General features: G+C 42.2%; 5 protein-coding genes across 15 annotated transcripts; 2 read left to right on the top strand and 3 right to left on the bottom strand.

Annotated features, from left to right (window-relative positions):
• Window positions 1–5,287: 5,287 nt before the first annotated feature.
• CTH (cystathionine gamma-lyase) lies at window positions 5,288–56,595 on the bottom strand. Of its 5 annotated transcripts, none has more exons than XM_077825422.1 (14): window positions 56,287–56,595; window positions 52,089–52,171; window positions 47,249–47,465; window positions 42,775–42,856; window positions 42,223–42,318; window positions 33,344–33,453; window positions 32,496–32,627; window positions 30,252–30,309; window positions 28,527–28,604; window positions 25,736–25,888; window positions 25,356–25,477; window positions 23,490–23,542; window positions 13,322–13,460; window positions 5,288–6,299 (listed from the first exon to the last, which is right to left on the bottom strand). In XM_077825422.1, the coding sequence occupies exons 3-14, from the start codon at window positions 47,414–47,416 to the stop codon at window positions 6,273–6,275; spliced, it is 1,218 nt and encodes a 405-aa protein (XP_077681548.1). In that variant the 5' UTR covers window positions 47,417–47,465; window positions 52,089–52,171; window positions 56,287–56,595; the 3' UTR covers window positions 5,288–6,272. The 5 variants fall into 5 exon arrangements, with proteins under 5 accessions (XP_077681548.1, XP_077681547.1, XP_077681546.1 ...); XM_077825421.1 differs by having other exon boundaries at window positions 56,231–56,595; XM_077825420.1 differs by having other exon boundaries at window positions 56,193–56,595.
• A 90-nt stretch (window positions 56,596–56,685) lies between these two features.
• ANKRD13C (ankyrin repeat domain 13C) lies at window positions 56,686–106,258 on the top strand. The gene is made up of 13 exons (XM_077825418.1): window positions 56,686–57,274; window positions 69,170–69,211; window positions 72,620–72,724; window positions 74,594–74,679; window positions 80,530–80,575; window positions 81,596–81,662; window positions 85,600–85,744; window positions 87,724–87,855; window positions 90,244–90,405; window positions 97,584–97,663; window positions 99,256–99,354; window positions 100,303–100,403; window positions 101,931–106,258. Exons 1-13 carry the CDS (start codon window positions 56,908–56,910, stop codon window positions 102,059–102,061), a joined length of 1,563 nt encoding a protein of 520 aa, XP_077681544.1. The 5' UTR covers window positions 56,686–56,907; the 3' UTR covers window positions 102,062–106,258.
• An 8,977-nt stretch (window positions 106,259–115,235) lies between these two features.
• Window positions 115,236–157,316, bottom strand: SRSF11 (serine and arginine rich splicing factor 11). 5 transcript variants are annotated; one of them, XM_077825199.1, is made up of 12 exons: window positions 156,974–157,316; window positions 136,974–137,107; window positions 132,866–132,975; window positions 131,247–131,339; window positions 130,415–130,464; window positions 128,741–128,868; window positions 127,277–127,358; window positions 119,278–119,409; window positions 118,532–118,621; window positions 117,373–117,468; window positions 116,713–116,851; window positions 115,236–116,602 (listed from the first exon to the last, which is right to left on the bottom strand). In XM_077825199.1, exons 1-12 carry the CDS (start codon window positions 157,099–157,101, stop codon window positions 116,408–116,410), a joined length of 1,377 nt encoding a protein of 458 aa, XP_077681325.1. In that variant the 5' UTR covers window positions 157,102–157,316; the 3' UTR covers window positions 115,236–116,407. The 5 variants fall into 5 exon arrangements, with proteins under 5 accessions (XP_077681325.1, XP_077681324.1, XP_077681330.1 ...); XM_077825198.1 differs by having other exon boundaries at window positions 115,236–116,605; XM_077825204.1 differs by lacking the exons at window positions 136,974–137,107; window positions 156,974–157,316 and adding exons at window positions 133,271–133,387; window positions 134,012–136,947 and having other exon boundaries at window positions 115,236–116,605.
• A 3,480-nt stretch (window positions 157,317–160,796) lies between these two features.
• LRRC40 (leucine rich repeat containing 40) lies at window positions 160,797–200,218 on the top strand. Its single transcript, XM_077824977.1, has 15 exons — window positions 160,797–160,947; window positions 162,061–162,242; window positions 165,098–165,171; window positions 167,074–167,203; window positions 167,881–168,004; window positions 168,861–169,003; window positions 170,421–170,593; window positions 170,947–171,037; window positions 183,874–183,919; window positions 186,056–186,164; window positions 187,826–187,933; window positions 190,655–190,765; window positions 193,476–193,553; window positions 196,433–196,618; window positions 199,444–200,218. Exons 1-15 carry the CDS (start codon window positions 160,797–160,799, stop codon window positions 199,547–199,549), a joined length of 1,812 nt encoding a protein of 603 aa, XP_077681103.1. The 3' UTR covers window positions 199,550–200,218.
• A 9,678-nt stretch (window positions 200,219–209,896) lies between these two features.
• Window positions 209,897–460,717, bottom strand: LRRC7 (leucine rich repeat containing 7). 3 transcript variants are annotated; one of them, XM_077823904.1, is made up of 24 exons: window positions 460,520–460,717; window positions 443,102–443,219; window positions 433,183–433,261; window positions 420,568–420,657; window positions 417,133–417,189; window positions 360,484–360,547; window positions 356,973–357,047; window positions 342,932–343,076; window positions 340,042–340,114; window positions 327,510–327,639; window positions 326,442–326,557; window positions 288,688–288,757; window positions 284,795–284,894; window positions 283,816–283,940; window positions 263,729–263,929; window positions 257,703–257,814; window positions 257,278–257,458; window positions 254,463–256,140; window positions 248,621–248,770; window positions 242,260–242,379; window positions 236,627–236,845; window positions 234,628–234,720; window positions 228,805–228,879; window positions 209,897–210,004 (listed from the first exon to the last, which is right to left on the bottom strand). In XM_077823904.1, exons 1-24 carry the CDS (start codon window positions 460,706–460,708, stop codon window positions 209,897–209,899), a joined length of 4,368 nt encoding a protein of 1,455 aa, XP_077680030.1. In that variant the 5' UTR covers window positions 460,709–460,717. The 3 variants fall into 3 exon arrangements, with proteins under 3 accessions (XP_077680030.1, XP_077680032.1, XP_077680033.1); XM_077823906.1 differs by lacking the exon at window positions 248,621–248,770; XM_077823907.1 differs by lacking the exons at window positions 242,260–242,379; window positions 248,621–248,770 and having other exon boundaries at window positions 257,278–257,398.
• Window positions 460,718–576,716: the final 115,999 nt, after the last annotated feature.

The raw sequence follows: 576,716 nt of genomic DNA on the forward strand, positions 1-576,716 counted from the left end.
CTCAGAGAGTGACAGGGAGGGACCACAACACGCCCCCTGGTGGGCCAAACCAGGAGAACCACATCTGCCCCGCCAGAAGCAGAAGGGCGGGACAGGAAGGGGAAGTACAAAAGGAGGGACCTACAACTCAGCTGTGGTGGTGTCGTTACAGGAGATGGATACATTCTACTTATAGAGGAGTTGTTGGGGCTACTTCTTGAGGCCTGACTAGAGCTCCCAGGACTGCTGGTTGACCAAGATGCTGAGGAGTTGCTGGGGCTGATGACTGGCTGGGTCTCCCTAGGCTACTGGCTGACTGAGAAGCTGCTGCCTGTGGACTGGTCAGAGCTCCCTGAGATGACAGATGCGGGTACACCTGAAGGAGAGAGTAGGAAGCACCTCAGGGAAACCAGGAACAGTCTGGTTGGGAGCTGACCTGATACAAAGTCAGTGTGTTGTGGGTGAATCCCTGCTAACTCAGTGGCAGACCACTCTGCCACTGGGCTGGGGCATGGTGGAGTTGGGTGGGCCCATATTCCCCCTGCCACTCCACCCCTGGGATGGCAGTATCCCTCTCCTTAGGCCAGGGAGCCTGTGCTCCTCTGACCGTACCTGAGCCCCGTACACTGCTTAGCTGCTCTGCCATGATTGTGGGCCAGGGCCCACTCATTGCTTTGCTGCCCTGCCTGGAACTCATAGACTGCCATACTGTTCTGCTTTCAGAGTAACAGCCGTGTTAGTCTGTATTCGCAAAAAGAAAAGGAGTACTTGTGGCACCTTAGAGACTAACCAATTTACTGTTCTGCCTGGCTGGAGGATCGGAGCACTAGATGAAGCTAATTCTTCTTTTTGAGCTCCCCTTTACAGGTATGTGATAGTGAGGTCGCATGGCCTCTCTGAGTGACAGGGAGAGACAGCCATGTAGCATACAAGGTCAATTTGTCTTCATATGCCCCAAAGTAACTTTAATAATGTCCACAGTATTACGTAAAATGTACGCAAGCTGATCTGCAATCTCCATACAGTGGACTAGTTTGACCCATAGTTCTTGGATGGTATTTTAGAAGTTAGGTTTCTAAAGGTTTTTTTTTTTTCTTTAATACACTTCTAAGGTCAAGAGTGAGGCTGTTAGTCCTAGTTGTGCCTTCTTCAAGTTGCCATTTAAATGGTGAATCCTTTTCCAAACAGATTATTTTTGTAGACACCATACTGAGGCTGAAACTTAAATCCATAAATGGTCTAGTGTCCAGATAACTCAAACATTTACTGTTGTGATAAAAGATTGAGTTGTATTTATATGCTAGCAGCAGAAAGCACTCAGTCTCAGCCATATGGCTTGGAGGATCTTTAGAGAATTTACTAGATGCTTTGCTATAAAACACCTGGCATAAATTCTCACTGTTTGTACACATTCCCCATACTTCAATACTGTATATTCTAGAAACAAGTATTTTATTATGTTATGAAGACTTGTTAAACAACTTGCTTTACTGCAGCACTAGAAGCTTATAAATCAAGTCATTTAATTTTAAAGGTTCCCAGTACATTGATTGCTAAACAAACAGCAGGATGTTTAAGCCTTTGCTGCCTTTGCATCCCAGTGTGCTGCAAAACATTTCACACACTCCCTTTGCTACGCAGCCCTTGTTATTTCAAACCTGTTGTCTTTGTCCCCCCTGCCCCTACAAAGAGCATCTTAGAACTTGCCTTCTCTCCAGTTGTAGATGGGGCTCAGGTGTGCTCTAGGTACACTGATGATTTAACACCATTTCAGGTACCTCCCTACAGAAGCTGGATTTCAACAACCACTTGCCTGAAGGATAGAGGTTTCCAGAATTTCTAGTGCACATCAGCTGAAAACATGTTAAGTGTTTTCTTCCAGGCTCTGTTTAAATGGGATACTTTAGTGGAGGAAAACAGGATGCTTTGTATTCTTATATAGACTTACTTAGGCTCCAATTCTACAAATGTTTGTGCACATGCTTAACTACTGTGAGTAGTTGCATTGAGATCAATGAAACAACTCATGGTAAAACTGAACATGTGTGTAAGAGTTTGTAGGATTGGGGTATTGGATTGCAAGCTTCTTCTATGTTTGTATGTATATTGCCTAGCACAGTGGGGGCATACTCCATGATTGGATAGACAATGCAATAATTTGTATTATAGTTTGTCATAGTTGCTCATGACCTAAACACAGTCTCCTAACAGAATGCAGGAAACCACTATGCTATACGCCTATTAAGAATGAAAATGCATACTATAGAGCTTAAGCTAGGAGGGACCATTAAATCCTCTAGATTGACCTCCTGTGTATCAGAGTCCCTTAAATTTCACCCAGTTACTCCTGTATTCAGTCCAATAATTTGTGATTGACTAAAACATTTCTTCCAAAAAGGCATCCAGTCTTGATCTGAAGAAATGAAAAAATAGAGAATCCACCACTTCTGTTGGTGGTTTCTTCCAATGGTTCATCACCTTCACTGGGGTACTTTTTTTCCTCATTTTCAATTTGAGTTTCTCTGGCTTCAGCTTCCAGCCATTGGTTCTTATGCCTTTCTCCACTAGATTAAAGAGTCTGTTCATACCCAGGAAGTTCTTGCTATGAAGGTATAATCAAAACACCTCTCAATCTTCTTTTTCATAAGATAAACATATTGAGCTCTTTAAGTATCTCACTGTAAAACGTCTTCTCCGGCCCTTGAATAATTTTTGTGGCTCAACATGGAGCAGGTGAAGACCAAATCCAGCTTAATTTCTGCTGTAAATGCTTCACTCTTATGATTCTAAACCTCCTCACATGCCATTTATTCTCTTGCAGTGGCAGAGTATATTACTCAGCCCCTGCAATTCATTCTGCATGGATGGACCCTGCATAGAATTTCATGGCACCACGTGTAGGCACATGAGCCTACGATAGTAATTGCATTAATTTATGTATCCTGTGCTTAGATGCTATACTGCTACTATGAAAACATATGAAATTATGGACATATATAGGAAGTAAAACTTTTGTCTAGGGAAAGGGGCAGTTAGTTTTTAGACACATTGAATTAACAAGGTGTATCGAGGCATTGCTTATGTTGATTCCCTTCCCCCTAATTTTCGTATCTGTCTTTAAAGACTGTAAGTTCTTGTACGTCTGTAGTGTCTGGCACATGTTAGGTGTTACTGTTACTCCTGGGGGAATTCTGCATGTGCACAGAATTTATATTCCCTACTGATTCATTTGCCTGCAGAAAAATGACTTCTGGCAGGGAAGCCACAAAAGCAGTCATGCAGCTCTCCCCAGCAGTATGTTTCAGGTGCCCAGGGCAGCTAGCAGAGAGGTAAATCACTGTGGGGCACAGGTGGGATTGGGGAAGACCTGGCTGGTGGCTCCTACCCTGCACCAGGCTCAGCTTCTAGTCCCTGCTGGGCTTGGGGGAGACAGAACTTCCTCTTTCCACTGCATACCATTTGACACTGGGTCAGACCCACCCCCAGATTTCTCCCCTGCTTGCAGGAAGCTCTGCAAACTCCTCCCCCATCCCCATGTGCTTCCTGCACCCATTGCTCCTCAGCTGCAGGGAGAGATCCCTCTACAGGGAGCTACTCCCCCATCTGTGCATCCAGCCGCTCCTGCACCTTGATTTTTTTTCCAATGAGCCCCACTCCTCCTGGACCACCCCCACAAGCTGACCACATCTGGATTTTCCCACTCCAACCAGTTGCACCTGGATCCCAACTTCATTGAGCCCCATTCCCCCAGCATCTGGGCCCCAACCACTTTCACCTAGGCCCCCCTGCAGAGTCCCATTATCATTGCACCCAGAACCTCACAAGCCCCTGTCCATCTGGATTCCCCCCACTGAGCTACCCTCACCCAGATTGCCCCACACAGAACCTACTCAACTCACATCTGGATTCCCTCCACACTTGGCTCCTGCTTTGCAGGCACCTAGTACAGAGGGACAGAGCTCTGTGGTGTCTTTAGGGCAGGCCCAGTTCTTGCACTGTGTCAGGGTTGCATGCAGCCTCACCACTGAGTTTACATCCCAGGATAGAGGAGCTGCACAGTGATCTCCCACCTCTGTGGAGCCAGTGGCCTGTGTTTTCACAGTGCTATGCTGGAGACACTTTTTTTTTTTTGACCAATAAAATTTGCAGAATTTTAAAATATTTGGCACAGAATGCCCTCAAGAGTAAAATTAGCAGAACAATAACTTTTACTGGCAAGGACCTGCTAGGTTCCTTATACAAGTCCAGAGGAGATGTATGCAGGAAGGACATAATTTATCTAAATGCTACAGTAACAGGCACCCTCAAATACTCTGATTGTGAAAGGTGAGTGAACAGAAAGGAGAGATGGCTTGTACTATTTCTAGCAGATCAGCTGAAGGGCATGATGACCAAAGGATGAGGATGCTCTGAGGAAAGGACAGCAACAATGAGAACCCTGTTAGTAGGACCAAAGTTTCCTCCCTTTCTGCACAGAATGTAGTGCAGCCTCTGACAGGCCATGCTTTCTATCTCTGAAAGTAATGGTTTTCACTTTTGATGTCATCCAGCTTGCAACGTACTTTAGAGATTCAGACATGGTTTAAAAAGTATAGCAAATGCAGGGAATCGCTTTTAGAGTTCCAGTACCTGAAGGGAAACTGGCTTTTTCCTTAGCAATTGCAGCTGTGCTGCCAAAATGTGCAATTCTCATCTGTTGGAGTTGATAATCAAAAACCAATACAAGCATTACTTAACCATCTTCATCTCTACACTCCACAACCATTACCCTACCTTATGTAAGTGCAGCAACTGTTCATACAAATCAGTTAGTTATTCTCATTAGGGGTGTGTGAGAAATGTTTCCCTCTTTCATCGCTCCCCAGAGAACATTCTTCCCACCCCCCACGTACCTCAAGGAAACTCTGGGAATAACCCACCCATATTTGTAATATCTCAAAAGGTCAAGAAAATATAGGCCACATCAGTGGATTATTTAGCAGGGATACTGCAAAAGAAATGATGCCAGTAAATATACTTGGCAATTTCAAAACCTTTTTTCTTAAACTATTTAGCTGCTTTCTGCTAAAGGTAAGCTTTTATTTGGAAAAAACCTAGCTACCTTCTAAAAGGTAAATGTTAATCTACTCACAATATGGGAATGCATCAGAATAAACCCTTCTCCATCCTAACTTCCAACATCTTGTCACTCCATAGTGAGGACTCAGGTGTGAGATTTCAATAAAAATATTAAATGACAACCTAGTAAAATCAGTAAGAGCTTACCTCTACAAAAAGGCTGCACTGATCAAAACATTAGCTTTGTGCCATTCATTTTATTCACTAATGTTTCACTTACAATTCATACAGAACATTTTAAACAATTTAAGAATGTTAAATAGTGGGTTTTAAAAGGCCAGAGAACCAGTATGTGATCTAATAGGTTTTTCTTTTTAAAAAGTCTAAATTTCATTTGATTTGTGAAAACTGTTTAATGTTTTTAAAATTATTGTAGTCTGTCTGACAAATGATCCATTTAATTTCCCCTTTCATTAAATTATCCACTTTAGAAATTAAAGCACACAGAAACAAATTCTATCTTGATAAGACAGGAGTTAAGACTGAAATTGTTCTCAAATATAACCCATTCCGTTAAAAATTTAAGACTAAATTCTGCTTATCTTGCCTATCAATCTTCAGAAAATTACAGTATCAGATAGGACTTTTAAATTTTCAGTGTTGCACAATATAAAACCAGATTTGATATTCTCATTCAAAAAGTCTGTTTGATCCTACACCATTCAAAATCTACCTTCAGTTAGATATGTGATTTTTTTTTAAAAAAAAAAAACCTACAGTATGGATGATGGAAAAAACAGGCTGTACCCACATAACTGCAGCATGTACTCACCACTGTACAGCATAACACCCTATTTTTAATATTTATTGAGATCTGGATGTAATACTCTTGCATGTACATCACAGCTGCTCTCAGATCAACAAGCTTTTCTCAGAAAGAGTGATGTTTCAAGTCATAAGAGCAGGAAGAACAAGATGATGACACCTCTGAAAGCATAAGTTTTGTGATAAGTTTGACCCATGTTGAGTCACTGGAGAGTGAAGCTAAAAAAGATTGCTTAGGTATCTAAAGTTTGATTGAATATAAGTTTAGGGTGTGGTTTTTTTTTTTTCTGAAGCCCTTCACTTTCAAAGGCAAATCTGAAGAAACTTATCAGTGGTTTAGCTTTTCATTTAATCTTCTTTGGGTGTCTTAGCTGTGTAGTGATCAGCTTCCAATTTCAGGTCTTAGATTCTTAGTTGCGAACCATATGCTCTGGGACCTGCAGTAACAGAAGACAAGCATGATATAATTATATTGTAGTGTTCTCTAGTATTGCAGAGCTCTTTATTTTAGCACAAAGAGAAGCTGGCCATATATTAGCAATAGATATATTCATGCTCCTAGAAGGCCTTTGCAGATAAGTTTGGCTACGTGCCTGTTGCAAAAAATGCTCAGAAAACTTCAATTCTGGCTAGTTTCTCAAATCTGCAACTATAGCATATGTTTTACAGAGACTATTTTCAGTTGTATAGTGCAGTAATTCATGCTATTTTAAATCTGTTACAATTATTGCAGAGTTTATATCTGTCATCAAACCATGTCATGTTGCACACATGGAAAAGTGATCCTCTCTCTACCCCAAGTTTCTTGGTTGTTTTTATGCACTTTTTACTACACCAATAGCATGGTGCTGTGGGTGAGGAGCAGAGAAGCAAGACAGTGCATGGGTCTAGTCCTTGTTTTGCCAGTGTCTTGCTGTATTGAGGCAAGTAACTTCTCCATTGGCCTGCTCCGAAGACCAGGCTCAAGGTCTTCCACAAGCACCTCCCTGTGGCTCCACCCCCCAGACTGACTACACTCTGCTCTTTTACGAGGCCCAGTTGTCCATTAAACTATCCTCTGATACCCAGAGTTACACTTCCTCAGGCTGAGAAGCAGCTAATTAATTATGGTGCAGTGGGGCTGGCTCATCTCCCCTTAAAAGGGCCAGCCACCTAATGACAACAGGTTTCAATTATTTGCTGAATGGGGGCCTGAGTCCACAAGCTCAGTTAGGAGCACATCTGTCTCCTTCCACTCCTCTACCCACAACAGACAGGAGGAGACAGACATCCTCCAGAATATATGAATGTTCTGAGGCTCAGAAGGAGGTAGACCAGTTTAAAGTTTGAGTAAAGATAAAGCGAGGGTGGGTGTGGAAGGCCAATAACATGGTACTATGGACTATCAAATCAGGAAGAGGAGGTGAATGAGGCATTTCTAGTTCAAAAAATCCAGAACACAAGACCTGGTTCTAACAGAGGACCCAGATATCTGTTGGAAAAGTACTACAGTAAAATGCAAAAAATTCCAATATGATCTTGGAGTGTGTTGGGGACAACTTATTATTTCCTCCACTGTCTGAAATAAGGAGTGGTAGCCAGATAAGACTGGCTTTTGACTAACAGAACAATTAGTTGTGAAACTGAAGATGGAATGCAATTTGGGTAAAAGAAGGGGTGAGAGCGGCAGAATAAAGTTAATGGTGTGTGGTGTTTATCTGTTTTTAAAAAAACAAACAAAAAAACCCCCCTGAGAATTAGTAGGTAAGTTTTCTGGGGGGAAGAAGAGATCTAAGGGGAAAAAGGGAGTTCAGGAGAACTGGCAGTTTCTCAAAGAGACAAGTTAAAGTCACAACAGCAAACTATCCCAATATAAGGGAAAGAACTGCCCGAGACCAATGTGGCTGCATCAGGAGCACTTGAATTACACTGAGGAGTAGCCAGGATTCCAGATCACAGGAGATGCAGGGGCCCAGGTACTTGTGGACACCCCAGAGAGATTGCAGTCGCTGCCTGAGGAGCCCAGAGACTCCCAAGACACCATGACTTCAACTGCAAGAGTCATGGTAGGAAGTAGCCCAGGGAGGGACTAGCCAGTATCCTGGCAGCAGTCTGCATGTTGCGGGCCAATTCCCCGCTGACTTAACTACAACATTAAGTGAGGAGTTACTGTATTTGCTCTTGTTGTGGGGCCAGTACACCACATCCCCCTGGAGGTGGGGAAAGGGCAGGGTATGCCTGTGGTTAAAGCTAATAGACTCCCCTGGATTGCAGGGAAGCTTGGCCCAACAGCCAAAGTCAGTAGGACTCCCTTAGGCTGCAGAGACACATGGCCTAATGGCTAAAGTCAGTAGGGTTCCCCTTGGCTGTGGGGAAATGCAGCCTAATGGCTAGTTAATGGGAGCTGGTTTGGTGGGCCACCCCCCCAAAGGGGGCAGCCAGGTAAGGGGACCCAGGCCCTCCCTGCTCCACCAGGTCCCAGCTCAGGGCCCTGGTAATGGTGAACGGAAACGAGACTTTAAGCAAATCTAATTTCCCCATAAGAATTAATATAAATGGGGGGAAGGGGACTAGGTTCCAGGGAAAAATTTTCTTGCTAGACAAAAGACACATGCAGTATAAGTTTTAAACAAACAATTTAATACAGACACAGCAATGATGATTGTGAAGCTTGGTTGAGGTGGTGGAATCAGAGGGTGGAATATTTCCCAGGGAATGCCTTACTAGTAAATGATCTAGCAATTGCCTGAAACCTCAAGGGTTAACTCGTTGTTGTAGCCTCACACTCTACAAGGTAGCAGGAATGGAAGGAAGGGAGACTGCATGGCAGAAGAGAGACTCACTCTGTGTGTGAGAGAGAAAGATGTGTATTTTCCCCTTTAAGTACGCTTACACCACTCTTAAGTACACTACCTCCTTAAAAGAAAAGGAGTACTTGTGGCACTTTAGAGACTAACATTTATTTGAGCATAAGCTTTCATGGGCTAAAACCCACTTCACTTTAGTCTCTAAGGTGCCACCAGTACTCCTTTTCTTTTTGTGGATACAGACTAACACGGCTGCTACTCTGAAACTACCTTGTTAATCAGCAAGCTCAGACCACTGCAGCTGCTGCCAGAGACTCCCTCTGTCCTGAGCCCTGTTGTGTGGTCCCCCGATCTATGGAGGAGAGGTAAGCGGGGTCCAGGGGGAGGGGGACGCCCTGACTTAAGATGCCCTCCCCCCCCCGCACCCAGCAGGCTCTGGAAAGCAGCTCCAAGGCAGAGGGCAAGAGCAGCACATGGCAGTGGGGGGAGGGACAGCTGAACTGATGGCAACTGATTGCCTGCTGGGTGGCTGCCGCACAGGGAACTTAGGGGAGTGGGGAGCTGATGGGGGGAGGGTGGGGCTGCCGGTCCACCCTGGTTCCAAGCCCCCACCAGCTAGCTGCAACATGCTGCTCTTCCTGCAAGCAGTGGACAAAGCAGGCAGCTGCTAAATGACACTATAAGGGAGCATTGCACAACTTTAAACGAGCATGTTCCCTAATTGATCAGCAAAGTAACAATGAAACAAGGTTAACTGGGACTACTTTAAGTGAGGCGTTACTGTATTGTACCTATCTTTTTTTAAAAAAAACAAAAAAACCCAAGGCCATTATAGAGCAGTCATCCTAACTTTGAAATCTGGAAAGATATTTGAACAAATCAATTTGTAAGTACCTAGGGGATAACAGGGTTTAAGTAATAGCCAACATAACTTGTCAAAGACAAATCATGCCAAACCAACCTCATTGACAGGGTTGCTAGCCGTAATGGCTAGGAGGGGAAGTAGTAGGTGGGACATTTTGATTTTTAGTAAGGTTTCTGACCCAGTCCCACAAAAACTAGGGAATGTGGTTTAGATTAAATTACTATAAACTGGGTGCATAACTGGTTGAAAGACCATACTCAGAGTAGCTACCAATGGTTCTCTGTCAAACAGGGAGGATGTATCTACTGGGGTTCTGCAGGGGTCAGTCCTGGGTCTGGTACTAATCAACTTTTTCATTAATTACTTGGATAAGAGTGGAGAGCATTCTTACAATTTGCAGGTGACACCAAGCTGGGATGGGTTGCGACCACTATGGTGGACAGGATTAGAATTCAAGACAAGCTTGACAAATTGGACAACTGGTATGAAATGAAGAAGAAATTCAATGAAGGCAAGTGCATAGCATTACACTTAGGAAGGAAAAATCAAATGCATAACTACAAAATGGGGAATAACTGTCTAGGCAGCAGTAGTAGTAATGCAGTAAAAGATCTGGGAGCTATAGTGGATTTCAAAGACCCAGCAATGTGATTCAGTTGCAAAAAGGCTAATATTCTGGGGTGTATTAACAGGAAATCCTATATGTAAGACACAGGATGGAACTGTTCCGTTCTATTCCACACTGGAGAGGTCTCAGCTGGAGTAGTGTTCAGTTCTGGATGCCATACTTTAAAAAAAGATATGGATACACAAGAGAGAGTCCAGAGGAGAGCAACAAAGACGTTACAAGGTTTAGGAAAACCTTTCCTCATAGATCAGGTTAAGCTGGATATGTCTAGTCTTGAGAAGATTGAGGGTAGGGTGACCAGATGTCCTATTTTTACAAGCACAGTCCCGTTTTGGGACTCTCTTATAGGCACCTATTACATCCCACCCCTTGTCCCATTTTTTCCACCGTTGCTATCTGGTCACCCTGGACCTGATAAGACACCAAATATGATAAGGGAACTTATGAAGAGGATGGTGGTCAATGGTCCTACTTTCAGTAAACATGGAGAACAGGTAGTAGTTGGGTTAATCTGCATCAAGGGAGATTTAAGTTTTCCATTAGGGAAAAAACTAAGTACAGGATATTCAAGCACTGGAACAGGCTTCCAAGGGAGGTTGTTAGGACCCTAGTCATTAGAGGTTTTTATGAATAGATTAGACCAGAAGTTCTCAAACTGTGGGTTGTGACTCTGTTTTGATGTGTTTCAGAGTAGCAGCCACGTTAGTCTGTATCCGCAAAAAGGAAAAGGAGTACTTGTGGCACCTTAGAGACTAACAAATTTATTTGAGCATAACCTTTCGTGAGCTACAGCTCACTTCATCGGATGCATGCAGTGGAAAATTTTATATACACAACATGAAACAATGGGTGTTACCATACACACTGTAACAAGAGTGATCAAGTAAGGTGAGCTATTACCAGCAGGAAAGAAGAAAAACCTTTTGTAGTGATAATCAAGGTGGGCCATTTCCAGCAGTAGACAAGAACGTGTGAGGAGCACTAGGGGGGAAAAAAACATGGGGAAATAGTTTTTACTTTGTATAAAGACACATCCACTCCCAGTCTTTATTGAAGCCTAATTTAATAGTGTCCAGTTTGCAAATTAATTCCAATTCAGCAGTCTCTTGTTGGAGTCTGTTTTTTGAAGGTGTGGTGTTGTTATGATGTTGTGACTTTTAGGTCTGTAATCAAGTGACCAGAGAGATTGAAGTGTTCTCCGACTGGTTTTTGAATGTTGTTCTTTATGTCTGATTTGTGTCCATTCTTTTATGTAGAGACTATCCGGTTTGGCCAATGTACATGGCAGAGCGGTATTGCTGGCACACGATGGCATATCACATTGGTAGATGTGCAGGTGAACAAGCCTCTGATAGTATGGCTGATGTGATTAGGCCCTATGATGGTGTCCCCTGAATAGATATGTGGATAGAGTTGGCAACGGACTTGTTGCAAGGATAGGTGTGTGGTTGCTGGTGAGCATTTGCTTCAGGTTGGGGGGCTGTCTGTAAGCAAGGACTGGCCTGTCTCCCGAGATCTGTGAGAGAGTGATGGGTCATTCTTCAGGATAGGTTGTAGATCCCTGATGATGTGCTGGAGAGGCTTTAGTTGGGGGCTGAAGGTGATCGGTAGTGGCATTCTGTTACTTTCTTTGTTGGGCCTGTCCTGTGGTAGGTAACTTCTGGGTACTCTTCTGGCTCTGTCCATGTGTTTCCTCACTTCAGCAGGTGGGTAGTGTAAGAATGCTTGATAGAGATCTTGTAGGTGCTTGTCTCTGTCTGAGGGGTTGGAGTAAATGCAGTTGTATCGTAGAGGTTGGCTGTAGACAATGGATCGTGTGGTCTGGATGAAAGCTGGAGGCATGTAGGTAAGTACAGTGTGTATGGCGACACCCATTGTTTCATGTTCTCTGTATATAAAATCTTCCTACTGTATTTTCCACTGCACGCATCCGATGAAGTGAGCTGTAGCTCACTAAAGTTTATGCTCAAATTAGTTAGTCTCTAAGGTGCCACAAGTACTCCTTTTCTGTTTTGATGTGGTCAGCAGGGCTGAAAGTAGGGGGTCACTTTTTTCCTACTAAGGGGGGTCATGATTTTTCCTAAGTCCAAATGGGGTCACCAGCACAAAGTTTGATAAACACTGGACTAGACAAACACCTGTCAGGGATGGTCTACGTCTCCTTCATCCTGCTTCAGCACAGGGAACTGGACTAGATGACCTTCTGAGGTCCCTTCCAGCCCCACACTTCTATGATTTGCTACTCCATAGGATAGGAGCGTAAAGGTGTCAGGGCATGCCATCCTAAGAGCTGTGTGTTTCCTATGTTGTAGCAATGTGAGACAAAACAGACCAGCTGAGTTCCGCCCCTGCACCATAACACTAAAATGCAATATTAGGACTTCATGCCGCAATTTTTTTAATTATGCACCTCCAGATTGGTTCTCTAACTCAAAGATAAGTGTCTCTGCTTTAGATTAGGCAGTTATGCCTGGTCTATTCTATTAGGAGAGCTTGCAGAGAACTCTATTTGTTGAGAGCAGGTGTCATTCACCATGCCAACCATGCTTTGGAGAGTACAATTTTGTGCAAGTTCATAGAAGTAAGACAGATTTATCAATTGCTGTTGCCTTTTTTCCTTCTGTGTGTTTTCAGAGGACCTATGCTGAAGGAATGCATATGGCATGATATTGCAAAAAAAAAAAAATTCTTAAATTTCTTTAAAAGACCTCTAGGGGTATGTAAGGTTTCAACTTTTCATAGATCTTAATTTTCAAGAGTTAAGAATAAATTCACTATCTTAAACAAAAAAAAAAAAGTTACCAGCCAAGTATTTCCTGCATTAGATTACTTTGCAGGGAGAAGCCATTGTCCTTATTAGAAGTGCATAAACTTGTTAACCACTTCTTTGCCTAAGAGTTACCAATCATAAGTCATTTCTATTCCTGCCAGCTTCTAAGTATCATACACATTAATCTATCTATAAATTTTTTTAACAGGATGTTGCAGAGGATATGTAAACAGGATACTAATCATGGAAATTCAAAAACCCAAAATGCAGTCAGATTTAAAATACTAAACTAAGAAGTAAGATGATAAATGGTGAATGATCCCATACACCATTAGTTTGAAAAGCAATAAGTAAAATGCAAGGGGAAAATCACTTATTAACAAGAAGCACTAAAGTATTAGATGACTTACTGCTACTTTCAAAGCTTGCTCCACATCGTCCAGTATATCTTGTGCATCCTCCAAACCAATTGACAGGCGAATCAAAGTATCATTGATCCCAAGAACCTCTCTCTCTTCTTCAGGAACTGAAGCGTGAGTCATAATGGCCCTGAAAGAAAAGAAAAATAATCTCTGCAGACCCATTAGGGGTTTTATTAAATAACTAATTTAGCTGGCCTTTACCGGTCAGCTCTGTAGGAGTGGTGACTATTTTCTGAACAGTAGTTTTGTGATATTCTCTACTTAATCTACACGTCAAAAGCCCAGATCCTCAGATTGTGCAAACTAGCATAGCTCCAATTAAGACAATGGGGCATCAGATAGAGTAAATCTACGTAGTTCCATTGACTTCACTGATTTGTATTAGCTGAGAATCTGGTACAAGATTGCCTGACTATAATTGCTACAGAAAAACAGTGGGTACTTTGGACACTGTAGCTCTAAGTTTTCATCTGGAAAAGGGAGCAAAATCCTATACTACTTTCTTTCAACCTTTCTATTGTATTTATATTTTTCTAAACATGTGATTCTAAAAGTTTTCCTGGTGGAACTGGATATCTGTGTTTAAAGACTATGTTTCAGCAAAGAAAACTGAGGTTATACAAGTAAGGAAGGTAGAAGAACTATTGAGTGAAGTTTCAGGAGAGAAGCTGAATCGGAAAGGTATACTTAGTCCAGTGGAGACAGATCTGGAAAACTGAACATAAAAACCCAATGCTCATTGGTGGCAGGAGTATTGTGAGACCAACAATTAAGTTACAAACTGAGAAGAAAAAGTATATGCTGCATGTGTCAGTCCTTGCCTGATCTATGGTTTGGAAATTGTGCATCTTACAGAGAAGGAAGAAAAGATACAAGTAGTAGAAAATGATATACTGAGGAGAATGGAAGGCTAGAGGAGGGTAGACAGAGTAAAGCATGGAAGAAATTAGGAGGAAGATGAACTTGGGACTCTCAATGAACAGCTGGAGAGTGCAAGTTTGAGGTGGGCTGGACATATAAATAAGCATGGAAGGAAAAATGACCAGCAAAGAGAGAATGGCAGGAACAGGTCAGCAAGAAAGGAGGTAAAGATCAAGGATATGATGGAAAGACTATTGTGACACATTGCTAGACAGGATTAAGAATCCTGCAGGATAATGACCCAAATTCAACCTTTAGGGCAGAGGTGGGCAAACTTTTTGGCCAAAGGGCCACATCAGGCTTCCAAAACTGTATGGAGGGCCGGGTAGGGAAGGCTGTGCCTCACCAAACAGCCTGGTCCTCACCCCCATCCACTCTCTCCCACTTCCCACCCCCTGACTAACCCCTCAGAACCTCGGACCCATCCAACCCCCCCCCCCCCCGCCCCATTCCTGAACTGCCCCTGGGATCTCCTGCTCCTTATCCAACCCCCCTGACTCCCCACCCCCTTACCATACTGCTCAGAGCAGCAGGACTGACAGCTGTGCTGCCCAGCAGGAGCTCGCAGCCCTGCCACCCAGAGTGCTGGTGGTACAGCAAGCTGAGGCTGCAGGGGAGGGCGGATAGCAGGGGATGGGCCGGGGCTACTCTCCCTGGCCAGGAGCTCAAGGGCTGGGCAGGATGGTCCGTAGTTTACCCACCTCTGCTTTAGGGACATATTCGTAGACTGTATTTTTGTGTTCACATATATTGTTAAAGGTTAATGTAACCAAACAGTTCCTGTCTATGCTGTATTCTATTAATTCAGAGATCAAAGGGTGAGCCTACATTTACGTGAACTGTAAATATAGTGATATCACTGTATTGCTCTCTTTGAAGAATATAGCAAATCACCTGCAAATGGTGGAAAACAGGCACTTGCCTTATGTTAATCCATGTAACTAATTACCGGTGATGCTTAGGAAATAGGTCTACTTCAGTCTCAATTACCTATTGTTCACCTAACAATTCTGAGCTGTCAAGAGAAGGCCTGGAACTGTAGTTAAACAAATGAAAAGGATCAGGACCCAAGGGTGGTTTGTTTGGGGAGGGAGGGGCGGTGGCTTTAAATCTCTGATCCGCTTGATGCGTTATGCAGGGGAAGCTTGAGTCATGGAACTGGAGATCTGTCTTACCCCGATCACCCTGAATATGAATATTGGACTATAGCCTATGGACTAATTGATAGAACTCTTTGCAACTACAGTACTCACCATCTCTAGTATACCTACGTCTGTATGTATACTGATCTTTTAACCAATACTTTAAAAAACAAAAACTACTTTAGTTAAGAATTGGCCATAAGCATGTATTTGGGTAAGATCTGAAATATTCATTAACCTGGGAGGTAATGCTTCCGATCCTTTCGGATTGGTAGAATGTTAAGATTCTTTCAGTAATCCTCATCATATTTGACTTGGGTGACTGGGTAGAAGCCCAAGGCTGGGTTGCCAAAAGGGAACGGTGTTTTGGCTTCTAGGTAACTAGTAAGGTATTACAGAAATTGTTTTGTGCTGGCTTGGTAAATCTAAGTTTTGGAATGTTCACCAGTTTTGGGGATTATCTGCCCTGTCATAAATATAAAGGGAAGGGTAAACCCCTTTGAAATTCCTCCTGGCCAGGGGAAAGCTCCTCTCACCTGTAAAGGGTTAAGAAGCTAAAGGTAACCTCGCTGGCACCTGACCAAAATGACCAATGAGGAGACAAGATACTTTCAAAAGCTGGGAGGAGGGAGAGAAACAAAGGGTCTGTGTCTGTCTATATGCTGGTTTCTGTGGGGGATAGACCAGGAATGGAGTCTTAGAACTTTTAGTAAGTAATCTAGCTAGGTATGTGTTAGATTACGATTTCTTTAAATGGCTGAGAAAAGAATTGTTCTGAATAGAATAACTACTTCTGTCTGTGTATCTTTTTTGTAACTTAAGGTTTTGCCTAGAGGGGTTCTCTATGTTTTTGAATCTAATTACCCTGTAAGATATCTACCATCCTGATTTTACAGGGGGGATTTCTTCATTCCTATTTACTTCTATTTTTATTAAAAGTCTTCTTGTAAGAAACTGAATGCTTTTTCATTGTTCTCAGATCCAAGGGTTTGGGTCTGTGGTCACCTATGCAAATTGGTGAGGCTTTTTATCCAACATTTCCCAGGAAAGGGGGGGGTGCAAGTGTTGGGAGGATTGTTCATTGTTCTTAAGATCCAAGGGTCTGGGTCTGTAGTCACCTAGGCAAATTGGTGAGGCTTTTTACCAAACCTTGTCTAGGAAGTGGGGTCCAAGGTTTTGGGAAGTATTTTCGGGGGAAGGACGCGTCCAAACAGCTCTTCCCCAGTAACCAATATTAGTTTGGTGGTGGTAGCGGTCAGTCCAAGGACAACGGGTGGAATATTTTGTACCTTGGGGAAGTTTTGACCTAAGCTGGTAAAGATAAGCTTAGGAGGTTTTTCATGCAGGTCCCCACATCTGTACCCTAGAGTTCAGAGTGGGGGAGGAACCTTGACATGCCCTAACGGAACAAACACAGTAGGGTTCCCCTGGGACCCACAACTGTCAAGAGGTTTGAAGAGAAAAAGGATTGGAACTCCAAGGCCTACAAACTTGTGCCATGGACCAGGAGGAGTGATAAAGAATTGTGGGCAACTCCGATCCCATGTAAACTAGAAAAGGAGTCAAGAAGCGAAGTGAATTCAACAAACTTTCCTAGATATTCAAAAGTGGGTCACATAGGAAATAGTTCATGAGGGCTTCTCTTCAAGCAACTAATCAGCAAGTTTCTTCTACCTTAAGGCTAGAGCTTTACAGACTCAGTATTGCCTTTATGTACAGAGTGATATCTCCAATTGACTTAAGTGGGAGCTCATCCCAGATGCAAGGGGCAGAAGACGACAAGGGTATACACATGCAGAGAATGGCCAATTTTTCCTTTGTATTCTCCTCACCCCTAACTGACTGACAGACCATATTACATTCTTTTCACTACTGGCTGCAGTGGCTATGGCATTAGCAGAGAAGCACAGGTCGTGAAAGACTCAATAGCCATTTTATCTTTAAAGTCTTCAGATAAGCCCAGAATGATCTAGTGCCATGTAATGAAGTGTTTACAATCCCTCTGTTAAAATACAAAGTTTACTGGGTATGAAAAACAGGTGCACTTAATTTTGTGTGCCGAGTATGCCCTCTTGTGTAAGCAGTTAGAATAGCAGACATTTTTTACACTAGTAAAACTGAAGGACAAGTGCAGTAGAACCTCAAAGATAGAAACACAAGTTATGCACTGACCAGTCAAAGGGACACCCTGTGAAACTGGCAATAACCAATCTACTGCTGCGCTTTGGTTATTTCCCCTCAAAAAAAGAAAACAAAACAAAACAAAAAACAAACAAACCAAACCAACCCCAACCAAGTACTGTGCCTGTACTGTATCTTAAAGGTAGGCATCTCAGGGCTGCCTGTCGCCATATGTGGGGCAGCCACTTACAGCTACAAAGTGAAGATGCTGGGGCTCCCACCCCAAGCAGCCAGAGCCAGAAGACCAGGAGCGTGCAGGCATCTGTGCTGCTTTCACCCCCCTCTTCCCTGGCCAGGAGGGGGAACTTGCTGTTTTTACCTCCCCTCCCCCACCCAGAAGGGTGACAAGCTTGCCAATTCAGTTTGCCCCTGAAAAAGAATCTGCCTGCAAGGAAGCTGCCATCACTGAGGAGGGAGCTCAGAAGCTACTGGAGCCTGGCCTGCAGCGTGAGCTGCTGGAGCCCAAACTACACTTTGTTCAGAGTAACAAACAGCTTCCATTCCAAGGTGTCTGTAACCCTGAGGTTCTGCTGTACATGATGTGGATTTAGTGAATCCATTGTCCATACTTTCATTTGTGGCTCAGACTCCCACTTTGAAGAAGGCAGGCCAAAGAACAATAGTGGGCTGCAAAAAAGCCAATGATGATGCTGTGGAAGAAACTGAAGGATATTCCTTGGATTTATGGTGGCTGACGAGGCAGTTCTTCAGTTTCAGTTGATCCAAATGCCAGTAACATAACCATCTTCAGCCCATGACACAATAAAATGTACTATTTTTGAGAGAGGAATTTTGTTTTCACTTCACTCACTATTTTACTAATGCTGCTAGTTTCTAAAGTTAAGAATAGGAGGCAGAGATTAAATACTCTCTAGGTGAGATTCGGGGAGGCAAAGGTGATTTTGTGCCCTTCCAAGCCCTTGAGGCCTGTGTAAGTTACACCAGCTTTCCAGGGCTACCCTGCGGGTCACAGCACCACCCAGAATCTCCACAGTGCTGTGTGCACTGCAGCTCATTATGCCCTGTGGTGGATTTAGAGCTGCCTGTAATAGTTCATGTATGTGGTATTTTGAACTGATATCTGTTGCATGCAGATAGTGTGAATCAGAGTTTTGTCAAGAAATGTACCCAGAAAGAGGAGGTGTGGTTCTTGATACTCACATCTTTCCGCAAAGATTTGGACAATGCAGAGCAATTTACTTCGAAGCCTTGGCTCAGCCCCCACTTACTGGGCCTGCCAGACCACTTCCACCAGGAGGGACTCAGCCCCTTTGAGAGGACAGGGGTCAAACAGCCTCAAAGGGTTTAACCACACAGGTACTCCTTTGAGGGAATCTGACAGTTAAGGGGGAGGCTGACCCAGACATTGCTGGGGAGCTAATTGACCCTTGGGCTCCGGGGTCAGGGCTCTCTCTACCTTTAGGTAAGATAGATATGTACATAGATTGTTTTTAAAAAATCCCCTCTCATATCCTATGCTGCATTCCTACTGTTAAGATTAAATAATACTTTGTTTTATGAAGGCTGTGTGGGGTCACTATATTCACCATTGATCACATCTCATGAAGGGAAGAACAGCAGGTCGCCAAAACCCAGTTGGATCTACTGATTAGTCATGCAGGGCTAGTGCAACCACTAGGCAAATTAGGTGACCGCCTAGGGCGCCAAGTGGTTGGGGGCAGACAAAATCGCGCTCCGGGGAGGCGGAGGTGCGCGGGGAGGGCTGCCTGCAGCAAGTAACAGTGAGGGGGGCATGAAGTGGAACTGCTCCCTGCCTCTGCTCTGCCTCCTCCCCAAGTATGCCACCCTGCTTTGCTTCTCTACCTCCCAACCTTGTGGGGCTGGGAGGGGAGACAACTGCCACAGGGCTGCTGCGGAGAGGGGGAGGGGGGAGGAGAGGAGGAGCAGCAGGTGCAAGGCGGAAGTTTTGCCTAGGGTGTGAAACATCCTTGCACCAGCCCTGCAGTCATGTCTGGTACCCAGGGCACTGAGAGTAGAAGAATTAGGGAATTCCACCACACAAAGGTTAAAGACTTGAGACCTAAGATATGGAGGGTGTGCACTAAGAAGCCCAAAAGAGGGAACAGATATAAAGCTAGCTCTGAACTGTGACTCCCCTCCTGCTCCATGCCCCACCCTGCCACCTACAGCAGGACTTAGGCAGGAATGCTTGGAAGCAGGAGGGCAGTACCCCATACCTGCAAGAGATTTCTAGCAGGCTGGGGTGGCTTGGGTGGGCAGCAAGGCTGCACTCTGCTCCTTTGCAGCTAAGGAGGGCATTCATTCAGGTGCCTTTAACAGCACAATATGTATGCTAAACTTAAAGGCTTTGTTTAAGTTTGTTATCATATGTATTGCTGTTTTACATTGGTCATGAGTCCTCGAGAGGGGAGGATGGAATGTGTTTTATTTAAACAGCGTTTTTGATTCTTTTTCTCCTCATTGGTCTGAATTATTCATGCCATTAATACTGTATCACATCAAGTCCAGATCATTAGAGGACTGCCTCTGCTTTGTACTGGCCAGAGGATGTTTGGATTCTGACGTCAGCCTAGTTCTACAGCCTGACAGGAATCAGTGGTGTTAGCTCCAGTGTAATTAAACAGAATTCTTCTTTGCAGCCAAATTTGTCTAACAAGCAGCAAACCAAAGAAAACAAATGCCTCATTTTCCAGCTTTGTGGATGAGAGAACTACAAGGGAAGATTATAATGCTGACACTGACAGCCTTAAACCAGCTGCCTCAGGAATCTGCCAAAAAGTTTGCTGAAAATATATTCCTCATCTTAGCAATGGTGCTAAGACTTATCACACATCTGTCCACCTTTATTCAAATGAAGCTCCTAATCTCACAGCTCAGGCATTGTCCATTTTATCGGGAACAATTTACAAACTTGGAACCTAATCCTGTAAACCAGAGGTGGGCAAACTACAGCCTGCAGGACCATCCTGCCTGGCCCTTGAGCTCCTGGCCAAGGAGGCTAGGCCCCAGCCCCTCCCCTGCTGTCCTCCCTCCCCTGCAGCCTCACCTCACTGCACTGCGTGTGGCTGGCTCCAGCTGGGCTCTGCAGCTGCAAGCTTCTGCTGCTCAGAGCGGCATGGGGGGGGAGAGCAGGGGGGTTGGATAGGCATGGGAGTCCTGGGGGGGCGGTTCCAGGGGATGGTTGGATGGGTCAGGAGTTTTGAGGGGGGCAGGCAGGAGGCAGGAAGTGGGCCAGGCTGTTTGGGGAGGCACAGCCTTCCCTAGGCCCCCCCCCCCCAATACAGTTTCACAACCCCAGTGTGGCCCTCAGGCCAAAAAGTTTGCCCACCCCTGCTGTAAGCCCTTAATCATTTGATCAATCCCATTAAAAACAATGGGACTATTTGCATGACTATAGACCACTTCTGTGATAAGTTTCAGGAGTCTGTTCCTATAAAGGAAGTTGAATTCCCCTCCTCCCCCTTTGAAATACGTTTGGGTACAATAGCATAATGCAGTTTAGGATACATTCTACTTAAAATTTGTCTTTTAAATAAATCATACATACGCTGAAATGGCTCCTCACCCAACGCCCATATAAACAGACTGACTACCACATATTTGGGGGAAAAAGTGAGGAGTTAAGCATGTTGATGTCTGTATATACACAACACCCCTTTCATCACTGCCCTGGAAAGATACAGTTGAACTTAAACTTTCTTCAAATTCCATAGAAAATTAACAGCCCCAATTGTTTTGTGTTAATCAGTGTGGACCTGAAAAAAATTACAGGCCTTTTAAGAGAAAAGAATCAGGCCACACTTACTTAAGGATAAAAAAAATCCTTGCAACTGGTTCAGAAGAGTGCTACAAGACACACACATAATCTCATGAGCAAAGGGTGGAGAGGATAATGTGGGAGGGTGTGACCAGCAAAATAATAATAAAGTCTCAAAGAGGCAGAGATTCACAGATTTGCAAAGCTAAAAAACCTTGTGCTTTAAACCACCTCATCGCATAACTCTTTAAATGTTCATAAACCTGGTAACTGCAAAGGAACAGTGAAGCTCATTAACCTGAATATGTGCCAGTATGCCATCACTGACGAGGCTCAGTCACACCTGAACAGCTAAAAATTAACCTTTCCCTTTGAGGCTAAACAGACATATCACTGGCTCCATCTCTGTTACATAAGAGAACAAAACTCCAGTGGGGCATGGCGCTGGCACATAGGGTCTCAGGTACGTGATGTGATTTTTCAGAATCTCTTTTGGGAATAGTCATGTACATGAAATAGCTGGTACTTACGATTATGCTATTTCTGTGCATGTATATTCAGCTTGGTATCTGAAGTTATGAATATTAGCTATGTTTACTACATGTTTGCTCTTGTGGTAATGCCCATAAGGTATTTAGCCAGCATGTGAAGGGACAAGTCAAGTTGAATGGCCCATTAAGGAATACTTAGCTCACAATGGACCCTGGAAAATGCCTGTCTACACTTAATGGACTTTTCCTGTGAACATTCTAACTACACAATGGATGGGGGTGATGGACATGTAACTTGCCCATGCGATTCCAAATACCACCTTTCACAGTGAGAACAAATTTCCCTTCACTTTTCAGAAGCTAAAAGACCCTGGAAACATCTCCATTTTGCTTCTTTCCTGCTCCAGCCTCTGCTCCCATTAGTATATGTTCATTGTCCATTCTAACCAAGAATACTGAGGACTTTAGAGTAATCTGGAGCCTGGATATTCCTTGATCCTTTGCAGATGGACTTATGAGTTGGATATGGTATAGAGACTGTTCTAGCCTCATTGATTGCTGGTTTCTCCCTTGCACTGGACAAATATCAGATGTCTGCTGACTTTCGCACATGAGTCAGCAGCCTTTGATACCTATGGCATAAGCAACATAGCCCTTGCTTGCGTGGTTTTGTTCTTTCCTCTCCAACTGTCAAAGCCTGTTCCCATTGAACTCAATAGCAAAACTCCTTTTGATTTCAATGGGAACAGGATTTGGCCCCAAGAGATCAGAGAATGTGATTTTGATTAGTTGCTTATCTGTCCAGAAATATTTCTCACGCATGTTCTGCCAGGCTGATTCTGATTGCCCCTCCTGTATGTCATGTGGAGGAAAATAATAAAACAATCTGGGCTGTAGTTCTATTAAGATACAAATGACACACAGTTCTATGCCTCTTTTCCATCAAACCCAGATGGCGCAGCTTCTTTGTTGCCCTAGTGCCTGGCGGAGAGCAATACTTAGATACAGGCAAGCTGGCAGAATCTTAGTTTGGACATAAGGGAGGCACTGATAGTGTGTTAAGGGAAAGTAGGGTGATTATCCCTCTCTCATTTAAGAAGCTTTCAATCTGTTTAACAGTTGTAAAATTTTAGATAGGTAAGGGGGGTGTTGGAGGGGATTGGGAGAGTGTGGGGGCCCTGGGCTGGGCAAGGAGGAGTCACAGAGGGCCATGTGGGAAGGTCACGTCCCCCCTCTCGCGTCCCTCCCATGAGTGCAGTACTGGCAAGAAATGATTTCTACTTACACTACTGCTTAGAAGGCAGCCTTATGGCCATCTTCCACAATGCCTAAAATAGGGGAAATCTCCAACAGCCAGAATCAGGGCTTTTAGGGGCACTTTATGCTAGGTGAAGAGATCATGGGAAGGTCTTGGAGACAGTGTACTCTACCATTCAAAGCAAGAGTCTTCCATTGTTTAAATTTCTAAAATAAGATCACATCACTGCTCATTTCCTGACCAGCCATAAAATGCTCATGATATAAAAATTAGCTCTATAGTGCTTTATCACAAAGTGAAACATTCAAATTTTAAACACTACGCAGTTTCAAGATGGCCACAAAATCCAGTGGAAGCTTTTCTTCCACAGTATGTGCAATTTAAGAATATTTCATCTTCAATCTCTCCTGGAAGACTGACTTACGGATGTTCTGCTAGGCTTTCATATCCTCCCAGACTCTCAGCCAGCGCAAAAAGCTATAGTGGGAAATACAAAAGTTCACTTTGAAACAAAGAGGATTTAAAATAGCTACATTGTAGAGAAAAAGGCAATTACGTCTTAGAATTTACTTAATTTTGAAGTGGAATTCACTGAACTAGAAAACCACAAAAATAAACCCAAACTTTCATACCATGGAAAAAATACTGGATGCAACAATTGGTATGTAGTTTACTAGGAAAAAGTTACTGGGTCTGAAAACATTTCCTTCTCTTCTTTAGGCAAGTTAAGGCTAGAGAAAGTAAGCAACTTAAGGCAGAATTTTTTGTCAGGGCTAACCAGGGTGCACCCCTGACCTTTAAGTATAGTCAGAGTGGGGATAGGGTGAATCTCTAGAAAAAAAAAATAAGAACAGAACTAAAAACTTTAAATTGAAATTACTCCCTCCTCTCTCTTTACCCTATCCCTCTCCTGTCCTATTAATTCTTCTAGTTTCACACACCCCTATACTTTCTGGGCCCAATCAAGGGCAGAACTGATGGAACACTGTTTCAGAGGTATTTTACTTGTGTTTGCAGTCTTACTAGAAACAGAAAAGTCATGAGATTCTTTTCTCACAAGATTACTCATATGATTTTGCAAACCCAGAAATTTGGAGGAGAATCCAAACTGCTGGGCACTTAACAGAATTCAGTTGTTGATCCTTGGAGGAATGGATTCCTCCACACATTAAAGGTCTTCACTAATCACTGCTCTTTAATCATACATATGTTCTTGCACTAGATGACAAAAGGCTCTCCACATACTCTGCTGCATTCAGAAACTAGATGTGTGTCTACTGAGGGTGCAGCAGCTGCTGTCAGGATCAGCATGCCTGCTATTGTTTCTCTTTCGCATTTAGGAGTAATCCACTCCTTGTATATCCAGACAGTCTATTTTAGAAAACACCTCTTTCCTTAAGCATCAGCCCAACAACTGATTAGCCAGGACACTGAGGGGCTGGAGGTGAAAACACTCAGAAGGAGGTGAATCCTCGATTCTGGAATTTGCTTCCCCCTATTATACCTACAGAGGCAGAGAGGACTGACCTTCCAGGACAGGATGAAAGGCTCATTTTTGTACTCAAACCTTTGTTTGTGGGATGTTATCTGATTATGTGAAATTTCAGTTGTGATTTTATTTGGGCAGTGAGGACCAGTGGTGTTGGGATGGTATGGGAGGAAGAGAAATCCTTAATCTGACTATCAATTTAGATACCAATTGGTTCCATTTTAAAAAATTTACCCAAACATGTCCAGAGAACAATAGCCATGAAAAAGTTAAAAGATAAAGTTTAAGAAAAAGGGAGCTAAACAATGCTCATGTTAAGAGAACACCTGTCAGGTGATCTGCCTGAAAGAGGCAGCACTACCTTTTGGAAAGTGGATCATGAAGAAGTCTCAAAATGCATTTTCTATTGTCAAGTATTTTAAAACGTTCTAGCATTGTTACATCAGCAACAGCTCTTCTGCTTTTAAATTGCATTAACAGTTGTCGAAAGATATGCAAATACTTTTAGTAGCAACACATGGTTTAAACTAGCTATATAAGCCCCAGCTATAATTGTAAACACTTCAAATGGGCTGATACTTCCTTTTCTTCCTTCTCATTAGTGTCCCATCTCATAATTATCCATTATTTAGATTGTGGTACCACCCAAATATATTAGAAGCTTTCCAAACTCATAGGAAGATAGTCCTTGCTTTGAAGGTAACCACTTCCTCTTTCACCACACTACCAGAACCCTAACTAACTCAGTCACAATCAGGTTCTCTTACAGAATTAGTTTACATTCATTTGAAGGGAAATTACCTTTAAATTCTTGAGAAAGATTTCAGCATGTTCAAGGTTTCCTTTAATGTAAAAGGTGACCATCCCAGGACAGCCAGTGGATTGACGCTTCATTAGCTTATGCTGAGGATGCGACGGCAGTCCTGAAATTAGTCACATACTGTATAAGCTGTTTTATTCAGACTGTTAAAATTGCATTAAAGAGCAAGCCACATTAAGGCACATAAAAAGCAACCCTCAAGTGCTAAGCAGCATAGAATCAGCTGCAAGATAAATGCCTATGCCAGAGTAACTTACATCCATAGAATTTGATTTGTATCAGCAACACTTAGGAATGCAGTATCCTATATCAAACAGAGCCAGAACAAAAATTTCTTCTCTTCAGAAATCCTGCAACTTACCAGGATAAATGACTTTTTCTACCCGGGGATTTGATTCAAGGTACTGAGCAACAGCCAGTGCATTGTGGAAATGCTGCTTCATCCGGATCTGCAGTGTCTTTAAACCCCGATTGCAAAGGTAACAGTCAAAAGGAGATGGAACTGCTCCAAGGGCTATGAAATAACGCAATATTACCAATATTAAAAAACAAAACAAAACCTCTTCTGCCTTATTGCATAAGTTCTTAGTTTAGAAACTGACCCCTGATGTTAACAGATGCAATTCCCATTGATTTCTATGGGAACTTTTCCTGTTTATACCAGGGTGGAATTTGGTCCTATATCTGGAAATTCAAACATATTACTTAGACTATTTTTAGTGTGGTATCAAACTCTAAAAGAAGATAAGGGAGAGAGAGAGAAAAAAAAATACATGTGTTTGTATATTCTTCCCCTCCGCCCAAGATAGAAGAGTCAGGCAGGAGCTAGGACACTGAAGACTCAGGGATGAATCTTATCAGACATAAGGCACTCCCTCAGATTACTTTACTTACATGAGGCAGGGCGAATACAAAAAGTGTTCTTTATTCAATGGATAAAAATGAATTCATAAAAATACACAGATGACAGAAAATATGCAGCTGCCAAAACATAAAAGATTTCTAATTTACCATACAAAAATCAGATGGGTGCACGCTGAGTGATATGGTCAAGGGTCTAAAGGAAAACTAATTAAAAAATGAACACCAGCTACAGAGTTTATTAATTATATGCCTCCTTTTACACACACACACACGTAAGAAGAAACTAATCCCATTACAACATGTAAGGAGATATTTTGCAGGGTACTAAGGAGGAGAAAACTAATATTTAAATAAGTTTAGAAAGGTACCATCCTGGCAGCCCTGCAGCCACAAGTCCTCTGTTTACCCATAGAACAGATACTGCTTCAATCCTGATCTGAAAGGACTACCTCCAACAGATGAGGGCAGTTATTAATGGTTTGTAGTACAGTGGGGCTAGAGGCTCAATTCTGTTGGCACTGTACAAACACACACTAAGAGACAGTTCCTGCCTGATAAAGCTTGCTATCTAGGGCCCTGATCCTGCAAAGGACTTATACACATACCTATTTTTATATGCTGAGTACTCCCATTGACGTCAGTGGGACTACTCACAGAGCCTAAAAGTTAAGCACGTATGCAAGTCTTTCCAGGATCTGAATCTCATTTTAGGCATTTCTATATTCAGTCCTTGGTCATGGCTGAACTGGTCCCCATTAAAAAGGTAATTATGATGGGTCAAAAAAACAAAAAAAAACAAATCCAAACCACAAACATCTTTGTGTGACAGACTAACAATATCCTGGACAAACCTTAAGGAATTAAGATAAATTTTAAAGTAAAAGCTTATTGAATTGGGGTTAATACCATTAGGGTCCATTGTATTAAATATGTAATTGTGTCTCTGTTGTTATGGAAGTGTATCTACAGTAAGGGATTGCAAATGTGATTCCTCCACTATCAGCCCTTTGAGGCCACTCCCCTGGCAAGGTGCACATATATACTCACTCAAACGGATTCTCCAAGACCAACAGACAAAGAAAGGGTTTTTGGATAAATAGCCTGCTTTCAAATTGGCTCAAGGCCTTCTTTCTGATCCAGCAAATGGACAGGGCCCTAATCCTTAGGGAAGGATTGGAAGGACTTGGCCTACTGAGGCACCATTAGACTGGGTGTCTGTTCTGAGCTGAAGCTGTGATTAACTTGAAACATCAAGAAACCCCTTGGGTGGAGTATTGAAGATCCTGTATTAGGGCTGGGATGATCACTGGTAAGCTTAGTAGTATGCGTTTTTATTGTTTTTAATATGTTTTGTCTGCAGTGCTTTTACCTTAAGAATAAAATAGGCTGTGCAGAAAGAGCTGTGTGATAAGTTATGACTGATCAGTCTCTGTAGAGAATGCAAGCAAGAGTGCAAGGGCAACCTCTCTCTGCTAGGGATAACACAGTGAAGGCAGGAAACAGTGCAGCCTGGAAATATGCCAGTAAGAAGTGGGTGAGACATGGGTGTCTACAAAAGAAAGGCAATGGCTAGGGAGCTGGAAGCCTGAGAGTAGTTGCCCTTGCTGGATCACACGTGCAATTGCCCTGAGCTGTGACACCTGGCAATAAACTGACACTATCAACTCATTTCATATAGGCCAATAGATGACTCGGGATGAATTTAAACACATGAGGTGAAGTCCTGGACCCATTGAACTCAATGGAAGTTGTCATTGATTTCAATGGAGGTTCTCACCCCTGGTCTAAGGAACAGAGGCTTGTATAGAAGCCTTTACTAATCTCCTGGGACATCCAGACCCTCATAATTAAAAGGACAATTAACCACTCTCTTTGCTTCCTGTTCTGACACTTGAAAATAATAGTATGAAAATCTTTCCATGTATAAGCAGTACAAATAGTGAATTAAACAGAGCTTTTCATCAGCATATTTCAAAGCACTTTACAAAGGCGGTCAGTATCATTTATCCCCATTTTACTGCTTGGGAAACCGAGGCACACAGAAGCAACATGACTTCGCCACCAGCCTCCTGGGTAGACTTGTAGGAGACAGGAATAGAACCCAAATCTGAGTGCTAATGCAGTGATATGGACACTAGGCCACAGTCCATCCCATTTAAACTCTTGGGTCATATTTGTAGCCTAAATACATGGATTTCATATATGTAAATACACCAAATGCTTTCTGCTGTGTACAAGCATACCTGGATCCAATAAGTTTTAAAGAATTTCCTGTATTGGCTACTTACCATTTTGTAAGAATTTGAGCCTTTCATAGAGATCATCACCATTTACTGAAACCAATCCCATTACAACATCACTGTGCCCTGAAGATGAAAGAAGAGCAATAAACTGTTAACTTGTTTGTATACAGGAAGCTTTCAATATATAAAGAGTTAGGGGGGGTGTTTTCTTGGTGCTGCTACTACACATTTCCTTTTCTGTATTTGCAGTTCAAGACATCGGATATTTCTCCTCACTGCTTCCGTCATCTATGCACTGACATTCAGGCCAAGATCCAGATTATCCTCCTCCAAGATCATGGTTACTGCTATGCTCTGTAGCTGCTGGCAGGGCCTGCTTGTACAGTGGAGCAGTTGGTATCTTCCATCTTCTCAGAATACCTGACATTTGTGACACCCCTGCTCTCTACTTGCCAGAAAACAGGTAAAAACACCAGCACCTAACACTTCCATCTAGCAGCTCATGTGTTGCTATGGAGCAGACACAACAGTAGATACTGCTCTTAGTCAGTTTTAGTGGCAGTGGCCACTACACGTTAGTGGCTTCTGTTCACTTTAACAAAGCTTGATTTTTTTTCATAACCAGTGTTTATAGAGCATTGTAACCAGAAGTCCAGCTGCATGACCCTACATGCATCTGAATGACAGGCTGTCGGTCTTGTAAGGAAGTACAGAGCTATTTTTCTGACTCATCCTGGAAATCAGATCATTAGCTCCATTCAGGAATATAAAGGACCCTTTGCTGTACTACTGATTGATCTCTTTAGCTCAGAGAAGCCCTTGAAATTGCCAGAATACACTTTCTGCGGTGAGAGAAACAAACAAACAATCTCTCACCTCCAGTAATATCCCCTGGTAGCTGAGGGGTTGTCTACCAGCTTTGTACCAGCTACTGCAGCTCCAGCCAGCAATCCATCTGAGAGTCACTGACTGATGCACTCACTTTACTGAGCTGCCTGCAGTTGCTGGCTGGGGAGTGGCCCAACCAGAGTGTGGGTAGGGGGACACTGCTGAAGGACATAGTGGGTGTGATGCATAGCTGGAGGACCTACAGAGCAGAAGAGGGTTTGTAAATGAGGGGTGGGGATTTAGAAGGGGATATCCATGATCTAAACGGATACACTGGCTGAGGGAGCTGTCAGAGCTAAGAGCTATCAAGGAAGACAGCAGTCAGAGTTCACACTATCTGTTGTAAAAGTGTTTTCCACCCACAGCAGCACCCAGTTTATTAAGCTTCCACTGATTATTTACCCCTACACATTTCAGGAACTAATGCCAGTCACTTGTGGCGTTCCACTCAGCATTTCTGCAAATGACATAAGGTGCTTTTCAATCAGTTGAGGGTCATTACAACCAACGGCTCTCGGTAACACAGACAAGAGAGAAAAAGGCAGAAGGTCCTGGAGGGAGAAATCCTAGTCACCTTGCTCAGGAAAGAGCTTAGGTTTGAAAGTATAGTCCTGTTTTAGGGCTTTGCTATTTTAACTAAATAAAGGCAAATCAGTTGGAGAATATCTGTTGGGTATGCGCTGTGGTCAGGAACTGGGTAGAGAAACCACCCATTTATAGGTTTCCTCATAGCAAGGATTTCCAAGAGCTCTTTAGACAGATATGGAGAACAAAGAGCATCAAGCAGCAATAGAAAATGATATTTTATGACAGTTATTATTGGTTTTAAACAAAACCAAACCACAAGAGAGCATTTGAGCTATATAATATTCAGACGCTTACCATTCATGTATTTGGTTGCTGAATACATACAAATATCTGCCCCAAGAGACAAAGGACGCTGAAACAGAATAAAAATAGAAGATTTGATTTAACATTCTTTCACCATTTTCAAATCACAAACTACTCTCACCTCATCCCACAGAAAGCAGAAGACTCAGGTAACAGGACACATGGGCTGGGAGTTTCAAAAGCACTGTCTATCTCCTATTGACTTCAGTGGGAGAAGAGCTAAGGCAATGCAATGCAGAGCACTTCTCAAAATCCTACCCCTAGTTTTTAAAATTTTATTTCCATTTACAGAATGCACCTACCAGACAGCTTGTAGGCACATACAGAATAGTAACCACTTCAACATTCTTACAACCTAATCAATGTTAACTGCACATACAAAATAACTTCCCCTGCCACTCAAAACCCTGAGCCTCTTCAAAGAAAACCCAGGTAACCAGGCCAATTTGTTCATTGCATTTTTTTTTTACATTCGTGTCTGGATTTGTCTTTCATCTTTATGACACTGCCTCAGGAAAATTGAAGAGTTTAGAGCAGGAGCAACTGAAACAGAATTCTTCACATTTGCGTAAGTTTTCAAATTGCTCTTCCAAGGAAAGAGTAATTGGAAATGACAAGACAAACAGCTGCTTTCTCTAACAAATTATCTGATTTTACATCAGTCACTAAATTACAGACTGCAAATTATTACTCTTTAACCTTTATACTGTGTTTGTTCAGTGTGTTAAAAGGCCAATGTAGTTAATAGATTCAGAACAAAAGGAGGGAGAAAAGCTTGCTGTCAGACTATGTACGGAAGTTTGGATGGTCTTGCTGTCATCTCTGACTAGTGGAATAGTAATGAAAGCACTAGTGCTTTCTTCTACATGCAACATATTGAAGTAATAATAAATTCATGGGGATAGTTATCCTGTTAGCATACTGTCCCAGTAGCAAAACTTCAAGTGTTTAATATATTACCTTTTAATATTTGTCAGACAATCCTACAGAGTTAATAATTGAAACAGATTTTCTCTTGTGATCAAGTTAACAGACATACTAGCTAGACAAGTTATTGCATACATTGCTCCTTCAACACATTTCCATACCAAGTCTTGCAGAAGCAACTCGGAGCCAAATTAGAAAAAAAGATCACTAAACTTTTTTCAAACTAGGGCCCCAACTCAAAAGCACACACTTAAACCTTAAGTACTTGCTTATATTCTTTGATGAACTAGTGCCTTTAAGGAAGAATATGAGGTATTACCTTGACAATGCCAAATCTTACAGCTTTGTATTTGTGCAGATCTACTTTAATCACATACAAATCTTTTATTTTGTAGCACCTCCTAAATTTATGAAGAAAGTAAAAAGCAAACCAAACATGACAATTCCGGTTCCCCAAATGCAGTAAATTAATCTAATTTTCATTAAATCCGATAAGTGCATGTGTGTGGCTTTGGCATGAACTGGAAACTATACCTCAGGATTTTTTAACTTGAAAAATTATTTCCTGCTGCATATGTTTCTACTGCACACATGGAAAAAATAGGGGAGCTTTCTGTGGCCAAAATAATAAGCACCAAAATTACCACAAATAATAACTAAAGACTGTGTAGCTGAGAGGCTAAACGGTTTTTTCTATATTTTCAAGATACTGTGTTCAAATACATTGAGGTTATAGTGTTAAAATATTTTGTTAACTTGTTCTCCAAAATCAAATGAGATTAAAGATTTACATTTTTTAAAAGAAAACAATTAAAAACACAGTGTAAGGCCCAGAAAGGTGTCCTAGATTAAAAAACAAACAAGACAGGAGAAGAATTCAGTCTTATAAAGAGGAGTTAACTATAAAAGCAACCAAATCAGAAAATCCATTTAAAGGTCATGTTAAGTCACAGTTAAAGAAGGTAGAAAATTAGCTTCACCACTGTGCTAGTGCCTTAGATAATTGTTTTGATTTAGTGCAACCATTAACTAATTTGCCTCTGTTTTAATAGATCTCACATCTTTATATGGCTAGCTGGTTCTTTTTCCAATTCATTCTTTAAATGGTGTAAAGTGCTTTGGATGAGATCTGTATTAGTTAAAGAGCCAATTGTGCATCCTCTTTTCAGCGTGAAAGCTTTAAAACAAACCGGAGGCCAAGAGCACTTCTTCACTGGTCATCCCTTCTGCCATTAGAAGTCATTAAAAAAGATAAATAAATCACTGTGTACCAACATTCCCATGATTTCAGACACCCAGTCAGCTTACCTGGAAATATGCTGACATAAAAGTGTTGTCTACTACTAAAATAATGTCTTTATGTTTATGGATGACATCTGCACAGCCTTGAATATCAATTATCTTCAGGGTGGGATTTGTGGGAGTTTCAAGCCAAACAAGCTGTAATTTTTCAATGAACAGAAATCATTAGTTTTAGATACATTGTGTATTTTACAGGTACCATCACCTATAACTTTTTTTAAAAGGACACTTTTTCCTTTTCTTCTTTTGCATATATTCTGAAGAGAGCACCAGAATGACAGCCTCACATTCTTAGATCTGGGCCTGATGCTATGGATCTCACTCACACACACACTCCTTTCTTAGAATTCCTTTAGCAACAACTTTACCAATATAATAGTGAATTTTTCTTCATATTTTGAAGAAAAGCTCTTAAAAATCATTAGCTGTATTTAATATTAGTTTGCCAAATGCCATGTTCCCATCCAGCTGTGAAAAGTGTCATTACTAAAAAAAAACAAAAACAAAAACAAAAAACCCATGAAAAAGCAGCCTTTAACTATTAACAGAGTCAACAGCAAAACCTTCCCTCCTCAACTCAGAAGCCCCTTTACAACATTCACCTCTGAACAAACATTTATTACTAGCCCAGTAAAAAAATATCCCTCTCTGCATGGCCCCTGAAGTGTTCCGAATTTGCCATCCAAATGCAGAGTGTTCCCAAGAAGAGACTTCAGAACTTTTAAGATCTGTGTTTATGTTTTCTGCCATAAATAAAAACCTGTCCTAAGAACTGCTACACAGTTTGTAAAAGGAACAAAATAAAATCATTCAAGACACACTGCAAATGGAATTCAGGAGTATTCTTCCATTACCTTTGTATCTGGTGTGATTGCAGACTCCAGGCATTCCAATTTGCTACAGTCAACAAAAGTAATCTTCAGACCCATTTTGGAGGCTACCTTCCTGAAATATCTGTTTGTACCTAAGACAGGAGGAACATTGTACTATGAAAGATATGCTTCTGCTTTACACTTATAAGAGGGGAGAAATTTTTCATGAACACTAGAGCACACTAACTTATTTTCATTTTATGGGTAAGAAAGGCTTGGGAGGGTGGGAGGAAGACAAGGCAGGATGCTTTACGCAAAAGTTAGACTAGTAATTTGTATTTTTAAAGTATGTTTTAGTGACTGGATGGGCTATTCCCTTCCTGTATGCAATTCAAGCTGCCATTTCCCCCTTTTCTCTTGACTTGCCATCAGATGATTTGTGCCAAAGCTGCGTAAAAACTTGTAGAAAAAAATAGTTAACAATAATTCCAATGCCAACCAAGTAACTATGTACAGAAGACCTTGATTATATGATAACTTATCCAAAGCACGTGTTGACCCTTGACTGACACGCCATCCAGGGTGGGCAGAATTGTGGGAGACTGTGCTAGCAGAAAGGAAATCATTGGGTAAGAAATTTTCTGTTCTGCAGCCCACTGTCTCCCACAGTTCTGCTATGCATGCAAAGCAGTGACCAGGACCAGAAAGGGATAACAGAACACACAACAGGAAACAAAAAGACCTCTGCCTTTTACAAGATTGCTCAAACAACATGTTTATTACTGGACCACCACCTTTAAGACCTTCCTGCCAAAGGAGCATTCTGCAGAAGACAAAGTCCACTCTGTAGCATCTGACAAAGGTTTTAGTCAATGATCATATTGCTGCTTTGCAGATCTCTGTGGTGCAAGTACATGCTCTTTTGGCCCATGAGGTCACCATAGATGTTGTGGAGAGCTCCTTGATTCCTTCTGGTACAGAACATTGGCTGCATTGTATACCTCAACAATACATAATCTGATCCATCTAGCAAGGGAGAGCTTGGAGACTCTGAGTCCTAGAGTTTAGCTGGAAGGAGACAAACAGGATGCCTGACTCCTCATGGACTCCGTATGCTTGATGTGAATCTTTTGTGCTCTTCTAACATCCAAAGTGTGCCACAGCTTCACAGTGAGGTGCTGTGGCTTTCGACAGAATCATAGAATATCAGGGTTGGAAGGGACCTCAGGAGGTCATCTAGTCCAACCCCCTGCTCAAAGTAGGGCCAATCCCCAATTTTTGCCCCAGATCCCTAAATGGCCCCCTCAAGGATTGAACTCACAACCCTGGGTTTAGCAGGCCAATGCTCAAACCACTGAGCTGAAGGGAGGGCAATCTTCCGCGAGGCATGGAAAGGAAAGTTCACCTTTGGCAAGAAAATATCTGGAGTTTTTAGCACCACCTTGTCATTGTGAAACATGCAGTAAGGTTTCTGCATAGATAAAGCTGCCAGTTCTGAAACTCATAGGGCAGATGTGATGGCCACCAGAAAACAGGTTTTGATGGAAAGATAGTATGAGGATGCAGAAGTCAGGGGTTCAACAAGGATGAGTGGTTAGGGCTTTCAACACCAGTGGTGGATCCCATTTAGGGAAGGTCAGTCCGACCGCCAGTCGGACTGCTCTGAGAAGCTTGGAAACCTGAAGGTTCTCAGCCAGGGAACCTGAAGATTCTGGGAACAGTACACTACCGAGGGCTAATTCCTTATCCACCCCTTGAAGAAGTCTAGAATAACTGCAATCCCCTGATCTTTTGGGTCTGCTCTGTGCTCAACATCAAAGGCTGAATTTAGTCCAAATTAGGCTTTTGGAATGCAAGCTCTCCTAGAGGAGAGCTAAGTCTCCTATCTCTTCTGAAGATAGGCCGAGCACAGCTAACACTTCCCTTTCAGTAGCCAGGCTGCTAGATGAAGACAGTCTGGGTCCAGATGAAGGAATGGTCCTTCATAAAGTATGTTGGGCCTCAATGGTAGGTGCAATAGTGGTTCCAGCTGTAATTCTATCAGGTCAGAGAACCAGAGTCTCCTTGGTCAGTGTGGAGTTAACACTTATCACTTTCTTCTTCTTGCTTTATCTTATGGATCACTTTCCTTAGGAGAGGAAAGGGTGGAAAGTGTATAGCAGGCCTTAAAGCCATCTGTGTGACAAAGCATCTATCCCCATAGCCTTGGGATCTGCTTCCCTGGTGAAGTATTTCAGCCACATTGCATTCTTGTGATTGGCAAACAAGTCAGCTGGAGGAAGACTGAATTGTGAGAGGAGGTTTAAGATTTTCTGGCTTACGCAACATTTCGAGTTGCTAATAATGGGCCTGCTGAGCGAGTCTACCTTTTGGTTCAGTTCCCTCTTATGTGATTTGCCTTGAAGAAAAGAGAGTTGCTTCTGCCCACTCCATTTTCTCTATCACTTGCACTTGTAAAGCATTGCATCTGGTTCCTCCTTGGTTCTTAATGCATGCATTCATGGTCATATTGTTGGACTGGATCAGGATGTGATTTCCTTCTGAGATTCCAGAGCTACCAAGAAGAGCTAATTTGATTGCCCTGAGTTCCAAGAGACTGATCTGTGGTTTTTTTCCCCGTAGAGCTCCAGATGTCCTTTACTGTTCTGGGTCCTAGATGTGATCCCCATTCCGCTATGCAGGCATTGGTGGTGAGGATCTGAGGGTTTGAAAAGCACATGGAATGACTCCAGCTGATATTTTCCCAGACTGTCCTCCGCTTCTAGACGTCGATGACATGTACCTCAAGTTGAATGCACTCTGAGGAGTGGTTCCATCCTTTCAGAAGAAAAGCCTGAAGACAGTAGATATGTGATCTCACCCATTGGGGTGATCCCTATGCATGTGACCAGGAGGCCCAGTGGCTGAAGGCACTGAGCAATAGTTGGGCACCTGCACTTGACCAGTGTGGATATCAGATTCTGATGAGATACCAAATGGAAATGTTTGACACTGGTTGTGACCTGTGCCATAAGCAAATCTCAGAAGCCTGGAATGGGCACACTAGAACGCGGAGGTATGAGTCTGCCAAATCCACTGAGGTTTGGAAGTTCCCTTGAGACAGACGTCATTATCAAAGCTAGGCTCTCCATCTGAAACTTTGTTTTCTTCATCCATTTGTTGAGCCTTTTGAAGTCAAGGATGGCTCTAATTCTTCCTGTGCCCTTCTGAACAGTGACGAAAACAGAGTAAAACCCGAAAAGCATTCATATGGGGAAATCCTATCACTCCCATGTTCATAGGTAGAAGATCTCATTCTGGAACAACCTGCGCTTGACAGGATCCAAGGTGACTGGAAACTAGAGGAAGGGGTGTGGTGGAGCCCTTACCTCAAGAGAGTAACTCTGGCATGTTCTCTCTCAAATCCACTTGTTTACAGTTGAACTAATCCATTGGTCTTGAAAATAGTACATCCTGTCTCCAAAGCTCAGGTCTGGGCCAAGGTACATTTGCTCATTGTGATACCAAAGATGGAGGTTTTCCCCTCACTCTTCAGTTCCAATGTTTTTTCCTTACATATCTGTTGTCTTTTCTCTGGAACCTCCATAAAGAAAATGGATGAAAGGAGTGTCTGTCTCCATGTGAGTTTGTAGTCCCTTCTTAAGAGCATTAAGTGGAGAAGGAAGGGATTGATTGATTTTACCTGCATTTTCAGCCACTATCTTATCCAACTTTTCTCCAATGAAAAGAGATCCTGTGAATTTAGAGAAGCAAAGGGCTTGTTTGAAGAGAGTAATTACTTTATAGGGATAAAGCCATGCCTCCTGGCCACAGAGCTAGATGCCATGGCACAAAACTGCATAGCATCAATTGACACAAATGCTGTTGCTATGGAGATTTTCATAAGTATAGAATTAAAGCTGGTTTGGTTTCTGCCCTTAAGAGCTTTACATTATTCCAGCCATGACACTGTGGCTCGAGCAAAGCAAGTGGCTGCCAGAGATGCTCCTAGGGTGTCTGAGGAAGCACTGAAGTCCCTTCTGAGGGTGGCTTCCACCTTCCTATCCATTGGATCTTTGGGAAAGAAGTCTTCTTTGCTTGGAATAACAATATCCCTTGCTAGAGATGTTACTGCAGCATTGACGTTAGGCATGTCAGTGATGGCATTTTTTGACTCCTGGAGCTTGTAGAATCTGAGCATGTACTTGTTTAAGTGATTATCCTTTTCAGGAGCTTCCCACTCCTTCCTCATTATTTCCTCAAGGATACATACAGAAGAATAGAGAGGATTTAGCAGGCAGTATTTGCTCTGAAGCTTTGTCCTCATGGGCCTGCTTAGGTTGGATCTGTATAGTGGAGACAACTTTTTCCACGTCTTCAAAACTTCCCGGGGATGGGGGGGGATGGACAACACACAAAAACCCCCACACTTTTGTTGCATTTTATCAGTATCTTGCTCAGAAACAAAGTCTGATAGTTCTCTTTCCTTGGTAGAGAAGGAGGACAAAATACTTTTGGGGCTCTCTTATCCTTTTTGTTCTTTACTTTTTCAAGAGATGGGAGGGAAGAAGAGCAGTGGGGCACGTGCTTTTCAGGCTTGACCAGCCAGCTATGCCCTGGGCAGAGTCTTTTGCGGCTAGCCTTGCATAGGCTCTTGACAGTGCTGGAAACTTCTCCCTTGGGAGTCCTCCCCCACAGGCTCCCACTCCCCCACGTTGGGGGATGGGGACTCATTGCCAGAGTTTCCTGACTCAAGCTGAAAGGAAGGGGGCTGAATTGTGAGCCCAGATTCTTTCCCCAGAGTATTCTGGACCCATTTCAGGACTGAGGTGGGGGGGTGGGGTGGGCAACGGTAGCCCCGCTACAGACTTATTCTCATGATTTTGAATTGCCCCAGGATTTACCCCACTGGGCTGGCTGAATGAAGTCCTCCTGGTCCTTAGAGCCTCTCCCAGTTCTGCTCTAGGTCGCCTCATAAGGCTTTTCTGTGGTACAGTCATGGCTTCCTGGGGAGATCAGGTCCCAACATGTCTGGCTGGCTAAATGCTCCGTGCCCTCAGCTGGCTGACCCTTGCACTGGTAGATTAGGCAGCACATAATTCACCCTCCATGGAGTCTGCTAAAGTTGCCTCCCAGATGGAGCAACATCTGGACTTAGCACTGTATTTGCATGGCTGCTCTGCCATCTCTGAAAGGGGGCAGAAGAGCTCTGCAGGGAGACACCGAAGCTGAGACTCTGTGCAGCTTTGCTGTTGCACTGCTGAATACCTGGTCCAAGAGAAGGAGAAGAAAAACAAAGAAGGCTGTTCACTGCTACCTGAAAATGAAGAAAATAAAAAGGCAGAGGAAAGGCAGGAGAAAAGAGAACCACAACCGACTGCTACCAGGGAAGCAGAAAATCTGGTGGCAGCCAGAGAATGGGGGTGGGGGGGGGGGAAGTGCTGCAGCTTTGAACGGCCTCTGGAACTGCACACAGGAGGTGACTAGCTCATGCACAGCAAAATTATGGGAGATGCTGGGCTGCAGAGTGTTGTATTTTCAAACAGTGCTCTAGACGTAATGGGAGACCATTAGGGCTATTGTTTCATATAAATTTCTTAAGTACTTTTTATTTTGTAATATTACATTGGTCTCTCCTAAAGGAAGATGAAAGTCAGGATTGAAAGTAAATCTTTATACTGGTCCCAACGTGCACACCCATAGTGGTTTCCAACTTGAGACCTGAAGAGAGGAGGGGAAAAAAAAAAAAACCAGAAGGCTAGAATACCACTCTCTCCCCCCACATACACAACACACTCCCTGTCACACTCTACCCCACCCCCATTTGAAAAGCACGTTGAGCCACTTGCTTGCTGCGATAGCTTCCACAATGCACTGCTCTCTGTGGCGGTTGCAAGAGCAGCTAATGTGGCCATGCCAGTGTGGACAGATTGCAGCACTTTCCCTACTGCGCTCTACGAAGGCTGGTTTAACTCAAAGCACTCTACATCTGCAAGTGTAGCCATGCCCTGAGTTTGCCTGTTTCCTCCCTTCCCTACAGCCCCTGGCAGTTCTACTCTCCACATCATCTTTCCATACCCCCACCTGTCCTAATTCTCCTCACAGTCATGTGTTTCTACCATGCAGCCTCAGAGTGGCCACCCGTTTCAGAGTCTATTTAGTAGGCTTAACTAAGAATTTAGGAGGGAAAGGAAGAAGCAGGAAGAGAGATTACAATTATTATATTTCTTGTCTATTCCATTAGTCGGTGGTGACAAAAGCAAGGAGACGGATATTCCCCTAAGCTTCTTCCTTTGGTATGTTTCAGTTAAGCTCTTCTATAATTCTTTCACAGGAAATGTTGAGAGAGAACAGAAAACAAAAGTAACTATGTTATCCTTACAACATGCATCTGAAAACACCAAGCCATGATAATCTACTGTCTGAATTAAAAATAAATGCATGGATAACCGTATGGATCTCATTCCCTTGAAGCACTAACTTATTTAGCCACCAACAGCATGAAAGAGGCACACTCAGTTTGAAATCTAGTTTTTGTTTTGTTTTTCTTTAAATCACGTAAAAGGACATTACAGATACTGCACCTGGCCCTGAATCCCCAGTGGGGACAATTTTTGATTATATTTATCTGATCATTTATCTGTTTTTCAAAAAACATTTTTCTTTTCCCATTGCTGTGCAAAAGGCACATACAGAGTGCAGTCCAATGCACAGAGAAAAACTGAAAACAGAGAAATTACTTTTCTGAACTTTCTTGAGGTAATCTTAGGCATCCCTTGTAATAACAGTGGGGTTTAAAAAAAAAATCTGACAAATGCCATTTTTACATTGATGCCTCTCTTTAAGAAAGCTGCATCAGTACAAAAAGGTTTATGGCCTGATACTCAAAGGCGCTGCATGCAAACAATTTCCACTAAAGTGCATTGCAGCTGAGCACTTCCTAAAAAAAGGCCTAGATTTTCTTCCAGAGTGACCCCACCAAATTTTTATTCTAGTCTACTATTCTACCTTAATTAGGGTTCATTTACCAGTGTATGAGCTCATTAACTCGGAGGTTTAGCCACAAAGCCTACAGCGATGACCAAGTGCTGTTGGCATATCCAGTGTAATTTTTTATTTAATTTTTTTAAACACTGGAAATAACCAATTTAAAGAGAGATGTCAATCTCACAAAGGCAATTTTGATGTCCATGTAGAGAATGGGTTTTCTGAGTCAACTTGGGATCACATAAGCATCTGACATTTAACTCTTGGATTCCTTGTGGCTCGATACACATAAATAGACTCTCTTTAGATCTTATTTCTGGGTTGGGAATGTGAGGATCATACCCTTGTCATGCTATCGTTATGTTTTTCAAGTGGAGATCAAGGCTCATTTTTGTTCTCATCAGGGTAGAAGACTTTTTTCCATTTATTCTGTCTGGGAAAGTAATGGACCAGGTTGGATTGTATACTTCTGTGGAGAAATACTCTACAGCCAGCAGCCTACTTTACTGATGGCCGGTTAGGACATTATGATGATTTATCACCTTCTGACACACTGGTTCCTTAGTAACCCCCCCTTTTTAAGCTATTCCCACAGGTCATCCTGGTATATGGATGACCCATTTGTAACAGCAGCCAATAGAGGCTAAATGGCAGGGGTCAGTATCCCCAGTCTCCAGTGGTCACTGTTGAAAGGCTAGAGCCTGAAAGATGGTAGTGTGGAGCATTTAAGTCTCGGGCAATGCTGGTTTTGGTAGTGGAGAAGTAAATGCCACCACTTCCTCTGTAAATTTAAGTCAGCAACACTGTTTCATGTACTGGCCAGCCAGGTAAATCTAAGTGGCTTGGAAAATAAGTCAACATTTTTTTTTACTACGAGAAACTGCTTTGTGGATAATGGAGGGCAAGGTGCTGAATTCCTTCAAACATACTGTCCAGCTCTTGCTCAAGAAAACATCTTAACAAATATTGCCAGTGGTTGGCCTTTCCCTAACCTTTCCTTTGCTGAAGAGGTAGCTAATCAACTCTGGTGGCATCTGGACTCCTCTGCTTTTTTTCAATTTAGTTCAAGACCTGTATATGATCTGGAGGCTATATTAGCTAGATTGATTATCTCCTTGTAGTGATGAACAACCAAAGGTCAGCTGTTGACCATGCTGATTATTCTAGCTCTCTCTGCAGACCAAGAAACAGGAATCTTGAGGTAGTATTTACTTTCTCAAAGACTCTGGCAGAAGTGTACAAGGTCACACTTCCATTAATACATTCTTTCCTCTAAAAGTTCCCAGAGTAATATGAACAATTCTCTACCATATGGAGGCTCAATAAGGTTATGTCACCCCTCCCCCATGTAAGGCTCCATAAGGATGCATCATCACTCCTGTTCACATTTGTGAGGCCTCTAGAGAAGATCACAAGAGAACATGGGCTGCAATGTTATCAATATATGGAGATCTCACAGCTCAGACTCAGACAAGGCTTCCACAGTCCCTGGTAAAGATAATAGTTTGGAATGAGAGTTGTCTGAAACTCAATCCAGACAGGATTGAGGTGATGCTGGTGAGTAGAACAGGTAATCTAGAGGAAATGACAGAGATGATGTTTTTTTGTTTTGTTTTTTGGAACACTGGCAATCTGGGGCCATTTTGGATCTTTAGCAGCTACTGGATTCCTAAGTAGAATCAACATTTATCTGTGCACAGCTAGGAGGCTGGGACTTTTCCTCTCAGAAGCAGACATCACCAGTTAGCCACACCTTTTGAGTTCTCCAGCTTAAATGAGTGCAACCATTCTACAAACATTCACATCTCCACCTTTGGCCAATGAAGTCACAAAACAGTGGTCTGTTATCACAGAAGACTTTTCATTGCATGAAGTATTCTTTCCAATTATTTAATATATTTAAGAGGTGTACAGCTAACACAGTTAAGACCTAACATATATTGGTGCTAACTTACCTCCATAAACATCATCCATACAGATAACAGTGTCTCCCACCTTTAACAAATGTGTAATATTCACAGTAGCTGCTAAACCTGAAGCATAAGCTAAACCTAGAACAGAAAAAAGAATCACTGTGGCAGAGAACAAAGACACATTTATATTTTAGAGAGAGATGTCTTTACATCATGTTATGAACATAAAATTTCTGTCACCCCCATTTTCCTGTTTAGTGTCAATGTTTTATAAAGGGCCAGACTCTTACTTAAACTGAATAGTTACTGCGTGAGTAGGTCCACTGAACTGCAGAGTGGAGTTGATATTTATGTACTAACCATTGTTAGCACTTTTGATTAAAGAATATTAATTCAGGTATATTCTAAGAAAAAAGATCACACCAGTGAAGAAGCTGACACTTGAAGTAAATGCTGACAGCAAAAGCTGAGTTAAATGATTTACTGTTAGTGGTCAAACTCCAGTGCTCCAACCCTCTTAGGATACTTTTATTGTATTCCACTCCGAAGATACACATGCTGACATATTTCTTAATGAAAATGCTGAGAGCTTACAGTACTTGGCTCCATCCAGTGCTGCTACAGCCTTTTCCAGGCAATTCCGAGTAGGATTTCCACTACGGCTATATTCGAAACCCTGTGATGAAAATAAGATACAAAAACAACAGTAAGTGCTGGGGATTTTGGAGGAGGTGCTGTACAATAATATAGTTAGCTAAACTTGTACTGACAATCACCTGTCTTAAAATTTGGTAAAATCCTAGACCATCCAAGAGATCCATATTCCTAACACTAAGTTATGCATCCAAAAAAATAGCCACCTGCTATCACAAGTTGTTGTAGACCCCCCCACACACAGGGATCCAATACCTGTTGCTTGTCAGAACAGAAGACAACCTATTTGCAGTCAAACTAAGCACTCTCATACGCTCTAGTAAGTCTTTTCTCTGAGTCATAACCTAAATTTCGCTGGTAAGGTTTTAATATGTCCTGTTATATTTTGTTGATAATTAGTCTCACATTGAAAGACTACTTTTACTAAAAGGGGCTTCTATAGTTCAATTCCAAGCATTAACATTTATCTCTCCATTTTGGGAACTGAAGCTAGAGCTTCAGCTGTGTAAATTTGTACAGCTCCACAGATTTCATGTAGCTATGCTAATTTACATCAACTAAGAATCTAGCCTGTACGTCTAAGTCACATACAACTTTTAAAACTTAAGGGTTAGTATGGGAAATCTGGATGCAGTGTGTGCTCATTTAAAGTACAGGCTGTATTATAATGAAGATAAAATTTTACAATAAATTAATTTGCTACTATTTTAAAAATAACTCCATTTTTGGCACCAGCTGATTTTAATCATCTTATTCTAGCAATAATTTTATGAGACTCCCTCATGGACATTCAAATAGGATATAATAATCTCTCTGGTACTTTGCAAAGTGTCCATGCACTTTGCCTCCCATTGAGGTCAACTGGAGTTAATCAGTATTTCAGGCCCAGGCTCAAATATTGCGTAATTGGGGCTTGATCCTGCATCCATTGAAGTTAACGGTAAAGATCCTACTGGCTTCAAATGGTGAAAGACCAGGTCCTGAATCCTGTTCCACAATTCTGGAATGCAGTGTTGTCTCAAGTCTTCAGCAATGCACGAGTGTCACACAGGGATGCCAAAATGTATAATTGGTAGTCACATGAGCTGCCTCAGAACAAATGTTTACCTATCTGCAATAATAAACTGAACTGAATCCAAAACCTCCAGGGTTAATCAAAGGGAAAGATGAGCTTCCCTTTTAACACACACAACACTCTGCCAGTTGCAAGGCAGTTGCTGCAGAAAGCTTGTCAGTAGATTTTGAAAGCCACCAAGTCAGTCTGAAAAATTATGATCCTCAGAAGAACAAGTATTTTCTTGGCACAAGTCATCCTAAATTCCAACTGGCATGTTGGGAAGACCTTCACTGGTGCAATAAGCCCAACAGCCCTGAAAGGGGCATTGGAGCTCTGTCTAAAGAAACTCAACAGGGAAAAGGAAAAAAAAAAAAAAGAAGAAGAAGAAGAAGAAGTGGGGGTGGGGGAGAGTCTGGCTAAGTATTCTGATGTCTTTCTAGTTTCAGAATCCCTGTATAAAGAGATTCTTCATCCTGTTCTGGATTCTGATACAAGCTCACACAAGGTAAAGAAGTTATCTTTGAACTTGCAGTAAGAATGTGGCTCAGAAAGTTGGATAAAAAGTATATTCCATTAGCTCTCCTGTATTTCTCTTCTCCAACTGACTGTAAACAGCTTGTGATTATTTCCTATTTTAACTCAAATTTGGCAAATAATTATTGGTCTGTCACTCATTCACAAGTATTTGATATTTAAATTTAAATTCTGTCAGGAGGACAGTGAGAGGACACACTGATCACATGGTACGTTTCCATTCCTTAGTTAAATAAGGGTAATGCTTAGAATCAGGGTTTTGGTGGGGAGTGGCAGGGAGAATATCACATTTATGAATTCAAAAGTTTATTTTTCACAATTATTGCCCAAAGTCTGCTTAATTCTTAGTTTCCACAAAAATTTCTGCCAGTATTCTCTATTATATTTATGGAAAGCGAGCAGCAAATGTTTGCCAACATTGTTGGAAGACAGGATACTGGGCTAGATGGACCTGTGGTCTGACCCAGTAGGGCCATTCTTATATTCTAATTGAAACAAATTAATTTAACAATACTGAGGAGGTTTTTCTGTGGTTGTTGTTTATTACAGTATGGACCCAGATTACATTCTGCTATCAAATTTCAGCTGAAGTAGTATTCTGCTTGCCCACAGACCACGTGATAAATGACAGAACATTCATCTGGCTTTCAGTTTCCTGATGTCAAAAGCACTTCATGGAATCTACACCAACGTATCAACAGAGAGTCAAAGGCAAAAAGAGGAGGAGTTAGGTACTCAACTCCAAATGACTTTTAGTTTGTCTTGGAAAATTTCCCTCAGAGGCTGTATGTTTTTTCAGATCATGGGGAAATCTCTACATGAAGGGAAAAGATTGATGTTGCTGGCTTCATTTGTTTACTTAAGTTAGTACTAGGGAGGGATAGTAATATTTGGACCTGCACACATGGGTCATTTTTTTAAAATGACTATTGATTTAGGGTGCTTAATTTGAGACATATTAGAGGGCTCTGATTTTCAGGGGGCAGGTACTCAGCACTTGTTTAAAGTCAGGCCCCTTCAATGTGTCTCAAGCTGGGCATCCAAAACATCACTAATCAGGTAAAGATCTTGGATCCTAATCAATGGCATTTCAGTCTCTGAACTCTGCCAGCAAGCATTGTTTCCTTTCAGCCTATAGTACAACCCGTTCTCTAGCATAATTTGTAGTTTATGGCGTATTGCATTGCTTTTTGCTCTGCTCTGCAGTATGACCACTTTTTAGTAGTATTACAGTTAAGAGAAACTGTAAGGACCATAGAGACTAACAAATTTATTTGAGCATAAGCTTTCGTGAGCTTCAGCTCACTTCGTCGGATGCATCCGACGAAGTGAGCTGTAGCTCACGAAAGCTTATGCTCAAATAAATGTTAGTCTCTAAGGTGCCACAAGTACTCCTTTTCTTTTTGCGAATACAGACTAACACGGCTGCTACTCTGAAACTTGTAAGGACCATATATCCATGCCTACAAACTATCAAGGAACTTTTTTTATTACTATTCTCCCATACTAATACTACTGGAAAATCAGACTGAAGGCAGAAATACAGTCTAATGACCTGATTCTGATCCACATTTAGCTAATTGTGGGAGAAATTAAGGCTCCAAGCTGACTAGTCTCAGAGGAAAACAAGTTTGCCTTCTCTTGACTCATGCTACAATTCTGCGCTAACGAAGCAGAAACAAGGGAGGGAATTATGTTTTTCTTCCAGCCTGTTTTGCATTTTTACTTAGGGCTTCTCTACACAGGGAGAAAGTCTAAAGTAGCCGTTGTGCACTAGCTATTCTGCGTTAACCCCACCCCCCCAAGTGGATACCCTTACTGAGCACTGAAAGTGCCCCTGTGCCTATTAACATACTTCCAATCTGAATTAAGTTAAGCTAAACTACCTAAGGGTACACTTAATGCACAGTAAGGGTGTCCACACAGAGAGATAGGGTAAGAATGTAGAGTACACTACCTACTCTACCTCCCTCGGGCAGCCAAGCCCCTTCTTTCATCATTCTGACATTGCTAGACTTTCATGCATTAAACGGTTAAAGAGTTAAAAACTTTATTAAACATTATAAATGTTGATTTTTAAATGCATAACATGTCTCTGCACTGAGTATTTAATGATGGATATACTGCTTTGGACAGGTGCTATTTGGGCAGCTGCCACCTGGTTTATGAAACTTCCAAGCTGTGTTTTATATAAAGTGCAGTGACAAAGGATTTCTGTTCTGTGATATCCCCTGGAATCTCTAGAGTTAAAAATGAGTCTGCATTTCCACCCTCAACCTTTTTGTGATAGAGAGGAGGATTTTTTACACCAATCATAAAGAATTTTTGTTTTTGGCTGAAACTTGGCATACTGGAAAGCGCCTTCTCCAGGGAAAATAAGTTTGTTTTGCAAAATAGAAAATTGTTGGGACTTTTTAAAAACTCTTCAGCTGTCAATAGTTTGCTGCTTTACATCCTTTTTGTGCCCCGAAACTGGATTTTAAAAAAAACACACCACTATTTCCAGTCTGAATGGACAGGAAACAAACTGGTTTCCCTTACAAATGTGCGTGTGTTTACATGTGCATAATTTGTGTAAGGGTCAGAGCTGGACCTACAGGGACGCACGTTTCTGCTTTAGAGGGGAGTAAACCTTCTACCCCACCTCATTTCCGTACAGGTGAAGAGAGCCTTTGAAACCATCTGTTCCATTCCTCTCATCTAAAACAAAGCATCCGTGACCCGCTTGCTCCTGCCCGCCGCGCTTTCTCTCGCTCACTCCCCACGTTTCCCTTCGCTCCGCATCACCCCTTCCACTCCTCCTTCGCAGGAGTCCCCACTCACGCAGTGCTGGCCGGGCGCCTGCTGCTTGAAGGTGGTGGAGAGAGAAATGGGGGGCACCACGGCCATGGAGGTCCATTGCTCCGGCTCCTGCCCAACGTGGATGGCCTGAGTGGCGAAGTGCTCGAAGGGCGGCAGGAAGCCCTGGGACCCGTCCTCAGCCTTCTCCATGGGGAGCTGTGGCGGCAGGAGGACCGAGGAAAGCGGCTGGTGTTGGCGTCTGCGAGGATAGGAAGCAGGGCTGGCTCAGCGGTAGGTACAGCCGGCCGCTGTAATATACCGTGCCAGCAGCCGCGAGTGCCTGCAAGCCAGCAACCCCGCCTTGCATTGCACAAAGCGGCTGGGGGAGGAGACCAGGCCGGGCGCCGCCGCCTGAGCCTTGTCCCTCATTGGCGCAGGATGGAGGGCGTTGTGGCGTACCCCCGCCCCGGCTGCTGACCCTGGGAGGCCCCGGCCTCCAGGGAGCCGGGCGGGGACCGGCGGGAGTTGACGTGGCTCTAAAGCTGCCCAAAGAAGCATTGCTGCTCCACTGGCATTCGCGGCCCATGAACAGGCGTTTGCATGCATAAAACGAGAACTTGCCAGGGAGACAGCAGTGTAGGCCCAGGGCACAGACACTCCCTGGGGATAACACAGTAATAGTCGCTTTCGGGTCCATTGCACCCTCTTACTGTTCCATACCACTTGAGGGATCCCAAAGCACCTTACCCACACTATAACCGGGGTAGAAAGGGGAGTGGAGTGCAGAACTCCCCTGGCTCTGCTAATGCACAAAGTCCGCACCTGGCCCTGGTTTGATGAAGCAGAACGCTCCTTCCTCCTGGCTTGGTGCTCTCAGAGTTTGCCCTCCTCTTTCGGTTTATTTTAACCACTCTGTATCTACAGCACCCTTGAAGTGCAGCTGGCTCTGGGGCAGAAGGCGGCCATCCAGCTGACCATAGCAATCCTCAACACGTTTCTTTCTGCACAACATCTCTAATACACAGTCTTTCCTATCCATAGCTAAAATTCTTGGCCAGATTCTCATCATCTTGTGTGGTTATCGCTACAGCAGCCTTTTCTCTAGCCTTGACAAATGCAGTGTTGCCCCACTTGTATCCAGTCAGCATGCTGCTGCTGCAAAGAGCATTCTGCAGACTTGCTGCTTTGAATATATCACCCCTCTCTTTGCATCTGTCCACTAGCTCCCCCTCCTCCGTGTGTCAAACAGAACTACTTGTCTTCACCTTCAGTGCCCTTCACAGCCTCTCTCTCCTTCACCACTGAGATGGCAACTCCTTGCCTCCAACTGGCCAATGATGCCAGCCTCCATCACCCACCAGTTACATTTTCACACAAGCACCTTTGTGCTTCTTCCCATGCTGCTACACTTAAGAGAACTTCCCATGAATATCCATAAAGCTTCCTCATTGTCCTCTTCTAAATCCCTCCTTAAAATGTGCCTTTTCCGTGGTGCCTACAAACAAACGTTATAGCAGTTCGGCTGTTGGCTTGCTGACCCAATTGCCAGTCATGCTGACTAATACTGTTCTATTGTTTCCTTGTACTTTCCCATCTGTTTTTATCCACCAGTTGTCTCGTCTTATATTTAGATTGTAAGCTTTTTGGGGTAGGGACTCTGCTTCCGTTCCATGTTTGTACAGTGCCTAGCACATTGGGATCTTGGTCCATGAGTAGGGGTTATGGGCACCATGATCATATAAATAATAATTGGGGAGGATTGTGGCCAAAGACACCAGGGTAAAATACTGTGCTTAGGAAAAAGCATGTGATCTTTTTGGTGACTATGCAGAACAGACCCTATTTATTCATAGTGTCTCATTTAAAAAAAAATAAATAAAAGCCCTGATCTCTTGTAAGAAATCTAACCCCACCCTTTGCATTCACACAGCATGCAACGCAATGTAACTATTGCAGGAGAAGGAAGGGATGAATAAGTCCTTCTGTAATTTGAACCTATGATTCTAGATGGTAGTTGTTTCTCACTGAGCATTGACAATATACTTTGTACAAAAGGAGTACTTGTGGCACCTTAGAGACTAACCAATTTATTTGAGCATAAGCTTTCATGAGCTACATCAGAGTATGCATCCGATGAAGTGAGCTGTAGCTCCCGAAAGCTTATGCTCAAATAAATTGGTTAGTCTCTAAGGTGCCACAAGTAATCCTTTTATTTTTGCGAATACAGACTAACACGGCTGTTACTCTGAAACCTGTCATACTTTGTACAGTTCCAGTGTTTCTACTGGGATCTGAAAATCTTCCTTCCTCATCATTTAGCCTCCACTCTATTTTTCCTGCTTTTTAGGTTTCCTTGCACCTTTAGCAAGTAGACATCTTTTAATCAGTATTTATTAATTCCACAGCATCAAAGATGTACGTAATGATTTATATAACATGTAACTTAGATATGGGATTGACTTAAAGAGTTTACAGTCTAAACTGGGTACCTGCAATATAAACAATAAAAGAAAGAGATACAGCAATGAGGATATAGAATCATAGTCAGGAAAAAGGCAAAACTTGAGAGTGGGGGATGGGACAAATGGAATATTAATATCCCTTTGTATCATTTAATTCACACACACACACAGAGCGCAAAAGGTACTTTTACCAGTAAGAATATATTACTGCTTGTTTTCATTGTATCCATTTCCCTAAATATCTTTTTTATCCTTGAAAGGGGTTTGTCACCAAACTTTTAACCTAGTTACAAAACATGGCTCTGGGCCAATCTAAAGTGCAAATGAGGACCATTGTCTTGATTCTCCTCTCACTTACACTGGAGTAAATCCATGGTGTAGAACAAATGCAAGAGGAAATTCTGGCTTGTGTTTTTAACAAGGTTGGGGGAAATGAGCGGACTTTTCTCTGACATTAATAGTCATGACCTTATTTCTGTGAATAGGGGTTCTTAGAGAAAAAACTCACTCAGCTAGTTTGTACAGTAATGTGCAGGATGGTTTTGCCGCTGAACTGTAAAAAAAGATGCAGTAGAGCTCTGCATTGGTAGAGTTGCTGTTTATTGTCATGGCTGACAATTCTGAGTAGCATTACCCTTTTAAATACTGGGCCCTTTCCAGCTAAAATGAGGTTGAACGACTACTGTGAAGGAAGAATGTGTACCTTTCTAGCCCAAGCCACATCCCCAGGTTCAGCCTGTGATGCCCCCTAATCCTATCATTGTATATGGCAATCTGGCCCCTAGGATGACACTGAAGTCCTCCCCAAACATGTTCAGTGAGCCCCCTAATGTCCTACTGTGAGACTATGCTTTCCTTCACTGACTGAATATCAGTTATTTGAGGAAGAAATTTGAAGGAGCCATGACCAAACTTATTGGGCACTTCCTGCTTGAAAGCTAGCAGTTCAGTTTCACAGGTTAGCAAGGGAGAGGAAGAAAGATGCTTAGGTGGTCTGAAGTGTATCTCTCTGCTCCACTCCAAAGGTAAGCAGGGTGCCCAATGACTTCCCCTCCCCAACAGATAGTACATCTTCCACATAGCATGGTACAATATAGAAGATAAACTATACAAGTGCACTGGGAATATGCCTCATTAATGCGGGAGGATATGAGATCCTACCAAACACAGAGTTCCTAGGAAGTGGTTTCATATTATTTTAATATTCTAGGTCCATAAACCAAGCATAGGCCCATACATACACAAATGCTCTACAACTGCAGAAGAATGAGCTTACGAACCAAGTAAAATATGAAGCATTCATTTGTGTGAGCTTCTCTTTCCCAGGCTGCTATGCAACTCACTGCCAGAGCTTAGAAGGAGGCTGTTTTTGTTTTATGGCATTAGCAGCTGGCTCACCTTTCTAACGAATGCCTCAGCTTGCTACAGAGTCAGTCTTCTTCTCTTTGTGTGACTCAGAAAAATGAAACTATTTCATACTGCAGCTGATCTATTATTATAGGTGGATCACATCAGAACTTTTATATTGAAGGTTACACAAGGGTTTCTATTCCAAGACCCTTTTCGAGTACTTAGAACTTTCTCCAGTTTTTATTTTTCACAATGAATTTTCAATCTTTGGTCTCAATATTTCTTGGTGAAGTTTGAAAAGAGTGGGAGACAACTGCCGCCACACATTTGTCATTATAAACATTTCCTTCTCACCCCCGCCCACCTCAGCAGCAGATGGTAGGAACTTGAGATGTAGGAAGGACTTAGGTAGTACCTAGGTCACAAATATGTTTTTCAGTGGTCAGCAGAAAATCTTTTTACATTTTGTCAAAATCTAAGAGTTAAAAAAACACGCTTTGCATGGTTACTTTTATGAATAGGACACCAGAAGAAGCAATCGATTCCACATTTCTTGAACATGCGAAACTCCTACTAATTTCATTAGATCATAGGCAGACCTTTCATTTGTTCCTTTACGGTCACTCTTATATTGTGAGAGGCCTGGGTGGGTAGACTGAGGTCAAGGAGAAAATAAAATTCCATTTCTTCCATGTAGAATCTCGTTCCCTACCTCCAGTTTGACACATAACCATATCACATTATTTTGTTTCTGTTCTTGAAGGGATTCCGTAGGGCTTTCTCGAAATATACAGGATCACCTTTAGTGTGGTAACTCCTTTCAGACTCCAATAACCTAATATTTGGTTCTCAACATTTTTCATTCTATGGTACACCAGAAGAGGCTCTGTCCTGGTTCCATGGACTACAGTTTGAGCAACCTCAGAACAAGGAGAATTCTTAGCAAATACAAATATTTATAAACAAACAGCTTCAGAAACAGTGACAGCCCCAAAGGAAAGGAGAGAGTTATATAACACTTCCTATTAAGAAGGATCCTGGAGTTTTGTCAGTTCTAATTTCTTTATTACCTGATTTTGCTCAAGCTTAATTTTCTCCAGCTGTTATTCTTTCTCCTCTTGAGAAATATGTCTCATCTGTATCAAGTCAATCACTGTGAACATTAAGACAAAATATAATTAAATTTTTTAGATCAGGCTGGTCTAGCTAGTTCCATTTACTATCCTCAGGGGGTTAGTTTTGTGTTTTTCTGTGCCTGGGAGGAAGCAGGTGGGAGGGTAGCATATCTCTTTACATATTTTCAGATAAGGAGGCTTCCAATATTTCAGTAGTAAGGTTTTATTTTTGAGCGTAAATATTATTATTAATTGGATTGGTAATAAAAAGAAATCCAGATACACTAATGAAATAATTTAGTTGTTCTTCTCTTGCTTTGGATTTTGTGCAATTTTTCTTTTACCTCTTTATTCTTGCCTGCCTTTCACTTCCTACCTTGTTTTGGTGCATTTCCCCAGATCTCTTCAATTATTTTCACATTTCCCTACTGGCTCTTACTTTCAAACTTTTCTACCATCTCCCCCATCCAGCATTTTGGCCAGAGAGACGGTTGCTGTGATACAGAGTACCTTACAAAATTCCATATCGTCTTACTTTCTTCCTCCATCTTATGGGCCTTGCATTATCACTACCATCCTACCAGTCAAAAAGAGCTGGATGCTACTCCTTGAGTCAGCTAGAGGAGCTCTTTAAGAAAGCCACGAGGTACTCTCTCCCTTACGGCTTGGTGTACTGTCCCTTTAGAGCTTGGTCCCAAATGAATATGCAAAAACACTGATGACCAGTGCAGCTCCCTGTCCTTTTGTCAGTCTTCTCTCTGTAGTCTAATTGTGTGTCTCTCTCCTCACCTTACCCCCTTGTTTAGTTTATCTTCCTCAGTCTGATTTTAGCCATGATAGATTAGCCATTGGGCCAATGGGGCCCATGCCCAGGGGCCCCAGCCAATTGGGGAACCCCAGTGCATCGCGCTCCTGCCAAGGTGCATGGTCGGGGCACAGGGGCTTCCCCCGCTCTCCCCAACCCCACCCGCAGCAGGAGTGCCAGGCAGGCCGGGGAAGTCCCTGTGCCCCAACCCCACTCCCCAGCAGGAGTGCCAAGCATGAGGGTGGGGCAAGCCCCTGTGCCCTGATGCCATTTCCCCAGCAGGAGTGCCAGAGAGAGGTGTGGGAGGGGACTGCAGGCGCAAGAGGTGGGGAGGGGCCCCCACTTGCTGTGGCCCAGGGCCCCACAAGCCCCTAATCCACCTTTGTATTTTAGGATTTATTATTGCTGCTGCTCCTGTTGGGAACTCTGGTTGGGAAGCACTGTTTTAAAAATAAATGCAATTGTTGAAGGGAGGTGGGGGCTCTGACATATAGGAAAACGTGTGACTGATAAATTTAAATTCCTGCTTAGGGTGTGTCACAGGTTGACAGTGGCCCTTTTAGAGGGAAGAAGCCAGTGCACCTATGACTGGTCACTTGAACCTCAATTAGGCTTAACAGATGGCACTTGGGCCCCAAAGGAAAGGCTAGTGGAGAACTGTCTGAAGGAGAACAGTAACTATGAGCTGCTAGTGAGGAGCTTAGAGAAAAGCTGTTGTGAGAACTGACCAAAGCTAGGTCCCCTCAAGAAGTGGCCCACTAGGAAAAGGGAAAGATCCAGCTTGGTCTTGGCAAGACTCACCCCTGTCAGTCATCCTGGGAATTAGCTTTTCTCACCTGGAGTGCCCTCTGCAGGCTAGTGCCTCGCTGCTGCTGGCCCCCATGTCCCTCCTGGACCCATGCCCCTTGTCCTCAGGCGCTGCCCCCTGGCAGTACACCTGCTCTCAGGGTCTCCCCACCCAGTGGAACCCCCACCCACTATCCCCATCTTGCCTCACTGACTACTGCCAGTCACCATCTAGCCCCCTTTCACTGGAGCCAACTGCAGTCTGTATAAGCTAATCATCACAGGCAAGGGGGGTTTCGACTGGCTGCCTCTGCCTACCCTGGGCTGCACCCTTGCACCTTTCTGGCCTTTGACAAGGCTACAACCTGGGGCTTTTCCTCAGGTACTCTGTTCAGCTTCCCAACAGCCAAGCCCTTTGACAGAGACTGTCTGCTCCTGGTCCACTGCCCTCTTTTAAGGGCCAGCTGGGCCCTGCTTGGGCTGCGGCCACAGCTGAGGCTGCTTCTCCATTCAGCCTTCCCCAGCCACAGCCCTCCCCCGAAGGCTGCTTTTAACCGCTCACGGCAGGAGCGGGGTAATTACCCCGCTACAGTCAGGAAAAGCTGAGCCTAGAAGCAAGATTATTGTTGCAGGAGGTTTCAGAGTAACAGCCGTGTTAGTCTGTATTCGCAAAAAGAAAAGGAGTACTTGTGGCACCTTAGAGACTAACCAATTTATTTGAGCATGAGCTTTCGTGAGCTACAGCTCACTTCATCGGATGCATCCGATGAAGTGAGCTGTAGCTCACGAAAGCTCATGCTCAAATAAATTGGTTAGTCTCTAAGGTGCCACAAGTACTCCTTTTCTTTTTGTTGCAGGAGGGTGGATTCCCAGGCAGGGAGGGCTGGAGGAATGTCACACTGCAGCAGGGGGAGCCCTCTGGGTGCAGACCTGAGTGAAGGGCTGCAGGAAAAGTGAGAGGACAGAGAGACCTAGATACTGGGTCCCTGGATCAGGGACAAAAGAAACTGGGACCAAAGTGCTTTTATTGACTCTCAAGTGGATGACCTACAGAAGGGACAGAAAAAGACAACTGTTGTATCTTTGAATATTTGTTGTGGAAATTAGAAAATGGTTTTATTACAAGGTCTTTGGGTAATTTTTGCACTGGTATATATAAATAATGTCCTTAGATGGGCTTTGTAACAGGCACTATGGGAAACTATGTTCTTTTCATTGGCAAACAGCAGAGGAAACTGAGGCAGACACATCTGCTATTGTCTAGCCTACTGCTGAAGAGCACCCCAGTGGTGGCTGCTTTTCCCTGGGTGCATGTGGTTTATGTTTTTTATAAACTTGCTCTAGGGACTTCCATAGGTCAGCTTATAATTATGCATTTATGCACATACTAAATTTATCTCTATCTAAGTTGTAAAACAAGTTTTACCAGATTTTTTTTTTATAAAAGAACGGATCTGATAATTAAAAAGAAGAGGAAAAACCTTAAAGGGAAAAAACGTAATTTAGCATAGCTTCCAATCACTGGCTCTAAATCAGCCCCAAACCAGTGGTGTGGTTGTTGAAGTGGAACACAGTGTGCCCCCCTCTCTTGGCTGAGGGGAATGTGGACAGTTATGTTCTGCAAATGTCAAGTATAAGGGGGTAGCCGTGTTAGTCTATATCCACAAAAGACAACAGATTAGTCTTTAAGGTGCCACCAGACTCCTTGTTGTTCTGCAAATGTAGCAAGAAAAAGGGAGCCAAACCAAGGTTTTTCAGAAGAGGTTAGACAAACACCTCTCAGGAGCACTGTTCCCTTTAAGCTGTGCACATATGTGCACGCACACAGATCCTAAACCCCACACACAGAAAGAAACACCGCACGCACAAAAAATGAAATACTACATCGGAGCCAGGCTGAAATATCATTTACGGGTGACTTTTGAGATTGTTCGCCCGCCATCTATCAATACAGCCAGATTCTACTACCTGGCAAGAGGGGGAAAGGGAAAGGAAGTTAAATTTCCTTTTTCAAAGTATTTAAAAATGACATAAAATAACATGGTGTAAAACTATTATCACAAATTGCAAATCAAAACTTTTTAAATGTATAAGCATTTTACTTGCTTGGGTGCATTTGTCCCATGGCGCACAAATTTGAACTCTGCTTCAAAAATTTGCATAGAAGAAATTTTTTGCACACATGGCCTGTCAAAAATTAGAGGGAACACTGCTCAGGAGGGACTATGTATAAGTAGATCAGGCCTTGCTGAGTGCAGGAAACTGGACCGGCTGACGTACTGAGGTCCCTTACAGTCCTACACTTCTATTTCTCTCCCCACAGGTCATGCCTAGAGGAGGGAGAAGCTGTATTAATAAGTGTGTTAAACTCCTACTGTAGGCAAAGTAGGTTACCAGGCCTAACTACGAGGTAGGACCTTTTTTTTAGTAGGAGTGTGACCAGTTAGGTTACCACAGCAGGGACTGACCTGGCAACAGCCTGGACTAAGAGCATCAGCGGCTTTACCTAAGGAGCCGGTGGCCGTGTGGAGCGGGCACGGGGCTCCCTGGATCACCCCTTACCAGGGCCTTGCGAGCTGTCTCGGGTCTGAGCCCCGCAGCGATCCCAAGGCCGACGGAGTCCCACTGCCCGCGGGGCCTCCCGGACTGAAGCCGGGACAGCCGGAGCTGCGGAAGGCTGGCGCTGTAACAACGCTGACCGCGGGGGCGCCACCCAGGGTTACAAGGGCCATGGCCGCTCGGCTGAGCCGTGACTACCGTAGCCATGACGGGGGCGGCAGCCGGCAGCGTGCGTCCTGCCTATCTCCACAGGAGCCCCCATACCGCTCAACGCCCCGCCCAACCCGCTCCCTGCGGCGGCGCCGACGACTCAGCCGCCCCTCGCCGGCTGCCGCTGCTCCTCCTTTCACGCCAACTTCTCCGCGCCCAGCCGGGCCGCGGGGCTCTCGCGAGATCGCTTCGACAAGATGGCGGCGCGGTCGAGCCGCTGAGCGGAGCGGCCGGAGGGGGAGGGGGTAGGCAGACTGTCGGCTCCCCTGAGCCTGCTGCGTCCGGGCTGTTTCCCGTAGGGGATGCTGACGGGACGGGACTCGCCGCCGCGGCTCTGAGTGCCTCGTCCCCCCAGCAGCGCCTCCGGCGAGTCTCCCCGGCGGGGTCCCCCGGTCCCCGGGGCCGCCGCTGGCGATGACCGGAGAGAAGCTGCGCTCGCTGCGCAGGGACCACAAGCCCAGCAAGGAGGACGGGGACCTGCTGGAGCCTGGCGAGGAGGAGGCGGCGCCCGCGCCCGGAGGCGTCTTCACGGGGGGCCGTGGGAGCAGCGGCAAGGGCGGCCGCGCGGGGGGCCACCGCATCTTCAGCAGCCACCACCACCGGCTGCAGCTGAAGGGGGCCCCGGCCCCCGCCCCCGCCACCCCGGGGGGAGTCAGCCCCGCCGCGGAGCCCGACAAGTGCCCGGGACACTTCCCGGTTCACGAGTGCGTCTTCAAGGGGGACGTGAGGCGGCTCTCGGCACTGATCCGCACGCAGGGCATCGGCCAGAAGGACAGTCACGGTGAGTGTTGCCCCGACCCGCGCCTGCGGACAGCAGCCAGGGCCTCGCAGAGACTTCTCCTCACCCTCCGCTCCCAGGAGAGAGCCCACCGCCGCCGTCCCTGTGCTCCGCCCTCGAGCTGCCAGAAGGACAGGCTGGCTGACCACTTTCTTTGGGAATTCCCCGCTAGCCCAGTGGGTGCACCCTCCCGAACCGACCCATCTGTCATCTACAGCCAGGGCATCTCCCAGAAAGATGGCCATGAGCAGTGTGCCATAGGTTGCTTCCCAAGTTACTTTCAGGAACCCCCTCATCCAGACCCCAGACATTTGGTCAGAAGGACAGCCACGTTTCCCATTTCTTGGGGTTGCACCTCAGAAAAGCAATCATAGTGGGTGGTTCTTCTTTGAAGCTCCCCCAAACGGTGGTCCACAGCTGGGAGCATAGTGCAGAATGATAACCACAGTGCCAGGGAGAGACATTTCCCTTCCATTTTCTCCCCTGCCCAACTACCAGTACTTTCTAGGAGGAAATTTTCCACAGTGATCTGCACCCAGGGCAAAGGTTTATATGATAAACCCTGGTAAGGTCTTGGGAAGGTTCCCCACTATCCCATTCTCCATTGGATGAGGCTCTCAGCATTGATCTGCATCCATGGGATGCATCAGATGGATTGGTGGGGAGATATTTCCACCCCACTCTGCTTATAGAGAGACCCCCCCCATTCCTTCCCATTTACCTATGTGATACATTATCTTGGCTTCCGTTCCCCTCTCTGGGGGAAAAAACCTTCCCATATATGAAACTACAGAATCAGTCAGAAAGATGACAGTGAGTTTCTTAATTTTCTTCCCCATATACTCTGGGGGGGGAGACTCTTTATTCAGACACCCTGTGACATTACATTACAATCTGGACTGATGAACAGCTGTCCCCTCTCAGTTGTCTAACTTGCCTTTTACACTGCTTTGCTGTGAGAGCTACCAGTCCTGGTCTGGTCATACTAAGGGTTTGTCTACACTGCACGCATTTTAGCGACATGGCTGTGCCGCTACAGCTGTGTTGCTAAAAGGCATGCAGTGTAGCCACTGTTGGCAAGAGAGCTCTCCTTCAGACAGAAAACTTCCACCCCCAACAAGCGGTGGTAGTTTTGACAAACCACTTCAAAGCTTTTCGTCGGCAAAACTTTTCTCTTTCAGGTGGGTGGCTTTTTTCACACCCCGAACAATAAATGTCTTTATTATTCAGTCCAGTGTTGACAAAGCCACAGTCTCCCTCATTAAATTATACTGCAAGAGGGCTACAGCCAGTAACCCTTGCATCACACTGCAGAGCAACACCAGCAAATTCCCAGCCCCAGACTTTCCCCCAGAAATGTACCTCTTGTACTGCCCAGCACTGTTCTGGATAATACAAGCTCATATAAAGTCCATCATTTTATTAATAGAAAACGATGTGCACAAATCCTGTTATCCCAAATGGAGCTTCCCAAACACTTCAATCCAAACACACTTGTCTCGATAAAACAATAAAACGAGTTCATTAACTAGAGAAAGATAGATTTTAAGTGATTATAAGTAACGAAATATAAAAGTCAGAATTGGTTAAAAGAAAATAAAAGTAAATCTCAACTAATGCCTAACTTAACAAGCTAGAGTGAAATCAAAGCAAAGGTCTCTCTCACCACATGTTTTAGCATTCTTACTGGCTGAACCTTTCATTCAGGATCCCTCCCCAAGTCCAAAGCTGTTTCCTTTATTCTTTAGGTGTTTTGGATGCCGTGGGTAGAGAGAAAGGAGAAATAATTTGGTTCATCTCCTCTCTCTAGCTCTTTCTCTTGTTTGCGAATCATCTCCTGCTGTGGTTCAGGAGACAGCCTATGTGGATTGGAACCCCCAGCTGTTCGTTTGTCAAGATGTAGATTTTCACCCACATCCTCTTTCCTGCCAAAGTATTGCCACTTAACCAGATGATGGTCCATTTGGTTTTGATGATACCTGGCTGAGGCACTGGATAGCCTTTTGTCTCTGGGGAACTGGTTTTGGGTGCTCCCCCCAGACTTGGAACATGTCGAGTAATAGCATACAGAGGACTCCTGTAACTTTACATGCAAAGTTGCCACACATACTTTACCTGGACAATAATGATCAGCAAGTTATGAGTTTTCAAATGATACCTCACAAGGCATACTTTGCACCAAATTTATTATAATCCTGTAAAAGAGGTGAACATAGGAGTACAGCTACTGCATGCCCACTTTAAGGACTGGTGGGATTGGGACAGTTCAGAATTTGGAGGAGAATCCTGGGGATATTGCTTCCCTAGGAGGCCGTCCTCTCATCCAGAAGCACTGGATTAGCCAGAAGCCATGGGGTTGAGTAGAAGAATAATTACGGCCAGTTCTTCTTACTGAACCAATCTCCCTTCCACTGTGGTGAGGCCCTCATCATCTTGCCACCCCCTTTATAGTGAATTCCTTTCAAGCTTTCCTATTACGGTTTGTCAGGATAGATCCTTTGGGGCCAGATTCTTTCCTACTTCTTATCCAAGTGGATTCCCTGACACTATTCTTCTGCTATCTCTATTTGTGGTAGTCTTGTGTGGAACCTGGCAGTTAGCGATAGACTTGCTTACTATGATTTTTCTATCTCTTTGCAAAAGTAGAATTCATTCTCTCCCTCCTTCTGCCCCACAACAGCAGAGATTGAAGCCTTTCATCCTGAAACTATTGATGTAAACACAGGTTAGTGAGCTGCATTGTAGTGTAAGGCTGTAAAAGCTTCCAATATGTAACATCTTTTCACATGCTCATAACTTGCCGACGATCTATGTTTGTGCAAATTCACCTCTGGACATTCATCAGTTTTGGCTGGGGAAAAACTTTAAAATAGTCAGAAGTGATTGAAAAATCACTTCCACGCATGCTCTAAGACTTGAGTGGAAGGATTTGAGCAGAGTTTTTTCCCAGCTGAAGGACACTCTGGATGAGTGATTGTAATGTAAACTCTTGCAAACAAAAATCCTCCAAAAAGATTCTGTAAAGTTGTGGATAGGAAAAAATAGGATATGTGGGGGGAAATATGAGGATTTCTTTTTTAATGCAAGTGTAGGGCCTGTAACTTGTGATGTACACTTTGCAAATTCTTCATTTTGTTTTTAAATAAAAAATCTTTCCTTTGCTATGATACAGCTATCATAATGTAAACAAATGTACTACTGCCCTACTGATGTAGTCTAATAGAATACAGTTTCTAGATGTACAAGAGCAATGGCAAAGACTTGCCTCCTTCCCTAATTCATAAGGTTTGGACTTTCAAAGCCTGATCAAGGTCCCTAAAATACCAGTATTATCTTAAACCTGAAGTTTTCCGATTAAACAAATAGAGGATAAATCTGGAAAAATGGCAGGGAAGAAGGGGAAGGGATCTGCCTGCATTTACAAGATCTGCACGTGCCTCTAGGGAGGATGACTCTATATATACAAATTTTAATCTACAACTTTATTCAGCCTTACAGACTCTAAGTAACTTTCTTTCTGGTTCCTTGGATAGTTGTGTAAGATAGGTTTTACTATACCAAAAGAGCTTCATTTGTTGTCAGAAGCTTGTTGTCCACACTCGCTTTATGGCTGTTTGTATATGCATTGTGGCATCATGTTAAGGGAAAAGTTGGATTTTTGTACTAACTGTTCCATGAAAACCATTAATTTGGTTTTTAGACTCCATCATCTTCATAATAGTGAATCAAAAGTGTACAAACACTTGCAGCTAGAGCCTTTGAATCTCTGCTTGTACAGGTGCTGGATTTTGCATATGTGCTTATAAAAATGTTTTGTGCATGTAAACCCTGGAACCTAAAACACGTTTAAAACATGCATGTGCACTAGTGCTAGCTTGGATGAGCCCCCAGTGAAAGTCTGATCCTAAATGTGCAAAAACTCAATATCTAGTGAACTTCAGTCTCTTAATCTGGTCTGTCATCAATTGTTTTATGGTGACAGGTTGCAAACTAATTTGATTTTCTCTCTTTCCAAACTCTTGCACTAATACACACAACAGCCACTTGACGTTTTCATAATCATTTAAATAGCTGTTAGTACAAATTGACTTCTTATGCATGTCAGACCCTTAATAGTTGCAAAACTATAATGATCCAGTGGCTTATTTTCCAAAGCTGGCAACATTAATTAGAACTTGTGGCATCAGATGCATGGTATACATGACAGTTTTTAGGACAAACTAAGGTGGTGGCTGCAAAAGTGAAGTGTGGAATGAGAATGAACCTGATCATTGATAGTCTGTATTTTCCATAAGTAACTGACCCTGAAGAAGAGCTCTGTAAGCTTAAAAGCTTGTTTGACTCACCAACAGAAGTTGGTCCAATAAAAGATATTACCTCACCCACCTTTCTCTCTAATATTGTGGTATCAATACAGTTACAACAATACTGCATACTATGACGTTGTCACGGGTTTGGTATTTCATTCTCTTCCAAACATACCTCCTGCTTCTTCTAAATTGCATCAAGTCCAAGGATGTTGCATGAGGCTCCTCCTTCTTTATTTATATATACTACATTGTACTACTTTCATTTCCTCTTTTTGTATTACTCCAGTAATAGGCTGCTTAATCTCTGTCCTTTCGTGTATGTGATATCAATCACTGTAAAAAGCAAGGTCTTACAGCCTTTTACAGTAACTTCCTATTTCATAAGTGACTTGCGTGGTGCTTCTGTTGTAGAATGGATTCTATTATAAAAGGGGTTCTCTTATAACACAGATTTTACAATAGTGTTGCATATGTTAGTGCTCTAATAGCATTAAATCAAAATTTCTTACAGTAAAGTATCATAAAAAGCTGGTTTTAGTCGTGTCATAATTTACGGTGTACAAAAAGTAAGAGTAAGAAAAGTTAATCTTACTACATGGCTGTTACAGATGGTTTCTGATTGCTACTAATTTTGCATTAGAATTTCTAAAAATGGGTAAAATTTTAGACTTTTAGTTGTCAACTGTAGTTGTAATTTAATTTAGTTGTAATTAGATTGTAGCAATCCTAACACTATTTTTTTAAAAATCTATATTATAGCTTCCCTAGACATAATATTTGATAATACTCTTGAGAAGCCTTATTTTCAGTGCCATAATTAATAAGCCTAAGGTGACTCGCACATTTAATATGGAATTCAATAAGACTGTTGTATGCTAGGATTGCTGACAAGCCAAAGTCAGGCCCTGTAGGTTTCTTAGATTAGGCTAAACTGGCTAGTGGAGGTGCTCTGCAAAAAGTTGTGCCATGATTGGTTTTCAGTGATAATCTGTTACAAACTAGTCACTCATAGTTCGTATTGAAATAGTTATTCTCCTTTTTTAGGGCGGAGGGAATATTTGTTAGACGCCCTTCCGTTAAAACATTGTTGTAAGTGTGTATTGTCACTGGGTGCAAGTTTCTATCTTGAACTTTACTTTCTTTAGTTCTTCTATGGGTTGTTACTACAATCAAGGATTTTTGTATCATCTTTCCATTGTTCATGCGAAATCAAACCGAATTCTTAGTTTCTTTCAGGTCATTGGTCACACCTTGTTCTGTTTCGATCAGGTCATAATTTACATGTGTTCACTCTTTTTGATACAGAGCTGAAGTATTTTAGTTTCTGGGACTCAAAACTTGCTTCTTGCTTTTTTTTTCATTCCCTAGTGGGAAACTTATCTCATCTGTATCTGCTGAGTCTTAGGATCCATTGATTGCTGAGTTATCCTCTGCTTCTAATTTTGTTTTCAGATCCTTTAGGCTTAAGTTTACTTAAGAAATCCATATTTGGGGTAAGGGAGGGAGAAACAGGATCTCTTGGGTTAATTAAGCTCTTTGGGGCAGGGACAGTCACTTTTGTGTTTGTACAGTGTCGTGTAAAATAGGGCCAAACCTAGCTGTGGCCTTCAGGTGCTACCACAATATAAATGTTTTAATCATGTTGTTGGTTGACATCTCCTTTCAACAGTAGGTGAGGTCTTTCCAGGTCAGAACACTGACTGGGAAGCATGGGAAAAGTTTGCCATTTCCTGTACTGAACTTGTGTTGTGGTGAACAAAATAGAAGACTTCAGCTCTTAGGACTACCACCCAGAACCTTGCATGAACACTTACATTCAGGCAATAACAAGTGAACAATTTTACACACCTTCTTGCTGTTATGTAAAGCATTTTTCTAAGTAAAACCTTACAACATGCATGAGCTTTTGTTTTATTTTTGGTCTTCAGTGCTCTCTTGGCTGTTTCTACAATGTAGCTTATTCAGGACCCATGACTCAATTTTAATAAGTCAGTTTGTTTTTCATATCATTCCATTAGTCATATGATTGAACTTGCATTTGAAATGGCAAACGAGTATAAAAATTTCTTGCTATCTTTTCAAGCTGTCTCAACCTCAGTGCCCCTACTGGCGTAATCCGGTCCAGGGCCAGCCATGTCTTTTTTGATATTATATTCTTGAAATACTACTCTACTCCACAGCCTCTTCCCTTGTGCCCTCTTCAGACCGATTCATCACCACAGCCCCTTTTGAGAGTGTCTTATCCTGTGATAATTGTGTAGAAGATGCTTCAGTATTTTTAACATTTAAAAAAGCACTTTTGTCTGATTTAATTCATTTACTAGTGCTGTGTGCATAATATAGTATTATGAATGTTTAATTCCAAACTAAAGCATTTTTCAAGTAAATATTCCTTGCACTTTTAAGCAGTATGTTCACATTCTTAAATAAGTTTAGGAAACTAACAATCTAACTTAATGGGCTTGATTTAAAAAATAAAAGATGGGAGGGTGAGTTAAGGCCCTCAATATTTGGCCATATATCAACATACTTTTGAATGTTAAGGTGTTAGTACCATGGCTTTTAAAAACAAATTCTCAACTGTTGTTCAGTGTGGAAGATTCCTGTGCCAGCAGACTCCTATCCCATCTTCGAGCAACCCCTTTTCACTTTACAGTAGTAAAATAATGTCCTGTTTGTGCACTTCATCTAATGTTCTACATTGTTAGGTATCGATATAATTTTTTTACAATGTAACCTGCATTTCTTGCTTTTATACTACCTTTCCATTTGCTTTCACTCTTCTCATAATAGATCACAATGTTTCTTCATTACCTTCTGTGTCTTCCTATGTTGTGCTTTGTACTGTTTCCCCATTTTCCCTTTACTTCTCTCCTTCATAACTCTCCCCCTCTACCAAACTTTTTCTAACTTATCCCATTAGTGTTCTCTCCCTCCATGCTCCTCTACTCACAGAAACATAGGCCAGGCAGCTAATGGAAAGAAGACTAAGGACCAATGTGAAAGAATGGTGGCCTTATTGTTCAAAGGCAATGCCCAGGTGAGAAGCAAAGATATTTTTCTGAACAAATTGCTGTCAAAGGTGAGGGTGCTGGGATTCCTATTAGAGTACTGTTCCTGGATTTTGCTTAAGGAACTTCAGCCTCTGTCTGATAAATTGGCTGCTGGGGAAAAAGGAGAACTTTCTCTTTTCTTACCCCAGACTTTCCTCACACTAGAACCTTCTGACTTTTGTAATGACCGTTGAGAATCTGTTACTTTACCACTCCTCTAGCTTCCTGGCTAATGTAATGTGTATATCTCATTTTTTCCTTGTTGTCCCTCATCTGTCCTATCAACCTGTTCTGTTGTCTTATAGTTGGTCTGCAAGAGCTTTGGGGCAGGGACCCCACTTGTTATGTTCTTGTACAGTGCCTAGCACAATCCTGGTCCCTGACTGAGGCTCTACTCTACTCTTCCATGATCTTTTAATTTATTTTTTAAGTCCATTTCCCTGCTGACTATGTCCAGTGACTGCATCTGTTGCTGAGAGCTTTCTCAGTCACGGATAGAATGAAATTGGTCAGAGTTCTGAATAGCACTTATGTAAAGTAGTAAGACTCTGGTTAGTTTTCATTTTGTTATAGCTTGGCAAAGTGCTGAGACCTACTGGCACTAAAATGTGTATAGCAAAAAGAAAAATAGGGAAGTATTTTTTTCTTGGTCTCCCTTTCTAGTTCTTATGCACTAACAAAGTGCGATATTTGGGTAGCAAACACTGTTGGAGGACATTAAATTTCAATGAAAAAAGGTGTTGACTTCGAATTAGTGGAAAATTTCTATTATTATTAAGTTTTATAAACTACTTAGAATCTACATTTGAGACCTGAACTATTGTTGCATCCCTTTTTTTAATAGGCATTTTGCTGGCACTCATTGGTGTAATCATCTTGATCATTCTGCAAAGCTTTATAAATACTATTCAGCTATTTGAGATTCCAGGAGCCTGTTAGATCAACACAGTGTATTTAGAGTATTGGTTATACAGCTTCATAGGTGAGTGTGATACTTGACAGCCCCCCCCCCCCCCCCAAAAAAAAAAATAGTTGTGAGGCACCTACCCAGAGGATACTACAATCCGAATTAGCTATAGTAGAGCTAGGGTGATGGAGTATGGGAGGTTAAGGGTGTGACAGGATCTCCGGGGTGCAGCCTGGGACTGTGAGAGCGCTGTGACCCCTTAACTCTCCAGCCTGGGTTGTCTCTCTCAATGCTTTGCTAGTAACAAGCACAAACCCATCCAGGTGCGGTTACTGTTCAGTACAACTGCATGTGGAGCCCCACACCCAGCTAGATTGAATGAATGCTCCCAGAGTCACTCATGAATCTCAGAGAGAGTCACCAGCCAAATTCTCCCAGCCTTGTACCCTAGGAATATACCGTCTTGCGCTGCTCAAGACCCTTTCTTGAGCAGATAGTATAATTCTACTCTCACTAAAATGTGTATAGCAATAAGAAAAATAGGGAAGTATTTTCATTCTCGAGCAATGCAAGTTTATTAATTGGCTTACCACTTCATCAATGGAAAGTGGATATACACCAGCTTTTGAAAACCTGAGCAGATTTACCAAGCACTTCAGACAAACTCGCCGTTAAAGATAAAGAGTTAATCAAGTTTATTGATTACAAAAGATAGGTTTTAAGTGATTATAAGTGATAGGCAAAAAGTCAGAGTGGTTACCAAAATAAAATATAAGCACATAGTCTAAACCAGGGTCTCAAACTCAAATGACCACATGAAGACTAGTGCATTGGCCCGAGGGCTGCATTACTGACACCCTCCCCTTGCTGCCTCCGGCCCCGCCCCCACCCCTTCCATGCCCCCACTCCAACCCCTTCCCCGAAGTTCCCACCTGAACTCCGCCCTCTCCCTACCCCCAGGGAGGGGTGTGGAGTGCAGCAGGGGGTTGGGGTGCAGGAGAGGTGTGGGATGTGGGAGGGGGCTCAGGACAGGGAGTTGGGGCCTGCCCTGGCCCCGCTCCACTCTGCTCCACTCCAGGAAGCAGCCAGAACCACGTCCCTGCTGCTCCGGCGGGGGGGCGCGGAAAGGGCTCCGTATGCTGCTCCTCCAGGTACCTCCCCCGAAGCTTCCATTGGCTGCGGTTCCCTGTTCCCGGCCAATGGGAGCTGCAGGGGGCAGTGCCTGGAAGCAACGCATGGAGCCCTCTGTGTGCCCCTCCCCCTGCCCCGCCCCGTACGGACATGGTGCTGGGAGCAGTGCGGGGCTTGCGGCGCCGGGGGGGCAATCTTGGCCCGCGGGCTGCAGTTTGCCCACCCCAGCCCGGAGGTAGGTGGGGGGCGGGGAGCTTGGTGGCCTGAAGGAAATAGCCCCGCAGTCCACGTGTTTGAGACCCCTCGTCTAAACTCTCAACCCTATGAGACTGGGCAACATCTAGATTAAGCGGGTTTTTTTCAGCCCACTGGATATTGCAGTTCATATTTCAGACCTGGGCTAGTGTCCTCTGTTGGAGTCTTTAGTCTTCTGAGAGTCCTTGTTGCTTGCAGCATAGGTCGGGGGAGGAAAAAAGGCCAAGCATGAGGCCCCTGTGTTCTGTTTTATACCCTTACTACATGTGCTTGGAGAACACAAATCCAGGCATGTCTGGTGGGCATTACTGAGTCACCACTAGGCAAGGTTGAGTGATTCTCCTGGTGTGGCCTTGTGCAAGTGACTCATTGCATTGTAGCTGCCTTGGTGGATAATGGCTGTTGAACACCTGTCCAGTCATTGGTTATCCCCCTAGTTTTGTCTTTGGGGAGCTAGTATCTGGGCGCTTTGCAGACCCACAGCATATTTTAGTGAGAACCATACAACACAATCTCATAACTTCATATGCATTAATGATGTACATATTTAGATGGAACAGTGGGTTTCAGCAGATTGTAACTTTTCCCGTGATACCTTACAAGGCATGCTTTATATGCAATATCACAGTTATATACAAATGATGAATTTGGGGGTTACGGGGCATTCCCTTGGGGTGTAGAGTGTCTCAAAGGGTTATAAAGATCATTGCCTTTCTAGAAGGTAAACATTTCCAGTGCCTGCACTTAGAATCTACACTCTGCAACATAGTAGGGGAAATTTTGTATGCATAATAATGTATATAGTGGCATATTTAGAGGCACTCAAGGTAATGTATCTTCCTTACCCTGGTATTTTTCAATACTTAAGAAATCCCTGTCAAAGTGTAAATTTAGAACTGGGAATTTTTAATACTTAAAATTACAATTGTGTTTATTTTGTTGTTGGAACTGTCCAGAGGTCTAATTACAGTTCTCTCTTCCCTTTTTCTTTGGAAATGTTGTACTTGCTATTCCAGTTCTTTAGTAGCAGTTTATTCTTATGCTTTCTTGTAAAGTATCTAGTGACGAGTCTATTTTAAGCCTTTTAAGTAACCTGAAGGATTGACTGCCTTTAGCAATACTGTCTCCCCTGCCCTCCCCTCCCCTCATCCCAAAGTAGGAAGTTATGTGGATTTGAGACTTATCAAGTGTTGTTGATGGTCTAACTGTTTGTTTGACCACAGAGACTTTTTTTGTTACATGTTAAAGGAGGTTTAATATATATAATTTAAAAATAACAGATATTGCTCTAACCCAGTGGTCCCAAAGCTTTTTACCTCGCCCCCCCGCCATTATCCTGTCGTGTCCCTCCCCCCACCGAGGCTCAGGGAGGGGAGGGGACGTGGTAAGAGGGCCAGGGCAGCTAAGACTCCAGGCACAGACCAGGAGTGGAGCTGGGTGGTGCTCCCTCCTCGCACACCCCAAATGTTTCTCTGTGCCCACATGGGGGTGTGCCCCGTAGTTTGGGGACCTCTGCTCTAACCAGTCGCATGGCCTTTATACTGAAGGGTGGAGTATTACATTTCACTAGCTGTCTAATTCCATACTAGTAAAACTGGTTTAGTATTGCTTCCTACAAGCATTTCATAAAGTCTAAACACATTCTTATAAACTTAACGTCTATTGTAACAGTACTAACACACAGGTGAACCAGACTGATTTCCAGCTATGCATTTGTCAGCGTTCAGGGAGGCCTAGGGGCTTTAGCATGATCTGGCACCTTGTTTGGCAGCATCACACATACTCTTTAAAATTTTATCAGAATAACTTTGTGTAGTTGTTGCCCTAGATCTGCTATTCTTGATAAGATTTGAGACTTTTCAACAAATAAGTTTGGGCTATAGTTCTTTGGTTTGGGCTATAGTTCTTACTTTCCTAAAAATAGAATCAGACTTTTTTTTCCTGTTTGAATTGCTAGAAGTAAATTTCAAGGTGTAAATGATACAGAAAACTCTCTTCTTGAAACACTTTTGATGTTGATGTATATTAACACCTTACAGTTTTTGTATCAAAGGAATCATTCATTAAAAAAGAATAACCTTATAACTTTTATATATTTATGGTATCATAGGTTACATTTTCACATTGTTAAAATTAAGTTACTTATGAGCCTTCCTTGAGACACAAGAGCCAACTCCTGAAGAAAGTCTCTCATGGATTCTCGTACTGTGAATCTAATGATTTCCATTTTTTTCCACTGCAGGAAACACTCCGTTACATCTTGCTGTGATGTTGGGACATAAAGGTTGGTAAAACTACTTTAAGTATCATATGTTCTCAGATTTCTCTCAAGATTTTAGGGAAGAGAAATGGTTCAAAAAGTTGACGTAAAAAAACTATTTTAATTGAATGTGTTCAGTTACAAGTTGAGGAGGCTTTTCAGGAAAAAAAGAGGATACATCAGAATAGAAAAAAACTTGAGAGACTGGGGGTAAAGATGCCGAAACCACGGTTGTAGGAGGGAGCAGAGGGATGAATGGGAGCAGGTTGGAGGTCTTTGGAAACAGGAAAATGAGCTATAATAGGTGGGCATTCACTGGGCACTCTTCTGAGAGTCTAGTTAGAGAATAGGTGGAGAAGGCTTTCCTCTTCTTACAGAGCTATCAGAAAACAGTGAGACTTGGAGGGTCATAGAATTAGAAAGGTGAGAGGAAAAAAGGCATGACCAGAGGTGCTTTTCCATCTTCACCCTGAACTAAGACAGGAAGTAGTCCTCCTAGCAGGTGGGAAAAGGTGCTGCCATTTCTTCTTGCATAGTTAAACCTCTCCAGGGGAACAGGAAGAGGAAGGACTGTTGAAACAGGTGGGCTGCTTCACATGAGTTAGCTAAGCAACAGACGCCAGGGTGTTTTTCCCAGCTGTCTTCTTGTATATCAGAAATCAGGAGAGGGGAAACTCTTGTTTAAAAAAAAAACAAAACAAAACTAGGGGAAAAAATCAAGGACCAGCTGAGATTAATGCTTTTGATCATTTTTAGGTAGGTTGGGTGAAATTAACCTTTTAGTTGCTTTAAAATCCCATTATACATGTGTACTAATTGTTGATACCAACATCTGAAGATGTTGTATGTGACAGGTAGCCCAAAATTTCTTAGGGAAGCTTTTTATCAAAGTTTCCCCCATAAATAGTACACTGTATACTAAGATAATCTCAGTGGGATAAATGGGTGTTAACCCAGCCTGTTTCTAGATAGTTATGTCCTCTACCATTATTTGAGTAAATATCAGTGCAGTTTGGCAATTTTAAAATTAAATCAATTTCTAAAGTTTGATCTGGTTATGTCTTTAAAGAAGAATTTTTTTGGTAGTTGAACACTGGGTTGCATTGTTAATAATCAATGCTCCATGAATGTTGACTCATCCTCACAAGATCCCTGTGTAGGTAGGTATTGTCACCGTTTTAAAGTTTGTGACTTGCCCTGGGCCACATAGCAAATCATAGCATGAATTAAACTCAAGAATGCTTTGCTCATAGCCTTGTGCTCTGTCCATTAGATCATGATTTCTAGGCTCTCATATACCAGGTGACTGCATAACTTTAATCTTCTTTGTTTGGTGTTTGTATAACACATCATAATTGCACCTGTTTGTGGTATTTAATCATTTAAGCACATGGAATGCTAATGGGAGAGAAGCCTCAAACATAGGTTTGAGTAAATAATGAAAGCAAAATTAAGGGTAGAAAGTAGAAGGAGGAGGCTGTATGAACTGTGTGACTATGCTATTGAAGTGTGAATGCTTTTAAAAATATTTTTTCAGCTTCTGAAAACCAAGGGCAAAATTAGTTTCTCAATTTCATTTTTATATATGTGTCTAGTAGCTCTTCTCAATATATATACTGCCTGTAAATGACCCCAAAGTGTCTGTTGTAAATAATGAGAAATGGCAAACATAACACAATTAGCCTTTGTCCATTTTAAAGTATATATTGCATGATAGCTATCATAGTTCCAACCAAAGTGAAACCAGACCCATTTTAAGAGCATTTCTGCTTCCCTTTTATTTTGGACAGTAGGGGCATTGTAGTAGAACTGGAAAGAATTCCTTTTCAGGATGCTCCTTTTGGAGCATAAGACTAAGAATATGGTTCAAATGACGTTAGCATTGTGCTGTCACTAAGACACCCTGGAAATTTTCCATTGAAACATTTATCATAGTTATTTTGGCAGGCTTTTGCTGGTGTACCAGTTAAACTGGAAGCTTATATGTAAGAGGTGGGTACCTGTGATTCTTATCTCCTAAGACTGCTTTTAAGGCAAGAGGATGTGCTCAACACATCAGCTAAGTGAACTCAGAGAAATCTCTATCATCCAGAAGTGACAGATGTCTTTAGAAGCATAACCATCAAGAACATGATAGTATGCCCATTGGGAATCTGGGTTTTAGATCAATAGACATTAGAGGCACAATGCAGTTAATCTTTCTGTTTGTGTACAGTCTCTGCATCTTGAGTAAATGTAAAATGATGGTTTGAACAATATCAGTTTGAAGAAACTAGCTGTTTTGGTTTTAAATTAAATTGGGTATGCTCTCAATCATGAGATGTGATTTCAAATCTCTATAGCTAGACAGGGTTGAGCCTGGTCAGTACTTGAATGGGACAAAGAAAACCTCAGGGGTCTAGAGAAAGTGGTCTGGGTAATTCAGTAGATTGCAAAGTTCTCTCTTAACCAATGCCCTTTTTATAGCTTTTGAGGCGAGAGAAAGCTATAGTCTTGACAATTCCTGGTCATCAAGAGTGACACACTATTTTTGTGAAACTGATGCATTGGAAACTAGATCTGATTTGTGAACAAAATTAGCGATTGGCTGTTTCACCCATTGCTCCTACTTGCAGATGGGGAGAGGAGGTTGAACTGAAAGGAGTGATCTGTACCATTATGGCTGCCACCCTCACCATCTCCTGGTACCCTGGGATGCACTTTGACACCATTAGGTCTCAGTCAGCCTAATTCTGAGATGATCTGATCAGATCTGATCAGAGAGAGAAAGGGGGACTTAGATGACATTCACCTCCAGTGGCTCTGTCTGCATTCTGAACACCACCTGGAATATGAGACTTTGGTTCCCGCTGTCACCCCACACTCTCATGTCATTTTTCTTTCCCACCTTTTCTTTTCTATTCTATTTTGTGCCTTCTGTTTAATAAAAGTTTTAGCTGGCCAAGTCTGTCTGTTTCTCAGCACTGCAGTGAGCCTGTGACTAGGGGGCAGTTAACAGCAATGTTTTAAACAGCCAGCCTGACACTAGTACAAGTTTGCCAAGTCTCAGAGTAGCTGATAAGATCGGTGCTGTGCCCATGTTTCTCTAGCAGTGAGATTGCAAATAAGAAACATTTACGAGTCATCACCAGAGACAGAAGCTGCATTTTCTGTCCTTGCTGTTATTTTGTGTGTGTGCGCTTGCGAGAGAGAGAAGGGGGGGGGGGAAATCTGGATCAGACTTTAACAGCAACAGTTCCAGCCCATCTCAACTGCTTTTCTCCGGAAAGGACGATTAATTATTACCATCTAAAGACTGTCACAAGCTTTTTTCCCTATAAAACCTGACAGCTGAAGGGAAGAGGAATAAGGGTTATTTTTGATGACCCCTTACAGAATAGTTAAAGAAAACTATAGTGTTTGCTCTAAATAAATAAACTTGTTCTGTTACAGAATGTGCACACTTACTTTTGGCCCACAATGCTCCAGTAAAGGTGAAAAATGCTCAGGGATGGAGTCCTCTTGCAGAAGCCATCAGCTATGGAGACAGACAAATGAGTAAGAAACCTTAGCTGATTACTTGGTTGATGTAAACAAAGGTCTTACTTAGCCTAAAAGAAAAGGAGTACTTGTGGCACCTTAGAGACTAACCAATTTATTTGAGCATAAGCTTTCGTGAGCTACAGCTCACTTCATCAAATTGGTTACTCTCTAAGGTGCCACAAGTACTCCTTTTCTTTTTGCGAATACAGACTAACATTGCTGTTACTCTGAAACCTTACTTAGCCTAGGAAATGAAGTCTGTTTAGCTGTCATGAAGTGTATTACTTGGCACCTCCTGTAGACAAAGACAGTGTTAATTGGTTGTTAAGGCTCCCTCTAAGGTTGACTGCAACTAGTTAACATTTATTTAAAATGCTACTGCCTTTGTCTACCCTGGACACTGTGGTGTTTTAAAATGCATTTTCTGTCCTTTCTGTTTGATTATTAAAAGCCCTGTTAATTAATATCTCTGCTAAACAGTTTTCCTAGTCCTGATAGCACCAGAATGGTAGTAAGATAAACTGTATTGAAATGAAGACCGAAATTAAGTATGTTTAAGACCTTGTTTTTCAGTGAATGTGAAAACCACAAACTGACCTTTTCTAAATAAGAGTGAAATCATAAACCAAGGTAGCAATGTGATTCACTCACATTCTGCTATTCCTTCATTGTGGACCATTGGGACATTTTAATGCCTCTTAAAAGTTAATAATCAACCAGCTATGTGTTAAATACATCAAGTGCAGTTTCTAGTTGTGATTAATGGGGGGGAATGTGTGTGCAGATAACATGTAACCACTGGCAGTGGGATACTACTTTTGTCATTGGTTCTCTGCTGACCCGGGGTGGGGGGGGGAGGACGACGACACACTAAGGGCTTGTCTACACTGGCAACGTTAAAGTGCTGTTTAATCGCGGCACAGCGCTGGGAGAGAGACAAATGAGTAAGAAACCTTAGCTGATTACTTGGTTGATATAGCGCTCTCAAAAAACCACCTCCATGAGGGGCCTAGCTACCAGCGCTGGTGCCCTGTCTACACTGGTGCTTTTCAGTGCTGAAATTTGCTGCGCTCACGGGGTGTTTTTTCACACCCCAAAGGGAGAAAGTTGCAGCGCTGTAAAGTGCCAGTGTAGACAAGTTCTAAGTCACAAACTGTGTTGAGTGAGTTACTTATCCATTCTGCTCTCAAGTGAAGCAGTAAGGGTCAAAATTAGCCCATTGCCACCTGTTAGTAGATAGCAGTTAAGTACTGCACTATTTGCTTTTTTTACTGCTTCTCATAGCACACAACTTAAGGCTTGGCTATACTTCCATTTTATAGCGCTCTAACTTGCTGGCTCAGGGGGGTGAAAAATCACCAGGATTACCAGGAGCGGTGGGAGAGCTGTCTCCCAGCGCTCACACGCGACCACACTCGCACTTCAAACACGGGAGCGCTCCCGTGACAGTGCTTTGAAGTTTCCAGTGTAACCATGCCCTTAATGTTTTGCTGCTTGTTTGTAAATACTACCAGCATTTTAAACACAAGGCATTCCTCTGTGCTGAGGGAGTCTCCCCACAGAAGTAAATGTTAATGTCTTCCACTGACACATGTCCAGTAGCGTGCCAGCAAAAATGGGATGCAGCTAGAAATGTTACCATGAATTTACAGATACCGATTTTGTTGCAAAGCAGTATTACTGAGGCTTTCTTGCTGTTGTGATTCAAATAATATATATATATATATATATATATATATATATAAATGAGATATTTAAAATGTCTGATGAAACAGACACTTGCTTACATTTTTCAGTATTTGAAAAGCTCTGGAAGATGAGTCCCTGCCCTGAGGGGTTCACAATCTGAGCAAAATATTTGATTTACGGTACACTTCTGTTTAGTTACAGCACTCCTAAGGAAGCTGAAGCAGCAGTCCAGGGAAAGTGTTGAAGAAAAGCGACCTCGATTATTAAAAGCCCTCAAAGAGGTAAGCTTAAGGAAACTATTGATAAATGACAATTATTCTTTTATGATGTTGACACTGAGCCACACTATCATGTCCCTGCCACTCTGCAGCAGAGCCCATTTCAAACCACGTAACCCGGTACAGAAGGTGGTCCACCACCTGATGCCGTGGCTGCCAAATTCACCACAGAGCCTGCGCCTAGCTGGGAGCCCCCTTCTCCCCCCTTAATCCTCAAATCTGCTCGGGAGGTGCCACCTTTCAGCTGCTTGCCTCCTGAAGCCCAGAACCTCGCCTCTGCCCCCGCCCCCACCCCTGTCCCTGCCCTATCCACCTCCTCCTGCAATGCTATTGCTGCCCCTGGGGTTATTTCTTTCCCTGTTTTTGCGGATTCCCCCCAAGGAGCAGCCTTTGCATTTTCCTGCCGCAATCCATTAGGAGCTGCAATCTTCCCTCCGCTGTCCCCTTCTACCCCAAGGCTTGAGATGGACCTAATATCTTTAGCCTGTCAGACGCCCCATCGGTGGTCCGCACTCTGCCTGCCCGCCTCAGTGGACCACGAGGCTGTACCAAGAGCCCCACCAGGGAATAACCGGGAAATCGCAACCCCACCCCCCATGAGCTACGAAAAGCATTGTGGGAGTTTTTAGAAGACATCCATGGCTCCCGCAACAGGGTACAGCTAGCTCTCCAGTTATGGGGGGACTTTGATCAAATCCTCCAGGCCACAAGGGGCCTTATAAAGGAGGGTAGAGGGAAAGGAAGGCACGGTGCCGCGGCCTACGGGCAGGCCTGCAGCTTCCATGATGATTTACTCACTTACGGGATGGGTCATGGATTGTTGCGCGACCCGCTGGGGGCCGCGAACACCCCCGCCAACAAGGAACCCCCAGCCCTCCGCATGACGCCTCTCATTATCGCAACTTTGAACACTAGGGGCTGTAGGATGGCTCTCCGCAGGTCCCAGGTGCTCTCTTACCTTCGGGAGGGGGGGGTACTCTGTGGTTTTCCTGCAGGAGACCCATACGGATCCAACCGCCGAGGACAGCTGGGGGGACGGGGTCTACTTTAGCCACTTCGCAATTTGACAAGCTGGAGTGGCAACCCTGTTCTCCCCCAACCTACGGCCTGAGGTGCTAGGGGTCACTGAGGCCATGCCGGGCCACCTGCTGCATCTCCGAGTCCGTATGGAGGGGCTCGTGGTCAACCTCGTTAACATCTGTGCCCCGACGATGAGCCCGAAGCGGCCGCAATTCTATCAGCAGGTGTCCAGCTTCCTCGGCACCCTAGATTCTCACAAGTGCCTAGTCCCGGGAGGGGACTTTAACACCACCCTCCAGGAGCAGGACCGCTCAGGGGCCGAGCTGAACATTCTCCAAGGAATAGTTGAACATCACTCCCTAGTGGACGTCTGGCGTGACCACCACCCAGATGACACTTCCACATTCACCTTTGTCCAGGTGGAGGCCCATCGGTCACACTACTCTCGGTTGGACCGTATTTATTTATCCCGTTTCCATCTTTCACAAGCCCGCTCCTCCAACATTCGGCTGGCCCCTTTTTCCGACCACCATCTAGCCACCATAACAGCCTCCCTCCGTGCAGAGAGGCCGGGGGCGGCCTATTGGCACTTTAACAACAGCCTGTTGGAGGATGAGGGCTTCGTGACGTCCTTCCGGGAGTTCTGGCTGGCCTGGCGAGAGCAGCGGCGTGCCTTTTCCTCGGCGTGGCGATGGTGGGATCTAGGGAAGGTGTGCGCCAAGCTCTTCTGCCGTGACTACACCTGGGGCACCAGCCGACGGAGAAATGCGGCAATAGAGCAGTTGGAACGGGAGGTCTTAGAGATGGAGAGGCGTTGGGCCGCCAGCCCCGAGGACCCGTTCCTCTGCGGAGCATGCCGGGAGAAGCGGGAGGAGCTCCGGGCCCTCGAGGACCATCGGGCCCGAGGTGCCTTTGTTCGATCCCGCATCCTCCTCCTTCGAGAGATGGATCGCGGCTCCCGTTTCTTCTACGCCCTGGAGAAAACAAGGGGGGCCAAGAAACACGTCACCTGCCTTCTAGCAGAAGATGGCACCCCCCTCACGGATCTGGTGGAGATGTGTGGGAGGGCCTGTGACTTCTACACAAGCCTTTTCTCCCCGGATCCGACCGATCCTGGCACTTGCAGGGTGCTCTGGGAGGAACTCCCCACGGTCAGCGTGGGCATCCGAGACCGACTAGAGCTGCCTCTCACCCTGGCCGAGTTCTCGGAAGCCCTCCGTCGCATGCCCACCAATAAATCTCCGGGCATGGACGGGCTGACCGTGGAGTTCTACCACGCGTTCTGGGACATCCTTGGCCCAGACCTAGCCACTGTCTGGGCCGAGTCTTTGCAGGGCGGGGTCCTCCCTCTTTCGTGCAGGCGAGCGGTGCTCGCCTTGTTGCCGAAGAAGGGGGACCTCTGCAATTTACGAAACTGACGTCCCGTCTTGCTCCTAAGCATGGACTACAAAATCGTAGCGAAAGCAATCTTGCTGCGGCTAGGGTCCGTGATGGCGGACGTGATCCACCCAGACCAGACCTACGCTGTCCTGGGCCGCAGCATTTTTGACAACCTATTTCTAGTCCGAGACCTTTTGGAACTCAGGCATAGAGACGGTCTGTCGTTCGCCCTCCTGTCTCTTGATCAGGAAAAGGCGTTCGATAGAGTGGACCATGGGTACCTCCTGGGCACTCTGCAGGCGTTTGGATTCGGACCTCAGTTTGTGAGTTTTCTCCGGGTGCTGTATGCTTCCGCGGAGTGTCTGGTTAGACTCAACTGGACCCTGACCGAACCGGTCAGCTTCGGGCAAGGAGTACGGCAGGGGTGCCCCCTCTCGGGCCAGCTGTACACTCTGGCGATCGAGCCCTTCCTCTGTCTCCTCCGAAGGAGGTTGACAGGGTTGGTGCTGCGGGAGCCGAAGCTGCGGCTGGTCCTGTCGGCGTACGCCGATGACGTGCTCCTCATGGTCCAAGACCCGGGCGACTTGGCGCGGGTGGAGGCTTGCCAGGCCATCTATTCGGCAGCCTCCTCCATCCGAGTCAGCTGGGTTAAGAGCTCTGGCTTGGCGGTGGGGGACTGGCAGCGGGTGAACTCCCTCCCGCCCGCGCTTCAGACCATCCGGTGGAGCGCGGGTCCACTGCTCTACCTAGGCGTTTACCTTTCTGCCACGCACCCTTCTCTGCCAGAGAACTGGCAAAATTTAGAAGGCGGGGTGATAGAGCGGCTCCGGAATGGGACGAGGCTACTCCAATGTCTCTCCCTCCGAGGGAGAGCATTGGTGCTTAACTAACTAGTCCTCTCCACGCTCTGGTACCGGCTCAACACCCTGGTCCCAGCCCCGGGTTTCCTGACCAACCTCCGGACATCGATTCTAGAGTTCTTTTGGTCAGGAATGCACTGGGCCCCTGTTGGAGTTCTTCATTTACCCCTGAAGGAAGGAGGGCAGGGCCTGAAGTGTCTGTACACTCAGGTCTGTGTCTTCCGCCTCCAGGCCCTGCAGAGGCTCCTTTATAGTGCAAGTAGTTCGACGTGGAGCATACTGGCGCACGCCTTCCTGCGCCGCTTCCAAGGGCTCCGATACGACCGGCAGCTCTTTTATCTCTGTCCGAGAGGTTTTCAGCAAGACCTCTCCAGGCTGCCGGTCTTCTACCAGGACCTCCTCCGGACCTGGAAACTGTTTTCAGCGACCTGGTCCGTGGCGGCCACCGTGGGAGCAGATCTCCTCGCGGAGCCCCTGCTATACAACACCCAGCTTCGTCTGCAGGTGGCGGAGTCCCACTCGATGTGCCAGAGTTTGGACCTGGCAGAAGTCACAAGAGTCTGAGACCTCCTGGACTACGACCGGGGAGACTGGCTGGATCCCTTGACGCTTGCTCGGCGCATGGGGCTCTCCAGACCTTGTACCCCCCGGCGCATACTTCAGGAGGTGAAGGCCGCCTTGACGCCCGCTGCTCGGGCTTATCTCAATCGAGCCGGGCGCGAGGGCGCACCCCGCCCACCCTCTACCCCAGGCCCGCTGGAGCTTTCAATTGGGCCCCTACCCCGTAGATCCCAACAAACCCCTCACCCTTTCACTGCGAGCCGGCTGCATGAACTGCAGCTGGTCAGCTTCCAAATCGTGCCACGGAAACATCTATACACACTCACGCATCACACCCTTCACGCCCACACCCTGGTGTGCAGCCCCGATACAAAGTGGAGGGACCTCCTGCCACCTTTGGAGGGTGAGCAGCCCCGGTGGGCCAGCCTCTATTCCACCTTGGTCCTGAGGCCCATCGGGGACATTAGTTGGCGGCTCCTTCACAGAGCTGTGAGCACAGGCGTGTTTTTGACGCGGTTCACCCCCATCCCGGATACTTGCCCTTTTTGCAACGTGAGGGAAATCCTGGCACATGTATATTTAGAATGTGCCAGGCTGCAGCTCCTTTTCTGGCTCCTCATGAATATTTTATTACGCTTTTGGCTACACTTTTCCCCTCACCTTTTTATTTACACACTCCCCATCCGTGGTCCCCACCAAGTCGCAGGATCTCCTGGTTAACCTCCTCCTAGCCCTAGCTAAAACAGCCATTTATAAAACCAGAGAGGGGAGGCTGGCCAATGAAGTGTCCTGTGACTGTAGGGCCATTTTCCAATCCTCAGTACATTCACGTATCGGGCAGCGTCCACTGACTCCCTTGACGCCTTCGAGGAGCGGTGGGCGCTGTCCGAGGTTCTTTGCTCGGTGATCCCGTCCGGTTCCCTCCATCTGACCCTTTGATTGAGGGGAAGAGCGAGAGACCCGAGACCCCAGCCCCAGCCGTTGCCGCTGTGGATACCATCATCACTGTCACCTAGGAGGGGTCCTATCACACGTGGGTGTACGTCTCCCCACCCCGCAGCCATGCCCATCTTGTTAGGCACTCTCAGGAGAGGAATAATTGGTGACACTGGGCGTGGCACTAGGTAACTCAGGTGGATGGAAGACCATGAGTGTCGAGGAAGCCCCCCCACTCTGGGCCCAGGCTAGCCTGAACACTTCTCCCTCCTGAAGGCTGCTGTGTCATACCTTGCATTTGCTTTTGTTTTGTTGCATAGTTTTGCTTTATCCCTTTTGGTGATTTTTTGTAAGTGTTACACAAATAAAATTCTTTTCTGCTTTAAAAAAAAAAAAATTACTCTCCTGTAGCCATCCGGCCCAACCCTGTCACATGGGGTATTCCTCTTTCACACTAAAACAAGATCATTTTTCTAATCTCCATGTTGAGATTAGAAATGGATGAATACCTCAAGTTGTTGTTTAAAAAAAAATGCTTGAAAAAGTACTTTACTCCTATACCTTTTTGTTTTTGCTTTCTGCAACTATTCTGATGCAGAAATTTGAAGAAAGCACAATTTTGAACTTGTAAATATGAATGTTTGTAATAGAGTTATATTTCTCACCATAATAGAGTTGTACTTCCCTAATTATAGGACAAGCAGTGCTTCCTGACTGGGGTGTTCAATCAAAGTAGCTGACATAGCCTGAATTTTTAATATTGGATATTTACAACAAATTGCTTGTCCCCAGGCCAAGAAAAGCTTGAATGATTGCAAATAAAGAAATTCAGAAATAAAGGTACTAATGGGCAGTTTAGCCTCTCAATTTGTAACTTCATCATATTCACTCTGCTCTAGTTGGAATTAAAAAATGTTAATTTAATTGTTTTTCAAATGATAACATTGAAGGAACGAACGCTAGATTTTTTTTTTTATTCACTGATACCGTCTTCGTTTTATCTAGCCTTTCCCAAGATGAAATTTGCATTTTGCGTGTCTTCCCAGAAATGTTAAACAGCTGTCAAGCTAATGATACATTCATATTTTTTTCACAGCTAGGTGACTTCTATCTAGAACTTCACTGGGATTTTCAAAGTTGGGGTAAGAGCTATACTACCTATCTTTATGTTCTGGTAGGTGCACAGAAAGGGAATCTGTAGTATCCCCCTAAAATTAGACTTCAGCATTGTTGAAAGAAAAAAATTAAACCCCACGGAGACCCCTCCTTCCTTTTAGATGTTGTGTGCAGAATTTCAAAGCCAATTTGGAATTGAAGCATGGAAAAATAAGCATCTGCTGAGGTACGAAAATTTGTTGAGCAGATGTACATGTAGCAACAACTTGGTATGTTACAAAGTAAATTGTGCTCTGTCTGTCGAGCTGGCACTGCACCTTTCTGTATAGGTGTGCAGTATCAGAAAGGGCCAGACAGGGAGGGAACTGGGCCTTCTTGGTGTGGTGATGCAGGCCTCACAATGCCTTGATATGGTAGTCAGCCTCTGCCAGGGAAAATAGGAACCAGGAGTATAGCAAGAACTGTATTGTGGTTCCACCACCAATCTCCGACAATGGTGAGCAGCACAGCCTTGAGTGGAGTGCATCCTCTAATGGCTTTCCCTAAACCATCCCATTCTGTTGATCTATAGTTGAGTCCTCTTTGTGTAAATCCAGTTTCAGAAGAAGAACATCCTGGACAGTGCATTTCAGAGCAATTATTCCTCTTCTCAGTAGGTTCAATTGACTCTGCAATTTGTTTTGTGCCTTTATAACACCACTCAGAACATTCTGGGGCATTTTTAACCATAAACTTTTTTACTGCTGTAAAACAAATGATGCTTTTAAAAATGCAGTCAGTTGTGTTATATCTGTCTTCTCACATATTAATATTATAAGACTGTCCTGATGCCCAGTTTCACTGCTGGTTTAATGTTCACTTGAGGTTTTAGCTATAAGTGTAACTAATGGGCATAGTTCTATACTTAAAATACAGCAGTATCTGAAGATGGGTGAAATTTGCAGTGTTTTATTAAATGTATATTGCTGAGAGACGGTTGCACAAAAGTACTTAGTTATATTTCTTATGTCTTGTTCAGTATTAATACTTTTCTTTTATACATATAGTGCCTTTACTTTCCCGAATTCTGCCTTCCGATGCGTGTAAAATATACAAACAAGGTATAAATATCAGGTAAGTAATATCAGTACTGGTTTGTACTATTGTAAACTTAAGTTATAAAACTAAGTGTTTATTACAGAACTCCAGCAGTGCAACTGAAATATCACTTTTGGTAGCGGTTTGAAGGCTATAATGGCTCCAGCCTGTAGAGCTTTCCGAAACAGTGTTATGCTTGCATGATTTTGTTTAAAAGGGTGTGGGAGGTGGAAGGAGTTTAAGTTGCACATTGTCCTTTTTAAAAACAAAAAAACCCCTGTTGTTTATTTAACAGAATAGAACTGCCTTGCAAATAACTGAGATCTGCATTCTGAGCTAGTTGTAAAGGTTTAGTTCTGTTTAAATTAAAAATTTCTTTCTGTAATGGTTAGGTTTCGGGGGTCTGTATGGAAGTGAATCAAACAAGCATTATAATTATTCGAATATCAAACAGGAGTGGGCTATTATTGTTGACTGTACTTAACTCTATCTTAGGGGTATAATTAGGAGTAATAGGGTAAAATTAAGGGAAGAAATTTAGTCAAGGAAAATCTGTAAATAGAGAGACCTGTTGTATAACAGTGTTTTGTAGGATGTGGGTGAAGCGCATTATAACTTATCCAGTTTCAAGTGACCAAGCATCAAAGAACACTCTAATGAAAAAAATCTCTTTTGACACAGATATCTGAATAAATCGTCTCCATTTATTGCCTTTTAGATTCTTTGGGGCCAAATCTAAATTCTTATTTGATTCAATTCTGTAAATACTTCCAAAGGCAGCTTAGGGTATGTCTACATTACGAAATTAGGTCGAATTTATAGAAGTCAGTTTTTTAGAAATCGGTTTTATATTTTCGAGTGTGTGTGTCCCCACAGAAAATGCTCTAAGTTCATTAAGTGCATTAACTCGGCAGAGTGCTTGTACAGTACCGAGGCTAGAGTCGACTTCTGGAGCATTGCACTATGGGTAGCTATCCCACAGTTCCCGCAGTCTCCGCTGCCCATTGGAATTCTGGGTTGAGATCCCAATGCCTGATGGGGCTAAAATATTGTCGTGGGTGGTTCTGGGTACATATTGTCAGGCCCCCATTCCCTCCCTCCCTCCGTGAAAGCAAGGGCAGACAATCATTTCGCGCCTTTTTTCCTGAGTTACCTATGCAGATGCCATACCACGGCAAGCATGGAGCCCGCTCAGCTCACTGTCACCGTATGTCTCCTGGGTGCTGGCAGACGCGGTACTGCATTGCTACATAGCAGCAGCAACCCATTGCCTTGTGGCAGTAGATGGTGCAATAGGACTGGTAGCCGTCATTGTCATGTCCGAGGTGCTCCTGGTCGCCTGTGTGAGGTCGATCAGGAGCGCCTGGGCAGACATGGGTGCAGGGACTAAATTTGGAGTGACTTGATCAAGTCATTCTCTTTAGTCCTGCAGTCAGTCCTATTGAACCATCTTATGGTGAGCGGGCAGGTGATACGGATTGCTAGCAGTCCTATTGCATCATCTTCTGCCGGGCAGGCAAGAGATGAGGATGGCTAGCAGTCCTATTGTACCGTCTTCTGCCGAGCAGCCATGAGATGTGGCTGGCATGCAGTCCTTCTGCACCGTCTGCTGCCAGCCAAAGATGTAAAAGATAGATGGAGTGTATCAAAACACACATGAGATTTGTTTTGTACTCATTTTGCAAACACACACACACACACACCCATCTAGGGGACTCATTCCTCTAGGTCACACTGCAATCACTCACAGAAAAGGTGCAGCGAGGTAAATCTAGCCATGTATCAATCAGAGGCCAGACTAACCTCCTTGTTCCAATAAGAACAATAACTTAGGTGCACCATTTCTTATTGGAACCCTCTGTGAAGTCGTGCCTGAAATACTCCTTGATGTAAAGCCACCTCCTTTGTTGATTTTAGCTCCCTGTAAGCCAACCCTGTAAGCTGCGTCGTCAGTCGCCCCTCCCTGCGTCAGAGCAACGGCAAACAATCGTGCATCTGAGTTGAGAGTGTTGTCCAGAGCAGTCACAATGGAGCACTCTGGGATAGCTCCCGGAGGCCAATACCGTCGAATTGTGTCCACAGTACCCCAAATTCAACCCGGCAAGGCCGATTTAAGCGCTAATCCACTTGTCGGGGTGGACTAAAGAAATCGATTTTAAGAGCCCTTTAAGTCAAAATAAAGGGTTTCATCGTGTGGACAGGTGCAGGTTTACATTGATTTAACGCTGCTAATTTCGACCTAAAGTCCTAGTGTAGACCAGGGCATAGTGTGTTTTTAAAATCTTTGGAATAAGTGTTTTCTGATATTCTTGTCCATTGGAATGCAGCTTTCTGCTCTCCTAGGTGTTAAAGTTGGTTTTCTTAGAAGTCAGCTCAGATGATGCTCTTGACTAACATGTGTTGTAATTACTGAAGTGCTTCTAAAACTTAACTAGACAGTGATAACTATAACTTAAATTCAAATGGTTGGAGAATGAATTTTGGTTAATTTCTTACTGAGTCAGTTCCAGGAACAAATAGTTCAATTGTACCCAACTATTTGTCATGTAACAAATTCATGTCTCAGTGAGTTAAATATATTTTTAAACATTATTTGAATTAAAGCAGATTTCAGATATTCAAAAAGTGACTGCTCTATAAAACATCAGTGGCAAACATTACTATAATTTCAGAGAACAAATATTCAAATCCTGAGAGGCAAGAGTTATAAACCATTTTGTTTCTACAACTTTTCCAGGACAGCTCTTTAATTAGCTGTAGTATTCTTTGTTGGATTCAAGTGTCTCTTCCTTTTAAGCTCCAAAATAAAAAAAATCAGAATAATAAATTATTCAGAGAAACTGCTGCTTTCTTTAAAGCTTTTAACACAGAAATATGTTCTGCCTTTTTAGGTCAGATCTCTCTGAGACCGGCCTAAGTCTCGTCTCTTTGCGCAGATTCTAATTGCATTAATGGTAATGGGAGCTGAGAGTGAATCTACACGAGAATACCCTATATTGTCTTGACTTAAAAAGATGAATAAATGGCATAACTGAGTTTAAAAATATAACTTAAGATCTAGTGGCTGTTAGACCAAACAAATCTGGTGGCATTAGCTGTCTATAAAAACATGTATTTTGGAGGCAGCCCTCAGGACTTATATCAGGAAACACTTCATGCTCCACTCAACTCTTAATTTGACAGGTCAGTAGAAGTATTCCCTATGCCTATGCTGCTGAAAGTACAAAAAAAAAATTAAAAGGTTAGAAATAGTCTAGCTAAATATGACAAAAACAAGACAGTGCAAAGTTCACGCTGGTCCTTTTCTCAATTTGGGCCAGATCCTGATTCCATTACTTGCAACCTTGCTGCAATCAGTGAACTGTTCAGTAATCCTCACTCATATTGAGTAACACGTATCAGAATGTGGCCACTTGTGTTTAGGGAAATTCCTCTCCGTGTATTTGCCAGGTAAAATCAGTCAGTATCCTGATACAATGCAGTTTTGAGGGCAAAAGGATGCAGTGGCAGCTTTTCTTAAAATGTTTTCCATTTGTAATTCTATTGTATTCCTACAATATGAAGGGAAAGCATTATCTTTTGCCATAAAAGTAACACAAATATCCTCTGAACCATATTTGTAATGTAGGACTAAGTCACATTGAATTCTGTACATTTCACCACATTCATATAATTGAATGCTATAGATTTTCCTATGCATTTGTGCCACAACCTGTTAGTTTGCATTTATACAGATATCTTTACTACATTGGAATTTATTGTATAAGCAAAAAGTAGTAGTTTGTTGCCTATTTGTAGAAGTGAAATTTGCAATAATAACTATATTAAAACACAATGAAAATGTAGATTTTACTATACCACTTTGGGGGGAAAAAGCAATGCTTTTGGATGTTAATAGAACTCATTTGTATATTTGAACATTTCTGGATAATTCCTTTTGCAAAGGTGCTTTACCATGGGTATATTTCCACAGGCTTGACACAACTCTCATAGACTTTACTGACATGAAGTGCCAACGAGGGGATTTAAGCTTCATTTTCAATGGTGATGCAGCACCCTCTGAATCTTTTGTAGTTTTAGACAACGAACAAAAAGTTTACCAGCGAATACATCATGAGGTGAGCAACTGCATATATAGATGACGTTAAACATGTTACCTTATACCTATGTGTTTTCAGCACTCATAAAATACTTATATTAAATGGGTATTCTCCTAAAAAGTCAGGGTCTGTACCCAACTAGGGTTTAAGTAATACTTAGCAATGAGGTAAGCGTTCTACAAGGAAATCTTGCTGATGACACAATGGTTGGGGGGATGGTAAATAATCAAGAGGACAGGTCACTGACAGAGTGAGCTGCATTGCTTGGGAAGCTGGCCCAAGCAAACAATGCATTTTTAATATAGCCAAATGTAAGGTCATACATGCAGGAACAAAGAATATAGGCCATGCTTACAGGATGGGGACATGCTATCTTGGGAAGCCTTAACTCTGAAAGATATGAGGATTGTGGTGAATAATCAGCCAGACATGCCATGAGCTCTCAATGTGACACTGGTCAAAAGAGTGAGTGGGATCCTTAGAAATATAAACAGGGGACTCTCAAGTGGGAATAGAGGTTATATTGCCTCTGTTTTTGGCACAGGTGCAACTGCTGCTGGAATACTGTGTCCGGTTCTGGTGTTCCCAGTTCAAGAAGGATGTTGATAAATTGAAGAGGGTTTGGAGAAGGGCCACGAGAATGATTAAAGAATTAGAAAACATGCCTTATAATTATAGACTCAAAGCACTCAATCTGTTTAGCTAAACAAATGGAAGGTTAAAGGGTGACTTGAGCGGTCTATAAGTATCTACATGGGGAACCAAGATATGATAATGGGACTCATAAGTCTAGCAGACAAACAAGATACAATGGCTGGAAGTTGAAACTAGAAAAAATCAGAGTAGAAATAAGGGATAGATTTTTAAAAGTGAATGTAATTTAACTGTTGGAACAATTTACCAAGATGGTGGATCTCCATCATTACACTGTCCTTTTTAAATCAAGACTGGATGTTTTTTTCTAAAATACATGCTTTTATTTAAATTGGAATTAATTCAGGAAGTCCTATGGCTTGTGTTATGCAGGCAGTCATGTGCCCAACTAGGTAGATCAGTGGTTCTCAAAGTTTTATACCCCTTAAGTTTTGACCCCTTTCACATAGCAAGCCTCTGAGTGTGACCCCCCCCTTATAAATTAAAAACACTTTTAAATATATTTAATATCATTATAAATGCTGGAGGCAAAGTGGGGTTTGGGTCGGAGGCTGACAGTTCGTGACCCCCCCCCCCAATGTAATAACGTGATCCCCTGAGGGGTCCCAAGCCCCAGTTTGAGAACCCCTGGACTAGATGATCACAATGGTATCTTCTGGCCTTTATAACCTATGAACCTGTTTAGGCACTGTATGTAGCAAACAATCTGCATCAGCACAAAGTATGCAAAATACTGGATACTTTTAAGCCTCTTGAAGCAAAGACTTTAAGCTACTGTTTACATGGATAGTGATTGAAAATCAACAAAATGGGGCAAGGTGCTTTCAAATAATAACTTTAAAGCTTCTTAACTGATTTTAGACAGCTATCTGTCCCTTTCCACAGAAACAGGGAAAAATTGGAGCAGAGTTGTAAACGTATCGCAACATCAACCACTGAAGTTAGGGACTAGTGATGCTGTTTGGGGTTCCCCCCCCCCCCCCCCAGTACCAGATAAACTGTGTTCGAATCTGTTTTTCCATTGGTGGTATAGTAATGTTAAACTAGTTGAGACTGTACACGTACACTGAATTATTAGTACATTTGGCTGGCACAGTTTTAGACCATGTGCCTCCTTCCGTAATACTAGTTGTATAAGGTACTACAATGCCAATGTTATAAGACATTTTTTGAATTATTCTAATAAGATAACTAGTTCTTGAAGCATCCGTAATTTTCTGGGGGAGAAAAATTTGTCCAATTAAAGTATAAGGCTTATTCATGTACAGTCTGCTTGTAAAAATGAGAAAGTTTAAAATAATCAGTAAGTACTGTTCAGTATTTTAGGATTTCTTTTGTTCCAGGAATCTGAGATGGAAACGGAGGAGGAAGTTGACATTTTAATGAGCAGTGATATTTATTCAGCAACATTATCAACCAAATCAATTACCTTCACGCGTGCCCAAACAGGATGGCTTTTCAGAGAAGACAAAACAGTAAGTCTGAACAGAGCCTCTCTGTCTTATCCAGCCCTTTCTTTGATACTGTGCTCAAAATAGCACTGGCAGACGGTGTTAATGCAAAAGAGGAGATGTTTATTTGTCTTCAACATTTTTATCATGTTAAATCTCACCTCTCTTTGAGTTGTAAGCCAGGGAGGAAGAGGGTTTTTTACGTTCGTGGTTGAAGCAGAGTCTATGCCAGACAGTGCAGGCAGTGTAAGAAACGTAGTAAAAGGATCTTGGACTCATTGTGAAGAGACAGGAAAGGAGACAGAAAAGTGCAGTATTCCACAGTAGAAGTAGGGAGTGAACAAGAGATTATGAAGACCTGAAGTCGGAAGTAGAGGAGTAGGCAAATTCAAGATGTTGTAATGAAGACTTGAGAATGAAGATGTTTAAACATGTTGCTATAGCTTGGACAGAATCAGTTTATAGATGCCACAGTAATAGTTGACATATTAAAACATTAGATAGAAACCAAAACAATGGCAGAAAGTATATTAATTCCTTTTCAGAGGATGGGATGAAGAGAAGTCATAGTGGTTATTGTTCAGGCACTCCTTTTATTATCTGTGGCTAATGAAACACTTCAACTTAAAAACTCCCAAGGGCCATTTCTGATAGCTGACAGCATTTGCTAGGTCCCTTGTCAAACCACTCCCCTCTTGCCAGGATGCAGTTTTCAGCCAGTCTTTGCTTCATCTAGTTCTCCTACCCAGCTCCCCATTCAGGGCAGGCAAGATGAAAGGTGAGGCAATAATCAGCTGACCTAGGTGCTCTGCCCATGCCTCTGACATTCCAGATCCCAGATAGCAAAGGCAGATACAAAGATTATGCAAGAATAGAACTTCATTAAATTTTTTTTAAAGCATACAGTGTAAAAATCCCATGGGATTCACCTGCAAAATGCAACAGTTAAAAGTCAGCTTAGTTAGTAGGCACTTCAGACACCCAGTGCTCTTTGGTGCACCAACTTTAACTGTGCTCTGGTTGATCATTTTTGAAGAAACACCTGCTAATTTGGAACTCTGGGTAGAAATTGAGCTCAATACACTTTATGCCCCTGTGTCTTCTGATTCCACCAAAATCTACACTAGACTGCACCATTGTCAGGTACAAACACAAAATACAGCTCACTGTATTTGCACTTTGCCAAGATACATTTAGAGCTTGCAGAAATCTACATTAATTTGAATTAACCAGGGGGAAAAACCCCAAACTCTCTACAATTGTTATTGCTCTTACAGCTGTAGACCCTGTGAAAATACAGAATGCCAGTACCTTATACTTGTTCAGGTTTGGTCATCTCCAAGAGGATAAAGCAGAGATAGAATAGGCCCACAAAATATCAACAGTGGTCAGAGAGATGGGGTTGGGGATTTACCTGTGATATTGGAGATGACCTACTCTAGGATTATTTAGTGCAGAAAGGCAGTTTGGGAGGGATGAGGCTAAAATATGGGAAATAAGGCCCTGATTCTACAAGCTGCTTTATGTTCCATTGAACACAGGAGGTGGTACTTAGCATTTCCTAAGATCAGGCCCTGAGGAATTATAAACAATTAAAGGAGTTAACAAAAATTGTGTGGGGCTACTATTTCTTATCTCATTCTATAAGAGTAGAGACATTCAAAGCTGTAAAGTAGAAAGTAATGCCATTTATAATTTTAAATTACTAAGCTGTATACAGTAATACCAAGAGTAATGGCAAATAATTTAGCAGTGGTTTTTTAAAGGATTAAATAAACTAACACTTCCTGCTATTCAACCTAGACACATGGAGAATCCAACCTGTCTGTGAGGTACTAGCGCTCACTTGTAAGGGAATGAAAGGAATGTTTTTCCTCCTTAGGTATAGATATACTGCCAGTTGTCTTCCTGTGTGGGGTAAGATTTTTGCCTTCTTTTGAAGCATTAGGTGATGTCACTCAAAAGTTAGCTCATATCAGAACACGTTCTTATAACTTACTTTTTCCATTTTATATGCAAAAAATAAGTTCTGTATAAAATATCAATTGACACAGTCAGCTGTTCTAGAACGTACCAGGCACAGAAGAAAAACCATGTTTCCCCTTGCCATCTTCAGATTTGCTCTTTGGGAAATGCTGACATAAATAGATGTTTCTTGCTAACGTAAGTTTTTATCCCCAAAGAAATCCTTGCAAGGGCAACCAGTGTTTCTGCTGCACTTGCATTTACATTGTTGGAGATATTCAGTGTTAATGCAAGTCCTCTGTCAGTACAGGTGACTTAAAGAATAACATTCAATCTTATGTACTTACGTTTATTTCCTTTCATGTATTACTCATTTTAGTCTTTGAATATTCCTGATTTAAGTTATCATAGCTTTTGAGTTCATTAATTCAAATATCTATCTTACAGGAAAGAGTAGGAAACTTCTTGGCAGACTTCTACTTGGTCAATGGACTTGTTTTAGAATCTAGGAAAAGAAGAGAACATCTCAGTGAGGAGGATATTCTTCGAAATAAGGCCATCATGGAAAGCCTGAGTAAAGGTGGTAACTTGATGGAACAAAATTTTGAGGTATAGTTAGCTTGTTATCTGTATAAATCTTAGTTTAAAACATCTGAACTGGTTTATAACTCTAATCAGTATGGTCTTTCCCCTGTAAAATTCCTTCTGATTATACTGAATATTTCAGTGAGTGATCCCTTGATCTTTCATGATGGCTTTTACAATAAGGTAGAGGTCTTTTTAGCTGACTGAATCAGAATATTTTCATTTTCTATTTGGCAGGATTTTTCGGTTCTAGTTTAGAATGTTGCTTTGAAGGTCATCTTTTTGTTAGTGCTGTTCCCCTCTAGAGCACTTTATAGAGGTGGGAGGCAGATTTTATCCAAGACCTGGTTTCTGGATGGTTCCTTTTTTAAGTACCTTATCAGGCCAATTGGTTAGAGCTTTGGGCCGGATTAGCCTTAAAATGTAGGTTTCAGAGTAACAGCCGTGTTAGTCTCTTTGCAAAAAGAAAAGGAGTGCTTGTGGCACCTTAGAGACTAACCAGTTTATTTGAGCATGAGCTTTCGTGAGCTACAGCTCACTTCATCGGATGTAGTTTTCCTCTTTCCTTCATGAACTGGGAAATGATTCACCAAATAGTTAGAACCACTGACTTACTGTCTTTGCACTATCCTAAATGTTTGAATGTACTTTTTTGTTTTTAGTCTTTGTCTCATAATTTTCAGGTAAACTTTATGCATTCCAACTTTTGTGGCCTACACTCTTTGGTAAAATGTGGTAATATAAGGAAGGCATGGATATCACTTTACTATCTTTGAGTTAATTGTGGTTACTTTCAATAGATAGCAAATATTTCAGTGATCATAATGTAAAGAAAGCAAACTACTACATGAAGTCAAAGCATGAGGAGTTCAACTATGTGGTGAATTGATTTAATATTTTCTCTTTGTCGAGTTTTTTGTGTGTTAAAATCATCCAGCATAAAATGACTGCAGGGATGTTATGCTTGTGGGGAGGCAGTGGAGGTAGGGGAGCATTGGAATTACTCGATGTTACTAATGTGTAACTCGTCACAGTGGACTTGCTGCTTGGGGGATTTATTAGAGCAGCCAAGCAACTTACTATTTTTACACGGATAGTGAGTTCAATCTTAGTAAGGAAGGACTGTGCAGTTGTGCCAGGTTGTGTAATTATATGGGTGTCTTTCTGGACCACAGTGTTTCAGAGAATAGGATGCTACTACATTTTGACTTGTGTGCTAAGAATATAGAGCCAGGATTTTTTTTTTTTTTTTTAAATGTTTAACATCGGACACCTGTTTCTGAAAATCTTGCCAGTACATATATAAATACTGGGTTTTGAGAATTTACTACCAATTTTAAAACCTTTCCCTAACTTACTAATTGTACATTCAGTTTCTGAATACATATGGTAATGGAGAGTAGCATCCCTCCACCATCATCCTGGAACAGGGATCCACAAGCAATGTTTTAGCAAGCTTCAGGCATGTCCAGTTTCCATTGGAAGAGATTAACTTCAGTAGATAGAAAGCTCTCAAATCCTACAATAAATGTGGTAATTTATTTATTTGGAATTAATGACACTTTTACATTTTCACTAGTTTTCTATTGCTTTAACAGGCACTTACATTGGTGAGAATAGGTGATTTTTAAAACATAAACACAGTGAACAGAACTGATCTCGGAATAGATTTACCTTCTAAAATCAGCCAGCCAGTAATCCATCTAAAGCAAACTACGGCCCGGGGGCCACATCCGGCCTATGGGATTGTCCTGCCCGGCCCCTGAGCTCCTGGCCCTGGAAGGTCGCCCCCGGCCCCTCCCCCGCAGCCTCACCTCGCCACGCTGCCGGTGCAACGCTCTGGGCAGCAGGAGGGGCGAGCTCCTGGGGCAGCACAGCTGCAGAGCCTGGCCTGACCCGGTGCTCTGTGCTGCATGGCGCAGCTGCTCCTCCTGGTGCAGCTGTGCTGCCAGCCACCGGTGCTCGGGCGGGGGTTGGATAGAGGGCAGGGGTGTGGATAGATGTTGGCGTGGTCGGAGGGCGGGGAACGGGGGGGTTGAATGGGGGCAGGGGTCCGGGGTGGCAGCAGTCAGGAAGGAGAGGAGGGGTTGGGGATGGGGGGCGGTCAGGGGACAGGGAGTGGGGGGTGGATGGGGCAGGGGTCGGAGGGGGCAGTCAGGAAGGAAGAGGGGGTTGGATGGGGTGGTGGGGGGCAGTTAGGGGTAGAGGGTCCGGGGGTGGTCAGGGGACCGAGAGCTGGGGGTGGGGGGGCGTGGATGGGGCAGGGGTCCCGGGGGGGCCATCAGTGAACAGGGAGGGGGGTTGGATGGGGCAGGAGTCCCAGGGGGCGAGAAGCAGGGAGGTCGATAGGGGGTGGGGGCTGGGCCATGCCTGGCTGTTTGGGGAGGCACAGCCTTCCCTAACCAGCCCTCCATACAATTTCAGAAGCCCAATGCGGCTCTCAGGCCAAAAAGTTTGCCCGCCCCTGATGTAACCTGACACTTGAGTGCTACCATAAAACATTGGGCAAGCATTCTGGATTCCTAATTTAAGTCCTAGTGTGGTGTGTGTAATGATGTTTCATGGTATTAAATAGACACTTTCTTTTTGCTAATGGAAATGACCTAGTTTGGTAATGTTATCTGCTTCGGTCTACTAAGTAAGTGCCCCTTGCAAGCCAAGCTTGAAGTTCATTTGCAGGACAGTGTTGAACGCTGATCTTGAAATATGCTTGGATGAGTAGAGAAAATGGTTACTCACCTTCTCATAATTGTTGTTCTTCGAGATGTGTTGTTCACGTCCATTCCAATAAGGTGTGTGCGTGCCATGTGTACAGTCATCGAAAAGTTTTCCCTTAACAGCTCCGTCGGGTCGGCTGTGGAGCCCCCTGGAGTGGCGTCTTCATGGCACTCAATAAATGACCCTGCCGACCTGACCCCCCTTCGGTTCCTTCTTGCCGGCTACTCCGACAGAGGGGAAGGAGGGTGGGTATTGGAATAGACGTGAACGACACATTTAGAAGAACAACAGTTACAAGAAGGTGAGTAACCGTTTTTCTTCTTTGAGTGCTTGTTCACGTTGATTCCAATCAGGTGACTCCCAAGCGCTACCCTGGAGGTGGGGTCGGAGTGAAGGAATAAATAGTTGATTGGAGCACCGTCCTGCTGAATGCTGCATCGTCTCTGTCATGCTGGGTGATAGCATAGTGAGAAGTAAACATATGCACCAATGACCAAGTTGCTGCCCTGCAGATCTCTTGTATCGGGACCTGGGCCAGGAACACAGCTGATGAAGCTTGTGAACCTTGTGGAATGTGCCGTAAGAGTAGGGACTGGGACCTTGGCTAACTCGTAACATGTGCGGATGCAGGATGTGATCCAGGAAGATAGTCTTTGAGATGAGACCGGGAGTCCTTTCATCTGGTCTGCTACCGTCATGAACAGTTGGTTCAACTTCCTGAATGGTTTCGTGTGCTTGATATAAAATGCTAGCGCTTGCCGAACATCCAGTGACTGCAGCCTCTGCTCTTGGGTACTGGTGTGAGGCTTAGGATAGAAGACAGTTAGAAAAATGTCTTGACCAGTGTGGAATTGTGACACTACTTTGGGGAGGAAGGCTGGGTGAGGCCTGAGCTACACCATGTCCTTGTGAAAGACCAAGTAGGGTGAGCCGGAGGTCAGAGCCTTTAATTGGGACACCTGCCTGGCTGATGTGATGGCGACCAGGCAGGCCACCTTCCACAACAAATAGAGCAGGAAGCAAGTTGCCAGCAGTTCAAAAAGGGGCCCCATGAGCCAGGATAAGGTCCCACGCAGGAAGCGGTCCCTTAATCTGTGGATATACGTGTGCCAAGCCCTTAAGGAAATGTCCTATTATGGGGTTGGCGAACATGGAGCATCCAGACATTCCTGGGTGGAAGGCTGAGATGGCAGCAAGGTGCACCTTGACGGATGCTGCAGGTAGGTTCCAATGTTTGGGACCAAGCACGGTGGAAGTGGGATAGACCATTCAGAAAACATGGGTAAGGGTCCGGTGGTGTGGCACGTGCGCCGTCCTCAGGCGCATCTTCAAAAGGCCTGTTTAGAGCCTGATGAAGGCTTAGACTGGCCATGACCTTGCCCCAAAGGGGGGTTGGAAGGTTTCCGCCTGCCATTCCTGCCATTCCTGCCCCTTCATCTATAAAAATCCTGCCTTGGCCAAGGAGGGTATGAGTGTTGTTGTTTTGGTTGGTTCTTAAAGTGTTTGCATTGGGTTGCCAGCGTATGCATTCCCAATGACTTCATGGTCGCCCTGGAGTCTTTCAGGCTGTGCAGCTTACAGTCTGTCTGCTCAGAAAGGAGCCCCACGCCCTCGAAGGAAAGGTCCTGCAGTGTTTGCTGCACTTCTGGGGGTAGCCCAGATGCTTGAAGGCATGATGTTCTCCTCATGGCTGTGGTGGAGGAGAGGATACGGGTGGCTGAATCCGAGTCTAGGGAAGCCTGCAGAGAGGTCCACGCTACCGCCTTCCCTTCCTCCTATGATGGCGGAGAATTCAGCCCTAGAATCCGCAGGGATCAGTTCTTTGAACTTCAACATGGAGGACCATGAATTGAAGTTATACCTACTGAGGATAGCTTGCTGGTTAGCTATCCTCAGCTGGAGGCCCACAGTGGCGTAGACCTTTCTACCAAATAGGTCCATCCTTTTTGCCTCCTTAGATTTGGGGGCTGGTCCTTGCTCTCCCTGACGCTCTTTCTCATTAACCGCTGACACAACCAGAGAGCATGGCTGCAGGTGTGAGAATAAGTATTCATAGCCCTGAGGTGACAAAGTATTTGTGCTCCACACTTTTGGCAGTCAGTGGAATTTAGGCCGGGGTCTGCCATAGGGTCTTTATATTGTTTTGAGCAGTTTTGATCAAAGGCAGAGCTACCCGTGATGGACGTTCGGGAGTGAGAGTATCCATGTCAAGGTTCCTCCCCCACTCTAAACTCTAGGGTACAGATGTGGGGACCTGCATGAAAAACCTCCTAAGCTTATCTTTACCAGCTTAGGTCAAAACTTCCCCAAGGTACAAAATATTCCACCCGTCGTCCTTGGATTGGCCTCTACCACCACCAAACTAATACTGGTTACTGGGGAAGAGCTGTTTGGACGCATCTTTCCCCCCAAAATACTTCCCAAAACCTTGCACCCCACTTCCTGGACAAGGTTTGGTAAAAAGCCTCACCAATTTGCCTAGGTGACTACAGACCCAGACCCTTGGATCTTAAGAACAATGAACAATCCTCCCAACACTTGCACCCCCCCTTTCCTGGGAAATGTTGGATAAAAAGCCTCACCAATTTGCATAGGTGACCACAGACCCAAACCCTTGGATCTGAGAACAATGAAAAAGCATTCAGTTTTCTTACAAGAAGACTTTTTTAATAAAAATAGAAGTAAATAGAAATAAAGAAATCCCCCCTGTAAAATCAGGATGGTAGATATCTTACAGGGTAATTAGATTCAAAAACATAGAGAACCCCTCTAGGCAAAACCTTAAGTTACAAAAAAGATCCACAGACAGAAATAGTTATTCTATTCAGCACAATTCTTTTCTCAGCCATTTAAAGAAATCATAATCTAACACATACCTAGCTAGATTACTTACTAAAAGTTCTAAGACTCCATTCCTGGTCTATCCCCGGCAGAAAACCAGCATATAGACAGACACACAGACCCTTTGTTTCTCTCCCTCCTCCCAGCTTTTGAAAGTATCTTGTCTCCTCATTGGTCATTTTGGACAGGTGCCAGCGAGGTTACCTTTAGCTTCTTAACCCTTTACAGGTGAGAGGAGCTTTCCCCTGGCCAGGAGGGATTTCAAAGGGGTTTACCCTTCCCTTTATATTTATGACAATCCACCATGGGGTCCTCAGCCTCGACCACCTCCTCTGTTTGCAACCCCAAGTTGCAGGCAGTCGACCTAAGAAGATCCTAATGTGCCCTATGGTCAATCGGAGGAGGGCCCGAAGCTTATGCCCCTGCCACAGCTTCATCAGGGGAAGATGATGAGGTGGCCAGAGGGGGTACTGGGTCTTCCTGCTCCTTTGGGTCCCTGACCTCCTCTTGGTCGGTGCAAGCCCCTGTGACGATTACAGCCTGGGACGCTGTAGCCTGACTCTGTGGCTGGTTCCGTGTTGGGGTCGCCTCTGCCAGGACTGGAGTCTGAAGGGATGGTTGGGACAGAATGGCCTCGGATCCCTGAGGCATAGGCCTGTCCCTAGGAGTGTCGAGTGGCCGGTGTTCCGATGCTACTGATCTTGACCCCCTTTAAAAGGTACCCTGGGCCTGATGGTAAGCCCAGGGGGCCACTGTGGCTGCCAGGCCGGTGGTTCCCTCCTTCATTGCCTCTCGGACCTATGTCGAATGCGCCTCGAGTAGTACAAGTCGGCATCAGACTCAGAGGAAGCAGATCCCAATTGTGAGGACCACGGCAGTGCAGAGAGCCCATGCACCGACGGCTGGTGCCGTGACAAGGTGGGGGACTGGTGCTGGGACAATCTCACTGGGGACCTGTGCCTGGGATCAGGCAATGGGGACCGGTAGTGGGTATCTGGTGCCGGTTATTGAGGATGAAGGCCTGGTGCCACGGGTCAGTGCTGGTCCTCTGCTAGCGCCAGGGATCAGTGCCGGGAGGGGGAACGTATCTCCTTGTTTTACCAGCTCTTGGAATCCCAAACAATTCTTTATGCAGTATATTCTTGACGTACAGGAGTCTCTCCTCAATGTCGTTTTTTAAAGTTAAAGTCTTTGGATTATTTTTAAGAATATCCTATGATAGCATTGTCCAAACATCTAGTTTAAAGAGTACTTTTTATTTTAAAGAGGAAAAGGTGTATTATGAGAACAATCAGCATAAAGATTTTATTTGTAGTATACATTAGCCATAATTTCCATCAGTCTCTTCTTTCCTGTCACTTGTCATCCTGATGTTCGTGATTATTGCAGCACTAAAATAGCAGACTTCTGTGTGAATTAGTGCTTGGAGCCAAGTGTCCACATGCAAAGTTAAAAATCATGGGAGAGAAGACCAGGAGGTGGAGATATTAGGTGAAACGGTTAAACTTGGCTAGCTTCATACTGGATGGGGTGAAGTGATGCGTTTTATAGACTGAAAAGTGAAATTTTATCTTTTGAGCAATATAGTACCATGCAGTAACTTAATATTTTACAGCTAGTGACCACTTGTTTTTCCTTAACAGCCTGTCAGACGACAGTCCCTTACTCCACCTCCACCCAACACAATTACATGGGAAGAATACATATCTGCTGAAAACGGAAAGTAAGTATATCAGTTTCTTTTAAAGACAAGGAGTCTTTAGCTGTAGATACTTTCCTTCTTTAGCTTATGTTTTTACAGCTCCATAGCATCTGTATTTTTCTTGCCTTGGCCTGTAAAACACACTTTTCACAAGGCTGGCGTGAGTAAAAAAGGGGTTATGTAGCAGTAAAGATATAAATAATTTGACAATATAATCTTGCACTGCAATTAACTGAAAATACAGCAATATTTTGTAAGATTGTGGTCTACTTGATATCTGAAGCCTAAACTTTAAACACTTAAAAGATTAAGCTCTGTGTTTAACACATTTTAGTAAAGCTTTCTATGTACAACAATCCTATTTATGCTAAGGTAGTATCAAATTAATTGCTAGCACCAATTAATAGACCTCAGTTTTGACTTCAGGCAAGATGTAATAAATAGCTTATGACCAAACGCATTATTTACATCCAGAAGCACACATTTTCTGAAACAATGTGTGAAACTGCTCAGTAGCAGCCATGTTTTGTGTAAAATGCAGTCCTCATCTAACACCATAGTTAGCTACTTGTTGCCTCTTATACTAGTTAACTGTAGTTTGGATTGTGTAAATTCAGCAGCTGAGTAAAAATTGTTTTTCCTAGGATTAGACTTTCTGTAATTTGATGTTTGAGCACCCAAAAGTGTCCTAGTTGCTTCACAAAAACCAGTAAAGATACAGACCTTGTTCCAAAGAGTTCACAATACATATTCAGATGTTAGAAGAAGAACAGTAAGGGTGACATACAGAGCAAGGTTTACAATATGTGATTATTCAATAAGACATGAACATCTTGATTTTGTTTAGGTATTAACTACATATAGAGGTGTAGCAGAAGTAAGTATATAAGGAAGGATGTGAATAATTGCGCACACACACTTATCTATTAATATGGGGAAAGAAAATGATTAAACGTTAGATTTTTTTTTGCGTATTCCAAACATAAATCGTGTTCAAAAGTACAAACGTGAGAAGATATGAATGTCTAATCTGTATTTCCAATGAATATAAATTAAAGATAGAAAAGGCCAGTACAAAATTGTGTTCTATGTTGTGTTCTCCAGTGTTTTATCCATTCTGTTTTTAAACGACTACCGCAAAAGAACTTCCATGGCTTCTGTTGTGAGCCCATTGTACTGTCTGATGGATCTCGTAGCAGGAATCTTATATTCTATCTAAACTCTTCCTGTCCAAGTTCATTATGGCATTTCTTGTTTATACTCCCATGGACAACCCTAAACACTTTCCCATACGATCTTGGCTGGTTTTCATGTCTTCCCCCATAGTTCTCATTTAGCACAACCTATCCGTATTCAGCTATTTTAATTTTTTTTTCATGTCAGCTACTTAATTGTTTTTGTTGCTTTTCTGTGAATTCCCCAGAACTTATGGTAAGCTAAATTAAGATGCTGTCCTTTTCTCTCCTAGGTGCAGCTCTTATTTCATATTAATTCTCTTAAACATAAATAATGTTTTTCACATCTTAACTCTTTTTAAGGTCTGACTTATTTATTTCATAAAAACAAACATCCCATTGACAAGTGTTTTTAACTATTTGTTTATTTGTTTAAAGAGCTCCTCACTTGGGTAGAGAGCTGGTGTGCAAAGAAAGCAAGAAAACATTTAAAGCCACAATAGCCATGAGCCAGGAATTTCCCTTGGGAATTGAATCGTAAGTCAAAGTTGTCTGTAAACATTCATATGTGGTGGAATTAAACAGTTACGTTACTTGTACTGCAACTGTTTTTTGAGATGTGGATGCAGACATGTATTCCACTCAGGTGTATGCATGTTTATTTTTCTGATTCTTTCCCCCTTAACGTCATTGACTTCTTGTACTGCCTCTTGGACAAGAAAACAGGAATGGTTTATGCTATCAACAGCAGTTTGACTCATTCTCTCAAACTTTTGCTCAGAAATCCACAGTGGAGTGAGTTAGCTCTTCTAAAACGACAGATATTTGTACAAAGCAATGATCAGTGAATATGGAAAAATATTAATGGGATGAAACCCAATCTGTAAATAGCCTTTACCTTTTCCAGATTGGTCCATACTGCCCACACGCCGCCCCTCACTTCTCCCCACTTTCTGCAGCTTCAGGTTTTTTTAGCAGCTGATATTGAATACAGGTAGTGAGTGAGACAGTAATGGGTGAAAGCTAAGGATTTAAGCTTTGTGATAGTTTAAAGCTTAGGTTCCTAGTTCTAGGTCTCCATATAAATGATGCCAGATTAATGTTAGAATTCAACTTTTGAAGTGTTGGGAGAAGGGAAGAATAGTAATTGGCAACATGATTTTAAGATCCAATTTCTCATGATTCACCAAGGCTAGAAACAAAAGCTTTCATACCCACTTTATTACATGCCATATGTTAAGATGTGGATTACTAGAAATTGGACTTTAAAACTGTCACTAAGACTAAGTCAAAGCACCAATGCTCTGTCATCACAGGAGTGATGGGTGTGTGGTGCGTGTGTATATATAACAGAACTTAGAGCACTAATTTTCAGTCCCTTAACTTTTAGTTACTTATCCATTGCATCAGTTTAAATTTTCTTGGAACAAAAATGAAGCTGGCAAAAGTGAAGAGCTTCTAATAAAAATGCACTTTCTTTTTCAGATTACTGAATGTTTTAGAAGTAATTGCACCCTTCAAGCACTTTAACAAACTTAGAGAATTCGTTCAGATGAAGCTTCCACCAGGCTTTCCTGTAAAGCTAGGTAAGGTGACTTTCAGCTTCTATTAAGATCCTCCATTCCCAAGAAGTGGAGGTGTTTAATTGAAATGACTAAATTTGTGTAAAACCGTTGATTTTTGGTTATATAAAGGAAACTTAATTCTCTGCTACAATAGGCTGCCACAGCGTTTAGAGGAGTATAGTCTAGTCCTTGGTGAATGGAAGAAACAGAATCCTATTAGATTAGTGAAAGACTGAGGAATATTTATAGCTGGGATTAGAAGAGTCAACAACAAAGAAGTCACTTGCTTTACTAGTCACTAAAGGGCTTGATCAAACAGTGGAAGCTTCAGATTATAAAAAATTACCCTTTCCTAGTGCTGGGGCTCATTCTGAAGTGAAGACTGCATGGTGTGGTGCTCCCAGGGAAGCTGCAGATCACTTGAATTGAGGGATGACCTTGTCCTTGAGTAAAGGAATACACTTTTGTTCATGTACAAATTCTGTGAAAATTCTGATTCTAATCAGGACTGTTGCCAGGACCCCTAACCCTACATCCTCATATGGCTGATTTTTTTTTCTCTTCAAGGATTGTTCAGAATATATTCCACATTTACTATTTCTTGCACCCCGTGATTGCTGTAAATCAGCTATGAGAAACTACATGCAGGTTTCCAGTTTCTGGCAACAGAGGGATAAAACATATTTGCTAATTTGCATGGACAGATAACCACAGCAAAACCTTAGGCCATAAAGAAGCAAACCCACCCACACAAATAGCAGCAAAGATCCAAGAATAAACGGTCTCTGGTGCTCTAGGGTTATTTGTTATAAACCCGGGTGGTGGTGTATTTGAACTTTTTTTTTTAATACACCAAATCCTACCTTCTGTTACACATCACAGCCCCACAGTATTCATTGGGAACTGCTTGTGCCAATTTGTCCATAGCTTTTAATACTATTTAGGTTTTTTTTTGTTTTAATCCAGACTGATTTGCCCACCTCTAAGACTTAGTTTAAATTTTGGGCAGAGTCATCTTGATGTTTGAAATTTTATTTAACCATTCTGGCACCTGTGCACTCATTTTGTCCACCTGAGACCAGAACCTGAATATTGCAAGAGCCTCTTATTGAGATTTCCAGCACAATTTTGCTCATCTAATAAATTCAGATGTTTATTCAAAGCACTGGGAATTTGGTTGTCATCTGAACCAAACCTCTAGAGCTTTGCAAGTCATTCAGGGCTTTTCTACACAAGGAGTGGCTATTCCTGATTGACTCCATGTGTGGGATGTTCTTATTCTGCAGTAAGAGTGCAATATTTCAGATTAATCTACTCTATTTTATCAGGAATAGTTAATCTGCTTTCAATTCACACTCTGCCTTATTCTGGATTAATTTTCATTAGACAAGCCAGTAATGTGTTTGAAATATTTAATAAATTCAGAAACATAAAACTAGATTCCCTAATCACAAGAATATGATACACTTTATTAAACCAGTTGATAATGTAATAACTGTGTAACCCTTTGTCTCTTTGCTCTTTACTGTGCCACTCTGCTCTCTCCAGATATACCTGTGTTTCCCACCATCACGGCCACTGTGACGTTTCAGGAGTTTCGCTATGATGAGTTTGACGAATCCATCTTCACTATTCCTGATGACTATAAGGAGGACCCCAGCCGTTTTCCTGATCTCTGATTTACTGGAAAGTTAATAACAATACCAGCATACCCCAGAGAAAGCAAGTGTATGCAAATAGCCCACAGATATAGAAATGGGTCAAAATGGAAGAGAGAAACTTTTTTTAAATGATCCAGAAGAAAAGGGAACACACGTATGACTGATGTACTGAAATTGACTATAATGGTCATCTAATCTAGTATCTGAATTACAGCAAGTCTCCTGATGTGTCATTTACACTTTTATACATAAAGTGCTGCAAGTGAAATAGTTTGACACCTCAGTGACTCTAAGGATACTTTAACAGCTGTGAGGACTGTCACTTGTTTATAAATTTTTTACATTTGTTCTTGGTGATACAAAAAGCACTCTTGGACCATTAGCGCAAAAACTGAAATGTCTTAGCTGGATATTAGCCCTTTAAACATCCCATTTTATACAAGGTGACCTTATAATATTCTTTCAAGCTGTTTCCATAAATTGTAAACTATGTAACATTATGTATAGTTCAGTAATTTGAATGTTAGTTGAACGTATATTAGAAGGAATGCATTTTCTGTAGATGAATGAACCAAATGGTAACCGTTACACAATTGCATTTACACATTGCAATACACTTCAGAAATAGCATTCACTCTGCAGGGAATAAGGTACCTCCTTTAGCACCTTAGTGCAATCCATTGTGGTGCTATTTGTGTTTTTATCTGAACTGTTAATTTTTTCACTGCAAGTTGTTTACTAATTTTCCTTTCAAAGAATTTGCAAATACTCCCTCCCTCTCACCCCTCTGCTGGTTTAAAAATCGTTGCTGTGTTCATGGGTATGGTGTTGATTAGCATTCTTGGAGATTCTTTATCTACCTAGAAATTGCATCACTTGCATTATTTTACTCTTGGTTAGGAGACTTGCTCCATAATACGCTGGTTGATGTGCAGCTATCTTATATTGATGTGGAGCAGCACACTGGAACATATTGGATGCATTAAGACACAATCTCAGACGTTAGAGAGGTTAAGTGAAATAAAACTTATTTCTTGAAAACCTAGTGTAATTGTAGGGCACATTTAATAGGACTCACAATGGAAAAATTTAAAACGTGCACTTTTTCACTACTAAGGGTGTAACTTCCCTTGCCATATAATGGAGTATGTTTGTTTATTTTTTAAAATAGGCTTTAAAATCAGGAATTGTTTTGGCTTCTTTAACGTATTTCATTCCACTGTCCTAAATTTGAAAGTAATCTAGCTTTATTTTGCTAGAAAGAATGTGTGCAGCTGGCTGTTTGTTTGTATGAGATTTAGCCTCAAGTGCTGTGGTGCAAGTGTACAGAAATGTAAATTTTCAAAATTGTTTTGTGCACCTGAGCTAAACTACTTTTAGTAGAAATCAATACAGTAAATGTTAAACTTTAATATCTATAATGAACCGTCAGTGCTTAGTAAAGGTAACCAATCTTACTAATCAGGTGGATGATGAAATAAGATAGCTAAATCATGATACAGTAAAAGCAGACTTGTCAGCCACATTGATTTTATTGGGAAATGGTTAAAGTAGAATTCTTCAAAGGGCATTGGCCCCTGTCTATATAAAATCCAAAGAGGCTGCCCTAGGGAATTACAATATCCACAGTTTATCCATCGTCTCACCCTCAATAGCAGTTGCCTAAATGGACTGACAGGAGGAAAGAAGGATGGTTGCTTCATTCCAGTAGTGTTTTAAACCTGTAAAAGGTTAACACTTCCCTATCTACATTGCAGATTGGTGACCGATACACTAGAGAGAAATCGATCAGTTCTGAATGAAAATAAAAAGCACTAGTGAATTGTAAAATTGTTGTAGTTATTCCCAAAGTACCTAACCAGTCACAGCTGTTGAACATTTAGTAGGAGTGAATTGTTCTTCCAGCTAATTATGAGTCCCTCAGGTTTGACATTGATTACATGAATTGGTACCCACCTTGCATCCTCCCTTGGCATCAGCTGAAATCCTTAGCAGTGAGAGAGACACAATTATGTAGATGGAGACAGAATTATCTTGTCAGTGCTGTAGGTCAAGGTTAAGCTTCCATAGGGCCTACTGTAGGAACTTACACTGCTACCCTAGCTATAACTGTTCTAAGGATAAATGGTGAGAGGGCTTCAGTATCCAGTACTGTCAGTCCAGCATGGGTGACAAATCCTAAACCTGTTCCTACAATATTTGTATTTCTGAAACTAATGGATACACCTCAGAACTTAACTGTGTGGCAATTTCTGCAAAGACAAATTGGGATATTTCTCAATGACAGACATCAATAGTTGATCAAATCTTTCTTAGTATTACAAGAAAGGAATTAGTACTTTGATGTAAAAAACCAAACCAATGCACAAACCTGTATCATAAAAGCTGCTGGAAGAGATGCTGGAAGCTGAGTTTTACATTAAAGGCAATATAATTGGATTATTTGGGGTGGATGCGGGGGCATTAAATAAGCCTTGAGACAAAATAGAGGGTACAATCCACCTGTGGTGAGATCAGTAGTGGGCCTGAAGAGAGGACTACCTTTTCCTCTAATGAACTGTTTGATTTAAAACTCACTGCGGTCTATGGAAACATGATATCAATGCGCTTTGGATCAAGCCTTACATTCATTAATATGTTTCCTGATATACAATTAGGAATCATTTGACTGTAACCAGCTTTTGTTTCAGACCAGTTGCTATTAGATTCCAGTGACAGCCTCAATCAAATTTTAAGTAAGAATTAGCAGAGTTGCTTGCATCTCAAATCCTTTGGGGTTACTATAATCTGTCTCAACATTCCCAGTGATGAATTTCAAAACGCAGCTAGTGAAATGTGCACTTTGAAGAGTGGCTTCCTAAACAATACACAGGCATAAGTCTTAGCAAATGAGGGATGATGTGTGAGTACAGGAGATCGGTGTTGTAGACCAGCATCTATGGTGTAGCAGGAGTAAACAGGCATAGCTTTCTTTCGTTTCCTTCCTGCTATGTAAAGGATAATTTTGTCCCCTCTTGAGTATGCAGCCACAATACTTTTACAGAACGCATACAGCACAGCTTGCTTCCGCAGCATAACAATGAACATGTCATGTAATAGTTTGAAAACTTTACATATGCATGTAAAGGGATTTGTTACAAAAAGATACACTGGAATGTAAAAGGCCGTTACCTGATTGTTTGTTTGAAAAAGCATGACATTTCTGGAAGTATGCTATTTGTATAATATCAACTAGAGCTTAATACTGCTGGGAAAACAACAAAAATGTTCATCTTCCACTATCATGGACATTCTAAAACACACAAGATTTAGAGATGCAAGTTATGAATAATTCCATGTCCATTTGAAAGTCAAGCTTTTAAATTTTCAAGATTCCTCACTGCGTGGGGAGGAGGAATCTCACAGCAAGACTGAAGAAAGCCTAAATGTTAGGTACTTTTTAAAAATTAGCAGTTGGATCTGGATCTGGATTGAAATGTTTGATTCAGAATATTAAAAAAAAGCCATTAAGTCTCAAACTGAAACAGAATGTTTGCAAAGTCCTAGAACTGTTCCTTAACCAAACTCAGTTTTACTGGTCTTCCAAAACACCACTTTAATTTGTGGTAAAAGGGAATGCATTTTATTTTATTTTTAAGTAGCTGCTGTTCCAGTCACTCTATTCACTTTTATAGCTGCAGTTCTTGATATATGTACTTATCAACAGATGGTTACAAAACTTGATATTTTCCTGGAAACCCTCCTTAAGTTTGGTAATATATTCAAAGCAACTGTCAATTTTTAAATGTACTTGTTCTTGATTTTTTAATTCATGCAAGGATAATTACATTATTTAAACTTTATTAACAAATCTCCTGTAATGCTGCAGAGTCATTTATTTTCTTTAGATATTTGTAATTATCATGGAAACTTAAGGTCACTTTTTTGCATTTTACTATTTGTGTGGTCTGTGTTCTTAACTCACCTTCACTAATAGTAATTTTTAGGTTGTATCATCTGTTAGAATAAAGACCAAAAGATGCTGTTTGATTCTGAAACTGAACATGTGAAAACTTTAACTATAACTCTGTACAGTACTTTACATAATATGTACATTGTAGGCACTTTGTACATGTTTGAGCAAGGATTGAGTTGAAAAGCTGGAGTGCTTCAGCTCATTCTGTAAGGATGTTTTATTGGTCAGTTTTTAAATAAAATATGAAGTTTTCAATATAACCCTGTTCCTTCCCATCTCTCATGTGGAATTTTGTTGCTATACTGTATTCAGAATAAAAGTTACCTTCACAAGTAAGGTTCAGATCCTGAAAACACCTGTATTAGTTTGAGCAGATATAATTCCACTCGAAGTCAGTTTGTTTGTAGGATCTGCGTCCAACCCACTGCACTTAAGTAACAGTAGGTGAATGGAAAGTGAAGTCTAATACGTGAAACCCTGGCCTCCCATTATTTTTTCAGATTTTTTTTTCAGAGCCTGATTAGGTGTATGCAATTGTGTCGCCCCCACAAATGACTGGAAGCATGTCATTTAAAATGGATCTGGATGAAAGAGAACATGGACTTGTATCCCCCCTCACCTCTCCTTTGATTTTTTGCCTTCAAGACGTGAAGCCTATAAATGGGTCTTTTCAAAACCCACATTAAAAATGTAGAGCTTAACCCTAGAATGTCGAGGGGAAACCATTTTATTGCAAGACGAGAGCGACAGTGCCGGAGGAGGAAAAATGATTTTTAGTCACACTGCTTAAAACTTTATAGATGTAAATTTCAACACCACTTTGGAGAAAGGCTATCTGATTCCTTAACATCTTAAAGGAGCCAGAGGCGTTACCTCACACACATACAGAGCAGGCAATTTACAAGCTTTACATTAAAGTAGCAAAAGCAGGGACCAAGATGATCCTTTGCAGGCCAAACACTACGGTAAAATGCTGGAATGTTTAGGGTTACCATATTTGAACATTCAAAAAAGAGGACACTCCATGGGGGCGGGGGGGTATTTGCTCATGCCCTGCCCCCATTCCAACCCCTTCCCCAAAGTCCCTGCCCCATTGGACCCCTTCCCCCAAATCCCCACCTCCTCCCCTGAGCGTGCTGCGATCCTGCTCCCTCCCAGCCATGCGAAACAACTGTTTTGTGGCACGAACGCTGGGAGCTAGGGGGAAAAAGCGGGCACTCTCTTGAGTGATCAACATTCACTCTTTCTTGAATGATCAACTCTTCTTTGGGGAAAAATAATAATGGCAAAATCCCGGACGCTTTTAGATATTTAAAAATTCCTCCCAGATGGCAGTTTAAGACCCAAAAAGCCAGACATGTCTGGGAAAATACGGACGTATGGTAACCCTAGGTATGTTAATTATGAGAAGTATTTTTTAAAATAGCAGTGAAAAGTGCAACTATAACTATCCTGAAATGCTTAAAGTTGGACCTTAATCTGAATATTTTACTAGTTAGTGCAAGGTTAGTAAATAGCTCCCTTGCATGTTGGCTATCTGTAATATGCATTTTTATTAACTAGTGAATCCATTTACAATTTTTCAGCACAGCACTGAATAAAAAGAGTTGATTATTGGGAGGGGCAAGGCGGAACAAGTTGGAGATACTCTTACCTTAATGAGAATGTGGGAAATGTTAGTTACACATCAGTTCCTGGTGGTGAATTATATTTAATTCAGAATTAGAGCTGTGCAAGAACTATTTCGGATTCAAAACAAAGCCAAATGTGAGTGGAAACAATTTCCCACAAAACCAAGTGTTTCATTTCAAAATTTTTTAACATTTGGATTGGCTAATGCTTCCCACCCTCCCTCCCCGAACAAAACTGCTGAAATCAAAGCGTTCCAAGTTTTGTTTTCAATGAAATGGCATTTTCTTACAGATGTTCTAATGGAAAATTCAATCAGTGCTATTCAGAATGTCTCAGGTATGCACAGAACAAGTTGATTGTATTAAATATAAGTTAAGGATGTTATTACTGCAATTTTTATATCACTAAGTATATACACTTGAGGTCAAGAAATAATCACTTTACACCATTTTCTTATACTGAGGTGCATCCAATTTAATTGCAAGCAGCAATTCCGAAATATAATCTCCATGCTATCCAGATAAAGATTGCAAAGGTGTCAAAGTGACATGAAGGCCTGCCTTTAATCTAACTCTTTATTACAACTGGAGCATTTTGCAGAGCTACTGAGAGGAATCACTGCACACACTTATGTATACTTTATGCTTTCTTTTAAGCAGAAGACAGCTCTTTACTCAATGCAATGGCACATGACTTTTGGCACCACAAAGAATACATCTCTTCTTCAGTCCTCATTTGTGGACAGGAATAGAAGGGATTTAGGGAGAAGGGAAGGAGAGGTTACTTACTTTTAAAGTAACAGTTTGTTGAGATTTTTGTCCCTATATGGGTGCTCTGCAGTAGGCTATATGTGCACCCAGGCACACTCAACCAGAGAATGCAAAGCAGTGTCCACAGGCTTGCACATTTGCAGAGCAGCACTTTGTGCCTCCAAACAAGGGCATATAAGGAGGCACAGACCTGCTTCCACTCAGTTTCTTCACTACTGCAAAGCAGAGCCTCCAGAGCTAAAAGGGAAAGAGGGCAGGAGGAGGAGGAGGACACATTTCAAAGAACTCAAGTTATTGTATGTAATTCTCCTCTGAGTATATGTCCCTGTGGCTGCTTTACCACAGAAGATACCCAAGCAGTATCTTGCTGAGGTGGTAAGTCCAAGACAGTTTGGAGGACTGCATCACCAAAGATGGTAGTATCCCTGGACGCAGGTAAGATCATGTAATTCTTAGCAAAGGTAAAAATGGGAAACCAAGTTGCAGGCCTACAAATTTAAGTTATGGAAACACCTTCAGGAGAGAGAGAGATGTGGACTGAGCTAGAGTGGAACGTGCTGTCACTCTGTGAGGGAGGTCTGTATCCCAGTTGATTCATAGCAGGTTAAGATGCAACCTGAAATCCAATTTGACAATCTGAGTGGAAATAGGTTAACCCTTCATCCTTCCCCGCAACAACACAAATAGCACAGGAGGTGCCTGTCAGGTCTTAGTCCTGTCAAGGTAGAAGGCAATGGCCCTTCTGGCATCTATTTTATGTAGGCTGGTCTCCTCTCTAGAGGACTGAGGTTTTGGGTAGAACGCTGGCAGATGAATCTCTTTATCTATGTGGGATTCTGAAGAGAACTTTGAGAGCAAATGAGGATGGGGATGCAGTGTAACCATGTCTTTATAAAAAGTGATATATGGCAGCTCAGCCCTAAGAGCACTGAGCTCTTTCTTCTAGCTATCACTTCAGCTAGAAGGAAGAGCTCAGTGCTCTTAGGGCTGAGCTGCCATATAGGAGAGGCAGGAAAGAGAACAGGTAGCCATTGGTTAAAATGGAGATTTCCTCAGGGCATTGAGAACCAAACTGAGGTCCCATGGGAGGTGCTGCTTTCTGTTCAGGAGGCAAACTGTAGGAATCTAGCTGTAATAGGATGGGCAAAGACTGAAGCCTTTAATGGGGGAGAAGAAAGCTGTTATAGCAGCCAGATGTGCTCTGGGCTCATGGATTTAAAGACAAGGCTTATCTAAGAGGTAGTCCAGGATTTTGGAAAGCAGAACCATTAAGGCTTCAGAAGAGTGAATGGAAGACCAGTCGTAGAAGCATTTCCTCTTTTGAATGTAAGTTTTGCAAGTGCTAGGTTTCCCGCTAGATAGGATAATTGACTGAACTCCGAACAGGTTAGTTCCATGCTCTCAGATTTAAAGAGAATGTTGGGATGGATCATGGTCCCTGAGTTCTGTGACAGGAGATCCTTCCGGAGAAGAAGTCTGAGCTGGAGGTTCAAGTCTTGGACAGGATGATGCTACGAGGATAAACCCTTGCTCTTTCCTGATGCAATCTGAGTAAGATCTTCAGGTGAGTATGTACTAGGATACAGGGGTGTGGGCAGTGTTGAGGGTATCTTCCAATGAGTTGCAGACATTTTCCCTTGGAGCAGGACAGAATTTCATGTTGTTTAGGTGGCAGAGGTCTGCTTCTGGGGACCCCCAAGTCTGGCAGATGCTAAGGAAGACAACATTGTTGAGCTCCCATTTGTGGTCCTGAAGGAAGCATCTAGTCAGAATGTGTATTCTGGCATCCTGGAAGATAGAAATCTCAACTGGCTATCTAAACAGAACATGCACCAATTTCAAAGCTTAAGCAATGCTGCACATAAAGACTGGGATCTTGCTCTGACCTTACGTCATATCTGAAGGCACCTGAGGGGCAGTCTTGCATGAGGCATGACAAATGTGGAGGCATACAAGTTGTAGGCAGGTTCTTGCCGTTGTTTGCAAGCTATGTTGTATTGGCAAGATTAAACCTGATAGAGTATCTCTCTTTGGCAAGAGGCACTGGCAGTTAAGGAGCCTAGCATGGCTCCAATAAAGTCTAGTCTCCAGGTGTCAGTGTAGAATTCTTTTTATTGATGCTGAGGCCTAGAGATTGAAAGAGGGAGTCCTGGAGGTTGCAGACTGGATCTCTACAGCTGATCAACCCCTAAGGAGCCAAGCATCCAGGTGAGGATTTCTATGCCCCACTGATGTAGATGGGCCGCACTGCTGAAAGCTTTGTAAAGACCATAGATGCTGTGAAGAGCCTGAAAGAAAGGACTTGCTACTGGTAAGTCTTTTAAACCTAAATTGAACCGTAGGAACTGTTTGTGGGATGGGTGGATAGCTACACAAAAGCAGGCATCACAGAGGTTGACGGTGACCAACAAGTCTCCTGAATCTAGGAACAGGATTATAGTGCCTAGCGTCACCATCCTGAAGTGCTGGGAAAGGAGGTTCAGGTTTCTTAGGTTGAGGATTAGTCTCCATCCTCCACCCCTTTTGAGAACTAGGAAATAGTTGGAATAGAACGTTCTTCTGATAAACTCTGGGGCAACTGGCTCAATCATCCCCAACCGTGAGACTGGACCTCTTGTTTCAAGAGATCTTTGTGAGAGGAGTTCCTGAAGAGGAATACGGATGAAGGGACAGTGTGGATGGAGTATCCCACATTGATCACCTCCAAAATCCATCTGTCTGAGGTACTTTGTGCTCAGGCAGGGAGGAAGTGGGATAGCTGATCTCAGGGGGAGCGAAGGGGAGATGAATGGACTCATTCAACACAGGATCCAGGTAGGTACATTTGGTTGAGGCCCTCAACTGAGACATCAAAATTATTTCTTAGAGGGAGGTGCAGGTATTGCTGTAGAAAGTGGTAGTCCCCTATTCTGAGGAACAGATCTCCTCCTTTGAAAGTAGGAAGGTCTCAGAAAGCCTGTTGCTTGGTGTACTGGAATGGCCTAAATGGCTGTTATATTTATAGTTACCAAACCATCTTTTTGTTGCAGTAACTGCAGTCAGATATCCACTGCAGTCAGATATCCAGTGACTGTAAGGTAGCTCTCAAATCCTTCAGTATGTGTAGGGAGGCATCCATGTCAGAGTTGAAGAGCTGGGCTCTTCGAAGGGGAGAGGGGGAGAAGAGGACCTTCAACTATAATCTGCACCTCTTGGGAGACCAGACAATAGGATGCTCTCCACAGTGCTGTGGCTAAGGATCTAGAAGCTGTCTGGGATATCTACAGCAGCTTGGAGGGAGTTTCTGGCTATAACTGGCCCTTTGAAATCATGGCCTGAAATTGTTCCATCTGGTCCTCTGGCAGATGTCAAATAAAAGGAGAATGTGTTGAAGTCATTTTGCCAACAGGGCCTGGTAGTTTGCAACACAAAATAGGAGAGCTTCTGAGGAGTACCTTGTCCTACCCTGGAAGCCTAAACTTTTGGACTCCTTATAAGGAGAGGGTCTGGAATAGACCTGCCTCTACCCTTTATTAGCCACATCCACCCGCCAGTGAATTAGAAGTAGGGTGGGAAAATAAATGCTCCCTTTTCTTGGCTGGAATGTAGTACTTTTAATCTGCCCACAGCTAGGGCTTGGACCATGGCACTTGTTTACTAGTCTCTGTGAGCAGGTGAGAGTCCTAGACTTCCTCTAATAGGATCCGGAGGGATTCTGTCAGATGTTTTATGAGGTCTTGGAAAGCCCCAGAGTCATTGGTGCAAGAAAGTTGTGGAGGCATTACTGCCTCATCCAGGGATGAAAACAATTTAGCTGATGGGGGTGAGTTTCCCTCCTTTGGAGGGGGGAGAACTGCTCCTGGGTGTCTCCTAGTGCTGAGGTGCATAAGGTACTGGAGTACCAAATGGTGATCCTGGGGTACCCAAGGTCTATCAGTCAATGCCTGTGAAAGATATGGTACCAGCTAGTACTGGGGATCTCTTTCTGGTGGGAACCCTTATAAAATTGTTCCCTAAGGTGACCCAGGAATTCTAGTAAACCCACTGAGGGGATAGAGAGGGGAAGGGTCCCCACGGATAGTCATAAGCTGTCTCCAGGATGTCTGGGGGGGGATCTGAATTAGGCTCGTTAGGGTGTAGTAGCAAGGTGATGAAAAAGAGCCCTCTATGGAGGCCTTCAGACTCTGAGAAGTATCATCCCCTGGGCTGAAGGAGGGAGCATCAGACATGGGTAAGGCTGGAGGTCTGGCCAACGTTCAATCTAAGCAGTACCAGGGAAGGGGTCATGGTAAAGGACCATAGCAGGAGAGATTCTGGTACCACTGGTATAAACAAGTCCCCTGGGAAAAGAAATCTGGAGGCCTATGATGTCCAGAAGACTGAGTTGGTGCTGGGACCTGGCCTTACAAAGATGGTGAGCACAGTACTGGTGAGGCTTGTAGAAGAGCTTCTCTGATCTTAAAGCCCTGATGTAAGGGACATAACTCTCCTGTGTCATGTAGAGGAGGCCTGTGCCTGATCTTAGTGCCTGGAAATGTCAGTACCATGCTGCTTCTTGTGCAATACTAGGGGCTTGGTACCCAGGCTCAGATGGAGCCTTAGTTGCACCCTTTGGGGGATATGAGGTCTTAGAGGGGGCTTTATGAGGTGACCTCTCCCTCTTGGATACTCTGGAAGGAGAAAGTAGTCTTCTTAGACATTCTAGCCTTTGAAGGTGCTGCTGCCATGGGGTAGTGCAGGAATTTAATGTTGATGTACACAAGTGGAAAGTAGAGCCCTCCTGAGGCTAGTGAGCACTCTATTAGAAGATGCTTCAGTCTAGCCTCTTTCTGAGACCCATCTTTAAACTCCATACATACATTAGTTGCAGATGGGATATGGGTGCCTCTGAGGCAGGGGAGAGCTTGAATTCCCATCACTACAAGGCAAGCTTGAATTCCCATCACTCTGGGCAGGTCTGTCAGGGCTTGAACCCTGGGTCTTTGGCATAAACCAGAGTGGTAGAGGACTGAAGGGAAGATGGGGGTGGGGATGGGAGTAACCCTTTCTCAACACAACCATATAACATTAAAGAAATAAGGACAAAAATCAGAATACAAAGCAAGGCAGGAAGTTGAGAAGCACTAGACAAGCAATTGCTTCATCTCAAGTCACAGGCAGTAAAGGAGGAACTGAGTGGTGGTGGGTCCATGCCTCATTTGAAGGCTTGAGGTGCTGCTCTGCACAGGCCTGAGAAAGCATGGATGCCTGTCCATCCTACATTGGAACACTCATATAGACATATACTTGAAGAATGTATGTTTTCTGATTAACATAAGCACAGTTAGTGATTTTGGTAAAATGCTGAATGTTAGCATTTCTCAGGCTTCAAAGCTGACACTCCATCAAGAGGAGTGGGGGCAATTTACATGTGGCAGAGCTACCAGTGAAGGCTCAGGAGTAGCTGCCACCAATCATAGACCTAGTGTACCTGAATGCATGGGGACATTAAAAGCTTGCAAGGCCACATCTCATTTATATTTGGCCCCAGCTGATGAAGGGGTATCCACCACACACTAAGATATGATCTAAGCTAATTTCAAAGTATTCTACATTTAAAAGCGAACATTTGCCAAAATGATCCCAAAGTTGTCTGCTAGAGAAAAAATGAATTTAGCACATGCTGATTTCTGAATGGCAACTAGGGTATTTGTGTTCAATTTTATAACAGGTAGAAGGATTCACTCATTGCACTGGTGAATGAACGTGAATTAGTAAATGGTAGTTTGTAAACCTTTGTTACTTCCACTATGTCTTCAGGCACTTGCACTTGAGTTATATTACACAAACCAATTCTAACACACAATGCTCCTATTTCAAAAAAACAGTGTAAACTTAATTTGTGTAGTGTTTTTCCAAGTTTGTACCCGCCACATTTGTTGGTTATCTGAGGACAGGATCCTCCTCATTGGTCAATGCTTATGCAATAGTGTTAATAATCCACAAATGTTTTAATAAAAGCAGGAGGGCTTTTTTTTTGTTCTGTACTTGCTAGCAAGATAAGGTAAATTTAATTCAAACATGAAGGAAATGTAACTTAATTAGAAGATGCAATATGCATGTCTTTTTTTCTTGATTAATGGGGATTATCAGCTTGTTTCACTCAACTAAAAAGAAAAGGCTAGGAGAACTCTTTGTATTGACATATACCTCTGTGTATTGACAAAATACTCAACAGTTTTTTAAAAGTTACATTTCTACAAATTCTAAAAATGACACTGCATGTCTAAATGGCAAGTTTCATTTTAAAATGTCTGTGGAAAAGTGAATTTTAAAAACCAGACTCAAAAATTGCAAGCACTTGTGCTAATTTTAGTTTGACTCCAATACCTACTCATTTAAACCAGTGAATTGTTCTGTCATTTCAGGACCTTCTTTTATAGGTTAGCTTTTAGAGATGTATAGCTGATGCACACCCTTGCATTTCATTATCCTGTTCCTGCTAATCTTCCATCACCATTCTAGAGAAGATAAAAGGTGCAAGTGTTTACATTTCAATGAAAATACATACTTAACAATGAGAAAAATATATCTGAAAAGTACTTAACACTTTAAGTTCATTCAGGTCTATTACTTTTTATCCCCAGTTAAGGTAAAATACATACTATACTGAGGGGGAAAAGGCTTAACTCAGAGCTGAAAGAGACTGGCTTAACAGTTTTCTTCACTACATTTACTAGTAAAAGAAATGGAATTAAACTGTGATACTGTTAAAGGAGGTGGTGAGGGGGGGAAAGTCAACTCTAAATGAATGAGGTAATTTCATACATTCAATAGTGTAAATAAATACAAGTACAGTTTTACAGAAACATGAGCATAAATTTAAGGGTTTTATTATCAAAGTCTTGTAAAACAATTTCAGAAACTGTACATCAACATGGCACAGACTGTAGCCCACTTTTGTTTTTACCTGCACAAAAGTAAAAGCTCTGAAACGTCTTTAACTAAGAAAACAGCTCATCTAACTACTTTGCATAACATGGAATCACTGTGTGCATAAGATTACTATTGCAGTGACAGTAAACACAAATTTATTAGTTTATACAACTTGAGATCAAGTAAAAAGTACATTATCAAGTAGACTTGCTTTTAAAAGCATACAAAGGTCAATTTTAAAATGCACTACCTCTTTTTGCAACATTTAGCTCATGAACAAATACAATAAAAATAAAAAACTGGGTGATGAAAAAAGCAACCTCTAATCATTGGACACTGGGCAAGTCAGGAGATTTTGCATTACTACATCAGAAAATTTGACCTCCCCAGACCCAAGAGAAGTAGTTAAGAATTAAACTATACCTCTCTCCACTGCCTGAGATGGATTTTAAATTGACTGAGTAAAAGACCATCAACATTAGCCATCCGAAAAGGTTAGTGCATTTTAACCTTGTCAAAATGAAACAAAACCCATCCACCCACCCCCCGAAAAATAGCCACATGGCTAAAAAGATTATCTATTTATATCAGAATGCTTATTTCCAGATGTAACTATGAGTATTAATTTTGTGTAGCCACACTTAAGACCCTTAAAAAGATCCATCATATGTTGTAGAATTTTCTTAGAACATTTAGGATGTTTCTGCCACAATTAACATGCAATCAGTGCATTCCCTATACTGCTCTATTACTGCAATGAATCAAACTCTAGAAACACTATCATAAGTGAGCCAATTTACTAAAGGAGATCATACAACATAAACAATCCATGCCTGCTGTAGATGCATGCAGCTTTTCACTTTTGCTTGAAGCAGCACCAAGTTAATAAGACCTACTTGGCTACTCAAACCAAATTTGGCCATAGCAAGAACGGCAACCAAAGTACCTCTCACTATAAAGCTTTTGATGTAAATTAATATCAGGAGCTTTACAACCATTTATAGATTAGAGCTGTATACATCTAGATTTAGGATTAACAAGTACAGCATAAAAGAATCACACAGGAATGACACTGATGCATGTCTGCAGCTGCATTCACTGCAAAGGCAATATTCAGTCACTCATATCCATGTCTTCTTCATGATGATCATCCCCATTTACTTTGGATTCTCTTGCTGAATCTCCACTTCCCTTATCCACTGGTGATTCCTTTATTTTGGGAGAAGCAGAATCTGCTACTTTCTTTTCTTCCTTTTTCTCTTTCTCGCTGTCATATCCTTGTTCTTCTTCATCATAATCCCTTGTGACCTGCTTTGCCGAGATGAAAAAGTAAAAGTAAAACTTGCCTCAAGGTTCTTATGGGTTTAAGGTTAATACTACACCAAAGGCAGTGAAACTAAACAAGTTTTTAAACATACTTTTACGTCTTTGTCACTCTCGGATTTTCTTTCCCGATCCTTCTCTTTGTCTTTGCTTTTTTTCTTCTTGCTCGTTGACCGCTCTCTCTCATCTCTGCTTCTCTCTTTGTCTTTATCCTTCTTCTTTTCCTTTTTATGTCTAAGATGACAGTAGAGTACCTTGCTCAATCTTTGCACATTGCAAAAACTAAGGTTAACACTTTACTGTAATTCCTTCACACAGAACCAGCCCCTCATGCCAAAAACCTAGCTTAAGCCACCACCACAATCACAAAACATCAGTTCAGCCAAGGTTAAGTATTCCTTTAGAATACAATCACGACCAGCCAACTCCCTATCGCAGCTCAAAGCAAGAGAGGGAGGTGAAAAGACAGAGTGGGGAATTTTCTAAACAGTGCAAGGCAGGACATGAAGTTTATTTCCAGAATGCAACACACCCTCCCACACACATTTATTAGTGCCAGAACAACAATCATGACTTCCCTTTCATGGAGAATTTACAGCAGAGTTCAAGAAATTCCTTGGTTGAAAAAGGATAAAACTATACCCCTCCACTATAGCTCAAACATTTCAGGCACCAGGACTGTTTCCTCCCCAGACACCCCTTTGAAAATTAGAGATACAGAGCAACTGAATTCAGAGGCCTGCTAGCACACTGACCTTCTTGGAGATGGGGACCGAGACAGTTTTCTTTTAGGGGACCTGGGCTTTTTAGGTGACCTTGTTCCACTCCTGCTTCTTCTGCGCCGTCGATCTCTGTAGGCATTAAAGGGTAGAACAGTCCAAAAACATCTCAAAGTCAGAAGTGTTAAAATTATACAGTTTATATTAACTTAAATATATTTCTACCGGCTCATATCTACACTCTAAAGGAGTACTGCTCTACAGAGACACTTCTGCTTGTTTTACCAAAGACATATTTACTATTATCAGCACTGCAAAGCCAATGCAGCTGTTGATAAGCAGCACAAGCTGCCCTCTATTCTACCTCCACTATCATGAAATAAATTGCCATCTAAGTTCTTATTACAGATATTAATGGTGTAGCAGTCAGATGAAACAGCTTGATTTTCAGCTATCATGTAGAGTTTTCAATAGGAAAACGGTTGTTTCAAACAACATCCATTTTTCACAAGGAAGGAGCAGAAATCTATTTTCAGAGACCAAAAAATACCTTCTTAGCACTTAAACTTATTTGAGGCACTTCATAAGTCCAGGTACATCCATCTCTCTCTCTCTCACACGCTCATTTAAGAGGTGCTTTATTTGAAAGTACATTTTCTCCTATTATTCTTTTATAGGTGGACAAAATAAACGCAGGTATGTTCCTGTAGTTTTCAAGCTGTCACAGTAAACAGTCTCTGAGTTGTGACCTTTTCAGGAGTCCAGAAGCACTCTGAGTATGTTAATTTAAGACTGGTATTTTTTTTTGTGTATGAGATTTACAGTAAAAAAAACCCCAAACAAACAAAAAGAGAGATGTGCCTAGATCAATAAGGCTTTGCACAGATTTCTTTAAAAGCTCCAGGTAAGACTGAGTCTCTGTTTCACTTTCCTTGAAGTGGGAGCTGCAGGTACTTTGATAAATGGGCTGTGGTGGTTTTGTTGGAACAGCTCCTATAAGTCTCTGTAACCCTAGTTGAAGTGCTAATTCATAATCTATAGCAATACTCCGCAGCAAATTAGAACTGATTTCTTCAGAGGTGAAAGAGGATAATTGTCACAATGATGTGACAAACCAGTTTAGAAACTTTTACACCAATACCACTATATACTATTCTTGAAACACAGACTAAGAAATTGACCCAAGTTCTGGTACCTGCTTGTGCTTCTCGATCGTCTGGTTGTGCTGTAGCTTTTTGGTGGAGTTTTAGAACGTTTCTTTTCCTTCTCTTCCTTCTTTTTATCCCTTGAAAGGCAATGAAATGTTATATATTCAAAACCAGTCAGTTATAGAGACAAATATTTGCATGTCACAAGAATAGGAAATAATACCAGATAACCACAACTCTGACATTTTACAGCACAAATTGTCTCTCCACTGTGAAACTCATTAGTGAGAGTGTGAAAGCAGAGTGGGACAATTACTGAAATAGCAGAACAGCAATTTTAATTCTTTGAGACAGCCAAGGAGTTACCAAGCTTAGATGCTAAAAGTTACAACTGATTTTTAAATGTAATAAGCATCCGCCGCTCCCATTGAAACTAACAGAAGCTGCATGTTTTCAGCATCTATGAAAATGAGGCCACATTTAAGTTCTTAAATACATACTCAGATATCTTAACTTTGGGCATCACAGCAGAACACAAACCTACTCTTACGAAGATACTTCCTCAAAGACATGAAAAGTTAGATTATACAAAAATGTTATTTGTTTAAACCTTGTCAGTGCTATATTTCAGTACCTATCACTGTTAAGATCTTCAATTTGTGGCACAGTAATAAAAACTACTTGGCAGTAGTTGATGACCTGGCTATTTTCTTTAATAGAAGTTAAATTACATATATTTCAGAATTAACAACTGGATTTCTAGAAAATTTCTGAAGTCGCAAGAGGGAATTACTTGGTTTTGGATGCGCTCCTAGACCTTCTGCCTCTCTCTCTGGAATGAGATCTCCTCCTTCTTGGACTTTTAGATCGCCGCCTACTTCTTGACTTTGAATGTGACCGCCTCCTTGATCTGCTTCTTGATCGTCTATCGAACAACGCATTAGCCACAGGATTACAAAAATATATTTGACCTAGGCATACCAGACTATTAGTTAAAAGCGGTCAGCGCATACAGAAAAAATAAAGATGGAACCCATAAAGTCATGCCCAGAAAGGCCACAACAGAAAAGCAAGCGCCACAAAGTACAGGTAATGAACGAGTGATGGAAACCTCTATCAGCTATGCAACATTATCTACTTCGATGTGTGAGTAAACACGTATGGTGGCAGAAGAAAACAGATAGGGTGGCAAGGAAGTTTTGGAGGAATTATTTGAAATGGAGAAAGTGAATCATACTGATCAGCAGTAGGAGCAGCACAGAAGGCATGGAGATGAGAGCCAGAGGAAAAAGTATTTGATAAAGCATGTTGGCAGGCAGATCAGAGATGCAAGCACCAGTGGAACACTGCAGATCTGAATGTCGGAACAAGCTGAAACTTGATGCAGAAGATTTAGAGGACCCAGTAGAGCAGTATGAAGACAGGAGGGACATAATTAGCATGACTTAACTGTGCACAGACTACTGAGGTGCAAGATAAGAACTGAGAGGCCAGAGACAAAGTGCCAAGATATTGCATTGGAACACCTAAAATATCCTGGTTTTACATTTAATCAGTCAGGACATTCTAAAAAAAAAACCCCAAAGTGTTTAAGCCACTAGTATATAGAGTAAAATTTGCTGTGTTTACCAGGAGCAAACAGCCCAGTGGAATATGCATTCAGTATAACAAACAGTGTTTTTGGAGTGAAGACCGAGTCAAATGAGTGTGGATATATATATTTTTTTTAAACTAGAAGTGAATGTTTCTGAAAATATCATCCACTTTGAAATCAATGAATCTAGTCCAGTCCCCTGCTCTCATGACAGGACTAAGTATTATCTAAACCATTCCTGACAGGTGTTTGTCTAATCTGCTCTTAAAAATCTCCATGGAGATTCCACAACCTCCCTAGGCAATTTATTCCAGTGATTAACCACCCTGACAGTTAGGAAGTTTTTCCTAATGTCCAACCTAAACCTCCCTTACTGCAATTTAATCCTATTGCTTCTTGTCCTATTCTCAGAGGTTAAGAACAATTTATTTCACTCCTCCTTGTAACAACCTTTTATGTACTTGAAAACTGTTATGTCCCCTTCTCAGTCAACTTTTTTCCAGACTTAACAAACCCAGTTTCTTCAATCTTCCCTCATAGGTTATGTCTTCTAGAGCTTAAATCATTTTTGTTGCTCTTCTCTGGACTTTCTGCAATTTGTTCACATCTTCCCTGAAATGTGGTGCCCAGGACTGCACACAATACTCCAGTTGAGGCCTAACCAGCGTGGAGTAGAGCAGAAGAATTACTTCTCGTATCTTGCTTACGAAACTCCTGCTAATATATCACAGAATGATGTTTGCTTTTTTTGCCACAGTGTTACACTGTTCACTCATATTTAACTACGATTCCCAGATCCCTTTCCACAGTACTCCTTTCTAGGCAGTCATTTCCTATTTTGTATGTGTGCAACTGATTGCTCCTTCCTAAATGCAGTACTTTGCATTTGTCCTCGTTGAATTTCATCCTATTTACTTCAGACCATTTCTCCAGTTTGTCCAGATCATTTGGAATTTTAATCCTAGCCTCCAAAGCACTTGCAACCCCTCCCAGCTTAGTATCGTCCACAAACTTTATAACGTACTCTCTATGCCATCATCTAAATCATTGATGAAGATATTGAACAGAACCAGACCCAGAACTGATCCCTGCAGGACCCCACTTTTTATGCCCTTCCAGCAATGTGAACCACTGTTAACTACTCTCTGGGAACGGTTTTCCAACCAGTTTTGCACCCACCTTATTAGTAGCTTCATCTTGGTTGCATTTTCTTAGTTTGTTTATGAGAAGGTCATGTGAGACCATATCAAATACGTGTGTGTCATTGTTGAATCAGAAGCCGGCAGTAGTGGCATCAGCACATATAATTTGTGGGTGTCTGAATATTGCATAACCCAAATTTATGTTGCAAACAGATTTCCTGGTGTTTGATTTTGCAAACAGTCAACCTTAAAGAGAACCCTGCAGAAATCTAGACATGTGATTACCCGAGCATGGATTATACAACTAAGGATGAAAAATGAAAGGGCAGATTTAAAGTAGTATAAATAGACATTACTTTGCAGCATAGAGGACGCAGTGGTAGGAGGAGTAAAAGATGAAGATTGGCCAAACGATAGAATAGGTTAGTTGTTGATAGCAATGAAGAGGGAAGGGTTTGGGATTGGGGAAGATTAATGCATTCAGTTTTTAAAATTGCATTGATAAGAGGTAAAATACTTAGAATTAGATTATAAACACAGTGTAATAGTGTGGCAAAAGCAACACCCTCATGGGGACCTTTGAAGTGCCCTAACTTGGGTCTTCCAAGGAGAGAAATGAGTGCCCCCTTCTGGTGACACTGTAGTAGGCCTCTGGCCCACAAATTAGTTGTCCCTTCAGTCTTATCCCACTGTGAGGGAGGAGGGGGAAAGAGGCCTAAAACAGTTCCAAATCAAAAAGCACACCCAAGTCAATTCTGGGCCATCCCCCAGTCTTCCAGTGCGGCACCCCACCCTTCCCTTCAGGCCTGTCTCCCATTCTCTTACTCATGCATTGCCTGTTTCTGGGGTTAAATGTTCCTCCAGCTAGCAGACCTGTTCTTCCGCAGCTCTGCAAGCAGAGAGGCAGAACTCCATCCTTTGTGCTGACCAGCCAGGTCCCGACAGCCAGGTTCCGTCCTTTTATTCCTCCTCCAGGCTTGGCACTGGGTGCAGATATAGCTCACTGGGGAGCTGGCCTTACCCATAGGCTCTCCTTAACTCTTTCTCTGCTGGTGTGGGGCCTTTCTATCCCAGCACATCTCCCACCCCCAAATACCATTTTGGGTACCTCCCTCCCTCACCAGCTCTCCCAAGAAAAACAATCAATCACAATTTGTGTGATGTACTGGATGTGGAAGGAGAAGGGCTTGAGAGATAGATACCATCCTCTTAATTTGGGGTTGGGTGTCTTTCATGGTGTGGAGCCAATGTAGCACGGCATGGTTGCTAACTAAAGTGAAATTATTGCCAAGAAGGTAGTATAACAGCAAGTCCATGGTCCACTTCACTGACTACGCCTCTTTCGTGATTATGGAATATGCCTTCTCCATTGGGAATAATTTCCAACGAAGGTAGAGGATGGGGTGTTTTTTTCACATTCCATCAACTGGGATAAGACCGCCTCTAGTCCCACATCAGAGGTGTTACTCTGTAGTGGGAATTTCCTAGTGAAGCTGCAGCTATACGAGACAGGTTCTCAGAAGAGGTGAGCCCTATGGGTCTGAAAGGCCTTTTCACAAATGTTGGTCCACTGGAATTTCTTTGGGCTATTGGTTTAATGGTTTAATAAGGGAGGCTGCATGGCCAAGAAGCCAGTAATAAATTGTTGGTAGCATTATTTCAGTCTTAGGAAACAGTGTACCTGTTTCTTTGGGGCTGGTGAAGGGCGTGTCTGTAGGCCTGGACCTTATCCACAAGGGTTGCACCTTGCCCTTCTCCAGGATGTACTCTATGTACGTCATCTCATTTTTGCCAGATGGCATTTAGTAGGGTTCGCAGTGAGGCCAGCCACCCTAAGGCACAGGAGCACGGCAGTTACATGTTTCAGATGATCTTCACAAGTCTGACTACAGATTACGATGTCATCCAGGTATGCAGCAGCATGTTATGGGGCTGGAAGACCTGGTCCATTAACCTTCTGAATGTACATCCAAACAGCAAATCAAGAATTGAAAAGAAGCCAAAAGGGGAAGCAAGGCTGTTTTTCCCCCAGGTCTCAGGCATGAGGGTTATGTACTCCACCTGATCTAGCCAGTCAAGAATTAGTCAACACATGGCAGAGGGTAGGCATCAACTTTCAATATGTTGACTTTCCTGAAATCTACGCAAAAGCAAGTGGTCCTAACTGGCTTAAGGACCAGCGTTATTGGGCTCTCCAGTCAGTAAACAACTCAATTATTCTCAGCACTAGCACTGTGAAGCAGGAGCGTCAGTTAGTTTCTCTCATCCTCTTGGGATGATGGGGTTGTAGATTTTCTTGGACTCAAGTGTTCTGGTTCAGTCTGGACGTGATGAGTGATCAGATGAGTTCATCTGGGCTGCACAGAAAACACAGTGGAGAAGGCAGCAGTGATCAACTGGTGGGGCTGGACCCTCTGTTTTGGAGTGACATTGCTCCTGATTTTGATCATCCCAACCCTCAAGACTGCAGTGGCCTGCGGGACTAATTTGGTCTCCAGCAGGTAAGGGCTATGAACAAGGCTTTCCATAGCATTAAAAGATTCATGGGGTAAACTTTGAATTTCTGTCTGTTGCTGGATCTCATAATTCACAGGCTCCACTTGTTGTATCACCTCATAAGGCCCCTGACAGCAGCTTTGATTCCACACGAATTTGGAAATAACAAGAGAACTTGATCCTCAGGGTGAAACACCTGGAGGTGGATCCCTTTATGACAGGATGCTTCCTGTGTGATCTGGGCACCTAGGAGGTTCTTGCTGGCAAATGAACCTAGAACTTCAGGCTTCTCCTGAAGGCTAAGAACACACTGTACCACAATGTCAAACTGAGGTGACCGTTTTTCCCACATTTACTGAATGAGATCCAAAACCCCTCATGCTTGTCTCCCACATAATAGCTCAAATGTTAGGAAGCCGGTGGAGGATTGTGGCACTTCACTTGGTCCCAGTGGCAGATATCCATAGCTATGAACCTTCTCAGCATATTCTTTAGCAACCTGTTAAAAGTGTTCCATTAGCCCACCTCTGTGGGAACAGTGGACAGACATTCAGAGAGTCTTCATTTTCACAACTGACATTCTTGCTTCATCATCTGGGAAATGAGGTTTGTACACAAGTCCATTATAATTTCCCATGGAACCCAAACCCAGGCAAAGATCTTCAAAAGTTCAGAAGCAGCTACTCTGGTATTTATGGAGCACACAAGTATGAGCTTCAGGATACCAGGTGGCATAGTCTACAAGCACCAGAATGTATTGGTAGCTTGCAGCATAGTTACGGGGCCAACTATGTCCATTCCAATACATTCAAAGGGTATGTTCATGGGTGGGAGGGGAACCACTGTCCAGAGTGTTGTGAGCTGGCACACAAAGCACAAAAGCTGGGGAAGTCCATATACACTAAAGGCCAAAAAGCCCAGGCTAGAATTCGAGACAGTGTTTTCTCCATCCCAAGGTGCCCATGAAGGATCTGGTGTGGACCAGCCATATAACCTCCCTCTGGTAGGATCTGGGCACCAGAAGCTGGTTTTCTCATTTCCTTGGTCTGGTAGTCTCTCTCAAGGTGAAATAGGCGGTTGGCCTTCTCTCAAAATGAGGGAAGCTTCATCTTGTCAAGGTTCCACCAATTCCTCACCGACAACCACCACTTGGGTATAGGGTCAGCTCAGGATGTCATCGCTTTCCATTCTTCAAGGAGTTTGAAAATTTTGTTTATGATCTCATACTCGAGGGAAGAAAGGGTCTCCAAGTTGGGATAATATTGGGCCTCACTCTGTTTGGCTGTTGCCAATTTGCGTGAAAGTTCCTGCTGCTGGAGAAGAGACATCTCCCACACCAGGTTCACTAGGGTATGTGGAATTGGGGAGACTTGTTGCTCAGAAAAAGGTCCCAAAGATTCCTTCATCAGATCTCTACAATATTCCCAATCTCAGCCATTAATAACTGAATAGGCAAGGGATGGGGCCAGGCCAACCATTATGCTTCCCCACAATTAGGTTATCTTGGACGCAAGGGTAGGGTTTCATGTCCCTGTGTACATATTGTAGAAGGAGAGTTCCTCAGGGTGATCCAGGATTTGGGACCACCAAGATCAACATCAGGATTGAGAATATGCTGAGTCCAAAAGATCACCCTTATGGGGGTGGATCAACTTCATAAGACTTTGATCTTCAAGCATGGGCTCCCACTATTCATATATGCGGAAAGCTGCGATCTTGGGAACAATGCCCAGGACAGCCATGTGATGCTGTGATCAGCACCCCCTGGGGTCCCTGAAAAGTCCCCTCTGAGTAGGGTCCCCCTAATTCAGTTTCCATGGTTGTTCCCTTCTTAAGGCCAGGCAGGTTGGTGGTTTCTTGAACTGGGACCCAGGTCAACAGCCCCAGACCTTTGGTCCAGGCTATCCAACGTCCCTGCAACACACAGGACCTCACCTCATGTGTCCTGGTGAGGGGTCAGCAGGGTGGAACCCCTGCCAAGATGTCAGCCTCTGTAGCCAGCTCTCTCATTCGCCTGTGCTCGTCCCTTGGCTCCAGCAGGCCTGTAGCAGATCATCATCATGGGGATCTTGGTTGTCAGATAGTACTCCATGAGGCAAAGGGTGTCAGTCATTGCCTCAGGTTGAAGCTGTAGGATCCAGTCCTTTCCCTCGGGGGAGGGAGTGGAGAAGGGGAGTATCTGGGTGAACTGTTTGAATAAAATTCTCTCTACCACCAAGGTTCATGTCTTTATCTGAGGTCTGAGCCATCTCCAATACAAATCTCATAGCTTTTGGGCAACTGGGGGGGGGCGGGGGGGGAAGGGAGGGGCCATGCTCTCAGAGGATACTACTCCTCCAGGAAGTGTCAGAACATCTCTTCTGAGACATCCAGAGCATTGTGGATGGCCACTTTGACCTGTCCATAATCTCAGGCAGTAAAAAATCTAAAGTACATAAACCATTTGCACTCTCCCAGTTAAGTATAGGGCAAGCAAATCTGCCTGCTGTTCAAGGGGCCAACGAGCTGCTGTGACTACCTGTTCAAAGATTTTGAGGAACGCCTTGGTGTCACTATTAGGCCCTATCTTTGTTCCTGACAGGAACAGGATCTGCCATTAGGTCTAGGCCTGCTGGTACCACTGTAGTGGCTGGCTGTATTAGGGTGACCAATTGTTGTACCAGCTGCTGCTGTTGGGCTGCTAGATCATGGATTAACTGCTCCCGCTGGTTGACCATTTGCTGGAAAAGTTGCTGTTGAGCATTCTGCTCAGCCATTCACTTCAGCAGCTAATCCATATGCATCCAGCTACAGGGGCTGGTGGCATTTGTTTAGGGTCCCTCCTTTTTTAAGGTTTGACCAGCTCCCTTCCACAGGAAGAAGGTCATTGCCTGCATTCTCCATCAAATCCATACAGCATGGAGAGAGCAGCACCCTCCTGGAGACCTTCTAGACACCATAACACAGCCACCGGGGGGGGGGGGGGGGGGGGGGAAGAAGAGGAGTTGCTCACTCCTGGGGTCTAACTGCTCCTCTCCAGTGTCTGTCCTGCTACAGCTCTGCAGGCAAAGCTCCCTTCAGGTGGAACTCTGTCCCTCCTTCCTGACCAACTAGCCCCCAACTGAGCCAGGCTCTCTCCTTTTATTCCCCCTGCAGGTTTGGCATTGGCTAAAGGTATAGCAGGGCGAGGCTAGATGAGACCATAGGCTCTCCTTAACCCTTTTTCTGCTCGTGTGGGACATCTGCTCCACCACACAGGGTATGGAATAAAAATGTTTCAGTGGACACTCTTAAGGCTCCGAGCAAGCTGTCAGTGCAACTCTTGGTGCTGTAAAGTACAGGACTGTCTGTGCTACAATGTCACTTTCCAATCCACGTTCCCAAGCTCTCTACATGGCTTTACTCACTGTCATACTCTGCACTGGTCCTGGTAGTCAACTTAACACCACTAAACAGATTTGCTTTTTTCTCTATTTATACCTAACAGCCGGTATTGCCAAGCTTAACGTTTTAAACGGAATTTTGAAGGAACTGTGTAAGGCACTTATTTCTGTTAATATTTATGGAGTGAGAAATCTAACCTGTGCCTAGAAGTAGAAGGAGTTCTCCTCCTTCTTGATCGTGATCTTGATCTTGAATGCCTTCGTTTTTCATCTTTTTTATCTGAAATTACGAAGGGAAAACATTAGTACAAAGGTAAAAGTGGTATCTATCTTTAAGACCACCCATAAAAGGAAGTAAGAGGGTGTGTTTGCACCCTCTTCAGACATCATAAAGAAGCAAAAGAAAGCTTGAAAAGTTGTTTTTTGGTGGTGGTGGTGGTGTTTTTGTTTTGTTTTAAATATCAGAAATTCAGGTCTGGTCTAGCCTGTTCTTGGAAGATGCTTTGGAGAACTAGTAGACTATGATATAACATGAAACTTGATTTAGAGGGGAAGTAATTTTTATTCATACTAGTGAAAAAAAAATTTTCACACCTGCTCAACTCAAGCATTTAGCTGTGGGAAGAAAAACTTAAGTTTCAGCATTCCCACCCCTTCATTTAAGGGCTGAGAAACCCAACTCACTGCTTTGGATCCTTTAAAAGAGAGAGTAATAGAACAGAAATCAAGATGACTAGAGTTAACACTTCTGATCAATGGAGCTTCTCTCAAGTTCCCTTCTCTCTCAAAATACATTTAAAGCATTCAGACTTCTTTAACCTATCGTAAAGCAACAAAAGAAAATAGGGCACGACCACATCCTTTTACCTTAAAGGTCACGTTTCAGGTTCATTGTGTGTCAATTTAGAATTTGAAAATGAATTGGCCAACTCTCCCTGAAACAGAATTTTTATCCCAAATTATGACAAAAATGGCCTCCTCTCCTTTTCGCTACTTCCTAATCTGGTCACATGAACACTAGCAATCACTGAGAATAGCACACTTTACTGACAACCAAGTGATCTGACCACTTGATATTTTCAATAAAAAACTTGAAGCAGAGGTGGCTATAGCGACTCCTCTAGAATTCATTCTGGGGGCGATTTAGGCATTTCATCATCTTCAATCAAATGCACTTTGATAAATGATGTGTCTCATTCACTAATTTATTCTCCAGAGCACTCTTCCATCATTTACATAACATAGACTAATAATTGTGAGGTCTAATTTGAGCTCCAGGTGAATCATTCAACCACTTTTGAAGGATCTTCTGCTGTAGAAACACTTCGCAATTAAAAATTAACCCATTAATCATAGAATCAGAGAATCATAGAATATCAGGGTTGGAAGGGACCTCAGGAGGTCATCTAGTCCAACCCCCTGCTCAAAGCAGGACCAATCCCCAATTAAATCATCCCAGCCAGGGCTTTGTCAAGCCTGACCTTAAAAACTTCCAAGGAAGGAGATTCTACCACCTCCCTAGGTAACGCATTCCAGTGTTTCACCACCCTCCTAGTGAAAAAGGAAAGTATGAAAACTATGTTTTACAGTGTATAAGCCCTTTTTAGCGGCTATACCGCCAAAAATGGTGTTTAACCAAATATTTAAAAGTAGTTCAATTACCTGGCTCTATGGCTGCAGAAATCAGTGATTGTGCTTCTCTTACTCTTTTCATAGCTTCCTCTATTTCTTTACTGGAGGTATCAGATTTCAGACTTGGTGAGACAAGACCTGCAGCTACATGGTTCAACCTGGAACAAGCCATTAAGTGAAGTGAAAATGAAATTTCAGATTGAAAAAAACTGACTTTTTAAACGAATACTGACCTAGACTGGGCAGACTGCAACTTGCTTGGAAGTAAGGGGTACTGCTCTTTGATTAGCCCAAGAAGGAGATTGCAGCTCTGAGTCAAACTCCCTCCTGGTCTTGCCACTGCTTGGGGGAAAGAGTGTCATGTGCACCCTCCAGCCTCTCTGACTGAACCCACCACAACCACACCATCACACACAGGGCAGCGGGAGCCATGCTCGATGGCCACACCTCCGCGCATAGGACAACATGAGCCAGGCACCATGACCACACCACTGCACACAGGGCAATGTGAGCCATGCACCATGACCACACCATCACACACTGGGCAGCATGAGCATGCCCAGTGATCACCATGAGATGGTCAAGTTCAGGATCCTGACAAAAGGAAGAAAGGAGAGCAGCAGAATATGGACCCTGGACTTCAGAAAAGCAGACTTTGACTCCCTCAGGGAACTGATGGACAGGACCCCTGGGAGGCTAAGATGAGGGGGTAAGGAGGCCAAAAGACTGGCTGTATTTTAAAGAAGCCTTATTGAGGGCACAGGAACAAATCATCCCGATGCGCAGAAACAACAGTAAATATGGCAGGCGACCAGCTTGGCTTAACAGAGAAATCTACGGTGGGCTTAAACACAAAAAGGATGCTTACGAGTAGTGAAAACTTAGACAGATGACTAGGGAGGAGTATAAAAATATTGCTTGACATGCAGGGGTGTAATCAAGAAGACCAAAGCATAACTGGAGATGAAGTGTATTCTGACGTAACTACATTGCTCCTTCCCCTACTCACAGGGTGGGCAGGGAAGAAATGGAAAGAGGTTGGATAGACATCTTATGTAGCAAGCTCCACAAAACTGCTCTGTGCTGGAAGCAGTGATACAGGGTACGAGGACATGGGACAGCTTACATCCTCTTATTGCTTTGGCCCAGGGTATCACTATTGAGCCCACAAGTAGTAAGGGGTCCATTTATTGTCTTGTATAGATACCAGTTACCAATGTTACCCCTCAAATATTTTTGAAAAGGCAGAAATTTTTATTCTGATCGGCTTAAAGGGTAAATCCTTAGAGGAGAAAGTAAACTAATTCAGATTGATGTGACCTGCAGAACACAAGATTCCGTTTTAACTTTGTTTTCAGAAGTCAACTTGTTTCCGTGCAAGGTGTACGTGCTTGTACCTAATGGTTTAAAAGGATTAAAGTGACTGCACCACAAGTTTCTTTACATAAAGGGCATGGAGTAATGAAAAAACTGAATTCCTCTCGCCACCAAATTAGGAGAAACACAGTCTTTGATGCCTAGTGCTACGATGAACCAACTCCCCACCCCCAGCCCAGGTGGCTTCCACAGGAAGCTAGTTTCTTCCAGTCTTTATCTGGCCAGGTGTGGGAAATGGGTCAGTATTGAGTGACATGAAACATTACCCTCAAGATTAAGTGCACGCCAATATAAACCTAAATACTGAAAGCTATCACTTGCACTTACTTTGGATCCACTGTGCTCATAAGCTTTAATAGCTGATCTGCTGCAAGAGACTGTGAAGAGACATTTTAAAACATGTTGAAAAGCATGAAATTTGCTTTAACACATTGACAGGTTAACCAAGCCTGAATACACATGGAATATAGCTAAAAACAAGAGCACAAAGTGCTTACAGTTGAGAAATGCAGAGACAACACAAAGAAACAGGGACTAGGGTTCAGTGGTTTCTTTAACCTTCTACTTCTGGGGGGTGGGTGGGTGTGTGTGTGTTGTTACAGACATACTTGCAGACAGATATTTTGAAATAAATTACCAAAATAATTGAAAATGGCATGATTATACAGTGTTATTTTGACAAATAAAATTTGCAGAACTTTAAAATATTCTGTGCAGAATTTTTAGGCACAGAATTCCCCCAGGAGTCTGACCTACACCATTTGAATGCTGGTGTTCCAAGTCTTCAGTTGGAATCAACCACAGGGTTTTAGAGACAGTAATTCTTTAGTATATATTATCTCAAGTGTCAGGATTAAATTAGAAAAGAAGCAAGACTGCAAAAGGATTTTTAAGTTGTACTATGAAACTGCTAGGCCCATAAACAAATGTACTGTATCATATGAAAAATAGGATTAATTTCTAAAAATTATTGGAACTTAAAACTATGCCCAATTTGGTCCCTTGCTATAACAGTATTTTTTTAGCACTGGTTCAGGAATAAATATAGCAAGTCCTGGACCTTCAATCGGTCAATTAATATACTGGTGGATCACAATCTACTGATCACAGTCTAAAAGTCTGCCAAAGCTGGGAAAAAAATAAAAAGTCACTTACATACCTGAGAGTTTAAGTTTGCTCCAGGAAGCCCAAGAGCAGCTAGGGCAGGATCAAGAGCAGGAGCTCCCAAAGCAGCTAAAGGAACAGCACCAATCTATAACACACAGATGATAAATTAAAAAACAGGCATTGACACAGTACAGTCCCTTTAACACTACCACATCACCTCCTAATTTAAACCCGATCTAGCGATCATGTACATTAATATACCCTTTAGCAAAAGTGCCAGTAAGACCACTTCGCCTCTCCTACTTATGTATTTGCAAACTGAAACATATAGAAGTAATACTATTGGAATTTTAGGGGGAAAAAAAGATTGCCTCCCACTCCCTTGGGCTGGGTGGGTGGGAGGGAAACAACCACCAACCAAAAAGACTTTACCATTATATTCCACACAAACAACTTAAAATGACTTTTTTTTTTTTTTTTGAAAAAAGTGACTAAAAATATCACTATGTTTATTGCTTCACTTTCTATAGCAAGTATGCTTAGATTACAATTAAAAAGGCAATTTTAACAGCCAGACTACAAACTCTACCAGGATTCTTTCCGTAGCATTCATCATGCCTAATAAAAGGCTCTGAAGGTAATATTATACCTTCAGAAATACCTGTGCAAACTGACTGACCAGATGTAAGCCATTAGAATTTAGTAAACAACTGCAGATGCTAAAAAGGAAGGAACAGAATCCATCTCACTATTTTAGTTGCAGTGGGTCTGCAATGCTAGCCAAAGTAAAAGGCAGTTTTAAAAATACACAACCCCTCCCTCCCCCCCATTTTTCTCACTGAAGTGAGCAATTATGACTGAATACACACAGAAAACAGATCTGCATAGTAAGTATGTACCTTCCCTCCCCCTTTAAAGGCATACAAGGATACTCAAACAGATTCTATGAAAACAATAATGGAATTCTGAAACATGCCTACTGAATATATATACCCAACTCCCACTGAAAGTCAATGGAAACTGGGCACCTAACTCCTTTAGATGCTTTTAAAAATCCATACCAGCCATTATAGTCTCTGAGAAAGCCTAAATAATCATATAAGAAAATCTATTAAATAAATTCCAAAGTAAAGCGCATTTCAGATTGGCACAATTGAAGTTAAGGATCTGTGTACAATATACACATTTTCAAGAATGTATACAATCCATCTTAAGAGAAACTAACCCTTCAAACAATAACTGTATTTAAAGCCAGTTCTGGACCAAGTTATTTAATGGTTTTAATATAAAGAGATAGAACTGAGAACTTGCCCCAACAGAAGTCTGATAAAATCTTCTGAATAATTTAATCCCAAACTCTTCTTCCCCATGGTTAGCAGTCACCGAAGAACTTATACAGGCTACTAGAAGCACTAATTAAATTTCTGAGCATGCTTGTAAAAACCCAGTCTCCACACTAACAACCTACCATTGTTATACCATACAGTTCATCATGGTACAACTGATTTGCAGTGTGGTTACAGTGTTTAACTAAACCACTACAATGATCAGTACAAAGTCAAATCTCTTCTTGCCATCCAAGCCTATTTGCCCAAGTGCATTAATATAGTAGATTAAGATCTAGCAAAATATGTACAGTATTCCTTTCACTCCAAGCAAATGAAAACCTACCTGAGAAAGTGGGTTGGGAGTAGGCAGGAGACCACCTCCAGGCAGCAGACCTGCCACAGCATTAGCTGGTGCCAAAAGAGATAAAGCCTTAGTCTCATCAGGAATAATTCCTGCAGAGAAACAGCCTTGCATTAGAATATATTCTCTCTCAAGGTCAGAAAACACACAAATACACCCAGAAAATGTCTCCCTGATACACCACCTGAGTTTGTTGAAAGTACTTATGTTGGCTAAAATATAAAGCTTGATTTCTATTAATATTTATCATTAAATTTTATGTCAGAATGAAACTTCAATGTGTGAAAATTTGACTGTTCCTTTTTCTCTACAAATGGTTAAGTTTCTAGCGTAAAAAATAGCACAATACACACTACTTTTTTGTTAACACTGCCAAGATTTCATCACCTGTACTCGATTTTTAAGTCATGAACCAAACGTAAGCAAGCACAGTCGGTTCTCCAGGGGTGTGCTCTCAACTTTCAAAAGCTGTTTTATGAACAACGACTCGTGTCGGCTGCTTCACTATAAAGCACACAGAAAAATCAAGATACACAAGACAAAAAAAGTTTGATTTAGGGGTTAATAATATGGTACAGTTCACTATGATTTTTTACACCTACCATACAAATTTTGTAAAAATTAAGAGACGGTAAGGAAATATTTTGTTGAATAAAGCGTAGGGCTTTTGCTGACTCGTCAAATGAATATGAAAGTGTCTGCAGATCTCCAAATACACGCTCTGTGTGTATATACAATATATTGTGGCACATTCCTTACCTGTCCAGTAAAATGCATATGTTCCATTATGTGCCACACTTACTGTACCAAGAATGCTGCTACATATTGCCATTTCAGAAAAAACTTCTGGCCCAAACTCTTGTAGCCAACTAAGACAAGTGTGGCTGATTTTACTGCCTATTCTGCACACAGAACAATCTTATTAAGGGTCCTACTACCAAACAAATATGTATGTAGGTAATTTTTATTCTATCCAACAGCAAAAGCCCTATACAGATGGATTAATCTGTTAATGTGCCCAAGCCCCCAAAATGAGAGTTCAATAAGACAATTTTACTATATATTTGCAAATACCAGTAGTGTTTCTGTAATACATATTGAGAAACTGCATCTCATCATAAAACATACAATATGTACAGGGCACTTAAGAGAAACTGGATAAGCTGCAGAAGAAAACTGTTGGGTGGTATTTTCAGCAGGGCCTGGTATATAGTTCAGGCTGAACCAGGGAAAAGAACTGTAAAACACAACAACAAAAAAGAAAAACCACTGTTAAATAAAGGTAATGGTTCCTTCCACCTATACTGAGAAGTGCCGATAATATAAACAAATGTATAATACACAGCAGTGTTATCTTGCTTGTGTCATTGAGCGGTCATCAATTTAGATACCAAAAGTTATGGGGGGGGGGGGGGGAGAAAGGTCATTTAGATATAGGGCATTAATGCATCAATATATTAACATACCTATAGAGATTAGGGGTAATTTTGCATGCAAAATTATGTCTCAGAGGATATTATAAATTATATCTACACATATTTCAAATTAGTGCAAATACAACATTTCTGGCATCTAAATACAACTCCTCTGACTTATCTTGAGACACCTCAGAAGATCCGCATCCATTAAAAAAAAGTCATGCATCTGATCCTCTTTTTTTTTTTTTAAAGTATTTAGAAATAAATAAAACTACAATTTAAAAAAAAGCAATGAGGCCCCTCACCAGTTAATTTTCATGCGGCAAAGTTTTTTTTTACTGCTGCTTTGTTAGAACCAAGAAATACTGCTTGAATGTGTAGAAATGAAAGAAAAAGAAACAGACAAAAGAAACAAATATTAACCAAAGAACCTAAATAACCCCCCAACCATCTTTAATATTAAAATTCCTTCCAAATCTAGGAATATCACAGTGAAAATTAAAATTAATACTATGCCTTACCGTAGACTTTGTGTATAGGTCTAAAACACAAAGCAACAGCCAACACCAAAAATATCAGTAAAAGCTAAAACTGGACTGTGATTGTGATATAGGGGACTATTATCTGTGCAGTGTAATAATTAACATTTACTTTAGTGATGGACAACATTAATACAGAATATCACAACAGAAATTATAGAGTATTGGGCTCCAGTTCAGCAGACTACTTAAGCATGTGCCTAGCTATAAGCACGTAAGTAGTCTTGCTGACTTCAAATACCTTCCTATACTGTGCTTAAGTACCTTGTTGAATTGGGGCCCTACTGATAAATATAAAGAGAAAACTCTGTATTCCAAGTATAAAAGCAAACATTTTATTACTAAAATAAGGAACTTAAATTTAACTTGAAAACAGCAGACTCTGTACTGTGATATGCCATATCATGTCCAAAATTCTGAATCTCCAGAACCACACACAAGATGCCGCTCACCCCACAAGAAACTCCTTGTTCAAAATAGGCCCACTAAAATGCTAGTATTGGTTTAACTTGTAACATATCATCTTTAGCACATTCTGAACTGAAACTATTGGGCAGATTTCTCTAAATGCCAAGTTTATCCACCATCAAGCAAATCCGTCAGTCATACTGACAGAGAACCACATTACCCATCAGTAATTCAAATGTTGAGTTTAAAGTTCTTAAACAAGGGCCTCTGAAATATTTAAATGCTATTGACAGAGATACTGTTATTATAGCATGACTTAATAATGTATAAATAAGAATAAGGAAGAAATTCCTTAAGATTCACTTTTTACCCAGATTAATGTAAACCAAAACAACTACTTAGAAAGTGTTCTGTATTTTGAAAAATGACTCAATTACAGATCGTGCTACAAATTTTAAAGTAATTAAGTCTTAAAATGTTTAATTTCTTTTAAAATTTTTCTTTTAACAAGAACCTATGACTGCTCACCAGCCATGGAAGACAGCTGATAGAATTAAATTGCCTTGTCAAAAGTCTGAACAGCACAGGCCTTATCTTAAATTTGTTACTGTAATACGACTTAATCCGCAGAGATTTTACTCTATTTCAAAAGGATTTTAAGTAAAAAAATTTAAGAATAAACCAATAATCAGTATATTTGAAATAAATTACTTCTAAAGCCTAGTAAAGTTTAATGAGACTTCTGTAAGAAGTGTTGTCTTCTCAACACATTGTTTTAAAACAAGTTCCAAAAAACCTGCTCACTGTCTTTTAAATTACTGTAACACCCTATAATGTTAAAAAAAAAAAAAAAAAGAAGAAGAAGAAGAGATAATGTAGTTAACAAGTGGTTACACCAGGAAAACACTTGGGGACTTGAGTGCTTGCTGGCCTTTAGTTAATGTCTAGAATCCCCTGTAGCTGCAGAGGACCCACTGTGTTTCAGTCATCTGGAAGGGCTTTGCATTTGCCTTCTCCACTACAAAAATCACACACACAAATAACAGAGAGAAGAGTTTATTATTCAGTGAAATTCTATAAAATATAGCAAGCCTGAACAAGAAAACTTGGAATAAAATCTAATACCCAGTGCCCATTTGGCACCTCTTGGAAGATCTCACTTTCATCTTAAAGCAATCATTCAAACCCTTGGTATACTGGAATTTACAGGGAGGGTGAATGTTTTTTCAGAGAAGTTGTCAACTAAACGAAGTAGCAAGGACACTGCAAAATAACTGCTAATCCACTCCCCCATTCACTCTCAAAGAGGGAGAAAAAACTTGCATGAGGAAATTATATAAAAATACATATCCTGAATAATTCATCTTTAAGGCAATGTTTCTTATGCATACAAGTCAGCATTTTTAAGTCTGGTTAGAAACATGTCTTAGGGACTTTGATGCATTAAGAGCATAATTTTCATATAATTCTGCTTAAAAACATTCGCACCTTAAATGTAAGATTTTCTTATATAAAAGATTAACAGGAAAACTTCCAGCTTTCATCGGGTGTCAACAGAAAAACAAAAATTTGCTTTAATGAAAGACCTAATGACAGCGTACCAAGGGTTTCAAAACGTTAATATCTTAGATATTTTACAGGTTACTAAACCTCACTCTACTGAGCTATACTGGGGTAGACTGCCATCTTATGACGACTTCATAGGTCATTAAACAATTCACAAACCTTCTGCATATGGTACGACTATCAACGCTCTGTCAACGAACACAGTATTTGTCAGATGCTGGGCCACAACTGCCGAGTCAGGATCATGGAACTTTACAAAACAGACCCGTGATGAAACAGGCAAAGGAGAATCACTAAAGAAAGAGGAAAAAAAAATAGTAGTATTAGATACAAACTTAACAACAAAAAAATCAGACAAATTCATTAAAAACACTTAAACATTTGCAATCTGTTCACTGTATTAAGTCTAAAGACTATGTATCTGAATATAGAGCACAAGTGTTGCAGTGTGGTTTGAATTTTGTATCAGTTCTTACCATTAAGCTTTCATTAACAAGGATGATTGATAAGAATGTGTACATAAGAATGAAATGATACTGAATGAAGTTGCTTTGCCGTGATCACCAGAGATCTAACTACAGGATAGGAAATTAATTTTATTCCCCCATTTACAAGAGATAAATAAATGCTAATTCTACCACACACAATCTTCTCTAAATTAGCCAGTTATCTGAATACAAACTGGTAACTATGATTCAGGAGAGTGATCCAGTGGGTAAGATGTGAAAGGGCGGTGGTGGCAGCGGCAAGAGAAAAAAGGTATATGCCCCCACAGAAATTCCAAACATAGCAATTTCTACACCCTCTGCTTTTGGTCCAAAATAATTTTTGAAGTTATATTAAGCACAGAGTAATGATTAAAATAGCACTTTCATTTAGCTATTCACACATTTTCAATAGGTTTATCTTTTGGGCTAAAGTTTATCATGCGTTTCCTTATGACCAACTTCCAAAATGCACAAAAAGCATGAAGTTCAAATTTGAAGCTGGGCACATTATACGCAGATAACTAGGATTTGCAACAACATAGGACCAGAAATAGATCAAACAGAAAGTCAAGAAATTAAGGTGACAGGCAATGGATTTTAAATCTCACCAATCGTATCAAGAGTTTTTGAACTCTTATGTAGTGAACTTGAAGGAGACTAGAATGTCCCTTATAGGGCAGATCCAGGTCCATGTCTATGCCACAGTTCACCTGCAGCAACTGTTGGTGGAGCTGCAATTAAAGCTGAATGACTACCCAAGGGAAATACACGTTGGGACCATGTAAAACTGTTTGTTGCAGGATCCTAGGGAGGGTGAAGAACCCTGGAATTTCTGGCAGAGAGTGAGAAGATCTTTTCCATTCCTCCGTGACAAAAGGCGAAGAGTTGAAGGTTGTAAGGGACATCAACTTCAAGGTGTCCAAAGAGCATGTGTAAAGGTTTGGAATTTGTTTTTTCATTTACCCTGGTAGGAGTGGAGTTTTCATTTACACAGAGGAATAAACTATCCAGCCAGTGAGGGAGTCTGAGGCAGCAGCCACACTTGCATGGTAGATGAGGCAAGACCCCTATCGATGTTGGGGACAACTCCCCACAAATTAAAAATATCTTGCAGTTCTGAGCAGTAGAAACACTGTGGCTGAAAAATAATCTATCAAATGAAGATTGTCTTCATTCAGATACCTACTAACATGGAGCATATTTTACCTGTTCACAATAGATTACTGGCTTCTAATTAGTATCCTGGTGCAATTCAAGGTGTTTGAATTAATCTATAAAGGGTTCATAATTTGGATTTTATGTTTTCAAAACGGTGGCTAAAAATAAATGTTAATTTTCTTTAAAACTTCTGATTCCTTTATTTAAAAAAATAAATACAATAAACCTATTTAAAAGTACGATAACTTATGTCAAAGCCTTCATTTACTATAATCTAAAAATCATTTAAATTAAATTAAAAAAAAAAAGCAGCATCTTTGAAAGTCAAATCACTACACTGGTAGAAGTCACTGGCTAAGCACTAGAAACCAGAATTTGTTGAAGTGCTAAATCCAGCTTCTAACAGCAGTAACCTCTTCTGCAGGTGCAAAGAGACTATTTTCTCATTTCAGTTCATTCAACTAGTTCAGTTCAATAACTAGTTCATTTAAAGCTAAGAATCTGATTGTGAGTTGAAAAAGCAGGACAGCTTGTTTCCCCCTTCCATCTATGAATAAAAACTAGGTAAGAGAGAATGACACTTCTTAGTTCTACAATCTTGAAGGCCATGGTGACCAGAAAGAAATCAATAACTAGAGACAACAACACTTCCTTTGTTTAATAAATCAGTTTGTTTTAAATGCAAAACATGTTGCGATAAACTTTTTTGTTATGTATCCAGCACACTTAAGCTAGTTTTATTTAACTAATAAAAAAATTTAGAATGCGGTTTTTGTGCATTTTTCCAAATAGAACTCGACAAATCAAAGGTAAAATGTCAATCTAGTAAATAAGTAATGCATCATTCACCATTTTCTAACATAATAAAATAAAAGTTAAGAATCTGAATACATATGTTAAGGTATACAACTACTTAAATGAATGTGTACACAGTTATGCTCCTGGTTAGCAAAGAGAAGCACCAAATTTAGTATAAAGGCTAAATTTAGTTGCAAGTCAACATGTAATGGTTACTAGCCAGTGAGAATCAACTTCTCTTTTGGAAAATAAGTGCAAATACAAAACAAGATTAAAATAGATTTAAATAAAGGTTTCCTGCTTCATGATGCAAACAGATTAAAATCAGTGATTTAAAGCAATCTACACTGATCAGAAAGTACTACTTCTTATCTTACTTCATATTTGTCTGACCAACTGAAATCTTGAATGCAAGATCCCAATCTAACAAAGCAAAGTCTAACCTTCAAGAACTGAGACTCTGATTCATATTTTAACAGTATTAACATCTTAGCTTAATATTTCTCTTAGATCTTGGTTTGCCTATGTAGCTTGGCCTTAAGTACCTGAGCCTTGACAGAATCTAACAAGCAATAATACCATCACAATTAAGTGGGTTTTAAGACAAAGCCATTCCAGGGTTGCTTTTGACCGCATTCCTCTTTTGAGCAGGTCATCTTAGCGGTTCTACAATGTCATTTCTTCAGTAGTGTCTGCTATTCTCACTCTAATTTTGCCAAGAAGTGGTTCTGGCACTTTCTTCAGCAACATTTACCTTTCCGGTGCACTGACTTTTGATCAGGAACTTACTAAGCTGAAAAATCATAAGAACTGTACATACTACTATTCCAAATGTAAATTCTGTAATTCTCAATACCACTGAATCCTTAGTCAAACCCAAAGACTTAGATAAGTTACAAAACTGATGCTGCTTAGTTTAAATAGAATTGGTAGAACTGTATAAAGAAAGCAAATAATTCATGCTGCAAGAAAATGCAGAACGCCATGTCATAGAGACTTAAACATGTTACATTTTAAACAAATCTCCATCATTTTTTTAACCCGTTTCTGAAAAAGATTCTTCGATGCAGACAGAATCTGTTTACACAAATATATGTCCTCTCATCAACCTACCCATTTTACCTGATCCATGTCAATAGTTTGATTCCATATATGACATCACACAGGCAATACAAACACTAAAGCTTTGATACCCTGCAATGACTGGCTAGCACATGGTAATTTAATGAAATTTTAGTAAATTATTAGATTGGTAGCAGCCAACGGTTAATTTCAAATCCATGTTCAGTCACACCGATTTCTGAAACTCATCTAATGAAGCTAAAATTTTCCCAACTTGGTCAGTGCCTCAAGGCACTTTTTTAAAAAAAACAAAACAAAAACATTTGGGTAAACAGCAATGCCTAAAATGCCTTTTAGAGTGAAAAGTACATATTTTTCCTCTAAAACTTTAAAATGGATCTACACTCAACAGTGCAGAAAACTGAAGTTTGCTACAAAAGATCATCCTCAATAAGTGATTTTTATTGGTCAAGTGAATATAGATTTATTTCAATGTGATATGAGCCTTTTGACACTGAATGGTGTTTTTCACTGAAGTTATAATTGTTCCACTAGGAAAATATGTTGCACATGCCATGTAGCTATTCTAACTGCAAACTCAATTTTAGTTCCCCATCCCTCTTGCCCATCACTATAGTATCTAAATACACTTAACTGCTGAAAGGGAAAAACCAGCAGCACACAATTCAGAAGCAGGACCCTTTGCGGCAAATTGCCTCAAAAAGATTAAACAGTGTGGCTATTCAGCATATTCCATTAAGGACTGATTGGATAAAAATGGCTTATTGCACCCTTAAGGTAGTAGGTGTAGTTCTGACAGGATCAGATTTCAGAGGTGAGCACCTGACACACAATGCTTTGTCCCCAATTCTTTCCACGCTTCATCATGAGGTATCTAGCCTAAGTATTCCCCTCCAAGTAGTTTGTCTAAGATGCCGAGAACACAGGCCATTTATGGCTTTGTAGGTCATTTATTTTGCCCAAAAGTGAATTAGCAGATTGTGAAGAAAATGAAACACTAAGCCCTGGTCTACACTAGAATTTTAGGTCGAATTTAGCAGCATTAAATCGATGTAAACCTGCACCCGTCCATACGATGAAGCCCTTTATTTCGACTTAAAGGGCTCTTAAAATCGATTTCCTTACTCCACCCCGACAAGTGGATTAGCGCTTAAATCGGCCTTGCCAGCTCAAATTTGGGGTACTGTGGACACAATTCGATGGTATTGGCCTCCGGGAGCTATTCCAGAGTGCTCCATTGTGACCGCTCTGGACAGCGCTCTCAACTCAGATGCACTGGCCAGGTAGACAGGAAAAGAACCGCGAACTTTTGAATCTCATTTCCTGTTTGGCCAGCGTGGCAAGCTGCAGGTGACCATGCAGAGCTCATCAGCAGAGGTGACCATGATGGAGTCCCAGAATCGCAAAAGAGCTCCAGCATGGACTGAACGGGAGGTACGGGATCTGATCGTTGTTTGGGGAGAGGAATCCGTGCTATCAGAACTCCATTCCAGTTTTCGAAATGCCAAAACCTTTGTCAAAATCTCCCAGGGCATGAAGGACAGAGGCCATAACAGGGACCCGAAGCAGTGCCGCGTGAAACTGAAGGAGCTGAGGCAAGCCTACCAGAAAACCAGAGAGGCGAACGGCCGCTCCGGGTCAGAGCCCCAAACATGCCGCTTCTATGATGAGCTGCATGCCATTTTAGGGGTTTCAGTCACCACTACCCCAGCCGTGTTGTTTGACTCCTTCAATGGAGATGGAGGCAATACGGAAGCAGGTTTTGGGGACGAAGAAGATGATGATGAGGTTGTAGATAGCTCACAGCAAGCAAGCGGAGAAACCGGTTTTCCCGACAGCCAGGAACTGTTTCTCACCCTGGACCTGGAGCCAGTACCCCCCGAACCCACCCAAGGCTGCCTCCTGGACCCAGCAGGTGGAGAACGGACCTCTGGTGAGCGTACCTTTTAAAATACTATACATGGTTTAAAAGCAAGCATGTGAAAGGATTACTTTGCCCTGGCATTCGCGGTTCTCCCAGATGTAGTCCTAAAGCCTTTGCAAAAGGTTTCTGGGGAGGGCAGCCTTATTGCGTCCTTCATGGTAGGACACTTTACCACTCCAGGCCAGTAACACATACTCGGGAATCATTGTACAACAAAGCATTGCAGTGTATGTTTGCTGGCATTCAAACAACATCCGTTCTTTATCTCTCTGTGTTATCCTCAGGAAAGTGAGATATAATTCATGGTCACCTGGTTGAAAGAGAGTGCTTTTCTTCAGGGGACACTCAGAGGAGCCCATTCCTGCTGGGCTGTTTGCCTGTGGCTAAACAGAAATGTTCCCCGCTGTTAGCCACAGGGAGGGGGGAAGGTTGAGGGGGTAGCCACTCGGTGGGGGGAGGCAAAATGCGACCCTGTAACGAAAGCACATGTGCTATGTATGTAATGTTAACAGCAAGGTTTACCCTGAAAGAGTGTAGCCACTGTTTTATAAAATGTGTCTTTTTAAATACCGCTGTCCCTTTTTTTTCCTCCACCAGCTGCATGTGTTTCAATGATCACAGGATCTTCTCCTTCCCCGAGGCTAGTGAAGCTTAGAAAGAAAAAAAAAAAAAAATGCACTCGCGATGAAATGTTCTCCGAGCTCATGCTGTCCTCCTACACTGACAGAGCACAGACGAATGCGTGGAGGCAAATAATGTCAGAGTGCAGAAAAGCACAAAATGACCTGGACGAGAGGTGGCGGGCTGAAGAGAGGGCTGAAGCTCAAATGTGGCGGCAGCGTGATGAGAGGAGGCAGGATTCAATGCTGAGGCTGCTGGAGGACCAAACCAGTATGCTCCAGTGCATGGTTGAGCTGCAGCACAGGCAGCTGGAGCACAGACTGCCACTACAGCCCCTGTGTAACCAACCGCCCTCCTCCCCAAGTTCCATAGCCTCCACACCCAGACGCCCAAGAACGCGGTGGGGGGGTCTCCGGCCAACCAGCCACTCCACCACAGAGGATTGCCCAAGCAACAGAAGGCTGGCATTCAATAAATTTTAAAGTTGTAAACTTTTAAAGTGCTGTGTGGCATTTTCCTTCCCTCCTCCACCACCCCTCCTGGGCTACCTTGGTAGTCATCCCCCTATTTGTGTGATGAATGAATAAAGAATGCATGAATGTGAAGCAACAATGACTTTATTGCCTCTGCAAGCGGTGATCGAAGGGAGGAGGGGCGGGTGGTTAGCTTACAGGGAAGTAGAGTGAACCAAGGGGCGGGGGGTTTCATCAAGGAGAAACAAACAGAACTTTCACACCGTAGCCTGGCCAGTCATGAAACTGGTTTTCAAAGCTTCTCTGATGCGTACCGCGCCCTCCTGTGCTCTTCTAACCGCCCTGGTATCTGGCTGCGTGTAACCAGCAGCCAGGCGATTTGCCTCAACCTCTCACCCCGCCATAAACATCTCCCCCTTACTCTCACCGATACTGTGGAGCACACAGCAAGCAGTAATAACAGTGGGAATATTGGTTTCGCTGAGGTCTAAGCAAGTCAGTAAACTGCGCCAGCGCGCCTTTAAACGTCCAAATGCACATTCTACCACCATTCTGCACTTGCTCAGCCTGTAGTTGAACAGCTCCTGACTACTGTCCAGGCTGCCTGTGTACGGCTTCATGAGCCGTGGCATTAAGGGGTAGGCTGGGTCCCCAAGGATACATATAGGCATTTCAACATCCCCAACAGTTATTTTCTGGTCTGGGAATAAAGTCCCTTCCTGCAGCTTTTGAAACAGACCAGAGTTCCTGAAGATGCGAGCGTCATGTACCTTTCCCGGCCATCCCACGTTGATGTTGGTGAAATGTCCTTTGTGATCCATCAGAGCTTGCAGCACTATCGAAAAGTACCCCTTGCGGTTTATGTACTCGGCGGCTTGGTGCTCCGGTGCCAAGATAGGGATATGGGTTTCGTCTATGGCCCCACCACAGTTAGGGAATCCCATAGCAGCAAAGCCATCCACTATGACCTGCACATTTCCCAGGGTCACTACCCTTGATAGCAGCAGATCTTTGATTGCGTGGGCTACTTGCATCACAGCAGCCCCCACAGTAGATTTGCCCACTCCAAATTGATTCCCAACTGACCGGTAGCTGTCTGGTGTTGCAAGCTTCCACAGGGCTATCGCCACTCGCTTCTCAACTGTGAGGGCTGCTCTCATCTTGGTATTCATGCGCCTCAGGGCAGGGGAAAGCAAGTCACAAAGTTCCATGAAAGTGCCCTTATGCATGCGAAAGTTTCGCAGCCACTGGGAATCGTCCCAGACCTGCAACACTATGCGGTCCCACCAGTCTGTGCTTGTTTCCCGAGCCCAGAATCGGCGTTCCACAGCATGAACCTGCCCCATTAGCACCATGATGTATGCATTGGCAGGGCCCATGCTTTCAGAGAAATCTGTGTCCATGTCCTGATCACTCACGTGACCGTGCTGACATCGCCTCCTCGCTCGGTATCGCTTTGCCAGGTTCTGGTGCTGCATATACTGCTGGATAATGTGTGTGGTGTTTAATGTGCTCCTAATTGCCAAAGTGAGCTGAGCGGCCTCCATGCTTGCCTTGGTATGGCGTCCGCACAGAAAAAAGGCGCGGAACGATTATCTGCCGTTGCTCTGACGGAGGGAGGGGCGACTGACGACACGGCTTACAGGGTTGGCTTCAGGGACCTAAAATCAACAAAGGGGGTGGCTTTACATCAAGGAGTATTTCAGGCAGGACTTCACGGATACATCTAGCCATGTATCAATCAGAGGCCAGGCTAACCTCCTTCTTCCAATAAGAAATGGTGCACCTAAGTTATTGTTCTTATTGGAACAAGGAGGTTAGCCTGGCTTCTGATTGATACATGGCTAGATTTACCTCGCTGCACTTTCTCTGTGAGTGACTGCAGTGTGACCTAGAGGAATGAGTCCCCTAGACAGGGGAGGCGGCAAATGAGTACAAAACAAATCTTGTCTATTTCTTGTTTTGATCCACTCCATCTATCTTTTACATATTTGGCTGGCAGCAGACAGTGCAGAAGGACTGCATGCCATCCACATCTCATGGCTGCTCGGCAGAAGATGGTACAGTACGACTGCTAGCCATCCTCATCTCTTGCCTGCCTGGCAGAAGATGGTACAGTACGACTGCTAGCAATCTGTATCGCCTGCCTGCTCACCATAAGACGGTTCAATAGGACTGACTGCAGGACTAAAGAGAATGACCTGGTCCAGTCACTCCAAATTTAGTCCCTGCGCCCATGTCCGTCCAGGCGCTCCCAGCCAACGTGGCCAGGAGCACCTCGGACATGACGATGACGGCTACCAGTCGTACTGTACCGTCTGCTGCCACAAGGCAAGGGGGTTGCTGCTGCTGTGTAGCAATGCCGTACCGCGTCTGCCAGCACCCAGGAGACATAGGGTGACGGTTACCTGAGCGAGCTCCATGCTTGCCGTGGTATGGCGTCTGCACAGGTAACTCAGGAAAAAAGGCGCGAAACGATTGTCTGCCCTTGCTTTCACGGAGGGAGGGAGGGAACGGGGGCCTGACGATATGTACCCAGAACCACCCGCGACAATGTTTTAGCCCCATCAGGCATTGGGATCTCAACCCAGAATTCCAATGGGCAGAGGAGACTGCGGGAACTGTGGGATAGCTATCCACAGTGCAACGCTCCGGAAGTCAACTCTAGCCTCGGTACTGTGGAAGCACTCCGCCGAGTTAATGCACTTAATGCACTTAGAGCATTTTCTGTGGGGACACACACATTCGAATATATAAAACCGATTTTTAAAAAACCGACTTCTATAAATTCGACCTTATTCCGTAGTGTAGATATACCCTAAGATTCTTGCTAGTTTACCCCACCTGAAAGGGGTGGTATGTGTTGGCCCTCAAGTGACTGAGATATGACAAGATCTGCATCTGAGCCCTGGTTTACACGATGAGTTTAGGTCAAATTTAGCAGCGTTAGGTTGATTTAACCCTTCACCCGTCCACATGACCAAGCCTGTTTTGTCGACTTAAAGGGCTCCTAAAATCGATTTCTGTACTCCTCCCCGGCAAGGGGAGTAGTGCTAAAATCGACCTCCCTGGGTTGAATACGGGGTAGCATGGAAGCAATTCGACAGTATTGGCCTCCGGGAGCTATCCCAGAGTGCTCCATTGTGACTGCTCTGGACAGCACTCTCAAGTCAGTTGGACTGGCCAGGTAGACAGGAAAAGCCCCGGGGAACTTTTGAATTTCATTTCTTGTTTGGCCAGTATGGCGAGCTGATCAGCACAGGTGACCATGGAGTCCCAGAATCGCAAAAGAGCTCCAGCATGGACCGAACAGGAGGTACTGGATCTGATCGCTGTATGGGGAGAAGAATCCGTGCAGGCAGAACTTCGATCCAAAAGACGAAATGCCAATATATTTGCCAAAATCTCCAAGGGCATGATGGATAGAAGCTACAACAGGGACACACAGCAATGCTGCATAAAAGTTAAGGAGCTGAGGCAAGCCTACCAAAAAACAAAGGATGCGAACGGTTGCTCCGGGTCAGAACCGCTTACATGCCGCTTCTATGATGAGCTGCATGCAATTCTAGGGGGAACCCCTACCACTTCCCCACCACTGTCTGTGGACACCTGCAAGGGGGGAGTCTCATGCAACAGGGATGAGGATTTTGTGGATGAGGAAGATGAGGAGGAAAAGGTTGAGGATAGCGCACAGCAGGCAAGCGGAGAATCCCTTGTCTCCGGCAGCCAGGAACTGTTCATCACCCTGGAGCCAATACCCTCCCAAGGTGGGCTCCCGGACCATGAAGCCAGAGAAGGCACCTCAGGTGAGTGTACCTTTGTAAACATAATACAGGGTTTAAAAGCAAGTGATGTTTAATGATTAATTTGCCCTGAAGACTTGAGATGCATTCACGGCCAGTATAGCTACTGGAAAAGTCTGTTAAGTCTGGGGATGGAGCAGAAATCCTTCAGGGATATCTCCATGAAGCTCTCCTGGAGGTACTGTCTGTGTTAGCGTCAGGAGAGTGATATCATTCATGGTCACCTGATTGAAATATGGGAAATTTGTTTAAGGGGACATTCAGAGGTGCCCGTTCCTGCTGGACTGTTTGCCTTTGGCTGAAATCATCTCCGTTGTTAGCCACGCGGTGGGGGGAGGCCAGTTCATGCTGAGCTGTTCATGTCTGGCTGACAGTGATCTTCCCTGATACTAGCCGCGCAGTGTGTGTGAGTGGGGGGGGAGGTGAAGCGATCATCCCAGAGAATTGGGGTGGGGGTTGGGTTGTGCTCCACATTCACCCTAAAACCACAGCTCCTCCTTATAAATGGCCAACCCAACAGGCTTTGCTTGGTATGGGAAAGGAGGACGCTGCTGTTTGAAACCATTCCCGAAGGTTGAAGAAGCCGAAACCCTTTGCCTTACCATGGCTGCCTGCAAGCCGAAAGTGTGTGATGTCTCACACCAAACCGGCAGGCACTCAATATAAGAGGCAAAATGCAACCTTGTACCAAAAGCATGTGCTATGTAATGTGAATCACTTGATTCAATGTGAAATAGTCTTTCCTTTGTTCTCTAAAATGTATCTTTTTCAATACTACTCTCCCTTTTTATCTCCCGCAGCTGAAAATGTTTCTGCGCTCCCCCTATCATCTCTGTCCCAGAGGCTAGCACAGATTAGAAGGCGAAAAAAAACACACTCACGAGGACATGTTCTCAGAGCTCATGCAGTCCTCCCGCATTGAAAGAGCTCAGCAGAATGCGTGGAGGCAAACAACGGCAGAGTCCAGGAAAGCGTTAAATGAACGCGTTGATAGGAGGGAGGAGCGCGATGAAAGGAGGCAGGATGTAATGCTTAGTCTAATAGGGGAACAAACTGACATGCTCAGGCATCTGGTGGAGCCGCAGGAAAAGCTGCAGCCCCTGTATAACCACCTGACCTCCTCCCCAAGTTCCATATCCTCCTCACGAAAGATGCCCAAGAATGCAAGCTGGTGCGGGGGGAGGGGAAGGCTACGGGCACCCAGCCACTCCACCCTAGAGGATTGCCCCAGCAACAGAAGGCTGGCATCCAATAAGTTTTGAACTGTAGTGTGGCCTTGTCCTTCCCGCCTCCCCTCAGCCACCACCCCACCCGGTGCTTCCCTCCTCACCTACCCCTCCCAGGCTACCTTGCGAGTTTTTCCCCTATTTGTGTGATGAATTAATAAAGAATGCATGATTTTGAAACAATAATGACATTGAAAGTGGTGAAAGTGAAGTGAACAATGATGACTCTGAAAGTGGTGATTGAAGGGGGGAGATCAGTTGGCTTACAGTGAAGTAGAGTCAACCACGGGGGCGGGCTTTCATCAAGGAGAAACAAACAGAACTGTCACACCGTAGCCTGGCCAGTCATGAAACTGGTTTTCAAAGCTTCTCTGATGTGCAGGGTGTCCAGCTGTGCTCTTCTAATCGCCCCGATGTCTGAATGTGTGTAAACCGCCGCCGGCAGATTTGCCTCAATCTCCCACCCAACCATAAACTTCTCCCCCTTACTCTCAGATATTTTGGAGCACACAGCAAGCAGCAATAACAATGGGAATATTGGTTTTGCTGAGGTCTACTCTAGTCAGTAAACTGCGCCAGCGAGCTTTTAAATGTCCAAAGCACGTTTTACTGTCATTCTGCACTTGCTCAGCCTATAGTTGAACAGCTCCTTACTACTGCCCAGGGTGCCTGTGTTTGGCTTCATGAGCCATGACATTAAGGGGTAGGCTGGGTCCCCAAGGATAACTATAGGCATTTCAGTATCCCCAACAATTATTTTCTGGTCTGGGAAGTAAGTTCCTTCCTGCAGCTGTTCAAACAGACCAGAGTTCCTGAAGATGCGAGTGTCATGCCATCTTTCCCGGCCATCCCACGGCCATCCCACGTTGACGTCCCTTGTGATCCACCAGTGCTTGCAGCACAATTGAAAAGTACCCCTTGCGGTTTACGTACTGGCTGCCAAGGTGGGCTGGTCCCAAGACAGGGATATGCATTCTTTCTATCGCCCCACCACAGTTAGGGAACCCCATGGCAGCAAAGCCATCCACTATGACCTGCACATTTCCCAGAGTCACTACCCTTGATAGCAGCAGCTCAGTGATTGCTTTGGCTACTTGGATCACAGCAGCCCCCACAGTAGATTTACCCACTCCAAATTGATTCCCGACTGACCGGTAGCTGTCTGGCATTGCAAGCTTCCAGAGGGCTATCGCCACTCACTTGTGAACTGTGAGGGCTACTCTCATCTTGGTATTCTTGTGCTTCACGGCAGGGGAAAGCAAGTCACAAAGTTCCATGAAAGTGCCCTTACACATGAGAAAGTTTTGCAGCCACTGGGAATCATCCCAGACCTGCAACACTATGCGGTCCCACCAGTCTGTGCTTGTTCCCCGAGCCCAGAATCGGTGTTCCACGGCATGAACCTGCCCCATTACCACCAGGATGTCCAAATTGCCAGGGCCCGTGCTTTGAGAGAAGTCTGTGTCCATGTCCTCATCACTATCGTGATCGCGCTGTCGTCGCCTTCTCGCCTGCTTTTGCAGGTTCTGCACATGCTGCAGGATAATGCGCGAGGTGTTTGCAATGCTCACAACAGCAGCAGTGAGCTGAGCGGGCTCCATGCTTGTTGTGGTATGGCGTCCGCAGAAGAGCAGAGTTGCAGCGGAAGCGGTGGATGACGACAGATGTCACGAGAATAGATATTTATACAGAATGATGAGAGGACCTGTGAGGTAGAATCATGGCACCAAGAGAGCAGAGTTGCAGCGGAAGCAGTGGATGACGACAACGGTTAGCAGTCCTAGCGCACTGTCTGCTGACGGCAGTATGGCAATTGCATGGAAAAAAGGTGAGAAACAATTGTCTGCTGTTGCTTTCACAGAGGGAGGGGCGACTGACGACATGTATGCAAAACCACTCACGACAATGTTTTTGCCCCATCAGGCATTGGGAGCTCAACCCAGAATTCCAGTTGGCAGTGGAGACTGCGAGAATGGTGCGATAGCTACCCAGAGTGCAACGCTCCAAAAACTGACGCTAGCCACGGTAGTGAGGATTGCACTCCGCCGACTTAATGCGCTTAGTGTGGACATACGCAATCGACTGTATAAAATCGATTTCTAAAAATTGACTTCTATAATATCGACCTAATTTCGTAGTGTAGACATACCCTGAGAGGAGTATTCACTAGGCTAGAGATGACAGGTGTGATGCCTGGCAACTGACACCATAAGAGTGTTTAGGAAAACCAGTTTTTTAAAGTACTTCTCTTTGCCAACCAATGCCATTTTTCTTATTAGGGCTGAATATAAGCCAGCTACGTTTTCAACCAGGTCCCTGTTCTTCCAAGAACCAGGAGAGTAGGGTAATAGCTCTATTAGGTTCTAGGGAAAAGGAGACAGTTCAACATCAGCATATTCACAATACTGTAATGCTTTTTACCACTGTACGATTCCTTTAATAGTTTACAGTAAATACAAATGCCAAAAAGTCTATCATGCTCAAGAATATCCTACCACAACCATCAAAGGCAGAGGATTCAGGATCAGCCCAAGCTTTTCATTCCAAAATGATGTACAGTCAAAAATACTCTCTACAATACATTGCTTTAGTATTCCCCATACAGTATATTAAATCTGAGAGGGGGTAGGCAGAGTGTGAATATTTTCTCCCAATAGAATACTGGTTTTTCAACTATTTCTGCAGCTATAACATTGCTATGCGCAATGGGTCCTTGACTATAAGTCTAGTTTTAAAATCCCTGAATTGAAAACCAAAAAGCGTACTTTCACAGATACTAACTGCAGGCAATCTCACTCGGTCATAAATTGAATTGCTGTTGCAGTTTGATCTTACTACTGTATTTGACTAGTTTTCTCAAAGTTTTGTATTGGTGTTAAGACTTTTATTTGACTTCTAAATACAAATATAAATAAGATTACTAGAAAACTTCATAGTCAAATTTTATTAACCAAAGATATGTATTTGGTATAATTTAATACGGTTTATACTGACTAGGAGAGACCCACTCTGAATTACTAATACCACAAAATGTACTTTGTCTATTTGACAAGCATAATATAGAATGAAACTGACAATTCATAGCACATCTTACAAAAATAACTGAATTGGTAATTTCGGTTTTAGCCCACATAAATGTGTTAGTCTCTAAGGTGCCACAAGGACTCCTTGTCATTTTTGCTGATACAGACTAACACGGCTACCACTCTGAAACCTGAATCAATAATGAAACCTTACTACAGAACTCTTAAGTTTTGTAAGTTTAAGAGAAATAAGGAGAAACCACCATTTGTATCTGTGAATTAAATTCTGAATTATACTAGTGTCAAGGTTCCTTCCCCACTCTGAACTCTACGGTACAGATGTGGGGACCTGCATGAAAACCCCTCAAGCTTACTTGACCAGCTTAGGTTAAAACTTCCCCAAGGTACAAACTATTTTACCCTTTGCCCTGGGACTTCCACTGCCACCACCAAACGTTTATCTGGGTTTATTGGGAAAACATTGTTTGGAAACGTCTTTCCCCCCAAAATCCTCCCAACCCTTGCACCCCACTTCCTGGGGAAGGTTTGATAAAAATCCTCACCAATTTGCATAGGTGACCACAGACCCAAATCCTTGGATCTTAGAACAATGAAAAAAGCATTCAGTTCTTAAAAAGAAACATTTTAATAGAAGAAACAGTAAAAAGAATCACCTCTGTAAAATAAGGATGGTAAATACCTTACAGGGTAATTAGATTCAAAACATAGAGAATCCCTCTAGGCAAAACCTTAAGTTACAAAAAGACACACAGACAGGAATATTCATTCTATTCAGCACAACTTAATTTCTCAGCCATTTAAAGAAATCATAATTTAACGTATATCTAGTTAGATTACTTACTAAATTCTAAGACTCCATTCCTGTTCTGTCCCCGGCAAAAGTATCACCCAGACAGACCCTTTGTTTTTTCCTCCCCCCAGCTTTTGAAAGTATCTGGTCTCCTCACTGGTCATTTTGGTCAAGTGCAGCGAGGTTATCCTAGCTTCTTAACCCTTTACAGGTGAGAGGATTTTTCCTCTGGCCAGGAGGGATTTTAAAGGGGTTTACCGTTCCCTTTATATTTATGACAACTACTGAACATTTTTGAAACAGCAATCAATTGGGTAAGCAAAATACCAATCCTTTTACCCTTAAGCATAAATTACTGTGTTTGCTCATACCATTTATAAGCACATTTGTCACAAAGCTGGAAGTGAACCTATTATAGACACAGATCCTGATTAGTGTGACAAGAAGAAATTAACAGAAATACATTATGAGAGTACTCCTCATGAGGGTGCAGTTTTAAGAAGTTAGACATCAAATGCATCAACTCACATTAAACACTATTATCTTCTAACCCAATGTTTCTCAACGACTGGTCCATGGACCGGTGCCAGTCCCTGAGATTTCCTTTACACAGTTTAGGAAGGCAGCAAGCTGGTGCCTGATATCAAAGATTAAGAAACACTGTTCTAACTGATCTACACAAAATAAATCTGGGTTCGGAACCCAATTTCTGAAGAATAGGAAGGTCACAAAAGCCACCAGCACAACAAACCTGCATTCTTGATGACATCTCAGAAGAAGCTATACTGCATAAAGATCACTCTAGAATAAAGCTGAGGCACAGTGATAACAGGGTACATAAGTCTGTAATGGGCCCGTGACATACAAGGTTCAGTGAGAAAGGTACATATTGTAACCACTAAATACACTCAATCACTAAAATAGCCCAGTAGCTCCTTTGCCCTGCCTTCTACTTCTTGAAGATAAAATCTTTAATGGACAGATTACCTCCCTGTATAAAAATAGTTAATGAATCAAAACTGGGATAGATTCAATATACATTGTTATACTTCCACACAACAGGAGCTTTAAAAAAACAAATTTTTTTTTAAATCAGTTTGTCCATTTTTGGGGGCAGGGAAGGAGACGGAATAGAAAGAATGGTAAAAAACCTGAGATCCAGATTTGCCACCCAGGAATTTACATTTTTCTTACTTTCATTGTTGTAGAGTGCGCAGAAAGTTAACTTTCCTCAGTAGAAATGGTGGACTAAGCCTTAAACTCTAGAGGAAACTCTGTATTCTGTTGTGCCCTCAAAATAATCTTCACTGCAGTCTTCCTAGGCAAGGCTATTAGCACCACCTATTATTAAGATTACCCCAAACTTTCCATTAAAAAGCCTGTTTTCAGATGCTTATAGCTTTGCCAAACTTTAATTAGGATGACATTTTTTAATGCCAGGTGTCTTCCTGTGGCTGAACTATTGTTGGAAAACTTCTGTCAAAATGGTTCAGACATTTCTGAGAATTGGGTTAGGGAAGAATACCTAGGAAACTACACACAAAGTTAAAAGAATGCCAAGGTGACAACCTTAATTCATGCACTAAGAAGTCGGGAAACGTTAGTATTAAGCAAAAAGAAAAGGAGTACTTGTGGCACCTTAGAGACTAACCAATTTATTTGAGCATGAGCTTCCGTGAGCTACACGAAAGCTCATGCTCAAATAAATTGGTTAGTCTCTAAGGTGCCACAAGTACTCCTTTTCTTTTTGCGAATACAGACTAACACGGCTGTTACTCTGAAACCTGTTAGTATTAAGGTTACTCGTGCAACCTTAATTTAGTTTTCTTGTGCATTATGATACAATTTTAATTACATGATCACATAGTATTTTTTCCACAGAAGCCCTGCCTCATTCAGTGCATAGTGTGGATCTGCTCTGGGGATTAATCAGGGTTGGAGAGAGAATGAGAGGGTTACCAGTAGGACCACTTAACCATGAGATCATAGTTTCTATTTCTGCAACCCCATGCCTCAATCACTACACACATTCCAACTTCTGCAACAATTAAAGATGGAGTCCTACAGACAAGAGTCTCCTTTCATAACAGAATTATGATTCACTCCCAGAGCATATCTTAACTTGAGTGCTTACTTTGCAGTCTTAATAAATATTCTTCCAAAGTCTATTTGTGTGTAATGTGTAACTTAAACAGTACATGCCAGAAATGGATTTTAACTATGAAATCAATCTTAAAATGGACAAAATACTGTTGAAATAGACTGTCAAGATAAACACATTACACAGTTCTCCTAATGTAGTAAAGTACAAATATTTGCTTTGGCAATCTTTCATTTCTTCAATAAGAATGCAATGTGTCCCCTAGCGATAGTGCTCTGTCCAGGGCAGATTTTTATCTACCTCTGACAAAGACATGAACATTGTGTCTCTTACACTTTGCCAAAACTTGTAGTTTGTTGTGACAATAATGTACTCTTGAACTGAATGCGGCTGTCTGCGTGAATGAGTGGGGACCAATTAAGAACACGTAGGGCCATATACAAAAACAAGGGAGCAGATGAGCTCACCAGCAGGAAAAGATGGAGCTTCAGAAGTTATTTCTAGAAGAAACTACTGTCAGGAGCCCTCTGCACAGAAGTAGTAGAAACACTAGACTAGTATTTGGGAGACCTAAGTTCAATATTCAATACCCAGTTCAACCGGACTCCCTTGAGAAAGTCACTCAAGAACCTATGCCTTAGGTTCTCATCTTTAGAGTGATGGTAACATCCACCTCATACAGGTCTTGAAAATATAAAATGAATTAATGATTGTGACAGGTAGCCATAATAGTCTGTATCAGCAAAAACAACGAGGAGTCCTTGTGGCACTTTAGAGACTAGCGTTTATTTGGGCATAAGCTTTTGTGGGCCAAAACCCAGAAAAAAACCCCCAGAAGTGGGTTTTAGCCCACAAAAGCTTATGCCCAAATAAATTTGTTAGTCTCTAAGGTGCCACAAAGACTCCTCCTTGTTCTTTTTAATGATTGTGAGATGTTCAAATACAGTGAACAGGACCATATAACAACCTAAACAGATTTCTCTTGCTAAAGACTGCTAACTCCTTGTTACTTTTCTGGCACTTAAATATGATTTTCCCACATGTACAAATTTAAACATTCATATTTGACATTATTCAAATAATAAAAACCTGTCACCAACTTTAATGCAATTGTATTAATTCAATTAGTTTTCCTCTACACTACAAATTCCAACAGAAAATTGCATTAACATGGGGTTCAGATTGCAAAAGGTCCATTTGAAAATAACACAAACACCAAGACCACAGAAAATCCTGTGCTGGAATATATGTACATATCCATCTAGGAGCACTGGAGGATTTTCTTTTTCTTTTCTTTTTTTTGTGCGGGGGGGAACCGGTGACAGGATGAAAGAAGCTTTGAGGTGATTTCCCCCCCACCTCCAATAGCAACTACTTGAAACTAGGTGAAAAAATTGATATGTTAGAAACCACCTGAGGGGAGACTAAAACAGGCAGTCAAAATAAAGGCAGTTTGTCACGATTGAAAAAAAAACATATCATATGGACATTACACATTATAATTACACACCCAAAATTCCACATGGTGGTGACATCCATGATCTATGTGACAAAATGCATTTATTTTGACCTCACTTATTATATTAACCTATTTTTTTGAGTAACAAAGGCAACCATGCTTCACAAACAAAATGAGTACAAACAGAAGCTTGCAGTTTTCAGTCTTTTAAAAATAGCTTTTCATCCAATTTATCACAATAAGCGCACACACACACAATCACCTGTAATAGTTTAAAGATTTTTCTCGCATGGATTTGGGATTCCCATTTGTGAGTTGGGCGGATTGTGTGTGTTAACGAGAACATGCATGTATTTCAAGAATTTTTTAAATTTTTTCTAAAAAAAAAAATAAAAGTTGTCATGAGTTATATTTTCATATAGCTGAGACCCTTTTACAAGTAATTGCAATCCACTAGAAGTAGACTGGAGGAGTGGGGAAGTTACTCCCAGCAACACAAAGCACTATTTACTGAAGTTCTTAATTTTTTTTTTTGATGTATGACCATCACTCAATCACTGGTTCAAAATTTACTACCCACCTTGCACCTTCTGTGTAGTAAGGAGAGAAAATCCCAAATTTGTAAAGAAAAAAGCAAAAGCTTTTTTTTTTTTAATGGCAGCTAACAGGTGTGCGGTGGTTCCGTATGTGAGGGACAATCCCACCACAGACGAGTTATCAGTTGGAGGCCCCTGGAACAGCCAGCATGCAAGGTGACGTGCATTTAGCAGGGATAACTGCACACAGGCTCAGGCCCTTCTCTCACGCGTTGATACCACTCATGCTATTACTGGAACATAAACCCAGCCGTGAACTAATCTGGCGCGTTCCTAGGCGAGGAGAAGCCGCCTGTAGGAGCTGACACACGCAGCTCTCAAGCGGCCCCGGTACCTCGCTGCTAGCTATCCTTTACGGTGGCTCGTCTACACAAGCGACAGGCTGCGGCGGATGTTAAAGCTTCGGCGGGAAGCCAAATCCCGCCGCCCCACGGCCTAAAACTTCACGGCCCAGCGGGTCTCTCAGCAGTAGGCGGCGAGGCGCGGGGTGGGATGGGAAAGAGGCGGGACGTTGCCCTGGAATGGAGGAGGGGAAGCCTGAATGGCGCAGGGGAGGAAGAGGACTTGGGGGTAGGGGGGGCGCTGGCGGACTCACTCGGGAGGGAAGAGGCGCAGCTCCTCGATCTTGCCCAGGAAACCGAAGAGTGTCCGCATCTGCTCGGAGCTGGCGCTAGGAGAGACATTGGTGACCTGAATCACGTCGGTGCCGCTGCTTGAAGCCATCGCGCTGCCACCCACTCCAGTGCTACAAACACATCAGGGAGAGGGAAGAGCGCGTTAGGAACCGGGTAGCTTTCCGCTATGTCCCCTGCCGCTTCCCGTCCGGGCACAAGCACGGGCCCCGCGCACAAACAACCGTTGTCGGGCAATAACTGCCACCAGCTGCCTGTTCCACCAGCCTGCCCGGGCCGCAGACTAGTATCCCACAATCCTTTACTGCCCTTCTCTACGCAGGCGCGAGCTGCGTACTTCAGTGGTCCTGCGCAGACGCACAAGTCGCTTCTCCTACAGAACCCCGATGTGCGCATGTGTATTACCTGCACCTCTCCCAAGAACTTGCGGTTACTGCACATGCGTACTAGTCAACCACGTCTTGCCGCGCTTGGTGCTTCTGCGCCCGCGTCACCCTGGTGCCTTGACTGACCCGCGCGTGTGCAGTACAGGGAGCTACTCTGGAGGCTGGGCAGGCGAGACAGTGTCTGGGCGCGAGGGGGATTATCTCCGTTTCCCACTCCGGAATCGCTTCAACTGAATCCCCAGGGGGCGGAGAAAGTTCAGGCAGAGCAGAAGGCGTAGGGCCTACTCTGAGGCCTGCCCGGGGCTATCGGCACAGAGCGCTCTTAGCTGAGGAGGCTGTAGCCTGGGTGGGCGCCCCCTCCCTATCCGTGAGGGTCCACGAGCCCTACAGCCGCAGGGCGCCTCCTCTGATCCTCCAGGACCAGCAGACCCTGCATTAGCAGGACAGTGCTGAGCGACCCCTTTCTCCAAATGACAGGTTTCAGAGTAACAGTACTCCTTTTCTTTCTCCAAATGACTCCAATGGGAGTTGAGTGTGGTCAGCAGCTGGCAAAGTCTGCTCCTAATTATTTTACTGTTGTCAATTTAAAGTAGACTTCCTAGGGTAGATATTGAACTGCAAGCAAGATGTGCACCGACACGAGAAGTAGACTACAGTATTTCATCTCAAATTTAAAATACCTGAATAATATTAATGTCCTAGTCATTTTTCAGTTCTAGAGTAATTCTTTTCTAACTCTTATGCTGAAAATGAAACCAGTCTTCAGCCTGAGCTTGTTGTAACTGAAGTAAACTTGCTGTAACTGAAGTAAATTTAATGGCCAACCCCTCCAGTCTGAGTCTTCTCTTTTCCAGACTAAACAAACCCAGTTTTTTCAATCTTCCCTCAGAGGTCAAGTTTTCTGGACCTATAATCATTTTTGTTGCTCTTCTCTGGACTTTCTCCAATTTGTTCACATTTTTCCTGAAATCTGGTGCCCAGAACTGGACACACATTCTTCAGTTGAGGCCTAATCAGCACAGAGTGGAAGAATTACTTCTCATTTCTTGATTACAACACTCCTGCTAATACATCCCAGAATGATGTTTGCTTTTTTTGCAAGTGTTACATTGCTTACTCATATTTAGCTTGTGATCTACTATGACCCTCAGATCCCTTTCTGCAGTACTCCTTCCTAGGTAGTCATTTCCCATTTTGTATGTGTGCAACTGATTATTCCTTCCAAGTGGAGTACTTTGCATTTGTCCTCATTGAAGTTCATCCTATTTACTTCAGACCATTTCTCCAGTTTGTCCAGATCATTTAAACTTCTGAAATAAAACACTGTCTCCAATATATTCAAATAATTTGTTGGATAATCTGTGCCCTGCTGTATTATTTTTCAAACAGATGTCTGGGTAGTTGAATAATATGTATAATCATAATTAATACCTTCTTAGGTCAGTTAGAATCTTAGAATATCAGGGTTGGAAGGGACCTCAGGAGGTCATCTAGTCCAACCCCCTACTCAAAGCAGGACCAATCTCCAACTAAATCATCCCAGCCAGGGCTTTGTCAAGCCTGATCTTAAAAACTTCAAAGGAAGGCGATTCCACCACCAGTACAGTAGAATCAGTTATGGAATTCCAATTTGTGGTGGGAGAAAAGGATGTGGGGAGCCTATCTCTTTCCATTTTTTTCAGGGGACCTAGAATGAGAGAAAGACCGTGCTATAAGAAACATCCATCTTTCCTCTTTGAGGAAATGGGATTGGAAACCAGGCATGAGACATTTCTTTGCTTCATCAAGGAGGAGAAGGGGAGGAAGAAGAAGTATGTGTGTGTGTGTGGGGGGGGAATTATGTGAAAGAGACCATTGTCTCAGGGAGGAGAGTGTGCATGAAGCGGGCGGGAGGGAGTCCCTCACAGCAAGGATTGGGGTTTGAGAAATGGGAAATACAGCATGCATGCTCAGGACAGATGTCTTCAGGAAGCAGGTGAGGGAAGAGGTGAAAATGAATAGAGGATGAATGTCTGTTATAGAGAAACATCAAGGGTTAGAAGGGATGTGGCTGGGGGAAGAACAGCCTTCCTACCACAATTGTATTGTCTTGGTGGAGGAGAGTTGTCCACCATTAATCTCCCCCAAATATGTTTGATAGCAAAAGCATCGGTGTATATTATTTTAAAACAAGACAATTCCACATACTGACCACATTAAATGTGACCTGTAAAAGAAAACAAATCTTGTTTAGTGCCCTTTGTGTTTGTTTATTGTGTATAAAGAAGTTTTGAAATGGGTTTTTTTTCTGCTTGCTTTTTCTTAGAAATGACAGGAATGGCAAATCTCCCCTGTTTTCATTTGAGGACTCCTGGATAACGGAGGGGATTGGGGTCTTTCTCCATCTTTAGCTGAAGATGCAGACATGCTGAATGTTCAACAAAGAGTTTTTCTCCAAAGTATTTGTTAAATAGTTTACAAAATAACTTATGAGCAAAGTTTTAAATGGTCTGATTACATATCATGTCCTTCACTTGCCTGGCCTCTCTAGCATAATATAAATATATTAGCTCTCCTATTATCCATGGGGTCTTCTGGGAAAAACAGGGCTTCTCTGGAGGGAGCAGGCGCACGCTCAGCCCTACATTTGAAATTAGGTGAATCTTTTGCAAAGCTTTTCTCCCAGGTGTTTGTCAGAAGTTTGAGTGAACTAGGTTTTAACAAAACAATCACAAGGTTTTAAAGTGTGAGTCTACTCTGAAAAGTTACTTTGTGGGAGAACGTTGTGGGGGTTCTGGGTTTATTTTCTCAGGATGACTCCAGTCCAATCCGTTCAGTTTACAAGATGGTTTTTCTAACTGCCAGCCCTGCAAATTCACTCAGCCTGGGGTCTAAAAGTTAACCTGGAGCCTCTCTGGCTTACATATCAGTAAGGAAGGGCTCGAGCAAGATTCAAGAAGGGACTGAGATATTTCGATAAATGGAACAATACTCCGTGGGGTTAATGTTTACAAACACCGGACGGCTGTGGTCACTGACCCATACATCGTGGTTGGCATTGCTAGGTCCCCCTTTAACACAGGATGACAAACCACACCACCACAGACACAAGGAGACGTATGGGGGGCGAGTGTATGGTAGCCAGCAAGGGAGAATGGGGACCGATTTCCCAGTCTCACTTACTGAGGTGGCGGACAGGGCCTGAAGGGGTCATTGGGGCAGAGGGGCCCACGTTGGGGGTGGAGCGCCAGAGGCATCCCAGGGCAGGCGGTGACTTCCCCTACCGTACCGCACCCGGCAGCGCTGAACGCGGAGGCCGTGGCTGGCTCCGCCTGCTTCCCTGGCTAGTGGGGCGGGCTGACGGTGTCGGGGGGAGGCGGGGCGGGCCGCGCCGCACCGCGCCTTGGCGCTTTCTGGGGACATGGCGGCGGCACGCCGAGGGGGAGCGGGAGATTCTCGCGTCGGCTTCAGGCGGGATGCGGGGGAGCCGGGGCCCGCGGTGCCGCAGGGGCTGATCAGAGCGGCCAGGAAGAGCGGCCAGTTAAACCTGGCAGGCCGCGGCCTGAGTGAGGGTGAGAGCGACAGCCTGGGGCTCCGCGGCAGGTGTGGGGGGCCTGCTCTCTCCCGAAGGCGTGAAGGAGACCGGTGCATCCCCCCCCTTTGTGCGCCGGGGCCGGGGCCGGGCCCTGCCTTTCCCCCAGGGGCAAACATGCTGACTGGGGCACCCGCCTCTCCGGGCTGGGTAGGTGGGTGCCCCAGGGCTGGACCGGCTGCTCCAGTGCGGAGGCCCCGCCACGGGACTCAGGGCGAGTGCTTCACACTAGGGCCAGGCTGTCCCCCTTGCGGGCTCTGAATAACTCAGGGAGGACACTGTGCTTTGAAGATGTGATGCTACATGTTTCTTTTATCTGTTCATGTGGGGGCCTGGGCTGGTATGTTAAAAAGGGCTCCCCTTTTTGCTAAGGCTGGTAGATCCCAACTGGTAGGCAGCTTATGCAGAAAGGCTTCTGAAAGCTAGGATCCCAGTCACATAGGGCTTGGGAATGCATTGGAAGCCATTGTGGTCTGTAGGTCATAGGTGTGATGGGCTCTCTTTGTATAAGGCTAACCTTAGCAATAAGCGAGCTGATGGATTCTGCTCTAGCTGAAGCTTCTGAACAGTCCTGAGGGATAGCGCATTATAATACTCAAATCTGGATGTTACAAAGGCATAAATGCCACTGGCAAGGTCCAAAGCCAAAAGAAAAGGATGTGGCTGTTGCAACCAAGCACAGGTTATTAAAAAAAGTCCTTTAGACAAGCAGTGGCAGCTGACTATTAAGGAGCAGCTGGGGATCCTCTAGATTCCCAGAATTGTAAATGCCTTTTTCAAGCCCTTTCAGTTATGAGGATCTGATGCCATCCTCCTCACACTCTCCATGATGCTTAGCCAATTTAGCTGGTTAGCTACAATTTATGATTACATAAGTACTTTGGTTAAGAATGAGTGCTGATCAGAAAATAGCGGGGAAATACTAGTGAAAGTAGTCAATTTTTTGTCCATTTCATTTGGACAAATGTTCTAACCAGCTCTATGAAGAATAAAGTTATTAAACACCTTTGGATAATCACAGTGACAGTAAAAGCCTAATGTTAAATATTGGAGACATTTATTGTACAAATATGCCACTTTTTTATGTGTGTAGTACCTGCGAATGTGTGGCGAATAAATTTGGATATTCCGGAGGAAGCCCATCAAAATCTGTCTTTTGGTGCTGCTGATCGCTGGTGGGAGCAAACAGATCTGACCAAACTCATCTTAGCCTCAAACAAACTGCAGTGTCTTTCTGAGGATGTCAGACTTTTGCCTGCTCTCACTGTACTGGATGTAAGTAAAGAGCACCTGTTATCAGATTGTGTTTGCATTCTGGAAGGGCGGGGGAAGGACTAGATTTCCTCACAGAGGTCTCAAGTTCCCCTCTCTTGTATTAAATGCTGGGTGTATTAAAGTGGTATTGATGTGTTCCTAGGGAAATGTAGGAATTGTTGTAACATATCCGATTAATGGTGCATCTAATCTAGTATCCTGTTTTTGACAGTGGCCAGAACCAAATTTTTCACAGGAAGGTCCCAGATACTCCATAATGGACAATTATTAAATATCTTGCCTGTGAGGACAAAAGTCCAGTCTCCTCCTTGATGAAGATTTGCCTAGATAGTGTCTTTGAGGAGAAAAGGCACCTGGGGGATCTTCAGGACCCAAAATAGAATTTTGAGTCCCTTGTCTACACCCCTTCCCCACAAACTCTCTAGGTATTTATTTAGCCACCACAGAATCCTAGAATATCAGGGTTGGAAGGGACCTCAGGAGGTCATCTAGTCCAACCCCCTGCTCAAAGCAGGACCAATCCCCAATTAAATCATTCCAGCCAGGGCTTTGTCAAGCCTGACCTTAAAAACTTCTGAGGAAGGAGATTCCACCACCTCCCTAGGTAACACATTCCAGTGTTTCACCACCCTCCTAGTGAAAAAGTTTTTCCTAATATCCAACCTAAATCTCCCCCACTGCAACTTGAGACCATTACTCCTTGTTCTGTCATCAGCTACCACCGAGAACGGTCTAGAGCCATCCTGTTTGGAACCCCCTTTCAGGTAGTTGAAAGCAGCTATCAAATCCCCCCTCATTCTTCTCTTCCGCAGACTAAACAATCCCAGTTCCCTCAGCCTCTCCTCATCAGTCATGTGTTCCAGTCCCCTAATCATTTTTGTTGCCCTCCTCTGGACTCTTTCCAATTTTTCCACATCCTTCTTGTAGTGTGGGGCCCAAAACTGGACACACTACTCCAGATGAGGCCTCACCAGTGTCGAATAGAGGGGAACGATCATGTCCCTCGATCTGCTGGCAATGCCCCTACTTATACATCCCAAAATGCCATTGGCCTTCTTGGCAACAAGGGCACACTGTTGACTCATATCCAGCTTCTCGTCCACTGTAACCCCTAGGTCCTTTTCTGCAGAACTGCTGCCGAGCCATTTGGTCCCTAGTCTGTAGCGGTGCATGGGATTCTTCCGTCCTAAGTGCAGGACTCTGCACTTGACCTTGTTGAACCTCATCAGATTTCTTTTGGCCCAATCCTCTAATTTGTCTAGGGCCCTCTGTATCCTATCCCTACCCTCCAGTGTATCTACCTCTTCTCCCAGTTTAGTGTCATCTGCAAACTTGCTGAGGGTGCTATCCACACCATCCTCCAGATCATTTATGAAGATATTGAACAAAACTGGCCCAAGCACTGACCCTTGGGGCACTCCACTTGATACCGGCTGACAACTAGACATGGAGCCATTGATCACTACCCGTTGAGCCCGACAATCTAGCCAACTTTCTATCCACCTTATAGTCCGTTCATCCAGCCCATACTTTAACTCGCTGGCAAGAATACTATGGGAGACAGTGTCAAAAGCTTTGCTAAAGTCAAGGAACAACACGTCCACTGCTTTCCCCTCATCCACAGAACCAGTTATCTCGTCATAGAAGGCAATTAGTTTAGTCAGGCATGACTTGCCCTTGGTGAATCTATGCTGACTGTTCCTGATCACTTTGCTTTCCTCTAAGTGCTTCAGAATTGATTCCTTGAGGACCTGCTCCATGATTTTTCCAGGGACTGAGGTAAGGCTGACTGGCCTGTAGTTCCCAGGATCCTCCTCCTTCCCTTTTTTAAAGATGGGCACTTTTTCTAGTCGTCTGGGACTTCCCCCGATCGCCATGAGTTTTCAAAGATAATGGCCAATGGCTCTGCAATCACATCCACCAACTCCTTTAGCACTCTCGGATGCAGCGCGATTGTATCTCAGTACCTCAGGTTTCTAGTATATCACAAGAGCACTGCAATAACACTGTAATATCTTGTGGGTTTGGCACCTGGAGTGCTGCAGAGGCAATGTGCTCAGATCCTGTCGGCATGGAAGCATACTCTGATGCCCTTAACGAGCTAAACAGTGGTACTGGTTGATTTGGGAGAGAGTTGTTTCTTCTTTCTTGGAGGGAAGGTTGCCCAGGCACTCCCCTTTTGTGGATGGTAGCTGGCGAATAAGGGCATTTGAATCGGGTTCTTGGAGGATTCCTGAAGGAGTGAAAAATTAAGGAATAGATGTACTTAGAACTTGGAAAAACTTAGATACAGCCAGAGGTAGATACAGAAGATCAGAAGTGTGTGTCTGTGTGAAGTTGGAGAAATCTCAAATCAAAGGATTCAGCTATAGCACTTCGGGTGAGAATTGCCCCCATCAAGCAGCTGGGAAGAAGAGAACTGGACTTCCCAGTAGAGAAATGTCTTTCATCTTGATTTCAAAGTGTCCGGTAAATTCTCCTCTGCCTTTTCCTCCTGTCTGCTGGGGGAAAAAAGCAGAGCTTTACTGCCTGTCCTGCGGTGGGAGGGCGGGCGGGCGGGCCTCCCCTGTACCCCACTGGAGGGAGGCTGATTTTTTTCACTCTCCCCCATCCTTTTTAGTTCATCTCTCACCTATGCTGCTCACAGCTTTTCCTGTCAACTGAGTGAAGCTTTTATGAGACTGGTAACTCTGTAGTGTTCTATTAGTAATGAGAATATCCTGACAATTGGCACTTGTCAAGGCTCTTGTACAAAATTTTCTTTTGTATACACATAGAATAGTTTGTTTCTTGGCTATATATAAAAAAAGGGTATTGACAAGCAGTTACACCTCTAAAAACCTTTTTGTTTCTAGGTACATGATAATCAGCTGACATCTATTCCTTCTGCTATAGGATTTTTGGAAAATCTTCAGAAGCTTAATATCAGGTAAATATGTTTTACAACTCTGAATACAGTAAATATGTGTCGAGTGTTTGAGAACCTTAAAATCTTCTAAAATTGTCTGACTGTAATTTAAGAAAAGCTCTCTAAACCAGCACTATGTTCAGTGTTGTTAAATGTGGTTGTAGCAGTGAGGGGAGAACTTTGTGAGTGTAGTCAGGCTTTCAGTTTGGTATTTTAGTGTAAAATTCATAAAATGACAGAGTCCCATTTTGGTTCTTGATTGTGCAAAGAGAATCATGCAGACAAATTGCTGTGTCTAGGCAGACACATTGCACAGGCATTGGGATCTGCCTTCATGGTTCTACTTGCATGATTGAGGCCTTGATTTGTCACTTTTTTAACTGTTATTGGTCAATGATTGTGTTCATTGTTTTTTCTATACACCGTACTTCCAGCTAATTTTCAGAGCTTTTAGCCCAGTGACGTTAATCCTTACTTGTGTAAGTGTACATCTGTGTCAGACCCAAGACCCTGGATCTCTCAGGTTTCAGTTCTTAGAAGTGTTGTGACTAAGTCATATTTTTATCTGAAATGTGATCCCACCGCTGACACTTGACACATGTAAGGATGCTTGGAGAAAACAGTGATCTGAACATGCTCACATGAGTCATGTAAAATTGTTGTGAAAATTTACCAGCTCAGATACAGAATCTACTCATTTAATTGCCTGATAAATGAAAAATGTAATGACATCCCATTTGTCTGTTGAGGTCTGTGGGCTGGCATTCTCCCCCCCCAATATCTTCTGGGACTAGTGAGTGAATAGAATTCTAGCAAGGCAGCCCTAAAGACAGACGGAAAGCACTCCTTTCATGAAGAAGGCCAACATTATTTGTAGTTAAACACACTCAGTGAAAAAGTGGGAGCCTGAGTCTTGGAGATGTCACTGCTCACAGAAAACATATGTTGTCTGTACCTTTAAATATTTTTGATGTCATAAAACTTCAGTTTGATTTCCTGATAAATGTACACTATATGTTGTTACTCTTCCTATCACGTGACAAATAAGGATGTTAAAGATTCCGGGCACTAAGGATGGAATTTTTCAAAAGTGCAAAGGGAGCTACTCACCCAACTCTCTTAACTCATTAAAAGTCAATGAGAGTTGGGGATTCAATTCCTTCACTACATCTAAAAGTCTTGGCCTAAGTTACTATATATAGCAGGGTGCATTGCTTTCTGGTGATTAGGCACTTGATCTGAAGCACACTGAAGTGAACTGAAGTCTGTCCATTGACTTCAATGAGCTTTGAGTCAGATCCGAGACTTGCAAGGCAGCTCCACAAGCCTTTATGCTCTTTTTTGGCTCTTTATTGACAGAATTTGTCTTTGTACTTCATGAACAAATTTAAAACACTGAAAACCTCAATATTTGAGTTTTGATGTGATCAGGAAAGGCCTTTCCTCAGTCTTGTGGTAGTTTTTAGGTTTTCATCTATGAATTCTTCAAAGGAAGATGTCTAACAGCTTCAGTTTAAAGGATAAAAAATACTCTTCATATGGAATGTGTTTGACAATGAAATTTTAAAAGCATATTCATGCTGAAAAGTGGTTCTTACCATATGAACCTTCAGATTTGTGGTCTGAAAAATATAGGTACAATTTTCTTTGTTTAAGATGCTGTCTGATAGAATAGCAACTAGGCAAGATTCAGCTGAAGCGTAACTTCAGATGGAGGTTTAAAGTCTTGGGCAAATAAACAGAGGACAACCTAGAAAACTAACCAGTAAAAAGCTGCTTAATATTTATATCCATTTACATTTGCACTACTACCTTAACCCTGTCTTGCACAATGCTGAGTGAAACAGAAATATTTCACGAACAGTTGAGTTTAGAACAGGTTCATACTGATGTATCCCTTTACATTTATCATTTTATTACTAGTCACAACAAGCTGAAAAATGTTCCAGAAGAGCTGACACAGCTGAGTCAGTTGAAGAGCCTGCTTCTCCAACACAATGAGTTGAGTCATTTACCAGATGGGTTTGGACAGCTTATCAGTTTAGAAGAGTTAGTAAGTTGCATGTTTTTCTAATGGATTTTTTTTCTTGGTTAGCTGGTTTATCTGCACTTTGCTAGTAACAATTCAAAAAGCCTATCTTTGGCAGGGCTACCACCTACACCCACTTCATAAGTATTTTAAAATATTCTAATGATTTCTGGATGTTGGATGTTACACTGTCTGATTGAAACCGTGTTCTTTAGTTTGCCAAATATTTGAGCTTTTTGCAGCATCACACTTAGCTTAAGACAATAGAAGGAAAGTTTATTATCTTGAAGTTACTATTAAACCCTTTCCAAAGTCTTTCAAATGTGCGGCAAAAAGTCAAAGGGAGCTGGGCTCCTAAGTCACTTATGCACTTTTGAATATCCCACCCCTGTTGTCGTCATGGACAGCTCAATAAAATAATCTATCAATACATGGCAGCAGTTAAAGAAAAGCCAACAAAATGTAAGGATGTTTGAAGCATGGGATAGAAAAACTACTGTCGTTGACGCTACTCTCACCACTGCTGGAGAACCATGTCGTCTGCTCTTGTCCCTAAACGAGGAAACTCCCAAACATGCTACCCAACTACATTTGATGTTCTCTCTCAGTGATTAACTTTGCACATGGGCTGTTTCTAAACACTCTTCAAAGCCATTTTGTCTACCATTTCTCAGTTCTTTTTCTTTTTTCCCCCTGCCCAGGATCTTTCCAACAACCAACTTGCAACCGTTCCATCCAGTTTTGCTTTCCTAACCAGGTTGGTGCGACTCAATTTGGCCCATAACCAACTGAGGAGCCTGCCAGCAGAAATCAGCGCAATGAAAAGTAAACTAGTTTCCCACAGCGTTTTAAATGTCTTACAATGAATCTATAGTCTCTTATCTCGAAAGATGTTGCTTGCATTTTTATTGCAGCTGAATAAATAGGTATAATGAGAGGTATTGGCTGAAATAAGTCCTAGCTCGCTGGTTTTCCTGGGTATAAAACTTCAGGTTTCCGATAGCTGGCATTTCTTGATAGAATGTGAGGAGTATTCAAAGAAGAGCAAGGATAAACCTTGTTCTGCTTAGAGGCTAGTGTTCTTGTTAAGATTATATAACAGATGAGCCTTTTCCTTATGGCATATGCTCTATGGAAAACCAAGCGCATAAAGGAGGTGGTGAAATTAGAGCTGGAGAAAGTATAAATGGATTACTTGTAAAAGTTCAGCTTTAATCTTTGAATCATCTTCAGTCATCAGCCTTAATAGCCATTTAAGCTAAACATGGACCGTAATTGCTGTAGCAGATAAAGAGGACCAGATTGTGTACTGATGGTAGACTGTTAGTTTCTAAACTGATTAAGTTAAAGTGTGTGTAGACCGATTTGTGCTCCTGCCATACCACTTCCAATCTGAGCCCCCAAACAAGGCCTACCATGTGGCCAACTCTCTGCATTGTCATTGAATACTTAATATTCAATGTGGATAGAGTACTCTGAAAATCTTTGAAGTCCGTTTATAATTAGACAAACAGAAAGCTTTTGCAAACACTGAAGGTGTAGGTATTTCTGAAATTGGCAGCTGCCACACAAAGCTTATTTTAGAAAAGCATATTTCTGTGTGCCATCTGTCTCTCTAGTAAAAGTAAGTTTTAGAATTTTTTGATATTTCAGTTTTTCACCACTGAAATTATTTCTCTAGGGTTAAAACAACTGGATTGTACTAAAAACCAGTTGGAAACCATACCTTCTGAATTGGCCAGCATGGCATCTTTAGAACAGCTTTATCTAAGAAAAAATAAATTACAGTACTTACCAGAATTTCCATCATTCAAGTTACTGAAGGTAAGTTTTGTTACAGCTTTTGTAATCTAAATGTGTTGGAGTAAATTTTTTTTCTTAACCTTGCTTTGCTGTTGTGAACATGTAAATTATCACAAATTACTTTAAACATTAGCTTAACCTATAATGCTAGGCACAGAATTGTTACCAGTGTGTACAGTAGTAACAGTTGCATAGTTAAACTTAAACTGGAAGACAAATTTATAACTATCTTTAAATTTGGGAAAATACAAATTTGGATTAAGGGGAATGACTGAAAAAACTGAATGTAATAATATACAGTAGATATATGATTTATACTAGTCTCTAGAAATGCTTTGTTATTCCAAGCATTTTGTAAAATGATGGGCTGTCCGTCTGAACTGTACCTAACACAAAGATGGACCTGTCTTGAGTAAAGGTATTCTGAAAGCTGATATCAGAAGCACATCTCTCCATGTATAGACTGTAAATTCTATTCACATTTGTTTTGTGATTTGAGAACTGCAGAAGACAAAACCTATGAATCCCATTACATCGCAAGGCCTACTTTTGTTTCATTCTGTGAGTCTCATAGACATACACAGAGTCATATAGTGTGAACCTATAACAAAATCTACCTAGATCAACGTGCTATGATGTCCAAAGATCCAGCTTTACGGGAAAGGAAGTTATTGCTATTCCTAGCTTTTTGTTGCAAGGAAGATATATAGTCTTTCAAAACATACAAACCCTATACCCAAATGTTAGTTTGTGACCAGAATTCTTAATACTTGATGATGCAGGATTTTGCATATTAGCTGTGTGACAGACTATAGAATACTTATTGTGATGTTGTTTCTAAGTCTATATTGAAGTTTCTTAAATATTTTGATGATGAAAGATGTCTTCTGTATGTAAGTGGGCAGCCTACAAGGGAGCCTACCCCCTTTCTTTTCTACATACTTCTCTTCCTCCCATGCTTTGAGACATGTATGCTTTGAGAGCATATCTGCTTTATTTACAATTAGTCCCATAACTTTTTAATATTGATCATCAGTTTAGTGTAAGTGTCTTTGGTAGGGAAAGGGCTGTGAAGGAAATGAAAAAAAAATTCTCCTCTTTAGTAATTAGGCCATGTTCTATTTTTATTTTAAATGAATTATCTGTGGTATCTATAACAATGATAGTGTTGTTACTTTTCAATAACAAACACTTCAGAAATGGGATAAGCAACAGAGCTTTAAGGACAAAAAGGATTTAAGGCTAACATTTTCAAATGTGAGTTCCTGCAGTTAGGTTCTTAAGGCCAAGATTTTCAGAAGTGACTTGTAATTATGAACATTATCCCCTTCACTTTGTCAAGTTGGACAACCAAAAATGGGGGTGCAGTGTCAGAATTGAGATGAGTAAATTACATTTTGCCACAGAAATATAATTTTGCTGATCTCTGCTTCAACAGGAGTTACATGTTGGTGAAAATCAGATTGAAGTGTTAAGTGCAGAGCATCTTAAGCATCTGAATTCTCTCTGTGTGTTAGAGCTTAGAGATAACAAGCTAAAATCACTGCCTGATGAAATTACTCTGCTTCAGGGGTTGGAGCGACTTGACTTAACCAACAATGATATCAGTAGGTAAGATTAAAAACCACATGAATCTGTGGTGAGGCATAACTAATTAAATCAGTCTTCATTGTTTGAAGCAGTGAATTATTATTCTAATAATTTTGTAGTTATAAACTTATATTGTGCTTCAGTATTTTTGTAAAACAACTAAATGATTCAGTTATAAAATAAAATTGAACCGTGAGCGGGTTCTTCTAATTCACTTTACCTTTTGTGCTTTTCATTCCACTACATCTTCTTTCTTACATGTGATATCCTTGTGTATCTAAGATTCAGAATAGTGGGTGATCTGACTGACTGGTGCAAATCATATTCTAGTTTTGTTGAAGTCACTCTCTGAAATGAGCTACTTCTATTTGCAGCTTGCCTTGTGCTCTGGGGAATCTTCCTCAGTTGAAACTCCTGGCACTAGAGGGAAATCCTTTGAGAACTATTCGAAGAGACATGTTACAGGTAAGTATACTTAGGAATCAGATACAGCTTGATATATCAAATTGTGTTACAGGACTTTATTAAAATTACAAAGGCAAGCTCTCAAAAGTTTGGGAATGGCACAATTACGGTTGCTTGTGTAAAAAACAGTTACTCACTTTCTCGTAACTGTTGTTCTTCGAGATGTGTAGTGTATGTCCATTCCCGGCTGGCGTGCACGCAGCGCGCACACACCCACTTGAAGATTTTTCCCCTAGCAGCGTCCGTAGGGTCAGCCTGGGCGCCCCCTGGAGTGGCGCCTTCACGGCACCCAATTTCGGGCCCCACCGACCCCCACACCCCTTCAGTTTCTTTTTGCCGACTATTCCAACAGAGAGGTAGGAGGGTGGGTATTGGAATGAACATGAACAACACATCTCGAAGAACAACAGTTACGAGAAAGTGAGTAACCGTTTTTTCTTTGAGTGATTTTCCATTCCAAGCAGGTGATTCACAAGCTAGAGCTCAGTAGGTGGGGTCAGAGTTATCCACAGAAAAGAGCACGGCTTGTCCAAAAACCACATCATCCCTGGACTGTTGTGCATAGTGCGATGTAAATGTATGTATTGAGGACCACATGGCTGCCCTGCAAATTTCCTGAATAGGGACTTGTGCCAGGAACGCCGCAGAGGAGGCCTGGGCCCTGGTAGAGTGAGCGGTTATTTGTGGAGTGGGCTCCTTTTCCAGGGTATAGCACTCCCTAATGCAGGACGTTATCCATGACGATGTACATTGAGAGGATACTGCGAGGCCCTTCATTCTGTCCGCCATGGCTACAAAGAGTTGGACGGACTTCCGGAACAACTTAGTTCTCTCTTTGTAGAAGGCTAAGGCCCTACGCATGTCCAGTGAGTGCAGCGTACGCTCCCTATCGGAGGAGCGTGGCTTGGGATAAAACACTGGGAGGAAGATGTCCTGGGTCATGTGAAAATGGGAGACGACCTTCGGGAGAAAAACCGGATGAGGCCTGAGCTGGAGCTTATCCTTATGAAAAACTGTGTAAGGGGGCTCAGATGTGAGGGCCCTGGGCTCAGAAACCCGTTGAGTCGAGGTAAATTGCCATGAGGAACGCGACCTTGAATGAAAGATATAACAGAGAGCAGGTGGCCAGAGGTTCAAATGGCGGGCCTGTAAGCCTGGAGAGGACTAAATTGAGGTCCAAGGCAGGGACAGGCTGACGCGTGTGTGGGAAGAGCCTGTCCAAACCCTTGAGAAAACGACTGACCATAGGGTTTGCAAAGACTGAGAGACCATCTGAGCCCAGATGGAAGGTGGAGATATCGGCCAAAAAGTGGACCCTTATTGATGACCAGGACAAGTCTTGATGCTTTAGATGAAGGAGGTAGTCCAGTATAAACGGTATGGAGGTGAGGAGCGGCGACTGACTATGTTGCTCCACCCAGATGGAAAACCTTTTCCACTTGGCCAGGTAAGTAGCCCTGGTGGAGGGCTTTCTACTACCCAGGAGGACTTGTCTGACCTGATCCGAACAAGACAGCTCTGTGGCACTTAGCCATGGAGCATCCAGGCCATAAGGTTGAGCGACTCCAGATTAGGGTGCCGGAGTCGGCCCTGGTCCTGTGTGATCAGGTCGGGGACCAGTGGTAAGGTGAGTGGGGCCACTATGGACATTTCCAGAAGCGAGGTGAACCACTGCTGACGCGGCTACGCCGACGCTATTAGTATGACTCGGGCCAGCTCCCTGCAGATCTTGAGGAGCACCCTGTGGGCTAGGGGAATGGGTGGGAAAGCATATAGCAGGCAGCCCTCCCATGAGAGAAGGAAGGCGTCCCCGATGGACCCTGAGCTGTGGCTCCCAAGAGAACAGAATGTCTGACATTTCCTGTTGCCCGGAGTGGCGAAAAGGTCTATCTGGGGAGAGCCCCAGAACCGGAAGATTGAGCTCACCACGTCTGGCCGAAGGGACCACTCGTGGCCACTGAAGGTCCGGCTGAGATTGTCCGCCAGTGTGTTTCGCACCCCTGGGAGGTATGAAGCCTGCAGGTGGATCGAGTGCTCTATGCAGAAGTCCCACAGTGCAAGGGCTTCTCGGCACAGGGGAGAGGAGCAAGCACCCTCCTGTTTGTTGATCTAAAACATTGCTGAGGTGTTGTCCCTGAGGATTGAAACACATCTGCCCATTATGTGTGTTTTGAAAGCATGCCAGACGCACTGCCCTCAGACCAAAGCCCTGAGGTAAGTGGGGAAGTGGGATGCCGGGAGGAAGCACAAGCAGGAGCGCATGAGAGGGGAGGGCTCCTGCCTCATACTGAGAAAGAGGGGCGATCAGCAGGTTATCTCAAGAGCCTATACACAAATGCAAGAAGCCTGGGAAACAAGCAGGGAGAACTGGAAGTCCTGGCACAGTCAAGGAATTTTGATGTGATTGGAATAACAGAGACTTGATGGGATAACGCACATGACTGGAGTACTGTCATGGATGGATATAAGCTGTTCAGGAAGGACAGGCAGGGCAGAAAAGGTGGGGGGGTTGCAATGTATGTAAGAGATCCGTATGACTGCTCAGAGCTCAAGTATGAAACTGCAGAAAAACCTGAGAGTCTCTGGATTAAGTTTCTTCCGGCAACTCGTAGAAGTTACTAAATCGCATGCCCTGGTTCTCATGGGAGACTTCAATCACCCTGATATCTGCTGGGAGAGCAATACGGCAGTGCACAGACAATCCAGGAAGTTTTTGGAAAATGTAGGGGACAATTTCCTGGTGCAAGTGCTGGAGGAACCAAATAGGGGCAGAGCTCTTCTTGACCTGCTGCTCACAGACCGGGAAGAATTAGTAGGGGAAGCTAAAGTGGATGGGAACCTGAGAGGCAGTGACCATAAGATGGTCGAGTTCAGGATCCTGACACAAGGAAGAAAGGAAAGCAGCAGAATATGGACCCTGGACTTCAGAAAAGCAGACTTCGACTCCCTCAGGGAACGGATGGGCAAGATCCCCTGGGAGAATAACATGAGGGGGAAAGGAGTCCAGGAGAGCTGGCTGTATTTTAAAGAATCCTTATTGAGGTTACAGGGACAAACCATCCTGATGTGTAGAAAGAATAGTAAATATGGCAGGCGACCAGCTTGGCTTAACAGTGAAATCCTTGCTGCTCTTAAATACAAAAAAGAAGCTTACAAGAAGTGGAAGATTGGACAAATGACCAGGGATGAGTATAAAAATATTGCTCGGGCATGCAGGAGTGATATCAGGAAGGTCAAATCACACCTGGAGTTGCAGCTAGCAAGAGATGTTAAGAGTGACAAGAAGGGTTTCTTCAGGTATGTTAGCAACAAGAAGAAAGTCAAGGAAAGTGTGGGCCCCTTACTGAATGAGGGAAGCAACCTAGTGACAGAGGATGTGGAAAAAGCTAATGTACTCAATGCTTTTTTTGCCTCTGTCTTCACGAACAAGGTCAGCTCCCAGACTACTGCTTTGGGCAGCACAGCATGGGGAGGAGGTGACCAGCCCTCTGTGGAGAAAGAAGTGGTTCGGGACTATTTAGAAAAGCTGGACATGCACAAGTCCATGGGGCCGGATGCGTTGCAGCCGAGAGTACTAAAGGAGTTGGCGGATGTGATTGCAGAGCCATTGGCCATTATCTTTGAAAACTCCTGGCAATCGGGGGAAGTCCTGGACAACTGGAAAAAGGCTAATATAGTGCCCATCTTTAAAAAAGGGAAGAAGGAGGATCCTGGGAACTATAGGCCAGTCAGCCTCACCTCAGTCCCTGGAAAAATCATGGAGCAGGTCCTCAAGGAATCAATTCTGAAGCACTTAGAGGAGAGGAAAGTGATCAGGAACAGTCAGCATAGATTCACCAAGGGCAAGTCATGCCTGACTAATCTAATTGCCTTTTATGATGAGATAACTGGTTCTGTGGATGAGAGGAAAGCAGTGGACGTGTTGTTCCTTGACTTTAGCAAAGCTTTTGACACTGTCTCCCACAGTATTCTTGCCAGCAAGTTAAAGAAGTATGGGCTGGATGAACGGACTATAAGGTGGATAGAAAGCTGGCTAGATTGTCGGGCTCAACGGGTAGTGATCAATGGCTCCATGTCTAGTTGGCAGCCGGTGTCAAGTGGAGTGTCCCAAGGGTCGGTTCTGGGGCCGGTTTTGTTCAATATCTTCATAAATGATCTGGAGGATGGTGTGGATAGCACCCTCAGCAAGTTTGCAGATGACACTAAACTGGGAGAAGAGGTAGATACACTGGAGGGTAGGGATAGGATACAGAGGGACCTAGAGAAATTGGAGGATTGGGCCAAAAGAAATCTGATGAGGTTCAACAAGGTCAAGTGCAGAGTCCTGCACTTAGGACGGAAGAATCCCATGCACCGCTACAGACTAGGGACCGAATGGCTCGGCAGCAGTTCTGCAGAAAAGGACCTAGGGGTTACAGTGGACGAGAAGCTGGATATGAGTCAACAGTGTGCCCTTGTTGCCAAGAAGGCCAATGGCATTTTGGGATGTATAAGTAGGGGCATTGCCAGCAGATCGAGGGACATGATCGTTCCCCTCTATTCAACACTGGTGAGGCCTCATCTGGAGTAGTGTGTCCAGTTTTGGGCCCCACACTACAAGAAGGATGTGGAAAAATTGGAAAGAGTTCAGCGGAGGGCAACAAAAATGATTAGGGGACTGGAACACATGACTGATGAGGAGAGGCTGAGGGAACTGGGGATGTTTAGTCTGCGGAAGAGAAGAATGAGGGGGGATTTGATAGCTGCTTTCAACTACCTGAAAGGGGGTTCCAAAGAGGATGGCTCTAGACTGTTCTCAGTGGTAGCAGATGACAGAACAAGGAGTAATGGTCTCAAGTTGCAGTGGGGGAGATTTAGGTTGGATATTAGGAAAAACTTTTTCACTAGGAGGGTGGTGAAACACTGGAATGCGTTACCTAGGGAGGTGATGGAATCTCCTTCCTTAGAAGTTTTTAAGGTCAGGCTTGACAAAGCCCTGGCTGGAATGATTTAATTGGGGATTGGTCCTGCTTTGAGCAGGGGGTTGGACTAGATGACCTCCTGAGGTCCCTTCCAACCCTGATAGTCTATGATTCTATGTGAAGAGCGAGGTCCACCAGAGGCCTTGGGGTCCCCTAGGTGAGACCCCCAACCCAGATCTAAGGCATCTGACACCAAGGTGAGCGAGGGCTGAGGGCTGGCAAAAGGCACCCCTGCGCAAACCATTCAAGGGTCTAGCCACCATAGGAGAGAGTCCAGTACGTGCCCCGCCTGGGTTACGAGCCTGTCCAACACATCTCTGGCTGGTCGGTACACCGACGCCAGCCAAGACTGGAGTGGGCACAGCCTGAACCTGTAATGGTGCACCACGTATGTGCAGGAGGCCATGTGTCCCAGCAGCTTTAGACAGTTTCTTGCTGACGTCGTGGGGAGCCGTCTGAGGCTCTGTGTGATGTCCTGAAGTGAGTGAAACCTGGCCTCCGGGAGGTACGCCCTGGCTTGGGTAGAGTCCAGGACTGCGCCTATGAACTCTAATCTCTGCACCAGGGACAGAGTAGATTTCTCCTCGTTCAGGAGGAGACCTAAGTCGAGGAAGGTCCTCCTTATAAACTCGACCTGAGCCTCCACCTGGGCTCTTGAGCGACCTTTGATCAGCCAGTCGTCGAGGTATGGAAAGACCTGTATCTGGCGCTTGCACAGGAACGCTGCACGACTGCCATGCATTTTGTGAATTCTTGGGGGGCAGTCAACAGTCTGAACGGGAGGACGGCAAACTGGTAGTGGTCTCTGTTCACCACGAACCTGAGGTAGCGTCTGAGGTGTGGGACTATTGCGATATGAAAATATGCATCCTTCAAGTCGAGGGTGGTGTACCAGTCTCCTGGATCCAGTGAGGGGATAATGGAGGTTAGTGAGACCATGCAAAACTTGAGTTTCTTTACATATTTGTTGAGCTGTCGCAGGTCCTGTATGGGTCTGAGGCCCCCCCCCCTTGGCCTTCGGTATGAGGAAATACCAGGAGTAGAAACCCTTGCCCCTTAGCTCTTGAGGAACCTCCTCCACTGCCCCTTCCGAGAGGAGGGACTGAACCTCCTGAATTAGAAGTTGCTTGTGAGAGGGGTCCCTGAAGAGGGACAGGGAAAGGGGTGGGGGGGGGGGGAAGGAGGGTACAGAATTGGATGGAATATCCCCTCTCTACTGTGCGGAGCACCCATTGGTCTGAAGTAATTCGAGACCAGGGACTGTAGAAGGGGGATAGACGGGACGAAAAAGTAAGATGGGAAGGATCCAAAGGTCGTACTGGCAAGCCATCCTCGACCATACCCTCAAAAGGGTGGTCTAGAGCTCGGTGGGGACCTGGGCTGGCCCAAGCTTTGTCCAGAGGGAGGGCGTTGCCTCCTCCGAGTGCTCCTGTTCCGCCTATGTGGAGCGTCCTGGTGGTTTTGGGGTTGGTAAGGATGAGGGACAGGTTGAGGCCTAAAATGTCTGCGCTGGGTAGCAGACGTGTGAAGCCCCAGCAAACAAAGGGTAGCCCTCGAGTCCTTCAAGCTCTGAAGTCTCTTATCCATCTTCTCTGAGAAGAGAGCTACACCCTCTAAGGGAAGGTCTTGAATGGTCTGCTGGACCTTGTGGGGAAAACCAGAGACCTGTAGCCAGGAGCCTCTCCTCATAACTACCCCTGTGGCCAAAGTATGGGAGGCCGCGTCCAAGGCTGCTTGCAAAGACGCTCGGGAGACCAGTTTCCCCTCCACGAGCGCAGAGAGCGCCCCTCGAGCTTCCTGGGACAGAAGTTCTGTAAACTTAGCCATAGACGAGCAAGTGCTATGCCCGTAGTGGCTTATTATGGCCTGCTGGTTGTCTATACGAAGTTGCAGGCCTCCTGTCGAGTAGACCTTCCAACCAAACAGGTCCAGTTTCTTGGCATCCCTGTTTTTAGGGGTGGATACTTGAAACCCTTGACGTTCTCTCTGATTGGCCACGTAGACCACCAAAGAGTCCGGAGGAGGGTGGGTGTAAAGATGTTCATACCCTCTAGAGGGAACAAAGTAGCGGCGCTCGGATTTCTTGGCTGTAGGTGCCAGAGAAGCAGGAGTTTGCCACAAGTTCTTAGATGTTTCGGTTATCGACTAGATAAATGGCAGTGCAACCCTGGATGGGCTGGAGGGAGCCAGGATGTCTACGACAGGGTCTAAATCCGCTTCCACGTCCTCTGCCTGAATCCTCAGGCTTTGGGCGGCCCGCCTCAAAAGCTGTTGAAGAACCCGGTTGTCCTCCAAAGCTGGGGCCGTCGAAGTCCCCGCAACCGCTTCATCGGGTGAGGACGAGGAAGAGAGAACGGGGTGGGCCCAGTTCACTGCCTTCGGCCCCCCTGGGGTCCCTCAGCATGCGGTACTTGGGCTGTTGAGCCAGTACCGATGAAGAACTCTGCGCTGCAGCCAGTGCCGGGGCAGATAATCCTGTGGGACCGAGACCGTTTGGGTTGGTAGGAATGGAGCTGAGGCTTCCACAGGTGCCCTCACCTGGAGAGCCAGTGCCGGAGCTGGCTGAGGTATCGGTGCCGAAACCATGTGAGTCGGTGGGGCCATTCCGCCTGAGGGCACCGTCGTCACAGGCGGTGCCGGCGCTGACTGTGGCAGGAACGACACCGAGGACACCAACACCGTTCTGGAGTGCGGATCATGGACTTGACCCTGGCTCTGATGGTACATCCATGGTGTCCAGAAGGGCCATTGAGTTGCCACTGTTGCTGCCACGGCGCTGGGTATGGTTGGTGACTGCACCGGGACCTGGACCTTCTGCTCTGCGATCTGCTAGATTGAGCTGAGTCCACCTCCGACTCCGAGGTGTCCGAATAAGAAGACCACAGAGGAGCAGTCCCCTGTGTCGCCAACGAACAATGACTCGCTTCCAGGGAGCAGTGTGCTTCCTGCGTCTGTGTAGGCGGTGCCAGGGATGGAGACCGACAGGCCATCATGGTTGGCTTTCCCCTGGAGTGGAACAGTGGGTGTGCGGTCGCCGGAGATTTGTCCCTCCTTTGTGGGGAGGTCGGCACTGGGAGGCACATCAGGTCCGTTGCCGCCTTGAACACCTCCGGCGTCGATGGTGGTTGTATGTCCATCAGATGGTCCGGGGACCGAGGAGGGTTCGGACTCAACTGGACCCTGGCCGGCGCAGGAGTCGACGAAACCCTGGGCGGAAGTGAGGCGGAGGCAGTCTGTCCCGAGCCACTCGCGGACAGCGACGGCCCCTTAGGTTTCAAGGGGGGTGATCAGTCCCTCACCAGCCTCTTCTTCTTTACTGGCACCGGAGATGGAGAACAGTGCCGAACTGAGGCCGACGCCGTATGACCCGAATAGTGGGGGTGCCAGTGGGCTTTAGAGTCCTTAGTCGGCCTGTTTTGCGCGCCGTTGGCGCTGGAGCACTGTGCACCAAAGAGGACGTGCTCGGTGCTGGTCGTTGGGTCCCGGGTCAGATTGCGGTCTCAGAGCTGCCTCCATGAGCGGGAGTTTTAGTCTCTGCTCTCTGTCCTTAAGGGTTCTTGGGTGGAAATCCTTGCAAATGCGGCACTTGTCCTTTTGGTGAGTCTCACCAAGGCACCGCAGGCAAGACGAGTGAGGATCACTCTTGGGCATAAACTTTCCATAGGACTCGCAGAGTTTAAACCCCAGAGACCTGGACTACCCCCGAAGGGGAAACGAACTATCTAACAAACCACTACTAACTGTATGAAAAAGTATAACTATAGAGAATAACTATTGAACTACGTACAGTAAGAAGAAAGACACTGCTAAGGTGCTTGCTGTAAGAGCGAGCAAAGTTCCAGCTAGCAGTCACGGGCGGTAAGAAGGAACTGAGAGGGTGGGGGGTCGGCGGGGCCCGATATTCGGCACCGTGAAGGCACCACTCCAGGGGGTGCCCAGGCCAACCCTACGAACGCTGCTTGGGGAAAAATCTTCCGGCTGGCATGCACGCGGCGTGCACACAGCTGCTTGGAATGGACATGAACAATCACTTGAAGAAGAACCTTAATTCATGTTGTCTCCTGCCATGTGTATGCATTATGATAGAGTATTTAGTTACACTATTATATCCTGTCTTTTTCCATGGGACTCCTACTTCATTCAGTGCACAGGATGGATGATGATAAATTAATGAGAAGCTATTCAATAGTTTTTCTCCTCATTCTTCAGTTTGTGGCCTACGTACTATTCAAACCCTACTCTGAATATAGAATTATTAATTTTCTCGTGGGTTTTTCTGTGGCACTGTGAAGGAATTGACTTATTGTGGCCTGGTGCAGGTGTAGCAGGCGTTCCTCTTTCTGGGCAGACCCTGCAGATAACTGCTCCAGCCCTGCAATGGTCTGCCCCCTCTTGTGACTCAGCCCTCCATCCAGGTCACATATTTATGTCTGCCCTTTTTGGGATATATAAAGAATCCAGCAATAGACAGACCTATAGTCAGGCGAAGGGCTCCAGAACTCACCTGAGTCGAGGTTTCAGGGTCTTGACTCTTCTTTGACTTCAAGGCCTTCTCTTGTCCAAATTCCCCCATATGAAGAACAGGCACCTGCCCTCTCCTAGGGTTCCAATTCCAGGTGCAATAGTAGGCAGCTAAATTATGCACCCAAAATGCTATACTGCTGGTTCCCTGGATCACTTCCTGCTAGTCCCCCCTTTCCCAGTACATAGTCACTAAAAAACTGAAATCAGAGGTAACGTCTCAGACCTTCTGCATGTCCTTTCTCTTTGGGTTTGGCAAAGTCACCACAGCCAGAAAGCTCAGGCAGCTGGATCACCTGCAGTGCTTCTTTCCAGGAGCTGCATGTGAAGGTTGTATCATAGTGCAGTCATATTGTATCATAGTCAAGATTGTATCATAGTGCAGTCATAAGGGGGGGCAAATTTAGGTTTCACAGACAACATTAATTCTGGCACTTCCTAACTTTTGGGTGCTTAACTTAGGAACCTTAATAATGTTCTTTTAATGTATTTTTTGTGTAATTTCCTATGTTTTTAAAAAGAAAATTGAAAAATCAGAAATTCCATCATTTGCTATTATATTGAAACCCACATAGTTCATCAGTGGGGTTGGAACCATTCGGTTCTCCACACAGACCTCTGCCGCTGGAGCTAACAGAGTAAATGACGATAAAAGTAAGGGATCCACCTGGAGTGCTGTCCTCATAGAGGATGACAGACACACTTTGCCTGTGGGTTTGACATGTATTCGCTGAGAGCGGAGGAATGGTGAGACTCAGAAAACTTGCATTCTTCACCAGGTTCTGGAGGAGAGTGTTCTGTAGTGGTCGCAGATCCTTCTGCCTGTCTCTTCCCCATCCCTGGCTCCTTGTCCCAGCCCCATTCTTCTTCCCTACATAGTCTCAGTCTCCATTCCTCAACCTTCTCATCTCAGTCTCTGTGCCTAGCCAGTCTTAGTCTTCCACTCCAAGTTGCCTGTTTGAGTCCTAATTCCACCTCCTCCATTCCTAGTTTCTCTTGTTTCCACCCCAGCCCAACATCTTGTCCTCTGTCTCCTGGCCCAACCAGTTCCACCTAGCTCCTTGTTTGATCTGTCTAATCTGTTACCAGTTCCCAGTCTCTCACTCTAGGTTCTTCATTCCATCTCAGTCTCCCACCCCAGCCCTGCCTGGCTCCTTGTCCCAGTCTCCTATCTCTGTTCCTTTTCCCATTTTTTTTCCCCAGCCAGTCCCCGTGCTCCCCAGCTCCTTGTTAAACGTCTCCGTTCCCCCCACTAATTTTTTATCCCAGTCTCACTCCAGCTCCTCTGCAGATCTCAATGGTATACACTCCAGCATTCTGGGGCCCATTTTGTTCCTCAGCACCTTTCAGTCTCCTCCATCACCAGCTCCCAATCCCGGTCTCCTTGCTCAACCAGCTCTATTCTCCCATCTGGCTCCCAGTCCCACTCTCCTTGCTCAGCCAGTCCCATCTTCCCTTCCTGCTTGGACTCTCAATCCCAGTCTCCATCCTCCCCCAACTTCCAGTCACAGTTTCTCTCTTCCCCTCCTCTCCAGTCCCAATCTCATTAGGCTCCCTGACCCATCCTTTCCCTCCCACTAGTCCAGCTCTTGTCCCTTCTCATTCCAGTTAGGTTCCCTCCTCCATGCTATCTGGGTGTCAGCAGGGAGATCACTGAGAGCACCTCAGATACCGGCTACATTTCCTAACCCTGCAGCAGCCAGGGGTGGCAATTACAGGAAAAATCTGGCTTCACCCCCATATCCTGGGGCAGGAGGAAGCATGCCCAGTCACTTTGTGGGGAAGAGTGTACAGAAAACTGAACTGATCACTCTGAGGAACTCTCTACTGAGCTGGTGTGAACTGAGATTTTTTCAAGGGCTTGTTACATTTTAGCCAAATCTGGGTGGATGTTCACAGGAACAGCCAACGGCCAACCCTTTGCCAAATTTCAAGTCTTTGCTCCAAAGCATGAAGGCATTAGAGCTTCTTAAAGAAAAGGTCACCGTAATTTTTTTAACATAGAGAAAACCACATTGTTTTGTCAGACTTCATTCTTGGAAATGACTGATGTTAGGGGGCTTTTTCCTTCACCCGCTTACTTCCCTCGTTCTTCTCGCATAAACAGAGAGCAACAATACCCGAAGTCCAAAGGTGCAAACAATTCGATGTTTATTGGGGTGAACTTCCAGCAAGCATGATTCCAGTTTCCTTCCTTAGTATCCTCCTTCCCAGCTCTGACACCACAGAGCCTTACACCTGTGTCCCTGTTCCCATTCCTGCCCTTAGCCAAACATGATTCCAATTTCCCCACTCCCATTCCCTGTTCCCATTTCCCCCTTTAGCAAAACATGATTCCAATTTCCTTACTCCCATTCCCTCTTCCCATCTCCCCCACCCACACACCCACCCACTCATTCACTTCCTGATTGACTGCAGACTATATAGTAAAACTTGAGTTCTGCTTTGCTATACCTTAACCAATCATTTTCCTGAAATTTAACTCACCAATCCTAACCTATTGTAACATGATTATGTAACCAATTATATCCCACCACCTTAATTAGTTTACACCCAGCAAAATTAATTATACAGCAGACGGGAACACTCACAGAACCAGACAGAGATTATGCAGACAAACAATAGAAAAGTGGGAACTATAATGACAAAACAATACAGAAGTGAGGATTTCACATCCCAGCTATTGATAAGTGAGTTCTTGCCAGACAGATGCTATCTTGCCAGACAGATGCTATCAAACTAAGTTTCCTTTTACATTTTCTCGGCACTTCCCTTTCTCTGGAGGTGATAGGCACTATCAGGACAGGATTGTATTCCTAACAGCCCAATAGCACCTTATTTCAATGTGACTAGTTTGGAATGTGGGGATGTGACCTTTCACTTCCCAGCTTATGGTTGCGTCTGTTGCTTAGCCAAAGGCCTTAATCTAAGAACAGGGCCTCAGACTGTCATAGTAAGAGAAGGACCATTCACTGGCAGACAGTGATTTTGATTCTTTCTTTTATACCTCTAACTAGCCAAGTGATAAGAATACACCTAAATTCTTCGAGTACAGGCCTTTACCGACAGGCCTGAATATCTATATCCTAACAACTGACATTCCCCCCCCAAATTAGCCTGAGGCAGATACCAGACATGGAAATCTTCAGCCCAAATGGTTAAAGTTTTTGTCAAAGTTGATAATCAACTGAAAACATGATCTTATAGTGGGAAGTGTCAGGCAACCTTAATAACATGCAGTGCTATGAGCTTTCCCTACAATACTGACTCTTTACGTTCATTGTTTCTAATAAAACTACAGAAATACTGATTCACAGGTGCTTTTATCTTCATGTTTTTTCTCTGCATTTTTAGAAGGGCACCCAAGAACTCCTGAAGTATCTGAGAAGCAAAATCCAAGGTACAGGATTACTTTGCAATATATGTTGAAAGAAGAGACTTTTTTTTTTTTTTTTAAACTGTTGTGGCTTCAAATGCATTAGAACTTAGAACAGTTGCCCTGGTTATCTTGTCCAATTCTCCTAATATGATTAGCAGTGCTCTTTTTCCACAACAATTTGCTGTTATAATTTAACACTGATGTTCCTTTTCTCATTTTCACAGAGGATGACACAAATTTGACTATATCCAAATAATAAGAATTTGTTCTGGGGTATTTAGAATAATGATAATTTAAATTGCTTTCCTCTTGTGGCCGTATGAGTTTATGGCCTCTAAACTCTGCATAAGGAATTAAGATTCTTCTGAACCTCCTAGTTACCTACATCCTGCAGTTCACCATTTTTAAGATCCTTCATCTGCCCAGTGGTTTGATCGTACAGTGTGAAATGCTGATCCTCTATTTGAGTGTTAATTGTACTAGCAAAATAACATTACCCGGGGATTACAAATTTAAACTGCCCAAGGTAGGTGTCTGTGTAGGTGAGTCTGCCTTAAATAATCTTTTATGACATGAGGACTTATTTTAGCTAATTAAGAACATAAACGGTATTTTTGGATTGCCTGAAACGAGAAGGGAAAAAATAGATTATGATAAATGTTGTTCAAATCCATCTGAACTGGCTTCTCCCCATTTAGTAGTTTATTTCCATTAACAATGTTGTGGCTAACATAAAAATCTTAAACTAGTGAATTAGATTGAATGTTTCAGGAGAGTTATTTCTCTGGAAGCCAGTTTGATATTTTAGTGGGGTACTTTCCCCTTATCTTGAATAGAGAAAACTGATTTGATCTTGGAAGATATAGATGCTACATTTGAATATAGCCTCTACTACTCTGGATAGGAGAGTCAAAAAGCTATGTAATAGTATGAAAGAACCTGGATAAAATTTTCAAAAGCACCTAAGTGAAAAATAAGAAAATTTTCTTATTGGGGGGGATGGGAACCTAGCCCTAGCCCACCCCACTGCCTATGCTTGTTTCTGCTCTTTTCAAGAGAGAAAAACAATGAACCTTTCCACCCTATCCAGAATTTCTCAGGATCTTTCATTTAAATATCTCTGTTATAAAGCTAATGGAAAAAATATGGTGGTATGCCTGAAAACAAATTAAATTTTCTAGTTATTTGGTTTATATGGTAAATAGATATATATAAATAAATTACTTCATACACTTAAGAATTTAGAGAAACTTTCTCTATTTAATGTAGAAGGGGCCTTGGTAGCATATAGCCTGAGCATAGCTGTTTGAATACACATACTCAGGACCATTTTTCCTTCTAGTATAATACCTTTCACTGACTATGTATGGCTGATTTATTCCTTTTTATAATGTGTTTATCTCTTTGCACCAGAAGATGGCAGTATTAAACAATCAGTTCAGTGCCTTGTACAGGGTTGCACATGGCTTTTGAAATGTCAGGTTCTTCAATATTGTCCTGAAAAATTAAATCCTAGTACTAACTGCGTAAAGTGAGTATGGATATAAGTAGTTTATCAGACTCACTTAGTTTATATAGAGACACTAGGGTGTAGATGATAAAGTTATACTTACACTTATTGCAATATCTAAGTATGAGATCTGAGAGCTAGATAAACTGATGACTGCAGCAGTCCTGTTCCATAGAAATTTGGCTTGAAAAATAATGCATTTTGTTGTTTTTGACCCCTTTGTAGTAAAAGCATGACTGGATGTGTTAATCTATATCTGCTCCCATACATTTTTTCATAAGTGGTGCTTAAAATCTGTATAGTTTCCTTTTTTAGTGGAAATTAGGTTTAGAATATAGTTGTATTTTCTGACAGATTCTTACACTAACCCACGGGTACATTGAGTCTTAAAGCCTGTTGCTGCAGCTCCATACGTGCACAGTTACAGATTTGGATTCTTTAATCCTCTGGATTTACTAGAGAGATACATTCCAGACTGTTCTCTAACCACTGACACCATTTTCCTCAAGATGACAGATAACAAACAGTAGGAATTCTAGAGAGAGGGGTACTACATGTGTGCTTATACGAGTGTTAACATTTATTAAACGCTGGTTTTTTGGGGGTTTTTTTGGTTTTTTTTACATGTATGGTTATGTTTTCTCTAGACGATACAACTAGCCTGAATGAGGGGTCTCCTGTGACAGCCATGACTCTTCCAAGTGAGTCAAGGATTAACATTCATGCCATAACTGCATTAAAAGTATTAGAATATAGGTATGTGTTTCACAAGGCTATCTATTTGTAGAACTGTAAGAATACTTTCTTGTTTTACATTTCCTTTGTTTTCAGACTCTCAGTGCTTGAGCTGGTCAAAATATTTTTGATGAAACTTTTTTCTGTCAAAAAACATTGTTTTGTCAAAACTGAAACATTTTGTGGAAATGTATCAGTTCGGAAAAAAAATTCATCAAGAAGATTTCTTAGGTCAAGACAGCCAGAGTCCCAGGCACTCATTCAGAACTGCCCAGTGATTAGGACACACACCTAGGAAGTGTGGGTATGTCTACACTGCAATTAGACACCCATGGTTGGCCCATGTTAGCTGACAGGCTCGTGGTGCTCAGGCTGCAGGGCTGTTTAATTGCGGTGTAGACGTTTTTGGCTTGGGCTGCAGCCTGAGCTCTAGGACTCTCCCACCTTGCAGGTCCTAGAGCCCAGTCTCCATCCAGAGCCTGGGACATCTACACTTCAGTTAAATAGCCCTTTAGCCCAAGTCTTGTGAGCCTGAGTCAGCTGTCGCAGGCAGCCATGGGTTTTTAATTGCAGTGTAGACATACCCTGGGAGACCAAAGTTCAAGTCCCTGCTCCAAAGCAGGCAGGACTTGAGCCTCGATCACTCACATCCCAGGTAAGGGCCCTGGCCACCACTCTATTGTCTATTTTGGTGTGTGTGTCTCTCTCTGTCTCTCACACAGGTTTTTTTGTGAAAAATTCAGGTTTCATTTTCGTTCCAGCTGGGAATGAAAATAAATTCCAAAACCTCTAACATTTTTGCAAGGCAGAATTCTTGTTTTCTGGTCAGCCCTATATGGTGTGCCAGCCCTATATGGTGCATCCCAGACATGCGGAGATCCTAAACTCTTGCACATCCTGGTATTGCTTCTGTATCTTTTTATTTTGCGTGCCCTGTAACCAGCATGGTAGAGTTTCTTTAAAGCTCACTGAAATGTTAATGCATCAGACACTTTTAGCACCTGTTATCAGATCTCAAGTGTTTTAGAAACATGAAGAAATTACCCTCCCAAAACCCCTTTGTGGTTTGTAAGGAATCTCTTCAACTACTTTTGGAAATGGAAGCAATGCTTCACAGGTTAGGCGACGAAGTGGGAAAAAAATACCACATCCATTGGAAGCTGCAGGTGTGTGCACAATGTAATTATTGGAGCTGGAATAGGACCAGAACAATAGGGTTAATGCCCTTTTTCTAATGAAAAGTGCCATGGGATCTTTAATTACCACAAATGTTCAGAAATTCAGCTTTATTTCTCATCTGAAAGATAACAACTCTAGCATCAGGGACCCTGTGGCACTATACTGGGGCATTGGTTGTGAGGTAAGAGTGACACCTCGGTAGTCCCAGCATCTTTTCCTCCAGCACTTACATGTTTGAGGTATTGATCTGGCCTAAGACTGCTTATCTTTTAAGGTCTGACAACAGGTCAGGATCACAGCATGAGGTGATAAAATTGCCTATGCACGAGGTACCATGGCACCATGTTCTGATAGCCTTTGGGTTAAGCGGAATTCAAAAACATCCACATTTCAGTACATTTTTCTGTTGATTATCTTCTAAAAGAGGAAGAATGTCCAGTTAATGAAGAGAGAATAATTGACATGTTCATGTTACTCTGCTAAATAAGATGCTTTTTGTTTAGTGAGAAACGAGCAGCTGTGATTCCTGATGAAATATTTAATGCAGTCGGAAGCAATTCGGTCACTACTGTAAACTTCAGCAAGAATCAGCTGAATGAAATTCCAAAAAGGTACAGTTGCTCCTTGGTAGATGTCATTCCATATCCTAATAATTCTTTTCTCTCTTTGTCCCTCTGCAATGTATTAAAATGTTGTGTTTTTAACCTTGTTGCCAAGAATATTTACTCCATATCTTAATTTCTACTTCAAGATGTATTTTATGTTATGATGCTATGAATAAGGGAATTGCACCTTTTCTTAAAAAGGACTTTGCTTATTCCGAGTAGCGTGCAGGTATTTGACCTAGATGCTAATTGTAGGTGAAAGAAGCATAGCTAGGAGAGTAATACTTTCATTACCCACATGCGTGTGTGTGTGTTTTTATTTTTTTGCTTTGCTAAGTGTTGTTGAAACAAATGAGGGGATACTTCAGTGACACTTCACATAATAAAAATACAGTACAGCCAGTTGACCAGTTTGTTGAATCTGTAGGATTGTTCATTGTTATCACCACAAAGTGGTTCACCTTTTCCTATCCAAAGAAATAATTTGTGTGGATCCAGTGCTTTGAGAGCTGACAGCTGTGTGCTATAGATGAGGTCCAACTTAAAATGCAACTTTTGCAGGTACTCCAGTTTAGTGTTTCCTGCAAGCATAAATAATTTCAACATTTCCCCCCTTCAGTGATAGTCTGGCAGACTCTCCAAGCATGAAACCACTAGTACTGTAGCACTAGATATTATTGGGCTTCATTCTACCTCAATGGAAGTCCATGCAAAGCATTGCAATAACTTTAGTGGGAGCAACACAGTCTTTTAATTGTAAAGCACTTAAGAGTGTGCTGTACTAGATAAAAAGGAAGATATGATCCCTGCCCCAAGGAGATGACAGACTAAACAGACGACATAAGAATGCGCTTAATTCTAATTTATTTAATAGCACAGTGATATCTTTTTTACAACATGAGTTACTGCTTGTGGGCCTCAAGAAAGAAGTGAGTTTTCAGGAGGGATTTGAATTAAGATATTCTAACCTGATGCTGAACAGGGGAGCTGAGAGCTACTGAAATTGACTCCCCTATCTGGCACAATATCCTTGTGGCTCAAGCTAGGAGCCACAGATCAGAACTGCCAAGCTATCATCCATGCAGTGAGGCAGAGATGAACAGTCAGGAAGAGAGCCCACCCAAGGGAAGGAGGAGCCACAATCCTGATTAGGGCTACAGTAAAATAAAAAATATTATCTGGTAAGAAGAACACCTATCCTTGCATTCTGACAAACAGAGTATATAAGCTGCAGTACCTAGACACCCAAAAATGTGAACGAAATAACATTCGCTCTTGGTTCTATATGTTAGCTAGTTTCTTGCTGTTATACTGTATTTTGCATACATACCACAGTTTTGATCTTGCAGTCCTTATTCAAACAAAAATTATCTTAAATGGGAATATCACTTGAGTAGAAGCTGTTGAATTGAGCGCTGCATGAATGCTTATAAACTCTTCTGGGAAGGGACCATCTATTCATATGTTTGTACAGCCCTAGCACAATAAGGCTGTGATCCTAACTGGGGTCTCGAAGCAACACTGTAATATAAATATATAATAATCATATATGCCTGCATGTCTGTACATAGACCTGTTATTTATTTGTATTGCACTAGTGCCCAGGAGCCATTATAATGGACGAGGACTCCATTGTACTAGGCTCTGAACAAAAACAAATACAACTGATAGGGACAGTCATTTTGTTCTATTTCCTAAACGAAACTGTCTCTTCAATGCAAGTGTATTCCTAGAATTCTGTAGAAAAATCAGTTCATTAAACCAGTGTTTGTGTCTGTGTGTAAACAGCCCCATTTGTTTAGTCACTGTATTAAAGATTGCGGGAGGAAGGGGTAGGTGAACCATGTATGTGAATAGCTGCTTGACAGGAAGGAATTTCAGGAGAAATCACAATTTGGAGAGATGAATACTCTGCATGTTAATTACCTTCCTTATTGGTTAAAGTAAGGCCTTAATCTGTAGGATTTCAATTAACTTCATGAACTTCCAAATAGTTCACATCAATGTCCAAAATTATCTCAGCACACTGCTTACAAGAGGAACAAATACAATGTTCTCTGTAATTCACAATAATGATTCAATGAAAGACTGGAATTTAATTTCAACATTGAAACAAGCTATTGCATTTCATTGTGGCTAATAAGAAGAGTGACTCTTCGGTGCCTTTTTAGTAAAACAGCATTTACAGTGTGGAAGTTAACCGTGAAAGTCCAGTCTGTTTTTGCCACAGCTTTCTGAAATATTTTGTTTCCTGACTGCACTTTAATAGTAAACCCTGACATTTGGATGAGTGAGGGCAACCTTAGAAAGTTAACTGTGGGCTTTTGTCTTGGCTTTAAAATATAAGCCTCAAGGACAGTCCACTTGCATAAGTGCATCTCCCATTATTTTCCTCCTGCCAACACTGCCACTGAAATCCCAAAGAGCACAGAAAATACCTGATGTATCAATGAAAGTTCCATAAAAAGAAAGTTGATTTTTATAAATTACACACACAATAAAAAGGGAGGTTTCAGAGTAGCAGCCATGTTAGTCTGTATTCGCAAAAAGAAAAGGAGTACTTGTGGCACCTTAGACCCTAACAAATTTATTTGAGCATAAGCTTTCGTGAGCTACATGCTCAAATAAATTTGTTAGTCTCTAAGGTGCCACAAGTACTCCTTTTCTTTTTAATAAAAAGGGAGATGTTTTACTCAAGTAAGAAACTTTATTTGTAATGGGTTGCAGGATTGTGGAGCTGAAAGAATCAGTCTGTGATGTCAATCTTGGCTTCAATAAGCTCTCCTCCATTTCCCTGGAGCTCTGTGTACTTCATAAATTGACACACTTGGATATCAGGTTTGTGATGTTTTGCTGGACTTCCTTTTAGAGTAATTTCTTTTCATGCCTTTTTAAACCATCTCTTGGTACAGTATTGCAGTACTGCAATAATCTTTAATTTTCCTAATTGTTTCTTTGATGGTTGAACAGTTGGCAGGCTTGGAGTTGGATGGTGATCAGGTAGCCTAAACCTAATCATTGAAAATTGATCAAGTGGGCAAGCTCTAAGTAAATAAGACGTGATCTGTCTGAAATGCTCTGCATCAGGGATGTAAAGGCTCTCATGAAGTTTAAGTGACTCTGAGAAAAGAGCCTTAAGGGCAGTTGTGACAGCAGTACCAAACAGTTATTCTCTCTGAGCATTACTCCTGGGACAATTCTGCGGCACTGCGTACTCGCAGAAAACACTCCTCTTGCAGAATTCCTGTGCTTCCCTGCAGAAAACAGCAGGGAAGCAAAGGGAAGCCATGTGGGGGTGCGACCATGGGTGCAGTTTTTTGAGGGGGGGATTGCCCCCCCAGCAGAGGCGAGGCGTGGGGGAACACACAGGGTTACATGCCACTGGCTCCCCCTCCCCCCATTTCTACAAGCGCAGAGCTGCCCAGCTGAAGGAGGCTGTGTGGGCTCCTCTGACTCTGCAGCTGATCGCTGCCTCCTGGGTTCTAGTGCCAGTCAAGCTCTTCCTTGCTAGGAGCCTTCCTCTTTTCTCTGCAACGGTGAGTGCCTGTGGTGGGGTGGGGGAAATGAGGGAAGGGGGGGTGAGAGGGTGGGGGTAAGAGGCAGTGGGGAAGGAAGGGCGGGGTGGAATAGGACAGGGGGAGGGGAATGTGGGAGTGAGGCATAGGTGCTGGAACTAGCAGTGCGGGGGTGCTGCCACATCCCCTGGCTTGAAGTGGTTTCCATTATATACAGGCTTTACAGCTTGGTTCAATGGCTTTCAGCACCCCTGGAGTGAGGGGAGGAGGATGAGGCATGGGGTAGTGGGGGAGGGAGATGAGATGGGGAAGAAAAGGTGATAGGGAAATCACGGGGGGAAGTGGGAGCCCAGCATGCAGAGTCCCCTGAGCAGCAGCTGGGGCTCCCCCATTAAGCAGGCCCATCGAACCCTCACCCTGACAAGCCCCACCCCCCTACACCTGGATCCCTCCTGACAAGCTCCACCCCCCAGACATCCACCCTACTGAGCCTCAACCAGCTACACCTTGACCCCCATCCCATCAACCCCACTCCTCCAGCATTCAGATCCTCCTCTGAGCTCCCCACAGCAACACCCCTCCCCCCCTCCCCCGCTGAGCTCCAACCACCTTCACCTGGATCCCTTGCAGACTCCCATTGCCCCTGCACCTGGAACCCCTCCTCCCAACAAGCCCCTTTGCAGCCATATCTACCACTGAACCGCCCGCATCCAGATTTCCCCCACAGAAACTTCTCACCCCACACCTGGATCCCCCCATGATAAGCCCGTCCACCCTTGGATTCTGCTGGGCTGAGCCTGCCCATTCACACCTGGTGCACCTGGCACAGAAGGGGCTGGGCACCAGGATGTTTCTGGGGCAGGCCCGACCCTTGCACTGTGTCAGGGTTGGGTGTAGCCTCACTGCCAGGTCCCTGTACCTGGGGAGGTGGGAGCTTCAAGGTGATCTCCCACCTCAATGCAACCACTGGCCTGTGCTCCGCACTGCCATGCTGGAGCCACATTTATTTATTGACAAGTAAAATTTGCAGAATTTTAAAATATTCTGGGCAAAATTTTTATTTTTTTGGTGCAGAATTCCCTCAGGACTAGAGATTAATAAGCTTGGAGTGTGTCCTTGGGCAACTATATTTGTAGTGGCTTCAGTAACTTCCAGTAGGCTCCTTATTGTTATTCAGATGGATACATTTAATCTCCATAACTTCTCAGGGTGTTCATTCAAGGTGGTAGAATTGTCATTGGCACTTATTACCAGGGTATAGGGCAAAGTGAAAAGTAGCCAGACACAGCAGCTTGCATTGGCTTAGTTAAATTAAAACAAGTTGGCTTAAATGTATGTGCTGCTGAAGAGGGAGGAAGAGTTAGACTGCAAGTTGCAGGGATGGGTAAGACCATGTGAGGTGGCTGATGGTGAGGGAACCAGGCTGAGTGCCCCAGGAAGGGAGTGAGGGCAGATTGGTTACTCTAAGACTGTGAAACATTTAATGGCCCTCAGTGATTGGTCCCCCTTACTTGAGTACTATATATGAAATGGCCCATTTTTTTCTCCTCAACCCCCCTTTCTCTTCTCATTTAAGAAGCTCCTGAAAACCTTTTAAGAAAGAGGGTGGATTTGGGCAATGTCATTGTATGTATGTTCTATGTTAGAGGTGGGGTGGGGGATGCCAGCTCTTTGCACACTTTGACTGAAATGTTCTGAACTGTAACTACATATGGTTTTAGTCCATAAGTTCCTTGGGGGGTTCTTTATAGGTCACACTGACCATTGTACAGTGCTGGGTACACCTTACGGTACTATATAAATGCTATATTGAAATTATGGCGGTGACCTGATTACAATCAAATGCTAAAGAAAGAAAGATTTCAATGCCCATCTGTACTGACTGTGGTTTTGGCATACCCACAAGGCAGTTGACTGGTTTAGCATGTTGTTAGTAACATCAGCTCAAGGACAGACTAGCAAATTTTGCTTTCTGGAAAACCTTAAATTTGCTAAAGATTAGTAAATGCTGCTTTTCTTTGTTTACAATTCAGAAATAACTTTTTGACATCTTTACCTGAGGAAATGGAAGCTCTGATAAGACTGCAAATAATAAATCTTTGCTTTAATAGGTAAGTACCCTTGCAGATAGACCTGTTAACATATATGAGAATTAGTCAAAGACCATCATGTGGTAATCCTCTTTGTGTTTTTGAAGCAATGTGCATGGGAGAATAAAAAAGGCAATGCTTCTCCCTCCTCAGTACTACTGAGCCTGTTCATATTAGGGTTCTGATTCTGCTAGTGGAGAAGTTTTGTTTCCAAGTCACTAATGAAAACAATGGTGAATAATTTGAGATGTTAGTTACCTCCTTTCATTGTTTTTTTCAGTGAGAAAAACACCTTTTTCCTGCTTTCCCAGCCTCAGTAATGTTCAATGTTTAAATGTTCAAAGCATTCTGCAAATATGTTAACTAAGGAACGGGGTTGCATGTCTTATTTAAGCAAGTGCAAGTGTTCTTTTCTTCCATCTGCTGATAATTAACACAGGAATATTCTGTCACTGATGCTGGGATGGGGGGCACCTGATAGGAAAAATACTCTGTACTTGTGATTTTTTTTTTTTTTTTTAAAGGGTGTCTGTGGGTATTTTTGAGGGTTTCCTGCCCAGTCACTGGCTTCATCCTGTTTCAGTGATAGACATTTCTTGTAAAATCCTGGCCCTACTGAAGTCAATGGAGGTTTTGACAATAGGGCCAGAATTTCACACTTCATATTTTACCAGCGATAAAGGTTTCCAGACCTGGGCTATCTACCAAAGCCTTTCATTTTCTTGACTCATAATGAGCTTGCATCTCCCAGTTTTAGTTAGTGGTGCCTCATAGTTTTAGGGAGAAACTACTTATCATGATTTGGAGCAGGCTTGAACATTTGGCACCATTGCCAACGAGAACTTTTCAGGGCAAACTGCTTCTTACCAAGTGTAAACACAAACTCCTGCCCGGCTTGTTGTCTGTTTGGCAGGAAACAATGTGTGAAAGTATAGATTTTGATTCCTTTCACAAACGGCATTGCTTGGTGCTGGTTAGTTTAATATAATTTTCAGCCCATTTAAAAAAGGGTCAGTTTTACAAGAAAATATAAATTGTCCCTTGTGCCTGTTCCAGGTTTTTTCATTGAAACCATATGTCAATTTGCTTGAATGTATCAAAGTCGACACTTTGCTGGATCAGGCCCTATGTGAACAGTGTGTAAGGGAACTTTCTTCAGTAGCTGATACATACCCGGTACTAGGCTGTCATTCATAGAGATGCTAGCTTTCTCTGCCTATGCTGGTGCCAATTGGGGCCAAACTTTTAAAGCAGTTTACAAAGCACAATGGGATTTATCGGCATATACTCTTTTGCATGCACCATATGGTGCTTATTTTTCAAAGAACTTATTGCTGCAGCAAATGGCTGGTGCTTGCAGGGAGCAATATATGTCACTGGTTTCCTGAGACATAGTTGTTATTTAGTAATAATCAGAGCTAGTTTTATATTTATAATAGTGATTTAAATAGATTCTGATTCATATTTATTCCCTTTCTAATTCCCATCTCATTTGAATGCTGCAGAGAATGGCAGGCCCCTCCTGCCTTTGCTAGTGATTCCTTCCTCCAGGAGTCACAGCAATACATGTGGCTAAACCCAGTGGCTGGCTCCATTGCTCCAATCAAGCTGTTTGTTTCCAAAAAGCTATGCTTAAAGTTTTTTAAAAAACAGTCTCTCCCAAAGCACCCCCCCCGCCCCTTGTCTCTGGCCACCCTGGCTGCAGTGAGACTCTTGAAAATGTTGCCATTAAAAGAGCAGAATAAAAACTGTGAGTGGGAAGAAAGAGACCCCTCCCCCCCCTAAAAAGCACCCCCATTGTGAACTCTGATTAGGTCTGTAACATCTTAGTGTTTTCCAGCAAGAAAAAAAATGAATAGAATTCTGTGGAGTGGAAGTAATTTTCCTTTCACTAAGACAATCAACAGCATTCTGTTTAACACAGGATTGTTATAATTGCGTTTTTGTTTTTTTTAATGACTAAGTGAAGATCCGTTTTGGTTTTAAGCAGTATTGAAGGTTCTTCCTGTATTAATATTTAAAAGGAAAACACTCTTTTTGGAACTAAATCTTGCCTGTGTCTTAATTAATGAAAACAAGCTGTGAAAATGGGGTGATTTAGTTTTTTGCCAAATCACTGGGTGCTATGCATTATGCTAGAAATACAGCTGTTAGTATTTAGCAGTACAAGTAACAAAGCTTCTACTTAATTTCTTTGTGCCATGGACCAGAAACATGGTGTCTGTAAATGCAGGGCTCTTGTTTTAGTATAGAAAGTGGTCATAAGTATGGTGGGATTTGGGGTGGGTGGTTGTTGGTATCTGAATGGTGACAATTTTTCATTGGTATAAAACAAGCAGGGTTAAGGTTGGGGAATGTAATGAATATGTTTACAGGAACTGTTAGCTCAGACTGTAGGAGGAATATGTCCAGCTGACATCATTGCTGTGTTCAGTTTTACAAAATGAGTGCTGCCGGCCTTTTGTTCTCTGTCACATGAGCACTGAGCAGTCATCATGAAAATTATATTCTGCTTTTATGTTTGTCAAGTAGACTAATCAGTATTACTGCCACCCTCCCAAAAATGCACCTTTAATGAGTGATTATTATTAAACAAACTCAGTTAAATCTAGTCTTTCACCTCACTGTTATTTGTTTTAAGAAAATGAGTACTTGTGGCACCTTAGAGACTAACCAGTTTATTTGAGCATAAGCTTTCGTGAGCTACACTGTAGCTCATGAAAGCTTATGCGCAAATAAATTTGTTAGTCTCTAAGGTGCCACAAGTACTCCTTTTCTTTTTGCGAATACAGACTAACACGGCTGTTACTCTGAAACCTGTTACCTGTTTTGTTATCCATTTTGTATGTCTGTGTTTCTGATTTGATTCCTTAAGTGAATTTATTTTCATTTTTTGGTAGGTTTAAAATATTTCCCAGTGTTCTTTATCGCATCCCAACACTTGAAACTATCCTACTCAGTAACAATCAGGTTGGATCCATCGACCCTCTGCAAATAAGGAAGATGGACAAGCTTGGCACCTTAGACCTTCAGAATAATGACCTCCTTCAAGTGCCACCAGAACTTGGAAACTGCGTAAATCTTAGGTGACTTTTTTTTTAAAACTGCACAATAACTTTTGATTTTGATGACTGTTTTTTAGGCCTTTTTTTTTAGTTACAAGGAAAATGGTAGAGTAACCGTGTACTTGTATGTTGGTCTAAATTCATAAAATGCCTGACCTCTAGTCATCAACTGTGAAGCAGCTACAGTTTTTTCATAGTTTCTCCGACTAATTGAGACTAGAGGCAATTTTTGGTTCATGATTTTATTTATCTATTTATTAAACAGAGTAACATGAAAATTATACTTCACATTAGAGGCTAACTCACATTACATAGGGGTATCTGAATGTGGCGTTTGGCCTCGAGCATCAAACTTGGCAGTTAGTCCAACTTTAATAAACCCACAAATTTAAGAAAATTTAGAATTTAGCTGCTGGTCTGTTCTTAACTTGCCTTATCTTTACTTACTTCAGGGATTGTTCATAACAGAGACTCATGTATAATACCCCATTTATTGACATTTGTCCCATGGCTATTTGTTAAAAGACTCACAGTAAGCTGCCCAAAGAGTCTGCACCAAGACTGGTATTTAATATATTGATCAGTGATCAGGAAGGGGGGTGTTAGTAAAGTGGCATCATTTGCAAAGGACGCAATATTTAGAGTAGACGATTGGAAAAGCCACTGAGGAATTTCATAACAAAGATAGGTGAATGGGCAATGTGATGGCAGATGAATACAGCGGTGACATCTGTATGATAACCCATATTGGAAGGAATAATTTGAACTCCTCAACTACATTCGTAGGTTCTAAATTACTTTGAGCATTCAGGAGAAAGATCTGGGTATAATTGTATAAGCTCCATGAAAATCTCTGCTCATTGTGCTTCAGCACACCCCCCCCCCCCCAAAAAAAAATGTTAAGGTGCATAAAGAATGTGATAGAAAATAACACTGAAAAATTATATGAGCACTTTATAAATTAATTTTAGGTCCTCACCTGGCATACTCTGTTCAGTCCTGCTTGCTCAATCTCAATGTTTATACTAGAGACAAGTCGTTCAGAGATGGGGATTGCAAATTATTAGCGGCATAACAAGGCTTCCTCATTAGGAGAGAATGAAAGATTTGGGACCATTCTGGTTTAGAGAAGAGAGATTTAAAAAAAAAAAAAAAGTCAAAAAATGATTGTTACAGAGAAGGTAAATTGAGAGCAAATATGTATTTTTTTCCACAATACAAGATCGGGGGGAGGTGATTAAAGTGGAAGGTAACAAATTTACATTGATAAAAGGAAATGTATGTACACACTAGAGCTGGTCAGGAATTTTTCTACAGAACAGTTTTTGTCAGAAAATGCCAGTTAGTTGAAACCAAAGCTTTTCATGGGAAAGGATGGTTTCAATGAAACTTTCATTGGGAAGGTTTTTAGGTCCAGGGTGCAGGAAGTGAAAAAGAGAGGCCAGTGGTTAGAGCACTCATCTGAGATGGAGGGCATATGCCTGGTTGTGGGAGACCCTAGGTCTCCTCCATGCCAGGTGAGTGCTTTAACCCCCTGGTTAGATTCAGTAGATAACCATTTTGAGAATATAAGCTCTCAAGGTTCAGGGAATAATCCAACCCCTACATGAAAGGGTTGGGATAGAAACTTGCTCTAGGGGCTGGTCATTTCACCACTGTGATGTTACTGGAGTTGACAAAGACAAGAAACTAGACTAAATGGATCACTGGTCTGGCAAGTCCTGTGTTCCTTCTTGGAATTTATTAAATAAAATTTAATTTTTAAAATTAAGGTTTTGAAGTCGTACAGGGACAAATAACTTCTTCAATAACCGCTCTTCAGCCTATCACTAGCTTTACCAATTTAAACCATTTTTGTGAATGAAATGGAAATCTCAAGTGGGCAGACAGCTTGTAAACCAAGCTTCGGTTCAGCATTGTTTAAAATGGCCAAGTTATGAACCCTCGCACTACTTTTCCCAACAGAAATAGCAGTTGTTCTCTTACCATAGTGGCATAAGTGGGAACCACCTGCGGCAGAACTGATGTGGCTTGAGAAGAGGTGCTGAGTCACCCAAATTTCTCAGAGTAAACAGCATACTTGTTTTTCTGACTCAGGATTTTACAAGTGACTTTGTTTTAGATTTATTGGATAATCACATTTTCAAGAACATGAATGTATGGGCTATGAGACTCTTGCAGACTTATGGAGTGTAATTTTCTAGTGAACTCTAAAACTAGCCTATGTAGCGCTGACAAATGCTGTTCATGATTAGAATTTGAATATGTTAGTTAACACAATAAAAATACATCTTTTTTCCCTATTTATACATGGCCTAAGGATCTGACTTGTTCAGACGCAGATCCTAGGTGATGGGGAAGGCTTGATATATGGGAATGTGCTCTGGTGACGGGACTTAAAGGGCCAGTGACTTGTGCTTACCTGAGAGCCTGTGCATAACAACTAAGTTGGGAAAAGGCAACATTGCCATTTAGCATAGCTCAATGCTACAACCAGTTATTCACGTTGATTTTATCATTTATTTTAATAAGCTCTTTTCCCCATCCTGCCCAGTGGCTTGGGGTTTTACTGAAAAAGTGTATGTTCCCCTAAATGTACAGTATTGCAGGGCACGTGTATATTATGCACATATAACTATCCATCACTACATATGTTGGCATACTGTTAGCACTTGAATTATGCCAATATGAAATAGAGTAGCAGAAATTCATAACATAGTATTACTATTTCATCTTTAAGCAGGATTCTTTTATTTTTCTAAAGAGCCATAAGTGCATAATGTATGAATGTGCTGGCACAAGCAAAAGCACTGACAGTAATCATTTTTATTTCTGTACTTCCCCAGGACACTTCTGCTAGAAGGAAATCCATTCCGTACTCCTCGAGCAGCGATTTTGGCAAAAGGAACAGCTGCTGTACTAGAATACCTAAAAAGTCGAATTCCTACTTGATCAGAGTACACTTATTCTTTTGTTAGGCTTATGGATCAAAATACAAGCAAGATTTTTACCATCAGAAACCCAAAGGCCATACACCATTTTAACTGACTTCCTTCCTGTTTGTCAACTATTGACTGCTTTTTCTCTGCATGTTCCCCCCACCCCCAAAAAAAAAAAAAGAAAAAAGCCCATCCGTAAAATCTCACAGATTTTCTTCCAGAGTTGCACAGATCAACATTTCAATTGAAAATACTACAATGCTAATTTTCTTTATTTGTAATGTAGTGATTTCATTGGATACTACCATTAATAAAGGCAATTTTTTTTTTTTTACAATTCAGTTTAAAAAATATGAATTAATTTTAAGAACACTAAAGGGGTTGCATAAAAGGTAAAAAGTAAACTTTCTGATTTTCTTAGGTTTGTATTGTCCATAGCTGTGAGACCAAATGCTTTATAGCAGGTGAGCTCTTAATCAAATAGGTAAGTGTTTCACACTGTCTGCCGACTGTTAAATGCCTGAAACCTTAAATAACACAGCAATGCTATAATAATAATGGTAACGATACAATATGAACTGTGCTACAAAGAGTGTTGAAGAATGTGTTTACAAAAGTGATTAACTTCTACTTGTTCGAATAGTAATAAATAAATATTTCCTGTTGGGTGTAAACCATTACCTTTGTTTAGTTTAATGTACCAGTCAAGCTCTCTAGCTCAATAACATTTAGATATGCTTGCCATATTACATACAAATGTGTTTGTTCATCCTGGAAATGGCACCTTAAGATGCATCAACACTGGTGATAAATTTGTAGGGGGATATGTGTGTCAGATCTGAACTGCAATGTAAATGTATATACATTGCTCTTTTTTAGGCTTTTATATGCAACAAATTGTAGCCTAAATCAAAATTGGTCCCATGGTGGTTTGCAATGACTTTTCTTTGAACACTTCACTTCCAAACTGTATTGAAGACTGATAGCTGCCACGTTTTTAAGGCCATATTTTCAAGGGAATTCAGTATTGTACTGGAGGTCAGATGGCTTTTAATTCTTACAGACTAAACTACAGAACATACATTAGGAATGGGTGAACATCTCTACCTACCTTGGCTTGCAAAAGTAATTTTTCCAAGCCTTTTTCTTCTAATTGCAACCCATTTCCCCCGCCGCCCTGATTGAACTTAAAAGAAAATGAGATCTTATACCTAAAGAGAATCCTGTGCTGATTATTAGGAATAGAAAAGCGACCTCTTGCCCCATTCACCCTGCTCATGTCATTAGAAGACAGCTAAAGTGGATATCCTGTATATTATGTATGGTGTGTATAAACTATGCTTTCATTCAACACTTTTCTCTTTCTCCCTTCCCCATCTCTCCTATCCAACAGCAAAATTAAAAAGCTACTCCAATTAAAAACTTTCAACCCAATGATGGTTGAGTGGGTCCAAAATTAAGACAAAGTAAATCTACCCATCCCTAATGTCTTACATTTAATGAGCACCTTTCATCATAAATTATCACAATACACTGTATATGCAACAGCACTGTAATGTAACTCCTTCTGGAGAGGGAGGACAGCAAACAGCTGGCACATAACACTACCTAGCAATAGGAAAGGACAAGGAAGTTGGGCTTTTGAGTAGATGTTACTAAGACATAGCCCCATCCAAAAGGAAAAAAACCCACCCATAGATGTTACTAAGACATAGCCCCATCCAAAAGGAAAAAAACCCACCCAAGTCAAATGACATTGTATTTATGTGGGAAGGCTAATGGTTGAAGGCCAAAGTTGCCCTTATTTGAATGAATGGTACCCAGCATTTTATAGCTGTATCAAGTCTAATATTTAGATAACTGAGGCACTCTTCCAGCTTCTATACAAAGAACATTCTATATAGCACCTGAAGGTCTAAAATTCAGTGTCTGTAGCTTTTCTTCATATAGTTGTGATAATTTTACAGTAGAACCTCACAGTTTCGAACACTTTGGAAATGGAGGTTGTGCGTAACTAAACAAAACATTTTGGTTGTTCTTTCAAAAGTTTACAACTAACCATTGAGTTAATGACAGGTTTCAGAGTAGCAGCCCTGTTAGTCTGTATTCGCAAAAAAAAAAAGGAGTACTTGTGGCACCTTAGAAGCTAACCAATTTATCTGAGCATAGGATGAAGTGAGCTGTAGCTCACGAAAGCTTATGCTCAAAGCAATTTGTTAGTCTCTAAGGTGCCACAAGTCCTCCTTTTCACTGAATTAATACAGTTTGAAACTTCACTATACAGAAGAAAAATAAAATTCTGCTTTTAACCATCTTCACTTAAATGAAACAAGCACAAAACCAGTTTCAACTTGTTTTAAATTTTCCTTCAATTTTTTTTAATAATTTACATTTAACACACTATTGTTCTGTATTTGCTTTTTTTTTTTTTTTTGTCTCTACTGCTGCTGCCTGATTGCATACTTGCAGTTCCAAATGAGGTGTGTGGTTGACTGGGCAGTTCAGAACTCTGAGGTTCTACTGTATGATACCTCCCCAGAAGAATACTCGAACACTTGCTGAATGATGGGAGTATACTGGCAAGTTTGGGTATGCGTTTGGTTTTTTTTACTCTGAACTTTTTAAATTAACTGTGGCAATTAAAACTAATGGCAGAGTCTCAACCATTACCCCCTCAGGTTATATATTTAGTAAATAAATATTTAGTGAAGCTTTGATAACTGCATCTTTATCTTCACTACTTTTTTCTTCTCATTAAATCAAACAACGTATTAAACAGCAGTTTAAAAGGAACTAGATAGAGACCAACAATTCTTTCCATAAGCCAGACGACACAGCAGTAAAATTATTTACTTTTGGATAATTGATATCCCTTCTTATATTAAAAGATGACAAAAGTTAGTTACAATAAGGTGACATTTTTATTATTTGTACAATAAAGAGACTTTTTTAATGTTATTCAAAACACTTCTTAAATACTGAAAAAGTTGGTACACCAAAGCCGAAAAATGGCTCTGCTATACACTGCACAGCATTGTTTTAGTCCCTGTATTTTTTTATGTACAGAAAGCATCTGCAAAATGCATCCTAAACACAATATGCACCTTACCAATTAGTGTCAATACATAAAATAAAACTGGAAGGATACAACTTGCATGTGCAAATTAACTAACAAGATAATTGATTTCACTGAATCAATAGATTTAAAATATAGTTTTAAAGTACCTTTTTGCACATAAAATGAAGCAGCTTTCAAGTTCAGTAAGTCCTTATACTGCAAAAACATTAAATACATTCACAATCTATGTTAATAAAGTAGTAAATATTTCTTCATTCAGCTTTATTTACATCAATACTGTAATTAAACTGAAAAGTACAGTTAGTCATTTGTAATATAGCAATCTTTTTAACACATACAAAAATGACTTTTGTATATAATTTAAGCTCAATATCACAATTATCTCAAAATATTAATTACAATACAGCCATCTCCATAATTAAACATGTCTTTTATAAAATGGTAAAATTTTTAATAAAGTAAGCTGTTGGTTTTGAACTGGATACAGTACTCACAAGTAGAAAACATAAGTCTTTGTTTTGACCATGATTTCAGAGTAAACCCACTTAGGCTAGCAAAGAGGCCTAAAAGGCCCCAATTGATAAAGATCAAGCCTCTTGTGCTGCACTGTTGTGGCTTGTTGGTGATTCTTCATTAAATACTTTACAAGGGAGCAAGTAAATACTATATGCAATGAAATGGCGTGCATTACTATACAGAATATCTGCTTGAATTGTCTGAGGCTATTAATGCTCATAAGGATTGCCAAGGAATTTCTAACAAAACAAGGAACTGTTTAAAATGCTGTAAGTATCAAATAATATCTTCTGAGAATTTACTTTTGCAAAGGTGTAATTTCATTGAGGTCTGATCAAAATTCAAACTGCCACTCTGAGGAAAAGGAGCTCTGGTTACATGCCTGGCCTCTGGGTGTCACTGTTGTGCTGCAGACATATGGCTGTAAGGCCATTTATTAAGCATACCAAAACTGGAGTCATAAAAAGACCAACTCAATTAATATCCAATCCAAAGTACTGGCCTGAAAGTTGCATCATTGTTTTTATGTTTAGCTCATATTTACAGTACAGTGAAATAAACAAATCTGGTTAACAAGAAAGCAAAATGTATAACTTTATTTGAAATTCCACTTATTTGAAATCTAAAATTGACTGGATGACTATTTTATTTTAACACTTACATTTGGAAGTTTAAAATATAAAAAGCCAAGACACAGAAAATGAAAAGCTAGTAAGTACATCTCACTCTTGGATGGCCAATTCAAAGCCCACTGTTGGCGACTGCCAATCTTCATAACAGGACACAAAATTACAGACGGGTGGTTATATTAATGTTTACTTTAGTTCCAGTTGGGTTTGCATGGTAACTTCTGAGCATGAGGTGAATGGAGGCTGTACCCAGTACATTCACAAGCTAACTTTACGGAAGTTGACAGTACCCTCTTCTAGTTAGGAAGATGGGTGGCACATATTGCAAAGCTAATTGAGCTAATGGATATGACCCTAAACTCCCACTGACTTCCCTGGGAGTTGGGACATGTAGCCTGTGGCATAATCAGGTCCTATGCTTCTTTTGAATGTTCACTTGTACAGGATAGAAAGAGAAACTATGGTTTGTGAAAATAAACTCAATCATCACTTTTTCTTTACTAATGCACAAAATACACATCTGACCACATAAGCTGAATAACAGGGATTGGCTAGAGTTACAAGCAGGAGCAAGATGTAATGTGAGTAGTACATAGTAATATCAGCAGCAACCAGATTTCCTAAACATATTACGTTCAATCCTTTTAACAGTTTATTATGGTCAGATGCTTTTGAACTGTCAAGAATTACTGATACTCGGGGAAGTGCTCATAGAATGAGTTTGTAGCTGTAAAAATAACCAAATGAGCTAAAGCAATTTTTTGCAAGTTTCTTAATTTTCAGAAAACCTAGTAACATCTGCCTGTGCTTTTTCAGCCTGGGAAATTCAACAAACAGCTGGCAGATTTCTATTTTACATGTCAGTAGTGAACTTCCTTAAAATTGTCCCTGTGTATAAACAGAGTAGAGACACTGTCAAGAAGCCACCTTAGTTATAGTTTGAGTAGCCTCTCAGTAGATCAGGCTGTAATATAATTGCACAAAGGAGAGGGATTGTGATAAATAAAGGGAGAGATATATTTTTACAAATCTGGCTTGTTAGAAAATACATTTCAGTGAATGAAAATATACTTGAAAGGTTAAATCTTTAATTATAATAAAACACAAAAACAGAATGGGTAAAGAATTGTTATTGAGACTGGAGACTTCTTTAGGAAATGCATTGAGTCTCCTGTGGTCTTGTCTCTTTAGATATTTCTCCTATTCTGAGAATGACCTGTGGCCAGAGGTTGTTGGCCAGTACTCAATTCCAGCTGTGGCATCAACTAGTTGGATGCAACTGGGGAAAGAAGAGCTTTAGGCTCAGAACAAGCTTAAGAGAAACTAACCTAAACCCCAAAAATCTGGATAGGGGGTTCTGTATAAAACTGGAAACACAAAAGTGGGTTGTGCCCTTTCTTGAACCAATTTTATATGACTATCTGTAAATATGGTAGATTGGGGAGTTACTGTTGCATTGGCTAAATACTGTACAGGTTTGGCTGAGATACAGTTGATACTTTTGTTATACATTTTCATAGTGGTGTTTGGGAGTTGAAACCACAATAACTTCTAGTTTCTGTACAGTGACATGCCATGTGAACTGTGATAGTAACCATTTTGTGTTCCTTAACAGCTGCTGTAAAACCAGAACAAGGGAATTGTAGCAATGCCCTGCACTTTTAATCTAACCTTTACTTGAGGAGCACTAGATGAGCTTTGTTGTGCAGAAACCTAAAAAGCAGTGTCACAGTTTTAGGGCTAGCAGAAGTGTTACCATGGGAACAAAAAATTTAGCACAGCTGAAAGCCCACAGGAAGCTGGGAATTGAAAAGGGTAGAAGTTCCAAAGGCAATTTGGAGTTTCTGGTTTTATTTCTGAAATACCATGTTTCAGTCATGGTCTTTAGTAGCTAAAAGAAATAATTCCGGAGCTTTAGCTATTGTGTACTTGATATGAAAGCACATGGTGTAGTGTGTACTATCTAATAGCTGGGAGGCAGGAAGCTAGATGCAATTTTGAGATCACAGCTGCCTGCCTCAGAACTCATTGACTAAACATGAAAATAACCACGTCATATATATGCTATTCATCCGCTGGCAGTACCTGCCCTAGAATCTCAAATTTAACAAGATAGCTGAACCAAGGTATACGTATAATATGTTACTTCCTAACTGCATCTACTGAATCTCTCCAGAAAAGACAAAAGGTGTGTTACATCAAAACAAGAATACCACATCCTAATTAGCCACAACGAAGACTTCCTTCGTTGCTCAAAATATAAGCTTCCCCTCTGCCAATTTGTATATAAATACAACAAAATACAAAGAGAATCATGCTTGCTTTTTGGGGGGGGTGAGGAAGACACATCTTGAAGCTTAACTACTGTCTGAATGAAAAGCCTGAACTCCTGCTCACTTATCAGGAAAAGCTCTTTTACTTAGCCAAGCTTCCGTTGTCTCCAAAATCTGCAGTATAAGGCTTAAATGTGATAGAGGTTCCACTGGAATGTCTAGTTTTACTCCCAACAAAGACTTCATTAATTAAGGGGGAAGTTAAAGTCTCCAAATGCAGATCTAGACCTAGCCAACTATACAGTGGACAAGAAAGAGCTAGAGGAGAGGTAGGGAGAACAAAAAAGCTACTTGTATATTGTGATACAGGAGGGCCAAAGAGCAGTGGGAGAGTGCTAGATAGATAAGCTCAAGGCTAATTAAGGCGTGGTTCCCTGTAGACTAGGGAAGGTGGCTGCAGGTTAATTGGAGCACCTGCAGTCAATTAAGGCCCTGTTAGGAACCTAATAAAACCCCCTGCATCAAGCAGCCAGAAGAGGAGGACCCACTCACTGAGATGTGTTGTGAGATTTGGAAGATCTGAGAACTGGAGTAAGGGAGACCCTGCCCAGCAGGCCAGGGAGACTCCCTTCCCCCTGAGCATCTAAGGACCGAGGGCAAGAAACCCACAGGGGTTGAGAGAGGCTGGGACTCAGAGCGAGGAAAAAACTCAGACCCCTCCCCTGCCTCCCTCCTCTACTGCCTTCCTGGGCTAGTAGTGGGACCCTTGGCACCTAAGAGCAGAGGCAAAGGGTGGCATCTTAGCTCCCTGCCAAGAAAAGCACAGGACCCACCAAACTAAAATCAGCCATCTTGCCACAATATCTTGTAACACTCAGGCTTACAAACCACATTGGCATAATCAGTGTATGTAATAAAAAGAGGACCTCAGAAATCCATCAGAACAAAATGTGGCACAAACAACACACTAAAGATCACTTGGCTTTTGTTATCCTACATCTTTCTTTGTTATGTTGTCTGTGTAGTTTGTAGGCTCCATAGGGTAGAACCCTTGTCAACCCACTTGTCTCTGTTTTAAAAAAAAAAAAAAAAGCCTACAATTAATTAATTAATAGTTAATTAATTTTGCAACATGCTTCAGGAGTCTGTCTTCTAGTTTTGCTTAGGGGACGGATGGTTGGCTGCATCCCATTCTGTAGTAGGTAATGTTACAACGTGACTCAAAACTAACTTTTTATTTACTCAGTTTTCTTGCCAGAAGCAGAAGTCAAGGGAAATATTTGAGCTATGCAAATAAATTACAATGAAATTCCCACAGAATGACTAGAATGTATTACATTTAGTGTGTTTACACTGAGTGAATTTCTTCACATAAAGAATGGATGTGAGCATCTCTTGACTGTTTTATTATGAAAGGGATAGCTGATGATGCTGAGAATTTGAATAATGGCCTCTGCAATTCTGCAGCTGTTACACTGTTAAAGATGCTGCATTCCTGCACCACGGGCTGAAACAAATAACTGAATAAATAATTTACCTTGAATAACTAATTTGAATGTATTTGCTGAATATCTCTAAATAGAGGAATTTGACATCTCCTCTGTACTCTTCTTAGCTGAAAGAATAACTAAAGTCAAACTATTTGGGTGTAAATATTTAGAATTAGCGCGGTGTGGATCAGTTATAGTCAGATAAGTTACATGGTATTTCTGCCTCCTGAATAATTTCTTGTACAAAATGAACATTTGTTTTCTGTGAGAACTTACATATGCAGGTTTGGAATAAACTTTCCAGTTTTGCAGTGAAAAATGTAATCATTCATGTTTGTGGAAAGCAAACAATAAAGGGGATGTGAACAGTCACCATTTTAAAACCAGGAAATGTGTAAATACAAACAAAAGCCCTAACCCTGCATTACCATGCACCCAAAGTCCCCAATTCCTTCAGAACCACAATTTGTCATTGTGATGAAGCTGACTGACCAAATCTCCAACCATATTGTCACATAGCAACAGCTGCAAAATACCAGCTGAAAATAAATGAAATCAAAATAAGACAATTCAAAACATTCATCAGGGAACGAGCCCCACCTCAAATATCTAATGAGCAACAGAAGACCATATAGTAGACAGGACATTACATAAACTGACAAAAAAAAAAAGCAGTTTAATTATATTTTTCAATTAAACTAAAACTAGTCAATATGTAAATTAATCAGAGGGGAGAAGGAAAACTTGAGTTAGTGTACGTGTAACCCACACACTTCCTGGGGTGATGTTCTGTCCCATCTGGTGGCACTAAGACCACCTAAAGAGAGAGAGAGATTGAGTCTGCTCTACAGCCTTAGCTAAGAGGAGTTGACTTTTAGCTCATGCATTAAGCTCCAGAAGTCCCCAGTTCGATCCTGCCTGTCAACAACCGGGGTCTGTTGGTATTACATAGGCAATAGAGAAACACCTCAAATTAACTAAAATGTTCTTGACAGTGACCTTTAAAATCTACAATAGCCACAATTCAGGTGATTTGTGTTTTTTAAAAATGTTCAAGTTTAGTAAAACCAATACTCAATCTATTTCCTTCAAAAACTCTCATAAGCGGCTCATTCCTGCTGCGATTAGCAGTCACAATTATTTTACCATTGACTTCAATAGAAACAGGATTGACCCAATATATGTAGACTTATCCATGGCACAGAAATTGATTTTCCATGCTGTCAGCCGTAGGAATTACTAAAATTTCGATTACTGAACTAACACCAATGTACTGTAGCTTTGTGCTGTGTCTAGTCCTGTCCCCTTAGCACAGTTCTAAGATTTACCTACTGTTATTTATTTTGCACACCTCTGAGAGAAAATATTTTAAATGTCATCTAGTCTTACTAGCGATGTATTGTACCTGACTCTGAGTAGTCCCACTGATTTCAATAGGACTGCTGCCCACAAAGGGCTAGATTTGGCCATGCTTACTCGGCGGTATTCTAGTCTGGCTCAGAATAAGATGGTGGGAGTATTGGGATCAAAATTTACTGAAAAGGTTCTATAATTTTAAATAAATTAAAACATTCACAAAAATAAAGCGTTAGGTTTTCCTGCCACCCACCACTCACTGCTTTTATTTGAGGAACATCACTATCTAAAATTATCTTCTCTGTTTCACAAGCTTACAGGTAATCAGCTAAAAGGATCAGACAAAAGCAATTAATTTTTGCCTAGACTATTATGTGTAGGTCCCAGGCTTGAAAGTATAATTTATGAAGTATTTCACGCTGTATTGCAATAATTCAGCTAATTAGTATGGACTCAGCACTAAACACTGTACTTGTACAGTTACTTCTATAAGGCATATATATTTGCATTGAAAAAATCAACATACTAAAGTTCAAATTTAATATTTACTTTCTTAGTGGTGTCTATGAAAATATTTTTTCTCTATAATCTTTTAGTATACCACTGGTGATAGAAATATTTTATGGGAATTACAGCTCAATATATGTTTTTCTTTATAAAGATATATACAACTTTGAGGCAGTATTTTTGATGGACAGCAGAATTCATAAAGAGCTTTTGTGTGCTTCTGTGTTCTGAAGTTATATGAAATCCACTTTGAGAAGTAACTTGATTAAAAAAGAAACTGCACCAATGCACAGCCAGAGGCTGACAATTAAAACTAATACATAACCACATGAACATCATATTTATATAGTTAACATTTTTCAAGAGGCGCAGTACTAACATATAGTATTATACATTTGGCACTAATGTTTGCCATTGATCCAGCAATTGGCAAAATTTGTTTCCTACTTATAAATTTCTGTTTGAACATTAGATCTGGCTAGACATATGTTTACTATTTATAAAAAATACTTAGACAGTAAGCTCACGTTGAATAACTAGGTCTACTGTATTCTGGAAACTCTTCAGTAGTAATACAGCTTTCTCATGTTCCATATGTACAAAACTGTGTCCATTTGCCTGTAACACACAAATGAAAACAGGAAACAATCAAATGAAGTTATGTTTAGCACTTTTTCATTTTTTGGAGGAGAGCTGAAAATTAAAGTAAAAGAAACTTGATGGTTCAAAAATTAAAAAGAACATTGATTACTTTTGATTGGTGGAAATGTGATTCCATACCTTGAAGAGAATAACAATAATGTTCTAATTAAATAATAATAGTGCAACAATTCACTTCTTATAACTTTTTAAAAAATCCTGCTATAACAGTATCTTACACAACAGTAGAGCTATAAAATTAGAGATTTAACTGGACCATCAAAGGTATAGATTTAATCTTGGGATACATAAAGTAGATGTTACCCCAGCAAGCATAGTTTGACAAAGCGTAAGAAGTTAGTTTCAGAGGTCTCCAAGCAAGCAGAAGGTGTAGCCAAGTATGTACATGTTATGGTAGCATCGTGTAGCAGTGATAGAAGGGACAGAACACAGCAAACACTCAGGGAAGGACTCTATATGGACAAAGTGGATAGGTCAGTTGAATAAAGAGTGAGCTATCTGCAGTGATAGCCAGATGGTGAAGTTACTGTGTGGAACTCCTAAATGAAGCTATTGGGAGTTCTGCATGCAGAGGGGCTGCAGACTGAGTCCTTTAGTCAGGAAGCATGCCCTCTGAATCTATCAATAATTTTAGCAATTTATAGGGTGTTAATCCCTGTAGTTTCCAAATGAAAATTCCAAGGAAGTTAATTCTGTCTAATGCATCATTAACTACTAACAGAAAAGTTCACAATGATGGGGAAAATGACAGATGGGTAACTATGTATTAGGAGGATAGGTAACTGCTGAGCAAGTTGCTTACATCTAGTTCTATCTAATCTCTACTTTGCCTGTTGTAGTATCTAGACACCATAGCAGACAGACCTGTTACTCCCACCTCAGAAGCACAAAGATCCAGCTCTTGAGTTGAGTCTAGGCATATCACCATAGGGGCAGACAACACCAGTTTGTGGACAAGCTACTGAAGGTAAATGTGCCAAAGCATAAGACTACTGATTACATGACATAAGCATTTCCAGGTGTATGATCGCTCCACATACTCCTACAGACAACAGTCACAACGTGGCCCCAACACAACACAGTCACATATACTCCCTTGTATGCAGGACCTTGCCAACTTGCAACAACAGTCCAGAGGAATTTTTTTTTAATTTAGTCCTGCATTCTTTCACATGACTAACATGCCACAGTACTCTCTTGCTGCAAGTTCTTGGGGCCACAGAATTTTTGCCTCTTTTCAGGCTACACCTATTGATGTTTTCATGTTATGTCCAGAAGATGTGTAATTGTAGTTTATTTCAATTTGTGTTATTTTTTCAAGTACTTTATCCGCTTCTGACTGCTGGTATGCTGTAGCTCACATGTTCTTTAGGAGAATGTCTTCACTGCACTTTTTCCTGTATGCCAGTGTTTTAATCATATCTTCTGTTGCATCCAAGAAATTACACACAAAAAATTATATGTATGTTGTATTAGACCACATTCTGTTCTCATTTACATTAGGAAAAATCAGGAGTAACTGCACTGAATTCAGGCCCACCACAGAAAGCTGAATGGTAGATGTGATAGGGGTCTGGTATTTGAAAGTATGAATAGATTACTTATAAAAACATGAGGATTTCATTAAGTTTTTAAAAATACTAGGTGATTACTATGAATCCCAAGAAAAAAAATGCTGTATTTCTACAGAATTGGTGTGAACTAGATGGGCCAAATTCTGCTTTTGGTTACATCAGTCTAAGTCAGGATTAACGTCCCTAAATTCCAAATGATGATGTCTCTCACACATGCAACTCTCTTCACAAACACTGCATAAAGTTGTCATCAGTGGTGGCAATTTTACTAAGTCACTAAATTTGAATATCTAGGGGCAAGAAACAGGACCTCTTGATGGAAGATCTTCCACTCTTGGTCTATGCAAGTCCAAGGTACAAAGGCTCATCTGTTTTCATGGGCTTTTGTCAAAGATAGGAGAGGTGACTGAAGAGGCAGGTTCCAAGCGGTTTGGGCTGGAAATACATTTTGTTCTGATATTTGTTGTTCATTGTTTTTTCATTTTTGTAAAGAGGTTTGAATTTTGTTGGAGAAGTATATTTCATAAATTAAAAATAAAGAAATGATAACATCTGAGCGGATCTGCAATTTCTGAAGAAGCTACATGTGGGTCCAGATCCTGTTCTACTTGAACACATCCATTGTCTTGAAAAAGCAAAGGATCAGGCCCCTATGTGTGGTGAATAAATGAAAGAGTCCATTTTATTCTGTTCTTCATGAATCATGAAGAATCTCTCATTTGAAAGGCAACCGCACAGTTGAAATCTTCATCAACACACTAATGCGTAATGGATGCAAAGGATTCAGGATGCAAACTCCTCATGGTGGGGAAACAGAAGGTAGGGAAAGTGCCATGTAGTAACAGCAAAGTAGCCACAACAGTTATATACATGTACTTTAAAGGTATAAGTAAAGAAGTAACAGGCAGAACCATGCTGAAAAGAAAGACAACACTACAGTAAAGAGCAACTCCTTTTATTAATTTTTGTTTTGCTTCATACAGTAATATAATTTAGCACTGAGAAACAGTACAAATATCAGGCAGAAAAAGGTTTCAAAGGCATTCATTTGTGTTCCAAAAAGTAAACCCACAAAAGGATACTCTGGCATTCAGGGCTGTGTTTGGGGCCTCCTTGGCCCCTAGCGTTATACACAGCGACCTCATTAGCTGATCTTTGTTACAGCACAGTCACACAGCTTCCTGCAATCTGTTCTACTCACTTAGAATAAGCCAAAGAACAGTGCACTCCTAGCCACAAGATGCTGGATTCTGCAAGTGAGGTTTGCATAGGACCAGCCCTAGTCACTGGAGAAACCCTCTTTAGAGAGGGAGTGTTTCCCAGGGTGCCAGTATACCCCACATTACACTTCCAGAGCAGCTGAAACAGGCCAAAACTGGAAAGAACATTCTCTGTTAGGTAACATATGGATAAATGACAATCAGGAATCCTCTTTTTCTTTCAGCCTATGTGCTGTATCACCCCCACACTCTGTAACACATGCTATTAAATCCATGTATATCTAGGATTTATGGGCCTTGCTCTCCATTGCCTTGTACCCTGCATAGTCATTTAGATCTAATTCCTAGACAAACAATTATGTTAAGATGGAGGCAAGGTTGAGAGTACATATCAATAATTTACTGTGAAAATATATTACAGGGATGTTTTAATTATCTCCCCCCTCCCCCAACCAATAAAATAAAAACAAAACAAGAATTACAAATCCAGGAAATTCAGAGTTACGATTAAAGTTAAAATGGATCCAAACATATTAAAGTATAGAATTGTACAGTGAGGACCACCCAAACAACCTTAACTCTGTCCTACAGTGATGACCATGCAATTAAGATTAATGCATTTTAGTGTCTATAGCCCAGATGAAATTAAAGAGATGGTAAATGACAAAGTAATTTTTTTCTCCCCCACCCATGATGTTACTGCAGTGTTACTTTGACTGAGAACAATGAGAGATGGCAACCATTTTGAAAGAGGGTAATTCTTCACTGAGGAAGAGTATTATATTACAGCTTCTACTGAATGACAAGCTTTCAGTTATCAAAAAAATAAAATAAAATAAAAATCAGGAATAAATGATTTAATCCCAACAGGTTTTTTCCAAATGTAGCCTAGGCATTAAAGGTCAGTGAGTTTACTTCAATGGGTAGTTTACAGAGTTGTGTTATTTTGTTACCAATATCATTCAAGACCCCAAAAAATAATCTTACATCCATGAAAATGGCACTTCCATAAAGTTAGTGCAAAATGGGTGTAAAATGTTAACCAAATGTCAGACAAGAATTCTGATTTGATAGTTTTACATGCATTTTGCCTAGCAGTAACTGACTACACAAGGAAATAGGCAGTGGGAATCAGATCCAGTAACGCTATTTTATTCTAAATTCTTTGACAACTGTCAGTTCTGTTTCTAAGGGAGACCTCCTCTTTTATCTGCTACAGAGCAACCTTTGAGCTTCAGAATGCCCAATGTAAAGTCAAATGAAGGCAACTGTATAAGCAGACTAGAAATTCCTCTACACCTGAACTGCATAACAGGCTTGGAGACTCAGTGCACCACAAAAGGAAACAAAAAGCATAGAAAAATCAGCCAAGGAATTGAAGACTCATCTCCACTTATGCTCCTGCTACAGTTTTCCTTTCTTACCATCATTTCTGCTTCAGATGCTTGTTGCTGCTTCAGAAGGTACAGCAAAATCCTTCAGTCTTATCTGAAGGAAGACATTTCATCTGAGTCACATTCCTCACAGCAGTTAAGAAGGAGATATTTTTAACCTGGAGGCCATGACTGGAAGCCAAGAGACCATGAACACTCACAAGCTTCATACGTAGGACATGAAGCACTGTAGCTCTGAATGGATATTTTCAGTTGCTCCCAGTCAGGACTCCAGAGAAAATGGAAAAGACACACTTCATGTTGCTGTTGCTCTGGAGGTTTTTCTGACCTGGTCATGTTGAAAATTAATAGGGAGCTATTGTACTGAGAAATTAAATACGATCCATTCCAAAGTCCCTATAGCTGAATGGCCTTGAAAAAGAAGGGACATTTCTGAGGAATTAGCAGTTCTTCACCTGCAAAGCATGTGGTTTCCTGGTATCTTTAGCCCTGGCCCAAAAATCTTTCCCTGAAACATTTGTAACGTGATTTACTCAGTGGGAACTTCTGTAGATTGGGTCTGTATATTTGCCATTATTTCCGCACCATTCCTAAAAAATTCAATGTTGACTTTAAAAAAAACAAAACAGGAAGGGTAGGCTTTTTGAGGAGAAATGTTCCCCATTCATGGGCCATGTCACATAGCATGCATGTTATTGCAAAAACCCAAAATATTTTACATGGGGTGAGCTAAACAGCTTCCTCAATACACACACAAAAATCTCTCTTTTGATACCTCAGACATTCTAAACATGCTCTACAATGGACTGTGTTATACAATATTTCTTCAGGACAGAAGATTGACTCTGAAATGGGATCAGGAAGTATCTGCCTCTTCATGTGTTCTCACTGCCATCTGCAATGAAAAGAAATAAGTTTTATAACATTCTTTCACCATTTATACCATCTTTACAGAAAAATCCTCATCAAGTCTAATTCAATGGCAGACTTACCAAGAATCCATCCCAAGTTTGTTGGCCAGAATTTAAGCAATGGCCAGGTTCTGAAATCTGAAAAAGGAAAGCATAGTGGCTGGGTTCTGGATAATTTGCCACTATGTTATCATTATTAATAACTTATTATTTACTGAGTGTCAGCAGTGCATTTGGTACAGAACAAATATTTACGATGACAGTCCCTGACCCCAGTTACTGTCTAACTCAGACTCTGATAGTACAGTTCAATCACATATAATAACCTGTATTGGCTTGTCAGAGGGTATTAAGATTCCTTGAGGTAAATAATCTCTGGTGGGGCAGTATCTAGTAGTGAGATGAAATCCAACAGAGAAAGGGAAATTACCTCAACCATCCTTCAGCTTGATGATGGAATTTTAGCTTCTTCAAGCTAAAATGGGCCACTCTATGACCCATTACTGTTTGTTGTATACCCACAGGTTAGATATACTTCCTAGTTCAGAGGAACTGGATTAGCCACATTTGTCTCAAGATGAATGCACACTACAGCACATATAATCACCTTGGAAATAGAGTGATATTGTAAGGCCCCACAGGTGAGGTGAGGTTCTGTGGTCTGCAATGTGCAGGAGGTCAGACTAGAAGATCACAATGTTCCCCTTTGACCTTAAAGTCTGAGTCTAGAACCCAGGCCTGTAGAGCTACCAGGCAGCTGGCAGCTCCAGGTTGTCACCCAGCGGCAGCTGTAACTAACTTGTGCTTCACTTCCTGTGATCTGCTGTGGACCCAGACCATGGGAAGTTCCGTCTCAAGGGTTTGACAGACAGAAAGCCTGTGGCTCCTTGCCCTATATAAACCCAAGAGGTATTCCAGGAAGTTTCCAGACAACAGTATAGAACTTCTGTAGCTGTCATAACTGTTCCTTGCTCATGAAGTGCTGGCTTGACTTTGCCTTGATTTGGACTTTGCCTCCTGACTCGGACCCTGCAACCTGACTCAGACTCAGACCCTTGGTATCAACCCTGGCTGGACCTGACTACAAAATCCTCTCTTATCCCAGCCTTGGTTTTGCCCCTGCTCTGACCCTTGGCCCTGTCTACCCTTGGTGGAATCTTGACAGATATTGTACTTGATCCTGGAAGGGGCACAGCACTTGCAACCCCTGTTGATTTTGGCTGGTATTTCTGAAGGAACTAATGGGAAGTACGCACCCAAATCCCTCTGAAATTCAACAGAAGTTAGGCACCTAACTCCTTTACACTCCTTTGAAATCCCAGCCTGTGTAAATACTATATTAGCCACAGAGCAGTGACAAAGTCCACTGAGCTGAATATCCCTTTCTCCCCATGAAAACTGTAGGAGTGGAGAAGGCCCACCACTGTCCCCCCTTTAGTACTACTGCAAGGTGCAGATTAAGGTCTCATCCTCTGCCATTTCCATGGCAGATGTAACTCCTGCAACCCTCACAGCCCCAGATAAACTGCACAAGGCTGCTCAGAGGGCTAGAGTGGACAGGAGCTCATTTGCATGACTTGCCCAGCCTCCTTGAACAGCTTCTACCTGTAGAGATCCCCTTTTTTCCACTCTGCTCATCACACCATCACATTAAACATCCTAAGGACTGGTGAGCCCTGTGAGCAGTGGTTTCACATATATACTCTGCCTTTAGGAGACGATATCGTGCACAACCAACTTTTTCTCCAAGGCGTCTCCATATTTTGTTTTGAGAGCTGGCAAAGTTTGGTCACTTGAGTACGAGCCTTTCTTTCCCCAATCACTGTGTATTGTGTACCCATCAAATATAGGAAACACTTCTTGGTAAGTAGCAAATAATCTTGATGGTTTGCATTCATTCAGGGCAAGGTTCTGCCACCATAGCCCTTTGGAGTAGTTCCACTGAAGTCAAAGATACTACTTGTAGAATAAGACACTACTCAATGTGTGTAAGGGGGAAGAACTGAGGCGTTATTTTTTATTTCCACTTTTTTACAGGGGAAAGTCACATTCTGCATTTTCTCACTTAAAATAACATGAAAATTGGCTGCCTGCTGCTCTCTGAAAATAATACTTTTTATGCTGATGTTGCTGGACTTGAAGGACGCTAACATATGAAAGCAAAAGTTATTTGGGATAACTAGATATTTTTCTTGTCATGTTTTCTGGACTTTTACAGTATAGTCATTCTAAAATGATCTATTAAAATTCCTGCCATTTTTATAACAATATAAATGTTTCTTACCTGATAAGCAGTTAAATTATCTATGAGTTTATGAGTGACAGAAGAAAGATATGAGAATTCTGGTTGATAATGAGATATAGTTTAATGTTCCACAAAGAAGCCAAAAGGAAGCTACAGAAACAATGAATTTTCATCCTCCAAATAATTAACACTTGGCATCAATACAGCACCTTCTACCTGAGGATCTTAAAGCACTTTACAAACATTAATCAATTAAACCTCACAATAGTTCCATGTGATATCTGTATTAATATCCCCTTTTATAAGTGGTGATATTGGCATACAGAATGTTTAAGTGACTTAGGCTATGTCTACACATCAACTGCTACAACAGAACCACAGTGATTCTCCCATCAGCATAGGTAATTCACTTCCCTGAGAGGCAGTAGCTAGGTCAACAGAAGAATTCTTCCATTGACCTACTGCTGTTTACACTGAGGGCTATGCTGATGTAAGTTTCCAGTGTAGACCAACCCCTAGGGCATGTCTACACTTACCACCGGAGCGATCGATCCAGCAGGGGTCGATTTATTGCCTGTAGTGAAGACACAATAAATAGACCGCTGAGCGCTCTCCCATCTACTCTGGTACTCCACTGGAGTGAGAAGCGTAGGCGGAGTTGACGGGGGAGCAGCAGCAGTCGACCTACCGCCATGAAGACACCGCGGTAAGAGCTCTAAATACGTCAACTTCAGCTATGCTATTTTCGTAACTGAAGCTGCATAACTTAGACCAACTTAGCTTGCCTCCCCTCCCCCTCCCAGTGTAGACCAGGCCTTACTTAGTTAAAGAAGTCTGACGCAGAACTGGGAATGGAACACAGGTGTCTTGAGTCCCAGGACTCTCCATATCAAAACCATAAGAAAACTATCTGGCCTTAAAGTTTGAACAGTCATATTCAGCTATGAATTAATAACAAACCAGAGAATTCTGTTATTGTGTTTACTGTGCATATGACAAATTCTCCTTAATCTAATACATTAATTAGTACATCTTTTTTCCTCATTTGAGTGACTTCTTTATAACAATAGACAGTAAACATCTTCATGGATTAAAACAGAGCAAAACCAACCCATTAAAATCCCTGAATTACATTTTCAATTTATTTCAGTTAAACTTTATTGATAATCTCAGAGTACAAAAACTCCAGAATAATTTCATACTGTTAATTGCATTTTAAAAAGACTATAAATCCACTAAACTTTCTGTGGTTTTAGGATAATAATGCAGCTTTTTACAAGATGTATTCAAGTCAGCAGGGCCTGATGAAATTCACCCAGAGTACTTAAGGAACTAGCAGAAGCTATGTTGGAACCATTACTGATTGTCTTCAAGAATTTATGGAAGATGGGTGAAGTGCCAGATGACTGGAGAAAGCAAACACAGTACCTGTTTTGTCCTCTGACAGACTTACAGACCTACTGGATTGGGGAGAAGCAACAGACGTGATACAACTTGATTTTATTGAGGCTTCTGACACAGTCCCACATAACATTCTCATAAGCAAACGAGGGAAACGTGGCCTAGATAAAATTACTATAAGGTGGGTACACAACTTGTTGAAAAACCATACTCAGAGAGTAGTTATCAGTTTCTGCAATGTTTATAAATAAGGCAGAGGAGAATTAGGCCCAAGTGGACCCAAACCTAATATCCCAATTTGAACACCTCCAAATTCTGGGGAAGCCTATATCCCCACTACAATCCAAAATTTGGGCCCGGAATCTGATTGTATAATGGATTGAAACAATACCCCAGATCCAAACGCATCCACATTTTCAGATGTTTCTCAAATTTGCCACTCAGGGCATATGTTTTTTCTTTGTTTGTTTTTTAGCAACTCTGATTTCAATCAATTCCTTGGGATGGAAATGAGCGAAGAAAGCTCATTTTGTGCTATTCAAGCCAAATACTAATACTACAATAACAATTTTTTGTACCCCATGCTACCGGAGGGCCAGGGAAGAAAAAGGCCATATGTTCAGTGATAGCACACACAACTTTCTCCTCTCCTAGAAAAGCCTCCCATTTTAACTTCCATGTTATTCTCTAGTGGAACCTTTTTCCAAAATGCCTTTTGTTGGTCTCACTCTTTAAATTTGGCAGAGAGAAGTACCTGTAGCCCTAAAGTGGTCATTTTGCTACTTGCTGCTGCTTCCCACATCTCCATCTATTTCAGCTAGTAAGCAGTCTTCATTTCTGATGTTCCACACTGAGGAGAAGTTTATGTCCTAGAAGCATGTTTAAAACAATGTTAAACTGTTTTATTCAAATAGAAAGTTAAATTGGGAGGTACAGTTCCAAACTGAAGCACTGGGAGAGATGTTCAGAACAAGAAGTAATGGGTTTAAGTTGCAGCAAGGAAGATTCAGGTTAGACACTAGGAAACACTTCCTAACCGTCAGGGTAGTTAAGTACTGGAACAAATTACCTACGGAGGTTGCGGAATCTCTGTCCCTCAAGGTTTTTAAGAGCAGGTTAGGCAAACACCTGTCAGGGATGATCTAGGTAATACTTAGTCCTGCCTCAGTTCAGAGGACTGGACTAGATGACCCACTGAGGTCCCTTCCAATCCTTCATTTCTATGAAAATGGGTAGAGGAAGGAGGGCTGACTCAGAAAAAGAGAGAGAAAGATTCAGTTGGTGGTGGGGGTGATGCTTGGGCCCTTCAATGTGGCTAGGAGAGTTTCCTCTTGTAATGAGTAAATGTTTGGATAGTTGGAGAAGACTAAAAGGGGCTAGTGTGGGAGGATATGGAGAGCCCTGCCCTGGGGAAGGTAAGGAGCATCAAAAAAGTGACCAATTCTGTATTACTGCAGTGAAGTTCTCTTCAGCTCCTTGAGAGAGTATTCATGTCTGTATGTCACTCTCAACCCTTCCTTCCAGTCAGAGTACAACACTATTCTCCACTTTTATGAGTGAATGGTAGCAGATCCCAGAGTACTTGGCCTAAAGGATGTGGAAGAGTGCAGTCTCTGCACTATACTCCGCCACCTATCCTTCCACATCCTGGTAGAAGCCCCTTTGCAGATGCTTTTTGTGGTTGGGCCGCTACAGTACTGAAAGGGGCAAGCTGGCTACTTCCTACAGAATGTCCCTCCCCACACCAAATCTGTGAGCCAAACTGATTTATGTTAACTTTCAAGGGCTCCTCCCCTGTCCTGGGAACCCTCCCTCTCTCCTCCTCCAGGGAGAGATTAGGAGGGGGATTGGCCAATGAGAGATTAAATTGAATTTGGGAAATATGGGGCTGTGGGAATGGGAGGGAAGATGTCTCGTGGCAGTGCAGAGGAAAAAGAGTTCCACAACATTTTGAGGACCAAAGTTTCTTCGAGTTTTGCCTGGGGATAATGGAAGAACTATTCTCCTAATGGAAGAACACAGGAGGAGGAAACTGCGTAACTAAGAATTAGCAATTTCCTTAACCACATGGGGAAAATCCAAATAGGTAAGCACCAGGCCCTTACATTTTAATGCGTAACTTTTCTCCTACCAAGGTGCTTACGGCACCCCACAAAAACTCCCCAACCATGAACAATAAAACATTCTTTGATCAAGAATAATACAGGGTAAGCATATCATGTGAGAAAATGAAGGAAGTATTGACCATTCCATTCTTGCTCCACACTATTTTGTTGAATGAGTTCATATTTCAGACAATAAAACTGACTTTGAGAGCACTGCCATTAATTAGGTGCAGATTTAGGGATGTATGAGTGGGCTGACTTAATCAATTTTGCATTGATTCACAATGTAGTCACTGTATTATTTTCTCCAGTGTTTTTTGTGTCAGTACAAGTTTTCATCACTGATCCACTAAAGCCAAGTCAGCTTTTAAAGGCAGCAATATTAAATCAATTTATATTTTGGAAAATTCAGAAGCCACAGCGATTATTTCTTTAAGCTATTTTGGATGATATATTATTGATGTTTAAAAAAATTAAAAGGACACTTTGCCTTACATGCAGACTAAAGCACAGTTTAATTTCTACTGCCTTCAGTCCATTTTAATAAAATTACAGCAGATGGCATGGTATAAAGTGAATTTCTAACAAATTGAACTAATTTCTCTTACATTCGGATAGCTACAATCTTACTTCTGGCTACTTACGTAAAATACTAAACTACATGAGAAAGGGTGGCAGAATCAGACCTTAAGGGGTAGAGTTCTTGTGGCTGTGTTGGTCCCAGCATATGAGAGAGAACAAGGTGAGTGGGGCAACATCTTTTTTTGCACCAGCTTTTGTTGATGAAAGGGATAAGCCTTTGAGCTTCACAGAGCTCTTCTCGGCAGACCTGACCTGAGGAAGAGCTTTGTGAAGCTCAAAAACTTGTCCTCCACCATCAGAAGTGGGTCCAATAAAAGATATTACCTCACCCACTTTGTCTCTCTCCAAAGGGCGAGTCACAAAGGGACTTAGGCCTTGCAATACTTGGTACTGTGATGCTTGGGTGGCCTGCCACTCTGTGGAATTCATAGTCCCAAGTTAGGTGCCCAGGCCTGCGGAGAGTTAGGTGCCTAAGAATGGTATTCACAAAAGCCAGCACACTGAACAGGGAGCTGCCTCACACAGCCAGTAGGAAATGCTGAGGAGACAGGTGCAGTTTAAGTTCCACTTCTCAAAGGAATTTAGCTGCCTAAATCCAGGCCAAAGAGAGATGCCTATCTCTGCTCGGGATTAAGAGCCATGAACCCTCTCCTGGAGTTCGGTGCCTAAGCCCTTTCTTGAAAAAAAAAAAAACCAGTGGTGCTTGTGCTTCCTCCCCACTTTATTAGCTTTTGCCTAGTGGTTATAGCAGTCAATCAAGTCAATTCCATTCCTCCTTCTATCTGGTGTGGAGCAGGAATTTGAATCAGAAGAGTGCTCTAATCACTGAGCTATGGGATATTACGGAGTGTCTCTCTGTCTCTCCTGTTGAAATTGTTCCATTTTGTATAACCAATTAAATAGAGATCTGAACAGAGAATTGAACAGAGAATATCCTGGGTGACTGTGCTAACTACTCAGCTAAAGATTATAAAGGTACGACCATCACTTCCTCCTCTGGCCTTCGAGTACATCTACTGGATCAGGCCCTGCAGGTGACAAAGGTAGGGCAATTTTACAATTCTGCCACGGCTTAGGCATGAGATAGGCACCTGGACATCAGCACTGAGTTAGCTGTGCACATGCTCAGCAGCAGATATTTAGGTGCCTATACTGGCAGAAAGATAGACTTAGAGGCCTACAGAATTAGGCAGCAGCTAAGTGGTGAATGCCAGTGGTAGCTAAATGTTGGAATTAAGCAGTTAGTGGCAGTTAGACACTTTAATCCCTTTGTGAATCTGGACCTAAGTGTATAGGAGTCCAATCCAGCAAGCCCTCTACATGCAGGACTCCGGTTTAAGCACTGAGAATTTTGTGCACAGAAGGGTTGGGTGCATATCTATCTTTATATAGATCTTAAAATGCATAACCTACAGTAAGAAAGATATTTATATCTCAGATTTGACACAGCTAATTAGCTATAAGTGGCAATAGGGCTACTAAGAATGAGCATGCTCCAAGAATCCACCAACATTTCACTGTGAGGAAGCAAGCTGGTCTTGTGGTTAAGACACTGGATTGGCAATCCGGGTTCAATTCCTGTCTGTGATCACAGGCAAGTCACTTAACCAGACTTAATTCCCTATTTGTGAAAGAGGGGTGATAATACTTTGTCTGCCTTTGCCTATTAGAGTCTGCGCTCTTCAAGATAAGGACGGTTTCTTACAGTTTTACTGTGTATGTAGTGCTTAGCAAAACAGGACTTCAATCTTGGGTTTGGGTTGCTCTAGACATTTCTGTAATCCAAATAATGAAGTCATCAGGTGTCACTCTGCAAAGTGCAGTTTGGGCCTTCTCTAGCTGACAGCTCTGTTCCAGATGTTGTCTAGGAATAGAACTGGTTAAAAAATTTAAAATTTTGGAATGTCAACATAAATATGGTGAAATTTTGATGAAAACAATGTTTTTGACTAGCTATAACAGTGGTTCCCAAACTTGTTCCGCCGCTTCTGCAGGGAAAGGCCCTGGCAGCCCGGGCCAGTTTGTTTACCTTCTCCGTCCACAGGTTCGACCCATCACGGCTCCCAGTGGCCACGGTTCGCTGCTCCAGGCCAATAGGAGCTGCTAGAAGCGGCGCAGGCCGAGGGACATACTGGCCGCCGCTTCCAGCAGCTCCCATTGGCCTGGAGCAGTGAACCGCGGCCACTGGGAGCTGCGATCGGCCAAACCTGCGGACACGGAAGGTAAACAAACCGGTCCCCGGCCCATCAGGGGCTTTCCCTGCACAAGCGGCGGAACAAGTTTGGGAACCACTGAGCTATAAACAGGAAGGGGGACAAGCACCATACAGCTGACGAAGTAAAAAATGACAGGTGACTGGGGCAAGGAGATAAGGGTGATGAGCTTTTCCTATCCTTTCCCAACAACACCCTTCTATACCTGGAGAAGAAAGGAGGAGCCCTTAAAAAGATCCAAACTGGTAACTAGGGTGAGAACCGAACATAGAAGCAGATTTAATCCAATAATGTCTTTTGTTTTTAAAAAATAAAATCTTGGTTCATAGTTTGGTTTGGATCCAATTTGTCCCCACACTTGCAGGACAGCTACTCCAATATTACTAGAGGTGAATGGCCATAAAGAGAGAACTAATGCCCATGAAACATAACCTGTGGGCGCATGACTGCATGAAATCTCCCAGCTTGTTTTTTAACATGTCAGCATGGACCTGGTTCTTCTGGAGCATATGCAACAAACTGACTCTGAATAGGCCAGGCTGCTGTGGTGCCAAGATCTGCTTCCTTCCGGTGCTTGTACAGCTCTGAAAGCTGTAGATATTTATGTCTGGAAAGGTCACATATCCCACACTATCACCCGGGTACTTTCAAAGTTTTCTGATCAAAATATTCCAATTGTATATTGATCTTAAAGAAAATGTCATAAAATGGTTAACGAGACAGATAAAGACATACATGTCATGGAATACTTTACTTAAAATTGTTTGTCAAGTTATTAACTGTTGAGTTTATATACCCAATAATATTAAGATTATTTAGATATTCAGGTTATTATTTCCATAATTCTAAACTACATTGTAAACATTATCAGAGGCAAGACAATGAGTACTACCACACCTTGCTGATTTACTATATGATTAAGGAATTTTTGCTGCCTTAAATTGATAACAAACATTTTGATTTAAGATTGATAATCATTATTTCAAATCACTATCGTGGTTTTTAAAACTCAGTTTCTAAATGTACAGTTCTACTCTGAAAAGTTACTCTGAAAAAATTGGCATATGGAGTTCCATGGTTACTGTCTTACTGATTCCAAATTGAATTTGCTCTGTATAAAAGTAAATAGATTATACTTTGCCAATTCCGTAAATTTACCTGGACTCTCAGGCACAAGCTGGGTTCTCTCATCCTTGCACACCATTATCAGTAATAGAGGTTCTGCAGGTCAGATCACTCACTGACTTCTGCACAACCCCATTAGCCTTATGTGGCGTTGTACAGATACAAGCGAACCTATAATTGGAAGACAGTAGGGTTGCACAAGGGTAACTGAGGACATAATTTGCCTAGTGTGTGTCTGTTACTGGTGATAATGTACAAAAGTAAAACCTTTCTTGAGTGATACTTCCCAGCTTGAGTTTGGTCCTGAGAAAAAACATATTACATTTGATATGGAAACTGTGAGAAATAAACCTGGAATGTCGTGATGCCATTTTTAGAAAGTCACTCTTCAGAACAAAACAGCAATGTAAACTCCCTTGACTTAATTGTGCCTGAAAGGCACTACCCCAGTGGCAGCACCACCCAGGTAGAGGCAGGTATTGTGACTGCTGCTATACCTCTTCATGAAGTTCAGTTTACATCCTCTGACACACAGCTTTGCCAGGCATTGCACAGAGGAGAGGGAGAGCTGAGCATCACTTTCTTCCCACACCTTTTAAGGGTGCACAGTTGGGGAAGCAAAGGCTGCTTGCATGCTTCCTCTTCTCTCCACATTTCTACATACGGGTCACATGCAATCCTATTTTATTTACTGGATAAACTTTGCTAAAGTAGTTCACTAATAGGAGACAGTTGCACTTCTTTAATTGTTTTGCACTTGAAGCTGTTTTTCAGTTACCTACGGTAATTGAATGGTGTTCACAGGCAAAATTGGTTCTAGGCTACCACCATGAATCATGATGTTAGACCTTGCAGTCTACTAGGTACAATAAATATTTTCCTCTAACCTGCTTTCCCTCTAAACAACAAAGTAATCATAATTAATTGAGTGTCACTATCCAAATGAGATCAGAATTATAAAAAGTATAATAAATTAGGTTGGCAGGTAAACCATCTGCATTGTTTTTCAGTTACAGTGCATTCACTCTTGCGGTATGGACAGCATTAAAGAAAGAGAATGCAGTTCCAAAAGTTGCAGGTAAATGTATTATTATTACTTGTCACCTATTTGGAATAAATATGTTTTGTCTTTCCTGTATTTAATTATATCATGAAGACTCCTGCCTGTTGATGTATAAGTGAAGGAGTACAGACCAGATTAACAGAAAAATTCTGAATAATTTAAATGGAAAGCAGGCATCCCATGCAATTATGTATTGCTGCTATTATACCTCCAGCATTCCTTTGCATCTCTTGAAATCAGTTGCTTTGATTCTAAAAAGCACTGAGTCAACCCAGTGTCAAAGGTATTTCCAGAAATTATCTCTCATGGGGTCGGTCAAATTACTGCACTTCTGCAATTATCAGGCTATAATGTAGGAAGTACAGAACAATTTATTAGAGCAGTGACACATGCTAATGTCACTGTTAATGGTAGATAACTCAATGCCATTAACATGTTGTACTGTGAGTGCTTGTCCACAAGTGTCCCTGTTGTATGACATCATGAAAAATCATTTGAGATAACATGACAATTATGAAATTAAACTAGGTGTGAACTGTATACCCTAGATAAAAATGATAAAATGTACAGAATAGTAGAATCCATCATCCACAGTTGCATAAAACAGTACAAACTACAAAGGATTCTATCAGGAATACTCCCACAGTTTCTGCACATTAGACAACATTCTTACCTCACTAATTTTTGTACTATTCTTTGATTGCTTTACTTTATTTAACCTACCTTCAATGTTCTGCTTTATAATTCTAGCTGTTGCTTATTTAAAACACTTATTTTAGATTTGTTGGCTGATTTCTTTAATTCATTTCTCTCTGGGAACAAGTAATTGTATAATATAACATTAATAAATTAGTTCATATAGATGTATGTTAACTGCAAACAAATTAGCAACAATGAAGGCCTGATTCAAAGCTTGTTGAAGTCAATGAGATTCTTTCTAGTGCAAGGGAGAACAGAGGCACAGGTATGATACAGTAGTGTAATTGCAGATTGCCCCATTATAGAAGTTTGCAAAATGCAATGAGCCTCAACCCCAGGATAAGTTCAAGAGGTTTCAAAGTCTGCTATGAACCTTTTGCACAGCTATAATCACTCTTCCCTCACGCACATACTCACTCTGCCTGAAAATACCATTTACAGTGACAATACATTTTCCAGGTAAAAATAATGGTTTCCAGGATTCTGTAGAAAAGCATCTTTTTTGGAAAAAATATAGTTATTTGCCATTACTTCTGAGTGGGAAATCTTGATCTTCCACCAGTGGAGAATTTCTAAAATGCCATCAGGGCAACTTTCCTTGCCTTTGCCTGGATTACACCAGGGGACTTAATTTAAATAGTCCATACTAAAATGTAGAGCTTTCATTTGATATCAATTGACAAAAAAGGCCCCAGGTTTCTTCTGAGGCCATTCACATGTTTTTGTTCTCCAGCACAAGGGATGTCAGTTCTTTTGGTGAGAGTATTTCAAAGATATTCCCACAGTGAAGCAGAGGCAACGTACTGCAGTCACATTTCTTTGTGAAAATGTGACTGCAGAGAAATTTGGTCTTATACTGGAAGAAAATGTGAAAATCATAAACATGACTCGAGTTGTCAGCCACTTAATAAAATGTTCAAATTCTTGCTTTCATTCACATACAAGAAACAAAGGAATAACACTGAAATAGCATGATGTTATGCATTTATACAACAGCACAATTGTTGAGGTAAAAAATATTGCATACACTATGTTTACTTCTTTTAGTCACTATTAATTTTAGAAAGTTATAGGTAAATCTGCTTTTTATTATCTCAGAGTAGCTCTATTGTTTGCTTTGCATTTAAAGACAATAAATGGGACTGTTCTATCTGTTACCATTTGAAGTATGGGTTTATATATAGTTTGGTCCTTTACAGATCCTTACCCACATCATCCAGATAGCTTGAGATCATATTCCTGCTAATAGATCCATGATTTCAACTCTGCAGGGCAGGTGAAAGGGCATTACCAGTGAAGATGCCTTTCCTCTGGAGTGTATTATCCTGTTAGTTTAACAGAGCTGGAATCTGTTGATCTTGATGCCAAGCACATTTATTTTTTCCAGGGTTTTACCTGTGTGTGAGAACTGTGTGGAGGACCATTCTTTATTTTTGGTCAATCTGTTCTCCGGAACTGATTATTGCTCTATGTGCATTGCATGTAGACAGAGGTAACGAGACAGGCACCTCACTGTACATAAAGAAGAGCCCAATGCTCCCCTCTCTGAAAAGTACATGGGAGGGCAAAAACAATAGGGAAAAAACCGTTTACTAGGTTTATCTTGATGCCACAGGCTCATTTCAAAAAGGAGCAGACTGTGGTCTATGGGAGGGAGAAAGGTCACAGTTTCTAGATCCTGTGTATCCAAAGCATAAGCCTATGGAGCCTGAGCCAACCATGGCAACAGACTTTCTCTCTGAACCATTCTCTGCAGGGTCTAGTAGCCTCCTCTATGTTGCCATTAGCTCTTTCCTCCTGTGCCTGAGCACTATATCCTCTGAGGGAGCAGAAGCCACAGAGAAGAATGAATGCTGCTTGGACCTCATGCCCCACTACTGTGTAACACCACTCTCTGATCTCAGAGATTTCTCCAGGAGGGGTTTCTTCTGCTCTCAGGAAGGTGGTGCATGACACTGAGACAAGTTGTCTCCTTTCTTCATGTTTCCCATCCCTTCCACACTGGTTTGTTCCCATTCCCTCTGAGAAAGGGAAGAGAAATATCTAGCCCTAAATAAAGTACTATGAATTAATTATAAACTAAATTAATAAAATAAATTAGCTAACAAAAAGTGGGAATGTATAAACTAATTGGCAGTGAGGAAAAACTTATTTGTATATTGTGCAAATTTGATCTAGAACTAAATTAAAATTACAAACTAAACAAAAAACATAGTTCCCTCTTACCTTAAGGATCTTATCACCAGGCTGGAGCAGGCTGGATGCTGGTCCATCAGGCTGAACCCTAGTAACAAAGATACCCTATAAGTCAGAAGTAACAGAGGTTAGGATTCTATTACCAAGCACTAGCTAAAGGTTCTTTTGATATTTTGTATTAAAAATGGAGAAACTTCAGCAATGACCCCATTTCTATGTAGCTCAGTTTCTAAAAGGTCCCATTCACTGAGATTTAAAAAGATCTGATATTGTGCAACAATAGAAAAACTGCCAGTCACCACGCAATAATAATTTAGAAATATACATACATGAACCAGTCACTAAGAGTGATTTGTCCAGCTCCAGAAGCATGGTGTTGAACTATATATGCACCATAGGACATTTTTATTTTAAATCATCTGGAATCCTTCCAGTACTCAGCTTTTCTGAATATACCCTGTAGATTTGACCCCAATTATCGCATGCACCTTTCAAAGATGTGTTAGAACTGTTTCTCTCATTGATAATTTTACCTATTACAAGTTTAAAAGCTTTATACAGATTTGTATGAACAGAAGTAGACCAGTGATTATAGACTTTTACTTCAGTGAAATACTGTTTTATCAAGCAAGTACCTGGCTACAATCATTAGAGAAGCTTTCATAAAGAACTTTAAAGGATTGATGCTTACTAAACATCCTGTAAGAGACCAATATAATCATTTCCTGAAATCTGTCCAACTGCCTGTTTGCTGATCTGAAGGCTTTAAATAATCCTGTTAATGCTTTAAAGCTAAAACTTTATAAGTAGCTAAGCAGCAGTCCCAAGTTACAGCACTTCTGTATTGTGCTCTCGTGGTGTTTCTCTGCTGATATCAATTTAATTAGTTAGGGCAGGGATTGGCAACCTTTGGCATGCGGCCCATGTGGGAAAGCCACTGGCAGGCTTTTGTTTGTTTACCTGCAGTGTCTGCAGGGTCAGCCAGCACATCCCTCGGCCCACACCGCTTCCCACAGCCCCCATTGGCTTGAGACATGGACACAGAGGCAAAATGAGGACAGACATACATGGAATTAAGCAGCAGGCCTAAACTTTTATTAAACTTTAACAAGAGAAGGGGCACTATCCACCCATTACTTCTGACTTATAGGGTAATTCCTATATCAGGCATTTAATTGGTTCAAGTGTGGGGGTTACAGGGTCTCTTTACCATATAATATGGGGTAGGACTCAGCTCTCTCTGAGTCAGAGCACCCTCACCCTATGATGGGGCAGAGGGTGAGCCACAATGCGAGGGACACAATGTCTGACCTCGGCCCGTGAAAGCCACAAGGTCTGACCCTATCACATGAGCCCAAGGCCCATCACCAAAATCCCAGATCTTTTACTTCTGGGAAACATTCATTTTATTCACTTAATCACACTGGAAACCGGCTGCAAGTTGTGACAAATAAACAACTCCATCCCAGTACCACAGTTAGTTACTTAACCCACTGTGGTTTTAAGGTGCTGTGAGAAAGGCAAAAACCTCTCCAGATCTCTGCCAATTGGCCCATGGGAGAAAGAATTCCTGACCTCCTAAACAGATGATTGACTAGACCAGCAGCATCTGTCAGGCCAGGTTCCCATTCCTTGTTCAGGTGGGTAGGGTGGGATATTGGACTGGAGCTGAAAGAGACTACCCACACCTCATGCGATGGGTTAAATTCTGGGAACTGGGTATGCTGGCCATTCAGCACCCCTTGCCTCCAGCTGATCAATGGGTGCCAGAGACTCCTGGAAGAGGAGCTACCTATTGTCCCTTCGTGAGTCTCCCTTCCTTACTGCTGAGCCTGTCCCACTTTCACAACTGGACATCAAGTTCTCCCATATGTTAATGTGAGTGGATTATGTTCTCAGTTACTTCTCTGTTCCTTTGGCTCCCCCTTTGAATAATTTCGTTTGCACTCCTTCTTTATCTGTCACACCATTTCTCTGCTCTTACACAATCTTTTTACTATGTTTAACCGGCACCTTTGGTTCTTCTCTCTTTTATATAGGTCATGCTTGGAAATAAGGATTGGTTAAATAAACTTCCTCTTGATTTAGTTTGGAATCTGACCTCTGGATAACACACAGAAGGGGGAGGGCAAGGAGGCCAGACCATTTCAAAAACACTGTCCAGAAGATACTGCACATAGGAAAAGGGTTGAGGACTCCATCAAAATAACTGCAAGGTGATTAGGAAACTGAGACAAGGAGAGGTCACTCAGAGTTGCTGTTGGCTAAGGTTATTATGGACTGAGCAGGCAAGATGATCTAGGCAATTCTGAGACACTTTTACTCCATCAGCACATCTTATTTTAACTATTATTATGAGGATGAATATTCTTTAGCATGGTGTACTATAAGTTTGCTGATTTCACGTGGTATACAGTAAAATACTGTACATGAAGTATTTATATCTAAATTATTGGAATTGTACGATGAGAGAGAAGTTGAGCCCCACTATAACCTTTAAATTATTATAAATAAGCAAATAATGATTGAAGCATTAAAAACACTTAGAAGATCTCAAGTAAAAACATGTAAGGATTTAAGAGCAATGATTTGAAATAACCTGAAATAATTAATTCCTTTGATAAAAAGAAATAACAATGTAGAAATGCAACCCCAGACAGTCTAACTCACTTTCTCTCAAAAGACAATTCTCTGGTCCAATTTAAACTTTTCTTGATCAATTGTTAATCATATTAAAAAATATGGTTATAATTTTGCTATATACAGTTGTTACAGAATCAGATTTATTACTTATGTAGATACATTCATGAGGGAACATGGTTCCTTTTTTAAAAGAAAAGTGTGAAGAATTTCAATTGTCAAAACAACTGATACAGAATTTAATTATAATATCATAAGCCAAATTAGGAACCATGACATGAAGTCACATTTACATTTGTTATAAAGCACATTGGAAAGACCATATTAAGCAGCATTTCAACCAATACCAATACAGTTTTAAGTACTACAGGTTCAAATGTCTATTGGTTATACAGAATAAAATGATCTACTCCCTGTAGTCCAAATTCACTAACTGACAACATAAAAAATCGTTAGAACCTGTCCATATTACATGGGTACCTTCAAAGGCATTTGACATTTTCTGTAAATATTAATTTTCCTTTCAATTTTAATCGATGCTGATGGGAATTTTTAAAAAAAATGGGGTCTAAGGCTACATATGAGGATTTGTTTAAAAAAATACACCAATCTTATGATTTGATGAGCATTCTCAGCTCACGCTGAAATTAGTGGGCATAGACGGGTGCAGAGATGAGGTGCTGGCCACCCAGTAGGATTGGGTCTAATCTTAACACAGATAACACCATGTTTAAAATATACAAACCTATAGTCCTTTATATGTAACAAGCTCCACTTAGTTTTAGTACACATCACAGATTAATTCAGAGGCCTCAGAGTCCACTTTCTAATCTCTAGACCATTTGAATTTGATAACCCTTGATTGTCACATTTTTATTTGTCCCCATTTTGCTGACTAAAGAAATACATCATTCTCCTAGGCTATTTAGTGTAAACATGCAATGGATCCAGATGTTTATTACCAAAAACTTCACAATCCTGATTACTAAAAGGCATGCTCATTTATAGGGAAGTTTGTGCAGAGTCTTCTATAGACCTTTCCACCACTATTAATCTGCAGAGTACAGATAGAATCTGTTGTGTTTGGCAGAGTAGGCAAAAGTCTAGGCAATTGAAGCTAGTTTATGATACTACTACTGTTTAAAATACCAGTGAATTTATCCTCCTAATTAGCGGACCAATCCAACTCCCACTGAAATCAACAGGAATCTTTTCAACTACTTCAGAAGGAGTTGGATCAGGTCGTAGGTTTGTTCTGGAAAAAATATACCCTTACAACTAGGGTGACCAGGTGTTGCTGTTGCCCAGCCCTCTTCTCCTCCAGAAGGAGTTGGAGGTATGTGTGTCCCCATCTCTGAGTGCTGGGAATGTGGCTACACCCCCACCCCCCTCACTGCATCCCTCTCCGTCCCACCCCCTCCCACACTCCAATGCCTCCGTCATTGCATCCCTCCCCTCCCTGTCCGATCCCCCGTCCCCCATCCCCCTCACTGCATCCCTCCCCGTCCCATCCTGCCCCCCACACCATCCATCCCAGCCCTGTATCCTCTACAGTGCTCTCCTACCCATCTTCTCCACCTCCCAGACCACCATCCCCATGTCCCTCACCCCCTCACACCCTTGCATCCCATTCACCTCCATACACTGCTGCACTCCCATTATGTCACTATACACCCTGTGCTCCCTACACCCCCTGTAGCCTTCTGCCTCCCCCTGCATCCCCATTGGCCCCCACAGACCCCCGACCCCCCCCATTCTCCTTCTCACCTCCACCCTGCTCTCGTCCTTGGCCTCTTTCCCTCTCCATCCCCTCACCTTCTCCCCCACTTCCATCTTTTCCCCTCCAGGCAGCACCCAGAAAAGTGTATGAAAAAGTGTCTCTGTGTCGGCAAGTGTGTGCATGCATGCACTGTATGTGTGTAAGAGACTGTGTGTCTTTGTGTAGGGAAGTGTGTGTATTGCCGCATGTGTGTATACCTGTGTGAATAAAATTTGCAGCCTAACTCTCTGACTTTGATTCCTTTTTCTGGCTTGTGCACAAAAAATTGATGACATAAAATATGTCTGTGTATTCATTTCATAACAAGTTTTTAAAACAGAAGGGAACTCTAAAAGAAATGTATTATTTCTTAAAAAGTGAATGTTGTTGACTAGTAATTGCAGAAGAGCCAATGTATCATACATTTGTCCCCACCTTTGTCTAGCTACATTATAAACTCTTTGTTGCAGACTCTCTCTTTTTATGTGTATGTCCAGCACCTACCAATGTGGAGTCCTGATCTTAGTTGGGGTCTGTAGGCACTAAACAACAATTGAAATAATAAATAATGTAGAAGTATATGTGTTAGTGCATGCTAGATGTGTACACATGAATACATGTGTGTATCTGCATGTAGGTGTGGGAGTCAGTTTCTACATATTTATTTATATAGGTATCTGGACAGGTGTGCATTTCTGTGGTTGTGCTCTATGGATTTGTATTTGGGCTTCAGGACTGGGCCTTTAATGGACCCATTGCAGCTTTGATAATGTGTGGTCCTAATTCCACAAATAAATTTACAATAACTTTAGTGAACAAAAAACTGGAGCTGGTTATGAAAAATGGGAAGAGGGAAAGGAAAGAATCATGAAAACCTTTGTGAAATTTCATTTTTTTAAAAATTACCCTTTTTGACTATTTTGCTGCCAGCTCTAGCATCCTGTAACAAATAAAACCTGAACTTAGCATAATACATCTGTCAAAACAATAAATATGCCTGTTTGGGCCTTGCAGTGAAAATGAGTACATGACCGAGGGTGGGAAGAGCAAGCGATGGAGGGAGGGGGGATGGAGGGAACAGGGGCCGGGCCTTGGGCAGGGGCGGGGCCTCAGGGAAGGGGCATGGCAGTGGCGGGGCAGCAGGTGGGGCAAGGGTGTTCAGTTTACTGGAATTAGGAAATTGGCAACCCTACTTACAACAAGTCAAGAAAGTTGGTACTTGGGAAAAGGCAAACCGCATGAAAAGATTAACTAGTGCAATACAGGGAATAGCCTGTTTTGATTAAACCTTTATTTATCAACCAGAAGGAAAATACCCATTTTTGTTTAAAAAAGTCACATCCTGGACCAATTTCTGTATGTTCACAACTTCTATTGAATTTCACATGCTTGTATCTGAGGACATTGTTTGGCTCTCTGTAATAAAGACCATTAGTAAGAAATTCACATCTTACCTTATCAGAAGGTTTGAATGGATTTCCTTGTCCACTTATTCCACCACTGATACTAAATCCAAGTCCAGGATTCTTTTCTATTCTCACACAAAACTATGTCAAAAAGATATGGAAAGATAATCGAACACCATCATTAAAGCTAATCTTCTAAACAATTGTGTCTCTGCCTGACACATTTTGGTTTATGGTTAACTATTGGAGTTGACCATTCTGAATTATATTGTGCAGAGTATTAAAAAACATTAATAATGTTGTTTTGAAGTACACAAATGTGATATTTCATCATTTTTAATATGCCCTCACACTTCTGAGGATCATGCAAACAATAACTGTGCCTGACAGGTACTGTTTCTTCTTTATTCGTCTGACTGAAGAACACCTTACAAAGTAACTGTTAATCTAACTAACTCAAAAGAAAATAGCCACAAAGGGCAAAATTAAAAGAAACTGATGAGGAAAGTTACTACACACAGTGTCCTCATTTCAGATCACTGCACTTTTGGTCGTTTAAAAGGAACTGAAGGCTAGCTAAGGCCTCTCCCCATTTTATATCCTCAGAATCCTCTATGAGGGAGGGATTAGGTGAGTGACGTCCACAAACACTGTTCACTAGAAAAATTCCGCAAATCAATGCCAGAGGCACCAGATACCACCAGTGGTAATATGCAGAAGCCACTTGAAAAACTGCGGTTTCTCATTTCTCTGAGTATTATTCCTTAAAAGCTCTTTTTCTTCAATGTTTTGTTTATTTAATGTTCAGACATCTAAAATACACACTCTTCCTCATACCTAAGAGCCTATACACTGTTCAATAAAACACATCTAAATGCACATGAATCCTCCTTTCTTCAGTGGTAGAAAATAGGATCATCCTCCACAACCAATCAATTTCCCCATCATCCCTTGGTACTCTGCCTCTCAAATCAATGCCAGAAAGAAGAGATTGGCTGCACTGTGTCCTAAAGGCCAAAAAACTCTGGATCAGTTGGACCATCTCAGAAAGTGTCAATTCTTAGATTAACAATGATACTATTAAAATAACTGCAATAATAGGCCTGTTATAGCTCCCATTAAAGCACCTGGAAAAATATCAATATGAATTTGCATTGTGTCGGACTTTAGGTTTTCAGTTAACGTTAAGTAAAAACATCACATTTAAATTTAAGCAGTACTTTCAGGAATAAAACTTTAAAAACACATTTATGTATAAATCTGTCAGCTGTCCACAACATGGGTACATTTATGACATACTTGTTACTGAAGCACCCATTTTAATTAGTGAATCAGGGGAAAATGTCAGTAAACTTCCTGATAAAAAGTGGATCATATTTGTCATTAAATGCATCACTTATTTGTTTGTAAGTAGGCTTTTTAGGTTTCCAAATATTATAAGTATTCAAGTACCCAGTTAGAAAGTGGACAGGAATGGGAGTGGGTATACATTTTCCAAGTGAAACAAATTGCTACAGGCACAAATAAAAAGACTGGAGCTGATTAAGGCCCTTGAGACATTTCAATGAATGCTTTTAGAGAAATGGCATGATCAATAGTACAATTTATGTCCATTCAATTTGCTAGTACTGTGTTAAGTGCAACCTCAGTGGAATAATGCAACCATAAAACAAAACCAAAATGCTTTGAAAAAAATCATGATTCTGTTGCAGACAGAAAGTTATCTTTAAAATCTATCCACAGGAACTCAACTATAAGTAGGCTCAAAGTTCTGCTCTTTCCGTAAAATATCAGACTAATCACTCACATTGCTCAATGTTGTGTATATGGTAATTGCCATTCATAATCAACAAGCCTAAGCATGTACACACAATCATAAAACACGAATCAAAATCCTTGCAAGTTGATAATCCTTACATAGACCAAGAATCACAACTTCCTGTTAATGTAGCCCCTCACTTTCCTAACAATTTAGCTGCTACCTGACAGGAACCCCCACCCCCAATGTTGCTTCATCAGCATGTTATTTATATACACATTTTCTCACCTGCTCTTGATAACCATCCATACTCCTCTGCCCTTTGGTTTGAATTAAGCACCTCCCGGCCTGAGGTGCCCGAGAGCTCTGCGAAGAAGGGATCTGAATTGGCAGTGGTGATTGAAACTGCTGAATGGTAACTTTATTCATGTTTCCTTCATATTGCTGCTCTCGACTCCGATGTTGTAGGCTTTGAGATCCCATCAAAGTCTGGATATGGCTACCTGCCTGTGGGTAACGTAACCCGTTAGGCCAGAAATTCAGGAAGCTGAAAAGAAGCAATTATTACAACTTACACAGTCAAGTAAAAGCAAACCTCTTAAATAAATATCAGAGGTTTGCCTTTTGACCACAGTTGGAAACAACCGTGATTAAAACCAGCAAGGATTTATCCATTGCATTTAGTGAATCTAGGAGCCATAACTGAGATCAAATGTACAGAGTCTGATACATAAAAGGAAAATATTTTATGCCTTATTTCATGTTATATGTTTCTGGTCCGAAAATCTCATGAAATGAAAATATATAACGATGAAATAAATAAGATGATTTTGCAGCACATTCTAAAAAATGTTAAATATTGGGTAGCATTGAATTTGAGGATAGTTTGGAATAGAGCTTATTCTCTATTGATCACAAATATTGGCCTAAATTGTACACTGTTTCAGGATTATCTATTAAAAATCACATTTTATAATATAGTTTAAATTCAGTGCTTGTTTATAATCATGTCACAGGCTAGCAGAAGCCAACTGGATACTATTCAGTGTCAATGCATTGTCCCAATAAAGAATGTGTTTTTTACATGACCTTATGTTTACCAATGTCACTAATCGGATTATCAACTTTTTGAAAAGAGCTAGTAGTTAGTAATTTGAAAAGATTCATACTTTTCAAAATTATGGAAAATATTGAACTTGTGTTATTTTGTTCACTGTCTTTTGATATTTATCAGAGAAAGGCCACTGATAATAGTCTTCAATCCCTGCTTATCTGTCACATTTTCAATTTTATTGCTCTAACATGTGGGGTTTGGTTTGTATGTTACTCTATTCTTGACATGGTAAAGTTGCACACTTGCTTACTTTTCAACATACATTCTGTTTATACACATACATTACATACACATTTGAGTCAAATAATCTAAAAATAAATTAATTGAAAACAATTTATACTGTTTATGATGACAGGATTGAACTGTTGATGCTTATTAATAATTGGCATGCAACTTAGCCATAAAGGAATGAGTAAAATGAATGCTCCAAGGAATGCTCATATCTTACTACCTCCATGAAACATCACAATCCTATGTTACTGGCCATCTTTAGAGTACGTAAACTCAGCAATTTATGACAGGCATGTTAGAGACCCTGAGAGAACTTCAGTGCCTTGCCCAAGATCACAGAGGCAGAACATGGCCAGAAGGAGAAATCTGATCTAGTGACTCAAAACAATATGCCTTAATGATAACTGGCCAGATCCTTAGCTGTTTAATGAAGCTATGCCAATTTATACAAGCTGAGGATCTGGCCAGAATATATCCGTAGTTTCACATTGACTCTGTACTTGGATTTTCATAGAATCATAGAATATCAGGGTTGGAAGGGACCTCAGGAGGTCATCTAGTCTAACCACCTGCTCAAAGCAGGACCAATCCACAAGTAAATCATCCCAGCCAGGGCTTTGTCAAGCCTGATTTTAAAAACTTTTAAGGAAGGAGATTCCACCACCTCCCTAGGTAACGCATTCCAGTGTTTCACCACCCTCCTAGTGAAAATTTTTTTCCTAATATCCAGCCTAAACCTCCCCCACTGCAACTTGAGACCATTACTCCTTGTTCTGTCATCAGCTACCACTGAGAACAGTCTAGAGCCATCCTCTTTGGAACCCCCTTTCAGGTAGTTGAAAGCAGCTATCAAATCCCCCCTCATTCTTCTCTTCCGCAGACTAAACAATCCCAGTTCCCTCAGCCTCTCCTCATAAGTCATGTATTTCAGCCCCCTAACCATTTTTGTTACCCTCCGCTGGACTCTTTCCAATTTTTCCACATCCTTCTTGTAGTGTGGGGCCCAAAACTGGACACAGTACTCCAGATGAGGCCTCACCAATGTCGAATAGAGGGGAACGATCACGTCTCTCAATCTGCTGGCAATGCCCCTATGTATACATCCCAGAATGCCATTGGCCTTCTTGGCAACAAGGGCACACTGTTGACTCATATCCAGCTTCTCGTCCACTGTAACCCCTAAGTCCTTTTCTGCTGAACTGCTGCCGAGCCATTCGGTCCCTAGTCTGTAGCGGTGCATGGGATTCTTCCGTCCTAAGTGCAGGACTCGGCACTTGTCCTTGTTGAACCTCATCAGATTTCTTTTGGCCCAATCCTCTAATTTGTCTAGGTCCCTCTGTATCGTCTCCCTACCCTCCAGTGTATCTACCTCTCCTCCCAGTTTAGTGTAATCTGCAAACTTGCTGAGGGTGCTATCCACACCATCCTCCAGATCATTTATGAAGATATTGAACAAAACCAGCCCGAGGACCGACCCTTGGGGCACTCCACTTGATACCAGCTGCCAACTAGACATGGAGCCATTGATCACTACCAGTTGAGCCCGACTATTTTCACCAGATAGTCATCATGGGATGCTTGAAAATGAGTAGCATCTCATCAGCTTCAAGTCACGGCACAAATGTAACCTGAAGATGTGCTTCACAGAAGTCCACAGCAGGTGCACTGTCTTCCTCAGAGGAAGAAATCTGCTTAAAGGTCTTACATACAGAAATTGTGGCCCAACACCAAAAAAATCTTCATATCTATTTTATTGGCTTGGATCACCTCAGGGCTGAGTGACAGATGCACATAATGAAAACAAAACAGAGCACCAGCTCCTCAGCTATGGGCAAGGCATGCACTCAACTCAGAAGAGGAGGGCAACAGCAGTTTTAATCACTTTTGCATATTCTAATTCTAGGCCAGCAGTCCATTGGTCATGTGTACTAGCATAGACCACTAACTTGTACTAAATTCACCACAGACCAAATGAATCTCAAGGGGCTCATACAGCAGCCAAGGTGCAGAAATGCCCTGGCCCACACACCTTTTCCCTAGCCATGTTCCCTATATCAGCTGCAAGGAGGGGAGTGGGTGATGTTGGTGCTTGTATTCTGGCTCCATGCCACTGGGGTGATCCTCTTGTGGCAGATACACCAGGTTTATGTCTGACTATCTTTCTTCTATTTCCCCTCCTTCATTCAACCTCATTCATCTGCCCCTTGAGCAATCCCCAGCTTCATTTTCAGTGATCTTATCTCCTAACAGTGAATCCCTTTCTTTCTCATAATGAGCAGTTAACTCATAAGATAAATATGTAGATGACTTTGTCAACTAGTTTCTCGTAGGCACCACAGAAAAAGTGCATCTCCAGCAGTATTAAAATGAGGAGAGGATTGTTTTTCAGCAAATGAATAGATTTACAGAGTGGCATTCTAAATCAAAGGGCAAAAATACCAAACTACTTTTTAATGGAAATATTCTAATGATTGCCTGCAGATTACTGTGTAATTGATCACCTTGGAGCTAGAAGTAACCAGCATTTAATCTACACGCTGCATAGTTAAGAGGAGAGAAATAACCATGAATTACTATGTAATTGTATAGTTAATAGTTGCACGGTAATTACCATGGTTGTATGGTACAATACATACATACTGCAGTTACATGGTGATAACCCACTGCCTCGTAGTTACCATGTAACTAATCAACACTGGTCCTACAGGTATGGATCATTTACATGATATATATTCTGTCATTTAAACTGAAGAAATTAGATTTATTATGGATAGGTTCCACACATGGGGCTCTGTACCAGATTCTGCTCTCATTTGCATTGACACAAACCCATTAAAGCTAGTGTGATTATGCTAGTGGGAGTGCAGTTTTACCCCTTATTTATTTTTACAAAATCACATTATTCAGTATATGAGAATTTAATTTTACAGAAGACTCTGAAATTAATTTCAAAATGATTGCTACATTTAAGCCTTCAACTGGTGAAAAAACTAAACAAAATATTCTAGGTCACATTCAATGCAAGGGAAATTAGCATTGTCATAAATACACGTTAAAAATACCTATTGAGAATGAAAAGTAAATAATATTCATCATTCATTCTCTCTTTCATTTTCATAGATTTTGTTTGCAAAGATTATATCAATGCTTCTTGTGCCTTTATAGCATGGTTTCTGCTGTATAAAGGTTAAGTTGAGAATAAATCCTTTTCTAGAAACAGAAATCATTTAGAAACAGAAACAGAAATTCTGCTGAAAAAACATCTCTATTGTATGGAATGTTTTCCCTTGATTTAATTTGTATTCTATATATTATTTTAACATCCATCATAAAAGTTAATTATTTGAAGCTGGGAGTCCGTTATTGCCAATGCAATTCAAACTGCTGACGATGGCTACAACAATGGATAGTGCCAATGAGTTAAACAGATTCTGATGCATTGTGTAATGTTTTAACATACCACATACCACATCTGCACAGCAGGATATTGAAATGTCTAATACGGATTTCACTTTTCAGTTTCTTATCACAATAATGCATATCAGAGTTCCAATACAAGACATAAAATATATTGTTTGAGCTGATGAGTCTAATCCTGACCTCACATATACTGGAGAAAATCAGGTGTAACTCCTCTCAGGAAGTAGAATCCTTCTCCCAGCTCCTGTGTATACTATACAATCCCTTTGAGTGGTTCAGCCTACTCTCAGTGCCCAGCTCCACAAATGCAAGGCCAGGGCCCCATCTGCCTTCAACCACCTGTTGTCTCTTGCAATGATTTATGTTCCTGGGGGTTCCAGGAGGGAATGGTCCCTGGGCTGCACTGAGCAGAGTGACTTCTATTGCAGCTGGACCTGATGACCTACTTGAGTAATTCTCCTGCACATTTATAAATGACCTCTTTTCACTCTATAATTTTTGTAATGGCAAAGACTGCTGCTTCTATGTTGAATGAAAAAATCTGAAGCCAGTAGGAAAATATTTACCTGATCAATACTTAAAGGTATTTGAAGTGCAGCATTCGCAAATATATTCATTATGTCTTTGGACCTGACTCTGATTCACGTACACCATTTTTACTCACTTTGTTCACTCCTCTAACTAATGCAAGAAAGATCAGAACCAAAACATGTAGATTAACAATTACCACCAATGGCCAAATTTTCAGCAAGCCTTGAGCTGGTCTCTTTCTCCACACTTAGTTTTAAATTACTGCATTAAATTACTGTACCCTAAGAATGTAGGAATATGAATTTTTTGTGCAGCTAGAGTGTGCAGTTATTTGCCCAGCTATCTAGTTTGTGTATGCAGAACATACTGGTACATGCATCCACTTTTGCAAACATAATAAGTTAACTTGGCATAAATGAGCTCAAAAACAGGTTAGAACTGAAAATATGATTAGATTATGAATTTACAAGCTGTTCTAAGCCTTGAAGAAAAAATGCATTGCACCTATCCTGTGTCCACTGAAGCCAACTGGAGTAAGGGGATTGCTGCTGATTTTGGTGGGTGAAGGAAAAAGCTGACAGTACATAAATGTCTGATTTTATATCATCATGTTGCTACTGGTTACCTTTTTAGTAATGGTATCTGGTGGCACATCCCGCCTTCCAAGTGGATATGGGTTCCATTGGCTACTAGCAGAAACATCTTCTTGTCCATTGTCTAGAATGTTGCTCTGCTGTGATGGGGTCTATTGTAAAAATGGTAGGATATACTTTAGTGCCTTGACAGATCACTGTATAAAACCACCACTTACTTTTGCCCCAAATCCACCTTGTTCAGTTGCACAGCATTTCATTTGTAATGGGAATCATTTTATGCTTTATCCCCATATCGTGTTAATGTATAAGAACTATATACTTGCTGCAGTCTTGACTGCACTGTTGTCTGTGGACCTTACTTTAAATGGGAGAACTTTAGATGCTCATTAATTATCTTGGCAATAATGAGAGAGGTGAGAAAATTAACTCAAAGTCTGAAATCATGGAACAGTAAATATTTTTCTGAAATTACATTTTTAACACAATAGTGTGCTACAGAATCACACAATCTAAAAACATCGTACTGCTCATTCAAACTGTAAGTAAGTAAAGAGCAATGAAAGAATGTATAAATATCTCACCATCATCTATAATGTAAATATGAAATGTTAAATTTACAATGCATTTTTTTAAAATGTTATATTTAATACAGACAATACTGAAGTTATAGTTGTCATACCTTGGGTTACCTTCTGCACTGCTCTTACAGACCCCAGTTCAGGAAAGCACTTAAGCATATGTTTAAATTCCAATTAAGTCAATGGTACTTAAGCACATGCTTAAAATTAGGCACATACTTAAGTGCTTTCCCGAATAAAGATGGACTTAAGCACATGTTTAAGTGCTTTCCTGAAACAGGGTCATACTTCTATTATTCTTTTCTGTTTCCTCCCCCTTGGACACATTTAATCCTGGTCATTTTCCTTCACTGGTAACTTTACTCATCTCTTTTTCAGTCATTTTTGTGGTCTTGGTGTCCTATCTTAATCTAATTTTATTTTCCATTTATTAATTTTTTTAGTTAGGCTTAATTAATTTTTATTCACATAAACATAACTTTCTTGACTGAATCCTTTCAAAATCCTGCCATCACAGGGCAGATCCAGCCACAGGAGAATTTCTACAATGTGGAGGATCCTCTGATGATACTTCTGCTGGCACAAATGCACGGCTAGGAGAATGAGAGCATGGCTGTGAGTCCATTACATATGGCTGATCCCTCATCTATTGTAACAGACCCTTGGGACCATCAGCAGATAGCATAAATTAAAGCAGATTTTAAACCACTCTATTATATGCCAGGGACTGGCCCAGTGCCAAGAAGGATCAAAGGAATGCAAAAGTTGCTTAGAGCCATTACCGTACTGCTTACACACTACTGTTTTCCTTGTCTGCAGTTCAGAATCTGGGCCATTGTTTCAGATTATTTCCAATTGGGTTTTTTGCTTGTGGAAACCCTTTAGATATCTGAGTACTGCCAATGCCTCCTACCCTGTTTCTCAGTTTGGTTGAATGAGACTGCATGATTGCAATCCCCTTAGAGTCATGAAAATGAGATGTGTATCTTGAGAGATTATTCAAGTGAGCAACATTAGAAATGAAAACTTCCCATTGCATAGTCTCTATTCTGAGAATAAAAATACACAGAGAAAAGCAAGTGTGTCACCCGTGTGATGTGACTAATTTCACCAGTTAATCCCCAGAGTTACTCCTACTTTGTAAAACTGATAAGAACATTTAAAACAAATCATGTGCTATATGCTATTCAAAGGACTGTGCCTCTATGACAATATTTTCTGACAAAGTAACATACTGTGTGACTGTTCGATTGGTCCTAGGGGAGAGAGTAATATACTTTTGATCCTGAAGTTCATCTAAGCAAGAATCCATACAGTGTTAAAAATAATTATCATATGAACTTTAAAATTGAAGGCATTCTTCTGAAAGAAGTTCCTTTTTCCACTACAGAGAATGTGGTGCTATTTTTATAAGACAGTGACTGTAATTGTAGAGGTGATTTAAAGCTGCGGAATAAAGAAAAATGATGCAGTTGTTTACTGTTTTCTGTACAAGATTGGGAAAAATCTGTGATGATTGAGCTTTTCGTTTTTGACAGGAAAATGAATTTGGCTGCTTATAAAGTTATTCATTTGACAGAGGCTGAATGAACTGCACATCAATAGACGTTTTACACCGATTACATCTAGATAAAAAGTAAGAAGCAACAGTTCAATGTGATAGTAGAAAGTTGGCTAGATTGTTGGGCTCAACGGGTAGTGATCAATGGCTCCATGTCTAGTTGGCAGGCGGTGTCAAGTGGAGTGCCCCAGGGGTCGGTCCTGGGGCCGGTTTTGTTCAATATCTTCATAAATGATCTGGAGGATGGTGTGGATTGCACTCTCAGCAAATTTGCGGATGATACTAAACTAGGAGGAGTGGTAGATACGCTGGAGGGCAGGGATAGGATACAGAGGGACCTAGACAAATTGGAGGATTGGGCCAAAAGAAATCTGATGAGGTTCAATAAGGATAAGTGCAGGGTCCTGCACTTAGGATGGAAGAACCCAATGCACAGCTACAGACTAGGGACCGAATGGCTAGGCAGCAGTTCTGCAGAAAAGGACCTAGGGGTGACAGTGGACGAGAAGCTGGATATAAGTCAGCAGTGTGCCCTTGTTGCCAAGAAGGCCAATGGCATTTTGGGAGGTATACATAGGGGCATAGCGAGCTGATCGAGGGACGTGATCGTTCCCCTCTATTTGACATTGGTGAGGCCTCATCTGGAGTACTGTGTCCAGTTTTGGGCCCCACACTACAAGAAGGATGTGGATAAATTGGAGAGAGTCCAGCGAAGGGCAACAAAAATGATTAGGGGTCTAGAACACATGACTTATGAGGAGAGGCTGAGGGAACTGGGATTGTTTAGTCTGCGGAAGAGAAGAATGAGGGGGGATTTGATAGCTGCTTTCAACTACCTGAAAGGTGGTTCCAGAGAGGATGGTTCTAGACTATTCTCAGTGGTAGAAGAGGACAGGACAAGGAGTAATGGTCTCAAGTTGCAGTGAGGGAGGTTTAGGTTGGATATTAGGAAAAACTTTTTCACTAGGAGGGTGGTGAAACACTGGAATGCGTTACCTAGGGAGGTGGTAGAATCTCCTTCCTTAGAAGTTTTTAAGGTCAGGCTTGACAAAGCCCTGGCTGGGATGATTTACTTGTGGATTGGTCCTGCTTTGAGCAGGGGGTTGGACTAGATGACCTCCTGAGGTCCCTTCCAACTCTGATATTCTATGATTCTAGAAGCAGTAGAACAGATTAAGAAAGATAAACACATCCCTAATTACAGGTTTCAGAGTAGCAGCCTTGTTAGTCTGTGTTCGCAAAAAGAAAAGGAGTACTTGTGGCACCTTAGCGACTAACCAATTTATTTGAGCATAAGCTTTTGTTGGTTATGTTTACTGGTTAGTCGCTAAGGTGCCACAAGTACTCCTTTTCTTTTTACATCCCTAATTGTTTTCTTTGACTCTTTGAGCTGCCATTGGCCAGTTAGGCCTTAATTATTGCTCTTTTGAGTCTGAGCAACACTAGGGAGAAAAAAAAGGAGCAAACCACCCAAGTGGTGTTGTTTGGATATATTACAGCTTTGAAAAGCATAATGCACATGATCCTTCTTACTTTCACCAATGGAAATCAGTAACTTCTTTGGAGTCAAATTATGCTGCTGTAAATGAGAGGAGGAGAAGGCCTGGAATAAACAATTGACATAGTCATTCTTGCTATAACTGCTCAACTGGTATAACAGGCATTCTCCCTAGTACAGCAATCCTGGTATATAAGGGGCTGAGGCCCAGGTCCTCTCCTCCTACTCCAAAACACACCATTTATTGGGCTCTTAGCTCTCTGTTAAAAGCACTAGCTGCTCCCCTTGATTCATAGCACTAGAAACCAGATTGTGTGCGAGTGTGCTGTGGGGACAAACTCCCCGCTACATCTCCTTCCTTTAATGCACCTACATATTGGAGGAATACTTTTGCTTCTAGAGTTTCTGTCCCTTGCTTGAGTTCTCAGACTTAAAATTAAAATCAGATCCAGCTGACCCTATAGCTGAACATCAATAACTTAAGCACAGTATTGTTTAAAATGTATTAAAATTTGCTCTTTCATCAATATATACTCCAATTAATGTCAGCAGGGATTACATGCATATAGAATGTATCCCTTTCAAAACTTTTAAGTAGACAAATGTAGAACTGAAAATTAAGAAACCAATAAAACATTGCAGATGTTTAAATGTATGATGGTGTTGTTTCAGTCTGTCTAGATGTGGAGACACCTGCAAAATGAAGTAAGGTTATTTTAATAACCAGGATAATGATAAAAAAAATCTTAAACAACAAATCAGAAAGAACACATCAAAAGCTGCCACAGTCATTAAATTTGCAGGCTCCACGGATGTGGATTGCCCACAGGCATTCAGTTTTCAGAAAGAAAAGGTTGATATATGTAAGCAATCTTTTTTCCTGTGAGATATGCATTCTGAATGTGAGAATTTCAAGTGACTTATGTTTAGTTATAAACATTCTACTGTATTACCCTTCTTTGAATAAAAACTGAATCAACATTTTCTTTGAAAACAGTCTGAGTCCACAACACACTTGCAGACAATTCCAAAATTTCCAGTAGACACCTTTCAAAGATCTACATAGTGCCAGTGGAAGATTTATAGTTTAGCATTTAGTTCACAAGTTATTTATGTCCCTCAGCCAGAAATGCAAAACGTTCTAGAAGATATCAAGGAATAAAAATAAGCAGTATTAGGAATTCAAAGTATTACATCAGCACTAACTTTGTCTTTGCTTTGCAAATTGTATAGTAAGAGAATATCATTCTTCCACATTTTTTAAGATGAGATTTTATGGTGGCATGTAGCAGATTGTGATTGAGTGCTTAACAGAAGGAATATTAGAGTAAGAGCTTGGAGTCCTTAGTTGCTGGTCACAAGAATACACACGTGGGGTCATATATCACCCTAGATCCACACATGTAACTCCCTATTGACCAGAATGCATTAAAGTCAAATATAGCATATGACCTAAAGTTCTTGATGTGCATGATATATGAAATACCTCATTCATAAATACACATGCATGAAATACTAAGGCTGTCTGGAATTACATGTCAAAATGATTCCTTGCTAGGACCTGGAACAAGAATTAATATATCACCCAAAGATATATCAACAGTCTTTGAAAGAAAAAAAATATGACAAATGCTGGAAAACTCCTTTTCTAAGTGAGTACACATCTATATTTAAGATGACAATTTGGTTGTCATTAATTTTGCCACATTGGAGATGTACAAGTACAAAATATGAAGGTTTGTAACACTCTGGATAAGCAGAGAGTGAAGGGCATAAGAAACTAACCAAATGTGAAAGGATAAGTTATTAGGTGCAGCTTGGCAATGCAATGTGTGTATTTGTACTGTTGAAATATTCCGGTATGCTTACTGGCTGGGAAATACAATACACTATATGTATTAATAGTTAGATCAGGCTGTTAGACTCCAGGTCAGCAAAACTCTTATGCCACATGGCTAACATTAGAGCATGTGAGTAGTTACACTGATTTCATATGCACATGCATAAATAATATGACTGTTTGGAATTTTATGTCAACGCAAGGACCTGTCCTTACTTCAGTGAGACTACTCTCACATGTGTTAAAGCAGAGATTAAAGTCCCTTCTACATCACGCTATGAATATTTTGGCAAGATTTTAATGGGTAACATTCTACTCTATCTTGTTATAGCTACTTCGTTCATGAACCATGTAGATTAGTAGATGTTTATACATGTGTATGATGCATATATACATGCACCAATATATCAATAATAGGTATGAAATCAGAAACTGAAAAGTTTTAGAACACTAATTTTCTTTTCTATATCCCCAATACTTAAAACCAAAATTTAAAAATACTGTAATTGTAGCCAGTAGGGGCTCAAAGCGTGTCAGTGCTGTTACAGATAAATTAGTGGAAAGTGGAACACCTTGGCTCCTGTGATGCAATCTACATACATTCTTAAAAAAATGTCTACAGTACCATTTCTAGGATTAAACATCTACAACATGAAACATAATCCCAGCGCTATTCCCAGAACATATAATCAGGATAACATTAGTCTGCAACACAAGAGCAGAAAGCAGCAATAACAGCCATGTGAGCTAGTTAATCCAAAAAGCAAGGTTATTAACTAGGCAAACTATGGTACCAGCATCTTTGCTTTTTGGACTGATTACAGGGTATAAGCATGAAAAGCTAAAGCAGGAAAAAGCAAAGGGTATTAATTTATTCTATGATGTTGGTATATACTGGCTATCCCATACTTACTTTTGGTAGAGGTAGCTCTTGCTGAATTTGGTTTTCAAATTTAGATCTAGTCTGCAAGTTTAAAGTCATGCTTCTGCCTGCATGCATTGCTGACAAACCTCCAGAGTGCAGCATGCCAAGGTTAACAGTGTGGTGTTTGTAAGCAGCGGTCTGAGTAAAGGAAATAACCACGTGACAGGATATGAACACACATGCTCATTGAATTAAGTATCGCACAAACATGGTTAACTTCACAGGTTTTAGTATAAGCAAACAAACGATACCAAGAAATAAGTAGCTTTTTGATGCATGCACTCAGTTGAACAAAAGCACATACAGTACTGGTTATACATAAAATGGATACCATAAAAAGACTATAACACTGATAGAAAATGAAATATTTTTTATACCCATAGTCTGAAAACTCTGGTATATTGTATGGTACACGTCATTTTATGGATATAGAACCAGGGACGCCCTATACTCCCACGGATGGTCCAAAAATCTGTGTATTTGAAGTGCTGGGAAGTAATAGCAGGAAAATCCATACAAGAGGTCTCTGTACCATCTTGTGTGCTAAGCTCTTTGTGGAAGAGAGGATTTTGGTTGGGACAGACACACAGTGAATGGGTCTGTGCACGCATGGACTAAATGGACCAAAATTCCACATGACAGGATCAGCTGGCTGGATCCACTACTGCCCATTTCCTTTATTAGCAGCTACAAACCAGCTGCACAGGCAACCTGATATGTTTGGGTTGAGAATTCCATCAGTTAGCACAATATGTTTTCATCTGGAGCAAAGACCTTTTACATGAAGGTTGTTACACTTCCTACATCTCCATAAAGGTTGGTCCATAAAACTGATCTTGTGCAAAGTATCGCCATGGTCAGTCTCAGTTTCTGACTGTATACTGCAAATTTACTGTATATTAGATCACTTTCAATTGCATTAATCAATATGAACCTAATTTAATTAATCAGGATCTTCACTGCATGCTTTATATGAATGAATGTATTCCTTACACCAAACACAAATATTTAAAATAATTGTAAAGTGTGTCCTAAACCAACAAAATCCAGAAAATACAAAGTTTAGCCTGAAACCTCTGTTCTTAAGATACCACATTTTCATTAGGTATTATGTGGTCTCCAAACATGGAGTAATTTTACATACCACACGTACAGCAATGGAGGTAAGGAAGAAGTTTCAATCTTCAAGATACATTTTTTAAAGTTTGTCTGTTTGAGCCTTAATGTTATTTTAATATGCATCATTCTTTAGTACATGAATAGCAATGGGTATCTTGACTTCAGAGTTGTTAAGATCCAGCATAAATTATGTATTTGAATACATTTTAAAAATGCATATAATTTACACATTAGACCACAGCAGTTTTTCAAAGCCGCTTTGATTTATGAAACAAGCCCATATTTATAAAGTGTATTTTTGGCTGGATAGTCAAACCATGCATAGAAATATTATATCATCAATACTATATTTTGCATGGAAAATAAACATGCTCATCTTTCTACAGCTAAATGGGTATAACAATAATCTCCACACTGAAAAGCAATAGTTGTGCATATCCAATGCTACCATTACAAGGTTAAATAAGCTACAGGTTTAATATTGCCCCCTAAAAACACCAATGAGGGTTAGAATACATTTTTGACAGTTTACTTATGTTTTTTCCCTCTTTTTAAAAAGCTATGATGTATTTGTAATACACTATTGCCAAACACTATCCAGAGCCTTTCAATGCTCTCTGAGCATTACTGAAAAGGTAGGGTTTCAGCAGTACACCCATCTCACTTCTGACAAAACCATTAGCAGGTTCCATTTTTCTTTTGGTAAGGACTCCTGGAAATCAAAGAATTAAGCCTTCTGAGTTAGCTTTTCCATGAAGAGTGCATATTAAAGGCAATGGAGTCATGTATGAAGAACTTCTGAAAGCCACTACCATCCCAAAGCTGGAGAAGAAAAGTCGTAATGAGTTTGTCTTCAAAACCTAGACCAATCAATTATTTACTTTAATATGGCTTCGGTTAGTGATTGTCAGAAGTAGAACTGACTGGAAAATTTTTGTTAAAACAGTTTTCATTCAGAAAATACCATTTTGATTAAACTGATTTTTTTGTGAAATTGTATGGATTTCAGTGAAATTTCATTTAAAAATTGGAAATCATTTTGAAAATGTCAAAACATCCTATTTCAAAATTTTCAGAACAAAGTTTTGATTTTTCATTTCAAAACATCTTTTCGTTTAAAATTTTTTAATATATTTTTTAACTTATTTTTTATAAAAATAAAAGGGGGATCAAAATCAAAATTGAAAATGTCATATATATCAAAACAAAACATTTTTAGTGACCCTAAACAATTTTTTCCCAGAGTTTAGTTCTGCAAAAAATTTCAAAATTCCAGCTTTATGTCCCAATTCAGAATGAATTTTTTTCACAATCTCAAAATTTTTTGACGGATGGAAAATCAATTTTCTGACCAGCTCTAGTCAGTAGTTTTCATTGGTTTGACCTTTTTTATTTTAAAGTGATGTCATGTTTGAAACCCCAATTAGTCATGAATGATACATTACCAACCACAGACCATATTCTGCCTTAAAGTATACCCCTATTGCACATCTGTAAATGAGAGCAGAATTTGAACCCTTATTACGAAATCATCTCATTTATATAAAAAACAAATCTACTATCCAGCTATCCTTTATGTAAGTTAGATGGGTTTAAAAAAAAAAGGAAGAGGAAAAACAGTATAATTTTTTAATTGCCTAGTTTAATTTTATTTTTAAAGGCAATATTGCTTTGATTTGTAGTCGCCAGCCCCCAGCAACTCCTTCTTTCCTCTTCCAGCCTGGCTTTGGTGTTTTTCAAATACTGGCTTTAAAGTTGAACCTTTACTTACAAAACTAAACTGGGAGTACTGAATCCTAATCTGGAAAACAAGCAATTCCCACAAATTTGGCCATTTGAAGAGTGTTGGCAATTAGACATCAAAGATAAGGTCTAAATCTGGTTGCCAAGATTTGGAGGTGGTTGAGCCTCTATGGAAAGTAGATAATTTACCTTTTATTTTAAAGTAAAAATTCACAGCAGCCAAGGTGTCTGTTTTTCTTGCAGGCCTGTCTGACAAAGGATGCACAAGTATCCTTTAAAATGTGACAATCAGGAGTTCAAGTGGTGAGGCTTCAGTGGGAAACGTTCCATGTTTCTCCTAACCCAATGTGGCACTCAGCTGTGCTTCAGAGGTAGCTTTGGTGCTATGAAACTTTAGGAACAGATTTTCTATCTCCTGGCTGTGGCAGCATAGTAGGGCTTAAAAAGCACCTTATGGGGCCACAAAATAATTCCCTGCATGGCCTTATCCTGTCCTATCTGCAAGCTCCAGCACAGGGGGATGACAGGGGTAGGGAAGGAGGCATTATAAGGGGCAGGTCCATAATGCATGGCACTATGGAGGTTATGGGTTATGTTGCAGCACCTAGATCATTCAAGATAGGCTACTGTATGTTAGCTATACACTTTATGCTGGGGATAGGGTAACCATATATCCCATTTTGGTCAGGACAGTGTCCTTTTTAAGCCCTACCCGGGTGTCCTGATTTTTGGGACAAATGCCCAGTTTTGCCCAAAAAGTGGGGCACCCTCTCCAATGGGGCACGGAAGAATGTTTGGGGAGGGGGGAGTAGGGTTGCCAGTTGTGGTTGGACGTATTCCTGGAGGTTTCATCACATGACATAATGTTTAATCAAAGATTAGTCTAATTCCTGAAGACTCCAGGACAATCCTGCAGGGTTGGCAATCCCAGGGAGAGTGAGCGGCAAATGCCAGACCCATGCAGGGGGGTTCAGGCAAGCAGTGATGCCAGGTGGCTTGGGATAGCCCTGCATGCAGGAGGGAACTCAGGCAAGCAGCTCAGACCAGCTCTGCTTGGGGGACTGGATGAGAGACTTGGAAGAGCCCTACGCAGTATCCCATTTTCCCTTAGGGAAATAAGGTCACCCTCACTGGGGACCATTTTTGACCCTAGAGCAGCCAAGAATCTGAAGTATGCTGTGACACAGAGGTCCCTTGGGGGTTCGCTACTCTGTCAGCAACTCCTGTGAGGCCTGACATACTCACTACAGCTAACACTTGTCACAATATATATTTAAAAGGTGTCATGTAATATATCACTGGAAAATGAATAACTCACTGATCATTAATATTCTTGCATGATGTATGTACTGTCAACCCACAAGGAATTATACAGATTTTCTGGAGTTATGACTAAAACGTGTTTAAACCAGGCATATCAGAAGGAGTTGATAAAATAATCTTTTGCCCCCCCCCCACCCCGAACAAAGGAATGTGGTTGCGTCTGCTTGCATGTATATTCCATCTAAATTGAGTAAGGTGTGACAAAAGAATATTTGCATGCCAGGCAAAAAAATCCATAAGGAGTGCAAGTGGGGAAAAAGTGATCACATTGTCAGTGGGGGATGGAGACTGCACTCCCAGGAAGCCTTCCTGCCCTTTGAAGAAGGGTCAATGAACTCAGAGAGATACTTTTCAAAGGTTTACTGGACTATAAAGAGAGGAGCAGAGAACCCCTAAGTTATTCTTCACTTGAGGAGACAAGGAAAACCAGCGCCTTGGACTCTGTGGGGATTCCAAGAGCTAGTCACCAACTGCTGGAAAAGGAAGATTATACAAGGTAGTTTCCTCACCAAAGACTGTAGCTTAAGTGAGATCTTTGCCATTAGAAAGCATATTTTGACTTTTGTTTGTTGGTAACCCTCTCTATTTTTACCCCTTATCCTCACTTAAATCTCTCTCTTTTTGATTGAATAAGCTTGTTTTTCCCTTTTATCTAAACCGACCAGTGCTGTGATTGAAATAACAGTGATTGTCAAACCCCAGTTAGATTAATAAGCTGCAGAGTATAATCTCTTTAAAAGAGCAACAAACTTAATAAGATTCTGTGAGTGCTACAGTCTGAAGGACTGGACACTACACAGCAGATGGTCTGGGGGAAATTCAGGACTGGGAGGGTCTTGGGGTCACTCTGAAACAGTAACTAAGCAGTGGAAGCCAGGGTCTGACATGCATGCTTGTGTTCAGGCTGTTGGTATCAGGGCTGTGAGCCACCACAGCATAACATTTAAGGCACCCAGAGTTTCAAAGCAGGTGGTGACACACCCCTTACTGATCTGGGTTGAACCCCAAAGTGTCACAGATACGAAGGTGGGTGACATAAAGCCATCTTTGGCCCCTCCTCCTCAAACTCTGCTGTGCACTTCCTAGAGGTACAGCCAGCGTCAGACCCTTACTCTACTTTTTAAGTGGAGTTAAGACCAAAAACTGAAAATCTTGGTACCTATACTGCCATCTAAATGAGTTTTAAAAAGTTTTTTCAATTTTTTCTTAAAATACACCATGAAATAGCCCTTACAAAGCTGAATAGGGAACTTCATATTTTTAAGTAAAAATTAGATTTTCCCACTAAGATTCAGTCCTTTCTAGTTTTATTTCAGAATCTTCTACTGTGGCTGATACTGCTCTTTGATAGAAATTATGGTTGTAGTATTTCAGACAGTTCCAAAGTAGTAACTAAATGAAGCAGGTTTTTTGGTACCAAACACTTTTATACATAAGCCTCCATAAATCATTTACCCAAGAACCCCCAATACTAATTGATTATATATCTTATGTTAACAAAATCCTTCACAGAGGAGTTCCCCATAACACAAATACAGGGAATCTCAGAATCAGAAATATGTATATTCACCACTGTACGTGCACATACTTAGAAATATTAAAATATAAAACTAGAGCATTAATTCCAGAGAAATGTCAAACATACCCTGTCTAACCTTCTAGCTTCTATATGTCTAAGTAGCTGTTGTCTCCAGTCAGCAGGCATTTTAGCACAGCTCTCATTTCCCTTCACAGGGGTAGGCCTTGTCTTTATATCACTGTTATCTGAAGGCTTGTCACCATAGTTACCCAAGTTATAGTCTGATGGTATCTTTTCCAATAGAGCTGCCATTGTAGGCCGAGCTGAAACTGGTCTAGTCTGAGATGTACCGTAACTCTCTGTACTGTAGCTTCTTGCAGACAATGGCCTCCTTTGTGTAAGGTTTTTAACTGGAAAACTTCCAGACTGGGCTTTCACTTCTTGATATGAAGGGTGTTCATCTTCATACCTGCCATTCCTTTTGAGGAACTGGGTTTCAGACACTGAGATACTACTTTGGCGTTCCATAGCTGCTCTATACTGAGGTCTGCTATACCTATCACTCTGAGGCAGTTCGTGAGGTTCGCTTACTCTTCTATACATTGACATTTCAGTGGAGCTTGCCAATGAATCTGCTCTTCTCAAAAATCCTGACCTTGATCCCTGGGTTGAGAACTGAGCACTAACAGCCTCCTCATTAACTGAAGGCTGAGAGAATGAAAACATGTGCTCCATGGGGGGATATCCTCTATAGGCTCTTGGACTAACCAAATCCTTGGCAATGTTTTTACTCTGCTGGGGAACATATTCTGGATTGTGTTGAAAAGGCGGTGGTATCCTCTTTTCTGCTTTAACTTCCACTGCTCCTTGCGGGTTGAAGCTTTGGTCAAACTGATAGACTTTTTTGGTTACAGAAGGCTTTTGCTGCTGCTGTACCTTAACACTTCCATAACTCAGTAACTCATCATCTAGCATTGGTACAGACTGGCTACGAGACATACTAGACATACCATGCTCCTGTCCTACCATTTTATCTAGTCTTTCATGGGTTCCTGCATTGTCATTACGGGATGCATAGTTTTCTAATGGAATATTATAAACTTTATATGTACCAATGTCGATCTCATCAATACTTTGCGACTTCTTAAATTTACTAGTTTTTAAATCTCTCATCATTGGGGAAAGCCTCTCTGTACTCTTGCTTATTGCAATAACACTTTTAGAAGATTCTGGACGGCAATGAATATGTGAAAAGACATTACTAAGACTTCTGTTAGCATTTGAATCATGATACTCCCATGCTACTCCTGGAGAAAAAGTGCTAGCTGCTTCAGGAGATTCTTTGATATGATCTTTCCTTTCAGGCAAAGGGCTGGTGGTGGGGGTGCTCTCCAATTTAGAAGGAAAAGCTGTCCTATCTTCAAAAGGACTTGGAGTTCTGGTCCAATTCTGCCAAGGATTGGGAGGAGGCACTTCTGATTCAGGTGTGTTTCTGAGTGTAGGCTGTTCAAGTTCCAGGGGAATGCCAACTATCCTGTCTTGTCTAATTAAAGGCCTGCGTCCATGAGCAGATGTGCTTCTAGATTTAGAGCATAAGAGAGGGTTAGTGCTAGGATTCTCCACTGTGCTCTCTTCTGCAACAAACCCTGTGTTATCATAGTGTGGGGTATCATTCCAGCTGTCAGCAAAAGTGTCACTCATTGGATGCCTATCATTGCGCTGCTGCAGATTTCCCACTGGAGCAGACTCTAGCTGGCTGAGTAATGGCTTTGTCTCAAGAGGCTGTGGAAAAGACTGCGCAAGCCTGCAAAAAGTAAAAATAAAATGCAATGAAGACTATCAGGGCCTCTGTTACAATAAGTGAGTATCAGCAGAAAGAAAGTCTTACAAAACATCCTAATAAGAAAAGGAGTACTTGTGGCACCTTAGAGACTAACCACCTTGGTTAGTCTCTAAGGTGCCACAAGTACTCCTCTTCTTGTTTGCGAATAGAGACTAACACGGCTGTTACTCTGAAACCTCCAAAAACATCCTAATGTTTTCTCATGTATATCTATCCCTTTGGATTATATTACAATACATATAGAAATTATGCCGGTGCTTTGTCACAAAATCTGGCATTTTCTAACTTTTCAGAGCTTAGCTTTGCAACCTAAATAACTGTTTTAACATTTTTTTGTATGTAATATAACTTATTTTTCAGCAAAGTGGGTAACTCTGCACAAAATAATTCATCTATAAAAGCCTCTGCTGTCATAAATCCAGGAATTAACACAATTCCAGGCTGCAAAATGAAGCTTCTGAAAATTTGGTGCATGATGGCCCTGATCCTCTTGTCCAGTTGGACAGCTTTGTGCTTCTGCAGCAACGGAATGGTGTACCCATAAAGCAAGCTTAACCTGCCTGTGGAGGATTCCCCATGTGTAGGGACACATTTCAGTGGCAAAGAGCTGCTGTAGCAGTTTCTATTCTGTGTTGCCAGTGTAGGGGCATGGCTGGGGAAGAGCCCTGTGCCCTGGCAATCTCCAGCTGCTACAATGATCCCCTTCAGGCTGTTGATAACCAGTGAAAATTAAAGCAGCTTTCAGGCTTCTCTTATTTGTGCAGGGGTCCTATTTTAGGACAAACTGAGGGCTGTGGGAGTATAAAGGTTACAAGCATTGTGTCAATCCTAAAGTGTGCCAAGCACTCCTCAGCTGCAGCTCAGGATCTATGCACTTTCAGTATGTGGTTATTTCACTTTAGAAAATATAATAGTGAACCTGACTCTCCACTGTCTTCACCTTGTATTGTTATCTCCATCAGGGCAAAATGGGTGTAAAATGGTACTCTTCTTGTTTGACAGCCTTAAATACCCAGTATGCCCTCACTTTGCCCAGCTGTATTTGACTACACAAAGTGAGAGGCAACAGAGAATCAGACCCAGTAAACATATACACACCTGTTACCCCACAAAGAATTATTCACTGCTTCTTTGGCAGTAGTTTGCAAGGACCCCATTTTAACACGAGCGTTAGAGGACCCTGAGGAAGCTTGGGAAGGTGAATAGTCTGAGTAAGTGCCTGAGGAAACACTGTTATTGAGACAGTGGATTTTATCTGCTTCAGATTCATCTGTTGATTCTGAAATAAAATAGAACAAGCATTATGTGGGGTTGGAGCATTCGGAAACTAAACATACTGGAAAAATAAATGTTCAAACTGATATTATGCATATATTTAAAAACATGTTTGTAAGATATCTGCAAATCAGAGTGTAGTATCCAATACATCCCAGCACAATGTATTACTTCTAGCTCATCTATCTAGCTGCACGCATTAAACATGCCTTCACTGAATACCTTTGGGAGTCAACATACTGTAGTACCTTTCTTTTCTTTACCCAGAAGAACAAGTTTGGGTTGGTACAAGGGAGCCTCAGCCACTGAAGGGCGAAGTTCTCCTATCCTCATGTCATTAGCAGGGTGTCCAAAGGAATCCTGAGAGAGAGAATAATACTGAAGTATAAAATAAAACTATAATAAGGTGGACTTGCAGAAGGCAATGAAGAAACAGCCACATTTGTCATGAACATGGAACTACATAAACCCAGGCACAGACAATATCATTCTAATCATGCTGAATTTGTCACACTACAGTTCTACTTATTCATTAAATATTATAACAAAGCACTAATATTATGATGATAGCGTGTTTATTCTGAAAATGCAGATGAACTAGATAGAACTTGAGATGTGTCAAAACCACACACACATTCTTGATGGAGTAAAGCTTACAAAAATGTAAAATTTAAGTAGAATTGAATGAAAATTTAGAAAAAACTATTCACTTATTGACGAATTAAGTACTACTCGTTCATTTGTTCCAACTACAATAGGACAGATCTTTACAAATTCAACTGTCCCTACATCTGCACTGAACCAAACAGCTATCTTGGCTCCAAAAGAATTTTCTATGAATTTAGGCTAATAATAATGTTAACCCTGTGTTTTGAGAGCAAATGCTAATCTGGCTGAATTTCAAAAGGTTTCCTACATAATGTAAACAAGATGTGTGCTGCTAAAATCCCTCCTGCAAAGAATTAGACTGATAAGTCATTTGTTTCTGTTTTTAAACAAAACGTGTGCTTTTATTGGTTGAAATATGTGTTCTGACACGTTTGGTTAATTATGACTTGAAAGTTTATTTTAGAAATTATAGTTTACAGTTCTCTTTAATAGAATAATTCATATTAGGATTAAATAGAAAAAGATTTTGAATATCAAAATTCACTAGGTTCACAGAATTTAAACAATAATGTAAAGAAAAATTAGGGTTGGAAATGCAGGGAGAACTTTAAATGGTCTGATACAATCCCAAAGATTCTGACTCATCTCTGATCTACTTATAAAATCCTTGTTTTACAATACCTAGCATTTACATATTTCTTTTTCATCCATATATTTCAAATAATTTTATCAAGATAAGTAAGCGCTATTATCCCAACACACAGATAAGGAAACTGAGGCACAGAGAGGTCAAGTGACTTGCCCCAGGTCACAGTGAATCAATGGCAGAGCCAGGAATAGAATCCAGGTCCGCTAATCCACAAATCTAATCATCCATGGTTCCCCCTTAAGTATTGTTTCTGATATTGTATGAATTGGATGAAACCTTGTTATGGGATTGTGGTTCATATGTTAACTAACGGTAAGCATAAGCCCCAACTAAGACAAAAGGAGTGCATGAACCCACCTAGAAGCTTTTGTTAAGTATTGTTTTGCGCAGGTGTGTGTATGGGAAGACAGGACACGGAGAAACTGAGAAGGAATGAGGGGGGGGGGACCCACACGCCCGCACACACAGAAGGGAGTATGATATTGAAAGTATGATTGCTGTCCCTGAAAGAAGCCTAGGGAGAGGTTTTTGGGTCAGGACCACAGGCTGGAAAGAATGCTCCTGGTGCTATGAGCAAAAGAAGCTGTTTCGTGCTATTTCATTCCTTCTGTGGTCAGAGACAGAGGACTTCGTACATTCTTTGTAAATAAAAAAAACTGTATTACCTGACTACCACCAATTTCTATTCCCAACTGGTACACTCACTGGACCCCAAACTTTGACTTGCTGCTCGGGTCAAAAGGGGCAACAATATTTTGATTTTAGGGGCTGATAAGGAAGAGTAAGGGGAATTAACTCAATGGATTTCTTAGACCCTGCCCTTTTGCCTTCCTAGTACGGAAATAAATTCATATTGAGTCCTTAGATTGTGTAAGATTGAACTCATTTAATTTAAAAAGTAAAATAATTTACGGTTGAGGGGCCTTCTCAGTTGTTCCCAGCAGTAGCTCCTCTTTTACAGCTGTCATTTCCAGCATTAGATTCTTTGTCCACAGCTCAACCATAAAACTGTCTTGTTAAGTCAACAACCCAACCTCCAGTCAGAAATGCTCTAGACTCATCCATTTGTTCATGATCCACTCACCTAGCAGCTGCTACTGCTTGATGATCTCTTACTTCACTCAGAAGTGTTTTAGCCCAATTTATCCCTTTGTTTTTCATTTCCAACCAGACAGTTGCTGCTTCCCTCTTTGAGAATCTTTATGATTCCATACATGTAACTGGGCCCAAAAGCTGCACTGTCTGACATCTCCAATCTGACTGATTTTCTGTACTAACCAGCTATCGGATATGTTCTGAAAACACCAAGAAACAAGAAAGAGGAAGAAGGGAAGTGAGATAGTGGCTTGAACCACGGAGGAGTAATTAAAATTAGGAACTCACAGAACAGGGCAGCTAAGTGAAAGAAATGGAGATATGAAGAGGGACTGTTCTCTGTGCTTCTTCCCTTCCCTTCCCATCATGACATGGACATGGTTCAGGTATGAGGAGGAGACTGCACATGGAGACCTTGTGAAGGACACAACGGGGGAAGGGAGATAATGGAAAACACACTATCTAGAGGAGTTACACGGTGGAGTTAAGCCTGGGGGGGGGACCCTGGGAAGGCAGTTATGGAATGCAGCCATAAGGGTCACTCTGATGGAACACAGGCTCCAAAGGATTGTCTTGTGGGGGGTATCCAGCCTCAAGGAGCAGGAAGGCTGATATGGGACACAGCCTTGGGGAGAGACATGGATGGTCGATGAGTTAGGGTGAAGACAGATTCAGAAAAGACCTTCTGGGAAGAGTGGACACAGGTTTGGGGAAGAGGGGATGATGGTCTCTGTCATGGGAGAAGAATGGACATTTGGCGGAGGAGAGTTGGTAGTAGAGAGAGAGGTAGAGAATGAGTGGTGTTAGAAGGGAGAGGGAGGAAAAAGTTGACATTTATAAGTAGGAGTGATGGAGGGAATGTTGGGGGAAGAGAGGTGGTTTGAGCCTTGCTAGAGGTATACTTGTAGCTGAGCACTTCTGCTTCAGAAGGTGGAGGGTGGTTGAGGCACTATAAGGATCTGTGTCCCCAGCACTTCGTTGGCAGTTATTCCATCAATAGTGAGTTAAATGACTTTGTGGAGAAGATGAAAGGAGGGAAAGAGATGCAATATTCAAAAACACAATTTCATTAATTAAAAATGTACAATATTGTACACTAAAACTATGTTACTATTGCTCTTATTTTCATAGTTTTATAAGGTTTATACTTTATTAATTGCTTTTAGTAACATGATTGAAAGCAAATATAAGTGAGAGGATTGCCACATATACAGTCCTTCGAGAGTACTATTATACTTCTGTAGTGATAGTTTAATGTTTTTGCCTTACATGTAGTTATGCCTTCTCAAAATTCCTTACATTCCTTGTCAGCCAGTTTAGTCAGTCCCTCAATGTTGGCACAACAAATATATATATTTGTTTCTTACACATACTCTATGTTTATTGTAATATATTCAAGACCTTAAATTATTTTGATACACCAGAGTTACAGTTCCTTTATACTATTTTGTATTTCCTATACAACATAATAAATACACACACAACTTAAAGCTGGCCATTATTTAATAAAATTTTGCCAATGCATCAGTCAGTTTCCATCCCAGTATACAAACTTATCATCCAATGTCCTTTTTGAAAATGTACATGTGTAGCATTCTCAAGCTGTGATATACTGTAATTTTTGACGCACACTGCATGTTAAGTTTCTTATTGTACCTCTGAACTTTCTGTATGTTCTTTCTTCTTCCTGTATGGGATTTTCAAAGTCAAGTTATGAATGTTGTCTGAATCAGACAGGTGGCTCTTTTGGAATGCTTTATTTTCTATTGCTTGGGCTACACTACAGAGTTAGGTCAATGTAAGCTGCCTTACACTGACCTAATTGTGTCAGTGTCTACACTACAGCCTTGCTCCCACCGATGTAAATGCCTTACTACAGCAACATCATAATTCCACTTCCACAAGATGCACAGGGATTAGCTTGGTGTAGTTAGGGCAGCGCAGTGTCCATATAGACACTGTTACTTACATTGGCTGTGGGCTGTCATGCTTGTCAATTTCATAGCTCCCATCCAGAACCATGAAATTGAAAAGAAAGGCTGTTAGGCTCCCTGCTATGAACCCCACACGTGGCTCACAGCTTGGGCTGTTACCCTGGGGCGAGTGGGGAGCTCCAGCTAGACCCCGGCTGCCCCCCCAGCTCCTGGCTTCCTGCCTGGCTGCCACCCACGGTGCCCACTTCAGGCTGGGCTGCCACACAGGCTCCTGGCTCCCCGCTGAGAGCCCTGATGCCTCCCCACTCCCAGCTGGGCTGCCACCCAGCTCCCCGGTCCCCACCAGGCTACCGCCCGGGCTCCCTAGTCCCCCACCTGGACTTCCCGCTCCCTGCCAGGCTGCCACCTGGGCTCTCTGTTTCCCACTGGGAGCCCAGCTGCTACCTGGGCTCCCGGCTCCTGGACCAGGTGCCACCTGGGCTCCGGGCTCCCTGCTGTTCAGAGCTAAATGATATAATACAGATTTATCTAGTTGATGAGAACAAAATGGCACAAACACCCTGACTGAAGGAACAGGATTGTAACAACATTTGGTGAAAGTTAAATGATTAGAATGTATTTCAGAGAGTTAAAAGAAATAACATTTGGATTCAAGGATTTAAAGAAAACAGCAAATTATTTGATTTTGAAAACTCTGATTCAAAGAACCCAGCTGAAGCAGTACCTAGATTTTGCGAACATTTGTGGAAGCAGTCCCAAGGGAAAATAAGTGTGCTAAAGTGTGCTTTAATAAGAACAAGCCCAAAAGAAATGGAAATATTGTCACTGTAAATGAAACACATACCAGTGCAATAAGTGGAGCAACGGTTACTAGGACTATTGGATGTGTGAAAACAACCCAATCTGCAGTGGTACGTGCACAATGGGAGAAGACAAATTAATGTAATTACACAGCAACAGCTGGCCACAGGGTGGTACTTCTCAAGGATAATGCATCAATTGTAACAGTTAAATTACAAAGAAGTGAAAAGAAAATTTGATAAAGATTGAATGACTTTATTTTCTAATTTATTTTTTTTTTAAATCTGGGTTTTGTAGAGGCTTCCAAAAGTGTGTGAGGTGCTTTCCATGGATCTCTCCAGGTATGTTATAAAATGATCAGTAAGTACTGCAAGCATCATCACAGCTGTAATTCATGTTTTTAAATTGTAATTAATTGGTTTAAAAAAGAGGCTAACTTCAGACTTTGTATAAGTGAGCAAATGTCCACTGAGATCAAAGGAATTGACTTACACCAGCTCTGAATTTGGCTCCATATACCTAGTACTAAATTTTGGAAATAACTTTCAACAATGTTCACGCTAGAATTGCAGCCTTTTACAATATGAGGACAATATAAGGACTTACCTTCTCTTGGTAAGTATCTATTTTTTAAGGAGCAGGTTCCGCAACTCACACTCACAATGAATAGTACCTTACTTCATAAGTAGTCCAATTGACATCTATGAGACTTCTGCAGTAAATACTATTGAATGGGCCTGCCGTAAAGTTCATTGAGGTCAATGGAAAGACTTTTGTTGACTTCAGTAACCTTAGGATCAGACTCAATGTGAGTAAATGGCAGACTCTTGCCCTAAATCATTATATTTGTCATTACGTATCTGAATCAAGAAGACACTTATGAGTATATGACTGACATGTAAATTATATGCTCTATTCTGCTACTGCTATGTATATCTCACTGCCATTAAAATTTAGGAGAGTTACAGACACACACGAACAGCAGAATAGATCCTTATGAAAATTTAGAAAATGAGTCTTAATTAATTTTAAAGAAAAACTAGGAAAAATTAATCTGATTCTAATAAAAAAGTTAAAACCAGAAACAATTGCCTATGATTTTAAGATCAGATATAAAACTATGTAATGGAGCCAGGTTAAAACCCACATTGAGCTCTGGAAAGTAACAATAATCTTGTAATATTACCTCCACTGAAATCTCCTTTGCTGCCATAGGCCACTTGTGCTCATACTTTTCTTTCATAGTTTGCTCACTGTTGGCAGCTGGTGTTGAGTTCTCAGGCCTCACTCCATGGCTTGTTTTGCCAACCAGATTTTGAACAGATTTTACCATGTTCTTTAAATCTTCTGGGTATGGAGTTGGATAACGTTTTAGATTTATTTCAACCTAAACATTTATCAAAAGAATTAAAGCACAAATACAAAATAAAAATAACATGCAAGCTAAATCTATGGTTACAGTACTATGGATAAGTGTATAATGTACAAGCAGTGAATTAAAATATTTGAGAAATGTGCTACACACATTTGTCATTATGAGCTGTGTGAATAACTGATTTTTCCGTTCAGTGGTTGAACGTTTTGTTTCATTTGACATCATTGATTTTACCTTTAAAAAAAATTAAACTGAAGCAAAATTCAAACAGTAGTTTCAATCAAAAAATCAAAATGATTCATTTAAAAAATGTCAAAATTAAACATTTCTTTCTTTGCTAAACAATTTAGCAAATTCAACATTAATTCACAAAGTTTTGTTTGAAAAATTTCACCGAGATCTAATTACGAGTCATTTTCAAAGTCTGTGGGCTGGAATCTAATTTCAGTTATACTAGTGTCTATCTAAAGTATAACTTTCCCCTCTGATGTCAATCACAGATCAGAATTTTTCCCTTTATGTTCAGTTTTTTACCATGTAAGAATACTGAGGTTCATATTCTACTCTCGGATTAAGACCACTATCAGATCAGATCACATCCTGTTCTTAATGACATCTGTGAAGATCCAGAATAATTTTCCTATATTCATTGGAGTTATTTTGGATTTACATCAGAATAACTGAGAGCAAAATCTAACCTACTGGGAAACTATTTGTCCCTTGATATGTACATGTAGCTTGCAGCGATGTCAATGAGATCTATTCTTATGCATAAACAAAAACAGGAGAATAAATCCTTAGTGACTTAGCAGTGAGTTACACTGAATGGTACCTTACTCCTGATAGTCCTGTATAGCCTTGCTGATTTCCTATACTACTCAGTGTGACTCAGGGTGGCATAACTAATTCCTTAAAGATATACATAATAGCATCTTAATTTCTATCAGTAGAAAATTTTCTAAGTAGAAAATATATCTAAGGTCCCCAAATGCAGCAGACGTCTGTTGATATGCATGTCCTAGAAATTCAAAAACATGACTGATTTGAAAACTAAAAGCTATGGGAACTAGTATTCAGTTCTTTACTATAATAAAGTATATATTAAAGATAGTATGTTTTGACATGCTTTTAAATACAAAATGTAAATGTATGATTACTATATTACAAGTTAATATGGAACTCCCACAGGAAAAAGAAATTGGAAATGATGTGTAAAATATAGCCTTGCTAAAGAGTTGGTTGATTTACAGTTGAAGGAAATAATATTTATATGTGGCCTAATTATGCATTTGATTTACCACAAAATCTGGGCCATGATTTAAATGGAAGAATACAATATAACCTTACGGGTGACTGGGAATCAAGCCATACAGTCTATGCATGATGAAGGAGTATTGAAAAATACACTGTATCTAAATGAGCTACATAAAGAGAGGAAGTCATTATATGTGCTTCTGTGCTTCTCTGTAGTCCTCCTTCATACTGGAAATATGACCGAAGTTACATTAGAGCATGGGCAGTCAATTATTTTTTGTATAGGTCCAAATTTCTTGGTCAAGGTATAGTCAAGGTCCAGACCCTCACCCAGATCCCCTCTCCTAACCCGCAATTGTGCCCCCCCCCCCCGCCCCACAAGCTTCCCGATCACCTGCCAGCTTCCCACCCTCCCTGCCCGGAGAGTAAGGGGACCTTATTTCCCTAAACTGAAAAAGGGACACACGGGACTGGTTTGAACTACATGGCGTTGCTGCTTCCCCACCAATTGAGCCAAATAGCAAAGATGGGGTGGGAGAGGAATGGGTATCGGCTGGGAGTTGGGCAGCAAAGCCGGATGTGAATGTGTGTGAGTACTTTTGAGCTCGGAGCCAGAAGGTGAAGTTGTTGGACTATGATCCACTAGCAGTGCGATGCTCCTTTTGGGGGCTGGGATAGCAGAGGGACAAGAAGGAGGTTCTGGGTAGCAGGAAGGACCAATAAGACTCCAGATAGCATCCCTGAAGAGACGGGGGAGGCCGGGATGTGGCAGAAGCAGGTGACTGGAAGTGGACTGGGACGGGAAAGAGGCAGGCTGAAGGAGCAGGGGCTGGAGAGGACTCTGGGGATTGGCCCCAAAGGACAGGAAAGGGGAGAACATGAAGCCAGGGTGGGGAGCTCCAGGGACCACTTGGGTAGGGGAGGCACAAGGCCAGGGAGCAGGCTCCGGGCACCGCTTAGGGGTGGGAGGGGCTATGGGGACCACTTGAAGCACAAGCATGGCTCTGTGCTCAGCTTCAGCCTGCATGCAGAGGCTATATGTGACTGTGGCTAGTGGGGGGCCCAAATGAAAGATTCTGTGGGGTCATATGCCCCCCCCCGCAATTTTCCAGGAGGCAGCACCGCCCCTGGAAATGGCACTCTCTATGTGTCCCTGCAGCCAGGAAGAGAGGAAGCAGCAGGGCAGCTGGCTCAGCTCCTTCTCCCACCCCCACCCCCATGGTGCCTTCCCACACTGCCTCTCACCTGTAGATCACTGAGTCTCAACCAGGGGTACACGGTACATCAACTAATCTAGATATTTGCCTTGTTTTACAACGGGCTACATAAAAAGCACTAGCGAAGTCAGTACAAATAAAATTTCATATAATGACTTGCTTATACTGCTCTATACACTGAAATGTAAGTACAATATTTATATTCCAATTGATTTCTTTTATAATTATATGGTAAAAATGAGAAAGTAAGCAATTTGTCAGTAATAGTGTGCTCTGACACTTTTGGATTTTTATGTCTGATCTTCTAAGCAAGTAGTTTTTAAGAGAGGTGAAACCTGGGGGTATGCAAGACACATCAGACTCATGAAAGGGGTACAGTGATCTAGAAAGGTTGAGAGCCAGTGCTGTAGATGGTCTGCAAAGCAGGCAGCAGTGCTGAGACTCCAGCAGCAGGGAAGGCAAAGCAGTCCCATGTGAGGGGGACAGAAGGAGGAGCTCAGCCTGCTGCTTCCTCCCTCCCAGTGGTGGATTAAAGATTTTGCAGCCCTTAGGCCCTGAAATAATTGCCACCCCGCCCTGCCCCAGCTCACCTCCACCTCCTCCCCTGAGTGCACCGCCGGGTCCTGCTTCTACCCGCTCCCTGCCAGTGTTTGTGCACGAAACAGCTTCGCAAAGGAGGGGGAAAAAGGGGGGAACGTGGCACACTCAGGAGAGGAGGCGGGGCCGGGGCAGGGATTTGGGGAAGAGGACCAATAGGGACAGGGAGGGGGTGGGAATGGGGGCAGGGAAGGGGTGGAGTTGGTACGGGGGCGGAGGGCACAAACCAGCACCAGGGGAAGCAGCCTGTGGCCGATGAAGTGAGCTGTAGCTCACGAAAGCTTATGCTCAAATAAATTGGTTAGTCTCTAAGGTGCCACAAGTACTCCTTTTCTTTTTGCGAATACAGACTAACACGGCTGTTACTCTGAAACCTGTTATAAATTTGCCGCCCCTGCAAATTTGCCTTGTCGGCCTAGGCGTTAATACACAGCTGCTCCCTCCCAGCACTGCAGGGACACACACAATGCGTCTGCCAGGAGGAGTGCTAACTCCTTGCTTCTGGGAGTATCCTCCGAAGGCATCTGGAGTTGTCCACACATCGCCTCTGCCCCTGCGGTCCACTCAAAAGTGTCTGGTCTAGATTTGGATCATGGTCCGCCTATTGATTACCCCTGCATTAGGGAGACAAGATGGGTGAAGTAATATCTTTTATGGGACCAACTTCTGTTGGTGAGAGAGACAAGCTTTTGAGCTTACACAGAGCTCTTCTTCAGGTCTGGGAAACTAAGGCTGTGTCTACACTGCACTTCCGTTGGTAAAACTTTTGTTGCTCAGGGGTGTGCAAAAAACATACCCCTGACTAACAAAAGTTTTACCAGCAAAAAGCACCAGTGTGGACAGCACTTTGTCGATGGGAGAGACTCTCCTGACAATGAAGCTACCAACCCCTCATTGGGGGTGGTTTTATTTTGTCAGCAGGGGAGCTCTCTCCTGCAGACAAAGAGCGGCTACACTGTGTACCTTACAGCAACAAGGCTTTAGCAGCACAGCTGTGTCACTATAAGCTGCACAGTGTAGACATAGCCTAACTCAAAGTGCCACTGCTAAATATAAGATTTGAACAGATTTTTAGCATAAGTAAATAACACATATTTCAAGGGACCATTCCAGGTGAAGTAGCTCCTTAACACCTCTCCAGTCATATGATGCATCATTGCCAGAGTCTCATGGCTTCCATGCACAGGGAGTGCGATCGTGCTCTCCCTTGTCTGTTTATGTAAAACATACAAGCCAGGTTGTCTGTAAGGATCTGAATGGTCTTGACTTTGATGACTGACAGGAAGTTGGAGCAGGCATTGCGGATGGCTCACAGTTCTAACAGATTTATGCGGAGAAGGGATTCTGCAGGGGACCAGCAGCTCTGGATAGAATGCAGATGCAGATGTGCCCCTCCAGCACAAGAACGAAGCGTCTGTAGTGATGGTTAGTGTTGGGGTCTTCTGAACGAAGGGCCCCTGTGCAGACATTGTCTGGTTGTGTCCACCAGAGTAGGGAGTCTTATTTTGTCTGGCATAGGGAGGCGTTTGTTTATGCTGTGTCTGTGTAGGACATAATTTATATGGAGCCACGCTTGCAGGTAATGCATGTGTAATCTCGTGTGTCTCATGACAAAGGTCGTGGTAGCCATGTGGCGGAAAAGTTGAAGGCTAGTCCTGGCAGATACCTGTGGACTGTTTCATGCCATGGATCTGAGATTGGTTAGAGTGATAAAGCGTTGCCTTGGTAGAGTCTGTGGCCTCAGGAAAATTGAAATGGGCCCCAGTGAACTCTAGCTGTTGCACAGGTGTTAGAGTAGATATTTTTGCATTTATTTGGAGGCCTAATCTCATAAAGAGGGTCCATCTGTTTGGTGGGTTGTAAGGCTGCTTGCCGTGTTGGTGCTTTCAGCAGGCAGTCATCCAAGTACGGGAATATCATGATTCTGTTTCTGCAGAGGTAGGTTGCAACCACTGCTACTACCTTTGAAAAAACTTGAGGGGCAGTGAAGAGGCTGAAAGGAAGAACCTTGTATTGGAAATGTTCCTGTCCAATAATAAATCGGAGAAACCTCCGATGGCAGGGATGGATCATTATATGAAAATACACATCCAGGAGGTCGAGGGCCGAAAACCACTCCCCTCTTTCTAGTGCTGGGATTATGGTGCCTAGTGTGACCATCTTGAATTGTTGTGTCTTCACAATCTTGTTGAGTCGCCATAGGTCAAGTATGCGTCTCCACCCACCCGACTTTTCCTTCATGAGAAAATAGTGGGAATAAAATCCCCCCCTCTGTGTTTTGTTGGAATGGGTTCTACTGCTTTTAGATGTATGAGGTGGATTACGTCCTGATGCAGTAGATGCTCGTGAGGGGGTCCTTGAAGAGGGCATAGGCGCCGACTCCGTGGGTGCTCCGGGGCTGGAGACCCATGGGGAAAAATTGATGGATGCGTAGCACCCACTGGCAGCTCCCCAACCCGCCCCCCTGCCCGAGCTCACCTCCGCCTCCGCTCCGCCTCCTCCCCGAGCGGACCGATGTGTCCTGCTTCTCCCCCCTCCCTCTCAGCGCCTGCGCCGTGAAACAGCTGTTTTGCACGGCAAGCCTGGGAGGGAGGGGGGAGGAGGGGGAACGCGGCATGCTTGGGGAAGAGGCAGGGTCAGGGCGGGGATTTGGGGAGGGATCCAATAGGGGCAGGGAGGGGACGGAGTCGGGGCTGGGGGGGCGTACGCACCCATCGGCACCAAGAAAAGTTGGTGCCTGTGGAGGAGAGATGGGGAGGGAGGATGGATAGGGGGTTTGAAAAGAAAGTGGATGGAGTAACCAGTTTGTATGATTTCTAGCACCTATCTGTCGAATGTGATGGTTTTCCAAATTGGATAAAACAGAACTTGATGATCTCTGAATGGTCGGGAGAGAATAATGTCTCCAGCAGACAGACAGACATGGGGTTCTCAGGCCCTCAACCAAGGGTTCAGATTAGTTGCCTGGATGAGGATGGCTACAACGCAGATGCTGGAGGAGTAGGCTGTGATCTCCGATGGTCTCTGTTTGCGACCTTGTGATTCATACTGCCGTTGTTGTGGCAGTAGCGTTGAACGGCATAGTGTGGCGGTAGTGTTGAGGGACATAGTAACTCCTCCGTCTTTTCTTGGGTCTAGATGTATAGATCCCCAGAGATCTGAATGTCACCCGTGAATCTTTGAGCGTATGGAGAGTCATCCGTCTTTGTGGTGAAGAGTTTGGGCCCCTCGAAGTCTTTGACCGTGGACTGCACTTCCCTAGGGAACCCAGAGAGATGGAGCCATGAGGCCCTCCTCATCACCACTGCGGTCGTCACTGATCTTGCAGCTGTATCCGCAGAATCTAGTGCAGCTTGGAGGGCTGTTCTAGAGATGAGTTGTCCCTCTGCCACAAGTGCTGTAAATAGTTCTTTTTTATCTTCAGAAATAAATGCAATACATTCATAAAACTTTTTGTAGTTATTATAATCATTCTTCGCCAGCAAGGCCTCATAACTGGCTATTCGGAAGTGTAGTGTAGCCGAAGAATAAGCCTTGCAGTCGAAAAATTTGAGTCTTTTCTAGTCCTTATCATAAGGTGTGATATGGGATGTGACTCTCTGCCATGTTCATGGCCTGCGTCGACACCAGTGAATTGAGCGCCGGATGGGAGAAGAAGAACTCTGTGCCCTGCGCTGGCACATAATATTTTTTTGTCAGACCTCTTGCAGACTGGAGGAGCAGTTGCAGGGGTCTTTCAAGTGGTCTTGACAGGTTTCATTATTATCGTCTATAGGTAAAGCAATTTTGGAAGAAGAGGAAGTATTCTAAATGTCCATTAGTTTGTGCTGTGTCATCTGGACTTCTTCCAGAAAGATGTCCAGAGAGCTAGCCACCCTTTTAAATAGGTCCTGGAATTGTTTGAAATCATCCCCCATATGGGCATGACGGCGTAATCTGGGAAAGATGTGACAGGTGGGTAGGTAGTGCCCCTTCCTGGTCTGAGGGTACTTCCCCACTACTTCAGGCAGAATAAACAAACAAATGTATTAACTACAAAGATAGATTTTAAATGATTATAAGTCAAAGCATAACAAGTCAGATTTGGTCAAATGAAATAAAAGCATTCTAAGCTGATCTTAACACTTTCAATGCCCTTACAAACTTAGATGCTTCTCACCGCAGGCTGGGTGATTGCCCTTGGTGGTGTTGTCTGTAGATGGAGGTGGAAGAGAGAGGAAGAGCATGGCAAAGATCTCTCCCTTTTATCATGTTCTTTCTTCCTTCTTGGCTTTGTCCCCACCCCTCTTCAGAGTCAGATGAGCATTACCTCATCGTAGTCCCTGACTGACGAAGGGAAGGGGGGTGACACTCGAGAGTCCAACAGATCCTTTGTTGCTGCCTAGGCCAGTGTCCTTTGTTCCTGTGGGGCTGGGCTGGGTTTGTCCTATACATGCCCTGATGAGGTGTGAACTGCCCCTCTGCTCTTGGAGAGTTTTGCCGGGCTTGAGGACACATTTTCAGCCTCCATAACTATATGCCTGAAATTACAACCTATAACATTACTATAACAACAATGCTCAGTGTGTCATGAGCCTTCTGAAGACACCTGACATGACAAACTTTGCACTGGATACCACACAATCATATTATAAGGATGAACATGGGGGTGTAAGGTGTTCCCCTGAGGTACAGAGCGTCACAGCGGCTTATGGTGAGCATGAGAGTGTAGAGGAGAATCTAATCTTCCTCACCCTCCTCATCATTGCTCGAAAAGGGTGGAGTGGAGTGTGAGGAAGTCGCAAGGAGATTTGGTGCCAAGGATGGGAGAGTCAGGTGTAGATCTGACTAAGAGAACTTTGTGCCATAGGAACTGCTGCGGTGTCTGCATAATCTGCACCAGAGGCTGCATGATCGTCAGTGCTGGGAGCCACAATGTATATGCCAGCACCATAGGCTGTGCTGGTGCGTGCACTGAGCATACATTGGGGATCAAAGAGTGAGCCACAGTCTGCACTGGTGCGGCACTGCTGTATGTTGATTGCAGCTTTGGCTGCATCGATGCTGAGGCATGGGGTTTTGATTTACCCTTAGTGCCTGCATCCAAGGTGGCTCTTTTAGAGTCCTTACCTCCCGCGTTACCAGCGGTGCCTGATGGTCCTGCTGTCTCGGCGCCTTGAGCGGCCGATGCTGATGCCGTTTGCGGAATGGCACTTCTTGGCTATTTCCTGCATTGGGGAGGTAGTTACCCATTTGTTGGACACTTTTTTTAGCAGGTTGATCAGAAGCCTGGGTGGTGGAAGGACCCTTATCAGAAGCCATGGTTGGTGAGGCTTGTCCAGGTGGGGTCCAGGCTTTGGGCTTAGACGCCGGTCTGAGAGACTTCTCCATGAGAAGGAGTTTTAGTTGCAAGTCTCTAGCCTTTGTTGTTTGGTCAGTTAACTTTTGGCATTGAGGACACTTCTGTGTTGTGTGTTTCGCCTAGGCAGCGAACACAATGAGCACATCTGTCCAAAAGTGGTATGGAGAGCCTCCGGGTAAGGTAATAATTAAAGCCCAGGGAACAGGGCATTCCTGTCAGGCTTCTGCCCCCAGAGAGGCTGACTATCCTAAAGGATCAACTAAAACCCAGCTTCTAATGAGGAGACTAATAATAATAAAATAATTTTTTTTAAAAGAGGCGATGGGGGAAAAAGAAAAATGAATCAACTAACTATCCTAACTAAATAACGGTAGTAAATAGGCTAAAAGAAGTAAGTAGCGAGGCGCTGCTAAGTTCTCTGACTCAAAGCCAAAGGTGGTAGAGAAAGAACTGAGGGGGGTTGGTTGCACAGCACCAGTTAACTGCCTGAAGCTGTGTGAGATGGGGACCATGCATGTGAGACCCAACCGGGTACTGCTACTACAAACCTCCGATTATGAGTGCAGGGGCGCAGAAACACTTAATGTGGAGCACCCACAAGGGACAGCACTCAAAGAAGAATACTGAGTGCAAATTCTACTCCACACTCCATGAATTCTAGTTTGGCATCTTCTAATGGAAAATTCATGGATTGAGGGGAAAAGCACACCATGCAGAGCATTTCCTCCCTTGTTCCAACTATCTCCACTCTAATATGACCTTTCTCAAATCTGCAAAGCCACAACCAAATGTTGTTCACATGCAGAAGCTTTCCCAGGAAGGAGAAGCAGATCATGTCACCCAGGTGTTGATCCCTATTTCCATGCATTCTGAACACATGGCCAGTTTTGTTTATACTTGCTCCTTCTGCACTGCACAGTAAAGTGCATCATTTGAACCAAAGTACAGAACACTTGTCCTGCACAGTATGTCTTCTTTTAAAAAGTACAGTTTATTCAAGTGAAACATCACTATTGAAACACATTCATATTGCACTGAAATAGATATTCATGCTGTGTTTGTAATGTATATAAGTATAAATATGATATGATGAAATACGTTTTAATGACTGGAAACAATTTTTTATTTCAGAAGATGGAGAAAGCACTAGAGGAGAGGTTGTTCTTGATTTGATTTTGACTAATAGGGAGGAACTGGTTGAGAATTTGAAACTGGAAGGCAGCTTGGGTGAAAGTAATCATGAAATGATGGCGTTCATGATTCTAATGAGTAGTAGGGGAGAAAATAAAGAAACAGAATGAAGAATGGATTTCAAGAAGGCAGACTTTAGCATAATCAGGGAGTTGGTAGGTAAGATCCCATGGGAAGCAAGTCTAAGGGAAAAACAGTTCAAGAGAGTTGGCAGTTTTTCAAAGAAACATTATTACCTCACTGCATAGGAAAGATAGGAAGTATAGAAGAGACCACCTGGGGTTAATCAGGAGATCTTTGATGTTCTGAAACTCAAAAAAGAATCCTACAAAAAGTGGAAACTAGGTCAAATTACGAAGAAGAATATTAAAAAAAAGCCAACACAAGCATGTAGGGACAAATTAGAAAGGCCAAGGCATAAAATGAGATTAAATGAGCTAGAGACATAAAAAATAACAAGACGACATTCTATAAATACATTAGAAGCAAGAGGATGACCAAGGCCCATTACTCAATGAGTGGGGGAAAGACAATAACAGAACATGTGGAAATGACAGTACTAAATGATTTTTTTGTTTCAGTTTTCACCAAAAGGTTAGTAGCGATCAGACGTCTAAAAAAGGGAATGCTAATGAAAATGAGGCAGGCTCTCAGGCTAAAATAGGGAAAGAACAAGTTAAAAATTAGATGTCTTCAAGTCGGCAGGGCCTGACTAAATACATCCTAGAATACTCAAGGAGCTGACTGAGGAGATACCTGACCCGTTAGCAATTATTTTCAAAAATTAATGGAAGACAGGAGACATTACAGAGGACTGAAATAGGGAAAATGTACTGCCAATCTATAAGAAGGGGGAAAAGGAAGTTACAGACCAATCAGCTGAACTTCAGTACCCGGAGCAAATAATCAAGCAATCAATTTTCAAAGACCTAGAAGATAATAAGTAACAGTGAACATAGATTTGTCAAGAACAAAACATGTCAAACCAACCTAACAGCTTTCTTTGACAGAATAACAAGCCTTGTGGATACAGGGGAAGTGGTAGATGTGGTATACCTTGACTTTTGGAAGGCTTTTGATACCATCTTGTATGATGTTTCTCATAAACAAACTAGGGAAATATAGCCTAGATTGAGCTACTATAAGAGGGTGCATAACTGGCTGGAAAATCATTCCCAGAGAGTAGTTATCAGTGGTTCACAGTCAAGCAGGAAAGGCATATTGAGTGGGGTACCACAGGGATTGGTCCTGGATCCAGCTCTGTTCAATATCTTCGTAAATGATTAAGACAATGGCATAGAGAGTACACTTATAAAGTTTGTGGATGATACCAAGCTGAGAGGTGTTGCAAGTGTTTTGGAGGACAGGATTAAAATTCAAAATGATCTGGACAAACTGAAGAAATGGTCTGAAGTAAATAGGATGAAACTCAATATGGACAAATGCCAAGTACTCCTCTTAGTAGAGATCAATCAATTGCACACATACAAAATGGGAAATGACTGCTTAGGAAGGAGTACTGCAGAAAGAGATCTGGGAGTCAGAGTGGTTCACAAGCTAAATATGAGTCAACAGTATAACACTGCTGCAAAAAAAGCAAACAGCATTCTGGGACATATCAGTAGGAGTATTGTAAGTAAGACATGAGAAGTAATCCTTCCGCTCTACTCTGCCCTGATAAGTGCTCAATTGGAGTAGTGTGTCCATTTCTAGGCATCACATTCAGGAAAGATGTGGACAAAGTCCAGAAGGAGTGTACAGGGAGATCTTGGTGGATCAGCAAATTGCCTGGACCACTATCAGTAGCTGGAATATTGATTATCATGCTTATCACTAAAAACAGCCAAGTCAGTAGGCCTTAGCATAACTAAACCAGGAGGTGAGTAGATTTGAGTGACCACAAGAAGAGAGCCTTTCCTTGCATCCTTCCTGATAAGATCTCTGTTGAAATTGCTGAGGAATGTATTTTTAGAAAACAGGAAGCTTATCTATATTTGCCCTCTGGGATGTATTTGTCAGGACGCTCAACGTACAGACTTTGCAAAAACACATCTAATGAGAGATCTGAGGAAAACTCTTGTTTAACCTTTGAAATTGCTTCCTTAAGTTTTTTGATTGATATTTTATTGTCATACTAACACAATAAATAAGGGTGGAGAAGTTTGGAATAGTTGGATCACTTTGTGGACACATCTTAGGACCCCACTGGCAGACAAAAGATTGGCCATCGGACGGCTACAGCTGTACCACTCAAAAACCATTCCAGCTTCGGTAATTATTGAGGGTTGGGGCGTTTTACTAATCTGTTGCATATGTGCGTCAGTGCTTAAGACTAAATAAAGTGTAGCTTTAAGTAAGAGCACTGTTGTATTGTACTGCTTGTGTCAACCATCTATTAGTCAGATGGCTGTGTCCCCATTGATTTATTTCCTGACATTCCCTTGTCAAGAGTAAAGTTATCAAGAACTTTGGATGTGGAAAACCCCGGGTAACAGGAGAGCAACAAAAATAATAAAATGTCTAGAAAACCTGACCTAGGAGGGAAGATTGAAAAAATTGGGTTTGTTTAGTTTGGAGAAGAGAAGACTGAGGGGGAACATGATAATACAGTGGTTCCCAAACTCGTTCCACTGCTTGTGCAGGGAAAGCCCCTGGCGGGCTGCGCCAGTTTGTTTACCTGCCGCGTCCGCAGGTTCGGCCGATTGTGGCTCCCAGTGGCCGTGTTTCGCTGCTCCAGGCCAATGGGAGCTGCTGGAAGCGGCGCGGGCCGAGGGATCGGCTGAACCTGCAGACGCAGCAGGTAAACAAACCGGCACGGCCCACCAGGGGCTTTCCCTGCACAAGCGGCGGAACAAGTTTGGGAACCATTGTGATAATAGTTTTCAAGTACGTAAAAGGTTGTTAGAAGGAGGAGGGTGAAAAATTGTTCTCGTTAACCTCTGAGGATAGGACAAGAAGGAATGGGCTTAATTGCAGCAAGGGAGATTTAGGTTGAAGATTTGGAAAACTTCTGAACTGTCAGGGTACCTAAGCACTGTAACAAATTGCCTAGGGAGGTTGTGGAATCTCCATCATTAGAAGTTTTTAAGAACAGGTTAGACAAATACCTCTGAGGAATGGTCTAGTCATTACTTATTCCCGCCTCAAGTGCAGGGGACTGAACTGACCTACTGAGGCCCCTTCCAGTCCTACACTTCTATGATTCTATGAATGCTATAACCAGAAAAGGACAATGCTTTCCATAACTGAGTACTGGCAAATAGCATATGATGCAATTTAGATTTCCCCACCTCTTAGAGCTGGAAGTCAAGATTTTGACTGCTAGCATCTCTATTAACATTTGAAAATTTCTAGTGCCCTATGATTAACATAGTAGTTTTTGTATATATAAAAGTATGCAACTATTTCAAAATGTTTTGTTATAATTTAACTAAGTGCATAAGAAACATGAACACCATTCAAGTAACAGTAGTAATAATACTCTGAACATTTTCTGTACAATCATGTTATCATAGTTATTCATACACAATGTTAAAATATAGTTCTGAACATACTTTAGGAAACATTACAAACATAAATAAAGACAAAAGGTTCTTTGTATTGTAGTGGAAACTCTTTTAGTTTATTGGCAATTTTCTATATTATTATGTGTCTTTTAACAATTGTAACTAAATTATATTTATGTCACACTGTATTTTTAGAACTAGAAGTAATATTCTACAATACAGAGCTAATAGGACTACAAATTCTTCACATTATGAAGCAGTAATACTATGTTAATACAAGAATGGTATTCTGTTCCAGTTCATTTCTAAATTGTTAGTAAAGGTCAATAGTGCAATTTTTGGTTTTTTGAACTGATAATATATTAATGGATAAAACTGGCATTTTAATCCACTATTCACTGGGTTTGTACTTATGTACTGAACCAGAAAACTGTGATCAATCTCCTGTAAGATTTCAGTGTAACCTATTAATTATGAGTGCATGACTTTTAAGTTAATGTATTTTCTATTTAACACCAAATAAACAGTGGACTAGAGTGTATTTAATCTGATCACAACCAAGTGGAAGAGAACTCATAATAAAACAAAAGAAAAAAAAGTCAAAAGAAAATTGAAGCTCCAAACATAAAATACAAATAGAAGCCATAATTTTATTAAGTTTTTGATTTATTTTTTAGAATTTAAAAAGCTGTGATTTTATTGTTACTCGTAAGACATTATCTCAGATATCATTTTCTGGTTTGGGTCTCTTACAGTAATGGTCAAAGACTTACAACGGTGAAGTATTTATTCTGTAATAATTCACTAGACATTTTTGTGCCCACCTGAGGACAGATGGAACTGATGATGCTCTCACACCCATGAAAATAAAAAACGACTCCAATGACAATCCTGGAATTACACTCATTTAAAACTCTCACTCAGGCCCAGAAAATGGTCCAAGCTCTCTATATAGAGTGCACAAACTGGGAGGATGCTCTTTTCACTCTCCATTCCTTGAACACTTATGGCTACAACATGGCCCTCTTCGAGGTATCATTTGATAAAGGAATTTAGGGATCACATAAAATGTAAGTATTAATTAAAAGGCTATAAGGTAGCGAAGGGGGAACTGTGGGGTGGGAGTGGGGGAGGATTCTGCCTCATGAGTCACCTACTCAGGGCTATGGCTATGTGCTCCAAAACAGCATCTAATCCTGTGTGCTAAGTGCTCTGTCTTCTGCATGTTATGTGAATTATGAATTCCTTTTTACTCCTCCTAAGTATCCCAAAGTAGTATGTAGCAGTGGAAGTGATGTCATCATTAATTAGTTCTACTAATATTTGTCCCTACATCCAATAGCATTCCTTATTATATCTTTCTACACTGAGGGAGCTAACTTCATCTCTTGTATTTAGTATAAAATGGAAAAAGATCCCTAGAAAGTGTATTTCATTCATTTGATATGAATGTGTAAGATTAGCCTGTTGTAAAAGGACCATCTCTAATTGGCTATCAGCTTGCATCTCTCTCACATTATTATTCTTTACCTGGGCTTTCACAAGAAGGCCATGTCAAGATGCACTTAGACACTGGCAGCCAGTATCATTTCAGTCCTGCCAGACCAGGTTGCAAACATTCACGTGCAACTTTCTGTCTCCATGCATTCATAAAATGTATCTCAGGTATTTATGGAGGCACCTATCACCTTTGTATCTAAACAGCAAGGCAAAATATGGGTCTTAGAGTATCACGGGGAAAAACGGTTATTAACCTTCCATAACTGTTGTTCTTCGAGATGTGTTGCTCATTCCCATTCCATGCTAGGTGAGCGTGGGTCACATGCACTGTTGCCAGAGATTTTTCCCTTATTGGCTTAGTCCTTTCAATATGAAAGGCGAGGGCCCGCCTAAAGTCCAACACATGAAGCCAACATTCCTCAGCAGACTCATGAGGTTTGGGGAAAAAGACAGGTAGAAAAATGACTTGGTTATTGTGGAATTGTGACATCACCTTTGGTAGAAAGGCTGGATAGGGACGCAGTTGTACCTTGTCCTTGAAGGACACCATGTAAGGAGGTGCCAACGTAAGGGCTTTGATCTCAGAAATCCTTTTGGCCAAGGTGATAGCCACCAGGAAGGTGACCTTCCAGGAGAGAAGCAGTAGGGAGCACGATGCTAACAACTCAAAGGGGGCCCCGGTGAGCCTTGACAGGACAAGGTTTAAGTCCTAAGGGGGGGCTCGCAAACTTGAGGATAGAGTTTTTCCAGCCCCTTGAGAAACTGGACCATCAACTCGTGAGAAAATACCGTTCACTGGAGGGTGGAAGGCTGAAATGGCTGTCAAATGAACCTTAATAGATGCAAGAGCCAGACCTTGCTGCTTTAGGTGAGCCAGATAGGCTGCAGGGAAGATCAGAAGGGAGAGAGATTCCATTCCAAGGCCCAACAACAGAAACATTTCCAATAGGCTAAGTAGGTAGCCTTGGTGGAAGCTTTCTATCGCTTAGCAAGACCTGTCGAACTTGACCTGAGCAGGCCAGTTCCTTGGAGTTCAGCCACGCAGCATCCATGCCACCAGGAACAGGGAGGCAAGGTTTGGGTGAAGCAACCTGACGTGGTCTTCTGAGATCAAGTCTGGGCAGAGTGGGAGCGTGAGTGCGGCTGCCACCGAGAGGCCTAGAAATATGCCAAGCCAATGGTGGTGTGCTATCAGGATAACCCTCACCTTGCCCGATTTGATTTTTAGGAGAACCTTGTGAACCCAGGTGATTGGAGGAAAGGTGTACAGTAGATGGTCTGCTCACTAGAGCAGGAAGGCATTGGAGCAGGAGCTGTGCAGCAAGCAGAACTAATGGCATTTCCTGTTCTGCTTGGTGGTGAAGAGGTCAACCTGGGAAGGCCTCCATCTCTGGAAGATGACACTGCCGACCTCCGGGTGAAGAGACTACCTGCAGTGAGAGGAAAAGACTCCACTGAGGTGATCTGCTGGTATGTTTCAGGCTCCGGGAGATGCATCGCCTCAAGCTGAATGGTATGTTTCAAGCAGAAGTCTGACATCCAGAAGACAGAAGACAGCACGAGGCTGAAGATCAAGCCGCTCCCTGCTTGTTGGTATAAAGCATGGATGCGGTGTTGTCTGTCAAGACCTGCACCACTTGGTCTGAGATGTGGGGAAGTAACACTTGGCAAGCTAAGCGTACCGCCCTGAGTTACCTGACGTTTATATGTAGGAAGAGTTCTTCTTGGGACTAGAGCCCTGGGTCCTGAGGTTGCAGAGGTGGGCTCCACACCCTATGTCTGATGTGTCCAAGACTAAAGTGACTGAGAGTTAAGGGGCAGTAAAGGGTACCCTCTTCATTACTGATCCTTGGTCTTTCCACCAGGTCATGGAAGATAGGACTGGAAGTGGGACTGTGAGCACTGAATCTAAATGGTGCCTACTTAGGGAGTAGACTGATGCCAGCCACATCTAGAGAGGGCTGAAGTGCATACTGTACCAGCAGGCTTGGGATGAGTCAAGCACTTCCCCGATGAACTCTATCCTCTGAACCAGGACCAGAGCTGACTTTTCCTTGTTTATCAGCAGGCCCAGTGCCTGGAATGTGGCCCAGACTGTACTGATGCTGTGCTGTACCTGAGCCTGTGACCAACCTTTGATCTCCTTGGAGCTTGAGGAAGACTGATATACTACTACTGCCATACACTTTGTGAAGACCCATGGGGCTGCCAATAGGTCAAATGGAAGACTGGTGAATTGGTAGCAGCATTGACCCACTACAAACCTGAAAAATTCTGTGGCCATGGAAGATAGACATGTGAAAATAAACGTCCTTTAAGTTGAGGGCAGCGTACCAGTTTCCTGGATCCAGGGAGGAAATGATGGGAGACCAAGGAGACCATACAGAACCTTAGTTAACTGAGATATCTGTTGAGATGATGCAGGCCCATGATAGGCTGTAGACCCCCTTTGGTATTAGGAAACACTGGGAGTAAAATCCCTTCCTTCTCAAGTCTCGGGGACCTTCCTTTATGGCCCCCACACATAGGAAGGATTGCACCTCCTGGGCGACTAGTTGCTCATGAGAAGAGTCCCTGAGGAGGGACTGGGTTGGGAGGGAGGGGTGGACACAAACTGGAGGATGTAACCGACTGTTACAGTACTGAGGGCCCAGTGGTCCAATGTTATACATGACCACGCTGTGCTGAAGGGTGACAAGATGGTCCAAAAACAAAAGAGGGCTGGATCCAGAGCTGAGACTGGTATAATGCCACTGGGCACACCTTCAAAAGGCCTGGTTGGCCCTACCGGGATACCTATGAGAGCTCAACTGGGAGACGGAAGTGGACGGGAGGGGTTGGCAATGCTTGTAACCTTTCCCTTTTCTTATTTGGGGAGGTGCCACAAATTTGGAAGGCTGCTGGGGTTTAAAGTGCTTTCGGGATGCTGACAGTGTATCAAGTCCTAAGGTCGGCAGGGCAGCCCTCGTGTCCTTTAGGCAGTGAAACTTTGAGTCTCTGCTCCGAAAACAGGGAGGAGTCTTCAAAGAGTAGATCCTGTTGAACCTTGTGAGGGAGGTCCAAGGACTGGAGCCATGAACAATGCCTCATGGTGATTGCAGACACCATAGTCCTTGCAGCTGAGTCTGCTGCATCCAGAGCCACCTGGAGGGAGATCCTCGCCACAATCTTGATCTCCTCCAAGACTGCTATGAACTCCTGTCTCGACTCCTGCAGGAGGGAGTCCCTAAATTTGGACAATGAGTCCTATAGATTAAAATCATACCTCCCTAGCAAAGCCTGCTTTGGAAATATGTAACTGGAGGCTGCCTGTTGAATAAACTTTCTGCCCAAAAAGGTCTAGTCTTTTGGCATCTTTATTCTTAGGGCTGGCACTCAAATAACCCTGCCTGTCCCGTTCATTTCCTGCTGACACTATCAGGGACCCCCAGGTACATATTATTTCTTCTCTGCCCTCTTTGAGATGCGGGGCAGAGAAGATCAGGTTTGCCACAGCGTTTTGACTGGCCTCATCACCATTTCATTGATGGGCAATACCACTTTGGAGGGGGCAGTTGCCACCAGGATGTTGATCAGGCTGTGTGCTGACTCCTTAAGCTCCTCAGTCTCCAGACCCGGGTTCACAGTGACTCTTTTAAGGAGGTCTTGGTGGGCCCTGATATTGTTCCGAGAGAGTAACTTACTGTGTCCTGCCACAGCTTCAGCTGCGAATGATGAAGAAGGGGGAGCTTCCTCCTCCTCCTCTGCCTCCACTACGTTCATTGGGATCAGTACCAGAATCAGGGTCTGGTGCCAAGCAGCTAGGGCTGGTAGTGCATCTCTCTGAAGCCACTGAGTGTGAGTGGTGAGAAGGGGGTGCCGGTACCAGCGAATACTCCCGGGGTTCCAATATGGCCACTGCATTGGCCCTTGGCTTGCTTGCCATCTGCCAGCCAGAGGACCAGTACCAAAAGTCTGGTGGGTACTGGTGGAAGATTTTGGTGGGGCAAAGGATTTCCCTTTGGACTACGAAGAAGATTCTTCCTGTGGTGACCATAGTGAAGCAGAACCCGCTTCTGCCACCAGGCGGTCCCAGCAGTCTGGGGATCAGTGGCAGATCAGTGACCCTTGTGCCAGGATCATGGAAGGCTTGCTCCTAGAGGGAGCCAAGGTGGTCAGTCCCGGGAAGGAGCTCTGTGCTTCCTGCTCCCCCTGTTCCTGGACGCCTTGGCTGCTGGTGGTCCCTGCAGGGTTGGCAGAATCAGGAGAGACAGCAGGTCCTTTGCTGCCTGGAACGCCTCCGGTGTCGAAGGAAGCCTAGCACAACAGCTGCTTCCAGTACTCGGCGATAGGTCCCAAGCTGGACTCAGCGCTCTAGTCCATTCCCCACTTATCCCTCTTCTGCACAAGAGAGCACCCTCTCTCAGTGTTTGTTATGCTTCTTCCTCAGCATCAGAGATGGAGAACAGTGCCAGGAAGAGCACAGTGCCAGTGGAGCACTTTGAACGAATGTCGAAGTGCTTGGCACCGATTTAGAATGGCTTGGTTCCGAAAATTGTCTGAGGGCCACCTCCAGGAGAATGGCCTTCAGTCAAATGTCCCTGTCTTTTCTAGTGTGAGGTCTGAAGTCCCTGCAGATCTGGCACTTATCTTTATCATAAGATTCCTCCAGACGCTTTAGACACTGGCATTGGCTTGTCGCAAGAGGCACACGTCTTGAAGCCTGAGGCATGCCCAGTCCCTGGGGTGAAAAGTCCCTCAATGACAGGGACAACTATTTACACGACTATATATGTTAACTCTAAAAACTATATACACTAACTACGGTAACTACATTAAGAATAAATGAGAAAGTTCAAACAACTGGAAAGAGACCTTGCCACAGCAAGAAGCATCATTCCAGTAACCATCATAGGTGGTAAGAAGGAACCGAGAGTGTGTGCGGCTGGCGGTGCCCCTTGTATCGGCGCATTGTCACATGACTCCAGAAGGTGCTAGAGATGGCCCTATGGAAACCACTAAGGGAAAAATCTCCGGCAACAGTGCACACGGCATGCACACAACTAGCATAGAATGGCCATGAGCAAATTAAAGAAGAAACTCAGAATTTGACAGTCAGGTAACAAGGGCATGAATGGAAATTAGTAGTGCATACTGCAGGGAAAACAGTCCCCTCCTTTTTCATGAGTGATAATATTTGGTCTCAAACACTCTCTGCAAGTTTAAAAACTAAAAACATGTTACCATGGCATTTGTGTATGAGAACTTGTCCACAATATATAAAGCAAGAAAAAGTGAAGGCTAACTAGTTACCTTAACTTTTCCTGCATTTTCCTCCGCTTCCTTTTTCTCTTCAAATTCAAAGGCTACCGTCATCCGTTGCTGTCGCTGCTCCTCCCATAAAGTAGGGTTAAAGCTATCGCTGTCTGACTGGAAATCTACAGTTAAAATTCAGGTAATATCTTCGTAAAACTGCTTTGTAACAGAATGTGTAATTAGTGCACCAAGCAAAACAAATGAAACGTAGTTTAAACGCTAAACAACAAAAATGTTTGTTGTGCTGAGGCCTGCACCTTGGGTTTCACACTTAAACCATCCAAAGGGTGTGAAAAGTGATAAAAATTTGTCACAACCTATAAACAAGTGGCATAATTTTTAATGTAATAAGGTTAAGTTGAAAGGGGTGGTGCAAACTGGTTGTGTTTGAACTAAATATTGTCAATTATGGGATTTCAAGACTCCTAGTGAGGTCACAGGATTGCTTTAGCAGAAGGTTAAGATGTATCCCATCTTACTGTAGTTTAGGTCAGAATAGGGAGGATGGGAAAGTGGTGGAAACTCACTAGATGAGTGCCTCCTGCTACCAGATGTATGAAAGAGCACTGGCCATCCTCCTGTCTAATGTAAGTATCAGACAAAATTCTGCCTTTCATTGGCCCCAGGCAACCCTAATGAAGTGAATTCAGGGGGTTTACACAGTGTGTCGGAAGGTATAATGCTGATACTCCCCACCCCAAAAAAAGAAAAGGGAGAACAAATCTCAATCTCACTCTAGAATCCAGAAAAGGACTTAGATTTAACATACAAAAAGAGTCTGTTTAGAATCTTTCAGTATGACTGAATATATACTGCCTTGTATACACTGTTTGTTACATAAACAACTGTAGCCATTCTCATCCACAGAACCATGGTTTCAATATTTAAAAATATACTCCCCACTTTCTCACCAGGATTTAAATAAGCATTATAAACATGTTTTTGCTTTTGTAATAAATTGCTGACAGTATTTTACCTTCATCTCCACGGGGTTGCTGGGGAAACATGTAGTTAGTCAGTACTCTTTGCTTTGTTTCTGGATGAGCCTCAGTTTGCAGAGGGATAAGAGCCTTGGACTATAAAGAAAAGAAGAAAGATTGTTTATAAGAATTCCAAGAAAATCAGATTTTATGATCTGATAAATAGAAAATATAAAAAAGAAAGTAAGAATTGGGTCCTTGGTCTAAATGAAATTGTTCTTGCAGTTGCTGACTGAAAAAACATATTATTCTGATGGAGAATTTTTTTCTTCTATTCCTCACTCTTATTACATGTATAACATTCCTCCTGACTTCAATAGGAATATTTCTAGTGTAAGGAAAACAGAGTCTGACACACTGTAGTGACTGAGTGAAATGAGAAGCAGAGGAGGGTGGGAAGGGGAACAGTGTACGCACCGAGTGTCTGATTCTAATCTTATTCACGGTTGGGTAAACCAGGAGTAATTCCACTGAAGGCAGTAGAGTTACAGTGGTATAAAACTGGTGCAAGTGACTAGAGATTGTGTTCTAAGTATTCAATAAGTATTATGATGATACTGGTATATTTTAATTAAATTAATGCAAATTAATCTATGATCTCTTGTAGAGAAGTCCAATAAGTTGAAGAAAATAATGTGTCCTTAAAAGAATATAGGCTCTCAGTTGGTGTACAAGCTAGATGGGCTCTTAAACAGGTACTCAATTGTCCACATTAACTTTTCATTTTATTTTGGGGTGACATTTCTATGTTTGTAAGGGGTAACATTCTACTGATCAGTTTTTGACAGGTAGGAATAGGAAGGAGAAGAGAGAGAAGGCTCTAGTTTACTGCATTGATGTCCACTCATTGTTTCCCACCCTCCTCCCATCAGTTTGTTTGTTTGCTTGCTTGCTTTTTATATTCAGCTATATATAGATGTCATTTAAAATTCTGAAAATTAGCTATATGAGTAAAAATAACGTTAAGAATGAGTAAAATTACTTGGTATAAACAATAAATCTCCTTATTTGATTAAATTTGTTCTTATGGTGAGCAAAGTGTCTTGCTGAACTATTTATTAATTATTTAATTATTTATTTATTAAACGTGAGTCAGCAATATATATACTCTATGTTTGTTGGGAGAGGAACATCTTAGGCCCCAATCCTGCAACTGACTCAGCACAAACAGACCTCCGTGTCTGTGCTAAACCTCACTGAAGTCAACAGTATTCAGTATTGGTACAGGAGTTCTCCCACATAGGGTATGTCTACACTGCAATGTAAGCCCAGGGTTAGCGTGACTTGAGTCAGCTGATCCACATTAGGGAACCCTGGGCTTGAGTGTCTACATTGTATTTTAACCCTACACTGAGACTTTTCTAACCCATGCTCGAACCTAGGACCCTGGCATCCACGCTGCAGTGCACAGGCCCGGCTTCAAGTAACCATATCCTAGAGTCCCTAGTATCCCCCCCCCCCAAAAAAAAATGTGGCTGCTCTAGCCCTAGGACCATGGTGCACTGTGAGAAAATGTTACTACCTGCCCTGTGTGTTACAGAAAGTTTGAAGCAGCTAGCTTTGCAACAGGCTTGACTGATTCACTCTCCATTGTAAACCCAGGAGGCTCTCTGATAGTGTGTTTGCAGATTGGTGATCAGAAGAGAATGGGTTAATGCTGACCTGAGCTGTTGCCGTTGGCAGAGTGGGGGAGGCTTCCATTTTCAATAGAGTGGACTGTAGATCGTTGGGATAGAGAGGACTAAGAAAGTTATCCTGTGGAATTTTGGGATACTTCCAGCTGACTCTTGGAACCTGAGTCAAGCGGGACTGTGTTTACACTGCAATTAAGCAATAGAGCTCAGACCCTGGGTCCTGGCTTAACTTGAGCTCAGATCATCCAGTCCTGCAGGGTCCTGAGACCCTAGGTCTGAGCCCTGTGTTAGCTCAATTGCAGTGTCGATACAAGGGGATTAAGCTTCAGCCTGGGCTCAAGCATGGGCTTACACTGCAGTGTAGACAGACAGTTGCAGGATCAGGGTCTCAGTGGCTTTTGCACACAAATAGAATAGATTAGTTTACAGTGAAAAGAAGTTTGGACCATGCAAAATTATACTGATCAGACCTGAACTCAAGAGGCAACAGTTATCTGCAATAACTATACAATTCTAGGGAGAAAAAGAAGAGGTTATTGAAGTTATTGCAATAATGGAAGTATCACTTTTAGCTACGTTGAATGTTTACTTTTTGTGAAAATTAAGTTCTCCTCCCATTATAATAACAGTTTAAATGCCTAAAATTGTGAATTCCTTTTTCTACGAACATTCGTAGTGGTCGAAACGACTTAATCTACAAATTGTAAATTGGTTGAATTGTTAAATTTCTGAGCACTAATGCTGGCTGCATAATTAGTTTAACAATAAATCCCCAAAAATACAGACAGTATTAACATATAAAGATGCCTGTTAACATTTTAACATTGGACCAAATCTAGGAGCACTCAAGAAACTCCAACAGAAGTTGATGAAAGTTTTCTCTAAAGAAGGACCAAGGACCCTCTTTGTGCATTCTTTATATGCCCCAAACTCCCATTGACTTTAATGGAAGTTTAGGCTATTCAAAGAGCGCAGGAATATAAGGATCAAGTGAAGACTACAAGATTTGGCATTTAGGACTTGACCAACATATTTTTTCTGGAACTCTGGGATCAGTAGTCTCATGTTAGTTACAGATTTTCACGCTATAGACGAATAATAAGACCCTGATCCTGCAAAAACTTATGAATGTTCTTAATTTTAAATGTACAAATAGTGCATAAATATTTGTAGGATCTGGGCTTAAGGTTGGTTGCTTGTCGTGGCTTAGCTGTGGCAAAAGTAAAAAAATTGAGAAGTTGTAATTTTGGGGCTTTTTTAAAAAGAAGAAAAATGGGAAATGGCACAGAGGACCAGAATTTCAGATGATGTAAATCTGTATAACTCTGTTGACTTCCACAGAGCTATGCTGATATCCATCAGCTGAGGATTAAGCCTAGAACACTTAAAGCCTAGAACACACAAAATATTATTGGCTCTGGTTGGAAACTTTTGTAATGAAACCTTTATTTAGAAGAAAACCAAGGGAAAAAAAATGCTTCATGAACTTTTGTGACCCCCACACTCCCGATTTTAGACAAGGATTAAAACGTTCAGAAGTGCCTAAAGTCCCTCAACACTAAGGAGATAAAAATCAATGGGAGTTAGGCTACTAAATACCTAAGTCAATTTTGACAATGGGACTTAGACACTTACTCTAGCTCTATTTACCATGTTTACTTTCTATTAGCAATGAATTAAATAGTTGTCATTGATAATTTAAAAGCATAGAAAGATAGCAAAACACCAAATGAGAGCCTCAAGTGTAAAAGTTAATGGAAGAAATCCCTCTTCCACATGAAGAGGTTAAAATGGGGAGAGAAGGAGTAAACAAAAACAGAGGAATAGATAGGGAATGGGAAGCCAGAAGACAAGAATGGAGGCACAGAAGGATTAAGGAATACAAAAGACAGAATATGCCCAGTATAAAATCCTTAGGCCCTTGTGTCCCAACACAGGCCACGAGTGATCCCATTCACTAGAGTCGTCTGTGAATACTCTTGGCCTTAACTTATTAATTTGGGTCAGGACATACAATTCCACCTGTTGAAAGCAGTAAATCCCTCAAAGGTGAGCTTTTCCAATTAATACCACAGCATTCAGCAGAACCTATATCTAGATCTGTAGCTAATACAGAGGACTGTATGGAAACTGTTGGGACTAAAAGCTTCATAAATCGAACAATAGTCTGTTAAAACATAGATTTTATCTATGGCCCTTACCAAGATATCTTGCTTTTTATTACTAATGAAAAGACATACATTAAAAGTTATTACCTGGTTGTCAGATAGCCACAAAGCTGCAAGTTCTTTAAGCTTAGTAAAAGTGAATGGTAAATTCTTCAGTCTGTAAACAACAATATTGGAACAACATGAATGTCTCATGTGTGCAACAGCCTCTTTTAAAGGGACATTGTCAAGATTTTTATACAATGTATTTCAGCTGGATCATACTGAAATTGGTGGCATTTTTCATTTTTGTTTTCTTTTTTGGTTTTAAAGAAAGATATTTTTATAAGGGATATTCTCATTGAATTATTGCATTTAAGAGCTAGAGCCACATGTTGAGCCTGAACAAACTGATAAAGTGCCTTTGAGATATTAAAGAACAATTGTCTTTGCCTTATTGTTAACATACGTATTGGTAGTTGTATGAACATTCTCCCCCTTGCACAATAAGAAGTTATTATTCGAATTTGCCTGGCATTATACAATATCAATAAAGATCAGACAACCAAAATAATGGCTCATAACACAGTATTTCTTGGAAAGTACTTGCGTTAAGGGGATTTGTTTATAGATACAACATACCATTTAGCATTTTAATTTTCTATTAGAATATATTCTGCAATAATATGAAACCCCTTTTTGAAGAGACACTATAATACAGTCATTATGATTTTTCCCATAAGACAAAATGAAATGTAACAATAAAACAAAAGTTCTAAACTGGAAAATGTAGTTGTATATGTGAACAGATATTTTCATGTAATATCAGTTAGCTCGATCTGCTAAAAGTGACCTGCAAAAGAAGGGTGGGAATGGGAAATTTTCTCTCCCTGTCCCCTTTTTTGTTTTCCTTTTCTTTTTTGCTTGTTTCTTTATGAAGCATAATAAAGGCCTGAAAGTTTTTGTCCCAGGCCCCACAGGAAGACAGACAAGACACCAGGAATGTGGTTTAACTAGCCTTTATTAAGTAACATATCTCAATAATTCATCCAGTGCAAATCATCCTTCCTTTGTAATCTGTACCACCTGGTGGACAGCTGCCATCAGCCCTCCATCTTGTCAACTTGTTCCCAGCACCATTGTTGATCTCCATCACCCTCCACTTGTAGAAAGGTTAATTGGGGGGTAGGTCAGAAAGAGGGGATTGTCTTCAGAGATTAGAGGCCCTAACCCCATTCCTTCTTTAGGAGGTGCTTTCTACTAATCCACTTCCAGTTTATGAGGAAACTATACCTTCTACTGAATGATTTCCTGCACTGAGCACCTGCCAAGTTACAACAAAATGAATTTTACAGCCTAACCTACCCTCTAGGTCCCGGGGAGGTGAAAAAACCCACACCACCCTGGCTAAACGGGCAGTGAGGACAAATATTTCCTCCCATCCCCCAAAAGGAAACTGGCATGAGGCCAACAACAAGGCCCCCAAACTGTGTACTACTCTAATCTCAAGTAGGGAAGGGAGCCTTTCTTTCTGGTGCAGAATTTATAAACTCTCCTGTTGTATCCACAGGAGCCATTAGACCCGGGGTGGGCAAACTACAGCCCATGGGCCACATCCGGCCCTCCAGCCAGTTTAAACCGGCCTTCGACCTCCTGCTGGGGAGCGGGGTCTAGGGCTTGCCCTGTTCCTGTGCTCCAGGCAGGGAGCAGGTTCGGAGGCCGCTTCCTGCATGCGTGCCGAGGCTCCCAGAAGCAGCAGCATGTCCCCACTCTGGTTCCTACGTTTTGGGGCAGCCAGGGGACTCTGTGCGCTGCCCTCGCCCCAAGCACCAGCCCCGCAGCTCCCATTGGCCAGTAACTGCAGTGAATGGGAGCTTCAGAGAGGCACCTGAGGACGAGGCATTGCACAGAGCCACCTGACCGCACCTCCCCATAGGAGCCAGAGGGGGGACATGCCACTGCTTCCAGGAGCTGCTTGAGGTAAGCACCACCCAAAGCCTGCACCCCTGACCCCCTCCCATGCCCCAAGCCCCTGCCCTGATCCCTCTCTTGAATCTCAACCCCCTGCCCCAGCCCAGAGACCCCCCCACACCCTGAACTCCTAATTTCTGGCCCCATCCCAGAGCCCGCAGTCCCATCCCAGAGCCCTCACCCCCTCCTGCACCCCAACCCAAATTTCGTGAGCATTCATGGCCCACCATACAATTTCCATACCCAGATGTGGCCCTCGGGCCAAAAGGTTTGCCCACCCCTGCATTAGACTTAGGCTTCATCTGTCTGTCCAACTAATCAGTCACAGAGCCCCCTCTCCTCAAGTCCGGGGGGGGGCTCTATAACTGATTAGTTGACTATCAAAATGAATGAAATTCCATTGCTAAATATGAATATATATTACCCCTGTGAGATAATCTCCAATTCCTGGTGTGTAAAATGGCTCTATGGACGGAAAAGTGTTATACATTTTAAATCCTATAATTAGTACCCACAAGAAAGGAAACAATGCCTAAACTATCTCAAATTTAGTTTTCACTACTTTGTTATCAGAAAAGTGGATCACAGATTAATTAATTACTACTTGAGACAAACTAATTCATGCACACAGCAATGCATGGCCAAATTTTCAAATTCAGAATTGGGTCTAAGAAAGTTTAGAGGGATCTGTAGCTAACATAGAATTTAATAAAAAGAATGAGGAGTACTTGTGGCACCTTAGAGACTAACAAATTTATTTGAGCATAAGCTTTCGTGGGCTAACGCCCACTTCATCAGATGCATGCAGTGGAAAATACAGTAGGAAGAGAGAGATAGATAGATAGATAGATAGATAGATAGAAAGAACATGAAAAAATGGGGGTTGCCATACCAACTCTAATGAGACTAATTGATTAAGGTGGGCTATTATCAGCAGGAGAAAAAAAACTTTTGTAGTGATAATCAAGATGGCCCATTTCAAATTTAAACCTTCTCCTGTGGCCCCCAGACAGTGCATGCTATACACATGTAGACTTCTTCCAGACCCATTTAAACTCCCTTTTATTTATCAAAATATAATTAGACGCCCCCTGTATCTTATTTATTGCCACAGCTTTGGCTCCCCATGCTTGAGTATAAGGGAACGTACACTGCTATACGTCTTGCATTGAGGAGACAGAGAGAGAACTGTAGTAAGAAAGGCTACTAACAGGAATGAGTAAGAATGTGTTGTATTTTAACTTACACACAGGTACACTTTTTTTTCTGGCTCCTCATGTGCACATTACATAAACTTACATCCCCTTACACTAATTCACATACTAGTAGGTAGGTGTGGGTAGGATTAAGGGAGTCTAATATAGTGTAAGTGTAAAAGGACCATAATTTGGTCTCAATTACACCACTGCAAATCCATTGACTTCAATGAGGTTGCACCAGTATGAATAAGAACAGAATTTTGTGTAGTGTACCATTTCATATATCACTTTTATTTAGTCTTTAGAGTCTCTGATATTTGGAAATAAATTTATGTGTTTTAGATGCAAACAGCAGCCTGTGTAAATAAACATATTCATGTTATCTGGTACATTTTTTTAATGCCAGATATCCAAATGACTTGTTTAGCCAAAATTAGGCCTTTCTGTACAATAAAAAAATGTATAGTATTCTGTCATAGCTAGAAAAAGACAGTTACCTTTTCCATACCTAGTGTTCTTTGAGATGTGTTGCTCATGTCCATTGCATATTAGGTGTGTGTGCTCGCCACATGCACTGGTGCTGGAAGTTTTCCCTCAGTAGTATCCATAGGGGACTGGCTCTGGCTCTGCAGTGGCACCACCGGTTCCCTCCACCTTCAGTTCCTTCTTGCCGGAAACTCCGACAGTGGGAAAGGAGGGCGGGTTGTGGAATGGACATGAGCAACACATCTCGAAGAACATCAATTTCAGAAAAGGTAATTGTCTTTTCTTCTTCAAGTGCTTGCTCATGGCCATTCCATATTAGGCGACTCCAAAAGCAGTACCCCTGGAGGTGGATAGGAGTTCACGGACGTGTAGATTGCAACACAGCTCTGCTGAACCCAGCATCGTCTCTGGCCTGCTGAGTGATGGCACAATGAGCGGTAAACGTGTGAACAGAGGACCACGTTGCAGATCTACAGGTGTCATGGATAGGAATGTGCACCAGGAAGGCCACCAAACATGCCTGCGCTCTCGTCGAGTGGGCTCTGACAATTGCCAGTGGCAGAACCCCCACCAGGTCGTAACAGGTCCTTATGCACCAGGTAATTGGTGCATAATTGGAAATCCTTTGTGAGGACACCGGGGGCCCCTTCATCCTATCCGCTGCAGTGATGAAGAGTTGAGTAGATTTTCAGAAAGGTTTAGTACGTTCTCAGTAGAAAGCCAAAGCCCTCCAGATGTCCAGGGCATGAAGATGCCTCTCCTCACTGGTCTTGTGCAGTTTGGGACAGAACACTGGGAGGAAGATGTTCTGGTTCATATGGAAAGTGGAAACCTTTGGCAGGAAAGGCGGGTGGGGTCGCAACTGAATCTTATCTTTGTAGAAGACTGTGTACAGAGGTTCTGAGGTCAAGGCTTTAATTTCAGAGACCAGTCTTGCCGATGTCACTGCCACCAGGAACGCGACCTTCCACAAGTGGAAAAGGGAGCAGGAACCCAGAGGCTCAAAGGGGGGTCAGTGAGCCTAGAGAGGATCAAGTTAGGATTCCACTGCGGGACAGGAGTCCATACCTGAAGGAAGAGTTTCTCAAGCCCTCTCAAAAATCTGACTGTCATATCATGGGAAAACACCGTCTGTCCTTGGATTGGCGGGTGAAAAGCGGAGATGGTCACTAGATGCACTCTAATGGAAGAGTGTGCCAGGCCCTGGTTCCTCAAATGGAGCAGGTAGTCCAGGACAGCCTGTATGGAAGAAAGCTGCGCTTGGATGCACAGTGGAAAAACCTCATCCACTTGGCCAGATAAGTCAGTCTGGTTGAGAGCTTCCCACTCTCCAGGAGGACCTGTTGGCCTCCTTCTAAACAGGTCTGTCACTCCGGGTTCAGCCATGCAGAATCCACTGTGGGAGGTGGAGGGACTCCAGGTTGGGTGTAGGAGCTGGCCATGGTCTTGTGACACAGGTCCGGGTGGTTGGGCAGAGGCCAAGGAGAGACCACTGACAACCTCATGAGCATGCCGAACCAATGTTGGCAAGCCCACGCTGGGGCGATCACGACAACCTGTGCTATGACTCTGTTGATCTTTGCCAGGGCCCTGCTGATGAACAGAATCGGAGGGAATGAGTACATCAGGTTCCAAGACCACAGCAAGAGGAAGGCATCGGAGAGGGAGCCCTTGCTCAGACCTTGCCGGGAGCAAAACCAGTGGCATTTTCTGTTCTGTCTGGTAGCAAATAGGTCCACTTGGGGAGTTCCCCACCTTTGGAAGCTCATGCAGGCTAGCTCTGGATGTGCCTCTTGGCAGAGAGTTGACAAGTGCACTCCCACTTGCCTGTTGATGTAGAACATCGAAGCTGTGTTGTCCGTCAGTACTCGTATCACCTTGCCCAACAGGTGGGGCAGGAAGACTCCACATGCCAGCTGGACTGCTCAGAGCTTTTTGAGCAGCTTATGTGCAACTTCGCCTCCTCCAGGGACCACATCCCTTGTGTCTGGAGGTCACTGAGATGCACACCCCAGCTGAGGTCCAAGGCGTCCGACACCAACTCGGATATAGTGAGAGAAGTTGTCGAATGGAACTCTCTCCAGGACTGTCCTGTGGTCGGTCCACCATTGCACCGAGGTAAGTATCACCTGGGGAATGTTAACAATCTTTTCCAGGGGGTCTCTGGACTGGGAATAGACTGTCCGCAGCCATTGTTGCAGGGGCCGCATTCGGAGCCTGGCATGGCGGACCACCATGCTGCCATGAGACCCAAGAGGTGCAGACAGACCCTGGCTGTAGTCAGAGGGAATGCAGAGACTTCCGCGATGAGGTTCGTCAACCTTTCCAGCGGCAGAAACACCCTGGCACAGGGTGAGTCGAGGACTGCTCCGATGAGCTCTATCCTCTGCACTGGCACTAACATCGACTTTTTGTTGTTTACCAGTAGGCCCAGACAGCGGCACATGGCCTGAAGCACCGCAACATCCCTTTGGACTTGAGACCTGGAGCTGCCATTGACAAGCCAGTCATTGAGGTTCGTGTGAATATGAATATCGCACCACCTGAGGTAAGCCGCTACCACCGACATGCACTTGGTAAACACTCTCGGTGCTGTCACCAGGCCAAATGGGAGGACCTCAAACTGGTAGTGGTGGGGCCCCACCATAAACCGGAGGAAGCGTCTGTGTCCTTGAAAGATCGCTATGTAGAAGTATGCATCCTTCAAGTCAAGGACGGCATACAGTCTCCCGGATCCAGGGAGGGGATAATAGAAACCAGGAAGACCATGCAGAACTTCGACTTCTTTAGGTACTTGTTGAGATCTCACAGGTCCAGGATGAGCTGTAGACTACGCTTGGCCTTTGGGATTAAGAAGTACCGGAAATAGAGCCCCTTGTTCCTGTACTCGAGAGGAACTTCTTCCACCCCACCCAGCTCTAGTAATCCCTTTACCTCCTGCACGAGGAGACTCTCGTGAGAGGGGTCCCTGAAGAGGGACGGGGAAGGTGGGTGGGAAGGGGGGGGTAGAAAGGAACTGGAGGGTATAACCCTGTTTCACTGTGCTGAGGACCCATCAGTCTGAGGTTATAGCCATCCATGCAGGGAGGAAGAGGGAAAGGCGGTTGGAGAACACAGAGAAGGATGGATCTGGGGAATAGTCTGGTAAGTTGCCCTTGGGCACACCCTCAAAACAATCATTTGGCCCCCTGCTTATTATAGGTCAAGCCCAACTGGGCAGAGGGTGGAGGTGGGTGGCTCAGGCGGTGTTTGTAGCCCTTGGCTTGTTTATGGGGCTGGTCCTGCCGAGGCTGACTCCCCTGGCCCTGCGGCTGCTGCGGTTTGAACCGCTTATGCACTGGGGTTGGGACATAGAGACCCAGGGTTTATAGGGTGGTGCAGGAGTCCTTGAAGCCATGCAACTTGCTGTCTGTTTGCTCCACAAATAGGGCCAACTGTCGAAGGACAGGTCCTGCACTGACTGCTGAGCCTCTGTGGACAACCCAGAGAGGAGCAGTCAAGAGGCTCACCGCATAGAGATAGCGGAAGCCATGGTGAGGACAGCAGCATCCACAGTGTCTGACGCCACTTGGAGGGCCTCCCTGGCCACAGTCTTGCCCTCATCAAGGATCACTCGGAACTCCTTCTTGGACGCCTCTGGGAGCGACCCTACGAACTTGGCCATGGCTTGCCACATATTAAAGTCATATTGGCCAAGCAAGACTTTGTGGTTGGCCACTCTTAGCTGAAGGTTGGAATACGAATAAACCTTTCGCCCAAAAAGATCCAGCCTCCTGATGTCTTTATTTTTGGGGGTGGCCCTGGGTTGTCCCTGCCTCTCCTTGTGGTTAACTGCCTCGACCACAAGGGAACTAGGGGCTGGGTGGGAGTAAAAGTACTCATGCCCTTTGGTTGGCAAGAAGTACTTGCATTTGGCCCTTTTAGAGATAGGGGCCAGGGAAGGCGGGGTCTGTCACAGGGCATTAGTGATCTTAGAAACCCCTTCATGAAAGAGTAGAGCCACCTTGGCAGGAGCCAAGGAGCAGAGGATGTCAAACAGAGAGTTCGAGGGCTCTTCCAGTTCCTCTGCTTGAAGCCCCAGGTTAAAAGCAACCTTCTTCAAAGATTCCTGGTGCGCCTTGGTGTCATCCTGAGGGAATGGATGAGGGGGCCCATTCCCCCTCATGCCAGTGCTGTGGGAACCTCCACGTCCATTGGTGGTCCAGCAGCTTGCTCCCCTGGCTCCTCCTGAACCTTCAGGGTCCTATCCCCCAAAGTCTCCAGTACTGCAGGGGGACGGGATACTGAGACCGCTAGCCTCTCGGAGGCTCCCGACACTGATCGAGCAGCCTGGGAGAATCCTCAAGGGTTCTATGGGTACCATGGCGCCAGCCACTGCACTTGGGACCATGGGACAGATTTGATGTCGTCCGATGATGTCGTCTGCACTGTCGGTACTGGGGCTTGTCCTGCAGTCAGGGAATCCTGCTCTGAGCCGAAGCTACCAGCAGAGCGGTCGGTCTCTGGTGACCCAGATCAAGCTGAGCGGTGGCTCTTGTCTGACCGGTGCCGGCTGCTGCATCCCAAAGCCGACCTTATACCATGCCATGTGGGTGCCACTCCAGAGGGCGCCAGAGCCGATCCCCTACGGCTACTACTGAGGGAAAAACTTCCGGCACCAGTGCATGTGGCGAGCACACACACATAATATGGGATGGACATGAGTAAGCCCTCGAAGAAAATGTGGATCTGGAGCTCATTTGTGGGCTTGATCCTGCTCCCAATGAAGTTGATTTGCCACTGGGTTAATGGAAGCAGAATCAGGGCTTCGCTAACTGAAAGTTAAAGTTGGGAGGACTCATTTTTGGGAGGATTCATTTCTCCCGAGTCTCAGAGATCCAAATATAAAATCTAGCCTCAGATGCATCATGCTGATTTATGACACTCCCTGAAGGATAAGAGACTTGTGAACTAATAAATCTTACAGTGATTAGGACTAGCCAGAAAACAAGTATTCTGTTTTGTGAAAATTTCTGGAGGTTTCCAAATTTGTTTTCATTCTGCATCACAACAAAAAAGAAAGTAACTTGTACAGTAACTGGAGCTCTTTGAGATGTGTTGTCCATAAATATATATTTAACTCTTATTTGTGTGCATGCACTCCATGCGTTTGAGGTTGGAGTTTTTTGGCCAGCAGTGTCTGTGGGGGCTGCGCATGAGCCCTGAGTGCCCTCATACTTCCATACCGCAGGCAGAAAGGGTGATGTGGGACCAACTGCCACTAAGTCCCATCTCTACCACAGAATATAGTCCATAATAGTACTCTGAAGCAGAGGGGAAGAAGTGCAGGTTGTGGAATATATATACTGCATATGGACAACACACAAAAAACCCTCCAGATACTGTACTGTACAGATAAGTAACTTTTCTTTCTTCTTTGAGTATTCAGATATTTATTGTCCACTCTTGGTGAATCTCATGAGTTATTTAACTAAGATGATGGGTGCTCAGTTTCACTTAAAATAAACTATAAAACAGCTCTGCCATCAGAAGTGTCTGCTCTGGAAGCTTCCATTAATATGGCATAATGTCTGGTAAAAGTACATATGGAACCCCAGGTGGCAGCTTCACAGATGTCAACTATGGGAATGCTTCACAAAGAAGCAGTCAAGGCTGCCTGCACCCTAGTGGAATGGATTCTAAAATTATCTGGTGGATGTAATTTAGCTATTTCATAGAAGTGTCTAATACACCCCAAAACCCACTTAGATAATCTTTGGGTGAAAATAGGGTAGTCTTCTTTGCAAAGTATAAGAATAGCCGAGGAGAGCACCTAAAAGGTTTTATTCTCTGTAGGTAAAAGAGTAGATCCCTACATACACCAAGGCTATGTAGCTTAGCTTGGCCATTATTAGAAGGAGGTTTGTGAAAAAATGTAGGTAGATATATAACCTGATTTAAATGGAAGCTCAGCACTATTTTTAATATGAATTTATGGTGTTGCCTAAGAGATACCATGTCACAGTGGAAAACAGTATGGGAGGGGGATTCCCTATGAATGCTCCTATCTCACCAACTCTCATAGCTGATGTGACTTCTACAGGGAAGGAAATCTTCATGGATAGGCATGAGACCTGTCACTACACAATTAAGGTCCCATGTGGGGGTTGCATGTCTTATAGTTGGATGTCTTATAGATGGAAAAACTCTCTTTTGGGATTGGGAGTAATCTGAATATTGCTCTTTGGTATTGCTCTAAGGCAACAATCTATCACACAGGTAAGCTTAAGTGGATGGTGAGATAAATTGGGGTACCCAAGGAGACTGTCTGTGTCTCCATGTTAAGGCTCTTATAGTGTCTGAGGAATTCTCACTTGGTAAATGGTTGGTGAAATCTAATGATAGAACTCACAACCATTTGGGGGTTTGTGTCCTGCTCCATAAATGTCTACCATGAGGTTGGTACTCATGCTCTTGAGCCACTGCAGGCAGCCTGACAACTTCCATCCAGAAATTATGCTGTTAGATGTAGGGTGCATGAGCTGCGATGGAGGACGGCTCCTCCATTCTGGGACAACAGGTCTGAGTATAGCAAAAGTAGTTTCAGAGGACGTCTCAACAATTTCACCAGTTTGAGTACCAGAACTGCTAGGATAACAAACATTTCTTGTTTCTCTTTGTCACAAAAAGTCTATTGATGAATGACCCCTTTCCTTGAAAATCAGCTGAATTGTCCACTTGTGCTCTGATGAAAAGTGTCTGCTCAAAGAGGGAGAGAAAAGAGAGAAAGAGGGACGATCAGCGAGTTATCTCAAGAGGCTATACACAAATGCAAGAAGCCTGGGAAACAAGCAGGGAGAACTGGAAGTCCTGGCACAGTCAAGGAATTATAATGTGACTGGAATAACAGAGACTTGGTGGGATAACTCACATGACTGGAGTACTGGCATGGATGGATATAAACTGTTCAGGAAGGACAGGCAGGGCAGAAAAGGTGGGGGAGTTGCACTGTATGTAAGGGAGCAGTATGACTGCTCAGAGCTCAAGTATGAAACTGCAGAAAAACCTGAGTGTCTCTGGATTAAGTTTAGAAGTGTGAGCAACAAGGGTGATGTCATGGTGGCAATCTGCTATAGACCACTGGACCAGGGGGATGAGGTGGATGAGGCTTTCTTCCGGCAACTCACGGAAGTTACTAGATCGCAGGCCCTGGTTCTCATGGGAGACTTCAATCACCCTGATATCTGCTGGGAGAGCAATACAGCGGTGCACAGACAATCCAGGAAGTTTTTGGAAAGTGTAGGGGACAACTTCCTGGTGCAAGTGCTGGAGGAACCAACAAGGGGCAGAGCTCTTCTTGACCTGCTGCTCACAAAATGGGAAGAATTAGTAAGGGAAGCTAAAGTGGATGGGAACCTGGGAGGCAGTGACCATGAGATGGCCGAGTTCAGGATCCTGACACAGGAAAGAAAGGAGAGCAGCAGAATACGGACCCTGGACTTCAGAAAAGCAGACTTTGACTCCCTCAGGGAACTGACGGGCAGGATCCCCTGGGAGAATAACATGAGGGGGAAAGCAGTCCAGGAGAGCTGGCTGTATTTTAAAGAATCCTTATTGAGGTTACAGGGACAAACCATCCCTGTGTAGAAAGAATAGTAAATATGGCAGGCGACCAGCTTGGCTTAACAGTGACATCCTTGCTGATCTTAAGGACAAGAAAGAAGCTTACAAGAAGTGGAAGATTGGACAAATGACCAGGGATGAGTATAAAAATATTGCTCGGGCATGCAGGAGTGAAATCAGGAAGGCCAAATCACACTTGGAGTTGCAGCTAGCAAGAGATGTTAAGAGTAACAAGAAGGGTTTCTTCAGGTATGTTAGCAACAAGAAGAAAGTCAAGGAAAGTGTGGGCCCCTTACTGAATGAGGGAGGCAACCTACTGTCAGAGGATGTGGAAAAAGCTAATGTACTCAATGCTTTTTTTGCCTCTGTCTTCACGAACAAGGTCAGCTCCCAGACTACTGCTTTGGGCAGCACAGCATGGGGAGGAGGTGACCAGCCCTCTGTGGAAAAAGAAATGGTTCGAGACTATTTAGAAAAGCTGGATGAGCACAAGTCCATGGGGCCGGATGCGCTGCATCCGAGAGTGCTAAAGAAGTTGGCGGATGTGATTGCAGAGCAATTGGCCATTATCTTTGAAAACTCATGGCGATCGGGGGAAGTCCCAGACGACTGGAAAAAGGCTAATGGTAGTGCCCATCTTTAAAAAAGGGAAGAAGGAGGATCCTGGGAACTACAGGCCAGTCAGCCTCACCTCAGTCCCTGGAAAAATCATGGAGCAGGTCCTCAAGGAATCAATTCTGAAGCACTTAGAGGAGAGAAAAGTGATCAGGAACAGTCAGCATGGATTCACCAAGGGCAAGTCATGCCTGACTAGTCTAATTGCCTTCTATGACGAGATAACTGGCTCTGTGGATGAGGGGAAAGCAGTGGACGTGTTGTTCCTTGACTTTAGCAAAGCTTTTGACACGGTCTCCCACAGTATTCTTGCCAGTAAGTTAAAGAAGTATGGGCTGGATGAATGGACTATAAGGTGGATAGAAAGCTGGCTAGATTGTCGGGCTCAATGGGTAGTGATCAATGGCTCCATGTCTAGCTGGCAGCCGGTATCAAGTGGAGTGGCCCAAGGGTCAGTCCTCGGGCCGGTTTTGTTCAATATCTTCATAAATGATCTGGAGGATGGTGTGGATTGCACCCTCAGCAAGTTTGCAGATGACACTAAACTGGGAGGAGAGGTAAATACGCTGGAGAGTAGGGATAGGATACAGAGGGACCTAGACAAATTAGAGGATTGGGCCAAAAGAAATCTGATGAGGTTCAACAAGGACAAGTCCAGAGTCTTGCACTTAGGACGGAAGAATCCCATGCAATGCTACAGACTAGGGACCGAATGGCTCGGCAGCAGTTCTGCAGAAAAGGACCTAGGGGTTACAGTGGATGAGAAGCTGGATATGAGTCAACAGTGTGCCCTTATTGCCAAGAAGGCCAATGGTATTTTGAGATGTATATGTAGGGGCATTGCCAGCAGATCGAGGGGCGTGATCGTTCCCCTCTATTCGACATCGGTGAGGCCTCATCTGGAGTACTGTGTCCAGTTTTGGGCCCCACACTACAAGAAGGATATGGAAAAAATGGAAAGAGTCCAGCGGAGGGCAACAAAAATGGTTAGGGGGATGGAGCACATGACTTATGAGGAGGGGCTGAGGGAACTGGGATTGTTTAGTCTGCGGAAGAGAAGAATGAGGGGGGATTTGATAGCTGCTTTCAACTACCTGAAAGGGGGTTCCAAAGAGGATGGCTCTAGACTGTTCTCAGTGGTAGCTGATGACAGAACAAGGAGTAATGGTCTCAAGTTGCAGTGAGGGAGGTTTAGGTTGGATATTAGGAAAAACTTTTTCACTAGGAGGGTGGTGAAACACTGGAAAGCATTACCTAGGGAGGTGGTGGAATCTCCTTCCTTAGAAGTTTTTAAGGTCAGGCTTGACAAAGCCCTGGCTGGGATGATCTAGTTGGGGATTGGTCCTCCTTTGAGTAGGGGTTGGACTAGATGACCTCCTGAGGTCCCTTCCAACCCTGATATTCTATGATTCTGTGAAATTGTTCACCAGCATGTTCTGCAGATACAGAAGTTGAACTGCTGCAAGAGAGAGCTTGTGCTGAATACATTAATTCAGTAACTGAACTGCTTCTCAGCACAAAGGAGATGCTTGAGCCCCTACCTGCCTGCTTACATAAAACATGGCAGTTGTGCCATCTGTCATGATCTGAATGGACTGTTCTTGTATTAGAGGGAAGAACTCCAGGAAAGCTTTATGAACTGCTCTGAGCTCTAGAATATTCATTTGTGAGTGTGCCTTCTTGGGAGTCCATAATCCAGGAGCAAAGGGTCCATCACTATAGTTTTGGTTAGGAAGAGTTGGGGGAAGGGACTCCTATGCATACCTTGTTGGGGTCCTTCCACCAACTTGGCGAGAGAGAAAATGTTGCAGAACCATCAAAGGCATATCTAAATTATGCCTGCTTGGAATGTACACTAATTTTAGCCAGCTCTGCATGCAGCATAGATGTAGTCTGGCATGCAATGTGATAAAAGTGCAGATGGCATGTGTCCTAGATTCTCAGACAAGTTCATACTGTTATTCAAGGATTTTTCTGAAGCTGGGAGAGGAGGATGGATATAGCCTTGGACCTGTCCTGAGGCAGGTAAACTCTGGCTGTTTTAAGGTATGTCTCAAATGGAGCTGGAGGTATAATTTCCAGCTCGGGTAGACATACCCACACTGAATCTGACTGGGCTAGCATGTTAAAAACAGAAGTGTAACTGTGGCAATGTGAGCAACAGAATGTATGTCTACCTGAGCTTGAAGTTAAACCTCTACCTCCAGCACAGACTTACCCTTAGATCTAAAATGACCCCTATAAACTCTATGAGTTGGTGTCAAAACAGACTTTTCTGTTGACTTTTATGCGGAAGGACATCAATAGCAGAAAAATGCTATGAATGGAACTCTGAACTTTTTGGCAAGACTTGCCTCTGATGAGCCAGTCAACCAGATTTGAAAAGACCATTATTCCATGTCTCCTTAAGTGTGCTACTTAAGTAGCTACTACTGCTATGACTGTGGTAAATTCTGTTAATGCTATAGAAAGGCCAAAGAGTGGAACTCTGTACTGGAAGTGGTTTTGATTGACCAGAAATCTCAGAAATTTCTTGCATACCAAATATATGGCGATATGAAAACAGGTATCCTACAGTTTGAGAGCCATAAACCAACCTTCTGCATCTAATCATGGTATTATGGAGGCTAAGGTGACCATTCTAAACATTATCTGGCAAATACAGGTACTGAGCACTTTCAAATACAAAATTGGCCTCCATTCTCCATGGGTATGAGGCAATAATTTGAGTAGAAATATTTTGCTCTGTATCCTCGTCTCAGAGTTGTTGTTCTTCCTCACAGACTTTCTCTGGAGGCCAAGTATCACAAAGAGGATGCTTGAGGCTGCACTGTTTTCAGTCTCTAATGTTGCTCTCTCTCTGAGGTGGTGCATGCGAGGTATGCTCATGATAACGACCTCAGAAGCTCCAGTACAGCCATCCAGGAATATTATAAAAGAAAGAGAGTAGGGGCCCAAAGGGAAGGATACCAGGGCATGACTACCCTCATGGCTCCATACATTCACTGTTTAGATCTATAGGAGACCCCAGACTCCTCTCTGACCCATAAAACTCAGAAGAAGGGGCTTTAGAGGAATAGGTGAGAGATCCCTCCCCACTTCGTTGGGAGTCAGAAGAAGAATAAGATAAGTCCATTTCCAAAAGAGTGGCTGCAGAGACAGAGGTACTAAATTGTAACCCCACAACTGCAGTCAATACTTGAGAAAAGTTTGGTACTGCTATGACAGTGGGCCCAGATACCAGTGAAATGTGAAGCCCTACTGAAAGCAGGGATTCAGGTTCTTCAGTAACCTGGAGGTCCTTCAATACCATTGACCTCATTGGTACCAAGGTAGATAGGGCTGTGAACCTGGGGTTAAAGTATAGTGCATAGAAGTAGCAGGAGCTGAAGTACTTAGTTCTAATGTGCTCAGTACCGATACATTTCAGAGTAGCAGCCGTGTTAGTCTATATTCGCAAAAAGAAAAGGAGTACTTGTGGCACCTTAGAGACTAACAAATTTATTTGAGCATAAGCTTTCGTGAGCTACAGCTCACTTCATCGGATGCATTTAGTGGAAAATACAGTGGGGAGATTTATATACATAGAGAACATGAAACAATAGGTGTTACCATACACACTGTAACGAGAGTGATCACTTAAGGTGAGCTATTACCAGCTATCTTCGAGACACCACTGACTTCCTGAGGAAACGACAATCCATCGGTGATCTTCCTGAAAACACCATCCTGGCCACTGTGGATGTAGAAGCCCTCTACACCAACATTGCACACAAAGATGGACTACGAGCCGTCAGGAACAGTATCACCTATAATGTCACGGCAAACCTGGTGGCTGAACTTTGTGACTTTGTCCTCACCCATAACTATTTCATATTTGGGGACAATGTATACCTTCAAATCAGTGGCACTGTTATGGGTACCCGCATGGTCCCACAGTATGCCAACATTTTTATGGCTGACTTAGAACAATGCTTCCTCAGCTCTCATCCCCTAATGCCCCAACTCTACTTGCGCTACTGTCAAGGTTCCTCCCCCACTCTGAACTCTAGGGTACAGATGTGGGGACCTGCATGAAAAACCTCCTAAGCTTATCTTTACCAGCTTAGGTCAAAACTTCCCCAAGGTACAAAATATTCCACCCGTTGTCCTTGGACTGACCGCTACCACCACCAAACTAATACTGGTTACTGGGGAAGAGCTGTTTGGACGCGTCCTTCCCCCCAAAATACTTCCCAAAACCTTGCACCCCACTTCCTGGACAAGGTTTGGTAAAAAGCCTCACCAATTTGCCTAGGTGACTACAGACCCAGACCCTTGGATCTTAAGAACAATGAACAATCCTCCCAACACTTGCACCCCCCCTTTCCTGGGAAATGTTGGATAAAAAGCCTCACCAATTTGCATAGGTGACCACAGACCCAAACCCTTGGATCTGAGAATAATGAAAAAGCATTCAGTTTCTTACAAGAAGACTTTTAATAAAAATAGAAGTAAATAGAAATGAAGAAATCCCCCCTGTAAAATCAGGATGGTAGATATCTTACAGGGTAATTAGATTCAAAAACATAGAGAACCCCTCTAGGCAAAACCTTAAGTTACAAAAAAGATACACAGACAGAAATAGTTATTCTATTCAGCGCAATTCTTTTCTCAGCCATTTAAAGAAATCGTAATCTAACACATACCTAGCTAGATTACTTACTAAAAGTTCTAAGACTCCATTCCTGGTCTATCCCCGACAAAGACCAGCATATAGACAGACACACAGACCCTTTGTTTCTCTCCCTCCTCCCAGCTTTTGAAAGTATCTTGTCTCCTCATTGGTCATTTTGGTCAGGTGCCAGCGAGGTTACCTTTAGCTTCTTAACCCTTTACAGGTGAGAGGAGCTTTCCCCTGGCCAGGAGGGATTTCAAAGGGGTTTACCCTTCCCTTTATATTTATGACAGCTACATTGATGACATCTTCATCATCTGGACCCATGGAAAAGAAGCCCTTGAGGAATTCCACCATGATTTCAACAATTTCCATCCCACCATCAACCTCAGCCTGGACCACACAAGAGATCCACTTCTTGGACACTAATAAGCGATGGTCACATAAACACCACCTAATACCGGAAACCTACTACCACTATTCCTATCTACATGCCTCCAGCTTTCATCCAGACCACACCACACGATCCATTGTCTACAGCCAAGCTCTACGATACAACCGCATTTGCTCCAACCCCTCAGACAGAGACAAACACCTACAAGATCTCTATCAAGCATTCTTACAACTACAATACCCACCTGCTGAAGTGAAGAAACAGATGGACAGAGCCAGAAGAGTACCCAGAAGTCACCTACTACAGGACAGGCCCAACAAAGAAAATAACAGAATGCCACCAGCTGTCACCTTCAGCCCCCAACTAAAACCTCTCCAACGCATCATCAAGGATCTACAACCTATCCTGAAGGACGACCCATCACTCTCACAGATCTTGGGAGACAGGCCAGTCCTTGCTTACAGACAGCTCCCCCAACCTGAAGCAAATACTCACCAGCAACCACACACCACACAACAGAATCACTAACCCAGGAACCTATCCTTGCAACAAAGCCCGTTGCCAACTGTGTCCACATATCTATTCAGGGGACACCATCATAGGGCCTAATCACATCAGCCACACTATCAGAGGCTTGTTCACCTGCACATCTACCAATGTGATATATGCCATCATGTGCCAGCAATGCCTCTCTGCCATGTACATTGGTCAAACTGGACAGTCTCTACGTAAAAGAATCAATGGAGGTAGCAGCTGATACAGACACATGGAGTGCCGTAACACCTTAGTAGCTGTAGTCTTGGTAGTGATCACGGAGAATGTACCCTCAGTGAACGGTATCTGATAGTTGGTACTGTTGAAACTCCTCCAGTACACACTTTGAGACATGGAGTCTCCTTAGATTAGAAGTGGAAAGGCGATTTTGACCTCTTCCTTGCAGAAGTCTTTTGAGGAGATCTCTCTCTATTCTTCAAGGCGGAACAACAATCCTTTCTCTCAGCACTCTAACATGGACACTCCTGCCAGTACACCTGGAAGTTGAAGGTTAAGTAGATGGAGCCCTGGAGCTATCAGATGCCAGGCTCAGAGGGGCACTTCTCAGCATCACAGGCTAACATCCCAGGGGAGTCAGAAGGACCCAGGTCTGATGCAGGCACATGAAGTAGTCAAGAAACATTTTAAGCCTCACACCTCTGACTTTTAAAGTCCTTTTTCGAAAAGGACTTACACATAGTGAATTTACTGGAGGTATCCCATAAGAAAGGCACCTCACATGCTCATTAATGGGGTTTTCAGCCTCATCAGAGAGGCAAAATTGATTACTTTTACTTGTATAGTAATTATTGTTCTTTGAGATGTGTTGTACACATATACATTCCACTGTAGGTATATATGCACCCAATGCATTTGATTTGGAGACTTTTGCCAGCAGTACCACTATGCGGTGCATGTGCCCCAACTATCCTCATGCACGGAGCTGAGGATATAGAGGGGCATGGATGCCACTGCCTCCCTCTTTGTTCCTTCCCACCGCCATCTAATTAATACCCAAAGTAGCAGGGAAGGTGGAAGGATTTGGAATTACTATGTGCACAATACATCTAGAAGAACAGTTTCTGTAGAGGTAAGTAACTGTTTTTTCTCCTTCAAGTGATTGCGCACATATATATCCCACTGTAAGTGATTCACCAGCGGTTTCCTTACAGGTGGTGGGACTTCGGATTACTTGGAGAGAATGTAGCACTGATTTTCTAAAGTAGGTGTCATCCCGGGAAGCTTGAGTGAAAGTGTAGTATCTGGAAAAAATACATCCAGATGGATATTTGTAAAATAGCAGCATGGTCACAATATCTATGTTAATCCATAAGGCTGACAAAGTGGACCGAGCTCTGTTGGAATGGACTATTATCCTCGGAGGAGAAACTTTTGCTGGATCATACAGAGCTGGATAGAATCAGAAATCCAATGTGACATATACTGGGCTGTAACTGGTTGTCCTTTAATTCTTTTATCAAAGGCTACAAAAAATTTAGGAGACAATCTGAAAGACTTTGTGTGGTCAAGGTAAAAACACTCAAAGGAGATTTTTGAAATTCTTCACGAAACAGAATTTCAAAATTCAGCTGGGTGGCTGAATCCTGAAATTTCAGCGTGGACCTAAGAAACTTCCTAGATGAAATTTTCATCAAATTATATATATTTCCACAAAATATATTTCAGTTGTAATGAACTGGCATTTTTTTGATTGAAAAAAAGTTTTCATGAAAAATTTTCAACCAGCTCTAACAGTGACCCACATACGTAACTCCAACAGCTATGACAGTTTTCATGTTCATATTTAATATTCTTAATTGAATTTAAATATTTTTAATAAAGTAGTCTATATAACAAATACTATCCACATTCTGTGACTTTCTGGAACTTCTGTGACTCACACAGCTGCAGTGGCCAGTGCGGCTGGCCAAGGGGCACCCAAATAGCTGGCTCTGGGGCCAGCCACACCAGCCGGCTCTGGGGCCAGCCACACCAGCCACTGCTGGAGTGGCCCCAGGGCCAGCTGCACCAGTGTGGCTGGCCCTGGGGACTGCCCAAGCAGCAGCGGTCTCAGGGGGCGCCCTCGGTGACCATCCGAGCAGCATCCCTGGTGAGTGTCCCAGCATTGGTCCGAGGGGTGACCTCAGGGACTGCCCAAGCAGCAGCGGTCCTGGGGACAGCTGGAGCAGTGTCCCCAGGGATGGCCCTAGAAGCCATCAGGAGAGCGGTCCCTGGGGGCTTCAGAGCAGCGGGGCCCAGGAGCAGGGATTTAGTAATCGGTATTTATAGTAAAAGTCAGGGACAGGTCATGGGCCATGGTTTTTTGTTTATTGCCTGTGACCTGTCCATAACTTTTACTAAAAATACCCATGACTAAATCTTAGCCTTACTTTTGAGAACAAAACAGAATGGACACATTTTCAAAAATGTGAGTTTGGATGCCCAGTTAAAGACACCCTAATGGGAGCATATTTTCAGGTCCCTTTAAGGCAAGGTCCCTGAACTGTGGGGCATGAACCTTTTTGGGATTGCAGTGAGGCCCAGGCCAGCCCCCATGGGAGTGGGGAGGGAGTGCCATCCAGCCCCTTCCTGCCCCCAACTGTGCTCCGGTCCCACCCTCAGCAACCTCCCCAGCTCCCAGCCCTGTGCCTGGCTCCATTCCTGGCCTCACTCCCTGCCCCAAATGCACCCCCAGCCTCAGCCCCCTTATCCATGTCCTTGCCCCCCCCCACTCCTTCAGCCGCAGCCCTGTTCCCAGCCTCAGCTCTGGGGCGGCAGGGAAGAACAGACAGGGGTAACAGGCATGACCCTCAAAAGTTTGGGGACCACTGCTTTAAGGTGTCTCAATTTCAGCACCAAAACTATGAAGGCATGCAAAATTGCAAATCATTTTTGAAAATTTATGCCAGAACAATTTGAAATCTATATAATATATCTTTTAGTTCTACAGTGCATGTATTTTGTGAATTTAATAACCATAGTTAAGTCTCTAAGGTGCCACAAGTACTCCTTTTCTTTTTGCGAATACAGACTAACACGGCTGTTACTCTGAAACCCATAGTTAAGATGTAAGACATGAAAATGGGAGGGCAATCATTTACATATATCTGTTTCAAGCATTGTTCATTATTCCTATTGTATTTTCAGCTAAGGTGAGACTCTGCTTTCTTTTGTGGTCACAATCTGATTTCATAAAATTGTGACCCTGTTTTTGTACCTGAATTGAATCATCAGTGCAAATCTGATCATATGAACCTATCTTCTTGATTTGTGCCCTCAAACTAACGGTTACAAGTGCTGGTAACTTAGAGTTGAATCAGCAACTGAACTACTAATGTAAATTTTGCATTTCAACCACACTTCTGAAAATTGACCCCATAATACTAATCACAGTTAGCACACCGATTTAGGCTGTGAATGGTGAAGAAACAAGTAGATGGTTTTTCTTGGCTGCTCAGTCAGAATGTTACACTGTAGCTACAAAAGGATGCAATATATATATATAGTGGCAAAAAACCTTGTTCGCCTCAGTAGGCTCAGTCCTTTTTAGCCTTGGAGACTCAGGTTTGGAGCAAGGCGAATCCTTATAGGTGGCACAGGGTCCTGCTACTCCTCTCCTCAGTCAGTTCCTTGTGCTTGTTTTCCTTCCCTTCTGGGGAGCGAGTGCAGCCTCCCTAATGGGAAGGTCTGGTATCTTGCTGCAAACAGCCTACTGGCAACTTCCCTGCTCCTCTCACTCCCTCATTCTTCCCCTCCTACCACCCAGGGGAGGGTTTAAAAAGGTCCCAAGTAGTTGGAGTCAGCTGAACCTAATTGGTTCCCTAGCAACCCCTTTTCCAGCTGAACCTTATTGCCCTGTGGTTCTCTCTCCCCAGTGGATAGGGAGGGGCCTTTTAAACCCCTGGGACTAATTACTACCCCCATTTTGTAGTTGTTTGTCCTGGGTTTACCACATATCCCCCCCCTCGCTCAACACTACAGGGTTGGGCTACTTGGGTCAGCAAACAGTGCACTCTCGACAGGCCATCCGCATTGCCATGTTGGATTTCAGACCTATGTTGTACTCTGAAGTGGAAGGGTTGAATCGAAGGAACCATCTCGTCACTCTGGCATTTTCGTCTTTATTTTGGTGCATCCACTGCAGAGGGGCATGGTCCGTGACAAGGGTAAACCTCCGTCCCAGTAGATAGTAGCAGAGGCTTTCTACGGCCCATTTTACCACCAAGAATTCTTTTTCGACAACAGCGTATTTCCGTTCCCTAGGCAGGAGCTTCCTACTGAGGAAGAGGACGGGGTGTTCATCATCCCCGAAAGTACCCCGAAAGTTTGTAGGATAAACTCCTTCCCCCAGTCTGGGGCCACGAGTATGGGGTGAGTGCAGAGGGCCGTCCGTAGATCTGAAAAAGCATCTTCAGCCGCAGTCGTCCATCTTACTATGTCTGGGCCCCAAGCTTTCGTTAGGTCTGTTAATGGGCATGCCCTGGTGGCAAAGTGGGGAATGAACCGTCTATAGTACCCCACTAGTCCCAGGAATGCCCTGACCTGTTTTTTTCAGAGTGGTCGGGGCCACTTCTGTATAGCTTCTAACTTGTTGAGTTGGGGCCTCCCCACTTCTCTCCCCACTATATACCCGAAGTATTTGGCTTCAGCTAGCCCAAGCAAACACTTGGAGGGGTTTGCCGTCAGCCCCACTTCCTCAGGGTATCCAGCACTGCCTTCACCTTCTCCAAGTGTGTCTCCCAGTTGGGGCTATATATGATAATGTCGTCGAAATAGGCTGCTGCGTACTTGCCATGTGGTTGCAACAGTTTGTCCATGAGCCTTTGGAAAGTAGCGGGCGCCTCATGCAACCCAAAGGGGAGGACGGTGTACTGATATAGTCCCTCTGGAGTTGCGAAGGCAGTCTTCTCTTTGTTGGCCTTAGCCAGGGGGATCTGCCCATAGCCCTTGGTCAGGTCAAGGGTAGACATAAACCGTGCTTTTCCCAATCTGTCAATTAGCTCATCTATCCGGGGTATAGGGTACGAATCAAACTGGGACACCTCATTCAGCTTTCGGAAGTCGTTGCAGAACCTCACACTGCCATCCGGCTTAGGCACTAAAACCACTGGACTTGACCATTGGCTATGAGATTCTTCAATGACTCCTAAGGCCAGCATTTTCCTGACCTCTGTCCTGATCTCCTCTCTTTTGGCCTCTGGGATCTGGTATGGCTTGACGTTCACCTTCACTCCAGGCCCTGTGAGGATGTGATAGTGAACCTCAGTAGTCCTGCCTGGCTTTTCAGAGAACACATCCTGGTTGCGTTTAATCAGGCTGATCACTTCAGATCGTTGCTCCGGAGTCAACTCCAGGGATATTCCCCCTTGGTCGGGCTGGTTGCTTTTAGGGGACGGTGCCCCTAGTGCAACCACATGCGCTTCTCTATCCTGCCATGGTTTTAGCAGGTTTATATGGTAGATCTGCTCTAGCTTCTGGTGACCCGGCTGTCGGACCTTATAGTCGACTTCTCCTATGGCTTCTATTATCTCATATGGCCCCTGCCACCTGGCCAGGAGCTTGCTCTCTGCCATGGGTATGAGCACCATTACCCGGTCTCCCACCTGGAACTTCCGGGTCGTTGCTTGGTGATTGTAGTATGTCTGTTGGGCCCCTTGGGCTATCCTGTCTTTCATTTGCAATACATGTTCAACAATGTTTCTCCCGGTGTTCGGCTGTTCTTCCCAGCCCTCTTTGGCCATGTCCAATATGCCCCTGGGGTGGCGACCATATAACAGTTCAAATGGGGAGACTCCAGTGGAAGCTTGGGGAACCTCCCGTACAGCAAACAGCAAGTAAGGCAGCAGGGTATCCCAATCTTTCCCATTGCGACTGAGCAAACCACTTTCCGTAGCATGTTCTTCAATGTTCTACTGAAGCGTTCGACAAGATCATCAGTCTGGGGATGTTAGACTGACATCCTGAGGGTCCGTGTATGGAGCATTGCACAAAGGTCCTTCATTAACTTAGACACAAAGGGGGTCCCTTGGTCCATCAGGATCTCTTTAGGTATCCCTACTCTGGAAAAAATCCAGACTAATTCTTTGGCTATGGTCTTGGACATGGTGTTCTGTAGGAGTATGGCCTCAGGATATCGGGTGGCATAATCTAGTACTACCAGAATGTACTGATGACCCCGGGCTGACTTCTCCAGTGGTCCTACTAGATCCATAGCTATTCGCTCGAATGGGATTTCAATAATTGGTAGAGGTACCAAAAGGGCCCTTAACAAAAGGGTGGTTGAGGCCCATGTAACTGACATTCTGGACAGGAGGTACAATATCGCCAGACAGCCGCATAAATGCCGGGCCAAAAAAACCTCTGCAGAATCCAATCAAGGGTCTTATCTACCCCTAGATGGCCACCAAACAGATGGCTGTGGACCAGATCCATTACGCCCCTCTGATGCTTTTGTGGGACCAAGAGTTGTTCTATGACTTGCTCTTGGACCTGGACTACTCTGTATAGCAGATCACCCTTAATCACATAATATGGCCCTGGGCCCTTGACTCTCCCCTCCACGGGGACCCCATTTACCTCGACTGCTTCTTTACGAATATTGCTGTATATTGGATCATTGGCCTGATCCTGACCAAAATTCCCCAGTGACGTCCCCATTTGTCCAAACTCAGGGGGATCTAGCTCTGTCTCCCCATGGGGAAAGCCCCTGGGGAACAAGGTCCAGCTATTGGGTCATTGATCTCCTGCCCCGCCCCACTGTCTGTTGAGCCACCTCTTTCTCCTACAAGCGTAGATTTCTGGTACTGGGTCAAGATCCTCATTCCCCTCCTTTTGTCCGCCCTCCGTTCCCTCTGAGTCTTCTGGGGCTTTCCTGGCAGGGAGAACAAATCCTGGCCAAATTCGTGGAAGGCCGGGTGGGGGTTACTATCTGGGCCACCCCCTGAGTCCCAGGTTCATTATTTTCTTCCACCTTCTCCCCAGGGAGTAGACTATCAAACCCCAGGAAGTCTCGTCTGATAAAGACTGGGTAGGGCAGTTTCGGAACTACTCCCACCGTCACCTTAGTGGGGTTTCTGAGAACTTCTATTTTTACGGGGATGGTCGGGTAGTAACTGACACCCCCATGCACACAGGATATTCCTGAGTGTTTGGCCCGGGATAGTTGGTCCTGCCCGACCAGCTTTCCTGAGACCAGCGTGATTGCACTTCCCGAGTCTACTAACACAGTGATCTCTATACCATTCATCTTAACGGGCCCAGTGTATCTATGAGGGATCATCGCAACCCCTACTAGACTTATTAGATCACATGGTCCCCTTATATCTCCCAGTTCGCATTGCATGGGCTCTTCTAGATTTGGGCATTGGGCAGAGATATGCCCCAATTTGCCACATGCATAACATCGGTACCCTGCTTGGGGCAGCTCCCGATTTTTTGGGCTACTGGGCTTTATCCCCTGAGGCTTTCTTCCCCCAGCCTCAAGTCTCTGGCTGCTGTTCAGCCTCCTTCCTCCCCTCCATAGTCCGGCCTGGTGTTAGGGCAAACCGGGGCCTCGGTGCAGAGACTTGTCTCCGATTCTGGCACCTTCCTTCCCCGGTGGTCCGCGAAAGTTCTTGGGCTGCTAGGTGTCTCTCTACAAGGGCAACCAGTTCATCATAGGAGGAGGGATCGTTTTGGCGGACCCCCCCCCGTATGTCCGGTAGCAACCCCCTCATGTACCTGTCCAACACAAGGATTTCCACTATCTTCTCCGGCCCATGGATCTCGGGGCGGAGCCACTTCCAGGTGAGGTGGATTAAATCAAGTAGCTGGGACCTTGGCAGTTTGCTGTCCCGGTATTTCCACTCATGGAAGCGCTGAGCCCATATGGCTGACGTCACACCTGACCTTGCCAGGATTTCTGCCTTCAGCTGGGGGTAATCCATAGCTGTCTATGTGGTCATGTCGAAATAGGCCTTCTGGGGCTCCCCCACACAGAAATGGAGCCAGGATACCTGCCCACTGTTCTTGAGGCCAGGCCTCCCGCAGTGCCGTCCTCTCGAAGGCGAGGGGATATGCTTCTATATCGTCATCCATAGTCATCTTCTGTACATAGTTGCTTGTCCGCAGCAGCCGAATCCCCTGGGGCCCGTGCATCAGCGTGGTCAGGGCTTTTAACTGGTTCCCTACTTCATTCAGAGTGACTCGATCTGGGCCGCCTGGTTCACCAGTAATTGGTTCATCTCCTGTTGGACATGTACTGACTTTTGCTGGGCAAGCATCTACACCCTGCTCTTGTTGGGCAGGGTGTAGCCTCTTGTTGGGCCGTAGTGGCCTGTACCAATGCCTTCACTACATTCTCCATTTTGTGTGTGTGTGTGTGATTTACCCTGCCCTGAGATGGCTTGCCACAGAGCCTTACTCACTCACCACATCCCACTGCTAACACCACATGTGGCAAAATACCTTGTTCGCCTCAGTAGGCTCAGTCCTTTTTAGCCTTGGAGACTCAGGTTTGGAGCAAGGCAAATCCTTATAGGTGGCACAGGGTCCTACTACTCCTCTCCTCAGTCAGTCCCTTGTGCTTGTTTTCCTTCCCTTCTGGGGAGCGAGTGCAGCCTCCCTAATGGGAAGGTCTGGTGTCTTGCTGCAAACAGCCTACTGGCAACTTCCCTGCTCCTCTCACTCCCTCGTTCTTCCCTTCCTACCACCCAGGGGAGGGTTTAAAAAGGTCCCAAGTAGAGGGAGTCAGCTGAAACTAACTGGTTCTCTAGCAACCCCTTTTCCAGCTGAACCTTATTGCCCTGTGGTTCTCTCTCCTCAGAGGATAGGGAGGGGCCTTTTAAACCCCTGGGACTAATTACTACCCCCCTTTTGTAGATGTTTGTCCTGGGTTTACCACAATATATATATTGCATTGGTGTAAACTGATTACTGATGACAGACAATAGTAATATCCCCAGCTGCTGTAAATCAGCATAGCTCCACTGATTTCATTGAAGCGATGCTGATTTTCACCTCTAAAAATATGGCCCTATATGCGTCCTCTGCTGAGCAGAATAGATGATAGAAAAGTGCACTATGCCCATTAAAATTTTAAAGAGTGTTTAATCTGCCTTGCCTCCATTTATCCAGCATTTCTGATGAGAACATTCAGAAAGTATACCAACTGCACAAAGAAGTCTAAAGTCTATAAATGTGCTATTCAACAACGTGCTTATCTTTCATGCTTAAATGCCTACATTTCTCACTAGACAGTTTGGAAAATTACTTACATAATTGCTTTTTTGTGTAATACAGTTAAGGAAAAATGTATTCACAATATTAAGTTATCCTAGGTGAAAGATGAACTGGTGCATGGATAATTTATGAAGGAGATACCTAAAGTAAATTAACATATAATTCAAAAGCAAATGAGAAAGTTACTCACCTTGCAGTAACTGAAGTTCTTCGAGATGTGTGTCCCTGTGGGTGCTCCACTCTAGGTGACGGTGTGTCCTGGCGCCGTTGATTGGAGATCTTCGGTAGCAGTGCCTGGTCAGGACGCACGTACTCAGTTGGTATCTCCCATCTCGTTGGAATCTTCCTGAGCGCATATCCCGCACCCTCCTCAGTTCCTTCTCTTCCGTGGAGAAATCATACTAGTACTCCAAAGTAGAGTGGATGAGGGCAGGGAGTGGAGCACCCAGAGGGACACACATCTCAAAGAACTTCAGTTACTGCAAGGTGAATAACTTTCTCTTCTTCTTCGAGTGCTGTCCCTGTGGGTGCTTCACTCTAGGTGAATGTGAAGCAGCACCCACTATGGTTGGTGGGATTTTGGAGTTGCGTGAGGGACAACGGTAGACAGTACTGTATAGCCGACTATGATGTCTGCCGTGGTATCCCGTGTGATGGCATAATGTTTGGCAAATGTGTGGTCTGACATCCACGTGGCCACCTCGCATATGTCTGTAATAGGTATGTTGTGAAGAAAGGCAATGGATGTTGACATTGCTCTAGTAGAATGAGTCCTAACACCCTCTGGTGGTTGACCGTTCTGTGTCTGATAGCAGAACCTGATGCAGTCCGAGATCCACCTGGAGAGTCTTTGCTTAGAGATAGAATGCAAGAGCCTGTCGGACGTTGGAGATATGTAACCCCATTTCCTGTGGAGTAGTGTGAGGCTTGGAATGGAATACAGGTAAGTGTATTGGCTGGTTAAGGTGGGAGGTGGACACCACCTTGGGGAGGAATTTGGGGTGGGGTCACCTAGTTACCTTGTCTTTAGAGAAAATGGTGTAGGGAGGATAGGCCATCAGGGTCCTTATTTCACCAACCCTTCTCGTTGACGTTATGGTAACCAAGAAGCCACTTACATGGACATGTGTAGCAGGGATGAGCGTGGAGAAGTAGGCTGAGACTCCAGGAAGCTACTGGTAAACAAATCTTAGGGTAGAGATGTTGCACGCCAGTGAGGAAGAGTTTAATGGTGAGGTGGGAGAAAAGTGAATAGCCGTCCAGAGTGTCATGGAAGGTGGTAAGGGCTGCGAGGTGTACTCTGATAGAACTGAGTGAAAGCCCGTCCTCTTTTAGTTCAAAAAGACAGTCTAAGGTGTCAGGGAGGGTTGCAGTCTGAGGTGTCAGGCATCTGTGGAAGCACCAGATGGAGAAGTATTTCCATTTTTCCAGGTAAGCCTTATGAGTGGAGTCCCTTCTACTGTTAAAGAGGACATGTTGGACTTGTTCCGAGCAGGCTAATTCATGGGATTGAAACCATGAAGGAACCACGCTGTCAGATGGAGTTTCTGGAGCTGCGGATGAAGAAGCCGACTGTGGTTCTGGAAGAGGAGATCTGGGCTGTCAGGGAGAGACCGGTGAGGATGGATGGACATGCGTAGCAGGTAAGGATACCATGTCCATCTGGGCCAAGCTGGGGCAATAAGTATGACCCAGGCCTTGTCCTCTGTGAGCTTGCCTAGAACCCTATGTATCAGTGGAATCGGTGGAAAAGCGTACCTGAGGGAGCTGTTCCAAGGAATGAGGAAAACATCCCCTAGAGATGGGTTTCCGAGTCCCGCTCTGGAGCAAAATGGATGGCATTTGCGGTTTTGAGGAGTGGAAAACAGGTCTATTGATGGAGTGGGAGAAGAACTGTCAGAGTATCATGGGGTGTAATTCCTATTTGTGTTCCTCGGAGAAGTGTCTGCTGAGTGTTAGATTGATGTGCAGACAGGTCTTGATAGGAACCAGCAGTCCTGTGCCTTGTGGTCGCCTAGGTGCACTCCCCAACATATCAGGGAAGTGTCTGTGGTAAGCATGAGTACTGGGGAGTGTGGATGGAAGGGAACACCCCTGCATAGGTTCTCTGATTTTGTCCACCAATGTAGGGAGGTCAATACGTTCAGTGGCAGAGTCTGTGTTATGCAGAAACTGTGTCTGTTGGGTTTGTAGTTGGAATTGAGCCAACCCGGAAGGCCTCTTATGTGCAGCCTGGTATATTTGACCACAAAGGTGGTGGCTGCCATGTGACCAAGAAGCTGAAGACAGGTCTGTGCCTGTATTCTGAGGCAAACAGAGATTGTGCATATGAGATACGTAATAGTGAGGAATCTATTGTGTGGAATCGAGGCTCTGGTTTGAATCGATTCCAGGTGAGCTCCAATGAACTCTGTCTGCTGCGTAGGTATTAGGGTGGATTTTTGGAAATTTATTCGGAAGCCTAGACTGTGGAAAAGGTAGATGGTAAAGTTTGTCAGTTTTAAGGTCTCGTCGTAAGAGCTGGCTTTGATAAGGCAGTCGTCTAACTAGGGGAAAAGTATAATCCCGTGTATGTGGAGGTGGGCTACAACTACAGCCAGGGTCTTGGAGAATACCCAAGGTGCTGCGGAGAGACCGAATGAAAGTACTCTGTATTGAAAGTGGTCATGTCCAAGTGTGAATCGCAGGAAGCATCTGTGTGCTGGATGAATGGATATATGGAAATAGTCGTCTTGTAAGTTGAAGGCTGTGAACCAGTCCCCTTGTTCCAACGCAGGTATTGTGCCCAATGTGACCATCTTGAATTTTTGTACATGTACAAACTAGCCCACTAGGTGTAGGTCTAAAACAGGTCTCAACCCCCGCCTTTCTTTTGGGTCAGAAAGTAGTGGGAGTAGAACTCTTTTCCCCAATGTTGCATCAGTACATATTCGACTGCACCCAGGTGGAGACGATGAGTCACCTCCATGAGGTGAAGGTGCTCATGAGAGGGGTCCCTGAAGAGGGACAGGGAAGGGGAAAGGGTGGGCGGGGAAGATAAGAAAGGGATGGAGTAATCTGACTGAACTATTTCCAGGACCCAGCAGTCCTGCATGATCTGTTGCCAAACATGGCGGAAAGCCTGGAGGCGGTAGCCAAATGGGCAAATAAGCGGCAGAGTCAAGAGGTGGTCACATAGACCCCCGACCAGCACTTCAAAATTTTTGTTTGTTACCTGATGAGTGGGAAGTACCGTGGTGTCCTGGGGATGAATGGGTATATGCCTAATGTGCACAAAGTGGCTCTACAGTCTTTCATAGTGTGAAGGACTTCATCAGTTTTTTTTGGAAAAGAGTTTATCTTTGTCAAAGAGGAGATCCTATACTTTGGTCTGCAAATCTTTGGGGATACGGGGTGCCGACAGCCAGGAAGACATGCACATCACCACTGCAGTGGCAGTGATACAGGCTGCTGTATCAGCCATGTCCATGGGCGCATGTAGTGTCGTCCTAGACACCAATTAACCATCGACAAGGACTGACTTGAAATCCGCTCTCCTGTCCTCCGGTATGTGGGAGGTAAAATCAAAGAGCCTGTTGTAGTTGTCATAATCACAGCTTGCAAGGAGGGCGGAATAATTTGCAATTCTAACTTATAGAGTAGAAGAGGTAGAAACCTTGCAGCCCAGGAGGTCACGGCGTTTGAGGTCCTTGTCCTGTGGAGTGGGCTGGTGGTGTGGCTGCTTTGCTCTCTGCGTTGCTGCATCCACCACAGAGAATTGGGTTGTGGGTGGGAAATTAAGAAATCGATGTCCCTTGCGAGCATGTAGTATTTACTTTCAGCTTTCTTGCATGTTGGCGGGATGGAGGCAGGGGTCTGCCAGAGAGTATCAGCTGGTTCTAGGAGGGCTTTGTTTATGGGTAGTGTGATCTTTGAGGGTTGGAGGATTTTGAAGAGTCTACGTTGTGTCTCCTGGACTTCCTTCAAAAGGATGTGCTAGCTGAGTGCCAGTCTCTTGAAAAATTCCTGGAATTGCTTAAAGTCGTCCATGTTTTGTGGAGGTGGAAGCATGAGGGCGTCTTCTGCAGCTGATTCTTATGATGCGCTATGTCTAGGGGTATGTATGGCTCCGGTTGACAGGGAGACTCAGACGGGGAGAACTCTGCCTGCTGCCGTGTTGTTCTCACTATCAGATGAGGTGGTGAGAGCTGCTGTTCAAACAGTGAGTGCTCTGTGTCTAGGAGTGGAGAGTCAGGCTAAGGGACCACAGAGATATCCTGCTGATGCAGGAATTTGTTGCTGCTCCCTAGGTTGTTGTCCTTCAAGGATGGAGTGTGATTGGCAGCCTGGAGTGATTTTAATTTCACTTTCGTAGGAGCCCTGAAACATTTATTAGAGCCCCGCAGGCAGGGCCGGTGTAACTACTAGGCGAACTAGGAGGCTGCCTCGGGCTCCAAGATTTGGGGGCGCCAAAAAGGGCTCCGGTGGGATGAGCGGCAATGAGCTCACAGTTGGGAGGTGGCTGGGCGGAGGGGGGGCGGGCTTGGGATCGCTCTCCCCCTGCAGGTGCCAGCCCCATGCCCAGCCCTGGCTCCCCTGGACCTGAGGAGGTGAGATGGGCGGTGGGGAGGGAGTGCTGGGTGCCCGGGCTGTGGGGGTAGGGCGAGGGGGGAGGCTCGAGCTGCCTGGGAGGGGGCTCCATGTGCTGCCCAGGGGGCTCTGCTGGTGACGGGGGCTCAAAGGGGGGGACCGTGTCTGCCAGGCTCTGGGGGGAGGGGCGGCGTGGAATGGCTGGCTGGGCTGGAGGGGGTGGGGGAGGGGAGGCTGTATGCCAAGCTCTGGAGTCGGGGGCAGGGTCCTGTGGGCCGGCCAGGCTGAGGCATGGGTGAGCTGGGCCAGAGGGGGCTGTGTGCCACGCTCTGGAGACAGGAGCAGGACTCAGCTGTGTGCCGGGCAGGGCTGGCGCGGGGGCAAGCTGTGTGCCGGGGGGGAGAAGGTGGAGAGGGAAGGGAGAGGGTTTACTGCCCTTCTCCATAGGCAGCTGCAAAGCTTCTTGCCTCTATGCTTGCGAGCGTGAAGCCAGGCTCCCGGTCGGTTCTGCCTTAGCAGGGGAGCATGAGGGAGAGGGTTTACTGCCCTTCTCTGTAGGCAGTTGCAGAGCTTTCTCAACTAGAAGCATTTTTAGCCACAAGTCTGTCATGACAAGATCTAGTTTTTAAAGTGGTGCAGTGGAGACACTTCACAGGGACGTGTGTCTCAGCAAGGCTTTTAATGCAGAGTGAGCGCCTGGCCAACGGTGGCATAGCAAAAGTATGAGGGGCCAGGGACGTCTCAACAAGAAACTAACTTGAGGAAAAAAAAATTTTTTTTAAACTAAAGAACTATGCTAAAGGAAAGGGAGAACTGGGAAATGGTTAACTAACTATTTCTATTTTTTTCTACTTATTTCCTACAGTGACCAGGGAAGAGATGAGCACTGCCCCGAGTCCCGTCTTCAGCCGAGGACGGTTGAGAAGGAACTGAGGAGTGTGCGGGACACATGCGCTCAGGAAGATTCCAACGAGATGGGAGATACCAACTGAGCGCATGTGTCCTGACCAGGCACTGCTACTGAAGATCTCCGATTCTAGACTGTTCTCAGTGGTAGCAGATGACAGAACAAGGAGTAATGGTCTCAAGTTGCAGTGGGGGAGATTTAGGTTTGATATTAGGAAAAACTTTTTCACTAGGAGGGTGGTGAAACACTGGAATGCGTTACTTAGGGAGGTGCTGGAATCTCCTTCCTTAGAAGTTTTTAAGGTCAGGCTTGACAAAGCCCTGGCTGGTATGATTTAATTGGGGATTGGTCCTGCTTTTAGCAGGGGGTTGGACTAGATGACCTCCTGAGGTCCCTTCCAACCCGGATATTCTATGATTCTATGATTCCGATCAACGGCGCCGGGCCGCACCGTCACCTAGAGTGGAGCACCCACAGGGACAGCACTCAAAGAAGAACACATGGTACCAAAGCAATCATTTCCACTATGGGCCTAAATCTCTTCCTGGCATGCATTAGGCCTGAGTAAATAAGCATCTGTGGCTATCAGGGATGTGGAAGTGAGTTGGAATCTGAAATCACAGGCTCCCATGTGATTGCTCCACACCCACTAGTTCCTGTGGCCATTTCCCATGGTGTTAGGGAGGCTGGAGTTCACAGGTTTGTACTGTGTGGGATCATCACATCTTTCACTTCTCTACCACTCTGAATAGAGGAATCATACCAGTTTCAATGCATTCAAAGCCTTCTGCTGACCTTATTTCCTTGTTTGAGCTACAGGATTTCGATTTAAGTACAAGCTTTAAATCACCAATAATTAAAATTACAATCTCTTGGAAAAACTAACTTCTTTAAAGAGATTAACACAAGTGATAACTGAATTTTTAAAACAGCATATTAGTGCCATTCAGATTGTCTGTTTATCACATTCATTTAATTAAACAGAACAATATATAAATGTGAAAATCACAGCAGACATTGATAGATATAAAAATTGAAATATTTTAAATAAAAAACAGGAAGTCATGAAACAATACTTTGATAGCATGCTAAATCCCCAGCCGGCTATTCAATAAAACCACTATTTACAGTAACTTGTGAACAGCCCTGACAAGTATGGAACAATGTGTTCCCTTTTCTAATGTTTAATTTTCATTTAAAAAGTGTTCTCCTGACTGACAGAAGATAAGGAAAAGTAGAATTTCCCCTGAAGTTCTTTAAAAGGAAAAAAACCTTTCTAAATATATTCCTAGGTCCCAAACTGTCAGTAAATGATTCCATATCCTGTCATAAATTACATATCAGCGACTAAGCTGAGATAAAGACTTTGAAGCTATTCCTAACTATCATTATTATTAGATTACATTCTAGTTATAAACTGAGATGTACTATAAAGAGCCAACTAACATCAAATTTGCCTATGTCTAGAAAAGAGTTGGGAAGCTATTTTAGCTTCAGTTCAGTACTACCCATATTTTCTGACAATATGAGCCAGATCACTTCAACAATGAGTCTGTGTTGGTCTATAGATTTAACCTGGATCAATTTTTAAAAGCTCAAGCTGTGTTAAGTGTAAAGTTATTTTAAAATCTGTAACACTTTAGGAGCTAGATAACTGACATCTTGTCCAGGGAAAGCAGTAATGTCTCTTTTGGTTTTAGTCAATTTATTGTATTCCCTCATTTATTCACAGATCAGCTGTGGATAGCTGCTGTGCCACCTTCTCTACTCTTGCCTACGAAGGTGTCTCCTCTGTGACTTGGAGAGTCTGCCTTTAGGATTAAAAGGGTAGTTTAGCCTTTATTTCCTTACACTGCATGGCTGGTTCTGAACTGATACCTTATCTGTAACATATAATATCCCATTCGCAATCCTCAGTAATTAATTCAAATTAGCATGGCAAAATTAAAAAAATCTAGGACAAATTCTGATAATGCATTTGTCTTCCAAAATATGGAAAATGTCCCTGGGCATCCTAGAATTATAAACTTTAAGGTCAGAAGGGACCATTTATGATTGTCTAGTCTGACTGCCTGCACAAAGCAAGCCACAGTATCTCACCCACCCACTCCTGTAACAAACCCCTAACCTATGTCTGAGTTATTGAAGTCCTTAAATTGTGGTTTAAAGACTTCAAGGTGCAGAGAATCCTCCAGCAAGTGACCCATGCCCCACGCTGCAGAGGAAGGTGAAACACCCCCAGGGCCTCTGCCAATCTGCCCTGAAGGAAAATTCCCTCCCGACCCCAAATATGGCGATCAGCTAAACCCTGATCATGTGGGCAAGACTCACCAGCCAGACACCCAGGAAAGAATTCTCTGTAGTAAGTCAGATTCCACCCCATCTAACATCCCATCAGAGGCCATTGGGCATATATACCACCAATAGTCAAAGATCAATTAATTGCCAAAATTAGGCTATCCCATCATACCATCTGCTCCATAAACTTATCAAGTTTAGTCTTGAAGCCAGATATGTCTTTTGCCCCCACTGCTCTCCTTGGAAGGCTGTTCCAGAACTTCACTCCTCTGATGGTTATAAACCTTCATCTAATTTCAAGTCTAAACTTCCTGGTGGCCAGTTTATATCCATTTGTTCTTGTGTCCACTTTGGTACTGAGCTTAAATAATTCCTCTCCCTCCCTGGTATTTATCTCTCTGATATATTTATAGAGAGCAATCATATCTCCCCTCAGCCTTCTTTTGGTTAGGCTAAACAAGCCAAGCTCTTTGAGTTTCCTTTCATAAGACAGGTTTTCCATTCCTCGGATCATCCTAGTAGCCCTTCTCCGTACATGTTCCAGTTTGAATTCATCCTTCTTAAACATGGGAGACCAGAACTGCACACAATATTCCAGATGAGGTCTCACCAGTGCCTTGTATAACGGTCCTCTAATAATGTAAACAGTACTAAATGGAATACAGCATGCAATGAGGGCAAAAAAATATTTTCTAGGGGGGGGAGGGAAATGTTCATTTTGGCATTTTATTCTAAGTCTGTGGACAGAAACAGCCTGAATTTTTCTTTCTTGATGGGCCATTTCTCTTTTGTTCAGCAGGATCACCCACTGAATATTGTGTGTTCAATACTGGATTCAGATTTTACCATGTTCCAAATAAACAAACACAAACAACAAACCCTATACTTACATTTCTCCAAACTTTGTTTATACTTCTTCCCCAAAGACGCTAACCTCATAGTATATGAAACATTTTATACGGAATATTAGCTGGAGCATTCTATTGTAAGACAAGTTAAACCCTGTAGAGCTCTTAATACATCCGGGACCATTTTCTAAATTCATAAATCTCTGTACTTATTTTTGGTGAGTACACAAATAATAATTTGGTGAGTACCCAAATAAGTACCCAAATAATGACCAATGGATCTAAAAAAGAGTGAGAATTAAAACTACTGAGTGTTGTGTCCTATTTGACAAAGGAAGTATCACAAGGAAGGCTTCAGCAGTCAGGCCCATAGAACAGGGATGATTGCTGTTTGTGACTCAACATCTGGGAAGATGATGATTTTTCACAATAAGAATATAGAACTAAGCATGTGTTACTTGTTTGTATGATAATGGAAGGATGCCAACAATACTTTTACATATGATTAATATTTTACATAATGTCATGATTAGTGATGGAGAAAATCTGTAAGTCTAAGTTTTGGCTAAGAACCAGAACATCAGAATACTTATCTGAAATTTATCCTAACAGTTTGGTCTGGAAATCGTGTGAGATCAGGATTTTTCAGTAATTCTTAATTTCACCCAAGTTCGAAGTGCCATGATAAAAAAGTGTTGTTCACAGTATTTCAGTAATTCCACATTAGTTACTGCTGAAATCAGTGACCACCAAGATGTGAAAATTTAAAAAAACAAAAAAGCAATAAACGCACACCACAGTTTTTCAAATCTCAGAAAAGATCTAAGTTTGCCCTAGCTCCTAATTTCTCTGAACTAGTTCTATCATCCCATTATGAGCCTGATTCTGCTCTCATACCAGGTTTACACTGGTGTAACTACCTTGACTTCAGTGAAGTTATTCCAGATATTTCCTGCTGTCAGAGCAAAAAATCAGGTCCTATGACATCTAACTGACTTTAAGAAAATGTTCCAGGGAGTGGATAATTGTTATCAAGTGTACCATAGGATATTTCTGTGTTAAGGATTTATAATGTGTTGGTGAACTAATTTCTGTTAATGGCCCCCAATCATAGATGTGCAAAGTCCTTCCCAAAATTCTGACTGATTTCAGAAGATAATCATTGGTGACAGTATTGGCTCCATGTACCATGTGCCACACTACTGAACAAACCTGTATCTCTTTTTATTTTGCTGAAAAGGGTCATATCTAAGTTATTCTTGAAGTACGTGTATAAATGAATTTTTTTGATAAAACGGTCTTTCCCAATGTTTATATGTGGAGTCAAATAATTCTCATCTCATTCATGCAAATAGCCATATTTACGTCAATGGGACTAGGTATGTGAAGAAAAGGGTTTGGCCTTAGATTAATAGATTATAAAGTCAAAAGAGACTGTTATCTTCTAATCTGATCATGTGTATAACACAGGCGATAGGACTTCCCTGAAATAATTCTGTTTGAACTAGAGCACACTTTTTTCAAAATCCAATCTTGATTTTAAGATGTCCAGTAATGGAAAATCCACCACAAACCCTGGCAAATTGTTCCAGTGGTTAATTATCCGCACCATTAAAAATGTGCACATTATTTTTAGTATGAATTTGTCTAGCTCAACTTCCAGCTACTGGATCTTGTTATACCTTTGTCTTTTAAATTGAAAAGCCCATCATCAAAGTTTTGTTCCCCATGTATATATTTGATTTGTCTATAAAGTCACCCCTTAACCTTCACTTGGTTAAGCTAAACCAATTGAGTTTAGTCACTAGAAGTCTGTTTTCCTGGAGTCTGTCACTAGAAGGCATGTTTTCCTATCCTTTAATCATTCCTGTGACTCTTCTCTGAATCCTCACTGATTTATCAACATCCTTCTTGAATTGTGGCCACAAGAACTGGCACAATATTGTATTAGCAGTCACACCAGAGCCAAATACAAAGATAATATAATCTCTCTAGTCCTACTTGATATTCCCCTGTTCATACTTACAAGGAATGCAAGTCTTTTTCAGAGTTCCTGCTTCCCAGGATATAGGTTGGGAGACTAAGTATACTATGCATTCTTTGTTCCTAGATGTATACATTTACATGTGGTCATATTAAAATGCCTTATTTTTGGTGTTTTGCCATTGACTTCAATGGAGCCAGGATTTCCCCCTTGATGTTTACATGCTATTGTGCTTGCACCTAAAGACCTACCATACACCAGTATGTGACCATCTTTTAATCAAGATCATAATATATACCATCATACGGCTTACATAAACTTTTTCATGAAGCAAAACCTTCATGAACATAAGTGGTCACATTTTCACATGATAATAGTAGGAGACACGAGTGGTATCAGGATTTTACTTTTGTGAATCCATTGGCCGCAATGTAGTTTTGATATGGAGTTCAATGGGACCAAGACAGGGTGCTTAATGATGAAAGAACACCACCTCAGCAGCCATAAACTTTGAATATTTAAAATCCTTGTTCAGCAAAACACTTGTAGGGTGTGATGATTAAATTATGCAAAGTATACCTGTTATCACTCAGATTTAACACTCTCAACTTCTGCATCTGACCAATCTCATCAGGAAGAAATTCTAGCTTGTTAGAGCGCAGGGACATAACTGTTACGTTCTTACAGCTTCCAATCTATGGGCATAAAAGACAAGAAGTTAGGATTCTCGCTTTGCCAAAGTTTCTCACCACTAATTCTCCTTATCTGAGAAGGTGGCCTAATTATGTCTTTAAAATTAATGAACGAGACAATGACTACTTATTGTGTACTTCTGAGATAATACTTTGAGCCCAAATGACTTCAGTGGGAGTAGAATCAGGTCCTTTACTTGGCTTTTAAAGTTATAATTTAACCTATTTGCTATCAATAACTTCCTGCTATATTAAGATGTATGTATACACATCACATTTCTTCACATAGTTTGATTAAAATGCTTTCTCTTATCACAATGTGTTCATTAATGAAATACTCATTTCCAATTCTAGTCTCCCTATTTTACATTGATATTGACATTAACAGTCAAGGGCATAAGCCCTCGGTTTACAATGTAAAATGACAAACAAAATGTAAGAGAGACAAGGTGGGTAAGATAACATCTTTTATCGGACCAACTTCTGTTGTTGAGAGACAAGGTTTTGAGCTTACACAGAACTCTTTTTCAGTTAATATGGAGGTGAGCTGAAGCAGAACTCTGTGTAAACTCAAAAGCTTGTCTCTCTCACCCCCAGAAGTTGGTCTAATAAAAGATGTTCACTCACCCACCTTGTCTCTCTAATATCCTGGAACCAACCCAGCTACAACAACACTACATACAAGCATTAGTAACACATGAGAAAAACAAACAGGGTCAAATCCTGCTTGTCTTGCTCATGTGAGTGATATTACCTGTTCCAATGGAACAAGTGATTAAGGCAAATAGGACTTGGCCTTCCATCTGGATCATTTATGACCCCATTCTGCTGAGGGAAAACTTCCATACACCTGCCATAACTTCAGTGGGTGTTTTGTCTGAGTAAAGACTGTAAGGTTAGGCCCTTCATGTAAAACATACTAATTAATAATTTAAAAACAGAATCAGTTTCTCACTTCTCTAGGCAATTCAGACAGGAAGTTCTCATCCACAGCTAATGTTCGCAGGCTATGAAGGTAACCAATGGTAGAAGGTAGGGACTCCAGTTCATTACAGCTGCAGTCAAATTCTTCTAATAGAGATAAACTGAAATTTTAAACACGTTGTTAGACTTTTTGAAAAAGTAAGACAACACAAATGAACAGTTTCAAATCTCTGCAAGTTTATAGTGTCAGATTACTACATTTGCAAATCATATACTGAAAAAGTAACATTAATTATTCAGATTCTCACAGAACAAAAGGTTGAAAATATAAATAACCATATACACCTAAGTATAGTTAAGTATTGGTAATACTGAGGTAATCCTATCTATTTATCTAAGGCAAAACTAGCTAGGTATTTTTAAGGGATACCATTCTGTCCTATATATTATTATTGTTATTTATTATTTGTCGTGTAGAAATGCCTAGACTAGAGGCATCTGTCAAGGATCACGGACCCAGTGTGCTAGGCACTGGACATATGCACAAAAAAAGATGATAGGCGGAAAAAAACTGTTTGGTGAGAAGAAAGTACCTTTATACTCTACTGAAAAAAGTTTCAGCTGATGTCACTGACACAAACTCTGATACAAAAAGCTGGTTAGTGGAGAGAGCCAAACACTGATCCAGATTCAACAAAGCCTGTTATAATTAGCCATTAAAGCAGAAGATGTATTCTTTGTAAGTATGCTTATCTTTCAAATTTTGACAGATTATCTTCTGAGATTGTTTTGAAACACAATATGGAATAGCCAATTGTATAGCAAAAATTAATACAAAAGCAAACAGAAATAAGTCATTTTAAGAGTATTTGGCTATTGAACTTCAAGTACTTCAAGGTTTTCATGCCAAGTCTTTAATACAAAACTGTACTAAATACTAACATGCTCCCTTTATGAAAAAGTAAATTATCTCAATATCTGCCCTGTATCATTGTTGTGCTGCACCTCTAAAAGCACATAGCAATGTAAAAGGCTGTAGTTGAGATGAGAATCCCCACTTGCATGCTTCAGAGGTGCCTCACCCATGTCAATCTAGCTATGATTGTAGTGTAAGAGATTTAAGATTTAAAATATAAATAAGAGAAAAGTGAGGTCTAAGAATGTGACCTTCACTCAGGTGAACAGTGCTCACACTCATGGGTACAATCATAAAACTAAAGTCAATGACAGTTATAAGTGAGCAACGGTTGCAGATCTGGACCTTTCAATATTTCTTTGAAATTATTTTTACCCAACTAAATTATTTAAAAAACTCTTCCAGCCTTCAGACTCTGAGAAATGTAATGCCTGCAGCAGCTAATCTACACCCAGGGCCCAACTGGTTTTCAGCACTTTCCTGTAACTACCTGACCTCAATAGGTTGAAGGACTGAAGCACATCACCCTTCCATGAGCCATAGGGTGATTAATTAAGTGAATTGTGAGGAGAACAGCTGAAAGCTTTGCCAGCTATTTTGTTACAAGTTTTGTATCTGTCAACCTGTCCTTCAAACCAGACAAAGAGCAATATTTTGCAAAGGTAATACTCAAACATGTTGGCCTAGTTCATTCAAGGTCTTTCCTTGCAGGAATAGGCATAGACCTGATAAAGGACCCTTATAGTAGAAAGTATAGTGGAAAGGATGCCATCTTGGAAGCTGCCCACAACCAGCTAGGGTCTGCCAGGTGATGTGCTGATTTAGCACAACTCCCCTGTCCCTACTTAGACCTAGAAATTGGGAATATTACAAACACTATCCTGCAAACAGTAAATTTCAAGAGCCACACAAGGGGTGCCACTGAAACCTTAATAAGCAATGTAATTTTAGTTAAAAGGTACCATCTGACATACACATTTTCAACCTCTTTCCCTCTTGTTAACAATCAGGAATGAAGTTTATGATAACAGAGGGAACACAGTCAAAGTGATACTTGACAACAGGGTAAAACAGATGTGTAATTCAGAAGTTTAATTTTCATTGTTCAGAGTTTGGCCACAGCAGCTTATCATATGAATTTAGTTAGGGTTCCAATAACCTCATCACTCACTGAGGCTCCACTCATATTCTCCCTGGATGTGTAGAGTATGAAGGCAATGGACCTTTATGGGTCTGCTGTGTCCCCTGGAAGCCATGGGGCTATGCCCAACACATACTCTACTTGAGAGAAAAGTAACCCACACCTTAAGAAGTCCTCGGTTTCATTATGTCATTTTAACCACATATTTGATCAATCATCCCAAAGTTGGGGAAGGATGGACTGGATAACAAAATATCACCTGATAAGATACTAGATGCTGGAAGAAGCCTGTAACTTAAAGAAGCCCTCTCACACCATGATTTAGTTATTACTTTTCTGCATTGTTTCCCCCTCTTTCACTTGTTACAGTTTTTCCTACTTCACTTTGACTGTGTAGATCCACCAGAAGGATAGCTACAGATGAGATAAATGAAGGGAAATTAATGCTTTCCAATCTTTCCGACAGATGCATTTTTCCTCAAGTATTTTCTTGACTTCACCTATCATTTTTTAAAAAATATATATTGTTTAAAGCACCAAAGAATACTAGGAGAGTGGTGATGATTTGGTACTGAATATCACCAGGATATTTTTAAAAATTACCTCACATTGACGTGTAATTTGCATTAAGGAAGGTAGGTATCAGGCCTGAATCTACATTTTTTGCACACCAAAAATGCTCCCTGCAATCAGTGTGTCTTTTGGGTGTGCCAGAAGTGCAGTTTGGGTCTCATCATATAATAACACAACAACTTTGTTGATAAGCAATCATCAATTTGTTTGATTTTGTGATAAGAACAACAGTGAACAAGGTAGCTGTTCCATGTACTTATGTTTGTTGTAGTAATTGCCAGGATTTATATGACATGCATTCTGGAAGTCACTCAAATGATATTCATTACATGAGTTACATCAGAATACTTTCTTACAATAGTTTGCATTCAACAGTGCAGTGCATGTGCTACAAAATACAAAAGTTTTCCTTTGCTCAAGTATTTCCACCATATTGTGTATGTGAACTGAGACCTGCTAAAAACAGTGTTTCCTGAAATTGGAAACACTCTACCCAATTGCTTCTTTAGCACAGTACCACTTAGTTCCATTCTAGAAAGTCCCAACTCTAGGTCACTACTGCAGATATATTTTGCCATCCTGGGTGGAGAAAGGGAACCAGACTCAGTAAACAAGATACAGCAGCTCTGACTGACAGAGCCACCCAGGAAGAAGTAGTGAAACAAGATTGGAGACCCAACCTAGCCTCATCTCCCTGTCTCCCTCTAACTCTCCATAAAGGGCCAGCCACTCTGATACCATCCTTCCCATCTGACAAGTTAGTTAGTTTTCTGCTCTCGTGTCATTTTCAGCCAGCACGTGTGCAAATAATATCTCCGGGTCATGAATGACACACATCTCTAGAGATGAGTGATTTTTCTCTCTATGGGCTCAATCCAGCAAAGCACTTAAGCAATGGGAAACCATTGAGACTATTCAGAGTTCTTAATGTTAAACACATGTTTAAATGTTTGGATTGGGGCTACACTGTTCAGCATCTCACAGAGCTGAACCCTAAATATCTCTTTGAGTCTAGGCTGATAGTGACTAACCACCACCACCACCACCTTTTTGGCACCAACTGCTTTGTGGCAGTCCTATTAAGGCAATTATCAAACAGGTGACAGACTGCTCTCTATGTCATTATAACATCCGACTCCAGAGAGAGTCAGTTCTCGCCTTCTCATTGTTGATTTTTATATTACAATAATATGTTCCAGTGGGTACCATGGCTACCACTTTTTGAGAAAGACCCAGCAGGAAACTGTCTAAAATAATGAATGAGTCAGAAAAAGGAAGCACAGATTGAAGTTATAGGTACAATGCTCATTCTATGGAAGAAAATTACTTCACCTCTAATACTGCCAGGCCCCTAAATTTAACAAGCACAATCATTCAAAAATGATATAGCAGTATTAGCTGTCTACCCTAGTGTTCTGCAAATCCACCTCTTAGAGCTGCAGTATCTCTCTTTTGAGACCTAATTAAGGCTTCTTGAGAAACTATATTTAACAGAAAGTTGGCAAAAGACCAGAGGATTCCTTTCAATTCTGAACAATTCAATCACTGAGATAATATCTTAATGACAGGATTCTTTTTTAAAAAATGCACACTGCAAAAAGCCACCAAAGTGCCAACTAGTGCATGAACCATCTGGATAGTGTCCAATATAATTTCTATCATCTTCAGATCTACCTGGCTTTAAATATTACTGCTATATAGACTGTCTCATAGGATTCATGAAACCTTCTATTGCTATACACCAATGCACATCACATAAATCCAGTGACCCTCCATCAGGTAAGCTATTTCAAGCCAAAATTCAGCTTTCATTGCTTACTGTTGTAATGCTGCAGAATTTAGAATTTTTTTAAATGTCATACCAACAGTTAATTAAGTTATTTTTGAAAGATCCTGCAAAAAACAAATACAGGCTAGAGTGGGTACTTGTTAAAGCTCTAATTATACAGAGTAGAGACTAAAGCAGTTCTACGGGCCTTAACATATTTGGTATTGAGTCAGAATACACTTAAATCTATAAAAAGAACAGGAGTACTTGTGGCACCTTAGAGACTAACAAATTTATTTGAGCATAAGCTTCCTGTTCTTTTTGCGGATACAGACTAACACGGCTGCTACTCTGAAACCTGTCAACTTAAATCTATGTATTTTTGGAGACGTATAATGAGCTATTCAAGACAGCTTTATAATGAAGTCTTCAGGATAGAGCAGACCTAAGAACACTGCCTGAAGTAAAGCAGGGTTTGCTGAAGAGGGCTTTACCAGAGTGAGGAGTGTTGGAATGCTCTGCCCACCATACTAAGCTACAGAGTGAGTTTCCTGTGGCTCACAAGTGAGATCCACTTGCAACATTTTGCTATTTGTACAGAGGTTCTCTAACTTCATTCTGGTGTGCAGCAGTTCTGTATCTAATGAATCAGAAAAAAAATCTATGTTCTATCAACAAGAACGTATTTGGATTTAGAGCTTTTAAATAAATGCCCAGTCCAAGCTCTGGTCACCTTTATGTAAATTAAAATGCTATAATATAAAAATATTCAAATATCACATTTCATATGATTGGTATACAATCACTATACTTACCATAAATACCTACCTAAAAACAAAGATAAAAATAAAATAAAATCTCCACCAAAGCAAGCATCTGAATGAACTCCATAATTTAGGTACCTGTTTGTTTTCACTACTGCTTATTAAACTCAGGTTAAACATATGGAAAATGTTTAAAAAACAGATAATTTCAAAAGGAATATGATTTAGCAAAATACTAACTGTTTTATGTTAATTTTTTAAAATTGTATAGGTAGAGCACATTGTCAGGCTCTCTTACACAAGACACACTATTCATATCCTGAAAAACTGTATTGCTTGAACAAACTCGTTCTTTAAAAATCCTACTGCATGCAGATGTGGTATTAAATTCTAGCAGACAATACAGTATATTCTAAAAATTCCTACAAGCATTCATTTGATCCACATTGCAGCAGTAAAAACGGTAGAGGGGAAAAATACTTTTAACACAGAAGTGTCAGCTCTATATCAGTTTTCTATAAAAAAAGAATGCATATTGTCAAGGTTCCTTCCCCACTCTGAACTCTAGGGTACAGATGTGGGGACCTGCATGAAAGATCCCCTAAGCTTATTCTTACCAGCTTAGGTTAAAAACTTCCTCAAGGTACAAACTTTGCCTTGTCCTTGAACCCTATGCTGCCACCACCAAGTGTGTTAAACAAAGAACAGGGAAAGAGCCCACTTGGAGACATCTTCCCCCCAAAATATTTCCCCAAGCCTTATACCCCCTTTCCTGGGGAAGGTTTAATAAAAATCCTCACCAATTACTAAGTGAACACAGACCCAAACCCTTGGATCTTAAGAACAATGAAGTTCTTAAAAGAAGAATTTTAATTAAAGAAAAAGTAAAAGAATCACCTCTGTAAAATCAGGATGGTAAATACCTTACAAGGTAATCAGATTCAAAACATAGAGAATCCCTCTAGGCAAAACCTTAAGTTACAAAAAGACACAAAAACAGGAATATACATTCCATTCAGCACAACCTATTTTACCAGCCATTTAACAAAAGGAAATCTAACGCATTTCTAGCTAGATTACTTACTAACTTAACAGAAGCTCTGACCTGCATTCCTGACCTGGTCCCGGCAAAAGCATCACACAGATAGACAGACCCTTTGTTTCCCCCGCTCCAGCTTTGAAAGTATCTTGTCTCCTCATTGGTCATTTTGGTCAGGTGCCAGCGAGGTTATCTTAGCTTCTTAACCCTTCACAGGTGAAAGGGTTTTGCCTCTGGCCAGGAGGGATTTTATAGTTCTGTATACAGAAAGGTGGTTACCCTTCCATTTATATTTATGACACGCCCCCCCCCCCCACCAAAATCACAGATAGGGTGAAACGCTGGCTGTGATTTCTTCCTGGAGCTCTAAGAGAAAACAGAGTAAATAAGACACATGCACCTCTAAATATACTACCAAGTGTATAAAGACTAACAATATTTTCCACATCTCAAGGAAGATTTTAACCAGTTGATTCTGGGAAACTTTCACGGGAGAGTGCATCTGCCACTTTGTTAGAAGTTCCTGAGATGTGTTGGATGTCGAAATCAAAATCTTGGAGAGCTAAACTCCACCGAATATGTTTTTTGTTATTTCCTGTGGCAGTATGAAGCCACTGTAGCACAGCATGGTCAGTTTGCAGATGGAAATGCCGTCCCCAAACGTATGGGCATAGCTTTTCCAGAGCGTAGACAATGGCGTAACATTCTTTTTCACTGACTGACCAGTTGCTTTCCCTCTCAGACAACTTCTTGCTGAGAAACGCTACAGGATGGAATTCTTGATCCGGTCCTTCCTGCATTAAAACTGCTCCCACACCATGCTGGGACGCATCTGTAGTTACTAGGAACGGTTTGTCAAAGCCTGGGACCCTTAGCACAGGGTCAGACATGAGTGTCACTTTAAGCTGGTTAAAGACCTTCTGACACTCTTCGGTCCACTGAACGGCATTTGGCTGTTTCTTTTTGGTTAGGTCTCTCAGTGGGGCGGCGATTTGGCTGTATTGCAGTACAAATCGCCTGTGATATCCGGCCAAGCCTAAGAAGGATTGGACCTGTTTCTTTGACTTTGGGACAGGCCACTTTTGGATAGCATCCACTTTGGCCTGTAGGGGGTTGATAGTTCCTTGACCCACCTGGTGTCCAAAGTAAGTCACTCTGTTGAGGCCTATTTGACACTTCTTAGCCTTAACAGTTAGTCCTGCCTCCCTAATGCAGTCGAAGACTTTTTGTAGATGTTCCAGGTGTTCTGCCCAGGAATCCGAAAATATGGCTACATCGTCAAGGTAGGCGACTGCATATTCTCCCAATCCCACTAGGAGACCATCTACAAGTCTTTGGAAGGTGGTGGGTGCATTCCGCAGCCTGAAAGGGAGCACATTAAATTCTTACAGCCCGACATGTGTGATGAAGGCTGACATTTCCTTGGCGGATTCATCTAGCGGTACCTGCCAGTACCCTTTAGTTAAGTCCAAGGTAGAGATGAACTGGGCCCGTCCCAGTTTCTCCAATAGTTCATCTGTGCGTGGCATTGGATGGTTGTCTGGGCGAGTCACAGCATTTAGCTTACGGTAGTCCATGCAAAAACGTATCTCCCCATCTGGTTTGGGAACTAGAACCACTGGAGATGCCCATGCACTGCCTGAGGGGCGGATTACACCCATCTGTAGCATATCCTGGATCTCCCGTTCTATAGCAGTTTTAGCTTGAGGAGACACCCGGTAAGGTTGGGCTTTAATTGGGTGAGCATTGCCTGTGTCAATGGAGTGGTATGTCCATTCAGTCAGTCCTGGGGTGGCTGAGAACGTTGGCGCGTAGCTAGTGCACAGCTCCTTGATCTGCTGTCGCTGCATACGCCCAAGGATCATGGAGAGGTTCACCTCTTCCACGCCACCATCACTTTTCCCTTCGTAGTCGACACCTTCAGGCCACTCAGCGTCATCTCCTCCCTGGGCTGTAAAGTGACAAACCTTTAATTCTCTGGAATAAAAGGGCTTTAGAGAATTAATATGGTACACCTTAGGCTTTCGGTTGGAGGTGGGGAATGCTAGGAGATAATGAACTGCTCCCAGGTGCTCCTGGACCGTGAATGGCCCTTCCCACGACACTTCCATTTTATGGGCCTGGAGCGCCTTCAAGACCATGACCTGGTCCCCACTTTAAAAGAACACTCTCTGGCTTGTTTATCATACCAGGCTTTTTGCTCTTTTTGAGCATCTTGTAGGTTTTCTTTAGCAAGGGCTAAAGAGGTTCGGAGGGTGTTTTGTAGGTTGGTTACAAAGTCCAGAATGTTAGTTCCTGGAGAAGGTGTAAACCCCTCCCATTGCTGCTTCACCAACTGTAATGGCCCCTTAACCTCGCGGCCATATACAAGTTCAGATGGTGAAAACCCTAAACTGGGATGTGATACAGCTCTGTAGGCAAAGAGCAACTGCTGCAACACTAGGTCCCAATCACTGGAGTGCTCATTTACGAATTTATGTATCATGGCCCCCAAAGTTCCATTAAATTTCCCCACCAGGCCATTTGTTTGATGATGGTAAGGGGTGGCAACCAAGTGATTCACCCATGAGCTTCCCAAAGGCTTTCCATAGTTCCTGCCAGGAAATTAGTTCCTGCATATGTGAGGATGTTGGAGGGCCAACCTACCCTGGCAAAAATGTCTGTTAGTGCCTGGCACACACTTTTAGCCCTGGTGTTGCTTAGAGCTACTGCTTCCGGCCATCGGGTGGCAAAATCCATGGAAGTCAGGATGTACTGCTTTCCTCTGGGTGTCTTTTTTGGAAAAGGACCCAGAATATCCACAGCTACTTGCTGAAATGGAACCTTAATGATGGGGAGTGGCTGGAGAGGGGCTTTGACCTGGTCTTGGGGTCTTCCCACTCTTTGGCATACCTCACAAGACCGGACGTAGATAGAAACATCCTTGCCCATTCCCTCCCAGTGGAATGACCTCCCCAAATGGTCTTTGGTCCTGTTCACCCCAGCATTGCCACTAGGATGATCGTGGGCTAAGCTGAAGAGCTTTACCTGGTACTTAGTTGGAACTACCAACTGTCTCTGAGGATTTCAGTCTTCCTGGTGTCCAACAGAAAGAGTTTCCTTGTATAAAAGTCCTCTTTCTACAACAAACCTGGATCGGCTTGCTCCATACGGCCATCTAAGCTCTCCGGAGGCTTTCATCTGCTTCCTATTCGGTCTCGAACTGTTCTCTTGATGCTGGAGACATCGATTCCTCATTGGATTGTGGACCTAGGCTTGGTCCCCCTGGAAGCAATGCAGGTGATAGGGCTGTTTCCGCTGACTGTGAACAGCTCTCTGCTGGTGCACTATGTTGGGGTTCAGGTTCCGGCTGAGCCTTTTGTGTAGGGTTATCGGCTGCTGCCGGTTCCGGTTCTGGGACTGGCTCTGTCTGGGTCTCTGGGACTCTATCCACTACTGCTGTTGCAGACGTTGGCGTGGGGTCCGGGTTCATCACCTCTGACCGGGTCCTGGTAGAAGTTTCCAGAACAGAGCTAGGTGGGACGGCTTGCTTAGCCTGGCTGCGGGTGACCATTCCCACCCTCTTGGCTAGCTTCACATGATTGGACAAGTCTTCCCCCAACAGCATGGGGATGGGATAATCATCATAGACTGCAAAAGTCCATGTTCCTGACCAGCTCTTGTCCTGGACCAGCAACTTGGCTGTAGGCTAGTCAAAAGAGTTTGACTTGAAGGGTTGAATCATCACTTGGATCTCTGTGTCGATTAAATTGGGGTCCACTAAGGAAGCATGGATAGCCGACACTTGTGCTCCAGTGTCCCTCCACGCGGTGACCTTCTTCCTGCCCACACTCACAGTTTCCCTCCACTCCGAGGGTATCTGGAAGGCATCTGGGCCTGAGGACCTCTGGTGTGATTCCGGGGCAATAAACTGTAATCTGTTGGGGTTCTTGGGGCAGTTGGCCTTTATATGCCCCGTCTTGTTACATTTAAAACATCGTCCAGCTGACGGGTCACTGGGGCGAGGTGTATTGGTGGAGAATGGTGTGGCAGGATGATAAGGTGTCTGGAGTGTTCCTTGGTGTGTAGTTGGGGCTTTGGGCTGTCCCCGGTAGTAGGGTGAGGTCGGAGGTTGTCCCTTCTGGTCTCTGCTCCAACTGCGATCAGGATTGTTCCTCTCTCCTCCCTCTACCCCTTTTGTTCCGGTTTGCCTCTTCTGATATTCACCCTAACTGCTATTAGTTTTTTTCTTTTCTGCCACCTCCACCCATTTGGCTCCAATCTCCCCCACCTCGGTTACAGTTGTGAGCTTCCCATCTAGGATGTATCTTTCTATTTCCTCAGGAACACCCTCTAAGAACTGCTCCATTTGCATTAGGAAGGGCAACTCTTCTGGAGATTTAACACTTGATCCTGATATCCAGGCATCCCAATGTTTCACAATGTGGTAGGCATGCCGGGTAAATGACACATCTGGTTTCCACCTTAGGGCTCTGAACTGCCGACGGGAATGCTCGGGTGTTAGCCCCATTCTGACTCTCGCCTTGGTTTTAAACAGTTCATACTTGTTCATGTGTTCCTTTGGCATTTCAGCCGCCACCTCGGCTAAGGGTCCACTGAGCTGCGGCCTCAGCTCTATCATGTATTGGTCTGTAGAGATGCGGTACCCAAGGCAGGCCCTTTCAAAGTTTTCTAAGAAGGCCTCGGTATCATCGCCTGCCTTGTAGGTGGGGAACTTTCTGGGATGGGAAGTGGTACCTGGAGAAGGATTGCTAGGGTTTGTTGGTATATTCTGCTGAGCCTTTGTCTTCTCCATCTCCAGTGCATGCTTCCTCTCTTTTTCCTTTTCCTCCTCAGCATGCTTCCTCTATTTTTCCTTTTCCTCCTTAGCATGCTTCCATTCTTTTTCCTTTACCTCCATAGTTCTCCTGTGGGCAGCCTCTTTTTCCTCCTCAGAATGCTTCCATTCTTTTTCCTTTACCTCCATTTCTCTCCTGTGGGCAGCCTCTAGGGCTGTTTCTGCCTCTTTCGCTGCCTCCAGTCTGGTTAACTCCAGTTTGTGTTATGCCTTGGTTTCTGTCATGTTAGCCTCTCTGTTTTTAACTAACTTTACACCCGAGAGTTAGAAAGAAAACAACAAAACAAAACAAAACAAACCTGGCTTGTAAAATTTTTGTGCTGTAATGTGATACCTATGTTCTCTGATAGCTATTCTCAGCCTACAGAAAATCCTTTGTCTCCAGGCAAATAGACAGAAAAACCCTCTAGTTGCTCTTAGCTTAAAAAAAAAAAAACACCTCTTCAGGTCTGTGAAAAACTTGTGAATTTCCCTGCAGGAGGTTAACTACCCTGCCTTTAGGTAGAGAAAACTCCAGCTCAAAAAGAAAGATCCCTTTTGTTATGCCTGCTGCTCTGGCCCCCAGGCAGAGACAAAGAAAACCTTTAACTGCTTTCAGCTTAAAACTTGCTTTCAAGCAGCCCAAAGGGAAAAAAAATGTCCTTTTAAAATCCCACTGTACTTCTGGTTCAAAATGATCCCAAAAAAATCTCAGATTGATCCCACCACTCTGCCAGCATGTCAAGGTTCCTTCTCCACTCTGAACTCTAGGATACTGACGTGGGGATTTTATAGTTATGTATACAGAAAGGTGGTTACCCTTCCCTTTATATTTGTGACACACATAATAGCGGTCTATTTGAAAAGTAGGTAGATCTTTTCACCCTTTTAGAGAAAGGTTTACATCTGTCTTGAATTTTGTAATGAATTTGAGCTTTAACTCCACAATAAACCCAAGACTAAATCAAAAAGCACTATGAACTCCAGTACAACTGACAGACCATATTGTATCAAGACCCAAATAACTTCTCATACAACTACGGAGTTAAGGAGTTATTGTAGAATACTGTTATGAGATTATTTACACAGTATTATCCACATTGTGCAATATGTACCTATGAAACTGTCATTCCTTTTGTTTTATGCAATATGTTCCACTCCTTTAAAAATTATAAGCAATGTTTGTGTGTGTAAAGTTTGGCAGCCATTTTGTTCTCAAAATTCAGTGGAGGCCATCACCGAAGAGACACACACTTCTTGAGAGAAGACTTTACTTTTTTTCTTTCTGGTTTTGTTGCTCTATTGATCTGAACTACAAATAATTTAGACTGAAAATATATCTTTGCTCTTTGTATATGGAAAACACAACAGATAATGGCATGTGATTTTCTGATTATATACACTAACACAACTCCATTGACTACATACATAGGATGAGAGTTAGGCCCATATTCTTAAATTAGTTCTCATTTCAGTAGGTTATCTTACTTTTGTATTTTTCAAACAATATGCATATGGCAAAGCAAGGCAGGTTTCTTCTACTTACTTTCCAATTGCATTGGGCAGTACTGTAAGCTGATTGTCATCTACTTTTAGCGTTGTAAGCCTTTTCAGCAATCCTACAAAACAGAGAAAGGTATTTTAAATGACAGATATGTGGGTAGAGAGGTGTGATAGAAAAGTAAAATATTTCTAGTTATGATTTTTTCATATATTCCCATAACTTGTTTATTTCCTTAAATAAACAAGGGTGTTTAATACCAAATTCATTTAGACCCTGATTCAGCCCAGCACTAAGTATATACTTATGTCCCATTGAAGTTAATGGAAATAAAATACGTGCTTAAAGTTAAACATGTGCTTAAATATTATCCTGAATAAGGGTGACTAAAGAACAAGCTTAAGTACTTTCCTGAATCAGTGCCTTAGGAGAATCTGTGCTAGTTTACAGAAAATACACACAATTTTCTTTCATAAATGTTAAGGGTATAATCAAACTGCTGTCTTTCCATTGACTTTGTTAGGAGTTGATCAGGCCCTGAGATTAAGTACTCAGAACTTAGTCTGTTCTAAGTACATATTGTACTATTAAGGAGTTATTGCAGCATACACATTATACCTCCAATCCTGAATGCACATGTGTACATGCTTAACTTCAAGTATGAATGGAGTTATTTAGGTGCTTAAAGTTAAGCACACACACAAATATATGCAGGACTGGGGTCTACATTCACAGATGGGGAATGTGAAACTCCTGTATTCCGATGGCAACAATAGCAGGAGTTAAGAGAAAAGAGTAATGGACTGACAAACAAACAACAAAACAACAAGAGTTTTTTGTCAAACTGGTTCCCTGAATGTCTGTGCGGTGCTAAGAAGGCTGCCGCGCAGCTTAGAGGGAACTTAGGTTGTGACCTAATTAAACCATCCATGGCCTCCTATCTTTCTTCCAGAGTGGACGGCCAATGCGGGAGCATTTCCTGTAGCATATTCATGAATGCAAGGAGGAGGGTGTCTGTTCCCTGTTGGTGCAGATGTGAGAGGCCCAGCACCCCCTTATTTAGCTTTCCTTCAAATCCTTCAAAGGGATACTTTACTTCAAATCTTTGTCCAATTTATTTTATTTGATAACCATATTCCTTCCATACCAGGTACCTGCACTGGACATCTGCCACGGCGAGTCGCCAGAAAATGCTTGGCTGCCTCCCCGCCACCCTAGCTGGATTCCCAGATATCCACAGATTCCTTCCATATTTGCATCCTGTGTCTGCTCCCAGGCTGCCAAAGAGCATTCAAGGTGCTTCAGCTGGTCCCATCCTGGTACCGAGTGCTTTTCTGTGGCTGCATGTAAATATCCCACCACACTTCCAGCAGAAAGGATAATACAGTGACATTGTTCTGACCTGGCCCCAACTGCTTCCTGCCCTTCCTGTCTAACCCTATAAACTTTCCCTCTTTTCCCAGTTTGCTGTCAAGGAGCTCTTAAAGGGGCAATGCTCCTTTTCTTTCAGTTAACTGGAAGACCAACTTGCATAATGGTTGCTATGTGCACAGTGGTAGGGTGATTAACAAATTGTTTTAATTAGTCTTTTACAAATCAAATTTCTACATGCTAAATTCTGTTTTAACTATTACCAGCATAGAACTGGAGAAATGTTATTAATTCCATGCCTATTTTGGATTTAGCAAACAGATCAGGATTTGTCCCTAAAATTTTATTTTAATTTCAGTGTCAAAGGTTTTTAAATTATACATTTGTAATCTTACATTCAAAGTAAAACTCAGAGCTAACAAAAGTGTCTCAGATGATTAACTGTGGATTTAGACACCAAATCAGCAAGCATTTGCCTATTTGGAAGCATAGTCCCAATGAAGTCAAGTTAGGTATGTGCTTAAGTACTTTGCTGAATCAGGGAAAGACATGAAAAGAAATTATGAAAATCTAATACAATCAAAATGACTACATAAATAAAAATTTAATTTTTAATGAAGATAAAATATTTCCATATATTTAACTGAAAATGGCCTTGATACAGCTAAACTCTTAAGCATGGGTTGAAAGTTAAGCATGTGCTTAAGTGCTTTGCTGAACGGAGGCCCAATATTTGCATTTGGCACTTAAAATTAAATTGTATTTGACACGTCTAAACTTTATAATACCAAATAAAGATGCTGACTGTGCATAGAAAATGAACACACTTAGATAAAAAGGACTCAGCTTGAATGTCATCTATCTACGTACCATGTCTAGTAATATGGCCTTCACTATTATCAGATTATTCTAAGTATATGGCATATTCTGATAAAAATAATACAAATGTTTTAGATTGAACAGTTGATAACTTTTTTTAAATAGTGGAAAATAAAGTAAGATTGCAAAGTAACAAAAAAGCAATTCTTTACAGGAATGTGCATATTTGTTTTGTAAGTATTTGTAATTGCAGAAGTAATAATAATTCCATTAGAAATTATATATAAACCAAATAGTCAAAAACAGAAAATAAAATATTTTGACCACGTCTTCTCCCATTTATACTGGTGCATTCTCGTTGGTGTCAGTTTCGGTTGCACCATTGTAACAGAGCAGGATTTGTCCCTTAGATTTTAAAGCAAATAGTATATATAAATGGACTGTCATACACACTATCAAATTTACATCAGAGCAACTTGACCAATAACATATTTCTTTACTGTAAAGTAGAGATGATCCAGAACTAAAACACCAGATCTCAGTTCCTCCAGACATGGGGGAAGTTTGTATTTCGATGCAGATCCTGATCCTGTCTTTGCAATTTGAACCAGAGCACCAATTCTAAACAACTCTTGAACTTGGGGGTCTGGATTCTAGCTTGGTAACTCAGGCTCATCTCTGCTGCAGAGGTATAAACAACACCGACAAATTTAAAAGCTTATCAATCAGCATCTACTCTTCTCACCTAGAGAATCTGGCAGTTGTTGTAACACATTGGATGACAATAGAAGATCTTCAAGTGCTTCACATCCTGATACGTCCAAGTCAACAGTTTCTATCCTGTTTTTTGCCATATCCAGGTACACCAGCTGTTTTAACTTCCCTATAGACTTAACGACATGGTATAAACAGGGTTAGCTGAGCAGATATGCATTCCATAGGAATCTCTAATGCTTAACAAAAATGTACAGTAGTAGCCAAGGCTTATCTTTTGCTATCTGAACATTTATTTTTACCCAGATTGCTGTTGCTTCAATAAAATAAATCTGATTTGAGAGCTTCCCTGTTCAGATAACCACAAAATGAAGGGCTGACATCTGAGAAAGTTGAAAACCATTGATGTTATTTCTAAAAATTATGTGATTATATAAAGTCTAATAAAATGGTGGTCATCAGCATTAAAAATCCTCTAAAATTTGCTATAATTCCAGGCAATTGGAAAATCAACTATTGCTTGTTTTTTGTTGTTTAGATGAACCAGCCCGATCAACTCCGCAAAATTTTTTTCCCCAAAAAATAAATAAATAAAAACCACAAAAGGTCATTGGTTCTTCAACTAGGGACCAATCCTAGGAACTCTTACTCACACAATCAGTCTATACTTATGTAAGGGTATGTCTACACTTAAAATGCTGTAGCTGCACCACTGTAAGGCTTCAGCGTACACACTTACTACAGCAATAGCAGGGGTTCTGCCATCACTGTAGCTAATCCACCTCCCCAAGAGGTGGAAGCTAGGTTGACAGACGAATTCTTCTATCAACCTAGCACTGTCTACACTGGGGGTTAGATAGACATAGTTATATCTCCCAGAGATGTGGATTTTTGACACCTCAGACAGATCTAGCATGCCAGTGTAAGTTTTCAGTGTAGACCAGCCCCAGTTGTCCTTGACCTCAATGTGAGACTAGATACGTGAATAAGTCTTTTTAGGGGTCAAGCCGATATGGTCTAAATTTTATACAGTTATGGATGCTGACTTAAAATCTGGCTGGATCTTAAAGCCAATAATTCACTGCCCAAATACAATGTTTCAACTGCAGCAATGCCATCAATGATCAATTTGGTTACCCTCAGGAATTCTGTAGCTTTCTGGGATCTCTCTCAAAATCTGTTTAACATTAAAGCGTTAGTAGCCTAAATTGAAGTTAGGTTGTTAGTACTTTCTAAAAAGCTATAACCCTGGTAAAAATGCCAGCTATACTTTTAAAGGTGTATCCATGACAAATCACATCTGACAAATCAAATGTAACATTTAGAAAGGAAATGATTTTTGTTCTGCTAGCGTAGCATTGGCACTTTAGTCATCACACAAAAGTGCACCTGGAAAAATTAACATAAGCAGAGCTTGTGATTTTTCCTAAGTTTATATCTATTAAACTTGCAGGTAGAATTAACATATTGAAAAAAATAAGCAGAGGTGGACCTACAGTAGCAACAAGATAATTGCCAAGTTATTGTGAGATAATGCAACACAGTAACATTAACATGAGCTATACGCAATTTTTTTTTCAAGTGCTGTTATAATCTACAGCAGTGGTTTTCAAACTTTTTTTCTGGCGGCCCACTTGAAGAAAATTGTTGATGCCTGTGACGCAATGGAGCTGGGGATGAGGGGTTTGGGATGTGGGATGGGGTCAGGGCTCGGGGCAGGGACAGGAATGAGGGTTTGGGAGGGGCTCAGGGCTGGGGTAAGGAATTGGGGCGCGGGCTTACCTCTGGTGGCTCCTAGTCAGTGGTGCAGTGGGGATGTTAAGGCAGGCTTGCTGCCTGTCCTGGCACCGCATACTGCGCTGTGCCCCAGAAGCAGCCAGCAGCAGGTCCGGCTCCTAGATGGAGGCATGCAAGCAGCTCCACATGGCTTTCGCCTGGAGGCACTGCCCGCCCCCAGCTCCCACTGGCCGGGAACCGGCATGCTCGCCATATGCACCGGTGCCGGAAGTTTTTCCCTTAGCAGTACCCATAGAGGGGAGTGCCCCTGGAGTGGCGCCTCCATGGTGGGAGTATAAGGGGAGCTGCACACTCCCCCCATCATCAGGTCCTTCTTGCCAGACAACTCCGACAGAGGGGAAGGAGGGTGGGATGTGGAATAGACATGAGCAACGCATCTTGAAGAACACCAGTTACGGAAAAGGTAACTGTCTTTTCTTCTTCGAGTGATTGCTCATGTGTATTCCACAATAGGTGATTCCAAGCTATATCTGTTGGAGGTGGATAGGAGTTCACAAATTCTCAGAATGGAGGACAGCCCTGCTGAACCCAGTGTCATTCCTGGTTTGGGAGATGATCACATAGAGCGAGGTGAACATGTGAACCAAAGACCACGTGGAGGCCCAACAAATGTCCTGGATGGGGACGTGGGCCAAGAAGGCAGCTGTCATAAATATAAAGGGAAGGGTAAACCCCTTTGAAATCCCTCCTGGCCAGGGGAAAGCTCCTCTCACCTGTAAAGGGTTAAGAAGCTAAAGGTAACCTCGCTGGCACCTGACCAAAATGACCAATGAGGAGACAAGATACTTTCAAAAGCTGGGAGGAGGGAGAGAAACAAAGGGTCTGTGTGTCTGTCTATATGCTGGTTTCTGCCGGGGATAGACCAGGAATGGAGTCTTAGAACTTTTAGTAAGTAATCTAGCTAGGTATGTGTTACATTATGATTTCTTTAAATGGCTGAGAAAAGGATTGTGCTGATTAGAATAACTATTTCTGTCTGTGTATCTTTTTTGTAACTTAAGGTTTTGCCTAGAGGGGTTCTCTATGTTTTTGAATCTAATTACCCTGTAAGATATCTACCATCCTGATTTTACAGGGGGGATTTCTTCATTTCTATTTACTTCTATTTTTATTAAAAGTCTTCTTGTAAGAAACTGAATGCTTTTTCATTGTTCTCAGATCCAAGGGTTTGGGTCTGTGGTCACCTATGCAAATTGGTGAGGCTTCTTATCCAACATTTCCCAGGAAAGGGGGGGTGCAAGTGTTGGGAGGATTGTTCATTGTTCTTAAGATCCAAGGGTCTGGGTCTGTAGTCACCTAGGCAAATTGGTGAGGCTTTTTACCAAACCTTGTCCAGGAAGTGGGGTGCAAGGTTTTGGGAAGTATTTTGGGGGGAAGGACGCGTCCAAACAGCTCTTCCCCAGTAACCAGTATTAGTTTGGTGGTGGTAGCGGCCAGTCCAAGGACAACGGGTGGAATATTTTGTACCTTGGGGAAGTTTTGACCTAAGCTGGTAAAGATAAGCTTAGGAGGTTTTTCATGCAGGTCCCCACATCTGTACCCTAGAGTTCAGAGTGGGGGAGGAACCTTGACAGCAGCTGACGAGGCCTGCGCTCAAGTTGAGTGCTCCTTCACAATCGGTGGTGGGGGGATACCCGCCAGCTCATAACGGGTACGGATGCACAAAGTGATCCGGTTGGAAAGCTGCTGAGTGGAGATCGAACGACTCCTCATGTGCTCAACTGAGGCAATGAACAGTTGCGAGGACTTTCTGAACTGCTTGGTAGAAAGCTCGAGGTAGAAAGCCAGAGCCCATCACACATCGAGCGTGTGGAGATGGCACTCCTCACTGGATGCGTGGGGCTTGGGGCAGAGGACCGGCAGAAAAATGTCCTGACCCATGTGATAGGCGGAGACCACCTTCGGGAGGAATGCAGGGTATGGGCAGAGCTAGACCTTGTCCTTATGAAAAAACGTGTGTGGAGGCTCGGAGGTCAGGGCGTGGAACGTGGAAGTACATGTCCTGCAGATCGAGGGCAGTGTACCAGTCCAGGGAGAAGATGATGGAGGCCAGGGAGACCATGTGGAACTTGAGCTTCACCATGTACTGGTTCAGACCTCGCAGGTCCAGGATGGGCCTGAGTCCTGCTTTGGTCTTTGGGATAAGGAAACAGCGGGAGTAGTACCCCTTGCCTTTGAACTCCCCGGGCACAACTTCCAGTACTCCTAGGCCCAGGAGCTGCTCCACCTCCTGCTCAAGCAGAGCTTCATGCAAGGGTTCCCACAGGAGGTCGGGGGTGGGGGATGGTTGGGCAGGGAGGAAGTAAACTGGAGGGTGTAGCCCCGGGAGATGCTGTTGAGGACCCATCGGTCCGAGGTCAACCGCGACCACTCTGGGAGGAAAGCACACAACCAATTGGAGAAGGGAAGCTTTATTGAGGATGGATCCTTGATGAGAACTGGCAGGGTGCCCCCGAGTATCCCGTCAAAAACGCCTTTTCCCTGCCTGCTTGCCCTTGGAGGACCCACGTTGGGGGGCAGGCCAAGACTGCCTCTGAGGGCGCCTTTTATAGTCCCATGACTTCTTATGGGCGGCCTTGTATTTCGGGTGGGTGGCCTGAGCGGGAGTCTGCTGCAGCTTGAACTTAGATTTAGCAGGAGCTGGAACATAGAGACCCAGAGTCTGCAGGTTCGTGAGGGAGTATTTCATGCCATGCAGCCTTGTATCCGTTTGCTCCGCAAGCAGAGCTTTGCCGTCAAATGGGAGATCCTGCATGGAGGTCTGCGCCTCACTGGACAGCCCAGAGAGCAGGAGCCATGACGCCCTTCTCATGGACACTGCGGAGGCCATGGACCGCACGGCTGTGTCCGCTGCATCCAAAACCCTGGCAGCCACTGTACCCTCCTCCACCAGCGATTTGAACTCCTTCCTATCATGCTCCTGGAGGGAGTCCTCGAACTTGGGCAGGGAGCCGCACAGATTGAATTCATACCAGCCCAGGAAAGCCTGGTATTTTGCCACTCCTAACTGGAAGCTCGAGGACGAATAAATTTTTCTTCCAAAACAGTCCAGCCTCCGTGAATCTTTATTTTTCAGGGTAGGGGCTGGCTGGCCCTGCCATTCCCTGTGGTTGACCGACTAGACCACCATGGAGTTGGGCGCCGGGTGGGTGTATAAGTACTCGTGTCCCTTGGCAGGTACAAAGTACTTGATTTCTGCCCTCTTAGAGATGGGGGCCAAGGAGGCCGGTGTTTGCCACAGCGCATTTGAAATTTTTGCCACCCCTTCATGGAGAGGCAAGGCTACCCTGCCTGGTGCCGAAGAGGACAGCACATTAAACAGGGAGTCCGAGGGCTCCTCCATCTCCTCTGCCTGGAGGTGGAGGCTTGATGCCACCTTTTTAAAGAGTTCTTCGTGGGCCCTAAAGTCCAGCAAGTTTGCAGATGACACTAAAGTGGGAGGAGAGGTAAATACGCTGGAGGGTAGGGATAGCATACAGAGGGACCTAGACAAATTGGAGGATTGGGCCAAAAGAAATCTGATGAAGTTCAGCAAGGACAAGTGCAGAGTCCTGCACTTAGGACGGAAGAATCCCATGCACCGCTACAGACTAGGGACCGAATGGCTCGGCAGCAGTTCTGCAGAAAAGGACCTCGGTGTTACAGTGGACGAGAAGCTGGATATGAGTCAACAGTGTGCCCTTGTTGCCAAGAAGGCCAATGGCATTTTGGAATGTATAAGTAGGGACATTGCCCCAGATCGAGGGACGTGATTGTTCTCCTCTATTCGACACTGGTGAGGCCTCATCTGGAGTACTGTGTCCAGTTTTGGGCCCCACACTACGAGAACGATGTGGAAAAATTGGAAAGAGTCCAGCGGAGGGCAACAAAAATGATTAGGGGACTGCAACACATGACTTATGAGGAGAGGCTGAGGGAACTGGGGATGTTTAGTCTACGGAAGAGAAGAATGAGGGGGGATTTGATAGCTGCTTTCAACTTCCTGAAAGGGGGTTCCAAAGAGGATGGCTCTAGACTGTTCTCAGTGGTGGCTGATGACAGAACAAGGAGTAATGGTCTCAAGTTGCAGTGGGGGAGATTTAGGTTGGATATTAGGAAAAACTTTTTCACTAGGAGGGTGGTGAAACACTGGAATGCATTACCAAGGGAGGTGGTGGAATCTCCTTCCTTAGAAGTTTTTAAGGTCAGGCTTGACAAAGCCCTGGCTGGGATGATTTAGTTGGGGATCGGTCCTGCTTTGAGCAGGGGGTTGGACTAGATGACCTCCTGAGGTCCCTTCCAACCCTGATATTCTATGATTCTATGAGTTTGAGGTGCAGCAGATAATACAGCATCTCCTGCAGCGGGGCCTGCTCAGCCTGAATATGCTGTTCTAGGCTCAGGACGTGAACCTTTTCCATTTGGCCAGGTAAATCACTCTGGTGGAGGATTTTCTGCTACCCAGTAAGACCTGCTGAACATGGGCCAAGCATGCCCGTTAGTCTATGCTTAACCATGCAGGAACCCAGCTGTCAAGTGCAGTGCCACCAGGTTTGGGTGCAAAAGGCTGCTGTGGTTCTAGGACAGCAGATCCAGCCAGAGGGGCAGCTGCAGTGGGATGGCTACCAAAAAGCTCAGCAACGTGCTGAACCAGTGCTGGCAAGGCCACGCGGGGGCTATTAGGAGAATTCTTGCTCTATCTTACTTGATCTTCACAAGGACCCTGTGAATCAACAGTACTGGCAGGAAGACATACATCAGTGCCCCCGACCACGGAATGAGAAAGGCATCTGATAGGGAGCACCTGTCCATCCCCTGGATCGAACAGAACACATGGCATTTTCTGTTCTGTCTGGACGCCAATAAGTCCACCTGGGGGTCCCCCACCTCTGGAAGATTATGCTGACTGCCTCGGATGGAGCGACCACTCGTGGTGAGATGAGAAAGTCCTGCTGAGGTGATCTTCTAAGACATTCCTGATTTCAGGCAGGTGTGCACGTATCATATTAATGGCATATCACACAAAAAAACCCAAAGGAAGACAGCTTCTTGACAAAGGGCCGAAGACTTGGCACTGCCTTGCCTGTTGATGTAATACATCGCGATAGTATTGTCTGTCAGGATCTGAACCTCTTTGCCCTTCAGAAGGGCCAAGAAAGCCTGACAGACCCGGCAAACCGCTCTGAGCTGTGGAGGGCCAGATCGTCCCACAACCAGCATCCCTGGGTGCTTATCTCGCCGAGGTGCACTCCCCAGACCAGGTCCGAAGCATCAGAGACCAGGGTCAGTGACGGAGACGGGATTGAGAAGGGGACTCCCTCCAACACCAACCTGGAGGTCCAACCACCAATCCAGGAATGACCTGATGTGGTCCAGCACCCTGATTTCCAGTCTAGGTTGTGCCTGTTGAGGATGTAGCCATGCTTACAGAGGCCAGAGATGGAGCTGAGCATGGCTGACCATGTATGTACACGTGGCCATGTGGCCCAATCACCACAGGCAGGTGTGAGCCATGGTGAGCAGGTGGTTCTTTACATAGGAGATCAGGTCCAACATGGCCTAAAACCACACTTCTGGAAGGAAGGCTCTCGCTTGTGTGGAGTCGAGAACCATCCCAATGAATTCTATTAGCTGGACCAGCATTAAAGGTGGATTTTTTCTTGTTTATTAACAATCCCAGGTCGCAGCAGGTGCAACGCAACAGATCGAGTTTCCTCTGCACTTGTGCCTGAGACCTGCCTTTGATGAGCCAGACGTTTCAGGTAAGCAGCCACTGGCGCCATACATTTTGTGAACACCCTCAGGACTGATGAGAGGCCAAAAGGCAGCGCTGTGAATTGAAAATGGCATCCGCCCACTATGAACCGGAGGAAACATCTGTGACCTTGGAATATGGAATTAAGCATCCTCCAAGTCAAGGGAAGTGTACCGGATCCAGGGAGGGGATGATGGAGGCCAGAGGGACCATGCAAAACTTTAAACTTTCTGAGAGACTTGTTGAGGTGACACAGGTCCAGAATGGGGGTGAGTCCCCCTTTTGCCTTCGGGATTAGGAAGTAGAGGAAATATAACCCTTTTCTCTTCATGTTCCGAGGGACCTCCTCCACCGCCCCAGGTGCAGGAAGTTCTCGACCTCTTGGACAAGGAGTTGCTCATGAGAAGGGACCCTGAAGAAGGATGGGGAAGGTGGGGAGGTCAAAAATTTCAGGGTATAGCCCCGGGATACTATGTCCATCACCCAGCAGTCCAAAGTGACCCACGACCAGGCCGAATGGTGGGGACGAAGACCGTCGAGGAAAGAACAAGATGGATCCGGGGAATTGACTGGGGTGTCGCTCTCGAGCATACCTTCAAAATGAGCGCTTCTGGCCGCTGGGATGTTTTGCCGGGCTGGGCTATGTGGGTGAAGGAAAGGCAGTGACAACTGAAGCTCATATTTCTATCCCTTCTCCTTGCAGACCCCTAACAAGGCTGACAAGGCCTTGGTGGTGGGGGCAGCCGGAAGTGCTTCCATTCAGACTGCAGCATATACATGCCCAGCAAACGAAGGGTGGCCCAAGTCCTTTAACCCATGCAGCCTCACACCAGTCTGCTCCAAAAAGAGAGCATTCCCATTAAATAGGAGGTCCTGCATAGAGGTCTGCATATCTTGGGACAGGCTGGTGGTCTGAAGCCAGGAGCTGGGCCTCATGACCACTACCAACGCAACCACCCTAGCTGCTGAGTCCCACGTGATCTGGACGGAGCACCTAGTCACCATGGTGCCCTCCTCCACCAGGGTGCTGAATTCCTGGGCCAGACCCTGAGGGAGGGACTCCTTGAACTTACAAAGGTAAGGTCACATAAGATAAAATTGTACCTGCCCAAGAGGGCCTGATGGTTTGCCACCCAGAATTGCAGGCTGGCTGTTGAATAAGTTTTTCTCCCCAAAAGGTCCAGTCTTTTGGCCTCTTTGTTTTTGGGAGTTGAACTAGTGTGCTCCTGCTTGTCCTTTTTGTTGGCCGCAGAGACAACCAGCAAGCCCGGAGGTGGGTGGGTATAAAGGTTCTCGAACACCTTGGTTGGGATGAAGTATTTCTTTTTGGCCCTTTTGGAGGTGGGAGGGATGGACAACAGAGTTTGCCAGAGAGCCTTGGCAATTTTCAGGACCCCGTCATGCATCGGTAATGCAACACATGCTAGGATAGCGGCTGAGAGGACATTGAACAAGGTGTCCGCCTGCTCGGCCATCTCCTCCACCTCTAGGCCCAAGTTCTTGGCCACCCATCGAAGCAGGGCCTGGTGTTCTTTAAAATCATCAGGCGGGCTAGCCCAGGAGGGTCCCATGAGTGCCTCGTCTGACACTGACTGTACTGCCGGGGGAGGCATCAACCCCAGTGGGGGAGTTTTGGGGTGGACACTATCTCCTCTACCACGACCTCTGAGTGGGCCTCTTGCATCAAGCCCAATGCCGCCGGTAACGCCAGCTGTTGCTCTGAGGTGGCAGCAGATGAGCAATGCGAAGGGGACATCGTCATCACCGGCATGCCCATGCACTCCAATATGGCCACTGCACTGGCCGTGCTGCCAAGGCAGCGCTGTGGATGTTGGTGCATCCTCAGGTGCCCAATCACACCAATGGGGTCTTGGTAAGGGGCTGAACTGCCCTTCCGTGCCAGACGAATCCCCTTCCAGTGACCATGGCAGGACCATCAACCCCCGTGACTGCCTGCTGAGCATCGATGCTGGAGACCAGTGTTTGCTGTGGGAGGATCGGGGCTGGTATCGAGGGGACCAGTGGCAGGGCGGACTGGAATCACAACGGGGAGCGCTCCCACGGGGCAGGGGACCGAGATCTGCACCAAGACGACAACTGGTGGGAGAGTGAATGGAGCTGGTAGTACGGAGACTGGCACCTCCTCCTTGGCGATCCGCGTCAAGATTGTGGGGACTGCAATCGCAATGCTGGTGACTGAGGGTAAGCCCCAGAGGATCTGGGCTGCAACGTCGGAGATCTGCAGCACGAAGATGGAGAGCACTGTCTTGTCTCGGGGGATCAGTGGTGCTCCACTGCCCCCTGAGGGGTCTTAGCAGCTGGCTTGCCCTCATAGGGAGCCTTTGCTGTTTCCTGTGGCACATGAGCGGGGAGGCCTCTGCTCTCTCAGAACCAGGGGAGCTTGGGAAGGCATCGATACCACTAGAAGTTTGGGTCCCTACCACTCCCGGGAGTCGGTGGTGGATGCTTTAAGCAGCTAAGGGCCCCAACCGTGGAGGCACGTCCATGTGCCTCCAGAGTGGCAGGGAGGCCTGAACTAGGTCTTTTGCCTGATGCCCCATGGCCTTTCTTGTTCGGTGCCAGGAAGCAGTGCTTCTTCGTTTTCCTTCTGGGCACCGGTGACAGGGGTGCTGTGCACTAAGGCCAACATACTAGGCAAGTCTTGGTGGGATGGCTCAGAAGCTGGACGAATGGCAGCCTCCATGAGGAGAGCCCGCAAACGAATATCCCGCTCTTTCTGAGTCCTGGGTCTGAAATTTTTACAAACACAACACTTGTCCTTCACATGTGATTTCCCCCAAGCACTTGAGGCAGCTGCTGTGAGGGTCACTTACAGGCATAGGCCTGTTACAGTCTACGCAGGGCTTAAATCTCAGAGACCGGGGCATGCCCCGCCTGGAGCAAAGTCTCTTCTGGGACTTTAACTTCTAACTCCTAACCACACTTAACATCTACTTAACACTAACTACTATAAACAACTATTTACAAGGCCCTAAGGCTTGAAGTCAGAAGAGACGAAACTGCTAGCCCTTGATACGCACGGAAAGGAGCTCCAACTAACTACAATGGGCAGTAAGAAGGAACTGAGAGGGCATAGGGCCGGTGGTGCCTTATATACCGATGCATGAGCGCAGCACTCAAGGGGGCGCCACAGCCGGCCCTACAGATACCACTAAGGCAAAAATCTCCGACAGCCCCGCATGTGGGCACATGCACACCTAGAATGGAATCGACAAGAGCAAGAACTTGAAGAAGAAAAAGAAGATCTTGGGTGGACAATGTGGAATCCTAGGTGGATCAAAAGGATTATTTGTCCATAAAGAGATTAGCAGATGATTGTACAGAATGTCTACTATGGTTGCAAACCTCCAGTAACGGAGATGCCACATAAGAAGAAAGGAGAATGTATGTGTCACTCATTTTTTAAGTTTTACCTCGGACCATGCTGAGCTACAGGAGGGGGAATCCAGGTGGGAAAATGTGAAAATGTGAAACAAAACTCTGGGGTACATAAAGGGGCAGCCCCTGAAGAACAGGCAAAGAGTGAGGCAGAAACTGCTGGGGAGCAGTCTGAAGCCCACTCCTCAGAGGTAGGGGTGTCTGTGATTAGCTATGCTTGAGGTTAGCTATGCCTGCGTAAGCCTAAAAGTAAGACAGAGATGTGTTTAAATCTTTTATTGTGTTAAAAAACAATCCTTTTCTCTTGTTATGCTTTGTCCCTACTATTGAGATTAAACAATAGTTTTGGGTCACTCTATTCACCATGGGTCACAGCTCCTTTAGGGAAGACTTTCAGGTACCAGATGCAGTCAGGCTTGCTGAGGAATTACAGGTGGCACACAGGGTACAGTAGTCCTGGCCGTGGTCTAAGAGTGGGAAAACTGCGGGATTCCTCCCAGGCATAGGTAAAAGGTTGATTGCTGAAGGAGGAGCACTTGGAAAGACCAAGGAAAAGGTGCAGAGAGCTCTGAACTATGACTGCATCTTATTGAATAGTTGTTCATTAATAGGGATTTTACATTTTACTCTGAAACACCCAGTACTGGCCACTGTCAGAAACAGGATAAGGACTACGTAGGCCATTGGTCTAATCTGGTATGGCAATTCTCACATTCCTAAGTATGTGAAATGCATTGTTTGGTAAAAATAGAAGAATAGCTCAGCAAGGTTGGACATAATTTATCTCGAGATAAACTGGTAGGTTTCTACTGAATGTTTCTAAAAATGTATACAGAGCGTATTTGATCTTATGGCTGCCAATTTGGTTTTGACTTAGAACCTAGTCTAAACAGTAAGGTTAATTAGCTTCCTAGTAGAGTCCTGTTAGCAGAAATGACCTCCCTGTACATTAAGCAGTGGTGGCTGTTGTCTTGCTTGTTGGAAAAAGTGTGCGCCCCTTTAAGGGCTAGAGAGCTACAGACCAGGTTAGTGTAGGGACGCTGACCCAACCCCCAGGTGACCAGAAGAGAGGGGAGACTATATAGGTCCATACCTGGTTAGAAAAAGCCATCTTTCATCTGGAGCAGCACCCACCCTTCCTCCCGTGAAAGTGGTTAAATACTGGGTTTTGTCAGGATCCGCTGTGGGCACTGCACTAGTCGCTCCTTTCTCAGAGGACTGGGAAGGAATTTTTCTCTCACCTGAGTGGCCAAGGTGAAGCAGGGTTTTTTTCGCCTTCCCCACACAGGTTCAGGGGAACTTAGCTGGGGCAAACATGAAAGGGGAATTAGGCTATGATGTCACTACTCATTGTATAAACACGGGGCAGTGCACATACTCTGTAATGAAGGAATACAGTGATCAAATAAAATGGATTAGTAAAGGATTTAAAGAGATATTCTTTGAAAGAGCAGAAACAGGTGGACTCGGAGAGCTAAAGCCCCCCTCCTTGATAGCCCTCCCTTAACCTTCATACAAAGTGTGGGGGGGGGTGAGGTCCCAGCAGCAGGTTGCCTGGGTAAGGGGGAGGGCTGATAGAAGCCACCTAGGGATATAGTGAAATAATTATAGAATTACCTGCACTGTACACTTTTATCTGCCAGATACCCACAGACATTTAAGAATAAAGTTGCGGCCTAAATAAACCACATCCAGTGTTTCTTGTCCAAGCAGGAAATTCTTATTGCTAACTAACACAGCTTTGCAAATGGCTAGCTGTTCCTAGGATTGTTGGGCCTAGTAAAGCAGTGGGGGCAGAGGGTAGCTTCCCATCTCTGGAACACCATCATCACTCCTCATTGTCTCTCACACAGCCCCCACAACAGACTCATTCAAGTTTCTAGAGCCTTCAGTAACATTTATCTCTCAGAGCTGTTGCAGTATGAGAGAGATGGATTGGCCTGAGGTACAGAGGAGGAAACAGTCTCAAAGTCCCTGTTTCCATTCCTGTTTTCAGTTCCATTTTAGAGCTGTCAGCTGAAATTCTCTTTCCTGCACATACCATTCAATATCCCTGGATGAAACAATTGGGAATGAAACTCCACTCCTCTCACGGGAACATCTGCAACACATGCATTCATCATGCCCCAGCTGGAGTGGAGAGGCTGATTTTACAGACTTAACTCTTGGGGAGGTGTAAGGGGTGGCCATATAAAGACCATCTGATTGCATCTGAAAGACATTCTCTGAGAAGAGACTGACGTATCCGCAGGCACTGAGTAGATTAGTGCTGTGAGGATGTTTTTGACTGTGAGCACAAACAGATAGGGCCAGAATTTGGCTTAATGGGTATATTGTTTGAATTAGAAATGCGCATCCAGGATTTGTTTCTCTAGATGTTACACTATATAGTGTCTTTGTTCCACAACAACAAAGCGCAGAGTGAAATCATGAGGAGATTCAGGCTTCAGGTTGTACACGTAAGCCATGGATATGCCTTCTCCTGCATCAGGATGTATGAAGGACTCTCTGAGCATACTCAGTAATTTCCTATGAGACCATTAACAAGTGTCTGCCCACTAAATATGTCAATTGAGCTTGGTGGAATAAGAGGTTTTTTTCTTCAGAAGGAGCAGCAAGGAAGGCCTACTGAGGTATTCCAGTAGTAACTAAAGAGAGGGGATTTTCACCCGAACAAACAGCCTCTGGGGTAGTGCAACCCACAACGCTCGCCAAGCTTCCGTAGCCCACCTGTCATAGAAGTTAATTTCAGCCTAACTAAGCCCAGATGTATCAACATCCATTTTCCTTCCATCTGACAGGAAAACACAATAACTACCCTAGCATTCAAAAACCCATACAGTTTAAGAAAATGACAATTTATAATGTATGACCAAAAAAACAAATAAAGTGGACATTTCCACATATTAAAACAAGATTCAACAGAATTATGCAATGCTACTATAGAGCAATATTTCCTCATTTCAATATCATTGTGCAATAATGCAAAGTTTAAAATGTCTTGTTTTATTTCACACCACATTCTAAGACGGAGATCTCCATCTATTATTAAATGAAAATAATTCCTCTGTGTACACACACACACACACAATTATTCATTATATCTTACAAGAAAATAATTACATAATATAAATGTCCATACCCCAGGCAGTATCTGAAGTGAATTATTGTCCATCCACAATTCCTTTAGGTTTTGTATTTGTTCCAGAACCTCAGGCTAGAGAAAAAATAAATAGTGTAATCAACACACTCATTAATTCTGCATTTTTTTTCCAAATGGTTTCCCTGTCCTCCTTCCTTCTTTATAAATATATTAATCATCTACATCAGGCTTTCAGAAATAAAATTTAATTAAGCAGTACAGTTCTTTAATTTACATACATTATTGTTCTTTATCAAATGGTATAGGAAATCTCAGAAAGCTCTCTAGCAGAAATGGATGCAAAGACCTTAGAAAATCTTAATGCAATTAGAATATTATCAGCTGTCAAAATGTAATTTCTGAATAAAACAGAGAACAGAAGTTCTGTGGAGCTTCAAGATAGATGTGTTGACTTGAAAGACTAGTTCTTAGTTTGGAGCTTAGGTTAAATTTTGCTTTTGGCATAATATACAGTCTTAACAGTGAGGGCAGTATAACAGTGTACACTTTGCTGTGCTACTGGAGCATCTAATGCACTTCTGAATTACCTATATCTCCCAAATCCTCGTTCTCAGCAATGATTTTAAGAATCCACTTTTTCAAGACTAGAAGACTTTAGTGATAGCAAGACCCTCTCTCTGAGTATCATATGTCTCAGGCACACTTCAGCTTTTTAGTCAAATTACTGCTCGTGAAAAAAAATCAAGAAACAGCTTTATTAGCAGGCTTCAGATACTTGCATAATGTAAGATTGGGCAACATTTCATTCTTGAAACTGACTAACTTCATTGGCTTAATTTTTTTATTACACTTAAAACTAGACTGTTAAAATAGGAAATCTGTCATTTTGTAGTACTGATTTTTGTACATTTCTACAGTAAATTTTTGCTTTTTGCAAAAATTTTCCATCAGGAAAAATAAAAAAAAAATTTGTTTTGGGTCAGTTTATGATATTGGAATATTTTGTTTTGTTGAACTGACCTGAAATGCTTTACTGCATTGCCCTATCAGCGCACTGCCTTATGGAAGTTGTCATTCAGAGCCCAATTCTCCCCTATTAGCCAGTGTCAAAAGGCAGGGCTTCTCCCCAGCTTTCAAGGACATACTACTACCCCTGCAGTCTTCTTTTTAGGCAGGCTTTTATTGTCCATACTTAAGCAAGCAACCAAAATCAGTTCCTCAACTCACTCTTTGCTCTGTGAAAGAAAACAGAGTCTTCTCTCTTAGGCTGGTTGCAACAAATTAGAGACAGTTGTTTTTTTTTTAGCACTTGCAAGGGGAGAGTATACCGGACAGGGGCTCCCCCGTTCCAGGCAGGTCTCCCTTAGATAAACAATTAGGGCAAACATTTATACCTTTGTTACAGACAGTAATGATCAACAACCATGTCTTGTTTATACATACACCTTCCTTCTATCTTACTTTTCTCAGCAGTTCCTGCTATAGTCTGTGTTCCATTCTTATCTAACACAAGGTCAAAAAACAGTATCTCTTACAGTTCTTTCCCACTCGCTTCTCAGGCCCTGCTTTAAAGTCTGACGTTATCAGAGCTAGTGTTAGCCTACCTCTTGCTCTATTCCTAGAATTCCTAGAATATCTGCATTCAAATTCCCTTCATCCTTTCCTCTACTTCCACACTCCCCACTTTTGTACTTCTAGTACAATTTTTAGTTTTAAAATTTTATTTGTATTAAATTTTGTATTTTTGATTTTAGATTAAATGGTTTAGCCTTTGGGTTTTAGTTGAATGCAACGACAAAGCATGGTTAGTATGCACATAAAAAGTGCTGGTAGTATTACGTTTTTTACAACAACAATAACATAATTTTAAGCTAAACAACAGCAATAAAAGTATTAACATTCCTATTGTAATAATGTGATGGGGTTGCTATATAGCCTTAGTTACAAAACACAATACATTATACTTAGTACACAAAGTAGACACTCTATAGGCTGTATGAAAAGCACACTTTTCAATTTGATATATGTTTTGGAGCATATTATTTTTTTTTTTTGTAATTTAGAGATTTTTTGGACCTTTGGTAGGAGTGAAAGCAAATTTTGGAACCGGTTAGGTACTAAGGCAGTCCAATTAAAGGGTATTTGAAACCTAAGGGCTAATTGTAGAATTTTGTTTGCAGGCCAATAAATAATATTACTGCCTGCAGAAGTGGTGAGATTAAAATGTATGTTTTGCATAGTGGTGGCCTTAACATACACACAGCTGTCATTAGCGTGGAAAAGTAGGTGTCCTGTCAGGGCAGTTCCTTGTCCCGTACCCTTCCAACAAACGTTGTCATGAACAGTGACAACAACCAGGCTTCAGTTTACGTACACACTGAAGCTGGGTTGTTGTTTTTTTTAACATGATATACATATGATAGATACGTATGATATTATATCTGGTAGAAACTTTCTCCTTTTAAAACCTCCTCCTGTTCTGTGATTTATATAATTATGCAAAAGAGCACTCTTTCCATAGTAGTGAACTGTAATGTCACTAACGCTTCAGAATTAGTTTTAACATATTACGCATGCCAGTTAGAAATGGATGGTTTGTACTGCCAACAATATGTGCATGCAACAAAACATACAGACGTATAACTAGATTTCTGTAATAAGAATTTACCTGGATTTATGATTAATGACAATCTTTACTTCACATACAGTTTCTCAGAAATTATTTATATTAGAGGAAATGGGTCAAATCCTGTTCTATTATACCCTTGCAACTGAATGGATTTTTCGTATACCATGAGAACTTCAGATACAGGGTCCTGAGTTCACATTTACCCATTATATTAAGTGCATACATTTTTCACTCAACCAGAATTTTTCACCATTTTCATCCTAATAGGTCCATTTCTTATTTCTGAAATAAAGTACATCTCTTTCAGACAATAATGCTGGCATCTATTTTGCTGCACATTATCCAAATAAAGAAATATTTCCATGTATCTCTTTGGACTTCCTTTGCCTCTTTATTGAGATTGAGTACAATTTTCTAAAGCACCCAAGTAACTTCGGTGTCTAAGTCTCATTTTCAAAAATGACTTAGGCATTTAGGAGCCTCCGTGAAAGTCAATGGGACTTAGGCTCCTAAGTCACATAAGTGCTTTTGAAAAGTTTAGCCCTGCTAGTAAGAGTAGTATGCCACTTACTGCCAAATGTGGTGGTAGCTTTGGAAATACTAACACCTGTTCAAAAGTAACTACGATGGAATCACCAATTCATTTCACATATTGGTAGGCCTCCCATATCTATTAGTTGTTATTGATATTCACTTCCAACTTCGGCCTGATTTCAAACAACTTGCTGGAATTCAAAGGTCTTGTAATTCCATTACCAATCCTCTGAGCCATAGCAAGTTCATTATTTTACCAATAAATGTGCCCAGTGCCAAAACATCTTTTAAGTTAAAAATTTAATTCTCCATGTATAAAAGGTCTAACACACACACACAAACACACGCACACACACACACATATTCTACCAAAACATTTTTCCTTACCAGCTCAGAGAACTCATTATTGCCTAGGTCAAGCCTCTCCAGCTGCGTCAGTTTGTGCATTGACCTGTAACAGACAAGGAAAATATATAAGGTGAAAATTTTACCTTGAAATTTTAGGCCAAATTCTGCTCTGTTATACCAGATAAAGCCATGGGCTTCAATGGAATTACATCAGATTTACACGGATATAAGAGCAGAGTCTATACAATTTGTTTCAGATTTAAGGCATATTTGCTTAAGTTTCTGTAGCAAAAAATATTACTTCTAATACAAAGATAGCCACAAGGAAGCAAATTGAACTATTCTATAATTGTACTGATTTAACCTGAGTCACTCCAAGAATGAATTTGACTCAAGTATTTTAAAAAAAATATGAAGTCACATATATTTTCACAATTCTAATGAAAATTTTTATTTATACCACCCCCAAAAATGAATTAGGGGCTTTACAGAAAAAGTACAAACACATGGTCCTTGCCCCAAAGAGTTTGCAGTCTAATTTCAGACATGACATAATGACATTGAAATTCATCCGTGTGCAGAGGCGCAGCACAGAGTCTACGTAACCATTAATTCCCACTTAAACCCTATTTTGAGGGCTTATGCTAGCCTGAAGTAATGCACAGTCCTGAGACTAGTCCTCTGCTCATGGGCAATTCTGGCCCTGCATACATGTAACAAACAATAGGAGGAAATGAAGTGAGAAAAGAAAAGGAATATACAGTAATAACATAATTAGATTACTCTGTTATTGTACATTTACATTTGATTGATAATCTGAAAAAGACAGTTACCTTTTCCGTAACTGGTGTTTTTTGAGATGTGTTGCTCATGTCTATTCCACAATAGGTGTGCGTGCTTGCTACGTGCACCGGTGCCGGAAGTTTTTCCCCCTGGCAGTACCCGTATGGGAGTGCCCCCTCACAACCCTTGGAGCAGTCCCTGCCAGGCACGGTATAAGGGGCGCTGCACTCCCCCACACCCTCAGTTCCTTCTTGCCAGACAACTCCAACAGAGGGGAAGGAGCGTGGGGTGTGGAACAGCCATGAGCTACACATCTCGAAGAACACCAGTTACAGAAAAGGTAACTGTCTTTTCTTCTTCGAGTGATTGCTCATGCATATTCCACAATAGGTGATTCCAAGCTGTATCTGTTGGAGGTGAGTAGGAGTTCACAAGTTCTTGGGACGGAGTACAGCCCTATGGAACCCGGCATCATCCTTGGCCTGGGAGACGATCGCATAGTGCGAGGTGAACGTATGAACTGAAGACCACGTGGCAGCCCTACAAATGTCCTGGATGGGGACGTGGGTCACGAAGGCAGCCAACAAGGCCTGTGCCCGAGTCGAGTGTGCCCTCACAATGGGCGGCAGGGGAACCCCTGCCAGCTCATAACAGGAACGGATGCACGAAGTGATCCACTTAGAAAGCTGCTGAGTGTAAATCAGCTGACCCTTCACGCGCTCAGCAGAGGCGACGAACAGTTGCGAAGACTTTCTGAACGGCTCGGTCTGCTCGAGGTAGAAAGCCAGAGCTCACCTCACGTCAAGTGTGTGGAGATGGCGTTCCTCACTAGTCACGTGATGCTTGGGGCAGAGGACTGGCAGAAAAATGTCCTGACCCATGTGTTAGGTGGAGACCTCCTTCGGGAGGAACGCGGGGGATGGGCGGAGCTGGACCTTGTCCTTGGGAAAAACTGTATACGGCGGTTCGGAGGTTAGGGCCCTGAGCTCTGAGACCCACCTGGCCGACATGATAGCTACCAGGAAGGCCACCTTCCATGAGAGGTGAGACCAGGAACACGTGGCCAGTGGTTCAAACAGGGCCCTTGTGAGACGAGCCAGCACCAGGTTTAGGTTCCACTGTGGAACCAGCGTCTTGGAATATGGATAGAGACGGTCCAAACCTTTAAGGAACCGGCTGGTCATAGCATGGGAAAACACCGTGTGCCCTTGCACCGGGGGATGAAAGGCCGATATGGCCACCAAGTTTACCCTGACTGATGAGGACACCAGTCCCTGGGCCCTCAGGTGGAGGAGGTAATCAAGGATAAGCTGGATCGGGACGGCTGTCAGGGAAACACCCTGGCCTGCCGCCCACCTCGAAAACCAACACCACTTCACCACACAGGAGCGGTGAGTGGAGGGCCGTCTACTTTCGAGGAGGATGCACTGAACCTGTTCCGAGCATGTCCCTTCCTTGTCACTGAGTAGCCACGCCGTGAGATGAAGCATTGCTAGGTTGGGATGGAGGAGGCTGCCCTGGTCCTGAGAAAGGAGGTCCGGGCGGAGCAGAAACTGCCATGGCGGAGCTACCGTTAGCCCCAAGAGGGTCCCATACCAGTGCTGCCTGGGCCATGCTGGGGCAACGAGGAGGAACCTGGCTTTGTCCATCTTTATTTTCTCCAGGCCCTGCTGATAGACAGAATGGGGGAAAGGTGTAGAGAAGCCGGCCTGACCAGGACAGGATAAAGGCATTGGAGATAGCGCCCTGCCCCAGGCCCCCCCAGAGCAGAACTGGGGGCATCGCTGGTTCTGCCGAGTCGCAAATAGGTCCACCTGGGGAGTTCCCCACCTTTGGAAGAGCTGGTGAGCCTCTTCCGGGTGTAGAGACCACTTGTGCTGAGAGGAAAAATTCCTGCCCAAGCGATCTGCCCTCACATTCCGGACACCCGGCAGGTGGAAGGCTTTTAGGTAAATGTAGTGGGTTATACAGAAGTCCCATAGACTGAGGGCTTCGTGGCAGAGGGCAGAGGATCAGGCCCTGCCTTGCCTATTCATATAGAACATCGAGGCCGGGTTGTCCGTGAGGACCCTGACTACCTTGCCCTCCAGATGAGAGTGGAAGGCCATGCATGCCAGCCGTACCGCCCTGAGTTCCTTGATGTTTATATGAATGGGTAGGTCTTGTAGAGACCACAGGCATTGGGTCTGAAAGTTCCCCACATGGGCCCCCCCCAGGTCCAACGAGTCGGACACCAGCTCCAACGACGGGGCTCTGAACGGGACTCCTTGGAGCATGTTGTTTAGGGCAGACCACTACTGCAGGCGTTGTTTATCAACAGGCCCAGGGCAGTACATGTGGACAGGAGGAGTGCCACATGATCCCTCACCTGTGACCAGGAGGTGCCTTTGACTAGCCAGTTGTCCAGATATGGGAATATTTGGACCCCCTGGTGTCTGTGGTAGGCCGCTACCACCGCCATACACTTTGTAAAGACCCTGGGGGCAGTGGACAGACCAAAAGGTAGGATTGTGAATTGGTAGTGACTCTGTCCCACCACGAAACAGAGGAAGTGTCTGTGCCCCTCGAATATGTGGATGTGGAAGTATGCATCCTGTAGATCAAGGGCAGCGTACCAGTCCCCAGGATGCAGAGAGGGGACGATGGAGGCCAGGGAAACCTTGAGTTTCACCATCTAGTGGTTCAGGCCTCGCAGGTCCATGATGGGCCTGAGCCTCCCTTTGGCCTTCGGGATAAGGAAATACTGGGAGTAATACCCCTTGCCCAGGAACTCCTTGGGCACCGCCTCTACAGCTTCTAGGTCCAGGAGCCGCCCCACCTCCTGCTCGAGCAGAGCCTCGTGAGAGGTGTCCCCCAGGAGGGATGGGGGCGGAGGGCAGTTGGGCGGGGAGGAGGTAAACTGAAGGGTGTAACCTCAGGAGATGGTGTTGAGGACCCATTGGTCTGAGGTGAGCCGCGAGCATTCCGGGAGGAAAGCACACAACCGATTGGAGAAAGGGAGCTTTATTGGGGGTAGGTCCCTGCTGAGAACTGGAGGGGTACCCCCGAGCATCCCGTCAAGAACATCTTTTGCCCACCTGCTTGACCTTAGAAGACCCACGCGGGGGGGCAGGCTGGGATTGCTGTTGTGGGCACTTTCTATTGTCCCACTGCTTTTTGTGGGTACTCCTCGTACTTCGGGAGGGCGGCTTGTGGGGAGCCTGCTGTGGCTTGAACTTGGGTTTTGCCGGAGGAGGGACATAGAGGCCCAAGGTCTGGAGGGTCATGCAGGAGTCTTTCATACCATGCAGCCTTGTGTCTGTTTCCTGAGCAAACAGAGCCTTCCTGTCGAAAGGGAGATCCTGCATTGACAACTGCGCTTCGCTGGAGAGCCCAGAGAGCAGAAGCCATGATGCCCATCTCATGGACACCGCTGAGGCCATGGACCATGCAGCCATGTCCGCTGCATCCGAAGCAGCCTGCAGGGATGCCCTTGCAGCCACCGCCACTTCCTCCACAAGCACCTTAATTCCTTCTTATCGCACTCCCGGAGGGAGTCCTCAATCTTGGGGAGGGATTCCCAGAGGTTAAACTCGTAGCAACTCAGGAGAGCCTGATGGTTTGCTACTCGTAGCTGAAAGCTTGACAACGAATAAACTTTTCTCCCGAAAATATCCAGCCTCCGAGAGTCTTTGTTCTTGGGGGTCGGGGCTGGTTTCCCCTGCTGCTCCCTGTGGTTGACCGACTTGATCACCAAGGAGTTGGGCGCTGGGTGGGTATACAGATACTCGTGTCCCTTTGTGGGTACAAAGTACTTGTGCTCCGCCTTTTTAGAGATGGGAGCCAACGAGGCTGGTGTTTGCCACAGGGCATTTGAAATTCTTGCCACCCCTTCATGGAGAGGCAAGGCCACCCTGTCTGGTGCTGAAGGGGACAGACAGCACATTGAACAGGGAGTCTGAGGGCTCTTCTATCTCCTCAATCTGGAGGTGGAGGCTTGCTGCCACCCTTTTTAGGAGGTCTTGGTGGGCCCGGTAGTCCTCCTGCGGGACGGAGGGGGGCGGGGCCGCAATCAGCTCCTCTGGACAGGGCGAGGCCGATGCGGTGCTTTGGATGTCATCCGGCGGATCCCCCACCTGGCTGGACTCCAGGCACAGTACTGAGGACACAGGTCCCACTAACCTTTTTCTGGTGGTCGAAAGATGTACGCCGACGGTGCTTCCGAGGCCCTAGCTACCGAGCGAGCCCCCACCGGGGGCTGCGCCAGAGGCCACAGTGCCCACTGGTACCACTGGGCTGGCCACAACGCTTCGTGCCATTGTGCTTGCCGAGGCACCAGCGGGGCTGGCTAGCTTGCCCTGTAGACAGGCGGCTGTGAGGGGAGGCCACTGCTGCTGCCTCTGGACCAGGAGTATCGGCAGTGCCAGGATCTTCATTGGCCACGGGACGGCGATCTCGATGTGGAGGAGCGGCACCGACGGTAGTAGCTGCTTTGCGAACGGCCTCCATGGGCAGACCCACGTTGGCAAGATGCCGGCAATCAACGCCTGGGGCTACGGTGCCTTGGCGGAGACTTGGAACTGGAGTCAGAGTGTGAACGGCATCGACGATTGTGCCACAACCGACTGCAGTATCTCCTGCAAGACGAGGACCGTTGACGACGTCTGCCACAGTCCCGTAGACATTCGCTTTGCAAAGATGAGCGGTGACGGGAGTCCCAGTTGGACGGCACCCATCCGGACAGTCTGGCCTGCGTCAAGGGCAATCTACATGGACTGAGCCCTGAATGGTCGCTGGGTGGTGAGCGGTGTCGGTAACGTTCCCTTGACCAAGACCGGTACTGGGCTGGTGGCGACTGCAGAGATCCCAGCAGTGGCTTGCCTCTGGAGCATGGGGCCGACATCGGCGGAGCTCTGGGCACTGGCATGGACATGACATCCCTGGTTGCCTGGAGGACTTTGGGCGTAGATGGCATCTGGACATCCAGAGAGGTCTGCTCCGAAGGGGCCAGGCTACTCTGCTTAATGTGAGTCGGAGGCCTAGGGCCCGATGGGGATCGAGGACTACCTGACATGGGCCTAGCCTCTGTCCCAGACTTCCCTCAGTGCCGTTGCAAAGAGGGAGTCTTTCCAATCCTCTTGGCGTGCCCCGGGGAGCAGTGCCGACAGGATGAGGGTACTGGAGGGTCTCCGTGTACCGACACCGCAGTGCTGGGTACCGGTTCGGAGCGGCGTGCCGGGGTCGGGGCCAGGACCAGCGCCGACTCCATCAGGATGGCCCGAAGCCTAACGTCCCTTTCTTTTTTAGTCCAGGGCTTGAAAGACTTGCAGGTCTTGCATGTTTCGCTGATATGGGTTTCTCCCAAGCAGCACAGACAATCCGTGTGTGGGTCGCTCCTTGGCACAGAGCACCTACAAGAGCCACACAACTTAAAGCCTGGGGCGCAGGGCATGCCCCGGCCTGGGCTCAATGACTAACTAAACTAACTGAATTAGGTAACTGACTACAGGTACTACTGAACAAATGAAGAGCTGGGGACGAGCTGCAGCAAAGCTGGAGCTGAGCAGTTCCGATGCACCTTCACTGGTGGCAAGAAGGAACTGAGGGCTGGAGGAGTGCAGCCCCCCTTATAGCACGCCAGGCAGGTGCCGCTCCAGGGGTCGCTACGGGTACTGCTAGGGGAAAAACTTCCAGCACCAGTGCACATGGCAAGCACGCACACCTATTGTGGAATACACATGAGCAATCAATGTAAACACTCAAGACAAACTCTGGAACACAATTTTTAATTAAGCAATTATATACTGTACCAAGATATCTAGTGGTGACATTTATTTAAGAAGTGTAACCTACTAGATATTTATTGTAATTTGCCATTTTATAACATAAAGAGCAACAATGCTCATAGGGGATTTGATGAGATTAGCCCTGTCCAAGAGATTAACCAAAATGAAAGGAGACAAAACAGCCCAGGACATATACAGTGTTTTAAATGTATTGGTGATTTGCCAGTCCCTAGATAAAGACCCACTTTAATAGTGAAATAATATTCAGGGCCAAATTTGGCTGTCTCTCATGTCAAAGTACTGTGGAAGCAACTTCATAATCTTACATAGAAAGAGAAATGTTCTTCATTAGATAAAAGATATAGGGCAAGAATTTAATATTCTTTAAGCATATTATAACAGTTTATTCTTTTTCTGTCTCTCACTATCTTTCTACACTAGAAAGTCTGAGGGACGTTTTTTCTAGGGATCAACAGGCAGCTGGTACATCAGTGAAATGGAGGAAAGTACTAAAAAATTACCAGATTGGACCGGATTGTTTATGCTATTCTGTGGGTGCACTAAGGAAGTGGGAAAGCATAATGAGCTCCTCCTGCCTCGAGCTTCTGCTCCACTGCAGGGCACAATTTCAATGTAGGACAGATATTTTTTCCTCTGTGCACTTCCTGGCATACAAGACACCCAAAAGGGATGTAGAGATCCCACATCTGTGTGTGGGGAAACTTGCTGTACTCCCTCACAGCAGACTTCCTCCTCTGAGCTCCCTTCTCCTTGCTGCCCATACTCCAGCACTGTGTAGACATGGAACAGCAAAGCCTACAAAAGCAGCTCACCTTCTTTGGAACACCATGAAATGCAATGAAAAATCAAGAATACGAGGTAATTCATGCCTCGTAATAATTAATCAACCACAGTGAGTATGGTAAAGGACTGTATCAGGAGGAACCTGAATTTACATCTGTGATTAATCACTCTGTAATCATGAAAAACTCATTTGACCACCTTGTACCTCAATCAGTGAAGCTGCAAATTATGAAAGGCAAGAATCTTACTGACAATAAAATTCTAGATTTGAGGTCATTTATCTTGGTCCTGCATAAACCAACTGTAATACCTCCCCTACCCCTGCAAAAAAACAACAACAAAAAACAAAAAAACTCAAAACAAACAAACAAAAAAACCCTACTCCAAAAAAACCCCCATCCTTTACATTCCTGTTATGTGCTACATTGCATTCTCCCCCTCCCCCTGCCCCTGGATACAGGTTACAAACATCAGTGAAATGTATATTTAAATTAAACTATCTGAATTTCACAAAATCAGAAGGACCCGAGTGTGACAAAAGGCAGAATAAGAATGCACTAGGAGATTTTATTTTCCAGCTCTGTATAACAAAGTTAGGCCACATTCAGGCTATGAAATTTAGAGCTCCATTCTACACAGCAAGAGAATAGAAAAGGTCCAAAGGCTAAGAAGGATGATAAATACCCAGGCTGCTTCCAGTGTCACAATGTTCACATTGCTGCTTTAGTGTGCTAGTGTGAATCTGTCTATCAGGCTGGGGATAGCACCTTCCAAGCTGTAGTGTAGACCAATGGGGCCAGGATTTCACCCTGAATTGTATTCTTTAGAGTAGAGAGGACAGAGTCATCCCAAGCATAAACTGACTCTGTTAAAGCCATTTGAATTACACCAGCAATGAATAAGGCCCAAGATACTTAAAATAATATGTAAATGGTGTTTGTAAGATGCTTCAGTGAGGGTAGCAGTATAATCTATGCACCTTTTGGACTGATATTAAACACAAGGACGAAAGACAGCAAAAAAATCCTCAAAACTAGGTACAAGATTTTCAACAGAAGGTAGGAAAATTTTTGAGTAACAAATTTTTGAGTAATTTATAACTTATGAACAGCAGTGGGAGAAAGAATCAAAGTTATTTTTGGTTATTGGTAGGTGCAAACAATATCTTGGTCAGATCAGACTGACGCAGCTTCTTTTCACTCATTACAAAGTTTCCATAGGGCCACTGTCGCCAAGTCCGTGAGCGCGCCAAACCAATGCTGGCAAAGCCATGATGGGGAGATAATGATGACTCTGGCTTTGTCCCTTTTGATCTTCATGAGCGTGCTGCTGATAAGCAGGATCAGCGGGAAGTCATACATCAGGTCGCCTGTCCAAGACAGGAGAAAGGCATCAGAAAGCGATCCACTGTTGAGATCTTGCAGGGAGAAGAACTGGTGGCATTTCCTGTTCTGCCTGGTGGCAAATAGGTCCACTTATAGAGTTCCCCACTTCTGGAAGATCATTCTGATGACCTCCGAGTGGAGGGACCACTCGTGGAGAGAAAAGGCGATCCCCCAGCTGCTAAGGCGATCCCGCAGGGTGTTTCGGACACCAGCGAGATTTAGAGCCTTGATGTGAATGTCGTGCTGGATAGAGGGCTGAAGACCATGCTCCCTCTTGTCTGTTGACATAGAACACGGACGCTGTATTGTCCATCAATACCTGTACCACTTGATGGGACCACTGAGGAAGGAACACTTTGCAAGCCAAACGGACGGCCCTGAGTTCCCTGACATTGATGTGCAGTGACAGCTCTTCCTGGGACCAAACCCCTGGGTTTTGAGTGATCCAGAGTGGACTTCCCAACCCAAGTTGGACACATCTGATACTAGTACCATCATGGGTTTCGAAGTTGCAAAGGGTACCCCTTCGGACATATTTCCCGGGTCGGACCCCCATTCCAGAGCAGTAAGTACCTGTGGTGGAATTGTGAGGACCTTGTCCAGGTGGTGCCTGGCTGGGGTGTAGACCAACACCAGCCACATCTGGAGGGGTCTGAATCATAGTTGTGCATGCTGCCAAGTGGCATAAGTGCATACTGCCTTGTGCCCTAGCAACCTGAAGAATACCCTGGCTGTGGTGATTGGGTGACTGGTAAGTTGGGCAATGAGATCCTACATTGCCTTGAATCTGGGTTCCAGGAGAAAAGCCCTGTCTCAGGTAGAGTCCAAAACCACCCTGATGAACTCTATTCTCTGCACCTGGGACCAAGGTGGATTTTTGTTCATTTATCAAGCGACCCAGAGCTCGGTAAGCGGCTTGAACCAGCTCGATACTGTGATGAACCTGTACCTTCAAACGACCCCTGATGAGCCAATCATTGAGGTACAGGTAGATCTGAACATCCCGGCATCTTAGGCAAGCTTCAAGTACCGCCATGCATTTCGTGAACACCTTTGATGCTGTAGCCAGGCCAAACGGGAGCATTGCGAATTGGTAGCGGGCCCATCCTACTACGAACTACAGAAACCTCCTGTGCCTGTGGAAAATTGAGATATGAAAGTACACGTCCCTTAGGTCGAGGGCAGCGTACCAATCTCCAGGATTCCGGGAGGGGATAATAGAGGCCAGGGAGACCATGCGGAACTTCAACTTTTTGAGATATTTGTTGAGGCTTTGTAGGTCCAATATGGGACGCAGACCCCTGTTGGTCTTCAGTATCAGGAAATACAGAGAGTAGAACCCTTTCCCTCTTAGATGCATGGGGGCTTCCTCTATGGCCCCTACCACAGGAGGGGTTGCACCTCATGGGTGAGAAGTTGCTCATGAGAAGGGTCCCTGAAGAGGGACGGGGAAAGGGGGTGGAGAGGGGAATAGAAATAAACTGGAGGGTATATCTCACTGTTCCTGTACTGAGGATCCACCAGTCCGATGTTATAGAAGCCCAAGCAGGGAGGAAAGGAAACAGGTGATTTGAAAACAAAAGGGATGCAGGATCCTGGCTGCAGACTGGAAGGTCGTCCTTGGGCTGGCTTGCTTCCAGGAGAGTAGCGGGCAGAGCCCGAATAGGAGGAAGAGGCTGGTTGTTGGCCTTGATGGTGCTTGTAACCCTTGCCCTTTTTACGGTAGAGCTCTGGTCGGGCTTGGCCTCCTGGTCTTTGAGGTTGCTGTGGCTTAAACCTCTTTCTGGCAGGGGCCAGTGTGTAGAGTCCTAGGGAACATAAAGTAGCCCTAGAGTCCTAAAACCCATGTAACCATGAGACTGTCTGTTCCACAAACAGGCCGAGGCCATTGAAAGGGAGGTCCTGAGCTGACGGCTGGGCCTCCATCGACAGTCCCGAAGATAGCAGCCACGATGCTTGTCTCATTGCCACAGCCATAGTGATGGACCTGGCCACTGAGTCCGCCACGTCAAAGGCTGTTTGAAGGGAGGTTTTGCCTCTTTTCTCTCTTCCTCTAAAATAGCCAGGAATTCCTTCTTGGAGTCCTCTGGCAGCGAGTCTGCGAACTTGGCCACAGACTGCCACACTGTGAAGTCAGACCTCTCAAGTAAAGCCTGATGGTTTGCCATGTGTAACTGGAGGCAGGCAGATGAATAATTTTTTCTGCCGAATAAGTTTAGCCTCTTTCCGTCTTTGTTCTTGGGAGTTGGGCCAGGTTGGCTCTGCCTGTCTCTCTAGTTGGCCGCATAAACCTCTAGAGTTCGGGGCTGGGTGGGAATATAAGGACTTAAAGCCCTGAACAGGGACGTAATATTTCCTCTCCGCCCATTTGGAGATGGACGGGAGAGAGGATGGGGTCTGCCATAAGGTTTTGTCCAATTTTACCACCCCTTCATGGACCAGCAGTGCTACCCTAGATGGGGCCACCACGGCCAAAATGTCAAAGAGGGTGTCAGAGGGTTCCGCCAGCTCCTCTGCTTCTAACCCCAGGTTCGCCACCACCCGCTTTAACAGCTCTGGGTGTGCCCTGAAATCGTCCTGAGGCACTGTCTGGGATGGTCCTGGCACTGCCTTGTTGGGTGAGGAGGATGAGGAGGGGAGGGCAGGGGGAGGAGCTGGCTCTGCGTCCCCCATAAGGGTGGCCTCATCCAAGTCCAGAAAGTGCTTGCTCGGATCCTTACTCTGGAGGCTGGGGGGGGGAGAAGGAGGGGCACGGGCGGGAGATTGTCACCGACTGCCTCTCTGATGCCCCGACACTGATCGTTGCATCTGGGTTTCTGATGCCTGGGGGAACACCCATGGGTTCCAAAAGTGCCACAGTGTGGGCCACTGGTCCTGTGGGTGTGCACCAGCTCATAGTCCTGGTGGAACCCCCACCCTGATCTGTCTGGGTAGGCCTGGCTCAAGGGACACGCAGTCTCCTCAGCCTCTGAGCCCAAGGAGGAAAGTTCCTGCCTTGGGGACCATGGTGGTGCTGTCGCCGTGTCCATCTCCCTTCCGTGCCTACCCTCCTGGCACTTACTGCTAGGGGAGAGGTCCTGGGGTTCAGTGTCTTGGTACATTCTGCCCGGGGACCAGTAGCGGAGCTTGGTGCACTGATGACTGTACACCGGTGATCAATGTCTGGAGTTCTGAGATGGATGCCGGGACACCAAATACAGGAATGGGACTGTCTTAACTCTGGGGATTGTTGCCGTGAGTCTGGCAATCAGCATCTCAGACCCAGGAGTAGTAAGATGAGGCCCTGAAACATAAACCCTTATATCAGAGGCCTGGTATGAGGCCTAAGGCCTGAACTAAAGTAATGGTCAAGAATTTGCTAACATAAAGCAAAGTTAAGCTGTGAGCCAGAGGCAGGCCCCGCTTGCAGAAGCTGGCAAGGAAAGGATTGATGTTTCCAAAATATATATATATATATATACCTAAAAGGTACTTGACACTAGAAATATCAGAACACTCCTATACTTGCACATTCCACACACATAACAAGGAACAAGCTGACCCATCCCAAAGACAGGGGCAAAAGGCTAACATGATGGATAGAGTTGTTTTGTTTGAGCCAACTTGTACAAGGTGAGAGGTGGCACCTTACTGCATAGAGGGGTTGCACCTCGATACGTCAGGAGTGATGTGTAACTTGTTTGTACCTGTGCATAAGAATGCATCCCTGCCATTGGATGTGGATGTCATTATCCAGCCTAGGGGGCACTGGAGTGTTCCGCCACTGACTGAGCTGTGTCCATTGTCACATATGTATGAGCAGAACTGTAGACATCTGATCTGGGGAGCTAGAGACTGTGTTTCGTTTGACAATAAACCTGGCCGGGTGCATTTCTACCTTATTGGAGTCTGTTGTCATTGGGTGTTCTCTCGGGGTCTGCTGTGTCAGCTATCTGTGCAGAGCCGAGGCAGCACACAGAGGGAACACGCAAGCAGCCAACTGTTATCAGCATTGGATAGAGCAGAGCACCACACCGGTGGCGTCTGACAACACCAGGGACCGGCAGCATGGCTCTGGGGACCTACGCCATGGCACAGGTGACTGCCGTTGCTCTGAGGATCGATGCCAATGCTCCAACGACCATTGCCGTGATTCCGGGGACTGGAGGCGTGTTGGGTCTTCGCTGACTGCCCGAAGAGTGATGCCATGCCTCAGGGGACCAATGCTAAGAGTCCAGCGAATGGTGCCAGGAGCTCTGGTCAGTATGGGTGGGTCGAAAGCACGTCTCTGGAGATCGCTGCTCTGATGCCAATAGCTGCAGTGCCGGGGAGCAATGCCTCAAGAATGAAGAACGTTGCGTGGGCCTCCGTGATGGCTTCCCTCTTTAGACGACGACATCTTGACAGGGCGGTGGTGGCGGCATTGGCAAAGACATGATGTCTTTAGCAGCCTGGAACCTGAATGGAACCTCCAGGTGCAGGGATTTCTGCCACTACCTGGGGTGGCTGGTGGGTCCCTAGGAAGGCTTGATAGCCTAGCCAGTGATGCAGGTGCCTGGTTGAGCGCCAGAGAAGATACGCTGCCACGCACGGACCTATGCTGCTCTCTGGATTTCCCCTTCCGTGTACAGGGCATTGAGGAGTGCCCTCTCCCAGTGTGCCTCTTCTGCTTCTTAGCAGACACTGGGGATGGGGATCGGTGATGGGCGCAGATCGGTGCAGGCAGCGCACTTCGCACTGATGCCACGGTGCTCGGTGCAGAGTCCAGTTGTGTCAGCTCAGAGGGCCGAGTCCTTAAGGAGCGCTCTTAGTCTTAGGCTCTGCTCTTTTTTAGTTCTTGGCTTGAAGCTTTTGCAGATGCAACACTTTGTCGCTAAGATGGGTTTCCCCCAAGCACTTCAAGCAGCTTTGGTGTGGGTCGCTGATTAGCATAGCTTTTTGCAGCAATCAGAAGGTTTGAAGCCCGGGAACCGGGGCATGCCCCGTCCTTGGGCTAAGTCTCTCAGGGGACTATCTAACTTATCTACAGCACTGTTAAGCTTTCTATCAAGAGAACAATTAAAATTACTTATCTAAAAACTATTTACACAAAAGGCTGAAGGAAAAAAACACTGGACTGAGACCTCTTGCCAAGGCAAGGAGACATTCCAGCACTGTCACTGACGATAAGAAGGAACCGAGGGAGTGGGAAGCCGGCGGCACTCCTTATACCACTGCATACGCATGCCTCTTCAAAGGGTGCCAGAGTTGGTCCCCTATGGATACCGCTGAGGGAAAAACTTCCAGCACCGGTGCATGTGGTGAGCAAACATACCTAACATGGACTGGACATGAGCAAGCACTTGAAGAAGAATAAATATGATCAGATAGGCAAAGACTTTACTCCAATGCTGCTTCCTGAGACTGTTGTACAGGTCTCACTTCTCACTTCGAAATGCCATTCCAGACATTCTGGCTAACAATAAAGTCTTCCTCTTCCTTGGGCATTGTATTTAACAGGTCCAAATATAAGGAAAACCATGCATCTCAAGTCAAGTTCTTCCCTCACTGTCATTATACTGAGGTTAATGAAGAAAAATAAAGAAACAGGTCAAAGCCCAGATAACTCCCTTTTCTTATAAAATATATGCCTCGTCAACTTTTTTTCATGAACCAGGCTGGAAAAAGATGCTGTCTGTGCTGGAGGGTTTCCGACTAAACCCTGACAGGCCAATTGAGTCCTATACAGATGTACTCTGCTTTTTGTTGTTAAAAATAAAAGGAAAGGAAAGAAAAGAAATACAAAATATAAATCAGTGAGTGAAATGGTTGGTTTAGGAACCTTCTGCAGAACTTAAAGTTGATTCTAATTTTCAAAGTAATATTGCAATAATAGGGTTACCCCTTTTCAGCATGAGCAGCTAGTCAAATTTCAGGGCTCTGGGGATGTTCCAGTTGGCAGCAGAAATTGGTAGAACCTGGTATTTTCTTTGATGCAATCTTGTTTATTTACAAGGAATGTACAAAGCCCTGTTTCTCCAAACACAGCAGGAACTAAGAAGAAAAGAAACAGTTTCTTAGCTTACAGCCCTCAGCCCTCTTTAGCCAACACCCAACCAAAAGCTGCAGTGCTTAATTTGTAATGAAAGAGGTGCCAGAGCTCAAACAATATTTTTACATTCATAATGGATGCAGCAAGCCCAGAGGTGCCAGGGTTATGAACTGTGAAGTCTAGAAGTGCCAGGGCAAGCCCCGGCACAAATTAAACACTGAAAAGCTCTCTGGCTTTTCCAGGGTCATACACCATGCTCACAGTCTTGGCTTTCTTGCTTTTTTTTTTGCCTCTGCCTCCTTCTCTGTTGTCTGTTCTCAGTTTTTGTATGTTCTGCCTTCCCTCTCTCCCCCACTCACACCTCAGCACTAGCATATATATTCTGTTCCTGTGATAAATTTAACTTTACCTAACATAAAGAATATACTCTTATTTCTCAGGCCCTAAACATCATCACACTTGACGGAACTGTGCTTATTAAGCCTAGATGAAGATACTTATATTCCAGTGCATTTTGGGAAAAGACACCTGACAATCCCTCTCTAAGCCTGGGATGTAAAGGACTTGGCCTACTTCATGTACTTATGTGGCAACCACAACTTTAAGAGTCCAAAGACTTAACACTATTTTTAAATGACATTTGAAAGTTTCTAGTCCTCACGTTGCAAAGCAAACCTTCTAAACATGAATTGAGTGTAGCCAAAGCAGTGTTGTCTTTCTGAGTCTGCACGCAGCCTGATCACTATCATAGAGGTGCACTCCTTAGCCTCTCATTAAAAAAGGAAAACAACTCATTTTAGACCAAAATTTATTCCCTTCCCATAGAACTTGATGTTATTTCACTGTTTGTTACTGTCAGTTATATTAATCACAACTGCTGAATCATAACAGTGAGACTAAAGAGCAGTTTGTATGCATTACAAATTAGATTTAGGGCAGGTCTACACCAGGTGGTTAAGTCGACCTAAGTTACGCAACTCCAGCTACATGAATAATGTAGCTGGAGTTGACATAGCTTAAGTGGACTTATTGCAGTGTCTACACTGCGCGGGGTCAACAGGAGAAACTCTCCCGTCGACTTACCTTATGCTTCTCATTCTGGTGGAGTATTGAGTCGATGGGAGAGCGATCTGCAGATGATTTAGCGAGTCTTCACTAGACCTGCTAAATGGACCCCCGGTGGATCGATGACCGCAGCATCGATCCCCAGTAAGTGTAGACATACCTTTAGTAGGGCTATGCCTCACCACCATCTGTGCAGTTGAGATTAAGGATACCTTAATTGTGGCTCTAAGTTCTCTTTGGTGTAGACACTGGAAGTAGCTCGCCTCAAAAAGTAAGTGGTATCAAGAGATGCAGGCAGTATGTTGAGCCGGGACACAACTCCCACATACACTCCACCCTCACCCCAGCCCTGACGAAAATGCCAGCCTGGTGCTAAAGAAAAAGTAAACTACAAAAATTTTTAGGGATTGTTTGATTACTTCCTGCAACCCCAGGAAACAGGGGGCGGGGGGTGGGTGGGGCGGAAGAGTGGAAAGGAAAGGAACTGTAATTCCAGTATGCAGCATATCCTCATACTTTTGTGCCTAAGTCTTCCACATTTCCTGAGAAATACTCCCAAACAGGCATTCCAATTCTACAAAAAACAAAAGATTACTGAACAATATAAAATATTTTTTGAATTAATGGGCAGAAAAGTCATAGACCATGGTAATCTACTAATATAGAGCACAATTGAATTATTACATGCATGAAAGAGATAGATCCAGGTGTCAACTTTCATAATCTCCCCAAATTTTAGAGGTTTTTGGTTCAGCCCACCATAGAGAGCCACAGGTTAGTCACCAAGCTGAGAGCTGGATCTAAATTTCTGGAGTGTATAATTCTGGAGTTTTGGTATAAGCCATTTTCTATTTCTTTCTTTTAAAATTTATTTGTACAAATGAAGATCAATGATATGCTACCTGACATCAATTCCAGTAAATACAGAAATGTTTAGAATAATTCAGATCTGCAAATCTAACTGGTATAATCATCTAAACGGGGTTCCGTTACAAGCTTGTATAAAATATTACACATGGGTATAATTTTTCTCACTACGATTTTTCAATGGAAATCAAGATGGTATTTTCCATTGTGTTTATCTTCTGACAGAACATGCTATTGGGTAACCTCATATAATATGTGGCAAATGTAAAAGATACTTATTAAATAAGAAATGAAAGTGTATTTTTAATGCTTGGTTGTTACTGGAGACATTTACTTTTCTGGAAGATCAATACCAAGTATAAAACAAACTTTTAAAGAAACAATAGAGTTTATATTTGGGTACATCTTTTCAGTGACATGTACTACAGGTGAAATGCATAACTCCTACAACAACAATGGATGTGCCCATCCTTTTACCCACACTGGAAATTACCACTAAAAGATTACGGATGGCTAAATTGGAAAAATATAGAATGATAAAAGTCATAATGGGTAGCATGCTATACTGTCAACGTTTTTCACGCTAATTGTGTGAGAAGTAAATTCAGTAATCAAAGAGGTTACATCTAAAATATGGAAAACTACCTGACCTTGTGCAGAATGTCAGATAGAAAATACTGATATGCATTTATTAAGATGAAACTTTATCTCATGTTTAAGTTCTTCAAATATAGACAAGGCTTTCTTTTATTTCATAGAAATTTTTTTATAAATACTACTCTTTTGTAGTAGAATGCAACAGTCACATAAAAATAATAAATCAGTTTTCTTTGAAGAGGTTGGTAAAGAGAAGCAAATAGACAAGCAAATGTTCAGCTACCAAGTTTAAAAAGCTATCAGCTTAATTAGGTTTCTGTAATTAAGCAGATACTTTGGTTAACCTATTGTACTCCAGCCTTCAGCATAACTTCAAACCTCATACATGAGGGTCAAACATTTAAGTCAGGATATGAACATCAGTGTGACAATTCTGATACTACTATGCACATAATATTATTATTATATTATTTGTACTATCGCAATGCCAATGAACCCTAGTCATGGATGAGGACCCGATTGTGCTGCTGTACAAACATGTAGCTGAAGCCAGACAAATGTCTCTGTAACATACAGTAATTGTTTTACAGCGAGAAGTTGTTAAAGTATATCTCTAGCTTCTCAGACAAATGCTCCAGCAGCAAACCAACTCAGTAACTCCCCTCACATGTATCATCTGAATAGCTTATGAGCCTTTACATTACACTTATAATATAATATAATATAATATAATATAATATAATATAATATAAAAATTACTGCATTTTCAAATTTAGAAGAAGTTAAGCAAGATAAAGTAATCAATACAAGACTATTTAAACCATTTGTTTGGAACCCTTAATGTATTAGCCAAATCCTGCAGTCCTTTGACTCTGGTGTTACTGGAATTTTCACCAGAGCAAGGACTGTAGGACTTGTCCCTATATTATTAAATAATCTTCACTGGTCTCTCTATTTTGACTTGTTTCTTTAACCTCTGTGCCTTCCATATGATTTTCTTCTACGTGTTCATTGTTCTCCTACTGTTTTTCTTCACTTCAAAATTAGTAAAATCTCAGACACCCCCCACCTCACCGCCAGTCCTTTAGACCTGCAAACCAACTACATCTTGTTGATCACTGAGCATTTTAGGATGTGCATATCACTGTTACAGCTCACATTCTCATTTCTTTCATCTGGTCTCCATAGACTCTGCTGGTGTACACTAAAACCTCCCTAGTTCCCTTTAACATAATACTGTTTCAAACAGTACTGCATAAGAGCACACTTGGGAACTTTTAGTGTGCACCAGCAGGGTCTACTGGGACCAATTAATGAGTAACATATTAGTGCACTTTAGAAATCATCCTCCATTCCATACTTCACATTGCCAAACTGTTTAGACAAGCCCTTAGTCAGGCAGGGGGTGAGACTGATTTCGTTCTCTGCTGCCCTCAACGTCCAACTTGTCCCTTAATAAAGCTTTGTTCTTAAAATGCACACTAGTTAAAACTGCAAGTGATTTAAAACTAGAAGGAGTGATAAAAATATTGTACCTTTCCACATTAAACATTTAACAGGTAAAGTTATTTCGACAAAAAGTTGGAGTCATTCAAGACAGAACAAAGCGCTAAAAGGTAATGAAATCATCTCGATCAAATGAGTGCTTTCAAATCCCCTCCCCAAAAGTATTCTGTTCCAGTTTTATGGTACAATAAAATTCCAGCTAAAAATGCATCCCATCTCCTCCTCCTGACTTATCACTGTCTTGTATTTCTGACTGGAAAATGTCATGTAAAATTTCACAGAAATCCACATATCCAGGAAAAGGAAACTCAATTAAACAAAGGGCAGAAAGTACTCAGTCTGAAAAAAGAAAAATATGAAAACAATTAACAATTATTACTAGCTCTCTGATAACAATTTGCTTTGTGATGAGTGGTAACTAGGGTAACCAAATAGCAAGTGTGAAAAATCGGGACAGGGTTGAGAGGTAATAGGTGCCTATATAAGAAAAAGCCCCAAATATCGGGACTGTCCCTATAAAATTGGGACATCTGGTCATCCTAGTTGTAACTCACTAAACCCAACAGCCTAAGAGCTTGTCTAAAATAGAAAATTTGCACCAGTTTACGTAAATCAATTTATAATTGATCTAGTTATACCAGTTCAGACACTTAATGTAGATATGTTTAAACCAGTTTAGTTTAATCAGAATTTAGACATTAGTTACATTGATGCAAGTTTTCAATACTAACGATAGCATTAGTACCATGAGGAATCCCATTGATATCAATGGAACTCCTCAGACTAGTATGAGGTACCCTAGCAGAAAGAGTCTGCAAGATTGGAATTAGTTTCTGAATAATGATTACATGTAATTTTCTAGCATCTTGCCAACTATTCCTTTGTGGATGGAAGTATCTTGTATAAATCATATGAAAAAGATTCAGCTCTTATACAGATTAACAGTCCTTCAAGCAGTACAAGCTCTCAGACTGACCTTGGAAATGATGAATGCAACCTTTGTGAATTCTGAGAGTTCTTTGAACACCTCTCCCATAGCATCTTTCATTTCTTAATATCATACAAAGGTTTTTACTTCCATAGAAACATACTTCAAAATGTAAAATTAGTATTCCAAGTACACAGTTATTTACACTACCTGGTAACATGCCTTTGTTTGCCATTACAGTTTTTCAGCAATATTATACAATACATGTACATACATTATTTAGTACAATGCCTTCACATGTGAAAAGAAAAAAAGCTTGGCTCTTAAATTTTCAGTTGACAGTTAATATTACATTCTAATATAAAATTTTGTTTCTCACAGAGGTAATTATTACCTGTACCTTTACCATTCAATATTTAAGGAATTAAAAATTGTCAGTGATTGTGCTCCACCATGTTTATGCTGACAACAAATGCTCCAAGGAAAAATACCCTTATCATTCAGAAAATACCTGCTAATTAGGCACCAGAAAATGAACAGCAATATGCTATTTTTATATTTTTTAAAATTTATGTTTAAACACAAACTCTTCTCAAGTAAGATGAAGTTGATATTTTAAGGAGCAATTAATTCTACAGTCTAGTTTGTTCTGCAAAAGTATACATAAAACAAAACCTACGTTTATTGTACATTATTTTCAGTCTCACAAACAAAGATGTCTTTGAAAATTGGTTTGTTTTCTAGAATTTTAACTTCTGCATAAAATTATTGCAAAATGTGCTCAGAACTATACCGTTTAAGCAATATTTTGCATAATTAGTGATGACCATAGTCAAGCAAACAACTTAAGAAATTATAGGTTTTCTAAAGAGGTGACAGGACAATTTCCATTGGTTTATAATGTATAAAAAGATATTGCACAATGCCATATAATAATTTCATTGCACTTAATGGAATTATATAACATTCATTGTACTTTGCAGTATTTACAAGTTATTTTATATAATCATTATATATCTCTTGTAAGAAAAATTAATCAAATTTCTAATGAGGGTTACTACATCAAAGATGGCATTGTAAAGGGGCACTCAAAACTAATCCTTAGTTTAATACCCATTACTTAGAAGATCTCATGCAATTATTGTGACTTAAACTGTATACAAAGGTTTTAGTAAGGTTTTTGACATAAATGTTTAACCATGCTGCACTAGATTTAAAGAGTCTATTCTTCCATTCATAAATAAGTGTCAGATTTATACATAGAGGGCCTGACCCTATGCTTCTGCAGTCAATGGAAGTTTTGCCATCGACTCCAATAGGCAGAGGATCAGGCTGTCACTCCTATACACATCAGTGGGAAAGCAGATTTCTGTAAAATTGAAACTATGTGAAAAACTAAATAACTTAGTACTTTAGAATGTTTTACAGTTGATGAAATATCAGCAACTATTACTGTGATATTAACAACATTCACACTCCATAAATTATGATTCAATTGTAGAAGTCAGTGGCATTAAATATAAAATGTTATTGTAAACCTAAGAAATTGCTAATACAGGCTCCCCTTGGGATGTTTACTCCAATTGTCTTTGTTAGATTGCACATAGCGGTCATACTCCAAACATTTTAAACAAGCTGCAAACCTGGTCCAGATTTACATTTTATAGAAACACAAACATCCACATTACTGGCCAAATCCTGGTCACCTTAGTCATGATGAGTATTCCCGTGGGCTTCAAATGGAGATTATGGCAAGACGGAGTTGGCCCTTAGAACACACACTTTTCACCAGATTCAAGTTTTTCACATACAAAGCATTATATACTCATGAAAAACAACAGCATCTATAAATGTGGTAAAATCATGAATGAGAATCCATATATCAGGACAACTTACATTTATGTGGTAATAAATACAACGCAATTGCCATGGATCTAATGCATACCTGCTATATCTTGTTATTTTTGTCAGTTAGAATATAGGGAATTAGGGTATGACATACACCATTTTCCTGTCCAGCTGGATACAAGGTGAAATTTTTGTGCTAGATAGTGATAAATGGAAGCCATTATTGCTTGGGAAATGAAAAGCAACCAAAAGCAACAATGTTGCCTTTATTGCTGATGTATTATTTCCAAATAATATGTAAGTTGTTTTCATATCACCTTTGTATACAATAAACTAGATTTTAATTTGTTAATGATCGCACGATTAAAAATACATTCCCTTCAGGTCCTTCCACTTTAAGACTACTGTGTAACTTCATAATTCTCTCATGATACAATTTTAAATTTACTTTGTAAAACCTGCAATTTAGCTTACTTTTCCCATTGCAGTGTAGTTATATTTTAACTAGTACTAATGAAAGTGTTACCATGTACACCCAGTAAAACTCACACATCAGTTTATTTGCATACCAACTAACGAATTACATGTGAAGCCAGTATCAGCTATAAAATGAACCTCGAGACAATATATACCATTTATACCTGTGGTTTTCAATCTGTGGTCTGCAGACCTCTGGGGGTCCACACACTATGTTTAAGGGGTCTGCAAAAGGTTGTCGTTACCATAGAACAATGATATGATATCTAAAATTTCCAAAGATATCCACATCTTCATTTAAAATTGTATAGAGGTCCACAAATGAAAAAAATGAAAACCACTGATTTATACAGTATAAGATGGTATATGTACTGTAAAAAGCTAAGCCATGTGTACATTAATGCATTATATAGTATTAAATATGTTATCTGGACTTCACAGATAATCTAATATGTTTAATTAAAAATTAATTTTCATCAGATAGAAAACACTGTTACACATGAATAGAGATAGCTACCACAAGAAAGTGATAATGCAACACCCATTTCAATTTAGGAAAATTTGAAAACTCAGGATTTTGTACTCTGAAATAATAATCAACCGAGAATCAGTAAATGTCATCAGGGACTATGACAAAATATTAAAGGAAGTGATTTGTCTCTGAAGACTTTAAGTAACTCTAGAAGTTTTCATATTAAGTTAAATAACTGTTCTCCAACATTAAGTTCGCCTGGGTTTCTTATGGGCCTTTAGAATTATTCTTATTATAAATATTATTTCTTAGGTCTACACAATCAACAAGGCATAACACCTGCTTTGGTTGCATGGCAATTAGGAATATTAATCTGCAAAATGCACGGCTGCGCACCAACATGTTGCAGAGGTTTGGCCAAGTGCATAATTAAGCAGAGGTTCAAATAAGGAAAGCGGGATTTTCCCCTTTAAACCACATAGGAAAACTATGCAACATTTAATAGACAGCAAATATTTTGCACAATATTCAGAAACAAAGAGGCAGCCTCCATCAGCATGTAGTATACCAAAATGGTTTGGTTTCATAGTATAGTGCAGGAGAACTACCTCAACACAGTCTACTCGTACTGATGCTCCTGATGCTGCCATTTCTGGTGCCCGAAAAGCTGCTGCCTCCACTTCCTCTGCTGTTCGTGCCACTGTACACTCTCAGGCGATGGGGCAAAGGGCACACTCTGGATCTTCAAATGCTAAGATGAGAAAAATCAATTTCAATGCCCAAAAGATGGAACTGCCGATGTAGAAGGGGACTAACACTACTGTTTGGCTTACTGAACTGGAATCTTGAGAGTTCTAATCTAATTCAATATAAAGGGTTTGAAACAAGATGTTCTACTTTTCCCAGGGTATCACGAAGACATATGATTCTACAAATAGTAAATGGAAAGTGTTTTTCCCTTGTATCAGGTGGAATGAAAATGCATGCATATCTGATTGTCAAGGGAAAAAAGTGTTTGTGTGTAGTATGTAAAAAAAGAATTTCAAAAAAGGTCACCCTCTTGATAATATTTCCTCTTATATATGCTGCTAAAATTACTGTTAGCTTTGTTGATTGTAGAGTTGAACCTGAGCTCCAAAATGAGGATCTCAGTTTGGGTCCAGGTTTTGAACCCTACTGAATTTAGGGACTGGTCAGATTTCAGATTCTGCTTTGGTCCACTATACAGAGAGGCCCAAACTGCACAATTTTGACCTGTATTGCATCTGCATTTCTTCCCCGATATAGCTTCCACAGTTGTTAGGGGAGGAGAATTGGATACAGGATTTCAATTCAGGTCCATCTGTTTAATTGGTTATATGAGTACAGAATAAATTCCCATTATATAACAAAGTTCTCTACCCTATCAGGTTTCTCTCTCAATATTCTTTATTGTGTTTTTAAAAATTTCCCATTTCCCCCCTCTTTTTAATTTACATCTTCCTTTCTGGATTTCTGCACCTTCTTCCTGCACAATGTGTCTTGCACGGCCAATAAATAAATAAATAAATAAAGGCAGGATAATATATTGCTATCCTCTTTTCTCAGTCCAAATTATATGAAAATCAGTCTTACAAGGTGTACAAATCTTCTCAGAATGTGCACCATGGGGTTTGAGCTCATACAGGAATACTTCTTGTATATCCCTAGAAGGAAGTCATTTGCTCACTATCCTCAGTGAATAAGGAAGCTATGTAATGTAGCACTAGCTGCTTTCTGTAGGATATACCATGTTGAACAGGACCTGTTGAGACAGTAAGTAGCACTTATCTGCTACTCCCTAGGTAGCAGCAAAAGGGGCCATGATGGAGTGGCATGTCTGAGTGCACATCAAAGCCCAAATAAAGATATTCTGCATGTTGTATTTCCAAACATAGTAAAAAACCTAACATTTCCAGACAAGGATTAACAGCCTTTGCACAGTTCACTTCTTTTGGCAGCTGAATAAATCCTAGCTCCCAAATTCCTCCTGATTGAGCCAGGCTGCCTCATCTGAAGCTGCTGACACCCTGGATCAGATTTGGGAAGGGTTCTTTCCTAACTAGTAGCTCCAATAACGGCATCAGATTCAGGGGATCACTCATTCCTTCGGTCCATGGGTGGTATTGGAATATAGTAGTCAGTGGCTCTGGAGAGTGCCTGTACCACTATTATACATAAGATCCGTCCCATGGTCATGCATCAAACCTGGGATCACTTGCAGCTGAACTCTTGGCAGCCTTGCTCAACCAATCCCATTGCATAGTTATTGAATACATCTTTTCCTGGTTTTACATTGTCTCTGATATATTTGAGAGGTTATCTTCTCAGTACCTGGTAACACTATTTTCCTGAATCCTTAAATCAAGTAACCTCTCTTATACATCAACTAAAACCAAAACCTTGAAAAAACTATTTCATTTCCAAACACTTATGTGCATCTGCTACCAAGTTATTACCAGCTTTTTATTCTGGAATCCCAGATACTGGGCTGGTGATTGGTGCAGAATACACCACAGGCTGGGGGAGTGTGCCTCTCCCTTGCTTGCAGAGCCCTTTCACTGCAAGAGACTTTTGTATATCTAGCCATTTTGTAGGTACAGGCAGTAAGGAATAAGCATGAACCCTTGACATTTTTTCAAGCATAAGATTGGGCCCACAGTGGAAATTGCTTTGAATGTTGCTCTTTAAAAGACATTAATTATTGTAAAATTCAGCAGTCAAAGGTAAACGTGTTAGCATAATCATGGAATCACGGAATAATCAAAATGTAAGATCATCCAGTCCAACCCCCTGTGCTGAGGCAGGACCAAGGATATCTAAACCATCCCTAATGGGTGTTTATCTAACTTTTTCTTTAAAATCTCCAATCATCAAGATAGCACTACCTCCTTTGTAAACCAACTTCTTTGCTTAACTATCCTTTATAGTTGGAAAGTTTTTCCTAATACCTAACCTACATCTCCCCTGCTGCAGATTAAGCCCATTACTTCTTCTTGTCATTCAAAAATGTATCAGGTCTCCCCTCTCTCTTCTTTTCTCAAGACAAAATGTGCCCAGTTTAGTTTTTTAACCTTTCTTCAGAGGTCTAGTTTTCTAAACCTTTTATCATTTGCATTGCTCTCCTCTGGACTCTCTCCAGTGTGTCCACATCTTTTTAAAAGGTGGTGCCCAGAAATGGACACATTAAAGTCTCACCAGTGAAGAATAGAGCGGCACAATTACCTCACCAGTATTACATACAACACTCCTATTAATAAAGCTTGGAATTATATTAGACTTTTTCACAACTGCATCATACTGTTGACTCATACTCAATTTGTGAACCACTATAATCCCCAGATCCTTTTTCAGCAGTATTACTGCCTAGTCAGTTATACCCTATTTTGTATTCGTGCATTGGATTTTTCTTTCCTAAGTGTAGCACTTTCCACTTGTCTTGACTGATGTTAATTTCAGAAGAATTCTCCAATTTATCAAGGTTTTCAATTTTAATCCTGTCCTCTAACCTGCTTCCAACCCCTCATTGCTTGGTGTCATCCACAAATTTTATAAGCCTACTCTCCACCCTATTATCTAAGTCATTAATGAAAATATTGAACACTACTGGACTCAAACCAACAGGACCCCCATTAGATATGTTCTCCCATTTTGATAGGAAAACCTTTTCTAATTACTCTGAGTAACTTTCAACCAATTTTTCATGCACTGCATAATAATTTCATCTAGACCACATTCCATAGTTTGCTTATGAGAATGTCATTTGGACCCATGTCAAAAGCTTTACTAAAATCAAGACACCTCACACCTCCTGCTTCCCCCATCCACTATGCCAGTAACCATGTCAAAAAAGGAAACCAGGTTGGTTTGGCATGATTTGTTCTTAACAAATCCACCCTGGGTAGTATTATTATAACCTTATTATCTTCTAGGTGCTTACAAATTGGTTGTTTAATCATTTGTTCCAATATCTTTCCAGATATCAAAGTTAGGCTGACTGGTCTATAATTCTCCAGGTCCTCTTTGTTCCTTTTTTTAAAGATAGGTACTTTGTTTCTCCTCCTCCCATCCTCTGGGACCTTACTCGTCCTCCATGAGTTCTCAAACATAATTGCCAATGGTTCCAAGATTACTTCAGCTAGTTCCTTAAATATCATATGATGGATTTTATCAGGCCCTGCCAAATTGAATACATCTAACTTATTTAAATATTCTTTAACCTGTTCTTTCCCTGTTTTGGCTTGCATTCCTTCCCCTTGTCATCTCAATTTACCTTTTTAGTGAAGACTGAAGCACAACCCAGCTGCCCACTGTCTGCCTTTTTGATATCTATCATTATTAGCTATGCTTCCTCACTAAGTAAAGGACCTACACTTTCCTTCATCTTTCCTAACGAATTTATAGAACCTCTTTCTGTTGGTCTTTGTCTCTTACAGAGTGTAACTCATTTTGTACCTTTGCATTTCTGATTTTGTCCCTACATGCCTGTGCAATTCTTTTGTATTCCTCCTTAGCAATTTTGCCATGTTTCCACTATTTATAGAATTCCTTTTTGATTTTCATGTCACTAAAGAGCTCCTGACGGTACCATATTGGCCTCTTAATATCTTTCCTGAGATTATTTTCAAAAATCTTTTTGATTCGTACCATGTACAGCAGTGAATCAATTTACTATATCCAATCTAACTCTGAAATGAAGTCAAAAATAGTAGATCATGGTTCTGGCTCCTCCCCCACAAGCAATATTCTAAATTTTCTGAGAGAAACAAGGTGGAAGGGACAAGCTTTTGAACTTCACAGAGTTCTTTCCTTAGGTCTCATATATAAGGCTTAGTCATGGATATTTTTAGTAAAAGTCATGGACAGGTCATAAGGAATAAACAAAAATTCACGGCCTGTGACCTATATACTTTACTATATATTTTACTATAAATACCTGACTAAATCTTAGCTGCTCTGCGACTCCTGGGACGCTGCTGCTCTGGGGGGACCCAATGGCTGGCCACTGCTCCAATGGTGCAGTCTGACTACCCCCAGCTGCCCACTGTTCTGAGGCCCCCTGGGACCACTGCTCCGATGGCCTCTGGGACCGCTGCTGCCCCCAGAACCTTTGCTGATCCAGCAGCCCTCCTAGGGTTATCCTGGCTGGGCTGCCCCAGCAGCTGGCCCCAGGGCTAGCTGGTTGGGTGTGTTGTCAGTAGCTACCGGTTTGGTGCTCTGCTCTTGTTTGATGATAACAGTTGGCTGTGTGCATGTTCCCCCTGCGTGCTGCCCCAGCTCTGTGCAGAAAGCTGACACAGCAGACCCCGAGAGAACCCCCAAAGACCACAGACTCTAGTAAGGTACAAAGGCACCCGGCCAGGTTTATTGTCAAACGAAGCACATTAATAGTTTCCTATAGACTCTACTGGACATACTACGAATATGTGCCCCCTGGCAATGGACACAGCTCAGTCAGTGGCGGGACACTCCACTGCCCCCTAGGCTGGACAGTGATGTGCCCTTCCAGACCTAGTCTTATACAGGTGCAGAACAGATTATTCATCCCTCCTGACATATTGAGGTGCAGCCCCTTTACTCATTAGGGTGCTGCTTCTCCCGTTACATGTTGGTTCAAACAAATATATCCATCATGTTGTCCTTTTGACCCTGTCTTTTAAGATGCACCTGCCTGTTCCTTGTTATCTCTGTGGAGTGTTCTGATGCTATCTTAGCACAAGTTCCTCTTATTAGCACTTACGTGTGGATGCACCTGCTTCTAGCAGCCCTCTTCTTGCCAACTTCTGTGAGGGGGGCCTGCCTCTGGCTCACAGCCCACCCTTTGCTTAGCAATGCCTGGAAGTACTTTGGTTCAGGCTTCAGGCCTCAGACTGGGCCTCTGATACAAGAGTTTATGTTTCAGGGCCTCATCTTACTACAGGATGGTCCTGGGGTCAGCCGCACTGGCCACTGCTGTTGCGGAAGTCATAGACGTTAGTCATAGTCATAGAATCCGTGACAGACTCACAGCCCTACTTATATGTTTTCTGTGGCAGTTAGATAATGTAGTTTGTGCACCTGAAACCACTATACGTGATGTAATGGAAAGTGAGAAATAGTAGTAAATTGTATTGACATGTCCTTGTTTAATGTAATTATTCAGCAGGAACCATCCTGAATCAATTAATCACACTGTAAGTTATCTTTAATTATGCAGTGGTCCAACACTCATAAAACTCAGTCACATTTTTACAGTTAATAACTATTACCCATTTTGTTTACAATTGTTGAATTACTGTATTTTAACTTAAATGATTTAAATAAATCTGGCATCTTTCTTAATTAGTGACAAACTGAAAATTAGAGATGCTTAAATATCAAACCATAAGTCATCCTTGTTTTCATAGATATGAATATAACTGTACACGCAGGGCCAGATCCTGGCCTTGCTCAAGCAGCTGTGCATTGCTGAACACATTCTAGGCCCCTGGAAGTTCCCCCTGGATAGGAAAAGCTTTCAGTGGCAGAGAACCACTGTAGGCACTGGTATACCTTCCTATCTGCTAGCCTCAAATGTAGGGGGCATAACCAAGGAAAAGGGGCACAGTCAGGGCATCCCAGCATGCTGATGATCTCTGGCTTCCAGAACGGCTATATGGGGCCGTGGCTCTAACTTATACTCGGGCCCGGCCCAGCCCAGCCATAACGTCGGGGTAGCATAAAGGTAGCTTAAAGCAACTTTGGTCCCCTCAAATCTGTTTTATGCCAAGTGCAGCTTGGCTGAAACAGAGAATTGGGCCCATAATTTTAAATTATGGTTAATGAACATTATTTTATGTCATTTGTTTTTTAACCTAACAAACTCCATCTCTGCACTTTAACTTAATTAAAAAGATTGTAAGAATTAAATTAATATACAAATGCAGTACACAGTATAAACTGTCATTCTGAACTATTACTGACTGAATTTTTGCAGCAATATTATATTACAAGTATGCTTACAGTGATGAATATTCACCTACATATGTTAGTTTTGTATTTCTTTGTTATGCACAAAACAAAACAAAATAATGAATAAAACCATCTTGCTTTTCAATTAAAAAAAATATAGAAAGAAGAATTCCACTTTAGATCATGCTTTTCTTACTCAAGGTACACTTAAAACACTTCACAATCATAAGGCAGATGGTAGAAAAGTAACTATGTAGGCATTCAGCAATTTCTCACTGGCACTTGACAATTCATTTTACTGAGAGATGGAATACTGGCCAGGAAATTGGGGTTCACGCTGCACACTGTGAAGCTTCCACTTGGACAGCCATCAGATACTGACAGAAAGGATTTTAGTTTGATGTCTTATTCAGAGACAAATTCTGCCAGTGTATGGGCCTGGCTCCAGGGGTAGAATTTATATATTAATACCTTGGCATTTGTGGATTCATTCAAGGATCTCAAAGCACTGTACTTAAGCCTCTCAAAAGTCCTACAAAATTATTTTTACATGAGGAACATCCTGGTTCGTGGCTGATGGAAAACAGTCATGTGACACTTTATATTAGTAAGTTTATATTATTTCAAGGAACTCTGGAGTAATGTTATCTAGTCAGATCAAGCACACATCTTAACTGGCTACAATGAGTTAAACTGATCTATTATCCTCTTCCCTAGAGTCAAATATGTTTTTCTGGAACTCTAATAATAGTTTTATAATGCTAGTTTTAGTGGAAAAATCTGTGGCACTTGTGAAATTCACAGCTGTGAGATTTCTAAATATGTCTAAATAAAGGCATTCAGAATATATATGTAAAAATACATACATAGACATACACAAGTCTCTGGGTGAAGACAAAAGGGGAAAAACAGGGGTGATCATGTTAGGGGATCTACTGTGGACCACCAAATCAAGAGGAGAGGGCAGATGAGGCATTTCTAGAAGAACAAAAATAGCCAAAACACAAGACCTGGTAGCCATGGGGAACTTTAACTAGCCAGATGTGTTGGAAAAGTAATACAGTAAAACACAGAATGTCAAAAAAATTTCTTAGAATGTGCTCGGGACTTCTTGTTTCAGAAGGTGCAAGAAATAGCTAGTGGGGCAACTATTTTAAACTTGATTCTGACCAACAGGGAGGAGTTGGTTGCAAATCTGAAGGTGGCAGGCAAATTGGATGAAAAAGAAGAACAAAGAAGATTCAGGGACTTATATATCAGTCAGCCTAACTTCAGTACTTGGAAAGATACTGGAACAAATTATTAAACAATCAGTTTGTAAGCACCTAGAAGATAATATGGTGATAAGTAATAATCAATATGGATTTGTTAAGAAGAACTCATGCTAAACCAACCTAATTTCCTTTTTTGACAGAGTTACTGGCCAAGTGGTTACGGAGGAAGCAGCAGACATGATCTATGTTTATTTTGGTAAGGCTTATGACACAGTGCCATATGACATTTTTATGAGCAAAGTGGGAAATGTGATCTAGATGAAATTGCTATAAGGTGGATAAAAAACTTGCTGAAAGACCATATTGAATGGTTGGCTGTCAAGCTGGGAGGATGTATCTAGTGAAGCCCTGCAAGGGTCTGTCCTGGGTCCAGTATTATTCAATATTTTCATTAATGACTTGGATAATGGGGTGGAGAGTAGGCTTATGAAATTTGTGAATGACACCAAACAAGCACTTGGGAAGACAGGACTAGAATTCAAAAGAACCTTGATAAATTGGACAACTGGTCTGAAATTGACATCAGTCAAGACAAGTGGAAAGTGCTACACGTACGAAGGAAAAATCAAATGCACAAATACAAAATGGGGAATAACTGAGGAAGCAGTAGTACTGCTGAAAATAATCAGGGGGGCTATAGGGGATAACAAACTGAATGAGTCAACAGTGTGATACAGTTGTGAAAAAGGCTCATATTATTCTGGGGTATATTAACAGGAATGTTGCATGTAAGACAGGTGAGGTAAATGTTCCATTCAACTCATCACTGGTGAGGCCTCAGCTGGATGCCCCACTTTAAGAAAGATGTGGACAAATTGGAGAAAGTCCAGAGAAGAGCAACACAAATGATAAAAAGTTTAGAAACCTGACCTATGAAAAGCAAAGATAAAAACAAACAAACAAACAAACAAACAAACAAAACCTGGGTATGATTAACCTTGAGAAAAGAAGACTGAGGGATGATCTGACAAAGAGTCTTCAAATATGCTAAGGGTTATTATAAAGGGGATGAGAAGTAATGGGCTCAATCTTCAGCAAGGGAGATTTTGGTTATATAGTAAGAAAAACTTTCTAACTAGAAGGATAATTATGCACTGGAATAGGATGCCAAAGGAGGTTGTGGAATCCCCATCTTTGGAGTTTTAAAGAACAGGTTGATAAACACCTATCAGGGATGGTCAAAGTATCTTTTGGTCCTGCCTCTGTGCAGGGGGATGAATTAGACTACATCTTGAGGTCCCTTTCAAGCCCTACATTTCTATGATAAGTTACAGCTTCTTGGTCTATATTTGGCCAATGAAGTTAGCCTTTGCTTATTCTACCCATTTTACAGATGGAAAAACAGAGGCAGAACGATCTTTCATCACTTTCCCAGAGTGAGTAGGGGGATGATCCAGGTTCAGAAATGCAGTGTCCTGGCTACAAATCTCTGGCTTTTACCCTCACATACATTGTCTCTCTTTGTATGTGTGTGTGGGCGGGGGAGGGAACCATATCTCTCACAATACAGCTCTCCTTCCAAGTGGCACTGCCAGCATAATTATGAGACCACACCCTGCTGTAGCATTTGAATGCACAAATTACAGGAACACAGGCAACACTGTTTTCTCCAAATATTTCAACAAAGATCACATTGGCTTCAACCAGTTCTGTTTAGCAGATGAAGTATTTCTCAGAACAGAATTTATTACTTATATTCTGTTCGTATATTGTTAAATTGTAGTGCAACCTTGCAAGTAAACGTTAAGCTCTACAGTACGGATCAGCATACTGCTTTTGTAATTTTAGCCAAGCTTTACATATGCAATAGCAAAAATATTAGGGGCTGATTCTCATTGACATCTACACTTGTGCTATTCTGATTTGGCAAGGTTTTACACCCATTTTGCATAGGTGTAAATGACTCCACAAGTAGTAGGGCAGTGCAGAATCAAGTCTTCCTTTTCCTCTCACTGGATGCTACCTAGCAATAACAAACAGAGTATACAACTATAACCCAACAAACGCTCTCTAAAGAATACATGATATGTGCTTTGTAACTGATTTATTAGTTTCGCCTTTACAGAATGAGCAAGTCTGAGAGATCTGTTTTTAGAATGCACATCTAAGGGTTCAATTTTGCAGCCAGTGTGAGTTTTCCCATTTACTGCATGGAACAGCAGAAAAGGGGCTAAGTTAGTACACTGAATTATTAACCAATATGAGAAAGTTTAGAGAGATACTACTGAAAACCCAGAAACCAAGGTTTAGCAGAACAGACATACCTTGGAAACGCTGAGTCTAAGTACTTGGCTCTCACCCACCAGCTACTTATCTAGGAAAGAACAAAAACCCCTTTGATTCTTGTTTCTGTTTTTAATATGCTCTCATGACAATCAGCACACTTGTAAAAATCCAGGAGCACTTCCAGGGCAAAAGCCAAGACCTCCATTGGGAATGGTGATGGCTTAGAATAAAATGAAGATACCATTGATACTAGGGACCATGCATAAACTGTATATGCAGATAGGAATCTAGCTAGCTCAGGCACCAAGAACAGTGAAGACATGGCAGTGTGAGCTGCAGCAGAGGTATATACCCAAGTATATACCCAGACTCCCTGGAAGGTTTGTACTGGACTAGCCCATATTACAGCCTCTGCAGCTGTGGTTATACTGCTTTTGGTACTTAGAGCTAGCTAGATTGCAGCACAAAGTAGACATACCCAAGCTAGCTTTAATCATATCTCCAATTGCATTGTAGACATCTCTGCAGACAAAAGTGTTCTTTGATACTTAAAGGTTTCAGAGTAACAGCCGTGTTAGTCTGTATTCGCAAAAAGAAAAGGAGTACTTGTGGCACTTTAGAGACTAACCAATTTATTTGAGCATGAGCTTTCGTGAGCTACAGCTAACTTCATCAGATGTATACTGTGGAAAGTGTAGAAGATCTTTTTATATACACCCAAAGCATGAAAAAATACCTCCTCCCACCCCACTCTCCTGCTGGTAATAGCTTATCTAAAGTGATCACTCTCCTTACAATGTATATGATAATCAAGTTGGGCCATTTCCAGCACAAATCCAGGGTTTAACAAGAACATCTGAGGAACCCCCCACCCCTCCTCAGACGTTCTTGTTAAACCCTGGATTTGTGCTTGAAATGGCCCACCTTGATTATCATACACATTGTAAGGAGAGTGGTCACTTTAGATAAGCTATTACCAGCAGGAGAGTGAAGTGGGAGGAGGTATTTTTTCATGCTTTGTGTGTATATAAAAAGATCTTCTACACTTTCCACAGTATGCATCCGATGAAGTGAGCTGTAGCTCATGAAAGCTTATGCTCAAATAAATTGGTTAGTCTCTAAAGTGCCACAAGTACTCCTTTTATTTTTGATACTTAAAGGTGCACTACACAGAAAACAAATGCAACAGTTACATAGGTAACTACATCACAATGGCTATGTACAAAAAGAAATTGTCTAGTTACATAGCACAGAAGCTTTACAATACCCATGCAAACAAATTTACCAAATTTAATATACTTTATCTTTTTTCATTAGTAATTTACATCTAAACCAACCTGACTGTATTAATACTATTGAACAAATAGTTCAATAGTATTACTGAATAGGCCCTCAGTCCTTATTCTGTACAAAATAATATCTTGGAGGCTTCAGAGGTGCTAGCCTACTTGGAAAGGTTGAAAGTAGTAAATAATATTTTAGGAATTGTAAGGGCATCTAAAGCTATGAGACAGTCTAAAAAAAAAGCATTTTTAAAGATCTAAGGGACAGACTCTGCTAGCCATGCAGTTAGAACTTCCTATTTTCCTTTTCTTGCAAAAATACAGAAACAGGGTCTCACTGTGCAGGTCTTGAGGGGGAGGTGGAGAAGAGAGTATAAACAGAGTTAAGGGAAGTGGGATTGTGATGAACTTTGAAGGCAAAGTAAGGGAAGCCACTGAAGGGATGCCAAGACAGGAGTGAAATGGTCAGAGCAGCAGGGAAAGATTATTTTAGCAACAGCATTTAAGAGGCCTGGAGGAGGCAAGACTAGTCAATATATGAATACTAAGGCATGGATATGGTAAGAATGGAGAGAAGAAGATGGATTTTAGAGATGTAAATGAAGTGACAGGATTTAGTGACAATCTGTGTATTACATTGGGGAGAAGAACAAGAGTAATCGAAGATGGCCCTGAGCTTGCATTACCATTCCAGTTATTTGACAGGGACTTGGAAACTCCCCATCTAATTTCTCTCCTACAGAAGTGTAGACAGTCTTTCCACCATTAACATTCCCCAGGGTTCCAGTTGAGAAAGTACACGTTTTAATATCTGGCAGAATCTTCAAGAGAATTCTATTTCCTAGTAACTACTCAATTTGTGGGATACAGTGGCTGCTCACCAGCTCCTTTAATGGAGAGAAGATTGTGGGACCACCGGGCCTCATATTGCATAGCATGAATCCCCTGCTGACTCTGTACCAAGGTCTATACCAGTGGAGGGTATCTAGCTTCAGATTTGCACTCAGGAGCTATGGCTTAAAAAAAAAATCCTACAAGTCTCTGCCCAGTGGGACAGTTCCTCTAGCTCAGTTCAGCTAGTAGAGAGAACTGTTAAATAAGGGAAGCATCATTATATTCCTTAAGGGAACAATGTTAAACATGTACAAAACTCAATTGATAATCCCAAGCGACAGTTGGTGAGGAGATTGGACAAAGTTCTTCAACTTTGAGTGAATCAGTCTACCTGAATGATATGAGAGAGATACTTGGAAAAGCCATTTGCACAAAGGTGAGCACTGAAGAAATGCTGCCAAAGCACAAGTATATGGTATATATAACAGATATGCCTTTTATACAAAAATATATTTCTATTGCAGTCACAAGGAAACAGTAAGTGCAAAATCTCACAGACATTCAGGGTATGAACAAAATCGGGTAAAAGAAATAGTTGGTCATGTAGGCCACAGCCATACGAAGTGCATAGTACTATTGTGAAATACATGTTGAAGGTTAAAAAGAACTCAAATCTACAGTACAGTGCTACATTGATGCAGCTGAGCTGCTGTAGCGTGTCTGTTGGAGTCATGCTATGCCAACAGGAGAGTGCTCTCCCATCAGCATAATTACTCCACATTGGCAAGAAGCAGAAGTTATGTCAGCGGGACAGCGTCTCCCACCAACATAGCACTGGTGCGGACAGCACACAACTTGTGTTGCTCGGGAGGAGGCCTTTTTCACACCCCTGAGTGAAGTAAGTTAGATCGACTTAAGCAGTAGTGTAGACCTGTCCTTACACTTTTTAGCTTCTGACATAAACAGATCAGGTAAGTATAACAACAATTTAGTAGGTGGTTGTGTATTCTGCAGCCACATTTTCAAATGTAACAGTCAATCATAATATTTAATCATGTATTATAATCTAAGCAGAGATTCATCAAGTTTTGCATGGATTTTTATTTTGCTGATTGCTGTTAGAGATAATCAATAAGGCTCTTCAAAACTGAGTTTTTCAAGATTGGAAGGAAACAGATGTAACCCCCTGTGTACAAAAGAGCCATGGAAGTTCTGTCTGTGGGCTACTAACAGGGCATTTTGGGTAGCTGGGAGAACAATTTGGGGCTCAAGACAGCTATGTCTTCTTTTACAGAGAGAATGTGGCAGTAGGGACTGTCGTTATATGCCCTGCTACTGGGAATGGAAACAATTAAGAAAGCTTTTGTACATGGTTTTAGCCCAGATGAATCACAGTTTATTCCATTGGGCCAAATTTTGAAGTCCTTAGTCTTTACACAAGCAAAATTCCTATTAAAGTCACTTATGGAAGCCACACACCACCCCATAACACTATGCTGAAGCACGGATTAAATACTGACTCAGAAGAAAGAGGGTTACTTACCAAATAACTGAGATCTGCTCTATGCACTGGGATTCAGTAGGTGACATACTCCTCTGTGAGTCCATACTGAATTAATATCTCATTTAGGAGCTATGCTCTGCTAGAAGTTCCCTATTTCAGTTGAAAAAAAATAAAACCAAGATCCCATAGATTTACAGTAGTTAAAAATCCCATACTGTTCTCATTAAAATGCAAAATTCCCTCTCCTGTTTCAGTTGTCTACACAAAGGTGTAATACATTAAGTTGAAAAAATACTGTAAAGTAAAATAAAATGTATACTGATTGAAAGTTGACTCATCATGTAATCAGTGACTATGCAGTTATGGATGTTCAAGTTTAGTTAGATTATCGCTGGCCCCATCGAAGAAGGGAGTTTTGAGGTGGTATTTGAATGAGGAAAGGGGAGTCACTTTTGGGATGAGATGGGGGACAGTATTCCAAGCTTAATGGAGCTACCTGGAGAGGAGACTGGGAGAGAAATACAAGGAAGACAGTCACACAGGAGACTTGAGAAAAGCAAAGGCAGAAGGAACAGGAGGACTTGAGAACAGATATGTGCCACAGGCAGAGGTGGAGTTGTGCAATATGATGAGGAATAAGATGTGAAGCCAGTAAAGAAGATTGAGGGAGAGGGGAAGGAGACAAGAGATGGTCAGAATGTCAGGAGAAAGAAACAATATTGCTACTACTATGCCAGTGAAGAGGCTTAGTTTATGAGCAGCATGTTGACCTAATTTTAAGAGGCGGAATATACTGAACCACTTCCAAGTATCACATAAAACAACCATATCATAAGAGGAGGCAAAGCCAGGGGAATCAATTCCTCATTTTGACACGAAGGACAAATAACTGTTGGTGTCAGAATAATCACTGAAGCAAACAAAGATGGCATCTCGAGAAACACATCCTCAGAGAACAGAAAGAGACCCTCTGATCTGTGGATCAGCTAAGCACTGAGACCAGTGATTATCTGACAAATCTAAGTACATAGCAGACTTCTTCATATACTGAAGAGTAATCAGAAAGTAATTAGCTTAATTAACACCCTGGCTGAAAAGGTCCAAACCAAAATCCAGATGGTCCATTACAGAGATGGGGTCTGTTCAGAAAGTTCAAATTCAAATCCAAACTTTAACATTAAGGAATGTTCGCATTCTGGGTTTTATAGGGTTTAATGTACAGAACCAAAAATATCTCTAGGGAGATCCAGCTGACAAAAGAAGCTTTGCAGAAAGTACTTTCAAAAATTTCCATACATACATTCAAACATATCAAGCCTCCCTAATAAGAGTCATAAGGAATTACTCAGTACATTTAATTTCAAGTTGTGCTGGGAAAAGCTGTCAATGCTCTTTTAAAATTCCACCACCAAACTGAATGGAAGGAAGGTTGAGATGATTTCCTTGCCTCTGAAATGTCAACTTCCTCTGTGTGTTCACTATATTGTTAAATCTCCCTGCCAGCAATTATATCCCTGGGACTTATGTAAGAGCAAAATTACTGATTCAGGAATGCACCGGACTGCATCAAATGTTATGTATTTAGCTAAACAAAAACAAAACAAAAAAATCCAGAGCAAGGAAACCCTTCAACCCACCCACAAGGTTTCAACTTTTACTTTCCACTTCCTCTGCCCACCTCACATGTTAAACAACATGAACACTCTGCTATGCTATCAATGTACATAGGGGGCCAAATCCTGGAATCCTGTTGGACAAAGCTTGCTTAAAGTCATCTTTGCTCTCCTCCAATCATAGGACAGATAGGGACCAGTTCATCCCAACTCATAAATTGGAGCAGTCTCTAATTTATATGAGAAGTATTGGTCCAGACTATTGAAATACAAGAAGTTCTGGATACGCTCCCTCTGCACATGCTTATTACTTCAGAGGTGGCAGAGAACCAGCATAACTGGCTTTGTGTCAGTCTGGGATTCCCTTCCACAAGGGCATTTACTTTAGGACAGCTTTCTATCCCCTTTGCATCAGGTCTAGCCAGTATATTTATCAGGAGCAAAGTACCTTTCACCTTGAGAAAGCATTTTTTTTTAATACTAGGAAAACAAATGAATACATTTGCCAGTCTGACTCCTTAGAAGCACATGGACCCCTACTACACAGGATTTATGACAGCTTAACGGGGAGCTACTTTGAGGAAGCCACTTAATAATATTAATTATTAACAATAATTAACAATTAACAATATTAACAAATATTGGCAGCACATTCCCGATCTTCTAGAAGACTTTGGCACTAGATGATTTATTAAATTCAGCTAGAGCTGATTTTTCAAGTAAATAGGTCATCAACCAGGATGAAAACATTTGTAGCTTCCAAAGATGGGAAACCAAGTAGAACCTTTATAATAAGCTAGGAAGAGATGTTAAAGGAATGGGCCTACATTTTCAAAAATAGGAACATAAAGTTAGACTTCTGAATCCATATATATAGACACCTAGGGGCAGATCCTCAGCAGGTATAAATTACCATAGCTCCATTTACTTCAATGCAGCTATGACAATTTACACCAATTTAGGATCTTCCCCCTAATATGAGATTTTCAATAGTGCCTAAGTGACTTAAGAGCACAAGTCCCATTGACTCCTAAATCACTTAATTATAACAATTATATTGCTCAATCCACATTTGTAAAGAGCAACTGAGTGTGCAATTACTCTGATTTCTGAGTATCTTCTAAACAAAATTATTGAAAAATTCCTGCAGAGTTGTAACCAGAAAGATAGGAATGTGACTCCTTAAGGCTAAAGAAATGGGTAAAGTATGACACAGTTTATTCCTAAAACATATTGCAAAATGTTTTAAATGATCATACAAAGAATCTGACATGTCTCAGAAAAGCAATATACAGAATTGCTACACTAACATGTAAGAAAAAATAACTTGAACGCTATTTGAAAATATGTCAGTGGGATTCTTTTCTTTTCAGGTATGTTTGATATATTGCATGCAAATTCACAAATCTTTTTACCTATACCAAATAGATTAATAATGTCAGCTAATAATTTCATGTTGTTATTTTATGCACAGTGTCTTTAAGATTTACACCTGAATTGTAATACTTACGGTGTTTTACCATTAGGAATTAGAAAGTTGGCAAGACAATAACTCTCAGTGCACTGCTTTCTCACCTTCCAAAAACAGTTTTTAGATGGAGGTTGTACAGGGTAATAAACTTTTTTTCCCTGCTGCAATCTGCATGCACAAGGTTTTTTCCCCTAAGTAAAAATGAGTGAAAATATGGAACTTCATATGGATTTCCTATCACCATCATTCTTAAAAGCATGATAGTGTGAAAATGGTACCTTCTTACTCAACTGATTTTCTCTCTGTGTGCATTCTTTCATCTATTTACTTTAGTGGCAAAAATATGTTTTGACCACTTTTTCACCTCTTAGTTTAACAAAAAGAACACAGCTAAAAAAGTATGAACTGGATTCTATTCCTTGTGCATCACCAACAAATTTGTTTATTCATTTCTACAAAGTTATACCATAGAGCAGTGGTTCTCAAAGCCGGTCCGCTGCTTGTTCAGGGAAAGCCCCTGCCAGGCTGGACTGGTTTGTTTAGCTGCCGCGTCCGCAGGTTCGGCCCATCGCGGCTCCCAGCAGCCGCGTTTCGCTGCTCCAGGCCAATGGGGGCTGAGGGAAGGGCAGCCAGCACGTTCCTGGGCCCGCGCTGCTTCCCGCAGCCCCCATTGGCCTGGAGCAGTGAACCGCAGCCAGTGGGAGCTGCGATCGGCTGAACCTGCGGACACGGCAGGTAAACAAACCTGTCTGGCCTGCCAGGGGCTTTCCCTGAACAAGCGGCAGACCCAGCTTTGAGAACCACTGCCATAGAATACAAGTATAATTTGGGGCATGGTTTTACGTCAATGTGGTTGTGCAGGAATAACTCAGGGCTGATTTGGGCCTGCAGAGCCTTTATTAGTGATGTTGCATGAGACAAAAATAACCCATTTTGACTCTTAGATTCCAAGTTGAGTTTGCAGATAGAAATATTGTGTGTTTACTTACAAACTAAGCTGAGTTGATTTGGACATAGATGAGAAGGCAAAAACATGGAACCCCACACCACCAGAGAAGATCCACACCTCAAGGACTATTATGGATTAGGGTTTAAAATGAGTTCTCTCAGATGGTAAACTTTTTTGTGTCAACTGTAGAAATAATAAACTGATCTTGACTTTGCAGATACTATTCTGGTCTGCGGCAACCCATTCAGAGAAGGAATGACATCTTGTCAAAGGTAAGTTGATCCTTCATCTTATCTTTGTTTTTAAAAATTAAAGTTAATTAAAGTTATCAGAAAGGAGGCAAGATCATTTTATGGCAGAAAAATAGTAGTGGAAACATTTTGCCTTACCTGGGTAGCTATATTGAAATGGATGTGTAAGATCCAAAAGAGGTATATAAAAAGCTATGAAAAGCAAGTAATGTATTCCAGCAGCTATTGAAGATCTGGTGAATCAGAAAGACCAGTTTAAGGAATAAATTGAAAAATCACTTGCTGATAAAACATTATTGTTGTATTTCTATATGGAAAAGAGATGTAGCATTGAAAGAGACAAACAGAATAGACTTGATGTTTTTCATAGAAAATCTTTGCAGAGAATTTCTGTGGAGAGATGAAAATAAAATGATCCAAATAAGGGCAAATGCGTCAGCACCCTCCATCTCCTTCCCCAGCATAGAGCTTGATAAATAAATTATGCATAAGATATTTAAAAGGGGTCAAGTATAAGGAATTTCTCCCAATTTACAGCAGCTCTCCATAATAAAAGATATGGGCTGTCGTGACAGCTGGGGTCCCTGTATGCCCTGTAGCTGAGAATTTGTGGCTATATTATGCTCTGGCACAGCTTGCATTCTTCTCAGAGCTTCCTGATGCACAGAAGAAGTTGGGTGCCTGCTGCTTTCAGACTGGACAGCATAGTGCATCTAGACAGCTCGATGGGCCAATATGGAGTAGATGCAGGATGATGGTCCCATTTCCTCTCTCCAGCCTCCCTGCCTCCTTTTAAGGAGCAGCCCCTGATCTCTGTGGAGCACAGTGATTGCAGTTATGCCCCACTGCTATACAGGTTCACAAGGCAAGGGGATTCTATGTGTCCTCCACAGAGCAGCAGGACATGATCTGGCCTCATGCTGTGGATCCACATGGTGGCATGTCTACTGGCTCCTTCCCTGGCCGATCCTTCACATTCATCTAAACTGTCCTATTTGCTGCTGCAGAGAGAAGCGAACTGTACAGAGTACAGCTCTGGCCCCAAAGAGATGTACAGTTCCCCTGTGTGATAGTTCCACTGCATTTCTGCTGCATTTCAGACTCCCAACCCAACAAAGGAGTCTGGGGAGAGAGAGGCAATATTTTGTCCTAAAAATATTAATTATAATCAATTCTGTAACCAAGCATCACTGAATAAAACATAATACATTTTCTCAAACACCTCCCCTTCATTCTTTCAACTAACAGGCAGCAGGACAATGGCAATGTACTGTACAATACAAACAATCTGGGTGCAAACCAAACTGCAGATTTGGAAAAATTTGTATCCACATCTGAACTTTGTGATTCATGTCCCTGTCTACAATCAAGTTGGAGGTTGCTGAAGGGACAGACCACACCGAAGTAGAGAATGACTTTAGTTCATGAACAGGGCTATGTGGAAGAGTTTAAGTGCTATTACCGTCTCACAATTGGAAATGACCTGAATATTCCACCTAAACCAATCTAATTACTCTTCTAGAAACAATAAATAAGCTCCTAGGAACACTAAAATACATACACAAAACAGCTAACAGTGAGATTGGGTAACTGGTGGCTGTGGGTATTACTGTCTAGCATGTAATAATCTGTTGGGGCAGAGGAGAAGTGGGGAGCAGACTGTATTCTCACAGGTACCATTCCAATATTATATACACAAAATATGCTTAAGCATCCAGTGTGAATTTGTGAATAGACTGCAGATTGGTACTGTATTTCAGAAATTAAGTAGTCATTTAAGAATAACACAAATGCCAATGTAAATTTAGGTGGAGAAAGTTAAAAAAATAACTAATACTTAGCACTCATATAGCCCTTAAAATGATTGAAGTGCTTTAAAACATTAACTAGTTTATCTTCACAACACCTCTTAATTATTCCTGCTAATGCATACAGGGGAAATGGAACATTCTGGCCTGGTCTACACTGCCACTTAAGTCGATGTAAGTTGCATTGCTCAGAGGTATGAAAAAATCAACCGCCTGAGCGACACAGCTTACACTGACCTAACCCAATGTCTACACAGCGCTATGTCAGCGGGAGATGCTCTTGGGGAGGTGGAGTACTGAAGTCAACAGGAGAGTGCTTATCGTGCACTTATCGTGTCTTCCCCAGACTCGCTAAATCGACGCCGCTGCATCAATCGCAGCAGCGCCAATTTAGTGTGCCAGTATAGACAAGCCCAGAGACATGAAGCGACTTGTCCAAAACCACATAATGAGGCAATGGAAGAGTTGGGACTAGAAACCAGGTCTCCTAACTCCTACTCCCATGGTTAATTCCCCCATGCTACCTACCATGGCATAAAAACATGTGAGCCAGAAATTTCTATAATACTCTAGAGAGTTTGTATCTGTTCTGTGATGATATTCCAATTTCTCACTTATTGTATATTTGGTTCAGATTCAAGTGGGAGTAAGTATCACAAGACTCCCACGTCTACTTCTTATTGGGTTCACCACTGATCCCTCAATGATCTCTTCTAGTTGGCCAAAGTCTTAGTACTTTTCTGTCTGAAAATATGGGTAAATCCAGTGAACGATGTTTACATAATATTCCCTTCCCGTGCAAGTAGTAAAACACGCCTGAGATTGCTTTGCATTCTAGGTCTGAAATCCTGGCCCCGCTGAAGTCAAATTCAAAATTTTAATTATAAAATATTTTCCAAAATAGAACAGATACTCTTTTTGCATAAAATTTGGTGGAAAATGTTCTTTATGGTGCTAGAAATATATAATATATGTTCAATTATGTAAAAATAAAACAGCAATTAAATATAAGGTAAAACAGAAATGTGCTGCAACTTGAGACATTCAAAGAGGCAGACAGAAAATAAAGCAAAATATTATACATAATTTTTCCACAATTTATCACATATTTACAGGCAAGTCTTAATGATTTATCAAGTGTCCTCAATTTCTGAAAGAATGTTTCTTTATTAGTAATACTTCTTTGAAAGAAGACTTTGTTGGTGTCAAAAAACACAATCTATATTTTTACATGAATATCTTTTATTACATTTGAAAACAAATACAGTGCAATCACAAACGTAAGTCCTACATTCTATAGAACATATTTTGTAAGCATTAATTCACATTAGAGGATTGAACAGGCTAATTTACATTGTAAAGTACATCTTAACACAAGGAAAAAAGGTCTACAGTAATCATATCCTATAAAGTGATTTCATTTTCCCTCCAATTGGTCAGTACTAAGATTTCAGCAATGAAGGAGAACTGCATTTAAATGATCACAAATCGAAGGGACAGAGATAATATAAGAAGTAAAAAATCAACCTTTCAAAACTTTCTTAATTTGATTGACAAACATATTACAAAACAACAATGTATATGCTCTTCTCCAAAGGGATATTGAAAAGACTGTTACTATATAAAAGCAATCTTATTTCTCTTAGTCATGATAAAGACTTACCGTTTTTAGATTTTTTTTAAAAAAACACCAGGATTTTGCCTTGCGCAGAATGTGGATGTTATGTGCTGATCCACCACCCAGTTCAAACCTTTAACATTCTGAAGTTCTCCATTTGAGTACAGTATTTCCACAACATACTACTGACAACAGTAACTTAACCACAGGGGAAAAACTGAAATATTTAAAGCTATATTCGGAGAAAAAACGTGTCAGAAAAAGAAGACAAACCCAGGATTGTGGGAAGAACAAGGATGGCTTAAGGCTCTTTGACCATAATGAAGGATCTGAACAATATAGTCTTCTGGCTAAATATTTAAAGGGGACTCATTCCTGATCAAAAACTTACAGCCTCAATTTTGCAAAATGCATGATCACCCCCTACCCAATTTGCTTGAGAAAATGCAGCTCGGATGCTCAAATACAAGGTGTACAATTTGAATATACAAAAGCCTGGATGAGATATTGCACATGCGAAAACTACTGCAAACAAATTATGCCTGCAAATTTAGAGGCTACTTTTGAGCATTTGTTCCAGTGCCATGGCCTTTTCTAGCCATCCAGGCAAGTGAATTCTGAGACACAGAGAGGTAGATATGCAACAAGTCACCAAAGGGTAACATTATTTTCTAATTGTCCTGTGTCTCTAACATATTAACCTCTAAACACCTGCCTCTTTGAAAATGTCTCTACTGTACACTGTTTCCTGAAAGCGTAACATTCCATTATGTTAGTGTCAGCTCCCACTGTCAGGACCAGGGAAGCAGTAGGAAGTGGGAAACAGTGAGTCACTATGAGGAGTAAGAGAAATAAGAATACTTTTCATAAATTAATAGTAATCTCTATTTCTCAGATTTATTGCTAACCATTCACTATTTGTTTACAATTATATTTACTACCTAACCTATCTGGCATTCTTCAATGTTTAATACTACCTCATCTCTATCTGAAGGACTCCCACAAAATCCTGGAAAAGTATTTTCTCTAATCATCAGACACCAGTAGGAGAAAACATCACTCTAAATACATTGCTATCTTTTGCAGAAATCCTTGAGTGCATTAAAGTGTAAACAGATTTTCTGGCTGCCCAGTCTAGACAAAAGCAAGTGTCATTATGCAGATTATTTCATAAGATGTGAAACACTGTTAATTCCTCTCAGAAAGTCAACAGGATATTAATGTCCCCAAACATTCAATTTAGGAGTGACACATTTGTTGCTCTGATGAACAATGACTATTCAGGACAGGATTTTATCTCAGGATATACATAATTCAAAGCAAATTAATGAGTTTCTAAAGCAGAAGTATGCAGATCAGGCTTAAATGTGATTGTTAGATAAATTTGAAGATTCATTTTGAACCATGTTGTAAAAGTCTCCATCAACTCCGTTTGAAGGATTGATGGAGATTTACCAGGTATGCATAGTAACTCAGCAGTGCCTTGACACAAGTAACAGAATTTTCACTAGACGCACATGAATAGAATGCAGAATATTGATGGAAGAGCTTTGAATCTCTGAATTTTATATATTTTGCTATTACAGCTGAAACACATTTCAAAGAAAAATCAGGGATCTATTCATTTAGATTTGGGGCTAGATCATCAGTCTATGACCCAGCCCAGAACAAGGGGCAGTACATTATTTTGCTGCTACTAGAGCAGCCTGGGATGGTTATTTTGACAAATTCCCTCTAAGATGCCCCACCGTTCTATGGAGTAAACATTAAGTCTATACTTTCATACCATATCTTTCCCAACATGCTGGTACAAATATGCCACCAGCCACACTGGGGAGGTGGAATAAAGGCTCCACTCCCTGCACCCTCCTGCCCATCTGTATGAGGGGGATACGTAGTAGTTCTGAGTAGCTTGCTTCCCCTTGCAGAAAATGATGTGATAGTTCACTGGCACAGGAAAATAAAAGGATGCCTTATGTCCCCTGTATTCTCTTCTACCAGTGCACAGGTCATGCTTTTGGAAAACAAAAAGTTAAAATGGCTACTAAAAGAACATTCAATAGTAACTCTGGAAGTGAATAACTGATCAATTTGAACACTTACTGAGATAGGAAAATTGAGAAAATAGTCATATGTTATTTGCTACTAAGAGAGCAACGCCACATCCTTTTTCTATTCACCTAGTTTGAATGCCAACACTTTTGCTTTTCTGTTTTTATAGAGACAAACTGATCCAAATTGTGGAAGATCTACTGCCTATTACTTAATGTATTGAACCCGCGTGTCCAAAAAACACACATCCTTCAAGCTGCAATCTGGGATGACACAGCCAAATTCAAAATGGAGACTGCTGACACGGCTCTGCAAAGTAAAGTTGACTCCACATAGTGTAAGAATTTACTTACATAACAATTAGCAGCATAAGGATTTCTGTATTATTTAAATATTTGTATCTACAATAAAAATTCATAGGGACAGTGACACTCATTTTATATATATAAAATCTAAAACCTGAAGGCGAGACACGCCCAGTGAACTCCACTTCCAAAACTGCAGAAAACCTTATAGGTACATTATACCACACAGACAATTCCTCAAGCTCAATTAATTAAATGCTTTGTCCACCTCAGATTTTGAAATAATCATACAAATTTGAGAGTCATGATTGGATCAGTCTTCACATGGAACTCCCTATTGGACTTAGAGGGAGTTCCATATGTGGAGCTCTTACAGGATTGTATTCTATACTTGCAGTCAAAATCATAAAAAGGCTGAGTCTTGTGATGAAGTTAAAGAAAGTTTTACTTGAGTAACGGTAGGGTAGGGTAAAACCTTATACTTTTAAAGGTTGCACTTTGAGATTCTTCTCTTTGAAACAATGTTTGGTAAGTAGCTTCAAAAAGATATGAATACAGACAGACACAGGATCGGATCCTGTTGTGCTAGACACTTGACAATGATATAAAGAAAGAAAGACAAGGTTCCCTACTCCAGTGACCTTACAATCTAATTTCAGACAAGGTACACTAATTGACATTACAAATAAGAGGGGAAATGGATAATAAGGGTAACAGTGAGATGAATAGGCCATTACATAGGCTAAGAATGTACAAAACTGATGGTTACACACACATTTACATAAAATATAACAGCAAACTCCACATATCAGCACACGCCTGAGTTTCTTATCTAGCCACTGAGGATCAAATTCATTACTTTTGGTGAGGCACTGTCCTTTATTAATAATATTCTTCTAATATACTTTAAGATTTCATACATCAGTATGAATGTCAACAGTGAGAATGGTCCAGTCAAAAATACCAGGGCCAGTTTGTGTATGGGCACTGTGTAAGTTCAAAACTGGGGACGAGTGGGAGAGGCACTCCCATTCCTTGTATGCCCTCTCAGCCTCTAGGCAATAACAACAATCTCTTGGTCGCAAGGAATGCACAAGGCTATTATCCACAGTGGCTCCTGCATCTTCAGTTTGAACAGACGGGGCAAATAAAGTCACAATGCAGATAAAAGAATACACTGAATCTTGTAATTATGTGGCATGAGGTTTGCACTCTTTTAGCTCTGCAATGCGTTGCATCTGATACAGGCATTGTACCTCCAGTAGCTCACAGCAGAGTGTTGCACCTGTTCATAATCCTTAATGAGGGCCAGTGCCTTAAAGGTACAATTGATCCCGAAGTGCTGTAACCATATAATGCTATAGTCTTATAAATGCCTTTTTGTAATGATTAATGATCTAATATGTCTAGTACAAGTTTTAATTTACACTGAATTAAAAATATTAAATACATAATTCATCTAAAATGTCAACAGCCAGGAGATTGCTTAGTTACATACAGAACATGTACCGCTAATTTCAATTTATTTCAAAATGATAAATTTGACAAAATCTATTTTTATGTGGTGCATCATGTGTTTTATTAGACAGAAGAAATAAAACAGTAAACATCAAGGCTTTTTATAGCAATAATAGCACAGCAAAATAAACCAACCTACTTTTTCTATGTTTTGTGTTTTCATATTTCATATTAATCTTCTGTTGAAAAAAACCCTATTTTTCAGTTTATAAAACAGTAAAAGCTGAATCCACTTAAAAGAATATCTATTAGCAGAATACCTAGTTACAAGAGGAATTTCTATGTGTACCAAACATGAATAGTGTAGAACAACCCTTTAATTAATAATAATGGACAAAAAAGCAGATCAAGGAACCAAATAGGGAAGCATCTACAATATAAGGGCTATTTGGTCTGTCAGAGAAATAGTCTCTCTCTCTGTGTCAAATATGTACATATTTAAAACCAGACAACTTTTTGCATAAAACCATTATGATTCTAGCAAGTGTATATGAAAATCACATCTCAATATTCAGACTGTACATAACAAAAGAATAAAGTTAGTCTCATTTGTATTGAAAACCTTGAACAAAAGATTGAAAATTATGGGATGGATTTGGGGCACCATAGATCGTAGTTGCAGGGACACACCCCAAACATATGACATATTTTGTAACATCTTATTTCCTAATATCACATCTCATTCTACATATCAGTCTAAAGAAAAAAAGAGAAAGAGTCCTTAGAAAGCAATTTTTGCCAACTTCTTTAATTGTAATTGTATAACTGAATGTTGGGATATAAATTTCATTTACAAAACAATGCACAGTGCCATACAACTAATCTTGTAGGCAGGATAATGGAAATTACTTATTCACACCTGTCCAGTTCTGAATATGCAGTGAAGTTATGAACAATTGTAGCTTCACTGCTTTAATAATTAAATCTATTAGGGATACGTCTGGTAAGGGAAAAGACAGTTAAAACACACTTTTCTCTCTCTCTCTCTTTGATGAAAGAATTTACTGGTAATATTGTTACCTATGACTAATATAAAATTGATACAAAATTGTTATTGGGCCAATTTTGCAAGCTTTCCTCACGTTGTGAATACTTACTCATTGACTTCAGTAGGGCTGTTTGAGAATATTTAACCTGTTTGGCATCATCAGACTAGTCCTGACACCTTCTCTGCAAGAGGCATAAAAACCTCTTTAGCGTTTCTAATAATCTACTTCTGATCCAGAAGTCTCTTCATGTGTGGAACTCCCAGCAAAATCAGGGTAACACCTTAGTTCATATATTATACAAAGTGCAAAAATAAAAATGAACAAAAAATTGAGAGAGAAAGAGAAGCGTATTTAATTGTTTTTTTTCTTTACCAGCTATTATTTCTATATAATGATATACTACAAGTATGAGTGCCTCTCACTTTGCCAAAATATTGTATCCCGCTGCCCTCTGGCAGTCCTATTCAAGTGTGTAGATCATGCTGTTCACTAAGACCTGGAGGCTCGAGACCCTTAATACACAGGTACACAGGTATGAGTGTTTCACAGTTAATTATGTAGTTTACTTATATAATAATATCACTGTATCATTCTCCATGGCCCTGGGTGCAGGGTGTATGTGAAATCTAACATCATATTAAAATAAACTTTCCATAATAAAAAAAATAGTACAAACAGCCCCACTGCCAACCCTAAAGTAGTAAATAACATCATTACAATCCATAGTTAAGTAAAGGCTTGATCAACAGGATGTGCTCTGCACTGCTGTGTAAATAGTGGTAAACTCAGGCTCTGGCAGACTCCCAAAGAGAGTAAGTTCCATTGTAGGGAACCTCTATTAAAGTCACGTCTCCAGTCCTCAAAAGAGTGCATGTACAGGCTGTGAGAAAATTCACCTTAGCGGATCTGAATTGCCATGGTGGATGTGGAGACAGGGGCAGTGTTTAAGGAAGCTGGGTCCTAAACCACATCACATTTTAGATAATAGAACCAAACCTCGTGAAGTGCACTAAGAAGAACCGTATGAGAAGCCAGAGCAGTTCATGATTTGTAATGATTAATGTGCTGCTACATTCTCCTCTAGTTAAGTCTGTGAGTGATCTCCATGGTGGTTAGGACCAAATAGAAATCACCGCAATAGTCCATCCTGGAGGTAGCAAGGCATGGATACTATTGTAAGGTCCACAATATCAAATAAAGGCTGACATCTCCTAGATCACTACTGATGAAAAAAATGTTACAAGCAAGCAACCATTCACTAACTGGTACTCTAAGAACAGCCAGTAGTTCAAAAGGCACCTTAAAAGTACACTCCTCTTGATAAAGGTGTTATAATTCTCTCCTAGCAATTCATCAAGTTGCTTCCCCTACAGCAACCTACATTCCTTTTTTCCCCCTGGATTGAGTTTCAGCCTTCTCACTGTCATATAGTTCCCAGACTCAGCTAGGTACTGGGGAAGCAAGGAAACTGCATCATTCTTTCTGATACAAAATAAGTTACACACTGATGCCACAGCACAAAGGATCTGATCCAAACTCCACTGATATCAACAGAAATATTTCCATTTACTTCAGTGCAATTTGATTGGGCCAAAACACCTTCCATGGGGCTGTCCATAAATTATGTAACATCAATTCTGCACATTTGTTTCGCTGGTACAAGGGATAGATGGGTTTTGAAAATCATCAAAAAATGTGTTAGTTGATTTATGGAGAGCACCCAATCTCAACTAGTGGCTTCACATACACATTACACAAGAAAGGGTAACAGACTAGAACCCTGCAGGACCATATGTGAAAGCGCTGTTGGAGTGAACAGGATTAACACACAACCATTTTGAGACTAAATTTCCAAGGACTGATAAAACAAGGAAAGACTTGATTTATTCCTGGATGGTGATGACTTTGTTAGCCACTATTGTGCAACGTACAACTTCAGTTGCTGTTTAGGCCACTGTTTGCCATTGCCTGGTGTTCTGTATTTAGCCCCCACCCCACCCCTTTGGAGGGGGAGGGCTAACTAAGATAGCACATTCTTACAATGATTAAAGAGGGATTATATCTTTGTATAAATAGAATCAAGAAATAGTTATCTTGTTTGTTTTTCTAAGCCAAAAGATGGCCCTGTGAAGTAGTTTGTAATGTTGCTTAAAACAGGGAGATAGTTTAAGTTTCCTAATTATTGGTTAAAAGCTCAAACTATCCAAAGCATTTAACAGATGTAACGAAGGAAAAAATATACTTTTTAAATTTAATTATGTATTCGTTTAGGTCACTAATATAATATTAGATGTGATTTTTCAATATTAGTCAATGATTTCTAAACTGCTTCCAATCTCTTAATATTTCCAAATGTTAAAAAGCTCATAGCAAGAAATATAAATATTAACTAAATAAGCAAATGAGACAAAAATGAAAAGTAATTTACAGTAAAAATCCTGTCCGAATGTTTGTATGAAGTACAATGCAAATTAATTAAACAAGGAAAAAAGATTATACTTTATAAATCTAACTCTGTAATGTTTTCTGTCAGAGAAATTACTGTAGACAAAAGACAGGAACACCAAATACTATCTTTTAAAATGAAAGTAAGATATTTACTTATCCATATACAACAGATCAGTTTCATATATTATTCTGACTGTTCTATAGGCTTGTCAAAAAAGATTCTGTTTTTTTTTTTAATTTAAAAAACACCTTTATTGCACAACGCATCACTAATTTCCATCAGGAAAGCATCCAGAAAAAAATTGGAATGATTGGGCATGCTTTTAGATACCATCAGTCCTTCTCTGATAATCTTAAAACAACAGAGAAAAAGACAGCACTGAGCATTTTCATTTAAATTGTAGTAAATAAATATGCTGGAGATTTATTGCTTGCATAGAAAGCCACCTTTCATCAAGATACAGTTAATCCAAATAACTTAATATCCCTTTATAGTCAGTTACCATGGATACATTTTACTCAATAGAAATCTTGAACTGTAAACTTGTGTGATATATTGCAATTGTTAAACTACGATAAACAAAAAGTACTTAATACTTATCTATGCCAAGAATCCAAATATTTGCTTCAAAATATCAAAGATAGCTGTAAGGACATGCAGAATTTCAAATATCTTCCTCTACTCTCCCATATCTATACCTCAAATCGTTTTTCTAAATTATATTTAATATGAAAATAGGAGGGAAAAAGGCAATCCAGTTCCTATTATTAGGAAATCAATAGAAGCTCATTTAAATGGAAGCATGGTCAGACAGCATGTTTGAAAAAGATATACTCAAAAGTACATTTCTCAAAATGAAATTCTCTTTTCTCTCCTTTTCATGCCTTGCTTTCCATTAGAATCATTCAAATAATTTCCATCTACAACAAGATTCTCTTACTCAATAGTGTACTCAATCTTGACCACCAAATTCTCTCATCAAATCACTGCACGAAAATGTAAGCCTCTCAAGCCCGTAGATGAAAGATCCAGATGACTTTTTGTACAACTATGTTAAGGAATATTTTGATTTATAATACTACTTCTTTTAACGGACAGACACGCCTTTCAGTTAAACACTGTATACTTGTCATAATAACGCTATTTTTATTTCCCGAGCAAAGCATTCAACTCAAGGCGTTTCTCTCTTTGTCTGTAACATTAACAACTTTGAAACACCATTGATTTTGGTGCAAATCAGAACACCAGAAAAGCCTGCATTCCCATAAACCACCCTCCCCCCGGCTGCCACAATCTCCATGTGTGCCACATTCCCAGGCCCCTCTGTTTCACAGACTCCAGCAATAGTACTCACCCATTCCCTCATGACAGGGTCTATTGTCCTATGGTCTTCAGCTACCTGTTATTTTCTATACATACCCCAATTAACTGTGCTGAATTTGAGCAAAGCATAAGATGGAATTCACCTACTAACCTGGAAACAGGACAAGAGGTTGCAATGTATCCCTCTGGCTGCTACCTGCAGCCTATGTTTTAATGGGAGCCAATCCACTACACTGGGACATTTCATTTGTTCCCGTACACAGAAAACTCTTCTATGGCATAAAGATGGTGCAAAGGTAACCTTACATGGCCACTCTACAGTCCCAACATGAAGCAGAAATGGCCTTTTGACAATGTCCTCTACCTCAGGTGATCTTCACCTTATAACATTTTATAACGTAGATTTCCCACTTCTCTCATAATTTTAGCTACAACCTTCAAATAAGTCATTTACATAGGGAAATAGTATTTATTTCCAGGTCTTCTCAGCAGGGTATATAAATACTTTCTGCCATAGCAAAGAGCAGAGGACATATATGGACAACTAGAATTTCCTCACTGTTTTACAAGAGTCAGTGCAGCATTCACAAAACCAGAAATATCTTATCCACATAATTATGTTTATAAAGCAATTAATTAATGGCAAAAACACAGTGTGGGAATAAAATTATACCTATCATCCTCAAAAAAGGTATTGTTTCATTGTTTTGAAGTATTGAAGTTATTGAGAACACAAGCTACACTGTGAGTCTTCTAAATAGAATCACCATCCTAGAAACTAGAAATCTGCCTGTAAAGCATAATTCATTATAGAAATAAACAAACGCATACATAAATAAATAGTGATAACTGGCCAAGTTTATGAAGGCCCTACACTCAACTTAGTGGTATTTCTCTGTCTGTCGGTAATGCAATAACTTTTGAATGCTGCATCCAATCAATTCCAAAATTCCAGGGGAATGTTCTAAGCGTCAATAGCCAGAACTCTATTGATTGTGATGAAAATCAGAAAGCCAAAAAGGCAAAAATGGGAGACACACAAAGCCCCTGCCAGCTTTTTAGCATAGCCGCACCCTCAAGCATCTCTGTAATAAGACTGCAAATAAGGTGTTCAGACTGGAAATGAAGAATAAAAGCTTATGCTCAAATAAATTGGTTAGTCTCTAAGGTGCCACAAGTACTCCTTTTCTTTTTGCAAATTTTTAACAGTGCGAGCAATCAATCGTTGAAACAATTTGCCAGGGCTCACAGTGGATTCTCCATCACTGACAATTTTTAAATCAATATTAGATGTTTTTCTAAAAGACATGCTTTAGGAATTATTTTGGGGGACTTCTATGGCCTGTGTTATACAGGAGGTCAGACTAGACGATCATAAGGGTCCCTTCTAGCCTTGGAATCTATGAATTATCTATAGCTCAAAGAACTTCCTGATCGTACTCATTGCCTTCCAGCATAACAATGCTCCTAACTCATTTCTCCTCATCTTCCCAATACAGTTTAACATGTTGATACCCCAAATTACTTATTTCCTGGGCAGAAAGAAGAATAATGGTGGGGAAGGAGGAGGAGGAAGGGAGAATTGGGGTTTGCACACAGCCATTGGCATGGGGGTAGAATGGAGGACACTGCTGTGGGACATACAGAACCCCTGATGGGGGGACATGGGGAAGGGGTAGACAGAGACACTAGCACAAGGGTGAAGTGGAAACAGGAGTGAAACAAAAAATGGGAGGAAGACAGAGCTCTTGCCATCGGGGTGGGGAGGAATGGGAAAAATGAGGGTTCACACTGAACCCTTGCCATGGAAGGAATGAGTGACACTGGCATGGGGGCACACAGAATCCCAGGTGGGGGAAGATTGGAAGACCCTGGTATAGGGGTAGGGAAAATGGGAGGCATGGGGTAAAAAGGGGAGAATAAGATTGCACACAGCACTGCTATAAAGGGGGGAATGGGGACCTTCAAATGGAGAAAGGGAAGCCACAGAGCCCCGTAGAGTAGGGGGGAATCGGGCACACAGAATCCCTGCTGAAGAGGAGGTTGGAGGACTCTGGTATGGGAGGATGGCGGAAATAGGGAATATAGGGGAAAAGAGGGGAAGATTGAGGGAACCTGGTATGGGAGAAGGGGGGCACACAGAGCCCCCGGCATGGGACAAAAGTGGAAATAGGGGTGCACACAATATACTGGTATGTCAGGAAGAATGGGGAGACACAAGCGACTGTCATGAGCGGATATTGTGGGGTTGCAGGGAATCCCTGAGAAAGAGATGGATGGCAGGGCAGTACATAGGGAGTTGGGGGGTGGATGAGGAGAATGTGTGTGTACTCCTTACATCCCTCCATTCCCCTCCAGAAGCCCTGGTGTGTGTGATAAGATCAGCCTATACAAGCTATGAAATATGCGAGTCCCTAGCATTAATTGTGACAGTACACAATCTGCACCCAATCCTGCTGCAACTGAAATCAATGGCAAAACTCTCATTGACTTCAAGGGGAGTAGGACTGGGTCAGAGATATAGACTACCATTAATAGTGTAAGTTCTATTGGAGGGAGCTGATCCTGAATTCTTGAACACTCAAAACAACCACTGACCTCAATGGACATTTTGGGTATGAAAATACTGCATGATCAGACCTATGATTTGTAACTGATTCAATTAATTAAGGCATACAAGAGCTGTGTGATGCGTGTCAAATATAAATAGACATAGTATAGTATAAATTAGTTGGATAGTAAATGAATTTACCATCAGTAGCTGAAAGGATAAAAATGATAAATGATTGTGTAGCATATTTACAAGGAGTTGTTGATTGTTGCAGGAGTTTCCTGCCTGTTGAAAATTTGGGTTTTGTATTAGTCCTTTGTACAAGAGGTTGACTTCTGCAAAATTGCTCTAGTGTACAGGAAAAAATGTTGCCTTCCTGGTCACACACATCCTCAATGGCTGCACATGTACTTTGCTGGACAGGGCCCATATTTTAATGCCTTCTCAGTAACAGCATAACATCTTGTTTCTTTTACCAAAGTTATATGATTTCTAGAAGAGCGGAAATAGTTTTATACAGAAATATGACTCCTATCGTTAAAAATCTGCTTTCAACCTCAGAAAAATGTTACCTTCCTTTAGAAAACATCAGGGACAAACTCTGCCCTCAGATACCTACCCACTGAAAGCAATGAGAGAGTAGAGAGGTAATCAGACAAACGAAGGCAAATGTTCCCCTTAAAATCTCTAATGTTCAAAAGATATTTTGATATGTGCATTTCTTTTTAAAAGTGCTGCCTATAGGGTAAATTAAGTAACATATAATGGGACACTAGCAAGGTTTGATAAATACTGATTTTCAACAAATTACTGAACAGTTAGCTATCTTATGAATAAAGTATTGTTGCCTACTCTAAGATCATGAGTGTTTTGCCCTAGCTTCTGCATCCTTCATTTGCCAATTTTGTTTAGGTTTTAGATTTTAAAATGATGCACATTGGATTATACACATTAATTTGTGGAGTAATGTTTTACCTGTCTCCATCCCCCTCCTTGTGAGATTTGCTCACCACTTGCAGGCACAACAACTTGCATGCACAGCAACTTCTTGCCTAACATATTCCATAAATATATAGTTTCTTTAGACAACAGAAAATAAATAACTTACATAAAAATAACTCAAACAGATTGCACAATTATCAGTGGAAATATTTTACACTGTTTGTGAACTTCAGGACAGAACTCAGTTAAAAAAAAACGTTAAGTCTCACTTACTTTGGTAGAGTTTTCAAATGATTTTCTCTTAACTCCAAGATACGCAATTTGACGAGTCTAGAAATACCGATATAAAACAATATGAGTAATACATTCAAGTGAGAAAATACTTCTGACACCAATAAGAATTACTGGAGAACTGTTTATTCCAGTACAAAAAGATTTAGCCGTGTATTTGCATTACATTATTTTTATATACCTGGCCAGTCTCTGCTGGAAAGTACTATGATGTGTCAGTTGCTAGAAATAATTCTGAATCAATTTTTGCTGATTATTTATACTGGAGAAATATGGTAAAACTTAATTTACCACAAATATTTCCAGTTCTGTAATACTAACCAACTTCAGCTTAAGTTGCATCAAGCTTTGATTATTGGCAATAGGTTTTGTTCTGGAAAATCATGAATACCCACGTAAAAGGGTTAAAATTGTTTAAAATATTTAGAGCACTTACACAGATGCATGGCATTTTGAATGACTGTTCACAAGTTTACACACATTTTTGTAGAGATCACAATTTCTTTTTGCATTTTTGGGCCTTGATCCTACAACTGACTGCACACAGGCAAACTGCTTCCCTGACACAGATCCCCATTGACTTCCATGGGATTGAAGCACAAGCTTACAGTTCGCCATGAGCATAAGTGCTCTATTGAATTAAGGTCTCTATACTGCATTGTACAAACATTAAATAATGAATACTCACAACAAACTTTGAGGTAGAACAGTAAGCTCACAAATGGGAAAACTGACACAAAACAGGGACACACAAAATGGGGGTTGAGGAACCAGGATTAGAACTCCAGAGGTTTTGGCTTTAAGGGCTTTTTCCAGAGCTCAGCCATGGTGACATCAAATGCCACCCACTGACTTCAATGGACTTCAAATCATGCCACTATTCCTGGGTTCTTTTATCTTAGATCATTATTAACCCCAGTGATGAAGGGTATAGGAGCCAAAGGATCTCTATTCCTGACCCAAAGTCCTACAATTTCAGCTGTAGAGAATCTGTAGAGAGTTAACTGTTGCGATAATTAGGCCTACAAATAAAGCCTAATTATAAGCTCAACTGTAAAAATAACAGGCTTTGAAGTCATAACTTTTTTATGTATAGAAAAACTATTTTAAGTTATTATCAGAGCTTTTGTGGCTCCCTCTGAGTCCTTTACAATCAGACTCATGGTAACTAAGGCAACCAGCTTTATACGCAGAAGGTTACAAGAAATACTCCCAATACATTATTTTTAAAAAATAAAAATCGAAAAATTTTCCTAAAATAGTTTTTTCTGAAATGTGTTTTGCAGCTTACAAAAAACATGAAAGATTTTGTAAAAATTCATTTGAGATGATCTGCATAAGTAACTTGTGGCTTCACCACTCATGAATAGTATGATCATCCCAAACTGATAAAACCTTTATACCATACCACCATGTATCATATTTTCTATATCCTCAACACATAAGCTAAGTGCAGGGCCAGCTCTAGGTTTTTTGCCGCCACAAGCAAAAAACAATTTTGGCCACCCCGACCCCCCCCTTTTTTTTTTTTTGGCTTTTACAAGTTTGTACTTTGCAATTGTTTTTGTTTCTTTTGACTGTTTAAAATTAAAAAAAAATGAAAACAGAGAATTTGTAGTTAGTGAAATAAAACAATTTCCTACTAGTGTACTCATTTAATTTTAATTAAATCACAATTATAAACAAACAAATTTGGGTTCAACTATACACTGTAATGAAAAACGTTAGTGTCTTCCAGTGCACCCAGTTTCACATAAATTAAAAGAATTTACAGGAACTGAATTTTTTTGGTTTTTATACTTGCGTAGTCCTTTAATAATTCAGTGAAATCTAAATTTTTTGCAATGGTACTTTCAATTGAAATTAATGCAAGTCCTGACAAATGATTCTGAGACATGGTGGACCTCAAATAATTTTTTAGTAATTTCAATTTTGAGAAACTGTGCTCACCAGAAATCACTGATACTGGTAATATTAAAAGAATGTGTAATGCTATGGCAGTGTTTGGAGTGAGGTGCTTGGGGCTGTACATCCTGCCGGTGGGCCCCCAGCCCAATCTCAGACCCAGCCCCACCCCCGCAGAGGGGACAGTAACTGACAGAGTGGCTGGAGAGTGGGTCAGCCACGGGGATGGGGGCGGACCAGGGGCACCCACCCAGCGCCTAGCCGCCCAGGGCAGTGGGTCCCTTACTGGCTGCAGGTCCTGCCCCGATCCCGGGCTCCACTCCACTCGGCTCCGGCTCCTCCGCCGCTTGTGACACGTGTGGCAGGGCGGGCAGGGAGGGAGAAGCCGCATCGCCCCGCTCCCCCAGTGATGGGGGGCCGGGGCAGGGACTGCCCCGGGCCGGGACCCCATGCTGAGCCTCCCGCCCCGCCCCACGCAGGGGCTTATTGGTTGACTGAGCGGGGCCGGGGGGAAAAAAAGGGTGGCCGGAATGCCGCCCCTAGAAATGTGCCACCCCAAGCACGTGCTTGCTTTGCTGGTGCCTAGAGCCAGTCCTGGGTAAGTGTACTTTACATATTTACTGTATGTACACAATGTATGGTATGGGTCAATGAGCTAGCCAACTTCAAGGCAGTTTCCAAGGGCAAAGTGAGCAATAGTGCATTTCCAACATCCTTATTGCCAACACTCAAACTGTACTTGCTACCCTGTTTCTGCAGACTCAGCTTTTTTTTAAGTATTTCCTGCTCCAACTTCTCTTATTTCTTGGTTTTTTTCCCTCCTCCTGGGTTTTCTGTTTTTCTATTTTCTCAGCTTTGTCTTCCTACTACTCTGTTCATTTCTTCTCTATATCTATTGAATCAGTCTACATTCCCTTTTTCCTTTCTTCTCTGGATCTCACTTTCACATCTCTACTTTGCTCACTCTGCCATACTCATTTAATTTTTCTCTTTCTTCCTGACAGGCAGCCCTTGGATTCCTCACCAGAGGAAGCAACCAGAAACAGAGACTACCAGAACAGACCCTACTTTGTTCTTTCTGCCCCTTTGGCCAAAAAGCAGCAGTCACTTTTGGTCAAGAACAAGTAAAGAGAAGCACAAACACTGGCCACTGAGAAGCTGGATCAAAGTATTGCAGTAAACCAATTTGCTTACACAGTGCTGGCACACACTAGCTAGTTCTGGAGGTCATCAATCTAACTGCTGTTATTCTACTGTCCTGTAGCTTAACTATTACTCTTCCCACATCCATATCTTCCTAACTCACTTAACAGCTCCCCACTACTCAGGATGTCTTCCCCAACCACCCAGCTGAAACCAGTTCCACTCCTGCCTCCTATCATTCATCAAAACGGGATTGCAGGGACTAACAATCATATATTTTCTGTTTTACATGCACACCGCTTCTAAATGATCTTTTAAAACTAAATCAATTGCTTGTGAAGTGGTAATGTGGTTTAACAATTAACTTACCTTCCAAAGTTAGCTGGAAGAAACTCCAGAAAGGCATCGTTTAGGTAGAGCTGGGTCAAGTTTAGAAGCTGCGTGAAACCATCTGGCAGCCTAAAGAGAAGTTAAAGATTTAGTCTTTGAATCTGGGTTGCTATAGAAACAATGCAAATGTAAATCTCTATGGAGAAGCATAAGTTCTCCACCCTCACATCCCTTAGCTACACAGCTTATGAAAAAGAAGAATTTATAGAGAAAATTGTTACAGGTGGCATTTTTGCTTGTTATTAAAACAAATAGCACTCAACTTTTCCCTGTTACTGTCACAGGATGAAATTTATGTGCCTGACACATTAAAGTGGCTTCATCCTTCTCTCTTACCCTACTTTAAGCTTTTTATCAGAGGATTTTTTTTTTTACTGAAATGGCAAGCATATGCTGAGTACTTCACTTTTCATAACTTCTTGAGTGGGGCTCTATTTCTCTAGGATATAGCATGTCTTTTGATTATAAAGGTAGTAACGTAATTGTATATACATTAGGGCTGTCAAGCCATTAAAAAAATTAATCGTGATTAATCGTGCTGTTAAACAACAATAGAATACCATTTATTTTAAATATTTTTGGATGTTTACTACATTTTCAAATATATTAATTTCAATTACAACACAGAATAAAAAGTGTACAGTGCTCACTTTATATTTATTTTTATTATAAATATTTGCACTGTAAAAAACAAAAAAAATTATTTTTCAATGTATCTCATACAAGTTCTGCAGTGAAATCTCTTTATAATGAAAGTTGAATTTACAAATGTAGAATTATGCATAAAAAAACCTGCCTTGAAAAATAAAACAATGTAAAACTTTAGAGCCTACAAGTCCACTCAGTCCTACTTCTTGGTCAGCCAATCACTCAGACAAACAAGGTTGGTTACAATTTGCAGGAGATAATGCTGCCTACTTCTTGTTTACAATGTCACCTGAAAGTGAGAACAGGTGTTTGCATGGCACTGTTGTAGCTGGCATTGCAAGATATTTTAGCCAGATGTGCTAAAGATTCATATGTCCCTTCATGCTTCAACCACCATTCCAGAGGACATGCTTACATGCTGATGATGGGTTCTGCTTGATAACGATCCAAAGCAGTGCAGACTGATGCATGTTCATTTTCATCATTGGAGTCAGATGCCACCAGCAGAAGGTTCATTTTCCTTTTTGGTGGTTTGGGTTCTGTAGTTTTCGCATCAGGGTGTTGCTCTTTTAAGACTTCTAAAAGCATTCTCCACACCTCATCCCTCTCAGATTTTGGAAGGCACTTCAGATTCTTAAGATTCTCACTTCTTGGGTGAGTGCTGTAGTTATTTTTAGAAATCTCACATTGGTACCTTCTTTGCATTTTGCCAAATCTGCTGTGAAAATGTTCTTTAAAATGATCGTGTGCTGGGTCATCGTCCAAGAGTGCTATAACATGAAATATATGCAGAATGCGGGTAAAACAGAGCAGGAGACATACAATTCTCCCCCCAAGGAGTACAGTCACAAATTTAATTGACGCATTTTATTTTTAACACACATCATTAGCATGGAAGCATGTCCTCTGGAATGGTGGCCAAAGCATGAAGGGGCATAAGAATTTTAGAATCTCTGGCATATAAATACATTGCAACGCCGGCCACAAAAGTGCCATGTGAACACCTGTTCTTACTTTTGAGAAGTGGTGTGATCCTGTTGCTGCTGAGAACTTTGGGCTCATTACTGAGCTGAGTCGTGCTGTGAGGAGGGAGACAAAGGTGAGTCAGAGCCAAATATCCCAACCCTGGGCCAGCTAAGGTGAGCTAAACTGACCCTCTGCACAACTTAGAGCAGCCATTGGGCTGCTGGGTAGAACAGTCTCCTAGGGTAAGTCTACATCCGCAATAAAATTCCTGGAGCAGCAAGTCTCAGAGCCCAGGTCAAGTGACATGGGTTTACATTCACAGGGCTCAGGCTGCGGGGCTAAAAACTGCAGTGTAGACATATCCCTAGAGATCTTTCCATTGGTTCTCCACCCAAAAGCATCCTCCTGGCATCAGATGTAGGCAAGAGAGACTGGCACAAAATAAACTGCTTGCCCAGGACTACCACTGTTCGGGGAATAGGCAGCCACACATGTTCGGGGAATATGGCAGTTTTAAAGCAACAACAGGTTGCAGAATGCACAACATTTTCAATCTGGTGGCATGCAAATCCTGTCACTGTTTGAGCAGAATGGAGTTATCTAGGTAAATTGGTTAGGCAACCCAAGGAAATTCCATACAACAGTACATTATTTAGAAAATATTGAGGTGGGACAATTAAGCATTTAGCCACTGACTTTAACAGGATTACAACGGTTCTGTTAGATTGAGCCATTGTACTCAACACCATGTAGAACCAAGCCCATTAAATAGAAGGTCTTATACCTCAGAATAATGAAAAAGATGCTACAGATGCCAAGCCAAACAATGTCACATCAAAGAGCTCAAATATTACATTATCTCTTACAATTTTTTATTATGACACTATAATCTGGCAATTATAAATGAACACTAGCATACATTTTAAAACAATCTACCACACCATATATTCTGTATGAACTAGGGGCCTGATTGGAGAAACCTTTATTCATGTGACAGTCCTTACATAAGTCAGGGTTTACAAGATTAGGCATGTATTTTTCAAAATGTGATCATTTAATTTATAACCAGTTTTAGGTGTCAGATTAATACAGGAATGAATTTTGAGTCCTTGGTCAAATAACTCAATTAATACAAGATTTCATCTTTTCTTTACATAAGTGTTTCATTTTGAGTGTCTTCGTAATACGCTATAGGGCAAATCATAATATATAGATCAATAACTCAATACGCTCCATTGCATTTTTTGTCAAAGGTTAATAATCTGAAAGCTACATTTACAGACTTTAAAATCCACAATCTTTAAAAGAACATACATGTACATTTAAAATGTCAATGTAATTTTAGAACAAATATTTGGACAATAAAATCTACTGCAGGAAACCACACAAATATACCACAAAACAAGAAATTACATTTAATGAGCACCTGAAACATGCTATTACCAACATTTCAGCGATCTCTTTTTTTCTAGCTTGCACGGGTCCTATACAATAGTCTTAGACCCTGATTCTGCAGTTGTGCTTGTGCATAAAACCCATTAATTTGAATGTCACATGTTATTAAAGAGCTCTCTGCTTATCTGTTGCATCTATTGCATACTAACTAGTAACGCATTCCCAGAGTTGAAGTTTTAAAACATTTAAAAGTCCATTTTGAATTACCTTATAATATGTTCGAAAATTACTTTTCCCTTTACTCATGCTTCCAGGCTTGCAGCAGTTGATGACATCAAGTGTCAAAAATAGTACGATACTGCATTCTGTGTTGTTTGGTATGTTTGTTTATGTTATCAATTTTTGCAGGGGAAAAGTAGAAAATCTTAAACTCAAAACTTGGGTCTTGACCCTCCCAAAGACCTATGAACACACTTACTTGCAAATCTTTGCAGGATTGGGACCTTGGAAGAATAGTAACAGAAGGTTACTTACTGTAACTGGAGGTTCTTCGAGATATGTGGTCCCTATCTGGATTCCAGCGTTGGTGTACATGCATGCCATGTGCCGGAACTGTTCATAGTAATGTCCACTGACCCGCATATGTGTTGACTGTGTGATGCATCGGAAGCTTTAAGAGGCCATGAGGGTCGATGCTGCTCCAGTTCCCTCTTACCAGGCAGTAGCAAAGCCCAGAGCAGAGGGGATGAAGAGCGGGATTGGAATCCAGATAGAGACCACACATCTCAAGGAACCTCCAGTTACAGTAAGTAATCTCTTCTTCCTCTTCAAGTGATGGTCCCTATATGGATTCCAAATGCAGGAGAGTAGCGAGCAGTACTCAGAGTGGAGGCAGGCATGAGGGCTCTCCAGAAGTCACAGTCAGAAGGATGGTGCAGCAAACAGCCGCATCTGCCACTGCAGCAGGGTGAGAGCATAATGAGTGGTAAAGGTTTGGATGGAGGACCAAGTGGCTGCCTGGCACATGTCCTGCTATGTGATGTCTGTAAGGAAAGCTGACGTGGCAGCATGAGCCCATGTGGAGTGGACTGTGACTCCTGGCGGTGGGGGAGGAAGCAAGAGAGAGCATAGCAGTCCACCATGCAGGGGGAGAGATGTTGCGATCAGAGAGTGCAGCCTCAACAGCAACGGCGAGGAAGAGACTAGAGGAGGCGCAGAAGTCACGGGTGTGCTGGAGGTAGAAGGCTAGTGCTCAGCAGGGAGTGCAGCGTGCTAGTTGAGGTGGAATGGGGAGACCACTTTGGGAAGGAATTTGAGATGAAGGCATAGGGAGACCTTGTCACAGTGGAAGATGGTGAAGGGCAGTCCCATTATCATGGTTACCAGTTCGCTCATGCACCATGCGGAGGTGATGGCAACCATTGCCCAATCCCGCCAGATCTTGTGCAGGACGTGGGGAAGCAGGAGAATGGGCGGGAAGGCATAACAGAGCACGTTGGTCCAGGGAATAAGAAAGGCGTCTCCCTGAAAGCTGGGACTGAGGGTGGTAGAAGAGCGGAAGTTTGTGGTTGGTTGCCATGGTGAAGAGGTCCCATCAAGGCATGCCCCATTGGTGAAAGATGGAGCGGATCATGGAGTTGCCACTCATGATTGGCATGGAAGGAGTGACTGAGTTGGACCACAAGGACGTTGCTCAGGCAGGGAAGGTATACAACATGGAGGGTGATGCTGTACTGGAGGCACCAATTCCAAAGGAGAATGCCCTCTGCACAGAGGGAGGGGATCGAGGCCCCGCCTTGCCTGTTGACATAGATGACGCCGCCATGTTGTTGGACAACACCTGGACATGGCAGGAATGGAGGAGTGGCAGAAAGGCCTGAGAGGCAAAGCGAATGGCACGTAGTTCCGGGATTTTGATGTGCATCCTTGCCTCTCGGGGTGACTAGAGGCCCTGAGCCATGCAACTGTCCAAGTGGGCTCCCCAGCCCGCTAGCGAGGCATCAGTGGTGAGAGTAGAGCGAGGCATAGGAAGTGTGAACAGAATGCCCGTGAGGACTGTGGATGGGTTGCACCACCAAGACAAGGAGGCCAGGACAAGGGGGGGATGAGTACAAGCTTGGTGAGAGCATCCCTTTGCAGGTCATAGGTTGAGCATAGCTACAGTTGGAGCATATGCAAGCGAGCAAACGGAGCAACTGTGGTGCAGGCAGTCATACGGCTTAAGAGGGAGAAGCACTGGCGAGCGCATGTGCATGACCGGTTGTGTAGTTGTGCGATAAGAGTGGTAAGGGCAGCAAAGCGGTGCGAGGGGAAAAAGATGCAGGCCGCGACAGAATCCAGACGCGCCTTGATAAAGGTGAGGGTTGTGCATGGGGAGCAGCACCCATTTGTCGTCATTGATACAGATACCCAGGTAGCCAAGCAGGGCACACAGGGTCCAGATGTTGATGAGAAGGCTGGTATGGGAGGCTGCAACAAGAAGCCAGTCGTCAAGGTAGCAGAAGAGGGAATGCCCTAGTTGACGCATGTAACCTGCCACAACTGCAGAAACCTTCATGAAGACATGGGGGGGTAGGGGCAATCACGAAAGGGAAGACCCAGAACTGATAATGGGAGGTGCCCACCATGAAGCATAGGAATTTGAAGTGAGCAGGGTGGGTGTATATATTAAAGTAGGCATTTTTCATATTAAGAGCCACGAACCAGGCAGCACGCAGAAGATCTGGGAGGATAAGGTAGAGCGTGACCACGCAAAAATGGAATTTACAAATAAATTTGTTCAGGGACTGGATGTCCAGAGGCCTCCCTGCTTCTTCAGCACGAGGATGTAGGAGGAGTAGAAGCCATGGCAGTGCCGTGGAATGTGCTCTACGGCACCCTTCTGGAGGAGGACATCCACTTCCTGTTGGAGAAAATGGTGTGGGGAGGGATCCCCGGAGTGGCCCGGGCAAGGATGGCGAGAAGGGAAAGAGTGGGCATGTGATCAGGTAGCCATGTCAAAAGATGTCCAACACCCAAAGATTGGTGGTGATTTTGCCCCAGTTGTGGGCAAACACCCAAAGGTGACTGGTAGCGGAATCTGGGAAGTGGAGGAGGATTCTCAGTTCCTGTGGAAGGAGTCAAAAGTTCTGCCTAGGGGTTCACATTGAGGACAGGAAGAGGAAGCCGGGGTAGAGGCAGTAGAAAGACGACCAGTGCCACCTGTAGGTAGGGGCAGAGGTATAGAGGCCCAGCAACCAGAGGGTGGCCTGAGAGTCCCTCCATTCCCTTAAGGATTCATCAGTTTTGTCACTGAACAGTTTTTCGTTATCAAAAGGGAGGTCCTCAAGTGTGATTTGGACCTCCTTCAGGAAACCACTGGACTGCAGCCAGAAGTCACAGCGGAGCACCAGTCCAGAAGACAGGGAGTGGGAAACAGCATCAGCAGCATCGACTGAGGCTTCAAGGGCTACTTTGGCCACTAAGTTGCCCTCGTCCAAGAAGTGTTGAAAAAAAACTGGTGACTTAATTTTTCATAACTGTTGTTCTTCAAGATGTGCTGCTCATGTCCATTCCATTCTAGGTGTGCATGTGCCCACGTGTACAGTTGTTGGAGATTTTTGCCTTAGCAGTATCCGTAGAGTCAGCCATGGTTCCCTCTGGAGTGCTGCACTCAAGCGGCAGTACATCAGGCGCCACCAGCCCTACGCCCTCTCAGATCCTTCTTACCGACAACTCTGACAGAGGGGCAGGAGGGCGGGTAATGGAATGGACATGAGCAACACATTTTGAAAAACAGTAGTTATGAAAAGGTGGGTAACCGTTTTTTCTTCTTCGAGTGCTTGCTCATTACAATTCCATTCTAGGGTGACTCAAAAGCAGTATCCATGGAGGTGGGCTCAGAGTTCACAGTCTTGCCGCTTGCAATACTGCTCTGCCAAAGCCAAGGTCATCTCGAGCTTGCTGGGTAAGCACGTAATGAGTTGCAAATGTGTGGATGAATGACCAGGTAGCAGCCTGACAGATTTCTTGGATCAACACCTGCGCCAGGAAGGCAGCCAATTATGCCAGCACCCTAGTTGAGTGAGCTGTCACAATGAGTGCACCTTTGCCAGCTCATAACATTAGCAGATGCTGGCCATGATCCGTGACGATATTCTTTGGGCAGACACAGGGCAACCCTTCATTCTGTCTGCGACAGCAACGAACAACTGCGTTGACTTACGGAATGGCTTCGTTCTGTATATGTAGAAGGCCAACGCATGACTGACTTTCAGGGTATGCAGCCTGCAGTCTTCATCCGATGCATGAGGTTTGGGACAGAAGACTGGTAAGTATATGTCCTGACCAGTATGAAACTGGGAAATGACTTTGTGCAGAAATGCCGGGTGCGGGTGCAACTGGACCTTATCCTTGTAGAAGACTGTATAAGGCAGCTCCCAGGTGAGCACCCTGATCTTGGATACCTTGAGGGCCACAGTTATAGTGACCAACAAAGAAATCTTCCACGAAAGAAGCAGGAGGGAGCAGGAAGCCAAGGGTTCGAAGGGAGGACTCATGAGCCTTAACAGCACAAGATTCAGGTTCCATGGGGAAACTGGGTCCCCGACGTGTGGGAGAGGCACTCCAGACCTTTCAAGAACTGCGCCACCATGGGCAAAGACCGACCTGCCTTGAAACAGAGGGTGGAACGCTGAAATGGCCTCCATGTGGACTTTGACCAAAGAGAGGGACGGACAGGCCCTGGAGCTTAACATGCAGCAAATAATCCAAGATGTCCTGCAGCGGGGTCTCTTCAGCCTAAATGTGCCAATTTGAAGCCCAACACGTGAATCGTTTCCATTTTCCCAAGTAGGTTGTCCTGGTGGAAGGTTTCCTGCTGCCCAGCAAAAACCCGTTAGACACCAGCAGAACATGCCCATTCATCCAAACTTAGCCATGCAGTAGCCAAGCTGTCAAGTACCGTGCCACCAGGTTCGGATGCAGCGGACTGCCGTGGCTCTGGGGCAGCAGATCCAGCCGAAGAGGCAGCTGCAGCGGGGCGGCTGCTGAAAGACTTAGCAGCATGATGAATCAGTGCTGGCGAGGCCACGCTAGGGCTATCAGGATGTAGGACAAAGCGAACGTCTTCACCTTTACCAGGACCCTGTGGATTAACGGCACAGAGAAGGCGTACAGCAGCACTCCCGACCACGGGATCAAGAAGGCGTCTGACAGGGAGCCCTTGTCCCTTCCCTGCAGAGAACAGTACACATGGCACTTTCAGTTCCGCCTGGACACAAACAGGTCCACCTGGAGAGTCCCCCACCTGTTAAAGATTAGTCTGACCGCCTCCAGATGGAGCGACCATTCGTGGCGAGACAAGAAGGTCCTGCTGATGTCATCTGCCAAGATGTTCTTGCTTCCAGGTAGGTGTGCGGCTACCAGATGAATGGCATGCCGCACATAAAAGTCCCAGAGGCTAAGCACCTCCCAACAAAGGGGCAAAGACCCAGCAACACCCTGCCTGTTGATGTAATACTTTGTGGCGATATTGTCCATCAGGACCTGTACCTCCTTGCCTTTCAGGTGAGGCAACAGAGCCTGGCAGGCCAGGAAAACTGCTCTGAGCTCCCTGATGTTGACATGAAGGGCTAGATCATGTCAAAACCAACTACCCTGTATGCTGAGCTTGCCCAAGTGGGTTCCCGAAGCCCAGATCCGATGCATCTGAGACCAGAATCAGTGACGGGGTCACAAAGGGAACTCCCTACAGCACTGACTCGGGATCCAGCCACCAGTCCAGGGACAAAAGGATGTGGTTTGGAACCGTGATCACTTGGTCCAGGGCATGCCTGCTGGGGATATAGACCGAGGCCAGCCACGCTTGCAGAGGCCGTAGATGAAGTCGAGCATGGCTGACCACGTACATGCAGGAAGCCATGTGGCCCAGCAGTCGCAGGCAGGTGTACGCCGTGGTGAGCGGGTGGTTCTTTACATGGGAGATCAGGTCTGACATGGCCTGAGATCATGCTTCCAGAAGGAAAGCCCTGGCCCGCATGGAGTCAAGAATTGTTCTGATAAATTCTATGCGATGGACTGGCGTTAACATGGACTTTTGCATGTTTATCAACAGACCCAGATTGCGGCAGGTGGAATGCACCAGATCAGCTTCCTTTGCACCTGCTCTGGAGATCTGTCCTTGATGAGCCAGTTGTCAAGATACGGGAAAATTTGGACCCCTCAACGTCTCAGATAAGCCTTCACTGCTGCCATGCATTTTGTGAACACCGTGAGTGCTGAAGACAGGCCAAAGGGCAGTGCTGTGAACTGGAAATGGGGTCCTACCACTATAAAATGGAGGAAATGCCAGTGCCCTGGGAATATGGAGACACGAAAATAAATGTCCTTTAAGTCGAGAGCAGCGTACCAGTCCCCTGGATCCAGGGAGGGGATGATGGAGGCCAGGGAAACCATAAGGAACTTCAACTTCTTGAGAGACTTATTCAGATGACACAGGTCCAGGATGGGTCTTAGTCCCCCTCCCTAATTTGCCTTTGGGATGAGGAAGAAACGGGAGTAGAATCCTCGTCCTTTCATGTCCCGAGGAACCTCCTCCACAGCCCCCAGGCACAGGAGCTTTTTGACCTCCTGCAAGAGGAGCTGCTCATGAGAACAGTCCCTGAAGAGGGATGGGGGTGGGTGGGAGGAAGGAGCTGCCATAAATTGAAGGTATAGCCCCGAGATATTATATCCAGGACCCAAAGGTCTGAGGTTACCTGCAACCAAGCCAAATGGTAGGGGCAAGGAAAGATCAGGTAGGATCTGTGTAACTGACTGGGGCGTCGCTCTTGAGCGCACCCTCAAAATGAGCGCTTTTGGGCCTCTAAGCGCTTGGTGGGACCAAGTTACGCAGGCGAGTGAGAGGAAGAAGGGTGGCAATGGCTGAAACTAGTGTCTCTTTTGCTTGCAGAGCCCTGACAAGGCTGCTAGGGCTTTAGCGGCAGGGGTGCCAAACTCCTGGGCCAGACCATGTGGGAGAGATTCCTGGAACTTGTGCAGAGCATCCCAGAGATTAAAATTATATCTACCCAACAGGGTCTGATGATTCGCCACCAGAAACTATAAGCTGGCCATTTTTCTCCCAAAGAGATCGAGTCTTTTGGCCTCTTTGTTCTTGGGAGTCGAGGAAGTGTGACCCTGTTTGTCTTTTTCATTGGCCGCAGACACAACCAGAGAGACTTGGGGTGGGTGGGTTTATAGGTATTCAAAGTACTTCTTTTCAGCCCTTTTGGAGATGGAAGGGATGGAAGAAGGGGTTTGCCATAGGCCCTTGGCAATTTTAAGAACTCCTTCATGTACGGGTAGGGTCACCCGGGTGGGCACAGAGGCTGAGAGGACATTAAAGGGGGTGTCCTCCTGCTCTGTCATCTCCAAACCTCCAGACCAAAATTCTCAGCTACACGCCGAAGTAGGGCCTGATGTTCCTTGAAGGCATCCGGAACGCTAGCCCTTGAAGGCCACATGACCACCTTGTCCATTGATGATGAGGAAGATTGGACTGCTGGAGGGAGTCCCAGGGATTCTACCACCTCCAGAGAGGGAGACTTAGGGGTGGACACAGACTCCTTCGCCCCAACCTCTGAACAGGTTCCCGGCACCAAGCCCAGTGCCATTGTTGCCACTGAACGATGCTCCAAAGCGGCAACCAAAGAGCGCTGCAAAGGGGGCATCGTCATCACCAGTACTCCCCATGCGCTCCAATAAGGCCACTGTGCTGGCCTGGCCGGGCTGCCACTGCAGTGCCGCAGACGACAGCCCAGGCTCTAGTGCCCAATCTTGCCGATGGTACCTGGGCAATGGGCTGAACTGGTTTTCCATGACAGAGGAATAACCATCCAGTGACCAGGGAGGGGCAGTCAATGCCTCTGTCTGCTTGCTGGTCACTGGCTTTCTGACCAAAGACCAGAGATGGGAGACCATCATTGGTACCAAAGAGATCATACCGAAGCAGAGACGGGAAATGCTCCCACTGTGCTGGCAATCGGTACCAATGTCAAGAGGACAACTGACAGGAGGATGACCAGTGCCAGGAATAATATGGGGAATGACATCCTCGTGCAGGTGAGTAGCGCCAAGGGTAAGGGTTGGACATGTCCCAGGATCCACAACACAATGCGGCGGATCGTCGCCTCTTCTCCAGTGACCGGTGGTGCTCCTCTGCCCCTTTAGGGGTCTTAGTGTCTGGCTTGCCCTCTTGGGGAGCCTTATCCAAGTCCTGTGGCACCTGAGTCGTTAGCTGCACAGGCGGAGACGTCTGGTCTCTCTGCACCTTGGACAACAACGGTGCCAAAGGTGTGGGTCCCATACCGCTCCCAGGAGTTGGTGATGGACCTTTGAGGGGGCTGGGAGCCCCAACCAGGGCGGCATGGATACATGGCTCTGGAGTGGCCTGGCAGCTTGGCCCGGGCCCTTGCTCGACGACCCTTGGGCATTTTTCAAACCTAATCTTCTATGATAGTCCCCAGGCTGGGGAAGAGTCCCACAAAGGGAGGGAAAGTCCAAAACAGTAACAACTAGCAACGATCTGAATGGACAACTAACTACACCTAGAGAAGAAAAATCTGTGTACAAGGAAAAAAGATGAAAAAGGCAGTACTTGAAGCAAGCTAGGAGCACTGAGGAACACGGGTTCTGATTCTGGCCATGCAGCAGTAAGAGGGAACTGGAATGGCGTCGACCTGTACCCGGTGTCTTAAATCCTTGGACATGTGACAATTTGGGTCAATGGACACTACTATGAACAGTTCTGGCTCTGGTGCACATGCGAACCCATGTTTGGAATCCACATAGAAGAAGAAAGGTTTTCAAATATGTTATGTAAAATTAGAAAGTAAGTATTTGTATTTGTGTAATCTACAAATAATGCATTTTTAATCAGAGTAAAATTCACCCCTCCCATCAAAAATCCAGAGTGATCAGACTTTGTGCTGGGCACTAAGTGGATGACTGGATAGAATTTACACCCATTGACATGAAAGTAACAATGCTACAGCACAGCCTCTCTGGCATGAATAATGGCTGCAGAAGATTCGACCCAACGGATTCGCATAAATGAAGATCCAGAGTGACCCCTTTCCAACAACCTGGCTCTGTCTACACAGTAAGTTACTGAGCAGCAAGCAAGGGCATAAAACTACAGGCACCAGATTTCCACACAGTAACATCCACGTAGACAATGCTAAAGAGCAGTGAAAGCCCCGGAGTGCAGCATGGCATATTACTACTTGAAAACATAATACACTAAGTAGATTTGCATCCTCATTGTACAAAAAGCCTTTAGAGTATTAGGTTAGACCCTCGAGGGGAAAATGTCTAGTACATGACTACTCTGCCAATGTTTCTTTCTCTGTCTGCAGAGGCACGGCAGGTCTTGAGTGGTGTAGAGAGCTGTGCACAGATGCATCAACTTGGGTGAAATTCATCCTTAATTTGGGATCTTAATTAACAAAATAATTAAATTAACGTTGTACATGAGCTTTGCAGTGAACCTTTACTTTTCACTTCCATATCTATAAAATATCTGCAGTGATAAATATAAACATAACTCTAATTATTGATACTCACTTAGAAATTGGATTGACACTGGCTTCAATAATTGTTAAACACTTACAGCACTTTATCGTTTCTGGAAAATCTTGAATCCCTAGAAAGAAAAAAAGTTTGAAAGGTATTATAAGGATGTTCTATGAAAAACTGCTAAACTTGCTTAGTCAATATCTAATTTAGCCAAGTTAGATGTCTAAATCAACAGAGCCAGATGAGATACATTCTAGAATACTTAAGGAACTGGCTGAAGAGATCTCTGGGCACATTACTGATTATCTTTGAGGACGGGAGAGATACCAGAGTACTGGAAAAGGGCAAATATAGTACTATTTATAAAAAGGGGAATAAGGACAACCCACGGAATTAAAGGCCAGTCAACTTAACGTTGGTACCGAAACATAATGGAGCAAATAACCAAACAGTTTGTAAGCACCTAGAAGAAAATAAGGTAGTAACAGTCAACACAAATTTGTCAAGAACAGATCATGTCAAACCAACCTAATATCCTTCTTTGACAGTATAACAAACCTTGTGGATAGCGGGAAGCAGTAGATGTGATATATCTCAACTTTAGTAAGGTTTTTGATACTGTCTCACATGACCTTCTTATAAACAAACTCGAGAAATATAGTCTAGATCAGTGGTTTTCAACCTGTGGTCCATGGACCTCTGGGGATCCGTAGACTATACCTAGGATTTCCAAAGGGGTCTGGTACTCCATTTGAAATGTTTTAGGGGTCCACAAATGAAAAAAGTTTTGAAACTACTGGTCTAGATAAACCTACTATAAGGTGGCTGGAAAACCATACTCAGAGAGTAGTTATCAATGGTTCACAGTCAAGCTGGAAGAGCATATCAAGTGAGGTCCCAGAGGGATCTGTCCTGGGTCCAGTTCTATTCAATATCTCATAAATGATTTGGATAATGGCACAGAGAGTACACTTATAAAGTTTGCAGATGATACCAAACTGAGAGGAGTGGCAAGGACTTTGGAGGATAGGACTACAACTCAAAATGATTTTGACAAACTGGAGAAATGGTCTGAAATAAATAGGATAAAATTCAATAAATCAACGGCACAACTACAAACTGGGAAATGACTGCCAAGGAAGGAGTACTGCAGAAAGGGATCTGGGGTAACAGTGGATCGCAAACTAAATGTGAGCTAACAATGTAATACTGTTGCAAAAAAAGTTAACTTCATTCTGGGATGTATTAGCAAGAGTGCTGAAATCAATTAATGAGAAGTAATGGTACCACTCCACTCAACACTTATAAGGCCTCAACTGGAGTACTGTGTCCTCCAGTTCTGGACATTTCAGGAAAGATGTGGACAAACTGGAGAAAGCCCAAAGGAGAGCAACAAAAATGATTAAAGGTCTAGAAATCTTGAGCTATGAGGAAAGATTGAAAAAATTGGGTTTCTTTAGTCTGGAGAAGAGAAGACTGAGGGGGACCTGATAATAATCTTCAAGTACATAAAAAGTTATTATAAAGGGGAGTGGTTTTCCTTAACCACTGAGGACAGGACAAGGAGTAATGGGCTTAAATTGCAGCAAGGGAGATTTAGGTTAGACGTTAGAAAAAAACTTCCTATCTGTAAGGGTAGTTAAGCACGGGAACAAATTACCTTGGGAGGCTGTGGAGGTGGAAAAGCAGCATCACTTGCCCCATAACCTCAGCCATGCGGAACGCAATGCCATCCACAGCCTCAGAAACAACTCTGACATCATAATCAAAAAGGCTGACAAAGGAGGTGCTGTTGTCATCATGAATAGGTCGGAATATGAACAAGAGGCTGCTCGGCAGCTCTCCAACACGAGTTTCTACAAGCCATTACCCTATGATCCCACTGAGAGTTACCAAAAGCAACTACAGCATTTGCTCAAGAAACTTCCTGAAAAAGCACAAGATCAAATCCGCACAGACACACCCCTGGAACCCCGACCTGGGATATTCTATCTACTACCCAAGATCCATAAACCTGGAACTCCTGGGCGCCCCATCATTTCAGGCATTGGCACCCTGACAGCAGGATTGTCTGGCTATGTAGACTCCCTCCTCAGGCCCTACGCTACCAGCACTCCCAGCTACCTTCGAGACACCACTGACTTCCTGAGGAAACTTCAATCCATCGGTGATCTTCCTGATAACACCATCCTGGCCACTATGGATGTAGAAGCCCTCTACACCAACATTCCACACAAAGATGGACTACAAGCCGTCAGGAACACTATCCCCGATAATGTCACGGCTAACCTGGTGGCTGAACTTTGTGACTTTGTCCTTACCCATAACTATTTCACATTTGGGGACAATGTATACCTTCAGATCAGCGGCACTGCTATGGGTACCCGCATGGCCCCACAATATGCCAACATTTTTATGGCTGATTTAGAACAACGCTTCCTCAGCTCTCGTCCCCTAAAGCCCCTACTCTACTTGCGCTATATTGATGACATCTTCATCATCTGGACCCATGGAAAAGAAGCCCTTGAGGAATTCCACCATGATTTCAACAATTTCCATCCCACCACCAACCTCAGCCTGGTCCAGTCCACACAAGAGATCCACTTCCTGGACACTACAGTGCTAATAAACAATGGTCACATAAACACCACCCTATACCGGAAACCTACTGACCGCTATTCCTACCTGCATGCCTCCAGCTTTCACCCTGACCACACCACACGATCCATCGTCTACAGCCAAGCTCTGCGATACAACCGCATTTGCTCCAACCCCTCAGACAGAGACAAACACCTACAAGATCTCTGTCAAGCTTTCTTACAACTACAATACCCACCTGCAGAAGTAAAGAAACAGATTGATAGAGCCAGAAGAGTTCCCAGAAGTTACCTACTACAGGACAGGCCTAACAAAGAAAATAACAGAACGCCACTAGCCGTCACCTTCAGCCCCCAACTAAAACCCCTCCAACGCATTATTAAGGATCTACAACCTATCCTAAAGGATGACCCAACACTCTCACAAATCTTGGGAGACAGGCCAGTCCTTGCCTACAGACAGCCCCGCAACCTGAAGCAAATACTCACCAACAACCACATACCACACAACAGAACCACTAACCCAGGAACTTATCCTTGCAACAAAGCCCGTTGCCAATTGTGCCCACATATCTATTCAGGGGACACCATCACAGGGCCTAATAACATCAGCCACACTATCAGAGGCTCGTTCACCTGCACATCCACCAATGTGATTTATGCCATCATGTGCCAGCAATGCCCCTCTGCCATGTACATTGGTCAAACTGGACAGTCTCTACGTAAAAGAATAAATGGACACAAATCAGATGTCAAGAATTATAACATTCATAAACCAGTCGGAGAACACTTCAATCTCTCTGGTCACGCAATCACAGACATGAAGCTCGCTATCTTAAAACAAAAAAACTTCAAATCCAGACTCCAGCGAGAAACTGCTGAATTGGAATTCATTTGCAAATTGGATACTATTAATTTAGGCTTAAATAGAGACTGGGAGTGGCTAAGTCATTATGCAAGGTAGCCTATTTCCTCTTGTTTTTTCCTACCCCCCGCCCCCAGATGTTCTGGTTTAACTTGGATTTAAACTTGGAGAGTAGTCAGTTTGGATGAGCTATTACCAGCAGGAGAGTGAGTTTGTGTGTGTATGGGGGTGGGTTTTTGGAGGGGGGTGAGGGAGTGAGAGAACCTGGATTTGTGCAGGAAATGGCCTAACTTGATTATCATGCACATTGTGTAAAGAGTTGTCACTTTGGATGGGCTATCACCAGCAGGAGAGTGAATTTGTGGGGGGGGGGGGTGGAGGGTGAGAAAACCTGGATTTGTGCTGGAAATGGCCTAACCTGATGATTACTTTAGATAAGCTATTACCAGCAGGACAGTGGGGTGGGAGGAGGTATTGTTTCATATTCTCTGTGTATATATAAAGTCTGCTGCAGTTTCCACGGTATGCATCTGATGAAGTGAGCTGTAGCTCACGAAAGCTCATGCTCAAATAAATTGGTTAGTCTCTAAGGTGCCACAAGTACTCCTTTTCTTTTTGTGGAGGTTAAGAACAAGTTAAACAAACATTAGTCAGAGACAGTCTAGAATGATAATACTGTGTCCTGCCTCAGTACAGGGATTGGACTATATGTCTTGAAGTCCCTTCCAGTCCCACATTTCTATGATTCTATCTTCACCAAGAAGTTTTCATTAGTAATGTAGAGTACCGCTATAAATTCAGGTCAGCATTCAGACACAATAGGTTTTTGTATTTTTTTCATTATTAGTGATCTTTCAGTTGTATATTAGGTGGCTAACCAACAGGTGCTAAAGCTTATATTCCCCCAAATCAACTGCAGTATTTGGGCAAATTCTTCTGGCAGGTCAACAGGACAGTAGCCAACTTAGGTACCATCATTTGCAAAACTCCCACTGGATCCAATGCTGAGTACCACCAATGTAGGGTTATGACAAGTATTTTGTCTATATTTTGTGACTGTGACAGTTATGATTAAAATATTAGAACTGGCAAAATTTTATATATTGCAGTTCTTGATCATGAATACATTAGAAAAATCCTTTTATCCTAGAATTTCAGACAAGAATTCTTCAGTCAATGGTAATTGCAATTGCTATGCAAGACCTATGTTGTGTCCAGCAAAGAAATGACTAGGACATCACTTCTATATTGAACAGCAAGGAAGCCATGGTACACACAAAATGTAAGTGGATCTCAATATATAGGCTTAAAGTCTAAGCACTCATCAAGCCTCACTGAAGTACAGCTTCCAGCCCTACAAAAAAGATCCAAGGGTATAAAACAGCAAAAAAATTATTGTGGCACTCAAAGCAGCACCCTGGAACCCCCATATTCACCCCATCATATAAGTATGGTATATTTCATACAAAGCATGCCATTAAGATACTGTAGGAAAGGCCCTGATCTGCTGAAACCCACTGTTAGGTCAAAATATGTATACTGTTAGTGTGTATGAAGACATGAGATTTTGCTGTATAGTTATTACTGAAATATGTTGAAAGTTTGAGAGTCATACACTGCCAGTTCTCCAGTGACAACAAAGAAGATGATCCTCTCCAGGTAGGGTTAAACAACCATTAATCAGCAGGGGAGTTTTAAACAAGGGATCTGCAGTGCTGTAAAAGAGCTGCACAAACATCACACAATGGGGGATTGCTCAGCTATGTGACTCAGCAAAGCCCACCAAGACGTGTCTGGGGGCTAGTGTTTTCTAGGCACATGGACTGAAGATATAAAATAGGTGATGGTGGTATCATGCTTTTATCTTTCTCCTCCCTCACTTAAGTTGGAAGCAACAAGAATGCTTGAAAGACAAAGACTTGAACTGAGGAGATTGTCCCAGGCTTAAAGGGGAAGCCTGTGTATTAAGAACTGTAACCTACCTGCAACACCTAGTGGGGTGAGGAAAACTGCTTGATTCAAATACTGCCTAGTCTAATATGATTTAAGATTTAAACTGAGCACTTACTAAAGAAAATAAAAGATAACTATCTCTAACCTTTTGCACCTGCCACTTATAATTTAAAATCTACCTTTCTCTAGTTAATATACCTGTATTATATTTACCTAAAACAGTGTATTTGGTTGAAGTGCCTGGGAAATCTCAGATCAGTTTACAAAGGCTAGCAGGTGTCCTCTCCACATCAAGGGAGGAGTCGAGTTAGTAATAAACTTACACTGGTCAGGTTTCTGAGGAGGGCAAGATGGTATATTCCAGGGGTGCAAGGCTGGGGGCTTAGGAGATTTGCTGGTGCCTTTTTCTGTGTGATTTCTGAGTGGTTCAGGGAGCATTCACACAACTTAGCTGGGTGGGGGGCTTGTCACCAGCAAATCATTGTGAAAGACAGCCCAGGCTGGAGAATTAAGAGGACACTGTAGTACCTCAGCTGCAGATTGTACTCCAGGGATCCCATGGACATTTCCTTAATCTGTTAATTTCACTCCTATTCCATGAAATAACTTCCCCCTAACTAAACTGATATAAACCCAAATTGTGAGAGAAACCGAGAGAAAGAAATGGCTCCCAATGGTCTATGTAAGTATAAGAATCAACTAGGGATATCAAAAAAGAAACAGCTAATAATTACAAATCTATGTGTCAGGGTGCATATCAAAGTCTGACTGATTTATTCAATTGTCTTCTATCCATTTTCGTTTAAAAACAACAAAAAGACTAAATGAGAGTGGAACTTAATTCTTTACCTCTTCTCAAAAACTCTTAACCTTTCTGAGAATTTATTACGAATGCTTACATTAACTACTTGCTTCTCTCCAGGAGAGCATGACTGGAATAAATACAATTTCAACTTGTTAATTAAGCAAGAAAAATAAATCACAGATAGTTCAAAAACCAAAAAAAATGACAACATACTTACTTAATTGCACAACCAAATTATGGATTCTAGGAAATGTATTTGATATATATTGTGTTCTGGGGTCTGAAAAGTTGACATCATAAGTCCAGATTTTGTAATATAATAGTTAGTTTTCTCTGTTTTTAAATCACTGGAGAGCCAACATGAATGCTGTCTTTCAGTATGTTTCTGAATAAAGAATATAAAATGCCAAATTTTCAACCAGTCTGAGCCAAGCCTTTTTCTTTGCCCACAATTTTATGAGTGCAAAGAGCTGCAAAGAAATTTAGATTACCTGGACATCTAAGTAAATGACTCATGAGTATAATTTGCTACTTAGCCCCATAGATGACAAGAACTCTGCTTATGTTTATAATGTTGGTACAAATACAGAAACTAATGTCTGAAAACCCAATTGACTAAAAGTCTTACCTAAAGAGTCTATGTATAGCTTACTGTGTTCCTAAAGTGCCGGGACTGTGAAAAACATTTGCAGCGTCACATCTTGCCATTGTTCCCTGTGCAGAACTGCCACTGAAGCCAGCAGGAATTTAACTTTTCCATAAATAGCAGGACATAGCTCAAAAAATCATAACCATGGCAGGGTTAGCAGACTTTCAGATATGGCTACTGGTGCAAGTAGAAATGCACAACAACATTACTAGCAGTGAGAACTGCTGATATTTTCTATTCACTGACCCTCCTCCCTGACTGGTTAAAATGTTAGAATATTTTAAGTACTTTATCTGTCTGTATCAGTATGACAACTGTCTGTATTCTAAGTAATGTGAGTCATCAGTTGAAGTTATTTGATGTTAATTTTTTTTATTAGACATGACATGGAAACAGCATCTGTCTGTTTACTCTGTGAACGGAGTGAAATAACCCACGAGGTGACAAACTCAAATGCAAAATCAGCTATAGAGTGCTGACACAAGAAATATTACACCTGAGCATGTCACCCAAGGACTAGGAGATTACAGTCCTATGCTGTTAATGGAAACTAGTAGTTTTGTGCCATTTCCCAGCCACATTCTATTTTGTAAAGTAAAGTCTAACCTTTTTCCATTTCAATTTTAAGTATGATCTTTATTTTGGGGATGAAAAAGCAAAATGTCCATACCTGATATAGTGTGTTAGAATACCCTTATTAATATTTCGGTATTTATCTTCCCCCAGAAATAAAAATAAGATTTATTTTCTACTAACTGTTTCTGCCTTTCATTCATTTTTGAACTTTGTCTTTTCCTACTTGTATTTCCTGTCTTCTCTGGCCTCTTTGTTTACAACTCTAACCTTGTCTGTGATAAACTGTGATAAATTGTTCCAATGGTTAATTACCCTCACTGTTAAAAATGTGTGCCTTATTTCAAATTTGAGTTTGTCTAGCTTCAACTTCCAGCCACTGGCTCTTCCTATACCTTTGTCTGACAGATTGAAGAACTTTCTATTACCAAATTTCTGTTCCCCCTGCAGGTACTTTTAAACTGTAATCATGTCAACCCTTACTCTTTGAGCAAGGAAAGTGGACACTGAGGGTTATCTGTCCTGCTGCACTCCATGGAGATGAGCAGGGGACCCAGGTGCTGATTTTATTCATTCATTTCACTATCAGTAGTTTATCCCCATAATCCTGCTTCAGAAGGAAACTGAAATATTTTCAAAGAAATCTCCAAGCAGCAAGCAATTTCCCTGTTCTCAAAGAGGTGGGATTAGTCTCTCAATGAAGGAATTGGCCTGGGACTCAGGGACAGGTTTCCCAGAAGCTATACCCTCTCTCTTGCATGTAATCCATATGGGCTAGGTAGATCTGTGTTTCCTTTGGAGGTCTCAGCCTTGGGGCCTATTATCCCTTTTCGTACTTTCTGGTGTTGGCAATGCCCATGGTGTGTCCAGTGCCCCTCCATCCATGACCCATGGGGAAGAAGAGAGGGAGACAAAGACTGAGCTCTGTAGTCAGAGGCATGGCTGCTTGTGCAGGCTAGAGAGACTCAGGTGCAATCTTCTATCCGGTGCACTGCCCTTCTGGTTTCACACCACTCATGGAGATGGGGGACAGGTGGCTGCTTGCCCCTGGAGCCACCTTTTTTCCAGTCTTGCCTGGCTACTGGCCAGTAGAAGGGTGGCACCAATGCAACCCCATCAGGCTTGGGCTTCAAGGGAAACTTTACTCACAGAGCTGGCCAAGCTCCATTGGAGACACTTGATAAGGGGATAAGTAGGACACTCAGGCCCTTCCATTTACTTCTGGATTTACGCAGCCTAGCTCTCTCCCTGGCTTTATCTTCACTATAAAAAAAGTTGTATTCTTAACTCAAAATAGCATGTCCTGCCAGCTCGTGCAAAAACTATATCCTGCCTTGTCTTTACTAGGATTTTACATCAAGTTACCTAAGTTAAGAATAGGCCTTTTTTCCTAGTGAATACAAGCCCCCTGAAGTCTGCAGGGGCAACAGCCACTGCAAACACCTTGGAAGGGGAAGTGGAGCCAAGGGGACAATCTCCCCCAAAGGCGAATGCAGCCCTGGGACGTGGCTGGGAGTTGGACAGAAATTTATGAACCAAATTGTTAGTCAAAAATTTTGAAAAAGTTTGGACTTTTCCTCTGAAAAGCTCTACAGCAGGGAGGTCTGTCTGAGCCATGGGCCACTTTGTAGACAGAATAAAATGAAGGGAACTTAATGGGACAGAGTATCCCCCTGCTGTTAGTGACTGACAGATCTAGTTCTGCCCCTAAAATGGAAACAGGATGAAGAAACATATATGTGGACCTTAGCACGATGAAAATCTACTGTAAGATTCACTGTAAGTCACTGTAAGATTCACAAGAAAGCAGGAGTAGGAATCAAAATATATTTTAAAAACAGTTTTGACCAGAATAAAATGATTCAGGTGTACAGTGCCAAAAATAGTTGTCTGGGTTTTGTTTCTGGGATCTTCACCTACACCAATAATGAAAATCTGCTAGAAAAGAATATTCAATTAGCTAATATTGTTACAGTGAAAAACTGAACATAAACAAATCCATGCTATGGTACTGTCATCTGTCTCTTAATCACACCGTAATTCAAGCTGAAACTGGAATATCACTAAAATTGTTTTAATTCCAACATTCAGATTCATTGTTGACTTGCTAAATGGTTAAACTATTTGTCATATGATTTTATTTATTTTTAAATCTCACTTTATCTGCTACTGTATATTGTGCATTGGGAACATATTAATCCTTATAAAACATAAAATGAATTTCAGGTTCTATAGCTATTTTACGCTATTTAGGCCAAATTATGGCAGGCATTGCACACAGATTATATTGGAGGATGGGGATGAAATCTTTACTGACCACAGTGAAATGTCAGAGAGCCCACTAAAAGGAGTGAAACTACTTTGGATGTAAACAGAAAGCAAAATTTAGTTCATTTGTTTTAGAGTTTTCTAGAAGAGTAATTTTTTCATTCATTTAGCATTAAAATCTTATTACAGCAACGCTATGCAAAATATTCAAAAATTTCACCACAAAATTTCAAATTATTTTACTGTTGTGTTCTTACCATTTTTACTGATGTCAAGTTCCTTGAGATTAACTAAACTAGCAATAGTGGTTGGCAGGCTTGAAAGGTCGTTGTCTGGTATACTCAGTTTACGCAGAGCTTGACAGTTGAACAATTGCTACAACATGAAACAGAACAATTGCAATTAACATGTTTTAGTAAAATTCAGTTTACCATTGTTATTTACACACGGATGCAATAATAACTGTATCATAAAAATACTCTGAGGACAGCAAAATAATAAGCTAAAAATAACCAATCAACCTATATTAAAACTGTTTGGGAAGACATACTTACATATTACATTACACTTTAAACAAGGAAGATTACCCAGAGATAAATGTGCTGCTTACAAATAATTCCTAATGAAGTATAGTTTTAAGATGGACCTTTATAAGTTTATGAGTGCGATTATATGGTGGGGTTGCTCATGATAGCAGGGGACTGGTCTTGATGACCCAGGAGGTCCCTTGTAGTCCTATAATTTTATATCAATCATAGAGCTATTTGAAAATTTTTCAGCAGAGCTTTTTTCCATCAGAAAATGCAAATTCTTCAAAATAAAAATGTTTTATGTGAATGTGTCAATTACGATGAAATTTTTGATGGGAAAAAGATGAAATATTCATTTCAATTTTCTCAGTGTATTTCAGAATTGCCAATAAGGTAAAATGTTTCATTACAACTTTATATTTCAATTCAATTTGCTTCAACTTTTATATTATATTAAAATATTCATTTTAATATATTATTATTTTTCATAATTTTCACTCCATAGGAAATTTTGAAAGTTCTGCTTTTTGTTCCAATTCAAAACAATTTTTTCCACGTGCTGGAATTTCCCATGGAACAAAATTTCATTTTCTGACCAGCTCTAATCAATATATCATATGGTATGCATTTATACTGATGTTTCTTCCATATAATAGCAGTTGTTATCCAACTACAGCAACTTCAAACCCAAGATAAATAGTAAAATAATGGAGACAATACCATACTGAGCAAGAGATGTCTCTAGGACTAGAATGTGTCATTTAGACACAGTCCATTGTAAGGGGCAAGTATAGAGCTTTTTTTATGAGGAGTAAGCAAGCTGCACCTTTAAGATGGGGAAGCCTGCTCTCCATCACTCACTCAATCCATTCCTCAAGCTGGTGCAGGTGTGGGGGTGAAACCATAGCACACCCTCCTCCCTTGGGGTGGTTTGTGTCCCCCCATGGATGCATGCAGGGAACAGTCCACATGCTCTCCAAACACAGGGACTGTGTGCTCCTATTAGTATAGAGGACATATTATGGAAAAATAGACTGGGAGAGGGGAGGACAGGAAAACTCAGTCCTTGCCTGGCTGGCCTGACTGTTAAAAAACTGATGTCACCAGAAGCACCACCCTGCATACAGCTGGCTTCAGATATCTGCGAAGTGACCTCTCCCGTAGCCACCTATCATATAATATATCTTGCAGTGCATAGGTGCTTAACCCCAACCCCTCATTTCTGTACTGCAGATTCTTAAGCTGTTATCTTGTAAAAATGAGTTTGTTATTACTAGTCACATTAATATGATTAGAAAACAAGTTTACCCAGTGGTCTTGGATTCCAAAAGAGCTTACTCTCCTTTGGAAGAATCTTCATGACTCTTCAGAAGTTAATGATATTTTCAAAACAGCTTTGATACCTCTTTTTTGCAATGTTTCATATCCAAATGACGTTTAAATTTGTACCCAAATGTCTATTTGAGAATGTAGCTTGATTTGATTACCAAACTGAGCAAATAAAGGAAACTGGGTAGCAGGGAATTAATCCACAAATGATGCTCAAAAGCTAATGTGAACTAAATAAGTCATTTAAAGTAAATTTTAGCTCATTTTCAGGCTTTCACTTCTTTTGAAAACACTATAACTTTACATCTGAGCCTTTTAATAACAAGAACCCTCTGTGTTGCTTTTCAAGGCAGTCTACTTTCTCCAAAACTGGAAGTCCAAAACCAGCTTTAACCCAAATGGGTATCACACGAATAGAATATAAGCAGAATGAAACATATAGGACAATGACCACCACGAATTTCTAAGAAATAGGAGTGTTTTTTTTAATTGAAAGGCTTCCTTTAGACTTCCTCTATGCATTGACTAAGACTTTTGCTGTTAAGCCTTCTCTTTTCCTTTCAACAAAGGCATTATCCTAAGAATTGCTTTTATGTTTATTACAAAAATATCATACTAGGGCTGTCAAGCGATTAAAAAAATTAATCACAATTAATTGCACTGCTAAATAATAGAATACCATTTATTTAAATATATTTGGAATTTTCTACATTTTCAAATATATTGATTTCAACTACAACACAGAATACAAAGTGTACAGTACTCACTTTATATTTATTTTTGATTATAAATATTTGCACTGTAAAAAACAAAAGAAAAAGTATTTTTCAATGCACCTAATACACGTACTCTTTATTATGAAAGTTGAACTTACAAATGTAGAATTATGTACAAAAAAAACCTGCATTCAAAAGTAAAACAATATAAAACTTTAAAGCCTACAAGTCCATTCAGTCCTACTGCAGCCAATCGCTCAGACAAACAAGTCTGGTTACAATTTGCAGGAGATAATGCTACCTGCTTCTTGTTTACATCACCTGAAAGCGAGAACAGGAGTTTGCATGGCACTGGTGTATCCGGCATCACAAGATATTTACATGCCAGGTGCACTAAAGAGTCATATGTCCCTTCATGCTCCAACCACCATTCCAGAGGACATGTGTCCATGCAAATGACGTGTTCTGCTCGATAACGATCCAAAGCAGTGCAGACCGACTCATGTTCATTTTCATCATCTGAGTCAGATGCCACCAGCAGAAGGTTGATTTTCCTTTTTTGGTGGTTCAGGTCCTGTAGTGTTGCTCTTTTAAGACTTCTGAAAGCATGCTCCACACCTCACCCTCTCAGATTTTGGATGGCACTTCAGATTCTTAAGCCCTGGGTCAAGTGCTGCAGCAATTTTTAGAAATCACACATTGGTACCTTCTTTGCATTTTGTCATATCTGCCCTGAAAGTGTTATTAAAACGAACATGTGTTGGGTCATCATCCAAGACTGCTATAACACGAAAAAAATGGCAGAATGTGGGTAAAACAGAACAGGAGACATACAATTCTCCCCCTAAGGACTTCAGTCACAAATTTAATTAATGCATTATTTTTTTAACAAGCATCATCAGCATTGAAGCATGTTCTCTGGAATGGTGACCAAAGCATGAAGGGGCATACAAATGTTTAGCATATCTGGCAGTAAATACCTTGCAACACCAGCTACAAAAGCACCAAGCGAACGCCTGTTCTCACTTTCAGGTGACATTGTAAATAAGAACCAGGCAGCAGTATCTCCCGTAAATGTAACGAACTTGTTTGTCTTAACGATTGGCTGAACAAGAAGTAGGACTGAGTGGACTTCTAGGTGCTAAAGTTTTACATTATTTTGTTTTTGAGTGCAGTTATGTTACAAAAAAAAATCTACATTTGTAAAAATCTACACTTTCATGATAGAGCTTGCACTACAGTACTTGTATGAGGTGAGTAGAAAAATACTACTTCTTTTGTTTCTCATTTTACAGTGCAAAAATTTGCAATAAAAATAATATAAAGTGAGCACTGTACATTTTATATTCTGTGTTGTAATAGAAATATTTGAAAATGTAGAAAAACATCCAAAAATATTTAATACATTTCAATTGGTATTCTATTGTTTAACAATGCGATTAATCATGATTAATTTTTTTGAGTTAGTCGCTTGAAGTAACTGCGATTAATCGACAGCCCTATATCATACCCATGTAGAGGGACATTTTCATTACAAAATTAAGAAAACTTACACTTCTAAAAAAAAACTATTACAGAGCTGGGGTCTAGGACACATACTGTTTACCCCTGCTCCCAAACCTATTGTGCATTTCTGCTGTCTAGCCACTGGTACAAAAAGGAAACTGCTCTCAGGAGAACAGTGTATTTCTTAATAACACTATGTACAAAAACACACTCCTTTAGAATGCAGATAAAAATCAGCACCACAGCATTCCCTGTTTTTAAGAACTGCAGCATTTCTAGAGAGGACTACGAAGTCACATAAATATAGATACCATATGGACTGTAGCTACAATTTCTAGCCACTAGAGGTCTTCATTACTTCAGACTAATACATACATCCGATGAAGTGGGTATTCACCCACAAAAGCTTATGCTGCAATATGTCTGTTAGTCTATAAGGTGCCACAGGACCCTTTGCCACTTTTAGAGATCCAGACTAACACGACTACCCCTCTGATACTAATACAACAGTAAGCTATGGTATTTCACTAAATCATAGAAATGTAGGGCTGGAAGGGAACTCATTGAGAAGTCACCAAGTTCTGCCCTTTGCACTGAGGCAGGACCAAGTAAATCTAGACCATCTCTGACAGGTGTTTGTCTAACCTGTTCTTAAAATCCTCCAATGATGGGGACTCCGTAACCTCCCTATTTTTAACTACCCTTTTACTTAGAAAGCTTTTCCTAATATCTAACCTAATCTTCCTCACTACGGATTAATCCCATTACTTCTTGTCCTAACTTCAGTGGACATGGAGAATAATTGATCACTGTCTTCTTTATAACACCTCTTCACATAATGAAGACAATCAGGTCTCCCCAAAGTCTTCTCAAGACTAAACAAGCCAAGTTTTTTTTAACCTTTCCTTATAGATCAGGGTTTTCTAAGCCTTTTATCACCTTTTGTCACTCCCTTCTGGACTATCTCCAATCTGTCTACATCTTTCCTAAAGTGTGGCACCCAGAACTGAACACAAAACTCCAGCTGAGGCCTCATCAGTGCCAAGTAGAGCGGGTCAATTACCTCTTATGTCTTACATACAACACTCCTGTTGACACATTCCAGAATGATATTAAACTTTATCACAACTGCATTGCACTTACGACATTGGGGTTTTTTTTAAGACAATTGTCATTATTCTGGTGTTCTCACTCCTTTCTTTCCTTAGAACCATGAAATCTTTCATTTCATGATCACTTTCACCCAAATTGCCTTCCAGCTTCAGATTCACAACCAATTCTTCACAGTTGGTCAGGATCAAGTCTAAAACGGCTGCCCTCCATTCAATTTTCTGAAACAAAAATTGTTCCTAATGGATTACAGGAACTTATTGGAAATTTTGTATTTTGCATATTACCCAGATGTCTAGGTAATTACAGTCCCCCACTACTATCAGATCTTGTGTTTTGTATTTTTGTAAAGATAGTAGACCCCTACCATGATATCACCCCTATTTTCCCCCTTTTATCTTTCTCCTGATATTAGTAATATTATAAAATTCACAAATTGTTATCTTCTCAGTTATATTTATACAGACTCATTTGACAGAGGGTGAACTATTTTTATAAAAATTAGAAAAGAGGTCCAGAACTTCGGAAAGTTTGAGAGCCACTGAACTGTGATCAGGCATTTGGACTGGTGAATAAAGAAGCCTAGTGAAAACTAATTTCCATTAAGAAAATTATTTCTTCTGGAATAATTCTATAATGCAACACTCTCAGAAAGAAATTATAAGTAATAGCAGCAATAAGGCAAGAGTGGGAATACATTTGAACAGGCACAAAATTACTTTAACAACCATTTAAAACCTTATTAAACTTTTAGACTTTTATAATTGTGCCATTAGAACTCAAACATAATTATCAGACAATATGTCTTTATAGAATCATAGACTCAAATATATGTAGGGCTGGACGGGTCACTGGGAGGTCATCTAGTTCAGCCCCATGCAGTGAAGCAGGACCAAGTATACCTAGACCATCCCTGATAGTTATTTGTCTAACCTATTCTTAAAAAGGACTGGGATTCCACAACCTCCATTAGAAGCTTATTCCATTGTTTAGCTATCCTTACAGTTAGAAAGTTTTTCCTAATATCTAAATTAAATCTCCCTTGCTGCAGATTAAGCCAATTACTTCTTGTACTACCTTCAGTGGATTTGGAGTATGATTGATAACTCTTAACTCTATAACAGCCCTTAATATATTTGAAGTTTGTTTTTATTCCTTTTAGGCAGGAAAGTAGTGATGCTAATGGTGCTGTGATTTAGGTTACGCAGTGGATTATTCTATAATTCTCAACTTCTTGGTTTCATCAAATAGATCTTGAAGGCTCTCAGTGCAGCTATAGTAAGGTAAAAATATTGTTCTTTAGACTCTACAGATGTAGACATAAATTAAGTCAACATAAAATGGATTGGTGAATGGAATGGAATGGGAAAATTAAATGTCAGGATGACAAAGAAATATTACTTTTAATTTTTTTTTCAGAAGTGCAAACAGAGCTCATTGTTGGGCAGATTCACAAACTATCCAACTCTCCCTGCTAAAATAATTATAACCCAGTTGGAAAATTCAATGCAGAGGAACTTTGCAGGTAATTTATAATGCCTACACACTTATGTACATGAGCTGTACTTCACCAGGGCCCTCGCCTTATTAGACAGAGAAGGATTGCATATTTTCATGGGATGATCAAGTCTACTTTGAATATTCAATTTCAGTGCAATTTTTAGCACCACTGATCCACTGTGTACTTTTTTTAAATAAAGAAGACATAGCCTTTGAAATGAAAAGTATCTCCAATTTATCACATACATTTCATCTTGAAACAGGACAGTCTGCTCCTTTAAAGGCCTATGTGAACAGGGAGCAGGGGAGTTGGGCTTCCTTCCTGTTCTGGTACAAGCAGGTACAGAGAATCATCTGACACAGCTGGAGAGCATTCAATGACTGGGGCTGATGATTCCCACCCAGGGGATATAAAGGTGAGCCCCAGATCCATGAGAGCAGGGAGGACCAAGTGAGGTCTTGGAGTGCACTCTCCTGTAGCTGCAGCGGAAGGCTGTGAGAGGGAAGGAAAGCCCTACAGACCCCTAGCTGGGGAAAGGTCCAGTGCATCAAGTTAATGGTTGAAGAATTATTTGAATTATCTTAATTGAAGAACAGAACCATTTTTTATTGCTCCAGTTTCTTTTTTGTATTAAAGAACAAAGCACAAAAGAAAAGGACACAGAATTAACTGGTAGTGGCCAATTGTTAGTCCCCTGCACTTATATTAATTTAAGATGAATTATTTTTCAGTTCTACATTTTTCCAGACTAGAAGGAACTAAAATTTTTTTTCATTTTATATACAGGTTATAGGATTTCTCCTCAATTTCTCTACTTCCTATGCAATATAATGAAGAAAATGTTCTTGCAGAAAAAAATTCACATTTGGATAAGTTACATCCCTATTTTACTGAAGAAACAATACAGTGTTATGTTCCTTTCAATTTCACTAGGTACATAAAGAGGATGTCAGCCTGTTCAACTATATTTGTACAAAGCCTTCACTGAATCACCTTATCCTTTTGAAGTAGCTACCCTATTTTAGGATTTTTCATCTGCTACAAATTAATGTGTCACCCAGCCAAAACCTAAAAGCAAACTGCCTTCTGCAGTGACAAGCTGATTTACAGCCCCCATTCATTTCAAACAGGCAGGGCTGGATTAGAATCATAGAATCATAGAATATCAGGGTTGGAAGGGACCCCTGAAGGTCATCTAGTCCAACCCCCTGCTCGAAGCAGGACCAATTCCCAGTTAAATCATCCCAGCCAGGGCTTTGTCAAGCCTGACCTTAAAAACTTCCAAGGAAGGAGATTCCACCACCTCCCTAGGCAACGCATTCCAGTGTTTCACCACCCTCTTAGTGAAAAAGTTTTTCCTAATATCCAATCTAAACCTCCCCCACTGCAACTTGAAGCCATTACTCCTCGTTCTGTCATCTGCTACCATTGAGAACAGTCTAGAGCCATCCTCTTTGGAACCCCCTTTCAGGTAGTTGAAAGCAGCTATCAAATCCCCCCTCATTCTTCTCTTCTGCAGGCTAAACAATCCCAGCTCCCTCAGCCTCTCCTCATAAGTCATGTGTTCTAGACCCCTAATCATTTTTGTTGCCCTTCGCTGGACTCTCTCCAATTTATCCACATCCTTCTTGTAGTGTGGGGCCCAAAACTGGACACAGTACTCCAGATGAGGCCTCACCAATGTCGAATAGAGGGGGACGATCACGTCCCTCGATCTGCTCGCTATGCCCCTACTTATACATCCCAAAATGCCATTGGCCTTCTTGGCAACAAGGGCACACTGCTGACTCATATCCAGCTTCTCGTCCACTGTCACCCCTAGGTCCTTTACCCAATAGGCAGAGTAAGCATGTGCTTAGGTCACCAGCAAAGCAGAGGGCACCAAAAAAAATCTCATTTTTTTGGAAAAAAATTGATATTTGGTATTTCAAAAAAAGCATCAAAGTAGACATCATGGGAAAAATCAGAACTTTGTTAGACTTCCTTACGCTCCACTACACACTCTTCCCCGTTTTTCTGTTCTCTTTTTATTACTTATCCCCACCTAAACCAGGGAGGCGTCCTATTAACATAGATTGAAATAATGCGAGGAAATCAGATCCTGTCATGTTTTGCAATAAATTTATGTTTTATTATTGATATATTCTTCTGAGTTATATGTACTTGATTTGTTTTTTTCTTTCTTATATATATATAATAGATATACATAAAAATAGTGTATGTTGTGTAATTTTTTTTTTTTAAGTTCAGAGATAAGATAACTGAGATAAGGGGTAGGATGAAACGTAACCAACCAAGTAGAACACAGAAATGTAAACTGGGGGAAGAAAAGAAATAAAAAACTAGTGAAATTTTCCAAAATCTTCCGGAGCTGACATCATTTTTCAAAGCGAATCCATCAGAAGCAACATCTTCTCTCAGTAGCACAGACATCATTCCAAAACCTGTAGGTGTTTCAGAGACTGACCCTTCTTTTATTGGTGAAACAAACACCATACCAGAACATTTGGATGTGTGAGAGACTGTAACTGATCATCCTACTCCTATAATGGCTTATCACAAATGTGAACTCATGGGGTTTTCAAGTCCTGCCAGTCTTTCCCTGAACAGGGAAAGGACTCATGAAAATATAGTCCCAATTGCAACAGTAACTCCAGGACATTAAAATGAAAAGTGAGAAGATTAAATCCGTAGATTCAGCATGAAGACTACCTGAGCATAACATACCAGAATCGCAGAAGGAATGGATACCTTAAAGAAAACAGGGAAACAGAAAAATCCAGAGAAAAGTATACTTGAAGGGCAAGTGTAAGAGGTCATTCAAGCCAAACAAATGACTATCAGAAATTGGTAAGAAGCCTGCACAATAACTGGTGCAGTCTGCTGGATGGTCAGGGAGTAAAGGAAGCAATTAAGGTGGATAAGGACATTACAGAGAAGCTAAATGATTTCTTTATATCTTTTTTTAAATCTGTAGAAAAACACAAAAGTATCTGAGTTAATCAAGACTAGAGAAAGCCTTGAATCACTTCAGAGGCACTTAAACCTCAGTGAATGACAGACAGAATTCAGTGTTAAAAAATGAAAATTAATTCTCTCTGGAATCAAAAATTTGAACTCCTTATGCACACTAATGGACAAACTCAATGAAAACTTTTGCTCAATGTGTTCGGTAAAAGGAATGCAATTGAAAGTACTGAATATACTACAATGTCATTATATAAAACAATGGTACACTCTCACTTGGAATATTGTTGACCTTAATTTATAATAGATATGGCAGAAACAGGAACGGTTCAGAGATGAGTGATAAAATGGATCTGAAGCATGGAAAGAGTTTCATCTGAAGAGAGAATGTAAAGACTGGAACTTCTGAGTTTATGGAAGTGATTATTAAGAGAGGACATAACAGAGTTATTAAAAATAATGAATCTTATAAAGAAGGCAAATTGGGAAGTCCTATTAATGTTTTAATATGATACAAGAACAAGGGGAAGTTCAATAAAACAAATACAACAAATTTAAAATTGATAAAAGGAAAATTTTTACAATTTTATAACCACAAAACACCATTGAGGGGAAAGGATTGAACATCTATAGATACATTAACTTGGATTATTTTCTTGGAGGTTCTGCTTGTTTGTTTGTTTTCATTAGGAAGAAATATAAGCTCCAACATTTCATATAATAAAACCACCACTAACTGAAAACGGTTAAGAAGAAAATTCTGCTTTGAGCAGGTTATTCCATTATCTTTTACTTCTTACTAAAGTCTGCTATCATGTTCTCCCTTAATCTCCTCTGTTCCATACTAAACATACCCAGTTCCTTCAGCCCTTTGCTCAGATGGCTTGCATTCCATCCCTTGGATCATCTTTGTCACTTGCCTTTCCAGTTTTGTTACATCCTTTCTATACATTGGTGACCAAAATTGGACACAGTACTCCAGCTGAGGCCTAACCACTGCCGAGTAGAGTGGTACTATCACCTCCTGTGACTTGCATGCTATCCCTCTGTTAATGCAACCTAAAATTTAATTTGCTTTTTTGCAACAGCATCATGTGGTTGACTCATGTTGAAGTTGTGATCCACCACAACTCTCAGATCCTTTTCAGCAGTGCTGCTGCCAAGCCAATTGTCCCCCAATCTGTATTTGTGCATTAGGTTTTTCTTCCATAAGTGTAGCACCTTACATTTGTCTTTACTGAATTTCATTTTGTTGTCTATAGCCCAGTTCTCCAATTTATCAAGATCCCTCTGGATTTCAGCTCTATCCTCCAAAGTGTTTGTGTCACTCCCTCCCAGCTTTGTGTCATCTTCAAATTTGATCAATAAGCATTCCCTATTCCAACATCCAGATCATTAATAAAGATATTACATAACACTGGACCCAGAACAGATCCCCACGGAACCCCACCTGAGACTTTCTCTCAGTGGGACATCATTCCATTAATAGCTACTCTTTGTTTGCAGTTGTTTAACCACTTACATATCCACTTAATGTAGTTCCGCCAAGCCCTCATTTCTCCAGCTTTCTTACCAGAATGTCATGTGGGGCTGTGTCAAGAGCCTTGCTAAAGTCCAGGTACATTATGTCCACTGCATTCCCCCTATCCACTAAAACAATCACCCTGTCAAAGAAGGAAATCATGGTGGTTTGGCATGATTTGTTCTTAGTAAGTCTAACCTGGCTGCCAGTGATTATGCCTTCATCCCCCAGACATTCGCAAACTGAACGTTTTATACATTGCTCTAGTAGCTCCCCAGTATCGAGTGTAGGCTGACTGGTCTACAGTTCCCTGGCTTAAGATAGGTACTACATTAGCCCTTCTTCAGTCTTGTGGGACCTCTCCTAACATCCATGAGTTGGCAAATACTATTGCTAGTGGCCAGTTGAGAGTGCACAAAACCTCTCCAGTTCAGATAGTCAATTAGCAGCTCTCTCTTGCTCCCCTCTATACTTGATATTGACTTGAGTTTTTGCATTTTTGTCCTTACTGTTTAATAGACTGCTCAGTGGGATGAAAAAGCTAATGTGGCCTTGAAAGCTTGTCTGTAAACTCTTCTTTCAGTTTCTTAAATGTGGTCTCTCCTCATCACTCTAAATCATCACTCAAAATTCTGAGAACTCCTATGCCTTTCATTCACTATCATTGTCATAAATATAAAGGGAAGGGTAACCACCTTTCTGTATACAGAACTATAAAATCCCTCCTGGCCAGAGACAAAACCTTTTCACCTGTAAAGGGTTAAGAAGCTAAGATAACCTCGCTGGCACCTGACCAAAATGACCAATGAGGAGACAAGTTACTTTCAAAGCTGGAGGGGGGTGGGGGGCAAAGGGTCTGTCTGTCTGTGTGATGCTTTTGCCAGGAACAGATCAGGAATGCTCTTCAGAACTGCTGTAAAAAGTTAGTAAGCAATCTAGCTAGAAATGCGTGAGATTTTCTTTTGTTTAATGGCTGGTAAAATAGCTGTGCTGAATGGAATACATATTCCTGTTTTTGTGTCTTTTTGTAATTTAAGGTTTTGCCTAGAGGGATTCTCTATGTTTTGAATCTGATTACCCTGTAAGGTATTTACCATCCTGATTTTACAGAGGTGATTCTTTTACTTTTTCTTTAATTAAAATACTTCTTTTACGATCCTGATTGCTTTTTCATTGTTCTTAAGATCCAAGTGTTTGGGTCTGTGTTCACCTATGCAAATTGGTGAGGATTTTTATCAAGCCTTCCCCAGGAAAGGGGGTGTACGGCTTGGGGGGATATTTGGGGGGGAAGATGTCTCCAAGTGGGCTCTTTCCCTGTTCTTTGTTTAACGCACTTGGTGGTGGCAGCATAGGGTTCAAGGACAAGGCAAAGTTTCTTCCTTGAGGAAGTTTTTAACCTAAGCTGATAAGAATAAGCTTAGGGGGTCTGTTATGCAGGTCCCCCCCGCCAGGTCTGTACCCTAGAGTTCAGAGTGGGGAAGAAACCTTGACAATCATTAATTAGCTTTCTAAAAGTTAATACTTCTTCTCAGCTTCTGGAGACTGATCCAGCTTTAAGAATCCAGCAGATGATTTTCTAATTCTCTGTTGCTTGTTCACACTTTGCCATCCATAATAACATGTATAAGATAACTGCCATACTATCTCACTGTATTTGCTATGGTGCTGATTCACTGCAGTTCCACAATAATCTTATAAAATGCATTGATTCAAGGTAGTTCTTCCCATCAAAAAGTACAGATAAAATAATAGGGTCCAAACTGTGACACACAGCCAGTGGCCCAACTAGGTGGCAGTCAGATACAAGGCATCTCAACTGGGCACCCAAAGCTTGAAGCACAACGTTATTGAACAGTTCTGAATATTTTGGCCTTAATAAACAATTCTGTTGATGGGGCACATAAGAATTGCCAGACTGGATCAGATCCAAGGTCCATCTAGTCCAGTATCCTGCCTCTGACAAGAACTAGATGCTTGAGAGGAAGGTGTAAAAACCTTGTAATACGCAGATATGGGATAATCTGTCATGCACCTAGGCCTCCACCTGATCTCTAATAGTTAGAGATTTGCTTAATCCCTGAAACATACATTTAATATCCCTTCCAAAATTTTTATTGTCATTAAACATGACTAAGGCTAAGATTTTGTCACAGATATTTTTAGTAAAAGTCACAGACAGGTAACGGACAATAAAGAAAAATTCATGGAAGCCGTGACCTGTCCATGACTTTTACTAAAAATATCTGTGACAAAATGGGGACCAATAGGTGCCCACACTGCCTGCAGTGGGGCAGCTGTGCAGTGGCTAGGAGCTCCAGGGGCCTGGATTGTGTGTCAGAGCTCCAGGGTCCCCCCTTCCATGGATGGGAGCTGCCAGCGCCCCTGCTGCCTGCAGCACCTGAGGGCTACTGGGTTCCCCCACCAGCCACAGCGGCGAGGAGGTGTATTTCCTTTTCAGAGTGTATTTTTCACTTGAATTGGATTTTTTTTTGATAAAATGCTTTTTGAGGAAAAAACCTATCAAAATATAGTTTTAATTAAGATACATTGTAGCTCAAAGATATCTCATCATGGAATAGGGATTATAAATTCTAATTCTATAGTATGAGACAATATCTTCATGTAATGTTTAAGAAAAGTTTTGTAAATGAGTTCCAATAGTTCATGGATTTGGGACCCAATCTTACAGAGTTCCACAGGCTTCTGTATAGATTACTTAGGTTAATCTTTCTATCTACCCAATGGGACTCAGTGCTCAGTCTAGAAGATACCATCAGAGCTGCTTAGTTTTGCAGTTCTCAAGCTGTGGATTTGTGTCTCCAGAGATAACATGCTTGTTAACAGCAAAAATGTTTTTAAATAAATAAATAAATATGTAGAGGTTAGAAATAACAGACCTCAACCCTATTGTCCCTCTGCAAATTTGTGTACACAGATCTCTTACCTCTATCTAAAAGTGCAAAGTTTCAAAAAGATCAATTAATAGAAGATTCGGGGGGGGGGGGCCAGAATAGATCTGGACAAGGAGAAGAAGTCTGGAGATAAATGTGAGAAGGGAGAGAAAGGCAGTAGAAACAAAAGTGAAACTGTTTGAGCAGTATATTCCAGAAGTCTTGAGATCTTTCTGAGTGTAGCCTTCATTGATTTGAGATCTACCATACCATTCTCTCACTAGAAGGGAAAACCTATAATGGCAACAGGCCATAAAAGAGACCCAGTTTGGGAATATTTTAATGAAGTTCCTCTACCTGTGGGTAAGACAGGTATGTGTGCAAAATGCAAATAGTGCAACAAAGAAATGCAAAGCCTGGATGCCCAAATGAAACAACATCAAGAGAAGTGTTCCTTCTAGGGCAGAAGCTGCGTTAAAGATGATGAAAGGAACATGTCTGAACATACAGGATCTTCAGCTTGGTAAACTTTTCAATTTCATACTTCTTTCTTAAGGACTGCCTGACTTCCCTCTGGACTATTCTTGAATTCTCATGTTTGAGAAAAAAATACAGTTGTTACTCTATGGTACTATCATTTTAGATGCAGTTGTGATAAAAAATAAATAGCTGAAATAGGCAGATCTTTCTTTCACAATTTCACCTTTAAAGTCATACTGAGTGTCAGTGAATGCAATAAGTAATACTAAATGAGCAATATGGTAATAATAATTAAATAACTGCATTGACTTATTTTGTTTAGGAGACTCCATCCTCAACATACAGGATTCTGAAGACTATCCACCTTCAAGATCACCATAATTTTCTATAGTTTCAGGAAAAAAAAAGGAGGACTTGTGGCACCTTAGAGACTAACAAATTTATTTGAGCATAAGCTTTCGTGAGCTACAGCTCACTTCATCGGATGTTAGTCTCTAAGGTGCCACAAGTCCTCCTTTTCTTTTTGCGGATACAGACTAACACGGCTGCTACTCTGAAACCTATAGCTTCAGAGTTATCTGCCAATGATAGTGTTTCAGTCACATGTATGTCACATAGCCACAGATTATCACCTGTAGCAAAAAGAAAAAAAAAATCTGCATCATCCAGAAACAATCATAGATAAGTTTGTGATAAGAACCAGCAGATTACAAAAAAAGATAATTGATGAAAAAATTGTCCGGTTCGTTTATGCAACAAACTCTCCTTTCCGTATGATTGAGAACCCAAACTTCATTAACATGGTTCAGTCATTAAGACCAGGATACAGTCCATCCAACAGAGCAGATGTTGCAGGCAAATTGCTGGATAAAGTGTATGAAAGAGAAATTGAGCAGTGTGCAAAAGGTCTAGAGGGTGAAATTATTAACCTGATTCTTGATGGGTGGAGCAATGTCCACAATGACCCTGTTGTATGTGCTTGTGTGACAACAGAAGAAGGGAATGTCTTCCTTACAGAAACAATTGATACATCAGGAAATGCACACACAGGAGAATAGTTACAAGAAGTAGCAGTAAAAGCTACAACAAACTGTGAAAAAAAATCAAATGTCTAGTAGGCAGCTTGCTCACAGACAATGCTGCAAATGTATCCAAGATGAGAAGAAATTATTTAGAAGAGAGTTCCAAGCTAATAACATACTGTTGCAGTGCTCATTTGATGCACCTCCTAGCCAAAGATGTCAGTGTTCCAGAAATAAAGGCTAATGTTGTTGAAATTGAAAAATACTTCCATAACAACCACTTTGCAGCAGCTGCTCTGAAAAAGGTGGGAGGAACCAGGCTAACTCTCCCACAAGACGTGTGATGGAACTCAGTAGTGGACTGTATTGAGCACTATACCAAGAACTGGCCTAATCTGATGACAGTGTGTAAACAAAATCGTGAAAAAATAAATGGCACTGTCACAGGCAAAGTTCTCAACATTGGACTTAAGAGAAATGTTGAATGCATGCTGAGTACCCTGAAGTCTATTTCTGTAGCCTTGACCACAATGCAGATGCTGACACTGTTGAAATTTGGAAGGAACTGAGTGAGATCTTAAAAAGAGAAATATGCAATGACAGAGTTAAATTACAAACATTAAAAAAATGAATGGGACAAGCACTATCTCCAGCTCATTTTTCTGAAAATACTCTTAATACTCGCTACCAGGGTGAAACCTTAACTGCTGAAGAAGAGGAGTTGGCTCTGACATGGAGATCCAGCAATCATCCCTCCATAATGCCAACTATAATAAACTTCAGAGCTATGGGTGAACCATTCAAGAAATATGTTTGCTGATGATGTTTTAAAGAAAGTCACACCAGTGAACTGGTTGATGTCACTTAAGCACTTGGATTCAGAGACTGTTGAAGTGATACTCTCACTTTTAACAGCAGTAGCATCTTCTGATGGTGTAGAAACAATATTTTCTTCCTTTGGACTAATTCATTCCAAACTGAGAAATCGTTTGGGACCTGAAAAAGCAGGAAAGCTTGTTTTTCTTTTCCAGATTATGAACAAACAGGAAAATGAAGGTGAAGACAATTGAGTTAGCTGCAGAAGCCAATATTTTAAGTTTCTCATATTGACCTGGCTGACATAGTCAATTTAATTTTTGTTTTTTTAAAAAATATATTTAACTATTTTAGTTAAAAACGATTTTAACAAACACAAACCTGATTTTAAAAAACTTGAATGTTTAACTAAATTCAAAAATTCATATGCTTGTTTCATTAAATATTATATGTTTGCTGTTGAAGAAAAAAGGTCCAGAATACATATCATTGTTGTTTTAGTTAAATAAAACAATTTAAATATCTGTCTGGTGATGTTCTCCTCCTAATACAGCATGGCAAGAAAATCCTCCAAATATTAATGATTAACCTGTTGAATTGGAGATATTTATGAAGTCACTGGGAGGTGAACTATTTGCTTCAATTACCTTTGGTAAATGAAATAACCAAACAATTATTCACTTTCTGATATAGCTGTAAAACTAATCTGAAAAGTTTTCAAAATAAATCACTTTAAAAATATATATTGTGAAGGTGATTGAAAATGAAACCTTCATCTATCTCTGAGTTGTAAAGAATATGTATTAAGGTTATTACAACCAACAAGAATGTACTTCCATGTAGAAATCCATGATTAAATCGAGTCTTCCTGACTAGTGATTTAAATCGTGATTTAAATCGTGATTTAAATCAATTTGATTTTAATCAAATCCATCCTGTTCCTTTTATCAGTTTTGAATTTCCCACTTTTTTATTTCATTGAATGTCCCCTTAGTATCACTAAACAGAAAAAGATGCTCCCAATCTACATTTTCTGTACTGTGTACTAGAAGGAATAGAATCCTGCTCAATCTCTCTTAGTATGTTGGCTCTGCAGAGCTAATGGAAGAAAAATACATAAAAAACAAAACAAAAAAAAACCAGTAAAAATATATTGTAAAAGTAAAACCTGTTCTATCAGAAGGTGTTATTTTTATACAGAGCCTCTTCAAAATCTAAGTTCATTTTAAATGCTCATTTAATAACACAACTTGTATTTCTCTATTACAGAAAGAACAGTATTTACCTTAGGTAGATCTTCAATTTGATTGGCATCTAGGTAAAGCTCCTCTAATGTCCGTTCTAAGTTAAAAACCTCCTTTGGCACCTGCTGTAGGCTGCAATGGGAGTAATCTAGCACAGAGATGATTTCTTCTTCACCCCGGAAACATCGGCATGGCACCAGACGGCCAATAATTTTCCTTTTGGTTGTCATCTCCAAACACTGCACTAAAGGAAAAGAAAATAATTACTGTTTTCTAAAATCATCACCATATTTGATAATATTAGTATTACTACTATTACTAAGACAGTAGTTTAATAATAAAATCTTCTCACTTGCATATGCAATCTGAATTATATATGTCTTGGAGTCTATTTTTCCATCCTTATAGGATTAGAGGAAGGGGGATTTATATATGTCTGCATTAATCCTGTGTCCATAAACCCCTTCACCTGGCAAAGAGTCAATGGCAGGCTTTGTACTTTATGCTTTGGTCCATTATCATCAACTTAATTAAAACTAGCGGTGGTACTAGTTTTAATTCTGACTGTCTATGACTAAAATATATAGTTAACCCATGTGATTTTTTCTGGATTTCAAGAGAGCATATGATTTTTTTCTTTCTACAGTCGCTGGTTGGGTCTGTTTGTTTTTTGCACTTTCATCAAGATGATAAAAACCCATACAAAACAATTGGTTACAAAACTACTAGTATGCAAACAATCTTTACATTGGATACCTTAGCTGTCATTCCTGCCTTTCAACATTCTTTGTTAATGCAAAAGATTACTTTGAGTTTCATACCATTATTTTTTGTGGAAGGGATTGCAATATATACATTTGTGAAATTTTATCAAATTACACCTCTAGGGCCAGCTCCTGAAACCCTTACTTACATAAATAATCTGTCCACTCAAGTAAATGGAACTACTCATGTGAGTAAGGGTTTACACAATCATGCCCTACTGTTTTTCAACTGATCAAAAATATTTAAACCAACCTCCTGTTTCATGCACACTATATTCAGTAGCCAGATATACTGGTACAGTATCTAAATTTGAGGCTGATATTGCAGACATTTGCTGTTACAAGCATTATTTGAACATGACCACAGATAAATCAGGCTGTTATGGGACTTGACACAGCATTCCCAGTATTGTTTCCATCACCTACTTTCTAAACCAGTGCTTCTCAAGCTATCTGATGTGGGGGACCGGCAATTTTTTTTTCCAATGTGCGCGCAGACTGGCAGCTGATGGCTTGCGGACCGGCAGCGGTCCGCGGACCACCACTTTGAGTAGCACTGTTGTGAACCATCTGGAAAGTTTGTGTGTGTGTTACTTTATGGGAAAGTGCAGCAAAGTAGATCAAGTACCCCGCAGTGGTCACCAGCCAGACTGCTCCACTTAGAGTACAGCTGTATATCCATGCAAAATATCAATAAAAATAAGAGACATACGTTTATGGTTTGAGCATTGGCCTGCTAAACCCAGGGTTGTGAGTTCAATCCTTGAGGAGGCCATTTAGGGGTCTGGGGCAAAAATTGGGGCAGGGGGTTGGACTAGATGACCTCCTGAGGTCTCTTCCAACCCTGATATTCTATGATTCATCATTGCTTAGTAAAAAGGAACCATTGTTTGTGATACATGGGGTCACAGTGTGCTCTCATTTGCACTCCTGTCAATTTAGAGTAGCAATACAGGCTTCAGTGAAAGAATTATTTGGAATATATGCCCCAGACAACTCCAACACACATCAAAGGGAGTTGCCTCTATAGCTGAGTAAAAACAGATCATTCATACTACCTAAACAATGACTTAATTGAAACATAACAGGCAGTTAGTCCATAACATGGATTTAGTGGGCCAGATCCTGTTTCCATTGTGCTTCTTTGGCTTCTCAATACGCCACAGAATACATACATTTTTCTGGGGTAAATACACACTCAAATGTTAAACTCTAACAAGATTCAGACAAGGAAGTGTATCTGCCTCTAGCAATCCCAATGAATTAACATATGAAAGCTGTCAGAACCAATATCTATTTCAGAATTTCTCAAGATGTGAAGAACAAGAGAAAGATGCAGAAATAAACATTAATGGAAGCAAAGGGCACCTGGTTTTTCATTTGGCAGTGTCAATAACAAATTTCCTGTTGACTGTTTTTGGCCGAAGTGTCAAAGCTAAAAGTGAGAACAAAAAGTAAAGTAATTTTATATTTCAACTAGACCAGATGCTGAGCTTTTATGTATAATAATGAAATTGCATTTTTAGTTAATATCAAGTGTTAAAATGAAAGTATTTTAACATTATAGTTTACAAAAGCATATGACAAATTTAAAGTAGACTGAACAAAACACTAGTAAATATGCAATATGGGGACAATTCTTCACTGACACAGTCATGGACTACATAATCTAACATCTTCCCCGTCTCCCCCCACCCCCCCAGAGGCATATATATATGACTGGCACTACTGAAAGGAGAAGGTGGGACATGGTGCTTAGAATATAATATCTTTTGCTGCACCCTCAAGTCACACTCATTTGTAGATCTTCATGGGATTTTGTGACCACGTCACTCCCTTCCCTCAGAATCCCTTCACTCCCACTCCTCCACTGCATCAAGATCACGCTTATTTTTCTTACATTCAAGGCCCCACATACGCTCTGCCCCTCCCTACTTAATAACCATGTTTTCAAAAGTGGCCACTAACTATATGCGCCTCACTTTTCAGGTGCTCAGTTTCAATCACCTTCACCCAATTTTCAACCACAACTTCATGGAACTTCAGCCAGAAGTGGGGAGTGAGGAAAGAGGTGGGGAGACCATTGTGGGAGAAGTAGAGAAACAGATGTCAATGCTGGCATCATTTGCAGAGGGGAGAAAAATGGGGAGGACACAATAACAGCCACATTTTTTAAAGTGGCCATTGACTTGTGATGCCCAGCATGAGACTGCCTGTACTTTCCTTCCCACTTGCAAGGGCCCTTCCTCTCCCCAAGCATCATCCCACAACTGCCACAGAACCTTGTGGACCGCCACATTCCAGCTTCCCTCAGCCAGAATTAAGGTTGCCTGTGGAATCTTTTTTCAGCCCTCTGGGGCGTATGTCCACTACCTCTTAAGATACCAGAATAACAAGCAGTAGCAGACTGTTACCCTCTGAAACATGGCCCCTCATTCTCAGGATGGAAATGGTCTTCACCCTTCAGATGAAGCATTTTGGAATGATATCAAATGATACAAATTAAAGTTGAATGAAGAGATGTGTTTTTCTAACTAAACAGGTCCTGCTGCCTCAAACAGTCACCCAACACTCTCTCCTGTACTCCCCAGTCTGTCTCTGCTTTTCCTTCTCCAAGCCCCCACCCAAGACTGCATTCCCTCAGCCTGCCTCTGTCCATCCTATCACACCTGTGCCAATGCTTGTGCCCCCGTTCCTCTCCCTGCTCCTCACCCCTCTGCATTAAAGTCAGGCTGCTTCCCTTTTCTTCTCCACATTGCCTGGGCACCCACAATCTCCCTGCTTTTTATTCTAGTGCCAGCACCATGGCAGTCATCAACAGCCAGGAGGAGCAACTGCAGGGAAAGATCTGCTCAGACTTGCGTTGGAGCAATCTTAGTGAGCTCCATGTGGTGAAGTCTCTAACAAAATTTCAACCCAGTTAGCACAAAATACTGCACTGAAGTAATATTACTGTTCACAATTAAAACCACACATTCACACAAAGAAAAATAATTCAAACTTAAATATGCACTCAGCAACTTTGTGTTTCATCATTGGCTGGCGCTTTGTTAAATTATCATTCAGAGATTAAAATATATTTCCAAGAGTTGTAGAACAGAAGCTCATGCATGATACAACGCCAATGTAGACACTAGGCTGAAACCCAAAACTTCCTTTCTTTTGTAGTTTTGCTTGAGAAACTTTACTATTATTTTAATAAATAATGTAATTTACTATTATTTTAATAAATAATGTAATTTCCAACAAAATGTATTATTCAACAAGGCAGCTCAAAGTAATGGAAAATAGTATAAAATTTATCCTTTAACAAAAGCCTAGAAAATTGTGATAATCTGTATTGTAAATGCTTTTCTCTGATTTCTTTTTGAATTATATTAGAGAGAGAAAAACTGCAGCAGAAGAACAAATATAAACAATGCAATTTAATAGCTTGGTGCTGGATCTCTTTATAATAATCTGCAAAGCTTCTTTTCTTAGAAAGCGTTTAATCTTGCAAAAACATTTGTTGTAAGGAAATTAATTAGAACAATCTAATCTGTGCTCAATTAGAGGATTTTTTGTGAAGGAAAATTACTAATCCCTGTCTCTCACTAATCATAAAACAGGAATGCTTTCTCCTCGATTTAAAAGATAGATAACGTAGGAAAATATGGTTTCACATATAGCTCATTAAACTTTAATTTAGAGATAAAACCAAACTGGTTTGTCAAACTTTAGGTACCTCCAAAGCATAGGATCAGTAATTTTTTCTACCTGCTCACCACTTAATTTTCAAAGCATAAGCAGACCTCATTTTGATTTTCATTGCAGAAGTCTTTCTTGATGTTATCCTGTATGACTAAAAGGCAGCCATTTTACTTTGTTCTGACTGTGGAAGACAACATGAGCTTGAAAACACAATTCAAAGAGATGTGTTTAACTTTAAAAAAAAATCACACTTCTGTCTGAAATTCTAAAATTACTATATCTGAGACAGAGACAAGGTGGGTGAGGTAATATCTTTTATTGGACCAACTTTTGTTGGTGAGTGAGAAAAACATTCAAGATCCACAGAGCTCTTCTTCAGGTCTTGGAAAGGAAGAGTGTCACCGCTAAATACAATGTGGAACAGATTGTTGCAAGAAACAATTCAAAATGAAGTGGGCAGTTAACCCCTCTGCAGCTGTAGGACCAAAGAGAGTTAGTGGGTTACAGACTGTTGTAATGAGAAATAAAACCATTGCCTTTATTGAGTCAATAATTTTTGGTGTCTAGCAGTTATGAATTTAAGCTCCCAGTTTTGTCTTCTGAAGGTGTTGTGCAGGTTTCTTTTGAGAATCAGAACTGGGAGGTCAGATATGGAGAGAATGTTTTGTGCAAAGTATTTGTTCACAAATGATAGGGTTTGTCTTCATTTTTCTGGAAGAGTTCATTTGAGAGTGTAGTGAATGTAACCTGCGGCCATCTCTCCACTGCTACTATGACCAATACCTTCCCTGCAACACATCTATCAAGATCCATGGGTCCTACACATGCCTATCACAACATACGATGGACCTCAAACCATACAGCAAATCTCCTAACAACTCTGGGGGTGAAACCAGACAATTACTATACTTTCACCCTCGAGCCTTATAACAGCTTGCACTGGATCCCCTTATGTGGCATGTCATTGGTGATATTGATCACGGCCAGCATTATTTCAAATGCCCCAGTTTGGGGACTAAGAAAGCATTTGAAAAACTTTTGAAAATGCAAGAAAATTTAATTATAAAGCATTTAATGCAATTTGCTTTTAGAAGTAAATTATAATCCACTGCCAATCTCCTTCAAAAGTAGTAAGTAGCATGGGATGCCACAAGAAGGAAAAAAAAGAAAGTTAAAACAATATTATAAATGAACATAGTTTAGCTTTCTGTGGTTATATTTAGATTGTGTGGCTTTTGTTGGCTTTTCACTTCAATACATTCGTTGTTTAAAATCGATTTGTCAAGGATTTTACCACAAAACCACAAACTATCAGTGTAACCTTGCACTTTCTTTAAAATGTTTATTTGTGTGTGCATTATTTATCTCAGAGAAGTCTTATTTCCCTAATGCACTTCCATAGTTTATTAGCCTGGGGCAAAACTCAATTTCCATCTCAAATAGAAAAGAAAACAATCAACTAACAAGAACTAAAGAACTAGCTTGTGTTTCTTGCAGGGACACTGAGCATTAGAGTAACTGTACCCTTGTAATTCCATCCAGAAAAGCCCTTCATGAAATTGTGACGAAGGTTAGAGGAACCTGATAGTGTCTCAAAGTCATTGAGTATAGTGAGAATGACTACATAGTCTTAGAATAAAAATATTGCAGATCTGAAAGGAGAAATATTGTTGCCATTTACTATAGTATCCAGAAAACATTTAATCATACTCATGGCAGCAGACAGTCCACTTCACTGAGTTCCTTTTCACACATTCTTGTTCATATGCATGCTAAAGTAATGTGTAATCTCATAAAATCTGAGGGGCATTGTGTGCTCAGATAAATGGAACAGTGGCCAATTACATGGTTGATTACATGTATATCACAGCATATTGGATAGCATCAGAAAACATACAGCACTGAAAATTTTGAAAAGACCACACTGAAGAGTACAATGGTCTTTTAAGCAAAGGCATAAAATTGCCAGCCTGACGCTCTGAATCCTCCCTACCTTAAGCATTTAATCCCTCCCTGTTTGAACATGCATAGATCCAGTAGAGATTAACACACAAGGTGAAATTCTGGCCTCCTTAAAAATAATGGCAACAGTCCCATTGCTTTCAGTAATGGTCAGGATTTGACTCACAGGCTACCCGTTTTTCCTTAAATAATTTCCTATGGATTTTTTGAGTTGGTGAAACTCAGTTACAGAAAATATTATGAAGGCACAATGATCACCCAGACCATCTCATCACTAAAGTATCAGAGCATCTTGCAATCAGTATCACAAACCCAACCATATCATGTTTCTTTCCTTTAGTTCTCTTCCCACTCTGACATGTATTGGCAATTTGTGTGTGGGGGAGAAGGAGTAGTTTTCTTTCCCTTTTTCCTTTCTATCTTATTAGCACCGTCATCATTATTCATTTCCTAGGAACTATTAATTACTACATATAGTGTGTGTGGCAAAAATTGAGCCTGGAGGTCACAAATGTATGGATCACTGTGGCCAGGTCACTATATGTCATGAGAGGTAAAGACCTCCTAGACAGATATAGGTAGAAGACAATCTTTCTAACATCTCTTGCTATCTGTGCAACTAATAGCAGCAAGGAATCCAGAAAGACCCCTACCATCCTGATGATCTGGAGCAGATATCCTCAAAAGATGTTTCCTTTGCTGTTGGCTAAGTCCTTGAACTTTCTGCCCCTTATTGCACCAACAACACCCCCAACTGCTCTTCAATCCAAGCACTACTCTCACTTACACACTGGGACAGCTGAGATGATATTAATTCACTTGAGGGCTTGAACCTAAACCTCCAAGGTTTCCTTCTACTCTCCAGTTACTCCTCCCTTCTAACGTCTCCCTGTGAATCCTTTCCCAATGCTAGGCCTTCCACAACATACTTTGTTCTTCTATCTATCAATTTCTTCCTTCAAACTCCTTAAAACACATCTGTCCAGAGGTACTGTAGTTGATTTGAGCTTGCACCATTACTCATAGTATTATGCATATATCTCTGAACTATGGGTAAAATCCTTCCCTTATTGAAGTCAATGGGAGTTCTGCCATTTACTTCAATGGACCAGGATTTTTCCTTGTATTTTATGTATTTAATTATATTTCCACTCTTTGGGATATGGACTGTGCGCATATGAAGCTGAGCACATGGCTGTAGTTAAAAACAAAAATGAAAATCCTCTAAATTCCCCCAAGCCAAAAGCCCTCTTCCCTAGGAGTACATTCCTGGCACCTAATGACCATGACTTTCTTGCTTTGTTTATCCTTTTTATTTTAGTTGAGTAGTTTTGTGCTCATTTAATTTATAACTTCATTTACAAGTTGGCCATTCCCAGCCTGGTAGTTATGAGATATGCTAACCTACTGCTATAATTAAGGAGCCCAGAGTTCTTTAGACATGAAATACTAACCAGTTACAATTATTCATTATTATTAATACAATAATATTATTTACCTAATAATAATAAGTGTGTGGAAGGATATTATAGCTACCTGTTTGGCTGCCAAGACTGTATTTTGCACTCTAGCTGCTTCTGTTGGCTTTTACTGTTTACATGTACTGTTGACCTTACTGTCAACTGCATCTCACCATGGGAATCATTTCAGTTCCATGTTTTTGGCCAAGTCAGCAGGAAAAAGTGTATGAGTTCTCAGTAGTGTATTTCTTTGCTTACCCACATTGTTTTACTTTGTGAATATAATCCATTCTTTGTCCCTGAAATGGTGTTTTTTTAAACGTAGGCAAGATTTTTTTATCCACAGTCACAGTATCATGGTTGTGATGCTAGAGTTATGAATAAGGAAGCTCCTTCATCATAAGCCTCTATGTATCTTTCAAGTTCTTATAACCTTCCAACACAAATTAGAGTTTGTGCTGAAATTTCTCCTGTTTATACTTTACCTGACAATAAGCAAATCTCTTTTTTAAAAGATAAATTAATCTGGAAAAAAATCTATTTGGTAATTTAGAAATATCAAAAGGAGGGAGGGAGGGAATTTTCACCAATAAACACATTTTTTAGAAACTATTCTGGTGTTCATGTAACTCAAACACCTTTCAGTTAGACTTCAAAACTTGCTATGCATTTAATCCCATTGATGACAAAATCCCAGAAATGCTGGCTCTCAACACACCTACTGGCATAAAAGAATTCACAGCTGCTTTCCCCAGGGGTTCCATCAGGGAGGACAAATGTAGTATGCACTGAAGCAGCACATCTCCAGAATGCCCTGTCCACATCCCAAGTTCCACCCAGCACTGCCCACTATTGAACTTGTCAGCTCTAGACCACTTCTAGTTGCCCTGGAGAGATATTCTGGCTGAAGCCAGGGCTAAATAAAGCCCAGTAAAAGAAAATGCATTACAAAATTACATAGAGAGCATATGAATAGAAATTGTTTAACAGTGCATGGAGATACGGCTCCTTACATACCCCTACGCATGCACATGTATATGGCTAAAATATTACCCACTGAGATAGAATGTAAGATGGTTAAGAGAGGTTTAAAGCCTGATTGATCCATATTATCCTTGACTACTCTGGAGCCCCCTGCACCTTAGCCAACCAGCAATCCCTTTCACATCCCCATGAACCTGCCAGCTTTAGTGGAATGTACTATCATCATTAGAACAGATATTTAAGTCCTTTGTCCTTGGTTACTATACACTGTTACAGAGAAGATACAAACCCTATGCTCTCTTATGGAGGTTTTTGTTAATTTCTTATCATTTCCCTTAATCTGAAGTAAATATAACTGTAGACTGAACTAAATGGTCGCTCTTTGGGTATGGAGATACCATAGCTTCATTTCCTTATAGAAAAAAAGATGTTGTAGTTGTGTGCAGGGAGAGAGGCAAAGATAAGAAACTATAAGAAGGATAGAATATACACAAGAAAACCATTCCAGTCATAAATATTCTGAAAACTAGTCTTATTTAAAATTATTAGATCATTACTGTTGTGACAGAAACCCCCTTGGGAACTGCCAACTGATGTGCCAAGACTACTTCTGCTCCTGCTTTCCTGACCTGGCAGCTTGGGACTTCAGTGCCCTGCTTGGTTTGAGCCAGACCTGCTAGCCTACTACAAACCCAGACCCAGGTCTGAACCACGTCCCTTAACAGCTGTAGGCTTAAACTGAAAGCAGCTTAAGAAGTGTTCCTGTCTTTAACACTCAGATGCCCAACTCCCAATGGGGTCCAAACCCCAAATAAATCCATTTTATCCTGTATAAAACTTATACAGTGTAAACTCATAAATTGTTCGCCCTCTATAACATTGATAGATATGCACAGCTGTTTCCCCAGTCCCCCAGGTATTAATACATACCCTGGGTTAATTATTAAGTAAAAAGTGATTTTATTAAATACAGAAAAAATGGTTACTTACTTTCTCGTAACTGTTGTTCTTCAAGATGTGTTGTTCACGTCCATTCCACATTAGGTGTGTGCACGCCGCATGCACGAGCGTCGGAAACTTTTTCCCTTAGCAGATCCCGTTGGGCCAGTGGGCCCCCTGAGTGGCGCCACTACACCGTGCATATATATCCCTGCCAGCCCGACCCCCTCCAGTTCCTTCTTGCTGGTGACTCCAACAGAGGGGTAGGAGGGTGGGTGGTGGAATGGACATGAACAATGCATCTCGAAGAACAACAGTTATGAGAAAGTAAGTAACCATTTTTCTTCTTCGAGTGCTTGTTCACGTCCATTCCACATTAGGTGAATTACAAGCTTACCTCTGGAAGAGGGTAGGAGTCACAGAACAATTGCTTGGAGGACCGCTCTGCCAACTGCCGCGTCCTCTCTGGCCTGCTAGTTGACCGCATAGTGGGTCGTGAAGGTGTGCACCGAGGACCAGGTGGCTGCTCCACAGATCTCCTGGATCGGGACCTGTGACAGGAACGCCGTGGAAGTCTCCTGCGCCTTGGTCGAGTGGGTCGTGACCGCCGGGGCCAGAACACCTGCGAGCTCATAGCACGCCCAAATGCAGTTTGTAATCCAAGACGAAATCCGCTGCGCCGACACTGGGAGGCCTTTCAGCCTCTCGGCTACAGCCACAAACAGCTGCGTGGATTTACAAAAGGGATTGGTGCACTCCAAATAGAACGTCAGCTCTCGACGCACATCCAGGGCATGCAAGCTGCGGTGACTCGGGTCCATATGCGGTTTCAGGAAGAACACCGGCAGACAAATGTCCTGGCCCAGATAGAATTGGGAGACCACCTTAGGGAGGAACTTGAGGTGCGGCCAGAGCTGTACCTTGTCCTTGTGAAATACTGCTACTCTAAAGGCTAAGGGACTGCTCTTCTTCGATAGAGAGGTTGTTCCAGTGCCACCATGGATGGTAAGAAGGAACTGGAGGGGGTTGGGCTGGCAGGGGTATATATGCACGGCACAGTGGTGCCACTTGGGGGGCCCGCTGGCCCAACGGGAGCCACTAAGGGAAAAAGTTTCCAACGCTCGTGCACGCAGTGCGTGCACACCTAATGTGTAATGGGCATGAACAAGCACTCGAAGAAGAAGTAGGATTTAAGTGGTTCCAAGTAGTAACAGACAGAACAAAGTGAATTACCAAACAAAATAAAACAAAACATGCAAGTCTAAGCCTAGTACAGTAATAAAACTGAATACAGATAAAATCTCACCCTCAGAGATGTTTCAATAAGTTTCTTTCACAGACTGGATGCCTTCCTAGTCTGGACACAATCCTTTCCCCTGGTACAGCCCTTGTTTCAGCTCAGGTGGTAGCTAGGGGACTTCTCATGATAGCCCTCATATTTGCTCTGTTCCACCCACTTATATATCTTTTGCATAAGGCGGGATCCCTCTGGGTTCCCACCCCTCCTTCTCAATGGAAAAGCACCAAGTTAACGATGGATTCCAGTTCAGATGACATGATCACATGTCACTGTAAGACTTCATTACCCACTTGCTAGCCCACAGGTATACAGGAAGACTGACAAGTAAAACAGAGCCATCTACAGTCAATTGTCCTGGTTAATGGGAACCATTAAGATTCCAAACCACCATTAATGGGCCACACTTTGCATAACTGCAATAGGACCTCAGAGTTATATTTCATATTTCTAGTTTCAGATACAAGAGTGATACATTTATACAAATAGGATGACCACACTCAGTAGATTATAAACTTTGTAATGATACCTTACAAGAGACCTTTTGCATTAAGCATATTCCAGTTACATTATATTCACACTCATTAGCATATTTTTATAAAATCATATAGAGTGCAATGTCACAACTGTATTAAAGTTCATCTTTAGATTCTGCAAATCCTACAACATAACGGATATTAGAGCATGAATAATTAGATTGCAACTTCTCCGCCTGATCCCCAAAGACCCCCCACAAAATGGTTGGAGGTTGTCACATCATTAGAAAGGTAATTTTATCTATAGTTGCAATAAGATCTGGGACTTCATGTACAACTTGAACATCATGAAACTTTTGGCATTTACAACAGAGATGATATTAATTTTGCAGTCAGAAAATTAGCTTATGGGCTTGCATTCTAACCTAGGAATCAATCTACTTCCCACTGAAGTCACTGTAAAGACTCCCAATGATTTTAGTAGAAGTTTGAGCAGGTCCCTAACTCCTGAATTTCAGTGTGGCAATTTCTGGAAAAATTGGTTTTGGATTTTGGTTCACCTTCATTTCAGACAGTGATGGACAGAAGTTGTGACAATTTTGAAAATGCAAAACAGAAGTGGTTCAAATTTGCATCTCATTCTACCTAAACACCTAAAATTGTTGTGTGCTCAGATAAAAGATTTTACTTTTGGCCAGTTTCTTTTCATAGGGAAAGTTGAAGAGTTTGAATAATTAGTTATGTATCAACAATTCAACATAATCCATGTTTAAAATTACTTTTGATTTGCATCCTATCAACACCTAGAAATTCCAATCAGTTCAGGGGCCCATTGTGCAAGATGCCATACAAACATATAGTAAGAGAGAATCCCTGCCCCAAAAAACTTGCAATACAAGGAAAAAAATCAACCTTTTTCAGAAAGGGTGCCTACATACATTTTTAACTGTAAGTTAAGCATGTGCTCAATTGCTTTCCTGAAACCGGCCATAAATTAAAACTTGGATGCAGTTTGATTTGTACCTGAAGTTGTCTTTCAGTTTCAAGAGATTCTGTATGGATTAAGACTAAAATATGCTGTATTCCTTGACCCCACACTAACACATTGTTTACTGTTCTATACAAATTAACAGAATCTGTATCCATAACAAAACACAGAAAACAAACTTACCTGCCAAGGTATTCATAATTGAATAAACTGATATTTAAATTACTGTAATTTTCAGAGTGCAGATTTCTTCCTATCAGATGAAAGATGCTTTAGAGAATATCCAAATATTTTAGTGATTTACACCAGTTTTTCTACATTATCCTTACTAAAGGAAAATTATACCCATTTCACTGAGTGTATTTTAGTCTGAAAGTTTCAGAGATCATAGGAAGCAATGAAAACACTGAAGTACATTTTGAAAATTAAGTTTTTAATTACAACCAACAACGATGAATTACCGAAGACAGATACGTTGCTTAAAAAACAATTTTTTGTGACAAGGACAGCATGGGAGACCAATGTAAGCAAACAAAACTTATTTCTATAGTGCAGGGGTGGGCAAACTACGGCCATCCAGGCGTTCAGACATTTTAATCCGGCCCTCCAGCTCCCACCGGAGACGAGGGTCGGGGGTCTGGCACTCCAGTCGGGGAGCGGGGTTGGAGGCTTGCCCTGCTCCTTGTGAACAGTGGCTCCACGCAGCTCCCGGAAGCAGTGGCACGACCCCCCTCCGGCTCCTACATGTAGGGGCAGTTAAAGGGCTCACCACGCTGCCCCCACCCCAAGTGCTGCCCCCGCAGCTCCTATTGGCCAATGGGAGCAGCGGGGGTGGCATCTGTGGACGGGGCAGCGTGCAGAGCTGCCTGGCTGTGCCTCTGCGTAGGAGCCGGGGGGGGGGAAGATGCCCTTGATCCCAGCCTGGAGCACCCTCCTGCACTCCAAACCCTCATCCCCACCCCAGAGCCAGCACCCCCCCAGCCAGAGCCCTCACCATCCCCACCCCAACCGTCTGCCCCAGCCCAGAGCCCCCTCCCACACACTGAACTTCTTATTTCTGGACCCACCACAGAGCCTGCACCCCCCAGCCGGAGCCCTCACCCCCTCCTGTAACCCAACCCCCAATTTCATGAGCATTCATGGCTCGCCATACAATTTCTATATCCAGATATGGCCCTCGGGCCAAAAAGTTTGCCCACCCCTGCTATAGTGAGTAACTAACATGTTGTCTAGGCAATCCATTAAAGTTGCCTTTGCCAGGAATAGATAGTTCATAGATGTCTAAATAAATAAACATTAAGGCATGTTAGAAATAAGTTTGTTTGCTTACATTGATCTCTCATGCTGTCCTTGTCATAAATACTTGTTTTTTAAGGAAAAAGCAAAATATTCCCACATCAAAGCAAAGTATCCCCACATCCAGACATCATATATGTCCTCAGCCCATCCCTTTCCCAAACAGGTTTATCAATCATTACAAAAATGTTGTTTTGACTTGTAAGAAGATGGCCTGCCCCTTTCGGGGTCAGCAGATCCATAGCTGTCCCACTATTTAATTAACCCTGCTCTGCTAAACCTGTGCTGGGTATAGGACTTAAAAAAGGAGGAAACCTGGAAGCTTGGAACTGGCTGAGGAGGAGAGCACTTGAGCTGTATTGTGGCTGGATAACGAAGCCGCTATAAACATTTACCAAGCTACCCCATTATCCTCCTTTAAATCCCTCCTTAAAACTTTTCTTGGCAATTGCTAGGCTGAAAGTGTGCTGAGGCCACTACCTATCATGCTGACTAATATTTTCTCATATTAGAAAATATGTACTGTACTCCTGTCTGTCTATATCCCTGTGTTGTCTTTTGTCCTATAGAGTAGAACCTCAGAGTTACAAACACCTTGGGAATGGAGATTGTTCATAACTCAGAAATGTTTGTAACTCTGAACAAAACCTTATGGCTGTTCTTTTAAAAGTTTACAACTGAACACTGACTTAATACAGCTTTGAAACTTTACTATGCAGAAGAAAAATGCTGCTTTTAACTATCTTAATTTAAAACGCAACAAGCACAGAAACAGTTTTCCTACCTTGTCAAATCTTTTTTTTTAAGCTCTCCTTTTATTTTAGTAGTTTAACACAGTACTGTACAGTATTAATTTTTTTGTCTTGTCTCTGCTGCCTGATAGCATACTTTGGGTTCCAAATGAGCAGTATGCCTGACCAATCAGTTCATAATTCTGGTGTTCATAACTCTGAGGTTCTATTGTACTTGGATTGTAATCCCTTTGGAGCAGGACCTGTCCTTTACTCTGTGTTTGAACAGCGACTAGTACAAATGTGATTCTGGTCCCTGACTAGGGATCCTAGGTTCTATGGTAATACAAATAATATACTAAAATAAAATAAATAATAAATAATAATAATATAAAAACATGTAAGTGATCTTAGACATTATGTACTTGATCCTATCATCTAATATTCTGGTATTTGTGCCAGACAAATTATCAAAGACAACCATGTCACGGTACAAAAATGATGCACAAGTGCAAGCCTAATATATGTGTACAATTCTCACAACTGTGCATGCAAACTGGGTATTCATATATCCAAATGCACAGTTAGGCATCTAAATAGTCATTTTTGTCCTCAAATACCTGGTACCTGCGAACACATGGACCATAATGTCTTATAAAATCACCCGTGTTGTGCTTCTTCTGGATTCCACAGAGCATGCAATGGTTCTCTCCTATATATTGCTGAGCAGGATTAAGCCACAAGATGTTAACAATCCCTTTTACTCACAGATAATTAAAGAACTGCTATTGGAGTTTTAAAATACAGATGTTCCACACACCCCTGCCCCCCATTTGAAAGTCCCCAAAATGTTGGGTAATTTCACGTCTGATCTTCAGAACTTGAAATATCTTCACACTAGAGAAAAGTTCCCCTCATGACAGGAAAAATCATTCTAAAAACTACATTTTCTTGAGGGCGAATTGAGGCTATGTCTGTAATTGTAATGGATGTGATTTCCAGCTTGAGTAGACATACTCATGCTAACTCTCACTGAGGTAGTGCGCTAAAAATAGTAGTGTAGCTGCAGTGGCGCAAGGGAGCCACACATGGGTATGTACGCAGGGATGGTAGCTCCTGCCACTGCTGCCCATGCTATTGCCGCTACACTACTGTTTTTATCACACTAGCTCAATGAGAATTAGCACAAGTATGTCTGTTCAAGCTGGGAATCTCACCCCAACTCCAAGTATATATATATATATATAGCCTGAGAGATGTGAATTTCTCGTGTGGATTTGTAGAGGCATCTCAATAGATTATTTTCCTTTTCTCTACATATATTGTGCTATATTAACCACTTCTGCTTAAAATCAAGCAAGATTCAAATTCTAAGAAAAAGGAATATCAAAGGCTAATCACCTAAGGAAAAGCCAGCTAAAGAAATATCACAAGTCATACGGCAGGAAAAAGAGTTGATATCACTACTGGCCTATAAAATAAACATATATATCTTTGTCTAAGAAGAATCATAATGTCCTTTGCAAACCAAAATTATTGTCTTCAGGAAATCACAACAGAAGATTATACCTCAAAACTTGAAAAAACCCACTAACATACCCATCTTTACTGAATATGTACCTTAGCTTTTTAAACATATAAACTCATTTTCAATTAAGTTAATGAGACAAAGAGGACCCAAAAAGTCACACACAAAAAAGATGAATCCATTATTGGAGTCCTTCCACATATAGTTAGACCAAGAAATTCACAAGGATCATAGCAATGAGTTTAAATTTTATTACTACACAGTCATGCCACATAGTACTGAGGAATGACTTGTTTTGATTCACTTTTGCTTCACTCAGTAAACTTGCAGATAGCATATTCCTGTTTTCTTGCTTTTTACAGCCCTGTTTTCCATGAACGTATGTTTCACCATTTTGCACTTTTCCTCTTTCACTATTTAAGCAGTTCTTGGCACCCTCAATTTCCCCAGCAATTCTGGGATAAATTGAGAAGAGCATCACTGGCCAAAAAAGCATCAGAAAAGCTTTTTTCCTTTTATAGAGATTGCTATGTCCTTTATTTGCATGCATCATCAATCATCAATCTATTGTGGAAGCTGCTGGGAGCTACCCTTTCCTATTATGCTGGTCAGTATGAGTTTAGTATGAGAACTGTAAAATTTCCAGGATACATTAGCTTTCCATTTTACTGCCTGCAAAATGCCTGGAAGGTCTCAAAGTAATAACAACCACTATAAAAGAGAACACGGAATTAGGAACCAAACCACCATCTTTGGTTGCCTGAGATGCATCTATATTGCCTCTATAGGGCTCTATGGGATCACTATTAAAGTAGGGCAATTGTCTATGTTATTAAGGCAGAAAAATGTCCCTTCAGCTGTTTATGAAATTGAACTCTGCATTAGGAAAAATACATGGGCATTATCATCAGTTTAGATTAGTCCTGTTTAAAATGCCAGCCCTGTGTTCTAAGTTTGATGGGTGCAGGTCTACTGATTTCGTTTGCTATGCAACAAGGAGAGCAGGAAATGTGCTGGGGGACGCCTCAGAGAGGAAAGTTGGCTATGTAGGATGCTCCCTCTTCATGCATAACTTCAAGCAGCACCTTCAGATCAACAATGCATGTTTTAACAGGCACATGTTCAGCCAGTGGTGGTGGGGAGAGAAAAAGACAGAGAGGCAGGTTGTAAAATAAAGTGTGTGTGTGCACACTGAGGGAGGGAAGAAGTGGTTTAACTTACATCCTTCTGTTTGTTGCTTTCCCAGCAATGTGCCTCTTCCAAACACATTCCACTCCATCATGTAAGCTGTCCTTCTATTGCCTCTCTGAATACCAAATTAATCAAGTTACACTACCACTTTTTTCATTTTCTGACCAATTTAGATACATACACTTCATCACCATTTATAGCACTGATGAATTTGACCAGTGACATACATATGTTTACCCCAGGTTTGCAATTTGGCTGAATGGGCTAAATTCAACTCAGGTGAAACACTCCAGTGGTGTTATATCAATCATGAATTTACCCCACTCTGATGGAAAGAATGAATTCTCTCTAAGTCTGATTATGATAATCTTTGCAGCTATGGAAAAAGCACAGAATAAATACAATCAGCCACATAAAATCACCAGTTAATTAGGCTAGGCAAAATTTAATTTTTGTATAATTTTGACCAATTATATGTTTATTTTTAAATATTTTTTAAGATTTATTTATTTAAATGTTCACAATTGTGCAAATTATGGGGTATAGGCTTTTTCATTTTGATCAATTTAAATGTTCACTGTTGTGGGAAATTATGGGGGTCAGACAATAATTAATGATGGTAGACATTGCAATTCAAAAACTTAAGCTTCATAACCATTAAAACACAAATTGTCAACATCACATGTCAAAATATACAAAATAAATATCCATAAATCAACTGATTTATCAAGCAGCATTTTTCTTACTTTGCCTATCTATAAATTTTTATCATCAGTGATGGAAATATTTTTTGCTATGTTGTGTGTATGCTGAAATTGATGTTTACCAACATTTACTAATAAAAATCTAATCCTTCCAAGCCTAAAAACAATGGATTCTGAAATCTGTGAACCCAATGACAATGAGTCTAAAAGAGTCATTTTCACGAAAGGCTGCAGGAATTAAATTAATTTCTCATTCATGGGATACAAAAAGTGGTCCTGAGTATTCAAAATAGCTACTTGCTTATTAATCTAACTTTAAAATAGTTATTGTTTTTCCCACCAGTAGAGACCCCATACCTACATTTTCTTAAATATGTTCCCTCTCATAATTAATCTGTTCCAATGGTGTTTAAATCAATTCAGATGCTGTTCTTATGGTACAAACATTCTGTTTTTTTCTCACAGCTGAGCTATCAAATGCTGAGATTTAGAATACTGGAATGTCAAGCTTTTAAAAAGGTCCAGGAATTTGTAGAGTATAATCAGTCCTTTTATGCCCAATTATGCAGTCTCTCTTACCCTTGTCTTTGGTGACAACTTTTGTCCTTTTCATCATGGGTTGGACTTACCAACCAAAGTTGATGTCTAGTTCTTTCTGTTGAGAAATACAGTAGTTGCCTGATGTGACAGGTCAACTGGCCTTTTAGTAACTTTTGCTTCCAGAATAATTCTGGAAGATACAGTCTTGTTGGTACTTTTTCTCCCAGCAAGTATGAGTCCTTTTTGCTTTTACAGTATTTCCATTGCTCATTGGTGCTTTTGTCCAGGAGTCATAATTTTAATTGCTAAATTATCCACTCTTATTAAACATAATGTCCTTCCTTGTCTCAGCTCATTTAGATGACCAGGCATTCTTCCGCTAGAGATTGCACACAAGTAGACCAAGATACTTTCCTTAAGTAATTACCATAAATGCTAAAAGTCAGAGTAAGTTCTTGCTGTATGAAACAACACAGAGAAGTACATGGACAAACCACAGAGTAAGATTTTAGCATCCACCCACTTGCTTGATTAATTCTTAGCTATAAGAAAACAGAGACAGCCCACTGGCGTCCACTCATAAATATATACAAACTTCTGGTGTAATACTCTGTCTACTCTGGTGACAGTAATTCCAGACATTTATCAAAGTCAATGTTACTCTTTCCAATATAGCCCTTGACACTAACTATAATTGTTAACTGACACTGACAGAATATGAATTTTGCTGTATTCAATCTATAAGTCCTCTTATGAACACTTTTCCTGAACTGTGTGTTCACTGTTATCAGTATTTATTTGTATTACAGTAGTGCCTAAGACTAGGAGCCCTAGTTATGGATCAGGATCCCATTGTGCTAGGCACTGTACAAAGATATAACAAAAAGATGGTCCCTGCCCGAAACAGCTTACATTGTAAGATATTGTCTACACTGGTGGTGGCACGTAGGATATGAGTAGCTACAAGCCACAGTGAAAAGCAGGCTGCATCCACGTTGCAGAGCGTAGCTACATGCAGCAATGAACGACACTGGCAGCAGAGAAAGACTGGCAGCAAGGAGTTGCCGGAGCTGCAGCCTTTCACTGTAGCAGGACAAAACTCCACCAGCAGGACACAACACTGCTAAAAACAGCAGTGTAGATGTGGCAACCACTGCCTGGACATACAGAGAGTTGTGTAGGGTATATACCCTAAAGTTTTGGCACATTTTTAGTCGCCTAAGCAGTGTCTCATCATGTAGACTGCTATTCAGACCCGACAGAGACACAGACAGACGATAATACAGGAAAATAATGAGACGCTTCTTGGCCACCAGCAGCCTCACCATTGTCAAATTTTTGTAAACCCTCTAGAAAAAGAGTTTGAAGGAGGGATTTGAAGGAGGATGATAAGGTAGCTTTGTGCATGTTTGTGGAAATCTCCTCCCACATGGTGATGTCACGGAAGTACGGGGAAAAGCACTATTTCCCCATGTTTATCCCCCCCCAACTGTTCCTCAGACATTCTTGTCAACTGCTGGAAATGGCCCATCTTGATTATAACTACAAAAGGTGCCCCGTCCCCGTCCCCCCCCGCTCTCCTGCTGATAATAGCTCACCTTAAGTGATCACTCTGGTTACAGTGTGTATGGTAACACCCATTGTTTCATGTTCTCTATGTATATAAATCTCCTCACTGTATTTTCCACTGAATGCATCCAATGAAGTGAGCTGTAGCTCACAAAACCTTATGCTCAAATAAATTTGTTAGTCTCTAAGGTGCCACAAGTACTCCTTTTCTTTTTGTGAATACAGACTAACACGGCTGCTACTCTGAAACCAAAGTTACAGTTAGTGTCAAGGGCTATACTTGAAAGAATAACATTGACTTAATAAAGAAAGAAGCTAAGGGACAAATTTCAAGAAGAGCATGGTTTACAGTGTCAAAGGCATCTAGAAAGGTCTTAAAAGTGTGACCTATGTGGAAAGATTGAAATAAATCAGTTTGCATAGTCTGAGGAAGAGAAGACTGAGGGGGGACATTGTAACAATCTTCAAGTACATAAAAGATTGTTATAAATAGCATAATGATAAGTTGTTCCCTTATGCACTGCAGACAGGACAAGATGTAATGGGCTTAAATTGCAGAAAGGGGGATTTAGGTTAGACACTAGGAAAAACTTCCTAACTGTAAGGATAGTTAAGCTCTGGAAAAAGTTACCTAGGGAGGATGTGGAATCTCCATCACTGGAAGTTTTTAAGAACAGATTAGACAAACACCTGTAAGGGATGGTCTAGATAATACTTAGTCCTGCCTCATTGCAGAGGAATGGACACTAGATGACCTATCAAGGTCCCTCCAGTTATACATTTCTATGATTCTGTGACAACTCAAGGAGGGGGAGGATGGAGTACTGGTTCTGAGCTTCAGCTAGGAAAAGATCATGAGAGACTTTGGTGACAGTGGCTTCAGTGGTGTGAAAGAGGTAGAAACTGCATAGAAGAGGGTCTAGAATGGAATTGGAGGAGAGGCACTCCAGATAGTGACTGTAAACAAGGCATTCAAAGATCTTAGTGATAAAAAGGAAAAGGGAGATGGGGAGTATGGACAAAGATAGGTTTTTAAAAACGAGAGATACTAAATATGCTTGTATCATGAGGTGAAGAGCCAAACAAGAGTGGGAGATTAAGGAGAAGAGTAAGGGAGGGAATGACAGTAGGTTGCAAGGGAGATCAGGAGATGGGATGGGGTCATTGGGGCAAGTGGAGGGATTAGATGAGGAGAGCAGACAAAATGTTCGCATTTGTGACAGGAAAGAGGGGGAGAGAGTTGTAGTGGGGGAAGAAAAAAGGAGGAGAAGAAGGCAAGCAGAGAGGAGAGAGAAGTTCATGTCATATTTTGTCAATTTTCTCTGGAAGAAACCAGTGAGAGAAGTGGAGGCAGGAAATGGGGAGGATTTCAGGAGTGAATCAAAGGTGAGAGCTTCACCTTGAAGATGTTGCACAGGGGAACTGGCCCCAACTGGTCAGCTGTCCACAATCAGCTTTAAAGTAGAGCACACTGAGCCTAGATCAGAGTGAGACCTGGTGAGTGAAGCAGGAGCAGCAGGAAGACTGCCAGAGTCACCTGGGAAGGGGAAGCTGTGGGAATCTGTGGGTGAAAAAAGCCTCCAAAGAGAAAGCCTGGCATGAGCGTGCTCAGTGAACACAGCATGGAAGATTTCTGTAGGAAGCCCTGAAGCAGGAAGGACAGAGTTAAAGGGGATAGTACAGGAGATGTAGCCCAGAGTGGGCTGAGGAATTGATATTGTTAGTTTTGCTTATGTTGGGAAAATAAAACTGACTGGAAAGACTCTGGGTGTGGCTGTGGGTCCTTTTGTGTGCTGGGGAGAAGGCCAGCTTGTTACAATGTCATATTACTTCAGTTGCAATTAGGGCTGTCAAGCAACTAAAAAAATTAATAATGATTAATTGTGCTGTTAAAAATAACAGAATACCACTTATTTAAAATATTTTTGAATGCTTTTTACATTTTCAAATATATTGATTTAAATTGAAACACAGAATACAAAGTGTACAGTGCTCACTTTATATTACTATTAGGGCTGTCAATTAATCGCAGTTAGCTCACATGATTAACTCAAAAAATTAATCGCACTTATAACAACAGAATACCAATTGAAATTTATTAAATATTTTTTGATGTTTGCTACATTTTTAATATTGATTTCAATTAAAGTGCTCACTTTATGTTATTTTTATTACAAATATATGCACTGTAAAAAAGATAAACAAAATAAATAGTATTTTTCAGTTCACCTCATACAAGTACTGAAGTGCAATCTATTTATCGTGAAAGTGTAACCTACAAACGCAGATTTTTTTTTGGTTACATAATTGCACTCAAAAACAAAACAGCGTAAAATTTTGGAGCCTACAAGTCCACTCAGTCCCACTTCTTATTCTGCCAATCGCTAAAAACAAACAAGTCTCTTAACACTGACGGGAGATACCGCTGCCCACTTCTTATTTACAACATCACCTGAAAGTGAGAACAGGCATGCACATGGCACTTTTGTAGTCAGCGTTGTAAGGTATTTACATGCCAGATATGCTAAACATTCATATACCCCTTCATGTTTTGGCCACCATTCCAGAGGACATGCTTCTATGCTGATGACGCTCATCAAAAAAAATGTGTCAATTAAATTTGTGACTGTACTCCTTGGGGGGAGAATTGTATGTCTCCTGCTCTGTTTTACCCACATTCTGCATATATTTCATGTTATAGCAGTCTCAGATGATGACCCAGCACATGTTCATTTTAAGAACTCTTTCACAGCAGATTTTACAAAATGCAAAGACGGTACTGATATGAGATTTCTAAAAATAGCTACAGCACTCGACCCAAGGTTTAAGAATCTGAAATGCCATCCAAAATCTAAGAGGGACGAGGTGTGGAGCATGCTTTTAGAAGTCTTAAAATACCAACACTCTGATGCAGAAACTACAGAACCCAAACCACCAAAAAAAGAAAAATCAACCTTCTGCTGGTGGCATCTGACTCAGATGATGAAAACGAACATGCATCAGCCCGCACCGCTTTGGATCGTTATCAAGCAGAACCCATCATCAGCATGGAAACATGTCCTCTGGAATGGTGGTTGAATCATATGAATCTTTAGTGCATCTGGCATGTAAATATCTTGCAACACCAGCTCCACCAGAGCCATGTGAACTCCTGTTCTCACTTTCAGGTGACAGTGTAAACAAGAAGCAGGCAGCATTATCTCCTGCAAATTGTAACCAACCTTGTTTGTCTCAGTGATTGGTTGACCAAGAAGGAGGACTGAGTGGACCTGTAGGCTCTCAAGTTTTACATAGTTTTATTTTTGAATGTGGGTATTTTTGTACATAATTTTACATTTGTAAGTTCAACTTTCATGATAAAGAGATCAGTCGTCCATTTGCTCCCTCCCTTAACTGCAGAGGTAGGTGAGGAATGTACAGGGAGGGACAGGGAATGGGTGAAGCCTTAACTGTACAACCCCACTCACTGACCACTCCTAGGATATTGTAAATTTGGGGGTATTGTAAATTTGTCCTGTGTATAGGTCATCTTCCGCTTTGTGAGGCAGGGTTCTGAAATGCAGGGGCTGCAGTCAACTCCAAGTTTGGGGTGTTGTTTTGTAATTTATGTAATGTACAAATAAAAATAACATAAAGTGTTAAATACAATTGCTCCATACCCTACTAAGAATACCACCACATGGTATAGATATATTTAAGAGCAATCAAAGAATTTTCACAGTGATTCCAGATACCTGAACTACACATATAAACCCATTAAGGATGGACAGCTGGAAACCACCACCAGGAGTAAGGTTTGGAGGAATGTGGAGGAAACATGGAAGAGTTTGAAACAGAAATCCTTGTTGCATATGACTGAAGCGGATGCAGATAAAATGAATAGTGCCAGCCAGTGAAGTGGCCTTATTATTGACTGTAGTTGGTGCAGAGACCCTAGATATATTTAATACTTTTGTAAAGAAATGTATAATGAACTTAATAAATTTATAGTAAATAATCTTATAGAAGTAGATATTATAAGAAAATGTAAAAGGGAACTTTTCTGCTTTCCGTGTTTCTTGTTAACACAGATTTCAAAGGTTGTAAAAAATCAGAAAGTTGATTTGTGTCTTATCTACAGTGGATCCTCGGTCTGTGTAGACAACAGGGCGAAGCAACCAGACAAATGTGCGATTTACTAGCTAGATGTAGAGCTCCCTAATGAAACAGACTAGGGAGAACTAGCCAGCAACTCCAAGCACACAAAAAGCAGATAACTGAGATAAGTAACAATAATAGAAGAGTTGTAAGAAATAATAAATATATGAAAGCAGTGGTTTAAAAAGATAGATAAGGAATACCAATTAGAGTTTTAGCAGGATAAGTAAAAATATATTAGAAATATATTCAGAATGAAATATTTATAGATGATGTAGTTTTAATCATTTGTATTTGTGTGATGTTATGAAGCAAGGTATGAAAGGATGTGTTTAGCAAAGTGGGGGAGGGTGGGAAGCAAGGCAGGACTTATACCAGATCAAACCAGCACGGATCTGACAATGACAGAAACAGCCTACATGCACCGCCGGTAATTGATTGATGTATCCTGTTCGATGTGCTTTACTTATGCTTTAGCTTGATTAAGATGGTAATATATTGTCCTAAAGTTTCCTTATCAAAGCTTTACATTAGTTAAGATTAATAATTGGTGTGGACAGTGCTTTTCACCCAAGAGTTTCCTGCTCTCATCTGTGGACAGTACTGATTTTGATAGAGTCTGCACAGTTTGTGAGCCTGCAAAGAATGGAAACTTTGAGAAACTCCTTTTCCACACAATAGTGCAACTCCCACAGGGATGGGTAGGTGAACACAGCATTGCCAGCTAAGAAGCTTATGGATATTCGCTGCTCAGAATCCAATGAACTCATTGCCACTGAATCCACATCTGGGACCAAATGTGAACGTCTCAGTTTCAGCCTGAATGAGAAAAAATAAAATTTGAACACAGTTTGGCATGAAGCCCATTTCTCCTTCTCATCAAGGGAAGCAGATGGTATAACAGAGAAGAGGAACAACACCCTGAAAGCTATTTTGCTGCTTCTAAAAGAGGGACTAGAGATCACCTACCAGACAGTTGGGGAACAGACATAACTTCAGGAGGAGCAATAAGGAGCATTAAAAAATATTCCAAAGCAGTCAAAGCTAGAACCAGATTTGCAGCACCGTTTCTGTACACATGGTTCAGTTTACAGCAAAATGTCAGTTCAGGAATTAGGTACAGTACTACTATATTGGAGAAACCAAGACTGGGGCTTTGAAGCATATATATATATGCAGCCTTCACAGTCTTATTTTTTTTTATTATTAAAATAGAAGGATGTGTGGAACAGCTGCTGTTATGTAAGGATGGGTTTAGCTGCAAAGAGCAAAGGTCATCCTCCATTTCGGAAGGCAGGGTTCTGGACTGTGGGCTGCAATCAACACCAGGACCTAGTTGCTGTTGTGTTAGTTATGTAAACATTTAATTAAAGTTATTTTGTTGTTAAATGGAAGATCTCTAGGGCCTACTGAAAAAGATGACCACCAATTATCTTCCTAGAAAATTTTAAATTGTAGCTGGTACATGCTTCCATAATGCCCATTTTCAGACTGGATAGCCATTTAAAAAAAAAGTCTTTAAAACAGACTATAATGCCAGCAGAACTCACTTTATGGTTTAAATCTGGATGATAATAATAATACTTTTCAATCAAAACTTCAGATGACCTTATTAAGAAAGAAATACTCAGGTATGTTTAAAAGGGCTCTTAACTTGATTGATAAAAGATCTGAAAAATCCATTGTTCTCTCTCCTTAATCAAATCAAGCTTTTTACTTTTCCCAAATTCACCATTAAGGTAGCTTGTTTTTATCTTAACTTTTCAGACTTATGTTAATCTGTTCATAACTTTTCAGAGTTTAGAAATAAGGTATTGAACATGTTCATCAGTGACTTTAAAACGTTACATGTGATATTGCAATTTATTATACTAATAGCATATTAATTAATATATTATGTAAACATATTTTGCTTCTTTATATTAAGTTTCCTCAAATTGAAAATGGAGTCAAACTCCCAGTGTGAATTCTTTTAAAGTTATACCATTGCTACTACTGGTGAAAATATCTAGTTGCATCTTCCATGCATGTCCCTTTTAGCTATGCAGGGAAGGTGGCCTTGTGGAAGACGTGAGGAGTGGGTTCTACCATGTCAGTATATGTAGGGTATCCATGAGAAAGTCTGCACTCAATTATGAGAATCAATAAAGCTGTGCAGAATACACATCTTTTCACCAGAGTTCTCTTCCCCTTCGACATCATGGCTAGCTCTGCCATGCTTGCATTTGCTTCCTCTCTGTGCTTCGTAAACTGAAGGTTTTACATGTACACCATTGCCTCCTTTTTGTCAGACATTATATTTAACTATTCTTTCTAAGCACAGAAAGAGTGCAAGGGCAAGTTTACCAGCTATCAATTTTTATTTATTTAATGACCACTTAATTTGGAAAACAAAAATAAATTTCAGCAGATGAGAATCAAGAGCAGCTACTATATTCCAGGTAACTGTTTATAGTCACATAATAGCCATTTACAAACTTTTAAAATAAAAAGCTAGGCAGAATGTCCTTACTTAAAAGGAATGTAAAAAGTTCTACACTCCTGTCAATTCCAGGCAGCAAAGGGCTTTCAAATACTTCACCACCTCTGCCACAATGAGAAATCCGCAAATTAACAACAGATGGCTTGAGAGGCAAAAGTGAAATGTTAGCTCCTCCTCCCTCTTCTGGGGTGGGGTGGCGGGTGGGGACAGGACACTAAAGTGATATTGTGCCATTACAGTGACTCCCTTTGTTATCATGCTATGAGCTCCTGTTGCAGGGCACAGGTCTAAGGCACAGACAGAGTGCCCTATACTCTAGCTATCCCGAGCTGTTGGATCAGCCATGGGAAGCCGTTTGCAGCTGATATAATTTAGAGCATTATGTTACAGCTTAAAGAGGCTAAGGCTGCTCTAAACTATGCCAGGGACTGGGCCTATACAGAACTGGCCTCAGGTTTGCAGTGGCCCAAACAGCTCCTTTGTACTCCCTCCTCTCTCCAGCTGTAACAAGGAGAATCTGACCCTTACATCTGAAACAGATAAATTCCTGGGCCTCAATTCTCCTTCCACTTATACTGATGTAACTTCATTGACTAGTGGATTTACTCCAGATTTACACCCAAGTTAGAAAATAATAGGGCTTCTGGTTTCATTTAAAAAAATATTTTTGTAGCTCACATATCAAACTCTGCAGGCAGTCAGGTAGAGAAACAAGGAGTCAGAAAAGGAATCTTAAAACAGTTAAAAGTTTAGTTTAGTTATTTTTTTCATCCACACTGGATGCAATTACCTCAAAATGCAACTATTTTATAGACAAGTAGAAAAATACCTCCTCTGATATTTCTCTTTCTTGAAAATTCTGCACTTTGTACACTTTGCATATGACTAATTAAAAGGAAGACATAAGTATCTCTAAGTTGGTGATTGGTTCAAATGCCAACTTGCAAGAGTTAACATGGCCAGTGCTAGTCATGTTCTAAGGATGTACATACATACTTCATTCATTACTTGTGTTATAGGGGACAATACAATTACAACAACATATTAATGAAAAAGTTAGTGCATTTGCCATATCAGAAAAAATGACAGCTGTTTTAATATTACAAAGCTGTACAATTGCACTTCTTATATTCTGAGTACCTATGGCAGACTCACTTTTTTTAGTCTATTCATTGTCTTTCTAACTACTCCATGCTATTTCCTATGCTCAACATTGCTCAGGGAGTAAAAAAAAAAAAAAAAAAAAAAAGTACCATTATTCCTTTTAAATTTGAATCCTGTATCCCTGTCTGAACACACATACACAATCTACAGACAAGTAGACCAATTCCACTTAAATTAATGGAGCTTCTCCAGATTTACACTGGTGTAAATGAAAGCTTCTGATTCTTCCAATATTTTAAAAACTGTTACCCTGCATTTTAGAAGGAAAATGTTTCTTCTTAGGGGCATTGGCTGATTTCTTTTTAATTTATAGTGAAGTAAAGGATTTCATACTTAGCCTACATGTACAGTCATCCTCTCAGTGGGAGCTGTCTAAAATTTTTTTGAATGAACAAGAGAATGTAAGTGAATCAACAGAAGCGTTGGCAGCTGAGATATCAGTTTCAGATGAGTGAAGACAAGTTATTTTCTTCCCTTAACTTTCCATTCTACTGTTCAAAAAAATCAGTGAAAACAACAGTGCCCCATAAAACCTGGTATAATCATGGTGACTTATTTGTACTGCGTCAGCACTCAGAGGCCTCAGTGAAATTGGGGGCCCTCTGTGAGAGGCCCTGAACAAAAATACAGTAACCAAGCATTGTCAACTCATTGCAGCAGGCAATATAATTTTAAAAAAGATGCATCAAGTAGGCAAAACACAAATGGAGGGCGTGGGAAACTGAAAATAAGGGCAAAAGTAACCAGAAAGGATAAAAAGTTCTTGTTAGTAAGAGAAACATATGTAGCGTACTTGTAGCTGTGTCGGTCCCAGGATATTAGCGTGACCAGGTGCGTGATGTAATATCTTTTACTGAACCAATGTCTGTTGGCTAGGGAGAGAGAGAGAAGCTTGAAAGCTTGTATCTCTAGCCAGTGGAAGTTGGTCCAATAAAAGATATTACCTCATCCACATTGTCTCTTGAATATGGTTATCTAGGTGTACAATGAGCTACTTTTGAGTAAGAAAAATTTGTTTTGGTTAAAAAAAGATATTAATGATATTAGTAATCCTTACTGGTCACATGCCTGGTCTTTATCCATTAGCAATTTACTGTGAGCATCATAGTAGAAATGGGTCTTGAGGGAGGATGTGAAAGATGACAGAATAGAATGCAGAAGACATTTCATGGGTAAAAGTTACATGCCAGAAAGCGTGAAGGTGCTTGTGGGAAAGGTGGGCGAATAGGCAACAGAAGATGGCATCTCATCTGAGATCTCAACCCAGTTTATTATAATTTTAAAGAATGTTTCTCCCTGTTCACATCCTAGCCAGAAGGTAAAACTCCTATTGGGCCTGATTCATCATGATATTTCTCCAGTGTTACTAATGTCATGCCATTAATTATGATGGTTATACGAGTGTAAAAACTACAGTGAACAGTGGTGAATCAGACCTATTGTTCTGTATTTAGCACTTTTTGTTTATTTCTAGTTCAGATTAGTTGGGTGTCAAAGCACGGATATATGTACACATACCCTCTAAAAATAAAGAAGTGTATTAAGTTTGAAAATTCCCATAGACCAAGATCACCATGGGATTTATTGAACTAAAATTGTGACATTCATGATCATCTACAATAGACAGAATTATAATAAAAACATTTAATTGTCACACACTTATCTTTTATGATATAGACAAGATGGAATGGATCAAAAAAGTAACTGTCTTCTGGATTTAAATTCAACTACTATAAATGCCATTCTGATCTACAAAGTAGAAATCCCTACCGACTTATGGAACAAATTGTTCCCTCAACTTCCTTTAATTATTTCTTTCCTTTTCAAAGGGACAGTTTTGAAACAATCAGTTTAACATATCAATGTATGAAATTTTTTCACCTTGTTGACAGATCCCTTGAAGTGTGCTACAGCTAACCTCCTATGGCACAGTTTCAGCAATTTTTAAAAAATTACACAAAATAGGCCTACACATTGTTATATGCACATAAGTAGCCTTTAAATGTATACCCACAATTCTGAAGTGCAATCCCTCCCCCAAGCTTGTGCGTTTACACACATCCTCTCATATGGCATGTGCAAGTATTTTAAGTGCAAATCTGGGGTTCTGAATAGATAAAAATATTTTGTGTGTACAACTGAGTGCAAACGTATAAGTTTGGTTGAGGTTACTATAAAAGTTTGACTCTATCTCTGATAAACTAACAATATGTCATCAGAATCCAAGACTGGCATAATACATTGGCTCATCAATGTATAATTAATACTATACACCAGTCCACACCAAAATATAGGGGGTTGTTCAAAATCTGAAATTGGATCAGCTCTAATTTTGCAAGTAACCATACACTTTAAAATGTATATATCGTTTTAACAGAGTGTAATAAAAATTCTAAATAAAAAGCACATCCTCACATGTTGTGTTTTACTTGCTTGATGTAAGTGGTGATATTTGTCTGCTAAAAACACTATAGACAGATGTGAATATGCAATATTAAAATATGCAGATTTTTTTTTTTTGGTAGGAAGTGGAAAACAAACAGTCAGGCCTTCTTTTATCAAGGAATAAACAAGGGCCTAAATCAAAGTTTGATTTCCCTTCAGGTCACCTTTATAGTGAAAAGCAGTTGATCTCATAATACAGTAGAACCTCAAAGATACGAACACCAGAATTACGGACTGACCAGTCAACTGGACACCATGTGAAAAGTAACCAATCATCAGCAGCAGAGACACACAAAAGAGCAAATATTTTACAGTGCCTATACTGCATCTTAAGGGTAGGCACATCTGGGCTACCCCAGTGCACCCACTTACACCTAGGAATTGAAGATGCTGAGATTTTCAGGTAAAGTTGCGAGCCCCTGCTGCCAGCCCAAGGCAGCCGGAGTAGGAGAAGCATTAGAGTCTGGCTGCTTTCCTGTAAGCCATGAGTGCCGTTTTCATGCCCTCTCCCCTGGCCTGGGTGTGTGTGTGTGGGGGGGAGGGGGTGTCGTTCCCTTGCCTGGGGGTGGGGGGAGGCAGGAATGCTCTATTTTCACCACCATCCTCCCTTCCACCTTGCAAGGAAGCTACCTAGCTGCCTCTGGAACCTGGCCTGGAGTGTTAACTGCTGGAACCAGAGCTGTGTTATGCTCAGAGTCACGAACATTTCAGAGTTATGGACAACCTCCATTCCTGAGGTGTCTGTAACTCTGAGGTTATACTGTACTGACCGCTTGTCTACATTTACAGCATGGGAGAGCTTCTCCCGTCAGTGTAGGTACTCCACCTCCCTGAGAGGCAGTACCTATGTCGACGGGAGAAGCCCTCCCATCAATACAGTGCTCTCTACACTGGGAGTTCAGTCAGTATAACTGCATCGCTCATGAGTATTTTACCCTATACTATACAGATTTCATGGGGGAGACCAACATTTCTCAAATTGGGGATTCTGACCCAAAAGGGAGTTGCAAGGGGGTCACAAGGGTATTTTAGGGGGGTCGCGGTATTGCCACCCTTACTTCTGCGCTGCCTTCAGAGCTGCGTGGCCAGAGAGTGGTGGCTGTTGGCTGGGTGCCCAGCTCTGAAAGCAGCACTCTGCCAGCAGCTGCGCAGAAGTAAAGGTGTCAATAGAACTTCAGAACTAGGCAGCTGGAGAGTAGCGGCTGCTGACTGAGGGCCCAGCTCTGCAGGCAGCAGTGCAGAAATAAGGGTGGCAATACCATACCATGCCTTCCTTACTTCTGTGCAACTGCTGGTGGTGGCTTTATCTTCAGAGCTGGGCTCCCGGCCAGCAGCTGCTACTCTCCAGCTGTCCAGCTCTGAAGGCAGAGCAGTCACCAGTAGCAGAGGAGAAGTAAGGGTAACAGTACCACTCCCACCCCCATAATAACCTTGCAACCTTCCCACAACTCCTTTTCAGGTCAGAACCCCTACAGTTACAACACTGTGAAATTTCAGATTTAAATAGTTGAAATAATGAAATTTATTATTTTTTAAATCCTACAACCATGAAATTGACCAAAATGGACTGTGAATTTGGTAAGGCCCTACACATCTCTAATAGCAAATTTATATTTCACATAATACATGGTCATCAATATTGCTTTAGATGTAGTTTTATAAAAAGTCCCCCCCCACACACACACACAAACCCTCCCATCCTACAAGTTACAGTGTAGAGCAGGGGTGGGCAATGGCCTTCGGGACAGATCCAGCCCATCAGGGCTTTGGATCCGTCCTGCAGGATTGCCACCCCCGTGGCAATGTGGGGCTAAGGCAGGCTCCCTGCCTGCCCTGGCTGCTTCTGGAAGCGGCTAGCACCACATCCCTGCGGCCCCTGGGGAAGGAGGGGGGCAAGAGGGCTCCGCGCTCTGCCCTCGCCTGCAGGCACTGCCCCCTGCAGCTCCCATTGGCCCGGAACAGGGAACCACAGCCAATGGGAGCTTTAGGGGAGGTAGCACTGGGGGAGCCCACACCCAAACCCCTCCTGCACTCCACACCCCAACCCCCTGCCCTGAGCCCCCTCCCGCACTCTGCATCCCTCCCTGCACCTCAACTCCCAGCCCTGAGCCCCCTCCCGCTTGCCACACCCCCTCCTGTACCACAATCCCCTGCCCTGAGCCCCCTCGTACATCCCACACTCCTCCTGTGCCCCTTGCCCTGAGCCCCTTCCTGCACACTGCACCCCCTCCCACACCCTGCACTCCCTCCCACACCCCAACCACCTGCGCTAGCCCTACATTCATGGTCCTGCTTACAACTTCCCCACCCAGATGTCATCCTCGGGCCAAAACGTTTGCCCCCCCCCCACCCCCCGGTGTAGTGGTAGATCCTTGTTCCTACCCTGAGTCCCACAGACATTGTAACTCACAAGGTTAAGGCCTAAGTTATTTCACAGATTCCCTGGATTCCTCCTCCGCTTTCAGAGGGAGAAGGATGCCCATGATATTTCATCTTTCTTGTTTTGTTTCTCCAATTATAAATAATTTCATCTGATCGAAGACAAAGAATAAAGATGAATGGTAAAATAACTACATTTACATCAAAAAATTAATCTATATAGTTGCAGGTTGAATTTGTATTGCTTCATAAAATGAACTGTCATGTACTGCATATTAAACAGAATAGTTTATACAAAAACTCTGGACAAGCTCAGCGCAGCTGGTGCAAATTGGCCAAGCTCTGTTAGATCTGGCCCTAAGTGGGCTTGGTTACCCACTGCCTCACACTCTGTGTGTTGTCATTTACACTTGTGCAAAATGAATGAAAAAGGGATATAAACCTTACATAAGCAGGATGTTAGTGTTTTACATCCACTTTGCATAAATGTAATGACAACTCTGGGCCTGATTCACAAATGAATTACTCCAGTTTTAGACTAGTTCTAGCCATTGGAGTTACATCAATCTGAACCTGAAGTAATGCAATGAGGAAACAGGTCCATAAGGTGCAAAGCAGTGTAAAGTGTGGCCATACTGTCTCAGTGTTGATAAGCAAGCCTAAAAATACAATTCCATTCTCAATTAACAGCAGAAGCAACTGTCAAAGTTCTGCCAAGAGCAATACAGGGTCAGATACTGCCTAACGCATACTGAGATACAAGTGGAGTTAACTATATCCAAGAGGCTGTTCACTCACTCTTCGGAATTCAGTGGAGTTACGCAATGCCATTGACTTCAGTGAGGCCAAAATTTTACCCTGATGTCAGGTTCACCGGGCAGGGACTAACTATGAAGTGTGATGATGGAGGCAGCAGTTCCCGCAATATAGGACATCTGACTTGTTGATGGAGCCTAACTAAAAAGTCCAGGTGTGGCAGGAGGAGAACTTAATGTTTTATTTAAAAAAAGAGAAAGTACCTCACTGAGAGTAGATTATACAGCTTCAAGAAAAGGAGTACTTGTGGCACCTTAGAGACTAATCAATTTATTTGAGCATGAGCTTTCGTGAGCTACAGCTCACTTCATCGGATGCATCAGATGTAGCTCACGAAAGCTCATGCTCAAATAAATTGGTTAGTCTCTAAGGTGCCACAAGTACTCCTTTTCTTTTTGCAAAGACAGACTAACACGGCTGTTACTCTGAAACCTATACAGCTTCAGTTACATTTCTTAGACATGAAACTGGTTTCCCAAACTAGTGTAAATCAGCAGAACTTCATTACCTTCATTTTGCAATAGGCTAGGCCCATTTACAACAGTTGAGCATCTGGCCCAGTCTCTTTATATAGCTGTCATTAAAATTACTGTATAAATATTGCAAGACATATTTCCAAAGTTAATTTGATTTTTCAAGCCTATATAGAAGTTTACCACTAGAACAGGGGTGGGCAAACTTTTTGGCCCAAGGGTCACATCGGGCTTGCACAACTGTATGGTGGGCCAGGTAGGGAAGGCTGTGCCTCCCCAAACAGCCTGGTCCCCGCTCCCTATCCACCCCCTCCCACTTCCCACCCCCCTCAGAACCCCCGACCTGCTCCTTGATCCCTGACCGCGCCCTCCCAGGACCCCCTGCTCCTAACCGCCCCCTGGGACCCAACCCCTTATTCAACCGTCTGCTTGTCCCCCCCACCCTCTCCTTGTCCCTTGACTGCCATGACCCCCATCCACACCCCCGCCCCTTACCGCCCCCTAACCATCCCATCCAACTCCCCCTGCTCCCTGTTCCCTGACTGCCCCCCCGCCCGCCCCGCAGAACCTCTGCCCCATCCAACCGTCCCCTGCTCCCTGTCTCCTGACTGCCCCTCAGGACCCCCGGCCCCTTATTCAACCCCCCCGCTCCCTGCCCCATTACCATGCCGGAGCCAGCCACCCTGCCGCACTGCCCGACAGGAGTGGCAGGCGAGACCGCTGCTGGCGTGGCTGCAGGGGAGGGGGAGCAGTGGGGGGTGGGCCCGGGAAATAGCCTCCCTGGACGGGAGCTCAGGGGCTGGACAGGACGGTTCCATGGGCCGGATGTGGCTCGGGGGCCGTAGTTTGCCCACCTCTGTTCTAGAGGAATTCCCTTTGTGAAACAAGGTGTGTTGAACAACTTTAATACTAAAAATGCAGTATGCATATTTTGTCATCTGACACAAAAGTTTCCACCGTATCTAGTGTTTATGTTTGAGTACAAAACTTTATCATATTTTCTTAGATCACTCATTTTTCAGAGTTTGGATTACAGGGCATTTGAACGACAGCTATTTGACCAAATTCATCCTTGCAAATTCTGCAAGTTTTTGAAAATTAGAAACTCTGAGATGGGGTAAAAACAGACAAACTGATGCTGCCACTTCTAGATAATTATCAAAGCACACAGATCACATTTCAGAAAGAAAAAAAATAACGGCATGAAAAATAAGTCTAAACATATTACCAGGATCCAATAAAGATAATCGAAAAGGTTTTTCTGACAAACTGCCACTTTTTCTTGCTTATTGTTCAATGCAGTAGTTTCCTAATTCACTTATTCCCACTCATCTAAATACCATATGTTCTCTAATAATCCCTCATATTTCACTCCTTGAAAATGTCATAAAGTAATGATAAAAATAAAGCAAACCCTTTTAGCATATTGGTATTTTTTGTCTGCACGGAGATCCATTAAAACGTAAGCTTCCAAAAATATATTTAATGTTTACAAGCCAAGTGTAAAAAGCTGATCATTGCAAAACGAGCGTTAGTGGGCATCTCAGAGGTGATCCTGTTCGTATTTATGTACTTAAAGATATTTCTTATTCTTTTCCACAAAATGTGTCTTCTCAGATCTGATCTGAGAAATAGCAATTGATACAGAAAAACATTTTAAGCTCAGTTATACAGATATAAACCTGGAATAGTTTCAATGAATTGAGTGGATTTAACTGAGATAAATAGTAAGAGTATAATTAAGATTAAAATGAGCAGGAGTGTCTTGAAAGAAGTTGAAACTTAACATCCTGCAGGACAGAAAGAGACACTCCATATATTATATAGCACTAAAATAATGTTATCAATTCTTTTATTAAAATTAATCCTTAATGTTTTCTCCCCTCTTTGTTTAAATATTAAAATGATAATACTAATGCCAACCACCATTTCAGAATTAAAACAGATCTGATTGTAAAAATATTGTTAATTTTTAAATAAATACTTATGAATATCAAAATAATGCAGTATCTACTTGCTAATAGTTCCTGTAGCTGCAGACGTCTAGGTAGCGATCATTCTGACCAAAGGTTTTTTCACGTAGTGCGTTCCTTTAAAAAAAAAAAAAGTAAATTTTAATTAGTTGTGTTTAAACAGGCCCCATCTGAGTATAACTAGGTCAGAATTTGTGCTGAAAAGAATACTGTGAAAGAAGTCCTAATAACAAATGTGTGATGCTGGGAAGCTTCCCGTCTGTTAGGTTATATGCACCACTGTTTCACTGAGGCTACTCAATCTAAACCAGCAAACTTGTGGGGAAGGGCAGGAAGGAGGGTTGGGAAGAAGATATTTTCAAAAAAAAATGGGAACACTGATGGCCAAATCTCAAGTCCAGTGCAAAATCGTTCAATTAACAATCCTTTTCTCACCCTTCTGTAAGGCCCACGATCTAGTGTGTTACCCTTGTCTCACCTATCCACTCCAAACTCCTGTGCCATGACAACTGAGAAAAGACAAGAGGGAATATTTAAAGTGCTCGGAATGTGTATAGAGGGAGTTGGAATAGTGGCAGGAACAGTACTGCCAACCTCCAGAATCCAAAAAAATCATAAGCCTGGCTTAAAATATTATGAGAAAGGGAGGGGGAGAAGAGAGAGGGGGTGTAAAAAAAGTTTTCAGTTTTGAGAAAAAGGTTTTCTTCTTGTTTTCTTTTTCTCCCATTGGAAAAATATTAAGAAAATTTCAAAAAATAAACTTTCCACAAAAATACATGGTTTCATAAAAAAACATTAAAAATTACTTCCTTCGAAAAAAGTTCTGAAAGAAAAAATTCAACCCTCTTTAGTTATCATTTTGGCAGCTTCTCTGGTTTGGTAACATGCAACTACCTGAATTTCTGGCCATGCAAATTCCACATGTGGACAGAGAATTCCAGGAATTCTGACTTCTAAGTTTTACAAATAGAGCTGGTTTTAAATTTTCCAATGTAACATTTTGTAAGAAAATGCCATTTCATAGAAATTAACTTTCCAAGTTGATTTTAATTAAATTTCATTTAGAAAAAAAAATAAACAAGGCATTTTGATAAGGTTGAAATGTTCTGTTTCAATCTTAGAGAGACAAGGTGGGTGAGGTAATATCTTTTATTGGGCACCCACCATATCTCTCTAATATCCTGGGACCAACACAGCTACAACTGTACTGCATACAACTGTTTCAACCTTATCAGAAGGCAATGTTTTCATGTTTTGCTTTTGAAACAATTTTTCATTAAGAAATTTATTTGATATTACATTACAATAAAGAAAAAGTCAAAATCAAAATGAAGCCTTTCAAAATGGAGCATTCTGTCCGACCCAAAATGCATTATTTATGTACATTTTGTTTCACAGGAAATGAGAAATTGAGACTTTTTTTGGTTTTGGTCTGACTCAGTTGAAAACAAATGCTGAAATGTCAGTATCACCTGTGGAGCAGAAATTCCAGTTTCCACCAGCTCTAGTCTCAAGGCAATAAAGTAATTCCTGCTACAAACAAGAAGGGCCACTGTCTGTTTAGGCTTCAAAATATACCTTCCTTAGATACAAGTGAATTACATACAACGTCCTCAGAGAATGCTATACCTAATATGAACATTATTGATGCATTTAACCCACAACGCATTCAGGGAGGGGAGAGAGGTGCATGGGGATGAGAAGGGACTGCCCAGCTGTAGGAAATCCTAGAGACATTCAACACGTCAGCCACTGGAATACTCAAAGAGCTAAAAAATACAGAACCAGCCAGGCAAAAATAAACCAGTAACTAAATCCAGGATGCTGTTCATTTATTCTTCAGGATTCTTTAAACTAACATTTGACAATAAAACAATACATCTGTAGCCAGTTATAATCACCCACACTTCAAGTCAGATACACACCCTGAAAATAAAATACACCTCAAGCAAATAAAATAAAATAAGTATAAGGATTAGAGTTTTTTTGTTTGTTTGTTTGTTTTTACTAGTATTTCAAGAATAAACTGGATAAGAAAAACAGCAACATTTAAAAGTCTTCTACAGATGCTGTCTCCTTTCTGGTACAGTACATTGTTGCTCACTAGTGAACCTCCAGGGAAAAATTACTCTTCAAAAGGCTTTTAAAGAATGTCTATACATATAGTAACATTATTTGAAAGCCTTTTGAAAAGCCAGTGCTGTTGCTCTCGGCTATCAATATTTAGGTGTTCTATGCCCCAGTCTGAATGACAAAATGGCAGCGTTTGATAATACTTTTATTAGCTTCCTTAAAAAAAAAAAAGTTAGTTAAAAAGAATGTTGCAAATTCAAGCACTTAAAAGTTAAGAAATACCAAAGAAAGCTTTAATTCTACCCCCTTGCGTCTCTACATTATGCTACAGTTTTTAATTACATGATCAAATCAGTGGGGCCTGGGAGCATTCTGAGTGCAGTTGGAATACTCAGAAAATTAATTCTATGGAGCATGTACAAATGGTGATTTTCCTGCTGCATATAACTCACGCAAATCTGAACAAAATTTCACGGGGATAGCAAAAGGTACTACTTTGATGTTATAACTAGATCCTTGACAAATTTCAACTTTACACAACACTCCTCCTCCCAGATCCTCTGAAGTGCTAGAATGGTTCAAAACTATGGTAGGAAAGGTGTTTAAACACAAGTACAGTGATCTATTTTTCACCAGTTCCGTTCTCAGACACAGCTGCAACAGATCTGCTCAAACTTAAAAAAACAATTTGAGGCAGAGACGAAGCACTGAATAATTTCAGTGAAAGTTCACAACTAAAAATAGGTTAAAATGGAAAATATTAGACCCCCCTTAACTATAGGTGTCACTACTGCTTCTCCTATAAATTACCCTAAAATAGGTACTGGCAAGGAAATTCAGCAGTGTACCTGTAAAGTTTAGAATGCCAGCTCCAATTTGTGTGCTGCAGTAAAGTAGTTGTCTTTTGTTTACAACTTTAATTAAATTGTAATAAGGGAAAAGAGAGAAACATGAAATAAAAAAACAGTGAGCATTGACAGATTTGGAGCTGTATCCATTGTAAGTACTGTGGTACAGTGTAACAAAATGTTAGTAGTATTTGAAGCATGTGTACCAGTAGTACCGTGTGTGTTCATATAAACATATAAGACAAAGAATCCCCCCACCCTCAAAAAAAAAAGCTCAAATACAGTCCATAACAGCATCCACCAGTGTACTGGGAAGTAATCCCTCCCCCGCCCCCAATTCAGCATGTGCCTACCCAGGAGTACTGGAAGTTCCCTAGACGAGAGGGGGCCACCGTTGCCAGAACGATGGTCCTGCCCCCACTCTGCCCTCCCCCAAACCATTCCTTCCCCCCTGCTCACTTCTCTCTGCCCCTGCTCACCCTTAAGGCAAATAAAAACTGATGGAGCCATGGTCCCCTGGTACCCCCATTCCAGCACCCATGTGTCTAACGTTAAACACATGAGTAGTCCCACTGAGTTCTGTAATGCATGCTGAATCTGGACCTCTATTATTTTAGGAAGTTCCAAGCTTATGGAAAAATTAATTAAATTAACTGGCTTGGCAAAACATAACATGGAATATATTTCAAAAAACAGTATCAGTGTTTCAATTAAATATTTTTATTCGGTTGGGAAGATTCAATACCTGGGAGGCGGTTAAGCACAGAAACGTAACTGTGGTTCTTTACACAATCATTTTCCTACCCCCCACCCAAAAAAACTGGGTCTGATTCTTCTCCTGCAGGTTTAACTCCAGGATAAACTGCCTGACTCCAGTGCAAGTGACAGAAGAATCAGGGCCGACGCCTGATACCGGTGATTTTATTTGTAGGATGTCATAGGCCACAATCGAAGTGCTCCCACTGAAGTGAGTGGAAGTAAAAGCAGGCCCCGTGTTTGTATATTAACAATAGGAATCCAGAAACTAAATTTAATACATTCTTATAGCATTTCATAATCCATGAGACACTTCACTTCCAGTAAGTGCTAAAAGCAGATGAGGATCACTGGATCACATCATAATTGGAGCATATATATTGATATTCTTAGACTTGTAAATGTATATTCAGGTCATATTCTTTAAAAAATAAATAAAGAATGTTAATGATTAAATAATTAAATAAATAATAATTGCACGACTCATTGTTTCCCTCCACATAATGTACTGATTATTATGATGCAGCCACTCACCTATATGTAAAATCCCTGGCTTCTTAAAAAATTTCCCTGTTTGTTAGGCTGTTTTAAGTTGCACACTATACAGATCAACTAGTCAGCTATTCTATGGAACGCTCCATCTCTACTGATACATAAAAATATTACAGTTAACATTTTCAGAAAGAAGAATGACTCTTTGTAAAGGTTAATTTTATTCTTATTTAAAAATAAGTAATATGTCTCAATTCATTTTAGCAATATGGAAATAAAGTTTATAATCTTATTTAATATGTAGAACATAATTTGCTATAGGCAATAAAATGAACAATCAACACTCAAAATAGAAGATTCAACAGGAGACAGAAAATGGCATATAATGTAACAATAAAATGGTTTTCAGTAAGGAGCACAAGCTGATACTGCTAGCCAGATGTTTCTAGCAAATGACTACAAACAAAAGGAAAGCTAGTCCCAAAGTGGATGAAGCAGTTTTTGGTTTAAAACTCAGTTTTTTGGGGGGAAATGAAAGAACTATAGAAAAGTAAGAATCTTAGACAATCAATAGAAAAAATAATATAACTGAAAACATGCCCTTTTCAGTTCCATAAATTTCAGACGATATTTTGTTACATATATCATTTAACCTCAGATTAAAATCTAAACAATCCTACTGCGTACACTAAATTGGGTAAAGAAAAATTGAATATTCCCTTAAAATCATCTGATTTCTTCTCCAAACCAAAAGCTAATGTATTTCAGCAGCACAAATTCTAACTAGAGCTCCCAAAGCCTGTGTATGTTGTGACGGGGCAAGGCCAGGTGGCTATAGAAAAGTAGTGGGAGATAGATATATTAGCTCCAGGCTAAACAAATCCCTGGTACCAGGATAAGTGAAATGGCAGCTGCTCCAGGTCAATTAAGACACCTGGGGCCAATTAAGAACTTTCCAGAAGGCAGGGAGAAGGCTAGGTTGATTGGGACACCTGAAGCCAATCAGGGGCTGGCTGAAACTAGTTAAAAGACTCTCAGCCAGTCAGGTGGGTGTGCATGTCAGGAGCTGTGGGAGGAAGTTGCGCTGTTGGAGAGGCTGAGTAGTACACACCATATCAGGCACAATGAAGGAGGCCCTGAGGTAAGGGTGAAGTGGAGCTTGAGGAAGTGAGGGCTGCTGTGGGGGAAGTAGCCCAGGGAATTGTACATGTCATGTTTCTAAAAGGTCAGCTACCATAGCTGATACTATTAGGGTCCCTGGGCTGGAGCCCGGAGTAGAGGGTGGGCCCGGGCTCCCCGCCCCACACACAGACACCTTTGCCCCTTGATTAATCACTGAGACTGGGAGACAACAGAGACTGTGCAAGGAAGGATAACTTCTCCTCACCTACCTTGCTGGCTTATGATGAAAATGGCTCAGTACACTGTGACCCTTGTCTCTAGAGAAAGAAGGGTTACGTGGAGGGTCACAGTGAGCCTCTGAGGCTAGTGAAATCCGCCAGGAAACATAAGACCCACAGAGGCAAGGACAGAGCTTTGTCACAATGTAGAAACTAACAAATCCATACATTAAAAGCGTAATTATTGTCAACACTAAAAACAAAAGAAAGATCAAATAGAAATGGTCAAAATTTTTCAAATGAAGAATATTTCTGGTCGGAAAAAGGCCTATTTTAAAAAAAAATTCACAAAACATTTTGAAATCTATTATTTTCTAAAGCTTCAAAAACAAACAACTTTTTGAAAGGTTTGCAACTTTTTAAAACCAGCAATAAAGCCAAGTCTCTTATCATCATATTTATTCTATCTTCCAGAACAATTACAGTTGAAAAGAATGAATTTTTAAAAGCCAAAAAATCTCAAAAGATGACACTAGTCCATATGTTCAAAACCGAAGGGCAGCTTCAGAAGACAGGCAGAGAGGGGCATAAGTTGAGTGTAACTTTTCTTTAATGCAGGACGAATACTGGGAAGATTTTTTGATACGCTTACTTAGGAGGCGCAGCAGCTGATTTAGATGAATTGTGTAATGCTGATTTTTTCAGTCAGGGGCCTGTCTTGAAAAAACTTTACTTACTATGCTCATGGTCACTGGGATCCAACACCAGATCTACCATTCAGTATAGTATTTGCCACGTGCCTTCAGCTAAGGGAACACTTTCCAGATACACACTGCTCATACTTTAATTTCAAGGCACTCAGATACTGTGGTGAAATCGGTGGCAGCATAAGAACTTGAAAATCAAAAAACCAATAAAGAGACCCATGTTCACGGGTATATTTAAGCACTTATTAGTTCACAGTTTTGTTCCAGCAGACTCACACAAAGTAAGCTCCTCAGTTATTCTTCAACCAGAATGTATAACTGATATCTTCCTAACTGAGATCAAAGTTATGTAAAAAATGGTTACCTATCTTCTCATAACTGTTGCTCTTTGAGACGTGTTGCTCATGTCCATTCCAAGTAGGTATGTGTGTACCGAATGCACAATCGTCGGAAGGTTTTTCCCCTAGAGGTACCTGTCGGGTCAGATGTGGAGCCCCCTAGAGTCGCACTTTCATTGAGGTGTATGTATATAGGTACCTGCAGCCTCTCCAGTTCCTTCTTGCTGGAGTATTCCAACAGAGGGGCAAGCGGGTAGTCTTGATATGGACATGAGCAACACACCTCAAAAAACAGTTACGAGAAGGGAAATAACCATTTTTACTTCGCTTGCTTGCTCATGACGATTTCAAATAGGTGATTCCCAAACATCTCCTAGAACAGGGGTGGGCAGACTTTTTGGCCCAGCATTGAAAAACTGTATGGAGGGCCAGGTAGGGAAGGCTGTGCCTCCCTAAACAGCCTGGTCCCTGCCCCCTCCCACTTCCTGCCCCCTGACTGCCCCTCACTCAGAACCCCCAACCCATCCAACCCCCCCTGCTCCTTGTCCCTTGCCTGTCCACTCCCAGGATCCCCGCCCCTAACCCGCCCTCCCAGGACCCCATCCAACCCTCCCATCCCCTGACTGCCCTGATCCATATCCACCCCCCCGCCCCTAACTGCCCCCTGGGACCACAACCCCTATACAACCCCCTGCTCCCTGACTGCCCCAACCTCTATCCACACTCCCACCCCCTGACAGCTCCCCCACAGGACTCCCACACCTATCCAATGTCCCCTGCTCCCTGTCCCCTGGCTGCCCCCTGGAACCCCCTGCTCCTTATCCAAACTCCCCCCGCCCCCTTACCTTGATGCTCAGAGCGGTAAGCGCTCGCAGCCCCACTGCCCAGCTGGACCCAGTCACTCCACCCGTGCTGCCCGGCAGGAGCGGCAGGCCAGAGTGCTGGCAGTGTAGCGCACTGAGGTTGCGGTGGAGGGGAGACAGCAGGGGAGGGACTGGGGGCTAGCCTCCCCAGCCAGGAGCTCAGATGTAGCCCACGGATGTAGTTCACCCATGTCTGTCCTAGAAGGAGGGGTCGGAGTTCAGTGGGTCACCAACTGCAGCACCGCTCTACCAAATGCTGCATGTAGTCTGTCCTGTGCGTAATGGCATAGTGTGATGTAAATGTATGAATCGACGCCCATGTGTCTGCCCTGCAGATATCTTGGATGGGGACTTGTGCCAGGAATGCCGCTGAGGACACCTGTGCCCTTGTGAAGGGTGCCATCAGCACGGGAGCAGGTATCTCGCCTCATCTGCAGGCACCGCCCCCTGCAGCTCCCCTTGGCCGGAATGGGGAACCGCAGCCAATGGGAGCTTTTGGGGAGGTACCCACAGGCAAGGGCAGTGCGCGGAGCCCTCTGCCCCTACCTCCCCGAGGGGCCATAGGGACGTGGTGCCGGCTGCTTCTGGGAGCGGCACAGGGCCAGGGCAGGCAGGGAGCCTGCCTTAGCCCTGTTGCCACCCCAGAGCTGCTCCAGGTAAGTGGCGCCGGGCCAGAGCCCGAACCCCGAACCCCTCCTGCACCCCACACTGCAACCCCCTGTCCTGAGCCCCCTGCTGCACCCCGCACCCCTCCTTCACCCCAAACCGCTGCCCCAGCCCTACATTCATGGCCCTGCATACTATTTCCCCACCCAGATGTGGCCCTCGGGCCAAAACATTTGCCCACCCCTGGTCTACCTAGTTCTTTGAAGAAGCAACCAACCATGAGGTTAGCCAAAACTGACCGGCTGGCTGAACTGGGATGGAAAGCCAACATGGCGGCCAGGTGTACCTTTACTGACAACACCAACAGGCCTTGCTGTTTCAGGTGTAGTAAGTAGATGGAGGGAACTGATGTCTGCAAAGGCTGAGTGTCATTTTGTAGTGACCAAATCAAGAATCTCTTCCACTTGCCAAATAAGTGGCTCTAGTGGATGGTTTCCTGCTGCCAAGGAGAACTTCCCTAAGAGAGTCTAAGCATGAGAGCTCCAAAGGGTTTAGCCACAGAGTTTCCATGCTGTGAGGTGGAGAGACTCCAGATTGGGATGTGGAGGTGGCCATGGTCCTGAGTGATCAAGTCTGGGACCAGGGGCAGGGTTATAGGCATGTCCACCAACAGATCTAGAAGCGTGGTGAGCCAGTGTTGACATGGCCACGCTGGTGCTATCAAGATCATTGATGCTCTGTCTCTTCTGACCTTCAGCAGGAACTTGTGAACAAGCAGGAAGGGTGGGAATGCATACAGCAGGTGGTATACAGCAGAAAGGCATCTGCAAACAAGAACGGGCGGTGATTCAGAAAGGAACAGAACTGCTGACACTTCCTGTTGTGCCGTGTTGTAAACAAGTCTATCTGGGGAAATCCCCAACTTTGGAAGATGTTGATCACAACATCATTTTTACAGATCTCTTCTGATAAGTAGTACACTGATCACACTTACAGTTTTCCCATTTTGAAAGATTCTACTCGTTTGAAAATTATTCTCTGCATTAAAATTGAGAACATTGGTGGGGAAAAAATAATACTAGTTAAATCAACAGAAAAGTTAATATTACACCCATTGTATCTTAGTCAGATTTTTAGAAGCTGGCTTCCATTTTTACTCCACAAATTATGGGCAGAAGTCACTGTTGGTACAATTTTTAACCTACCATTATTGACAGGCTCAATTTAGGACATCCAGAGAGCTAAGTCCTAACTGTGGGTCTAATCATAGATCTAGGCACCTAAATCAACTGAATTGTTGGCACAAATAATTACATCTACAATTATTTACCCCTGAAAACATGACAGCCGAGCTTAGGCCATCAGTGAGGAGTTCCCAGTTAGAAAAAATAGACATGGTAAATGGAGGAAATGACTGCAAATATTATCAAAAGTTTATTATCTTGTGACTCAGGATGACAAAGGGACCAGTCAGCTGGAACTAGTAAAAGAGATTCCATCATAAGAATTAAAACTCATGTATGGAGTAAACCATCGGAGTTATCCAAAGAGATTTTTATTAATATCATACTTCAGATAATGCACCAGATTCTGCTTTCAGTTATACTCATGCAACATCAGTAATGGGCTTGAACAGCAAACCAAATGTAAATTGTATGGGACTTCACAAGCTCTTCTACACCATTTTGAATCTGACACATTTGCCAAGTGATTGTCAAACACGATTGTTAAGCACGGGATGCATTCCAAGCTTCCACCGTAACTTCAGACCAGTCTTTGCCTTCAGTTGTGTTTGAGAATGGAACAAGATACACCACTTCACAATTTAGGAATTATGTTAATGTTTATTTAAGTTGACATATTAGCACTAGTCAGGTGTCCAGAAGTTTTATACGTCTCTGTCAAGATGTAATATGTTACAGACTTGAAATATGTACAAAGTTAATATAAAATATAGAACATTATTATTTAATAAAGGTGAACTACAAAAAGATGACTTTTGACTATGAGCATATCAAAGTGGCTCTACATCAGGGGTGGGCACACATTTTGGCCCGAGAACCACATCTGGGTATGGAAATTGTTTGGCGGGCCACGAATGCTCATGAAATTGGGGGTTCAGAGGGCGGGAGGGGATTGGGGCTGGGGCAGGCTCCAGGCAGCGCTTACCTCAAGCAGCTCCCAGAAGCAGCGGCATGTCCCCCCTCTGGCTCCTACGTGGAGGCGCGGCCAGGCAGTGTGCGGAGCCCCCTGGCTGCCCCTACATGTAAGAGGGGGAGGGGAGACATGCCGCTGCTTCCAGGAGCTACGCGGAGCGGGGCAAGCCCTTGACCCCGCTCCCCGCCTGGAGCACCAGAGCGGGGTAAGCCCCAGACCCCGCTCCCTGGCAGGAGCTCAAGGGCTGGATTAAAACAGCTGGAGGACCAGATGCAGCCTCGAGCCATAGTTTGTCCTCCCTTGCTCTACATTCTCAAAAGCTCATGAAAATAAATGTATAGGACAATTACCTTATACAAATACAGACCCCTGCCCCAGCCAGCTAGTGTTCCCCTGGAATTGGGAAAGATCCTTATGGATTATTATGTTTTCCATTCTACAGAGAGAGCATACAGAAAAGAATAATCACCTTTAATGTTGAAGTACCCTAAATGACTGGAATATATGTATTGCAACTATCAAATGTGTTAATGTTCCATATTAGTTCCCTGTTTTTTGCCTCAGCAAATGCCTGAGATGAGGGGAGCATCTTGTCAAGAAACTTGAACACTCTTCAAAGAACTATTGCATAGAAAAAGTTGTACATAGCAAACTCAAACTTACCTAAATATTGAGGAAGGGAAGAAAGGATGCCACACACCAGTCATCTCTGATCATTATCACTTATGTTGGGGACTTTGGCTACCCCTTTTCTCTCCTTTTTTCTGTTGTGCTAGGAACTGGGAAAGAGTCTTAAATGAGGCCAATACTAGGAATTGGTGACTCTGCTGTAATTGTTTTGCATTCTTCCATTTTGCAAGTGGTGTTTCAATGACAATACTTCAGTAGCCTGTGTAATCAGTTACATGTCCAACCAATGAAGAGCAACAGTTAACATGCTTCCCACCTTCCACGTTTTCCATTTGAAGCTCAACAGTGAAATGTTATCAGTGTATGGTTGTGGCTCTTACTGAAATGAAATTGAGCTGCTCACCTGGTTCTCCCCAATAATTCATTTTCAAAAGCTGTATACTTCCAAAGGGAATACATTTTTTTTCACCATACGGATGCTCATATTGATAAAAACAATGTGTCACTAGAAGATTAACAGTGATGCATTGGTTACATATGTCAAATGGTGTCTGCTGTCAAGCCCTCTCATGGAGTGTTAATGATCCTTTATGGAACCATTTATGTGGAGACTAATGGAGTTATCTATATTATTTTTATGAATATTGTAAGTGCCTCAGTATACCTGCTCAATTTTGTACTGCTACCTACCTGGACTTAAAGAGTTAAATCAGAGTTGAGCTGTGGTCTGACCATATGTGGGAATTAAAGACAATGACTTTAGCAAAGCACAATCACCATTTTCCAAACAGTACATGTGTGAATTCCTTTTAAGCTTCATGTCCTATCAAAGTTTGGCTGCCAACCTCAGGCTGTCAAATATTGTCAGATATTCTAGCAAGACGACCCTCATGTAGGTGGCAGCCTACCTTTTTGATTGCATCATGCTGCAATCTGTTAGCAATCCTATTTAAATGTCTTGATCATTTACTTTATTACATGCTAATGCTGGGGAAAAGGTGAACTAATTGAAAGTTTTCAGTGGTAGCCGTGTTAGTCTGTATCAGCACACAAAAAAAGGAGTCCTTGTGGCACCTTGGAGACTAACAAATTTATTTGGGCATAAGCTTTCATGGGCTAGAACCCACTTCACCAGATGTATGAAGTACAAGATACAGGAGCAGGTATAAATACATGAAACAATGTGGGTTGCTTTACCAAGTGTTAGGTCAGTCTAACGCAGAGGTGGGGAGCTCCCGGCCAGGGAGACTAGCCCCTGGCTCCTCCTCTGCTGTCTTCCCTCCCCGGCAGCTTCAGTGTGCTGCGTCGCCAGTGCTCTGGCCTGCCGCTCCTGTCGGGCAGCGTGGCAGCGTTGCTGGCTCCGGCCAGGTGACGGGGCTGAGAGCTCCTGCTGCTCTGAGCGGCATGGTAAGGGGGCGGGGAGTGGGGGGGTTGGATAAGGGGCAGGAGTCCTGGGGACAGTCGGGAGACAGGGAGCAGGGGGTGGTTGGATAGGTGTGGGAGTCCTGGGAGGGTGGCGGCGTGGATAGGGGTCAGGGCAGTCAGGGGACAGGGAGGGTTGGATGGGGGTGGAGTCCCTGGGAGTGGTTAGGGGCAGGGGTGTGGATAGGCATCGGGGCAGTCACTGGACAGGGAGCAGGTGAGGTTGGATGGGGGTAGGGTCCCGGGGGGCGGTTAGGGGTGGAAGGGTGGATAGGGGGTGGGGCAGTCAGGGGACAGGGAGCAGGGGGCAGTTGGATGGGGCAGAGGTTCTGGGGGGGGCGGTCAGGGGACTGGAACAGGGCGGGTTGGATAGACACTGGAGTCCTGGGGAGCCTGTCAGGGGGCAGGGGTGTGTCGTGGCAGTCAGGGGACAGGGAGCGGGGGAAGTTGGATAGGGGGTGGGGTCCAGGGGGGGCGGTTAGGGGTTGGGGTCCCAGGAGAGGGCAGTCAGGGGACAAGGAGCAGGGGGGGTTGGATGGGTCAGGAGTTCTGAGGGAGGCAGGACGTGGAAGGGGGCGGATAGGGGGTGGGGCCAGGCTGTTTGGGGAGGCATAGTCTTCCCTACTCAGCCCTCCATACAGTTTCGCAACCCAATGTGGCCCTCAGGCCAAAAAGTTTTGCATACCCCTGGTCTAACAAGATAAATCAATAAACACCCTGACAGCAGGATTATCTGCACATCTACCAATGTGATATATGCCATCATGTGCCAGAAATGCCCCTCTGCCATGTACATTGGCCAAACCGGACAGTCTCTATGCATAAGAACAAATGGACACAAATCTGACATCAGGAATCATAACATTCAAAAACCAGTAGGATAACACTTCAATCTCTCTGGTCACTCTAAAACCTCAAAGTGGCAATTCTTCAACAACAAAACTTCGAAAATGAACTGAAATCCTGAAACTGCAGAACTGGAATTAATTTGCAAACTAGACACCATCAAACTAGGCCTGAATAAAGACTGGGAGTGGTTGGGTCATTACAAAACTTCAATTTAATTTCCCCAATACTAATTTCTCCCTACTGTTACTCATACCTTCTTGTCAACTGTCTGAAATGGGCCACTCTCTTACCATTTCAAAAGTTATTTCTCCTCCCTTGGTATCCTGCTGTTAATTGATTTATCTCATTAGACTGACCTAACACTTGGTAAAGCAACCCACATACTTTCATGTATTTATACCTGCTACTGTATCATTTACTTCATACATCTGATGAAGTGGGTTCTAGCCCATGAAAGCTTATGCTCAAATAAATTTGTTAGTCTCTAAGGTGCCACAAGGACTCCTCTTTTTTTTTTTTTATTTGAAAGTTGAGCATTTTGATTGGGTGCAATCTTCTAGTACAAATGTGTGTGTGTGTGTGTGTGTGTATGTATTTGTATACCAGGACACCAGCATACATGGTGGTTTACAAAGCACATTAAAACGAGTTTAAAGATGCAGTCCCTGCCTTGAAGAACTCACAAACTAAAATGACTAGACAAGCAGAAATTTGTCTTATTATTCTAATAAATTAGTGCTTTAAATATTTGACCATTTTTGACATTACCTGAAAACATATGATCAACATTTAATGGGTCAAATTACTTATTTTTTGACCAGTAGAACAGCCAACTCTATGCCTGGCCATTGTCATCAAGCAACCTCCCTCTTCAGATTACAAACAGCTCAGGTTTAACCTGTCCAGATGGGACTTCAAGCAGGTGGCAATTGTCAAATAATGCTCAGTATCATTGACACTACTGGGAATGTGGACACTTGTATAACAGCAGCTGCTGCCATGTTTTGACCCCCAAGCTGACCATCGTTATACCAACTCTACTGTATGACAGTGAAACATGGGCACTGAGGAAGGCTGACGAGCAGTGCATTGATGTTTTTGATTCTTGTTGTATTCATCATCAGCTCCATACTGAGCAGAAGGACAAGATCAGAAAGGAGGATATTCCTGCACAAACCCAGCAATCACATCTATCAGCACTGATTCAGTTTCAGTGGCTTCTTTTGGTACAAACATATAATTAGAATGGAAGACCAATGAATTAGGAAGCGTGTTTACCAAGGAATGCTGCTATGTGGCCAGTGAATCACAGTCGCCAAAAGCTTCAGTGATGCCAGTGATAGACATAACTCAAATAGACAGAAAGACAACATTAAGGACCTAGCTAGAAATCAATCCGGATGGCACTTGATCTGCACGGAGGCTACGTCCCTTTAGGATTTGCCATGATGATGAAGAATTTAGAGCAAAAATTCAAACATGCAAGTAGACACATTAAGTCAGTCTCACATTTAAAAATCACACTACTGGATATTTGTGCTGGAAGCCAACTAAGACAAAATTATTAGATTATTAGATTTTGACTCCAATATTCTGCTCTACGTGCAAAGAACTTTCATTCACATCACTAAGGGTCAAATCCAGCCCCCTGGACATGTGTGGGGGAGACCTAGGGGTGAGCACCCCTTCCGTGGATTCCAAGACTACAAGAACTACTGCCTCTGGACAATCCCCCAATGAGAGCTGAGGTTTACATATGACTTATTTAATTAAAAATTAATCAAAATTTACTTGTAATTAGATGCACACCACTCATCAGCAGATATCAGTCACTAAACCAAACCATCATATACAAATGTTCTGAATAAAACTGTCATTCAGTTTGACGGGCTACTTTTTTATTTTACAAGTCATAATTACAGTAAAATAAGAAACTGCAATCTACCCATGAGAAAAGTTGCACAAAACTAGATCTTCCTTTAGCATTCTTTTTCACTTCAATATACAACCATATAACCACGCAATATTTAATCAACTGAAAGAAGGAGCACACACTTGAAATCGAAGTTGGGTAATTTTGAGCCTGAGACTACTTTCCTGTCACATCAAACCCTCTCACTGTTACCAACAGAAGTTTTATATGATCAAGGAATGTGCAGAATCAGGTTACCTAGGTTACATTTTAATCAATTCCAAAAACTGAACCAGAGGAAGATAATGATCCAGTAACTACACAAAAGCTTGTGCCTTGACATCAGCCCAGCTAGCTAGAAAACTGCTGAGTCAGCAATGTTAGCAGGGTATGTCTACAGTGCAACTGTAAGCCCAGAATTAGTAGAACTTGAGTTAGCAGACCCTCCATTTGTTAGCCTATGGCTTGAGCACATCTACATTCATTTGTAATCCCAAGTCAGGAACTGTTGACCCGTGGGTCCCAACCTGGTGGGCCAGCATCTATGCTGCATTATGTGGCCTGAGTTCAGGGTACTAGCATCCTTCTGAAATGTGGCCACTCTAGCCCTTTGTTCATGGTGGAATGTGGGAATACTTGACTGTCCACCAAACATACACTGTCCAAAGGACAAAGGAAGTCAGCCCATGGGATTGTGGGATACTTTTGGTGGACTCCCAGAGCATGGGATCCAGATGAGTCCAGTGGGACTGCATCTACACTGAAAAGCAGTAGGGCTTAAATCCTGGGTCCTGGCTTGACTCAGGCTTGGACCCTCCACTCTGTGGGTTTCTGGGACCTAGGGTCTGATTCCTGGGTTAGCACGATTTGTGTGTAGGCAGAAGGGAGTTTAGGCTTGAGGAGCCTGACTTCAAAACCTGGGTTTACACTGCAGTGTAGACATACCCACAGAGACATCAGCTCTGGAAGAGAGTGGTGGTGAACCAGAGAACCCACACAGACCTGTAACCTCAGCAAAGCTTGCAGTGTCGCTGACCAGGAGTTTTTAAAAATCAGGAGATCTCCCCATCCCAAAAATAAAATAAAGGGGGGGAAACATCAAGATTAAAAATAATCCCAAAGTAATAGATTGTGTGTTGTTTTTATTTGACTTCCAGTGTGAGTATTTAGGGGTCTCCTTTTCAAACTTGTCTGAAACCATGAGGACTAGGAATTTACTCAGAAAACGAAAGTGGAAATTCTTACATAACCTCATGACTCCAGCAGCTGGGGCTTTAACTAAACACTGTATGATGCAAAACTCCAGTTCATGACAGCAGACTTATACCTTAACACCAGCCTAGCAAGATGTAAGTACTGAGCCAAGAACTTCAATACCAAGTCTTAGTACTACCAGAACAAGTCAGCGATATGTAGTGTATAACCTTGCAATAATCTGTGACTTGACATCAGCACAGCAACCTAGTTATTGAGCAAGTGTTAAATTCAAGGGGAGAGCATGTGACAGTGCAGTTAAACTCTGAGAGAGACAGTGCGCATTCCTCAGCCTCCCTCTCTCCTAGGGCTGAGGCAATACAGCTTACCCACTTCCTGCCTCTTCATTGGCTGATGTGAGAGCAGCAGGGGTTATGCCCTTTTTGGGGAGTTTATGGAGCTCCAAGATTTATCACTAGTAGGTGGAGCAGCACCCATACCTGATGAGAGCAGAACAATTGTCCAAGCTGGGAGTCTCCTACCAGCCTTCTTTCTTCAACAGGAAGATCTGCCTCCTATGCTTGTTCCCTCAGAGGGACAGAGACGGTAGGAGGCACCATCTGCCACCTCCACTCTTCCTTCTCTCCAAGAGGAAAAGCAGACCCAGTCACCTGAACTGGTGAGCTCTCTTCCTACGTAGACACTGAAAACACTGCTGATGTAATCCCCTGGTACCCAAGCGGTATCCCAGGGAATGGGAAAACAGTTTGTTCTAATGAAAGAAGCCAGGCAGGAGGTGTTCTGGTCTGTAAGTCACCAGGATCCAGCAGTTGGAGAAAAAAAGATTGTACTTTTTAAAGATATGATACATAGAAGATTGTATCCCAGACATATCCCTGACAAATATCTTTAGGAATATTTAAAGTTTGGTGTTATTTGGATGTAATAAGAAACAACTTAGGCTCTATTCCATCAGCAAAAACAGTTGTTGATTCATAGTATTTTATTGTACATTATTAAACAGTAATTATCTTTGATTAAACAAGTATGAAAATTAATTTGGATGATTACCCTTTATTTATCTTAGATAAGAAAAATGAAATACCCATCCTGAAAGGGTTATTTTTTAAACTCTTTTATACCTATAAACAAGGTGTCTAATCCCTTAAACAAACAGATATGCCATTGAAATGAAAAGGAGTTCTGATCACAAAGCCTTACAGAATCAGGGTTTTTGTTAACTGCAGCAAAAATAAGTATTCTTAATTGAGGAGGCAGACACCCAAGTGTGCATAATGAAGGTTAATGAGACTAACTTGACATTACCTAAACTCCGATTTTATTGTAAAAGCATCAAAGATCTAGACTCATGTGGAATAGCAAAAGGCTGAATTCTGCTCTAGAATTTAATAATAATAATAATCACTGAATCTGTAATTTACTATAAATCTGTACAGCACCTAGCACAATGGGGCCCAACCTGGCTGGCCTCAAGGCAGTACCACAAATATTAAATCATTATCACCACCACCACTAACGCTTGAATGTACTACATCTTTTTGGTACTCAAAGATAAATGTATTCAATGCCACTGATATACATAGTGCTTTACAAAACATGTCAGCTTTTCTTTCTTTTTCTTTTTCTTTAAATATGGCCCCCCCTGACTAACATGGGATTGTGCACACACATCTGAGGGGAGAACTGGGTCCTATATCCTTTCTTAGGCAAGCGCTAGTGTGCACCAGCAATCTTATTCATTCAATATATATTTGACATAAACTTGTCTGTCTGCAGATTTATCGACAGCGGGCAAATTTTATAAAAGGGGAATTAATACTCTGCAGCTTTATACAAATGACACAACTTTTGAATTTTCCCTGAAATGTGTGATCTCTACCCCCACTATGCCCTCGATCTATAAGCAATTTGATCACTGAATAAAATTGGAGGTCTTTTCAGTTCTAATATCAAGCTATTTCTGCCACAACGTGGGTGAAGGAAGCTGAGCTGAAGTTAACCCCTTCTTACCCTATGTAGTGCCACTGCATGCTGTCACATACCACTAAAAGACATGCTGGGTAACAATCTCTATTTCTCCTTTGTTTTTATTAGGCCCAACTGTTAAAAGTGTTCAAGTCACAGACAATCCATTGTATTTGTAGAAAGCTAATTTTGCTCCTAGAATTTAACTTGACATGTTTGCAACACATTTAAACTGTATCCATCTTAAAATGCTATTGATAGAATGGCACGCACCTATGTGTACTGAACTCAGTACAAACAGAGGAGGCAGTAACTTTTATAGACACCATCACTTCCCACTTGCCATGGTAATGCTGTCATATGTTATTATTATAGGCTTTCTACAGGAACTTGCAAAAATACTGCAACTCTGCCATGACAGGAGCCTTTTCAAACTTCATCAATAAACATTTGAGCCAGATTCTTCCTGCCTCTTACTCACCTCCCTCCCACAGTGCACCTGTGGAAAAAGCTTCTTACCTTGCATGCCCATGGTAAAGGCCAGGCAGCATTCCAATCCCTGAGCCCAAGTATGAACTGATCCCTTCCAGCTTCATGTACGGGCAACTGATGCCCCAGATGGGGCCTGTGCCTCCACACAACTCCAGCCTGCAGCACTGGCTGGCCATTCAGGATATGTTACACCCCTTGAAGGGGAGCACTAGGGCAGAATGCCTTCTGGTGCCCTCTCAAGGAACTACACACAGTCTTTTCCTACTGGTTATGTGCCATTTTCACACAGTCTGGCCCTGGGTACCTTGCTATAGCAACTAAAATGTGGTAAGTGATGAGTCATGAAAAAGCATAAAGTATAAATTTAGACCATGAGGAGAAACTCCTTCCTGGCTTTGTATAACCAAGTCTCATGGACACAGATCTCATTGCAGTGATCCATGCCTTTGTTCAGGCTACACAACTATTATATATTCCTTAGCCCGCTTTTCTGAAATTGATCTGTAGTCTGTAACAGCTGCAGAACTGCTAATTTGCTCTTTAGGATAAGCATGCAGCATGTGCCTGCACAGTCGTCACTAGTTTCCATTATGCTAAAAGATAACAGTTGGTCTGTTTAACTAGTAACTAAGCAAGCACTTAAAAGGAAAATATAATACCAAATACAAGCACAAGCTTTGAAAGTACACAAAGACTAGTATATCGTAATAGCGTTTGCACTCAAAGATTATATCCTCCATATGTGATATGCCCAACATTTCAAATGGTGCAACATGTCTAAAAGTTAAGTGATATCTTTTTAAAAAATCCTTTTAGAATATATTACACTCATTACAAAGATGAATTGACAAAATAATCCTACTCCTGTACTATCAGAAATGAAGGCTACATTGAGAAGTTCAGGGAACTGATGGGCAGGATCCCCTGGGAGGCTAATATGAGGGGGAAAGGAGTCCAGGAGAGCTGGCTGTATTTTAAAGAAGCCTTATTGAGGGTGCAGGAACAAACCATCCTGATGTGCAGAAAGAATAGCAAATATGGCAGGCGACCAGCTTGGCTTAACTGAGAAATCTTCTGTGAGCTTAAACACAAAAAGCTTACAAGAGGTGGAAACTTGGACAAATGACTAGGGAGGAGTATAAAAATATTGCTTGAGCATGCAGGGGTGTAATCAGGAAGGCAAAAACACAACTGCAGTTGCAGCTAGCAAGGGATGTGAAGGGTAACAAGAAGGGGTTCTACAGGTATGTTAGCAATTAGAAGATGGTCGGGGAAAGTGTGGGACCCTTACTGAATGGGGGAAACAACCTAGTGACAGATGATGTGGAAAAAGCTGAAGTACTCAATGCTCTTTTTGCCTTCACAGACAAGGTCAGCTCCCAGACTGCTGCACTGGGCAGAACAGTATGGGGAGAAGGTGAGCAGCCCTCAGTGGTGAAAGAACAGGTTAAGGACTATTTAGAAAAGCTGGACATACACAAGTCCATGGGTCTGGATCTAATGCATCCGAGCCTGCTGAGGGAGTTGGCTGATGAGATTTCAGAGCCACTGGCCATTATCTCTGAAAACTCGTGGCAATCGGGGGAGGTCCCAGACGACTGGAAAAAGGCAAATATAGTGCCCATCTTTAAAAAAGGGAAGAAAGAGAATCCAAGGAAAAATCATGGAGCAGGTCCTCAAGGAATCCATTCTGAAGCACTTGGAGGAGAGGAGGGTGATCAGAAACAGTCAACATAGATTCACCGAGGGCAAATCATGCCTGACCAACCTGATTGCCTTCTTTGATGAGATAACTGGCTCTGTTGATATGGGGAAAATGGTGGACATGATATAGCTTGATTTTAGCAAAGCTTTTGATATCGTCTCCCACAGTATTCTTGCCAGCAAGTTAAAAAAGTATGGATTAGATGAACAGACTATAGGGTGGTTATAAAGCTGGCTGGATCATCGGGCTCAATGGGAAGCGATCAACAGCTCAATGTCTACTTGGGAGCCTGTATCAAGAGAAGTGCCCCCTGGGTCGGTCCTGGGGCTGGTTTTGTTCAACATCTTCATTGATGGGATGGATTTTACTCTCAGCAAGTTTGTGGATGACACTAAGCTGGCGGGAGAGGTAGATACATTTAAGGGTAGGGATATTGTCCAGAGTGACCTAAACAAATTGGAGGATTGGGCCAAAAGAAATCTGATGAGGTTCAACAAGTGCAGAGTCCTGCACTTAGGACAGAAGAATCCCATGCACTGCTACAGACTGGAGACTGACTGGCTAAGTGGCAGTTCTGCAGAAAAGGACCTGGGGATTACAGTGCATGAGAAGCTAGATACGATTCAACAATGTGCCCTTGTTTCCAAAAAGGCTAACAGCATATTGGGCTGTATTAATAGGAGGACTGCCAGCAGATCGAGGGAAGTGATTATTCTCCTCTATTCAGCACTGGTGAGGCCACATCTGGAGTACTGAATCCAGTTTTGGGCCCCACACTACAGAAAGGATATGGACAAATTGGAGAGTCCAGCGGAGGGCAACGAAAATGATTAGGGGGCTGGGGCACATGACGTATGAGGAGAGGCTGAGGGAACTGGGCTTATTTAGTCTGCAGAAGGGAAGAGTGAGGGGGAATTTGATAGCAGCCTTCAACTACCTGGAAGGTAGGCTCCAAAGAGGATGGAGCTAGGCTCTTCTCAGTGGCGGCAGAACAAGGAGCAATGGTCTCAAGATGCAGTGGGGGAGGTCTAGGTTGGATATTAGGAAAAACTATTTCACTAGGAGGGTGGTGAAGTACTGGAATGGGTTACCTAGGGAGGTGGTGGAATCTCCATCCTTAGAGATTTTAAAGGCCTGGCTTGACAAAGACCTGGTTGGTATGATTTAATTGGTGTTGGTCTGCTTTGAGCAGGGGGTTGCACTAGATGACCTCCTGAGGTCTCTTCCAACCCTAATCTTCTATGATTCTATGATATTACAGCTAAACATTTGGGAAAACACAATATTTTTATTACTGTTGCCAAGGTGCTTGGTTTGTCATTATTCCATGATCCCAATAATATAAAATAACTTTATTTTGATATAAAATATTAGTTTTTTTCTGGGTCTACTATCATCTCCATTTACCTTCTGTACTACTACTGACAGTAATGAGAATTACATGAGTATTTTATACAAAGAAAATAATAGACCTTTTAGTTAGTTTACTCAATACATTTTAGCCCCTGGTAATATCAGGGGATAATTTTACCATTATCACAGTAAAAAGGAATTCTGAACTTTACAAAAATGTGGATAAAGAAAAGATCGAGCCATAGGAGGCAGAATTTTTCCATACGAAAGTCAAAGAAAAACATTCTAGTTTTATGGCAGATCGTCAGCCAGTGTAAGTCAGGGTAGCTCCACTGATTTTGATAGCACTACCTGATTTACATCATCCGAGGATTTGGCCATTTCTCTCAAGTTTCATCACTGCACTCTCAGCTTTCAAGCTTCACAACAGATTTTTGGTGTGCCACGTTCATTCAAGTCATAAGGAGTAAGGCAGTTGTAGCTGTTTGGCAAGGTATCGCACGTAAACTAACAGAACATTATTGAAATATAGGAAGGTTTTTTGTATTTTTAAATAGAAAAATTATGCCCAAGTCCTCCCTCCTTATATCATTATACATTTTATAGAGAGTATACTTATAACGTCTGCAGATGATACCAAGCTGAGACGGGTTGCAAGTACTTTGGAGGATAGGATTAAAATTCAAAATGATCTACACAAACTGGAGAAATGGTCTGAAGAAAAAAGGATAAAATTCTATAAGGACAAATGCAAAGTACTTCACTTAGGAAGGAACAATAAGCTGCACACATACAAAATGGAAAATGACTACTAGGAGGGAGTACTGCAGAAAGGGATATGGGCGGGTGGGAAGGGTCACAGTGGATCACAAGCTAAAGATGAGTCAAGAGTGTAACACAGTTGCACGCAAAAAAAAAAAAAAAAAAAGCAAGCAAGCACCATTCTGGGATGCATTAGCAGGAGTGTTGTAAGCAAGATAAGAAGTAATTCTTCCCCTCTACTTCATGCTGATTAGGCCTCAATTGGAATATTGTGTCCAGTTCTAGGCGCCACATTTCAGGAAAGATGTGGATAAATTGGAGAAAGTCCAGAGAAAAGCAACAAAAATTATTCAAGGTCTAGAAAACATGAGCGAAGATTGAAAAAAACTGGGTTTGTTTTCTCTGGAGAAGACAGAGAGGACATGATAATAGTTTTCAAGTACATAATAGGTTGTTTCAAAGAGGAGGGAGAAAATTTGTTCTCTTTAACTGCTGAGGATAGAACAAGCAGCAATGGGCTTAAATTGCAGCAAGGGTGATTTAGGTTGGATATTAAAGCGTACTAACCGTCACGGTGGTTAAGCATTGGAATAAACTGCCTAAGGAGGTTGTGGAATCTCTGTCACTGGAGATTTTTAAGAGCAGGTTAGACAAATACCTGTTAGGGATGGTCTAGATAATACTTATTCCTGCCGGATTGTGGGGGACTGCACTGGATGACCTTTCGTGGTCCCTTCCAGTCCTACAATTCTAATTTAGCTATTCATTAATGTATTGGCATATAGGCAAAATAATCCAACAGCAGACAGTATGCAACATGAAAAACAGCATAAAGCCTAAACATCAGTTCTATTATTTCTTTGTCCTCTATTTAAAAATATCAGTTAATGCCCCCAACACACTGTCTCAGGGCAAAGTGTATACTTAAAATATAGATTCAAATGTTAAAAATTAAAAGGGAATTACTGAATATTAGAAAATCTGGGTGGGCCTCAGTTGTCTATAGAAGCCAAACACTGTACAAATTTGACTGTAACTTTGCTTAAGTTTATGGAGATATCACTGGTTCTATTCATAAATTGAATTCACTCAGACCTCTGTTGTGTGCTGTGAAATGGTGAATTTTGACAAATTCATGTTATGATTACTCATGTTTGGCTCTCTTTGTTCCCTCCACCTCAGTACCAGCTTGCAAAACTGAACTAACAGCTGCAAATATTTGTTTTAATTAAAAAAGTTTCAAGGCATGAACTAACATTCTCTAGTTGGCTATGAAAAATTTATTGACAGAATATAACGAAGTATGAATATGCCTAGTAAATGAGAAAAATATGACTGAGATGCAAGTTAGACAATAAGTAATCTATTTTGTTGCTATGATATGGTAACAAACAAGTAGCAATGCAAGACTCTTTATTAGGCCTTCTCTAGATTAAAAACATACCAAGGCTGTAGACATGCCTGAATATCTGTCAAAGGATTTTGTTTCAACCTATTGACGTTCTCCATTTGCACATCACAAGGCACCTACTAGAAATTATGGGTTTGATCCAAAGCAAGAATTATTTTTATATTTGGACTTCAATGCTTTTTCAGTTATAGATATTTTCTGAAGAGTTATGTAACATTTACTGCTGGGGGTATTCTGCATCACTGCACATTTGCAAAATTCATGTCCCCCACAGATTTCTTTGTTTCCATGCAGAAAAATGAATTCTGATGGGGAAACAAAGCGAAGTCATACGAGTGTTCACGCACTCCTCCCAGGCATTGAAGGCAGGTCGGTTCGAGTACCTGGAGCACCTAGTAGAGATGTAAATCACTGCTGGGGGGGGGGGCGCAGTCGTGCGTGTGTGTGAGAGAGAGACAGACAGACAGACACTGTCCCTCTCGCTTGCTATTGTGGCATACTCAGCCTGGAGGGGCAGAGCATCGGGGTGTTTCTGAGGAGGTAGGTGTGAGGCAGGCTCTGTCCCCTCAGGCAGAGCAGAATGTAGCAGCCTGCTTGCTTAGTGAATTGTTCCCCTTGCCTTTGTGAATTCCCCCAGGTGTATAAAATAGATGTAAAAGTTTTAAGTCTCCTTTACATTGCCAGAGTGATGTAAAGGACAGTATGGCCTTATAAATGCTTATGGTGCTTTAGTGATTAGAACTAAACTAAATTTTTGGAATGAAAAAAAAATGTCCTATGAAAACGTGGTCCATGAACTGTTTGCTACTGACCTTTCTGGAGATCGTCAGTAGCCAATATAAATTGTGAGTTTGATTCGCCAGCCCTCACTTGCTCTTCAGTTGCCTATGATGTAATACTGAGCATATGGCTGCATATATTTGTTGACTAATAACTAGAAATAAAGGGTCAAACCTATCTACATTACTATTAAGCAAGGGGGTTTGGGGATTTTCTCCAATGCTTCCCACTCCCATTCTCCACCCATTGTATTGTAGTTTAAATAAATTACCAAAATTATTGAAACCAGTATGATTATATTGCATTATTTTGACAAATAAAATATGCAGAATTTTAAATTTTGTGCAAAATCTTTAATTTTTTGGTGCAGAATTTCCCCAGGAGTAAACATTCATTGTTGCTAACAGTAATTAACCACTTGTTGTTCCTGTAAAGGATGTTTCTGGGATCAATTCAACTGGTGCCCATTCAATTGCCAAAAGATGGGGATAGTGCATGAGAGATGGGGGCAGAGGGAGAGAAGCTGGCTGGGCATTCAAAGACATTCACAAGAAACAAAATTTCTTGATTAGATTAAGTCTCTTGCCCCTGGCCTAGAACAAGCTCACAAGGGAGATTTAGGTTAGACACTAGGAAAAACTTTCTAACTGTAAGGATAATAATACCATAATAGGTTACTAAGGGAAGCTGTAGAATCTGTGTCACTGGCAGTCTTTTCAAGAACAGGTTAGACAAACCCCAGTCAGGGATGGTCTAGGTATATTTGTGGTCCTGCCTCAGCACACGGAGATGGGCTACGTCTAGAAGTCCCTTCCAGCCCTACATTTCTAGGAGTCAGTGTTATCCTGTAGCCTCAGCAGGAGCACTGGCATTGGCCCACATGCTACCAGCTCCTGACTGGCTTTCTTAAGACCATGGAGCATGGCTTCACTTGTTGATCCCTTCTCTGCAGCAAAGAACAATTTCTACTTTGGGATTTCCTGCAACCCAAACATCCAGGATTCACCCCACAAAAGATGACACATTTGAGCAGCTGCATCTTTGGATGCAATATCCTGGACCAGCTCCCAAGACTGCCTCCCTGCACAGCAGAGTGGATTTGATTTAAATCAATTTGATTTAAATCATAAGTTAAATCACTAGTCAGGAAGACTCAATTTAATCATGGTTTTATACATAAAAGTGCATTCTTGTTGGTTGTTATAACCTTAATACATATTCTTCACAATTCAGAGATAGATGTAAATTTCATTTTTAGAAGGTACACACTATACATTTTTAAACAGAGATTTATTTTGAAAACTTTTCAGATTAGTTTTACCGCTATATCAGAAAATGAATGATTGTTTGGTTATTTCATTTCAAAGGTAAATGAAGCCGATATTTATGAAGTCATTGGGAGGTGAATTATTTCCAATTCAACAGGTTAATCATTAATATTTGGATAATTTTCTTGCCATGCTGTATTAGAAGGAGATCACCACCAGACAGACATTTAAATTGTTTTATTTAACTAAAACAACATTAAGTATTCTGTTTTTTTTTCTTCAACAGCAAACATATAATATTTTAACAAAACAAGCATATGTTCCTCGCTTCTCACATTTATCTCCAGACTTCTTCTCCTTGTCCAGATCTATTCCACCCCCAACAATCTTCTATTCATTGAACTTTTTGAAACTTTGCACTTTTAGAGAGATGTAAGGGATTGACCCTGTGTGCACAAATTTGCAGAGGGACAATAGAGTTGAGGTCTGTTATTTCTCACCTCTATATATTATTTATTTATTTAAAAACATTTTTGCTGTTAACAAGCATGTTACCTCTGGGGAGACAAATCCATAGTTTGAGAACTTCAAAAACTAAGCATGTCTGATGGTATCTTCTAGACTGAGCACCGAGTCCCATTGGGTAGATAGAAATATTAACCTAAATAATCTATACATGTGGAAGCCTGTGGAACTCCATAAAATTGGGTCCCTAATCCATGAACTATTGGAACTCATTTACAAAACTTTTCTTAAACATTACATGAATATATTGTCTCATACTATAGAATTTATAATCCCTATTCCATGTTGAGATATCTTTGAGCTATAATGTTTCTATCTTTAGATGGTTTTTTCCTCAAAAAGCATTTTATCAAAAAAATCCAATGTAAATTTTAAAAAAATCTGATTTTTTTTTAAAAAAAATCATTGATTTTTATCCACCCTGCTACACAGCACTTTTGACCTCCCTCTCCCCTTCTGCAGTCCTAGGGTATGTCTACACATTTTTGAACTTGAAGAAATTGATAGTAAGTTAACTTGAGCTAGCTAACATGAATGTACACACTAGTCTGGACACTCCAGAGTTGTTTGTGGTTTACCCTAGCCTGGGGTAAAAATGGACTGACTGGACTAGCACCAGGAGTAAACCTGGAATGATTCAACTTGTTATTGAAAAGAAACCAGCATGTCAACCATGTATTATAAGGAACTTCGCAAGCAACTTCTATGCAGAAGCTGAGATCTCAGTATTTCACATCTGTAACCCTTACCATCTACAGTGGGGTGAGGAGTCCCATTGCACACTCACTCCATAACCTCTGATCCCCTTAAAGTAGATTCACACAGTGAGGGGAATGGAGAGGCATGAGAACTTCCACAGCTCCTATAATGTTGGGTGCAATTCACTTAGATTGAGTATTCAGGTAAGAATTCTAACTAGCTGAAACAATAAACAAATGAAGAAACAGACAACTATTTAAATGCCAGTATCTTCATAAGATATGTATAACTGCAGATTAAGCATAGTATCCTTTTAAAAACTAAAATATGGAATAACAGCAGTGTTTAAAACAGACATCTCAATTTCCACTTCTTATAAAACTGCAAGCAGCAGCACTGAGGACTGGAAAACCAAAAGTGGTTTATATATAAATACACACACACACACAGAGTATGGAAAAAAACACTTGTTGAAAATAATGGTTCTCCTATGGAATCACTATTTCTTTCAACAAAGATATGAAAGTACTTCCTAACTGTGCCTGTGCCACTCCACTGCCCATCATAATCTGTAACCTATGCATCCGTCACTCATGCTTCAGACATATTGACCAATCTATCCCTCCTATCATAAAATTAGTGGTTTCTATGAAAATGTTATGTGGTTGAGCAGAAAGTGCTCTTAATACCACACTTATCCCACTAAGACCAGGAATCATCGATCTTGAGCCACTTCCTTATCCATTTTCCTTCTGCCACTTTTAGTTTTTAAACAATTTTTTTTAAACTTTCACCATATAAACACCACTTTCTGCCTTAATATTCAAGGGCAATAGCAAGTCACATAATTAGTTGAGCCAAAAGAATGCTTGACTCCTGGTGTATTAGACTAACACCATAAAAACATGACGACACTCAAATAAGATTTTTAGAGGCAAAAGAAAAATATAAACCCTTAATGCCAAGAAGTTCATCTGTTTTCACAAACTGCCCACTTTGACCAATTCAAAAGGAGCACTCATATGTTTTAGTGCAGCGTTTCTCAAACTGGGGTCCGCGGACTCCTGGGGATCCACAAGGTTACTCCAGTGGATCCACTGGCCCCGCTGATCAACTCCTCCCAGTCCCTCCCAGTGTCTCCTGCATGCTGGGTATTGTTCAGTGGCATGCAGGAGGAGCTGGGAGGGACGGGGAGGAGTAGGCATGGGGCATGCTCGGAGAGGGGGCAGAATCATGTCTGGAGCCACCAGCCCCGCTCATCAACTCCTCCCCCATCTTCCCAGTGCCCCCTGCATGCCGGGGAACAGCTCTTCAGTGACGTGCAGGAGACACTGGGAGAGCGGGGGAGGAGTGGGGACAGGGCGTGCGTGGGGGAGGGAATGGAGGGGGGCCTTGGGGGAAGGGGTGGATTGGGGGTGGGGCCTGGGGCTGAGCAGGAGACTTGGGGGTCCACGAAAAATTTTAAATCAAAATGGGAGTCCTTGAGTTGGTAAAGTTTGAAAACTGCCGTTTTAGTGGGATACAGTGCCCTTCTCACTAAGAGGATTAAAACCCAGCTCTCTGAAGGGTTACCACCAAAACTACAACAAAAATCAGAAGGAAAAACACTAACAGGTCAGGGAAAGTATTGTCAATTAGGTTAAGAGGAGGCCACCTAACATAAAAAAAACAAACAAACACATGCCTCACCAGGACATCAAACATTGGAATAAGAGTTCAATTTTGGTATGAGATCGTGTGATGGGATAACATGATTTTGGCAATTAATTGATCTTTAACTATTCATCATAAATAGGCCCAATGGCCTGTGATGGAATGTTAGATGGGGTGGGATCTGAGTTACTACAGAGAATTCTTTCGTGGGTATCTGGCTCGTGAATCTTACCCACATGCTCAGGGTTCAGCTGATCGCTATATTTTGGGTTGGGAAGGAATTTTCCTCCAGGGCAGATTGGAAGAGGCCCTGTGGGGTTTTCACCTTCCTCTGCAGGATGGGGCACAGGTCACTGGCTGGAGTATTTTCTGCACCTTGAAGTCTTTAAACCATGATTTGAAGACTTCAATAGCTCAGAAATAGGTGAGAGGTTTATTGCAGGAGTGGGTGGATGAGATTCAGTGGCCTGCACTGTGCAGTAGGTCAGACTAGATGATCAGAATGGTCCCTTCTGACCTCAATATCTGTGAGTCTACTTAAGAGTCCTTTCATCCCTTCCTTTTGGATATCACTACATAAAGGCCATTTATAACAAAAGCTTCACTTTAGATAACCACAGTAATAATGACAATGTAGTCTGGACAATGAGCTGATGTTGTGAAATTCATTCTACACTGGCACAAACAGTGAAAATGTATCTCTACCTGATGATGTGCATGTTGAATGTTTTCAAATTTCCAAAATTTAAAAAAACAAACAAAAAAAAAAACAACACTTTTTTCAGCCTATTCCAATTTAAAATAATTTGAGATTAGTTTATAATCTGGTCACTTCTACAGAAAGTGGTGCTAAAAATAGGGAGAGGTGGAATACAAGAAATATGCCATTTTACTATTGGGCATTCATATGAGTAGCACACATCCACAGGTTATACTATATGACTATTCATAATCTGGAGTTAGAAAACCAGAATGTGCATTCAGTACTGTTGTTTCCAGTGTTTAAGGAGTTAAAACTTCTATTTAACACACCTCCAACCTCCCCCCCACAAAAAAAGTTGAATTTACATGGAAAGGTCAATCAACTTGAAATTAGGGCTGTCAAGCGTTTAAAAAAATTAATCGTGATTAATCGTGCGATTACAAAAATTTATCGCGATTAATCGCACTGTTAAACAATATTAGAATACCATTTATTTAAAAAAAGTGGATGTTTTCTTCATTTTCAAATATATTGATTTGAATTACAACACAGAATGCAAAGTGTATAGTGTTCACTTTATAGTTATTTTTGATTACAATATTTGCACTGTAAAAAAACCAAAAGAAACAGTATTTTTCAATTCCCTTAATACAAGTACTGCAGTGCACCCTCTTTATCATGAAAGCTGAACTTACAAATGTAGAATTGTGTACAAAAAAACCTACATTCAAAAATAAAACAATGTAAAATTTTAGAGCCTGCAAGTCCACTCAGTCCTACTTCTTGTTTGTCTGAGATTGACTGAACAAGTTTGTTTACATTTGCAGGAGATAATGCTGCCTGCTTCTTGTTTACAATGTCACCTGAAAGTGAGAACAGGCACCCTCCTGGCACTGTTGTAGCCGGCCTCGCAAGATATTTACGTGCCAGATGTGCTAAAGATTCATATGTCCTTTCATGCTTCAATCACCATCCCAGGGGACATGCATCCATGCTGATGATGGGTTCTGCTCGATAACAATCCAAAGCAGACCAGACCAACGCATGTTCACTTTCATTATCTGAGTCAGATGCAACCAGCAAAAGGTTGATTTTCTTTTTTAGTGGTTCAGGTTTTGTAGTTTCCGGAGTGTTGCTCTTTTAAGACTTCTGAAAGCAAGCGCCACACCTCATCCCTCTCAGATTTTGGAAGGCACTTCAGATCTTAAACCTTGGGTCGAGTGCTGTAGCTATCTTTAGAAATCTCACATTGGTATCTTCTTTGCGTTTTGTCAAATCTGCAGTGAAAGTGTTCTTAAAATGAAGACCTGGTGGGTCATCATCCAAGACTGCTATAATATGAAATATATGACAGACTGCGGGTAAAACAGCAGGGGACATACAGTTCTCCCCCAAAGAGTTCAGTCTCAAATTTAATTAACGCACTTTTTTTTAACACTCGTCATCAGCATGGAAGCATGTCCTCTGGGATCGTGGCCTAAGCAAGAAGGGGCATATGAATGTTTAGCATATCTGGCATGTAAATACTTTGCAATGCTGGCTACAAAATTGCCATGCGAAAGTCTGTTCTCACTTTCTGGTGACATTGTAAATTAGAAGATGGCAGCATTATCTCCTGAAAATGTAAACAAACTTGTTTGTCTTAGCGATTGGCTGAACAAGAAGTAGGCTCTGAAGTTTTACATTGTTTTGTTTTTGAGTGCAGTTATGTAACAACAACAAAAATCTACATTTGTAAGTTGCACTTGCATGACAAAGAGATTGCAGTACTTGTATGAGGTGAATTGAAAAATACTATTTCTTTTGTTGATCTTTTTTGCAATGCAATTATTTGTAATAAAAATAATATACACTTTGATTTCAATTACAACACTGAATACAATAAATATGAAAATGTAGAAAAACATCCAAAATATTTAATACATTTCAATCAGTATTCTATTGTTTAACAATGTGATTAATAACGATTAATTTTTTTGAGTTAATCGCATGAGTTAACTGCAATTAATCGACAGCCCTACTTGAAATGTATGCATTGTATAAAAGAGCTCTATTTTAAATGGCAATTTGTAACAACGATTGAAGTGCCTGTTTTCCTCTTCCTGGAAAGCCTTTGAGAGGTGAAATCCATTAATCTACCCTGCTACTCAGCACCAGTTCAGTGAGCCAAGACGCTGCACTGGGCAGTGAGAGAAATAGTACTTGAAAATCCCTGCTCCCTTTGCCCAAAGATTTGGGCTGTCAGTCACACAACATACCTCAGCCTCATCACAATCCTAGAGACTGGCCACAAACAGAGCAGCAGCTCGCTCTCTGTTACATGCAACTCAACTGACTTAAGAGTGCACACTGGTGCTTGGGGCCAGTGTGCATATCGCAGTATATCTGTTATATCCTTGGCCCCTTTAATAAGGATAAGAATTCTGGGAGCTGCAATTCCTCTGAATGGGCTAGGTGTCCTCAGTGGAGATTGTCTCCCAGAAAGCTCACATGTTTAGGGGGATCATTCTACTAGCACTGCTATGTCAGACCATTATTGCAGAAACCAAACTAAAGCATGGCTCACTCCAGCCAAGCTCAGAAGAGGAAGACTTCCCCCACAGCTCTCCCCTGTTCTCCTCAAAGCTCCTGCCTTCTTCATAGTGAGACCTTACTGCCAGGTTGCTCCCAATTCTCCAGAACACTCCCTCCCTTATAGGGCCCGGTTCTGCCCCCACTTAACATGGACAGCAAAACTCCTATTGGCTTCAATGGTAAAAGGATTGAGTTTATGGTGTGCTGAGAGGAATTAATTAATTTCCATTGCTATTACCCTGAAAATCCCTACACAGATCCTTCAGCTAGCCAAAGGGGAGGGTTAACCCCTGCTCTGCCAAACACAAGATGTCAGATCCTTGGCAGAGCAGTGCTGCTGTATCAACACATCTGTCACCTCTCCCTCACGCAACTGGATAGGAGGAACATCCCAGGGAAAGGGAGCATAGCTAGGGAATCTGTATGCCTTGGCAACCCCCAGATCCCAGAATGGCCCCTTTGGGACTATGAGCAGTCTGCAAAAATAGAGGCGCTTTAAACAATATTATGCCAGCACACACGCCCAGACCCCCAACTCTGCACCATCTCCCTCCTAGGGGGAATCCAGACAGAGGCCAGAATGGAAAACTTGGCCCTGAGTGAGGCAAAAGAACATCAGGTCAGTCCAGTGTTAGCAGGGAGATGGTCCTGCAAGTACTAAACAATGTTTGTCTTTTCCATTTTTAGATTTTGTTATTCTGTAATTCTGGGAATGGTTCCAGTGGTTCAGCAAGAAAAAAAAAAGACCCATAAATACTTGAAAAAGCATAAATTTTCATTCAACTGAGGCCTGCTGTATACACACAGACAGAAGAGCCAGCTCATTACACTGCAATTCATATTTGGACCATTTATAATTTGGAAGATAATAGTTTTCTGACAAAATATATTAATAGCCAAATGCTAGCTCAATCATCATTACTGCCTCCTTTACTGCTCAGTTTTTACTCATTGCTTTAAAAAACAAACAAACAAACAAAAACCCACGACACTTTGCATGACTCTGACACTAAATTTGTAAATAAAAAAAATAAAATAAAAAAAGCAACCTTCTGCAGTAAATCTGAAGTTCTAGAAATGAATGAGGACTATGTAGCATGTGAACAGGGAGCATAAGTTTGGAGTGGTTTCCTGTATATCTGACAAAAGGCATTTTGATCTTGACTGCATGCTAGATACGCAGAGTCTTCCCATTCACAGTGGTTAGCTAGCTTTCCAAACATGATTCAAATATGCTAAGGCTAAATGGCTGTTCCAACGAAGAAAGAGTACACCAAAACAAGTTATGCACCACCTTCAACATGTTTAGGAGAAATTAACTTTTTAAAGTGAAACAAATAGACTATTTCTTGTGATAGAGACAAGACACTGACAGTTGTGGGTGGATCCTGGTGTAAGTGGTCATAGCTCCACTGAAAATTTACAGCAGCCGAGAATCTGCCTCCTGGAGCCTACTTGGACAGGTACTATCAAGGCAGGGCAGTGCAATCATCCTTCCCTACCTCTGTCCCACCAATGCCCCTTACTCCTCTCCTGAAGGCACTGTCTATAGAAGTTTGGTCTCCATACCCTGCAGTGTTTGGCCTCTTTACTGAGACTACCAACCAGCTGGTAATTAGAATCTATTGAGGGATAGCTCAGTGGTTTGAGCCTTGGCCTGCTAAACTCAGGGTTGTGAGTACAATCCTTGAGGGGGCTATTTAGGGATCTGGGGAAAAAATTGGAGATTGGTCCTGCTTTGAGCAGGGGGTTGGACTAGATGACCTCCTAAGGTCCCTTCCAACCCTGATATTCTATGGTTCTATGATTGTAGCTTTTGTGATGTATTTTAGGTCCCTGACACCTACAAACCAGACTGGAACAATCAACAATCAAAGTTGTGTCAATTCAAAAAGAATGAACAGGATGATTAAGGTAATTATAAGTCTGACACTGATCCCAGAAAAAATAATAGAAGTGCTGATACAGGACGTGATTAATAAAGAATTAAAGAAGGGTAATATAACTTATGCCAATCATTCTGGGTTTATGGAAAATAGATCTTGTCAAACTAGCCTGACATCTTTTTTTATAAGAGTTCAAGTTTCATTAATATAGTATAGTATATAGTGTTGATACAGTAGATCTGTGTAAAGCATTTGACTTGGTACCACAAAATATTTCGATTAATAAACTAGAACCAAAACAGTTCAACATGGCCAAAATTAAATGGATTAAAATCTGGCTAAATGATAGGTCTCAAAATTTAATTGTAAACAGAGGAGATTATCAAGTGGGTGTGTTCCCAGTGCGATCCCGCAAGGACTGGGTTTTGGCCTTATGCTATTTAATATTTTTATTAGTGACCTAGAAGAAACACAAAATCATCATTCAGAAAGTTTGTAGAGGACACACAGATTGGGAGGGAGTTGAAAATAATGAAGGGGACAAGCCACTGGATCACTTGCAAGATGGATGCAAGCAAACAATATGCACTTTAATACAACCAAACGTAAATGTCTACATCTATAGACAAAGAATGTAGGCCATACTTATGGAATGGGAGGACTCTATTTTGCGAAGCAGTGACTGAAGAGGATTTAGGGGTCACGGTGGCTAATCAGCTGAACAAAAGGTCCCAGTGCGATGCTGTGGCCTAAAAGCGCTAACGCAATCATTGAACGTATAAACAGGGGAATTTCTAGTAGGATTAGAGAGGTTATCTTATTTCTCTGTTGGGTACTAGTGTGACCATTCCTGGAAGACTGTGTCCAGTTCTGGAGACCACATTTCAAAAAGGATGTTGATAAATGGAGAGGGTAAAGAGAAGAGCCACGAGAATGATTTAAGGTTTAATCTATTTAGAATATAAAAGAGAATGTTAGGGAGTTATTGATCAGTCTATAAGCACCCATATGGGGAACAGAAATTTGGTAATAGAGAACTCTTCAGTCTAGCAGACAAAGATGTAACAAAATTCAATGGCTGGAAGATGAAACTAGACAAATTTAGACTAGAAATAAAGCACACATTTTTAATGAGGGTAATTAACTACTGGAACAGTATAAGCAAGGGCTGTGGTGGATTCTCCATCATTGGAAATTTTAAAGTCACGACTGGATGTTTTTCTAAAAGATATGCTCCAGTTCAAACAGGAATTAATTCAAGTAACTCCTATGGTCTGTGTTATCCTAGAGGTCAGACGAGATGATCACAGTGGTTTCTTCTGACCTTAAAAAAATCTATGAAAAACAACACATTCTCATGAACACCTAATTAAAAATCTAATAGCTCCTCTTGAGGGAAGTTAACCAAAACTTTTCAATTTAACTTTGCAGGGCTTGTGTAATCAGCTAGCTAGGAACATAAGGACCAGGGATGAATTGGAGAGATTAAAAGCATAATATGTGAAACCCACAGGCGAACCCCAGTAAAATTTAAGCATCAAGATGATTTGAACAAAATAACCATACAACTAAGGTGAATTAGCATAATAAAGTGAATACAAAAAAAACCTGTATAGGAATTGGAAATTAGGTAACATATAAAATAAGAGATGGAATAAGATATTCAACAAGAATGAAGGCTTAAAAAAGCTGTGGAATATAACAAATATTGTACATAATACTGGCTCTTTCTCAACTGAGTGGCAGTTAAAATTAACAAGGCACACATTAAGTGGAAAAAATGGATAACTGATAGGTCTGTAATTTTAACTGGGGAATTATCATCAAGTGTGTATGTTTCCAGTGGGGTCCTGCAGGGGCTGGTTCTTGGCCCTACACTATTTAACACTTTTATCAGAGACTTGGAAGAAAACTGAAAATCGCCACTGATAAAGTTTGCAGATGACACAAAAAATTGGGGGAGTGGTAAATATTGAAGATGACTGGTCACGGATACAGAGCAATTTGGGTCTCCTGTTAAACTGGGTGCAAACAAACAATATTGATTTTAATACAGCTAAGTGTAAGTACATACATCTCAGAACAAAGAATGTAGGCCACACTTGCAGGACTGGGGGCTCTATCTCGAGAAGCAGTGATTCTGAAAAAGATTTGGGGGTCATGGTGGATAATCAACAGAACAAGAACCCCAGTGTGATCCTGTGGCCAAAAGAGCTCATGTGATCCTGGGATGAATGAATGGGAGAACCTTGACTGGGAGTACAGAGGTTATGTTACCTCTATATTTGGCACAGGTGAGACATTGCTGGAATATTGTGTCCACAATTCAAGAAAGATGTTGATAAATTGGACAGTGTTCAAAGAGCCGTGAGGATGACTAAAGGATTTAAAAACATGCCTTATAGCAGAGGTTCCCTATCTGTGAGGCGTGCTCCCTTAGGGGGGTGCTGAGGAACATTCGGGGGGGAGCAGCTGGAGCCTGGGCCAGCCCCCAGCTGTGGCTCCAGCCACTGGTCCCCTTACTCCTGTCCATGTCTCCCCTCCCAGAGCCGTGTCCTCCGCTCCCGGCCCCAGTTCTGGGGGGTTGGGGGGTGCAGACAGGGCCAAGTCAGGGTGGGAGGCCCAAGAGGTAAAAAGTTTGGGGACCACTCCCTGATAGTGATAAACTAAATAGATTGCGCTCTTGGAGTCTAACAAATATGGTTAAGGCGCTGACCTGCTATGTGACTTCGGACTAGCAGCTTGTAGCATCCATACTGGGGACATTACACCACTCTGAAAAGTGAGAATATAAAATAAGACTAAAACAGCATACATGCAGCCCAACTCTCTGTGCCATTCCCAACTATTAATAGGTCTCCCAGAGGAGGACTCCACATGAAGAAGCTGCATGGCATGCCAGAGTCTGTGTTGTTCACACATGCATACTCCAGAAGCACTGCATTCGAAAGTGGCAATAGCTCTACAAATGTTCTTCTAAATTAGGATAAGATTCAAAGGGTGCCAAGCCCAGAAAGTCTCTCCAGCTTCCACAGCTCAGTATTTCCAGAAGCTAATTTCTGCTGAATAAACCTCAAATGCAAAAAAGAGAAAGAAATACTCAAAATACTGCAAACAAAGTAAGGCTGTCCAATCCACCAAGCCAAATTGAATGCTGGATTATAAGCAAAAAAACCCTCAAATGTGCTAAACAGGCTATAGGTTTTTCATTAAATGTGACAATATGATAGATAAGACAGTCACTTAACTTGAGAGGAAAGTGAATGAACATTCAAACTTAAATACCATTACCAGGCTGATTTTCTGTGTCATTTCTCTAGAGAAGAGCTTCCCCTCTAATATGTTTTTTTGTCCAGACGTCTTTCCTGGGAGTGACAATTGTGCTTCTCCTTAGATGTATGTAGTATTGTTCCACAGCATCAGACAAAAAAAATTGATTCTTTTAAAAAAATTCTTAAAAAAATTCACTGACTAAAAAACAAATTTTACAGAAGTTTTTCATCTATTGTGTTTAGAAGTGACACTTCTGATTAGTATAACAAAGAAATTAAAGAAGCATTTTCACTCTTTACTATGTGTATTTGACAACACTTTGTGTATAATTAGCTTCACTGTTTCCACTGTCTATTCAATTAGTCAGTCAGTTTCCTCTTTTATTTTTTACAAAACAGATGAGGAAAGAGGTTTTTGTTTTGTCTTTTTTTAAAAAATAAGGAAACATGGTTGCAAAATCACCAAAATTAACAGAGGGTTTCAGAGGTAAATGCTGTAGCTGAAATGCCTAACTTATTTTTTAAAATCAGCTAGATGCTTCATAATAAATACTACTTATGATCCATTAGAAGTCTTTACCGAAATTCAGCTGCTATGTACCCTACTCTAGATGATTTATTTCAAGCTTAAGTTACAATATCCCAATACCATACATGAAAAATGATTATTAAATCCTCCATGAATGTGCTGTACACGCTTATTCATTTTTTTTTAATTGCGACTACTGGGCTATGTCTGAAGTTCAGTTTCAACTTGGGTAAAAAAAAAAAAAAATGAACTGAGTAAGGACATTAGGATTTGGCCCAATATTTTTAATACTAGTGAATAGAGAAAGGATGACATCTCTGCATTACTTAGGGTGAGGCAATATTACTGTAAGCTAGATCCTGCCCACAGCCTAGGGCAAGAGACCCTAGAGAGTCTCTTACCTCCCCTTCTCCCTAGTGTAATCAGTGTGGGAGGGTCTACACAGGAGTACTCTAAAGAGGACCAGTAAATATGCAGACCCAGTCACCACGTGCATGTTCCCCTCTAGCCAGCAGGCCATGGTGATGTCTGGCCCCAAGTGATCCACTGTACGTGCTTCAATCAGCAGAAAAAGTTAATTAGAAGTTACATATTTGTCCCGTTTAGAGCTGCAGTAAAATATGCCCACTGTATATAATCCCTCCAACATTCCCCATAAAAAAACTGCCCAGGCAGGGATGACAGGAATCCTGCAGCAGAGAATACAACAGTCATCAGTTCATGGTAGAGACCAGAAGACATACAAGTACCCTCAGGATAAATCCCATATTTACAACATTATCTTTTAAAAGGGCTAGTCAGATTTTATTAATCAAGCATCAAGTACCCAAAACATGCAGCATATGTTCAATTTACAACAAACTCAGGGTCAGCTCTCCTGTCACTTATGCCAGGTGGATACTGGCATAATATATATGGGACATCAGCCTCACAATATTTCTCTCATTTGAAAGTACAGAGGATGTGGAGAAAGCTAATGTACTCAATGCTTTTTTTGCCTCTGTTTTCACTAACAAGGACAGCTCCCAGACTGCTACGCTGGGCATCACAAAATGGGGAAGAGATGGCCAGCCCTCTGTGGAGATAGAGGTGGTTAGGGACTATTTAGAAAAGCTGGACGTGCACAAGTCCATGGGGCCGGACGAGTTGCATCCGAGAGTGCTGAAGGAATTGGCGGCTGTGATTGCAGAGCCATTGGCCATTATCTTTGAAAACTCGTGGCGAACCGGGGAAGTCCCGGATGACTGGAAAAAGGCTAATGTAGTGCCAATCTTTAAAAAAGGGAAGAAGGAGGATCCTGGGAACTACAGGCCAGTCAGCCTCACCTCAGTCCCTGGAAAAATCATGGAGCAGGTCCTCAAAGAATCAATCTTGAAGTACTTGCATGAAAGGAAAGTGATCAGGAACAGCCAGCATGGATTCACCAAGGGAAGGTCATGCCTGACTAATCTAATAGCCTTTTATCATGAGATTACTGGTTCTGTGGATGAAGGGAAAGCAGTGGATGTATTGTTTCTTGACTTTAGCAAAGCTTTTGACATGGTCTCCCACAGTATTCTTGTCAGCAAGTTAAGGAAGTATGGGCTGGATGAATGCACTATAGGGTGGGTAGAAAGCTGGCTAGATTGTCGGGCTCAACGGGTAGTGATCAATGGCTCCATGTCTAGTTGGCAGCCGGTGTCAAGTGGAGTGCCCCAGGGGTCAGTCCTGGGGCCGGTTTTGTTCAATATCTTCATAAATGATCTGGAGGATGGTGTGGATTGCACTCTCAGCAAATTTGCGGACGATACTAAACTGGGAGGAGTGGTAGATACGCTGGAGGGGAGGGATAGGATACAGAAGGACCTAGACAAATTGGAGGATTGGGCCAAAAGAAATCTGATGAGGTTCAATAAGGATAAGTGCAGGGTCCTGCACTTAGGACGGAAGAATCCAATGCACCGCTACAGACTAGGGACCGAATGGCTAGGCAGCAGTTCTGCGGAAAAGGACCTAGGGGTGACAGTGGACGAGAAGCTGGATATGAGTCAGCAGTGTGCCCTTGTTGCCAAGAAGGCCAATGGCATTTTGGGATGTATACGTAGGGGCATAGCGAGCAGATCGAGGGACGTGATCGTCCCCCTCTATTCGACATTGGTGAGGCCTCATCTGGAGTACTGTGTCCAGTTTTGGGCCCCACACTACAAGAAGGATGTGGATAAATTGGAGAGAGTCCAGCGAAGGGCAACAAAAATGATTAGGGGTCTAGAACACATGACTTATGAGGAGAGGCTGAGGGAGCTGGGATTGTTTAGCCTGCAGAAGAGAAGAATGAGGGGGGATTTGATAGCTGCTTTCAACTACCTGAAAGGGGGTTCCAAAGAGGATGGCTCTAGACTGTTCTCAATGGTAGCAGATGACAGAACGAGGAGTAATGGCCTCAAGTTGCAGTGGGGGAGGTTTAGATTGGATATTAGGAAAAACTTTTTCACTAAGAGGGTGGTGAAACACTGGAATGCGTTGCCTAGGGAGGTGGTGGAATCTCCTTCCTTGGAAGTTTTTAAGGTCAGGCTTGACAAAGCCCTGGCTGGGATGATTTAACTGGGAATTGGTCCTGCTTCGAGCAGGGGGTTGGACTAGATGACCTTCAGGGGTCCCTTCCAACCCTGATATTCTATGATTCTATGATTCTATGATACTCAGATTTCCAGGGTTTTTTTTTTTTTTCGAATGGCAATCAAGCTAAACTGGCACACTGAATAAAAGAAGAGGGGATAATCTGGGACACATCTTGGACACAATTCACCCAAATTAGCTAGTTCCACACATTTGCCTTTTCCACATAATAGACATTTTTCAAAACCAGAGCCCTACATGTAACCCACTGCTCACTGTGTAATATGAATCCCACTCTGCCCAACACATAGAAGATATGGATCTTTTACACACTCCAGCTACAAGGCCTGGGCTGTTTAACTAAAGTGTACAGACTCATGCTTTTTGCTGTGGTCCAACAAGTTGGCCAAATTAGACGTCTTCACATATACACTGGACCTGGTTTCCATTCATCCCAATCTGTCACCCCTCCCTAAATACATTTTAAGCCAACATAAAAAACAGCAGTAAACACAAGTACTTTTAATAGACCAAATTCTGCCCTGCCATACTGAAAGAGCACACAACTCCACTTGATTGCATAACCAGCTGCACCCACTGAAGCCAGACTGAATTTAGCCCAATGGCTCTATAATAAATCACAATAAAGATCATAAAACATATGTGTCCATGTCTATTCAAAAGGTTTTGCTTTATTTTCCATATGCGAGCTAACATTCAGTAAAGTAAAAGCTTTTTTTATGTAAGGATTATCTAGTGAAAGGTATGCCTTATTTAAACACAAAAGTAAAATATATGGGATAGATTCTGATCTCAATGATGTTGGCGTAAATCTGGAACAATTCCAGTTAAATCCATGGCATTACAACAGTATAACCTAAACCAGAACTTGACCCCATAGTTTTTCATTAAAATAAAATTCTTAAAAAAGATGTTAAATATATGTTGTCATAAATATAAAGGGAAGGGTAAACCCCTTTGAAATCCCTCCTGGCCAGGGGAAAGCTCCTCTCACCTGTAAAGGGTTAAGAAGCTAAAGGTAACCTCGCTGGCACCTGACCAAAATGACCAATGAGGAGACAAGATACTTTCAAAAGCTGGGAGGAGGGAGAGAAACAAAGGGTCTGTGTCTGTCTGTATGCTGGTCTTTGCCAGGGATAGACCAGGAATGGAGTCTTAGAACTTTTAGAAAGTAATCTAGCTAGGTATGTCTTAGATTATGATTTCTTTAAATGGCTGAGAAAAGAATTGTGCTGAATAGAATAACTATTTCTGTCTGTGTATCTTTTTTGTAACTTAAGGTTTTGCCTAGAGGGGTTCTCTATGTTTTTGAATCTAATTACCCTGTAAGATATCTACCATACTGATTTTACAGGGGGGATTTCTTTATTTCTATTTACTTCTATTTTCTATTAAAAGTCTTCTTGTAAAAAACTGAATGCTTTTTCATTGTTCTCAGATCCAAGGGTTTGGGTCTGTGGTCACCTATGCAAATTGGTGAGGCTTTTTATCCAACATTTCCCAGGAAAGGGGGGGGTGCAAGTGTTGGGAGGATTGTTCATTGTTCTTAAGATCCAAGGGTCTGGGTCTGTAGTCACCTAGGCAAATTGGTGAGGCTTTTTACCAAACCTTGTCCAGGAAGTGGGGTGCAGGGTTTTGGGAAGTATTTTGGGGGGAAAGACGCGTCCAAACAGCTCTTCCCCAGTAACCAGTATTAGTTTGGTGGTGGTAGCGGCCAGTCCAAGGACAACGGGGGGGAATATTTTGTACCTTGGGGAAGTTTTTGACCTAAGCTGGTAAAGATAAGCTTAGGAGGTTTTTCATGCAGGTCCCCACATCTGTACCCTAGAGTTCAGAGTGGGGGAGGAACCTTGACATATGTAATATGTTGAAAGAGAAATACTGACATTATCTAAAATACAATACCCTGAATAATAAAATTTGCATTAAAGGCATAATCCTATACTTATTGAAAGGATCGAAGTAGCAGGAGGAGGACGGTGGTCAGTTGAAGAGAAGAAGAAGAATTAAAAGATAGTCTTATGTGCAAAAGCACTGGACAGGAACTCAAGTTAGGTCCAGTTCCCTGTTCTCCTGTAGACTTTCCATGTGGCCTTGTAAATCATAGAATCATAGAATATCAGGGTTGGAAGGGACCTCAGGAAGTCATCTAGTCCAACCCCCTGCTCAAAGCAGGACCAATCCCCAACTAAATCATCCCAGCCAGGGCTTTGTCAAGCCTGACCTTAAAAACTTCTAAGGAAGGAGATTCCACCACCTCCCTAGGTAACGCATTCCAGCATTTTACCACCCTCCTAGTGAAAAAGTTTTTCCTAATATCCAACCTAAACCTCCCCCACTACAACTTGAGACCATTACTCCTCGTTCTGTCTTCTGCTACCACTGAGAACAGTCTAGAGCCATCCTCTTTGGTAGTTGAAAGCAGCTATCAAATCCCCCCTCATTCTTCTCTTCTGCAGACTAAACAATCCCAGTTCCCTCAGCCTCTCCTCATAAGACATGTGTTCCAGTCCCCTAATCATTTTTGTTGCCCTCCACTGGACGTTTTCCAATTTTTCCACATCCTTCTTGTAGTGTGGGGCCCAAAACTGGACACAGTACTCCAGATGAGGCCTCACCAATGTCGAATAGAGGGGAACGATCACGTCCCTCGATCTGCTGGCAATACCCCTACGTATACATCCCAAAATGCCATTGGCCTTCTTGGCAACAGGGGCACACTGTTGACTCATATCCAGCTTCTCGTCCACTGTAATCCCCAGGTCCTTTTCTGCAGAACTACTGCTTAGCCAGTCGGTCCCCAGCCTGTAACGGTGCATGGGATTCTTCCGTCCTAAGTGCAAGACTCTGCACTTGTCCTTGTTGAACCTCACCAGATTTCTTTTGGCCCAATCCTCTAATTTGTCTAGGTCCCTCTGTATCGTATCCCTACCGTCCAGCATATCTACCTCTCCTCCCAGCTTAGTGTCATCTGCAAACTTGCTGAGGGTGCATCCATCCCAATATCCAGATCATGAATGAAGATATTGAAAAAAACCAGCCCCAGGACCAACCGTTGGGGCACTCCACTTGATACCGGCAGCCAACTAGACATGGAGCCATTGATCACTACCCGTTGAGCCTGACAATCTAGCCAGCTTTCTATCCACCTTATAGTCCATTCATCCAGCCCATACTTCTTTAACTTGCTGGCAAGAATACTGTGGGAGACCGTGTCAAAAGCTTTGCTAAAGTCAAGGAACAACACGTCCACTGCTTTCCCCTCATCCACAGAGCCAGTTATCTCGTCATAGAAGGCAATTAGATTAGTCAGGCATGACTTGCCCTTGGTGAATCCATGCTGACTGCTTCTGATCACTTTCCTCTCCTCTAAGTGCTTCAGAATTAATTCTTTGAGGACCTGCTCCATGATTTTTCCAGGGACTGAGGTGAGGCTGACTGGCCTGTAGTTTCCAGGATCCTCCTTCTTCCCTTTTTTAAAGATGGGCACAACATTAGCCTTTTTCCAGTCATCCGGGACCTCCCCCAATCGCCATGAGTTTTCAAATGACCAATGGCTCTGCAATCACATCCACCAACTCCTTTAGCACTCTCGGATGCAGCGCATCTGGCCCCATGGACTTGTGCTCGTCCAGCTTTTCTAAATAGTCTCGAACCACTTCACAGAGGGTGGTCACCTCCTCCCCATGCTGTGATGCCCAGTGCAGCAGTCTGGGAGCTAACCTTGTTTGTGAAGACAGAGGCAAAAAAAGCATTGAGTCATTAGCTGTTTCCACATCCTCTGTCACTAGGTTGCCTCCCTCATTCAGTAAGGGGCCCATACTTTCCTTGACTTTCTTCTTGTTGCTAACATACCTGAAGAAACCCTTCTTGTTACTCTTAACATCTCTTGCTAGCTGCAACTCCAAGTGTGATTTGGCCTTCCTGATTTCACTCCTGCATGCCCGAGCAATATTTTTATACTCTTCCCTGGTCATCTGTCCAATCTTCCACTTCTTGTGAGCTTCTTTTTTGTGTTTAAGATCAACAAGGATTTCACTGTTAAGGCAAGCTGGTCGCCTGCCATATTTACTATTCTTTCTAGACATCTGAATGGTTTGTTCCTGTAACCTCAATAAGGATTCTTTAAAATACATCCAGCTCCCCTGGACTCTTTCCCCTTCATGTTATTCTCCCAGGGGATCCTGCCCATCAGTTCCCTAGGTTGTCAAAGTCTGCTTTTCTGAAGTCCAGAGTCTGTATTCTGCTGCTCTCTTTTCTGCCCTGTGTTAAGATCCTGAACTCAACTATCTCATGGTCACTGCTTCCCAGGTTCCCATCCACTTTTGCTTCCCCTACTAATTCTTCCCGGTTTGTGAGCAGCAGGTCAAGAAGAGCTCTGCCTCTTGTTGGTTCCTCCAGCACTTGCACCAGGAAATTGTCCCCTACACTTTCCAAAATCATTTAATCTCTCTGTCTCTCATATCCCCAACTATAGATGGGGGATGATAACATTTCCTTTCTCCTACCCTTTGCCTGTCTTGACTATTTAGACTGTAAACTCTTTAGGACAGGGACTGTGTGTCTGTGCAGATCTACCACAGTAAAGTGCCAATCTTGATGAAAACCTCTGGAGGCTACTGTAACACAAGTTACAATAAATGGAGGGAGGCTGACAGTATGATCTGTACATGGGCCAGCCATCCTGCAGCTGCAGGTCCAGATGGCTCAGAGCAGGGCACCACACCATGCGTCTGAATGCTTTACATTTTTTCAGAGAAGTTACACAGTGTACACTGAATTAAGGAGGCCAGACACATCTAACCAGCAGGATATTCCTCCTATGGCAGTGGTGCACAGGCTAATTGGGTATGTCTCCTAACACACTCTTCGTTTCTGCAAATATTTGTGCTTGTCACTGAAATTTGTTTTTGGCAGTAAAATTCCAATACACAACCACCCTAGAAAATGAATTTAACAGGGGTGTAAGTGTGACCAAATTAATTAATTCAAATATTGGCTCAAATAGGAGAACATTTTTGTATTTGTACTCTTGACGGACTGGAGTCTCCAGGCAATACAATCCAATGCCTTTAAAAAAAAAAAAGGGGGACACTCACACATCACACCAACCCACCAGCTAATCAACCCATGATTCTTACTGATAAACTTCAGTGTGAACTATCCAGTTATAAGATATTAGAATCATAGAATAATAAGACTGGAAGGGACCTCCAGAGGTCATCATTAAGTCCAGTCCCCTGCACTCATGGCAGGACTAAGTATTATCTAGACCATTTCTGACCAAGTATTATCTAGACCAATATTAGTGTTTGTCTAATATTTATTCTGCTACTGCATGATACTCAGTTTTTCCTCTATGAAACATGACATCATCAGTACATATTACAAAATACACTACTAAATTGCAGCAATTACTATTTGCTAATTAATCTATTCTAATTTGCAGTTAATCCCAAAGAACAAAGTAAACCAATATTTTTAGATGACAGATTATTCTTCACTATTACACTTCACACTATTAAATAATCATTTAAAACAAACATTTTGTATTGAAGTTTACTTGTTGAAAACCCTGATGGAGGGGCAGTAATGATGGCTATTTGAGTCTGCAAATGCTCCAAACTGAAGACAAGAACCCACAAAAGTGCAGTGTAATGCCATCTGATTTCAATCGTATTGCAAAGGGAATGCTCATGGAATAAGGCACTGCTCAAGCATTCAGGACACAAGCATCCCTATAAGATAAGATCTATCAAGAGCAAGGATGGCAAATTTGGCTTTAAGTCACTATCCAAGAAATGAATGCAACATTTAAATGAACACTATTTATTTTTTAATTCATCACTTATTGTTTATATTGATATAGTGCCCAAAAAAAGCCAGATGCTTTCCAAACCTGGAGGAAGACAGTCTCTGCCCCAAGAGTTTACAGTCTTTTCAAAGGCAAGGACAGACAAAGGGTGAGGAAAATGGATATGACAAACTGTACACACAACATGGCCAGGGTGATGGTTGGTACATCCTGGTTATGCCCCACAAGAGCAGAAGGGATATGCTACCTTTCCCTTAACTTCTTTTTTCCCAGTGAGGAATTGTGGTATGACACAGCCACCTACACTGCCTAGATGAAGCACTGGTTCGCAGGTTAGATATTATTTATTTATACATAAATTAAAACGTGCCCATCCGAGTGGCTCTGGACACATTTTACATAACCTAAACACCACATCTAGCTGCGTCTAAGTAACCCTGCAACCTGCCTTTAGTTCTTTGGGACCACTGGAAGCATTTGTCCGTTTGAATCATGGAACGAGCTGAAAAACAGCTAAGGGACAGACTGTGCAATTAATACAATGGCCCTGGCCTGAAAGAGGAGCATCCTCACTGAACAATGCCCTTGGATGGTGCGGGCTGTTTCCTCCTGCCTGGCTTGCTAGACTTTATAAGGGGTGGAAAGAGGAGACAAGTCATGGCCCTACTTCTTCTTTATGCCTCTGGACTGTTTTCCACGCTGATGGGAGCGGTAGGCAGGACTGCAAGGACTGAGATTGGATCTGGCCTTGGCACTGTATTTACAAGGCAATCCTTAAGTAGGTTAAAATATTTTTACAACAGGATTACTTACCACAAACAACAACAAAAAAGTCAATATTTTAAAATGTTCATTAACGGCTGGGTTCTGGCAATAAGAAACAGCTTTCAAGTACACCGTGGCAAGTAGTTGAGGCTTGAACTTTGAGCTGTTTGTACTTTAACATTGCTATGATCTACTGTGGTTGGTTACTTCTTTTCCCCTAAATGCCATAATTTTCTACATTAAAGTTGCTTATAAATGATCACTGTTTATGCAGAAGCTACAATGTATGTTTACTCTCACAATGGCAGAGAGCCAGCCAGCTAGCAGAAGAAACACACATTAAAACACTTTAAACACTCTTTTCACAGACATTAGTGATGGAATCACTGATGTTGATAATAAAACTAATGTTTGCACAAATGGAAAAGGACAAAATTCTTACAGAGGATAATTAATCTTTAAGCTTCAAGGGTTATTACATACAATGGAGAGTAAATATATAGGCAGAGAGTGAGTGTACAAACTCCACACACCATATATTATATATTCATGCAGTACACTTAACGAGAAAAAATGTATGGCCACACCCATATAGACACTACTGAGGTTTGTGCATAACAGCTGTTGTGTAAGGTTGTGGGGCTAGAGAGGTCAAAGAGGTCTCCCTCCATATTGGAGGGTAGGGCCTTGGACAGAGAGTGAGCTGCAAGTTCTCCGTGTTCTTATGTAATGATTACATAAAATAATTTAAGTATTGTATACATAATGCAAAGAACACATAATGCAAAGCTACTACACTGGGTATAAAACTCGGGATCTTTGGCCCCAAAGCAATGGTCTGTATCTTAAAGAAGCAAATCCTACTGGCTAATATGGGGGAAAGCGATGTAGACACAAGCAGGTTTTGCTTTTCTGTACAGGAGAAGGCAGTGGCACATATGCAGACAAAACAGAACGTTATCCTTTTATCATCCCTCCTTCAGGCATGTTAATGGCCAGCTATGGGGAAATGTTATAGACATAGCAACAATTGGTATTCTTTGTGGAACACACAGAATTTTCAACTGTTTGGATTCCCAGGAAAACTAGATTGGAAAAATAGTTAGCCAAATGATCTTGAGCACAAGAACAATCTATTGATCTACCTTTCCCCTGTAACTAATTTTAGATTACTTAATAGAAATAATGCAATCCTCCAGAGCAGCCTCATTACAGATTTGATCATATGCTGCTGAACAAAAGAGGTTGAGAGGAGACAAATTGCTCATCAGATTTTACAGCGCCCAAGGTGTTTCTCAATCTAAGCCAGGAACCTGCTATCTGGATTCATATGCCAATCAACTCCTTGTGACAAACTAGGAAAGTTACGACAAGCCACATACAAAAGACTGACACATACATTTTCTGGATGGGAGAGGTGGGGGCACATTATAGAAAAGTTCCTATATGATTTGTAGAGCTTTGCACAGATACAAAATTTGTATCCGCATCAGATCCACAATCCGCAAAAATGATCCGTGGATATCCGCATCCGCAGATGCGGATACCCGCGGATTTGCAGGGCTCTAATGATTTGTTGATATCAAAACCCTGGAAACAAGATGAAAATAAAATGATTTACCTCATACTCTAACTGAAGTCAGTGTGAATTTTACTATCAAACTCAATGAAGCATGATCAGGCCTGAAGGCAGGAACAATCCTTGAATCAGGCTACAAGGGGTTTCTACAGGGCTGAAAGTAAGAGGCAGGTAGGCAGCAACAGTTAATGTCTTCCAGCTGGCTATCTGCTGTTGTGGGCTTCACCTGACTAGAGAGATCTAAGATTCCTAAGTAGAAGAAATACAAGAGTCCATCTGGTCAAAGAGCAGGAGAACTGAGAGGGTGAGTTCCCCCTTGTCCCGGGCCTGAGTGTTTTGACGGGACTTGAAATTTTGATTCATCTGGGAGCCATTCAGCTGGAATCCATCCAAAACAGGAGCAAATCAAGAACCCTTTTCAGGTTGACTTATTTCTGAATCCAACATACGACACTGAGGAGTTGTATCCCCTCACATCCAAAAATTAGAGATAGATAGGCCTCAACTGCAAAGTTTATATCAGAACTGGATAGGGAGTGTTCCGATCCACAATTTTGAGTCTGTCCATTATAAAGACATAGGATCAGATATAAAGTTAGAGGAAAGTCAATTCTGTATGCTATGCGTGACAATGAGTGAAGCTGGGGTGTTGGTCTAGGCCAGAGGTGGGCAAACTACGACCGCAGGCCACATCCAGCCCGCGGGACCATCCTGCCTGGCCCCAGAGCTCCTGGCCAGGGAGGCTAGCCCCTGGCCCCTCCCCTGCTGTCCCCCCTCGCCTGCAGCCTCAGCACTCTGGCCCCCTGCTCCTGCCAGGCAGTGTGGCAGGCTCTGGCATGGTAAGGGGGCAGGGAGCGGGGTGTCCCAGGGGGCAGTCAGGGGACAGGGAGCAGTTGGATAGGCGTGGGAGTCCCGGGGGGCCTGTCAGGGGGCAGGTGTTCTGGGGGGGGCAGTCAGGGGACAGGGAGCAGGGGGCAGTTGGATGGGGCGGAGGTTTTGGGGGAGTGTCAGGGAACGGGGAACAGGGGGGTTGGATAGGCGTGGGAGTCCCAGGGGGCCTATCAGGGGTCAGGGGTGTGGATAGGGGTCGGGGCAGTCAGGGAACAGGGAGAAGGGGGGGTTGGATAGGGGGTGGGGTCCAGGGGGGGCAGTTAGGGGTGGAGGTCCCAGGAGGGGGCAGTCATGGGACAAGGAGTAGGGGGGGTTGGATGGGTCAGGGATTCTGAGGCGGGCAGTCAGGGAGTAGGAAGTGGAGGGGGCAGGTAGGGGGCAGGGGCCAGGCTGTTTGGGGAGGCACAGCCTTCCCTACCCAGCCCTCCATATAGTATTGCAACCCCATTGTGGCCCTCGAGCCAAAAAGTTTGCCCAACCCTGGTCCAGGCCCATTTATAAAATTGACCCCGCTCTACCATCTCCCATCTGGTTCTCAATTAGGGGTATGTGTTCCCTGGGGGCACGCTGAGGTCTTTCAGGGGATACATCAACTCATCTAGAAATATGCCTAGTTTTACAACAGGCTACATAAAAAGCACTGGCAAAGTCAATACAAACTAAAGTTTATAATTATATGGTAAAAATGAGAAAGTAAGCAATTTTTCAGTAACAGTATACTTTGACACTTCTGTATTTTTATGTCTCATTTTGTAAGCAAGTAGTTTTTAAGTGAGGTGAAACTTGGGGGTATGCAAGACAAATTTGACTCCTGAAAGGGGTACTGTAGTCTGGAAAGGTTGAGAGTCACTGCCCTATCCAACCATAAAGCTTCACTTATCATGTAGAAAGAAAGACTGTATTTGAAAAGAAAAAGCATTCACCCATAACCCTGGCTTTCTAAGAATGCTCTTTATGAAAAAAATTATGCTGGTTTAAAACAAATATGCACACTCTGAGCTCCCTAGTACTGGCAGCTTGCGAACATAGCTCTTAATCTGTTGACAGACCATGCTTGTTCCTGGAGCGCCTTCTGTCCCTAATAAGTAAAATCCTCCTGAAACCACTAAAATAGTTGGTCACATATTGGGTAAAAAAGGGGAATTAGCAAATCATTATTTACCATCATGATCCCCACTATATTGGCTCACACACGTCAGTCCGTTCATTTATTCATCAAGTTATTTATTATCTCACCCATATATCTCAACTTCTCCGGGAGCCAGCTAGTTTATCTAGGCACTATCCCAGATGAAATGAAGCTGCAAATTAGAGCAGCATGAACCATGGTAAGTGTCTGGGCTATTATTAGATCTGAGGACAAGGCTGATTTAAATCATCAGTGAAGAATTTGGCCCACATTTAGCGTAAATGAAAAATTAAAATAAGGTGACATACTGTCAGCCACCAAGCCACAAGCATTCATCTCTCTCATACTGTGGATGCACATATCTCACTCACAGGAAGAAACAGCAACTGCTTTGACACACTGCTCCAAAGACAGAACTGGGGTTGAGTAGTCCCTTATTTTTCAGGAAGTTCAATGATTATTCATGGAGTTAGGGACTATTCAGCATGAGTAAGGATGTGAAAATGTACCACTGAGATTTTATCCCCGAGTTCCCCTCCCACAGATGGAGGATGATTAGGCCCATACATTCTATTTTAAATGAATCCTTAGAATGTGCAAACTACTGGAGAATGTACACTAAAACTGTAGGCGCCACAATTACTTAAACACACACAAGTTTCACCTGACCTGTCTGATATTAAGGCAGGGCTTTGGTCTCTCAGGTCTCCCTCCCTCCTGGAAATTTTGTCAGCAGAAACAGACCCTTTTCTCTTTGGTCAGGTCAGGCAAGAAGAATACGCACTGTTGTTCTAAAAATCTTAAACCTCACTCAGGCAACACAGTGTTTGTTGCACTATTACACAAACCTGAATAGACTAGGGGAAGCTTCAATAGATGGTGCTAAAAGTCTTAACAATCGCCTACTGAGTTGGGTCTGAAGTTATTTTTTTAAATTGCTTACAAGTTGATTTTACTTTTTTTCTTCCAAACACACAAAAGCATTAGTCCATGCCAGGTTTCAGGGCCAGATCTTCAAACTGTGTGACTCAGCACAACTTCATGGTCAATAAAAAAGCTAATTTATACCAACTGAGAATCTGGCCCATAAACTTCATAACTGCTTTTGCTGCAACTCTTTTCATAAAGATCTGGTATAATGCTCCTCCCCACAATAAGAAAAGTGAAGGGATTTTACTGTAAAACAAATTTACCATCAGGCATGAGGTGAATAGTTCAAAAGTTAGGAGTGTATGAAAACAAGGGATTATAATGCAAATTCTTTTACGATTTGGAAATCAACTGCCATGGCTACAACCATGCTGCAGTACAAAGAAGGGTAATATGCAGCACTATTATATGAATAGTTGTTGTGTGTATAAAAGAAGAAGTACTGCCATTATCCAGTCTCACCATCAGCCTTTACAATATCGGAGCAGAGAGATTTATTTAAAAACATACCTGCAGGGAGAGGAGAAAGAGCAGAACTGACAATCTTTTAGTAGATAAAGGAATTTGGAAGGAAGACTGTTCAGAACACAGCATGAATCATCTGAAATGTTTGTACTGATTAGTTTATCATCTTCCTGGTAAGAGGCCAATGTAAAATGCTATAGGAAAGTCACAAACATTTTTTTTCTTGTGAGCCCAGTATTTGTAAACAGTTTCAAGCTAATGGTCTTCTTCATGGCTCAGGCTTCCATGACCTTACCACACACCCATGCTCATGTCCCTCCACGGGCTCCCAGTCAGCATCCAATGCCAGTTAGCCCTGGATCTTAATTTCCCAAGCAATTCATAGATCAAGCCCCAACTACATCAAAGAAATATTGATTTATGAACCACAGTGACAGCTGTGCTACTCTGGGACAATGCAGATCAAAGCCTAGGTCAAAGCCTGTGAGAGCTTGGGGACAAGGCATTCGGTTATAGAACAAACATCCAGAATCTGACCCTTGTTAGGCAATGCTGTAAAACCTTCCTCTTCAAGGAATCCTTTCCACCATAAGAATGATGCTCAACACCGACATTCCCTTATATCTAATAAATATGTACCAAAAACAACCAAAAACCCTACCCGAAGCAGAGGGACTTCACTACTGCTATTGGATTTTACATGGAAGATATTCAGATACTACAGCAATGAGTGGCATTATAAGGTTCTAAGGCCTGGTCTACTCCGAAAAGTTTTATCAGTAGAATTATTTTGATTAGGAGTGTGTTTTTTGGTAAAACAATCTATTACAGGTGTGGTGTTTTGTTTTTTAAACCCAAATAGTTATGTTAATGTAACCTGTGGGCTGGCTAGAGTTATGATATGATATGATAAAGCATCATGGGCCTGATCTATTCAAGTCAATGTGAGTCTTTTCATTGACTTTAATGAGCTTTGCTTCAGACTGTAATTTATGTGTGTCCAGGATTTTAAAAACATGAAGTACTACATAAGAACTTAATTTTCAGAATATTTTTACTACAGAATGCACAAGAATTAAGCTGTTTAGGCACAGGGACAATGTTTTCTTTTATGTTCCTAAAATGCTCAAATATTGTGGGCACAACCAGAAACAAATATTAGCCAAATCATAATAACAGAATTAACAAATTTATTGTACTGGTATCCAGGTCTGGAGAGGGTAAACAAAAGTTAGATAGAAAAAAAAAGTCATTTTGACCACAGTCATCTTTGAATTCTTAATAGTAGGTTTTTGAAGCGTTAAAGGTCAAAGGCTGAACAGTGATCCTTTAATCGTAAAAGACTTGGCCTTACTTGTGTTTATTGCAATATCTATAGACAATCTAAATTCCAGGAACTAATAAAAGACCCCAGTTCAATCCTCTTGGCATGAAATATATAGGTGACCTCCATTAATGTATCATTTCCTGCAGCAAAACCATACATTTTTGTGAGTTTAGTGGAAAAACCATGTAACTGAGTCCAAACTACAAATATGCACAGGTATATGAGAATTTTGTGCATGGACAAATACAGCAGGTCTCGCACGGTGGTCTGTGAAACACCACCAGTCTGCACAGCCCTTCCTGGTAGCTTACAGAATTAAATAAGCCAAGCAGTGTAAGAATCAGCATGTTGGCAAAGTACATCTCAGAGAATTTCTCTCTTACAAAGCGGTCTATGAAATGAAGAGGTAAGAGAATGCCAAAAAGATCTACTCACTAGCATGTGAATGGTGGACAGCTAAATACATGGTTGTTGAGGTCTTTGGTAAAACTATTAGGCTACACTCTGTCCTCAGATCCCCAACAGCAATGTGCATATCTAAGAGTAAAATTTGAGCCTTTAGGTCTGATCCTGGGAGTTTTACCATGAACTTTGATGGGAGCAAAATTTATGTCTTGCCTACTGAACTTAGAAAGCAACAAACCCAGTTCTGATCCCGTACTGGTTTTACTCCCAGCCTTCCGTGGAGCTATTCCCACCTTGTAACGGAAATCAGAATTGAGCCCACTGCATTGTAAGTAGCAGTTGGTTACTTGTAAAGTATTTAGATAAATTACTTAGATGCACAAGTATTGCTATGTAGCCTATTATACTACAATCTTCTCTTTCGTTAACATTGTATCTGCATGTACTTGACTTCATCATGATTCCAACTACATTACTGCAAACCAGCAATAACTCCAATTAAAGAAATGCATTTACGCTAATAGAAAACAGGGATAAATGTGAAGAGAAATAGGCCCACTGTGCTTCTAGCAGTGAAGTCACTGGGGTCAATACAATATTAGCAGCCACCCTTCCAATAATATACTCATGCAATACAACCAGAGTCTGTAGAAATAATTTCAGAGAGTTTACTGTACAGTGTGCAATTTCATTACATTTAATGAGGCTGCACGTAGCGCAAGCCAGGACTGAATTTGGCCCTCTATCGCTGGCACTTCATCAAAATGATCACTGCTACAGGAGTCCTAAAGCAATTACAAATAAACCAGCTTATACTGATCTTGTTTATGAGATCACAAACATACAGGAAACATCACTGAAACACTAAATACTAATCAGCCTGCTGCCCTGGGTAATAAAACACAAAACCAAACCAATATTGAGATTTCAATATACTGAATATTTCTTTGGATGTCTTTCTTTAAAGGGTCGTACTTACTACATTTTCAATCATTTAATTTTAAAGTTGTTTTACTTAAATAAAATATTTAAATGTTACTTTATCTGTTGATGCTTGCTGTAAGTAAGCAAACTTTAGAGAAAACAGCATGGAAAACACATGGCATCCCTCATCCACATTTTTTCCGTTTGAATCTGGTTTTTAAACACACTGACACTAACATGGAATTCATTTATGTATCTAAGACTCTGATTCAAAATGACTCCCAAGAACAACATAAAGTCAATGGGCTACTCCTTTTGTACTTAAAAAAAAAAAGTTACAGAAACAATGGTAGTCCTGATACTTAGAGCCTGATTCTGATCTCACATTGGTGAGAATCAGGGGAACTCCACTGACATTAATATAGTGCTAAATACCATTTGTGAGGTCAGAATCAGACCAACTCATCCTCAGTCCTGCTCAAATTGATGTCAATGACCAAGATCTTCAAGACCAGCCTTTCCACATGGCCTGTGCTCCACGTTAAATCCCTGGAGCTGTGGAATCAGCACCCCTTCCCTGCAGATGGCCACTGGGTGCCAGAGAGTCCATGAGGAAAGGAGAGGAGATATGTGGTGTCCTTCATTGAGCATTCTCTCCCTCACTCCTGCAGCTTGTCCCCTTTTGTTACCAGACCATTGGGGCAGATGGGTGGCATTTCTGTGCCCAACATAGGCACCGGGGTGAATACAGCTTTAAGCTGGTCTAGTTCTGAAGCGCAACTTAGAGCAAACACATGGCACACTTTGCCCTCATTTACACCGCTATCACTGACAGCACAGAATACAGGAGAGCGGACAGCCAGGCCCTGTGTGTCATGGAATAAAGAATAAAATGAAGTAGCTACTGAAGAAATATGACTATATGCTGCTTGAATAAGATGAAAGGAGAATGGCCAATGCATGTTCTGTGTTCACACACAAAGCAGGAAATAGTAGATTACATTTATTATCAGGTCATCTGGACATGGTCTTTCTGCAGCACCCTATGTACCTAGGCCCACCTCATCTGCTGTGCATGCAGATATGGGACCAACCTCTGCCCTTAGACAGATAGACTTAATGGAGTCATATGGATGCAAGTCAGAGCACAATTTGACCTAATGCAATTTAGAAAGATAAAGAAAATGAAAAAATCAGAATAAGGTAAATGAGGAAGAACCTTAACTGGTGTTAATTTATAGATTTTCCCCTTCTTATGGAATCATTTTAATATCCGATCAGCTATCCCATCTCAAGAGCAATATTGTAATGTAGCTTGCTATTAAGCTCTTTTCCCCCTATGATTAGCACTAAAGTGTTGACACAATTTAACTGGGGATGTTAATAATGTAAGTAGTTATTACTAATCTCCATTTTAACTCTACTAACTAAATGTTAGCCACTCAGGGTGAAATTTTGAATTTTTAAGACTAACAATGTTAGATGTTTGCCTCAATTTACTAAATGTCATTTGATGAGAATGCATTCACATAGTTTTAAGAGGAAAGGGAATGCCTATTGGTGAACTCAGTTACTTTTTTCAGAGTAACAGCCGTGTTAGTCTGTATTCGCAAAAAGAAAAGGAGTACTTGTGGCACCTTAGAGACTAACCAATTTATTTGAGCATAAGCTTTCGTGAGCTACAGCTCACGAAAGCTTATGCTCAAATAAATTGGTTAGTCTCTAAGGTGCCACAAGTACTCCTTTTCTTTTCAGTTACTTTTGGAATTTTGTTGTCTCAGTTATCCTTTTATAATAGCTTCCTTAATTAAACAATACATTTTCACTGAGATAACAGTTTAATTTGAAATACACTTTTACAAAAGGTTTCAGAGTAGCAGCTGTGTTAGTCTGTGTCCAGCAGCGTATTAACACCTAGGCCGACAAGGCCTAGGCTTAGGGCGGCAAATTTGCAGGGGCAGCAAATTTATAATAGCAGCCAAAGCTGCTTCCCCGGCACCGGTTCGCGCCCTCCACCCCCAGCCCTGCCCCAACTCCACCCGTTACCCGCCCCCATTCCCCGCCCCCTCCCTGCCCCTATTGGTCCCCTTCCCCAAATCCCCACCCTGGCCCCACCTCCTCTCCTGAGCGCGCCGTGTTCCCCCCTCGACCCCCTCCTTCGCGAAGCTGTTTTGCGCACAAGTACTGGCAGGGAGCAGGGAGAAGCAGGACCCAGCGGTGCGCTCAGGGGAGGAGACGGAGTTGGAGCGGAGGTGAGCTGCGGCGGGGGGCCAGGAGCAGGGGTGGCAATTATTTCAGGGCCTAGGGGTGGCAAAATCATTAATCCGCCACTGTCTGTATCCAAAAAAAGAACAGGAGTACTTGTAGCACCTTAGAGACTAACAAATTTATTAGAGCATGAGCTTTCGTGGGCTACAGCCCACTTCATCGGATGCACAGAATGGAACATATAGTAAGAAGATATAGATATATATATATATAGATATATATACACACACAGATAAGTTGGAAGTTGCCATACAAACTCTGATAGGCTGATTAGTTACGATGAGTTATTATCAGCAGGAGAAAAAACCTTTTGTAGTGATAATCAAGATGGCCCATTTCGACAGTTGACAAGAAGGTGTGAGGATACTTAACTTAGGGAAATAGATTCAATATGTGTAATGACCCAGCCACTCCCAGTCTCTATTCAAACCCAAGTTAATGGTATCTAGTTTGCATATTAATTCAAGCTCAGCAGTTTCTCGCTGGAGTCTGTTTTTGAAGCTTTTCTGTTGCAAAATTGCCACCCTTAAATCTTTTACTGAGTGGCCAGAGAGGTTGAAGTGTTCTCCTACCGGTTTTTGAATGTTATGATTCCTGATGTCAGATTTGTGTCCATTGATTCTTTTGCGTAGAGACTGTCAAGTTTGGCCAATGTACATGGCAGAGGGGCATTGCTGGCACAAATCATGGAGCAGGTCCTCAAAGAATCAATCTTGAAGTACTTGCATGAAAGGAAAGTGATCAGGAACAGCCAGCATGGATTCACCAAGGGAAGGTCATGCCTGACTAATCTAATCGCCTTTTATCATGAGATTACTGGTTCTGTGGATGAAGGGAAAGCAGTGGATGTATTGTTTCTTGACTTTAGCAAAGCTTTTGACACGGTCTCCCACAGTATTCTTGTCAGCAAGTTAAGGAAGTATGGGCTGGATGAATGCACTATAGGGTGGGTAGAAAGCTGGCTAGATTGTCGGGCTCAACGGGTAGTGATCAATGGCTCCATGTCTAGTTGGCAGCCGGTGTCAAGTGGAGTGCCCCAGGGGTCGGTCCTGGGGCCGGTTTTGTTCAATATCTTCATAAATGATCTGGAGGATGGTGTGGATTGCACTCTCAGCAAATTTGCGGACGATACTAAACTGGGAGGAGTGGTAGATACGCTGGAGGGGAGGGATAGGATACAGAAGGACCTAGACAAATTGGAGGATTGGGCCAAAAGAAATCTGATGAGGTTCAATAAGGATAAGTGCAGGGTCCTGCACTTAGGACGGAAGAATCCAATGCACCGCTACAGACTAGGGACCGAATGGCTAGGCAGCAGTTCTGCGGAAAAGGACCTAGGGGTGACAGTGGACGAGAAGCTGGATATGAGTCAGCAGTGTGCCCTTGTTGCCAAGAAGGCCAATGGCATTTTGGGATGTATACGTAGGGGCATAGCGAGCAGATCGAGGGACGTGATCGTCCCCCTCTATTCGACATTGGTGAGGCCTCATCTGGAGTACTGTGTCCAGTTTTGGGCCCCACACTACAAGAAGGATGTGGATAAATTGGAGAGAGTCCAGCGAAGGGCAACAAAAATGATTAGGGGTCTAGAACACATGACTTATGAGGAGAGGCTGAGGGAGCTGGGATTGTTTAGCCTGCAGAAGAGAAGAATGAGGGGGGATTTGATAGCTGCTTTTAACTACCTGAAAGGGGGTTCCAAAGAGGATGGCTCTAGACTGTTCTCAATGGTAGCAGATGACAGAACGAGGAGTAATGGCTTCAAGTTGCAGTGGGGGAGGTTTAGATTGGATATTAGGAAAAACTTTTTCACTAAGAGGGTGGTGAAACACTGGAATGCGTTGCCTAGGGAGGTGGTGGAATCTCCTTCCTTGGAAGTTTTTAAGGTCAGGCTTGACAAAGCCCTGGCTGGGATGATTTAACTGGGAATTGGTCCTGCTTCGAGCAGGGGGTTGGACTAGATGACCTTCAGGGGTCCCTTCCAACCCTGATATTCTATGATTCTATGATTCTATGATTCTATGACATGATGGCATATATCACATTGGTAGATGTGCAGGTGAATGAGCCCCTGATGGCATGGCTAACGTGATTAGGTCCTATGATGGTGTCACTTGAATAAATATGTGGACAGAGTTGGCATCGGGCTTTGTTGCAAGGATAGGTTCCTGGGTTAGTGTTTTTGTTGTGTGGTATGTGGTTGCTGGAGTGTGGTTGCTGGAGACTATTTGCTTCAGGTTGGGGGGGCTGTCTGTAAGCGAGTACTGGCCTGTCTCCCAAGATCTGTGAGAGTGAGGGATCATTTTTCAGGATAGGTTGTAATCTTTGATGATGCGCTGGAGAAGTTTTAGTTGGGGGCTGAAGGTGACAGCTAGTGGCGTTCTGTTATTTCCTTTGTTGGGCCTGTCCTGTAGTAGGTGACTTCTGGGTACTCTTCTGGCTCTGTCAATCTGTTTTTTCATTTCAGCAGGTGGGTATTGTAGTTTTAAGAATGCTTCATAGAGATCTTGTAGGTGTTTTTCTCTGTCTGAGGGATTGGAGCAAATGTGGTTGTATCTTAGAGCTTGGCTGTAGACAATGGATCGTGTGGTGTGTCCTGGATGGAAGCTGGAGGCATGTATGTAAGTACAGCAGTCAGTAGGTTTCCGGTATAGGGTGGTGTTTATGTGACCATCGCTTATTAGCAGAGTAGTGTCCAGGAAATGGACCGCTTGTGTGTATTGGTCTAGGCTGAGGTTAATGGTTGGATGGAAATTGTTGAAATCATGGTGGAATTCCTCAAGGGCTTCTTTTCCATGGGTCCAGATGATTAAGATTTCATCAACGTAGAGCAAGTAGAGTAGGGGTGTTAGGGGACAAGAGCTAAGCTTTTTATGATGTTAAAAAGACATTTAAATAGGATGCTACAATTTGGTCAGTAAATTGGATATATTCAACCTCCTCATAATTACAATGTTATGTAAGCAACCACCAGTGCTGCAAAGCAAGAATAAGAAGTTACCATTTAAAGCTTGAAAGAGAAATTATGTCACTCCACAAAATGCATTGTAAAGACAATGTAAAAAAAATAAAATAAATCTCTTAATAGCAGTGATTATGGATTCATTTCACACTAATGTTAGGGCTTGACTATGCTTCCACTGGAGTCAGTGGTTAAGCTCCCTGCTTCAACAGGAGGCCAATAGGATCCTTAAAATGGGTCTTCCGTCACTGTAATAAATTGTTGCTAAGTGTTTTAGATTGAAAAACAGAAAATAGGATTGTATCAGTGTCCACTTTCCTTTCAGCTCTCCAGAAATTACTTTTGAAAGTTCTAATGTATAGGCCTTTCTGGAGACCAGAAAAACCCAACCGTCCACTGCTTTGATTTCTGATTAATATAATCTTGGTTTAATTCTGCTCTCAGTTATGCTCAGGCACTCCACTGACTTCAGTGAAACTGATGGAGTGTAACAGAGGAAAATTTGGCCTCTTGTGTACAGCCTCCTCCTACGAACATGCTGTGGACAGCTATGGAGCCTCTTAGTGTGTGGCTTCATGTTTGTGGTCACCACCATCTTCCCACAGATCAATCAGGTCTAGTCTGAGCAGCAATAAAATATTAGAACAATATGGACGTTCTACTACTTTAGTGTCAATTTGTTGTTGAAGTGAGTTGCACACAATGCATCATGAATAGATGTAAAATATTTTTTAAGGATACAAACAAATTACAGTCCATAACTAGAAACAGTAGAAAGTATTCAGCTCATCCTGGTTGACTCTACCATCAAATTTCCAGGTTTCTAATAGATTATTGACACTTGTAATGGGATGACTCATTGACAATTTTATGTTTCTATTGAGATGGATTCTTGAAATTTGATGTACGCTCATTATAACTTACTAAGTACACGAAGAAAGGGAAATCCACATTTGAACTTTGACCTTTCCAAGGGTCACCAATATGTAAGTCTCTGTATTGAGCATTTTTCTGCTATAATCTTGAAATGTGATTTATTTGTTCATTATCAAATGCTGTGTATATAAAAGAAGTTTTTAAATGGACATTTCTGCCATAGGAGATCAAGAGCTCAGATTAACTATTTACAAAAATTATCTTAATTTCTGATATAAGGCTAATCTGTGGAATATGAAACCTCCAGTTTGTAGAAGTTAGGGTCATCTGCAAGTCACCTCCAGCTTACAATTATTGGGTTCATCCAAGAAAACTGAAAAGCCAAGCAAGGGCATTGCAGACTCTAGTGCTGCTAGCCAAACCCATCTGAAGGCTGAATTGCTGTCTACAAGTGTATAAAAATATTCCCAGGCTGTGTTCAGAAGAGACCAATCCATTAACTCCTTCTCCAAGAGCAACTGTCTGCCTATGCTCCGAACAACAGTCACTATGTAATGAAACAGGTGGCTTAGAAGTCAAGACAATAAAATGCTTTCACATATCTCATCATTCCTTTCTTGGGAAAAAGTGTGGGTTAAAATGAAAACACAATAGAAGAGGGAAAAAAATCATTAAAAGCTGTAATACCAAATCTGGTTTGCACATTAGTCTGCAATTGACAATTTAATACCCTGCAGTTCAGTCAATAAAGTATCAAATGTATTGTTAAACATTGTAATTAAAAATAACCCAAAAATATTCTGGATAATTAAGCTATAGACAATGGAATACTGAACCATAATTGCAGTAGTGAAAAATGTATAATTTTTTAAAAGTAATGCAGATAGGAAATTCATATAGATTCTATAAAATCCCGATCTATATTATTACAAAGAACTGTGTTAAAAGAACATTAAAGTTGCAAAACCAAGTACTCAAAAGTTCGCAAATGCCAAAATAAAGGTTGCCTGTGCGGTCTCAGTCTCCTTGCCCTGCCAGTGCCAGTTCCTCCCTCTCCTAACGCCTCATCTACTCTCTCTTCCCCCTCCTCCCGCTGCCCATCCTGGCCTCCAGCCACCCTTTCCCATTGGCTCCCTGTCCAATATCCCTCCCCAGGCCCGATGAAGTGAGCTTTAGCTCACAAAAGCTCATGCTCAAATAAATTGATTAGTCTCTAAGGTGCCACAAGTACTCCTTTTCTTTTTGTCCAAACTCAGTGTTTCTTCCCAGTCAATTCCAGTTTCTCTCCGCCCCTCACCCCCAACTCCCAGTCCAAATTTCCCTCTCCCACTGCCAGCCTCGTCTCAGTTTCTGAATTCCCCTCCCGCATAGTTATGGCTCTTGTTCCTTCTGTATTCTAATTAGGCAGCTTCCTCCTTCATGATGCCTACATCCAGCAAGGTTTCATTGAGAGCATAGGAGAGATATGCTTCCCACTCTCAAGTGCGTAGACCTAAACCCAGCATAGGAGCAGGACAATTGCAAAATGCCAGAAAAGTCCTCTTGTCTTCAGCCCTAGGCCTGTGCAGACAGAATCTATGAGGAATTTATCCGCTGAAATCTCAAGTCTCTACTGAACATGTGCAAACCTCAATTTTTAAGGGCTCATAAATTTGTCAACTTTAGACAGATTTTCACTAGGAGTGCAAAAGGTACATCCCTGACACAATGACTACCCCTACCAAATTGCAAGTCCCAGCTCCAAAGCACAGGGGTGCTAGAGCTTCTCAAGGAAAGGTTTGCTAGAATTTTTTAAAAAAAAACATGGGCAAAACAAATTTTTTGCTAGCCTCATTCACAGAAATGACCAAACTTTGTTCTGGCTGAAAATTAATTAATTAATAATAAAAATGTTAAAAATGGGTAGTTACCCAGCATGGATAATTTCAGCCAAAACAGTTACAGTGTTGCAAAGATATAAGCATCTGAAAACACAGTCTTATTTTGAGAAGAGTCGGACAACCTTAAAAGGCGGTGCTACTGACCACCTACAACACAATTACCATTTGTATAGATACTTACCGTAAGGTGCTGCCCCAAAAATGTTACTATACCAGACACTAACAACACATAGAAGTCTTTAATAATTCTTGTAGCACCCTGCATAAATCTTGGAGGAAGATGCACAGGTTGCAGAAGGAAAGAGTTTGGAGGACACACCAGGAAATTAAACTATTTGCCCATGGCTTGAAGGTTAGCTGCAGTTACAGCATCTCTGTGAATAGTTCTCTTAAAGAGCCAGTGTAGTTTTACTAGCATGGAGTTTTCATATTATTATCCAGCACATGCAACAATGTGCTTTGCATAGCTACAATGGAACAAACACATCCCCATTTTACACTCTCGACTTATAAGGCAGTGGGTGCCAAGGGAGAGTAAGACATACTACCTCGCTCAGTACAGAGAACTATAGCTAGTGATTATCTTGGGCTCATGCAGATACCACTGTCATATGTACTAAGCATATCCACCTTGCACACACTGCTACATACCACATTTTGCAATATCAAGGCTGCAACAGTACGACATCTTAGGGCCTGATTCTGGACTGAGTTCTATTGCTGTAAATCACAAGTAATACAACTGAAGTCAATAAAGTTACAGTGGTATAAAACAAATGTCAGTGAAATCAGAATCCACCAAGTTTCCAGGAAGGCTTATAGGTTTCCCACTCTTAAACCAATAGCTCACACTGCTGAGAACTGTCACCTCGGTCTTGGAGGATATACCTGGAAATATAGTCTTGATGACGCTACCTTACTATGCTTCCTTGGTTTTCTCAAGAGTGAAGCTCCATGAAAACAAGCGATGTACAGTTTTTGACATTTTCTGTGAGAATTTACTTCCTCCTTGGGCCCCCCCATTTCTACTTCATCAAGCTGTGGCATCAGATTCCAAAGGTAAAGCTAGAAGGCTACTGTGTGCATGCACTGAATCCAAGTGTCACCGTGTCTTTGTGGGTCACAACTGAGAATACCAAATTCAGGACAAACTACTGGGAAAAAGAGCAGACACACCCCCAAACTGGTAATTATTCTCCCATAAGATATACCAAACCAGCAACAAAAGTAAACTTCTGTTTCACCACACTGGCTAACAAGAAATCAGAAAAGCAGTCTCCTTAGGCATTCCAGTCCTTGTATCACCACCAAAAACACTAGACTTAATGATGAGTGGTTATTTAAAACCAATTTAATCAACAAAAGGTTCTTCTGATCCCAAAGGACCAGGTACATACCCGGGTCAATATACAACTCAGATCTTACCCAATAATCATGCTGTTGCCAGTCCTTTAGTATCTAAAATCTAAAGATTTATTTATTTTAAAAAAAAAGATGAGAGTTAAAATTGGTTAAAGGAATCAAACATATACAACAATTGCAAAATTCTTGGATCAGGCTTGTAGCAGTGACAGAATAAACTGCTGGCTTATTAAGTCTCTGTCTGCTTCCAAATCATTGGAAGGTCCTCAGTCCCTTAGTTAGAATGCACCTATTCGCATAAGTTCATAGTCCAGAGGTTTGAGCAGGAAAGAGGCAAAATGGAGATGATTCAAGGGCCTTTTATACCTTCTGCCAAGTGAAGCATTGTTCTAGTTTGTGGAAAACCACAGGTAACAAGATGGGGTTTGGAGCCACATGGGCAAGTCACATGTCCATGCCTGCTTTGCTTAGTCAGACCAGAGGTCATTACCATACTCTAGTTAGAACATTCAAATGAAAGTCCATCAGGTGTGGATGGACATCTTCCATGGACAATTGTGAGTTAAGTTTTACTTGATGGGCCATTCAGCTTGAATAGTCCCTTCACAATGTGCTGGCTAAATACCTTGTGGGTCTACAACATGAGCAATCATTTGAAATACAGGTACATAGTTAATATTCATAACTTCAGATACAAAAATGATACATGCAAACAAATGGCATAATCATATTTAGCAAATCATAACCTGTCCATAGATACCCCTTACCTGACATATATAATTGCAACAAATCTTGTACAAAGTAACAGTGTTACCAACAATTATATATATATGGTCATATTTTAATCAGATAACATCACACCAAGGAGGACAGATGTCTTTTTATTAGTTCCCCGAGCCTCTCAACTTCAGTCCAGCAGTCTCTGCCTTGAGTGAAATATATTCAAACAAACTGACTGAGCTTCCTTAGTACAAGCACCACCAGATGATGCTTTGCTAGTCAATAAAGCTTGGAATCAGTAAACACAGGGAGATGTGTTATCTTTATTTTGTCTAGATCCATTCCTCTTACATAGTCCAGAGAAAAACATTTTTCCCAGTGCTTTTACTAGTCCTTTGTGCATAAGAGATTTACAATAATCAGTATTGGAGAGACAAGGTGGGTGAGGTAATATCTTTTATGGGACCAACTTCTGTTGGTGAGAGGGACAAGTTTCCAAGCCCTTGTGAAAAGTCAGAACATGTATTTAGGATTTTTAAATGGCAGCTAAGCTCTTCTGAAAAAGCAGACTCTAAAGTGTTATTAGTAAATCTTGTGCTTAGAAGTAGCCAACCACCCTTTTGTGGGAGATCGTAGGCAATTATCTGCTGAATATGCATTCCTGCAAAGCCAAAAGACTAGAGGTGGAGTTTAGCCCTTCGTTGCTCCACTAAGAATAGAGAAGAGGAAGTTATTCACCTTGTGCAGTAATGATGGTTCTTCAAGATGTGTCCCCTTATGGGTGCTCCATTGTAGGTGACTGCTGAGCAGTATCCCCAATGGAGAGTTGGGGTTTCAGAGTCGCATCTGTTATGGATAATACTGAAGCACCAAAGCTGGCATCAGAAGCAGAGTCACCCATAACCGTGTAGTATCTTTGAGTATCTGAACTCTTGTGGTGCCGTCATTATTCTGTACTGATGGTGGTCATTGGTGCTGGTCGATGGCACCGAGGGGGTCAGTGATCTTGGCCATACCAGGCACTGTGAGGCTGGATGGCATGCCGTTGACTGTGCCGATGCTAATGTCCATACCAGCAGCATCTTCCCAGAGGTGGTGCAGTCCCTGTCCTTGCTGTTCCCTGGTGGTACCATTGCTTCAGTGCCTGTGCCCGTCAGGTCTTCAGGCGTATACACTGGATCCTCATGAGCCATGGATACCATGTCTGGATGGCTTCGGTGCCATCGATACCGACAATACCGAATGTGCCGAAGATCTTTCTTGGCTAGTCTTTGGCTCATTCTGGGGACTCACAGCTGTCTTTTTTAAGCCTTATACGAGGGGTCCATGTTTTTTTTCTTTGACTCACAGTCCTTAGATGTCAAGGGCTGGGGGAAAGATGCACACTGCCTGGGTGACTCTTGATCTGGTGATCGTTAGAGCACTGCTTCCATGAGGAAGAGTTTTAGTTTCAATTCTCAGTCCTTCCAAGATCTGGACTTTAATTGATTGCAGAGACCAAATTTTTGGGAAATGTGGCTTTCCCCAAAGCAACAGATGCAGTGGGAATGTCCATCCATTACTGGGATGGCCTCTTTGCATGAGAGACACCTCTTAAACCCTGATGAACTGGGCATATTCCATGCTGGGGCAATCCCCAGACAAGGGGGAAAGATTTTTTCTTTTTTGTTGTTTAGGGAAAGAAAAAGAACTAGAGGAACTCTAAGATCAGAAAAGGAGTAACTAGCTATTTGAATTCTAACAGAGTTAACAATCCGATGAATGGATTGCTAAAAGCACCGTCTCCAGCCAGGCTGGCTGATAAAGAACTAAGGGGGTTCACCCACACAATGCTGGTTAGCCTCATGGCAGAGCATGGGGGGCAGGGGGAACAGTGTGCGTGCGGGGTGAACAGACACTGCTACAAAACTTCTCCAATCATCAGCACAGGATGCAAGCACACCTACAGTGGAGCACCTACAGGACTCTACTCAAAAGAAGAATGTTCAATTGTTTTCCCAATAAAGATTAAGGGAACACAGACATAGGACTGGAAGGGACCTTCTAAGTTGACAGTCTGCACAAGACAATTCTGTTCTATGATTTCTCCAATGTATTCATTAGCGTTCACACTTCGTGTAAGCACTTACCTCCCACAACACCATGTACCAAACTTACATAAGCACCCTAACATTTTACTAACTAGGCTGATATGAAAAAAAAAACCTGCATGCACAATGTACAATTTAAATCACTTTCAGAATACTAGTCTACTGCACAGTATCCTTATCCTTCAGATGGAACTGACAACCCAGAGGGGAAAAAGTAAGTTCCTAGATCACAGCATGCTGAACATTTTTTAAAAGATGTTTAACTCTTATACTGATCATCTTGCTTGTTGCTGGAAATTGAGGTCTGCAATACAAGATTTTAATTGTGCAATCTCTATTAATGTGAATTCAATTTTGTGTGTGTGTGTGTGTGCGTGTTCGTTTTGTTTTACAATCGAGGATGACTACACACATTGTTACACTGAATACTAATGTGGATTTCTCCAGTACCTAGAAGAAGTCTGGCCTCAAAAGAAATGAGAGCAAGTCATATAAAAGAGGACAAACCACATAAGGATGGTAAGAAAAGGATGAAGGATTTAAAAAAATAAAAGGCAGTTTTGTGGGTAACTTAATTGTTGAGATCGCTCTGTTCTTTGGTTAGGCTATGATTTATCCTTTTTGTGCATTAAAAAGTTTCTTAAAAACAGATGTTATATTGCAGTGTAAGTATTTATTATAAAGAAAAATTCTTAACTAGAATGCACTTTTTTAACATTAATTGCTTTGAGTTTTTTTAATTTAGTCACTCTGATGTAAAAGTCATTAAACTGATACTATCAAAGTTAGTGGATTGAGGCAATGAAATTAGCAGAAAACCAGGTTGAACAAAAAACCCTTTTATGTAGCATGTCTCAAAGCCATTCTGGAAGTACAGCCAAACACACACACACTCTTATCTAACTGAAATGAGAAAGTAAGTATCAAACTATGGAATGAAGTGTGATTCTCCTAAGTGAGGAGTTTGCTAAAGACCAAACTTCTGTGCGGGCAGATCTGGCTCTTGAGAACATACTGATGGACCTCCATCCATCTTGCAGTCCTATGCCAGTGAAAGCTTCAAGCTTGATGATTCCTACAGTTGCTCTTGCTCAGTCCAAAGTGTCCTATTTCCTCCTGGAAGTGTGTGCTGTAACGGTCTCTCTAGAAATAGAAATGAACCTGAATCAATACCCCTCCCATACCAGAATTTAACACTCTCAAAAAAGGAAAAGTTAGGATCCAAAATCTGTAGCTTTGACCTATACCTATTTCAAAGCTGCCACAATTACATAAAACAAATAGCCTGCCATCTTGACAAATTCTGCCAACATAATTAAATAAATGTTCAGTGCCCTCCTGGCATCAGAAGAATTAAGATCCCCTTTCTTCTAACTGTGACTGAAAGGCTGGGTAAAATGAATGAAAAATTATTTCTTGATTTCTGTGAAACTCCCTTTTTTTTATTTAGTAACTTGTGCCTAGTAGATATTACAACTTTGTCTTTAAGATAATTGACATAGGAGAAATCGAAAGAGTTAAATGTGCATAACTCACCTGAGAGAAAAATTGAAAGGGAGGATACATTCAACAAATATATGAAAAGTGTAAAAACATCAAGGAAAAAATAATTTAAGGTGGCACTGTTATTAACTGGAAGAATGAATATCAAGAGCAGCATCCTGAGACGGAGAGAATTGTTAGGCTCTTGAACAGTTTCCCCAAGCAAAGGGGTAGAAGCCCCATTATTTGGATCATTTAAAACTAGACAGATAAAACACTAGAAATTATATTATAAAGGGATAGAATAAATCACTGCATAGATCTTTGCCTTCTCAACTAAAATGATTAAATATATTTCTTAGATACTTCTGAGTCAAACAGGCTTGAAATTCCCAATGAATGTAGTACACTTAGGAAAGCTGTCTTTATGGCTATGTGAAAGAGATAGATGTTGCAACAGATAAAGGGTGCTTTGGTTAGTATCCAAATTCAACTTCCATGAGGGAATTCTAGATTTCTATTTGGAACTAAAACCCTCGTCGCTGTAAAATATTAAGCACATCAAGACAAAGCCAAATAGTTTGACTGTGGTATTTACGTCAGACTGATCATGTGAACATGAGTTTGTCTAATCCTTTCTGTAGTAAACTGGAGATCTTGGTAAATGGAGCCTCCCTGGGCTGGTAAATTTTTTCTAACATCAGTTATCAAAAATTGCCTTGCCATTATAGTAGAATTTTGATGCAGGTTTTCTAGACTTTAGGAATTATAGTAATAAAAAAAATCAAACTTGAGCAAAGCTGAGAGGAAGTGTCTCTCCAGTTTGGGAGAGAAGTTGGGGACCCTGATGGAAAAGTGGAATCAATCCTTCTACTGTGCAGTGGAAGAAATCTGAAAGCCACGGATGGGAGAAGAATCTTTGGCTGGATTCCACTTTGAATTTCTGCAGAAGAGTTGGATCAATGGCCTAGGAGGGAAAATATAGGGCAGACACTAGTTCCATTTAGAAAGGGGATATCAAAATATATAAAGCCAAGTAAAATCTCTTTTGGCAAAATTCTGAGGGATATGCAGGGGAAAGTCACTGACCTGACTGATTCTTAAGATTATAGGCATGCAATTTTATTTTTAAATCACAAACATTTTATTTGAAAATCTGATTTTCAAGCACCTGTACTCACAATAGTCAAGGCTGGCATGACAGGGAGTGCAGAAAAACTGCACTACTGCTCCACAGTCTGATTTCTTACCAAAAAAATCTTACTGCAAAATAATTGTTAGAAGAATAAAGATGAAAAGTAAGCCAACTTGGGGGAGGGAGAGAGAATGAGCTATTCTGGGCTGTTTCGAGAGTCTCAGAAGGGACATTGAGCTAATTCCAGATGAGCTTCCCATTCCTTTCCAGACTCCTGGCTCTCCCTCTTAAAGGGACCATGGAGGCTTCTCCAGCCCTCTAGGGCTTATGTACCAAAAGAATATAAAGGAACCACCACTGTTGTATACCAGCAACCAGATCTAGCAAACCCAACATCCTTATTTCTTACTCCTAATTGATCTTCCAGTTGTTATATTTTTCTCCCTATCACACCATTGGATTTGACTAGGGTTTGGGTTGGTTTTTTTTTTTTTTTTAATTAGTAAAGAGTTTCCTGCAACTTTTTGTTTAATAGTGCATCTAAGCAAAATGCCTTTAGCAGCTTTGGCAATATCTAACCAAAAGCAAGTCCTCTCTATCCTGGCATCTATACCCTCTCCACAGCCGAGTACTATCCTAATGCAGTTATGAATAACTCGTTCTCTACCATGAGTGGCCTGCTTTCTATTCTTGTCCCTTTAACAAAAGGTTAATATAATTTTTTTTAAAAAAAAGAAATGTTTATTTAAAATCGGGGGAAACCATAGAAACCATGTGTGTTGGGTAGTGGTTTTATTTCTGAAGTGTCTGATCTTGTACCCAGTGGAGTCACTGACCAAACTTGCATCAACATAAATAGGAGTAGAAGCAGGCTCAAAATGTGCATCTAAGTACTTATAAAACCCAGCATGGGGCAGAAAGACCTTTCAAACAGCAAAAATATTGTATTTCTACTGTACAGAGAATATGAATGGATGGGCAAAAATTTGGGAGGTACTGAGTAGCTACACATCCTGTTGAAGTCAGTGAATGGTTGCAGCTGCTCATCACTAAAGATTTGACACAAAATAGACAGATCACGCTAGAGTACTCCACATCTCCACAGTAAATCTCACAACAGAAGGGGTTGTGGGCACAAGACCCACTAGTTCAAAATGGCATGTTAGAGGAGGAACAGACCATTTTGAATGTCTTTCACCCACTCTGTGACTTTCAATATAAACCTGGACCAGCTCCATAGGCCCCAAAACAGGTTGTGAATAAGGGCTCTGACCCCAACAGAGGAACACCCTTTCAGCTGGTCTCTACTCCATGTCCAGGATTGTACCCTAAATAATTACACACTAGCTGAGTGGTTCTCCTGCTGTTCTACACAGGGTACTGGTGTTCTGCAGAGCACTTCCCAGTGGCCCATGGAGCTGCTTTGGGTAGAAGGTTGAAGCACCTACCAATAAAATGAGGCTTCCTGATACCTATCGCCCAGTCTAGGATTCTACTGGTGTTTCCAGTGGAATTTCTGATCTCTACACTCTAAACAACTAATCCCTCTGTAATTACTTCATGTCTTTCATAACCCCAAAAAAATTGGTACAGTAATATATATTCTGCTTTACCAGATTTCCTGATACCCAAAGTGGAGGAGTAGTAACACATAGGAGGCCAGAATTAAGTTACCAAATCAGCTAGAGAGAAGAGAATAGTGGAAGCTGCAGGAAGTGAGAGTCCTAATAAACATCAAATTCTCCACCCTATGATACAAAATGTAAGCAAGCAGCCAAACTCACCACCTCAAAGTGAGTCTCTTTTCATCGTGCCTCATTATTGTCTTAAAATTATTTTCTCAAGTACTGAATTAATACAGGTTTCAGAGTAACAGCCGTGTTAGTCTGTATTCGCAAAAAGAAAAGGAGTACTTGTGGCACCTTAGAGACTAACGAATTTATTTGAGCATGAGCTTTCGTGAGCTACAGCTGATGAAGTGAGCTGTAGCTCACGAAAGCTCATGCTCAAATAAATTCGTTAGTCTCTAAGGTGCCACAAGTACTCCTTTTCTTTTTGTGAATTAATACAGTCGCCGCAGCATAAATGCAGGACTGGAGTTGGGAGGGAAGGTGGTCATGAAAGGTCCTCTACTTTAAGAAACAATCCACAATATAAGAAAGTCTGAGAACCACTGTATTAGTGAATCAATGTACTTAAAACATGTTCAAGTGCTATCTGAATAGGGATCTTAGACATGACAGCTAACGCCAATCAGATTTCCACTTGTTTCAATGGGCTTTGGATCAGACCCTAGTGCTATAAATTGAGCAGCACTTATAATATAATATAAATTGAGCAGCACTTTAAACTGTTACACAGTTCTGTTACACAGAAATGAACCTGAGAAACAGGGCTAATTAAATGTTTTCCAGTATATACAGCTATTTACTATGCCATCTCATACAAACTCAGTTGAACTTCAAATAAAATGGGGGAGAAGATGTGAGTCGTACAGTGAACTGTTTTTGTTTTTCCTACCCATGAATGGTATTTGTATAAAATTAAAAACAAGAAATTCAAAGAGAGAGAGAGAGAGAGATTTTCTGAAAATTAAGATATCATGGGCAAGGACTGAATAGAAGATGACAATTTGTATTGCACCTATTTATGTTAAATCTGGTCCACATAAAAATAGCACTGATGATTACAGTGTTGCAGCAGTCCTCTACTTCTGAGAGACAGTCCCATGACTAATTTTTTAACTTGCCATAGTTTATACATTAGCACCATTATAAATGGAAATAATTATTCAACAGCAGTGTATTAATACTTATTTTTTAAAAGTACATTTCCCTATCATTTGCTTAACAGAATGTATGAAAATGTTTATTCTAAAAGAGCTTCCAGAGCACAGATTTTGAACCTCCATGAGATAACAAGTCAAGCCTTTTGACATTTTTATATTTCTATATTATCAAATATATCATCATGACTTCTTTCATATATGCTCCCATGGGAATATTAAACATGGCTTTGCCAGGAAAATCTTTCAGTATTTATAAAACTTACTGCAATATCAAATGTAATCCCAGCAAAAGAACAAAAATAGCTGCATTTTATGACACAAAACAAAAAGTCTTCCTTACAGAATACATACTAACTACTTCTTTATTTAAAAGTGACAAACATTGTTACCATTAAAATGGCACGGTAAAGAAATGCCTACTTTTTTGACATCCATGACACTCTTATGAAGTTTACCTTCATCCTGGAAGTAGCTTTGAATCACACACATTGCTCAATGGATGACATTTACAAACCAGTTTGTTACATACAGCATATGTGTGGTTATACATACAACATATCTGTGCTCTAGCATTTCATGCATAAACTAAATGTGTATGCTGTTAAGCATACAATATACACTATCATTAGACAATATCAGCATTTAATTTCAGTACTGAAACTTTAATGGGTTGTTCATTTCTGAAAATAATGGATACAGCTACTGCATTAGATCAGTACTTCCTAATTCAGAATATATTAGTACTACGAGTGAAAAGCATTACAAATGAGAAGCCTTTTGATGACATTTCTTTCTTTGATCTGATTAGCCTCCTTTATACTTAAACAATAATCTAAAGAAAATTGCAAGCATTTTATTATGTAAATTAAAATCTAATTGAGCTACTTGGTAATTATTAAAGAAATGAACAAAGCTTGGAAAAATATTAATACTGATCATAAATTGTAGATAAGATGAGTAGAGTTCAAAAAGTAGCTCCTTTCCATGGTATACACATAGGTACGCAATTTTAGAAAATTCACAGAAAAGCAAATCCATATTATATATATATGTGTAATATCTCTTTGCTTACACTGAAACTCATCTCAGGATGCAATATGCTCCCATTTAAGTGAGAAAGAGCTATACCCAAGTGCAGCAGGGAACAGAATTTGCCCCTATATGTTATCCATCAGATCTAAGGGAGGCTATCAGACTGGGAGCATATATCTAATAGGGTTCTGCAGGGGGTTTGTTCTGGGTCTGGTACTATCCAACATTTTCATTAATCACTGGGATAATGGAGCAGAGAGTATAATGAAATTTGCAGGTGACACCAAGCCTGCAGGGGTTGCAAGCACTTTGGAAGACAGGATTAGAATTCAAACAGATTTTTATAAATTGGAGAATTGGTCTGAAATCAACAGGACAAAATTCAATAAAATGCAAAGTACTACATTTTGGAAGGAAAAATGCAAATCCATGAATACAAAATTGGGAATAGCTGGCTAGGCAGTAGTACTGTTGAAAAGAATCTGGGGATTATAGTGGATCACAAGTTGAACATAAACCAATAATGTGATGCAGCAGTGAAAAAGCCTAACATACTGGGGCATATTAATAGAAGTGTCTTTCTTATATAAGACACAGGAGATAATTGTGCCGCTCTACTCAACACCAGACAAATACTTGTAAAGAATGGTCTAGGTTTACTTGGTCCTGCCTCAGTGTGTTGGGTGCAGAGGGATGAACTTCCAGCCCTACATTTTTATGGTTCTATAACTGTGTTCCTCATGTAAATCAGACTGGATTCTCTGATGATCCCAGAATGATCACGACAATTCTACATCATGAATATTTTAGGCCCACAGAGGTCCAAGAAATTCCACGAGATGAACCTGAGGGACCAAAATGTTTTCCTATATGTTGGGGCAGGAAAGAGGAATGGAGGAAGCGAGGACAGAAGAAAGATTTGGGGACCACTAGGGAGGCATAGGCTGTGGCCAGGACCGGCTCTAGGCACGAGCAAAGCAAGCACATACTTGGGGCGGCACATTTCCAGGGGCAGCATTCCAGCCATCCTTTTTTTTTTCGGGGCAGTTGCACTCTCAGAGCTGCAACACTTAGACGGGGCGAGGACGCCACACCCCCAGCCGTGGCCGGAAGGGGAAGCCCCAGCCCCGGGGATGCTGAGCTGCCAGGGCCCAGCCGCTACCTGGGGAGGAGAGGGCAAGTCCTGCCGTGGAGCCAGGGCTGCACCACCTCATCTGCCCCAGCAGTGCAGCCTCCCACTCCAGAGCTCTGACCACACAGTGAACTTCCATCCATTTCCAGTTACATCATCCAGGCCTCACTTGCAAGCATCACAGACTATACCAGGTATCATCTATATATTTGGAAGGCAACAGAGAGCTGGCCCTTAAAATTCCTCCTGTATACAAGATGGAAGTGTTTTTAGGGTTGAAATCAGTTTTAGTCACTGGAATTCACCCTGCAGGATGGGAGGTCAAGACATTGTATGCTGTCCTTACAATAATTAAAACATGTTTTCACATGACATGTAAGAGGTTATCATAATCATAGAAATAAGAGGTAAATTCACTGTAGTGTCAGATCATTTCGTGCATCCACTGCAGTTTTGGTGTTTTCTCCATATTCTAATTGTAACATCTCAGAAATGGAGACTCAGACATAGTTTTAGAAGACAATTTCACATCTCAACATCAGAATCCTTTTTGTGATCCTTTTCTGTTCTTAGTCTCAACTCTTTACTCAACTCTTTACTCTTGATTATTTCCCCATAGATGACCCTAAACAAAACTTGATCCTCAGTGCTATACTCTTCATATTCTTGTAGTCAATTATGTCTCTCCTTAGTCAGTGCTGACTACATATCACCACAAAACACTAGTTGGTCCAATAAAAGATATTCCCTCACCCACCTTGTCTCTCCCAAATATCAGTCATTTACTTCACCAGACATACTGTGTGACATGACAACAAAGCTTCTGTTATTACATGACAACATGTCATGCAATATGTCACTTTGTCAAAATATACAAAAATCTTAGCTGGTCTTACAGTACTCAGTTGGCTGTATGGCCAAGAAACCACAAATTTGAAATGTCAAAGAGGCTGAACACTATTAATGATCTGGAGGATGGCGTGGACTGCACCCTCAGCAAGTTTGTAGATGACACTAAACTGGGAGGAGTGGTAGATACGCTGGAGGGTAGGGATAGGATACAGAGGGACCTAGACAAATTAGAGGATTGGGCCAAAAGAAATCTGGTGAGGTTCAACAAGGACAAGTGCAGAGTCTTGCACTTAGGACGGAAGAATCCCATGCACCGTTACAGGCTGGGGACCGACTGGCTAAGCAGTAGTTCTGCAGAAAAGGACCTGGGGATTACAGTGGACGAGAAGCTGGATATGCACTATAGGGTGGGTAGAAAGCTGGCTAGATTGTCGGGCTCAACGGGTAGTGATCAATGGCTCCATGTCTAGTTGGCAGCCGGTGTCAAGTGGAGTGCCCCAGGGGTCGGTCCTGGGGCCGGTTTTGTTCAATATCTTCATAAATGATCTGGAGGATGGTGTGGATTGCACTCTCAGCAAATTTGCGGACGATACTAAACTGGGAGGAGTGGTAGATACGCTGGAGGGGAGGGATAGGATACAGAAGGACCTAGACAAATTGGAGGATTGGGCCAAAAGAAATCTGATGAGGTTCAATAAGGATAAGTGCAGGGTCCTGCACTTAGGACGGAAGAATCCAATGCACCGCTACAGACTAGGGACCGAATGGCTAGGCAGCAGTTCTGCGGAAAAGGACCTAGGGGTGACAGTGGACGAGAAGCTGGATATGAGTCAGCAGTGTGCCCTTGTTGCCAAGAAGGCCAATGGCATTTTGGGATGTATACGTAGGGGCATAGCGAGCAGATCGAGGGACGTGATCGTCCCCCTCTATTCGACATTGGTGAGGCCTCATCTGGAGTACTGTGTCCAGTTTTGGGCCCCACACTACAAGAAGGATGTGGATAAATTGGAGAGAGTCCAGCGAAGGGCAACAAAAATGATTAGGGGTCTAGAACACATGACTTATGAGGAGAGGCTGAGGGAGCTGGGATTGTTTAGCCTGCAGAAGAGAAGAATGAGGGGGGATTTGATAGCTGCTTTTAACTACCTGAAAGGGGGTTCCAAAGAGGATGGCTCTAGACTGTTCTCAATGGTAGCAGATGACAGAACAAGGAGAAATGGTCTCAAGTTGCAGTGGGGGAGGTTTAGGTTGGATATTAGTAGAAAATTTTTCACTAGGAGGGTGGTGAAAACTGAAATGTGTTACCTGGGAAGATGGTGGAATCTCCTTCCTTTGAGGTTTTTAAGGTCAGGCTTGACATCCTGGCTGGGATGATTTAGTTGGGGATTGGTCCTGCATTGAGCAGGGGGTTGGACTAGATGACCTCCTGAGGTCCCTTCCAACCCTGATATTCTATGATTCTATGAAGGGTACCTACCTCCAATCTAGAGAGAAAAAAGTAGATAAGAGTCACAGTTCAAGGCCACAATAGCCAGAGGGCTGCCGTATTGATTTCAATTTAGGTGGCTACACCTATTGGTATCTGTCTTATGGTGTCTGTGCCTTGTCGTGACAGGACAGCTTGCGTGCTCCAACCATCCCCAGAGTCTGTGTCTGTGGGAGCTTTTTGCTTCTGGTAGGTTCAGCCATACTGGATTGGTCTGTGAGAGAGGGGCCAGACAAAACAAACACCCTGTTCCTCCAGGTTGGGGATTAGGCACAAGGCTAACAACTCTGCCCCATAAAAAAACAAAATATGTTATGGAAACAGCAAAGAAACAGACCATTACTGTGTGTGATGGCCTTCAGGAGTCAATGACCTGTATGACTGCCAGTGGTGAAAGCTGAAAGGAAGCCACTGGCATGAAGACTGAAGTGCTCAACACCAAGACAAAAACCAAACTTGTTTTCTGAACATACGGACAGTGTATGAAACAGGAAAGCTAGATCAGGTCACAGCAGAGATGAGACGTTAGAGCTTACATATCCTGGGTGTCAGTGAGAACAGATGGATGGGATCAGGGAGATTAACAGCTGCCTCAGGAGAAACTTTGCTGTGTTCTGGGCGGGATGATGGACAACACCATGAAGGTGTTGCCATCCTTTTGAAGAAGGGACTGGAGCATTCGCTGCTTGAATGGAACTCCATCAGCAACAGACTTATGAGAGCCAGACTGAAAGGGAAATACGATTAAGATCACCCTGATTCAGTGCTATGTTCTGACAAATGACAGTGATGAAGTAGTAAAGGACAAATTATACCTTACAGGCGGAGTTAGAGAGAGTACCATGCCACGACCATGCCATGACCTAACCATCTTATGGACCTGAATGCCAAGGTCCATAAGGACAACACAAACAACAATAGAGCAATGGGAAGACATGGGTGTGGCACCATGAATGAAAATGGAGAGAGGTTTGTTGAATTCTGTAATATGAATGACCTAGTCATCGGCGAAAACCTATTTCAACATCGGGAAATCCACAAGCTGACATGGTTCTCCAAATGGCAGAGATAAGAACCAGATTGATGATATGATGATCAACGGCAAATGGTGACGCTCACTGACAGCTGTGAAAGTGAGAAGAGGTGCAGATGTTGGCAGCGACCACCACTTTGTGACAGCCTCCATCAATCTAAAACTGAGAAGCGTGGGTCCACCAAACAAGAGACATAGACTTTATGACATTGACAAGCTAAAGTCCCCTGAAATACAGAAAGCCTTTGTTCTGCAGTTAAAGAACATGTTTCAGGCACTTGCAGACCTTGATGAACAGGAGGGGAATGCAAATGAGGAGATCAATAAGAAGTGGGGCAAAGTAACAGCAATTTATAAACAGATCAGTGAAGGCTGTCTAGGCTACAGGCAGAAGAGAATGGAGGAGTGGCTTACACCCAGCACATGGAACACCATAGAAAACAGATGAGCACCGAAGAAAAAAGTTTTAGACAAAAAATCCCAGAAGCTAAAGGACAAATACCGCAAGCAGTATAGCAAGGCACACCAGGAGGTCAAACGCCTTGTGAGAGCGGACATACAACATTATACTGATAATCTGGCAACACAATCAGAGGATACAGCTGCTCGTGGTGAACAAGGAACAATCTACAAAATGACGGGGCTTATCAGTGGTAAACAGCAGACACCAACAAACACTCTCATCAGGGACAAACAAGGCCACCTACTAACAACAGAAAAGAACAATAAATACGCTGGACAGAGCATTTCAAAGAATTACTGAACAGAGAGCCACATAAAGAGGAAGCAAACATCCAGGAGGCAGAAAAAGATCTAGATATCAACACAGACACCCCAGTTAAGGAAGCGGTCATTCAAGCCATCAAATCCTTAAAAAATGGGAAAGCTCCTGGCAAGGATAACTTGAATGCAGAATTGTTCAAGGTGAATCCTGAGTTAGCAGCATCTATCCACAGTAGTCTGGGAAAGGGAAAAAGTGTCAGATGAGTGGACCAATGGGGTTATAATGAAGATACCAAAGAAAGGAACTCTCAGTGATTGTAATAACTGGCATGGTATCACACTTTTATCCGTGCTAAGCAAAGTATTGTGTAAGATCATAGTCCAGCTTATATCAGAGGCAGTTGATAGCATTCTCAGAAAACAACAAGCTGGTTTTCTGAAATGGCGTGGATGCACAGACCAGATCTTCACTCTACGAAACATAATAGAACAATGCTTAGAATGGCAACAGCAGCTCTACATAAACTTCATAGACTCTCAGAAGGCTTTTGATAGCATTCACAGGACCAGCCTATGGCACATTCTGCGGGCATATGGAATCCTCTCCGTATAATCAACACCATCAAAAAATTTTATTTCAACTTTACATGCAATGTTGATTACAGTGAGCTCACTTTTTGAAGTCAAAACAGGAGTACGTCAGGGGTGCGTCATGTCTCCAATCCTCTTCAGCATTGCCATTGACTGGGTAATGCAGCGTACAACAGAAGATATGCCTAGAGGCATTAAATGAACACCCTTCTCATTCCTTGAAGACCTGGTCTTCGCAGATGAACTCACTCTCCTATCACATGCCCAATACCATATGCAAGAAAAAACAACTCGACTCAACGCATTCAGCCAGCAAATTGGACTGAAAATCAATTGCAATAAGACAGATATCATGACCTTTAATATTGCCTCACCATCACCAGTACGGATAGAGGATTATGTTCTCACCAACGTAGAAACATTCACATACTTAGGCAGCACTATTAGCCAGGATGGTGGAATAAGCCAGGATATCCAGAACAAAATCAACGAAGCCAGGAACACCTTCAGGAGCTAAAATACAGTCTGGAAATCATCAAAATACAACACCAAAACCAAACTCAAGATTTATCAGAGCTGCATACTTTCAACATTACTTTATATTACAGATGCTGGGGAATCAGAAAGTATGACATGTCCAAACTCTCTTCATTCCATACAACCCACCTCAGAAAAATCCTCCGTATCTTTTGGCCCAGAACAATCTCAAACCAAGATCTACTGACACAGTGCAGCCAAGAGGATATGAGCATCATCATTGCCAGGAGGCATTAGAGATGGACTGGCCATGTACTTCAGATGGAAACTGATTCCATCACCAGAGTAGCAATAAGTTGGACATCTGAAGGCAAACGAAAAAGAGGCTGTCCAAAAACAACATGGGGAAGAGCTGTGGAAGCCGAGGTGAAAAACCTGGGGCGCAGCTGGGGAACCATTGAAAGACTTGCCAGAAACAGACAGGAGTGGAGGAGCTTCGTCGCTGCCCTAAATGCCAGAGGCGTAATGTGAACATGATGATGTTGACCTATTGGTATCTGAGCATCATTTCTCCCAATGATAGTAGCCTGTATGCTATATATGACTGAGTAGGTCATATTGTAAGCTATTTTCCACAGCAAAAAAATGAAGAACATTTCACATCTGACTCTTAACAAACATATAGCACACAGCTCATCAGGAAGATTAAACTGCAAAATAGCTGCAGTAG

This window comes from Eretmochelys imbricata, chromosome 8 (assembly GCF_965152235.1).
Source record: "Eretmochelys imbricata isolate rEreImb1 chromosome 8, rEreImb1.hap1, whole genome shotgun sequence".
Lineage (NCBI taxonomy): Eukaryota > Metazoa > Chordata > Testudines > Cheloniidae > Eretmochelys > Eretmochelys imbricata.

Bases quoted from the DNA above. Each gene is read 5' to 3' on its own strand.
- SRSF11 (XM_077825198.1), bottom strand. From the start codon at position 157,101: ATGGCTTCAAGCAGCGGCACCGACGTGATTCAGGTCACCAATGTCTCT. The intron at 130,465-131,246 runs GTATGTAAGTGA...GTCTCTTCACAG, and splicing joins GAGCAAACTTAAACTCTCAG to TCTCTTGCAGCAGATCAGCT. The intron at 116,852-117,372 runs GTCAGTGTGCTA...CTGTCATCTTAG, and splicing joins CGGTCCCCATCTCCAAGAAG to ACATAAAAAGGAAAAGAAGA.
- LRRC7 (XM_077823904.1), bottom strand. From the start codon at position 460,708: ATGACAACCAAAAGGAAAATTATTGGCCGTCTGGTGCCATGCCGATGT. The intron at 248,771-254,462 runs GTATGTTTGACA...TCCTTTACTCAG, and splicing joins AAGCTAGAAGGTTAGACAGG to ACCGCTGCTTACAAACACCA. The intron at 236,846-242,259 runs GTAACCAGTAGC...CGTTACCCACAG, and splicing joins CAGATACCATTACTAAAAAG to GCAGGTAGCCATATCCAGAC.
- ANKRD13C (XM_077825418.1), top strand. From the start codon at position 56,908: ATGACCGGAGAGAAGCTGCGCTCGCTGCGCAGGGACCACAAGCCCAGC. The intron at 72,725-74,593 runs GTAAGAAACCTT...ACTTCTGTTTAG, and splicing joins CTATGGAGACAGACAAATGA to TTACAGCACTCCTAAGGAAG. The intron at 99,355-100,302 runs GTAAGTCAAAGT...TTTCTTTTTCAG, and splicing joins TTTCCCTTGGGAATTGAATC to ATTACTGAATGTTTTAGAAG.
- CTH (XM_077825419.1), bottom strand. From the start codon at position 56,218: ATGCTCTTAGTCCAGGCTGTTGCCAG. The intron at 42,319-42,774 runs GTAAGCTCTCAG...TTTCTGTTCTAG, and splicing joins ACTGGATGGAGCCAAGTACT to GTTTAGCTTATGCTTCAGGT. The intron at 6,300-13,321 runs GTAAGTCATCTA...CTGTTACTGCAG, and splicing joins AGCAAGCTTTGAAAGTAGCA to GTCCCAGAGCATATGGTTCG.
- LRRC40 (XM_077824977.1), top strand. From the start codon at position 160,797: ATGGCGGCGGCACGCCGAGGGGGAGCGGGAGATTCTCGCGTCGGCTTC. The intron at 167,204-167,880 runs GTAAGTTGCATG...CCCCCTGCCCAG, and splicing joins TTATCAGTTTAGAAGAGTTA to GATCTTTCCAACAACCAACT. The intron at 187,934-190,654 runs GTACAGTTGCTC...AATGGGTTGCAG, and splicing joins CTGAATGAAATTCCAAAAAG to GATTGTGGAGCTGAAAGAAT.